At 40.7% G+C, this 576716-nt stretch overlaps 2 protein-coding genes and 1 long non-coding RNA gene across 9 annotated transcripts; 1 reads left to right on the top strand and 2 right to left on the bottom strand.

Annotated features, from left to right (window-relative positions):
* The first annotated feature begins 302394 nt into the window (after positions 1–302394).
* Positions 302395–535424, top strand: PPP2R3A (protein phosphatase 2 regulatory subunit B''alpha). Of its 5 annotated transcripts, none has more exons than XM_024996316.2 (15): positions 302395–302551; positions 350443–350596; positions 363374–365833; positions 390451–390717; positions 398208–398311; positions 408451–408553; positions 435303–435377; positions 443881–443967; positions 447734–447890; positions 453027–453075; positions 453778–453867; positions 505511–505686; positions 506184–506302; positions 508710–508816; positions 532868–535424. In XM_024996316.2, the coding sequence occupies exons 3-15, from the start codon at positions 363842–363844 to the stop codon at positions 532992–532994; spliced, it is 3453 nt and encodes a 1150-aa protein (XP_024852084.1). In that variant the 5' UTR covers positions 302395–302551; positions 350443–350596; positions 363374–363841; the 3' UTR covers positions 532995–535424. The 5 variants fall into 5 exon arrangements, with proteins under 5 accessions (XP_024852084.1, XP_024852077.1, XP_059745099.1 ...); XM_024996309.2 differs by having other exon boundaries at positions 350410–350596; XM_059889116.1 differs by lacking the exon at positions 532868–535424 and adding an exon at positions 525287–529061 and having other exon boundaries at positions 350410–350596.
* LOC132345898 (uncharacterized) lies at positions 409004–505512 on the bottom strand. Of its 2 annotated transcripts, XR_009495471.1 has the most exons (4): positions 499902–505512; positions 413960–414451; positions 412971–413106; positions 409004–409209 (listed from the first exon to the last, which is right to left on the bottom strand). It is a non-coding gene; the product is annotated as an uncharacterized lncRNA (long non-coding RNA). The 2 variants fall into 2 exon arrangements; XR_009495470.1 differs by having other exon boundaries at positions 409004–413106.
* An 886-nt stretch (positions 535425–536310) lies between the features above and the next one.
* MSL2 (MSL complex subunit 2) lies at positions 536311–570268 on the bottom strand. Of its 2 annotated transcripts, none has more exons than XM_059889127.1 (2): positions 569906–570268; positions 536311–540214 (listed from the first exon to the last, which is right to left on the bottom strand). In XM_059889127.1, exon 2 carries the CDS (start codon positions 540132–540134, stop codon positions 538623–538625), a length of 1512 nt encoding a protein of 503 aa, XP_059745110.1. In that variant the 5' UTR covers positions 540135–540214; positions 569906–570268; the 3' UTR covers positions 536311–538622. The 2 variants fall into 2 exon arrangements, with proteins under 2 accessions (XP_059745110.1, XP_003585747.1); XM_003585699.6 differs by lacking the exon at positions 569906–570268 and adding an exon at positions 567744–569105.
* Between the last annotated feature and the right edge of the window lie 6448 nt (positions 570269–576716).

The raw sequence follows: 576716 nt of genomic DNA, 5'->3' as shown, positions 1-576716 counted from the left end.
GGGAAGATATTCAGATCAATAGCCCCTCTCAGTCTGACCTCATATAAGAAACGACAGAGGGAGGGCAGAGCACTGTGGGATGTGGAGGCGGGGCCCCAGGCCTCTGGAGCAGAGATCTGGAATGACATACTGAAGGGACTGGAACCCTTCAGCCTGCAGACCTGTAAGGACAAGCCAGACAAGAAGGAGGAAACCAAACATCCCCAGGCCCAGAGGTGGGACAGTTCATGGTCTTATGGAAAAATCAACATTGTATGTGTGTCTGAAAATTAACCTAGCAGACATTCTTCTTGTTTTGCTTGTAAGATGTTTCAAAAGAGAAAAGCCCTTAGGCACATTCCTGATTCTAAGAGAACCTTTTATAATGGCTAAGTTCATTATAATTTGATCAATAAGGTCATGGTCAAAGGTTAATTATCACAAGGTTGGTGAATAAAATCAACTTCCTATAGCGATCATAAATTACAACTCTAAAAAACAAATTCAGTATTTTACAGTAAATGCTTTAACATTCTAAATGAACATATCTATTTTTTAAGGTAATCAGTTACAAGTCAGCAGGCCTTACAGCTATTGAACAAATTTTTTAATATGATAGGAAAGCTACTCTTTGCCTCTTTTAGTAAATAAACTTCTTTAGAAACTCAAGTTTATGATGAGATATAGAATAAGAACAGATTACCTTAAAAATCTTGGTAACTGGTATGTAAATATTCACTAATCACCTGACCTTTCTGAATGAAGAGTCATAGTCTATCCGTTGATTTACCTTTTCAAAAACACTTATATCAAGAACTTCTCATCTTCTCAAAGTCCCTATTAAAAAATTCTCTCCACTAGCAGCAACTTAATTTTAATCAAAGCTGAATCAAAAATCTGGAGGACTTACACTAATTTTTTTTCCGTAACACTGTAAGCAGGGACACACCTGCTCATTTGTCTGGCCTTCTGCTTTTTCTCCTATAAGCTGGGGATAATTGTCCACCCCACACCCCTCCCTTTCAGAGGGCCTTCCTAGCCAAGGTCCCCAGAAATCATGGAGCCGAGTCATCCTCACTGTGCCCTGTCCGTAGTCCTGACCCGGAAGTTCTGACCCAAATTTGTGAGCATGATAAAACTGCTGTTTTAAGTCACTAAGTTTGGGGATCGTGCTCACAAATTTGGGTCAGAACTTTTCTCACATGTTTGGGTAGCTGATGTTAGCTGTCATATAAGACTCCATCTGGGGCTGTCAATCAGAACTTCTACACATTTCCTTTCCACATGGCCTAAGCTGCCTCACAGCATGGCAGTCCCAGAATAATGGGGCTACATGGTGGCTCAGGGTTCCAGTGCAAATTTTCCAGCTAACAAATGTATCACCTTATTTTTTTAATGTACTTATTTATTTTATTGGAGGCTAATTACTTTACAATATTGTAGTGGTTTTGCCATTCATTGACATGAATCAGCCATGGTTGTACACGTGTTCCCCATCCTGAACCACCTCCCCACCTCCCTCCCCATCCCATCCCTCAGGGTCATCCCAGTACACTGGCCCTGAGCACCCTGTCTCATGCATTGAACCTGGACTGGCTGACCTACTCTCAGAAGATCTCATCTGCTGTATTCTGCTGGTTACAAGCAAGTCACAGGCCCTTTCAGATTCAAGGGTAGGGGAAATATATCACACTTCTCAGTAGGAAGAGCATCAAAATAATTTGTAGACGTGTTTTTAAACCACCACACTGAACTATCTTGTGTAACTGTGAGAAGCAGGAACTCAAACACTGCCAGGACTCTCTGCTTCTCTTTGCATGATGAATTCTTTGGCTTTCTTCTCTCTTATTGCAAGCTGACTTCATCCAGGAAGTAAGAGGTGGACATCCAGAGTCACAAAGCACAGACCTGGCCCCTGGAGGTCCATTTTATCTTTTGAAGCCATTCCCAGAGGCGAGAACCCCATTCTGAGATAAGCAACATCGGCAATATTTGTGATCTAGTACATGCTCCTACATACATAAAACTAAGATCATGGCATCTGGTCCCATCACTTCATGGGAAATAGATGGGGAAACAGTGGAAACAGTGTCAGACTTTATTTTTGGGGGCTCCAAAATCACTGCAGATGGTGACTGCGGCCATGAAATTAAAAGACACATACTCCTTGGAAGGAAAGTTATGACCAACCTAGATAGCATATTGAAAAGCAAAGACATCACTTTGCCAACAAAGGTCCGTCTAGTCAAGGATATGGTTTTTCCAGTGGTCATGTATGGATGTGAGAGTTGGACTATAAAGAAAACTGAGTGCCAAAGAATTGATGCTTTTGAACTGTGGTGTTGGAGAAGACTCTTGAGAGTCCCTTGGACTGCGAGGAAATCCAGCCAGTCCATTCTAAAGGAGATCAGTCCTAGGTGTTCGTTGGAAGGGCTGATGCTAAAGCTGAAACTCCAATACTTTGGCCACCTCATGTGAAGAGTTGACTCATTGGAAAAGACTCTGATGCTGGGAGGGATTGGGGGCAAGAGGAGCAGGGGATGACAGAAGATGAGATGGCTGGATGGCATCACCAACTCGATAGACATGAGTTTGGGTGCACTCCGGGAGTTGGTGATGGACAGGGAGGCCTGCCGTGCTGCAATTCATGTGGTCGCAAAGAGTCGGACATGACTGAGCGACTGAACTGAACTGAACACGCTCATAAGAACAAGAGCAATGGTGGACTGGCAGCCAGCTACTATGGAATTGCCCTTATGCTTCGATCTGCCTTATATATGTCCAGGTAAAATGCCAATGGTGGGTAAACAAAAGGAGAGAATTGAAAGCCCTACCTTTTGGCACCAGCTGAATTTTACCTTAAAATGTGATTGCGTATATGTTATTTTCCTCTCTAAATTTTGAGTACCTTGAAGAGTGTATGACACTAGAGTTTAGTATATACTTGATTGAATGACTGAATAAATAAATAGTCTAAGCAAATATAAATTAATTACTATTAACATGATAGAAAACCTCGTTATACAGACAATGAATGTGCTTGGGACTGGATGAAAAGACAATCTGTACTTAAATATTTAGTGTATTTCTTTAATTTTGTTTAAAATTGTATTTTTTAAATAATTTAACATATTAATAACCAATTTGTGGTTAATATACTTATTTAAGTTCACTTTTAATATAAAATACATGTAATTTGGTTGCAACTCGGTGCAGTGCCTGGCTTTATCTCCTATCAGAAAAGAAGGTAAATCCTCTGGAGAATTACAACATCAATATACATTCCTCAGAATATTGTAATCTATTAATAAAAATTAAATAGAAATTACTTGCAAAATCAGAATATATAATATCACAAAATGAGTAGCACATTAAATGGACTTACTAAAAATTAAACACAACAGAAGAGTATATTACTGAACTAATAAAATAGTATAAAATAAGACTAGTACTTGAAGAGAAAGAAAGAACATTGACTTTAAAAAATAAAATACAGGTCCATAGAAAATCTGCAAGTACATAAATGCAAAAGCTAGGAAAATACAGATAATACCTTTAGAGAAATGGTGAAAATGTTCCACACGCTTGCAAATGGAAGGAAAAGGAGGGAGAGGATGAGACAGAGCTATGTAAGAGGCAATGACCAAAATGCTTCCACAATGATGAAAGAGAAAAATTCACAGTTTCTAACATTATTAATTCTTAATATAAAAAAGTCAAAGGAAAGTGCATACAGGCACATCACAGTAGGACTGCTGAAGAGATAAAGAGAGAGAGAGAAAACATCTTAAGAATGGCCTGATCCATGAGCACAACATAGATTTCCATTTATTTGTGTCATCTTCATTTTCTTTCATCAATGCCTTATGATTTGCAGAGCACAGATTCTTGGTTAAAATGCCCATAACACAAAGTAATCTATAGGCTCAGTGCTATCCTTGTCAAGATACCAATGGCATTGTACACAGAACTAGAACAAATAATTTTAAAATGTGAATGGAACAACAAAATATCTCTAATAGCCAAAGCAATATTGAAAAAGAAGAACAATCTGAAGGTATTAAGCTCGCCTGATTTCAAATTATGCTGTAAAACTATAGTAATAAAAACAGTATGGTACTGGCACAAAAACAGAGCATAGCTCAATGGAAACAAATAGAGAACCCAGAAATAAACCCATGCTTATATGGCTGATTAACATTTGACAAAGAAGACAAGAAAATACTATACAAGGGGAAAAGGTAGTCTCTTCAATAAATAGTGTTGGGAACACTGGACAGCTACAGACCAAAAAAAAAAAAAAATGAAACTAGACCACTTTCTTATAGCATATACAAAAATAAACTCAAAATAGACTAAGGACAAATGTAGGACTTGAAACCATAAAACTCATAGAAGAAAACATAGGAAGTATGTTCCTTGACATCAGTCTTAGAAGTATTCGGGGGGATGTGTTTCCTCAAGCAAGAAAAATAAAAGAAAAAGAAAATTTTAAAAATTAACAAATGAGACTGTATCAAACTAAAAATTTTTGCACAGCAAAGGACATCATGAACAAAACAAAAAAAAGCAACTTACTGAATGGGAAAAGATACCTGCAAATGATATGTCCAATAAGAGATTAGTCATAGGGCATGTTGGTCACACAGTCATGTCTGTCTTTTTGCAATCCCATGGACTGAATATAGCCCATCAGGCTCCTCTGTCCATGGAATTCTCCAGGCAAGAATACTGAAGTGGGTTGCCATTCCTTTCTCCAGGGAATCTTCCTGACCTAGGGATCGAACCTGGGTCCCTCACATTGGAGGCAGATTCTTTACTGTCTGAACCACTAGGGAAGCCCCAAATAAGAAGTTAATATACAAAATATATAAATAACTCACATAAATCAATACCAAAAAAATAAATAAATCTTATTTTAAATGGACCTGAATAGACATTTTTTTCCAAAGAAAGCATACAGTTGTCCAACAGACACATGAAAAGATTCTTAACATCATTAATCATCACATAAATGCAAATCAAAACCACTATAAGATATCACTTCACATCCGTCAGAATTGATATTATCAAAAAGACAACAAAAAACAAGTGTCGGCAAGAATGTGTATTTTGTAAGTGTGTGTGTGTGTGTGTGTGTGTGTGTGTATTCAATGGAATATTACTCAACCGCAGAAAAGAGTGAAATCTTACCATAAATGACAATACGGATGTACCTAAAGTGTATTAAACAAAATAAAATAAGTCATAAAGAAAAAGACATATACCACAGATTTCACTTATATGTAGAATCTAAACACAAAACAAATAAACAAACATAACAAAATAGTAACAGACTCATAGATACAGAGAACAAACTCATCGAGGGCAGCAAGCAGGGGAAATGAATATGGATGAAATAGGTGAAGGGAATTACGAAGTACAAACTTCCAATTATAAAATAAATAAATCACAGTAATGAACTGTACAACATAAGGAATATAGTCAATAATATTGTCATAACTTTGCATGGCGACAGATGATAACTAGACTTATGATGATCATCTCATAATGTATAAAAATATCAAATCACTATGCTGTGCAAATGGTAATATAATATAATATTGTAAGTCAATTATACTTAAATAAAAAAGAAAGAATGACCTGGGGGAAAATTACCTTCAAAGGAGAAACAGTAAGATGAGCATTTGATTTTATAATAGAAATGATAAAGGAAAAAGAACAATAGAATGATTTTCAATTATACCAAGAAAAATGTGAATAAATAATAGCCAGCCTAGAATTCTAAACCTTGAGAAATTCTTCAAGAATAAATATAAACTAAAGTGTTTTAGAATAAACCAAAAGTAAGAGGAATCATGGTTATCAAACTTGCACTAAAAGAAATAGTAAAGAAATTTCTTCTAGATTCCTGCTGAAGAGTCAGCAGGGGAAAATATGACCCTGGATTAAAGAAGCAAGAAATAGTCCTGTCTGGAAAAACACATTGTTAACCCAGGTAGCACTGTTGGAGTCCCACATATAAAGTGCTGCCAAATATAAGTTCATACAAGCCACAATTTGAAATAATCCAAAGAAATAAAAGCAGTAGAATTAGACAGACTATTAATACAGGCATTAATAACTAAGAATTGTGGACTACTTACACTTATAGAATAAGCATGGCTGAAATGAAATAAAAGCAGAAACTTTTAAGAAGAGATTTAAAAAACAAAACACTATGAAATACTAATTCTAAAAAATAATTAAAAGGAAATTTTGAAAATAAAAATATCACTTAATCTAAAATTTTAAGCATGGGTTAAACCACAAATTAAACAAAGAGAGAATTAGTGAAGTGAAAGATAAATCTACAAAAATCACCCAGAAGCTACCACAGAGGAATTGACAAGTGAAAATAAAACAAATGAAGTTAAGAGAAATGGGGGATCGAACAAAAAGATTTAACATAGTTCCAAGAATATCATATCTGAGAAGAAAGAAAATGAGAGAAGGCAATATTAGGGAGATAATAGCTTAAATTTTTCTAGAACTGAAGAAAGACTTTAAACCTCAAATTCAAGGAGCATAATTTATTTCAAGTAAAATGAATAACAGTGAATCAACAGGTAGTCTTATCAAGGGGAAATTGTAGAAAAATAGAAAAATTGTCCTAAAACAAAAAGAGAGAGAAAGCAAGTTACATCCATAAGAAAGCAAAAAAGGACTGATTTACCGGCAGCAATAGAAGTCAGAGACAATAAAATACTATTTTCAAAGTTCTAGAGGGAAATAACTATCATCTAAAATTTTGGACCATGTTAAAGTTCGTTAATGCTCTTCAGCCAACTTAAGGAATAAAGCTGTAGTAGAATAACTATACCAACTCAAAGGGCATGAATCTGAGCAAACTCCAGGAGATAGAGAAGAACGGGGAAGACTTGCATGCTGCAGTCCACAGGGTCACAAAGAGTGGGACACAACAATCTAGATTAGGGACTGAAGAAAAACAGAGAAAGTTGGGTTTATCACTTGTTGTAACAATGGTGCATCTCAGTAAGAAGGTGCTAGAAATAATCCAGTATAGGGTCTTGACTATGATCAGGTAATCTTGGGGAGAGTCTGAGGAATCAAGGAACTCATTTTGGACTGAAGGGTAACCAGAAAGTGAGAGCAATTCTGCGGCTGTGAATCTCAAAAATTACCTATCAGGAGGGAAGACTAGAGTGAGGAAAAGCTGTTATAGGTTAAAAGTTGCAGTCACTCATTTAGCAAGAGAGGGAGATTCTTGGAGTTTTGTGAGCTATGCAGTGAACTTGTCTGAGTGGAGTGTCTGTGGCTTTTTGACCAACAAGAGAACAGCATGGCTTCGCAGTCAGCATCAGATCAGTCTACAATAATACTGAGACCTAACTCTAACTTTAGATCAGTCCCAGATGTCGAGATCTGCTTTTTTATCCTTAACTTCTATTCATAAATGAAGATGAAATAAATAAGATTGAATTAGAGAATTTGACACTCACAGTCCCTCACTGAAGGTAATTCTAAAGGGTATAACTTCAGGAAGTAGGAAATTGAACCCAGAAGGAATGGGATATGAGAAAGAATAGAAAGAATAGTGAGCAAAGGAATTGATAATTATGGCTATAAATCAAACCTCACATTAACAGTATTAAACAATAATAACAATAGTGATGGGAGGGGCTAAAGAATAAGATTGGACCACAATTCTGAACAATATGTAAGATCAGAGGAGAAAGATTAGGTCAAATATTCAATGACCCCTGCATTAAGGAAGAATCCTGATTAACTATTAATATAAGGCTTTATTAAGGCAAGAATGCATGTTAAAATTTGAGTAACCCCTAAAAGAATAGAAATAGGCTATATAAATTTGGTGAGGTAAGGAATTAAAAAATTCATCAGTATTAAATAAGGAAAGAAAGGGGAAAAAAAGATGCAAAGAAATATCATGATAAATGGAATATAAAAATGAATCTGAACATAGCAGTGATGACTACAGATGTTATCAGATTAAATGTATCAGTTAAAGGGAAAAAATTATCAAAGTGGATTTTTTAAATTAGTTCTGTGCCTTTTCACCTGGCACACAAAACATAAAGATAAGAAATTGTAAAGTTTCTAAATGGATAGAAGATGAGCAAATATCATCATACTAGTGAAAAAAAGCTGATTTCCCTACATAACCATCAGTCTCAGATCCTCTCCATCACCACTGCCTACTACTCCATTTTGTTGTTCTTTAATTCAAATCAGTTCTTACTAACCATTATAACATGTCCCCAGATTGCCTTTCCAGACTTTTTTACAATATAACCTTTCACGTATAACCACTAACAGATTCCCAGGCTCTTTTAAAAAAAATCTTATTGGTTGGAGTGGAGGGAGGTTTAACACATTAGAAATATGGGAAGGTTCAAAAGAGCTGGAGAAGTACCTGCCACACCTGATTGCAGGCATTATTGTGCTGCTTTATTTTGTTTATTTTTTTTTTGATATTTTATTTGATAGCATACCAATATCATTGTCATCAAGAAAAGAATAAAAAATGTTTATAAAAACTTTTCACTTTTGTGTTAATTCAGCTCCTCCAAGAAGCAGACACCAAGATGGAATCACATGTATAAAGACTCACCAGAAGAAATACTTGTGAAGCATAAAAGGGAGGAGGAGCAGAAGTCAGAGAGAACTTTAGACTATGAAGCAGATCTAACCCCTGCCTAAGGAGACAGTGATGGAAGTATTGAGTTGCAAGAGTCCCACACTAAAGCACGTTTCTGAGATCTCTTACAGGCCCGTAGCATTTCCAGGCAAAGTTACATGTTGGACAGGAATGGGTTGGCACTATTCCAGGAATTCCTGTCCCAGAATTCCACATTGGATAGGAAGGAGCCTACCGTGCTCATTCATTGGCTAGAAATGGTTCAGGGGAAGCATGGAATCAGTATTCCTTGGGCAGCAGCTAGAGGCTGTCAGTCTGTCCCTACAGCAGGCTCACACAAAGGAAATCTGAATGCCTTTTCCCATGGCCACTACATCCATAACTTATACAACACAGATACATTTGTCCACTCATGTTCAAGGAACAGCTACCCCATGGTCCCATTAACTCTCTATAAGAGAAAACTTAGAAGATAGAGTAAGTGAGATGAAACATCACCCCCGATACTGCAGTTTCATTCTAGTCTCCTCATCTTCACCATATTGCCTTAGAAAGCCTTGGTGGCTTATGGAGTAATATGACTCAAACCTTCGTGCTGGAGAGGCCTGAACAAACCACTGGTGGCCATACCCTTCTCAAGCTGGAGTTGCTTCACAGGTCCATTTAATGGAAAGTACCAGGATGAACCTAGTTGAATCAGCTGAGTTACACAAGTAGCCACCCTTGTCCCTATCATGTAAAAGCAGGCTTTCTGTGGATCAGAACCAAATATCTCAGACTCCCATTCCTGCCTACTCATCCCTGAGTACAGGAGTCCAGAGCGCTCTGGCTACAATATAACCTATAGTTTAATGGGATTCTTACTCTGTCTACCAACAAAACTTACTATCTCCCCTGGGGAGAAAAACTCTACTCCTGCAGCGCCCATAGTTCCAGGCACCTGAAGCACAAAGTCCTCACAGGGTCGCTGAGAGTGATGGTGAATGGAGCCACCCATGCTTTGGGGTGTTGGATACATAACTAAGGTTAAGGTATCCCTTGAGGACACAGCTCCACATAGGGGTCACTGATTTAATACGTGCCGTGCATCCTGAGGAGGGGGTCCCGTCATCCAGACTGCTAACTCTGCACCCGCAGGGAGGCAGCTGAGCCTGCCACTCAGCCACACTCCTGCAGCAGGTTCTTTTGAAGGGAGTCCAAGGGGTGCACCTTCATGACCACCTCAGACAGTTGAGTTCAGTTCACTGGCTCAGTTGTGTCTGACTCTTTGCAACCCTGGGGACTGCAGCACACCATGCTTCCCTGTCCATCACCAACTCCCAGAGCCTGCTCAAACTCATGTCCATCGAGTCAGTGATGCCATCCAACCATCTCATCCTCTGTCAAGGAAGGTCTCAACCTCAGACAAGGAAGGGCCAAAAGTTACGTCGTTTCTAGGTAAATATCTAAAACCTATTTCCACAGTTGTTCCAACTTTCTTGCTGCCTAACAAATTATCCCAAAGCTTGAAACAAGTATCATGTTTTGATCTCTAATGACTTTGAAGGGTAGAGTTTGGGGAAAGGTTTGCTGGGTGATTGTTCTGTTGCACAAGGCATTGACTGGTCCCTTGGTGATATCAGCTGGGGGATGGTTTGGACAGTCCAAGACAGTTTAGTCACCAGCCCTGGCACCTTGTTATGGATGAATGGAAAGCTGGGCTCAGTTGGGAAAACTGGCCTGAGGGTTCACATGTGACCCTCAGCTTGGCAGTTCCAGAGTCAGAAGACAGCTTCCGACTGTGCAGAAGGTGAATGGCCCTCTCTGAGCTAGGCTCAGAGGTCACAGAGTGTCTCTGTCACTGTACTCTATAGGTTGAAAGAACCAGACTATGGGGAAGAGAACACAGAACCCACCTTTCAAGAGGAAGAGAGTTTCAAAATTTGTGAACAGGTTTTAAATCTACCCCAGAACTGAACTTTCCATTAGGTGGGATGATTTCTTACCCAGAACCCCTCAACTGCCAGCACTTCCAGGAATGCAGTGTGTCACGATAACTTACACAAGGTAAGAACAAAATTATCTGTTGAATGATTGCATAGTGAAATGTTTATTACAATCTGGAGGACAAGAAATGAACTAGCTGGAGATAATGATACCTGCCTCTTTCACAGTAAGAAACTCTCTCCCACACTTGCCCTGTTCCCTTGAATGAAAGAAAGACCACAGCTAGAATCATCTGCATCCCCACCCCCACCTCCCATGCCCTGTCTGCTCGTAAAGGAACACTGCAAAACTTGCTCTCAGACAGAGCTCCCTCAGTCTGGCTATGCATTCAGAACCAAGCCTCTTCTGTTGCTGTGTTCATAGCCCAACCGCAAACACGTGTCAGTCTCTGATTCCTGTCCTCTCTCAGGAAAGGCTGCCATCCTCAGGCACTCCAGCTATTTCTTTTGAATTATGACTTAAATTAGCATTCTTTTAATAATTTGAAATTTAGATAATTTTAATTATTTGAATTAAATAATTTGAATAATTATTTAAATTGTCATTCTTGGGAGATGGGACCTGGGAGGTGGTTTGTCCAAAAGGTTGATAGGTCTGCCTTAAGGAAGTGCTCTCTGGACTTCCCTGGTGATCCAGTGGCTAAGATTCTGTGCTCCCAATGCAGGAGACACAGGTTCAATCCCTGGGTAGGGAAGATCCCCTGGAGAAGGAAATAGCAACCCACTCCAGCATTCTTGCCTGAGAAAGCCCATGGAGAAGCGCCTGACAGGCTATAGTCCATGGGGTCACAGAGTTGGACACAACTGAATGACTATACAACAACGAAGAACTAGATCCCACATCCCGCAACTAAGAGCCTATGCAGCCAAATAAATATTGAAAAAAATAGGGGTGCTGTCTGAACCACCACAAAGTTCTCCTCACTGCAGGGCAAAGGGGGTTGAGGGGAGGAGGAAAATCCAAACCCAGTATTTGCCAATTTATGTATTTTCTACCACCTGTGCTACCTTGCACACCTCTCTTTGGGGAAATACATGCTTCACTTTAACATTTCTTCCCCTTCTCCTTCTCTTCTCCAAAGTGGTGCCTGTATGTAGAAAGAAGGCTTGGTGAACCTGTGGGTGTGGAGAAAGATGATTCACCTGCCATGAGTGAAAAAACAGAGTCCTTGCAAGGCTGAGTGTGTCTTCATGTTGACCTTACACTTGAATGGCGGGGGTGGGGGGGGTGGTGAGGAGTGGGGGGTGGATGGTGGCGGTTCCCTGGTGGCTCAGTCGTTAAAGAATCTGCCTGCAGTGCAGGAGACCGGGTTTGATCCCTGGGTCAGAAAGATCCCCTGGAGAAGGGAATGGCAGCCCACTCCAGTATTCTTGCCTGGAGAATTCCATGGACAGAGGAGCCTGATGGGCTACAGTCCATGGGGTCGCAGAGTCAGACATGCCTGAATGACTAACACACACACAAGCAGTGGATGTGTGTGACCAGGTTCCTCCAACAGGTGACCCTGAGATAAGGACCTGCATGTAAGTAGTTTATTTGTGAGGTGATCCCGGGCAGCAGGATGGAGGTGGAGAGATCTCAGACAGGGTTGGGGGAGGAGTCAATAAAAGTGGGTGATGTGAAGGAAGTTCCCACAAATTGGTGGCTCCATGCTGCCATGACCCTCTGAGAAGTGTGTAGAATACCCTTCTAGAATTATCCCCCTGAAGAACACCAGGGTGGGTGGCTTTCTCCCAGCTCCCATCACCAATAGGTTCAGAGTTAGAGGGTTGCCCCCAGGGGCAGTTAAGTTGTCCCACGCCTGGTTGAGCTTCAGGATGGCCATCGGAGAAGATCCTGGAGCAGAAAGCAGGTTCACACCTTGAGCTTGAGGAGGAAGGCTGACAGAAGGAGCTCAGAGAGCTCATGAGACACTTCCACTGCAGCTTGGTGGGGAAACCAGAGGTGGGCAGAGACGACATGACCACAGCACCTGCACAGGTAGAGGAAAATGATTTCTTCTTAGAAACTAGAAGGTATGATACCACTGACTTTGAGCTTCCAGGATTAGCAAAGAAATGCAGTGCCCACCTGTCATCATAGGCAGATTGTTATTTTTCTCTGCAGAAGCTTTTAGTATTTTCTTTTGTTCCTGATATTCTTGATGTATCACGTTGTGAGTTTGGGGTCCTTCATTTTGCTGTCTCTCTGTGACCCTTTTCCAATCTGAATAGAGACTTTTTAGTTCTAAGTTTGCTCATATTATTTATTTTCTCTCTTCCTTGATCTCTGCTCTCTCTCTCTCTCTCTCTCTCTCTCTCTCTCTCTCTCTCTTTCCTCCTCTTTCATTTTTTTTTTCTCTTTTTTAACTCTCTGATTCATGAATTCTGTCTTTATCTGTGCCCATGCTGCTACTTGGGCTTCCCTTGTGACTCAGCTGGTAAAGAATCCACCTGTAATGCAGGAGACCTGGGTTTGATCCCTGGGTTGGGAAGATCCTCTGGAGAAGGGAAAGGCTACCCACTCCAGTATTCTGGCCCGGAGAATTCCATGGACTATACTGTCCATAGGGTCTCAAAGAGTCAGACATAACTGAGCAGCTTTCACTTTCATGCTGCTATTCAGCACATCTGGTAAATTTTCCTAAACTAGTTGGTGATCATGGAATCCTAATTAGTTTTATTTCACAACACTCATTGTTAATTGATGGTGTACCAGCATCTCACATCTGAATATTAATTACACTTATTTTAAAGTTATTTCTTCCTTCCCATAGACATTAGCTATTTTATTTGTTGACTTTGGTTCTTCTTTTTAATGATGTCTGTTTTCCTTAAATGTTTGGACATTCTTAACTATTGTTTGCACTTGAATTTGAAACTCCTGTTTGCCTGAGTACATAAGTGCTGACTCCAGCTGTCTTGGGTGACTTGGGGGGCGGGGAGGAAGGTGGTGCAGGCTGGGAAGTGAAGGGAAGGAATTGCAAACTAGTAGCTTGCTTTCTGGGATGGGGGCTAACCCCTCCAGGAGTGTAAGTCTTCTGGAGTCATTTCTCTACTATTCTGGCCTAACTGTCCATCTAAGTTTCCTGGGTCAGGACTCTTCCTGCTTCAGACAGCTATGCTCAGAGTTTATTCTAGGGACAAATGTGTGAATCAGTCATCCTATTTTTTTCCTTTCTTTGTTCTTTGGATGTCTGGGGTTAGTTCTAGCTCTGTGTTGCCTCCTTGGGTTGTTTCTCCCCTTCTGGAGATTTTATCTTGGGTCTAAACGTCACCCATGCTCTCTGCTCAGTAGGTGTAGGGAAGGGAAGGGGCTTGGTGGGCTCAGCTGTTCTGAATACTAAGATTTGTTAATTAACCTGATGGTTGCCCCCCAAACCCCTCCTGGTCTCTCTATTTGTTGACTCTGAGCTTAAAATATTTCTGGAATGTCTGTTACTTCCCTGGTAGATTTCTGTTGTCTGTGTTGTGAGCCATAGCTTTTTTTCTGCCCTTATGTTTCTGCAATCTGATCCCATCTGCTTTCCATCTTCCAAGAATTTTTCAAAATCTGTCTAAGGATAGATCCTATTCTTGCCATGGTGGATTCCTTTACCTCCTCCTGCTTTTATTCATCTATCCTATTTAACACTCACAATAACTCAGTCAAAGAGGTATTCATAATGATCTTATTTTTCAGAAGGAGAACTGGGGCTCAGAGAGGTAACTTCTCTGAGGTGTCACAGCTCGAACTGGATGGTACTGGAACTTGAACCCTGACTCCAGGTTGTAATTACATGCATTCTCACCACTTGTCAGAGATCTTCCTGAATTTGCCCCTTACTTCCTTCTTCCTGCAGCCTGAGAGCTCCTTGAGGAGCCAGGGTTGCTCTGAAACCCCCTTTGGGTCCTCTATAGCACGTTGCACTGTGCAGAGAACACCAAACACTGTGAGCATAGATTCGTGGCAACCTTCCCAAGATCATGCGACTAGGAAGTGGCACGTCAAGACTTCAGCCCAAGAAGTGTGGCCCCAGAGACTGCACCCTAATGCCATCTGCCACTCAGATCTGAGGCGTCATTCGCCAACTTCCTGCCAAGCATCCTCTTCCTAGGAGGAAGACAGATCACTAGCCAATTTATGCCCTTGGAGTGCTTCCACTGCTGTATTTCATGACATGAATCATGGCACACTTGACTCTTAAAACCAAGACCAAGTATTACTTTGATGAAATGAGAAGAGAAATAAAAAGAAGAATACAGAATACGGACTGTTTTTCCTGTTGGTCCAGTGGTAAAGACCCCACTTGTTAATGCACGGGACACAGGTTCGACGCCTGGTCCAGGAGGATCCCACATGCCACTAGACAACTAAGCCCATATGCCCCAACTTCTGAAGCCCTGCACTCACCCTAGAGCCCGAGTTCTGCAACAAGAGAAACCACCGCAGTGAGACACCCACTCACCACAACTAGAGAGTCGCCCCTGCTTGCCGCAACTAGAGAAAGCCCACGCACAGCAAGAAGACCCAGCACAGCCAAAAAAGAAAAGATTTTTGCGTTTTTTTGAAGAATATGGGCTGTATGTTGGAGCAGTCAAAAAACTACATAGATAAAACAGAGATTGGGAAAGTGGTAGAGACAGTGGGCAAGGAAGGGAGTGGAGACTGTGGCAAGACCAGCTAGAGGAAGCAAAAAGCTGTGGCTCATGACCTGCCACTAACAAAAGGTGTTACTTTGACAAGTGGACCTCTGTGGGCTTCAGTGTATTTATTAGTAAAATAAGGTTATCTCTATGGTCTCACTAACACTGATTTCCAAGATTCTAAATAAATAGGAAACTCACCTTTATCAGAACTAAAAACTTAACTTTTAGTGTTTCCAGCCTCTCTGCTGGGCTTCCCAGGTGGCTCAATGGTAAAGAATCTGCCTGCCAATGTGGGAGAGGCAAGTTTGACTCCTAGGTCAGGAAGATCCCCTGAGGAAGGAAATGGCAACAGCTTCTATACAACCTCTCTACTTACGCATGTCTTTCAGGGCCCTTGGCACCGTTCAGATCGTTCACCTTATACTTTCCCCCTCTAGCCCACAGATCCAGGCATGACTTTCTTATATAAATGTCTTTATGTTTTCTGAATCCAACTCCTTCCTTATCTCAGGCTGCACCATCCTCTTTCTGACCACCCACGAACATGTACACACACACACACACACACACACACATACACACAAGTGCATTTTTGGCCAGGCTAATTATATTTGTTATTTTTAAGACTCTGTTTAGGTGTAATTTCCTCCAGGAAGACCTTTCTGATGCCCCCTCCCCAGATTCTGTGTTTCTCTCTGCTGCCTGAGGGGCCCCATGATGGACCACAGCACTAATCTAATTTAAACCTAACATCCCAGTAAGCGAACATTAGCTCTGTTTTCACAGATGTGGAAATTAAGACTCAGTGAGATGGAGGAACGCATCCAGCACTGCACACCATGAAATATCAAACCTGAAAATCAAACCTGGTGTGTGTGCTCTGGCTACCTTTGTGGCTTCTGTGTCATAAGGCTGGGACACAGTTGGGATGATGCCCCAACACCCCAAGCTGGGGTGGTAAGGTTGGCAAACTTACAAAGGCCAGCTCACAGGTCATGGAAAGTAGAACAAGGCTGGGCTGGGAGACTGATGCAGAGGGTACCTCAGGCCTTTGCTCCACCCTGAATGGAAAGGGAAGCACAGGGCAGGCTGCACGTGAGTCCCACTTCCTGAGCACCGAATTCAGGTGGGACTGGCTTCCAAGTCCACAGGTTGAGTTGGCACAGAGACATCTGAGGTGTTCATTGCTTCTTCTTTTAGGTGTTTAAGGGCAAGTCACCTTGGGGTATGGCTCTCACATGTGGTCTTTGGGGATTAACTAACAACTGTGGTGGGTGCCATGTTGCTCTGTAGACTGGTACATTTCCACTGGGACCTCTCTCATTTAGGGGCACAAAATATAAATTAATAAGGTCAGACCAGAATTGTATTGCTTTCAACCAAATACTACTATGAAATGTATATAAAATGCAAAAAGTAAATGTAATATACTTTTTCCAGCAAATTTTGAAGATAAAATAAGACAAGTTTCTAAGTACAGGATTATGCAGAACTTTTTAAGCAATTTTCACAAACAGAAGCATTAAAACCATATATCACTATCATGTTAACTAATGTTTAGTTTAGAATTTTGAAGATGTAAAGCAAATGGATTTTCTGTCTTATCCAAAGTTGTTCTAGAAAGGATGATAGTTGAAATTATTCTCAAAAATACTAAAGAAAAAGATGCGATAAGAAATAAAGGAATAAAATATTATTTAAAATTATAACTGAGTGGCTAAGACCATGGGCTCTGGAGTCAGACTGATTTGGTATAAATCCTGATCTTAGCTGATATATCGATGCCTCAAGTTTTCTCATCTATAAAACAGAAGTAAAGATATCTATTCATAAAGTTGTTTAAACTTTAAATTAGTTAATGTCATTAGAAGAAAACTTGGCATATGGTAATAAATGTTAGTTATTAGTCATTATTATTGGCACTTAACTATATTTGATAGAATAAATTATATATATGTATAACTTAAATCCTTTTTTATTAAATAAAAGTTACAACCTAATGCACAAACTGAAGTCCACAGCAGTACTTTTGTTCATGAAACAAAACCTCAGTTTTGCTCATAAGGCCTTTCTACTGATTGGAAGAGACCCACTCAGGCCATTGAGGATAATCTCCTAAAAGTCAATTGCCTGGAGATGTTAACCACAACTAGAAAATAATAGGTCAGTTTAATCAAATAACTAGGTACTATAGTTGACACAGGCTTCCCTGATGGCTCAGTGGTAAATAATCAGCCTGCCAGTGCATGAGATGTGGGTCCGATTCCCTGGAGAAAAGATGCCCTAGAGAAGGAACTGGCAGCCCTCTCCAGTATTCTTGCCTGGGAAAAACCAGGACAGAGGAGCCTGGCAGACTACAGTCCATGGGGTCAAAAAAGATTCAAACACAACTTAGTAACTAAAGAACAACACAGTTGACACATAAACTAACCATCACAGTTGGGCTGGAGGAAAAGAAGCAAAGGGACTTGGATGCAAAGACACAGAGGGAAGCTATAGAACTGTGTGTGTTGGGATGTATGTGTGTCTGTGTGTGTCTGAGTGTGTATGCATAAGTAAGTGGGTCTATGTGTGTATGAATTTTTCTGTGTATATGTGCGTCGGTGTGTACATGTGTGTGTTGGTAGAAGTGCAGAGGAAATACACAGAAGCAAAATTATGCCAAAGGCAGCAGCAGCTGAGTCTACAGAGATGAGGAAGGTCTTCCCTGCCATGTTGAGGAGCTTTACTTTACACTCAGAATCATCTAGAATCTCCTATGCGTTGTTTTTAAAAACATGTATTTTGGCCACCTCCAAGACCCAATTTAATCAGGTTAAAGCAAAAACTTGTATTGTTAAAAGTTCCCATTTTGTCCCCCAATATGATCACTAGGTTTGATAATTCCTTCTTAAAACAATAGAAGCCACTGAAGTATTTAATGACAAGGTCCAAATTTTGCTGACATTTAACTATCTTCTAAATGCTTGTGATTTTTCACATGAATAGGATAACTTTTCCATGGTGGCTCCAATTATCAACACAAGTAGAATGTGCCTGGGAGAAACTTGGCTGAGATCCTTCCCAGTATCCTTATCTTTGCAGACACAACCCAATTGGGATCAGAAGGGCCAGGGAACTTTTGGAGGCAGAAGGACAGAGTTCTCTGTCACTGTCGGTTCCATTTCCATGGAGATCCATTCATTCATGAAGCATTCATTTGAGGCTCACAGAGTACCTCATCCATGCCAGGCTCCTGAGGGGCAAGAAGACAGCAGAAACCAGCTTACAGTTTTGCAAACATGTGCATTTGAAACACATAGTTTTGGAAAGAGCAGAACACAGAGCTCTTTAAAGCCAATGCTTAAGACAAGTGTAAGGCAAGATGATACAGATGCAAAACATACACGTCAAAGACCTCATCTTGTTCAACAAGGCAGCTCATACCAACTGGCTAATATACACCTGGCACATAGGCAGCATTAAATAAATGTTGGTGCCTCCCTAGCCTCCTGAGTTTTATTAATTCCAGCACCCTGTTTTCAGGAGTGATAGACTTGGGATCCTGAAATAAATTTTTTAAAGGAAACAGCATGTCTGACTTCTCAGATTGTTGGAGATTTTATTACTGTCAAGGTGTGCATCTGGTTGACATAGGAAACAAGGCACTGGGTGGGTGTAGTTGAACTCCAAAATAGATATTCCAGATGAGGCTTCCATAGGAAATAGACATTTTCCTGAGACTTCCATGGCAGCCCAGTGGTTAAGACTCTGCACTTCCACTACAGGTAGTGTGGGTTCAGTCTCTGGTTGGGGAACTAAGATCCCACATATTGCACAACAGGGCAAAAAAAGCTTCTTTGAAAAAAGAAACACTCTTTCCTTAGGTCATTTATTGGTCCTCTTTCAATTTAGACCCCTTGAAACACAACTAGGTCATTACCACCACCACCAGCCCCAGAAAGAAATGTTTTTCTGGGGGTGGTCCTCTTTGTTTGTGAGCTTTAAGTGCCTGTGACATTCAATACAAAGTTCTTTAACCTCTCACATCCATTCTCAAAATGTCAAATGCTCAGATTCATATGTATCTTGCATGTCAACTGGGGTGGGCTGGGCAGGGTTGGGGAGTGAACCTTCCTCAAAGAGTAGGCTACATGTTATCCAAGGATGGTTTTTAAGATGAAAAGAAAGTGCAAGAGCTAAGGATGGACAAGGTCTTCAACTTGCAGAAGCTCTTGCCTCAGACCCAGCCAGGCCCAGGGTTGCTCTCTCAACTCTAGAGGAAACCATTTTCAAAATAGAGGTCTTCTGCTGTATCTCTGAATTACCTCATCTTGAAAAGAGTGTGTAGATCTGCCCCTCATTTCTTGCCCTTAGTTGCTAACACCACCTACTAGGAGAGACTCCACTCTTCCACTACTGAGTACATCAAACATCGCCTTCTTGCACAACTGGTTTGCAAGCCCATGACCTCAACTGGCCCTCTTCTGGCCACGTTCATATTCACCCTACTTTCCACATAATTGTCATTCTCTGAGGACCAAAAAAGTAAGTCTGGGCTTCCCTGGTAGAGAATCGGCTTGCCAGTGCTGGAGATCGGCTCAATCCCTGGTCCAGGAAGATCCCACATGCCACAGGGCAACCAAACCCACAGGCTGCCACTACTGAAGCCCGTGTGCTATGGAGCCCATGCTCTGCAACAAGAGAACCACCACAGTTAGAAACCCACACACCACAACGAGAAAGTCGTCCCCACTAACATCTGTTAGAGAAAGCCCATGAGCAGCAACAAAGACTCAGCAAAGCCCCCCCCCAAAAAAGTAGTGAGTCTGAATTAGCAGGAAGTAAAAGTCCAAGGACTGAATTAAATGACTATGACTTAGAAAATGATATCAACTAAAATCTGACACTCAAGAGTAGAAGAGAATAAAATCATGATAAATTTTAAAACTTGATAGATTAATTCTTAACAGTTACTCTTAAAGAGATATACCTTGGAACTAAAGAGAATTCACCCCATATGTAGACTTTTTTCTAAGATATACCCAAGCTTTGCCCTAAAGCTGGACTAAAGGAGGCTTCAGACCCTAAGACTCTAGCACAAAACTCAGATATGAGCACATGTGAACCACATTCTCTTCTCAGAAGAGTAAGTCCCTCAGTGCCTTGAGCCAAGTCCTGGTCTTTGAGAAAGGTCTAGAAATACTTACTCTGAAAGGAACTTGACTAGCTGACAACACAGCCATGGCTATCGTGGGATACAGCTGGGACCTATATTACTCCCTCAGCTGGAGTAGGAGACTCCCTCAGCTAGTCCTTACTCAGAATTCCAGGCTTTATCTTAAAACTACATTAGATAGATACTGAGAGACATATCCTCTGTTGTAGCATAGTGACTTTCCTGCCAAGAGTAGCTAAAAATAATGGGATTTTTAGCTACTCTTAAAATGGATTTTAAGACACCAGAGACCTATCAGGTCCTAGGACTTAAAGGCTCAAGATTCCGGCGAGAAGAGAAATTCACTGAGATGAGTTCTAATATTCTATTCCACTTTTTCCTTCAAGGCATTTGCCATTTCTTAAGTGATGTGGTGAGTCAAGCAGAAAGCGGAGGGTAAGCACCTGAGAACCTGAATAGACCTTTAGGCAGTGCCGTGGATATGTGGAAATAACAATGGGAGTTCAAGACTACCAAGACAGGCAGGACATACGGCTCCAGAAGCTCAGAGAGAAAAGAAATGCAGAGAGAGCCCAACATCAGGCACAACTTTTCCACTCAAGGCTTTGCTAATTCCTATAGAAGTCCAATTGGGCAGAAAGGAGCATCTTGGAGGATACACAGAGCTTGGGCAGACTCATCAGGGAGGGATGTAGGGGGAAGATTTCTCATAAAGGAAGCTCCTCTCACTTCAGATGCATGGAGGATTAAGTCCTAGGGGCCAATACAGTCAGGAATTAGGTTGTTTAGAGGTTTGGTTTCAGCCTTCCACATTGACGAAAGAAGAATTCATAATCTAAAAGACAGATCAGTTGAAAATATTGAAAATACAGAAAGAGATAAAAAAGAGAAAATACAGAAAAGTGAAATAAATATTTATTATTCACCACACTAACAGAATAAAAAGGAAACCCATAGGCTCATCTCAAGAGATACAGAAAAAGTATTTCAAAAAATTCATCACTAATTCACAAACAAATGAAAATATACTCTTATCACCACCCCTCTTTGCCCCCACCCAAAGAAAAAAAGCTTTCTCCTATAATTGGGAACAAAGTAAGAGTGTCTGCTTTTGCTTCTTTTTTTATCTGAAGCATAATAGCTTTACAATGTTGTATTAGTTTCTGCTGTACAACAACATGAATCAGCTATATGTGTACCTATATCCTCTCCCTCTTGAGCCTCCCTCCCATCCCATCCCCACTTCCGTGTCTTTTAATATAGAACTAGGTGTCCTGGCCAGTGCAATAAGGCAAGATAAATAAATAAATGGCATACATATTGGAAAGGAAGCAAATATTTATTCATAAATGACATGATTATTTAGTAGGAATTTCTCCACTCATGTTCACACTATGGAATAGAACCTGCATGGCACTTTTTTCCTCCACACCTCCAATACCTCTCCTTTTTAAGGACCAGCTCAAATGTATCTGCTTCATTAAAGCCTGCCCTGATGCTTTCAGCCTCAAACTCTCTCTCCTTTCTCTAAGTTTGTACTTTAATGTTAATGTTAATCACTCAGTCGTGTCTGACTCTTTGCAACCCCATGAACTGTGGCCCACCAGGCTTCTCTGTCCATGAAACTCTCCAGGCAAGAATACTGGAGTGGGTTGCCATTTCCTTCTCCAGGGGATCTTCCCTACCCAGGCATTGAACCCTTGGCTCCTGCATTGCCAACTGATTCTTTACCATCTGAGCCACCAGGGAAGCCCCTTTAGTTCAATTCAGTAAGTAGTGTACTGGGCACTGGGGATTCCCATAGAATTTTACTTACCCATTTCTGTGGCACTTATCACTCAAGAGAATAAACAAAATATAGATACATTTCCTTTTTTAAAATCAAAAAAAATCAAAGTTAAGCTAAGATTTCCTTTCACAAATATCCTGTCCCAGATCCTCCAAACCTACCCAGAGGTAGCAACTGTTATCACTTCAGTTTATAGCCTTCTGAACTTCTAGTCTTCCATTGTTTCATATTTTACATAAATATTTTTGTTCCTTAGAAGATGAATAAAATTACCGTGTGTTATTTTTTCCTTCACTTTATGTTTTTCATATAAGAAAAGACACCATACATAATTACTTGCTACTTACCAATTCAAAAAGGTATCCTAAAGATGTACTGAAGGTCTAATCTCTTCTTAACCTTTGTGTAATTTTCATTGTATGGCTTTAACCTCTTTATTTGGATACTTTCCTGTCGGACATTGGGGCTTCCCTGATAGCTCAGTTGATAAAGAATCTGCCTGCAATGCAGGAGACCCTGGTTCGATTCCTGCGTCGGGAAGATCCACAGGAGAAGGTACAGCCTACCCACTCCGGTATTCTTGGGCGTCCCTTCTGGTTCAGCTGGTAAAGAATCCGTCTGCAATGCGGGAGACCTGGGTTTGATCCCTTGGTTGGGAAGATCTCCTGGAGAAGGGAAAGGCTACCCACTCCAGTATTCTGGCCTGGAGAATCCCATGGACTGTATAGTCCATGAGGTTACAAAGAGTCGAACATGATTGAGCCACTTGCACTTTCTGTTGAACATTTACAGTATTGATTGTTTGCAGTATTATGATATTATTAACAATACTGCAACTACCATCATTGTACATGCCCTTTCTGTGCACACGAATGAATGTCCATCTGGGGCAGAAACCAAGAAATGAACATTCTGGATCAGAGTACATCCACTTGTTCATACTAGATATTGCTAGATTGCCTTCCAAAACTGCCTTGAAGGCAGGATCCTGGTCAAGTTCATCTCAACATTCTAACTCTAGCTCTGAGCTGTTCACCCAGTAGGCATTCAGTAAGTACTTTTATATTGATGGATGAAAGAATGCATGGTTATTCTGAAAATATTCTGAACTATTCTTCTAACTCACCATGTAAGGACTTACAGTATTTAACTTTTTTTTAAATATAAATTTATTTATTTTAATTGGAGGTTAATTACTTTACAATATTGTATTGGTTTTGCCATACATCAACATGAATCTGCCACAGGTATACACGTGTTCCCCATCCTGAACACCCCTCCCACCTCCCTCCCGGTACCATCCCTCTGGGTCATCCCAGTGCACCAGCCCCAAGCATCCTGTATCCTGCATCAAACCTGGACTGGCAATTCGTTTCATATATGATGCTATACATGTTTCAATGCCATTCTCCCAAATCATCCCACCCTCTCACTCTCCCACAGAGTCCAAAAGACTGTTCTACACATCTGTGTCTCTTTTGCTGTCTCGCATACAGGGTTATCATTACCATCTTTCTAAATTCCAAATATATATGTTAGTATACTGTATTGGTGTTTTTCTTTCTGGCTTACTTCACTCTGTATAATAGGCTCCAGTATTTAACTTTTTATGAATGCCTTGTCTAGGCTTCAACTCCTAAGCCATAAATGCTATGTCTTCTATTCTTCGGCATCACACATAGCAACTAACACCTAGTTAGTTAATAAGTGAAAGTGTTAGTCTCTCAGTCTAACACTTTGAAATCCCATGGACTGTAGTCCCCCCAGGCTCCTGCATCCATGGAATTTTCCAGGCAAGAATACCAGAATGGGTAGCCATTCCCTTCTCCAGGGGATCTTCCTGATCCTGGGATCGAACCCGGATTTCCTGCGTTTCAGGAGGATTCTTTACCATCTGAGCCACCAGGGAAGCCCTTAATAAATATAAGTGTTTGCTAAATCAATGAGTAGAATTGATTCACATTTATAGTAAAATAAGTTGGGAAGTAATCATTGTGATTATAGAAACACACAGTGACCATCAAGTAAGAGCGACACTGCACAGGCCAATTACTAAGAGAAGAGCTCTAGGCAGTGCACATGTTTCTCTAGACCAAATGACACAGTAATGGTGGTCATTAACTGGGAGCACAACATGATTGGCTAAGGGCCATTCCTCTTCAGTAGCAATATGTCACCAGTGAGAGATGGTTGAATTGCACTAGGGAGGGGAAGGTAGCTCCATTCCACATTAACAGAGCTCTCTCGATGTTCTGACAATGTGCAAATGTGCCACATAAAGCATTACAAAGCAAGGACATTGGAGAGAAAGACACCTGAACTTGTCCTGTTTTAAGGATCTTAAGAAGCAGTATCATCAGAGCTTGCTGATGAGTCTGGCTTGTTTTATGCCCAGATGAGTAGGGTTTGGGCCCATCACACATCTCCAAAGTAGTCCCCAAAATATCCATCATCTGAACCCACCTCATTCATTTATTTTCCCCCCATGGCTGTGAGTGGGAGGGATTTTATTATTTTTTTTTTTTTTTGGTTGTGCTGAATCTCTGTTGCCGTGTGAGGGCTCCTCATTGCAGTGGCTTCTTTTGTTGTGGGGCACAAGCTCTACGCACATAGGCTTCAGTAGTCGCAACTCACGGTCTCAGTAGCTGTAGCTTGCAAGCTCGAGCACCAGCTCAGTAGTTGTGGCACACGGGCTTTAGTTTGCTCCCCCTACCATGGCAGGCAGATTCTTATCCACTGTACCACCAGGGTAGTTCCGAACCCATCTCATTCAATAGCACCAATTCTCAGAAGCCTCAGTCTCAGAGGTGAAATAACTCTCAATCATTAAAGCAAAAGAAATGCTCCCCTCTCATTTCCACAAGTGTCCATTTCTTCCAAGGTTTTCTAATCATTTTCTCATTAGTCTCATTCTCCATCGCACTATCATTATTATTCTGTTTATGTAACATCACTCACTGAGCACCTTCCAGACTCCTTCCCGCCAGCATGCACAATACATTCCAATTATGTAATTATGCCATTGTAATCAAATCATTAAGTTTCACATTAAACATGTATTAAAGTTCATAAGAAAAAAAAAATGAGCTCCAGACACAAGCACTAAGAGGGAAGGAAGCAGGCAAACACACTTGTAATTGTAACTTGCTTTTAATAAGCCCATGACTGCAGATTTAGGATCTTGGAAGGATTTTATAACTGAAAATAGGTTGTTGATTTCTAAAAACGAAAGCAGCTCTCTCTACCCTTATGATTCCATTGAGTTAATCCTTTGCTTATAAAATGAGTTATAGAAAACACTCAATATAAGGTCACTGCATGTGGGACACACACACACACATAGAGTGAATAAACAAAAAGGTTCTGTCCAAGAGATTTGCAAGTACTCACTGGTCTGCGAGAAACAACACTGAACCTGTGAAGAATCTCAGTTTACTAACTGATTTGAGTGGTATGTTATATCTACATAATCAATTTAGCAATACTATACCAGACTTACTGATGTTGGTTATTTCCTATTAGAGATAATTCCTTTAGTGCTGCCAGCTGACAACAGCCAGATGATAATGGTAGCCTGAGTTGGGTTGTGTAAGTCCAACTGTAATGCTAGTGATTTGTACTTCATATTAGAGAGACTTCGTGGAAGAGGCTTTAAAATAATACTAAATACTATTGTCCAGGTCTCACCAGAACTACTGAATCAGAAACTTGGTGTGTGATTACCTATCTGGTTCAACAAGCCCCGCATTATTCTCAAGGACACTAAAGTTTGAGGACTGCTGAGCTAGACCATGCCTTAGCCTGGATGATGGACACAAAGAGAAAGACATATTTAAGGCATACTGATCAGGCTGTGGCCACAGGACCAAACACTTTAGATATATGTTGCATTTAATTTTCCAATAATTTATTTATTCACTCAATAAACATATCCTTCATAAGTCAAGATGTTGTTAGGGACTGGAAATATAAAGATCCATAAAGCACAACACCTACCTTCAAGGAGACTTATAGTAAATCAATAATTGTAAGGTGGTAACAAAAATCGTTACCATATATTGAGTGCTAAGGCTTCCCAGGAGGTGCTAGTGGTAAAGAATCCACCTGCCAATGCAGAAGACAAGGGTTCAATCCCTGGGTTGGGAAGATCCCCTGGAGGAGGACACGGCAACCCACTCCAGTATTCTTGCTGGAAAAATCACATGAACAGAGGTGCCTTGGGGGCTAAAGTTTATGGGGTCCCAAAGAGTCGGGACACAACTGAGGTGACATCATGCATCAGGCATTGAATGCTAATTGTGTGTCAAGGACTCTGTCAAATGCGTTACCTATATCTCTAATCTTCTCAGCAACCTTAGAGGCACAGGTGGTGCTAGCGTCAGGTAACATTTGAGGAAGCTGAAGACGTGAAGAGGTTAAATAACTCACCCAAAGATACACAGCTCACAAGTGGTAAAGCTGGGATTGAACCATGTTCTTAATCATTCCAGCGCTAGTCCCTACCCTATGCATCCAATTAGCTCAAGTGCCATCCCAAAAGGAGTTCAGATAAATTCACAAGCGCCCAAGCATTTTCTGCAGCCTGATCAAATTACAGGCCCAGCTCTTATGTATACTGTTACTTTTGAAGTGTAATTAATGCTATTGCACTTAATAAAATACTGATTACATAGTCATTGTTGTCATTTTTATTTTTCTAAAGATACTACAAGTGTAGTTTCTATTTTGTGGAAAATCATAAAATGTGGGGCTGTCAAAGAGAACTCTTACTAGGAAACATTGAGAACCATATGTTTCCATATGGCACTATACCACACAACACTGAAAGGGTCTGGAGTCCTTTCCTTATTTGAATAATATGTGACTTAATCTCCATTAAAGTAAACAAAAGGGTATGTATACTCTCAAAATCTAATTTGAGAGGCATTGCATTAAAAATTAAACACCTTCATTTAATGGGGCCACTGGGTGACAATTTGATTTTAAATATAACTACCAAATGTATTTCCACTAAAAATCCACTTTAAAAAGTACCTGAAGTTTCTGACAAAGATACTATGCAAATGATTCAGGACATTCCTATTGCAAAACCCTTGTTTCTGCCTAGGAACTGTTTGAGGAGTCATCCTTTACTTATTGCCCTTGTTGCTTCAAGTGGCACTGACACCACCCTAAATTTCAGGTTTGGGCTTATGGGCCCAACCAGTTCAATCAGAGAACCTGAACCCCAGACTCTAACCACAGTGTTTCATTCAAGAACAGGCATATGGCCAAGCTGAGCCAAGATAATCAGAGCCTTTCCCAGGGCTTCCAATGCAATTGTTCAGTTCAGTTCAGTTGCTCAGTTGCGTCCGACTCTTGGCAACCCCAGGGACAGCAACACACCAGGTCTCCCAGTCCATTACCGACTCCTGGAGTTTACTCAAACTCATGTCCATCGAGTCAGTGATGCCATCCAACCATCTCATCCTCTGTCATCCCCTTCTTTTCCCACCTTCAATCTTTCCCAGCATCAGGGTCTTTTCAAATGAGTCAGTTCTTCACATCAGGTGGCCACAGTATTGAAGTTTCAGCTTCAGCATCAGTCTTTCCAATGAATATTCAGGACTGATTTCCTTTAGGATGGACTGGTTGGATCTCCTTGCAGTCTTGTTAGAAACAGGTATTCTGTTTTTGCTGTAATACCAACTATTATTAGACAGCATATTAAAAAGCAGAGACATTGCTTTGCCAACAAAGGTCTAGTCAAGGCTATGGTTTTTCCAGTGGTCATGTATGGGTGTGAGAGTTGGATTATAAAGAAAGCTGAGCACAGAAGAATTGATGCTTTTGAACTGTGGTGCTGGAAAAGACTCTTGAGAGTCCCTTGGACTGCAAGGAGATCCAACCAGTCCATCCTAAAGGAGATCAGTCCTGGGTGTTCATTGGTAGGACTGATTTTGAAGCTGCAACTCCCATACTTTGGCCACCTGATGCGAAGAACTGACTTTTGAAAAGACCCTGATGCTGGAAAAGGTTGATGGCAGGAGGAGAAGGAGACGACAGAGGATGAGATGGTTGGATGGCATCACCGACTCAATGGACATGGGTTTGGGTAGATTCCAGGAGTTGGTGATGGACAGGGAGGCCTGGTGTGCTGCAGTTCATGGGGTTGCAAAGAGTCAGACACGACTGAGTGACTGAACTGAACTGAACTGAACATACACATAAGCCAAGAAATACAGATGAGCACCTTTCTACCCCATGGAGGGTCTGCTTGAGAATGAAGCCAACACTGAGGACAAATGAGCAAAGAGATAGAGAAAAATATGCAGGTTCCTGATGAGGCTATTTGAACTTTTGGATCCAGGCTACCTAAGGCTGCTGCTGCTGCTGCTAAATCGCTTCAGTCATGTCTGACTCTGTGCGACTCCAGAGACAGCAGCCCACCAGGCTCTGCTGTCCCTGGGATTCTCCAGGCAAGAACACTGGAGTGGGTTGCCATTTCCTTCTCCAATGCATGAAAGTGAAAAGTGAAAGTGAAGTCGCTCAGTCGTGTCCAACTCTTAGCGACTCCATGGACTGCAGCCCACCAGGCTCCTCTGTCCATGGGATTTTCCAGGCAAGAGTACTGGAGTAGGGTGCCATTGCCTTCTCCTACCTAAGACTACTTGATGCCAAAACCTTGGCCCTTATGCACCAGTGCCAAATTGAATCTCAGAGGCAGAGTTTTGGGGTCGAGTAGAAAAGAATAGCTTTATCACTTTGCCAGGCAAAAGGGACATAGTGGGTTCACTCCTTAAATCTATATGTCCCAGTCTAGAAAGATATGGCAAGGAGTTATAGCATTGGTTCAAATGTAGGGTTGCTGATAAGATTAGGGTATATGTAAGGTCTGTACTTCTTAATCTGGTCTCAAAAGGTTTTCTCTGGAGTGAAAAATGCTAACATCTTCCATTTTGGGGGGATTTTAGTTCTGTAAAGAATGTAAAGGTATTGTTATGTGTATCCTTGAGGAATAACCAGGACCCTATCCCAAGGCTGTAATACTGTTTCTTCACTGCTCTTCCCTTGTCTCTACATCCACTCCTTTCCCTATTTGTTGTTGTTCAAAGCTCAGTCCAGTCTGCCTTTTTGCCATCCCATGGACTGCAGCATGCCAGGTTTCCTTGTCATCCACTATCTCTCAGAGTTGGCTCAAACTCATGTCAGCAATGGCACCCCACTCCAGTACTCTTGCCTGGAGAATCCCAGGGACGGGGGAGCCTGGTGGGCTGCTGTCTATGGGGTCACACGGAGTCGGACATGACTGAAGCAACTTAGCAGTAGCATGTCCACTGAATTGGTGATGCCATCCAAATATCTCATCCTCTGTTGTCCCCTCAGCACCACTGTTCAAAAGCATCAATTCTTCGGTGCTCAGCCTTCTTTATAGTCCAGCTCTCACATCCATACATGACCACTGGAAAAACCATAGCTCTGACTATATGGACTTTTTTCAGCAAAGTGATGTCTCTGCTTTTTAATATGGTGTCTAGGTTTGTCATAGCCTTTCTTCCAAGGAGCAAGCATCTTTTAATTTCATGGGTGCAGTCACTGACCACAGTGATTGGGACCAGAGGCCATGATCTTAGTTTTTAGAATGTTGAACTTAAAGCCAGGTGTTTCAATCCCTCTTTCATTTTCATCAATAGGCTCTTTAGTTTCCCTTTACTTTCTGCCACTGGGGTGATGCCATCTGCATATCTGCAGTTATTGTTATTTCTCCTGGCAATCTTAATTTCAGCTTGAGCTTCATCCAGCCCAGCATTTCACATGATGTACTCTGAATATAAGTTAAATAAGCAGGATGACAACATACAGCCTTGACGTACTCCTTTCCCAATTTTGAACCAGTACATTATTTCATGTCTGGTTCTAACTACTGCTTCTTGACCTCCATACAGGTTTCTCAGGAGGTAGATAAGGTGGTTTTGTATTCCCATCACTTGAAGAATTTTTCACAGTTTATTGTGATCTACACAGTCAAAGTACTTATCATAGTCAATGAAGCAGAGTAGATACTTTTCTGGAATTCCCTCATTTTTTCTATGATTCAGTGAATATTGGTAATTTGATCTTGGGTTCCTCTGCCTTTTCTAAATCCAGCTTCTACATATAGAAGTTCTCAGTTCACATGCTGTTGAAGCCCAGCTTGAAGGATTTTGAGCATTACCTTGCTAGCATGTGAAATTAGTGCAATTGTGCAGTAGATTGGCATTGCCCTTCTTCTGGACTGGAATAAAAACTGACATCTTCTAGTCCTGTGGCCACTGCTGAGTTTTCCAAATTTGCTGGCGTATTGAGTGCAGCACTTTCACAGCATTGTCTTTTAGGATTTAAAATAGCTCAGCTGGAATTCCATCACCTCTACTAGCTTTGTTTGTAGTGATGCGTCCTAAGGCCCACTTGACTTCACTCTCCAGGATATCTGGCTCTAGGTGAGTGATCACACCATCATGGTGTCCAGGTCATTAAGACTTTTTTGTGTAGTTTTTCTGTGTATTCTTGCCACCTCTTCTTAATATTTTCTCTTTCCATTAGGTCCATACCATTTCTTTCCTTTATTGTGCCTATCTTTACATGAAATGTTCCCTGGATATCTCTAATTTTCTTGAAGAGATCTCTAGTCTTTCCCATTTTATTATTTTCCTCTATTTCTCTGCATTGTTCACTTAAGAAGACTTTCTTGTCTCTGCTTGCTTTCTTTGGAACTCTGCATTCAGATGGGTATATCTTTCCTTTTCTCTTTGCTTTTTGCTTCTCTTCTTTTCTCAGCTGTTTGTAAGGCCTCCTCAGACAACCGCTTTGCCTTTTTTGCATTTCTTTTTCTTAGGGATGGTTTTGATCCCTGCCTCCTGTACAGTGTTACAGACCTCCATCCATAATTCCTCAGGCACTCTATCAGATTTAATCTCTTGAATCTATTTGTCACTTCCATTGCATAATCATAAGGGATTTAACTTAGATCATACCTGAATGGCCTAGTGATTTTCCCTACTTTCTGTCCTTTGGAACTTAGGGAATGTCATGGAGCCTGGAGTTTGTTCTCTACAAACAAGAAATGCTGTTGTTGTTGTTTAGCCCCTAAGTTGTGTCTTGGCTGCCCATGGACGGACTGTAGCCCACAAGGCTCCTCTGTCCGTGGCAAGAATACTGGAGTTGGTTGTCATTTCCTTCTACAGGATATCTTCCAGACCCTGAGGTTGGGAACCCAAGTCTCCTGCATTGGCAGGCAGATTCTTTACTGCTGAGCCACCAGAGAAGCCACAAATAAGAAATGGGGGATACAGAAAGGCTCCTGTGCCCAGGAGCCCCACAGGGTCTAGCTTGTTTTCATATCCATACTTCTTTTACTTACTAAACATGGGTCAGTTTCATTCCTGGGCTCTTTTTTAAAATAGTTTGAATTCTTTTCCTTTCTCTTAAAGGGTATAACCAATACATTGATACCAGGTATGGGATGCTATGAGCAACAGACCTACTTGGAAGTGGCTAAATTTAGGTAGACTAAGATATAGTGAAGATTCCTGCTCCTGTATTCAAGTTGGTAATCCTTTTATGGGCTTACAAAAGAGCTAGTTAAACCATCACATGTTATGCTTTGAGATTCAGCTTAGAAGAAAACATTATCATGATATTAGAGTGAGTTTCTATTTCAACACAGGCTCACCAATCTACAAGCAGAAATGGAAGCTTACAGAGCCTTGCTTAGAGACAGAGGCCAGCAATATAAGAGGGCTAAGAGTCAGATACTGTCTTCCCAAAGCTGAAGTTAGTTTAAGTCAAGGTAATTAGGTGGGAAATGCAGAGGCAATTAAGATTGAGACCTAGAAAAAATCAGAATTGTGGAGTGAGCCCAGCAACACCTCCAGTGGTTCACTTGCTGCTCAAAACATACAGTTGCCCCCATTGTAAACAGCTCCAGAGTAAGGATCATATTAGCTTTGCCTTGATTCATTATTTGAGGGGATAAAATGGAAGCAGTTAAGCCCAGGGCTGGGAGCATGCACAGAGCTCTTGAGCTTGTTGCTAAGAGATAGACACTATGAAAAAATGGTCAAACTTCATAGACCATGACTCCATAACATCTCTAGCTTTGCTTAATATCCCTTGAAGTTTCTAGAAATCTAACTGACTGGCTAATTAGTCCAACTTCAAAACCTGAAAACAAAAGCTCGTAATTGCTCAGTCCCTAAGGTCCGCCCCAATGCCCTAGACTCCCTAAAACAGGAAATGATCTATGACCATAAATACAGCTCCTAGAAAAGAAATATAGCCCCTGCCCAGCTTACACGTGGTTGTGGAGAACATTAGATAAGGGAAATGCTTTCAAATCAGATCAAAGACAGCCATTTTGACCCAGTAAGGAACTCCCTCCTCTATCAGAGCGTCCTTGGAATGTTCACCCAGGAGGGTATGGTACATGACATTCACTAATGCCAACAGCATTATTTCCCCAGTCCCTACTTTTTTTCCAAAAAAGAAATATCTTATTATGCTTTATTCTTTCCTGGTGTGGTGGGAGTGATTAAATGTATGATTTGACCTTGGTTTACATTTGAAAAGGAAACAGAGAGCATACAAATACAAGGATATGGGGGTGGATGGAATTGATATGTAAATGGAGCGTCAAAGGACTCTATAATGCATTATTTCTTTTTTAAAAATTATGCAGGAAAAAAAAATATTTGGAGAGGGTTTTTGTTTTTACTGTTAAAAACAAAATGTATTGGTTTGCAGGGAGCTCCTATCCTATATTTTTAGTATTTAGTTTCAAAGTCAGACCTAGATTTGAATCAAGTCTTTCACCTTCCATACCACACAAAAGGAGATTACTTTTCTTAGACTGACATATTTTTTCTGTTTTATGCTTTTACTATATTTGCACATGTTCATATCAGTATACAGTATTTATTAACTTTTAATTTATATTAATAGTATGTTATGCTTATCCTTGAGAAACTTGAGAACTTGCCATGTTCACTTGACATCATGTTTTTAAGATTTATACATTTGGATATGCTCATTCATTTTAATGACTTGACAGTATCCTAACATAAGCATCCTTGGTGGCTCAGAAGGTAAAGAATCTGCCCGCATTGAGGGAGATCTGAGTTTGATCCCTGGGTTGGGAACATCCCCTGCAGAAGAAAACGGCAATGCATTCCAGTATTCTTGCCTAGAGAATCTCATGGACAAAGGAGCCTGGCGGGCTACAGTCTGTGGGGTCACAAAGAGTCAGACACGACTGAGCAACTAACACTTTGACTTTCACTTTTATCCTAATGTACATAAATCACGCTTTACTTAAATTCATTCCCATTCTGACCTTTTGGAGTTTTCTGTTATTGTTGTAATTTATTTTTACAAACAACGGGGCAGTGAACATCTTTGGCCACATCTTCTTATATACATGTAAGAGAATTTTCAAGAGCATATGCCTTGTACAGTTTTCTGGGTACACCATGTGCCCATACTCAAATGTACTGGGTCTTGCTAAATTTTTCTGGTGTAGTTTTATCTTTTGACACTCCAGCCAGTAGCAGATAGGAATTCCTGTTTGTGGTGTCTCCTGAGCCTGATGTGTGGTAGTTTGATTTATGATGTTTGTCTGTTTTTTATTATGAGTCCCTCTTCATCAGGGATGTTAGGTCTCTGGAATTCTGTGTGCCCTGGATTATGAAAGGATTCCTGCTGAGAAGTTTTATATTTGCTTTTACTGTAGCCTATAGAGTTTCAATGGTCCTTGACCTGGTTTATGATAAATTCTCAGCTTGGACGTCCCACATCAGACAGGTAGTGTAAATTTGGATCACATACTTCTATGCAGTTCAGGCTTAAGGATTAGGTTTCTCAAATGATTTTTGTTCCTATCTGCTTAAGTCTCTGGATATATCACAGGCTTCCATGTTGCTTTCTTTGGCAAAAGGGTGAAATTTTCTGGTCTATATTTTATGAGCAGGGATGCTCTTTGACTTTTTCAGGCTTTATATAGAACTCCTCCTCCCTCCATCATCCATGGTTTGGAAACCATGTAACTGATCCTCATGCAGATACCATAAGCCCAGGCCATGTGAAACCTGAACTCCCATGAGTTCCTGGGCATGGGCTCCCCATTATCCATTCACTCACAGTAGCTTTCATTTCCCTTTCTTTCCCCTTACATCTCAAATTAGTTCTTCCTTCTTTCAAGCCAGCAAATGCAATTTCACCAAAATTTTGTTATTGTTGTTTTTAAATCTAGAATTTTTATGCATTTTAAATTAAAGGAGGATGTTTGATTCCATTATCATAGTCTGCTGCTGCTGCTGCTAAGTTGCTTCAGTCATGTCCGACTCTGTGCAACCCCATAGACGGCAGCCCACCAGGCTTCCCCATCCCTGGGATTCTACAGGCAAGAACACTGGAGTGGGTTGCCATTTCCTTCTCCAATGCATGAAGGTGAAAAGTGAAAGTGAAGTCGCTCAGTCATGTCTGACTCTAGCGACCCCATGGACTGCAGCCTACCAGGCTCCTCCATCCATGAGATTTTCCAGGCAAAAGTACTGGAGTGGGGTTCCATTGCCTTCTCCGTATCATAGTCTAACATGTTACTAAGTCCTCTCAAATGATAAAGGCCAGTTTCTATTTTAAAACCCCACAATTAAATTAATCATTTTATAAGAGACATGTGAAAGAATAGATATATTATGTGGCAAGATCTAAAGAACCACATATACCTCGGTATGTATAGTACCTAATTCCCCTTAATATTCCACTCCTGTCATCTGTTACTTAATCTGATATTCAGCCCTTCGTTGTAAACCTACTATTAGGTCAGAAGATTTTCGAGGGCAGGCATTTCTTGATTCTTCAGTCTTTGGAACCATAGGGATGCTGCAGAGCAAAAGCTAACATCTTGTGCTCCCTGCATCTGTCACCTCCCCCCTCCCCCAATCAATACATATGCTCACTCTCATATGTCAGTGAATGGTCAGTGAGTATGTAAATGCTTTACTCAGACACCTGTATACAGACCTTACCTTCTTCTGCAATCAGAATTAATCTTATGTTAGTGAAGGTGCCATGGGCTTCCCAAGTGGTGCTAGATGTAAACAACCTGTCTGCCAATGCAGGAGGGTGGGGAAGAACCCATGGAAGAAGAAATGGGAACCCACTCCAGTATTCTTGCCTGGAGCATCCCATGGATAGAGGAGCCTGGCCAGCTATAGATCATGGGGTCACAAAGAGTCCGACTTGAATGAAGCAACCTAGCACTCACACAAGCAGAAGTGAAGGTGCCACAATTCACTTCCTACTCCATCTTCCACAATCACGTGATCATATCAAAATGAACATTGAAAGCATGTGCCTAAAGTACAGAGATTCTTCTCTGAGGGTATAAACTGCTGGCTCATCCTGACCCCTTTGTTCCCCTTCTTCTGTCTTTGTAACATTTATTCAAAGGACTCTCATTTCCCAACAAGCTGCAAAACCCTTCTATAGTAGCTGTATACTTATTATAGATGATTATAGACACTCATCAGTTCAGCCCAGTTCAGTCACTCAGTCGTGCCCGACTCTTTGTGACCCCATGGAATGCTGCACCCTGGGCTTCCTTGTCCATCACCAACTCCCAGAGCTTGCTCAAACTTATGTCCATTGAGTCAGTGATGCCCTTCAACCATCTCATCCTCTGTTGTCGCCTTCTCGTCCTGCCTTCAGTCTTTCCCAACATCAGGGTCTTTTCCAATAAGTCAATAATTTTCATCAGGTGGCCAAGGTACTGGAGCTTCAGCTTCAGCATCAGTTCTTCCAATGAATATGCAGGACTGATTTCCCTTAGGACTGACTGATTTGATCTCCTTGCAGTCCAAGGGACTCTCAAAAGTCTTCTCCAACACCACAGTTCAAAAACATCAATTCTTCTGCATTCAGCTTTCTTAATGGTCCAACTCTCACATCCATACATGACTACTGGAAAACCATAGATTTGACTAAATGGAGTTTTGTCAGCAAAGTAGTGTCACTGTTTCCATTGTTTCCCCATCTGTTTGCCATGAAGTGATAGGATCAGATGCCATGATCTTCATTTTTTGAAAGGTAGTTTTAAGTACTTGACTACTGGAAAAATAGACATTCATACAAGTATCTATTTGATGGGATACCTCTGTGTATCCAATCAAACCCATCACAGTGGCTAATACACATAACTACTCAATAAAATTCTCCTGGATCTATTATAGTCATTCTGACACCAACAGTTGTGCTGATCTATGTTCCAAATCCCCCTCCTAGCTGGCCCACAGCCCTTTATCTCATCATTAACCTTTTGTGTTCCACACCTGCTGAACTTCAGCTGAGGTGAAGGACCAAAGACCATCACTTTTAAATACATCTGCTACAGCATGAAGTGAAAGTGGAACTGAAAAACCTCTTGATGAAAGTGAAAGAGAAAAATGAAAGAGCTGGCTTAAAACTCAACATTCAAAAAATGAAGATCATGGCATTGGTCCCATCACTTCATGGCATATAGATATGGAAGCACTGACATGCTTTATTTTCCTGGGCTCCAAAGTCACTGCAGATGGTGACTGCAGCCATGAAATTAAAAGACGCTTGCTCCTTGGAAGAAAAGCTATGACAAACCTAGACAGGGTATTAAATTTTTAAAAAGCAGAAATATCATTTTGCCAACAAAGGTCCAGATAGTCAAAGCTATGGTTTTTCCAGTAGTCATGCATGAATCTAAGAGTTGGACCAGAAAGAAAGCTGAGCACCAAAGAACTGATGTTTTTGAACTGTGGTGTTGGATAAGACTTTTGAGAGTCCCTTGGACTGCAAGGAGATCAAACCAATCAATCCTAAAGGAAATCAGTCCTGCATATTCATTGGAAGGACTGATGCTGAAGCTGAAGCTCCATTACTTTGGCCACATGATGAAAAGAACTAACTCATTGGAAAAGACCCTGATGCTGGGCAAGATTGAAGGCAGGAGGAGAAGGGGACAACACAGGATGAAATGGTTGAATGACATCACCGACTCGATGGACATGAGTTTCAGCAAGCTCTGGGAGTTGGAGATGGACAGGGAAGCCTGGCATGCTGTAGTCCATGGGATCGCAAAGGGTCGGACATGAATGAGCAACTGAACTGAACTAAACAGCATGAAGAGTTGACAAGAATACACAGAAAAACTATACAAAAAAAGGTCTTAATGACCCAGATAATGATGGTGTGGTCACTAAGTAAGAGCCAGACATCCTGGAGTGTGAAATAAAGTGGGTCTTAGGAAGCATCACTATAAACAAAGCTAGTGGAGGTAATGGAACTTCAGCTGAGCTACATCAAATCCTAAAAGATGATGCTGTGAAAGTGCTGCACTCAATATGCCAGTAAATTTGGGAAACTCAGCAGTGGCCACAGGACTGGAAATGGTCAATCCAATCCCAAAGAAAGGCAATGCCAAAAAAGGTTCAATGTACTGTACAATTTCACTAATTTCACACACTAGCAAGTTCAGTTCAGTTCAGTTGCTCAGTCATGTCTGACTCTTTGTGACCCCATGGACTGCAGCATGCCAGGCCTACCTGTCCATCACCAACTCCTGGAGTTTACTCACTCATGTCCATTGAGTCAGTAGTGCCATCCAAGAATCTCATTCTGTCATCCCCTTCTCCTCCTGCTTTCAGTCTTTCCAAGCATCAGGGTCTTTTCCAATGAGTCAATTCTTCACATAAGGTGGCCAAAGTATTGGAGTTTCAATTTCAGCATCAGTACTTACAATGAGTATTCAGGACTGATTTCCTTTAGAATTTACTTGTTGGATCTCCTTGTAGTCTAAGAGACTCTCAAGAGTCTCCTCCAACACCATAGTTCAAAAGCATCAATTCTTTGGCAGTCTGCTTTCTTCATAGTCCAACTCATACATCCATACATGACTACTGGAAAAATCACACTTTTGACTAGACGGATCTTTGTTGGCCTCTGCTTTTTAATATGCTGTCTAGGTTGGTCACAACTTTTCTTCCAAGGAGCAAGCATCTTTTAATTTCATGGCTGCAGTTACCATCTGCAGTGGTTTTGGAGCCCCCCAAAAATTAAGTCTGTCACTGTTTCCATTGTTTTCCCATCTATTTGCCATTAAGTGATGGAACCAGAGGCCATGATCTTAGTTTTCTGAATATTTAGTTTTAAGCCAACTTTTTCACTCTCTTCTTTCACTTTCATAAAGAGGATCTTTAGTTCTTCACTTTCAGGGTGGTGTCATCTGCATATTTGAAGTTATTGATATTTCTCCTGGCAATCTTGATTCCAGCTTGTGCTTCATCCAGCCCAGCATTTCAATGATGTACTCTGTATATAAGTTAAATAAGCAGGGTGACAATATACAGCCTTGATGTACTCCTTTCCCAATTTGGAACGAGTCTGTTGTTCCATGTCCACTTTTAACTGTTGCTTCCTAACCTGAATACAGATTTCTCAAGAGGCAGGTCAGGTGGTCTGGTATTCCCATCTCTTTAAGAATTTTCCAGTTTGTTGCTATCCACACAGTCAAAGCCTTTGACATAGTCAATAAAGCAGAAGTAGATGTTTTTCTGGAACTCTCTCGCTTTTTCAATGATACAACAGATGTTGGCAATTTTGTCTCTGGTTTCTCTGCCTTTTATAAATCCAGCTTGAACATCTGGAAGTTCATGCTTCATGTACTATTGAAGCCTGGCTTGGCGAATATGAGCATTACTTTGCTAGTGTGTGATTATCATAGTAATGAGATATCACACTGACTATCACAGTGTGAGATGAGAGCAATTGTTTGATAGTTTGAGCATTCTTTGGCATTGCTTTTCTTTGGGATTGGAATGAAAACTGACCTTTTCCAGTCCTGTGGCCACTGCTGAGTTTTCCAAATATGCTGGCATACTTTCACAGCTTCATCTTTTAGGATTTGAAATAGCTCAACCAACATTCCATCACCTCCACTAGCTTTGTTCATAGTGATGCTTCCTAAGGCCCACTTGACTTCACATTCCAGGATGGATGGCTCTAGGTGAGTGATCACACCACCTTGATTATCTGGGTCATGAAGATCTTTTTGTATAGTTTTTCTGTGTATTCTTGCCACCTCTTCTTAATATCTTCTGCTTCTGTTAGGTCCATACCATTTCTGTCCTTTATTGAGCCCATCTTTGCATGAAATGTTCCCTTGGTATCTCTAATTTTCTTGAAGAGATCTCTAGTCTTTCCCATTCTATTATTTTCCTCTATCTCTTTGCAGTGATCACTGAGGAAGGCTTTCTTATCTTTCCTTGCTCTTCTTTGGAACACTGCATTCAAATAGGTATATCTTTCTTTTTCTCCTTTGCCTTTAGTTTCCCTTCTTTAAACAGCTTTTTGTAAGGCCTCCTCAGACAAGCATTTTGCCTTTTTGCATCTCTTTTTCTTGGGGATGGCCTTGATCATTGCCTCCTTTACAATGTCATGAACCTCCATCCATAGTTCTTCATGCACTCTGTCTGTCAGATCTAATCCCTTGAATTTATTTGTCACTTCCACTGTATAATCATAAGGGATTTGATTTAGGTCATACCTGAATGGTCTATTGGTTTTCCCTACTTTCTTCAATGTAAGTCTGAATTTGGCAATAAGGAGTTCATGATCTGAGCCACAGTCAGCTCCTGGTCTTGTTTTTGCTGACTGTATAGAGCTTCTCCATCTTTGGCTGCAAATAATATAGTCAATCTGATTTCAATATTGACCATCTGGTGATGTCCATGTGTAGAGTCTTTTCTTGTGTTGTTGGAAAAGGGTGTCTGCTATGACCAGTGTGTTCTCTTGGCAAAACTTTATTAGCCTTTGCCCTGCTTCATTCTGTACTCCAAGGCCAAATTTGCCTGTTACTCCAGGTATTTCTGGACTTCCTACTTTTGCATTCCAGTTCCCTATAATGAAAACAGCACCTTTTGGGGGTGTTAGTTCTAGAAAGTTTTGTAGGTCTTCATAGAACCGTTCAACTTCAGTTTCTTTGGCATTACTGGTCATGGAATAGTCTTGGATTACTGTGATATTGAATGGTTTGCCTTGGAAATGAACAGAGATCATTCCGTCATTTTTGAGATTGCATCCAAGCACTGCATGGATCACAATAAACTGTGGAAAATTCTGAAGGAGATGGGAATACCAGACAACCTGACCTGCCTCTTGAGAAATCTGTATGCAGGTCAGGAAGCAACAGTTAGAACTGTTGTTAGCAGCAGTTAGACTGGACATGGAACAACAGTCTGGTTCCAAATAGGAAAAAGAGTATGTCAAGGCTGTATAATGTCACTCTGCTTATTTAACTTATATGCAGAATACATCATGAGAAACACAGGGCTGGAGGAAGCACAAGCTGGAATCAAGATTGCTGGTAAAAATATCAATAACCTCAGATATGCAGATGACACCACCCTTATGGCAGAAAGTGAACAGGGACTAAAAAGCCTGTTGATGAAAGTGAAGGAGGAGAGTGAAAAAGTTGGCTTAAAGCTCAACATTCAGAAAACTAAGAACATGGCATCCATTCCCATCACTTCATGGCAAATAGATGGGGAAACAGGGGAAACAGTGGCTGACTTTATTTTTGGGGGCTCCAAAATCACTGCAGATGGTGACTGCAGCCATGAAATTAAAAGACGCTTACTCCTTGGAAGAAAAGTTATGACCAACCTAGAAAGCATATTAAAAAGCAGAGACATTACTTTGCCAACAAAGTTCTGTCTAGTCAAGGCTATGGTTTTTTTCAGTAGTCATGTATGGGTGTGAGAGTTGGACTATAAAGAAAGCTGAGCTCCAAAGAATTGATGCTTTTGAACTGTGGTGTTGGAAAAAACTCTTGGACTGCAAGAAGATCAAACCAGTCCATCCTAAAGGAGATCGGCCCTGGGTGTTCATTGGAAGGACTGAGGCTAAGGCTGAAACTCCAGTACTTTGGCCACCTGATGTGAAGAGCTGACTCATTGGAAAAGACCTTGATGCTGGGAATTATTGAAGGCAGGAGGAGAAGGGGACGACACAGGATGAGATGGTTGGATGGCATCACCGACTCAATGGACATGGGTTTGGGTAGACTTCACGAGTTGGTGATGGACGGGGAGGCCTGGCATGCTGCGGTTCATGGGGTCGCAAGGAGTCGGACACGACTGAGGAACTGAACTGAACTGAACTGCATTTTGGACTCTTGTTGACTATGAAGGCTACTCCATTTCTTCTAAGGGATTCTTACCACAGTAGTAGATATAATGGTCATCTGAGTTAAATTCACCCATTCCAGTCCATTTTAGTTCCCTGATTCCTAAAATGTTGGTGTTCACTCCTGCCATCTCCTGTTTGACCACTTCCAATCTGCCTTGATTCATGGACCTAACATTCCAGGTTCTTGTGCAATATTGCTCTTTACAGCATAGGACTTTACTTCCATTTCCAGTAACATCCACAACTGGGTGTTGTTTTTGCTTTGGCTCTGTCCTTTCATTCTTTCTAGAGTTATTTCTCCACTGATCTCCAGTAGCATATTGGACACCTGCTGACCTGGGGAGTTCATCTTTCAGGCTCTTATCTTTTTGCAGTTTCATACTGTTCATGGGGTTTTCAAGGCAAGAATACAGAAGTGGTTTGCCATTCCCTTCTCCATGGGACCACATTTTGTCAGAACTCTCCACCATGACCCATCCGTCTTGGGTGGCCCTACACGGCATGGCTCGTAGTTTCATTGAGTTAGACAAGGCTGTGGTCCATGTGATCAGATTGGTTAGTTTTCTGTGATTGTCATTTTTAATCTGTCTGCACTCTGATGGAGAAGGATAAGAGGCTTGTGGAAGTTTCCTGATGGGAGAGACTGACTGAGGGAGAAACTGGGTCTTATTCAGATGGGTGGGGCCATGCTCCGAAAAATTTTAATACAATTTTCTGTTGAAGGGTGGAGTTGTGTTCCCTCCCTGTTATTTACCTGGGGCCAAACTATGGTGGAGGTAATGAATATAATAAGGACCTCCTTCAAAAGGTCTCATGCATGCACTGCTACACTCAGTGTCCCTGACCCTGCAGCAGGCCACCACCGATCCAAACCTCTGACAGAGACTCTTGGACACTCACAGGCAAGTCTGGGTAAGTCTCTTGTAGGGTCACTGCTTCTTTCTCCTGAGTCCTGGTGCATACAAGGTTCTATTTATGCCCTCCAAGAGTCTGTTTCCCCAGTCCTGTGTAAGTTCTGGCGGCTCTATGGTGGGGTTAATGGTGACCACCTTCAAGAAGGCTTATGCCATACCCAGGTCTGCTGCACCCAGAGCCTCTGCCCCTACAGCAGTCCACTGCTGACCCATACCTCTGAAGGAGACATTCAAACACAGTTCTGTCTTAGTCTCTGTGGATTCTTTGGGTTCTGGTGCACACAACGTTTGTTTGAGCCCTCTGAGCATCTCTGATGGGTATGTGGTTTTATTCTAAATGTGATTTTGCCTCTCCTACCATCTTTGTGGGGCTTCTTCTTTGCCCTTGGATGTGGGGTATCTCCTCACAGTCACTCCAGTGCTGGTACACACTAGCAAGGTAATGCTCAAAATCCTTCAAGCTACGCTTCAACAGTACGTGAACTGAGAACTTCCAATGTACAAGCAGGATGTAGAAAAGACAGAGGAACAGGAGATCAAATTGCCAACATTTGCTGTATCATAGAAAAAGTGATAGAATTAAAAAAAAAATCTACTTCTACTTCATTGACTACACTAAAGCATTTGACTGTGTGGACCACAACAAACTGTAGAAAATTCTTAGAGATGGGAATACCAGACCACCTTACCTGTCTCCTCAGAAACCTGTATGCAAGTCAAGACGCAACAGTTAAAACTGGACATGGAACAATGGACTGGTTCAAAATTGGGAAAGGAGTACATCAAAGCTGTATGTTGTCACCCTGCTTATTTAACTTATATGCAAAATACATCATATGAAATGTCAGGCTAGATGAAGCACAAGCTGGAATCAAGATTGCCAGGAGAAATATCAACAACCTCAGATATGCAGGTGATACCACCCTTATGGCAGAAAGCAAAGAGGAACTAAAGAGCCTCTTCATGATGGTGAAAGACAAGAGTAGAAAATCTGGCTTAAACACAACATTCAGAAAACTAAGATCATAGCATTCAGTCCCATCACTCCATAGCAAATAGATGGGAGGAAAACAGAAACAGCAACAGATTTTATTTTCTTGGGCTCCAAAATCACTGCAGATGGTGACTGCAGCCATGAACAACAGATGCTTCTCGTTGGAAGAAAAGCTATGGCAAACCTAGACAGCACATTAAAAGGCAGAGATATCACTTTGCTGACAAAGGTCCATATAGTCAAAGCTATGATTTTTCCAGTAGTCATGTACAGATGTGAGAGTTAGATCATAAAGAAGGCTGAGCGCCAAAGAATTGATGCTTTTGAACTGTGGTACTGGAGAAGACTCTTGAGAGCCCCTCGGACTGCAAGGAGATCAAATCAGTCAGTCATAAAGGAAATCAACCCTTATTTGAAAGGACTGATACTGAAGTTGAAACACCCAATACTTCGGCCACCTTTTGGGAAGAGCCAACTCATTGGTAAAGACCCTGATGCTGAGAAAGATTGAAGGCAGGACGAGAAGGGGACAACAGAGAATGAGATGTTTGGATGGCATCACCGACTCAATAAACATGAGTTTGAGCAGACTTTGGGATATAGTGGAGCACAGGGGAGCCTGGCATGCTGCAGTCCATGGGGGTCACAGAGTTGGACATGACTGAGCAATTGAACGATGAGAACAGAATGAAAACCACTTGCAAGATAAATGAAGCTTTTCTGGCTTTAGACTGGGGGCAAATAATAAGAAATCTGTGACAGGCAGCTCTTTTCCACCTTTGTGGAAGGAGAAAAAATGAGGGAGAAGCATAGTGAGGGTGTGCTGTGGTCCCTCCAACACCCATGGTGAGGACTTCATGGCCACAGGTGCTTTTAGTTCAAATGGTGAATCAGGCACCTTAAAATGTCCATGGGCTTTGTTTGGTCATCAGATTTCTGATGAGATCCTCATAAAAGAATGCAAAAGTAGGGGTAAGTGGGAGCATTTGCTTGAACAGTATCATTTCAGTGATACGGTGATTCCTTTTTAAATTACCATCAATCTAGATATGAAAACAAAGATTGGCTTTTTTAATTGGCATTTTTTTCCACTGGAGGAAACATTATACAATCATTAAAAACTATGGTTTTAAAGGCCACGTAGCACAATGAAAAATCTCATGGCTTAACATTAAATAAAGAGGAAAAAAATGTATATACCATAGAATTATAGCTAGATTTTAAAAGTGGTGCTTAGCAGAAAGACTAGCAGAAAACATCCCAGCCTGCTAACAGCAATTCTGTTATGTTGTTACTATTATGGGTTTTTTTTCTTTTTCTTTTTCTTTTTCCTACTTTTCTGTAACGTGATTCTATTACCTTTGTAATGAGCTAAATTACATACAAATGTACATTTATTTCTTTTACTTGGGAAAAGATTTACTCCTTGTGAAGAGAAGAAATGTGTTCCTCTGTTCTCACTCTTCTTTCTCTCCTTCCTTCTTTTCTTCCTTTTTTCTTTCTTTCAAGGGACAAAGAGGAAAAATTTGGGTTTTATAGAATCAGGAAAAAGAATATTCTAAGTTACTAAAAGTCTAAATTCTTGGAATAATTCTTTTTCCCTTTTCTATTAACAAAGGTGAGAAAGGAACCTAGAGGGAAATCGGCACTGAAAGGATCAGAGGCAAGATTGTTCGGGGAGTGGCCAGAGGGCACAATAGGGAGATTTACTGACCAGTCATCTTGCGGAAACCAAGTTTCATGGGTATGCTAGACGATGGCAAAAGTTAATTCGGGGTAAACATGAGCTAATCATCACTGACCAACTAGGAAAAATACAATTTACAAAACGCGGAGGATGCCTTCCTGCTTCATTTAATCAGAGTGCAAAAGAACCCCTCCCCGGCCCCGTTGAATTTTGCTGGATTATTGTTATCAACCAATGTGGATTAAAGGATGAAGCAGGGATTGATCATTGTCTCCTCTGTGTCTCAGGCCTGTACATGTGAACCGTCCCAGACACTTAGCTCATCTTGGGTCATCAGTCAGGTCATTCACACTCCTAGAAGCAGATCTCTGATTAACTGCTGCCCTGTGGTGCTCCCACAAGCTCAGCCTGGATGCTTGGCAGGCCCACAACTAACCCATGGTGGGTTTGGAGATTAAATCCTTCCTGCCCAACTGCCTATCAATAACCTGTATGTCCTATTCAGCTCTGGATCCACACAGGTTTCCTGAAAGCTCTGCAAGAGAAGAGGCCACATGCTCAAGACAGCTCTTCTACAGGCATTCAGGGCCATGTTTGGGATAGTTGTCCTGAGGTCATGACCTGGACATGAGATGATAGAACTTAGGAGTTGGCCAGAGCAGGAGAGATCATCATCATGATCTCTGGCAGGCTTTGTTTAGGATAATGACCAGGAAGGACAGAGACAAAGACTGGCAGGGAAAGCATCACTATGGCAGAGCTCTGGGTGCCTGAGGTTACAGATACCTAGAAAAGCTCGGAACAGAATTTTCTCTGACAGCTCTCAGGGACCTCTGCTACCTCTAAATCAATGCTTTCCAACCCTAAACACTCACTTTCATTAATCTGATTTTGGTTGTGGGGTTTTGTTTTTGCATTTAAAATAACATATATAAGCACATATGAAGTGACTTTATCATGGAGCCACTTTTCTTGGGTGAATAAGATAGTCTTGACAGAAAGTTTGCTTCTCTAACACCTGGCACTTGCCATCTTGTGTCATCCTTACCCCGTCTTCATGGTGCTAGTTAATTTGTGTTTCCAACCAGTATGGACACTACAGGGTTGAACACAATCCTGTGTGTGGTGTCTACTGGGAAATGCCCCATGAGGGTTGGTTCTCTCTGAGGGGGGTCTATGCTGTGAGCCAGCCTAGAGGAGGCAAGTAGAACCCTCATCCTGGAGTCATGAGTGGCTAAAATTTTGGGTGTCTGAACATATGGTTCAGGACCTCAAAGAGAGCCCTGTGATCCTCCATTCCTAGATCCCACCCAGAAAGTTAATAGTCATGATACCTCTGGCTCCATCTCACTCATCTAAGGCTGGCCAGGATGAGATAATGCCTTGGACAGGACTGCTCCTCACTTCCCTCTAATTTCTCCTTTCTAAACACTTTTTATATCCATAGATTTTCTTCCCCACCCTTTCCAGGTATGGGATCATCTATCAAAAGTGGCCACCAGGAAATGATGTGTATTAGCAATGTATACTTCAGTGAGGACTATTCTACTGGTGTTTCTGAAACACAGGGTTTCAAAAATAACTATAGGTTATCACTCAAAATTATTTTAGATGCTATGCAGAAAACATTAATAATTATATATTTTAATACCAATTAGAAATAATGAAATAAAACCAGCATAACAAACTTCTGATTATTTTACCATTCTTATTAGTTAAGATAAGGCTGAAAACTATGGATGGAGGTTCCTGACATTGTACGGGAGGCAGGGATCAAAACCATCCCCAAGGAAAAGAAATTCAAAAAGGCAAAATAGTGGTCTGAGGAGGCCTTACAAATAGCCATGAAGAGAAGAGAAGTGAAAGGCAAAGGAGAAAAAGAAAGATATACCCATTTGAATGCAGAGTTCCAAAGAAGAGCAAGGAGAGATAAGAAAGCCTTCCTCAGCAATCAATGCAAAGAAATAGAGGAAAACAAAGGAATGAGAAAGACTAGAGATCTCTTCAAGAAAATTAGAGATACCAAGGGAACATTTCATGCAAAGATGGGCTCGATTAAGGACAGAAATGGTATGGACCTAACAGAAGCAGAAAATACTAAGAAGAGGTAGCAAGAATACACAGAAGAACTGTACCAAAAAGATCTTCACGACCCAGATAATCACGATGGTGTGATCAACCTAGAGCCAGACATCCGGGAATGTGAAGTCAAGTGGGCCTTAGGAAGCATCATTATGAACAAAGCTAGTGGAGGTGATGGAATTCCAGTTGAACTATTTCAAATCCTGAAAGATGATGCTGTGAAAGTGCTGCACTCAATATGCCAGCTAATTTGGAAAACTCAGCAGTGGCCACAGGACTGGAAAAGGTCAGTTTTCATTCCAATCCCGAAGAAAAGCAATGCCAAAGAATGCTTCAACTATCACACAATTGGAGTCATCTCACACGCTAGCAAAGTAATGCTTAAAATTCTCCAAGCCAGGCTTCAACAGTTCATGAACCATGAACTTGCAGATGTTCAAGCTGGATTTAGAAAAGGCAGAGGAACCAGAGATCAAATTGCCAACATTTGTTGGATGATCGAAAAAGCAAGATAATTCTAGAAAAATATATACTTCTGCTTTATTGACTATGCCAAAGCCTTTGACTGTGTGGACCACAACAAACTCTGGAAAATTCTTAAAGAGATGGGAATACAAGACCACCTGACCTGCCTGTTGAAAAATCTCTATTCAGGACAGGAAGCAATAGTTAGAACTGGACATGGAACAGCAGACTGGTCCCAAATTGGGAAAGGAGTATGTCACAACTGTATATTATAACCCTGCTTATTTAACTTATATGCAGAGTACATCATGAGAAACACTGGGCTGGAGGAAGCTGGAATCAAGATTGCCAGGGAAAATATCAATAACCCCAGATATGCAGATGACACCACGCTTATGGCCGAAAGCGAAGAAGAACTAAAGAGCCTCTTGATAAAGTTGCCTTAAAACTCAACATGCAGAAAACTAAGATCATGGCATCTGGTCCCATCACTTCACGGCAAATAGATGGAGAAACAGTGGAAACAGTGACAGACTTTATTTTGGGGGGCTCCAAAACCACTGCAGATGGTGACTGCAGCCATGAAATTAAAAGATGCCTGTTCCTTGGAAGAAAAGCTATGACAAACCTAGACAGCACATTAAAAAGCAGAGACATTACTTTGCAAACAAAGGTCTGTCTAGTCAAGGCTATGGTTTTTCCAGTGGTCATGTATGGATGTCACAGTTGGACTATAAAGATAGTTGAGTGCCGAAGAATTGATGCTTTTGAACTGTGGTGTTGGAGAAGACTCTTGAGAGTCCCTTGGACTGCAAGGAGATCCAACCAGTCCATCTTAAAGGAAATCAGTCCTGAATATTCATTGGAAGGACTGATGCTGAAGTTGAAACTCCAATACTTCGGCCACCTGATGCGAAGAACTGACTCATTGGAAAAGACCTTGATGCTGGGAAAGATTGAAGGCAGGAGGAGAAGGGGACGACAAAGGACAAAGTGGTTGGATGGCATCACCGTCTCAATGGACATGAGTTTGATTAAACTCCGGGAGTGTCCGATGGACAGGGAGGCCTGGCATTCTGCAGTCCATGGGGTTGCAAAGAGTCAGACACAAATGAGCGACTAAACTGAACTGAACTGAAGACGGGTAGTTAAATAATTTTTTTTAATATTTAAAAATTGGAACTTGATAAGTGAAATTTGGAAAATACTCTACGGATGACTTCCTTTAAGTAACTGCACATTGAACCTAAATCTGGCTGGGAATAAAAGGATTTGTCCTTTATGAATTCACATCAAGCAGGCTGGGAAGGTGATCAGAGGGGAGGGTGGCCTTCTGGCCCTACTGAATTGTGCCCATGAACCAAAGCCCCCACTGCTGAGAAGTAAGGCTAGCCCTATTTCAGCAGCACAATGATTGGGAGTTCTGCCAAGAATGAAACAACTATCCTGCAGCTGTTATCTCATTTGTATGAGTAATATGAAAAACGCTGCACAATTTAATATGCCATCTCGTGCTTTTATTCTTATCTCACCAGGAGGGCAGGTGGTAGTATACATGTTTGAAAGCCAATGCAGATTGATATGGGGGAGGGCCCCAAGAAATGATGTGAGCTGCTATCTGAGCTGAGTAAAATGATATGAGCACAGATATTATTTTATATAGGCAATCTCACTTGTATCTTTGCCGGTGAGATCTTAATCACAGCATGCAATGGGAATGGAAACCTCCCCTCCTAGTTATCTGGGTGTGGGGCGACAGCATTGTCATCACTGGGAGAACGGTTATCTGTTATTTCACTCGTGAGATACCAATAGGAACAGTATGAGGGTGTTTGTAACCAAACTGTGCAGCTCTGAGTGATAAAAGCAGGAGGAGGAGGCTCATCTCCAGGAGTGTGGAGATAATGCCTCTTGCTCGGGGAGGAGATGGATGGTATTGTTGAAAGTGGTTTCAAATATTGGGAACCAACTAAGAATCTCTTTCAGAAGCTCACATTTTGGCTCAGGAGCAGAGGGAAATAAATAAGAGAACCCGGGTGAAGAAAGGGAGCTTGGACGAGAGAGTGATAATCTCAACTCCTTCGACCTTAAGAGAACCGCAGGTAAATAAATCTTTCATGACTCTGTATTTGAAGATGAACTACAGCTACTTTCAAACCACTGAGGGGCACAAGTAATTTTTTTTTTCTTTTCCCCATTCTCAATCTTATTTATCTTTTCTGATTTCCTGTTCTTTTTAAACAACCAAGATCTCAAATAAACTTCCAACAAACAAAACTAAGATGTTAACAACAACAATCAAGGCACAAATACTTCAATATAAAAGAGAGACTAGAAAGAGCCTCACTACCCTAATACTGAACATTAACCCCCAAATAGTCCATTTGTGTGATTTATAAGAATAACAATGTCAGGTTAAAGAACTCACTCTATAGTGGTATTTCTGTTAGCTCTAACTCCCTTTGACTTATGACTGCTTTTCTGTGGTTGGGAATTTTTTTTTTTTTTTCTTTCCTCCGTTAATGTTCTACAATGTTAATGTTCTAACTCACTTCCTCTTTCTCTCTACCCGCCCCTCCCTCCATCCCTGTCTTCCTCCTTCCCCTTTGGAGCACAGAAGGAATGAAAAATGCCCACTAAACTAAGAAGGCATCTTGAGACCAAAAATGAGACAGGCACCTCCATATAATCAGAGGATCCATTTATTATTGGGTAACATTTACAGGGTGGGATGGGGCAGACAATGACTGAGAATCATTTGAAGCTGCATTCCGCACTGCCAAAGGGCCACTGTGAAAATTTTATAGTTAACCTAGGGCGTGAGGGTAAGTGCTTGGAAACAGGACATGCATTCCTAAGTCAAGATTTATGAATGGGTAACTAGTCTTGTGGGTGCTGAGAATATGTCAGGGAAGGTTTCCATCATTGTTTGGGGACTAACAGGGCATAGAGGCCACCTGGTCCTAATGATTATTAAATAATATCTATTAACTACAAAGCCCTTAATGACAGAGAAGTGATTCACGGCACACTACAGTCTTGGGTAGGGTCAGAGGAAGGACAGGAGAAACTGCAAGGGCCCAAGATGGCGTCAGGCTAACAGCTCTTTATTCCTTGCCCTTCCCCCTTCCTCTCTCTTTTCATTTTTGTTTTTATAACTTCACTTCAACCCAATGAAATCATGAAGTCATGAAGATATTGCTTGCAATGCTTTCAAACAAAACAGAAATCTGTAACAATGACAATTATTAGTCTCCTATCCTCAAATGCACCCCTTTGGATTAATCAACCTCAGTAATTTGAGGTATTTGTTTCCATAGCTTTTCCTAGGCCTTAATAATACACACACATTTTGTCTGACAGCCATGGTGTGGATTCTTTCAAGGCAATAAATATAAATCCAAGTCATGCTTTTTAATGGCTTTATAATATTTCATATGATATAGAGAGCAGGTTATTCGGTTATTCCTGACTTGATGAACATTCACATTTCCTACTCCCTCATCCCTATTTTTTACAATCACTGCTGCAATAGCTATTTTTATATATTTCTCCTTTTGTATTAAGCACCTTATTTGCTGAAATCTGGATTTATTGCATCAAAGAATATGTCTATTTTTTCATCTATTTTATTTTTTAAAAAATTTTTTAACTTTTTACTATTTGTTGGAGTATAGCTGGTTAACAATATTATGAATTTTAGGTGCACAGCAGAGCAACTCAGCCACATATGGACACGTATCCATTCTCCCCCACTACCTTCCCATTCAGGCCACCACACTTTGTGTGTGTGTGTGTGTGTTGTGCTGGCATCATTTTTTATTCAACTTTTTTAAAAAAATGAACTTGTTCCTGTTTATGAGGTTTAGATTCGTACTTTCTACACATTAATGATTGTTTGCTTTTGTGAGGCATAAACACTGAGACCAAAACCACAAATCCAGCAGCTCTGAGAAAGTGTGTAATTGCAGGTAAGCTGTCACATAATATTAAGCAGTCTTTCCTGTGCTATACAGTAGGTCTTTGTTGGTTATAAATTCTATTTTTTCATTCTATTTTATTTTTTAAACATTTTTTTTTGTATTAGGGTATAAACAATTAACAATGTTGTAACAGTTTCAGATGAACAGGGAAGGGACTCAGCCATATATGTACATGTAACCATTCCCCCCCGAAACCCTCTTCCAATTTAGGCTGATGCATAACACTGAATGGAGTTCCCTGTGCTATACACTAGGTCCCTGTTGATTATCCATTTTAAATATAGCAGCAAGTACATGTCATCCTAAACTCTCTTAACTTTCCCTGCCCCCTCCTTTCCTCCCTAATAACCATAAGGTCATTCATAAGTTCGTGAACCTGTTTGTTTTGTAAATAACTTCATTTGCATCATTTCTTTTTAGATTCCACATATAAGTGATATATGATATTTCTCTTTTTCTTAGTTACCTCACTAAATATGACAATCTCTAGGTCAATTTGTGTTGTTGTGATGTCTATCTTATATTTTAAAAAATATGTTTAAATTACTTATCCAAAATGTTACACCTACTTACATTCCCACAAATAATGGATGAAAGAGCCCATTTTCCCATACCACTCAAGCCTTGGCAATCCTCTATCATTTCCTGTTTTGCTGATGACTGAATAAAGATGCTAATCCATTCTTTTAAGTTATATTTTCCTGACATTGTGAGAGGCTGTATATTGTTTCATATGCTTCAGTTCAGTTCAGTTCAGTCGCTCAGTCCTGTCCGACTCTTTGCGACCCCATGAATCGCAGCACACCAGGCCTCCCTGTCCATCACCAACTCCCGGAGTCACCCAGACTCACGTCCATCAAGTCAGTGATGCCATCCAGCCATCTCATCCTCTGTCGTCCCCTTCTCCTCCTGCCCCCAATCCCTCCCAGCATCAGAGTCTCTTCCAATGAGTCAACTCTTCGCATGAGGTGGCCAAAGTACTGGAGTTTCAGCTTTAGCATCATTCCTTCCAAAGAAATCCCAGGGCTGATCTCCCTTAGAAGACTGGTTGGAACCCTTGCAGTCCAAGAGACTCTCAAGAGTCTTCTCCAACACCATAGTTCAAAAGCATCAACTCTTCAGCACCCAGCTTTCTTCACAGTCCAACTCTCACATCCATACATGACCACAGGAAAAACCATAGCCTTGACTAGACGAAACTTTGTTGGCAAAATAACGTCTCTGCTTTTGAATATGCTATCTAGGTTGGTCATAACTTTCCTTCCAAGGAGTAAGCATCTTTTAATTTCATGGCTGCAGTCACCATCTGCAGTGATTTTGGAGCCCCCAAAAATAAAGTCTGACACTGTTTCCACTGTTTCCCCATCTATTTCCCATGAAGTGATGGGACCGGATGCCATGATATTCATTTTCTGAATGTTGAGCTTTAAGCCAACTTTTTCACTCTCCTCTTTCACTTTCATCAAGAGGCTTTTGAGTTCCTCTTTACTTTCTGCCATAAGGGTGGTGTCATCTGCATATCTGAGGTTACTGATATTTCTCCCGGCAATCTTGATTCCAGCTTGTGCTTCTTCCAGTCCAGCACTTCTCATGATGTACTCTGTATATAAGTTAAATAAGCAGAGTGACAATATACAGCCTTGGCGTACTCCTTTTCCTATTTGGAACCAGTCTGTTGTTCCAGTTCCAGTTCTAACTGTTGCTTCCTGACCTGCATATAGGTTTACTTATCACTTTTGTTTTCTCAGGTATGACCTGCCTTTGTGCTTCCTTCTAACAGCTGGAATGCTTTTTCTTAACATGCTATAGAGCTCTTGAGATAGGAACTTTTGTCTTTCATACGGGTTGTGGGTATTTCCCCCAATGTTCTGTTTGCCTTTAGATTTTGTTTATGATATCATTTGACATAGAAGTTTCAAATATTTATCTCATCTAAGAAGAGGTGGCAAGAATACACAGAAGAACTGTACAAAAAAGATCTCCATGACCATGATAATCACAATGGTGTAATCACTCATCTAGAGCCAGACATCCTGGAATGTGAAGTCAAGTGGGCCTTAGAAAGCATCACTACAAACAAAGCTAGTGAAGGTGATGGAATTCCAGTGGAGCTATTTCAAATCCTGAAAGATGATGCTGTGAAAGTGCTGCACTCACTATGCCAGCAAATTTGGAAAACTCAGCAGCGGCCACAGGACTGGAAAAGATCAGTTTTCATTCCAATTCCAAAGAAAGGCAATGCCAAAGAATGCTCAAACTACCTCACAATTGCACTCATCTCACATGCTAGTAAAGTAATGCTCAAAATTCTCCAAGCCAGACTTCAGCAATACGTGAACTGTGAACTTCCTGATGTTCAAGCTGGTTTTAGAAAAGGCAGAGGAACCAGAGATCAAGTTGCCAACATCCACTGGATCATGGAAAAAGCAAAAGAGTTCCAGAAAAACATCTATTTCTTCTTTATTGACTATGCCAAAGCCTTTGACTGTGTGGATCACAATAAACTGTGGAGAATTCTGAAAGAGATGGGTATACCAGACCACCTGACCTACCTCTTAAGAAATCTGTATGCAGGTCAGGAAGCAAGAGTTAGAACTGGACATGGAACAACAGACTGGTTCCAAATAGGAAAAGGAGTACGCCAAGGCTGTATATTGTCACCTTGCTTATTTAACTTATATGCAGAGTACATCATGAGAAATGCTGGACTGGAAGAAGCACAAGCTGGAATCAAGATTGCCGGGAGAAATATCAGTAACCTCAGATATGCAGATGACACCACCCTTATGGCAGAAAGTGAAGAGGAACTCAAAAGCCTCTTGATGAAAGTGAAAGAGGAGAGTGAAAAAGTTGGCTTAAAGCTCAACATTCAGAAAATGAATATCATGGCATCCGGTCCCATCACTTCATGGGAAATAGATGGGGAAACAGTGGAAACAGTGTCAGACTTTATTTTTGGGGGGCTCCAAAATCACTGCAGATGGTGACTGCAGCCATGAAATTAAAAGATGCTTACTCCCTGGAAGGAAAGTTATGACCAACCTAGATAGCACATTCAAAAGCAGAGACATTATTTTGCCAACAAAGGTCCGTCTAGTCAAGGCTATGATTTTTCCTGTGGTCATGTATGGATGTAAGAGTTGGACTGTGAAGAAGGCTGAGTGCCGAAGAATTGATGCTTTTGAACTATGGTGTTGGAGAAGACTCTTAAGAGTCCCTTGGACTGCAAGGAGATCCAACCAGTCCATTCTGAAGGAGATCAGCCCTGGGATTTCTTTGGAAGGAATGATGCTAAAGCTGAAACTCCAGTACTTTGGCCACCTCATGCGAAGAGTTGACTCATTGGAAAAGACTCTGATGCTGGGAGGGATTGGGAGCAGGAACAGAAGGGGACGACAGAGGATGAGATGGCTGGATGGCATCACTGACTCGAATGATGTGAGTGTGAGTGAACTCCAGGAGTTGGTGATGGACAGGAAGGCCTGGCGTGCTGCGATTCATGGAGTCCCAAAGAGTCGGACACGACTGAGCGACTGAAATGAATGAAAATGAATGAATGAATACGTCAAAGTTTTCTTTTTTGGATGATGGCTTTCCTAGCTTATTTTAGGTCTTTCCCATCCCAAGAGTATATACTCTTCTGACACTGGGTATTGTTGTTGTTTTAATTCTTAATTTTACTTTAGCAAATTTATCAAATGGAAAAGTAGCATGTACTGAACATGATCAATTACTTTACTCTTGGAGACAGGGCTTCTTGATATCAGTCTCCCATAACTTGATCTCTTTCAGCCCAAACAAATGATTCTTCTATGCCTCAAAAAAAAAAAAAAAAAAAAGCAATCAGCTAAGAATTATCAATAAAACAGTTGAACTAAATAAAGTGTATAATCTCTAATGAAGATGCAAGAAGTAATATCAAGAATAGAAAAAGTGAACGGTCAAGAGTTAATACTTAAATAGGGCTTACCTGAGATTCAGGGCTACAGCCCCCAGGACTTTTCCCAGACACTTGAACAAATTAAACACTTCAGTGAGTATGCTTTTACTGGCTGGATAAAAGGATGCATGCACTGATACACAGGTTTCAAACAAGCCTTAAATAAATACATCTCCAATCCAAAAACTAACCAAAGGCCAATGTGAAAGCATTAGTGATCAAAATTAAACTCTTACAGATATAGCCCATATGCTATTAGTAGTTTACATTTCACTCATCTGTAAAATGAAATATATTTTTCAGTTTATTCACAGAGTGATTAAATTGCTTTCAAAGAAATTTCTGATCTTCAAGTGCCAACCAAAGAACTCTTAAGAGGTGATTATCTGAGGCAGAAACTATTGAGCCCAGAGGAAATCTATTTACCCCCATCTGGCCACTGGATGGCAAAAATCAGTTGTTCCTAATGTGATTTTCATGGCAATAATTAACCATCATGACTTTACAGATGAGAAGGAGCTCTCTATACTCTCTATACATTATTCCGTGTGATTCTCACACCCATTCTACAGATGAGAAAAAGATGAGTTTCAAAGAAGGTAAATAAATGGTCCCACAAAGTAAATCAAGATTCAAGAGCTCTTACCCTCTAAATCCCATTATTTTCTCACTAGAACAAATATGTCCATCACCACCTTCATTCTCAGCAAAGATGGAAAGCAAGATTGTATGATTATTGCCCCCACAGGGGTAGTTACTTCTTACCTCCCAGGGATTTACACCTGATATATCTTCGCAAAGATTTTCTGTTTCATAAAACCCACAGACTATCTTCAGACAGCCCCAGAACCTTCATCTTCCAGGAGATGGGCATAGTTAGATTATAAGCAGCAGGGATCTATGATTGGATGATGGATCTTCAGCCGTGGCCCACCCTCTACATCAGAGGAGGTGGGAGAGAGGCCAAACTCAGTCAAGTGAGGGAATCTTCTGAACATAATTGCAGCAAGTAAAAATGACTCCATTTCTATCGCTGAGCTCTGAGCATGGTAGGGCTGGGGTGCAGTTCTGTATCTTCACCAGCATCTGCTGAGACAGCCTCAGCCTCATTCCAGTTTGGGTGGTCAGGCCACACAAGTCACTGCTGGGCCATTCTTCCCTCCCAACATGAGGCCTTTTTGGATCTGACTTCTCTCTTCTACCTTCCAGCACCACAGCCACCTCCTTCACAATGATGTCCAGGACTCAGTGTGACCCAGCCACTCCCCAGCTCTGCAGTTGGCACCTCTGAAGACTCCCATGAATGGATGCTTTCTGCAGGCTTCCCTGGTCCCTTCCTGACCCATCCCACCACTAATGGGATCTTTCCTTTTCCTGGTTCCTACCCGGGGGTGCTGGGGGGGAATCCCTAAACCAGTAATTCTCAACCAGTATTGGTCCTATTCCCCAAGGGGTACTTCAGAAATTTTGTGAACATATTAATTGGTTGTCATATGACAGGAGTTATATTACCCATGAATTTCACTTTATTTCAGGACAGTAAAGAAGACTTCACAAAATATTTACTACATAAAGAAGTCATTAGTTTTAATAGAACTGAGGATCACTGCCATCAACTGCCTCTCTTCCCTTCCCCTTCTCAGGATGAGCTGAAGAAGCATGGCTGCAGAATATAGTGTTATCATTGGGACCCTCATCTCTTCCCTCCTCCTGCCCATCTGACACCACCTTCTCCCTGTTTGGGAAAATGTTGTCCATTCCTCAGGTTCAGAAAAGCTCTCAGTGACTTCCTTTGACATTGATACTCCCCAAGACCCCTGAGTCTCAGATTTTTCAAAGCCTGGCTAAAGCTTCTGTTGTCATATCCCTTCCTGCAGCAAGCATGTTCCAGAGTCCAGCTGTCCAGATGGATAAGGGTCACCAAGTAAGGGATGTATTAGGGGAAACACATCCACAGTACTTCCCATGTGCTACCTCAGCACACTATCAAGAAAGACCCACTTACCAAGTGGTCATTTGAAGCAGCCTCCAGAATGCTTTTGCTATCGTAACCATCATAAACCATAGCACAAGGCAGTCATTCCAGGGTGTACAAAGCTGTTAGGTGGAACTCACTATTGCTCAAAGCTACAGCATCATCAAAACACAGCAGACCCCTAAGTAAGAGGATTCTAGTCAAGCATCTGCTTTACACCTTGCCACCCTCTCCACCCAGAGAGCTCTACTCACCTTCAGGGCTTTGCCATAAATGCCCTTCATCCTGTTTGTACAGAACCGATAGATAGCTCCTGAAGGAGATCAAACCAGTCAATCCTAAAGGAAACCAACTCTGAATATTCATTGGAAGGACTGATGCTGAAGCTGAAGCTCCAATACTTTGGCCACCTGATGTGAAGAGCTGACTCATTGGGAAAGACCCGGATGCTGTAAAAGATTGAAGGTAGGAGGAGAAGGTGACAACAGAGGATGAGATGGTTGGATGACATCACCAACTTGATGAGTTGGTGATGAGTTGGACACAAGTTTGAGCAAACTCTGGGAACTGGTGATGGACAGGAGAGCCTGGCATGCTGCAGTCCATGGGGTCGCATAGAGTTGCAAACTAAAAAACAACTTCATCTCCATGGTACATTTTACAGATTGCAATTCTAACGTACCACATAGGCTAAGAGTTGTGGGTTACCTACACAGGTACCACTGGACTCTGAGCTTCCTCTGGGAAGAGGCCTTGTCACATTCAGTCCTATATTACCAAAATCTGGCACAGTGTCTTCAGTTAATCCAAGGGCTAAAAAAGTAAAACCATCAACCTAGTGCAATAAATAAGACCGCTCTGATACTGATAGTGTTAGTCGCTCAGTCATGACCAACTCTTCGAGACCCCATGACCTTTAGCCCACCAGGCTCCTCTGTCCATGGAATTCTCAAGGCAAGAATACTGGAATGGGTAGCCATTCCCTTCTTCAGGAATCTTCCTGACCCAGGGATCGAAGCCCAGTCTCCCACGTCGCAGGCAGAGTCTTTACCATCTGAACCACCAGTTCATTCTAGGGCTAAAAAATAAAAACACAGTCAACCTAGTGCAGTAAGACAGCTCTGCTGCTGCTGCTGCTAAGTCGCTTCAGTCATGTCTGACTCTATGCGACCTCAGAGACGGCAGCCCACCAGGCTCCGCTGTCCTTGGGATTCTCCAGGCAAGAATACTGGAGTGGGTTGCCTTTCCTTCTCCAATGCATGAAAGTGAAAAGTGAAAGTGAAGTCACTCAGTCATGCCTGACTCTTAGCGACCCCATGGACTGCAGCCCCATGGATGGCTTCTCTGCCCATGGATTTTCCAGGCAAGAAGACAGCTCTACATCTATCCAAAAGTAACACATTTCCTAGTGTTTCTGACCATGTGGCTCTGAGTCAGCCCCACTCCCAGGAGTCGGTAGGACATTTTGAAGAACCCCTCCCCCTGGTTCTTGAGATTGCACAGGAAGCCCTGTGAGGGACTATGGAGCCCAAAACAATTGGGCAGCTCTCTGGTTGTCAGTTCCCAATGGACAGGATCAGCTGCATCATTTGTACAGCCCAGTCAGTGCAAAATGAGAACACTGACACATATACACTACTTTGTATAAAATAGCTAGCTTGAGCTTCCCTCATAACTCAGTCAGTAAAGAATCTGCCTGCAGTGCAGGAGACCCAGTTTCGATTCCTGGGTCAGGAAAATCCCCTGGAGAAGGAAATAGCAACCCACTCCAATATTCTTGCCTGGAGAATCCCATGGACAGAGGAGCCTGGCAGACTACAGTCCATGGGGTCGCAAGAGTCGGACACAACTTAGTGGCTAAAGAGACAGAGAGAGTGGGAACCTGCTGTATAGCACAGGGAGCTCAGTTCAGTGCTCTGTGATGACCCAGAGGGGTCGGATGGAAGTGGTGGTAGGAGGGAGGCTCACAAGGGAGGCGATATATGTATGTGTGTGTTGTGCTAAGTCTCTTCAGTCGTGTCCAACTCTTTGCAACCCCATGAACTGTAGCCCACCAGGCTCCTCTGTCCGTGGGATTTTCCAGGCAAGAATATTGGAGCAGGTTGCCATTTCCTCCTCCAGGGGATCTTCCCGACCCAGGGATTGAACCCATGTCTCTTGAGGCTCCTTCATTGCCAGTGGATTCTTTACCACTAGAGCCATATAGGAAGCCTGGATATATGTATACATATAGCTAACTCACTTTGTTTTATGGCAGAAACTAACACAACATTGTAAAGCAATTATACTTCAATAATAAAATTTTTTTAATTCATTGGAATTTTTTTTTAAGAATTTCAAGCAGGAAAAAAAAAAAAAAAAGAATTTCAAGCAGGGAAAACAGCATTAAAGCAAGTACAAAGCACAAGTCAATGACATCAGTCCTGCCCATGGTGTTTCTCCCATGCTCCCATCACCAAAGCACAAGCGGTCTGCTCAGTAGTGACTTCTGTATGTCTTGGCCTAACTTTTCCAGGGTCCACCCCACAGCATACAATAGGGACACTGTATACCTAGGGGCTGGGTGTCTGCCACACAAAAAATTCATATCTTTTGCTTCCTAAAATGAACTCTTCCCCTCCCTGGCTTACAGGAGTCTTTCACCCCCAAAGATTCAGCCAGCCCTTCTCCTAGCTCAAAGCTGATTTTCCCTTTCTCCCTTATCAGTGACAATTTTGATAAGCCTATCCTTCCAAATGCAGGTCTAGAGTAGGGGATTTCTTTTCCGTGGAGGCCCCTGGAACACAAAAGAGTAATCTAAGAATATCCTAAACCCAGGATCTAAACCCCAGGGGCAAGGTGGACAACCCAATCTCATTGTAGAGAGATGATGGGGTGCTTGCAGGTGTGAAAATGCACACTCAACAAACCTATCTGCAGGGGCAGCCACAGTGGTGTGTTAAATGTTTAACAATGAGTTCTTTGAAAGAAAAAAAACTAAACTATTAATGACTTGTAGTATTTGCCAGTCTTCATGATATAAATACTCCCACTGTGACTGATCTCAATGATCTCAAGCTACCACCATGAAGTCACTGATCAGAATTGATAAAGGGACTTCCCTGGCAGTCCAGTGGTTAAGACTTTGCCTTCCAATGCAGGAGGATTTGATTCCTAGTCAGGGAGCTAAAACATGCCTTGTGCCCCACCGCTCCCCCCCCCCAAAAAAAATAACAAAGCATGAAAAAAAAGAAGAAGAAGCAATTGTAAAAATTTCAATAAAGACTTTTAAAATGGTCCTCATCACAGTTGAGAAGATAAGCACACAGTCCCCCTCCTGAACTGGTGAGAGCCCATTCCAGCACACCACAGTGGGGCCAGCACTGGCTCCAGCCCCGTGTTGCCATGTGGACTGGGCTTGGCAGAGCTTCTGAACTTTCAAGAGTTTGGAAGTTAGATTTTCCTGTTTGGTGTTTCCGTTTTAAAGTTGTGCAGGCCCATGAGTCCCTGAGTTTGGAATCCTGGCCTGGGCCAGATAACCCTTGTTGTGGTGAGATGTGGAGGGAAATTTTGCCTCTTAGGCCTCCATGTCTTCATATCTCCTACATAATGAAACTAAAACATTCACAAGTCAGAAGATCACCTACCCTACCGACCTCTCCCGTGCATTCCTCCAGGAACATTCTGAGGCTCGTGATTGCTCAGCCAGGACATTTTCAGTTACTATTGGGTTGGCCAAAATGTTTGTTGGGGTTTTTTTCATAAGATGTTATGTAAAAACCCAAGCAAACTTTTTGGCCAACCCAATACATTGAAAGAGCTCAGATAGAGACCCGTTGTCTGGTATCTCCTCAATGGTATCCCAATATCGGGGAAGTGTGAAAATAACTAACAGTAACAATTGATGATGATGATCAATGATGATGATATACTTTTAAAAGCATGGACTCCAATTTTGATGGACACTTTAAGCCTCCATTTTACCCTTTTCCTCCGCTCTTGCTCTTTTTGATGATCCTTTATGTATATTCCATGTCACTCAGCAGCTACAGGAGATGGATGACTATGGAAGCAAAAGATAACAGGCAGAAGCCCGGAGAATTTTCTCTTGCCTGCAGCAGGCAGTTGAATACATTTTTCAAGCCTGAAACATCATAGAAACAGAATGATTTTTTTAAGTGCCCTTTCTTTTATTTTCATTCGTTTGCTTTCTGTGTGTTTTTTTTTTTTAATTGCTCATTTTGCTTAAGGAGCCTCAAGGCATAAGCACAGCAAAGTATCAATAATTAAAATATTTAAAATTACAGCAGTGGTAACAAAGCTCCCAAAGATGCCCAGGCAGCACAGACAGCAAACACAATTATTATCCATAATAACGGCCAAATCATCACTACTGCTGTCTACTCAGAGACAACGCATCCTTCTCGGAGTGCTCAGTGGCTGTGACAATGAGTAAATCATGACTACCTAAAATGGGACTAGATGGGATTTCTGGGGCCATTCTCGGACTATGCACAAACCTTGCCATTCCTCATGCCCCAGCCTCACCCCCTGTGAGGGTTTTCTAGGCAGAGAGCTGCTGCATGGCAGCCGCCCGTGCCCCCTCCCCAGCTCATCCCCCAAGAATCCAGGGAGAGCTTCAGCAGTGAATCAGCCAGGGCTTGATGTGCCAGCTGGTACACCATAAACATGTTAGTGCTTTTCCTGCACCTGGAAGACCCCTCTGTAGGAAATTATTCCCATAAAATAAGCCCACAAGAGTAGAAATGGTAATAACTTATGTTAAAGCTTTCAGACACAGGAACACATAGAGCATTTCCCATGCTACTCCAAATGATGAAGTCTTCATTCATTCATTCGCTCAAGATTTATCGAACATCCGCCATGTGCCAGGCCAGGCCTTTTTTTTTTTTTAATGTGGACTATTTTCAAAGTCTTCATTGAATTTGTTACAATATTTTTTTCTGTTTTGCATTTTGGCTTTTTGACCTTGAGGCATACACAGTCTTAGCTCCCAGACTGAAGATTGAACACACACCCCCTTCATTAGAAGGTGAAGTCTTAACCACTGAACCACCAGAGAAGTCACTGAGCCAGGACTTTTTCTAGGCACCACAGGGATAGTGAGAAGAAAGACTCCAAATCTTCAGTTTTCTCAGTTCAGAGGGAAAGATGCAGAGAGTTACAATAAAGTAAAGGGCAGTTGGGATGAGAGCAAAGCAGGGAGGCACCCAACCCACTGGGGGAGAGAAAGAGGAGTCTCGGAGAGCTTCTCATGAGAGGTGAGGCTTGACTTGAATTCTAATGGTGCTCACAGAAAATGCTACTGGTGCCCCTCCCATATCTCCTTGGCACTTAACACATCCCTGCAGGCCCAACTTCTAACTTCTGACTTCCAACTGTCAGCACCTGCAACTCCAAGGCTGAGAGCTTCACCCAGCTGCTGTATCAACTCTGCCTGTTTGAGTGGCAGGCCAGCATGCCAGAGAATTAACTCCTCCTGGGAGAGTCCTCAACCAACAAACGATTGGAGTTGGTGAATAGGTCCTCCAGGAATCTCATCTCGCAGATGGGATAACTCAGAGGCCAGCTTTTCACTCCTCTACTCTATCTCCCAGTGTTCTCCAGAGGGACTAAGCTAATTGCCCATGGGACTAGCCTGTTTGCTTGACCACCTTCCCTATCTCTAACCAGTGCAATTCCCTCATCTTCTGCCAGAATCTCCTGGGATTGCCTTACAAATGAACTGCTTGCACTAACAAGCCTTTTCTCATGGGCATCAAACTAAGACAGTGCTCAGTTACAGAAACATGGGAAAAGTTCAGACAGAGGAGGCAAGACACTTACCTACTGTGAATAGTTGGCTAGGTCAGGTTGAAGCACAGAGGTGAGTGAGGAAAGAGCTTGTCCCTGCAGTGATGACAATCAAGTTTACAGATCCCTCTTAAGGTCTTTTTGTGTTTGCACCTCTCCACAAGGAATACTCACACACATACATTCAAGATAAATATACAGTAACTTACTTTGTCCCATGTACCACTCTGAGTCTCGTTTCGGCTTGCCTCTCTCATTTTGTCCTCTCTCAATTAAGTGATATAACTCCAAGTACCTTATCCTAGCACAACTGACCTGGAAGCTGTATAATATACTTCCTATAGCAGTTGTCTCAGTTCTAAAACCATGGGCACAAGAATGGTGTCTGCTCTAGGATGGCTCCAAATGACACCCCCCCTCCATCCCCACAGTCACAGCTTTGTATGTGATTGTTTCAAGATTTTGTGTGCACTTTGTTTCAAGGTTGATCTGCATGACCCAAAGAATATGGGAGAAGTGATGGTATGTGACTTTCAAGGCTAGGTCATCAAAGACATGGCAGTTTCTCCCTTGCTCTTAGATTGCTCCCTCCAGGGAAAGCTAGCTGCCATACTGTGAGGATGCTCAAGCAGCTCTCTGGAGAGGTCCATGTGGTGAGGAATGGAGACCTTCTTCCAACATCCAGCAAAAACCTGAGACCTCTAACCAACAACTGTGTAAGTGAGCCATCTTGCAAGCAGACCCTTCAGCCCCAGGAAGATATCTAGAATACTGCAATCTTTTTTCCCCAAAAATTATATATCTATTTTTTGGCTGTGCTGGGTCTGCATTACTACATGCAGACTTTTTCTAGTTGTGGCGAGCAAGGGCTACCCTCTAGCTGTGGTGTGCACACTGTGGTGGAGCACAGGCTCTAGACAGCACAGACTCCAGTAACTGCTGCTCAGCAGCTCCAGAGCACAGGCTCAGTAGCTGTGCTGCACTGGCTTGGCTGCCCAGTGGTATGTGGAATCCTCCCAGACCTGGGACTGAACCCATGTCCCCTGCATTGGCAGGTGGATTTCCAGCCACTGAAATGCCAGGGAAGTCCCCAGAAAACATCTTGATGGTAACTTCATAAGTGACTTCAATCAAGAGCCACCCAGATAACCTACTTCCACCTTCCTGAATCTCAGAAGCTGTGCAAGATAGCAGATGCTTCTTGTTTTATGCCACTAAGTTTTGGGGTAAGTTGTTTCCCAACAATAGATAACTAATGCAGTGTCACATTCCCACTTTCCACCCAGCCTAGTCCCACCTCTGTATCAAGGCAAATAAGAAAGAAGGAAAGAATTGTAACAGAAGATGATGAACTTCATTTTACACACTCTGAGTAACATCCAGAAGGAGATAATAGGCAATGATAATAGGCATCATCTTCCCTGATGTCTATGCAGGGAAGAAACTAAGGCTAGAGCTCCAATAAGTTGTCAAGATACAGAGGTCATTGAAGACCTGTTGTGAAGAGAAAGGCCCAAGAAGAGTCGATGTGGTACAGATTGTTCATATTCTCCCTCCATAAAGTGGTAGAATTAGTCAATGCTAAGAGCTGAGTTACAAGGAATCAAACTTGTGGTAGGTTTTCCTAGTTTAAAGGTTAAAAATCCAAAAGTCACAAGGGGTCCTGAATTAGCTACTAATTGCTGCATAAGAAATTACCCATTATTTAGTGGTTTAAAATAATAAACATTTATTATATTACACAGTTTCAATGAGTCTGGAATATAGAAGATGCTTGGCTGGCTGATTCTGGTAATACACATAAGAACAATTATCATACTGTTGTCTAATAGAAAATATTAGAAACAATCTAGATGTGCAATAGGAAATGGATATATATATATATCCATTAAAAATGAGGTTTAAGAAAAACTTTAATAACATAAGAAATGACCCATAATGTCACCCAAAAAGCATGATGTAAAATTATGGAGTATGATTTCAGTTTCATTAAAATATTTAAATTACATAGAAAGACAAAAAGTGCATATACCAATATAGTTCTGTTACATTTTACAAAGCAAAGGACCACCCCCAAAATTAGTGGCTTAAAACTATAACCACTTATTTGTTTATGATTCTACAGTCTGGGTCGTTCTTTTCCTGGTCTCTCCTGGGTCACTGATAACAGCTGCAATGACCTCGTGGCCTGACTGAGACTGTCTGGTCCCTCATCTGGAGGGAGCAGAACAGTTAGGGGCTGCCTGAACCTCTCTCTCTTTCCCCTCCTCTCTCTTTCACCATGATCTTCCAGAAGGACAGCCAGATCTTCACACAGTGGTTCTGGGCTCCAAGAGGAACCGTTCCAAAATAGTAACCCCTAATGTGCAAGACTGTATTAAGTCTGTGCTTGTGTTACATTTGCTTATGCCCCATTAGCCAAATATAGCAAGTCTGAAATGGTAGGGCAGGCTGATAGACTGGAAATCAAGGTAAGAGTTGATGATGCAGTCTTGAGTCTGAATGCCACAGGGCAGCAGGCTGGAAACTCAGGCAGGGTTTCTATGTTACAGTCTTGAGGAGAATTCCTTCTTCCTCAGAAAATCTTAGTCTTTGTTCTTAAGCCTACAACTGATTGAATGAGGCCCACCCACAATATGAAATGTAATCTGCTTTACTCATAAGCTTACTGATTTGACTATTAATCACATCTTTAAAAAATACCTTCACAACAACACCTAGACTTGTATTCAACAACAACAACAAAATAATAACTTGGCATGATAGCCTAGCTAAGGAGGCACATAAAATTAACCATCACTTGTGGCCAAGCTCAGAGTCAGTGTGGGAGGGGGACTGCATGGAGCATGAAAACCCAGAAGCATTGTTCATTGGGAGCCACCAACAGAATAGGTTACCATGGTAGATATATCTAGAAGGCAGGGTTCTTTCCTCTTTTTGTGTATGTTTGAAAATTTCTGCAAAAAGCATGTATAACGTCTTATAAAAATAACAAATGTTTTATAATGATTCATACTCATTATTTTAAAATGCAAGACACACAGAAAAGTACAAAAAAGAAATCATGTCACTGGAGATCTTACCACACAGAAATAATCTGTGTTATCATTTTGTGATCATCTTTGTGGTGGCTTAAAGCTCAACATTCAGAAAACGAAGATCATGGCATCTGGTCCCACCACTTCATGGGAAATAGATGGGGAAACAGTGGAAACAGTGTCAGAATTTATTTTTCTGGGCTCCAGAATCACTGCAGATGGTGACTGCAGCCATGAAATTAAAAGACGCTTACTCCTTGGAAGGAAAGTTATGACCAACCTAGATAACATGTTCAAAACAGAGACATTACTTTGCCACAAAGGTTCGTCTAGTTAAGGCTATGGTTTTTCCTGTGGTCATGTATGGATGTGAGAGTTGGACTGTGAAGAAGGCTGAGTGCTGAAGAATTGATGCTTTTGAACTGTGGTGTTGGAGAAGACTCTTGAGAGTCCCTTGGACTGCAAGGAGATCCAACCAGTCCATTCTGAAGGAGATCAGCCCTGGGATTTCTTTGGAAGGAATGATGCTATAGCTGAAACTCCAGTACTTTGGCCACCTCATGCGAAGAGTTGACTCATTGGAAAAGACTCTGATGCTGGGAGGGATTGGGGGCAGGAGGAGAAGGGGACGACAGAGGATGAGATGGCTTGATGACATCACTGACTCAATGGACATGAGCCTGAGTGAACTCCGGGAGTTGGTGATGGACAGGGAGGTCTGGCGTGCTGCGATTCATGGGGTTGCAAAGAGTCGGACACAACTGAGCGACTGATCTGATCTGATCTGATCTGTTCTGATATTTACACAGATGTTAAGAAAAAGAGAGAAAAGAAAGCTGGGGAGAGAGACACAGAGAAACATTTCTAAAAATGAGAAGATTCTATGAATGCTATTTATAAATTTAATTTTTTTTCTTGAATTTAACAGAAGATAAAGAAATTAAGGGTTTCCCAGGGAGCTCAGTGGTAAAGAATCCACCTGCCAATGCAAGAGAAGCAAGCTCAATTCCTGAGTCAGGAAGAACCCCTGGAGAAAGAAATGGCAACCCACTCCAGTGTTCTTGCCTGGAAAATCCCATGGACAGAGAAGCCTAGAAGTTTACAGTCCATAAAGTCACAAAGAGTTGGACATGACTTAGTGACTAAACAACAAAGAAACTGAAGGAAATTTGACTCATAGTACATTAAATGTTTCATTAACTTAAAAATTAAGGTTAAAGAAAAATTTTAAATGTTATGAGAACCATGGCAAGTTGTAGTTACATTTTTTAACTAGAATTTTAAATAGTATTGACTAACTTGCTGCTTCAAGTAGCATGGAGGTGATAATACTCTCATACTTCCTCCCACTCCTCTACCCTTCAATGTCTACTGATTAGGCTGGTTCATTTTGCCAGAGTTATAATAGTAGCATTCTATGCTGCAACCACACTTTGCTGAGAAAAAAAATAGTTTTTTATTCAAATGAATTCATTGCTCACCACTAACCCTTTTTTATAGCTTTGTCAAACCTGATCTCATTGCCAAAGAGCTCTGGTTTATGTAAGCGGGTCATATTTAAGACTGCTGTCTGTTGCCTTCTTACGTGGGCAACTGCTTGGCTGCATATAGTTTTCTTAGTCTTACTTTCCAAACCTCAGAACTTTATAAACAGTGTGCCATCATCTTTGAACATAGGAAGTTATCATAGAATATAGCAGGATAGACTCATTTTTCCCACTGTCAGGAATTGCTTTGTGCCTACATGTCTGAGGAATGCCTTCTTTATTCTTTAAATTCAATCATTTAACCTAGAAAAATCAGTCATTCTCTCTCTCTTTTTTTTTTTTTTTTTCATTTGTGGGGTACCCTTCCACATGTGGGTTTGCAAGTTTGAATATTCTCTGAATTCTTCCTCTTTGTAGGATTCTCTATTACAAGAACACCCATTACCTTATTTTGAATCACTTTTGTTTCACTTCCTCTTCCTTCTAACTATTTATTCTTTTTTTTTCTTCTTCCTCTATATTCAATGTGATTATCTCTAGCTTTCACTTCATACCATTAATTCAGTTTTTAGCTCTGTCTATTCTGTTCTTTGCTATTTTATGTTGTAAAAAGTGAAAACGTTAATAGCTCAGTCATGTCCAGCTCTTTGCAACCCCATGGACTGTAGTCTGCCAGACTCCCCCATCCATGGAATTCCCCAGGCCAGAAAACTGGATCAGGAAGCCATTCCCATCTTCAGGGGATCACTCTGTTTAATTCATTTCCTTCAGTTCAGTTCAGTTCAGTCGCTCAGTTGTGTCCGTCTCTTTGAGACCCCATGAATTGCAGCACGCCAGGCCTCCCTGTCCATCACCAACTCCCAGAGTTCACCCAAACTCACATCCATCGAGTCAGTGATGCCATCCAGCCATCTCATCTTCTGTCGTCCCCTTCTCCTCCTGCCCTCAATCCCTCCCAGTATCAGAGTCTTTTCCAATGAGTCAACTCTTTGTATGAGGTGGCCAAAGTACTGGAGTTTCAGCTTTAGCATCAGTCCTTCCTTAGGTCTGCAATATCCTTTTATAGCTCATCCTGTTGTATTACCATCTCATCTTTCAGATTTTGTTCTTTCACATTTATAACCCTACTAATTTATTCTCCACAAAGAGTGTCCACAAAGAGTCAGACACGACTGAGCAACTAAACTGAACTGAATTTATTCTCTAATGAAAACGTTGGTGAGGAAGCCACTTCTGCCACCTGATTCGTGTTTCTTCCAGACTGGGCTCTTCATCTGACTTTTTGACTAATTGATTTTCCTGTGATACTTAGTTTCCATTTCCTTAGTTGCTTTGTGATTCCTTTTCATCTAGTTTGTGCCTAATGTCAGCAACTCAATCCATAATACCCTTCCCTTTGTACCTGGAGCCAGTTTGCCTTTTCCAACTCAGTTTCATTTTGAGACCTGGGTATTGTTGGTCTAGCCACTTTTCTGTAGCCTAAGAGAGGACAGAACTCAGCCAGAAGTTAGTTCAGTCCTTGTTGATGAAACTTTGCTCCAAAATTTCTTCTGAGAAAACATTAATGCCTAAGACCAGGGCCCAACCCCCGCAGCTGAGAGCATGGCCCACTTTTGTGGGCTAAGGTTCATCCTCCAACTCAATCCAAGGTCTTGGAAGATAACAAGCACTTTACCCTACTGATGGGACTGTAAGCCCACATCACCTTTCCAGAAAACAATTTGGTAATAGGTATCCAGATAACCACAATGGTATAATCATTCACCTAGAGCCAGACATCCTGGAATGTGAAGTTAAGTGGGCCTTAGAAAGCATCACTATGAACAAAACTAGTGGAGGTGATGGAATTCCAGTTGAACTATTTCAAATCCTTAAAGATGATGCTGTGAAAGTGCTGCACTCAATATGCCAGCAAATTTGGAAAACTCTGCAGTGGCCACAGGACTAGAAAAGGTCAGTTTTCATTCCAATCCCAAAGAAAGGCAATGGCAAAGAATGTTCAAACTACCACCACAGTTGAACTCATCTCACATGCTAGTAAAGAAATGCTCAAAATTTGCCAAGCCAGGCTTCAACAGTACATGAACCATGAACTTCCAAGCTGGTTTAGAAAAAACAGAGAAACCAGAGATCAAAGTGCCAACATCCATTGGATCATCAAAACCGTGAGAGAGTTTCAGAAAAATATCTACTTCTGCTTTATTGACTATGTCAAATCCTTTGACTGTGTGAACCACAATTAACTCTGGAAAATTCTTAAAGAGATGGGAATACCAGACCATCTGACCTGTCTCCTGAGAAATCTGTATGCAGGTCAAGAAGCAGCAGAACTGGACATGGAACAACAGACTAGTTCCAAATTGGGAAAGGAGTTCATCAAGGCTGTATATTGTCACCCTGCTTATTTAACTTATAAGCAGAGTACATCATGCAAAATGCCAAGCTGGATGAAGTACAAGCTAGAATCAAGATTGCCGGAAGAAATATTAATAACCTCAGATATGCCAATGACACCACCCTGACGGCAGAAAGCGGAAAAGAACTAAAGAGCCTCTTGATGAAAATGAAAGAAGAGAGTGAAAAAGTTGGCTTAAAACTCAACATTCCGAAAACTAAGATCATGGCATTGGGTCCCATCACTTCATGGCAAATAGATGGGGAAACAATGGAAACAGTGAAAGACTTTATTTTCTTGGGCTCCAAAACCACTGCAGATGGTGACTGCAGCCATGAAATTAAAAAACACTTGCTTCCTGGAAGAAAAGCTATGACCAACCTAGACAGCACATTAAAAAGCAGAGACATTACTTTGCCAAAGTTCCATCTAGTCAAAGTTATGGTTTTTCCAGTAGTCAAGTATAGATGTGAGAGTTAGACTATGAAGAAGGCTAAGCACCAAAGAATTGATGCTTTTGAACTGCGGTGCTGGAGAAGACTCTTGAGTGTCCCTTGGACTCCAAGGAGATCCAACCAGTCAATACTAAAGGAAATCAGTCATGAATATTCATTAGAAGGACTGATGCTGAAGCTGAAACTCTAATACTTTAGCCACCTGATGGGAAGAATTGACTCATTTGAAAAGACCCTGATGCTGGGAAAGATTGAAGGCAGGAGAAGGGGATGACAGAAGATGAGATGTTTGGATGGCATCACTGACTCGATGGACATGAGTAAGCTCCAGGAGTTGGTGATGGACAGGGAAGCCTGGAGTGCTGCAGTCCATGGGGTCGCAAAGAGTTGGACATGACTGAGCGACTGAGCTGAACTGAACTGAATTGATCAAGACTTTGGGCTTCCCTGGTGGCTCAGTGGTAAAGAATCCACCTGCCAATGCAGGAAACACAGGTTCAATCCCTGGGTCAGGAAGATCTCCTGGAGAAGGAAATGGCAACCACTCCAGTAGTCTTGCCTGGAGAATTCCATGGACAGAGGAGCCTGGTGGACTATAGTCCATAGCGTTGTGAAAGAGTCAGACACAACTTAGCAACTAAACAACAACAATCAAGAATTCATTTATCAAGATCTATATTTACAACTTTGACCCAATAATGTTTCTTCTTAGATTCTAGTTGGGAAAAAAAGAAAAGGAAATAAAGATTCATTTGCAAGGAAATTATTTGGAGCATTATACATAACAGCAATAAACTGTAAATAATTTAAATGTCCAACATGGAGGCATGTTGCAGTAAAGTTTGCAGCAAATAAAAATAAGGTTTGTGGAGAGCTTGTAATAATATGATTAGATACCTATGATATAGTATTAAGTAAAAAGCCAAAATATAGAATTAAACATGCAGCAAGATCTCAATTGCATTTTCAAAATGCACAAGAACTACACCCAAGAACTGTAGACTCAAAGCTCCAAGAGGGCAAGAATCATGACTGTTTTGTTCATTCCTATGCAACCAGAACCTAACACAGTGCTTGACACATAACAGATGCACATTGAATATTTATGAATAAATGAATAAAATTAATTCAGCAAAAGACATTCATCTCAGGATTCAACAACAGGAATGGTTGCATTTCTGAGAGAGTGATTTTAGAGATCCTCAAGTGTGCTTTGGCTAGGAGACACCCACAATTTTGTCTAACAGAGATACAGGCTTTCAAGAACACATTTTGTATATCACTATCTCACTTCCCCTGGGCTTCCTTATTGTCTCAGATGGTAAAGAATCCACCTGCAATGCTGGAGACCCAGGTTTGATCCTTGGGTCAGGAAGATGCCCTGGAAAAGGGAATGGCTACCCACTCCAGTATTCTTGCCTGAAGAATTCCATGGACAGAGGACTCTAGTGGCTACAGTCCATGGGATTTCATAGAGTCAGACACAGCTGAGCAACCAACACTTTCACTTCACTTTCTTTCATTTCATTTCTGCTACCCTTATTTATTCTTTGACAGGAATATTTTAAAACACCTTTATTGAGGAAAAATTTGCATACTATATAATTCACCTATTTTAAGTGTACCATTCAATAATATTTTGTAGCTTTAAATGAGTTATACAAGCATCACCACAACCCAGTTGTAAAACATTTCCATCACCCCAAATCAATTCCTTCAAGTTCATTTGCAGTCAATTCCCTTTCGTATATCAAGTTCCACACAACCACTGATCAGCTGTCTGCCTAGATAAAGGTGCCTTCACTGGACATTTTGTATAAATGAGGTCATACAGTGCAAAGTCCTTGGCAACTGGCTTCTTTCACATAATATTTTGGAGGTTCATCTACATTACAGCATTATTTCTTATGAATTGTGTGGATAATCTCACATTTTGCTTACCCATTGCTTGCTACCCAGTTGATGGATATTTGGATTGTTTCCAGTTTGAGACCATCCATAATGGCCACTTTCCATTATGAATAATATTGCTATAAACATTCTCATATAGGTCTTTGTGTGAACACATTTTTTCATTTCTCTTGAGTCTACTCAAGAAATGGTGCTAGAAGTAGAAGTGCTGCGTCAAAAGGTAAGCTTTGTTTAACTTTTAAAAAACGCAAAAGTGTTTTCAAAGTGGTGGTACCAATTTGCATTCCTACCAGCAATATATGAGGGTTCCAATTTCTCCACATTCCAGCCAATACTTCATAGAACCGCTTTCTTGACTTTAGCCATTCTAGAGGGTAGTAGAGGTATAACACTGTGTTTCTAATTTGCACTTCTGTAATGGAGTGAAGTGAAGTGAAGTGAAGTCACTCAGTCGTGTCTGACTCTGTGTGACCCCATGGACTGTAGCCTGCCAGGCTCCTCTGTCCATGGGATTTTCCATGCAAGAATACTGGAGTGGGTTGCCATTTCCTTCTCCAGGGGATCTTCCCAACCCAGGGACTGAACCTGGGTCTCCCACATTGTAGGCAGATGCTTTTACCGTCTGAGCCACCAGGGAAGTCTGGGCCAAGAGGAGCAACCCTATGTCCAAGGAGCAGCAGCTGTGCAGGCACAGGAGGGCCGAGAGGAGCTACTCCATGTTCAAGTTCAGGAGGGGTGACCTCGTCAAAGATAAGGAGCAGCAGCTATGCTTTGCTGGAGCAGCCATGAAGAGATACCCCACGTCCAAGGTAAGAGAAACCCAAGTGAGATGGTAGGCATTGCGAGAAGGCATCAGAGGGCAAATGCACTGGAACCATAATCACAGAAAACTAGCCAATCTGTTCACACGAACCACAGCCTTGTCTAACTCAATGAAACTAAGCCATGCGGTAGGGGGCCACCCAAGATGGACGAGTCATGGTGGAGAGGTTTGACAGAATGTAGTCTACTGGAGAAGGGAATGGCAAACCACTTCAGTATTCTTGCCTTGAGAACCCCATGAACAGTATGAAAAGGCAAAATGACAGGATACTGAAAGAGGAACTCCACAGGTCAGTAGATGCCCAATATGCTACTGGAGATCAGTGGAGAAATAACTCCAGAAAGAATGAAGGGATGGAGCCAAAGCAAAAACAATACCCAGTAATGGATGTGACTGGTGATAGAAGCAAGGTCCAATGCTGTAAAGAGCAATATTGCATAGGAACCTGGAATGTAAGGTCCATGAATCAAAGCAAACTGGAAGTGGTCAAACAGGAGATGGCAAGTGTGACCATCGACATTCTAGGAATCAGCGAACTAAAATGGACTGGAAAGGGTGAATTTAACTCAGATGACCATTATATCTACTACTGTGGGCAGGGAATCCCTTAGAAGAAATGAAGTAGCCATCATGGTCAACAAAAGAGTCCGAAATGCAGTACCTGAATGCAATCTCAAAAACAACAGAGTGATCTCTTTGTTTCCAAAGGCAAACCATTCAATACTATGGTAATCCAAGCCTATGACCCAACCAGTAATGCTAAAGAAGCTGAAGTTGAATGGTTCTATGAAGATCTACAAGACCTTTTGGAGCTAACACCCTGCAAAAAAATGTCCTTTTCGTTATAGGGGACTGGAATGCAAAAATAGGAAGTCAAGAAACACCTGGAGTAACAGGCAAATTTGGCCTTGGAATACGGAATGAAGCAGGGCAAAGACTAATATAGTCTTGCCAAGAGAACACACTGGTCATAGCAAACACCCTCTTTCAACAACACAAGAGAAGACTCTACACATGGACATCACCAGATGGTCAACACTGAAATCAGATTGATTATATTCTTTGCAGACAAAGATGGAGAAGCTCTATACAGCAAAAACAAGACTGGGAGCTGACTGTGGCTCAGATCATGAACTCTTTATTGCCAAATTCAGACTTAAATTGAAGAAAGTAGGGAAAACCACTAGACCATTCAGGTATGATCTAAATCAAATCCCTTATGATTATACAGTGGAAGTGAGAAATAGATTTAAGGGACTAGATCTAATAGAGTACTTGATGAACTATGGACAGAGGTTCCTGACATTGTATGGGAGACAGGGATCAAGACCATCCCCGTGGAAAAGAAATGCAAAAAAGCAAAATGGCTGTCTGAGGAGGCTTTGCAAATAGTTGTGAAAAGAAGTGAAAAGCAAAGGAGAAAAGGAAAGATATAAGCATGTGAATGCAGAGTTCCAATGATAAGATAAGAAAGATAAGATAAGAAAGCCTTCCTCAGTGATCAATGCAAAGAAATAGAGGGAAACAACAGAATGGGAAATACTAGAGATCTCTGCAAGAAAATTAGAGATACCAAGGGAATATTTCATGCAGATGGGCTCGATAAAGGACAGAAATGGTATGAACTTAACAGAAGCAGAAAATATTAAGAAGAGGTGGCAAGAATACACAGAAGAACTGTACAAAAAAGATCTCCACGACCATGATAATCACGATGGTGGGAATCACTTACCTAGAGCCTGACATCCTGGAATGTGAAGTCAAGTGAGCCTTAGAAAGCATCACTACAAACAAAGCTAGTGGAGGTGATAGAATTCCAGTTGAACTATTTCAAATCCTGAAAGATGATGCTGTGAAAGTGCTGCACTCAATATGCCAGCTAATTTGGAAAACTCAGCAGTGGCCACAGGACTGGAAAAGTCAGTTTTCATTCCAATCCCAAAGAAAGGCAATGCCAAAGAATGCTCAAACTACTGCACAATTGCACTCATCTCACATGCTAATAAAGTAATGTTCAAAATTCTCCAAGCCAGGCTTCAGCAATACGTGAACTGTGAACTTCCACATATTCAACCTGGTTTTAGAAAAGGCAGAGGAACCAGAGATCAAATTGCCAGCATCCACCGGATCATGGAAAAAGCAACAGAGTTCCAGAAAAACATCTATTTCTTCTTTATTGACTATGCCAAACCCTTTGATTGTGTGGATCACAATAAACTGGAAAATTCTGAAGAGATGGGCATGCCAGACCACCTGATCTGCCTCTTGAGAAACCTGTATGCAGGTCAGGAAGCAACAGTTAGAACTAGACATGAAACAACAGACTGGTTCCAAAATGGGAAAAGGAGGATGTCAAGGCTGTATATTGTCACCCTGCTTATTTAACTCATATGCAGACTACATCATGAGAAACACGGGGCTGAAAGAAGCACAAGCTGGAATCAAGATTGCTGGAAGAAATATCAATAACCTCAGATATGCAGATGACACCACCCTTATGGCAGAAAGTGAAGAGGAACTAAAAAGCCTCTTGATGAAAGTGAAAGGAGAGAGTGAAAAAGTTGGCTTAAAGCTCAACATTCAGAAAACGAAGATCATGGCATCTGGTCCCATCACTTCATGGCAAATAGATGGGGGAAACAGTGGAAACTGTGTCAGACTTTATTTTTGGGGGGGTCCAAAATCACTGCAGATGGTGATTGCAGCCATGAAATTAAAAGACGCTTACTCCTTGGAAGGAAAGTTATGGCCAACCTAGATAGCATATTAAAAAGCAGAGACATTACTTTGCTAACAAAGGTCCGTCTAGTCAAGGGTATGGTTTTTCCAGTGGTCATGTATGGATGTGAGAGTTGGACTGTGAAGAAAGCTGAGCCCCGAAGAATTGATGCTTTTGAACTGTGGTGCTGGAGAAGACTCTTGAGAGTCCCTTGGACTGCAAGGAGATCCATCTAGTTCATCCTAAAGGAGACCTTTCCTGGGTGTTCATTGGAAGGACTGATGCTGAAACTCCAATACTTTGGCCACCTCATGCGAAGAATTGACTCATTGGAAAAGACCCTGATGCTGGGAGGGATTGGGGGCAGGAGGAGAAGGGGATGACAGAGGATGAGATGGCTGGATGGCATCACCAACTCAATACACATGAGTTTGGGTGAACTCCCAGAGTTGGTGATGGACAGGGAGGCCTGGCATGCTGCAATTCATAGGGTTGCACAGAATCAGACATGACTGAGTAACTGAACTGAATGATTAATAATGCTGATCACTTTTTCTTATACTTAATAGCCACTTATGTATGTAATTTTTAGTGAAATATGTAAGTCTTTTGTCCATTCTATAATTGTCTTGTTTTCTGATTATAAAGTATTAATTATTGTTTACATATTCTGAATAGAAATCTTTTATCAAAAATAAAATATGTAAATACTTTCTCCAAGTCTATAACTTGTCCTTACATTCTCTTAATGATGTCTTTTGAAGTGAAAAAGGTTGTAATATTCATAAAACTCAGTATGTCATTTTTGTTCTTTTTTGTCTTAAGCTTTTGATGTCATATCCCCAAACTCTTCTCCTAACCCAACATCATTAAAATATTCTTTGATGCTTTCTTAAAGAGGTTTGCCAGTTTATCTTCATTTCTTTTTGTGAATTCAAGTGACAATCTGCCATCACTTCTATTCAACCTGAAGAACTTTTAGTATTTCTTGTAAGACGAGTCTGCTAGGAACAAAGTCTCTTGATATTTGTTTATCTGGGTATGGTTTTATTTCACCTTTATTTTTGAAGACTAGCTTTGTTGTATTTAGGATTTTTTTTCTTTCTTTCAACACTTTGAAGATGTCATTCTATTGCCTTCAAACTGTATTGTTTCTGATTAGAAGTCAGCAATTATATTGTTTCTCCATACAAAAGGATTTTCTCTTTCCCTTTGGCTTTCAACAGTATCAAAATGACATGTCTTGTTGTATATTTCTCTGTGTTTATCCATCTTGGGATTTGCTGAGCTCCTTGAATCTGTAAATTAATTTTTTAATCAAATTTTTGGAGTTGTATTTACCATTCTTGCCCCTCTTTCTGAAACAGCTATTACATATATGTTAATATACTTGTATTGGCCCACAGAGTTCTGAGGTTCTGCTCATTTTTTTTCAAACATTTTTTCTCTCTGTTACTCAGTTGAGGTAATTTACATTGATTCATCTTCAAATTCATTTCTTCTTTCTCCTGTGATCTAAAATCTACCAAGTTATTATACTTTTCAATTCCAGAATTTCCTTTTTAAAAATGTTATCTTCTTCTAGAGATTTGCTATTCACTGAATATTTGATATTCAACTTTTGTTCCCTTCTTTAAACATAATTTCCTTTAGCTATTTTAACACATTTATAATAACTAATTTGAAATATTCATCTGTTAATTCCAACATCTGGGGGAAGTCAGAGACAATTTCTGCTGACTTCTTTTTTTCCCATAGTATAAATCAGACTTTTTTTTTCATGTCTTATAGTTTTTATTGAATCCTGGACATTTTAGACCATATATTTTAGCAATTCTGGATTCTGACTCCACCCTTTCCCCAAGAATTATTGTTGTTACTTTTTTATTTGTTTACTTGTCCATTGAGTAACTTGCCTGGACCAAATCTGTGAACTCTGTCTCCTGCACAGTGTCTGGATGCTTCTGTCTCTGCTCAGTTTAAGTTTCAAGCCTAGCGTCCTAAAGTTCACCCTAATGTCTATATACCTTAATGTTCAACCAAATATTAGTTGGAGGTTGTGCTTCAGACCTTGAACCAGGGATTCTTATAGTCTCTGCTAATGTAGGCTAAGGAGTGCATTCAAAATTTAGGCCATTTTCAAGTTGCTCCAGGAGTTTAATTTCTGCCAAGTAAACTACTGAGTTTACTTTCACATACTCTTCTGTGCATGAGCACAGTCTCTATTGACAAGAGATGTGTGGTGTGTGTCTTCTGTTCATACTCACAGTAAACTGGGGTATGTGAAGAACATATCAAGTCTATTATGGTTGCCTTGGTTTCAGAAAAATTAAGGTTCATAATCTCCCTTTCAGTCTTTCAATGCATTCATTCAATTCTTACTCCATCCTTCTATCAGTAATTTACTTTTATTATTATGTATTGTGTGTGTTTCCTGAGTTCCTTTATGTAATTACAAGCATACATGAAAATATATTTTTCTCCTTTTTCTAATAGAAGTCAAATGTAATATTCACACTGCTCTGCTCTTGGTTTTTTTTTTAACTTAATAATAGATCTGGGAAAGCTTTAATATCATTCCAGAGTTTCCTCATGATCTTATATAGCTGCATTGTACTTCATTATATGTGTAGCATGACTGATCTGGCCAATCCTTTACTGATGAATCATACACAAGAAATCTCTGTCCACAATCTATGTGAAGCTAAGCAAAAGCTCTTCTGCTTCCAATATTCCCCTAAGCCATAGCTCAATGATATGGAAGAGGGAGCATCACACCCTCCACTATTTTTCCCAATAAATTTACCTCAGCCCCTAAGATCATCTTAGATCATCATCCATAATGATGAAGAATGGATTAGAAGAATTCTGTAAACCTATATTATCCAACCATGGAGCACTTCCTCCTTGGTAGCCAACCAAGTTTGAGATCTTCCAGTTCTTGCACACACCTGTGAATACATTTCCAGATTCCCAATTATAAAAAAATAAGGGTCATATTATAAAGGAAGAAGACATGTTACAATTTTTATCTTTATAATAATAATTTTTTAAAATATACGTTTCTTCCCTGAGGTTTTACATTAGAGGTCAAGATAGAGGTCTTATAACAAAGGCATTTGGAGTAGCATAACACAGTATCTCTTTCGCTAAGAATTTATCCCAATCCATAGCTGCCATTGAGGGGATGGGTAAGGAGTCAGGTTAGTACCACATGTATTCAGCCACGCACCCATTATCTGATCCAAGAATGGATGATCAACCCAAAGATCAAAAATAACCAAGCTTTGATGGGCCAGTTAAGCTCAGTTCATTAGCTCAGTCGGGTCCAACTTTTTGTGACCCCATGAATCACAGCACGCCAGGCCTCCCTGTCCATCACCAACTCCCAGAGTTCACTCAGACTCACATCTATCGAGTCAGTGATGCCATCCAGCCATCAAATGCTCTGTCGTCCCCTTCTACTCCTGCCCCCAATACCTCCCAGCTTCAGAGTCTTTTCCAATGAGTCAACTCCTCGGGTGAGGTGGCCAAAGTACTGGAGTTTCAGCTTTAGCATCAGTCCTTCCAAAGAAATCCCAGGGCTGATCTCCTTCAGAATGGACCGGTTGGATCTCCTTGCAGTCCAAGGGACTCTCAAGAGTCTTCTCCAACACCACAGCTCAAAAGCATCAATTCTTTGGCACTCAGCTTTCTTCACAGTCCAACTCTCACATTCATACATGACCACAGGAAAAACCATAGCCTTGACTAGATGGACCTTTGTTGGCAAAATAATGTTTCTGCTTTTCAATATGCTATCTAAGTTGGTCATAATTTTTCATCCAAGTGTAAACGTCTTTTAATTTCATGGCTGCAGTCACCATCTGCAGTGATTTGGGAGCCCAAAAAAATAAAGTCTGACACTGTTTCCACTGTTTCCCCATCTATTTCCCATGAAGTGATGGGACCGGATTCCATGATCTTCGTTTTCTGAATGTTGAGTTTTAAGCCAACTTTTTCACTCTCCTCTTTCACCTTCATCAAGAGGCTTTTTAGTTCCTCTTCACTTTCTGCCATAAGGGTGCTGTCATCTGCATATCTGAGGTAATTTATATTTCTCCTGGTAATCTTGATTCCACTTGTGCTTCTTCCAGCCCAGCGTTTCTCATGATGTACTCTGCATATGAGTTAAATAAGCGGAGTGACAATATACAGCCTTGGCGTACTCCTTTTCCTATTTGGAACCAGTCTGTTGTTCCATGTCCAGTTCTAACTGTTGCTTCCTGACCTACATACAAATTTCTCAAGATGCAAGTCAGGTGGTCTGGTATTCCCATCTCTTTCAGAATTTTCCACAGTTTATTGTGATTCACACAGTCAAAGGCTTTGGCATAGTCAATAAAGCAGAAATAGATGCTTTTCTGGAACTCTCTTGCTTTTTCCATGATCCAGTGGATGCTGGCAATTTGGACTCTGCTTCCTCTGCCTTATTCTAAAACCAGCTTGAACATCTGGAGGTTCACGGTTCACATATTGCTGATGCCTGGCTTGGAGAATTTTGAGCATTACTTTACTAGCATGTGAGATGAGTGCAATTGTGCAGTAGTTTGAGCATTCTTTGGCATTGCCTTTCTTTGGGATTGGAATGAAAACTGACCTTTTCCAGTCCTGTGGCCACTGCTGAGTTTTCCAAATTAGCTGGCATATTGAGTGCAGCACTTTCACAGCATCATCTTTCAGGATTTGAAATAGTTCAACTGGAATTCTATCACCTCCACTAGCTTTGTTCATAGTGATGCTTTCTAAGGCCCACTTGATTCACATTCCAGGATGTCTGGCTCTAGGTGAGTGATCACACCATCGTGATTATCTGGGTCGTGAAGATCTTTTTTGTACAGTTCTTCTGTGTATTCTTGCCACCTCTTCTTAGTATTTTCTGCTTCTGTTAGGTCCATACAATTTTTGTCCTTTATCGAGCCCATCTTTGCATGAAATGTTCCCTTGGTATCTCTAATTTTCTTGAAGAGATCTCTAGTATTTCCCATTCTGTTGTTTTCCTCTATTTCTTTGCATTGATCGCTGAGGAAGGCTTTCTTATCTCTTCTTGCTATTCGTTGGAACTCTGCATTCAGATGGGTATATCTTTCCTTTTCTCCTTTGCTTTTCACTTCTTTTCTTTTCACAGCTATTTGTAAACCCTCCCCAGACAACCATTTTGCTTTTTTGCATTTCTTTTCCATGGGAATGGTCTTGATCCCTGTCTCCTGTACAATGTCATGAACCTCATTCCATAGTTCATCAGGCACTCTATCTATCAGATCTAGGCCCTTAAATCTATTTTTCACTTCCACTGTATAATCATAAGGGATTTGATTTAGGTCATACCTGAATGGTCTAGTGGTTTTCCCGATTTTCTTCAATTTAAGTCTGAATTTGGCAGTAAGGAGCTCATTATCTGAGCCACAATCAGCTCCCAGTCTTGTTTTTGTATAGAGCTGTATAGAGCTTCTCCATCTTTGTCTGCAAAGAATATAATCAATCTGATTTCAGTGTTGACCATCTGGTGATGTCCAGATGTAGAGTCTTCTCCTGTGTTGTTGGAAGAGGGTGTTTGCTATGACCAGTGCATTTTCTTGGCAAAACTCTATTAGTCTTTGCCCTGCTTCATTCCGTATTCCAAGGTCAAATGTGCCTGTTACTCCAGGTGTTTCTTGACTTCCTATTTTTGCATTCCAGTCCCCTATAACGAAAAGGACATCTTTTTTGGGTGTTAGTTCTAAAAGGTCTTGGAGGTCTTCATAGAACCGTTCAACTTCAGCTTCTTCAGCATTACTGGTTGGGGCATAGACTTGGATTACTGTGATATTGAATGGTTTGCCTTGGAAATGAACAGAGATCATTCTTTTGTTTTTGAGATTGCATCCAAGTACTGCATTTTGAACTCTTTTGTTGACCATGATGGCTACTCCATTTCTTCTGAGGGATCCCTGCCTGCAGTAGTAGATATAATGGTCATCTGAGTTAAATTCACCCTTTCCAGTCCATTTTAGTTCGCTGATTCCTAGAATGTTGACGTTCACTCTTGCCATCTCCTGTTTGACCACTTCCAATTTGCCTTGATACATGGACCTGACATTCCAGGTTCCTATGCAATATTGCTCTTTACAGCATCGGACCTTGCTTCTATCACCAGTCACATCCATTACTGGGTATTGTTTTTGCTTTGGCTCCATCCCTTCATTCTTTCTGGAGTTATTTCTCCACTGATCTCCAGTAGCATATTGGGCATCTACCGACCTGTGGAGTTCCTCTTTCAGTATCCTGTCATTTTGCCTTTTCATACTGTTCATGGGGTTCTCAAGGCAAGAATACTGAAGTGGTTTGCCATTCCCTTCTCCAGTGGACCACATTCTGTCAGACCTCTCCACCCATCTTTCATGGCCCCAAGGGCATGGCTTAGTTTCATTGAGTTAGACATGCCTGTGGTCCTAGTGTGATTAGATTGACTAGTTTTCTGTGAGTATACTTTCAGTGTGTCTGCCCTCTGATGCCCTCTTGCAACACCTACCATCTTACTTGGGTTTCTCTTACCTTGGACGTGGGGTATCTCTTCACGGCTGCTCCAGCAAAGCACAGCCGCTGCTCCTTACCTTGGATGAGGGGTATCTCCTCACCACAGCCCCTTCTGGCCTTGAACGTGGAATATCTCCTCTAGGCCCTCCTGTGCCCGTGCAGCCACTGCTGCTTGGAGGTGGGGTTTGCTTGGCCAGGGGCAAGTAAATTTTTCTCAATCAGTAATTTACTCCAGGCCATACTGCCTAAGCAATCTACAGATTTAATGCAACCCCTATCAAAATACCCATAACATTTTTCACAGAATTAGAACAACTAATCCCAAAATTCATATGGAATCACAAAATACCCACAGTTGCCAAAACAATCCTGAGAAAAAAGAACAAAACTGAAGATATAATCTTTCCAGGCTTCAAACTACACTACAAAGCTACAGTAATCAAAAGAGTGCAGTACTGACACGAAAACAGATACATGGATCAATGGAACAGAACAGAGGGGCCAGAAATAAAGCTACATACCTACCATCAAATAATCTATGAAAAAAGAGGCAAGAATATACAATAGAGAAAAGATAATCTCTTGAACGTTGGGAAATCTGGACAGCCTCATATAAAACAATGAAATTAGAACATTCCTTCGCATCATATACAGAAATAAACTCAAAATGGTTTGAAGACCTACATGTAAGACATAACACAATAAAATTCCTAGAACAGGATATAGGCAAAACATTCTTTGACATAAATTATAACAATATTTTCTTAGATCAGTCTTCCAGGGCAAAAGAAATAAAAGGAAAAACAAACAGTTCAGTTCAGTTCAGCTCAGTCGCTCAGTCGTGTCCGACTCTTTGCAACCCCATGAATCGCAGCACGCCAGGCCTCCCTGTCCATCATCAACTCCCAGAGTTCACTCAGACTCACGTCCATGGAGTCAGTGATGCCTTCCATCCATATCATCCTCTGTCGTTCCCTTCTGCTCCTGCCCCCAATCCTTCCCAGCATCAGGGTCTTTTCCAATGAGCCAACTCTTCGTATGAGGTGGCCAATGTATTGAAGTTTCAGCCTCAGCATCAGTCCTTCCAATGAACACCCAGGACTGATCACCTTTAGAATGGACTGGTTGGATCTCCTCACTGTCCAAAGAACTCTCAAGAGTCTTCCCCAGCACCACAGTTCAGAAGCATCAGTTCTTCGGTGCTAAGCTTTCTTTGTGGTCCAACTCTTAGATTCATACATGACTACTGGAAATATCATACCTTTGACTAGACAGACCTTTGATGGCAAAATGATGTTTCTGCTTTTTAATAATTTAATACACTGTCTGTTGGAGAAGACTCTTGAGAGTCCCTTGGACTTCAAGGAGATCCAACCAGTCCATTCTGAAGGAGATCAGCCCTAGGATTTCTTTGGAAGTGATGATGCTAAAGCTGAAACTCCAATAGTTTGGCCACCTCATGTGAAGAGTTGACTCATTGGAAAAGATTCTGATGCTGGGAGGGATTAGGGGCAGGAGGAGAAAGGGATGACAGAGGATGAGATGGCTGGAAGGCATCACTGACTCGATGGATGTGAGTCTGAGTGAACTCTGGGAGTTGATGATGGACAGGGAGGCCTGGCGTGCTGCGATTCTTGGGGTCGCAAAGAGTCGGACAGGACTGAGCGACTGAACTGAACTGAACTGAATACACTGTCTAGGTTTGTCATAACTTTTCTTCCAAGGAGCAAGTGTTTTTTAATTTCATGGTTGCAGTCATCATCCGCAGTGATTTTGGAGCCCAAGCAAATAAAGTCTTTCACTGTTTCCATTGTTTCCCCATCTGTTTACCATGAAGCGATGGGACCAGATGCCATGATCTTAGTTTTTTGAATGTTGAGTTTTAAGCCAGCTTTTTCACTCTCCTCTTTCACTTTCATCAATAAGTTCTTTAGTTTCTCTTTTCTTTCTGCCATAAGGATGGTGTCATCTGCATATCTGAGGTTATTGGTATTTCTCCAAGCAATCTTGATTCCAGCTTGTGCTTCGTCCAACCTGGCATTTCACATGCATTATTTCTGCATATAAGTTAAATAAGCAGGATGAAAATATACAGCCTTGATGTATTCCTTTTCCAATTTAGAACCAGTCTGTTGTTCCATGTCTGGTTCTAACTGCTGCTTTTTGGCCTGCACACAGGTTCCTCACAAGGCAGGTAAAGTGGTCTGGTACTCCCATCTCTTCAAAAATTGTCCATAGTTTGCTGTGAACCACACAGTCAAAGGCTTTGGCATAGTCAGTGAAACAGAAGTAGATGTTTATCTGGAATTCTCTCGATTTTTCTATGATCCAATGGATGTTGGTAATTTCATCTCTGATTCCTCTGCCTTTTCTAAATCCAGCTTGAAAATCTGGAAGTTCTCAGTTCACATACTGTTGAAGCCTGTATTGGAGAATTTTGAGCATTACTTTGCTAGTTTGTGAGATGAAAGCAATTGTGAGATAATTTGAGCATTCTTTGACATTGCCCTTCTTTGAGATTGGAATGAAAACTGACTTTTCCAGTCCTGTGGCCACTGCTGAGTTTTCCAAATTTGCTGGCATATTGAGTGCAGCACTTTCACAGCATCATCTTTCAGGATTTGAAATAGTTCAACTGGAATTCCATCACCTCCACTAGCTTCGTTCATAGTGATGCTTCCTAAGACCCACTTGACTTTGCACTCCAGGATGTCTGGCTCTAGGTTAGTGATCACACCATGGTGGTTATCTGGGTCATTAAGATCTTTTCTATATAGTTCTGTTTATTCTTACCTTCTTTTCTTAATATCTTCTGCTTCTGTTAGGTCCATACCATTTCTGTCCTTTATTGTGCCCATCTTTGCATGAAATGTTCCCTTGGTACCTCTAATTTTCTTGACGAGATCTCTAGTCTTTCCCATCTATTATTTTCCTCTATCTCTTTGCACTGATCACTGAGGAAGGCTTTGTTATCTTTCCTTGCTATTCTTTGGAACTCTGCATTCAGATGGGTATATCTTTCCTTTTCTCCTTTGCCTTCAGCTTCTTTTCTTTTCTCAGCTATTCATAAGGCCTCCTCAGACAACCATTTTGCCTTTTTGCACTTCTTTTTCTTGGGGATGGTCTTGATCACTGCCTCCTATACAATGTCACAAACCTCAGTCCATATTTCTTTAGGCACTCTATCAGATCTAATCCCTTGAATCTGTTTCTCACTTCTACTGTATAATCATAAGGGATTTGATTTAGGTCATCCCTGAATGGTCTAGTGGTTTTCCCTACTTTCTTCAATTTAAGTCTGAATTTGGCAATAAGGAGTTCATGATCTGAGCCACAGATAGCTCCTGGTCTTGTTTTTGCTGACTTTATAGAGCTTCTCCATCTTTAGCTGCAAATAATATACTCAATCTGATTTCGGTATTGACCATCTGGTGATGTCCATCCATGTGTAGAGTCATCGCTTGTGTTGTTGGAAGAGGGTCCTTGCTATGACCAGTGCATTCTCTTGGCATAACTCTGCTAGCCCTTTCTGGGGGAAAAACAGTATAGAAGTTCCTTTAAAAATTTAAAATAGAACTACTGTGAAAGTGAAAGTCTCTCAGTCTTGTCCTACTCTTTGAGACCCAATGGACAGTAGCCCACCAGGCTCCTCTGTCCATGGGATTCTCCAGGCAAGAATACTGATGTGGGTTGTCATTCCCTTCTCCAGGGCGCTTTCCAGACCCAGAGATTTAACCCAGGTCTCCAGCAGATTCTTTACCATCTGAGCTTCCAGGGAAGCCCAGAACTACCATATGACCTACCAATTCTAGTCCTGAGTATCTAGAAAAAATAAAAACTCTAATTGGAATAATTTAATCAGAAGACACAGAAAACATAAGAGTATAGTGGGCATTTGAACTGAAAAGTGATATACAACATGTCTGGGGAAGGCATCTGCCGAGAAGCAACATTTCTGAACCCAAATTGAAGAAAAATTCTTCTCCTTGATAATAATCCAAAGGCAACTTTCCTGTCTGGATCAATTTCAAAGCCGTTCCCCATTAGCTGAGGCCACAAATGACCTCACTGCTCAAAGCAAAGTGTGCTTGTAAGGACAGTAATATCACAAGCTATCATTGAACACAGTGTTGGTTCTGTGTATCAAGATCCTAGCATAGTGAGGGCTCCTTAGATGTAGCCTCTATCCCTCACCCCAACCCTCCAAAAACATCCTCTGACCAAAGTGGTCCTCCTCTGCCCTTCAACTGTCTCTCCTTTTTGCACTCCTTTAATTGCACTTGTTTTTGAAGCCCATAGAATTTATTATTCAGAAAACAACCTTCTCTGCAATATCAACCTTAATTAACTGTGTTCTTTTTCTATCCCCTCCCACCCTCCACTTCATGCATTTGAATTAAGGCACGCCAGAGCCCCTGGCCAGTACCCCGCCCCCATCGCAGACCCATCAGTGTCTACCAGCCAACCATGACCAGATAAGGCAAAATGGAATTCCTTATCTCTGGCTGCCAATGTGAAAGGGTCAAGGTTACCAAGGAAAGACATTCCAAAAGGAAGGAAAGGAAGAAAGAAGCCAAGCCTCTCTGGTTTCCATGGAAACGAAAGGGTGAATCATGGCGTATCCCCCAGAGCCTGGCCCGCTTAGTTCTGCTGACATCTTTCCACTTCATTAGCCTCTTTATCAAGTGACTCTGCATAAGACTAAGCGTATTTTGGTGTCAGGGTGCACTGGAGATGATTCAAAAACAGAGTGACCTTTTCCACAGATCCCCTGTTCCTCCTGGGACCCCAGACGTTGGCACCCCTCCCCTCTCGGTCTTTTTTATGGCTCCACTCGCTCCTCACTCTTTCTAATCAAAGCTCGGGCACCACAAGGCCAGGAGGTGCCCCTACTCAGCCGCCCAAGAAGCTGGAACCCTGGCTGTCAGGGATACACAGCACCCGAGCCTGGAGGAAGATTAATGACTTTGCCCACAGAAAATGGATAAAACGGGCCCCAAAAAGACAATAAACGCCAGGCAGACTGTGAGCAAGGCTCTGACAGTAACAAATACTGACTGACATCGCATTGTGTTCCCTTTCTAGATGACTCTGGGCTGCCGGTGGAAAACACAGATTCATTTAATAAGCGCTTCAGTGAGACAAAGGGGTCTTTGGGGGTTAGAATTGATCTCCCTCGCAGGCGTGTGTGCACTGACGTCTGTGTATGTGAAAAGGAATGTCCACGTTCCGTATCTGTCCCTTTGGAAATCCAAGAGCATCCTCTAATTTCCCAATCTTGTCTCCACGCTTCAGCAGATTTGTCACAAGCAGGTTCTCTCAGCCATGAAAATTCTTCCACAACCGAGAGCTGGGGGCTGAAAGGAGATGGGTTAGGGGACTTAAAACACCTTTGATAAGGTTGACCTCTCTTTTAGGAGCCCTTACAGGTCACTGTCCAGGGAGGGGACGCTGTTGCTCTTGTACACAGGCTGCAGCAGGCTTGCCCAAGGAATGGGCAGGGGAAGCTGGGAGCTGCAGAGATGAAACTGACAAGTAGTTTGTGGGAGGGCTGGGGGCTGCCTTGTTTTTATATTGTTTCCTTCTTTTCAAATTAACTTACAAATGCTGTGTCCTGGATACCCCAGAATCTGAGCCCCATGTTTTGCTGCTGACACCAAGTCTGTGATTTTGAAGGTGTCATTTGATCTCTTGGGCCTCACTCTGTCCATCAGAGGAATGAGAAGTCTGGACTAATCAGTGGCTGAGGTCTCTCGCAGGTCTGTCATGGCTGGTCACCCTAAAGCTGTCCTGCCTTGTACACCCACACCCCAGTGCTACATCCTACGTCTTTCCCAAAATCGCATCCACTCCATGCTATTTCCACCCTGACGACCCTGCTTGAGCCTGGCCAGAGCCTTAATAACTCCTATTAGACTCAAGCCAGGGCCCCCTTCAGGCACACGGTCTTACTCTTCTACATTCATTTTCCAGAGGAGATCTCTCAAAGTGTGGTCCCAGCCAGCAGGACCAGCATCACTTGGGAACTTGTTAGAAATGTAAATTCTTAGGACCCACCCCAAATCGGAAATTCCAGGCTGAGCCCACAGATCTAACTCCCATAGGTTGGGATGGTAAAGTCCTCTTTGACTTAACCCTTCTGGGCTTCACCATGTCTTTGTCTGACCACTCCTTCCCCTAAAATTTACTCTCTAGCAGCCCGGTGCATGTGTGAGTGCTAAGTTGCTTTAGTCATGTCTGACTCTGTGTGACCCCATGGACTGCAGCCGCCAGGCTCTTCTATCCATGGGATTTCCAGGCAAGAATACTGGAACAGGTTGCCGTTCTCTTCTCCAGGGAGGTCTTCCTGACCCAGAGATCGAACCCACGTCTCTTAGGTCTCCTGCATTGGCAGGTGGGTTCTTTGCCACTACCACCACCTGGGCAGCCCCAAACTTTCTATTTCCAAATATACTGTGCTGTGTCATAACCCCAGCCTCACTAGCTAGACTGGTCCTATAGATAGATGATCCTCACGTTGCAGAACTAAGTCTTTCTCAACCTTTAATATAATGCAGATGATACCCCTGCACAAAGACTTCCCTGACTTCTTATCGCACCTCAAAAGGTAGGATCAGTATGCCTCCTTTGTACTCCCACCACTCCTTGTGTACACCTCCATACTTTGCACATGTCACATAGTGTAGTAGATCAGATTCTAAGATGTCCCCTAAGGTTTCCTACCCACTCAGCTGTCCATGTACACACCCTGCATAGTCTCTGGGACAGTGAGTATGATGGATTTTATTCCCATAATGCTGTATTTTGTACACTATACCATTGACCTTAAAGTAGGAAGATTAATCAGGTAGTCCTAACCTAATTACAAGAGCCCTTTAAAAGCAGAGTTCTCTTCAACTGGCCAGAAAAGAGGAAGTCAGAGAGATTAAAGCATGAGAGAACTCAACCCCAAGGAGGTTCTCCATTGCCCAAATGGAGGGGGCCTGTGGCACGGACTGAGGAGCAGCTCTAGTTGCTAAGAGCAGTCTCCAGCTGACAGCCAACATTGGAATAAGGACTCCAGTTCTACAACCTCAAGGAGCTGAATTCTGCCTACAATGAAGATGAGCTCAGAAGTGGATTTACCCTCAGAGCCCCCAGATAAGAACTGAGTCCAGCCAACTCCTTGATTTCAGCCTTGCTGGACTTCTGATCTGTGAAACTGTGAGCTACCTTTATGCCACTGAATCTGGGGTAATTTGTTACACAGCAACAACAACAAAAAGAAACTAACACAACTTGTACTGTAATTGCCCATTATATAGCAACTCACCCATTCACTGAGCTCTTAAAGTGGAAACTGCCTTATTGATTCATTTCTGCATCACTAGAGCCTGTCTGGGGCATGCCCAGAGAAGGTGCTTAGGAAATGCTTGCTGGAGGATGGATGGATGGATGGATGGAGAAATATATCTTAAAGCACCCAATTCTATTGTCCTGGCAGTTGCTTTAGAATTAGGCAAAAGAAATAGACTGCAATAAAAGGGATATAGTATGCAAATAAACAATGAAACTGATGAAAAAGAAATGAGTTTTTGTCCCTTCATTGACTTGTGCAGCATGAAAACCTGTCATCTGCTAGGCATTTGTATTCCATTTATCTCTTGCAGCTCAACACCCCACGGCAGCAGGAGTCAAGGATGTGTGTCTGGATGTGGACATCTATGTATTGAATGCCCCTTCTCTTTGAGGTAATGCTGCTTTGTGTCTAATACTGGTGGAGCACCGTGCCCAGCCTCTCACTTCAGAAGTCCACAGGGTGAAGATTCTGTCTGCCTCTATTCTCTGGAAGCTCAGATGGTTAGATTCTCCTATTCAGAAGCTGGAGTAAGTGGTATATGGCTCTAAGACAGTCAGGTTTATTGCTGGCAGCCACAGGGGTGTCTCATTCCTGGTGTCTAATGGCAGGTCAAGTGGTATTCTGGAGCAGCAAAGACTGTTTCTTGTTTTAGCAGAGTTCTTAACTAAAGCACTAGTTCCTGTCCATATTGAAAGCTGGTTCTCTAGCCTCCTGTTGAATCTCAGAACCTTCAATAGATTTGTTTTCTGCTCAAAATGCCCAGAGTTGGTTCCCGTTGTTCGCAACCAAGAACCTTAACTGATACAAATCCTGATCGTGCTGAGTAGACAGCTGAGCATTTTTCCTATTTCTAAAAGTTCACTCAGTAACCTGTTATACCAGTTAAGGTTCTTAGTTGCAAACAAAAGAACTCTCCCTAGCTGATTTAAGTGAAAAAGACATTTATGAAAGGGTACTGCTAGCTTTTAGCATCTCTGCTGCTGCTAAGTCACTTCAGTCGTGTCCGACTCTGTGTGATCCCATAGACGGCAGCCCACCAGGCTCCTCCATCCCTGGGATTCTCCAGGCAAGAACACTGGAGTGGGTTGCCATTTCCTTCTCCAATACATAACAGTGAAAAGTGAAAGTGAAGTCGCTCAGTCGTGTCTGACCCTCAGCGACCCCATGAACTGCAGCCTTCCTGGCTCCTCCATCCATAGGATTTTCCAGGCAAGAGTACTGGAGTGGGATGCCATTGCCTTCTCCATTAGCATCTCTGGGAGGTCCCAAAGCCAGGAACAATAGACCAATCATGCCACCCTCCACATTATCCCCATAGGGTCCCGCCAGCATCCCCACTGGCACAGAAACCACATGTCCCAGCAACGCTACTGCATACCATGTGTTTCCACCAGTCTCTGCCATATCCATCTCTGGATGCTGAATGGCTCTACTTTTTCCCTGATCAGAGTGGACTCCTTTGGACATCTACTCTCTAGCATCACTGGCTTCCTAACTGAAGCCTGACACGGGTTCATCTATTTGGAAGGACCTTAAGCCTGTACTCTGCTCAAGAGAAGCTGGGAAAGCCCATTTCTGGCTTCTCTCTTGGAGAGGCATAGATTCAGAGGTGAGAAATTCTCCAAAAATAGGAAAGGGTGTCCAAGAGGGCTGGGTGCCCAAGTGGCTTGACAGCTATCCTACAAGTAGCTTGACTACATCTGTTACAGTGTTAGAAACACCTTGCATCCAAGAAATCCTCCCTAGAGGCTAACCAAACTCCCACTTGCTGCAGAGCCCTATTTAACCAGAGTCCTCTGTATGTTGTCTTCAGTGGAATTCTACAAGAGCTTGCCATCACCTTCCAAATGTTTGAACACTGACTAAGTCCCCCGCAGTTTCCTCTTATGCTGGTTAAGACGCTACAATCATTTTCTCCTTCTCTTCCTTATGACTCCTCGGTGCTTTAGTTGCCTCTAAAACCATCCTCTCAAATATTCAGACCTCTCTCCAATGCTCTAAAAGTTTCATTCCTTGTTCTGTTCTCCACTTAATTACACAACTTGTCTTATTTTCTCTCTTCTTGCTGTCTCCCAAGTTCAGACCCTGAGCTACCTGCTCCAATTAACAGCATCTCATGTTCCTCAGGCTCATCCAGTGCTGCAAGGATATGCTGTCCTGTGGCTGAAACACAAAGGAATTTTGCTGTGACATTCTGGTATTATGGGGTGTCCAGAGCTAAAAGCTCAGCAGCCCACCTACCCTCTTGTCATTGCATAGCAAAAATGCATGCCCAGCTCAGAGGTCACTAGCATAATTGAGGCTCAAAGACGCAAGTGGGCACACTACTGCTATAGAACTGAACTCTCCCCCACAGACTTAGACTAGCTGTGCGACCTCAGGCAAAGCACTCTACATTTCTGACCTTCAGACTCCTCATCTGAGATGCTTAGATAATAATAGTATTTGCCTTACAGAATTGTTGAGAGGGTTAAATGGGGTGAAGTATCTAAAGTACATGCAGTAAGTATTCAATATATGCAACCTCATAGAGATGACTTGGAGACCCAAAGTGACCATGGGTGTAAAAACACTTTGAACTAGAAAAATCCTATACAATTTCAGAGTGTTATTGACATAAACACAATGATTATTTTCACAAACTAAGCTAAAAGGTATGGGTATAGCCTTAATAAAATGTTCCTTCTGGGAGGATGCCAATGGGTTTCTATAAATTTCTCAACAAAGGATGAATGAGCATGAGAGTTAATTTTATGTGTCAACTTGTCTGGCCTAAGGGAAGCCCTCATAACTAGTAAACATTATTCTTGAGTGTGTCTATGAAAGTGTTCCTGGAAGAGATTAACATTTGATTCAGTAGACTGAATAAGAAGATTTGCCCTCATCAGTGTGGCCAATCCACTCATGGAGCAAATGAAACAAAGGCAGAGGCTTCAGTAGTACCTCACAGGCTCAGCAGTTGCCCCACACAGGCTCTAGAGTGTGGGCTCAGAAGATGTGGCCCGCGACTTAGTTGCCCTGCAGCATGTGGAATCTTCCCGGACCAGATATTAAACTGTGTACCCTGCACTGGCAAGCAGATTCTTAACCACTGGACCACCAGGGAAGTCCCTCTCTCTCTTCTTGATCTGAGATGTCCGTCTTTTCGTGCTCTCAGACATCAGAGCTCCAAGTACTCAGGCCTTCAGACTCAACTTGAATTACACCATAGGCTTTATTGGTCCTCCAGCCTGCAGACAGTAGGTGGTAGGACTTCTTGGCCTTCATAATTGCATGAGTCAACCCCAGTGTGTGTGTATATATATATATATATATATAGTCTTCTATTGGTTCTGTTTCTCCAGAGAACCTTGACTAATATGGTGAGTATACATCCATTTCAGACATTCCCAGAATTGTTGAGCTACCCTTGCAATTTACAGAGATAAGGACTGAGGGGACAAGACCTTGACCCAAATAGATAGTGGCAGAAATGAACATTGAATCTAGTGCTCCCAGCTCAGTCACCATGAGTCACCTTGGCAGAACAAGACTTCCACACTGGCCTTCATGGACCAGACAGGGCTCCCCAGCCCCACTTCCACACCCCAACCATCCAAACCACCCAGAAAAGCCAACCTTTCAGGAGCCAGGGTTGGTGGTTCTCTAAAACATTATTTGAAGAGCAAAAGAAATGTTCACACCAACAGTGCCTCCCCCATCCACCTGCCTCTGGGTCTGAAGTCCCTTTCCCTTGTATTAAACCCTTTAGGAAATTTTTTAATGGAAACTTTGGGACTGTTATTATAATCAACACCATGCTGAGAACTAGCTCAGCAGATCCCGAGTAAGAGCTAAGATGGGAGTTTCTATGGGGTATGGGAACTGAATAGAGTTAATATACATTGACAACAAGGGCAGAAAAATCATGCAAAGAATACTTCCTTGATAAACAGGATATTGTTTTTCCTATCAAAGGCTAGAGTAGTAGCCAGTAAGGGATGCACGAGGCTCTGTGAGGGGAAGAGTTAAAGAGTGTTACCCATAGCTGTCTCCCTCTCCCAGGCTCAGTCCCTACAGTCCCTGTCAGGAAGTCCTCCTGGGCACTCCCAAGACTGAATGAGAAACCTTCTTTATGGATTTCATAATATTCTGAGCCTCATCATCATGTGCTTCCATCTCACTAGCTGTGAGTTCTTTGAGGGCAAAATTGCATTCTGTTTCATCCCCAGTGTGAGGGCCTGGCAAAGACTACTGACTGCTTTTATGGAGGGCACCTCAAGTCCAATCTACCTACCTTAATACATTCACAAGCCAGATTTGGAATAAGGTCCTTTAAGCCAACTATTCCTCCTGAGATCTAGGCCCCCACTAGTCCTCAAAATTTCTAAAAAGACAAATTCATAGAGTACATCAGCAGGAAGATGAAAAGACCAGAAGCCAGCTTCTCTGGTCAGTCCAGGAGCCTAAGGCTCAGTGGCAGAACTCTAAAATTTTAAACAGAGAAGGGATAGCAAAGTGAGGCAACTTGTGTGGAGAGGGGCTGGGCTACTTATGGAGCTGGCTTTGCATTTCTGGCATTCAGTGTTTAATGGAATCACATGTTTCAGATCAATTTATGTAAACAAAATCTTAAGGTTCTTTTTATTAATGCTTAATGGAAGACCAGGAAATGTCAGCAGTACCTCTCATATATGAAATATGAGTATATGAATATATGTTCATATATATGACTATAACATGAATATATATGTTGGGACTTCCCTGGTGATCCAGTGGTTAAGAATATGTGCTTCCAGCGCAGGGGTAAGGGGTTGGAGGTGTGGAGGGGCGGGGGTGGTGTTCGATCCCTGGTTGGGAAACTAATATCCCACATGCTGCATGATGAACAAAAAAAAAAGATCATATATATATATAGATAGATAGATATGATGCCTATTTAAGGATGGAGAGAGTCTGGGAGGCCCCTGGGGATAAAGGGAGGACTGTGCCCCGGTGCTGTCCCCGCTACAAAACTGCCACTTCCAAGGACACCCAACCTGCTCCCAAGTCCTTCTCTCCCACTCAATGCTTTTGACTTGAGTCACAAAGAATCTCCCAGCTCCACTGTGGAAGCCTATGGTTTTCACCAAGACCTCACAGCAGAGTCCAAACACAAGAAAACTGAAACAGAAAGAAAATATTACATCCAAATGGGGGCCTTTCTGTGGGCCCTACCATCCGCAGTGCCAATTCAGGAAGCCGCTGGGATTGATTTTCCATGAGAAAGAAAAACTAAGGGAACAAAAAGCTTGCGGGGAAGGCAGGCCAGACAGAGGCTCATATCTCATCTCTCTGTTATCTTTTCCCACAGTTCAAAAATCAATTAGTGATGAATTTCTCTGGAAACTTCTTAAACAATGTTATTTCATTAAAGATCTGTGCCAGCGCCATCGGATTCACTTTCCAGGTGTGAATTAGAAAATTAGCCTCGCCCTGTTAATAATTTCCTCCTTGGTAAGATCGCATCAGTCTACGCAATGTCTGATACCAGCTGAGCTGGAGCCAGCGGGAAGCACATAATTCCTTTTCCCCTTCCAGTCATAGAAATAAAAGCAGACGGGATGGAAAATGTGGGCACTTCCTAGGACAGAAGCAGGAGATAAAATAGAGGAAAGCCCTGGAGAGACCAGCAGGAAGAGCCTCAGAAGATGGAACTTCACAGCTCCTGGGAATAACCTGCCAGCAAGTAGCAAAGAAAAAGAGAGGAGGACCACTGGGGAGCCAGCCTGGGGACAGCCTGATGCTCCAGTCAAGTGCTGCCTGGGCGAGGCCAGCGAGGCCACTTTCTCCTATTGTATGGCTCCTGGCCCCAGATCTATCCATCTTGATGGGCAGCACGTGTCACAGATGACAGGCTGGAGAGGCGTGAGCTGCTTTGGCAGTGAGGATGGAATCACTGTGGCGGGCACAGAGCCTGGTCAGACACCGCAGCAAGCAACTGCCTGTGCCCTCCTTCTCTCCACAGAGGGAGATGAGCCCTCATTAATTCAGACTAATTTGCTAGAAGGCCAACCGAATAGACAGTACTAAGATGCTCTTAAAGGATTCCATTTTATCACTTCCATTTAAACATAGTGAAAGGAGCTGAGTCTGCCTTGGATGAATAGATAAAAATGATTCGTAGTTAGCTCATTAAGGCAGGATTTAGAAATAAATTAACTAACATTTTATCAGTTGAACAAAATTACAGTACAACTACACTGTGCCAGGCAGAGAAAACAACCAGGTTGCCATCTGTGTCCTCCAAGGAGTGTGCCATCTGGGTACGAGGTCAGTACCCAGGGCAGTAAGTCAGTGATGGCCACAGAGCAAAGTGTATCTTATTAGAGGTCAGTGATGGAGCACAGACAGGGGCTCCTTACCCAGGGTAAGGCTTTTTGGAAGTGCTCCTGGAAGAGGGTCTTAAAGGACAGTTAGAAATCAACCAGGAAGCAGGGAGATAAGGGGAAGGGGGAAGGCAGAAGGGAAAGGGGTGGGCTCACATAGTAGCCTGCGGTTTGCAAACCTTATTGTTTACCTATGTTTCTCATTCTGACTTCAGAACAGCCCATCAGAGATGAAGACAGAGCCCCATTGACTCCCTCCAACCTAGCTGACAAAAAGAGGAAGCAAGGAATGGAATCAAGTCCCCTGCACTCCAGACTCTGCACCCTTACAGGAATATGATAAAAACCACAGACCCTCTTAAAAAAAAAAAAAAATGCACATATGCTCATACTTACAAAAAGAAAATTCACGTGCAATTGGATGGCACTCAGAAACCCTCTAAAGCTGGGATCAGCCCAAGGATCCCAGCTAAAAGCTTCTTCTCTGAGCAGAGCTAGTCTGTGCTTACACTGTAATCACCCCCACCTCATTTGCAAGTCAGTGCAGATTTCTAGGCCCCCCTGATGATTCTACTTCTAAGCAGATAAAAGGTTACTACTCTTGTAAAGCTGTTTACCCTAGTGCTAGTGAGCCTCATGTCTGTGGATCAAGCCAAGGAAACTTCCAGCCCTGCAACATCACAACAATCACAGATTCAACAGGACTTGGATGGGGGAGGGTGGGTCATATCTTATGCTATGTCGTCTCCAGATGGATTTTGTCTACAGGGGCCCTGGGGAGCCAGTTCCAAGTTCACATTTTGACAGGAAGGTCTGAAAAAGTCAGGGTTGACAGGACTGGAATTCAGTGAAAGAGGTAGGCAGACATCTGAGGAAAGAAACCCCTTAGTTCCTTCTCCCCAATTCCAGATTTTATAATATTGGAAGCAGTTCCCAGGCTGTGCAACCCTTTAGAGGGTTTCAGAGTGCCAAGCTCTGAGACCCTGAGGGGAAAAGTTCTCTTAGCAGCAAAAGAGAATTAGATTTTGTGGGAATGTAAATTGATATAGCCACTATGGAAGATAGTATGGAGATTCCTTTAAAAACTAGGAGTAAAACTACCATATGACCCAGTAATCCCACTAATAGGCATATACCCTGAGGAAAATAAAATTGAAAAAGATACATGTACCCCAATGTTCATTGCAGCACTATTTACAATACCTAGGACATGGAAACAACCTAGAGAATTGCCCTGCAAGGCAGGAGACCCCAGTCAGATACCTGGGTCAGGAAGATCCTCTGGAGAAGGGATAGGCTACCCACTCCACTATTCTTGGGCTTCCCTTGTGGCTCAGCTGGTAAACAATCTGCCCGCAATGCAGGAGACCTGGGTTCAATCCCTGGGTTGGGAAGATCCCCTGGAGAAGGGAAAGGCTACCCACTGCAGTATTCTGGCCTGGAGAATTCCATAGACTGAATAGTCCATGGGGTCACGAAGAGTCAGACACAACTGAGCAACTTAAAAAAAAAAAAAAACAAACAGAAATCCCACTACTAGGCATATACCCTAAAGAAAGCAAAATTGAAAAAGACACATATACCCCAATGTTCATTGCTATTTAGAACAGCTAGGACATGGAACCAACCTAGATGTCCATTGATAGGTGAAATGGATAAGGAATCTATGGTACATATATACCAAAAATCGAGTATAAATTGAGTATAATCAAAAATCGTTGAGTATAACAGTCTGTCCCCCTCACCCCTGACAGCTAGCAGCAAACCCTCCTCCCCATTCTGATTGCAAGGTCAGAACAGGGACACATCTCCTGCCCACCCCATATACAAAGTATGGCTTGATATCTGGCCCACATGAAGTACTTACTAAATATATACTGAAGTAATGCATGAATGATATTCCATATCTTCCCATCATAAATTGAAGATCATCTTTGGAAATGACAAAGAAGAAAAGGAATTGGAAAAAAAAAAAAAAAACCTTTCCTTGCAGGTTACATGTCACCACAGCACATCTTCAGAGGTTCCTCTTCCTTACCTGGGTGTCCACAAACACGATGCTCTAAGTGGACTTGTTCATGCACCAGCTGACTTGCTGCAGGACAGCCCTCTGTTCACAGATAATGAGGTCCCTGTGGGTCATGCCCAAGCTCTCAGGAGGCCAAATGCCCATCCTTTTACAGCTCCTGGTGAATCAGCAGCCAACAGGCTCCTCCCACAGTCTTTCCCCTTCGGGTAAGGACAGCAACTGAGAAAATGCAGAATTTAAGTGATCCCACAGGAAGAAAATCAACATCTCTTAGAGACCAAATTCTAGGACCAGAGTATAAACTGAACATTCTGGAAGCGATAATTGGTCTCATTTATCTAAATTTAGAAGGTCTAGAAAGGGAAAGAGTAACTATTAAGACATGTTATTTAGAAGATAAGCCTTTAATCAAAGAGATGAATCAAACCCAAACTCAAACCAAAATCCTGCTCAAATCAGGAGTTTGAAATATAAGTTCCTATGGGGATAAAAGTCAGATCTTATTTAACTTGAAAATGAATAAGAACTTTCATGGAAAGAATAAACTGCACCAACAAAAATAGGCCATCTGATGACTGTGATAACCACCAAAAATCATTAGTTGCAAATCAGAAGTATTTTGAACAAAAAGTATGCCTGTGGGCAACAGACTTGGCTGAGCGCTGAAATTTCACAGTGCTTTGAAATCACCTAGGAAATCGGTCCAGATCAGCGGAGTGAGGTGCCCATCACCTTGCCCTCTGATGCCAGCCTCACCCCAGCTCTTCCTAGATAATCTCAGTCACGCCACCCACCTGTCCAGCAGGTCTTCACCTTCCTCAGTCTCCTCAACAGCAAAATGGGACTGATAATGCCTCATTTCCTTCCATCTGCAATTCAGTTTAACAAATATTTCCTGAATACCTGCTCTGTGCCTAGGACTGTGCTAGGTGATACAGATTCAAAACTACTAAGACATTGTTCCTGTGATGCTGGAATCCCACCAGCAAAGTGTAAGAGTGAGGCTAGGGAGATGTCCAGGCTGCTGAAGTAAGATACCACCCCGACTCCCCCAGCCTGATCCTTGGAAGAAGTGGCACCTAAGACAAGTCTAAGGGCTAAACAGAAGTTGGAAGGTAAAGAGGAGGGAGGAGGACATCCCACCCAGAAGGAACACTGGGAAGACAGAGAGGTAGGACATAATCTAATGCAATAAAGGGGCATGGGTAATTTGGTCCTCTTAGACTTCAAGATCAGAGCGGTAGGAAGGGGCAGGCCATAAGACTTGACAGCTGGGAAGGCAGAAGACCAGGAGGTTGTGAGAACTGGGCTCAGCATTTGTAACTGAGTCTGCGGGTGGAGAAGCACCATCTTAGAGTTTCCAATATGAAAATGACCTAGTCATTTTGGCATTTTGGAATAATCATTTTTCCACAAAAGAATATAAATGAAAATAAAATGAAATAAATAGGGGAGGAAAGGATGAACCTAAAAACAATAAAGAGCCATCATGAAATTTACTGCATAAGTGGCCTCACTTAAGGACAATGATCCCTGTTAGTGGTGGCCCAGAGAGTAACTCTGGACTGGGAAAGAAGTTGAGGTCCTCCCAGCACCTCTGTCCTCAGCCACTGCAGATCTCCTGCAGACTCATGCCTGCATGTTCTTTGCTGGGTCTGAATACTGTGGCCTCTTGCATGTGGCCTCTTCATATCTAGTTGATCGCTTGGTAATCTGTTCCTGGTGCAGTTCATAGGGTGAATTGAATGTTCTCCACCAATTCTTCGCCCAGATTCATAAAATTCAGAATGATAACATTCCTCGGATCCTGTCACAGACACCTGTATGGGGAGGGTCCCTGGAGCTATCAAAGTCAAAATTCTGGCCCAGCACGGACATGTCTTTAGATGCACACACCATAGGTCTTAAATAGGGCATGGCTAGCCACTTGTTATAATGAAATTCTAAGTTCTTTGGTAGTCATTATTTCTGCCCATGAAGCTTGTAGAAATTGTACATCTTCCCAGATAACAACATTCAGAGCCGAAAAATAGATCAATCACACAAAATACAGCTTCTGAATGTTACAAAATCTCAGTCTCTATTTTTCTTCATAGCACTCATCTAAATCTGATAATACGTCTGTATCAGCTTCTGCTGCTGCTAAGTCGCTTCAATCGTGTCCGGCTCTGTGCGACCCCATAGACGGCAGCCCACCAGGCTCCCCCGTCCCTGGGACTCTCCAGGCAAGAGTAATGGAGTAGGTTGCCATTTCCTTCTCCAACGCATGAAAGTGAAAAGTGAAAGTGAGGTCGCTCAGTCGTGTCCGTCTCTTAGTGACCCCATGGACTGCAGCCTACCAGGCTCCTCTGTCCATGGGATTTTCCAGGCAAGAGTACTGGAGTGGGGTGCCATTGCCCACATTTGCTCAATTGTGTAGAAGGAAAAAGATTCTTTCTGTTCGTTGTAATAGTCTCAGAGCCTAGAACAGAGTCTGATCTCAATAAATATATTTAGAAGAGATGAATGAATGACAATAGTATACCTATCTTCCTTGTCTGTTTTTAACCTGTTCACTACTTCACAGAATGAGGAAAGGTTGCAGATTAGGGGAAAGTATGAATGACTGATAGATTTATGTATTCTATTCATTTCACCAACACCCCCTTGAAAAAAAATCCTTGAAAACCTATGATATACCAGGCACGTAAAATATCTTCAAAATGTGTACACAGGTTAAAAAATCATTCAGATGGTTTCAAGCAAGGGGAAGGAATATTTGGGAAATCCATAGCCTTCAAAACAGAAGGTTTTGCATCCTGGAATGTGAAGGGATTTCACCAAAATTACTTACTCAACCACAATAGCAGATGTGGGGAAGAAAGATGAAAGCTATCGATTGCCATAAATAGCTCTCCAAATCCTTTCTTTCGTAACATCAATCATTTCAAAATAAGCGAAAAATTAAGAGAAAGTCCCTAGTCAGTACAGAGGATACAGTGACTTAAAAAACTAAAATGCCAGGCAGAATTGAGAGCTTTCAACCTGAATACCAAATAGAAAAATGGTGGGACTGCTATTGATGGAATGCATGCAGCCATAAGAAAAGCATTTGATATAGTGGTATAAAGTGTTACACTCAAAATTAATTCAAATTGGCTTAGTAAGGAGTGCTGCCACATAAATTTAAAACTGGCTTGAAGTCTGCAAACAAAGGATGATGACAAATGGAAATGTATGGCATTGAGGGGGGAGGGGAGGTACATGGGGGTCATCTTTATTAATGATCTAAAAGAAGCAGAGTAAACAGCATGTTAATGAAACTTGCAAATGATGATAATTTGGGAGGTGTTGCTCTGATCACTGTGGACAGAGAGGGAATGTAAATGAACGTTAAGTGGTAATAAATATGAAGAGGAAACAACACAGTGAGATTCAAGTTGGAAAATGCAAAGCATGCCCAGTGCAGGAACTCGCCCACTTCCACCCCAGAGCTCTTTGCCCCTTGCGTTGATAGGTTGCAGCAGCGAAGAAAAAGAATATAACCATAATTCAGAAAGGTTTCATCTCACAAAGTATTCCTCACTTGTACCATTTTCTTTCACTGGTCCTTTAAAATTCCACAAAAGTCTTTCCCAGGATTCAGAGCAAGCGTGATGCTTGCCCTTGGATGATAGGGATCCATAAATTACAGCGCAGGAGAGGCTGTTAAAAGAAAACAACCAAATAATGAGGGAAGTGGGGGGATTGATTTATGAGAAACGACCCAAAGGGGTAGACTTTTGCTAATTGATGGCTAAGTGGTAACACAAAATGACCCGCTGAGATCTCTCCATGACAAATAACCAAGGGAAGGAAATATTTAGTACCAGCGGAGGAACTTCATTCAGCTTGGCAGACAGCACCTCTCCCTTGGGGCTACCCCTCCACTGAGTTTCACTGGCGCAGTTCCCACCGGCTTCCCCTCTGAGCAGCCTGCATCCGGGTCCTTCTCACCCCACCCCGCCCCCACTACCACCGCACCACCGGTCATGACCTCCTCACTTTTGCCTCAGACCTGATCGATAGCATGAGAGCAGGGGCCACAGAAGCACACACTCAAGTGGACACCGACCCCCACAAAAGGGCAGGTTGGGGAGACGAGGTCTAGAGACTCACTGCGCTTCTTAAACTACCTTTTTTCCCACTGCAAGAAAATGAATGTGATGGCTAGATGCAAACAGATATGACTGTATGCAAATAAGAGCGCTGGTACTGTGTTTATTTCCCCAGCAGCTTCGGCCACCCAGATTTATGACTTCCAGCCGGATCTCTGTCTGGGTCTGCACCAGTGGCAGCTTGTGGGCGGAAACTGTAACAGAGAAGGTCTGAAGCTTCAGTTCCGCTCAGAATCCTAGGATGTCAGAGTAGAAAGAAGCTTTGAGCCTGTGCATCCCACTGCGTTACTTTATACATGCATGCGTCCTAAGTCGCTTCAGTCGTGTCTCTTTGCAACCCAATGGACTGCAGTCCCCCAGGCCCCTCTGTCCATGGGATTTCCAGGCATGAACACAGGAGTAGGTTGCCATTTCCCTCTCCAGGGGATCTTCCCAACCCAGGGATCGAATCTGTGTCTCCTATGTCTCCTGTATTGGCGGTCAGGTTCTTTACCACCAGCACCACCTGGGAAGTTCCTAAAATTCTGTCAACATTTTTGCATAGGAGAAGCTGTCCAAGATCACATCACATTATTTTTGTGATAACAGTGGCAGCTTAACAAATATCTCAGTCCACATTTTGGAGAAGAGAAACAGGCTGCCATGGTCCAACCAAGGTCACAGAACCGAGTCCTTTGCCTTGGGTTTGGCCCCCACCTGGTTGTCTCAGCAGACCCAGGCCCCATCCCATCAAGTCGGCACCTGGGCTGATGACACAGCTTAGGTGATCAACCCCATCAGGCTTTCTCACAGTTCAGGGTCTCACAGATCTCTTCGAGGTCTAATTCAAATAGGAACTTGAGACTGTACGGCCAGGACCCCAGTGCTATTCTAAACATCCAGATTTGTACCAGCTTTATATTTTCAGATAGCAGCTTTGTGAGTTAATGTTGAATTTCATGGTTCCTCAAAAATCTGTGCCAGGATTTGCATTGGATCTGTAAGAAACTGAGAGAAGCAGCCTGTGTTCTGCATGGAGCGTCTTCTAAGGCCAGGACATCCCCTCACATAGGCTGGGTCTGCGTGTCTCCTCCAGCATCCTCTGTAAAGTTGGAGGCAAATCAGGGAGAGGGTTTTACCAGAATTCTCAGTTTCAGAATAGCTAACCTCTATGGTGAGCTCTGGGACTCCAGAAAATCTGCTGCAGACCCTAATGAGGGTCCCATGGAGCCAGCTGGGCAACAGAATCAATTACAGTCAGAAATATTAGTCCCTTGAAGCACACTGATCCCATAGGGATGTCTGCACCCAGGTCAGAAGGTAGCCTTTGGCAGTGCTGCCCCAGGTCAAGCCAGGGCCAGCAGAAGAAGCAGAGGACCTGGAGTAGCAGGCATCAGCTTTCCCTGGGGTATGAAAGGAAAGTGACTTTGAGCCCTGGGTGCTGCATGGAATGAGTCATAGTTTCACGGCATCTTCAACCCTGGAAGTGAGAGTGGGTTCAAAATGGCCACCTCATTGCAGAGCCACCAGCCTCATCTGTTTCACCTCCACCTGGCTAGGCTCTACAAGATCCCTGACAGGAGACTGTCATTTCATCTGAAACTACCCATTAAGTTCCTGGGTCTCTCCTGCAATATGCTTGTGGTCACCTCTCCAGCAGGAGCTGACCTAGTCAATTCCTGGCAGTAGCTTCAGACCTTGGCTCAGGGAATGGCACCTACGGGGAACCTTAATAAATGCCCAGTGAGTGAATGGGTAGTTGAAATAGCCATCTGGCTACCATCTCTTATCCATACACTCTTACCTGCTTATCCCTGGTAAGGATGTTCCTGAGGTCAGATGCATCAATGGTTAGTGATTCTCACACCACAAGGAATCCCACAGGCCTTCATGACTAGAGAACATGGATTGGGGGCCAAGGGGGAATCAGAGAACCTGGTTTCTAATCCTGATACTGCCTCTCACTCCCTGTTTGAACCTGAGCAAGTCACTGCCACACTCTGAGCCTCAAGCTTCTCACCTATAAACTGGAATGAGATATACCGTTTCTACAATTCCTGATACACTGCAAGTACCCCACTCATGTCTGGTCCTTTCTCTGCTGCTGCTGCTGCTGCTAAGTCACTTCAGTCGTGTCCGACTCTGTTCGACCCCATAGACGGCAGCCCACCGGGCTCCCCCGTCCCTGGGATTCTCCAGGCAAGAACACTGGAGTGGGTTGCCATTTCCTTCTCCAATGCATGAAAGTGAAAAGTGAAAGTGAAGTCGCGCAGTCGTGTCTGACTTTATCGACCCCATGGACTGTAGCCCACCAGGCTCCTCCATCCATGGGATTTTCCAGGCAAGAGTACTGGAGTGGGGTGCCATTGCCTTCTCCGGTCCTTTCTCAGACCTTCCTATTTTGGAGGTTGAACACCTTTTTCTATTCCCCATCTCAGGGCTCATCACTGGTCATGAGCTGACAAGTAGAAACTGGCCACAGAAGCTGAGCTGAGACCTTTCTGAAGTTATGGGAGCTAAGGCGGGGGGGGGGGGGGTGGTGGTGGTGGAACCTCCAATACAGCAGCTACGAGATGAATTTTTCATGTGCCCCTGGGTTGAATGATCGGAACAACTCTCAGGCGGCTTCATTCCCATCGTATCTAGGCACCCGGACTCTAGACAGGAAATATCACAGGGTCAGTAGCATTTGCCTTACAGAGTTATTGCAAAGGTTAAATATGATACTGTGTGCAAAGCATTGTGCTCATTGTGAATGATCAGCAAACATTAGCTCTGATCACTTCCCTCCACAATTTCATTTCCAAGACACACTTTCTCCAATTCCTCTCTGTTCATCCCAACACTCTTGGTCCTCTTTGTGTGTTGTACTGCTGTTGTGACAGCATCAAGCTCCCCTTCAGGGCCCTTAGACTGAAGGTCAAGGGCAGCTCCTGGCTCCTCTCTGAGTCTCAGGTCCAGCACAAGGCTCAGCAATTATAGATGCTTTTTCTTAAGCCTGTCTGGCTTTGCACCTGCTTCTCTAGTTATCATATCAGAGGAAGGTGAAGGTCTCGGAGGAGGAAGTACTGGCATTTTAGTTGTCTATCTTCCATAGGCAAGACGTGTACTAACTTGATGCATTCCTGCACTTTGTCTTGCTCCATGCCAGGTTGAAGGGACTCATGACTGATGACTTCTATAGTCCCTTACCTAGAGTTTAAAACCTACAGTATGACCAGAGAAGATGCACGGATAGCAAATATCCTTCTGGCAAGTATAAATCTAGTCCACAAATTTGGGGGTATTAAAAATTGTACTCTATTTTCTGTGATACAACATAATCTCTAACTGTTCCAGGTAGGGTTTTGCTGCAAGGAACAAAGTAAGCCTGAAATCTCAGTGACTTGACCCACCACTGGCTTATTTCTTTTTTATGCTACATGACCAGCACAGGTCAATTGGAGAATGTGCTTTACATGATCACTCAGGGACCCAGACTATGGAAGGCTGTGTCACGTGACATTGTCATCTCAGCATGCAATGGAAGAAGTAAAAACCTGGAAGGTAACGTAGGGGTTTTCTGCTGCCTTTGCACAGAAGTGTTGCCTGTCACTCCACTTGCAGCTTATTGGTCAGAACTAGTCATTCGTCCAGCCTTAAATGCAAGAGGCTTAGAAGTGTGGTCTTCCTATGTGCTAGGGAGAGTAATGAGACAGGACTTGGCCTCTCAAACTCTAATTACACCTCAGGCCCTGCGACTATTTCAAATATTTGCTGTGCCTAGTCACTCAGTCATGTCCAACTCTTTGTGACCCCATGGACTGTAGACCTCTTTCCATGGAGATTCTCCAGCCAAGAATATTAGAATGGGCTGCCATGCCCTCATCCAGGGGAATCTTCCTAACCCAGGGATCGAACCCAGGCCTCCTACACTGCAGGTGGACTCTTTACCATCTGAGCCACTAGGGAAACCCAACAGTATTGGAGTGGGTATTCTATCCCTTCTCCATGGGATCTTCCTGTCCCAGGACTTGAACTGTGGTCTCCCACATTGCAAGTGGATTCTTTACCAGCTGAGCTACGAGGGAAGCCCCATTTCAAACATAGACTGTGGCATATTTATCTTTCTTTTCTTTCCCCTTGCCAAGATACTGAAGAGGTAGATTCTCATTGGCCCTTGATCTTCTGTACACATTGGTCAGCAGCGAGATGGTTATTGGCCCCGTCCATGTGTCCCTTCATGACGTGCAGCTCCCTATTTCTATTCAACACGTGGTGCATGAGCCTCTTCCTTAAATGTGACCAGTGATCTCATCTGTACCATGGGGCTGCTTTTGTTAAGACATCTCTCCAAGGCATGGGCAACAAGTTGATTCTAGCCCTTGGCTCCATAAGCCTCTTTCCCCGCTATACTCCAACCTGAGGAAACAAATTCTAGACTAAGATTGGGGATGAGAAGCTCTTCCCTTTGTGTTCGTTCAAGAGACTTTTTAGTCTATTCTCTCCTTTTAAGAATTAGTTTTTAGAACAACATCCTAGTAGAGCTGTTTTGCTGCCATCTGCATTTTACTCTACTCTAAACCACCTCATGAGAAGAATTGACTCATTGAAACAGACCCTGATGCTGGGAGGGATTGGGGGCAGGAGGAGAAGGGGACGACAGAGGATGAGATGGCTGGATGGCATCACCAACTCGATGGACATGAGTTTGAGTAAACTCTGGGAGTTGGTGATGGACAAGGAGGCCTGGCGTGCTGTGATTCATGGGGTCGCAAAGAGTCAGACACGACTGAGCAACTGAACTGAGCTGAACTGAAACTTTCCTTGAGGCAATCAACATAGAGCTAGTATGAATAGAGAGAAGAGATGAAGGGCAGGGGATTTCAAGAAAGAAAAAAAAAAATCTCAAAACCTTATCCACACACAAATAGCCCCTTCCTGGGCTTGAGAAAGAGAAGCACTGCCACACACCCCTTGCATCAGCCTTGATCTTAGGAGATGATGAGTATATGCCATCTGCCTCTACATCTGTCCAGTCCAGCAGTGGTCAGAGGTGCATTTGACTGGGGTGATTCCAGGGCAGTCTTAGACCCTCAAATAACGGGAAGCTCAGAGCTCTCCATCGGACTACCCAGGTGGTGCAGTGGTAAAGAACCCACCTGCCAATGTAGGAGATGCAAGAGATTGGGTTCAACCCTTGTGTCAAGAAGATCCTCTGGAGTAGGAAATGGCAACCCACTCTAGTATTCCAGCCTGGATAATCCCATGGGGATTATAAATCCATGGGGTGCAAAGAGTTGGACACGACTGAGCAGGCGCACACAGAGAGAGAGAGAGAGCTCTCCATTATCCATGGATAGAACATGAAACACACAAAACTAAGCCCTGGGGCTGGGAGCACACAGTCACATTCTCCCAGCAGCATCGCTAGCAGCAAAAATCACACATAGAGATCTCAGGGTGTGGACCCAGCTCCTCTGCTCAGAAAGAGTGAGGTTTTAGCTGAGACACACAACACGAGAACCCCGCAGAGGAGGGGACTAATGAGCAGCTAGGATATAGGAGGCAAGGCACAGGGTCAGGAGGGAAGGAGTCCCAGCCAGAAAACCTTATGCCAGTTTGGTCCCTAAGAGAAGGAGGTACCCACACTCCTGCCCAGAGTGGTCCCTGGATGCCCATCAGAGGGTCTTTTGGGTACTGAATTCTTCCTGCATGCCTACAAAAGGGATGACTAAATGCATAGCCACTGAGATATTTCAGCTAAATCTAGCCTGTTATCCTCAATGGAATTCAATTTCTTTAAACATCACCTTGGATGGCTTAAATCCCCCTATCTGTTTACTGTTGATGTGGGGTTCTGGGTGTGGTGGTGGCTTTTAATGTTGCTTTGTCTATTTTAAACTCACAACCAGCTTTCATGCGGATTTAAATCGAATCACTCTGCCCAGCAGTGCTCCTCTTTATTGTTTAAAAGCTGATCACATCTCTTTCTGAAAAGCACAGCGTACTTGTTACCCTTGCTATGAAGCAGCCACAATTTACTGGGCTGAAAAATCAATATCTGATTGAATCCAGCTCATGCTCCTCTCTGGAATTCTTATTGCCTCTCAACTGACAGCCTCGCATCACTGTCCCACCCAGGCATTTACCTTCAAACTCTGGAGGGAAAAGAATCCATTTTCCAATGAATGAAAAGAACACTAAAGGAATGATTTTAAACACCAAAGAGAAATTCAGCCTTACTTGGGAGCTGAGCAGACGATCCTTGGGCAAGAAAATAAATGATAAGTTTCAAGCTAAACCAGAGGTCTATTTTATAATGTTCAGCTAGATGGAAGGAGCCACTGTCTGGAACCTACTATGAATTTTCTTTAAAGATGTGTTCTCTCTTCTATATGTTTTTAAATACATGATCTGGAAGAACTGGCATCCCTTCTATGGAGACATCCTTCTGAAACCCACCTAGTATAGAAAGTGGAGCTCTTGAGAACTGCTGCTTTCTCCTTTGGCTGTGATTTTCCCAAAAGAGGAAGAAGAAATTAGATTGTCATCATCTGGGTATCTGGGTCAACCCATCACTGGGAGATAACCCCAAACTCAGGCAGATTCAACTGCACTCAGTTCTACTTTCACTGACTGGGGGCTTTAGTAACAGAAGAGCAGGACTGAAAAGCTGCCCTATTTGACCTTTTTTTTTGTTGTGTGTGTGTAGGTGGGTTGCTGAGCCTAAGAAAAGTCTGAAGGAAAAGGTTTTGCTCCATCTCCCTCTGTATGGGATGGAAACATTTCCCTGAGAGGTCAGCTAGGCAGAGTAGAGAGTTTATTTAAAGGACATTGAACCAATATGCTTCATTTCTGGCGAATAAAAGAGCCAAAAAAAAAAAAAAGAGAGAGAGAGAGAAATGCATGAGGAGAGTTCTTGAAGACTCCTGGTTTTGAATGTGGGTTAAGGCTAGGGGCTGGCAGGGAAAGAGAAATTTAACTCAGGTTGGCAAACAGGGTTAAAGTCTAAATAGAGAGCCAGTATGCCAAGGAGATAATATGACAAAAGTGCAGAAATTGATGGTGTCTAATTCCTACACGGTATTTCATGCCAAGTGTGCCTCATATAAGCATTGTTTAATCTATAGTTTTTCACTCTTCTTTGTAATATATAAAATCAAAGAGTGGCTCTAACCAGAGTTATTTTTGAAATGCAGTAGCCAAGACTTGAGGAGGGACATTAAGACCTTCACCATGTAGAGAGAGATCATCTTATGGAGATGCTACTTCAAATTGCCTATAGGTCACCTAAGGACCTATAGGGTAGACTGAGCAAGAAAAGGTAATGATAGACACTGCAAGAGAACACAGGCAAAGTCTGCTGGACTATGTAAGTTGAGAACACAGAGTTGGAAGTCCAGGAGACAAGGGCAGTGAGAGTTTATAGTATCAGAGTGGAAAGAAGAGCAAAAAAAAAAAAAAAACCACTGGAAATATGCAGAAGTTCCCTGTGAGTGTTCACCAGAGTACTAATCAGCAATGAAGAAACTATCTGAGGCCAGGAAAAGAGACTTTCAAAAATTAGAGTGGACAGTATTTGGTGGTCACACAGAGTCAGAAATGGTGCCTGTTGCCACCAGTCAGACTGAAAAACTCATCATTCATGAAATATTTGGTAGAGTGCTCAGAAATATCTTACCTCAGTAGGGGAGGAAAGTTAGCCCTAGGAAATGATGCTCTGATTTTTTTTTTTTTTTTCTGACAAATCTTAAAAGCGAGAATGATCAATACTGTTTCCAAGTAATTTAACTGCATCTCAAATAAAAATAAGAATATTTACAGAAGCATAAAAATAGCAACACCTTAACAAAGTAAAACTTACATTGTCTAAAATCCAATAAAAAATAACCATGCATGCAAAGAAGCAAGAAAATATGACTTATAATAATGAGAGAAAACAGTTCATTGAAATGGCCAAGAACTAAAACAGAATTGAATTACCTTAGAGGGTCATTAAAACAGTTGTTAAAACAGTATTCCATGTATTCAATAGCTAAAGAAAAGATTAAGTATGGAAGATAGTTTAACAGACTCAAATAAAACTTTTAGAGATTAAAAACATCAATGTCTCAGATTTTAAAAACTAATAATACTGGATGGGATCAATGGCAGATTAGATGTGGCAGAAGAAGATATTATTAATAGTTAACTTGAAGATATAGAAATAGAAACTATCTGAAATGAAACCCAGACAAAAAAGAAAAACTATTTCACTAATCATGTTAAATGTGGATGGGCTGAAAATCTCAAACAAAAGGCAAAGATTGTCAGATCAGATAAAAATATCAAGACTGACCCATAACTACCAACAACAAAAAAAAAACCATTTTAAATTTAAATACACTGCTGCGGCTAAGTCACTTCAGTCTTGTCCGACTCTGTGCGACCCCATAGACGGCAGCCCACCAGGCTCCCCCATCCCTGAGATTCTCCAGGCAAGAACACTGGAGTGGGTTGCCATTTCCTTCTCCAATGCATGAAAGTGAAAAGTCAAAGTGAAGTTGCTGAGTCGTGTCCGACTCTTAGCGACCCCATGGACTGCAGCCTACCAGGCTCCTCCATCCATGGGATTTTCCAGGCAAGAGTACTGGAGTGGGGTGCCATTGCCTTCTCCGTTTAAATACACAAATAAGGTTTAAAAAAAATTTTAAGGAAAAAGATATACTAAAACTAATAGAAAGTTGGAGTAACAATATCCATAAGCATATTTTAGAGCAAATAATATAACCAGAGGCAAATACAGTCATTTCATAATAACAAGGATTTACTTCATCAAGAATTAACAAGCCTAAACATTTATGCACCTGATAACATAGCTTCAAAATATATAAAGCAAAAAAAATGATAGAAAAGCAAAAAGAAATAGATAAATCTACAATTAGAGTCCAAGATTTTAACAGCTCTGTCTCAATAATTGGTAAGGATATACAAATTTGAACAATATTATCAATGAACTTGACCTAATTGACTTTTATAGAACTCTTCAAGCAACAACAGAGGACACACTTTTTGAATGCATACACACAAAAATTACTAAGACAGACCATTTTATAGGCCATAGATAGGCCTCAAAACATTTTAAAAGATTAGACTTATACAAAGCATGTTGTCTAAACACACTGGAATTAAATTAAAAATCTTTGTATAATTATTCAGTATGCCCACCAAGACAAATAGTAGGTCTGAGGTCAAAGGCTGGAGCGGGAAAGCTAAAAAGGAAACAGTCACCAGAGATTGTCATGACTGGAAACCTGTAAGTAGGGCATTATCCAGAGAGGCAGGGAAATTATAAGGATATTGGGAATAGATTGAGTCAGTTTGAGTCTAAGTAATCATGAAGTCTTTAAAAGGAAGTATCACAGACTGATAAAGGGTTACAACTAGAGACTCAGAGATAAGGTCCAGAATTTTAAATATGAAAGTTATTAGTGTGGTTTAAGCTCTGGGAACAAGGAGTGGCCCAGAGGAAAACAATAGGGAGAGAAGAGAAATGGGCCAAGTTATGATAAAGACATCCAACCACAGCTGTGGTCAAAGAAGAAGATTCAAGGAGGTAGGAGACAGGCAGATGGTGTTTTTGTGACGGCCAAAGATAAAGATAAGAGTTTTAAAAGAAAAAAAGTTGGTCAATGTGTGGGTCAATATCAGATAACACAGTTCAAGAAAGTGAAAGTAAAGAAAACCACTGGCTTTGGGACCAGAGTTTTCTGTGTCCTTTCAGGAGATCAGCCTCAATAAAGAGGTGTGAACTCCAAAATACAGAGGGCTGGTACAAGAGGAAAGAAGATTGAAGCCACAGGTGTGGGTCATCCTTTCTGGAAGTTTGACAAGGCATGGAAGAATCCTGCATGTCAAACACGCCAGGCATCTCAGCAGTCCTTGAACAAATCAGGTCCTTTTACTTCTCCCCCTCTTCCCACTGCCTGTAATCTTAGGAGAAATTAATGTTCTTTCCCTACTTAGTAATCTTTTCCCCTTCAGAACAGATATGTTTTTTATTAGCACTCATCCATCCTCCTGGACAGAGTAGGTGTCCAGGGGTGGGCACATGACTACATATAGAGTCAATTGGCAGATGGATTGAAAATTTGGAAGAGGGCATCTTATCTTGTGAGACTTAAAGTAGAGCTAAGACAGAGAAGGAGATGGAGATGAAAAAAGGGAGAGAGAGAAAGAGGATGGAGATGGAGAGAGAGGCACTTTTAAAAGAAAGATAGAAATTCTCAATAACTTAGTTGAACCCCTTGTTCCATCCATGCATGCAACAACTGCCCCCTCTTCCTTATGACATGAGCTAATACCATCCTTTTTCCCTTGAGTTAGTTTGAATTAAGTTTATATCACTTGCAACTGAAAAAGCCCAAACAACCAAATGTCCTTCACTCTTTCCTCTCCCCACTTTCATTACTTAGAAATCTGCTGCCTATCTTTCAAGTTCAAAGAAAAATTCTGCTTTGTCTTTGATGCCCTGAAAATGAAAGTCACTCAGTCATGTCCAACTCTTTGCATCCCCATGGACTGTATCCCACCAGGCTCCTCTGTCCATGGAGTGGGTTGCAGTTCCCTTCTCCAGGGATCGAACCCAGGTCTCCTGCACTGCAGGCGGATTCTTTACCATCTGAGCCACAAGGGAAGCCCATGATGCCCTAGAGGTATGCTAGTAAACTGACTCAAGAAAGAAAGAAAGAAAGGAAACAAACTCAGTTTTTGTAGTGTTTGCTGATTTTTATGATGTAAATACTCACACTGTGGCTAATTTCAAGCAACCAACATGAAGTTACTGAACACAGATTTGAGAAAATATGGACAGAATCAGAGTAAACTGGGTCACATCTCCAGGTCCTGATGGCAGAACTGGATATAGGGTGGCAGTATAAGAAGTTGCCTGACCTTGACAGTACACACTCAGTGCAAAAGTCTCCATGTCCTGAATGACAAAGCCCACTTGCCCTTGTTGAGTTTTCTCAATTGATCTGTCCTTCCACCCACCTCACCTCTGCTCTTCTGGGACAGTGTCTGATGCTATTCCAGTAAGCACACCCTGTGCATCACACCTATTGGTCACATTTTTGTCCCAGTGCCCAAGTGGGAGCCCCTCAATGATGGGAAGTGTGTCTGCTTCATCCTTGTCTTCTTAGAGCTGGACTTCCAGCAGGTGTCAGGAATACTTGTGGAATGAGAAAGTGGCTCTAGTGACAAAAAAGCCAATGAAAAGGTGGACAAAGCCTGTGCATATCTGAAGGCAGAGGGACTGCTAGTGAAGAAAGAAATATTAGGAAACATCCTCAAACTTTGGAAAAGAAGGAAGCAACGTGCTTCAGAGATTGAGAGGGGCAATAGGAAGAGGCAAGATAGGCAACTTGGGAGGAAGTGATGAAGAATTGATGCTTTTGTACCCTAGCATACCTCTAGGGTATCATGGGCTTCCCTTGTGGCTCAGATGGTAAAGAATCTGCCTGCAGTGCAGGACACCTGGGTTCGATCCCTGGAGAAGGGAACTGCAACCCACTCCATGGACAGAGGAGCCTGGTGGGATACAGTCCATGGGGTTGCAAAGAGTTGGACATGATGCTTTTGAAGTGTGGTGTTGGAGAAGACTCTTGAGAGTCCCTTGGACTGCAAGGAGGTTCAACCAGTCCATCCTAAATGAGATCAGTCCTGAGTGTTCATTGGAAGGACTGATGCTAAAGCTGAAACTCCAATACTTTGGCCACCTCATGCAAAGAGTTGACTCAGTGGAAAAGACTCTGATGCTGGGAGGGATTGGGGGCAGGAGGAGAAGGGGACAACAGAGGATGAGATGGCTGAATGGCATCACCAACTCGATGGACATGAGTTTGAGTAAACTCCAGGAATTGGTGATGGACAGGGAGGCCTGGAGTGCTGCAATTCATGGGGTTGCAAAGAGTCAGACACGATTGACTGACTGAACTGAACTGATGAGAATTCATCTGGGCATGGAAACAAAAAAATGTGCCAAGGGAGGGAGGGAATATGGAAATTGATGCTCCTTCTTCCAAGGAAGCAGAGACAGGGAGAGGAAGACAGAGGGGAGGGTCTGGGGTGAGGACATCAGGTTCAGAGGAGCTACAGGGGTTTAAGATACAATAGAACAAAGCTTGGGCCCAAATGAGCAACTTCAAAGTCAGCCATTCTCACATGTACAATTCTGCACCAAATTCAACCTCATGATTTCCAGCAATGACCCATGAACCATACTTAAAACTGCAATTACTCTCTGAGAATAAAGAGCTAGTCAGCTATCCGGCTCACTCAAACACATCTCATTCTCCTGATTTACTTTTCCAGGGCTGTGCCTGACAATGCTTCCGAAGCCAGTACTTGGGGTGGCCATGCCCAGCCAGCGGGGGCAGCAGGGAGAATTAAACTCAGCCAACTGTAGCAGGCCAGGAGTTACACCACGTTGCCCTGACAACTAATGGGCAGAGCTCGGGAGAGATAGATGGAGATGGCTGAGGTCAATGGGTAATAAAATCCTAGTTAAAGGCTGGTTTTTCTCTCCTTCATTTCTGCTGATATAAACATGAGGGAGAAAAGAAAAAGATAATTGGGAGGCAGATTCCCTTAGAGATGTGCCAGGCAGAAATTGCAGATTCTAAGCATAAGGCCCTGAGCTGAACTGAGGGTCAAACCAGGACACAACTAGATACTCGAAGAGTCTGCTCAGAAATGATGCTCTCAAACACAAACAAAGATATGGGGGAGGAAAGACCCAAGCTTTTTCTGAGCACTTACTGTGTGTAGACTATAGCTCTGGGAAGGAGATATAAACAGGAAGCTTCAAGAGATAGAATAGGCTCTGCCTGTTCGGCCTTAAATCTCACCTATAACATTTACTATCCTAGGAACCTGGGGCTTTGTGCCAGAGACCAGCCCTAAGTCTGAGGTGCAGTGAATTTAGCCCTTGCTTCACAAGGTTGTGGGGTGGTCCAGGAGATCATGAGGGTAAAGTCACCCTGGCTTGGGATAAGCACTGAATGAATAGCAACCCATAATGATAGCTGCCATCATACGCCTTCAGTCCATGCAAGCAGCATTCTCAAGGCTTTATACCCATTTCCTCCTAGCAGGCCTTCAGGAACAGTGCCTGCTGCATACTCAATTTACAAATGATGACACAAGGCACAGAGAGGTTAAGTAACCTGCCCAAGACGACATGGGTGATAAGTAGTCGAGCCAGGGCTGGCACCCAGGCCATCTAGCTCCAGAACCTGGGCTATACAACCACATCCACAATACGGACGTGTTCTTAGTTGCTCAGTCGTGTCCATCTCTTTGCAACCCCATGGACTGTAGCCCACCAGGCTCCTCTGTCTATGGGGATTCTCCAGGCAAAAATACTGGAGGGGGTTGCCATGTCCTCCTCCAAGGAATCTTCCCAACCCAGGGATCGAACCCAGGTCTCCAGCATTGCAGTGCATTCCTTACTGCCTGAGCCACCAGGGAAGATGAGTCATCAAAAATAAGGAGCAAGGAGAACAAGATGGTAGAGGAGTAGGTGGACATGGAGTACATCTCTCTCTACAGATACACTTCAGACACAGAAATGCATACAGAACACCAGCTGAGAGTGGACAGGAGGACCTGACCAGTGGAAAAGAATATGTCAGATCAGATCAGTCGCTCAGTCGTGCCCGACTCTTTGCGACCCCATGAATCACAGCACACCAGGCCTCCCTGTCCATCACCAACTCCCGGAGTTCACTCAGACTCACGTCCATCGAGTCAGTGATGCCATCCAGCCATCTCATCCTCTGTCGTCCCCTTCTCCTCTTGCCCCCAATCCCTCCCAGAATCAGAGTCTTTTCCAATGAGTTAACTCTTCGCATGAGGTGGCCAAAGTACTGGAGTTTCAGCTTTAGCATCATTCCTTCCAAAGAAATCCCAGGGCTGATCTCCTTCAGAATGGACTGGTTGGATCTCCTTGCAGTCCAAGGGACGCTCAAGAGTCTTCTCCAACACCACAGTTCAAAAGCATCAATTCTTCGGCACTCAGCCTTCTTCACAGTCCAACTCTCACATCCATACATGGCCACAGGAAAAACCATAGCCTTGACTAGACGAAACTTTGTTGGCAAAGTAATGTCTCTGCTTTTGAGTATGCTATCTAGGTTGGTCATAACTTTCCTTCCAAGGAGTAAGTGTCTTTTCATTTCATGACTGCAGTCACCATCTGTAGTGATTTTGGAGCCCAAAGTATAAAGTCTGACACTGTTTCCACTATTTCCCCATCTATTTCCCATGAAGTGATGGGACCGGATGCCATGACCTTTGTTTTCTGAATGTTGAGCTTTAAGCCAACTTTTTCACTCTCCACTTTCACTTCATCAAGAGGCTTTTGAGTTCCTCTTCACTTTCTGCCATAAGGATGGTGTCATCTGCATATCTGAGGTTATTGATATTTCTCCCGACAATCTTGATTCCAGCTTGTAAAGAATATATAGAACCACACAAAACTCTGTAGGACAAAGGAACAAGGGGGGGAAACTGGAGTATTAGTAGGACTGGACCTACCCTCAGCAGGTGGGGGAACTGAAGCAGGGGTCTGATCCCCATGGAGGTGCAATTGTCTGAGTCAGAGGAGAAACATTTAAGGCTGAGAGTGAAACAGCTGGTCTGTGGCAGCCTAAATGGAATGAGAATCAGACAGTCCTTGCCACAGCCATACATATGCCAGGCAGGAACACGGGTCTCCTGGAAGGGGCAGTGGCTGGGAGCTGGAATTTAGGGATTATGGAGCAATCCCAGGGCGAGGGCTGCTGTTGACTGCGGAAAGACAGATTGAGGGGAGGTGAGGGAGGAGATCGTGGTGGGAAGTGCCTGTGGCAGAAAGTCAGGCAGCCATAGAAGCAAGGCAATACTGCTAAGTCATGTGTAGGGGGTGGAGCCATCACCATAGCCTCTCTCTCCCCACACACCAGCATTGGCAGCTAAACCACAGAGAGGCTGGCCCATCAAATGCCTAATGCATTGAACTACAGAGTAGGACCCCACCCAGGGTGCTCCTTTCAGTGACTGATGCACCAATCTACAGAGTAGGACTCCAGCCAGGGGGACCCCCTCTATGTGCCTGATGCACTGAACAACAGAGAAGGACCCCAAGCAAAGGATCCCTCTAAGCGCTTCATCTATGGAGCTACGGAGAAAGACTGGCCAAAGAGGCCTTCTGATCGCCAGCTACAAGAGGCTCTGATAGGGCCATAATTCCTGCCACAGAGGCAGTCCATGTCCCTGCACACTTGGCGCCACCAGGGTCCCTGCAAGCCAAGCAGCTGCACCACCCTCACGCTCAGCTTTCACTGGGGTAGAGCTGCCACAGACAAAAAAAAAAAAAAATTAGGTCTTGTGTTTATGCGTGCAGGGTCACTTCGGTCCTGTCTGACTCTTTGCGACCCTATAGACTGTGGCTTGCCAGGCTTCTCTGTCAGAGACGGGGTTCTCCAGGCAAAAATACTGGAGCATATTGGCCAATACTGGTTGCCATACCCATCTAGAGCACTATATTTCCTGCTGCCCTACCTGCCAACCCCCCTGAGTACCTGGTGCTGCCAGAACCCCTGCAACCCAAGCAGCTGCACCACTTCCACACCTGGCCCTCACAGGGGCAAACCCAAGCCCTCCAGGGCAGGCTCAGGAGCTAAACCCCAGCGAACGACCCACATGTAGAGGTGAAAATAAAACCATAATTGAAACCCAGGGGCAATGTGGCTAAAGAAGAAGACCCAAAACCTTCCCACCAGCTGTACAAGCTGCAGATTAAATCCACTTGATCAACTAAGCAGACTCTGTGTCTATGGAATATATAAAAGGCCACGCGCTAGCTCTGATAGCTGTGGACATCGGAGGCAAGAACACACAGGAGTAGGACCAGATTAGAATCTGAGCTGCCCCCACAGCAGGTCCAGAGATCAGCACAGTGCTGGAGGGCATCCTAGGGAGGTAAGGCGGACTGTGATTCCCAGCGCAGGAGAGGACTCTGACAGCAGAGACTCAAGAAAAACATTTATTATTCTTATATTCTGACTTGTTCTGTAGAATCTTTTGGATTTTTTTTTCTTTTTCTTTTTTCCCCACTCAGTTGTAGTTGTCAATTTTATTGGCACTAAGAAATCCAATTAAGTTTTTAAACTTTTTTTTTCTTTTTCTTCAGTCACGTTTTTATTGTTATTATAAACCTCTGCCTCTATATTGGACTTTTGCAGTTCTGTGGAGTTTTCCCTCCCCACCCCCCTTTTTTTCTTCTTCCCTTTTTTCTCTTTTCTCTTTTTTTATAATTTTAATTTTTAATTTTTGTAAGCCTATTATATTTTTCTTCATTTATTCCTTCATTTGCCCTTCCTACTGTTCTTTCCCCTTGCAGTTTATCTTTAATGTATATAAATCTTCATTTACCTCTATTTAACTTTGCATATCTATTCTTTCTTTCTTTTCTTTCTTTCCTTTCCTCTCAACATATTTGCTAGTTTTGTTTTCATTGCTTTATTCCCCACTTGGCACCTTGCTTTAGTTTTCCAGTTTTCCAGTTTGTGCTTAAGTTAGTTTTCTTCTTAACTGGTAAATATAATTTTTGATTTCCTTTGTTTGCCAGATCTACCTAAGGTACTTTATTTTGGTTGAACTATTTTCACTTTGCTCATGGGTATATATGCTTGTGTGTATATTCCATTATTTTAATTATTATTTGCCTGGTTTTGTAACTGCCATTTGTCTGGGGTTCATCTTTGGTTTCTTGTTTTTGGATATTTGTTTTATTCTCCTTTAATGCCATAACAAACCACTTGTGGAATCTTCATTCCTGACCAGAGATCAAACCCTGAGCCTTTGGAGTGGGAGCACTGACTCCAAGACCCTAGACTACCAGAAAACTAACCCTAGGGAGTATCAAATACTGAGAACTCACATAAAGGAAACCACTTGAACACAAGACCCAGCATCACCCAACCATGAGTAGCACCCTGTGCAGGATGCCTCATCTAAAGAACAAACATAACAAAAATACAAGCCCAATCATCAGCAGACAGGAGTTGCCCATCAGAGGAAAAACAAACAAACAAAAACTCAGCACAAATCTCACCCTATACGAAGCTCACACAAAACTGACCCAGCCTGAGGAAGGCAGAAACCAAAAGCAAGAAAGAATTCAACCTTCTTCAAGGAAACAATTCAACTTTCTTTGAAGCCTAGGAAAAGGAGACCTCAAACACAATAACTTAAAAAAAAAAGAAAATGCAGAGAAATACTGCACGAATGAAGGAACAAACTAGAAACACAGAAGTCCAAATAAATGAAGAGGAAATAGGAAAATTATCTGAAAAAGAATTCAGAATAATTATACTAAAGATGATCAAAAACCTTGAAAGCAAAATGGAGAAAATGCAAGAATCAATTAACAAAGGCCTGGAAGAATTAAATAAGCATAGAGAGACAAAGAACACAATTATTGAAATTAAAAATACTCTAGAAGGGATCAATAGCAGAATATCTGAAGCAGAAGAATGAATCAGTGAGCTGGAAGATAAATGATGGAAATAACTTCTGAAGAGCAGAATAAAGTAAAAAGAATGAAAAGAGCTGAGGACAGTCTCAGAGACCTCTGGGACCATATCAAATACACCAACATTCAAATTACAGGGGTCCCAGGAGAAGAATACAAAAAGAAAGGGTATGAGAAAAATTTTGAAGAGATTATAGTTGAAAATTTCCCCAACGTGGAAAAGGAAATAGCCAATCAAGTTCAAGAAGCACAAAGAGTCCCAAACAGGATAAATCCAATGAGAAACACTTCAAGACACATACTAATCAAACTAAACACAAAGAAAGAATATTAAAAGCAGCAAGGGAAAAACAACAAGTAACATACAAGGGAAACCCCATACGCTTAACAGCTGATCTTTCAGCAGAAACTCTGCAGGCCAGAAGGGAATGGCAGGATATATTTAAAATACTGAAAGGGAAAAATCTACAACCAAGATTACTGTACCCAGCAAGGGTCTCATTCAAAATTGATGGAGAAATCAAAAACTTTTCAGACAAGTAAAAGTTAAGAGAATCCAGTACCACCAAACCAGCTTTACAACAAATGTTAAATGGACTTATATAGTCAAGAAATACAATAGAAGAAAAAAGAGCTACAAAATCAACCCCAAATAATTAGAAAATGGCAATAGGAATATATATATCAATAATTACCTTAAATGTAAGTGGATTAAATGCTCCAACCAAAGTCACAGACGGGCTGAATAGATACAAAAATAAGACCCACATATATGCTGTCTACAAGAAACCCACTTCAGACTTCAAGACACATATTGACTGAAAGTGAGAGGATGGAAAAATATATTCCATACCAATTGGAAGCAAAAGAAAGCTGGAGTAGCAATCCTTATATCAGACAAAATAGACCTTAAAATAAAGAAGATTACAAGTGATAAGGAAGGACACTACATAAGGATCAAGGGGTTAATCCAAGAGGAAGACATAACAATTGTAAATATCTATACACCCAACATAGGAGCACCTCAATACATAAGACAAACACTAATAGACATAAAAGGAGAAATGGACAGTCACACAATAATATTAGGAGACTTTAACACCCCACTCACACCAATGGACAGATCATTAAAACAGAAATTTAATAAGGAAACACAAGTCTTAAATGATACATTAGATGAGATGGATCTCATTGATATCTTTAGGACATTCCATCCAAATACAGAAGAATACACCTTCTTCTCAAGTGCACATGGAACATTCTCCAGGATAGACCACATCTTGGGTCACAAATCAAGCCTCAGTAAATTTAAGAAAATTTAAATTGTATCAAGCATCTTGTCCAACCACAATGCTATGAGACTAGAAATCAATTACAAGAAAAAACTGTAAGGAACACAAACACATGGAGATTAAACAACACGTTTCTAAATAACTACAGATTACTGAAGAAATAAAAAGGGAAATTAAAAGATTTCTTTAAAAAAATGACAATGAAAACACAAAAACTCAAAGCCTATGGGATGCAGCAAAAGCAGTTCTAAGAGGGAAGTTTATAGAAATACAATCCTACCTCAAGAAATAAGAAAAACATCAAATAGACATCCTAACTTTACACCTAAAACAACTGGAAAAAGAAGAAGAAAAAAAAAAAACAAAATTAGTAGAAGGAAATAAATCATAAAGATGCTAGCAGAAATAAATGAAAAAGAAATGAAAGAAACAATAGTAAACATTAATGAAACTAAAAGCTGGTTCTTTGAGAAGATAAACAAAATTGACAAGCCCTTTGCCAGACTCATCAAGAGAAAAAGAAGAATCAAATCAACAAAATTAGAAATGAAAAAGGAGAGGTTACAACAGAAAATTGAGAAATAAGAAGGATTATAAGAGACTATTATGGACAACTATATGCCAATAAAGTAGATAACTGGAAGAAATGGACAGATTCTTAGAAAAGTTCAATCTTCCAAGACTGAACCAGTAAGAAATAGAAATTATGAACAACCCAATTACAAGCACTGAAATTGAAGCTGTGATCAAAAATCTCCCAAAAAACAAAAGCCCAGGACCAGATGGCTTCACAAGAGAATTCTATCAAACATTTAGAGAAAATCTAATGCCTATCCTAAAACTCTTTCAAAAAATTGCAGAGGAAGGAACACTTCCAAACTCATTCTACGAGGCCACCATCAGCCTGATGCCAAACCCAGACAAAGACAACACAAAAAAAGAAAACTAGATGCCAGTATCACTGACGAACACAGATGCAAAAATCCTCAACAAAATTTTAGCAAACAGAATTCAGCAATGCATCAAAAAGCTCATGCACCATGATCAAGTTGGGTTTATTCCAGGGATGCAAGGATTCTTCCATATATGCAAATCAATCAATGTGATATACCATATTAACAAATTGAAAGATAAAAACCATATGATCATCTCAACAGATTCAGGAAAAGCCTTTGACAAAATTCAGCACCTATTTATGATTAAAACTCTTCAAAAAATGAGCATAGAAGGAACCTACCTCAACATAGTAAAGGCCATATATGAGAAGCCTACAGCAAACATTATTCTCAATGGTGGCTCAGATGGTAAAGTGTCTGTCTACAATGCAGGAGACCCGGGTTTGATCCCTGGGTTGGGAAGATCCCTTGGAGAAGGAAATGGCAATCCATTCCAGTACTATTGCCTGGAAAACCCCATGGACAGAGGAGCCTGGTAGGCTACAGTCCATGGGGTCGCAAAGAGTTGGACACAGCTGAGCGACTTCACGTTCACAGCAAACATTATTTTCAATGGTGAAAAACTGAAAATATTCCCCCTAACATCAGGGATAAGACAAGGGTGTCCACTTTCACCACTATTATTCAACATAGTTCTGGAAGTCCTGGCTACAGCAATCAGAGAAGAAAAAGAAATAAAAGGAATCCAGATTGGACAAGAAGTAGTAAAGCTCTCACTGTTTGCAGATGACATGATACTGTACATAGAAAACCCTAAAGATAGTATCAGAAAATTACTAGAGCTAATCAGTGAATTTAGCAGCAGCAGCAGGATACAAAATCAATACACAGAAATCACTTGCTTTTCTATATACTAACAATGAAAAATCAGAAAGAGCAATTAAAGAATCAATCCCATTCACCATTGCAACAAAAAGAATTAAATATCTAGGAATAAACTTACCTAAGGAGACAAAAAAAAAAAAAAAAACTGTACACAGACAATTATAAGACACTGATGAAAGAAATCAAAGATGACATAAACAGATGGAGAGATATTCCATGTTGAGAATATGGAATGGAGAGAATCAATATTGTGAAATGACTATACTACCAAATGCAATCTACAGATTCAATGCAATCCCTATCAAATTACCAATTGCATTTTTCACAGAACTAGAACAAAAAAATTCACAATTCATATGGAAACACAAAAGACCCTGAATAGCCAAAGCAATCTTGAGAAAGAAGTATGGAGCTGGAGGAATCAGCCTTCCTGACTTCAGGTTACACTACAAAGCTACAGTCATCAAGACAGTATGCTACTGGCACAAAAACAGACATATAGACCAATGGAACAAGATAGAAAGCCCAGAAATAAACCCATGTACTTATGGGTACCTTATTTTTGACAAAGAAGGCAAGAATATACAATGTGGCAAAGACAGCCTCTTCAATAAATGGTGCTGGGAAAACTGGACAGCTACATGTAAAAGAATGAAATTAGAACACTTCCTAACACCATACACAAAGATAAACTCAAAAAGGATTGAAGACCTAAATGTAAGACCAGAAACTATAAAACTCTTAGAGGAAAACATAGGCAGAACACTTGATGACACAAATCAAAGCAAGACCCTCTATGACCCACCTACTAGAGTAATGGAAATAAAAACAAAAATAAACAAGTGGGACCTGATTAAACTTAAAAGCTTTTGCACAGCAAAGGAAACTATAAGCAGGATGAAAAGACAATCCTCAGAATGGAAGAAAATAATAGCAAATGAAACAACTGACAAAGGATTAATTTCCAAAATATACAAGCAGCTCATACAACTCAATAACAGAAATACAACCTAATCAAAAAGTGGGAAAAAGACCTAAACAGACATTTCTCCAAAGAAGACATACAGTTGGCTAACAAACACATGAAAAGATGCTCAACATCACTCACTATTAGAGAAATGCAAATCAAAACCACAATGAGATATCACCTCACACCAGAATGGCCCTCATCAAAAAGTCTACAAACAATAAATCCTGGAAAGGGTTTGGAGGAAAAAGAACACTCTTACACTGTTGGTGGGAATGTAAATTGATACAGCCACTATGGAAGATGGTATGGAGATTCCAAATGCTAGGAATAAAACCACCATATGACCCAGCAATCCCACTTCTACGCATATACCCTGCTGCTGCTGCTAAGTCACTTCAGTCGTGTCCGATTCTGTGTGACCCCATAGATGGCAGCCCAACAGGCTCCCCAATCCCTGGGATTCTCCAGGCAAGAATACTGGAGTGGGTTGCCATTTCCTTCTCCAATGCATGAAAGTGAAAAGTGAAAGTGGTCATTCAGTCGTGTCCGACTCTTAGCGACCCCATGGACTGCAGCCTACCAGGCTCCTCCATCCATGGGATTTTCCAGGCAAGAGTACTGGAGTGGGGTGCCATTGCCTCCTCCATGCATATGCCCTGAGGAAATCAAAATTGAAAGAGACACATGTATCCCATTGTTCACTGAAGCACTATTTACAATAGCTAGTATATGGAAGCAACCTAGATGTCCATCAACACATGAATGGATAAAGAAGTTGTGGTATATATACACAATGGAACATTACTCAGCCATAAAAAGGAACGCATTTGAGTCAGTTCTGATGAGGTGTATGAACCTAGAACCTATGATACAGAGTGAAGTGAGTCAGAAAGAGAAAGATAAATACCATGTTCTAACACATATATACGGAATCTAGAAAAATGATACTGAAGAATTTACTTACAGGGCAACAGTAGAGAAACAGACATAGAGAATAGACTTACAGACATGGGGAGAGGGGAGGAGAGAGTGAGATATATGGAAAGAGCAACATATGTAAAATACCATATGTATTTTTTTTACCACATGTAAATTACCATATGTAAAATAGATAGCCAATGGGAATTTGCTGTGTGGCTCAGGAAACACAAATAGGGGCTCTGTACCAACCTAGAGGGGTGGGATGGGAAGGGAGACGGGAGGGAGGTTCAAAAGGGAGGCGATATATGTATCAGTTCAGTTCAGTTCAGTTGCTCAGTCATGTCTGACTCTTTGGGACCCCATGAACTGCAGCATGCCAGGCCTCCCTGTCCATCACCAACTGCCAGAGTATATTTAAACCCATGTGCATTGAGTCGGTGATGCCATCTAACCATCTCATCCTCTGTCATCCCCTTCTCCTCCTGCCTTCAATCTTTCCCAGTATCAGGGTCTTTTCAAATGAGTCAGCTCTTTGCATTAGGTGGCCAAAGTACTGGAGTTTCAGCTTCAACATCAGTCCTTTCAATGAACACCCAGCACTGATCTCCTTTAGGATGGACTGGTTGGATCTCCTTGACATCCAAGGGACTCTCAAGAGTCTTCTCCAACACCACAGTTCAAGAGCATCAATTCTTCAGCGCTCAGCTTTCTTTATAGTCCAACTCTTACATCCATACATGACCACAGGAAAAACCATAGCCTTGACTAGACAGACCTTTGTTGGCAAAGTAATATCTCTGCTTTTCAATATGCTATCTAGGTTGGTCATAACTTTCCTTCCAAGGAGTCAGTGTCTTTTAATTTCATGGCTGCAATCACTATCTACAGTGATTTTGGAGCCCCAAAAAATAAAGTCAGCCACTGTTTCCACTGTGCCCCATCTATTTGCCATGAAGTGATGGGACCAGATACCATGATCTTAGTTTTCTGAATGTTGAGCTTTAAGCCAACTTTTTCACTCTCCTCTATGGCTGATTCATGTTGAGGTTTGACAGAAAATAGCAAAATTCTGTAAAGCCATTATCCTTCAATAACAAAATTAATTCATTTTTTAGAAAATGAGGAGCATATATGTATGACTGAGTCCCTTTGCTGTCCATCTGAAATTATCACAACATTGTTGATTGGCTATACTCCAACATAAAAAGTTTCTTAAAAAATAAAATAAAATTAGAAGAATAATGGAGAAACAAAAGGAATATTGACAGACTATTTACCTATCATTGCATACACACAGATACAAATAATAGTTCTGAAAGGAAACACAATTTAAAACTTATAACATTGTTTGCCTCTGGGGAAGGAAAGGCAAAGAAGGGAGATTTTTACTGTATGTTTACTGTGGAGTTTGAACCATGGGAAAGCAGTGCCTATTTTAAAAAATGAATATATTAAATTAAAATTTAAAAATAGGGGAACAGGGCAGGAGATGCCATTTCCAATATATTTATTTCAAGCATTTGCTGAATGGAAAAGAACAGATTCCTACTCTTTAGACCCGACATGACCATGGCGAAGCAGGCTCACAGGCAGGTGATAAATGTCCGTACACATAAGTACAATGTGCTGCACAGGCCCTGAGGAGAACAGGGGAAGTTGTGCACATAGAGAAGGGTGAGAGGCTCCACAGAGAGAGTATTTCTAAGCTGAGATCTTTCCAGAACCCATGACCTTGAGTCCAGTCATATGTAAAATAATAATGGTCCACGTGATGAGCCCTTACTGCCAGGCACTGTGCTCAGCCCTCCATATAGTTGACCCAACAATACCCAACATCCTTACATGGTAGGTACCATTATCATCAGCTCCCTTTCTTTTCTGGATGCACAACTGAGGTTTAAAGAGGTTGAGTGGTTACCCAAAGCACATAACTGGGTTACAGAGCTGAAACCTAACGAAAGCCTTCGCCAGAAACCACTGCCCCATCACCCTACCACACCCTGGCATCTCCTAGTGAGACTGAGGAAAGATGGGGTGTGCTGAGTCAGCCCTAGAAGGTAGGTGTGGTCCCTGCCAAGAGTCTAGGTGGCAGGTGGGTTGTGGCCAGACACGCTGTCAGAGAGGAGCACCAGGAGCAGGGTCAACCGCACCCCTGAGTTCCCACTGTGTGATGTCAGGGTCAGTTTTTCTAGGCTATAATTTCTGCTCCTGCAGAACAAGAAAAAAAAAAGATAGTTTCCAAAAGCCTCACTGTTTATCCTACAAAAAAAGCAATTTCTGATTGCTTTATATGCTTTCTGACGACAGGCCTGATGAGCTCTGGCCTTGGAAAACTCATCTGACTCTGGGCCTGCATCCTCAACTTTGCAGCAGCTCCTCACACGTGCCCTGAGCAGCACCTACTGGGTTCAGAGAGTTGAGCAGGCTCTAAAATCAACAGAAGGCCTGGACCCTGCTCTTGTGGGTTGGAGAGGGGCACGGGTAAGAGACGTATTGTCTAAATGAGAGAAGAATATCTGCTGAAAATGCTACAAAATCACCTGGCAGCTTGTGAACACATTCCAAGTGGTGCCCACAATGCTGAGCTCTGTCCTTCCCAGGACACCTGGGTGATGCTCTATGGAGGAGCTCCGAATCTGCTTTTGAAAGTGAGAACCTGGCTTTCATAAGAACAGGTGGGAGGACATCACAGGTGGGAATGGGAATGAGCCAGATGAAGACAAGACCTGAGCCCTATTCTGGGATGTAACAGAGAGTCTATTCTGGTGCTAGATGTGAGAGAATCTTGATGACACAAGCCTGGCAGGAGGCACATGGGGGAACTGAATGCCGGAGGGAGCCCAGCAGAAAAAGGAACAGACAGCCACGGCAGGTTCTTCAGAGAAGGAATAACTTGGTAAGAATTGCCTAGACAGCAGATTATTTGAGAGTTGTTCATGTCCTAAGTGGGTGACAATCAAAAATGTCTGAGCCAAAACCCATGAATGAATTAGTCACAAGAGAACTATTTGCAACTATGGATGTGTATACTGGACACACCCCATACTTCCTTCCTCTTGCCGATTCCTCCACAGCAACATTTCCAAAAAATGCATTTACATAATACTCATTCCATGGAATAATAATAGGTATTATCAAAAATAAATTTAAAATATTAACAGTAGCAAACTACAAGGCAGACACTATTCTAAGTGATCCACAAACAGCCTTTGTTTAATCCTCTCATCATCCCTTGAGATAGGCCCCATTAACATCCCCATTTCATGAATGAAAAAACCAAAGTGCAGGCAGTAGCATTAGTAACTTGCCCAAGATCACGACGAAGGAGCACAATTTATTCCATGGAGTCTGGTTCCCAGCCCTGTGCTCCTAACCATCAAGATGCACCACCTGTCACAGAAATGTGCACGGGTACCCAACTCATGAGGAGGTTGTGAAGATTAAGGAGATCATTTCAGGACTGCCCCTGGCCCAGGATATGACATACACAGTAATCATGCACAGCTTCATTCCCTCTCTGAGTTAAGGCCATCTGCACACAAACGGGAAGCCCTCAATCAACAGGAAGAGGCAGGGGCTGTGTCTCCTCAGCCTCTAGTGACCCCTCTGGCACCAGCATCCCAGAGGTGCTCTGGGTACTGGTCCACTTTCAGCAGTCCTGAACCTCACACGCCAGATAGGAACTGAGCGTGTGACCTGGTCAGCCAAACAAAGCTTTCTATCTCAAGGCCACAGTGACTGATTCGGAGACAGACCCATGACCCAAACCCAGCCAGTGAGATTCATTTGGAGTTTTGTGTTGAAACTATAGGTCCAAAGTTCTCCTTCTACTGGGCTTAAAGCTGAGAAAGTATAAACCTGGGCATAGCCTCCTAAAAATCTTCAGACACCACCACATGGACAGAGCCTGCAACAGCATGGAAGACAGATCTGGAAGACCAAAAAGGCAGCACCATAAATTCCTAAATACAGCTATACCTGCTGCTGCCGCTAAGTCACTTCAGTCCTGTCCGACTCTGTGCGACTCCATAGACGGCAGCCCACCAGGCTCCCCCATCCCTGGGATTCTCCAGGCAAGAACACTGGAGTGGGTTGCCATGCCCTCTTCCAGGTGATCTTTCAGACCCAGGGATAGAACCCATATCTCCTGTGTCTTCTGCTTCACAGGCAGATTCTTTACTGTTGATGCCACCAGGGAAGCCCAGGTTACTATCCACAGGTAAGTAAAGAAAGAATATTATAAACCTGAAGTTAGCAATTTTCTGATGTGCCTAGTACTCTACCTGAACATACACACACACACACACACACACACACACACACACACACCAGACTCTCTTCCATCCACAAACACCACACACTCTTGTTCCAAATACAAACACACTTCATGCACATACACGCCCAGACCCCCATGTATACACATTCGCACACATTCATTGCATATACATCCACACATACATCACATACACTCGTACCCCACATATACACACACAAACATATACCACTTACACACACACCATACACATACAAAACCAGACCACATGTATACATGCACACACACTCCACACACACATATATACCATATACACACATACGCTATAAACATATACACCCAGACCCCACATACACACACACATACATTCATATACACCCACACCCCACACACACACACACACATACACACATATACCACTTACACATATACCATACACATACAAAACCAGACCAGACATATACATACACACACACTCACACACAGACACTCATATACACCATATACACACAAACAATACACACCCAGAGCCCACATATACATGCACATACATTGCATATACACATGTATAGCACATACACTCACACTTCAAATACACAGATACACCACATACACACATATACTATACATATACACACCCAGACCCCACATATACGCACATGTTCATCACATACACACGTGTATAGCACATATACCCACACTTCGTATATACACACACACTAACATACATACATATACACACATATACTATAGACACACATGCCCAGACCCCACATATACACACACATATACATCACATACACACATGTATAGCACATATACCCACACTTCATACACATACACACACACTAACATACATACATATACGCCACACACACACATATACCATATACATACACACCCAGACCCTACATATACACAAACATACATTGCATGCACAATGTACAGCACACATCCCACAGTTCACATACACACACACATACATGCACATAAACATGCGTGCACAGCTCTGGCCCTGGAGACAGCTAATCAGGACAAGGCCTCTCCAGCTCCATCCTGCTCTGTCTCCTTGCTCCCGTCCACAGCCCACCACTGCAGAGGCAACACAGTGTGCCCACCGCCTCTGCCTACAGCTCTCCCCCCTCACTCCCTGCCTGCCGTGCCTCCCTCTCTCAGCCCCGCAGAACAGCTCTTCTACCTCAGAAAGCTGTCCCTGACTCATCCCACTCTGTCCTGCCAAGTTCCCGTCACCACTTGGCTATTTTGCACTTCCACAGAAGGAATAATTTGCACTTGCACCCTGTATGGTTGATACGTATTTTAACATTATTTTAGCTGCAGCATGTTGAGGGGGGTGAAGAGGCTGGAGGCGGACCAGGCTGGGTTCAAATCCAACTCTACCTTTACACACCATGGGATGCTCAGCAAGTTATTCCTGTGCTCTGACCCTCTGACCCTTGGAGACCTGACCACTTCCCACTCTCCATCCTTCTGAGCTCCCAACCAAGAAAGAGAATGTGTGGAAGCTCTTGTCAAACAGAGTAGAGCTGCCACGTGAATCATGAGGACCAATGAGTGTCTGGCTGTGTGGCAGGACTGTGACCTTCTTGGGATTCTCTCCCAGCCCCTTCACCCTGCCCCTCTCCAAAACTGTACTCTGTTAGATGCATTAAGGAGCCCATCAGGAGGCTGCCTGGTTAAGGGCTGGCTCACCACCATACTCTGTGAGCCTGGAGGGCCCAGGGAGCAGGCACCAGGTAGAGCTGGAAGGCTGAGCTTCCCTCTCAAACTCACTGGGGTTGGGTCCTTGGGGCATGGAAGACACACAAGAACCAGAAAGAGATACTTCTGCCTTCTGCCCATCACCTGCTAGCTCTCCATGAAGAAAGTAGAATTGTCCACATGAAGAGAGAGCACTTGTTCCCCATGACATTGCCTGAAGAGAGGTGTTTACACTGCTGACCAAGGAGATGAAGACACCAGTGATCTACTGGGGTTATTGTGGAAGTGACCAGCAATGCTTTCCCATGGGACAGTGAGCAGAGGACATTTCTTCATCTCCCTTCTGGGAAAGGAACAGACCACCTCCAGGAAGGGTCAGTTGATACCCTGGGCTGGGGGAAAGGGGCCCTGGTTCTCAAGTGTGTCTGCATTCATGGCCATTCACTCACTAGTTCCTGTATCTTTTCACATGATAAATGAGTATCCAGTGCCTACTCTGTGCCAGCATTGTACAAGGAGCTCAGGGGACAAAAAAAAAAAAAAAAAGACTCAGTTCTCTATTCAAAGAAAATCCACATATAGTGAAGGAGGCAGATAATTAAATCAACAACTGTGAAGGGAAGGAATGAGTATTATGTCCAGAAAGTAGGAACCTGGGGAAGGGAGAGGGTGCTACCCTAGCCTCAGGGATTCAGGGCAGGCTTGGGAGGCTTGGGGAGGGAGGGAAGGTTTGAACTGAGCTAGGAGTTGAAGGTATCAAGGGTAGAGTGGAAAAAGATAAAAAATAAATTAAAAGAGAATCCTTCCCTGAGGGAATTCTAATCTAATCTTGCTGAGTAAGAGCTGTGAAATGAGGAAGAGGAGGAGGCCTGACTCCTGAGCAGAGGCAGCGAGGTACAAGACAGCAAAATTAATTGAGGATCCAGCAAGTAGGTTGTGATGCCTGGAGCAAAGGATCCCATGGGAGATGGGAGGAAGGAGGCCAGAGGCCCTACCCCTACCCCGCAGGGCCTTGTGTGCTGAGCTAAGGAGTTTGGGCTTTATCCTGAATGCAAAGAAGGGTGGGCATGAGTGAGCAGATGTAAAATTTCCAAGTAGTGGTTGCTGATAATCAGAGGTGTTATGAGAATTCATCAAAGAGGGAGATAAGAATAGAATGAGATAAATCTGTAAGGTTTTAATAATCTGGGGAAAAGACCCTAAGGAGAACCAACTGATGAAATAAAAACTCATATTTTAAGGCAAGAGAAGAAAAATTTTAACATAACATTTATCACTGCCCATTTGGGCCCCCTCACTTCCCTCTAGTGTGCATTTGCATCTGCATTTACCAGACCTCCCCAAAGGCAGAAATACCTGCTCAACCATAAAGGTAAGTTTTCTTCTTCTGGCACCAAACGTGTAACTTTTCAGAAGGTAACATTCCCTTCTCAATCCTGTAAGGGATCATAATGACCCACCACTCACCTTGTATGTGCAGACACCTTTGGTGAACTATGTGTACAATGCCAATATACAATTTCCTTTAAAGATAGAAATTAGTGCAGAACACGAAGACTTTCCTTATAGCTCAGTTGGTAAAGAATCTGCCTGCAATGCAGAAGACTCGGGTTCAACTCCTGGTTTGGGAAGATCCCCTGGAAAAAGAAATGGCAACCCCACTCCAGTATTCGTGCCTGGAGAATCCCATGGACAGAAGAGCCTAGCTGGCTACATACAGCCCATGGGGTCGCAAAGTGTCGGACATGACTTAGCAACTAAACCACCGCCAGCACCAGTGCAAAACAAACTGAGTCAGACAACCTGGAGAGATACTGGGCCACACCTAGTGGTCGTCCTTAGTTTAAATACTTCCTTCAGTTCAGTTCAGTTCAGTTCAGTCACTCAGTCGTGTCTGACTCTTTGCGACCCCATGAATCGCAGCACACCAGGCCTCCCTTTCCATCATCAACTCCAGGAGTTCACTCAGACTCACGTCCATCGAGTCAGTGATGCCATCCAGCCATCTTATCCTCTGTCGTCCCCTTCTCCTTCTGCCCCCAATCCCTCCCAGCATCAGAGTCTTTTCCAATGAGTTAACTCTTCGCATGAGGTGGCCAAAGTACTGGAGTTTCAGCTTTAGCATCATTCCTTCCAAAGAAATCCCAGGGCTGATCTCCTTGAAAATGGACTGGTTGGATCTCCTTGCAGTCCAAGGGACTCTCAAGAGTCTTCTCCAACACCACAGTTCAAAAGCATCAATTCTTCAGCGCTCAACCTTCTTCACAGTCCAACTCTCACATCCATACATGACCACAGGAAAAACTATAGCCTTGACTAGACAGACCTTTGTTGGCAAAGTAATGTCTCTGCTTTTGAATATGCTATCTAGGTTGGTCATAACTTTCCTTCCAAGGATTAATGTTCCTAGCTATGTTACTTGTATTCTGCCTATTTTATAAGATTGTTTCCTTCTTTAGCAAATGTGTGACTGAGTCTCTGATAAAATTAATGATGACTTGAAGTGATTGACCAAATATATACCCCTGTAAGAACAATGATTGTCATAGTGTAACTCTAGATATGGAAAGAAGCAACAAGAGGGAACCATTTCCTGGACCATCACAGACTAAGACAGCTGGTCCAGAGCCCTTAAGTATTAGTGGCTCAATTGTGTTTGACTCTTTGCAACTCCATGAACTGTAACCCACCAGGGTCCTCTGTCCATGGGATTCTTCAGAGCCCTTGGGCTACTGTTAACAGGCACACTGAGTGGCCTATCCATGTAATGCTCACCTGACCTGGGAATGAGCATTCCCAGCACCGTGGGACAAATTGGTCACAACATGCCTCCCAAACCTTGGTCAAAACTAAGATGGAAAGGAGAGTGATTGTACAATAAGGAACATTGTCCACCATCCAGTTCTACAAGAATCAAGTCACCAGACACTGCAGTTACTGACCCACAACACAGCAGGGCAAAGAGCAAGACATGACACTCAGTGTTCTATGAAAACTGAAAGAACTGGCCCACAGATAGTTCAACATATTCAAGAGGAAGTTTTATGAACCCAGCTTCTTGCAGCTTCCCAGACTCAGGAAGCATTGAAACTGTTAACTAAGAGATCTGGTCCTCGCGGGTCACAGTAACCTTCTACCAAGATGTGTGCTTGACTGCACATCCCCCTTCTCCAAAAGCACATGTACTGGCCTCCCCTCTTCTCCTCAGAACAATCCTCAGAGCTCTCTGAGAGATGTTTCCCAGGTTATAATACTCAGGTCAGCTCAAATAAAATTTTCCATTTCTTTCTTACATTGCACGTGTGCATGCTCAGTCGCTCAGTTGTGTCTGACTCTGACTCCATGGACTATAGCCCACCAGGCTCCTCTGTCCATGGGATTTTCCAGACAAGAATACTGGAGTAGGTTTCCATTTCCTTCTCCAAGGGATCTTCCCAACCCAGGAATCAAACCCAACTCTCTTGTATCTTCTGTATTGGCAGGTGGGTTCCTTACCACTGTGCCACCTGGGAAGCTCTTCTTAGATTGACTATTAATTTTTTTTGTTGACACCACTTCCCTGGTTTCCCTCCCACATCTGAAGCCTTTTCTTCCCTTTCTTTACTTCCTCTCCTGACCTCTAACTGGTGATTTTCTTGGGCTTCAAGTCTGGCCAGTGGTTCTCAAACTACCATTCTGGGACCAACAGCAGGAGCTGGGAACTTGTTGGAAATTTTAAAGTTGTAAGCCCCACCCCAGGCCTACTGAATCAGAAACTCTGGGTGTGGGACCCAGCAACTTGTGTGACCAGCCCTCCATGCAGTTCTAGTGTCATTCAAATTTGAGGACCAATTTATACAACCATGGCTGCACATGACAATCACCTGGGGAACTGTTTAAAAATTATATTGGATTGGCCATAAAGTCCATTCAGGTTTTTCATAACAGTTTATGGAAAAACCCAGATGAACTTTCTGGCCAATCCAAAAATAATCAAGCCTGGGCCACACCACAGACCAATTGAATCACAGCCCAGGGACAGAGGGTTTTAAAGAGCACGAGCATGGAGAGAGAATCACTGACCTAGAGCAGTGCTTCTCTGGCTATAATATGCAGAGAAACCCCCTGGGGCCTTATTTAAATGCAGATTGTGATGCCCCAGGCCTGGGTAGGGCCCAAGATTCCACTTTATCTAATAAGGAGGGGCCAGTAGTGCTAGTGCACAGACCACACTTTGGGGTCTTTAAGGAGGGTTTACCTCCCCAGGCTCTGAACTATCAGCTTCAACTACCACCTGTGTGTTAATAACACCCCCCCCCCAAGCGCACACGCATACACACACACACACATACACACACACACACATCTAGTCCCCGCCAGTCTCGACATCCTAGCCTATAAGAAAGATTTCCAGCCAAGTTCAACACTTTCCAAACTAACCTTGTCCTGTCCACCAAAGCTCTACTTACCCTCTATGGTCACTGTCTCAATGAATCAGTCGGGTCATCGAAACCAGGCAAGACCATGTCCTGAAGCCAAAATAGGGCAAAGTTTTAAGAAGCCATTACCCAAATGCCCAGGCACCTGTCCCATCCCCTTACCTGGAAACTCTAGTCCCTTGCAAAGGACCCCCTCTCTTTTATTTGGGGGGGCTGGTTTAAGAGAGGCTTTGGATGTGCTCTGCTGAGCCCTGGGGTGGAGGGGGGCTCTGCCACTGCTCATGGTGATGACAAGTCAAAAGGTCACAGGTTGGGAGAGCAGAAGGATCCCAGGAGACTTTGGGGGAAGTTGGCAATTACAACTCTCTAACTTAATCATCCTCCATCCTTCCAGAGACTCTCTGGCTCTGTGGGATTTCTGAGGGTGACCTGCAGGGGGCCTCACCAGCCCAGACCCTGGCAATTCTGAGCGAGCAGCAGTGTCAGTTAAGTGGCCCTAGTTCCGGCCAGGACTTCTCAGTGCTCTTTACGCATGTGGTTAAAGGCTCATCCTCAGAGCCTCTTCTTGACTTAGTCTCTGTTCACTTCCTAGGTCTGTTGTAACAAATTACACAAACAGGGTGGCCTAAAACAACACAAATTTATTACCTCACTGTTTTGGAAGCCACAAGTCCAAAACCAAGGTGTCTGCCAGACCACACTTCTCCAAAGGCTGTAGGGGAGAATCCTTGCTTGCTTCTTTCAGCCCTGGTGACTCCTGGGCTTTCTTGGATATGGTGGCTTTACTTCAGCCTCTGTCTCCCTTCTCACACGGCCTTCTTCCCTTGCCTGTCTCTCAAATTTTCCTTTCCTTTCCCTTAGAAAGATGCTGCTGCTGCTGCTGCTAAGTCGCTTCAGTCGTGTCCGACTCTGTGAGACCCCATAGACGGCAGCCCACCAGGCTCCCGCATCCCTGAGATTCTCCAGGCAAGAACACTGGAGTGGGTTGCCATTTCCTTCTCCAATGCATAAAAGTGAAAAGTGAAAGTGAAGTCGCCCAGTCCTGTCCAACTCTTAGCAACCCCATGGACTGCAGCCCACCAGGCTCCTCCATCCATGGGATTTTCCAGGCAAGAGTACTGGAGTGGGTTGCCATTGCCTTCTCTGCCCTTAGAAGGATACCTGTCATTAAATTTAGAGACCACTCTAAACCAAGGATGATTTTGTCTTAAGATTCTTAATTACATCCACAATGACCCTATTTCCATGTCAGGACACATTCATACATTCTAGAGGTCAGGACTTGAACAAATTTTGGGGGGGCACAATTCAACCCTAAGCAGTCTCCATTTTTGTTAAAACATGGTGACCAGAAGAAAGCTCGATACCCCACTTCCCAGACAAGGGTAAAGGGGTCCGCAGGGAGGATCTTCACTTCCTGTGACCTGAATGCTATCTGTTGTTGTTGTTCAGTTGCCCAGTCATGTCCGACTTTCTGCAACCCCATGGACTGCTGCGTGCCAGGCCTCCCGGTCTATCACCATCTCCTGGAGTTTGCCCAAGTTCATGTTCACTGCATTGGTGATGCTATCCAGCCATCTGATTCTCTGACACCCTCTCTCCTTCTGCCCTCAATCTTTCCCAGCATCAGGGACTTTTCCAAGGAGTCATCTATTCCCATCAGATGACCAAAATACTGGAGTTTCAGCTTCAGCATCAGTCCTTCCAGTGAATGTTCAGGGCTGATCTCCCTTAAGACTGACTGGTTTGATCTCCTTGCCATCCAAGGGACTTGCAGGAGTCTTCTCCAGTATCACAGTTCGAAGGCATCAATTCTTTGGCATTCTACCTTCTTTATGATCCAGCTCTCACAACCGTAAAATGACCACTGGGAAGACCATAGCCTTGACTATACGGACCTTTGTCAGTAGAGTAATGTCTCTGCTTTTCAACACACTGTCTAGGTTCATCATTACTTACCTGCCATGAAGCAATCGTCTTCTGATTTCATGGCTGCAGTCACCATCCACAGTGATTTTAGAGCCCAAGAAAAGGAAATCTGTCACTACTTCCATATTTTCCCCTTTTATTTGCCATGAAGTAATGGAGCCAGATTCCATGATCTTAATTCTTTTTAATATTTAGTTTTAGGCCAGCTCTTTCACGCTCCTCCTTCACCTTCATCAAGAGGCTCTTTAGGTCATCTTCACTTTCTGCCATTAGAGTGGTATCATCTGCATATCTGAGGTTGTTGATGTTTCTCCCATCTATCTTGATTCCAGCTTGTAACTCATCCATCCCAGAATTTCTCATGATATGCTCAGTGTATAGGTTAAACAAACAGGGTGACAGCAGACAGCCTTGTTTTACTCCTTTCTCAGTCCTGAACCAATCACTTGTTCCATACAGGGATCTAACTGTATGGAACTGTTGCTTCTTGACTCTCATACAGGCTTCTCAGGAGACAAGTAAGATGGTCTGGTGTTCCCATCTCTCTAAGAGCTTTCCACAGTTTGTCATGATCCACACAGTCAAAAGTTTTAGCATAGTTGATGAAACAGAGAAAGATGTTTTTCTGGAATTCCCTTGCTTTCTCTATAATCCAGCAAATGTTAGCAATTTGATCTCTAATTCCTCTTCCTTTTCTAAACCCAGCTTGGACCTCTGGTAGTTCTTGGTTAGCATAATGCTGAAGCCTAGCATGGAAGATTTTAAGCATAACCTTATTAGCGTGGGAAATTAGTGTGATTGTCCAATGGCTACCACATTCTTTGGTACTACCCTTCTTGGGAACTAGAATGAGGATTGCTCTTTTCCAGTCCTGTGGCCACTGCTGGCTCTTCCATATTTGCTGACATAATGAATGCAAAACCTTGATGGCATCATCCTTTAGGGATTTAGCTATCATATTAACACAGCCTAAATTGTGTCCCCTTGTTCTCACCTTCTGCCACTTCTGACTGATCTTGTTACCAATAAATTGCATTAAGACAAAGTCTTCCCCACCTAGCACTTGTACAATTGAGGCTTTCAAATCTGAATAGAGACGTATGTAAGCTTACATACATCTCTATTAACTTTCATCTTATTGGTTTCAACCAGCATTCTAACCTGTCAAAATCTCTTTGATCCACTGTTGTATTTTTTTTTTTTTTTGGTAGAATTTTCCCTTCCAACTTTCTATTATCTACAAATTTAATAAGCAAGTCTGAGACATGCAACAGGGAAGAAAATCTTGACTCAGGAGTCAGGGAGCTAGACACGAGTCCTAACCTTGGACATGACTATGGGAAAGTCCTGTTACTTCTCTGGATCTCAATAAGATGACCTCTGTAGTCCATACTGGGCTTCCCAGGTGGCTCAGCAGTAAAGCATCAGCCTGCTAATGCAGGAGACACAAGAGACTTGGGTTCAATCCCTGGGTCAGGAAGATCCCCCAGAGGAGGAAATGGCAACCCACTCTAGTATTTCTGACAAATCCCACTGACAGAAGAGCCTGGGGTCAAAAAAAAGTCAGACATGACTTAGCCACTAAACACAAAAATAGTCTCTGCTAGCTCTAAATACTACAACTAGTGAAGCGCTTAAGAGTTCTAGCCCTGGAAGCAAACTTCTGTGGCCCAGCTCTGCCACTTACATGACGTATGACCTTGATACAAACCACATAACCTCCTATGTACAGGTCAGTTCCCTCACCTGTACAATGGGTGATATTATAATATTAGTATATTAGAATTATATAAGTATATAACTATACTATATGAATATATAGTTATATATTATATATAGATATTTTATAATAAATAAGTATAAATATATAGTAATTATAATATACTATATCGTGAGGTTGTTAGAAGTAAATAATGGATTCGTATAAAGTGCTCAGCTCATGGTTGGCATGTAAATAAGTGCTCAGTGCATGTTAGTTTATTCAAGACAGAAAAAGAAGTTAATAGGAAAGGACTAGGATAGAATAAGATAGAATCAAAGACAGAATCCTATAGAAGTTCTCTGGAAATACAATAGCTGATGTCCTGGTTTTGGAGGGATGGTCCTGGTTTACTCCTGTGGTCCCAGTACAATCATACCAGTTCTCTGAGCCAGAAACAGAGGCGTGCTCCCCAGATGCCCACTCACAGAAGGATGTGCTGTCCCCCTGTGAGGAGTATGGTTACTGACAGCCTGCATCTCTTACATCCTCAAGACCACTTCAGCTTTTGAGCCCAAGTCGTCCCAAATGATAACTGAGCCAGGCAGCGGTACAGGACCTAGCCACCTCCACCCCACCCAGAACCCTTCCAATGGTCATTATGTCTCCCTGATGTACTGACAGACTCTGGCAGGTCTGCATGATGGTTTCCCAGCTCCTTCTATCCAATCCTACTTCCTCCTCCTGTCTTCTTTCACAGCTGTTCCTCACCAATAAACGTTTGCCCTCCTAATTCCTTCTCAGTGTCTGCTTCTCAGAGGACCAGCTGAATCTTCCTCTTTCAAAAGTGAGTCCATTTAGATGATGAGTTATATGCTTGCCTTAACTTTGCCTCCATCCTGCTTCAACCATCATGGCTTCTTCAATGATACACTTACACGCAGCATACATTTTATCATCTTAATCACAGATGCAACAGGAGATGGCAAGATCTCTGACTTGCTCAAGACAGAGTAACGTAGGGATGTCATTTCTCCTGATGTAATATTCTTTTCTGGAGAATCCCCATGGACAGAGGAGCCTGGCGGGCTACAGACCATGGGGTCACAAAGAGTCAGGCACAACTGAGTGACTAAGCACACAGCACACATCTCTCTGGAAGATGGAACACCTAGCTCTGGCCAGAACAAGGGTTAATTGACAAAATTCAGTGAGTCCATAATAAGTTCAAATAATCACAACATCCTTCCTAAGTTTTAATCAACCAAACATCTAGGACTTTATTGTAGGATTTTTTTCGGGCTTCTGGATTTGTGACCTTAGTTCACATCCGCCTTCCTCCTAGATGCAGGCTCCCACCACCTCCTTGTCCCCTCAGTCCTCAGTGCAGCTTCATGCCTTCATCTTCAAGGCCCTGCGTTTCCAGCCTGCAGGGAGGACTGCCAGTCCCAAGCCTCTAGACTCACAGTCCATCTCTACAGTCTCTTCCTCAGGTACAGCAGGCCTCCTCTTAAGGAATCATCTCTGCCTCCTTTCCCCTGAGCTCCTGTGGTTCCCCCTCCAACCCATCCTCACAGTCCACCTCCCCCTCCACGTTCCCCCACCCCTCTGATCACCCAGGCTTCTCTCAGGGCCCTCCTCAAGGTCGAGCATCACTCCTCCTCTTGAGGCCTTCTCCTCCCCCACAACAGCCACAGTGATGAAATACAACAGAACCTAGTCCGGCAAACTCCCCAAGCCCTTCTCTTTAGGCTACACATCCTCTGTGTGTGACCACTCCCACCTGTGTTCCTTAGACTCCCAATAGGCTTCTGTCCATCTGGGGCCCTGCCCTCAGAGACCAGACAGTCCGTGGATACAGCTAGCCCCAGTGGAAGAGTGGTCCAGCAGATGGAGGAAGCTTTCCTGCTCCTAAGCTCCCTGTAAGTTCCTTTTCTGGAGGGAGGGTAGTTCTGCAGATGGCTCCTCCAAGACTCTGGGTTTCCCTCTCCATACCCTGGTACTGACCCTTAATGTCGTCCAGTCCCACCGCACCTGGAGCCCAGAGTGATGGCTGGGTGCCCTGGCTGCTTCCTTTTGTATGTTTCTGAGCCATTAGCCAATCACCTCAGGCCAGAGTACAGCAGGAAGAAGGCTAGCTGGGAGTCGAATGCTCTACTTCCTGAGGTGTGAAATGACCTCATGAGCATGGGAGCAGAGATCAAACTCTCCCACTCTCTTTTTGGCAGGTTCTGGCAACTCTTCTCCCAGCCTCATCTACTTTGTCATCTGCAGAAACATTCCAGCCTTTCTAACCTTGTCTCATTCACTTATTGTGTAAGTGTGCAGTGCCCTCCATGTGCCCAGCACAGAAATGGGCATCCAGGCTTCAAGACCCAGAATCTATTCTGTTGACCTCTGAAAGCATCTGGGGTCCTTCTTTCCTCTTTCCAAACCTAAATCACCAAATAGCAAGCCCATTATGAGACATCTCTGAGTAGAACCTGAGAGAACTGTTTTTGAGGCAAGAGGGACCATCACTCTATAGTAATATTCATTCATTTGTTTCGTTCACTCAACAAATATTTATTGGGTGTTTGTTATGTGCCAGTCACTGTGCTGACTGACACCTGGAATGCTGCTGCTAGGTCACTTCAGTCATGTCTGACTCTGTGCAACCCCAGAGATGACAGCCCACCAGGCTCCCCCGTCCCTGGGATTCTCCAGGCAAGAACACTGGAGTGGGTTGCCATTTCCTTCTCCAATGCATGAAAGTGAAAAGTGAATGTGAAGTCGCTCAGTCATGTCCGACTCTTAGCGAGCCCATGGACTGCAGCCTACCAGGCTCCTCAGTCCATAGGATTTTCCAGGCAAGAGTACTGGAGTGGGGTGCCATTGCCTTCTCCACACCTGGAATACTGCCCCATAAAACAAATATCACCCCTCCATAGTCTCAGGTCTGAGAGAGACATTAAACAAATAGATCCATAAATAAGTTTATCATCACAAATGGAGAAAAGCACTTGGAAGGATAATAACAGGTTGAGAGAAAGAGAGAGTAACAGGACTGGCTGGGCAGGGAAGGTCTCTTGCAGTTGAGGTCCAAGGGAGGAGCCGGACTGAGAGGGGCAGGAGCAGGGTGGCCTCTCCCCCTCATCTCTCCCTGCAGCCCTGGCAAAGCTCCCTTCTTCCACAGCACTCAGGACTCAGAGCAGACAGTCTCCTATGGCCACTGCCTGGAGTGTCCCTCCCTCCCCTCAAAGTCCTGATCTCAACCCAGGGGAAACGAATTAGCTTCACACTGGGTTTTATGGCATTACTTATCTTCTACCGAGCTGGTTTATGGTACCCACAGAAGTGTGCTGTCAGGTCCCGGAGAGAGGGCTAAATGCCAGTGGCCCTGCTCCCTGCATCCAGGGACGGCCACCCCGTCTCGGGAGCTGAGCTTCCAGACAGGGACTCTGGAATGGTCACATTAAGAATGATTGCAGCAATAAAGTTCTATTAGCCATCTGGAGCAATGGCGTGCTCTCCAGGGCCGGCACTCAGTAGCTGATGGCTGCCAACAGATGCGGGCAGAGAGGGGCTCCGAGGGACGGGGCGGGTGACTGTCTGGGATGGAGGTCAGTTAGAGGGGGATGCCAGCAGTGGCCAGTCTAAGCAGCAGGGCACCAGAACATTCTGACCAAAACCCCCAAATAAATTGTTTCCATTTTAGATATGATCCTCAAGAAACATTAAGAGTGTTGTTATTTAGAAAACAGCTTGCCTTTCCTTGGATAAATGTGAAAAACACATATGAGATGCCAAGGATAATTAACAGGAAAGCTCCCTCCTCGTCCCCAGGCTGTTCTCTGACTCTCCCACAAGGGCTACATCATTGGGAGTCATTCAAACCCAAATTCAAACTCTGGCAAGGACAGGTAACCAGCTGTGTAACCTTGGGATTTACAAAAAAATCTCTGAGCCTCAGTTTCTCACCTGTAAAATGAATAATACAGTAACCCCTCTCTCCACTGTCATCTGGAGGGAAGAGATGAAGTGCTTGGCCCCACCCGTGCCCCACCAAGGCTCCTTTAATGAGTGTTAATAGTACCAATTATTAGCAGCCCCTTCCAGGGCTAGTCTTGGCCAGAAGTGGATGGTAATGGAGCTGAGGCCAACTGTAGGGGAGAAGCACCATGAGCCCTGGTGTCCCTGTGCCATTTCAGGTCCCTCCATCCCACAGCTATGAGCCCAGTTATTCTTCGGCTATGAGTTTCCATCCCCCATCTTGTGAGAGCGAATTAACAGGAGCACAAACACAGGTGTCATTATGATTTATGGAGTAATTAATAAACAATTAAGGTGTCTTGGAGCACAATTACACATTTTATTTCCGTCGCCTTGCACAGCGATGGCTTGGCTTGCCCATACTCGGCATTGAAGACAGTGCTGGGCTCATGGTGGTGGGTGATCTGGAAGGCTGCATGGGTTTTATGTAAAACCAGTGGGGCAGACACTGCCTGAGAGGCATAATGTCACGCATGTTGCCCTCAAAGCAGCCGGTCCTCAACTAGCCTCATCCATGTCAGGTCTCAGCTTGGCTTCTACATGATCAGGGAGAGGGAAAAGCCTCTGGGAAGATCCAGTGACAGGCTCTGGGGCTGGCCGGGAGATCCCAAGGCACCCAGGCATGCCATCACTGCCTGTCGCTGCTGCAAGTGGACTCTCAAGACCGGCGTGGAGTCAGATCTAACCCACCACCTGTCCATGCCCTGAACAAGGAGAGGCACCACATCCCCTCCTCTCCTGGAGGCAACAGCTTCCCCAGCATCAATATCAACAAAGCTACTCCATTTGCCCCTATTCCAGACAACTTTCTGGGTTCCTTCCACCCCAGGGCAATGCCCTGTGGCCCTGCTCAGCGTGCTCCCATCCTCCCCTGCCCACATCCAGTTCTATCACCAAGTCCTGTCTAGTTACCTTCTAAACATTGCTGGAGCCCACCCCTCCACTCCTCATCTTAACCGACCTCCTCTACTCCCTTTCATAGCTTCCCATTGACCTTAAGAGAAAGACCAAAAGCTGACAGAAAATAGTAAGTCAATCACGCCCTTGCCCATACATTGTCAAAACTGGACAATTCACCCATCCCCTCACCCACAAGGTGACATGGCCCCTGCCCTCCTCTTTGGCCTTACTTTGGCCTTACTTGCTACATCTCCCTCTTGGTCACTCTGTGAGTCAAAATGGACACACTCTCCTGCTAGGCTGACTCAACACTTCTATCTCTTCTGAACTGTTGGGCCAGCAGCTCACTAACCCTCCCCATTCTTACCCTTGCAGCCCGCCCCATCAGCCTCCCTCCTTCCACTAGCCCAGGCTGATGATCTCATAACTCACTCCTTTCACCATCCTGAGTCCAAACCCACCAGTGAGAACCCAGTTTCAGAGTTTCTTTTCCCAAGAAGGTTCCCTCATTGATCTGGCCCATGCTGATCTCTCCTTGACCACCTCCAGTACTCAGTGCCTGCATACAGCATTTTGTTGGTTTGTTTGCTTGCTTTGCTTTGCTTGTTTTGGTTTTTGCTTGCTGTGAGGTAACATGGCGTAGAGGGCAGGGGCAAGCTGCCCTGCCCCTGCCCCTGAGCCTGCTGCCAGACTCAGGCCACCCTAGGTTCAGTCCTGACTCTGCACTTGCTGGCTGTATGACCCTAAGCAAATGACTTAAAGTCTTTGCACCTTTTTCCACATCTGTAAAATGGGGGCCATTGTTCTGAAGAATAAATGGGCAAAAGCGCTTAACATAATACTTGATGTAGGAAATGCTCAACAAGAACTCGACTTTATTATCACACACACACACACTCTCTTTATAATGAGATTCTAAATGCCACAAAGGCAAGGACTCAATCAAATACATTTCACATCTCTACAGAGACAAGCTATCTTTCCGAAACTTCCTCTGGCTCCCATGTTGGCATTCACTCCATCTTTCACTTCAAAGTTTTCTTTTTTTTTCCTTCCACTGAAACTCTGGTCTCAAGTGTTCATCTAGGGCCCATGTCCCAAGCCCCCTGACAACTACACTTCTCTATGGGTCCAGGACAAGCATGGAGGTAAGAACAGAGTTGCCAGGTAGAACACAATGTGTTCACGCAATATTAGTGTGTGTTAGTCGCTCAGTCACGTCAGTCCGACTTTTTGTGATCCCATGGACTGTAGCCTGCCAGGCTCCCCTGTCCATGAGATTCTCCAGGCAAGAATACAGAAGTGGGTTGCCTTTCCCTTCTCCAGGGGATCTTCCTGACCCAGGGATTGAACCTGCGTCTCCCATATTGCAGGTGGATTCTTTACCATCTGAGACACTAAGGGGACATACTTATACTGAAAAAAAAAAAAGTCATTGTTTCAGTTCAGTTGCTCAGTCGTGTCTGACTCTTTGCGACCCCATGAATCGCAGCACGCCAGGCCTCCCTGTCCATCACCAACTCCCGGAGTTTACTGAAACTCATGTCCATCGAGTCAGTGATGCCATCCAGCCATCTCATCCTCTGTCATCCCCTTCTCCTCCTGCCCCCAATCCCTCCCAGCATCAGGGTCTTTTCCAATGAGTCAACTCTTTGCATGAGGTGGCCAAAGTCATTGTTTACATGAATTCAAATTTAACAGGTTGTCTTTTATTTTTATTTGCTAAATCGGTCAACCATAGGTGGGAACTTCTCAGGGACCTCCAGCCACGCAGTGCTGTCTCAATTCTCCCATTGGGAAATTGCACTGCAACCAAATTGGTTTCCCCGGGACCTCTCATACAGACCTGGGGTCATGTTCACTACAGCCAACTTGATTCTTCACTTCCAATGTGAATAAGCATTACATCTCATACAGTGGTTTTCACAGCCTTTCTGACTTTCTCTCCACTCCCATCCCTGCTTTTATCACACTGGGAACACACACGAAGAAAAAATAGATATGATGGATGGGGAGGAAAGAAGTGGCTGCAGTAATCTTTATCTTCCTTTCCAATTTTTGACCTTGCATGTAGAATGTGGGTGGGATGTTCACTGGTACTTTGTGTGTCCACAAATGCCCTGAGAGGTGATAATTACCTTCACTGGGAATCGAATTCTTAGATCATAATTCTTTTCTTTCAATGTGAGTAAATATTGTTCCAGTCTTCTGGCTTCTGTTTGTGAATGAGTCTAAAGTTCTTTCCTTTGGACTGTGATGACCTAGAAGGGTGGCATGGGGGAGGGGAGGGAAGATCAAGAGGGAAAGGATATACATATCCCTGTTGGCTCGGTGGTAAAGAATCCTCTTGCAAAGCAGGAAACTTGGATTTGATCCTTGGGTGGGGAAGATTCTCTGGAGAAGGAAATAGCAACACACTCCAGTATTCTTGCCTGGGAAATCCCATGGACAGAGGAGCCTGGTGGGCTACAATCCATGGGTTGCAAGAGTCCAATATGACTTAATGATTAACTGCACCCCCATACATATAATTATGACTGATTCTCATTGTTATATGGCAGACACCATATAACAGTTTTCCTACAGTTAAAAAATAACAATAAAGTTCTTTGCTTTGGGAAAAAAATAAAGTATGAGTTCAAAATTTTTAAAAAAGTAAAGTTCTTTCCTTTGAAAATAACCCACTTTTTCCATCAACAGCTTGTAAAGTGTTTTTTTATTTTTCTTCGGGGCTCAGTAATGCCCCCTGACGATGTTTTAGGGTACTTCTATTTGCAACTATCCTGGAACCATCTGTGAGCCCTTCCACACTCAAGACCTTGTCTTTTTTCAATCAAGAAATGCTTTTTTCTGTGATTTCTTTTATTATTATTTCTCCATCTACCCTTCTAGAATGCTTGGTTTGTTTGGGTTTTTTTTTTAATATATTCGTTTCTGTATTTCTTAGCTTTTTTGCTCCTGATTTCAACATCTTTGTGGTTTTATTTTGTTTGCGAGCCATTTCTCCCATATTCATCCAGGACATGAATTTGGTTCTCAGCAGTGACCATTCTCTTTTACAGTTTGCCTATAAATTTTTTTAATTCAGCAACTGCTCTTTGTTGTTTTAGAAAATGAATGTTTTCTCTAATTTTCCTCCAGAGTTCTTCTTTCTTTTCTACTGAAGTTCTTGTCTGCCTCATTATTTCGTTCTACCTCAGTAAAAGCCACCTGTTCTAGTTGTTTACTAGATTCCCCTAAGTGGGTGATGAGTTTTCTTCTTCTATTCATTACTGTATGTTTCCTGGACATTCAGACAGCTGGAGCTGTTGAAGGTCTCTGGAGCCAGTGGGCTGGCAGTGAGGGAGCTACCAGATGATGACCAGCTCCCTCTCTGCAGGAAGCAGCCCCGCCCACATGTCTCCTCTTACAGGGTAGAGAGGTGGTCCTCTCCTACCCCACCGCACCAGTCAGCAGGCTCAGGCAGCATTTCTAGCAACCGGTTCAGGAGGTTTCTGCAGGCCCATTGGGCCCTATTAGTTGTTGCACCTTTCAGAGATTTATGAAATCCGTTTTCACTCTGAGAATGGAGAGTCTTCTCTACCCTGGTCACTCTGACTTCATCTGAGCCAAATGCCCAGCACCATATCTGTTTGGGTTCACCAGCGGGCCCACCCAACACTCCACAGGGCTGGGGCTGTCCTCACAAGGGCAGCTTGCCTGCCTTCACTGTAAGCATTACTATTCTAAGACCTCCTCGTCACTGTCCCAGAAGGAACCAGACTTCCTCTGGGATGGCTGAGTGAATAGTTCCTTTAAAGGCAGTTGTGGGAGAGCAGGAAGTGATCTGCATTTGGAATCAAAAGACTCAGGTTTGAGATCCAATGCAAAGCTTTTTGTAAATGTTCAAGTGTGTATGTCATCATGAATTATCTCTGTAATCGTATTTCTGAAGCAGACTCATTCCAAGCCTGGGTCCTGAGCCAGGGCCTCCCAGTGCTCTCCAAGGAGGCAGACATTTTTCTACAGAGAACTCCACTCCAACTCTTTAGGGAAACGGAGCCATGATAAATCAAGACTAAATAACAATAGCAGAGGCTACACCATATTTTCCTAGCATGTTTATGAGGACATCATATGGAACAGAACTAAAGGGCTTACTGAAGTCAGGATATTTTACGTCTATTGCTTTTGCCTTATCTTCCAGACCTGTCATTCTGACATTGGAGGAAATTAAATTGGTCTGATGTGATTGGTCCCCTGCACAATCACGCTGGTTTTCATCCAGTATCCTCTGGTTCTCTGGTATTTGTAAATTAATTATTGAATGATTTGTTGTAATATCTCTCATAGGATAATAGTGCCTGTCACAGCACATGACATTTATAATACGTTTTTGAGTTTCTTGGCAATGTGTGCTAAGTAAATGTGAACTATTATTGGTGGTCTCTATCAAAGGTGTCAGATGATGAGGCATGAGAATGAGTGGACAGGTTGGGCTCTCCCTTTGAGCAGAATATCCCACTCACAGAGAACTTTCTTTGGGAACAGGAACTGTAAAAATTATCCTTATCCTCATCTACTCTGCCTAGGTTAGCCTCTTTCTCTTCTTCCTTCCCTCTTCCACTCACTCCTTTGGTCCACCAGGTAATGCACCTGTCCAGGAAATATTCATTCAGAGTGAACGTACATTAGAACACACCTGATCATTAATCCAGGAAAGATGAGACATTTTTACCTTATACCAAAACCTAGCATCCAATTCAGAGATGCTAGAAACCAAGGTCAGAACCTGAAGTCCCCATTAATAACCACTGACAGCAGTTTGTGGCACTGATTGGGGGTTGTTTTTTGTTGTGTTTTTTGTTTTTGTTTTTTTTTAATAAAAGAAGGAGATAAAAGTCAAGGCAAGTTTCAGTCTCAATGCCCTATGGGCTGGTTGGAGGAGGTCATAGAGTCTCTCAGCATCTCACCTGTCCAAGGAAGGGACTTGACGAGAGGTCTTCAGGGAATCTTTCCAGGGAGTAGTTCTGCTTGATATCAGATTCTTAGAACACAAACATGGAAGATACTATCTTAGACCAAAGGAAAACCAGATTCTCTGAGCACTGACCTAAAAGCCTAATGGCCATGGTGCCTGTGAGAAACCCCATGGATTAATACCAAGCATAACAGCAAGGATTAAACCCACAAAATTTTGAACTAGGCAATGGAGGTCCCTCTGCAATGCAGGAGACCCCAGTTAGATTCCTAGGTTGGGAAGATCCCCTGGAGAAGGGAATAGCTACCCACTCCAGTAGTCTGGCCTGGAGAAATACAGTCCATGGGGTCACAAAAAGTTGGACACAAGTGTGCAACTTTCACTTTCAGTGGAGGTCTTTGGTACTGCTGCTCCCTGCCATGTCCATCCTTCAGTGGTTCTCTCCTTCCTTCTCACTTTAGGCTCTTGATGCCTTTCTATTACTGATGGCCCATCAGTTCAGTTCAGTCGCTCAGTCATGTCCAACTCTTTGCAACCCCATGGACTGCAGCACACCAGGCTTCCGTGTCCATCACCAACTCCTGAAGCTTGCTCAAACTCATGTCCATCGAGTCAGTGATGTCATCTAACCATCTCATCCTCTGTTGTCCCCTTCTCCTTCTGCCTTCAATCTTTCCCAACATTAGGGTCTTTTCCAGTGACTCAGTTCTTCGAATCAGGTGGCCAAAGTATCGGCTTCAGCATCAGTCCTTCCAATGAATATTCAGGACAAATTTCCTTTAGGATTGACTGGTTTGATCTCTTTGCAGTCCAAGAGATTCTCAAGAGTCTTCTCCAACATCACAATTCAAAAGCATCAATTCTTTGGCACTCAATTTTCTTTATAGTCCAACTCTCATATCCATACATGACTACTTGAAAAACCATAGCTTTGACTAGATGGACCTTTATCGGCAAACTAATGTCTCTACTTTTTAATATGGTGTCTAGGATGGTCATAGCTTTTCTTCCAAGGAGCAAGCATCTTTTAATTTCATGGCTGAAGTCACCATTTCCAGTAATTTTGGATCCTCCCAAAAAAAGTCTCTCACTGTTTCCATTGTCTCCCCATCTATTTGCCATGAAGTGATGGGACCAGATGCCATGATCTTAGTTTTCTGAATGTTGAGTTTTAAGCCAACATTTTCACTCTCCTCTTTCACTTTCATCATGAGGCTCTTTAGTTCTTTCTTACTTTCTGCCATAAGGGTGGTATCCTCTGTGTATCTGAGGTTATTGACATTCTCCCAGCAATCTTGATTCCAGCTTGTGCTTCATCCAGCATGACATTTCACATGATGTGCTCTACTTATAAGTTAAATAATCAGGGTGACAAAATACAGCCTTGACATACTCCTTTCCCGATTTGGAACCAGTCTGTTGTTCCATGTCCAGTTCTAACTGTTGCTTCTTGACCTTCATACAGATTTCTCAGGAGGCAGGTCAGGTGATCTTGTATTCCTATCTCTTAAAGAATTTTCCACAGTTTGTTGTGATCCACACAGTCAAAGGCTTTGGCAAAGTCAATGTTTTTCTGGAACTTTCTTGCTTTTTCGATGATCCAACAGATGTTGGCAATTTGATCTCTGGTGCCTCTGCCTTTTCTAAATTCAGCTTGAACATCTGGAAGCTCACGGTTCACGCAAAAACTCCCAAATAAGTTAGTCTTCTCCAGGCAATGTTCACTGCTCACATATTTCACAATCCCCCTCCAGCCAGCAAACTAACCTATCCCTCTAGCACTATCAGAAGATCTGCTTGGTGATTCAGATTCATCAGGAATACAAAGCTGGAAATATATATGGCCAATAACAGTTTATTGCTTTATATTCTAACTGAGAAACCTTGGGACGTTACAAACAGAGGTCATTTTAGCTATGTGGCAGGAAAATGGTTTGGTGTTTCTCTAAGCACTCAAAGCTCACCAGACCAACTGTAAGGCACCTATTTTAACTAACAGCTCATCCTCCCACCAATGGAAGAGGGGTGGGATGGGATTAAAAAGAGGTTCAAATCTGAAAACTTGTCACATTGGAAGTGAGAAAATGCCTAGTTCCTATTTGCATTCTGGGTCCCCTGTTCCAGGGAGCTGCAAGGTGGCATGATGGCACAAGCCCAAGCTGAACAGGAGGAACCCCGGGTTCTAATTCAATTGCTGCCACCGATGCCCTGAGTGACTCCAGACAAGCATCTTTTCTCAGAGCCTGGAGTTTCTGTTGTCGATCCTGGGAGCGAACCAGGGGGTCTCTTAACTCTTACAAGTTGTGGTTCTAACCTTCACTTATCTGTTCCCACGTGAAAAGATTATACTGTCGATTGTCATCAAAGCGCTGCAGGCCTGGGGGCACTCTGTTAGCAGTCACTGTTCCGGCTGACTGAGCTTGATGTCTGTCACTCCAGATTTTCCCTTGTCCTTTCTATCAAAAAGATACATCCTGGTCTTTAAAAGTTGGCTCCTGCCAGATTAACTCACTTCCAAGCAGCAGGCCAGCCTTTCTCCCCCAACAGCACTTTGAAATGTAAAATAAAGGTTTGTTTTTTTGTTTTTTTCACCACCGACCTACATTTGGAGGCGTGGAGCCTGACTGTTATGGTTGGAGATGTGCTGTGCATGCTTAATGGCCTCAGCATTCCCACCAGCAGAGGTGTCACCTTCACAACCCAAATCCAGCTGGAACTTGCAAGCTAATCAGAAGGACAATATTCCTGTGCACACAGAAGGTCCAAGCCCCAGAGTCTCCCTGTCCCAGACCCTCTGGGCCATAAAGCTACCAATACAGTTCAACCAAACATATGCCAGTCACAGCCTCAAGGATGCCACAGTGGGACTTCCCTGGTGGCTCAGTGGTAAAGAGTCCTACCAATGCAGGGGACACATGTTCAGTCCCTGGTCCGGAAAGATCTCACATGCTGCAGGGCAACTAAACCCATGTGCCACTACTACGAAGCCTGTGTTCTAGGGCCTGAGAGCTGCAACTACTGAGCCCACGAGCCACAACCACTAAAGCCCGTGTACGTAGAACCTGTGCTCCGCAGCAAGAGAAGCCACCACAATAAGAAGCCCATGCACCACAACAAACAGTAGCCCTGCTTACCGCAACTAGAGAATGCCTTCACGCAGTAGTGGAGACCCAGTGCTTCCAAAAAAACCCACCCACACACACAAAGAGTGGCACAGTGAAGGTTGTGGCCAGAAATTCTTCACAGAAAGGAACCTGCTGAGGAGTCAGAAATTTTTGGTTCAGTGTGAGTCTGTCTGTCTAGTGACTTAACCTCTCTGTGCTTCAGATTCATTCTCTGTGAAACAGGAGTACCAACACCTGCCTTGTCTTTTGCAAGAATCAACTAAGGTAAAAAAAAAAAAAAAAGAATCAACTAAGGTGACAGATGCAAAATAAAACACCTTGTAAACCAAGGCTCTTTGGGGAGGGCAGCATCATAATTGTCAGAGAATTGTCTCTAAACAGACATGCCAAAATCACTTCCTCACCCTGACTGTATGTATTCTGGAAAGGTCCACAGAAGATTCCCTGTTCCATGCTGTCCAGTCCTACTTGGCTGGGCTCTAACCTCAGACTCTGGACTCCTGACTGCTGTTCACGTTGACTAATAAATCCCCGGCCCGATCATGGTCACCTGCATTCACATGTGCATCAACCCAACACAAGGCCTTAGCAGCCATCACATCTATCCAGTGATGTCTTTAAACACCTTCTCAGATACATGTCCCTTAAACACGAATGACTCTGATGGTGATAGGTCACTAATACCATACAAACCATGCATACATGTACACTATCTTTTGACAGTTTTTGAAAATGGCCCCAAATCTTTGACATTTCTCCCATTAAAAATTAGAGTCAGTCACCTCCACATAATCTGCACAAATGTATGAGTGCTTCAGCCAGCAGGGTATGGTACAAGTGGTGCTCTATGACTCCCAGCTTAGGTCAGAAAAGGCCATACAACTTCAACTTGGATCTCTTGGAACACTCACTCTGGGGGAAGCCAGAAACCACTCAAGAAGTGAGAGGTTTAAAAGACACATCTCCTTTGACCTCTCAACTGCAATTTAGAAGTCTGCTCTAGACTGATTACAAGTATACACAAGAAATTATCTGAATCAGTCGTATGGATGTTCATTCTTGCTACCTAAAATAGCAAAACATTGGTAATAACCTGAATATTCCACTGAAATATGGTTACATAAGTTTAACATATTCACACAAGAAAATACTGTACACCTGTTTAAAATTATGTTTTTGAAGTATATTTGATGATAAAACACTCATGATCTATTGGTAAATAAAAACTGAGACTACCAATGGAATCTTCCTTATGTTAAAACTACATTTATTTGATAGGAAAAAAAATCTCAAATTATAAAAGTGATAAGGTCTGAATACTGGCATTGCTCCCAGTTTTTACTTATTTTTTCCCATATTTTCTACATTTTCTATTATCAACAAGCACTACTTCTATAATTTAAATAAAAGATATTCCAAAGAGACAGATGCTGGGAGGGATTGGGGGCAGAAGGAGAAGGGGATGACAGAGGATGAGATGGCTGGATGGCATCACCGATTCGATGCACATGAGTTTGGCTGAACTCCGGGAGTTGGTGATGGACAGGGAGGCCTGGCGTGCTGCGATTCATGGGGTCGCGGAGAGTCGGACACGACTGAGTGACTGAACTGAACTGAACTGAAAGAGACAGAAGAAGAAATGTGATGCTCAAATTGCCAAGAATGTAAAAAGAGCCTGTGTACCCCCGTGCCAGTGACTTAGAAAACTAATAGGATTGCCAATCATAGCTACTGATAGAACTGACCCAGCAAACTGGAGACTGAGATTGAAGACCAGAAACCAGAAGTTAAAGGGAAGCTGGGAAAAGAAACTACCAGATGGAGAACCATCCTGTCCAACAAAAGCCCCCAGGGCCCATTACGGGCAGAAGGTGGCATACAATTTATTACAGAACTATAAGAAGGTAGTCATTCAGTGTGCCTACAAGGGTGGGAAAGTGGGAGGAGCTTGAGTGGGAGCCACTGGCTACAAGCCCCCTGGGTCTCCTGAGGACTCGCATTAGCAAAATACAAACTGTAGCACCGCACTGTCTGATATGGCAAGCACTACCCACATGAGCTATTTAAATTTAGAAATTAAAATGAAATAAAATGTAAAACTCAATTCTGCCACATTGGCCACATTTCAAGTGGTTAACAGTTATCATATTGGACACAGCAGAGTAGGATTTTTCCATCGTCACAGAAAACTTTCTAGTGGACAGCACTACTCTAAGGAATCGTTTAACTTGGATTCTTTGATTTCTGCAGACATAGCAATGCATGGTGGAAGGATAGAATTGAAAGTCAGCAGGCCAGTAGAAACTCAGCTCTCACACTTATCAAATGTGATATTTTGGACCCATTATTAACCTCCCTGAGTCTCGGTTTCTTTATCCATCAAATGGGAATAACAGCATCTGCTTATAGTGCCATGATAAAAATTGGGGAAGGATGGGGGAAGGGATAGTTAGGGAGTTTGGGAGAGACATGAACACACTGCTATATTTAAAATGGGTAACCAACAAGGATCTACTGTATAACACATTAAACTGCCAATCTTATGTGGCAGCATGGATGGGAGGGGAGTTTAGGGGAGAATGGATACATGTATATGTATGGCTCAGCCCCTTTGCTGTTCACCTAAAACTATCACAACACAGCTAATTGTGTTAAACTATCACAACAAATTGTTAATTTAAAACACTTTTTAAAATTACAGAACATAAAGAATACAATACTTCAGTGATTACACAAGAAGGTGTTCAAAAAGCTATCATACTAATGAGGATCCATGGGGTCCATCCAAGAGCATTTCAGAATATCCAAACCAATCAGACCTACTCAGAAACCAGGACCCTCAGCACCCAGGATCAGCCTAAAACTAAAAAATTCTCTGGCTTTTTGCAAGGTCACCTGATCTCAACCTAATATAAACCCAAGCACATGAATACTGAAAGAAGCAGGTAGGAAGGTGCCTGGGAGCTCTGTGGCCATCATCCCTCCCCACAGCACAGCCTCCTGCCCCCAACCTGCAGATGGGGGACTGGGGTTCAGCAAGGTTATCAGTGGTGCAGCTTAGGTCTCAAACCCAAGTCTCAGGTACCCCACAATCTCCTGCCACCTGCTAAAATGTCCTATGACGGTGGCATTCTGGAGGTTTTGTAAGCCCCAGTCTGAACCCCTCCTTGGGCAGGACAAGCCTGTTGGGGAGACAAGGGGAGATGAGACTAGACTCCTGGTCTTGGAGGAGAGAGCAGCAGGACTCCTGCTATCCCCAGGAAGCACGGAGAATCAGAACAAGCCATCAGAGGTTAAAGAACATGAAAAGCACCCCCAGGCATCACTTACTGGCTAAAGAGAAAGAGAAACGGAACACACAGCTTGCAGAAATGGATTCGGGTGTCCACTTGGATAGGGATGGAGCACCAACCTCGGGAAGGAGGAATGAGGAAGAACTGGCCTTCAGGGGCAGTGCTGGGGGGAGGGGCAGGCAGCAAGTAAGCACCCAGACTGCTACTCCCGCTCCGCTCCTCCATAAAGCACAGTTACAGAGTGAAGGAGCCAATTTCCGCCTGACAGGAGCTGGCATTAAAAGGATATGTGGAACCGTATGCCTCCTCCCCGGCATGGCAGAACCAGGCTGCAACTAGACAAAGTGCTCGAATGGCGCCTCGGCTAATTAACAGTGGCCCCTTTAAAAAAGAGAGCTCTGCTTACTTTTATGGACGTGCTGAACATAACTAGCAGGATTTAAAATCAGGCTCTCCTTAGTCATTTATTTTTCTCTATATCTTGAACCGTGTTTTCCCCGGGTTCCAAACTAATGAAATGCTTATTTAGAAGCTATGGCCATCTGCGGCTGGTGCTGCTGTGTTCATTTCTGCTCCCTGCCCGCGGGTTGATGAGTTTCTAGGGCACTGGGAATTTCCCAGGATGCTCAGGCCGCAGATGCCCAGTTGTGTGGGAAGGCATTCGCTGGGAAGAAAGGTCAGGCACCAGTGCTCCTCTGCTCCAATGGGGCTGACTCCCAGCTGCTCTGTCAAGAGACCCTGACAGCTGGCAGGCTGGCAGCCTCACCTGCCACTGGGTGTGTTAAACTGCACAGGGAGCTGGAAGCCTCATTCCAACACCAGTCATAGGCATGGGCTCTGCATGCCAGGGACCTAAGAGGCCCAGGATACCACTCCCATCTGTCCCCCACCTTACTTTCTCCTTCCCTCAAGGGGAGGATGCAAGCCAGTGATGCTTCATCCTTGCTGTTTTATTGTTTGCTCAGGGATGGTTTCCCTCCATTTGTCAATGTGATATTAAAAAATCAGGTGCCTCACACTCCCCTCAATGAACAAAGTCAGCACCAGGCCCACTTGCCCCTGCTGCTTCATGTATACCCTCCTGATAACCATTCTCCTATCCCCAGTATCTGAAGACCTGGGTGGTGGCACAGTGGTGGGAGTGGTGGCTGGTTTAAAGGGCTGGCAGAATCCTTGCAGCCACAACATTGGGTGAACCCCGTAGCCCAGAGGCTCCTGATTAATGCTGTCCTTGCAGCAGCCTAACCTGCTGGACTCCCTCCCCAGCCCGTTTCAGTCGACAAGATTTCCTTGTTTCTGCTCCCTTTTCTCCCCTCCCACTACTAAATTCTCTGGATGATAACAGTAAGACATCATCTCCCTAAATGTGCTTCCCTCTTGTGTTCCTGGCCCCTTTCTCCATCCAGCCTCTCCAAATACCACACCCTCATTTCCATTCAATGAACATTTGATGTGGGCTTACTCTACACCTGGCACTGCCATGGCCATTCATCCTCCCACTTGGCTCCATGAGGGCCAGAGCCCTGCCTGTGCTGTTCCTCACATATCCCCACACCAAAGATGCTCAATGAGTATTTGTGGGATGAATGCCTACATAGGAGGAGACAGTCATGCAAACAACCAATAAAGCACAATGTGATCAGTGCTCTAAAAACCTTGAGTACAACATCCTTTAGGAACTCAGAAAAGAGAGCAATTAATTCTGCATCTGTAGGATGCTTTCCAGGCAGAGGCCACCGAACACGCAAAGGAATGAAAACACATTAGTGTCATGAGGCTGGCAAGGTAAGGTAGCCAGCCCTGCTGTTGTGTACTTGCTCAACAACAAAGCCATGAGGCCACAAAAGGGCTGATCTAGACTCCTCTGTGTGGATTCTGGTGAAGGTAGCCCTGCCTTCCTGATGAGCTCTGGTCCCTCGGGAATGCCAGGGTCTGGGCTCTTCTCTGTGCAGTCTCCTGGGGTGGGCTCTGGGGACACCAGGATAATTCAGATCTGCTGCTGCCCTCAAGGAGGTCAGCGCCAAGTAAGAGAGAGACAGGGTGGGCAACTGTTGTCCAGTGTGTGTAGTACAGTAACGCCTGATGGTTCTGCCAGCCCGGGGCACATGAGCCATGCTGGCTCCAGCCACTGTGAGCTCTGAAATGGCAGGAATGGCCAGAAACAAGAGATGGAGACATGTTTAAGGAGTTGATGCCTTTGGGAAATATACTCAAGACACTGGTTTGTTGTTAGAAGGCCAGGGAAGGGATGGAGGACATCTAGCTCCGGTCAGCTGGCCCCAGGGAGATAGCCTCTGGTGTCCTGGAGAGCCTGCACTCCCAACGCTCACCCCAATACCAAACCTGCCACACACAGTGACCCGCAGAATACAGATTCTGCAAGAAGGCAGAGACTTCCGCCAGCACCGGGGACCTCATCTATCTCCTTCCACCCACGATGGCTTCTATTCCATTCCTTCCTTCTGGTCTTCTCCCTCCTGAAAAAAGAGGCAAAGTAGAAAGAGACAAGGACTAGAAAGCAAGACTATAGAAAAGAGAAAGAGGAGAAAGAAATGAGAGGAAAGTTGAAGGTGGTAGCATCATGAAGGCCCCTTAGCACTAAACCGGTGACACAGTGTGGCTTTTCTAAGGGTGCAGTAGACCCTAGAGGCCTCTGCTCCAGGGTCTGGCGGGGAGAGGGCCTCCCCCAGAGCCTGCTGAAGGGTCCTGGGGAGCCAAGGTCACTTTCTTGCATTCTGTGCCCCAATCCCCAACGCCTCCTTCCCAGCACAGGTAGTACTCTGATCCCAGAGGGTCAGCCAGCAAGGGGCACAGGGCACAAAGACTGCTGTGGATTCTCCCCTCCTTGGGTGCCCATCCTTCACCAAAATTCTAGTGAGGCTACTGGCCTCGCCTGACTCTGCGAGCGGGAGAACTCAGAGCCCCAACCATTTACCAGCTTGTCTTCTGCTTAGGACAATTCTGCACTTCAAATTGCTTCGATTCAAACTCCTTGTGATTTTTCTGGGCTGCTGGGAGGAGAGTGTATTGATTCTGCGTTTTGATAAGGTCAGCAGTGATCAGCTCTGACAGTCAAGTGGATGGGCTCTCCCTTCCCCCCACTACCCCCAGCTCCCCGCTGGATGTGGTTCCACACGCGGAAAAGCGGGGAGAGAAACAAAGATGCGGGAGGGGGAGGCGGCCGCCTTGTCTCAGTGCTTCGGAAAACCTCTTTAAGCCCCATCAGCAGAAGCAGGCTCCTCTCGGGTTGCAATCTCGGAGAAGCAATAAGGGCACACTTGATCTTTTCCCAGCTCAGTGTCATTTTCCTTTCCCTCTGTGCCTTCCTGCCCCCAGCCTACACTCCTAGACGGTGACTCTCTTTCCTCCAAAGAACCAATTAAGTTGCACGTAACATCAGCAGACTCCCAATGACACTGATTAACGTTCAGAATCTGTAGGGTTGTTCAGACAGATGACTAGGAGGGCAGAGAGAAGGCTCCACTGAGGTTTCACACAGCTGATTTAAACTTGATGAGAAAAATGCCTGAATCATCCTCACTTTACTGAGGCCACCGGTGGGGAGGCTGCCTGGAGCGCCCTCTCCAGGGAGAGCACACCACTCCCCAGGAAGGGCAGGCGTGTACCAGCCCAACCTGCCAGCCAAGGGCTGACTCCCTGGAGGCCCTCCAGGTAGTAGCAAAACTCTTTGTCTATGTGTGTCTGGATATCTTTGTAAAGAGAATATCCAGAATGTTCATCAAAATCTCCAGAGGACCCATAATCCAAGAAAGGTGAAGAATGATAGTTCTATAAAATCCTTTCAAAGATCTTTTAGAATGTTCCAGGCTCCCCCAAAACATCTCCCAGTTGGCAGTGCCCTGAGATGTCAAGGCCCAGAACAAAGAGGGATTTTTTTTTTCTCTAATGACTGCTGGGTCTTTGTTGCTGCAAGCAGGCTTTCTCTAGTTGCAGCGAGGGAGCTACCCTTCATTGCGGTGCTCAAGCTTCTTATTTCAATGGCTTCTCTTGTTGCGGCTCAGCAGTTACAGCTCACAGGCTCTAGAGCACAGGTTCAGTAGTTGCGGTACATGGGCTTAGTTGCCATATGGTATGTGGAATCTTCCCAGACCAGAGCTAGAACCTGGGTCCCCTGCATCAGCAGGTGGATTCTTAACCACTGGACCACCAGGTAAGTCCCAAGAGTGATGTCTTCAATGGACCAGGTGTGTTGGTAGAAAGCTACTGCCCTGACAGTGTGAGGGTCAAGCTGAGAACAAGTTTTTGGCGGGCCCACTAACCAGAGGAAAGGAACATGAACACAGTACCAGCATCACGAGAAGAAGACGTACCCTGTACTGATGTCAGCTGAATACCAGCTGCAGAAGAATTGTATTCAGATCCAAGTTCCACAGGATTTGGACCAACCGCAGCATATTCAGAGCCACTGGCCAGAATGGTTGTTGTGCTGGTGCTCACTTGTTCAGTCATGTCCAACTCTTCACAACCCCATGGACTATATAGCCCACAGGTTCCTCTGTGCATGGGATTCTCCAGGCAAGAATACTAGAGTGAGTTGCCATGCCCTCCTCCAGGGGACCTTCCTGATCCAGGGATCGAACCCACGTCTCTTGTGTCTCCTGCATTGGCAGGAAGATCCTTTACTGGCGCCACCTGGGAAGCCCCCACCAGGATGGTGAGAGGGCTTAAATCACAACATCAAACACAACAGAAATCACAGACACCGCTACCAGGCACAGTGTTAGGTGCTTCAGGCATGGGATCTCAGTAAATATTTACACCAACAACCGTAAGAAGTGTCTCCATCACCACTGTACAGATGAAGAGGTTGGGATTCAGAGAGAGAAGGTGTTTATCATCACCAGGCCAGTTTGTGGAGATGGTTGGATTTGAGCTGATGTCCATGTAACTTCAAAGCCTGTGCTTCAGGGACCAGGCCATCAAAGGAACCAAGTCAGAACTAGGGGTGGCAGGGTAGGGAGATGGGAGAAGAGAACCCCTGGAAACAGGACAACTGAGAAGGGACTTAACTATTGCTGCAAAGAGAAGAACTGGGAGTAAGAAGGGAAGTAGCTAGAAGGCAGATTTCAGATTGTGGAGTTCTACTGGGATTTTTCCCACAATAGCATTAGACCCTAAGTCAAGTTAACTGCCACGCTCTTGGTCCCCTTCCAGGAAAAATTTCCCCACTGTAGCCCCTGCTGAGAGAGGCTATTTCGTGAACAGAGATAACCATGGTTTGCTCTTTGTAGCCCCTTTACCACACTGATCGGACCAGAAGTAGACTCCAGATTCAGAGCAGTCGGACCCGACTCTGGGGAAACTGAAGACTAACAGTGCTTTAGTGAAAGTACTACTTGCTGCTGAAACATGCAAACCCTAACTTGTATGATGGCTCAGACCTGATATAGACTTATCTTACTTGTGTAAAGTCCCAAGTGGAGGTTCCTTATTGGCAAACAGGTCTTCTGTGAGTGATGATTTAGGGACTCAAGACTGTTTCCAATTGTGCTTCCACTACTTTCAACATGCAGCTTCCCAGGTCACCATGCTGATCCATATCAAGCCAGAAGAAATGGAAAGATTGTGGAACATGGTACTTGAGATGTTTTATGCCAGGCCTGGAAACAGCTCACACCACTTCAGTTCACATGCCATTGGCAGGAACTTGGTCACATGGTTGCCCCTAGCTACAAAGGAAGCTGGGAGATGCAGTCTAGGCCTGTGCCCTGGAAGAAGAAGAAATCAGCTAAACCTTTATCAGCTCTGCTAGGAGGAAAGAGAAGCTAGACACTTAACACAGGTGCAGTTGCAACATTATTTCTAGTCCTCTCACTTGTAATTCTCTCCCTGAGGACCTCAAGAAGGAAACAAGCATTCCTTTTCTAAAACAATAATCCTCCTGAGAGCTATGTACCAAACAGGAAGCCCACATGACCCAGGGCCCCACTAAATAGTGAATCATACTATGGCCATTTCACAAGTTAGTCCCCAAAGCTGTAGACCAATAGCCCCCACCTACAAAATGGTAGCACTTCAGATGTCTCTATTTTGATGCTTTTCTGGAAGCCTCCTAAAGCAACTGGTCTTGGCTCCATGAGTTCTTGTTCTTTCTCCTGTTGGCTTCACCCACCATCACCCTACTTGTCACATTGATGTCTGGCAATGCCATTCTGCCATGTCAATGGCACACCACCCACCCCACCTGCACCGACTTGTTCTGGAGTTCCTATACTCCTTGGAGCACCTCTTCCTCTCCTGCTTGCCTCCCAGAGTTTAGTCCCCACTTGTCTCTAAAAACAACCCTCAGAGCCCCCTATACCAGGGCTGTCTAGCTGCACAGTTCAGAAGCACCACGCACAACATAATCTACATAAATGATGCCTCCTGAGTTGTGCCCTGAGCAGCCCTAAGTCAGATACCAGGAGAAGAATCATTGACCCCATGTGCCAACTTCTCCAAAACCTCAGCTCTTCCTACATCAGGGACTCAGAAACATAGTATGTTCTAATTTTTCTGACTAAAGTTTAATATGGAGAAAACTAAGATATAACCGTACAAGCACAGAATGGATTAGGTTAGATTCATTTCTTTTTTTTTTTTTTTTTGTCATTTTATTGGAGTATAGTTGATTTCCAGTGTTGGCTAGTTTCTGGTGTACAACAAAGTGATTCAGTTACATATTTACAAATATTCATTCTTTTCAGATTCTCTTCCCATATAGGTTATCATGCAATACTGAGTATGGTTCCCTGTGCTATACAGTAGGTGCTTGTTGGTTATCTATCTTATATATAGTAGTGTGTCTATGTCAATCTCAAGCTCCTAATTTATCCCTCCCCTAGACTGCATTTCAACTGACCTGTCTGTTCTCACCTGGGAAAGTGAAACACTGATCTTAGTCTCAAAACCAATTTCTGTGGGTGTCTGTCCGTCTCTCATCCGCCTTTGACATAGTAATCAAAACCTCTGATAGAAACAGAAAAGTTATAACTGTCACAATAGAGGCATTTGCTGAAAGCACTTACTTTATTTGTGTCTTTATCTATAACCATATATTCAGTCTGCCATCCTGGTCCATAACTATTTGCGAGAAGGGTGTTTCCTTAGGCCCTACCTGACACACTCCTGTTGATGAATGAACAAGCAAAGCCAAGCTTTAAAACCTTAAAAAATATGTGTCCATATTGGACACAATATGTCCAGACCCACCCCTGATGGAAGGAGAGGAAGTATTGTCAGTGCTCTTTCTGCCCAGTGGAGAAAAAGAATACAAGAAAGATTGTTGTCCACTGAGGATGAACTAGAGTTCAAGTAGCCCACACTGATGGCCTCCTCCAAGCCACGGATGTGCCCAGATCCCCTGCTAGCCAAAGTCTCCTGTGAGCTACCCTAGTGCCCAGCTCCACTCCAGCACCTCCCACACTCTCTCCATTCCCTGGTTCTCCTCCCCACCCCAGTCCAGGCAGCCCAAATGTGGTCTCTCACTGCCCAAATTAGCGCTTGGGAGCTGGCATACAGCTCTCAAAAATCTGAGGGCAGGGCGACCTGTGAGTAGTTATGACCACAGGGATCTTGGAGCCTGCCCAGGTGAGCAAATACATCCTTAAGAAGCTTAGCCACCAGGAGCCTATCAGATCCTCATTTAGAAAATGTATCCTGGGCACAAAAAGCAGGCAAAGGACCAGAAGTGGCCAAGAAGCACAAGGGTCTATTCTGGGCTCCAACTTCATCTATTTGAAATATCAGTTCTGAGATGTCACCCCATTTCTTTTCAGACAGAATGTGTTATCCACTCTACAAGATGTAGCAGGTTAGCAAAGCCAGAAAGAATTGGCCTGTCCATTCCAAGTGGACTCTCTGGGGCCGCCAAGCTAGAGACTGAAAACATTTATCTTTCATTTACTGTTCAGCTTTTATTTAAAGAGGAAGTCCTCAAATGGAAATCGAGAGTGTGCAGGTTGTTTTGAGGGCATCTTTCCTTTCTGTGACACGGTGAGCCTGATCTCCATTTTTTCAAGCTCCAAAGAGAAACTCCGCTTGCCAACACTTGAGTGATTTCACCTCTAGCGTTTCCATGGTGATGCACATCCCCACACAGCCTGGAGGAAAGGTGCAGCTCCCAGCAATGATGAATATGAACGAAGCTCGAAGCTCGGCAGCCCCCTGGGACCTGGAGGAGCTGGGTTACAGAGAGCCTTGGATCCATGTGGCCTCTGCTTCAAGTAGCCTGAGATGAATCTCCCCTGCATAGGAGAGTGTGTGTGTATTCCTGGAAACCACAACTGGCAGGGGCTCCACACGGCGGGTAAGCAGGTGAGTCAGGACAGGAACCTGGGCAGCAGCTGGGTAAGCAGTAGGCCAGAACAGGAGCCCGGGCAGCAGCTGGGAGCCTGACTCCAGAGCCGAGTCCCCTGCTGTGCTTTGCTCTGCAGTCAGCTCCCTACCTGTGAGTGCTGAGGAGGGAGCCGTTCTGCCTGGGGCTTCAGGAGTGAGTTGATCCAAGAGGGGACCTTGGTGCAGGAAAGACCGGGAGCAACTAGCAGTGGGGACTCCTTCTCAGCTGTCCACAGGCTCCTATGGGTTAGACCTCGGCAATATCACAAACCACCTGAAATGAGACCAACTTTTTCTGGGGAGAAATGCTATCATTTTCTAGGATTCTCCAAAGGGTCCCTGACCACCCAAAATAGATGAAGGACCACTGCCTTAAAGTGACAGTTTTGGTCTGAGGGGTAGCTGGTGAGAGAACGCTGACTATTTGACAGATGCAGTATAGGGTTGTGGCTTCACAAGGGATGAACAGCAACGGAATTGCTCCATGAAGCTCAAATGTTGCCCTGTCTGTCTCTTGGACCTCCACTTCCTAAACCACTGTGGAAGGGGTGTAGAAGCTGCCACTGAAGAGGAAGCAGGGTGGAGGAGCATAGCTCCTTTCAGATAAGCAACCAGCCTTTCTCTGCTGTTTTCTCTCAGCATCTACAACCTGGACAGTTCTTCCTCTGGGCTCCCAGATTGCCTAAGACCAGGGCACCCCTCAACCTCCCCCTCTGCTTTGATGAGCTTCCAGGTGCATACCTAATGCCCTGTGCTGTCATGTCAGGACCACTGACTCACCTGAGAGTCACTCACTTGGAAAGCTTTATACCTGAAGCACTTGGCAGAACACGTGACTAGTCTGGATGATGCTCACTGTGAAGATGGACAAATTAAGACCTTGCAGGGTTCATGGAGTCTGGGAAGTCTGGAAAGACAGAGCAGTGACAGCAACATTTCCCTGCAGAGTTGATTCCCAAGTCCAGCTTTCACCGATAGCAGTACAGCAGAGTTCTGCCAAGATCCCAGGAGTGCAGGGTCAGACTGCTTAGCTGTGGGAATCAAAGCATCTTCAAGATGATTCTGTTTGAATTGTGCTCCGCTCACTGCCTGTGTACACATTTACAAGGCCAGTCAGACCCAATGCCGTCATCCAATTAGCACATGCCAGCCTCCAGCTCCCCAGGGCTGAAATGAAACAAGCAGGATGAGATCAAACCCCAGCCCCACTACTTTTAAAATAGCCGTCCAGAGGCACACGAGGAGGCAGAGTGCACTTGCTCCGACAGCTGACAGTGGTGCTGTAGCCCAGCAACCCCAGTAAAGGCAGGCCTGATACTCCCCCATCAGGACGTCATGACTACACCCCTTCTCCAGGCCTGGCAGAGAGCCAGGCCCCAGAGACTCAGAGATGAAAGACAATCTGTCTTTTGAACTAGCTCACAGTCTAGTGGGAGATGCAGCCTGGTAAAAAGGCAATTACACCACAGCGAGATAAGAGCTGTGATAGACTGAAGCACAGGGGACTTGAGAGCACAGAGGAGGGGATGCCTATCTCAGCTAGAGAACTGTCAGGGAAGGCTTCCTGGAGGAGGTGAGGCACTGATTCAGGAATTAGCAGAAGGAGCCCTGTGTTGACCAGGCAAATTGTTCAGTGTGGTCAGAGCAGGGAAGAGACAGATGTTTTATCATAACAATGGAACTAGAGATGTGAATGGCTTCCTGAGTCGCTGATAATCACACTTTATCCTGCATCACCTGGAGAGCTTGTTAAACAGATTGCTAGGCCCCAACCCCAGAGTTTCTGACTCAGGTCTGGGCTGGCGCCTGAGAATTTGCATTTCTAGTAAGTTTCCAAGTGATGCTGATGCTGCTGTCCTAGGGACTCCTCTTCCCCAAACCATTTGGAGATGCTTGGATTGAAGGTGGAAGGAAGCTATTAAAAGGGACTGATCAGCAGAATGATACTGATTTGTATTTCAGGATCACTCTGACAGTGCATTCAAGGATGGATTAAATGTGGCAGGATTAGAGAAAGAAAGACAGTCATGAGGTGGCTGTAGTGACCCAAGACAGAATGAAGGCAGCTCCAGCAAGAATGGAGTCAGCGATCATATGAGACTGGAGACTGGCAGGGCAACAGAGGGCAACAGAAGAATCAAGAACAAAACCAAGGTTTCTGACACAGAGATTTAATCCACAGTTAGGTACCGCTCCCTAAGACAGAAAATACAAGAGGACCGTTTTGGGGGCTACAGATTTGGGGCTGATGAGGGATTTTTTCACATGCTAAGTTTGAGATGCCTGTAAGACATCCAAGGGGAGACAGCAGCAAAGCAGAGATACAGAGTCTTGGAGACTGGGGAGAGATATGATCTGAGAGAGAGATGCAATTCTTCACTCTTGCGGGGGGGTGGGGGGGGACAGAGTGAAAGACATGGAGAATAAGACAGTGACAATGAAAGATGCTCAACATGGGTCATTATCAGAGAAATGCAAATCAAAACCACAATGAGATACCGTTTCACACAAGTCAGAATGGCTGCCATCAAAAAGTCTATAAACAATAAATGCTGGAGAGGATATGGAGAAAAGGGAACACTATTACACTGTTGGTGGGAATGCAAACTAGTACAGCCACTGTGGAGGACAGCATGGAGATTCGTTAAAAAACTGGAAATAGAACTTCCATATGACCCAGCAATCCCACTACTGGGCATACACACTGAGGAAACCAGAACTGAAAGAGACACATGTACGCCAAAGTTCATTGCAGCACTTCTTACAATAGCTAGGACATGGAAGCAACCTAGATGTCCATCAGCAGATGAATGGATAAGGAAGTAGTGGTACATATACATAATGGAATATTACTCAGCTATACAAAAGAATGCATTTGAATCAGTTCTAATGAGGTGGATGAACCTGGAGCCTATTATACAGAGTGAAGTAAGTCAGAAAGACAAACAGCAATACAGTATATTAACACATCTATATGGAGTTTAGAAAGATGGTAACGATGACCCTATATACAAGACAACAAAAGAGACGCAGATGTAAAGAACAGACTTCTGATCTATGTAGGAGAAGGCAAGGGAGGGATGATTTGAGAGAATAGCATTGAAACATGTATATTGCCTTATGTAAAATAGATGACCAGTGCAATTTCAATGCATGAATTGGGGCACTCAAAGCTGGTGCTCTGGGACAACCCAGAGGGATAGGGTGGGGAGGGGGGTTCAGGTTGGAAGACACATGTACACTTGTGGCTGATTCACGTAGAAGTATGGCAAAAAACACCACAATATTATAAAGTAATTAGCCTCCAATTAAAGTAAATTAATTAAATTTTTTTAAAGATATGGTACATATATACAGTGGAATATTACTCAGCCATATAAAGGAAAAATATTAGGTCATTTGTAGAGGTGTGGATGGAGCTAGAGTCTGTCATACAGAGCGAAGTAAGTCGGAAACAGAAAAACAAATATTGTATATTAATGCATATGTGTAGAATCTAGAAAAACGGTACAGATGAACCTATTTGTGGGGCAGGAGTAAAGATGCCCATGTAGAGAACAGTTAGGTGGACGTGGCGGAGGGGAATGAATTGGGAGGTTGGGATTGACATACATGCCCTGTCCTGTGTAAAATAGCTAGCTAGTGGGAACCTGCAGTGTAGCACAGGGAGCTCATCTCGCTACTCTGTAGTGACCCAGATGGGTGGGATTTGGGGGTGGGGGTTCAAGGAGTGGATATATGGGTACATATGACTGATTCACTTCAATGTACAGCAGAAACTAACACAACATTGTAAGGCAACTATACTCCAATAAAAATAATGATAATAAAATAAAGATCCATGTGCTGGTACAAAGGGAAAAAAATAATAGTGGGTAAATTGAGAAAGGAAGAAGGCCGAGATCAACACCTTTGAAACATCATCATTTAAGAGGCTGTCAAAAAGGAAAGCAATAGAGGAGTGTAAGGAATCTGTGCTTTGGGTCCTCCAGGAGACAGACACTGAGATAGAGTCAGGAGACAAAAGGTTTACTCAGAGCCACACATGGAAAGAAAAGAGGCAGGATTGGGAAGCGCAGTGGTCAGACCAGTGCAGACCTAAGCCATCCAGCTGGGAGTTCTGGGGCAAAGATTCCTGTTAGAGAGTCCCAGTGGTTGGGCCCTTCCAAGCCTTGCTCAGTCATTGACTGGGGCCATCCAAGAAGACCTTGACCCATGGCTGAGGGGAATCCTCAAGAATGTCCTGAGGAAGGCAGGAATGTCCTGAGAAAGGCAGGAAGTCCTTTCTCAAAGGTGAGGTCTGAGCACTGCATGTCCATGACAGTCACAAGAGAAAGAGAGAAAGTGGGAAAGCAACTACCAAGAATTGTCACAAAAGCTGAAGGGAGGAGTTGGGAAGTTAATTAACTTATTTACAAAAGAGAAACAGACTCACAGACTTTGAAAAAAACTTATGGTTATTAAAGGGGAAGGGTGGAGGGAGGGAAAAACTTGGAGTTTGGGATTAATCTGTACACACGATCACACATAAACTAGATAAGCAATAGGAATGTACTGTGTAGCAGGGGGAGCTATACTCAGTATTCTGTAATAGCCTATATGGGAAAAGAGTCTGGAAAAGAATGGATATATGCGTATGTATAAATGAATTGTTTTGCTGTACACCTGAAACTAACACAACATTGTAAATCAACTGTACTCCAATACAAAATAATTTTTTTTTTAAAGAAAAAGATTTGCCACAAAAGCCAAAGGAGGGGATTTGAAGGAAGGAGTTATGGACAACTTCCAAAGCTTCCTGCAGGAAGGTGTATCACGTGATTGCACATTAGATTTAACCTCAGAGGAGTGAGATGAGCTTTGTCACCAAGAAGCATCGACAAGTGAAGCATGAAAGCCTGGATGTGGAGATGCTGCGGCATGGGGGGAAGGTAGAGATGGAAGGAGTAGATGAGCCCTCCAAAGAGCTTTGAGCAGAAGAGAGGGAGAAAAGGGGGGTGGTATCTGAAGGTACACATGGCAGGGAGGGGACTGCAGCAGGACAAGAGACCAGAAAGGTTTGGGACTTGGATGCAGCTACTCAGCCCCCGTCGATGGCTCTCCTCCCACCACTTAGGTCCACCTGGAGACCTTGGGGGAGGGGGCGGTTGGCTGGTTGGTAAGTGGGGACAAAAGCAGGGGCAACACGGAGACCCAGGAAGGCAGCAGCAGAAAGCCCACTGGCAGAATGGCTCGGACCACCTTCTCTGCCACTGATCCAAGTTCAGCACTTCTGCCCCTGCCCCCACCTTCGCTCCCTGGAGGTCTCACTGAGCCACACAATCATAAGTCATTGTTCTAATAGCTTTATTAGGAGGGGGAAAAAAAGGCATTAAAACCCAGCTTAATGAAGAGAGGACTCAGAAGGCAGCAGGCAGTCCACTCTCATCTCTCATTTCCTTTGGTCTCTCGGGAGTCCATAAGAAAATGCTTCCATCTTCAAGACCTGGGTGATTAACCTCAGACAGAAGTATCGCGAGCCATAGACACATTGTGGGCTTGTTTTGTTCCTTAAAGATTTTATAATAGGAACAAGCCTCTCTCAGTAACATGTCATCGTGGGGCAAACGTGGTCTAGCTGGAGTGAGCGCCTGAAGCCTTCCTCCTCTCAAATCTCTGCCTTGATCAATAAAAGATCACAACGAGGCAGCTTCGAGCTTAATTATTTACTATTTCTGTGCTTTCGTGTAAGAGAAATTTTCTAAAGAAATAAAACTGCCTGCTCAATGCCATATGGAGTCAATATCCTGTGCTCTATGAGGTGTTAATGAATTAATTAATCAACTAATGGCAGTGAAGGTCTTCAGAGACCATGGAGGTTCAGCTCCCAAAGGGAGTACTTTTCACTCATACTGGAGATAATTTTAAATCGTTCTTTATTTCCTAATAATCCTGGATAATTTCTTAGCCAAAAACACATTAGACTGCCTATTTTCAGTGTCGATTATGTTGATAATATCTTTTTTGTTTTTCTTGTCATTTCCACTTTATAAAGCCAACTCCCAATCATCTGTGGAAGCAGAAGAATGTGATTCCACAGAGAATGAAAATACCTTGTTTTAGCCAGTCAGAGGTAACAACTTTCCCTTGGCCAAGGCATTGTACTGTGTCTCTTCCCTGGATTCTCTTTTCCCTTGGGTAGCAGCAACATGGGTCAGAGAAATCCAGGAAACAGAAGGAAAAGACTTAGGGAACCAGGTCCAAAATACTCCACATACTAAATTATGAATTCTCGATATAATATTAATAATAACCAGAGGCAATGAAGGTAGCTTTAAGGTCTTCCTAAGAACGGGAGACACAAGAAATTAGTTACAGAGTTATAAGAGAAATGAGAAATTTCTTTTAAGGAAAAAGAGTGGGGAATCCTCCTACATTTTTGGTGGGGATGTAAATTGGTACAACAAATATGAATAACAATATAGAGGTTCCTTAAAAAAACATATCCCATTGTATATATGTACCACAACTTCTTTATCCATTCATCTCCCGATGGGCATCCAGGTTGCTTCCATGTCCTGGCTATTGTAAATAGTGCTGCAATGAACACTGGGGTGCATGTGTCTTTTTGAATTGTAGTTTTCTCAGAATAGATGCCTAGTAGTGGGATTGCTGGGTCATGTGGTAGTTTTATCCCTAGTTTGTTAAGGAATCTCCATACTATTCTCCATAGTGACCATACCAATTTCCATTCTCACCAACAGTGCAGTAGGGTTCCCTTTTCTCCACATCCTCTCTAGTATTTATTAAATGTACTGCCATGTTTTAAATAGATAGCTAATGCAGTAGGGTTCCCTTTTCTCCACATCCTCTCTAGCATTTATTAAATGCACTGCCATGTTTTAAATAGATAGCTAATGCAGTAGGGTTCCCTTTTCTCTACATCCTCTCTAGCATTTATTAAATACACTGCCATGTTTTAAATAGATAGCTCGTGGGAAGGTGCTGTATTACATAGGAAGCCTAGCATGGTGCTGTATGATGACCTAGAGGAGTGGAATAGTGAGGGAGAGGGAAGCTCAAGAGGTAAAGGATATATATAATTATGACTGATTTGCATTGATCTATAGCAGAGACCACCACAGCATTGTAAAGCAATTATCCTGCAATAAAAGAAAACTTCAATAGAACTACCGTATGATCCAACAATCTCACGCCTGGACATGTGTCTAAAGGATTCTAAAGGATTCATGCACCCCAATATTCAATGCAGCATTATTTACAATAGTCAAGACAAGGAAGCAACCTAAATGTCCGTCAACAGAAGAATGGCTAAAGAAGATGCAGTACATTTATACAATGGAATACTTCTCAGCCTTAAGAAAGAATGAAATAATGCCATTTGCAGCAACATGGATGGACCTAGAGATTATCTCCCAAGTGAAGTAGGTCAGACAAAGAACACAAATATCATATGATATCACTTAGATGTGAGATCTCATTTTTAAAGAATGTAGAAATGAACTTATTTACAAAACAGAAGCAGACTTATAGATACTGAAAATAAACTTACGGTTACCAAAAGGGAAAAGTTAGGGGGGGAGGGAATAAATCAGGAATTGGGATGAACACATGCACACTTCTACACATAATATAGATAACTAATGGGGGCCTGCTATATAGCACAGGAAACTCTGTCCATTATTCTTTGACAATCCTGATGAGAAAAGAATCTAAAACAAGAATGGATATATGCATATGTATAACTGAACCACTTTGCTGTACACCCGAAACTAACATGACATTGTAAATCAACTACAATAAAATTTTTTAAAAAGTTTTTAAAAGAAAGGGGGTAGGATGGAACTTGTTATCAAGAAAGACTACAAAACCTAACTGGGAGATAAGTTTAATATAAGAAATAAAGTGATAATACATTGGATGAGATGCAGGCCAACTGAGACAGCTTGGTTGATTTTACAGGATTCACAACACTTTCAGAAGCATTAGAGAAAGAAGAGATTAATCTGGTGAGAAGAGGGATGACAGGTCTATGGGATGAGGTATGAAGAAGATTATGATGGTCCTCACTGGGTGAGATGCCAATGGGGAATATGGGGGCAGAAATCTCACTCTGTTTGTTTCAAAGCCACATTTTATTGAATGCTTTCAAAGTAAAGTTCTGGCTCGAGCTGGGATCCGAATGATCCCAGGCCCTTTTCTCAAACTCAGATCAGTGGTTGGGCTGTAAAGAGTCAGTAAAAGTAACAGAAATGTAAGGAGTAGTGTGTGGATTATCTCCAGCTCAGCTACCCATGGGCAGCCAGTGGATGCTCAAGGCCAGAGACGGAGACAGGCTACCTGGCAAATGACAGAATGGGGCTTTCATGCCAGGCTGACCTACCAATCTCTCTCTCTTTTTCTCTTTCCAATTGCAGAATAAAGCAGAAACATTGGAAGGGCAAAGAGGACTTTAGCTGCCAGAGCTGAGAGATGTGATCTTGGCAAGGCCATTAGAAGTTGGAATGCATTTTTTCATAAAAATGTTAATGCAGATGGTGATTGAGACCCATCAGGAGGGCAGGGTGAGTGTGAAAACAATCAACTCTGGGGCCAGAGAGACCACAGGGGTCCTTTTTTTTTTTAACCACATCCATGCTGTGTACTTGGGCAAGCTACTTAAGCTATCAGAGATTTGGTTCCTTTTGACACAGAGTTGTTGTGAGAATTAGATCATCGAGCTAACATATATAAAGATGGAGTAAAGAGTCAGCCATACAGGAGAGGCATTTTAAATGTACTGGCATGTTTAGTAAATGACGAGACTGCAGCGTACAAAAGCATGTGGGCTTTTGTAGTGTAGACCTGGAACTCAACCACCATTGTTTCCATAAGAAAAAACATTTTGAGTTCAAGCAACCCACTTAAAAAAGTTATATTCCCAAATTAATGTACAAATTGGGCACTGTGTGTTCTTGTTTTTTAGCATCCTGCACAGATCTAAAATCACTTGATACATTTAAGAACATAAAATGTATTATGTATAAACTTGGTTGCTCATAAAATTATCATGTTTGATATATTTAGAGATGTGAGGACTGGGAAAGAAATTCAGAAATATGTGGGGGATTTGTTTTCCTGTTTATTCTCAGTTTGGACAAAAAAAAAGTTTTAAGAAATAAAAACTATTGAGATCATTTCATCCTTACAGCGACCTGACTACCCTTTCCCAGGCAAGCAGAATCCTGCAGTGTGAGACAATGTGCCCCCATGCAGTGTGAGACAATGTGCCCCCATTCAGAGGACCAGATGGGTACACAAGAGGAAATGGACCACCATCAAGTGTTCTGCCAAAGAGCCCAAGACCTTGTCATTCCTCTGATGTTTCATGATGTCTCGCTCCACTCTAGACTAAGGATGGATCTGGCATTTATCAGATTGCTGCTTTGAAAGTGTTCCTTTTGGAGGCATTGAAGAGGTTTCAGTGAAGGTTTGACTTCCCAGGTGTCTCAGTGGTAAAGAATCTGCCTACCTATGTGGGAGACACAGATTTGATCTCTGGATCAGGAAGATCCCCTGGAGAAGGAAATGCCAACCCACTCCAGTATTCTTGCCTGGGAAATACCATGGACAAAGAAGCCTACCAGCTATAGTCTGCTAAGTGGCTTCAGTCGTGTCCGACTCTGTGTGACCCCATAGACAGCAGCCTACCAGGCTCCTCTGTCCATGGGATTCTCCAGGCAAGAATACTGGAGTGGGGTGCCATTTCCTTCTCCAATGCATTAAAGTGAAAAGTCAAAGTGAAGTTGCTCCATCGTGCCTGACTCTTAGCGACCGCATGGACTGCAGCCTACCAGGCTCCTCCATCCATGGGATTTTCCAGGCAAGAGTACTGGAGTGGGGTGCCATTGCCTTCTCCGACCTATAGTCTATGGGGTCTCAAAGAGTCAGACACAACTTAGTGACTGAGCGTGCACACAAAGAAGGTTTAGAGAACTGCTGTCCCATACATGTTCTCAGAGGGGACCACTATTGTGAGATCTATGTGGACACCTGAGCTTATAAGTGACAACTATCTATTAAGAAATAAATCTTTGTATGCAGTAAGATGGACCTAGAGATTGTAAGTCAGAAAAAAGAAAGACAAATACCATATGATATCACATACATGTGAAATCCAAAATATAACACAAATAAACTTATTTATGAAACAGAAACAAACTCACAGACATAGAGAACAGACTTGTGGTTGCCAAGAGGTAGGGAGGGATGGATTGGGAGTTTGGGATTAGCAGATGCAAACTATTATATACAGAATGGATAAGCAACAAGTGTATAGGACAGGGAACTATATTCAATACCCTATGATAAACCATAATGGGAAAGAATATAAAACAAATGTATACATATAGATGTATAACTGAATCACTTTGCTGTACAGAACAAATTAATACACTATAAATCAACTATACTTCAATAAAATAAATTTAAAATAAAATAAAGAAGTCTTCATAAAAGAAGGTAAGTTGAAAGGGGAAAGGAGGAGCAAGGATGTTGGAGGCAAAGGTTGGAATCCTTTCAGCTGCATGTAATAGAAGACACAACTCAAAAACACTTGTGAATAAAGTAAGAGCAAATTAAATAAGGGCACTTACCTCAGATAATAAGCAGTTTAGAATTCGGGCATATTCGGCTTAATTCAGTGGCTCGACTATGTCACTGGGGACCCGGGTTCTTTCTATCTTTTGGCTCAGCCATCCTCAGCTCATTGTTCCTTGTCTTCAGGTTTGAACTCTTACAGTGGCAAGATGGCTGCAGCAGCTCCAAGCATCACATTCGGACACAAAAATATTCAAAGACCTTGAGAGAACATTCTTTTCTTGTGTCTCCTTTTAAAAGTAAGGAAAACATTCCCAGAAGCACCACTCCTCACTTTACTTCTAACTCATTGGCCAGAATTCTGTCATTGGTAAGCAGAATGTAATTAACAAGGTCAATTCATACGAAGAGAGATTTACCTCCTGGGACTGAGATGAGGTCCAGTAGGTGACAGCTGGGTACCTAAACAAAATCGGTTCTGTCATAAGGCAAGGAATGTACTTTCAAGCAGTCCAAGCCAGGGAAGAAAGCCAGAGAAAGATGGTACTCCCTATTGGAGCATGGCTCCTTCTATAAAGTCACTACAGAGGAACAAAACCCTTTCTGAAATGTTCCTTCAGGGCAGAAACCAGGGTGGAAACTGATTCTTCACAAGCCCATCCCTTGGACACTGTCCCAGGTACTGTATGATTTGAGATACTGTATGATTTCTCAGTCATCTAGAAAGACTCAGTCCCTGGGTTCTTCCAGGATCCATCATTTCAAGTCAAAATGTCTGAGAGCTTTTAAGGGCAAGCATACAGTATATTTTGCTCCACAATTGAAAGTAAAGATTCAGTAGTTTCAGAGACAGTTCTTATTCAGGCCTGAACTCATTCTTCCGCACGTCTTTCAGAGCCATTAAATCCTCAGTGATGAGGCACTGGATGATAACTGCTTTCCCTGGATGCTATCTGACGTCACTGGTAAGAGCAATCCTGCACTTCCAAGCACTCTCTTCATTACTCTGATAGACATCATATTTAAGACTAATTCATTAGGATGATATTTCATATTACATTAGAGAATGCACTATATAATCCGAATGTGAAGGTGAAGAAAATTTCTCCTCCTCTCTCTTACCTGCTACTGCAAAATGAAAGGGCGCCATCGACCTGTAAAAGGCAACGACCTCATTCACTTTAATAACCTCTACCCTTTGCCCGTGGTGTGTGCACTCTCAACCAAGGCAGAAGAATTTATGGGACCACTTGGGTTCTAGTCCACCATCACCTTTAGCAATCTTAATTAATCTCTGAGGTAATCATTCCCATTTCTTAAAAATGGGCCAAGTTAATTGGCATGAAGTTCACTTTAAAATTCTGTCTCCCTTCAGATGCTCTACAAGTTTCTGAAAAGAGCCCCTTAGCATGAAAATGAAGAGCTGAGGTTTCCCAGCTGGTGGAGATTTGCAAAGGACTCTAAAAGGTGATACATACTTAGATTTATTTTCTTTAGTTTTAGGTTGGTACAACTTTAAGAGACTAAGGATTGTTTAGAGTGGGGAAGGGTGCCATGGAGCCAGACATCCGCACCTCTGCTGGTCAGATAGATGGAAAAGAGTTGTGGTTGACATGGCACAATGCCAAGAGCACCAGAAAATCCTTCCAAATTCTGTCTGCTCTAAAATGCAACAACTGTCTTCCATGTAGAAGAGTCATTTTCCCCAAAAAAGGAGCTAAGGTTCAAACATTGTTCACCAAGAGATATAAAATACTCCAATAATGTAAATTAACACTATGATGTAACAGACCATTGATGGGCTCTTTCAGGCAAACAGGTTTTCATTGTGGAAAGGGGGTATCTAGGAAGGAGAAAGGGCTCTCCAGTTGGTGCTAGTGGTAAAGAACCCACCTGCCTGCTAGGCAGGAGACATAAGAGACACGGGGTCAGGAAGATCCCCCGGAGGAGGGCACGGCAACCCACTCCAGTATTCTTGCCTGGAGACAGAGACAGTACTCTTGCCTATCGACAGAGGAGCCTGGGGGGCTACAATCCATGAGGTTGCAAAGAGTCGGACACAACTGAAGTAACTTAGCACTCATGCACACCCAGGAAGGAGAAAAGGACACAAAAAATAAGAGTTGAAAGGAGATGACAAGTTTTCCTGAATCCACACCCCCACAAACCCCCACGTCAGCCTGACCTGTCCCTAGCAAGACTGAGACAGGTCAAGCAAAACCACTCTATTAAATAAAGCAAGAAGTCAGGGCTAAATCCTGTTTCATATTAAATGGAAACACTTTCTTGTAACACCTAAAGACACGGTGTTCTGGCATGGCCATGCTGCAGTGCTCATCTGTCTTCCCCCGCTGTTTTGACCTGTTGGTCCAGGCTGTTTCTGATCTATCAGAGGCCCACTGCCTTCTTCACACCCTCTGGGTCAAGGATGGAAAATTGGTTTCATCTTATGTCTCAACTCCAACAGCTTGGTAGTGACTCCTTGGAGTGTGTCAAGAATTGAACAAGGTCTGCAATTTTCTTTTTCTTGCAAGATAATAAGGTTGCCTACCACAGTTTTATGGAAGTTGGTAGAAAACATGACACTCCTGGGTCAGAGATGAAGGATCATTTATTACTCATTCAATGATTATAACCAAAGTATTGGCATTTTGCACCAGTTCCCCAAACCTCAATTTCCACAGCATGTTCATGTCAGGTGACCACTGCAGACGTAATAGGTTGCATTACAGAAGAGGAACCCTGAACTTAGGGAAACCCAAATCTTTTATAATGAATTTAAGCATGCCTGTTCTTGGCTCTAGAGAGAGACAGTCTCTTCTCTACCTTCCAAGACTGTAAGCAAAATTGTCCTTTGCTTGGAAGGAGACATTGTATATTCCAAGGTTGGTCACCATACAAGCATCCTTGAAAAGACAGTCCAAAACAAAGGGTGGTGAGTGTCTTACTCAGGAGACATGCAGAAATACAAGAGACCCATGGAGGATTGTCTCAAAACAATATCCTCATTTATACAATCTCTTATCTTCTGGAGAAGCTTCCCACTCTGTTGCCACTTCAGTCAATCAGATGAAATGAAGCTGATTCCAAATCCATTCCATTTGTCTCACACAGCATTTAATTAAGGCCAGTATCCAAAGGACTCCTAGAAACAGGCCTAGCCAGCTGAACAAATCCCATAAACCAGCAGGGTCTACCTTAGAGAACTGAGTGACTTTCTCTGTAAACTTTTGTGTTAACCTTTCAACTCTGGTCAAAATAAAGACCCATGGGGTCTCTTCCTCTTCTTATAAATACAACAATCCTATTAGATCAGGGCCATACCTTTATGCCTCATTTAACTTTTTATTACTTCTTTAAAGGCCCTGTATCAAACTCTCCTGCCCTATTGGTGGGAATCTAAACTGATACTAAAACATTTACTGTTTGGCCTTTTACAGAAAAGGTTTGCTGTTTCCTGTGCCACATCATTACCAGGATAATATCCCTAAAGATCTTGCCCAGTTTCAACAAAAAGGGCTAGGGAGATTTTTCGGGGGTGCTGGGGCTGGTCACAAGACTCTATCTAGATTTCTCTGGCTCAGTTTTTCATTCACCAATGGATCATCCTCATTGGCATTGTAAGCCCAAATCATAGGACAGAAAAAGCCCAAATACTAGTCAATGTCTCAACTATGGTTTCCCATAGCAATTTGTCTTTCTCAGGGAATTCTCCATAGAGGGCAAAAGCTCCCTTAAAGCAGCCAGAATCTACTGAAAAAATAGATTAATAAACTAACACAAACCCTGAGACCTTTAACCCTCGTCTCCAGCGGATCCGTCTGATGCACGGCCAGTAGAAGCTGAGCCCTAGGATCTCTACTATAGCCATTTTGCCTAATACACGGCAACCCTCCTCTCCCAGCGGCCAGCCAAAGTTTCTGTGATTTCCACCCATACCAGTCATAAACATTCCTCCTTTCTTACTCAGGGTAGATGTGTATCTCTGTAACTATTGTCTGAAATGAATGAAACCTTTCCCCGCTCAAAACAAACCTTAGTACTAGCTGCTAAATAAGGTGGACTTGAGACCGACCACTGGCTTTGGTGACAAAGTCTTGGGGGAGAATTAGCACCATTCGGGCTGCTATCTTTGAATTTATTTCCTGGTACTTAGTCCACACCACTTCCCCAGTTTCTTCTCACTAAGGAAAAATAAAATGGAAGACTATTTACCACCCAGTTGCTCATACAATTTAAACGAGCATCTTTGCTACCAATTTCATGGACTTACTCAGATCCCACTCTAAAACCCACAGGTCTCTCATCTTTCCTCTTCCAGAAAACCATGTTTCTGGAGCATCCCATCCTCATCACCAACACTGTCAAAAAATAAGAGTGTCTAAGATTTTCTCCTACTTATAAGCTAACAAGTTAGCCTGACATGATCTTATAGATGCTGATAAAAGATAAGAGACTCCTGGGTCAGAGATAAAAGCCCATTTATTACTCACATCAATAGCAGCATCCAAAGCAAATCAGCATTTTTACACCAGTTCCTGGATCCCAATTTTTACCAGGTGATTTGAAGAGAGCCAGAGGACACCAGCGCATGCAATGAGATATGTTACAGAAGAACTCTGACCTTTAAAAATCTGAGTCTTCTATCGTTCCTAGCGTATCTTCCTTTTGCTCCTGAGGGAGATGCTGTCTCCATCTTCCAAGGCTGTTTGCTACACAAACAATCTTGAAAAGATAGGTCAGAATAATGGGCAGCAAGTGCCTTGCTCGGAATATGTGCAGGCACAAGACAAAGCCATAGAGAATTGTCTCCCAATAGATGCAAATTGAGAAGGATTTACAGCACCCAGCCTCGATCAGATGACCAATTAATGATTTCCGACACTGACCCTGGAGAAAGTACCTGCAGTGTTTATGCCACATATTGCATATTTGCATTTTAGTTACCAAAAAAGGTATAAATCTAAAAGAACTGTAAGAGAGTTCAGTAGTAATATGAAAAAATAAGTATATATGAAATCATGGGAAACTTGTGAATATTGTAAAGCACTGTAGAAGTTAAAGATTCTTTCATTCAATAAAAATATTAGTTCCTAATATACCAGTAAGAATGAGTTAATTCATTTGAAATTATAGTAAAAAAGATGACATTCAAAATAGCATTGAAAAATGTGAAATATCCAGGGGCAGAGTTAATAAGAAATATGCAGGACTAGATAAAAAGGGCCATAAATTTTCACTAAAGGGCATAAAAATTCGAATTGAATCAGCTGAGAAGCATCCTGTGTGCCAGGTAGAATTTGCTGTAGTAAAAATGTCAATTCTTCCCCAAAACTCATTTATACAGTTAATGGAATTCTTGTCCCAAAGATCTGGGGATTAGAGTTTGCAAAGGGAAAAGGTGATTATCCGAGAAAATACTTGCTTTTGTCACATGAGTCCTAGATTGGTGAGTTGTTCTAATCATCATTAGTTGGTCATCCTAGCTACTATAGTTTGCTGAGTTTGCAAGCAATTTCTTGATCTACAAATCTCCACGACTTAGAGAGGGCATTAATACGATAGATTCCCTCAAGTTTTGCTTCCTCTTCTCACTAAAAGCAAGCTCTATAACTGCAGTCTCTGAATTCTTTGCTAAAAGACCAAAGTGCAAAGTGCAAGTGCAGTCACCCAGTCGTGTCCGATTCTTTGCGACCCCACAGACTGCAGCACGCCAGACCTCTCTGTCCCTCTCCATCTCCCGAAGTTTGCCCAAGTTCGTGCCCATTGCATCAGTGATGCCATCCAGCCATCTCATCTTCAGATGCCCTCTTCTCCTTCTGCCCTCCATCTTTCCCAGGATCAGGGAAATTTCCAGTGAGTCAGCTGTTCGCATCAGCTTACCAAAATAATGAAGTTTCAACTTCGGCATCAGTCCTTCCAATGAGTATTCGGGGTTGATTTCCCTTAGGATTGACTAGTTTGATCTCCTTGCTGTCCAAGGGACTCTGTTCCTCTGCTGTCCAAGGAACCAGAGATCAAGTTGCCAACATTCACTGGATCATAGGGAAAGCTAGGGAATTTCAGAAAAAAACCTACCTCTGTTTCATCAACTACGCCAAAGTGCAAAGACAAAGCCCTCAGTTTTAAAGTCTGCTCTGTTGGACCCTCCCATTGTACCCAGAGTCCCACAGTTGAGACCTCTGCAGCAGACCGTATTTATAATGAATAAGAGAGCAGTAGAAATGGAGTTAATTATAGGTCCAGCACCAATGAATCTCTCGCAGAGGTTCAGTGAGGGCCTTTTGGTAGCTTCGCAGCATCCTCTGTTTTGATCTATAGTGCCAAATGAAATGCATCAGTAAAACTGTTCTGATGCCCAGTGCACACCCAGCTCCTCGATAACTCCAGAACTGAGCTGGAAATGATCAAAGGAACATTGGAATCTCGTGGCTCTCCTATCCATAGGGTGTTGTCTTTTCTTCAATATCCTCTAATGCTAACATGGAAACTATCCCCACAATTAATTCCATGTCTGCTTGCATCTCCTATGCCTAACAGCTAATGCTGATCCAGGACCCAAGACAAGAGGAAAAAGCCCTGGAAAATGGTCAGATCATGGGGAATTGACTCTTTCCCCCACTCTACTCATGACAAAGCAGAAGAGAACATCCTCATCTTTTATAATGATCAGGAATGCATTTTCCTGCTCCCTGGTTTCTGTGGGTATTTCCTCAACTCACATTAAGTACAAACTTATCTATCTGTAGGAAGTTCCAACCCCCCTGCCAAAAAAGAATTCCACTTATGTGATATGGTTCCAGCTCTCATCATATTTATGCAGGATGGCTACATAATTTGTGAGGCCCTGTGCAAAATGAAAACACAGGACTGTTGTTCAAAAAATGTTAAGCATTTCAAAACAACCAGAACAGAACATTAAATCAAGTGTGGGCCCTTCTTAGCATGCAGCCTTGTGCAAATGCATAGGTTACACAACCAGGCAGCTGGTCCTGCAGTTATGTTTTAGCATCACCCAGGTTTCATTTCTTCAAGTTGACTCCTGTTTTCTGCAGCTTTTAAGAGGTTAAGCCCGGGCTTGTATCACCGGCAAGGTTGTAAACAAGAGGAACACTGACTCTCCAGATTGCTCCAATGTGAGTTTGAACCTGGGGTGAGTGATGTTGGGTGAGGGATAAGAATCTGTGTCCAATCCAATTATTGTTGAAACAGCAGGTAAGCAATAGTAGGTGGCTGCATTTACGGACCTATTGACCTGGCCCTTTCCAGATTTGCACTTCAGAGACTTGTCACACTGCCATGCAAGTAGGACTTAGAAAGGACAATCAGGCCATCCTGCAGGGCTTTCACTGGTTGGCCATGTGGCAGGAGGGCCCTAGAGGGCATTCTTGCTTCAAAGGAGAGATCCTAGTTGACAATGAACAGATCCCATACAGCCAACAGACACATTTTGTTTGGCTCACTATATTTCTAAAACTGTAAAATCCTACCTTCAAATCTGGATTTCTATCTTTCATGAATGATCAGAAGAGCTAGAATCCCTGGACCCATATATCTGCCTGGCAACAACCAACTAGAGTTGATGAGTCACTGCCTTTTGAAGAGGTGTACGTTCTCCAGGTCCCCACAGTTCCCACCCTTCCCTATAATTCTACATCAACCTAATTAACATAAGCATCCTACCTGCCTGGCCCTGATCTTGAGTATATGACCTTCGTTCCTCATGGGCTCTTCCAAAACTCTGGGAAGCCACTAAGGACCCAGCCTCTACCGTGAATCAACAGTGGACTAAGTATAATTGTAGAATAATTTACTATAATTTCTATAGCCAACTATCAGTCTTATTGAGTGCCACATGAAGAGGTGTAAAGTACTATGAAGACGATGATGATGACAATGATAATGATGTTAATGGCAGTGGTTGCCACTGTTAAGCTCTTATCAGGCATAGTATAAAGACTGTACTGTATATTATAGTGTTTGCTCCTGATAAATGGTGTGGAACCCTGACATAGATGCCATCTGACTTGAGTGTCCACCTACTTTCACTCAACTTCAGCCATCAGATGTGACACTCCCTCCCCACACTGTACTAGGGCTCACCAAATCTGCCACACCAATAGGACACTATGTAATGCACTGCCTTAACAGCCAGGCCATCCGATTTCTGCCCCCTCCCCACCTGTCTGAATTACTGAGTCCCAGCAAACCAGAATCCTGAGTCCACTCAGTGGCTCACTGAGTGACCTCTTCATGATGGAATCTCAGAGTATTCCATCCATTGATTAGGGATCTACCCCTCCAAGCCAACCTATCTCAGGGTGTTGACCACAATGAGGGTGGGGTGGAGTGGGGGCACTACCAAGGAGAGATGAGGACACCATGGGAAGGATTTCTGCAAGAAGCATCCAGGAGCCACATCTGACTGGCATCCTCACCAGCCAACTTCCCAGCTTCCAGACCAGTGGGAGATTCTCCTTCTCCCCTGTGCTGCCTCCTCTCCATCTGTCCCAGGGCTGACCAGCTGTTGCCCAAAAGATATACTACCAGGTTGCATCCTGAGATGCTGCTCTGTCCCTTTAGGCTTCCTATGTGAGCTCCTTTCTTCAAAACCATAGGGCAACAAAAGTTCAAAGTGGCCCTCCCAGGCACTTAGCCTAGTAGTAAAGAGTACATCTCTATTTGGGGTACTAACCTGAGTTTGAGACCCTCACAGGAGGCTGTGTTTAGGAATACTTCTGCAAGATTCTTGCTCAAACACATACCCATGTTCTTCAAAACATCTGCTCTTTGAAGCTTTACGACTAGATGGACATGCTGAATTCCTGGACAAAACAAGATTTGCTAGCTTCTGAGGCTACCGAGGCCACATCATGAGAAAGATTCTGTCTTCTTCAGGTGAGAACCTCTCCAGCATGGCTACAACTGAAGTAGGTTCCCAAAGCCCAAAATCTGCTCAACATCTGAGTAGACTCAAGGTCTTACCAGTTCCCACAGAGGGGATCAGACAACAAGAGATTGAATCGTGGAAACTGAAATCACCAGAGAGTGATTGATAGACTAATATCCCTTATTAGTTCCTGGCAGGAGGGTTCTCACTGAGAAAACTCACGCCAGTCATCAGCACTCAGGACGCCAAATTGCAAGTTCTCTGCTGGAAAGCAGAGAACATGAGCCATGGCCACTGTTCTTTCAGAGAATTACTTTCCAGCACTGGTTGCTTGATGGATTGCCCTTCCTCACTGGAGTCTGAAGAATCAGTACAGGGCATCTGAAGTCAGATCACGCTCTCCCCAGGCAGCATTAGAGGAAATCTTTCAAAGTCTTAGTCTCCTGTGTTCCTTTCTCAATATTCCTTATCAGTTTCCTTATCTTTCAAAAGCCACTGCCATTATGTGATCTCATGTTACAATTTCCCAGATTACTGCTTGTTATACATTAGCTACATTTGTGATGGCTGCTTCCCAGAACTTGAGCAAGGAAAGCCATCTACCAATCACCATGACTCATGACTTACTGCTCCAAGCCATCATGTTTTCATTCTTATAGCTTCAGTTTCCCAGAATGGCAGTGCTTAACCTTATTATCCAAAAGAGGCAGCTAGAAGGTAATGGAAAGAGACTGGGAACCAGAATTGGAAGACCTGGTAAGACAATTTTCCTTGAAAAAGTTCTGTGTCCACAGTTGTAAATGGGCATAAAAATGTCTGGCATGCCTAGCTTATTATCAAATGAAAAAGCTCTTTGTAAAACAAATATGCTAGATAAATGCTGGGGAGGCTCAATGGATTCCAGGTCTAGCACACAGACTCTGGGGCCCTGGTTCATATCACTATCTTTTACTGCTCTCTCAAGCCTTGCCAGCAACAAAGCATGAACTTCACAGCCAGCCCACACCATAGTCATTAAGAGGGCCAGAGAGAGGCAGGGATGGAAGAGGGGGCATAGAGGACATACAAAGTAAAACAGCAAGCCCAGGGCTAACATGTTCTCCAGTCATGATCTTTTGAGAGATGCAGGTCTCAGCTAGCAACCCAAGACACAAACAGAAACTAAGAGAAGACCATGGGATGTTGGCATCTGGACCCCTATCCAGGCTCTTGAGCCAGACATGCTGGAGTGCTAAGTCAAGTGGGCCTTAGGAAGTATTATTATGAACAAAGCTAGCAGAGGTGATGAAATTACAGCTGAACTATTTCAAGTCCTAAAAGATGATGCTGTTAAAGTGCTGCACTATATATGGCAGCAAATTTGGAAAACTCAGCAGTGGCCACAGGACTGGAAAAGGTCAGTTTTCATTCCAATTCCAAAGAAAAGCAATGCCAAAGAATGTTCAAACTACTATACAATTGTATTAATTTCATATGCTAGCAAGGTCATGCTCAAAATCCTTCCAGCTAGGCTTCAACAGTATGTGAACCAAGAACTTCCAGATGTACAAGCTGGATTTAGAAAAGGCAAAGGAACCAGAAATCAAATTGCCAGCATTCACTGGATCACAGAAAAAGCAAGGGAATTCCAAAAAGATTATCTATTCTTGCATCATTGACTTCGCTAAAGCCTTTGACTGTGTGGATCACAATGAACTGTGGAAAATTCTTAAAGAGACGGGAATGCCAGACCACCTTATCTGTCTCCAGAGAAACCTGGGTGCAGGACAAGAAGCAACAGTTAGAACCAGACATGGAACAATGGACTGGTTGAAAACTGGGAAAGGAGTACATCAAGGCTATATACTGTCACCCTGCTTATTTAATTTACATGCAGAGTACATCAGGTGAAATACCGGGCTGGATGAACCACAAGCTGGTGTTAAGATAGCTGGGAGAAATATCAAAAACTTCAGACATGCAGATGATACCACCCTAATGGCAGAAAGCGAAAAGGAACTAAAGAATCTTTTGATGAAGGTGAAAGAGGAGAGTGAAAAGCTGGTTTAAAACTCAACACTAAAAAAAACTGAGATCATGGTGTCCGGTCCCATGACTTTATGGCAAATAGACAGGGAAAAATTAGAAGCAGTGATAGATTTTATTTTCTTGGGCTCCAAAATCACTGCAGACAGTGACTGCAGCAATGAAATTAAAAACTATGCTTTTTCTAGTACAGATGTGAGAGTTGGACCATAAGGAAGGCTGAGCACTGAAGAATTGATGCTTTCGGATTGTGGTGCTGGAGAAGACCCTTGAGAGTCCCTTTGTCAGCAAGGAGATCAAACCAGTCAATCATAAATGCTGTACGTGTTTAGTCACTCAGTCATGTCCAACTCTGTGACCTCAAGGACTACAGCCTACCAGGCTCCTCTGTCCATGGGGATTCTCCAGGAAAGAATATTGCAGTGGGTTGCCATGCCCTCCTCCAGGGGATCTTTCTAACCCAGGGATTGAACCCAAGGCTCCTGCATTGCAGAGGGAGTCTTCATTATCTAAGCCACCAGGGAAGCCCTAGAATACTGGATTGAGTAGCCTATCCCTTCTCCAGGGGAAATTTCAGACCCGGAAATCAAACCAGAGTCTCCGGCATTGCAGGATGATGCTTTACCAGCTGAGCTACCAGGGAATCCTAAAGGTAATCAACCCTGAATATTCATTGGAAGGGCTGATGCTGAAGCTGAAGCTCTAATACTTGGCCACCTCATGCGAAAAGCTGACTTACTGGAAAAGGCCCTGATGCTGGGAAAGATTGAAGGCAGGAGCAGAAGGCGGTGACAGAAGATGAGATAATTGGATGTCATCACCGATTCAATGGACATGAATTTGAGCAAACTCAGGGAGATAGTGAAGGACAGGGAAGCCTGGCATGCTGCAGCCCATGGGGTCATAAAGAGTCAGACTCGACTTAGCGACTGAACAGCAATAGTGTGAAGCTCCTGATCAACAGTAGATGCTCAATAGACGGTGGCTTCCTGCCTTACAAGGCAACATTCACAGGCAGCCCTCCCTGTTTTAGTCAGAACTAAAGTCACCATCCCAGGATCACAAAGCCAAGCACTTGAATTCCTACAGGCCTCTTTAACAGACTTCAACATCTATTGTTTATAGCAACAATGAACACTAAAATGGCAGGCAAAACCTTGCGGGAGGATGGGTGGGTTCACTTTTCCAGAGACGAGGTCCATAGCTTTTAAAATTACCCATCAAAATGTCCAGAATCTGTGCTACAAAGAATGTCCCTTCCAAAAAGCAAATACAGCTCCAGCCAAGGAAGGTGTGGACCTTTCTCTCCAAACTTGAGGCTCTGCCATAGAGAGGGCACCCAGCGGGTTCTGTTTAATTATCTGATCTCTATGCTTTGCAAATTTCCTTAGACAAATATAATCATGGTGAGAGTTCAGAGCTGGGGTTTTTTTAATACTTTTTGTTAATTTTGAGATAATTATTTATTCAAACACAGTAGCAAGAAATAATATAGGGACTTCTCTAATGGTCCAGTGGCTGAGAATCGTGTTCCCATTGACGGGGGGTTGGGAGTGGCGAGTTCAATTTCTAGTCTGGGAACCAGATTCCACATGCTGCAACTAGGACTTGTTGCAGACAAGTAAATATTTTTAAAAAGAAATAATACAGAGCCCTCTCTTTTACCCTTCACCCAGTTTTCCCAAAGGTCACATCTTACAAAACAACAATACAATAACACAGCGAAAATACTGACGTCACACAGTTGAGGTACTTAACATTTCATCCCCGAAAGGCTCCCTCATGATACCCTTTTAAATCCACTCCCACTTCCCTCCTAATTTCAACTCCTAATTGGGAGCTGGTTTTGGTTGGCTTGCTTTCATTCGGTTGTTGCTGTTGTTTTCCAACCTCATGCAGTGACGGGTGGGCTATAAGGACACAGTCATTCATCCAGCAGAGAACAGACGATAGGCGTGCACCCACAGACACACCAAACTCCCCCTTAGAATACAACGCTGCTCCCAATTAGAGCAACGTGCTTTGGACAAATGGGAAATTGAGGTTTGGGGTTAAATAACCTGAATCCAAAGACTCCTACCACTAATTACCAGTAGTGCCAGGTACTCTCCCTGCAATATTTCTAATCCTCACAACAGCCCTATAAGGCAGGTATGACTCTCTCATCATCAAGGCAGCTGAGACTCAGAGGATTAATAACCTGCCAAAGAGGATTTGAATCCCAGTCACTTTCAACTGAGATTAAGGGAAATTTTATTAAAAACCAGTAAACACACAGAGTGTCGAGTAAGACATTTAAGGATAAAACAGAAACCAGAAAAGTACGTGAAAGGGAAAAAAATAAGAGGTGGACGTTTTATAGAGCCTTAAGACAAGAAGGAGAAAGCCTTTTTCCAATTACTGTTGCTACATCATAAAGCAAACCAAATTTAGCAGAATAGAGCAGCAACCACTTTATTATGCTCACAGTACTTGTGGGCCAGAAATCTGGAAAGGGCACAGCAGAGGTGGCTTGTCTGTGCCCCAGCATGTCTGGGCCCTCCACTGGGAAGGCTTGCAGGCTGGAGGTGACTCAGTGGCTGGGGTCTAGAACCATCTACAGGCACTTTCACTCATGTCTGGTGTGGATGCTGGCTGCAACCTGGGATCGCAGCTGGATCTGTCAACCGGAGCACCTATACACATCTACCCACATGACCTGGGCTTCCTCATGGCGTGGTGGTCTCAAGGGGGCTGACAGTTTTACATGGCAGCCCAGGGCCTCGAAAGCAGATTCCCAATGGCCAAGACAGGAACTGCAATGTCTGTTTTGGTTTTAACCTCAGAGATCACACAATGTCATTTCTGGTACATTCCATCTGTTAGAAGCGAGTCATAGCCATTTAAAATAAAAACCACAGCCTTCTATCCAGTTTCTAGGCTCTAAGATAGATGCCTTGGAAAGAAAAGTGATCTGGATAGGATTTTGACAGTGTCAAATCTACCAAGGTCCTGGGTGGAGGATGAAGTTAGGGATGGGAGATAACGGCAAGAGGATGACAAACATATGTAATTTAAAAAAAATTTTAGAGTGTTGATTTAGAAGATCAGAGTATAATAAGTTCTGCATAAATGGGGTTCACTTATTCCAAATCAGGCTTCCTCAGCAATTTAATCATGTAAACAAAATTCAGGGTCAAGGAGGGTTTGTCTACAACCTACTTAGGAAAAACTGTTCTTAAGAACTTTAGCACTTTAATCACTTTAATTGTTTGCATGCCAATTAATTGGCACTGCTAATTATAAATGAGTTATCTGTTCATTAAAGCAGGCTTAGATGAACGTCAGCTTAAAAGCACTTAGCAGTTAGTATATATTGCTGTGTTATCTGCAAGTAAAAACCGCATCCCTTTAAAAATGTCTATATTATAAGCAAGAAAGTCTGTAATTTATTTTTCACAAATTCTGAGTCATTCCACTATGGTGATATAATAAGATCTTAGTAAATAAGACTTGATAAGAAAGGCAAAGAGAAGAATAAAAGACATTCCAGAGACTGAGGCAAAAACAAAACCATGGGGGGAATGTTTGGGGCTGTGTTTGTAATTTAAGGGTAAAGGTGTGAAGAGTAAAGAGAGAGAGGATTTTTAAAATACTTGAAAAGACAAAGGAAGACAAGTGGTGGTGGGAGGCCTTAACAGTGGCTCTAGGGTCCCTGTAGTGATTAGTATTTGAAAGAGGCAGTCGTTTCCTGGTTCTCTATTGCTAGGTAACAAATTATCCCAAAACCGAGTGGCCTAAAACAATCTTCTTATTCTCTTCTTTTCCGATGCTGTGACTGAGAAATACAGTGAGAGTGAGCTTGGCTATCCTCCTCAGGTCCACATATTTTCAGCTGGAACAGCTGGAACAGAATCACTTACTTAGAAGACAGTTACTTCACTCACATGGGTGGCCCCTCTGTGCTCCTTGGCCTCGCTCTACATGGAGTTTCACCCCTACAGGACTTCTCCATGGACCTGGTCTGAACTTCTCACAACATGGTGACCTCCACCTTGCATGGTCCTTAAACTCTAGATCTAGAACTGGGGTAGCATCTTTTATGCCCTCTCTTTTGGTCAAGGCTATCACAAACCAGCCCAGATTCAAGGGGAAGGAGAAGGACTTCACCTCTTACTGTGAGGATTTATCAAAAAGTTGCAGCCAATTTTTCATCCTCTACAAGTCCGCCCATGACTCTGAATGAAGCAATATAATACTTAAAATAGAGGAGAAAAAGAATAAAGGAGTTCTCACCTGATAGCCTTTTGTTTTCTTTTGTGTTAACAGTTCAAACCTCTTTTTTTACTTAGAAAATAAAGTTAAAATAGTATAAGTGCTGACACCCTAAGCATTAATATCCATCAATAAGAAGACAAGCAGTGATCTTTGGAAGGAAGTTCTGTCTTCTCCGTCTTAAAAGTTTGCTTTGAATATGGTCTCAGTGCAAACAATCCCCCTTATATGACGCAGAGTTAGTCTCTTTGCTCCCTATGTTCCGTAGACGTGGATACCCACCTTCAGTCCTCTGCCCTTTCTTCTGCTTTTTCTGCCCTCTTCCTAGATAGATGGTCTGATTCCCTCCCACTTTCAGCCGTCAGCCACCAAACATTACTACTAAACACTATTCCTAAATATGTGAAGCCAGTTTACCAACTACTCACAAAGTCTGTCCAGCCCTTTGACTTTGAATCTTCTCACCCTCATTTTCCTTATTGGCCTGACTACATGTCCTAGAGTGCTACGTTGAGAGTGGAGTTGTTCTCCCTCCGTTCCTCCTAATACATACCTTTAGCACATTAGTCATGAGGTCGCATTAGCTCCTAACTTCTCCTGCAACTGCCTCATCCCCTCCTATTTCCACTGCCCTTGTCACCAAGTTCCTCCCTGCATTCTACATCCCCTTCTCAAAATCCTGCCAAATTAATGCTTCTTCCAATTTAGAAATCACATATTACGTTTCTTTTTTTTTATTTTATTTTATTTAACTTTACAATATTAGTATTACCCTTAACTTTTTAACATGCTTACTTAAAAGTTAATTAGTATACCAACCCTCCTTCTGACTAATGAAAGGCCTTAAATGCCTTGAATTTCCGATCACCTCCCTCTCTTCTTACATGTTATTTCTGTCCAGTAATCTACCTTGATGATGCTTTCATATTCTCTTTACCAATATCACTGTTTATTTATTCAGTCAATGAACATTTAGGTTTATTCACATACTTAACAATTATTTGTTGATTATTACTTCTTGGGTCCAATTTCATTATTCACAAAGTGCATCCTTTTTATACCAGTGGTTCTCAAACTTGATACACACCAGAATTATGTAGGAATAGTTTGAAAATTCCAGTTCCCAGTGTGTGCCACAGAACAATGACCTATAAATCCTTGAGGGTATAAGACAGGTATTAGTACTTCATAAGTCTCTCCTAATGATGCTAATATGCAACCAGATTGAGCACCTTATCTTAAAAAATCCTTTAGCAAAGTTTTCTTAACAGTAAATAATCTCTGCTTTTGTCTGGAAATCTATATAAAGACATCCACCTTCATTATGGAATTATTAAGCTGAACATAAAATTCTAAATAGTTACTTTCATTTAACACACAGAAGACCTTATTCCACTGTCTTCTGGTTTCTATAGTCCCTATAGTGAGGCCTGCAGTCAGTCTAGTTTTCTTCTTTAGTAGGTAATCTTTATTAGTTTTATGACTGCTTTTACCATTTTCTCTTTGTCTTTGAGGTATTCAAATTTCATTAATATATATCTGAATAGGAAATTAGTTTACTAAAAAATATAAATGTTTTGGAATTTTCTGTATTTCCTAAGTCTGAAAATTCGTGTCTTTCATCATTTTAGAAAATTCTCAGGGCATTATTTCTTCTAATATTGTTTCTCCCTCAGTATTTCTATTATATTCTTAAAAAATTCTACATTATGCTTCTCAGTCTTTCTCACTCTACTCTCCATCTCTTTATCTTTCTTTCATATTTTCCTTCTTTTTATCTCTCTTCAAATATCTTCCAATTCACTTGTTCACTCTTCATCCCTGCCTAATCTGTACTTACCTAGTCTTTTGAATTTTTATATGCAATTATTTTATGTGTTAACCTCCAGAAGTCCTATTCTATTCTTTACAAAACTGTCTGATAATTATATAGGTACTATTTATTTATTATATTTTTATTTCTTTTTTGTGTGTGTTTAGTCAATTTAAATAACTTCATTTAGAGAATGCATCCAATAATTCTGTTACCTGAAATTTTAGGGACTTAATTCTTTTGTCCCTTGTAGTGAGTTTTCCACTTGTGATGGACTGGTTCCCCATGTATGTTGTCATATTGAATCATAATCTTGAGTTTGGCAGGGCTTTAGCTGTAGGAATCTTGTGCAATCTGGACTGAAATGCTGTCCTTCCAGAATGGTGCCCCTTAGGTTTTACTAGTGTGACATCAATTTCATGTTAACATTTTTGCTTGGATTCCCTGGATCATGCAGGTAAGGATAATAGGATGGCCTTATGAATTCTCATGAGATATTTTTTCCCTAGGCAAAACAAACCAAGTATTCCTACAAGTTTTTTCTTATTTATTTTTGCTTATTTTTGACTGTGCAGGGTCTCCACTGCTGCACGCGGGCTTTCTGTAGTTGCAGTGAGCAGAGGCTACTCTCCAGTTGCCGTGCACAGGCTTCTCACTGAGGTGGCTTCTGCGTGCTTCAGCAGTTGCCATGTGTGTGCTTAGCTGCCCTGCAGCACGTGGAATCTTCCCAGATCCGTGATCAAACCTGTGTCCCCTCCATTGGAGTGTGTGTGGGCACAGTCCCTCAGTTGTGTCCAACTCTTTTGCGACCTGCCACGCTCCTCTGTCCAAGAATACTGGAGTGGGTTGCCTTGGCAGGCAGATTCTTAACCACTGAACCACCAAGGAAATCCTCTGTAAGTTTTTTATTTCGCTTTCTTGCGTTTTTTATTTTGCTTTGCCAGTAAGTGAGTATTTTCAACCACCATTTCACTGAGAGTGTAGCCCTTTGCAGGCTTTGAACAGGGGACAGGGGTCTCAGTTCAAACATCCTGCTATAGGAACGTCCAAGGCCTTAATTCCTGTGGTCTTTATTTATTTTTTTTTAAACTTTATATAATTGTATTAGTTTTGCCAAATATCAAAATGAATCCATCACAGGTATACATGTGCTCCCCATCCTGAACCCTCCTCCCTCCTCCCTCCCCATACCATCCCTCTGGGTCGTCCCAGTGCACTAGCCCCAAGCATCCAGTATTGTGCATTGAACCTGTGGTCTTTAAACTGAAGTCATCTGCTTACTAACAACACATCCCACGGCAGCTGACGTGAGTGCCTACATGCCTCTCTGATTTTCAGTTTTATTTTCATGTTTTGGTCTATGAGTCTTTTCTTTCCTAACCTGCTATGCATTTAAAAGAATGTTTGTTTCATTTTATTCACTTTCCTAGTTTTGTTGTTGTCAGAAGAGGCTTTTCAAGGCAATTAGCTCACCATCTTGCTATAAATGGAAATCCCCACGCATATTCCGTCTAACTTCTGGAAGGAATGGATTGTAATTTGCACTGTTGCTCATATTATTGGACATGAATCTTATTAATTGATACTAGTTAAATAAATGAGTAAGGATATTATTTATTTACAAAGTATTTCTCTTTTTTTTTTAAGAATCTATCAAAGAATAAATTTTAATCTTGACTCCAAAGGTTCTTTTCAAACTCAATTAAATACTGACAGATTTATCTGAAAGGGAAATTGTGAACTTTCTTCTTGCCCTTTATTCTTTAACAATCAAACAAGGCATCTATAGGACCAATGTGGTAAAGTCACTCTCAAAGTTAAAGCAACCTAGGAAATGACCTTTGAGCATACATTCTATTCTAGTCTTAAAACTCATAAAACCAGGGTAGGGTTTTTGTATATTTTGTTAATAAGCCGTGATTAATAGCTCTGCGCAGCTGGATGTCATCACTGACTCGATGGACATGAGTTTGTGTGAACTCCGGGAGTTGGTGATGGACAGGGAGGCCTGGCATGCTGCGATTCATGGGGTCGCAAAGAGTCGGACACGACTGAGCGACTGAACTGAACTGAATGCTGCTCCTAAGTCACTTCAGTCGTATCTGACTATGTATGGCCCAAGAGATGGCAGCTCACCAGGCTCCCCCGTCCCTGGGATTCTCCAGGCAAGAACACTGGAGTGGGTTGCCATTTCCTTCTCCAATGTATGAAAGTGAAAAGTGAAAGTGAAGTCGCTCAGTCATATCCGACTCTTAGCGACCCCATGGACTTCAGCCTACCAGGCTCCTCCATCCATGGGATTTTCTAGGCAAGAGTACTGGAGTGGGGTGCCATTGCCTTCTCCAACTGAACTGAATAGCTCTGCGAAAATTTAACCTAATATTGCTGATGGTGAGACATAAACCTGGATGGACTTAATTGCCTTCTATTTCATAATTCATTTAATGAAACATCAGAGGTACAAATAAAATTTAAGGGAAAAAGTAGTGATGTGAGCAAAACTGAAGTCCTTCTAATAAAAACATGTAATACATTTCAACCTGGCCTATTGGAAGAAAAGGAAAATATTCTAGTTAGTCAAAGCCTTCTTTGAATTATTGATAGCTCCCTCTTCCCCTATTCCTCTCCCATATCTTCCCTTTTTGCATAACTTCCCTGGTGGCTCAGAGGTTAAAGCGTCTGCACCCAATGCGAGAGACAGATCCCTGGGTCAGGAAGATCCCCTGGAGAAGGGAAATGGTAACCCACTCCAGTATTCTTGCCTGGAGAATCCCACAGACGGAGAAGCCTGGTAGGCTACAGCCCACGGGGTCGCAAAGAGTCAGACACGACTGAGCAACTTCACTATACACTATCTTCAACTTCAAATTCGATAGGGTTTCCCCATTTTTCCCCCTCTGTTACCAAAAGAAAAAAAAAATGCTAGCCTCAGCAGAGAGTTAATAGCAAAGATTAATTGTTACAGGGGTTGTGGAATTTTACCCAACAGAACCCACACAAAATCATGGCACAGTGAATTCCCTATCGCTCTCTTTGCCCCTCCAACCAAACCCTCAGCTCTATGAGAGAGGAAGCCAAGTTTTCATGTCTCTTGTAGTTCCCTGTGCCTGACCCAGGACTTGGTTCAAGCTCCAATCTAGAGAACACTCGATGATAATGATCGTTGTGGTCATAATCATTATCATCAAAACTCCTGCCACCTATTGAGCACAAGCTTTTCAGAGTCAGTTTTGAGTCCACAGAATAATCCTCAGAAGGAAGAGGAGGAGGACGAATATCTTTTTTTAACTTGGGAAAGCTGAGTTTCAGAGAGAATAAGTAATTTTATCAAAGTCACACAGAGCATAAATAGTGGCTTATATAGCATCTTTGTAAAATATCCTGGACAGATAAATTTTATACAGCATTCCCCACGGAATAGGCAAATTGCAAAAAAGTACCCTTCCCCTGTTTTTCTATGCCAAAGCCTTTGACTGTGTGGATCACAATAAACTGTGGAAAATTCTGAAAGAGATGGGAATACCAGACCACCTGATCTGCCTCTTGAGAAATTTGTATGCAGGTCAGGAAGCAACAGTTAGAACTGGACATGGAACAACAGACTGGTTCCAAATAGGAAAAGGAGTTCGTCAAGGCTGTATATTGTCACCCTGCTTATTTAACTTATATGCAGAGTACATCATGAGAAACGCTGGACTGGAAGAAACACAAGCTGGAATCAAGATTGCCAGGAGAAATATCAATAACCTCAGATATGCAGATGACACCACCCTTATGGCAGAAAGTGAAGAGGAACTCAAAAGCCTCTTGATGAAAGTGAAAGAGGAGAGTGAAAAAGTTGGCTTAAAGTTCAACATTCAGAAAACGAAGGTCATGGCATCCGGTCCCACCACTTCATGGGAAATAGATGGGGAAACAGTGGAAACTGTGTCAGACTTTATTTTTCTGGGCTCCAAGATCACTACAGATGGTGACTGCAGCCATGAAATTAAAAGACGCTTACTCCTTGGAAGGAAAGTTATGACCAACCTAGATAGCATATTCAAAAGCAGAGACATTACTTTGCCAACAAAGGTCCATCTAGTCAAGGCTATGGTTTTTCCAGTGGTCATGTATGGATGTGAGAGTTGGACTGTGAAGAAGGCTGAGCACCAAAGAATTGATGCTTTTGAGCTGTGGTGTTGGAGAAGACTCTTGAGAGTCCCTTGGTCTGCAAGGAGATCCAACCGGTCCATTCTGAAGGAGATCAGCCCTGGGATTTCTTTGGAAGGAATGATGCTAAAGCTGAAACTTCAGTACTTTGGCCATCTCATGCTAAAAGTTGACTCATTGGAAAAGACTCTGATGCTGGGAGGGATTGGGGGCAGGAGGAGAAGGGGACAACAGAGGATGAGATGGCTGGATGGCATCACTGACTCGATGGATGTGAGTTTCAGTGAACTCCTGGAGTTGGTGATGGACAGGGAGGCCTGGCGTGCTGCGATTCATGGGGTCGCAAAGAGTTGGCCATGACTGAGCAACTGATCTGATCTGATCTGACCCTTCCCCTGAGTGGATGAAGCCCTATGAGCACACAGCTTGGTCAGGGGGCACTGGTGAGATGTCAACCTTCACCTGTCTGCACAGTGGGGACACTCTGGGCAGTATACAAGCTGCACAATCCTATGTTCAAACCTACAAGTCTTTGATTTCAAACCCCATGACATGCGTGGTCTTTCCAGCCTCATTGGTCAGTGATGATGATTCATGACCCCTCCATGCTTGGTACTAAAATAGGAAGGATGATTCTTGCTTCCTCTCTGCTGCTGCTGCTAAGTCGCTTCAGTCGTGTCCGATTCTGTGTGACCCCACAGACCGCAGCCCACCAGGCTCCCCCATCCCTGGGATTCTCTAGGCAAGAACACTGGAGTGAGTTGCCATTTCCTTCTCCAATGCATGAAAGTGAAAAGTGAAAGTGAAGTCACTCAGTCGTGTCCAACTCCTAGCGACCCCATGGACTGCAGCCTACCAGGTTCCTCCGTATATGGGATTTTCCAGGCAAGAGTACTGGAGTGGGGTGCCATTGCCTTCTCCGTGCTTCCTCTCAGTTATCTCCAAAGAATTTGAATTTTTTCCAGGCGGATAATTTGAATTGCCTGACCTTTGGATTAAGATGCTCCTCTCTGCTCATCCATCCACGCCAGCAGGTTAAGAGGACTCCTAGTGCTCCTTCTCCCTGATCCTGGGGTCTTTTGGTGACTGGTGATCAGTAAGGAAACATGGATGGTACCACACCAGCCTTCGCCACCATATAAGTTTTCACAGCATTATTACAATGAAGCAAACCACGCCTCCCACCTCTCTAGCACAAACAGTGGCAACATGGCTGCAGAACTCCAGCCCTAAACAAGCACTTGCTAACGGAAACCCCGACAAATCACAAAGCATAAGCAGCAATAGCAGGCACCAGGGTAATAATTTATTTTTAATGCCATGCTGTCTTTAACAGTGCAATTTCCTCCAGGGTGTTTGCTTTGAGATTGCAAGATAATTACATCTCAGAAACCAGGCTAATTACAGTTAACAGCCTGAAAACTAAAAGAATCCTTCCCTCCACCCCCAGCTTCTTTTTTCCACTAGAATACTACACAAATTCCAGTTAAAACGTGCGGCATCATTTAGGAAACCAATTTGACTATGGCTTAGAGGTTCATTTTCCCCTCCTTACAGCACATGTATAACTCACACTGATGTGTATCAGAGGGACCTGCGTAACACAGCCTCAGTGATTAGAATAAATAATAGCACTATAGAGAGCAAACAATGATAGCAATTTTCCAATGGAGAAAAAGTCTAAATGTTTCTGGTGGAAAACCAGGGAGTGAGTGTGGATGCATGCTGCAAAGATGAGATTACCTGTGGCCTCTACGTACTCTTTAGAGTATGGGATAAATAATCAACCACTCTGGGCCATTTGTAGAATTAAAGAGCTCGAAGGGAGATGAGAAATCATCTGGTCAATTTTCATGATTCCTAAATATCAAAAATGCAAAGCAATATGTACTGTAAAAAGTTTTTAAGAATAATTCCATGACTGATCATTTATTCAAAAAATAATTTTTTATCACCTCTGATTTTTTTTATAATCCTTATCAGAAAGTTCTCCCAATCCTAAATTTACCTTGATGTCAGACCTTTCTTTGGCTGTGTTTTAGCTGAAATAAACACTTTCCCAAATATATATTTCCCAAATAAATATGTATCTCCTTTGTATAGCATAACTTCCACTCCAAGTATTTCTAAACTTTTTAATCATTTGCATATTTTTTCCTAATCTGTCTTCAGTTTCCATTAGCTTTTAAATGTATAAGCCTAGCATCACAACTAGCTCTGGCTCAATTTGGCATCTTATAGGAACTGGGACCTAAATATTCTTTTTTCCATGTGTGAGGAAAAAGAGACTGAATTGGAGAAGAGAATTGGAAATCCAATATTCTGAGCTTCCACATGAAATCCATTCCTGTTTCTATAGTGCCTCCAGAACTTACCTACTTGACCTCACAGTCTTAATGTAACATAACTAAAGCCAAGTTTCTCCTTCGGGCTCTGCAGAATACCAGCAGTATTCCTCTCCATCCATGTCTTATTCAGAAAAGCAACATATTGGCCCTTCCATCAGGCTACTTGCTAGAGGCTCCTCATTGCTAATAATGTAAAATTTGCGTGCAAATGGTATTTCTCATAGTAACAACTCCCTAGCAACACTGCCTGACTTCATTCGTTCTTTTAACAAACATGTATTGAGTGCTCACCCTGGGAGTGGGCTCTCCACCACCTTTGCTCCCTTTGGATGGCTTCTCTTGTTAGCTCTTCCCTTAAAGAGGAGGAATTGCTCATCTTGATTGATTGGAACATTTGGTGAGACCACTTTTTTTCTGACAGGCAAGATTACTTTGCTGTAAAAGTCAGCACCTAGGTATACTGCTTACCTTTCTGCCTCAGACCCCAGTAGGTCTGCATGGGTCAACCAGCCTTATTATTATTCCTCTTCTACTCTGAGGGCTGGCTGGAAAATGTTTCCAAAGACTCTCTTGGGATAAGCCACTTCTCTCTGCTCTTTGTCTATCTCTTCACAGGCATGCCTGAGCATTATAGTCCCAAGATTCAGGGTAGGGAGCATTGGAGAGGTGAGAGCCCCCACTTTTTCCTCCCCAGTTTTATCAAGATAAAACTCCCCAGTTTTATCAATTGGGACTTAAGTTGCTTACCCAAGTAGTACTTTCAATTAACATCCCCAAGAAGACTTTTGGAAGACAGAGAAGATTGGCAGAGTATGATTCAAATATCCAGGCTATGAGGTCACCACATTACTCAACAATTTCACCTCCAGTCTCTAAAATTTACTAGATATCATGCCTGGAGCTAGGTGCCAAGGAGATAGTCATATAAAGCACAACCCTCTCCTCCAGGGGCTTGCAATCTGGTGGAACATTTTATCTGCTTGGAAATGACGTTTCCATGGTCAATATCTGAACAAACATTTATCCTTTTCAAGAGACATTTAAAATGAAATCTAAGTAAGATCTAAAATGGATTTCATAAGGAATTCCCTGGTAGTCCATGGTTAAGACTTTGCTGTAAAAGCAGAGGGTATGGGTTCAATCCCTAGTCAGGGAGCCAAGATCCCATATGCCTTGTGGCCAAAAGGCCAGAACATACAACAGAAACAATATTGTAACAAATCCAATAAAGACTTTTAAAATGACTCACATTAAAAAAAAAAAAAAAACAGGTTTAATAAATAAATGAAGGGATTTCACAGCAGAAATTTGGGGATTTACAACAGCAAAGTTGGGCATCTGTGTCATACATGGTTAGCATTCTTTTATTTTTCGATGCTGCCTCAGATCCTTTACATGGGCAGGTAAAAAATACACCTGCAAATGCAGGAGACATGGGTTCGATCCCTGGATGGAGAAGATCCCCTGGAGAAGGAAATGGCAACGTACTCCAGTATTCTTGCTGGGAAAATCCCATGGACAGAGAAGCCTGGCAGGCTACAGTCCACCGGGTTGCAAAGTTAGGCAACGACTGACTGAGCACACATACATACCCACACAGATACTTTACTAACTAGAAAAAAGCAAGAAATTAAATAAGCAACTAAAAGACATAATTCTACCTCAAACCCAAAATGTCCAAGCACAAGTTTGGAGAAATGGAAACTACCAGCTGGTGGTTGGCTGGCTTTTTTTGATGGAAGAAAAGAATGGTTCAGAACCAAAGAGTGTTTTGCCATGAGAAAGCCTGGACCCAGGAAGGTGTTCTGATTCCCACCACACACGTCCCTACTCCCCAGCACACTTCTGCCTCAAAACAGGAGAGTAGAGGCAAACACGTGTGAATAAACCCATTAGAGTTCATCTTAGCCATAAGGAGAAAAGCTCCTTCTTGAAAGGAAGCCATGGGGACAAACGACTTGATGGATGTTTAAGACTGTTTCTTTCTGAAGAGCTTTCCTTTCTAGTTCCTTATTCCTTGGAACAACTCTCTAGGGCATAAAAGACAGGTGTTGCTGTGTAACAGGAAAACTGTTTCTGAATTGTTCTCATAAAGTTGGGTCAACAGTCAACCATAGGTAGCCTCCACTTCCACGAGCTGAGAAAATCCCATTACTAGGGTCCATGCTAGTCACATGAAGTGGGCAGGCCACGGCGGGGGGCGAGGAGGGTGCCGTTCAAATGAAGCAGCCCAACTACAACATGACAAGATTCAGGATGAGAGAAAAACAATCTAATAAAACACTGGGGGTAGAATCTAAGTTGGCTTAAATTTTAGTTGTTAACTATGGTGAGAAGGAAAATTAATTGTATAAAATTTTAAATATTTACTCTGAAAGTACCATATTAGAAATTTGGGAGTTGTTCATTCTCTGGATGCTCTCACTATTTAAAACAATCTGAAATAGAAAGGCTGTACTTTAAATATGTCTCCTTTGGTCCACATGACTTAGATCATGTAATTCAACTGCAAATCATCCAATAGCAGCTCACTTTATAAAATATTCATTTATTTGCTTGGCTGCGTTGGGTCTCAGTTGCAGCGTATGGGATCTCTCGTTGTGGCGAGCTCTCTGTTGCAGCACGTGGGCTTTTGTAGTTGCGGCATGTGGACTTCTGTGTAGTTGTGGTGCAGGGGCTCCATAGTTGCAGCCAAGGGCTCAGTTATCCACAAGGCATGTGGGTGGGATCTTAGTTCCCCAACCAGAGACTGAGCCCACGTCCTCTGCACTGGCAGGTGGATTCTTAATCACTGGACCACCAGGGATGTCCCACAGCTCACTTTTAATTGCAGGGGAAAAACACACAAGAGGAAGGGTGAAAGGACTGTATCACTGAAGCTATAAAGGAATGGCAAGCAGTATCATTTTTAGAAATGACCCAGGGACATTTTTAGACAAAGCATGGCTTACCCTAATAACTTTTTCTTCCTAAATTTCCTTGTGTTTATTTATAATCCCCTAAAGAGATGCCCTAGCAAGTACATTCTATTATACAATTCAGTAGCGTGATAAAGGTCTGCCTATATCAGGTTTGTCTCTGATCACTGTCACTGATGATTTTCGATTCATTCATTCATTCAAGAAAATTATTTTTCTCTAATTGGACTTCAGATGCACGGTACTGGATTCATCATAACCCTTGATTGATGATCCTCTCGTCATTGGTCCAAGCCTGAGGTATCTTTATTTGGTTATTTTTAATAATGTATTAAGCATTCACAAATGCACAAATAGTATTAGAACCTCGACAAGGATCTACATCTAAGCAGGTGATTTCCCCCCCATTCCAACCACCTCCTTCCTTTCCCCACCTGAGATAAGCATCCTTTGAAATCCCAGGTTCATTCCCTTTGCTTTCTTTGTATATAGTTTCACTACCTTTATATACATTATATATGTACATATATAATATATATTATATGTAAAACGTATGCTATATACACAAGTGCATATACATATATATACATGTTTTATATACATAGATGTATATATGTATCTGTATTTTTACTTTACTTTTTTAAAGAGATATCATACTGTAAGTAACCTTTGGAGAATTACTTTTTTTCTTTGATGCGGTGTTATCTAGATTCATCCATATTGTTGTAAGATACTGTTCGTTTCTTTTTGGATAATACCATATAATAATCTGCTGTGTAAATACACTACCATTTATTCTCCCACTCTCCTAATGCTGGGCGTTTAAATTGTTTCTGGGTTTTTCCTGTTGTGAACAATGAGGCCATGCTCATTCTTCTACATGTATCCTGCTGTACATGTACAAGAGTTTTTCTAGAGTATATGCCTATGAGTTGAATTGCTGGAGCAACAGGATATGTGAAAAATCAAATTTAGAAGATAATGGTATACTCTTTTCTAAACTGATCACATGTTTCACTTTAATAATGTCAAACTCTTTTCCAAAGTTATTGTACTCTTACTAGGCATTATCAGACATTTTCATTTTTACCTGATTCAAAAAATGTAAAATGATAACTCATAGTAGTTGTGATTTGCATTTCCTTGGTCACTAATCTTCACAAGTTTATTGGTTACGTAGTAATTTTACTGTTTGTGTATTCTTCCCATTTTTCTATTGAGGGATATGTGTTTGTATGCTTTTCTTATTAATTTGTAGGAGTTGTTTACACATTTTTTGAAGGCTTCCCTGATAGCTCAGTTGGTAAAGAATCCGCCTACAGTGCAGGAGACCACTGTTGGATTCTTGGGTCTGGAAGATCCGCTGGAGAAGGGATAGGCTACCCACTTCGGTATTCTTGGGCTTCCCTTGTGGCTCAGCTGGTAAAGAATCTGCCTGAAACGTGGGGGACCTGGGTTCAATCCCTGGGTTGAGAAGATCCTCTGGAGAAGGGAAAGGCTACCCATTCCAGTATTCTGGCCTGGAGAATTCCATGGACTGTATAGACTATGGAATTGCAAAGAGTTGGACACAACTGAGAGACTTTCACTCACTTCATTACATATTTTGATGTCAGTCCTTTGCAGTTCTGTCTACTATGAATATTTACCCAATTTTATAGCTCATCTTTCAGTTTATTTAAAGTATCTTTAAATCTTTAACCCATTTGGAGTTGATACAGTGTGAGACAAGGATTCAATTTTATCTTTTCCCATATCGATAATGGATAACTAATGTTTCCCAGCTCCATTTATTGATCATTCTTTCTTTCTTACTAATCTGATATGTCTCCTCTGTCACGTGAAACTGTAGTTTCACCTGTGATTCTCTAATCTAATCCTCTGATCTATTGTCTATTCCTGTACCAATTCACAGTCCTTTCTCTGCTCTTTCTTTTCAGAAATATCCTGACTACTCTTGGCCCTCTACCCCTTCTTGTGAATTTTGAAATAATTTTATCAAATACCATGAAAAAAGGCCTGAGATTTTGATCAGAAATATACTGAATCTATAGAAACTAATTGAAATCTTTATGACATTGTCTTAGCCACCATACAATATCTTCCTCTATTTTAAGCCTTCTTTAACAGTGCTGAAGAAAATTTTACATAATAATTTTCCCAGTAGAAGTCTTTTACATCATTATGTTAGATTATTCGTACATTCTCCATATTCTATGATAATTTTGTAGATGTTATTTTGTCTTTAATTGTGTCATAAATTTCACTGTTATAGAGAAATGCATCTGATTTTTATATTAATCTTATACCTTACTAAACTCTCCTATTATTTCTAAAAATTTATCTTTAGAGTAAATGTGGTTTTATATGTAAATTATTATATAATCTGCAAATAAAAACTGTTTTATTTCCTCTTTTCCAATCCCTATGTTTCTAATACCTTTTTCTTACTTTATTGAACCACCTAGAACCATCATTCTATACAGTGTTATAGAGAAGTGGTAATAGAAAGCATGCTTTTCTCATTTCTTCTCATCCTACACTCATCCTGGATGATCTCTTCTGGCTGCAAAGCTTCAGTCACCATCTAGATCTCTATCCGAAGTCATGTGTCCAACTGTGGTTATTGAATCTCTCGATCTGAATGTTCCAAAACTCAACACCATCTAGTCTCCTCCCTCAACTTACACCCATTCCTACTTTATTTTCTGACTTTATAAATGGTACCACCATCAATGTGGCCCAACCCAAAAAATGTGGAGTCATTTTTAACTCCCCCTCTCCTACCACACATCCTCTCAGCCAATCAAGCCTATTGATTCTAGTTCATTGATATTACTTTAATCCAACCCTTCGTTCCATCCACTTTACCAGCTCCCATCTTGTATCTCCTCTCTGACTGTCATAGGTTCTTAAACCACCATCTGATTCTACCTTGCCTTCTACCAAACCCTCTTACAGGCAGTAACCAGAAGAGTCTGTCTAAACTTTAAATATTCTATACAGTACCCATGTTAAAATCCCTTAGTGGTTCCCCAGAATTTGTAGAAAAAGTCTAAACCCTCTTCATGGACAGATGTCTAAAAGATAAGCCCTTTCTGACCTGGCCACCATGCCACCTCAGTATCACCTCCCGTTTGGCCTGTCCTAACACTCCATGCTCCAGCCATCATGGGCCCTTGCAGTTCCACAATCACCTGGTTCTCTCGCTCCTCAAGGTTTTTGTACCTGCCACCTCCTCTCTTAATAGTATGCTTTCCTTTCCTCACTTCTTTCCATCTTCTTCTGAATAAGTCTCATTCACTTTTAGGAATCAGCTTAAGACTTCTTCCGAGAAGCCTTTGCTACACTGTAATTGCCCCTGCCTGTTTTCCCACTCCTTGAGAGCAGGAAAGAGTCTTACTTACATTCACATCACCAGAATCCAATGTAGTGCTTTACATAAGGTAAGGGCCCAATGAATGCTTTGGAAACATGTAGTGAATCAGTTCTGCTCCCTTTACCCAAATTTCTGATCTCTTATTTACAAGAATCCTCTCTTCCAAAACTCTTTCCAATGCCTTCCAAATCTCCCCCCACCCACCCACCATCCCCATGACATGCCCACCACTTTGTCATTGTTTTGGTTTCATTTTTAGCAAAGAACTTAAAAAACTTTATTAAATATACTCAAAATATTGAGAAGATATGATATCCTTATTTTTTTTAATTTTTGTTGGAGTATAGTTGATTTACAATGCTGTTTTAACTTCAGGTGTACAGCAAAATGGACGAGGGGTATCTCCTCACAGACCCTCTCCTGACCTTGAACGTGCAGTAGCTCCTGTCAGCCCTCCTGCTGCGCTTTGCTGGAGCAGCCATGACGAGATACCCCACGTCCAAGGTAGGAGAAACCCAAGTGAGACAGTAGGTGTTGCGAGAGGGCATCAGAGGGCAGACACACTGAAACCATACTCACAGAAAACTAGCCAATCTGATCACATGGACCACAGCCTTGTCTAACTCAATGAAACTAAGCCATGCCCTGTGGGGCCACCCAAGACGGACGGGTCATGGTGGAGAGGTCTGACAGAATGTGGTCCACTGGAGAAGAGAATGGCAAACCACTTCAGTATTCTTGCCTTGAGAACCCAATGAACAGTATGAAAAGGCAAAATGATAGGATACTGAAAGGGGAACTCCCCAGGTCAGTAGGTGCCCAATATGCCACTGGAGATCAGTGGAGAAATAACTCGAGAAAGAATAAAGGGATGGAGCCAAAGCAAAAACAATACCCAGCTGGAGATGCGACTGGTGATAGAAGCAAGGTTCAATGCTGTAAAGAGCAATATTGCATAGGAACCTGGAATGTCAGGTCCATGAATCAAGGCAAATTGGAAGTGGTCAAACAAGAGATGACAAGAGCGAACATCGACATTCTAGGAATCAGCAAACTAAAATGGACTGGAATGGGTGAATTTAACTCAGATGACCATTATATCTACTACTGTGGGCAGGAATACCTTAGAAGAAAAGAAGTAGCCATCATCGTCAACAAAAGAGTCCAGAATGCAGTACTTGGATGCAATCTTGAAAATGATAGAATGATCCCTATTTGTTTCCAAGGCAAGCCATTCAATATCACAGTAATCCAAGCCTATGCCCCAACCGGTAACACTTAAAAATCTGAGGTTGAACAGTTCTATGAAGACCTACAAGACCCAAAAAAGATGTCCTTTTCATTATAGGGGACTGGAATGCAAAAGTAGGAAGTCAAGAAACACCTGGAGTAACAGACAAATTTGGCCTTGGAATACGGAATGAAGCAGGGCAAAGACTAATAGAGTTTTGCCAAGAGAACACACTGGTCATAACAGACACCCTCTTCCAACAACACAGGAGACGACTCTACACATGGACATCACCAGATGATCAACACCAAAATCGGACTGATTATATTCTTTGCAGACAAAGATGGAGAAGCTGTATATAGTCAGCAAAACCAAGACCAGGAGCTGACTGTGGCTCATATCATGAACTCCTTATTGCCAAATTCAGACTGAAATTGAAGAAAGTAGAGAAAACCACTAGACCATTCAGGTATGACCTAAGTCAAATTCCTTATGATTATACAGTGGAAGTGAGAAATAGATTTAAGGGACTAGATCTGATAAAAGAGTGCCTGATGATCTATGGACGGAGGTTTGTGACATTGTACAGGAGACAGGGATCAAGACCACCCCCATGGAAAGAAATGCAAAAAAGCAAAATGGCTGTCTAGGGAGGCCTTACAAATAGCTATGAAAAGAAGAGAACCGAAAAGCAAAGGAGAAAAGGAAAGATATAAGCATCTGAATGCAGAGTTCCAAAGAATAGCAAGGAGAGATAAGAAAGCCTTCCTAAGTGATCAATGCAAAGAAATAGAGGAAAACAATAGAGTGGGAAAGACTAGAGATCTCTTCAAGAAAATTAGAGATACCAAGGGAACACTTCATGCAAACATGGGCTCGATAAAGGACTGAAATGGTATGGACCTAACAGAAGCAGAAGATATTAAGAAGACGTGGCAAGAATACACAGAAGAACTGTACAAAAAAGATCTTCACAACCAAGATAATCACGATGGTGTGATCACTGACCTAGAGCCAGACATCCTGGAACATGAAGTCAAGTGGGCCTTAGAAAGCATCACTACGAACAAAGCTAGTGGAGGTGATGGAATTCCAGTTGAGCTATTTCAAATCCTGACAGATGATGCTGTGAAAGTGCTGCACTCAATATGCCAGCAAATGTGGAAATCTCAGCAGTGGCCACAGGACTGGAAAAGGTCAGTTTTCATTCCAATCCCAAAGAAAGGCAATGCCAAAGAATGCTCAAACTACCTCACAACTGCACTCATCTCACACGCTAGTAAAGTAATGGTCAAAATTCTCCTAGCCAGGCTTCAGCAATATGTGAACCGTGAAGATCCAGATGTTCAAGCTGGTTTTAGAAAAGGCAGAGGAACCAGAGATCAAGTTGCCAACATCCGCTGGATCATGGAAAAAGCAAGAGAGTTCCCGAAAAACATCTATTTCTGCTTTATTGACTATGCCAAAGCCTTTGACTGTGTGGATCACAATAAATTGTGGAAAATTCTGAAAGAGATGTGCATACCAGACCACCTGATCTGCCTCTTGAGAAACCTGTATGCAGGTCAGGAAGCAACAGTTAGAACTGGACATGGAACAACAGACTGGTTCCAAATAGGAAAAGGAGTACATCAGGGCTATATATTGTCACCCTGTTTATTTAACTTATATGCAGAGTACATCATGAGAAATGCTGGCCTGGAAGAAGCACAAGCTGGAATCAAGATTGCCAGGAGAAATATCAATAACCTCAGATATGCAGATGACACCACCCTTATGGCAGAAAGTGAAGAGGAACTAAAAAGCCTCTTGATGAAAGTGAAAGAGGAGAGTGAAAAAGTTGGCTTAAAACTCAACATTCAGAAAACTAAGATCATGGCATCTGGTCCCATCACTTCATGGGAAATAGATGGGGAAACAGTAGAAACAGACTATTTTTGGGGGCTCCTAAATCACTGCAGATGATGATTGCAGCCATGAAATTAAAAGACACTGACTCCTTGGAAGGAAAGTTATGACCAACCTAGATAGCATTTGAAAAGCAGAGACATTACTTTGCCAACAAAGGTCCGTCTAGTCAAGGCTATGGTTTTTCCAGTGGTCATGTATGGATGTGAGAGTTGGACTGTGAAGGAAGCTGAGCACTGAAGAATTGATGCTTTTGAACTGTGGTGTTGGAGAAGACTCTTGAGAGTCCCTTGGACTGCAAGGAGATCCAACCAGTCCATCCTAAAGGAGATCAGTCCTGGGTGATCATTGGAAGGACTGATGCTGAAGCTGAAACTCCAATACTTTGGCCACCTCATGTGAAGTGTTGACTCATTGGAAAAGGCTCTGATGCTGGGAGGGATTGGAAGCAGGAGGAGAAGGGGACGACAGAGCATGAGATGGCTGGATGGCATCACCGACTTGATGGACGTGAGTTTGAGTGAACTCCGGGAGTTGGTGATGGACAGGAGGCCTGGTGTGCTGTGATTCATGGGGTCGCAAAGAGTTAGACACAACTGAGCAACTGAACTGAAGTAAACTGAACTGACAGCATTGTGAATCAGTTATACATATATCCACTCTTTTTCAGATTCTTTTTCAATACAGGTAATTACAGCATATTGAGTAGAGTTCCCTGTGCTACACAGTAGGTTCTTATAAGTTACTTATTTTATGTATAGCAGTGTGCATATGTCAGTTTCCATCTCCAAATCTTTCCCTCTCCTCCTTTAACCCCTGGGGTAACCATAGTTTGTTCTCTACATCTGTAACTCTTTTTGTGTTTTGTAGATAAGTTCATTTGTACCCTTTTTCTAGATTCCACATATAAGCAATATCACCTGGTATTTTTCTTTCTCTTTCTGACTTACTTTACTCAGTATGACAATCTCTAGATCTACTGCTGTTGCTGAAAATAGCATTATTTCATTTTTTTATGTCTGAGTAATTCTGTTGTATATTTATACCACATCTCCTTTATCCATTTTCTGTTGATAGACATTTAGGTTGCTTCCATATGCTGGCTGTTGTGAACAGTGCTGCTATGAACATTAGGGTACAAGTATTTTTTCGAATTGTGGTTTTCTCCAGATATAAGCCCAGGAATGGGATTGCTGGATCATATGGTAGCTCTATTTTTAGTCTTTTAAGGAACCTTTATAGACTTCTTCATAGTGGCAGCACCAACTTACATTCCCACTAAGACTGTAAGGGCTTCCCCGGTGACTCAGCAGTAATGAATTTGCCTGCAATGCAGGAGACACAGGAGTTGCGGGTTCAATCCCTGGGTCAGGAAGAGCCTCTGGAGGAGGAAATGGCAACCCTCTCCAGTTTTCTCACCTGGAAAATTCCATGGACAGAGGAGCCTGGAGGGCTACAGTACCGTCCATGTGGTCCCAGGGAGTCAGACACGACAACTGAGCATGAGCATGGCATGGCATGGCAAGAATATAGGAGGGTGCCCTTTTCTCCACACCCACCATTATATCTACATCTTTCCCTGGCGCATGTCCCACCCAACTTGGGCTTTTGTCTGATCCTCTCAATCAGCTATTTGAAGACTGCTGCTGTGCCTCAACTGTCTTGGTATCCATGCCACCTGTAATCCAGAGCCTGACACATGAGTGATGCCAAATAGATATCTAAAGTAATAAAACTAAATTCCCTCCTGGAGCCACAGAGCAACCAGCAAATGTGCTTTGGATTCTTCAGTGAGCTGTGTTAGCATTCAGAGTAGAAGGACTTCTGCCAGCATCTCCACCTGCACCACCTTCCGCCTCCACCTCCCCAAATGTTTCTTCAGTCTTATACGGGAAGTCTCTGAAACAATGTTATTCGTTTTACTTAATGCTGTTCTTTGCACAGGCAATGCCTCTTCATCCTTCTATTCTGTACTGCAAGGTATACTGGGCATGTTTGCCTGGCTTCATTTGGGGCGGTTTTTAAGGAAATCGCCTTGAGGTGGCATTTGATCCAGGTTTTTCTTCCTAGAAATATTCCTCTCCTCCTGAGCTGTTTATGAGTGTCATACTTTGCCATTTAAATATTAATGCTATGGAAACAGAGGAGAAAAATTGGTCTCTTATCTGATATGTGATGTTGAGGTAAATTAAGATTAATAAATGGTGACAAGCTCTATAGAGGAAATAAAAGTTAAATTGCCTTGGACTATTTTCAGGAGTTGTTTGAGCAATGAGTGTTATATCGAATGCCCCATAACTGTGAGTGTTTTAAAAGCCTGATTTCTGACGATAGATCTGAAATCATAACTCAAATCTTAGCATTTCCCTCAGAGTACTTGCATTCTACAAGTCCATAGGTAGGAGAAATCCTCTAAGGGGGGAAACCGAGAAAAACTGAAAATTAGACTTTCTTTATCAAATCTCAAGCAGCCACTGTCCTGAGGAAAGGCAAACTTTAGGTCTATGAATTTAACTAATAAACATATCTGGAAGGTAAAAATATCTAGATAGCTAACTAGAATTTTTCACATCTTCAACAAGATAAATCATGTCATAGGCACATTAATATATCAGCTCAACCCAGTTAACTGCAGAGGAAGGGGCCCTCCAGGTTTGGTTCCACAGCCTCCACTTAACCTGCCAGAACTAAGGGGGTGAACATGCAAGGCAGTGATTCCCTAAGTGTGGCCCCTTGACCAACATCATCTGGGAGCTTAGCAATACAGATTTTCAGGCTCCAGCCCAGACCTCTGTTTAACAAACCCCCCAGGAGATTTGGATGCATCTTCAAGTTTGAGAACCACTAATTTTTAAGCCTATAGGGATATTAGTATCACTGAGGGGAATTTTCTTATAAACCTGATGCCAGGGTTCTATCCCCCAGACATTCGGATCTAATAGATCTGGGCTGAAGCCAATGCAGTGGTATATTTCAAACACTCCCTAGATGATTCTAAAGAGCAGCCCAGGTTGGAGATTCTGATTTCAGTCTCTTCAGAACTTCAGAGTTCTCACTCTGACAATGGCAACAACCTCAGAAGTAGGCTGTTGGCTTCCAGTCTTTCCCTCCAATCTGCTCTCCACCCCTACACACACACATTCACACACACACACACGCACACACACACACAGGCACACCAGAATTCATCTCTAATTCAGTAATTCTAAAACTTTACTATTTACTATGCATCAAAATCACCCAGGCAGGATTATGAAAAACAGTTTCCTGGGCCACAATTTGGAAGTATCTGATTCAGGAGGTCTGAGGAAGGGCCCCAGAATTTGCCTTCCAAACAAATTCCCAGGTGATGCTGAAGCTGCTCATTGGACCTCTATCCATGTGTTCTCCAGTCACTCTGACCTTGATGAAAAAAGAAAAATGATGGTAATGAACTTACCCTCAGGACCTCCATCCTCTGCAGATTGCCCAGCCTGCTGTATGGAGTCTCCTGCTCTGCTCTGGAAGGCAGTGCAGGGTGGCAGTCAAGAGTACAGTCGAAGAAGTCTCAGGACTTCCCTGGTCCAGTGGTTGAAAAATCCACCTGCCAATGCAGGGGACACAGGTGCAATTCCTGGTACAGGAAGATTCCATGTGCTGTGGGGCAAGTAAACCTGTGCGCCAAACAACTGAGCCCACAGTCTAGAGTCTGAGAACCCCAGCTACCGAGCCCACATGCTGCAACCACTGACGCCCACGCTCCACAAGAGAAGCCACCATGATGAGAAGCCTGCACACCACAGCTAGAGCACAGCCCCCACTAGCGGCAACTAGAGAAAGCCGACAAGGCGACAAAGACCCAGTGCACCCTAATTACTAAATTAACTTAATTAAAATTTATAGAAAGAGTGCAGCCTCAGGCTGCAGTGTTTGTTTAATTCAATAAACTGTCCATGTTTCAGTTCCCTATTCAGAAGAAGGGAGATAATATAGGACCTACTTGAAAGGGTTGCTATGAGGATTCTATGCATTAATACGTGTAGCATAAAAGGTGCCTAGCACACACTGAAGTGCTCAAAAGTGTTTATAATTAGTCACAAACTTATAAAGGCATAATTAGTTATAACTGTTAAGTAGTCCTAATTGCAGACCAAAATAGTTCTTTCTAGTTATTATATAGCCCCTCCCTCCCTAGAATCTAGACACCAATGCCTAGGGGTCTCTGCAGACAGACGAGTCAAAGGACACAGACTTTCCCAGCCTTACTCAAAATCATTTGTCCTTCTCCTCCCCTCAAAAATGGAGGGGCCGGTAATCAGCAACTATAAGTTGAATGAAAGTTTCTCTCCAGAGAGGCCCCACCCACCAGTCATGCTGAAATATATCAACGTCTTTTGGAAGCCAAGAAGACAGTCCCTAAACAGGGTGAAGGAAACCTCCGATTCAGTTCTAGAATCAAATATTATCACATCACTCTCTGCTTAAAATTATTCTGTAATTTTTAACTGCCTTCCCTAGTGGCTCAGACAGCAATGAATTTGCCTGCAATGCACGAGACCCGGGTTCCAACCCTGGGCAGGGAAAATCTCCTGGAGAAGGGAACTTCAGCCCACTCCAATATTCTTACCTGGAGAATTCCATGGATAGAGGAGCCTGGTAGGCCACAATACATGAGGTCACAAAGTGTCAGACACAACTGAGTGACTAACACACACCCTAAGAATAAAAGTCAGATTGTTTATCATTACTTAATGGGTCCTGGCTCCTTTCCAGCTTCTCAGCCCATAATGAACCACTTAGACTTTTCCAAAAACACCCTGCCCTATGACGTCACCCTGCCCTTCCCCCGGCATTGTCCTTTGCCTGGGTGCCCTTCCCCCTCGTAGCACTCCTTGCACAGAAGTTCGTTAATTTATATTTATTTTTCAGTTTCCCTCCAAGTCACCTCTACCTTAAAGCCTTCCTGACCCACTGCTCCCACGTCCCCCGGTGCAGAGCTGATGAGCCCCTTCTCTGCATCACCTCCACACTCTCCACAATCACTAATGCGCTGAGTGCCTGAGCTGCCACTGTTCGTTCACAGCCTCTCTCCAGAGCTCGACTGTGAGCCAAACCAAAGTCGCCACCATGTTTGGGTCATCTTTAACCTTCACCAAGCACAGTCCTAGCCCATATTAGGAGGCTTTATTATTGACTGAATGGATGAAGCAACGAAGGATGGAGGAGGGAGAAATAGTCAGTGGATTCTACCAACTGAAGTCAATTCCTAGAGAATCAAAGGACACCAAGAGAGAAGAAATCAGAAAACAGGGTGCAGAAAGGAGTGGCAGCTGCCCCAGCTGATCCCCAAAACAGTGGGACCTGCAGCTGGTAACTGCTTATCAACAGAGAAGGTCTAGCTGCATGGATTAGTTAAGACAGTGGCTCTCAAACATTTGGATTTTGTTATCAGCTATTCCAAAGTGCTTTTATGTATGTTCCATAAAATATGGACAGGGTTACATCTGTCCATATTTACCATTAGAAATTAAAATGGAAGAAAATTTAATGTTTCTTCGTGCATTTGTTTTAAAATAGCAAAAATAAAGATGTAAACAAATATTTTTATATTTTCTGAAAAATTTTACTGAGAAGAGTGACATTGTTTTTCACTTCTGCAAAGCTCTTTAATATCTGGCTTAATAGAAGACAGTTGTATTCATGTATCAGCTTCTGCATTCAATCTACTGTGATGTCACTCATCATGTAGCCTCAGGAAAATTCAGCTATATAATCATGGGAAAATGAGAATAAAAAAGGTGAATCAAGTGTCGGTACTGCAGTAAGCCTCATGAAAGAGTCTCAGAGACACAGTCCCCCATTCCAGGGGTTAAGGGACCACACTTTGAAAACTGCTGAATTAAGATACAGTATAGGTCATCTGTTATTGCAGAGACTAAAATAACAGTGACTTGAATGAGATAAAAATATGTTTCTCTCTCGCTTAACTTTACGAATGTAAGCAGTCCGCACAGGTCATGACGTTCCTTCTGGCTATTCTGCCATCCTTGGTACCAACCTCTACACTCCAGACAGCAGGAAGGGGAGGGTTTGTGTGTATCACTTCCCCTCAAATCCCATTGGCCAGATCTTGGATAAAAGCCTATTACTGAACTGCAAAGGAGACTGGGAAATATCTCTCATCTAGTTGACAGCGTGTTCTATCACCGTAGAAGGTGAGAACAGATACGGGAATAAGTCCCAATCTCTGCTACACTGACCCTTTCCCCTAGGCTCGGCTGGACTCAGGATTAGAGAGGGCAAGTCAGGGCTCACCTCATCATTGCCCAGAAGGACAGGGAAGCTGGTCCTGGCATACAGCAGGACTCACACAGCAAGTCACCTTTGCCTGTGTGTCTGCCTCACTAAAACAACAGGAGGCCCTCACTACAACAACAGGATGTAAGTGGCTCACACGAAGAGCAGCAGACAGCAGCTGGAGACCGGTCAGAGCAGAAACGCTAGTTAAGGAGAAAACTGCCAAGACATCGGCCATAAGTGAAGCTCTGGTTAGGATAAAGGCCAAAATCATCAACACAACTCAAAAAGCCCTGCAGGACCCCAACCCTTCTCCCCAAAACCCTATGCCCTGCCGTATCTCATGACAGTCTTGCCCTCACCCTCCATGTTTCAGTCATGTTCGACTCCAGTTTGAAGGGTGTGCCTTAGTCTTTCTTACCTTCTTAAAGTCTTTGCATGTGCTGTTCCATCTTCTGAAACAGTCTTTTCCCACCACTGTCTGGCCCACATATGCTCATTCTTCAGCTCTGTGGGAAAAACAAAACCCAGCCAAGTGAGAACAAGCAAAGGCTATGTATCCAGAACTTGGTACAGCAAGAAAGTCAGCCCCTCCTGCTTGAGTTTGGGCAGCACCTCACAGGCAGGCAGAGGAGGAAGACTGCTTTATAGCAGAGAAAGGGAAGGTTTCATGTGGGCCCTGATCGGGGATTGTAGGCAGAGGAAAGCTGTAGGTGGGAAAACTAGGAGCAGGACATTCTACGTGACTGGTTAGGGGTACAGATCTGGCTTTCTTTGGTGAACTAAGTTGGAAGTAAGAACAAAAATTAGGGAAGCTGTCAGTTATTAATCAAGTCCTGGCTGTTTAGAACCAATTGTTACAGGAGTTATTGTTTGGCCTCCTGGGCTGGTTGCTACAGAGACTGTTTTGACTTCCTACACATCTGACTTATATAGACAACAGGCCGGCAGCCCAGGCTGGTTACTATAGATAACAATTTAGTTTTGGGGGCCGATTGCTGCAGATTATGGGTGAGAGTTCTATTTTACATATGATCTGACCATTGTCTACTCAGTCCTTCAGGTCTCAGCTCACAGCATCTTCTCATGAAAGTCTTCCCCAACCCCCAGATCAGGGTAGGTCCACTTGTAATATGAACATGCAGCTTCCTGAATTTCTCTAATTCTCAGCAAATTTGTAATTAGCACTTGCCCAGTAGATTACAATCTCTGCGAAGGTAGAGACTATATTTTTTAAATATTCATTTTCTATGCTTAGCATCAAGCAAAGGATTTAGTATATAGTAGGAGCTCAATAAAAAATATTATTATATGGATAAATGGATGCATGGCTAGAGGAATGGTTAAATGGATGTCAGACTTTTACAGAACGAAGGGCAACATTCTGCTGCTTATCAGCTGACAAATTTCCAGAAACTTCTGGAAGAGTAGTTAAAGGCGTGAGTTCCATATTGGTTCTGCCTCTTGACCCATTATGTCATTTCAACAAAGTCATCCAACAGGAAAAATAAGGTCCTCTTCCTTATGGAGCCATCAAACGTGTGAGCTGTGTCCAGTTTAGTTATCAAAAATTCTGCAACCATAGATCCAACCTATCCAGGATCTGACATCTACTTTGGTGTCTCCATCTTAAGCTACATTTCCTCCTAAGCATGGATCACTGACAATATCCTACAAAATATTCCACTGGATCCTGGAGCTGCCCATTCAAGAAGATTACTTGTATTGAAGTTCTGGCATAAACCTGCCAGCTGTAACATATTTCCCTGATCTGACCCAATGGTGACCCACAATATTCTATATATGGGCTGTTTTCTTTCATTTTCCAGCCTCTGAAGATTGTCAGAATTCTGCCTGTCTAAGCAATAAATCCATCTTTTCAGGGATCAATTGCAGTGACTGGCTGCAAAGCCTGGAAATCCAATTAACTGCAAAATAAATAAAAAATGAAAAATACACTGAAGCTGTGGCATAAATCAGCTAGAAAATGTTCTGCACATTAAAATAAACAAGGAGAAATTTCAAATTCATTTGTCTTCTTTTCCTTTTTTTAAACCCTGTTATTGATAAATTTAGCCTTGGTTCCAATTTTGTCACAGCCACGACTTGCTCAAGTATAGATCTGTTGGGATGGCTATCTCCATTCTAATTATACCCTGCAGGCGGGCTCCGGAGAGGAGCCAACTCGGCTAGGATTACCTTGGTGCCATATGTAAAACTTTAGGCCCTCTCTCCCTTCGTCTTTTTACACCACATGTGTTCTTAAAGGGACATAAATCTGCTCTACAGTTGCGTGGGATATATGAGTTATTTTGGCTTTCTGGGACATTTTGAAAAGGACAGAGTTTTCATCAGTTGGCTGAGTGAAAGGCCTTCTGCCTCAAGGCTACTAGGTCTGCTAGGCTGCAGCCGTGACACACGGAGCCCATGGGCGTGAGACAACTTCTGGGTGCGGAGAAGTGGGTTGAGGATCTCAAAACAATAAACTTCACTCCTCGTTCCATCCCCAGGATTCCTGTCCATGCCCTGGAAAGGGACCCTTGGGCCCCAAGGTACCCAGCAACCTGAGGAGGCCACCTGGAGAAAACAGACAGGCAAAGGCCACTTGAGCATCCATCTGTAACCGGAGCACAGATTTGTTTCTGCGGGTGCCACGGTAGAGGGCCATCAAGGGTGGCAATCACTCTTTATAACCCATGGCTGGGGGCCAGAATAGGAGTAAAGAGAGAGGAAAAGTGTTAGTTGCTCAGTCATGTTCGACTATTTAGCGACCCTACGGACTGTAGCCTGCCAGGCTACTCTGTCCATGGAATTTTCCAGGCAAGAACACTGGAGCAGGTAGCCATCCCCTTCTCCAGGGGATCTTCCCTACCCAGAGATGGAACCTGGGTCTCCTGCATTGCAGGCAGATTCTTTACCGACTGACCCACCAGGGAAGCCCCAGAGTGGGAGGCTCTGCCACTGACTCACTATGTGACTTCAAACAGCCCTGAGCTGCTCTGAATCCATTCCCTTTCATGTGAATGAGCAGACTGAAATAAAGGCTCCCAAGGCCCTTCCCTAGTAGCTTCCCTAGTGGGCTTCCCTAGTAGCTCAGACAGTAAAGCATCTGCCTTCAATAAGGGAGATCCAGGTTCAGTCCCTGGGTCAGGAAGATCCACTGGAGAAGGAAATGGCAACTCACCTCAGTATTCTTGCCTGCAGAATTTCATGACAGAGGAACTTGCAGGCTACAGTCCATGGGGTTGCAAAGAGTCAGACACAACCGAGCGACTGACATACAAGGCCCTTCCAGGTCCAGTATCCGGATTCCATGTTGGGTGAATTAAAACACGTGTTTTATTCAAGGAATATTTGTGGAAAGAATGTTCTTACTTTTTGATGAATTTATAAAAGCTCTTTTATCCTTCCCTGTTTCTTGATACCCTGCCGTGTTATCACTGAATTTTCCATTTCTGAATTCTAAGCATTACACAGACAACAGGTATTTGCCAGTGATGTCCCCATGGAAAACAAGAAAACCAAAAGTCAACAGTTTTTCAACATTTCTTATCAGAAAAGCAAATGACTCAACATTGCTCCAGAAAACAATACACTTTCACTTCATCCTATCTTCAAATTCTCCTTGGATAAAACAAACGACATCAACAAATGTGAGAAGAAAACTCTGTCATCCTTCAAAATGCACCCACGTGAACAGTTTTCAATTCAAATCACAAATTTTCTGTTATCCTTAGCTGGTTATTGATTTGGTTTTACTTTAAAAGAAAATGATACCTTATTTACTAGACTTATTTTCAAAATTCTATTTACCCAAAAACAAAGCCAAACGAAAACAAATAGGTTGATGGGAAGCCATAACCATTGGAAACACAGTCATTACTACCTAGAGGTATTTCTATGGTCATACTAAATTTGCTCCCATAGGAAGCGAAAAACAGACAGGGCCTAGGGTCTCTCCTTAAATCTAGCTGGAGAGATCAGATTTATGCAAGGAAATTACTGGAAACCAATCTCAGTATACCAGAGACATAAATCCACCCTCTTATTCTCAATTCCAATAGCTCCATTATTTTTTCCTAAATACGAACTCTGAGTTAGACACTGTTTTTGGCACAAGTGAAAAACCAAAGCCTGCCTCCTTGAAGTTTACAGAAAGTGATACATATAACCATGGGACAAGGAAACAATGGGTTAATTCCATGCAAAACAATGGGTTATTTAGCATAGTGTAGTCAATTGTTGTTTTGTTAACCCATGGCTGTATTTTTCTAGTTTTATCTATTGGTGTTGGCATCAAGAAGACCGCAGGAGCCTAAGGCTCTTATCTCTCCAATCCCTCTTTCTTCTCCAAGGCAGGTAGTTACAAGTACCAAATAAGTTTCTATTCTCACTGTGGGGCTTTTGGTTTAAAACTGTTTATTGATCAATAAAAGAGTAGAAAATCACAAAGTCATTGCCTGGGGAAACTGTACTAGTAATTTTACAGCAGGCTAGATAGTAAGGAAAGATTACAAATGTTAGTAGGCGGGAGACCCAGCTCCTGCTGAAAACAAGTCAATTCTGACAAAAATCCAACTACCATTCCTGACCTTGGAAAGCCTGCACAAGGTCAATGGCAGAATGAATATGATTATATTGGTCCTGTTCTCAGTCTGTTTACTAGTTCTGGAAAAAAGTGGACAGACTTCATATGTACACCCATATGCTTAAAAGTAATAAACACTGTAAATAACAGACTCGAGTCCTCAAAAGAATGCAAAAGAGAATGCACGTAGGATTTAGAACAACATTTTAAAATAGCTTTTAAAGTTAATTTTTAAAATAGGACCGTCACTGGGACATATTGTTGCCACCGTAACTATTTATATTAATAACTCTGACTCACCCAGCAAGTTTTTGTAGGCTCAGGGAGTATACTGGCAGTGTTCATTCATTCTTTCAGTCATCCTTCCGCCCATCTGCTCAGCATGGACTGCTGGGAGTGTGAGTATTCCAGAACATCCAGAGCAGTCCCGTTGCCCTTGTCCTTAAATCTAACAATGACCTTCACCTTGACTCCTCCAAGGAGAATGTCCGTTCCATCCTACTCAGTACATTTCCCTCCACCTATTTACCCTATTCCTCCTTTAACCTCTGTGTTAATAACCAAGATCTCCCTGAAATAATGGATCAAATATTTCCAATGCCCTCTTCTCTCTGTATCCTCACTCACTTCTCTTCCTCCATGGCTTCCATTGGTCACCATTTTAATTCTCTTATATCCACCTCCAACTCCTCTGTTGCCTAATGATTGAAGCCCCAGACTTTCTCTCTTCTGTCAGCCTTCCTTACTCTAACAGACAGGCAACACGCATTATCTTAAACAGTAACAGGTAGAAGTGCCTTTCAGAGAGACCACATGCTCCGGGTCTAGACAGTCATAAGTTTTACTTATAACAATCTTGAAGGATGGTAAAGAGGTGAGTGAAGGGCCACACGTGCGGACTGTCTCACAGGCAGTCCCCATCCACTCTCAGGTGACCTCTCGTCATCACGTTCATGGCAAGGCTTTTGGTCTTTTGTCCCAAAACCCAAAAAGTGGGTATCAGCTCTCAGATCTAATCACATTCCATCAGGAACAGCCAGCTGAAAGAGGCAGGGCAAAGTCATGATCCTTACGCAACACCTCAGCTTATCATTTTTAGAAAAGATCAGCTCTTGATGGAGTGGCACCTTGGATAGATGGGGAGGAAAGAAAGAGGAGGGGCTCACAGCACAAGGCCCAATCTATGAGGGTCAGGCCAAGACAGACAGCCCCATGGAGATTCCTAGCAAGCAGGTGGAGCTTAAGGACACATCACACTTCCAGTGACAGGCATTGAAGACTTGAAGAAGCAGAGAAAGAAGAGACGGTCATTACAGAAGCAAGTTCTCCACCTTTTACTTTGGTCAAAGGGAGCCTGGGATGCATGCTGAGAGGGCTTCAGGAATACTGAACTGGAGCACCAAATACTATTCTCTCCTCCTATCCCCTAGTATGAGACCTCCCACCAGAGGAAGAAGCAAGCTAACTGAGGGCTCTTCCTTCTGTCTTTTAACATCATGGACCAAGATATCAAGCGCCCAAGGGCAGCTTTGACTACCTTTAGAATCCAAGGAGGTGAGCACTTCAGCTTGAGCCTGAAGAATCAGACATGATGAGTCTCTTCATGTGAAGAAACTAAGGACCCTCCAAAGTGAGTCTTGTTCTAAAGATTGTCAAACTGAGTTATAAGTCAGATAGACAAGTACCATATGATATCATTTAGGTGAGGAATCAAAAAGAAAAGGATACAGGGCTTCCCTGGTGGCTCGGTCGTGAAGAGTTCGCCTGCCAGTACGGAGGACACTGGTTCAATCCCTGATCTGGAAGGACCTCACATGCCCAGAAGCAGGCTAAGCCCATGCACCACCACTATTGAGCCTGTGCTGTAGAGTCCAGGAGCTGTAACTACTGAAGCCCACGTGCCCTAGAGCCCATGCTCCACAATAAGAGAATCACCACAGTGAGACGTCCTTGCACCACAGCTAGAGAGCAGCCCCCACTCTCTGGAACTAGAGAAAAGCCAATGCAGCAATGAAGACCTAGCACGGCCAAAAATACATAAATGAATAAATGATTTTTTAAGAGTACAAATGAATTTATTTACAAAACAGAAGTACAGTCACAGACATAGAAAAAAACAAATATATGGTTACCAGAGGGTAAGGGGGTAGGAATAAATTGGGAACTTGGGATTGACATATGCACACTACTATATATATAAAATAAGGACCTAATATATAGCACAGGGAACTCTGGGACTCAATACTCTGTAATGGCCTATATGGGAAACGAATCTAAAAGAGAGTGGATATATACACACTGTATATATATAACTGATATACTTTTTGCTGCACAGCTGAAACTAAAACACAATATTATAACTCAACTATACTCCAATAAAAACAATATGAAAACAATCAATATAAACACTAATGTAAACTATAATTAAGGATGACAAAAATAAAGAAGTCCTATCTTGAGAAAAGACAGCAAGGAAGTACAAAAGTTTGGTTCAAGCATAACAGGCCACAACCAGAGATGACACACTCAAACAGCCTCAGTTCTAGGCCCAGGGACTTACACCAGGCCCTTGAGCAGCAGCGACGATTGTCAGCATCCTATGAGTCTCTCTCGCTGGAGAGAGGGTGAAAGTATCATATGCCCATGTGCCAGTCATAGCTGACATCCCCCCAGGAGCTCCCAGAGACAGGAGCAGGGACTGTGGCAGGGAGCTGGAGCATGCTGACTGATGGGGCCAAGAAACATGGGTGAGAGCTGCCAGCCAAAGATACATCCTTGCAAAGGGCCCCAAATTTTCAGCCCAGGACATCTCTTCCAGTAGACACTGAAGACAGAACTGGCTGCGAAAGTGGAGAATGAATGTCAGAACATCCTGGAAGGAAGTTGGTGATATATTAGCTGTTCCCACACATGCAGGTGCTCAGGTCACATCCCTCACCCCACAGGTGTAGCAAAGACTATGTAAAAAGACGACATCACTGGCATCCTGGTATCTTTAGCTATAGCTGCTGTTGATGAGCTCTGGTCAGAGAACAAAAAGGACAGAGGCCTGAGGAAAAAATGGGAAGACTCATAGGACTGAGTTGATTCGATGTAGTTAATTAAGGACAGCACCATACATCAAATTCCATCAGAATCTTTATCATTTTCCATACAATTCTGGCCTGAACGGCTTAAGTTCTGGGCTGAAGTCAGGAGTACAGTTCTTTATCCTCCTCTGAAAAATGACAAGGTCACCTTGTGCCTGCCACGTAACTTCACTGACTCTCCATAACTCCAACTGCAATAAAGAAACTAATGCCTGTGGATTATAGAGCGGTGTTAAGGGCTGACAGCATTTTCCAAATTATTAGGGGTTAGAGGAGCAGACATTTTGTGAATCCAGAGTATTATTATAGCAAGATTGAGGCTTTCTAGAACCAGAAGTGTTCCTTTCACTTTACAGATCCTAGGATCCTGAGACTCAGAGCAGGAAAGTGACTTCTCTGAGGTCACACAGCCAGTCAGTGATGGTCTCAGAATGAGGAGATGAATCTCCTAATGCTTCTCTCCTGGAATTCAGCTGGGGTATGCAGATTAACCTGCTGGATGGTGTTGTTTCGTTTTGTTTTGTTTGACAACAACCCACAAATATAAATATAAACCATTTATTATGCCCAAAGAATGCTTTTTTCTCCAGAAAAAAAGCATCTTCTTAGAACCCTCTCAACATTGATTTTTTTCAAACCCTGCTGCTACTGCAACTTCTTCAAGCAGGCTCACATCATTCCCTCGGTCTTTTTTTTCCAAAGGAATAACCTGTTCTTTCTTCCAATTTCTACTTAATAATGTGGCAGGAGTGAACTTTTTCTTTCCCTCATTAAAGTAGCACTGGGTTGGGTCAAAGAAAAGCTGATTTGAGGTCTCCGCCTTCGTAACCAAGTTCTGGTCTTTAATTGGGTTCTTCTCGGCAGCATCCCTGTTGCCTGTGGCAGGAAGACATCTTCAGTTGGGTTATGAATCCTGATTTTTTTTTTTACCTTAAGTCTTGAGCACTCCCTACAAATAAAATTTTATTATAATTGGTTTCAGTGTGTGTAGGAACCTTTTAATTACTCTCTGAAAGATGCTTAGAAAACAGCTTGCTATTAGGTTAAACAGTGTCAGCATCTGTACTGTAAACACTAACAAGTTTGTTACAATTTGCACACCAGTATTTGCCTTTCACATTTTTTTTCTCTAAGGAGCCTTCTTTGGGAGTAGTACAGCTTCAATCCAAAGGACAGAGTAGACATCGTGCCCATTGGAACCCCATCTTTTCTTCTCCTTACTCCCCTCAGTGCTGGATCCTGGCTATTTCAGACACCTTCATAAAAACCTGGGGCATCTTGCGACAATTCAGGAGCTGATTACACAGCACCAGCCTCCCCAGAAAGAGTGTCCTCTCCTCTGCGGCTCAAACTCAGCGGTTTCACTGTTCATTAGCCCCTTTTCCAGAGAGTGAGCAGGGAAAACAAAAGGAGATGAAATTCAAACCCAAGCGTTTGCTTCCTATTAGCTGCTCTAGTTAAAAGTTTAGCGGGAAGCAGGCTGAAATGATTATTGTTCAAGTTCTTCCTCCTGAAAGCATCTATATTACAAAATGTACTGGTTACAGGATCAGGCTAAAGAAAGTTATTCTGATCATGTTGGCCCCAGCAAAGATAATCATGGCAAGTAACCAAGGGAAAACTGACACCAGACTTTCTTTCTAAAGCATCCAAAACGTAATGTTATCTCATATAACCTTTCAGAGTTTTTCTAATTAGAAGTAAAATAGACTATCCCATGGCTAGTAAAAACCAAAATAATTGTTTCTTCCTTTGTCTATTCCACTTACAGAATCTCCACTACAGAGAAAGGCATACTTATAGAAATAATAAATTTCAATAACGCCATCAGGAAAACTGACTTTTAATGATAAAGAATTTACACAAGATGCTGAGCAAACATTGCAGCAAGCTAATCCAGGCTGTTAAATAAACAATTAAAAGTAATCATGCAAGATAAACCCCTCAGAAAGAAGAAAGCTTTTCAAAAGGAATATTTACCTGTGGGTAGAGGAAAATGCATATTAAGTTTAAAGAAATAGACTGGCTATATCTTCGTCTAGACAAAAAGATTGTTATCTCACACTTTAGTATTTGTTGGTTTATTCCAAACATTAGTTGAATATTTCATCAGAAAATTATTTTCCCTCTAAGCACATGGTTTTCTCAGTTGTATCCACGTATATACCCAAGGCTGAAAGCTTTTACAGAAGGAATACATCTGTAGTCTTTGAAAGACATGATAGGATATATAACTTACTGAAATTCACTCTATTATCAAATTTGCAAGAATCTATCCAAAGCAGGCAATGAGGTGTCTCTATACATATGGTACAGACTCTACTTCTTAAGTCATTTTAGCCAAAGTTCCAGAACAAATTGCTCATACAGCATAGAGAAATTGAGAGACTGAGCTGGTATAGAAGGCAGTTGGGTTCTAGCCCTGCCTTGTGGAACCAGCTGTGGAAACTTGGACCAGCCCCTTCCCTCCATGGGCTCTGCAAGAAATGATCTCAGCATGTCCACTAACTCAATGTTTGTGGTCTGTGAAACAGAGGCTCAGGTGAGAACAGAAGAAAGCCCAACCAAGTTAGAGAAGTGCACATTCAAAGTTCAGTTGAGGATATGAATGATACTACATGACAGATCCAGGGCTGCAAACCTCTAATTAACTACAGGTGATGAGCGGGGGCGGGGGTGGGGGGGAGAGTGTACTGTCAGCCCGAGACTGTAGCTCAGTACTGCTGTTTTATGAATCGTATTATTTCACCCAGATATCAGGCTCTAAAAACTCTTTTGCAAGCTGGGGAATGGATTTAGAAGCCATAATGCCAATCTATTAACCTACCAATAAGGATAGATATTTATAGCAACTGAAATGTTCTCATAGCTATTTAGAGTTACTGTTGCTGTCAGTAGGTAACTAGAGCCCTCAACCAGTCATCAAAACATTGCCCAATGAGTACAGAATTAGTTAGAGCTGAGCTGGTGCTGAGAGAGGAAGGAATAGCATATGAAACCACTGAAGTCAGATTAAAGAACATGTTCCTAGCCAAGGGTCTCAGACTTGAGCCTGGGCTTCAAGGGATCTGTGACCTCCCCAAAACAATTTGCAAAATTGTGTATGAATATGGCCATGTGCATTTTCCTAAGAAGTGTGTCCATAGCATTAGTTGGCTTCTCAAAGAGGTCTGTGATCTCTAAAAGTTCATAAACTATTGGGAAATATAAACAAATAGACTCAAGACAGACAGGGAGGAGGCTGGGGCAGCTCTGAAGAGTCTGAAATCAGGAACCAGAGCTGAGGGACAGGGAGAGGATTCTCTCAGAAAGGTCAAGTTTGGAAGGAAGAGTCAAGCAGAGGCTTGGTCTAGGCCAACTGGGCTGCTACAGCACCATCTCCAGGGATCCCTGAAAGGGTCGGACACCATGACTCAGGGGCCACCATGAGAGACTTCACTCACTTGTGAGGGTGTAAGCCCTGTGGGTAACAGGGCTCCTCTAAATCCTGCTGGACACTGAGGCCAATTCTATAGGAAGACTCACGAACAGATGGGAGGCATCTGACTAGGTCCCATTCACCCCAACTTCCATCTAGCTCACACCCACCTCCTCTGATTGAGCACTGCCCCTCTATCCCATGTCTTCCTTTTTTCCCTAAGTCCACCCTTGATTTCTCTATGGGCAAAGGGGTTACCATAGAAAGAGAAGATAGGTTTGGCTTTATGAGGCCAATGGGAACACAGGAGTACTACCTCTTACAAGAGCTTTTGTCAGAGGAGATGGTCCACACAAGGAGCCAAGGGGCCATTCAAATGTAAAGCTGACTTACTTCACTCAGTATGACAACCTTTAGGTCCATCCGTGTTGCTGCAAAGGGTGTTAAATTATACGATACTGTTTATATGTGGGATCTAAAAAAACGGCACAAATGAACTTATGAAACAGAAATAGAGGCATAGAAAACAAACTTACCTTACAGGGGAGAAGGTGGGATGGATACATTGGAGATTGGGATTGACACATACACACTGCTGTATTTAAAATAGACAATTAATAAAGACCTACTTCTCACGGAGACCTCTTCTCAATACTCTGTAATGATCTATATGGGAAAAGAATCTAAAAAAGAGTGGAGATATGTATGACTGATTCACTTTGCTGCACAGCAGAAACTGACACAACAGTGTATATTAACTATACTCCAATTTTAAAAATCGTAATGTAAAGTTGAATTAATTAAAATGAAAACGAATTTAAAATTAACTACTTTAATCACATTGCTGCTGCTGCTGCTGCTGCTAAGTCACATCAGTTGTGTCTGACTCTGTGCAACCCCATAGATGGAGGCCCAACAGGCTCCGCCGTCCCTGGGATTCTCTAGGCAAGAACACTGGAGTGGGTTGCCATTTCCTTCTCCAATGCATGAAAGTGAAAGTGAAGTCACTCAGTCGTGTCTGACTCCTAGCGACCCCATGGACTGCAGCCCACCAGGACTGCAGCCCACCAGGCTCCTCTGTCCATGGGATTCTCCAGGCAAGAGCACTGGAGTGGGTGCCATCGCCTTCTCTGGCAGCTGCATTTAAAATTCTCAATAGTCACATAAAGGTAGTGGCTGCTTTTTTGGACAACCCAGCTCAAGAGTATTTCTACCATCACAGAAAACTCTTCTCTATATAATGCAGCACTAAACTCTGCAACACAAACAGTAATTACAATAGTGACTCAGAGAACAGTAGAGCCTACTGCTAAGTCACTTCAGTCGTCTCCGACTCTGTGCGACCCCAGAGACGGCAGCCCACCAGGCTCCCCTGTCCCTGGGATTCTCCAGGCAAGAACACTGGAGTGGGCTGCCATTTCCTCCTCCAATGCATGACAGTGAAAAGTGAAAGGGAAGTCGCTCAGTCATGTCCGACCCTCAGCAACCCCATGGACTGCAGCCCTCCAGGCTCCTCCGTCCATGGGATTTTCCAGGCAAGAGTACTGGAGTGGGTTGCCGAGTAGAGCCTAAAGTGAGCAGAAATAGCTATAAAGGGCTTCAGGGAGGAAATGGGACTAACATTGAGCCTCAGGGGATGAGATGAAAGCACAGGCAGGGGCATTTCCCCCGAAGTTGTAGTAAGAAGGAGGTGAGAACAGGGAGATGAAATGGGCCCAGGCCAGGCTAGAGCCTGGTTCAGGCTGATGATGAACATTCCTGCTGTAGCAGGAATGAACAGATGAATGGTAGGAAACAAGATAAGTAGGCAAGCTGGAGGCAGATTGCACAGGCATTTCAATACCAGGCACTGTAATTTAGGCCTGACAGTAATAGCTCCCAACACTGGCCACCATTTATTTAATGCTCATTGTGTTTCAAGCTTTGTAGTAAGAGATTTATAAAAATTATTAAATTTACTCCTCACAACACCAAGAGGTAAGTGCTATTAACTCTATGATAAGAATGGCAAAACCGATGATTAGAGAGTTTAGGTAACTAATACCAGAGATCACAAAGCTTGGAAATGGTGGGCTGCAATTCAAATAATTTTCTTCGTGGGATTTCCCTGGTGGCCCAGTGGTAATGAATCCGCCTTGCAATGCAGAGAACATGGGTTCGAGACCTGGTCAGAGAACTAAGATCCCACATGCTGCAGGGCAACTGAGTCTGAGAGCCACAGCTACTGAGCCTGCGTGCAGCATCTACTGAAGCCCATGCGCTCCGAGCCCACAGTGAGAGAGTCCGTGTGCGGCATCAGAAGACCTCACGTGCTGCAACTAAGACCTAACACAGCTAAATAAATAAATAACTGCTTTGAAGTGTAAAGCACTATGTCCTATTATAAAAAGATACTACCAAAAAAATAAAATACACAAAACTGCTCTATGGCCAGTGCTTTCAGTCTACTCTCCAGCTTCCAAACATCTTTCTTTTTAATTAAGAAGGGCTTTTGCCTCCACCCTTGGCAGTGTATATCACCAGTTTCCAAGGCATCTCTTCTGGAAGTCCCTTTACTTTTTCTAACAGAGGGAAATACTTTAACAGGCCCCCCATCCTTAGCAGTTTAGACTGTGTGGCATCAGCAAGAACAGAAACATGGCAAAAGGAGTTTAGAAAATGGCAGAGATGGGCCTCACGGTGAGGATAAGAGGCATCTAGAAAAAGAAGTTGCTGCATTCAGTTCAGTTCAGTTGCTCAGTGGTGTCCGATTCTTTCCAACCCCATGAACCACAGCACGCCAGGCCTCCCTGTCCATCACCAACTCCCAGGGTCCACCCAAACCCATGTCCATTGAGTCAGTGATGCCATCCAACCATTTCATCCTTTGTCGTCCCCTTCTCCTCCTGCCCTCAATCTTTCCCAGCATCAGGGTCTTTTCCAATGAGTCAGCTCTTCACATCAAGTGGCCAAAGTACTGGAGTTTCAGCTTTAGCATCAGTCCTTCCAATGAACACCCAGGACTGATCTCCTTTAGGATGGACTGGTTGGATCTCCTTGCAGTCCAAGGGACTCTCAAGAGTCTTCTCCAACACCACAGTTCAAAAGCATAAATTCTTCGGCACTCAGCCTTCTTCACAGTCCAACTCTCACATCCATACATGACCACTGGAAAAACCATAGCCTTGACTAGACGGACCTTTGTTGGCAAAGTAATCTCTCTGCTTTTTAATATGCTGTCTAGGTTGGTCATAACTTTCCTTCCAAGGAGTAAGCGTCTTTTAATTTCATGGCTGCAATCACCATCAGCAGTGATTTTGGAGCCCCGAAAAATAAAGTCTGACACTGTTTCCCCTGTTTCCCCATCTATTTGCCATGAAGTGATGAGACCAGATGCCATGATCTTAGTTTTCTGAATGTTGAGCTTTAAGCCAACTTTTTCACTCTCTTCTTTCACTTTCATCAAGAGGCTTTTTAGTTCTTCTTCACTTTCTGCATAAGGGTGGTGTCATCTGCATATCTGAGGTTATTGATATTTCTACCGGCAATCTTGATTCCAGCTTGTGCTTCATCCAGCCCAGCATTTCTCATGATGTACTCTGCATATAAGTTAAATAAGCAGGGTGACAGTATACAGCCTTGACATCCTCCTTTTCCTCTTTGGAACCAGTCTGTTGTTCCACGTCCATGTTGTATTCAAGGCCTCACCAGTTTTTCAATTGACTCTTATGCCAAAAGTCATCTCCCAGACTGTGGAGCCACAAACACCCATGCAGGGCAGGATTCCTGGTTCCTGGCACCTTCATGGACCCTCTCATCATCTCATTCCTCCAAAAAAAAATTGGTTGCCACCTTCTTTTGAAGGTTTGGGTTTGGGAGTTTGCACATATGGACTCTTCCCTCTTACACCAATATGAACTGGCTGCTCCTGGGTAGACCTGGCCTTGGACCGTGACCATAAATTGGAGCAAAAGGCTTCCCATTGGAGAAAGACTTTAATACGCTCTTCTGTGCCTCTGTGCTTTTTCTATAGAAATAGAATACTTTATTAAGTTAACAAAGCATGATAATTCATTCCAAATTATTATAGATAAAAATTGATTATAGCACTTAGAGCAAGGTTTAAAGAAATACATATACCTCGTTGTTACTGTTAACAGCCATCATTCACTGCTTAATCTAATCTTGGTACTTGCCCAAAACCTCAGCTAGAATTCACTCTCTTCCCTAAGAGTTTAAGTCCTGTTTGGGGTTGGGACTTGGCATTTTTTTTTCCCTCCGGATATTAGAGATTTGGGCACCAATAAATATTTCACGTGGTTTCTCTCCTGCTTTTCACAATCTTAGCTGCCTTCATTCAGCTTCTCAGTGAGATGGGGCCCTGCTGGGTCCTAACATTCTAATTAACAGTCTTGCTGTCTAATCACTCTGTCTTCTTTTGTGAGAGGCTGATCTTCTAATCCACACCATTTGTCAACAGCCAGGAAGGGAAAGTGATTAGAATCGTGCCACATACTACCCATGGTGTGACCATATACACACACACATACAGAGTATATTTTCTTTTTACCTAGTAAAAGGGGATGATTTAACACAAAGAGGAAATCCTCTTTTAAAAAGGACTTCTCTTGTAGTCCAGTGGAAAACGCCTTCCAAAGCAGTTTCAATCCCTAGTTGGTAAGCTAAGATCCCACATGGTTCCCAGCCAAAACAGAAAACAGAAGCAATATTGTAACAAATCCAATAAAGACTTAAAAAAAAGAGGAAGTCCTTCTTCAACCAGCCCTCTGTCCATGAGAGTCAAATGTTTGTTTTCTTACTTCCTTGTTTAACAATGGCTAAAGACCTCCAACTCATGCTCCAGCCTCATTCTACCTAAACTGTATTTAAGAGAACATAATATTTTTTAAACCAAGATGGAAATGAGTTTTCTTTAATATCTTATTTTAGTAAGCTGTCAGATATAAGGGTAAAACATACTATTCCTACATACGAAAATAGAATTCAAATTTATACATCATGAGAATCAGTTCTGAGTTCTGTAAAGAAAAGCACTCTTCTGACAGAATCACAGGTGTGCCAAAGGCTGACAGGTAAATGAGGGGAGGGCTGGAGATGGGAAATCATCATTTTGTAAGTGCCAGAGCAAAGGTCAGTCCAAGCAAGAATCATCGATGGTTGCTAAATCTGGAGGGAATTGTTGATGAGGCATAGAATGTCTTCATGGTCTTAAAGGGTCTCCTGAAAGTGGATGGGGAACAAAATTAGCATCGCCAATGAGAGGCAGATGGACTTTGTGTGCCTCCAGACATGATGCTATCTAAAGATTATGCCAGGATTATAACCTAAAGCTGACCATCAAGAAACATCAGACAAACCAAAAGTGAAGAACATTCTATATATTAAAAACGAAAAAGAATTGAATTCTTCATAAAGGCCAATGTTTTCAAAGACAAAGAAAGGCTATAGAAATGCTTCAGATAGAGAGACTAAAAACATAACTAATGGGAATGCTATACCCAATCTATGGGTAGAAAATGCTACAAGGGACATTATTGGGTCAACTGAAAAAATTGTAATATCGTAGATAGATCAGAATATTGTATTAATGTTAAATGTAGTGAAATTAATAATTGTGCTGTGGTTAAGAGGCACATTTCCTTAGTCTTAGGAAATACACACTGAAGTATCTCGTCATAAAAGGCAATGAGGTATACCATCTTCCTGCAAATTGCTCAGAAAAAAATTATGTGTGTGTATTTGTGTGTTAAATAGACAGCAGACGAGCACTTACAAACGATAAATCCAGCAAAATGTTAAGATACATGAATATGGGGAAAGAGTACATGGGTGTCCTGTGTTCTACCCTTATTCTTGCAACTTGACTACATGTTCTAAATTATTTCTGCATAAAAGTTAACAACCACACACACACACACACACACACGGGAAAATCTCATGAGGGAAAAACTCAAGGAGGCAAAGAGGACCAATCATCTCATCCTTAGCCTTCTCCCAGGGAGAAAGCCTGTCCTCACTTAACCCATCCCCCTCCCTCCTCTAAGAGAGAAGACTATGGTCACCATAACTGTTCTGGGGGGTAGTTTGCTCTCCTTACCAATCTTAACTTAGATTTTGATAAGTGTTGATGTCTTTCTTCTCTTGGTCCAGCTGAGACAAAAGTGAAAAGGTGTTTTGAATTTTTGTCTTCAAAAAAATTCTAGGGAAAAAGAAAAATAATAGAAAACACAAGTACAAACAGGTGAAGTTACAGGCAGATGTCTCATTTTAAACTACCAAATGCTTGTCAAAATTTGTATGTCACCATTTACTACACTCACCTAAATTTACTTTCTTGTTGTTGTTTAGTTGATAAGTCATGTCCAACTCTTTGCGATCCCATGGACTGTAGCCCACCAGGCTCCTCTGTCCATGGGATTTCCCAAGCAAGACTATTGGAATGGGTTGCCCTTTCCTTCTCCAGGGGATCCTCCCAACCCAGAGATCAAGCCCAAGTCTCCTGCATTGGCAGGCAGATTCTTTACTTTCTTTACTGCTGAGTCACCAGGGAAGCCCATAAATTCACCTAACCTCTAACTTATTTCATTTGCCCAAAGTTAATGTGCCTTCATCTATTTTTCTCAGCTAAGTTTGGGCCCAGATTCACTAGTGACCATTTGACCTTTGTGGCTGGTGCCATCAATCCAGATTTCTCTCTTACAAATGACCTCTCTTCCCATAACAGTTGGTTTATGTGATCAGAAATGAGGTATAGCACTTCACTCCCTGCCCTCAAGAGATAAGTAATTATCTTAATGTCCTAATGTGAGGTGATGGGAGTTTTGCTCTAACTCATGAATTGTGTGAGAATGAACTACTGTTCTGTTTGATTGATTGTGGCTTGATTTTGATGAGGTAAATTTGAAGATTATTGAATGCTCCTTACTGTGCCTAAAAAAAAAAAAAACCTTTATTCTTTAGTTTTAAAAGTCAGTGTGCTATTGAACCAATAAGTTCCCATTTATGGTATAGTGAGGAGTCTGAAGCCCTGAGCACACTGGCAAAACAGAGATGACAGACATACTCAGGGCCCAGTGACCCTCCCAGGATCAGGTACCATCTCAGCCCACTTGTCCAGGTACTCCTGAAGACACATTCAAGTGCTTATCTCCTACCCTATTACCTCTGCTACCCTCCACTACCACCCACACCCACCCTTTCACCTCTTCTGCCAAGGGCACAAAATGGAAAGATCTTTAGACATGCAATAGCAATGCATATGACCAGAAAGGGGAATCCATTCAATCCCAAACCTCCTCGGCCCAGATACCTCTTTCTCAGATCCCAATCTAACACTGTTCTCAATGTTATTGTTCTCATTGTTCTCCCTAGCCCCTTTAAGTCTGGCTTTTCAAGTAGTCTATTTTTCTGCCTTTCTGTCTAAATTGAATTTATATTAGTTATGGTAGGCTAAATTGCTTTAGCAAATGTATTCACAAAAGTAATAGCTCAAATCACGTAACAATCCATGGCAAGCGTTTCTGAATCAGCAGGAAGCTTTTCATCACATACTGACTCAGGGACACGGGCTCCTGCCAATTTGTGGCTACACCATCCTCTGGAGCCCCATCATTCTCTACAACTCCTGCATTCAGCTGATGAAAAGGGAAAGAATATAGAGAAGCTCCACCTGCCCCTTAAGGGCAGGAAGTGTTACACATCACTTCCACTCATATGGCATCGCTAAGAACTGATCACATGGCCCCAATTACTGCAAGAGGGTATGGGAATTGTAGTCCCCTTCTGGGCAGCTATTTCCTATTACTAAGTGATAGGGAAGAGATTTTCATGGACAGCTGCAGACCTGACCACGGAATTTAAACAAAGAAAAGGAGGAAGGTTTTATTAATGGAAATCACATTGAAAAACAAAGAAAGATTGTCAAAGTTTCCATTCCTTTTTCCTTTGACTTATTTGGATGTTTATTTATTTTCAAGGAAATATATGTCTTAGAATTTTGTTCATATGATTATTTGTATTGTTTATTTTTAATTTGTTTACTAAAAGTTTTGAAGCAAGCACTAGATTCACAGGAGGAGAAAGAATGATACTGATTTTTGTTCAAGTCCTGCAGCTCCCCATGAAAATCTCTCTAAATTCCATAACAGGAAGCAGCTGCCCAGACAGAGACTACAATTCCCATACCACATTGAAGTAGTTGGTCAAAATGCATTGCCAGGCAAAATATTAGTAAATTTAGGGGAGTCTGGTTTTCCCCAAGACCACCTCTCCAACATCATTTTCCATCCATCTGCCTCTCATGTGTCATACTCTAACCTCATTGCCTTCTGTACTGGTCCTAGAAGAATCCAAGCATATTCTTCAGTTCAGTTCAGTTCAGACCCTCAGTTATGTCCGACTCTTTGTGACCCCATGAATTGCAGCATGCCAGGCCTCCCTGTCCATCACCAACTCCCGGAGTTCACTCAAACTCATATCCATCAAGTCGGTGATGCCATCCAACCATTTCATCCTCTGTCGTCCCCTTCTCCTCCTGCCCCCAATCCCTCCCAGCATCAGAGTCTTTTCCAATGAGTCAACTCTTCGCATGAGGTGGCCAAAGTATTGGAGTTTCAGCTTTAGCATCAGTCCTTCCACCAGGACTGATTTCCTTTAGAATGGACTGGTTGGATCTCCTTGCAGTCCAAGGGACTCTCAAGAGTCTTCTCCAACACCACAGTTCAAAAGCATCAATTCTTCGGTGCTCAGCCTTCTTCACAGTCCAACTCTCACATCCATACATGACCACTGGAAAAACCATAGCCTTGACGAGACGGAACTTTGTTGGCAAAGTAATGTCTCTGCTTTTGAATATGCTATCTAGGTTGGTCATAACTTTCCTTCCAAGGAGTAAATGTCTTTTAATTTCATGGTTGCAATCACCGTCTGCGGTGATTTTGGAGCCCAGAAAATTAAAGTCTGACACTGTTTCCACTGTTTCTCCATCTATTTGCCATGAAGTGATGGGACCAGATGCCATGATTTTTGTTTTCTGAATGTTGAGTTTTAAGCCAACTTTTTCACCCTCCTCTTTCACTTTCATCAAGAGGCTTTTTAGTTCTTCTTCACTTTCTGCCATAAGGGTGGTGTCATCTGCATATTTGGGTTATTGATATTTCTCCCGGCAATCTTGATTGCAGCTTGTGCTTCTTCCAGCCCAGCGTTTCTCATGATGTACTCTGCATATAAGTTAAATGACCAGGGTGACAATATACAGCCTTGATGTACTCCTTTTCCTATTTGGAACCAGACTGTTGTTCCACTTCCAGTTCTAACTGCTGCTTCCTGACCTGCATACAGGTATCTCAAGAGGCAGATCAGGTGGTCTGGTATGCCCATCTCTTTCAGAATTTTCCACAGTTTATTGTGATCCACACAGTCAAAGGCTTTGGCATAGTCAATAAAGCAGAAATAGATGTTTTTCTGGAACTCTCTTGCTTTTTCCATGATCCAGCAGATGTTGGCAATTTGGTCTCTGGTTCCTTTGCCTTTACTAAAACCAGCTGTAACATCTGGAAGTTCACAGTTCACGTATTGCTAAAGTCTGGCTTGGAGAATTTTGAGCATTACTTTACTAGCGTGTGAGATGAGTGCAATTGTACGGTAGTTTGAGCATTCTTTGGCATTGTCTTTCTTTAGGATTGGAATCAAAACTGACCTTTTCTAGTCCTGTGGCCACTGCTGAGTTTTCCACATTTGCTGGCATACTGAGTGCAACACTTTCACAGCATCATCTTTCAGGATTTGAAATAGCTCCACTGGAATTCCATCACCTCCACTAGCTTTGTTCATAATGATGCTTTCTAAGGCCCACTTGACTTCACATTCCAGGATGTCTGGCTCTAGGTGAGTGGTCACACCATCATGATTATCTGGGTCATGAAGATCTTTTTTGTACAGTTCTTCTGTGTATTCTTGCGGCCTCTTCTTAATATCTTCTGCTTCTGTTAGGTCCATACCATTTCTGTCCTTTATCGAGCCCATGTTTGCATGAAATGTTCCTTTGGTATCTCTAATTTTCTTGAAGAGATCTCTAGTCTATCCCATTCTGTTGTTATCCTCTATTTCTTTGCATTGATTGCTGAGGAAGGGTTTCTTCAGTTCAGTTCAGTTCAGTCGCTCAGTCGTGTCCAACTCTTTGCGACCCATGAATTGCAGCACGCCAGACCCCCCTGTCCATTACCAACTCCCAAAGTTCACTCAAACTCACACCCATTGAGTCAGTGATGCCATCCAGCAATCTCATCCTCTGTTGTTCCCTTCTCCTCCTGCCCCTAATCCCTCCCAGCATCAGAGTCTTTTCCAATGAGGAAAATAGCAAAGCTTTCTTATCTCCTTGCTATTCTTTGGAACTCTGCATTCAAATGCTTATATCTTTCCTTTTCTCCTTTGCTTTTCGCTTCTCTTCTTTTCACAGCTATTTGTAAGGCCTCCCCAGACAGCCATTTTGCTTTTTTGTATTTCTTTTCCATGGAGATGGTCCTGATCCCTGTTTCCTGTACAATGTTACGAACCTCATTCCATAGTTCATCGGGCACTCTATCTATCATATCTACGCCCTTAAATCTATTTCTCACCTCCACTGCATAATCACAAGGGATTTGATTTAGATCATACCTGAATGGTCTAGTGGTTTTCCCTACTTTCTTCAATTTAAGTCTGAATTTGGCAATAAGAAGTTCATGATCTGAGCCACAGTCAGCTCCCAGTCTTGTTTTTGCTGACTGTATAGAGTTTCTCCATCTTTGGCTGCAAAGAATATAATCAATCTGATTTTGGTGTTGACCATCTGGTGATGCCCATGTGTAGAGTCTTCTCTTGTGTTGTTGGAAGATGGTGTTTGCTATGACCAGTGCATTCTCTTGGCAAAATTCTATTAGCCTTTGCCCTGCTTCATTCTGTATTGCAAGGCCAAATTTGCCTATTACCCCAGGTGTTTCTTGACTTCCTACTTTTGCATTTCAGTCCCCTATAGTGAAAAGGACATCTTTTTTGGATGTTAGTTCTAAAAGGTCTTGTAGGTCTTCGTAGAACCATTCAACTTCAGCTTCTTCAGTGTTACTGGTTGGGGCATAGACTTGGATTACTGTGATATTGAATGGTTTGCCTTGGAAACGAACAGAGATCATTCTCTCATTTTTGAGATTGCATCCAAATACTGCATTTCGGACTCTTTTGTTGACCATGATGGCTACTCCATTTCTTCTAAGGTATTCCTGCCCACAGTAGTAGATATAATGGTCATCTGAGTTAAACTCACCCATTCAGTCTATTTTAGTTTGCTGATTCCTAGAATTTCAATGTTCATTCTTGCCATTTCCTGTTTGACCACTTCCAATTTGCCTTGATACATGGACCTGACATTCCAGGTTCCTATGAAATATTGCTCTTTACAGCATCAGACCTTGCTTCTATCACCAGTCACATCCACAGCTGGGTATTGTTTTTGCTTTGGCTCCTTCCCTTCATTCTTTCTGGAGTTATTTCTCCACTGATCTGCAGTAGCATATTGGGCACCTACTGACCTAGGGAGTTCATCTTTCAGTGTCCTATCTTTTTGCCTTTTTATACTGTTCATGGGGTTCTCAAGGCAAGAATACTGAAGTGGTTTGCCATTCCCTTCTCCAGTGGACCACATTCTGTCAGATCTCTCCACCATGACCCGCCCGTCTTGGGTGGCCCCACAGGGCATGGCTTAGTTTCATTGAGTTAGACAAGGCTGTGGTCCTAGTGTGAATAGATTGACTAGATTTCTGTGTTTATGCTTTCAGTGCGTCTGCCCTCTGATGCCTTCTTGCAACACCTACCATCTTAATTGGGTTTCTCTCACCTTAGACGTGGGGTATCTCTTCACAGCTGCTCCAGCAAAGTGCAGATGCTGCTTCTTACCTTGGACGAGTGGTATCTCCTCCTGGCCGCCCCTCCTGACCTTGAACATGGAATAGGTCCTCTCAGCCCTCCTGAGCCCGCAGAGCCACCGCTCCTTGGACATGGGATTTCTCCTCTCGGCCACCGCCCCTGACCTTGGGCGAGGGGTAGCTCCTCTTGGCTGTACTTCTGCAAGGTCCGTCACAGCCGGTGCTCTTCTGCGCATATTCTTACTCCATGATAATTGTATTTTCTCTTCCCTTGCCTGGAACACTTCTTCCAGGTATTTACATGTCTTACCTCCTTATGTAATTCAGGTCACTGAACAAATGTGACCACTCTGGAGAGGCATTCTCTGACTATCCTATGCAATATAAAATAGCATTCTTTCCACAGTCCCCACACCTCCTCCATCCTTTCACTCTGCTTTTTCTTCATAATTCTTAGCACTACTGCAGTATACTATATATTTATTCATTTATTTTGTTTATACCCATCTTCATCACTATCATATAAGCAACATGTAGGCAAGATCTTTGTCCTATTTGTTGCTGTATCACTAGCAACTTAAACATCTTTAGCAGAAAGTAGGTGCTCTGAAAATATTTATTGGAAGAATGAGTGTATTTGATCAGGTATGAGCAAATCCACAAAAATAATACTGTTCAGTTCAGTTGCTCAGTCATATCTGACTTTTTGCAATCCCATGAGCCACAGCATGCCAGGCCTCCCTGTCCATCACCAACTCCCAAAGTCCACCCAGAGCCATGTCCATCGAGTCGGTGATGCCATCCAACTATCTCATCCTTGTCGTCTCCTTCTCTTCCTGCCCTCAATCTTTCCCAGCATCAGGGTCTTTTCCAATGAGTCAGTTCTTTGCATGAGGTGGCCAAAGTATTGGAGTTTCAGCCTCAGCATCAGTCCTTCCAATGAACACCCAGGACTGATCTTCTTTAGGATGGACTGGTTGGATCTCCTTGCAGTCCAAGGGACTCTCAAGAGTCTTTAAATCACATCAATATTCAAAACTTTCCCAAAGGGAAAAAAAAAAAAAGGTGTTTTCTTTTTGCTCTAGTTTTTTTATCAACCATATTTTAAGTGGGTGACAATTGGATATTCACAGGGAAAAGAATGAATTTGGACTCCTTCCTTATACAATACATGAAACTAACTCCAAATTGATCATAGACATAAATGTAAGAGCTAAAATAGAAGACTCTTAGAAGAAAACATAGAAATAAATCTTTATGATGTTGAATTAGGCAATGGTTTCTTAGATATGACACCAAAAGCATAAGTAATAAAAGAAAACAGGTTACACTGGACATCATCAAATTTTTTTAAAAACTTTGTTTTTCAAAAGGCATCATTGCGTGCTGCTGCTAAGTTGCCTCAGTCATGTCCGACTCTGTGCAACCCCATAGACGGCAGCCCACCAGGCTCCCCCATCCCTGGGACTCTCCAGGCAAGAACACTGGAGTGGGTTGCCATTTCCTTCTCCAATGCATGAAAGTGAAAAGTGAAAGTGAAAGTGAAGTCGTGTCCGACCCTTAGCGACCCCATGGACTACAGCCTACCAGGCTCCTCCATTCATGGGATTTTCCAGGCAAGAGTACTGGAGTGGGTTGCCATTGCCTTCTCCAAAGGCATCATTATTAGGGCAGTGAAAAGACAATACACACAGGACAAAAAATGGTTTTGAATTGTATCTCTGATAAAGGACTTTAAATAGACGATGGAGAACTCTTACAACTCAACAATAAAAAGACTAATAACCCAACTGAAAATGGTTGAAGAATCAGAATAGACATTTCTCCAAAGAAGATACACAAATCACTGATAAGCACATGAAAAGATGCTCAACATCATTAGCAATCATGGAAACACAAATGAAGACAACATGAGCTACCATCACTTAAGGCCCACTAGAATGGCTTTAATCAAAAAACAAGAGTTGGTGAGGATATGGAGAAATTGGACCCTTATTAAATGTAAAATTTCAGTCACTTTGGAAAACAATTTGGCAATTCTTCAAAATGCTAAACATAGAGTTATCCTATAACCCAGCAAACCCATTCCTAAGTATATATCCAAGAAAGATAAGGTTATTTATCCACACAAAATGTGCACATGAATGTTCATAGTAGCATTACTTACAATAGGCAAAAAATAGAAATGATCCAAATGTCCATCCACTAATGAATGGATAAATCAAATGTGGTACACCCACACACAATCAAATATTACTTGGCAATATAAAGAAATGAAGTACTCGTACATGGTACAGTGTGAATGAACTTTGAAAATATTATGCTAAGTGAAAGAAGCCAATCATAAGAAAACAATATATCGCATGATTCCATTTACACAAAACCTCCAGAAGAAAGCATTTAGTAGTGGCCTATGGCTTGAGGAGTTGGAAGGAATGGGGAAAAGGAGATGGCACCTACCAGCATGACATTTACCAGATTTCCAGGGCAGGTACCACATTTCCTAATTTACTAAACATCTACCCCCTCACTACTTTGGTTTTGGGTTTTTTTTTTTTCTTTTTAAATTTTATTTATTTATTTATTTTTGGCTATGCTTGGTCTTCTGTGCTACACATGGGTTTTCTCTAGCTGGGCTAGAGACCATGTAGAAACCCCTGTTTCTCTAGCGGGGCTACTCTTTGGTTGTGGTGTGTGGGTTTCTCATTGCGGTGGCTTCTCTTGTTGTGGCGCACAGGCCCTAGGCACACGGGCTTCAGTAGCCGTGGCGCACAGGCTCAGTCACCCTGTGGCATGTGGGATCCTCCCAGAGCAGAGATCGAACCAATGTCCCTTGCATTGGCAGGTGCTTTCTTAACCACTGGACCACCAAGGAAGTGCCTACCTACTTTGTTTACCCACACCTCCAACTACATGATCAGAATGGTCTGGGGCTTCCCTGGTGGCTCAGTGGTGAAGAATCTGCCTGCCAATGAAGGAACCGTGAGTTGGATCCTTGGATCCCTGGGCCCAGAAGATCTCCTGGAGAAGGAAATCGTAACCCACTCCAGTATTCTTACTTGGGAAATCCCGTGGGATGAGGAGCCTGACCAGCTATGGTCCATGGGGTCACAAAAGTGTCAGGTAAGACTTAAATTTAAAAAAGAAGAAGAAGAAAAAAAAAAACTCAAAGGGTTAAACATGGTCAGAGAACAGACACATATAATGGCCTTCATGTGTTCATTAAAGTTTGCTAGGAATCTCAAGGGAATGGATAGTTGGTGTAGTGTCTCAGAGAGCCAATGGCAGGACTCTGTCACCTTAAGCCACATAACTCCAGGCCCATCCCCTACAGAAAAGTAAACCCCTTGTCTAAGGTCTAAATATAGGTCACTTACCCTCACATGGGTCACACCAGAGGTGAACAGGTGACTTCTATCAGCCATGCTAACTATGCACATATTTGTATGTATATAATATATCCAGAGACATGGAAATAATAAATCTCTCAAAGGCACCCTTTCTTTCTGCAACAGAAAACAGAAACAGAGAAAAACTTAACAACTGCAAATCCAGAGCCCAGTTATCAGAAACCAAATTAAAGCTGTTGGGTATTTTTGTTGAAACATCTCTACCTCTGAAATCTAATTTCTTGCAACTTTCCATATAGGATTCTATGTTGTATTATTTCTAAGAAAATAATATTCTGTCGTCCCTTGACAGCATTTCCTGGCTGCAGAAACCACAGCAGCCATGAAGTTAGAGAATGATTTTGGTAATGTTTCCATAGCTACCTTGCTTCGAAGTGAGGTTTATTCTGTTTTAAAGTCTACTGACCTATTCATATCCCCATTTGGAATATTTTCAATCTAATCCCTTGTCTGGCTATTATTGTATAATGTGACTGTTATTCCTATATATAAGGAGGTTCTGGATGCATAAATAAAAGCCTGGCAAGCGGGTCTTCCAGTTAGACATAATATGATGAAATTTTTTTTTTCTCTTTTCTTTTTCTATTCCTTTCAGATTCTATGTGATTCATTCTACCCTGCCCTTGCAGCAGAAATCTTCCCGGGGTTTTTGGAGGTAAATATTGTTGAAGGTGTGTTGGTGCCCTCTGGTGGTCATTCTGGTTTTGTGGTTTCTTCCCAGAAGCCTTCTACAGACAACAGATTTTACAAGATGGTAATCAGAAAGTCAAATGCCATTGCTAATTGTAGTAGGTGCCCTCATGACCATGTCTTTCTCACGCTGCAGGCATGAGGGACTGTCGAGAAGGACAGGCAGCTTAGTGTAACCATGAGAGTTACGGAAGCTGTTCTTTTCTTCCGAGGCAGAGGCCTCATTACTGAAGAATACTGTTAAAGGGGGAAGCCTTGGGAAGTGACCTGGGACACCTTGGAGAAAGATGAAGCAGCAAACAACTCTCGGAATGGCCTTGTAATGAAGGCAACTCACAGAAAAAGGAGACAGGGCTTCATTTCATCAGAATGTAGAGTAAGGAAAAGGTATAAAAAAGAGAGCAATATACGTGTGATTTGGCTGATGTATGGCTGATTTGCGTTGTTGTACAGCAAACACCAACACAACATTATAAAAAATAAATAAATAAAAATAAGCTTGAAGAAGTTGTAGAGGTCAAATAAAGACTATGAGAAAGTTGTAAAAAGAAAAAGAGCAGGAAATCTGTATAAAACATGAAATATAGGGGCTTCCCTCCACCTGCCAATGCAAGAGACGCAGATTCGATCCCTGGTCCAGGAAGATCACACATGCCACAGGGCAGCTAAGCCCATGCACCACAATTATTACGCCTGGGCTCTAGAGCCTGGAAACCACAACTACTGAGCCCACATGGAGCCCACGTGCCACAGCTCCTGAAGCCTGAGTGCCCTAGATCCTGTGCTCCACAAAACGAGAAGGCACCACAGTGAGAAGCCCTCACACCACGATTGGAGAGCAGACCCTCCTCCCAGCAAATAGCGAAAAACCTGTGCAGCAACAAAGATCCAGCACAGTCTATAAATATTAATGAATAAATAAAAATAAAATTATTTTTAAGAAATACGAATTATAAAAAAGAGCAAGGAACAGGTATAAAAAGAGAGAGGAAGGAACAGGTATAATTATAGAAATATAAAGCTGTCATTCTGGTTAAGAAATCAATATAAAACAACCAGTAAGATTCTCGTTGATTCAAACTGACTTTTAGTCAATGAGAATAAGAGAAGTAAATGATATATGGTCTGATCATTGTCCACTACAACTTTCAAAATGTCTTCTATCCATACTGCCCAGTACAGTGGTTACTAGCTACATGGGCTATTGGACACTTTAAATGTGAGGAACTAAATCTAGAATTTTATTTCATTTTAATTAATTTAAATAGCCACACATGGCTACTGGCTACCACACTGGACAGCACAGGTCTTGAAAGATAGATAAGACTAAAACACAGACAACTATCAGCAGAGTTTATAGCACAGGGAAGTACAAATAAAGTTCCATAGTGGGAAGGATGCGTAGAGATGACCAGAGGAGGCTCCTAAAGAGGAGGTATTTGAGCAAGGCCTTGAAGCATAGGTTCATCTCATTAGGCAGAAGCGATAAAGACAGCATTCCAGGTGGCAAGAACAGCATGTCCAAAGGCATGGAGGTGAGAAACTAAGTAAATACTCAAAGAACAGAGGTATTGGAGAATGAGATACATGCATCTGGATAGAGCATTAGAAGCATAGTGTATGAAGCCTTGAATGCCTTGAAAAGTATTTTGGTTAAAACCAACAGTCAGTAGAATCTGTAACAATCCTTCTACTAGAAGAGTCTTAGAGGGAACATAAGAGCCTGTTATAACACTAAGGAATCTAACACTCCAGGGGGCCAAGGGTTTTGTGGCAGAAGCCACTGAATGCTAGTGACTGTTATCAGAATTCTGATCTAGCGGACTAGCCTAGTGGCTGTGTGTGGAGGGAAGGAGGAAGAATGCCTCAAGGCAGGGTAACAGGAGGAAACCATTGCAAAGCTGGCCCAGTGAGAAACATGGAGGGTCTTAAAAAGGATGAGGGATGCATCAGAACTGTCATGTTATTGTAACTCTAATGAAGCCAAGACCAGAGTCTCAGAGCAGTGGTGCATCCCAAGACACACCATCAAACAATCAAAAAGTAACTTCAAAATAACTTGAGCTATTTCCTGCATTTCTCAAATACCTGTAGCTTGCCCCAGACCACATTCTGGCACCCTGAGTTCATGGCACTCAAAGAAATTCCCTTTCTTCTCTCATCCACTTCCCTCATGCCTCACAGCTGCTTCCACCTCCCTCCCCTAAACTGCCTGGAAAAGTCCTCCATCATTGGGCCCTGAGCTTCCTGTCTTTCCACTCTTTCCCTTTCTTTTCTTCTCTCTGGCTCTCTATCTCCTGGTCTCCAATTTCTGCCCCTCGAAACTCAGGAATTAGTCCTCTCACTGTGCAGAGGAGGGCAGGAACCAGAATGCAAAACCAGAACAATCTTTAGGTGGCAGGGGAGAGTGAGTAAAGGCTAGGAATTTTCATAGGTTCACCCATCCCATCTCCCCAAAAAACCTATGTCATATACAAATACATGCTGTAGGGACTCTGGCATTTCAGTGTTTTCCTCCCTCCACATCCCCTCCCCAAAGTTTTCCCCATCTTTTTCTATGGTAATTTCAATGCCTTAGACCAGCAGCATTGTATCAGCTGGGAGCCAATCAAAAATGCAAATTCATGAGCCCCACTCCAATCTATTGAATTACAATCTCTGGGGAAAGGGCCCAGGAAACTGTTTTAATGTGCCTGCCAGGGAGAGTCTTATCACATTCAATTTTAGGAATCTGATCTAACAGAGTTGAGAGCCATTGCTCTCGTGGATCTGTGAACTGCTGCTGAGTGAACTTGTCTGGACTTATCAGACCTTTCTAATAAATTGCTGGACTAGGTAATGGGAAATTTCCCAGGCGGAGATATATCCATATTCACACCTAATCCTCCCTCCCTACAAGAGTATTAGCTCTAGTAGTATTTCATAACCTCTTGCACATCATGGCTTATGAGGAAAATGAAAAGATTTAGAGTCACACTAAATGAACATAAAGTGATCTCCAGCAAAGGGGCCCAACTCTGGACTATAGGACAGGATGCCTAGAGATAAGCAATCATAAGATTTCCCTGTTTGCCTTAAAGGAAGTGAATGTGAGGCTATCTACTTACAGCCAACATTGGGCTCCAGATCACCCATACTGGGGCCCTGAAACACCAAGAGTGTGAGGCAAAATTACAGTCCTGCTGGTGGCTCACTCCACCATATAAGCAGCACGTTAGAAGGATGCAATTTCTATTTTGGATCTTAAGCTGCCTCTGAAGTGAGAGAGAGGGAGTCCTTGGATGTTGATATCATAATCTGCTCCTTTCCTCCAAATGTGAGCTCATTTGAGGATTTCCTCTAAGTTATGGGTGAAGCCATACCCATATCACTTTCTGTTTCTAAATATAGCCCCAGGATCTCAGGTCTGTGCTTCAATACCTAACCTCATTCCACATAAACTGTTAGTCTATCAATGAGTTTTACTTCCCATTGTAAAGGTTGAGAAGTCTGCTGTCATTCTAATTATCATTTTTTTATAGGTGAAGTCTATTTTCTGCCTTTATGACATTTTCTTCTCTAATGTTTTGGCATTTTCATATGTCTAGGTGCGCATTTCCCTTTTTCTTTCTGTCAGATAAACAAAAAACTCGTGATTCCTGAAAAGAAAGTCTATCTTTTATCAACACTAGGCAATTATCAACCATACTATCTTCAGCTCAGTTCAGTTCAGTTGCTCAGCTGTGTCTGACTCTGCGACCCCATGAATCACATCACCCAGGCCTCCCTGTCCATCACCAACTCCCAGAGATTACCCAAACCCATGTCCATTGAGTCGGTGATGCCATCCAACCATCTCATCCTCTGTCATCTCCTTCTCCTCCTGCCCTCAATCTTTCCCAGCATCAGGGTCTTTTCCAATGAGTCAGCTCTTCGCATCAAGTGGCCAAAGTATTGGAGTTCGGCTTCAGCATCAGTCTTTCCAAGGAACATCCAGGACTGATCTCCTTTAGAATGGACTGGTTGGATCTCCTTGCAGTCCAAGGGACTCTCAAGAGTCTTCTCCAACATCACAGTTCAAAAGCATCAATCTTTGGCATTCAGCTTTCTTTATAGTCCAACTCTTACATCCATACACGACCACTGGAAAAACCATAGCCTTGACTAGATGGACCTTTGTTGGCAAAGTAATGTCTCTGCTTTTGAATATGCTATCTAGGTTGGTCATAACTTTCCTTCCAAAGAGTAAGCGTCTTTTAATTTCATGGCTGCAATCACCATCTGCAGTGATTTTGGAGCCCAGAAAAATAAAATCAGCAACTGTTTCCACTGTTTCCCCATCTATTTGCCATGAAGTAATGGGACTGGATGCCATGATCTTCGTTTTCTGAATGCTGAGTTTTAAGCCAACTTTTCTTTCAGTCTCCTCTTTCACTTTCATCAAGAGGCTCTTTAGTTCTTCTTCACTTTCTGTCATAAGGGTGGTGTCATCTGCATATCTGAGGTTATTGATATTTCTCCGGGCAATCTTGATTCCAGCTTATACTTCCTTCAGCACAGCTTTTCTCATAATGTACTCTGCATATAAGTTAAATGAGCAGGGTGACAATATACAGCATTGGCGTACTCCTTTTCCTATTTGGAACCAGTTTGTTTCATGTCCAGTTCTAACTGCTGCTTCCTGACCTGCATACAGGTTTCTCAAGAGGCAGATCAGGTGGACTGGTACTCTCATCTCTTTCAGAATTTTCCAGTGTATTGTGATCCACACAGTCAAAGGCTTTGGCATAGTCAATAAAGCAGAAATAGATGTTTTCCTGGAACTCTTGCTTTTTCCATGATCCAGCAGATATTGGCAATTTGATCTCTGGTTCCTCCGCCTTTTCTAAAACCAGCTTGAACATCTGGAAGTTCACAGTTCATGTATTGCTGAAGCCTGGCTTGGAGAATTTTGAGCATTACTTTACTAGCGTGTAAGATGAGTGCAATTGTGCGGTAGTTTGAGCATTCTTTGGCATTGCCTTTCTTTGGGATTGGAATGAAAACTGACCTTTTCCAGTCCTGTGGCCACTGCTGAGTTTTCCACATTTGCTGGCATATTGAGTGCAGCACTTTCACAGCATCATCTTTCAGGATTTGGAATAGCTCAACTGGAATTCCACCACCTCCACTAGCTTTGTTCGTAGTGATTCTTCCTAAGGCCCACTTGACTTCACATTCCAAGATGTCTGACTCTAGGTGAGTGATCACACCATCGTGATTGTCTGGGTCGTGAAGATCTTTTTTGTACAGTTCTTCTGTGTATTCTTGCCACGTCTTCTTAAAATCTTCTGCTTCTGTTAGGTCCATACCATCTCTGTCCTTTATTGAGCCCATCTTTGCATGAAAAAGTGCAGGCAGCTGCGACCGGCGCACTAAGTGTGGCCGAGAGGAGCCACCCCACGTCCGAGGTCAGGGGCAGAAGCCAAGAGGACCCCATGCCAGAAGGGCAGCAGCCAAGAGGAGTTACCCACGTCCCAGGTCAGGGGCAGCAGCCGAGAGTACCAGACTGTGATGGCACAAGAACAGCCCAGAGGAGGTCGGGGGGGGCGGCCGAGAGGAGATACCCAGCGTCCAAGGTCAGAGGCGGCGACAAGAGCAGTTAACCCGCGTCCGAGGTCAGGGGGGTCAGGGGCGGCGGCCGGGAGGAGCTACCCCACGCCCCCACGCCCAAGGCCAGGCGCAGTGGCCGGGAGGACCAACCCCATGTCCAAGGAGCCGTGGCTACGCGGGCACAGGAGGGCATAGAGGAGCTATCCCACGTTGAAGGTCAGGAAGGTTGGCAGTGAGGAGATACCCCTTGTCCAAGGTAAGGAGCAGTGGCTGCGCTTTGCTGGAGCAGCCGTGAAGAGATACCCCACACCCAAGGTAAGAGAAACCTGAGTAAGATGGTAGGTGTTGCAAGAGGGCATCAGAAGGCAAACACACTGAAACCATACTCACAGAAAACTAGTCAATCTAATCACACCAGGACCACAGCCTTGTCTAACTCAAAGAAACTAAGCCATGCCCGTGGGACAACCCAAGATGGGCGGGTCATGGTGGAGAGATCTGACAGAATGTGGTCCACTGGAGAAGAGAATGGCAAACCACTTCAGTATTCTTGCCTTGAGAAAACCCCATGAACAGTATGAAAAGGCAAAATGATAGGATACTGAAAGAGAAACTCCCCAGGTCAGTAGGTGCCCAATATGCTACTGGAGATCAGTGGAGAAATAACTCCAGAAAGAATGAAGGAATAGAGCCAAAGCAAAAAGAATACCCAGCTGTGGATGTGACTGGTGATAGAAGCAAGGTCCGATGCTGTAAAGAGCAATATTGCATAGGAATCTGGAATGTCAGGTCCATGAATCAAGGCAAATTGGAAGTGGTCAAACAAGAGATGGCAAGAGTGAATGTCGACATTCTAGGAATCAGCAAACTGAAATGGACTGGAATGGGTGAATTTAACTCAGATGACCATTATATCTACTACTGTGGGTAGGAATCCCTTAGAAGAAATGGAGTAGCCCTCATGGTCAACAAAAGAGTCTGAAATGCAGTACTTGGAGGCAATCTCAAAAATGACAGAATGATCTCTGTTCATTTCCAAGGCAAACCATTCAATATCACAGTAATCCAAGTCTATGCCCCAACCAGTAACGCTGAAGAAGCTGAAGTTGAACGGTTCTATGAAGACCTACAAGACCTTTTAGAACTAACACCCAAAAAAGATGTCGTTTTCATTATAGGGGACTGGAATGCAAAAGTAGGAAGTCAAGAAACACCTGGAGTAACAGGCACATTTGACCTTGGAATACGGAATGAAGCAGGGCAAAGACTGATAGAGTTTTGCCAAGAAAATGCACTGGTCATAACAAACACCCTCTTCCAACAACACAAGAGAAGACTCTACACATGGACATCACCAGATGGTCAACACCAAAATCATATTGATTATATTCTTTGCAGCCAAAGATGGAGAAGCTCTATACAGTCAACCAAAACAAGACCAGGAGCTGACTGTGGCTCAGATCATGAACTCCTTATTACCAAATTCAGACTTAAACGGAAGAAAGTAGAGAATAGATGGGGAAACAGTGGAAACAGTTGCTGACTTTATTTTTCGGGGCTCCCAAATCACTGCAGATGGTGACTGCAGCCATGAAATTAAAAGACGCTTACTCCTTGGAAGGCAAGTTATGACCAACCTAGATAGCATATTCAAAAGCAGAGACATTACTTTGCCAACAAAGGTTCGTCTAGTCAAGGCTATGGTTTTTCCTGTGGTCATGTATGGATGTGAGAGTTGGACTGTGAAGAAGGCTGAGCGATGAAGAATTAATGCTTTTGAACTGTGGTGTTGGAGAAGACTCTTGAGAGTCCCTTGGAGTGCAAGGAGATCCAACCGGTCCATTCTGAAGGAGATCAGCCCCAGGATTTCTTTGGAAGGAATGATGCTAAAGCTGAAACTCCAGTACTTTGGCCACCTCATGTGAAGAGTTGACTCATTGGAAAAGACTCTGATGCTGGGAGGGATCGAGGGCAGGAGGAGAAGGGGCCAACAGAGGATGAGATGGCTGGATGGCATCACTGACTCGATGGACGTGAGTCTCAGCGAACTCTGGGAGTTGGTGAGGGACAGGGAGACCTGGCATGCTGTGATTCATGGGGTCACAAAGAGTCGGACACGACTGAGCGACTGATCTGATCTGATCTTGCATGAAATATTCTCTTGGTATCTTTAATTTTCTTGAAGAGATCTCTAGTCTTTCCCATTCTATTGTTTTCCTCTATTTCTTTGCATTGATCACTGAGGAAGGCTTTCTTAAATCTCCTTGATATTCTTTGGAACTCTGAATTCAAATGGGTATATTTTTCCCTTTTTCCTTTGCCTTTAGCTTCTCTTCTTTTCACAGCTATTTGTAAGACCTCCTCAGACAGCCATTTTGATTTTTTGCATTTCTTTTTCTTGGAGATGGTCTTGATTCTGTCTCCTATACAATGTCATGAACCTCCATCCATAGTTCTTTGGCATTCTGTCTATCAGATCTACTCCCTTAAATCTATTTCTCACTTCCACTGTATAGTCATAACAGATTTGATTTAGTTCATACCTGAATGGTCTAGTGGTTTTCTCCACTTTCTTCAATTTCAGTCTGAATTTGGTAATAAGGAGTTCATGATCTGGGCCACAGTTAGCTCCCAGTCTTGTTTTTGCTGACTGTATAGAGCTTACCCATGTTTGGCTGCAAAGAATATAATCAGTCTGATTTTGGTGTTGACTATCTGGTGGTGTCTGTGTGTAGTGTCTTCTCTTATGTTGTTGGAAGAGGGTGTTTGCTATTACCAGTGGGTTCTCTTGGCAGAACTCTGTTAGCCTTTGCCCTGCTTCATTCTGTACTCCAAGGCCAAATTTGCCTGTTACTCCAGGTGTTTCTTGACTTCCTACTTTTGCATTCCAGTCCCCTATAATGAAAAGGACATATTTTTTGGGTGTTAGTTCTAAAAGGTCTTGTAGGTCTTCATAGAACTGTTCAACTTCAGCTTCTTCAATGTTACTCATCAGGGCATAGATTTGGATTACCATGATAGTGAATCGTTTGCCTTGGAAACAGAGATCATTCTGTCGTTTTTGAGATTGCCTCCAAGTACTGCATTTCGGACTCTTTTGTTGACTATGATGGCTACTCCATTTCTTCTAAGGGATTCCTACCCACAGTAGTAGATATAATGGTCATCTGAGTTAAATTCACCCATTCCCGTCCATCTTAGTTCACTGATTCCCAGAATATCAATGTTCACTCTTGTCATCTCCTGTTTGACCACTTCCAATTTGCCTTCATTTTACTTTAGTCTTTCTCATTGTATGTGGTATGCATGTGTGTATGTGTTTGCATGTGTGTTTTAAGCTCTCTTTCATGTTTTCTATGTCTTAGCTTCTCTCTCCTGCAATTCAGTTTATCAATTTCCTTTCAATTCTGTCTGATTTGCTATTTATTTCATAGATTAGGTTTTTATTTTAATAACTATACTGCTGTTTCTAGAAAGTATATTTAATTCTGCCTTTTGGTTTTATCTATTTTTTAATAGTGTCTCATAAATTTTTCATGTTCTTTATTGCTTGTTTTTATATCTTAATCATAATCATCCATGAATTCATTCAACAAATACTTGTTGACAGCCTCATGTATACTAGTTACAATGGGCATTGAAAAGTGGGTAAGACATGATTTCTATTGCCAAGTATGTATAAGGACAAAAACACAGCACATAAATTATGACACAGTGTGTAAGGACTAAAATAGACATTTGGTTAGAGTATTATGAGAAAACTGAAGGCAGAATCTAATCCCGCACAAGGGGATTCGAGAAAGATTCCAAAATAATGTAAGGACTGAACTAAGTCAAAATATATTGGGAGATATTAGGCAGGTTATATGATAAGAGACAAATTAGTAAAGGCAAGAAGGTGAATATATGCATAAAGAGTGCCAAGAACCATCTTGGCTCCTATGACTGGAGCTTAAAATTTTGATGCTAGAATAGATGGAAGAGTGGGCAGGATCAAGAGAAGAAAATGGATGTGTGATCAGAGGCCAGATCATGAAGGACCTGGTAAGCACTAGAGAGAAACTCAGACAGTATTAGATATTCAATGGGGACCTAGATTTAGGAAAGAGGAGTATATGGCCCACCATACAAAAAAAATTATCAGTAACAAATAAATATCAGTACTAGCTATTGTTGGCAAGTTGAATCTAGTATAGGGGCATCTGTCTGCTAAGGCTAGTAACAAAAGTATGTCAACAGATTGGAGAGTACAAAGTGAAGTTGCTCAACCGTGTATGACTCTTTGCGATCCCATTGACTGTAGCCTACCAAGCTCGTCCATCCATGGCATTCTCCAAGAAAGTGTACTGGAGTGGGTTGCCATTTCCTTCTCCAGGGGATCTTCCCAACCTGGGGATTGAACCCAGGTCTTCCACATTGCAGGCAGATGCTTTACCCTCTGAGCCACCAGGGAAGCCCTTAGAGCATACATGCCCTGACTGAAGGTATTGAAAATCAGATAGGTAGATGGATAAGTAGGTAGGTATGTAGGTAGGTAGATACCACCAAATGGATAACATGCTACCCAAACAAATCATTTACTGGCTCTTACCTAGATCCTTTGTAATTAGTGTGTCTAAGGAAATACTGAATTCCAATTGCTGAGTTTTCTAGGACTAACTTTTGGGAGTATCTGCAGTAGTTTTCTTGACATCCAACTCTAGTCTTATGTCTGAAGTCACCTTAAAGTAAATATCAAAGGCAACTTAAGGGAAGAGAATGTTATGTAACCTCTGGAACCTAGCTGAGGTGTGGGTAAAGGGTGAAGTACTCAAAGGGGTTGACTGCCAGTGGCTCCTGAGGAGTCTACTCACTTTCCCAGAAACTTTGGCCAAGGGTGGGACACCATAAGGTATGTTCTTGTGTGTGACTTCAGGTACTTAGGAATTCTTAGAGGATCCCAGGCAATTGAAAATGGCACCATGCTCATTGCTTACTGAACAGATCTGCAGACATTTTCCTCCATGTCTGCAACTAGAAGGCAATACTAGAAAAGAGAGTCAATATTTATTAAGTGTTGGCTGTGGGCCAGACTCTGTTATATGCCCTTTATATGCATTATCCCATTATATCTTCACAATATCCCACTGGGTTAAGTACTTTTATTATTCCCAATTTGCAAATGAGGAAACTAGATTGTAGACAGGTTGAGAAACTTGCCCAAGATCACACAAAATGGAAGTGATTGAATCAAGATTCCAGCCCAAGCAGTCTGGCTCCACAGCCCATACTCTTAATTTCTATGCTCTGTTGCTTTCCAAGAGTTCAAAAACGCTATAAATGGAAAGTTCAGTTCAGTTCAATCACTCAGTCATGTCTGACTCTTTGTGACCCCATGGACTGCAGCATGCCAGTCTTCCCTGTCCATCACCAACTCCTGGAGCTTGCTCAAACTCATGTCCAGTGAGTTGGTAATGCCATCCAACCATTCATCCTCTGTCATCCCCTCTTCCTTCTGCCTTCAATCTTGCCCAGCATCAGGATCTTTTCTAAGGAGTCAGCACTTCACATCAGGTGGCCAAAGTATTGGAGCTTCAGCGTCAGTCCTTCCAATGAACATTCAGGACTGATTTCCTTCAGGATTGACTGATTTGATCTACTTGCTATCCAAGGAACTCTCAAGAATCTTCTCCAACACAAGAGTTCTAAAGCATCAATTTTTAGGTGTTCAGCTTTCCTAATGGTCCAACTCTCACATCCATACATGACTACTGGAAAAATCATACTTTTGACTAGATGGACCTTTGTAGGCAAAGTAATGTCTCTGCTTTTTAATATGCTATCTAGGTTTGTCATAGCTTTTCTTCCAAGGAGCAAGCGTTTTTTAATTTTATGGCGGCAGACATGAAATCTCAGGGATTTTGGAGCCCAAGAAAAAAGTCTCTCACTGTTTCCATTGTTTTCCCATCTATTTGCCATGAAGAGATGGGACCAGATGCTGTGATTGGGAGGGTAACAGGCAGGAAGGCCAAGGGTCTCCAAACGGAGGAAATAGCCTGCAAGTGTCAGACATTTTTATCTCTCTTAAGCGGCAGGAGGAAACAAACTAGTGATATTTTTTTCTTCTCTATACAAATTTAAAAGGAGGTTTCTCTTATAATACTGTGTTGCCACAATGACACCTGGTTTCACCTGAAGTTAACCATTCCAGACCTTGAGATAACCAATGCATTTTTCTTATGAAAATATTTGTCTTAAGCTATGTTAATGTACTATGCATTTACCGCAAATTCTGTCTTCAAGTCGGTTCCGCCTAATGGCTCAGAACCTACTTGACAAACCAGTATGTTAGACTCAGATATTGTTCCCCTAATCTATGTAAACAAAACTATTTGTATGGTAATCTGTCCTTCTACAAGATTCAAGTTAATCATTTTATGGCCCGGGATGAACCTTTTGGTGCCAAGATTATCCCAAAATGCATCTTATGGGTGAGGGGCCTGGTGCCATTCTGAGTTTTAAGACATTCCTTTCTTTCATTAACAGACTGTTAGTGACTATATAACATCCAGCTGAAGACTAGCAGGGGGGTACTCTTTCTGCCCCCTTCTGATGCTTATGTCAGAAGCTTTCTCTATCTCCTTTATACTTTAATAAAACTTCATTACACAAAAGCTCTGAGCAATCAAGCCTCATCTCGGGCACTGGATTGAATTCTCCTCTGGAGGCCAAGAATCCTGGCGTCTTTTCGTTCAGCAACAACCTTTCATCTTGGGGGCTCATCTGGGATCCTTCAGGACAAAGAAAGAATGCTTGGAGCTCTAGTTCTTTGTTCTCCTAGTGAACACGTTTTCTGGTGTACTTTACTAACTCTACGGTGTGCTTGTGTGAATGAATGAAATGCCCTGCGCAAAGCAAGTGAGGAGCCCTGCTCTGTGGTTCCACAGTGATCTCATAAGGCTTATGGCAGAAACCTGTCAGGGGTTTATACCGACCTGCCAATGCCAAGAGGCACCCAATGTCTCCTTCGGGAACCAACCAGAAATGGGCAAAGCATGTGGACCAAACTCCCCTTTCTCCGTCAGACTTTTCAGTCTCTTTGACCATTTCATAACTCCTTGGGAATTAGAAATACTAACCTAATCTATCGGATCATAGACTTTCAAGGGACTTGTGATCTATACTGTTACTGTGTACATTGGCTTAGGTCCCAAACTTGGATTGGCAGTCAGGAAAGCGCCTAGCCTCGCTAGGAATCAAAAGTTTGGAAGCTAGCTGGAGCTCTAGCTCCAAGAACATCTCTGAGGTTAAAGGTTACTCAGATTGGGACCACAATGGGTTTTTTTCCTTTGGTAACGCTGGCTCTTAGTGGACCAGAGGAGGCTCGTATACTGGTGTGGTGATGCTTGGAAGGAACATCTCAGTTTTATGTTCGTATCTGTCTTATTGTGGTCAGGAATATACTCAGGGTCATGCACAGGCACTCAGGTGATGAATGTTTCCCCCAGCGGTCTTAGCTTGGGAGGCATTCCGGAAGATTACTCTAATTGCACCCCGGGTGGCATCAGAGGCAAGCAAGCTTAATGGTGAAGAGCTGGACTTCAGGTAGGGATGCCATCAGGTCTACCCCTGGTACATCCCCACCCTGTCTCAGTGGTAGAACCGGGAGGGACAAGTACGGTGCCTGCGTTGGTAAGGGACAGATTAAGTCCAACCAGGAAAGAAAAGCTTTGGTGTAAAATCTGTCTACACCCCCATCTAGAGCAGTGAGGGACGCCTCCAGTAGAAAGATGATGCTGGTCTCTTTTTTTTCCTCTCTTACAGATGGGAGCTAACAATTCCAGCCTCACTCCTTTAAAGTGTATCCTGAAAAACTGGGATAGATTTGATCCCTAGGGCTTAAAGAAGACACACCTAGTCTTCCTATGTGATACGCGTGGCCACAGTATCCATTGGAGGACGGCAAACAGTGGCCAGTTGGAGGATCTCTAAAATATAATACTGTTTTACAATTAGACTGGTTCTGTAGAAAACAAGAGAAAAGTGATCTTAAAGGATAGATTTCTCACTCAGTCAGCTCAAGATATCCACCGTAGGCTATTAAAACAGGCTTATGGACCAAATCCGTCTTTAAATACTCTGTTACAACTGGCTTAGACAGTCTATTATGGTAGGGAATATGAGGAAAAGAATTCCAGCATCTTTCCATTCAGCAACAACCTTTCATGATCTTCATTTTAATGTTCAGTTTTAAGCCAGCCTTTTCACTCTCCTCTTTCACTTTCATCAAGAGGCTCTTTAGTTACTCTTTGCTTTCTGCCATAAGGGTGGTGTCATCTGCATATCTGAGGTTATTGATATTTCTCCCGGCAATCTTGATTCCATCTTGTGCTTCATCCAGTCCAGCATTTTGCATGATGTACTCTGCATATAAGTTAAATAAGCAGGGTGACAATATACAGCCTTGACATACTCCTTTCTCAATTTGGAACCAGTCTGTTGTTCCATGTCCAGTTCTAACTCTTGCTTCTTGACCTGCATACAGATTTCTCAGGGGGCACATAAGGTGGTCTGTATTCCCATCTCTTTAAGAATTTTCCACAGTTTGTTGTGATCCACACAGTCAAAGGCTTTGGTGTAGTCAAATGGAAAGTAGTGTCATCTGTGTCATAGTATTCTTTGGTCTTCATCTGTAACACTCCAGAGGGCGTGTCTTTCTGTGTACAGAAAAGCTTCATTTAACCCTCTACACTCAGTTGTATGAAGCCAGGAGGAGGCAACTAGATCCTTCCCATGATTTTCTGGAGGACATCACCAGGATAATCTTTTCTCCCACTACTACCATTTAGTGTGGTCTCAAAGCTGTGGTAATTTATCCATTGATTGGCCTGAGAGTATAAAAAGCTACTATGGGGGAGAGTAATATTGAATTTTCATGTTTGGCTTGTTTTAAAAATACTCCAGTTCTGACTGGAATCTTGGTTTACTAAGTTTGGTGGAGCCACAAATGTCACATCCTAAGTGCATCAAAGCACTTAGCATTTATCCTCCCTTCATCATCAGGCATCAATTTCAGATCACTTCTCCTCATCTCTATGAATTCCTCCTCCTCTCTTCTATATAATGATATATCTATCATTAGAGATAGATGGAAATAATAATGCTTTTTCTTTGTTCATAAATATTTACTAAATAGCCACAGTACATTAAGCACTGTACTAGGTATTGGGGATACATCAGTGAACACTAACAATGATATACCAACAATCCAAGAGGTACTATAGAAGATACAGAGTACATCACAGCATTCATCATAAAGATCTATCCTTTCTGGAAGGGGGCTTAGAATTTCCACAAGCATATGAAAGAACACTGTAAACTATAAAGTCATACAGAAATATAAAGTATAATTTATATTATAATATATATTTCCTCCTTCTCTTTCTTTTCCTCATTCTTTTCCCTTTCCTTCTTCCCTTTTCAGTCTCTTAGGTCAATTTAAGGTTATCGAAGGATGATTAAAAATTGCTAGGTGTCCAAGCCCATCCATAGATTCAATGGTGCTGCTGCTAAGTCGCTTCAGTCATGTCTGACTCTATGCGACCCCATAGACGGCAGCCCCCCAGGCTCCCCCGTCCCTGGGATTCTCCAGGCAAGAACACTGGAGTGGGTTGCCATTTCCTTCTCCAATGCATGAAAGTGAAAAGTGAAAGTGCAGTCGCTCAGTCGTGTCTGACTCTTAGTGACCCCATGGACTACAGCCCACCAGGACCTCCATCCATGGGATTTTCCAGGCAAGAGTACTGGAGTCTCTATCAAAATTCCAATGACATCTTTTACAGAAGTAGAAAAACAATCCTAAAAATCCTATAGAATCACAAAGATTTTAAATAGCCAAAACAATTTGGGGAAAGAAGAACACAGATGGGGGCATCACATTTCCTGATTTCAAATTATACTACAAAGGTACAGAAATCAAAGCAGTAAAGTACTAGTAAAAAAAAAAAAAAAAAAAGACACACAGATCAATAGAACAGAATTGAGATCCCAGAAATAAACCCATGCACACATGATTAATTAATTTACAAAAAATACACAAAGAACATACAGTGGAGAAAGGAACAGTCTCTTCAGTAAATCTAGTTGGAAAAACTAGATAGCCACATGCAAAAGAATGAAACTAGACCACTATCTTGCAACATATCAAGAATTTAACTCAAAATGGATTAAAGACTTGAATGTCAAACCTAAAATCATAAAACTCCTAGGAGAAAACATAGAGGGAAATTTCCTTGATATTGATTTTGGCAAGGCGTTTTTGGATATGACACTTAAAGCACAAGCAATGAAAGCAAAAGTGAACCAGCGGGACCACATCAAACTAAAAGCTTCTTTAGTTTGAACAGCAAAAAGAGAGGTTAATTGACAAAATGAAAAGTAATCTACAGAATAGAAGAAAACAATTTAAATCATATATATGATAAGTTAATTCACATATATTGTTAATACATAACTTGATAGCAAAAAAAGAGCAAAAACGAAAACCAACCCTCACATAATCTAATTTTAAAATGTGCAAAGGGCCTAAATAGACATTTTTTCCAAAGAAGATATATAGCCAACAAGCACATTAGAAGGTGCTCACCATTAATGCTTAGGGAAATGCAAATCAAAAGCACAATGAGATAACACCTTACACCTGCCAGAATGATTATTATCCAGAAGATAGCAAATAACAAGTATTGGTAAAGATGTCGCAAAAGGAGAACTCTTGTGTACAGTTCATGGGAATGTAAACTGGCACAGCCACTGTGAAAAACAGTATGAGATTTCCTCAAAAAATTACAAACAGCCATATGATCCAGCAATTCCACTCTGAGTATACAGTGGAAGGAAATGAAATCACTATTTCAAATAGATACCTACTGTTTCATGTTCAAAACAGCATTATTTACAATAGCCAATATGGGAAGCAACCTAAAGGCCCACTAATGAATAAATGGATTAAAACAAGAAAAAATATATACATATATATTTAATAGAATATTATTCAGTCATAAGAAATAAAGGAACCCTACCATTTGCAACAACATGGATGAAAACTAAGAGCATGTGCTAAGTGAAATAAGTAAGACAGAGAAAGACAAATAATGTATAATCTCACATTTTATATGGAGTCTAGAAAAGCTAAACTCTATGAAACAAAGACGAGAATGGTGGTCGCCATTGTTGGGGGGGCAGGTGAGGTTGGTGAGGAAATTAGATATTGTTAGTCAAAGGTAGAAATTTCAAGTTTGTACTAGGATAAGTTCTGAGGCTCTAATATACAGCCTGGCGATTATAGTTAACAGTACTTTAATGCATACATGAAAAGTACTAAGAAAGTAGACCTTTAAAGTTCTCATAGCAAAAAAACAAAGAAACCTTACCATAGTAGCTATGTGAAGTGATAGATGTATTAACTAAGCTTATTGTGACAATCATTTACTACATATACATACATATATATATATATATCAAATCATCATGCTGTGCACCTTACACTTACACAATGTTATATGTGAATTATACATAAATAAAGCTAGAAAAAATAAGATTAAATAAATAGAACTACAAGATGCTTATATAATCAGAAAAGTTCTCAGTAAATATTTATGGGGTTTAGAATAGAATACATGGTAAGGAAATAGAGATGAACATTCAAGAATTTTTAAAATAAAGTAAGCATTTATTCAGTATCTCTGGAATATCCACATCTGCCAAGTGCAGCGTCAGGCACTGAGAACAGTGGGAAAAGACACACATCTCTATCCTCAGAGAGCTCACATCTGGAGGGAAGACAAATGAGCACACAGTACAATGTGACAAGAACTTTGACAGGGGAAGGACTGAGGGGAGTACCAAGGAGAGGGTCTTAAACAAGCCTGAAGTGTCAGTGGAAGCTTTGCAGAGGAGACAAGTTATAAACTGAGTGCAGGACAGGAATTGTCAAGCTGGTCAAATGAGGGGAATCCACATCACCTCCAAGCAAACTTAGGGATAACCTCAGAGCACCGAAGGTCTTTAGAGGAATACAGGAAGAGTGTTTCAAAGAGTACAAGGACTTTCTCACCCAGAAAAGCCACAGAGGGAGAACACAAGATGGCAGTGGTGCGATGGGATTGCACAAAGCAGGAAGGCCTCTCAGACAGAAACTACAAATCTAATAGAAGTTGACAAGAGATGCGCACTGGCTTGCTCACTGGGGGAGCGTGAAAGGGCACGGCCTTCCTGTAGGACAGGCTGCAGTATGTACTGAAACCCTTAAAAATGTCCATGGTCTTTGACCTAGAAACTCAACCTTCAGAAATTGATCCTTGATGAAGATTTCCATACAAGGATGTTTAAAATGGCATTATTTTCAAATGGTAAAGAAGTGGAAACAAGCCAAACTTCACTGAGATACAGGTTATATGAACTGTGGCTAATTTACCTAATAAAATAGTTGATGACCAATTATAATCATGTTCTTGAATAATACTTAATGACAAGAAAATGCTCGATATAACATTAAGTATAAAAAATAGGATACAAAACTACATATACTATATGATTTACATTTTATTTAAGATTTACCTGTGTGTGTGTGTGTGTGTGTGTAAAAAGATATCAGCAATAGTGAAATTACAGGCAGTTTTCTTTTATTCTGTAAGTTTGTCTCTATTTTTCAAAATTTAATCCTATGCATCAGTTCAGTTCAGTCGCTCAGTTGTGTCCAACTCTTTGTAACCTCATGAACCACAGCACGCCAGGCCTCCCTGTCCATCACCAACTCCCGGAGTTCACTCAAACTCACATCCATCGAGTCGGTGATGCCATCCAGCCGTCTCATCCTCTGTCGTCCCCTTCTCCTCCTGCCCTCAATCCCTCCCAGCATCACAGTCTTTTCCAATGTGTCAACTCTTTGCGTGAGGTGGCCAAAGTACTGGAGTTTCAGCTTTAGCATCATTCCTTCCAAAGAAATCCCAGGGCTGATCTCCTTCAGAATGGACCAGTTGGATCTCCTTGCAGTCCAAGGGACTCTCAAGAGTCTTCTCCAACACCACAGTTCAAAAGCATCAATTCTTCGACGCTCAGCTTTCTTCACAGTCCAACTCTCACATCCATACCCCACTATTATTAGAGAAAAATAATAAACACTCTAACAGAAAATATTAACAGAGGCTATTTCTAGAAATTTTCTTAATTTTATTTTATTTTTAAACTTTACAATATTGTATTAGTTTTGCCAAATATCAAAATGAATCCGCCACAGGTATACATGTGTTCCCCATCCTGAACGCTCCTCTCTCCTCCCTCCCCATACCATCCCTCTGGGTCATCCCATTTCTTAATTCTGTGTGTTTTCCAAAATGTTTTCCAAATTTCATACTATGAAAATGTATGGCTCTTTAAAACAAATCATTAAAGAGCATTTTTTTAAAACTAGAAACCCAGAATGCTTAGGGAATGAGCTGCTATTTTAGGGGATTCGTGATTAAGTCCCCTGCTGAAAACAGGTGTCAGTTTAGCAGAGAATGACAGGGTGGCTCTCTCTCCTGCCACCAGGACCAGAGAACCTCCTATTGCCCTCCCACTTTTTCTGCTTCTACCTTTGAGAATGGGAAGTTGGTAGGGCTTTTGACCTTGATCTGTAGTAATGTAAAGGTTTCTCTCTGTTATGCCCTTTCTCTGTACCATGCATTAAGAGGGTATGCAGTAGTGGGGGTAAGGACAGTCATTAAGCTTGGCAGATACTCCCCAGAGTTCTTGGAGAGGATAATCTACATAAAGGGAATCTTCTAAAACAAGTACTCAAATTCCTTTGTATAAAGGTCTCTTTTATCTCCTCACCATTCTTCATTTTTTGCACCAAGTTAATTAACAACAATTTTTTAACAAGCACTTCCCTGACAGGTAAGTATTTGAAGCCTGGATCTCTTCTTCTATCTTTCCTTTTCCTCTATGTATTTTCAAGCTCTATGGAGCTTGAAAAGCATACACTTCTTGGAGGAGACAGAAGCAATATTCAGACAGTATATTCTCTCTTGGTCTTTTTTAAACTAAGAACTAGTTCATTTCAGTATTTTTTAAGTGAGCCATTAAATTCATTGTGCTTTGCCTGATTGATTTTTTAAATGTGTTTTCAAATGTTTCTTTCTGTTAAGTAATACATAAAACTTGTGAAAAAAGTAATACAGAAATATGTAAAGTGAAAACCTTCCCATATCCTTCATCTTCCAATTCAACTTCTTTCCCTGGGATTAAACACTTTTTTACTATGTTAATTTCAGGTGTGCAGCATTAAAATTCAACATCCGCATACCCTACAAAGTGATCACCACAAGTCACCCAACAGTTGGGGCTTCCCTGGTGGCTCAGATGGTAAAGAATCCACCTGCAATGTAGGAGATCCGGGTTTGATCCCTACTTCAGGAAGAAGGGAAGTGTTCGATCTCCAGGGATGGCTACCCTCTCCAGTATTCTTGCCTGGAGAATTCCATGGACAGAGGAGCATGGTGGGCTACAGTCCATGGGATCACAAAGAGTTTGACACAGCTGAGCGACTAACACACACACACACACACACACACACACACTACAGTTGACCCCCTTCCCCTGTTTCATCCACCCAACCCCCTTTCCCTCTGGTGCCTGCAAATCTGATCTCTGTATCTATGTACTTGTTTTAATTTTATTCTGTTCACTCATTTTGGATTTTTTTGAATCCATGTATGAGATTTCCCTGGTGGCTCAGACATGTATGAGCAAAATCATATGGTATTTGTCTTTCTCCCTCTGTCTTATTTCACTTAGCATAATACCTTCAAAGTCCATCCATGTTGTCACAAATGGCAAGATCTAATTCTTTTCCATGGGTAAGTATTATTCCATTGTACATATACCACATTTTCTTTACCATTCACTTATTAACAGACATTTAGGTTGCTTATCTTGACTATTATAAATAATGTTGCAATAAACATAGGAGTGCATATATCTTTTCAAATTAGTGTTTTCATATGCTGTGAACAAATAACCAAAAAAGGAATAACTGGGTCATATGACAGATTTTTCTTAAGTTTTGGGGGAATCGCTATTGTTTTCCATAGTGGCTACAACAATTTACAGTCTCACCATCATTGTACAAATGTTCTATTTTCTCCACAACCTCTCCAACATTTGTCATTTCTTATCCTCTTGACAATAACCATTCTTAATACAGGTGAGGTGATATCTCATTGGGGTTTTGATTAGTATTTCCCTAACAGTGATGTTGAACATCTTTGTCTGTATCTGTTGGCCATCTGTGTGTCTTTGAAAAGTGTCTATTCAAATCCTCTTCCCATTTTTTAATTGGGTTTTCTGTTGTTGCTGGATCATATGAGTTCATTATATATTTTAGATGTTAATCCTTTATGGGATATATAACCTGCAAATGTTTTCTCCCATTCTATAGGTTGTCTTTTTGCTTTGATGATGGTTTCCTTTGTTATGCAGGACCTTTTTAGTTTGATGTAGTCCCGCTTGTTTATTTTTGCTTCTGTTACCTTTGCCTTTGGAGTTATGTCCACAAAAACATCACTATGACTATTGTCAAGGCACATGTTTTCTTCTAGGCGATTTATGGTTTCAGGTCTTTGCCTTCAAGTATTTAATCCATTTTGAGTTAATTTTTGTGTGTGGTGAAAGACAGTGGTCTATTTTTTCTCTTTTGCATGTGTCTGTCTAGTTTTCCCAACTTCATTGAGAATTTCCTCAACTTCATATTGAGAATATCCTCTCCTCATTGTATGTTTTTTGCTCTTTTTGGTAAATTAAATGACCATTTGTGCATGGGTTTATTTCTGGGCTCTCAATTCTGTCCCCTTGGTAGATGTATCGGATTTTGTGCCAGTACCATACTGTTTGTTACTATAGCTTTGCAGTATAGTCTGAAATCAGGAGCATGATGTTTCCAACTTTATCCTTCTTTCTCAAGATTTTGGCTATTCAGGATCTTTTGAGGTTCCATATAAATTTTAGAATTATTTGTTCAAGTTGTGTTAAATATGCCATTGTAATTTTGATAGGGGTTGCATTGAGTGTGTAGATTACATTTTAACAATATTAATTATTCCAATCCATAAATACAGAATGTCTTTCCATTTATTTGTGTCTTCTTCAATTTCTTTCATCAATATCAGAGTTCAGTGTACAAGTCTTTCAGTTCCTTGGTTAAGTGTACCCTTAGGAATTTTTTTCCTTGTGATGTAACTGTAAATAGCAGTTTTCTATTTCCCCTTTTGATAGTTTTCTTAATTTCCCCTTCTGATAGTTTATTAGTGTATAGAAATGCTAGAAATTTCTGTATATTGATTTTGTATCCTGTGTCTTTACTGAATGCATTTACTAGTTCTAACAAATTTTGAGTGAAATCTTTAGGTTCTCTCTCTATAATATCATTTCATATGCAAATAACAACAGTTTTACCTCTTGCTTTCCAGTTTGAATGACTTTTAATTCCTTTTCTTGCCTAATTGCCCTGGCTAGGACTTCCAATACTTTGTCAAATAAAAGCTGTGTGAGTAAGCATCCTTGTCTTCTTGATCTTAGATAGTTGAATATCAGTTGGATATAGTTGGATACCTGTTGGATATCATGTTAGCTGTGGCTCGCCATACATGGCCCTTATTATATTGAGGTACCCTCTGTATCTACTTTGTTAAGGGTTTTATCATGAATGTTCAGTTTTGTCAAATATTTTTTCTACATCTATTTAGATGATGATGACAATATGGCATTTTTAATTTATTTATTGAAGGATAATTGCTTTACAGAATTTTGTTGTTTTCTGTCAAACCACAACATGAATCAGCCATAGGTATACATAATATCCCCTCCCTCGTGAACCTCCCTCTCATCTCCCTTCCCATTCCACCCCTCTAGGTTGATACAGAGCCTCTGTTTGAGTTTCCTGGAACATACAGCAAATTCCCATTAGCTATTTATTTTACTTATGGTATTGTAAGTTTCCATGTTACTCTCTCCATACATCTCACCCTTTCCTCCCCTCTCCCCATGTCCATAAGTCTGTTCTCTATGTCTGTTTCTCCACTGCTGCCCTGCAAATAAATTCTTTGGTACCATCTTTCTAGATTCCGTATATATGCGTTGCTGCTGCTGCTGCTGCTAAGTTGCTTCAGTCTTGTCTGACTCTGTGCGACCCCATAGTCGGCCGCCCACCAGGCTCCTCCGTCCATGGAATTTTCCAGGCAAGAACACTGGAGTGGGGTGCCATTGCTTTCTCCAATATATGCGTTAGTATACAGTATTTATCTTTCTCTTTCTGACTTACTTCACTCTATGTAATAGGCTCTAGGTTCATCCACCTCATTAGAACAGACTCAAATGTGTTCCTTTTTATGTCTGAGACTGAACTGAATTGAACTGAACTGAACTGAATATTCCATTGTGTATACGTACCACAATTTCTTTATCCATTCATCTATCGATGTTCTAGCTATTGTAAATAGTGCTGCAGTGAACAATGGGATACATGTGTCTTTTCAATTTTGGTTTCCAAAAGATACATGCATAAGAGTGGGATTGCTGGGTCATATGGTGGTTTTATTCCTAGTTTTTTAAGTAATAAAAAACAGTATCTTCCATAGTGGTTGTATCAATTTACATTCCCACCAAGAGTGAAAGTGGAGAAGGAAATGGCAACCCACTCCAGTATTCTTGCCTGGAGAATTCCATGGAGAGAGGAGCCTGGCAGGCTGCAGTCCATGGGGTCAAAAAGAGTCGGACAAGACTGAGTGACTTCACTTCACAACAGTGCAAGAGGGTTCCCTTTTCTCCACACCCTCTCTAGCCTTTATTGTTTTTAGACTTTTTGATGATGGCCATTCTGGCCAATGTGCGTTGATATATCATTGTAGTTTTGATTTGCATTTCTTTAATGATGAACAACATTGAGCATCTTTTCATGTGTTTGTTAGCCATGTGTATGTCTTCTTTGAAGAAATGTCTGTTTAGGTCTTTTCCCCACTTTTTGATTGGATTGTTTGTTTTCCTGGTATTGAGTTGTATGAGCTGCTTGTATGTTTTGGAAATTCATCCTTTGTCAGTTGTTTCATTTGCTATTATTTTCTCCCATTCTGAGGGTTGTCTTTTCACCTTGCTTAGAGTTTCCTTTGCTGTGCAAAAGCTTTTAAGTTTAATCAGGTCCCACCTGCTTATTTTTGTTTTTATTTCCATTACTCTAGGATGTGAGTCATAGAGGATCTTGCTTTGATTTATGTCATCATATGTTCTGCCTATGTTTTCCTCTAAGAGTTTTATAGTTTCTGGTCTTACATTAGGTCTTAAAGACATTTTGAGTTTTTCTTTGTGTATGGTGTTAGGAAGTATTCTGATTTCATTCTTTTACATGTAGCTGTCCAGTTTTCCCAGCACCAGTTATTGAAGAGGCTGTCTTTGCTCCATTGTATGTTCTTGCCTTCTTTCTCAAAAATAAGGTACCCATAGCTGTATGGGTTTATTTCAGGGCTTTCTATCTTTTTCCATTGGTCTATATTTTTGTGCCAGTAGCATACTGTCTTGATGACTGTAGCTTTGTAGTATAATCTGAAGTCAGGAAGGTTGATTCCTCCAGCTCCATTCTTCTTTCTCAAGACTGCTTTGGCTATTGGGGGCTTTTGTGTTTCCATTTGAAATTTGAAATTTTTTGTTCTAGTTCTGTGAAAAATGCCATTTGTAATTTGATAATGATCACATTGAATCTGTAGATTGTGTTTGGTAATATAGTCATTTTCACAATATTGATTCTTCCTACCCAGGAACATGGAATATCTCTCCATCTGTTTATGTCATCTTTGATTTCTTTCATAAGGTGATAATATGATTTTTATCCTTCATTTCATTAATATGATGTCACATTGATCAATTTGTGGATGTTGAATATCCTTGCATCCCTGGAATAAATACCATTTGATTGTGGGATATGATCTTTTTAATGTATTTTCTCATCAGTTTGCTAATGTTTTGTTGAGGATTTTGCATCTATCTTCATCAAGGATATTGGCCTGTTATTTTTTTCATGTGGTTTCCATGTCTGGTTTTGGTATCAGGGCTTTGTAAAATGTTTTGAAGGTTTTCTCTCCTCTTAAATATTTTGAAAGTGTTTGACAAAGATTAAGTTTTCTTTGAATAAATCTAGAATTTTCCAGTGAAGCCATCTGTCCTGAGCTTTAGTTTGTTGGGAGATTTTTGATTACTATTTCAATCTCCTTTCTAATAAGCAGTCTATTCAGATTTTTTTTATTTCTTCATGATTCAATCTTGGGAGATTATATGTTTTAAGGAAGTTATCTACTTCTTCTATAATGTGTTGACATATAATTCATGGTAGTCTCTTATGATCCTTTGCATTTCTGATGTTGTTACTTTTTTTTTCTGATTGTATTCATTTGAGTCTCCTCTCTCCATCTCTTTCCTCTCTCGCTCTCCCTTTGTTGATATAGCTAAAAATTTATAAATTTTCAAAGAAAATTTGAAGAACCGGCTCTTACTTTTATTGATTATCATCTCTTGTTTTCTTAATGTATTTCATTTATTTCCACTTTGATCTTCATGATTTCCTTCCTTCTACTAACTTTGGGCTTCATTTGTTCTTCATTTTCTAGCTCCTTTAGGTGTAAAGTTTGATTGCTTATTTGGGATTTTTGTTTCTTGAGGTGGGTCTATATTGCTATTAACTTCCCTTCTAGAACCACTTATGCTGCGTCACTTAGATTTTTGGTATGCCATATTTCTGTTTTCATTTGTCTCTAGGGTTTTTTTTTTTAATTTCTCCTTTTATTTCTTTGATGACCCATTAGTTGTTCAGTAACATATTGCTTAATCTCCACATTTTTGTGCTTTTTCTTATGATTGATTTCTAGTTTAATATCATTGCAATCTGTTAGTCTGTAGCTTCTGTGGAAAATGCTTTATATGATATCAGTCTTGACTTTGAGAGTAATTTTGTGCCCTAATGTGATTTATCCTGGAGCATGTTCCATGTGCACTATCCACTGCTTTTGGATAGAATGTCATGTGCATGCGTGTGTGTGTGTGTGTGTGTGTGTGTGTGTGTGTAAAGTCAATATGGTCTTATGTGTCATTTAAATTCCATGTTTCATTATTGACTTTCTGTCTGGACGATCTACTCATTGGGTGTAAGTGAAGGTGTTATAGTCCTCTACTATTATTTATTGCTCTCAATTTCTCCCTTTAAATCCAGTAATATTTGCTTTCTATATCTTGATGCTCATCTGTTAGTTGCATATATGTTTATAAATGTTATATGTTCTTTATGGATTGACCCCTTTATCATTAACCATTTTTAAGTCTATTTTGTCTGATATGAGTATAGCTACTCCACCTTTCTATTTGCATTTGCATAGAATATCTTTTCCCACAGCTTCACTTTCATGCTTCATGTGTCCATTCTTCTGAAGTGAGTCTCTTGGAGGCAGCATATAGATCTTATTTTTTATTATATTTGTTTTTTTATTATATAAAATAGGTCTTATTTTTTTATCCATTTAGCCACTCTATGTTTTTTGATTGGTGAACTTAGTCTAAATTACCTTTAAAGTAATTATTGACAGTTATGTGTTTATTGCCATTTTGGTTTCTGGCCGTTTTTTTAGCTTTTCTCTGTTCCTTTCTTATTCTCTTTTTCTCTTCCCTTGTGTTTCTGTGATTTTCTTTAACATTGTGTTTAGATTCCTTTCTCATTTTTTGTGTGTACCTACTATAATTTTTTTCTTTGTGGTTATTGTGTGGTGCACATATAACATTCTATGTAAATAGTCATCTATTTTAAGCTGGTACAACTTAAATTTGAACACATCCCAAAGCTTATCATTTTACCCACCTCCACATTTTATACTTTTGATGACATTTTGCAGCTTTTTATTTCATGCATCCTTTAACTAACTATTGTCATTTTAGTTGATTTTGCTACTTTTATCTTTTAGCCTTCATGTTTGCTTTATAAGTGATTGAATCCATTACCCTTGTTATATACTTTCCCTTGATCTTCATTGTCTGCAAATATTGTGCTAAATTTCCCGAACAGCAGAACTACACCCTCCATGTACTTCTTGTTTCAGAGTTTTTTTTAAAAAAAACCTTTTGCTTGTCTTTAGTTTTTTTTTTCCCCCCCACAAGTTTTGGCTTGTTCTTGGCTTTAGCCTTTCTGACACCCTTCTCGTGGATATGACAGGCCTGGGCCAGCAATTTGTTCTTCCCATTGCACGTCATATCTGTGGGATTATATTTACCTCATTGTGCAAAGATGTTGAATACATTTTGTTTTTTTTTCGCTGATTCTGCACCTTACAGACTTGATCTCAATGTCTATGGACACTGCTTCTAACTCATTTACTGGATGCTTCCACATGAATTTCATATTCATTTTGTGCTGTAGTGGTTACTGCCATGACACCTGGTTTCATGGTGTTATTAGACCAATTTCTCCCCACTCCTTCCAATTTTGGGTAAAACCTCTCAATTAGATAGGTGTTTCCTGTCAAACAGGTCTTCCCAGATTTAGTGCAAAATCTCTGCCAGAAGCTCTGGTATCAAAAACCGCCATCTAGAAAACTAAAGCCTGATACTTAATACCAGGATTAGCCAATACTTCAATTTTCACTCCTCATTATTCTTCACTAGGGGCAACCTTTAAAATACAAGGCAACATGATTATGACCACTGCCCACCTCTACCTTTAGCCTTCCATGTATTTTATAAGGGATTTCAAAGCCAGAAAAGATATACATGACAGAGTTCTTCTGCCTCACTCACTCCTTTATATATAAATTTATAGGGATGAGTATTGATTGATAGGACTAACATATACTGGTGGGTGGCAGCCTTGCCTCCATGCTCCTCCAGAATGACAATTCACCACTGCTGTCTGGGTCAGGCCACATGGTTCTGCCAAAGGGAGTTACTCACCAGCCTCTGTGACTCACTTCCTCCTCCCTGAGTAGGAACAGGCTTGCTTGTTGCTGCTCCTGCCAGTGCATGGTCTACTTTCTGACTTCAGGTAAGTGTGGGGCACTGCTAGGCGAGAGCACAAAGCCACCTTATTGGCCCCAGGTAGAGATGTTTCTCCTCCACTAGCCCTTCCACTGGATCACTTTTACTCTCAAGCCTCCTGAAATTAGCTAAACTCCCATCTCTCTTAGGAAGGTTTCCATTCTGGCTTCCTGACTGGCATGTGTCTTTCCCACTGTCTAGGCACCCATTTTCCTCTGCAGGGGTCGGGGAGCTCCAGATGAAGCCTTTCACCCTCTTTGGAAACAGGGAGGACACCCTATGCTTGCAGCAGGTGCTGCCTGTTTAAGCAGGAAGTTGAACATGGTGCAATCTGCAACAATTCCTTCAGCTTTCAGACTTCCTGGGTGGAGAGTCCTTTGTGGCTCTCCCTGTAAAAACATGTTTGTTCACCGGTTGGTTCCCTAGAAAGCCTGATCATACTTCTCTTAATAAAACAGCTCTTAAATCAGCTTAATCAACAAAAATCAGCTGCCTCTCACTGCTAATAATAATTAACTCCAGCAAGTTCTCAACTTTAAATGTTTAAAAAGTAGCAAACTCAAAACAGGGACAGCTTAAATGCACAGTAGTTATGATTTTCCTTACCCCTCTTCCCATCCAGGCTCATTTGCTAGGTCTCCTGTAACCAGGCATTTAATAGGGTTTTTTTCTAATACTGCAACCCCCATCTAGCTTCTGTCTTACTTTTCTTTTCAGGTCCTCAAGCCTTATCTCTATAGCTATGGAATTTTCAGTACAGAAGGGACCTTGGAGACATGCTCGTGAGTCCGAATTTTCAATCTGTAGCAGGTTCAGATTTTCACTCCCAGGCTCAAATATGAAAATGTGACTTTATTACACTGTAACTGAACTTAGTGCTTAAGTTCTCATTTCAACTCCGTCTTACTGGTGCAGAAGAACTCGGGCACTTTCACATTTCCCCGCACACACACACCCTCACATCTGTCTTTTTTGGGTTAATACTAAACCAATTAAGGATTCTGTCTCTGTTCTCCTCCCTACCAACCTCTACAGTCTAAGTTCAGGGTTGGGTATGAGGCGTAATTTATGTTTCATCCAGACAACAGGAATGAAGATATAGAGTGTCAGCTGGGCCCACAATCCTCTCTTCATGCTGGTCTCTGCCGAGAGAGCCAGCTTCCTGCTTTATCCTTATTGCCCTGCACTGGGGTTCACTGCTACTGCCAGGGGTCCTTCAAGGTCTCCATTCACCACATTCAATAGGATTCATTCTCCTTACATAGTGATGTCAGATTTAGCAAATAAAAATACAGGATGCCCAGTGAAAGTAGAATTTCAGGTAAACAACAAATGGTTTTTTTTTTGTCCAACCAACCACCAACCTTCTCACAGTATTTTCTCAAGGAAGAAGAAGTGGAGGGACCAAGATGTCCAGGCCTTCCCCAGGGAGAGGGCATTGACTCAGCTCATCCTCCTGCTTTGTGGGTGGAAAGAAAAGCCAGAGAGAGAGAGCCACCCCTATGTGTATGACGTTAAAACACATTGTGACCACCTTCTCCAGGAAGTAAGGGTGCAGTGTGAACCCTGGAATCCAGCCAAATTAAAATTGCCTTCTCAGGAACCCTCCTACACTGGTGCTGGTGGGAATGTAAATTGGTGCAGCCACTATGGGAAGCAGTATGAAAGTTTTTTTAACAACTAAAAATAGAGCTATCATATGATCCAGCAATCCCATTCCTGGGCATATATCTGGAGAAAACCATAATTTAAAATGATAACTATCCCCCAATGTTCATAATAGCACAATTTACAATGGGTAAAACATGGCAGCAATCTAAATGTCTGTTGACAGAAGAATAGATAAAGAAGTGTGGTACAATGGAATATTACCCAGCCATGAAAAGAATAAAATAAAGCCATTAGCAGCAACACAGACGGACCTAGAGATTATCATATTAAGTCAAGTCAGACAAATATCATATGATATCGCTTGTGTAAGTGGAATCTAAGTAGAATCTAAAATATAACACAAACTTTTTCAGAAAAGTGAAACAGATATAGACATAGAAAATAATTTTACAGTTACCAAAAGGGAAAGGAGGAGGTGGGTAAATTAGGAGTTCAGAATTAGCAGGTATACAATACTATACTTCGGAGAGGGCAATAGCACCCCCCACTCCAGTACTCTTGCCTGGAAAATTCCATGGATGGAGGAGCTTGGTAGGCTGCAGTCCATGGTTGTCGCTAAGAGTCAGACATGACTGAATGACTTCACTTTCACTTTTCACTTTCATGCATTGGAGAAGGAAATGGCTACCCACCCCAGTGTTCTTGCCTGGAGAATCCCAGGGATGGGGGAGCCTGGTGGGCTGCCATCTATGGGGTCGCACAGAGTCGGACACGACTGAAGCGACTTCGCAGCAGCAGCAATACTATACATGAGCTTCCCTGGTGGCTCAGACGGTAAAGCGTCTGCCTGCAATGTGGGAGACCCAGGTTCGATTCCTGGGGCGGAAAATTCCCCCGGAGAAGGCAATGGCAATCCACTCCAGCACTCATGCCTGGAAAATCCCATGGATGGAGGAGCCTGGTAGGCTACAGTCCATGGGGTCGCAAAGAGTCAGACACGACTGAGTGACTTCACTTCCACTTTAATACTATACATAAAAGAGATTAAAACAACAAAGTCCTACTGTATAGTACAAGGAATTATATTCACTATCTTGTTATAAACCATAATGGAAAAGAATCGGAAAAAGAATACGTGTGTGCATGCTCAGTTGCTTCAGTCGTGTCCGACTCTTTGCAACCCCATAGACTGCAGCCCGCCAGGTTCCTCAGTCCATGGGATTCTCCAGGCAAGAATACTGGAGTGGGTTTCCATGCCCTCCTCCAAGGGCTCTTCCTGACCCAGGGATCAAACCCACATCACCTCTGTCTCCTGCGTTGCAGGCAGATTCTTTATCCTGAACCACCAGGAAAGCCTCCTGAAAAAGAATCTGTATATAAATGAATCATTTTGCTGTACACCAGAAACAATCACATCATAAATCAACTATACTTTAATAAAAATACATACATACATACACACATACTAAAAAGTCCATTTTCATATTTAATAGACATAGAATTTCAGCTTGGGGTAATGAAAAATTTCTGGAGATGGGTAGTGATGATGGTTGCCCTACAAGGCAAGTATACTTGATTCCTCTGAATTGTGCACTTAAAATAGTTACTGTGGTAAAATTTTATGTTGTGTGTATTTTAGCACAATTTTTTCTAGGTCCCCCTTCATGGAAGGAAAGGAGGTAGGGAAAGGACAAAGACTGCCTTCCCAAATTATAGGTGAAAAAGCCTCCCCTGCCTTCCAACAATGCCCTCCTCTGTGCTTTGGCTTCTTCCTCAGGCAGGAGGCCTCAGGACTGTGAGTAACAACAGCCATAGCAAGAGAAAGTCAGCTGGTACTAGGAACTCGCCTAGATATCGATGAAGTCCTTTCCCCAAAACACAGTAAAATCCTATTGGCTCAAACTGGGCCACGGGCACATTCACTACCCACTTCCTAACAAAGGGGTGAGCCATTGAGCCAATTAGTCCCAGCCTTGGAACCAAGAGAGGCTCAGCTTCCTTGAGGCAGCCAGCTTTGGGGGGCGATGGGGAGGAGAGACTGGTGCCGAAAGGCAAGTGGACCTGTGGGAAAGGAGGAGGAGGAGATGGTTGGACAGTTCAGCATCCAGTACATAAGATGTGAGTGGAGAACTTGTGTGAGTGTTCCCAAAGTCCTCAGGAGAGAAGCTGAGAGGCAGAAGCCGGGTCCTCCATAATGTGTCATGTCCCATGACCACCCTCCCTTTTCCCGACAAGGAGTCTTGAGCAAATTCTATTTCAGCAACTGATGGGACTTCCTGGCTGACCCCTCGAATGCTGTAGATCTCGCTCATTGTACCCCATTCCTATCCCAGCCACCAGAAGCTCTTTTGGCTCAGTGTCCCTAATGGTCCCTAATGGTCCCTAAGTGACACCACTTGCAAGAGAGATGCCTTCTGTGCCCTCAAGCAAGAACATCTGTTATGCCAATGTACTAGTAAAATAAAGTCCTTTTTAACTCTAAAAATGCCAGCATGCAGTTGGAGTGATGGATGGTCACTAAACATTTGGAGGAAGCGTGAGACAAAATTGTATGGATTTGAGAGACTTAAAATGAATGTAGGAAACACAAAGGTTATGACCCACTAAAAAGCAGTAGGATAAATTGAAAAACCAAAGTAGAATTGAGTTTAGAAGGTTTTTCTCAGGTCTGGGGGCACACAATGAAAAAAGTTTTATAAGAAGTTTTGCAAAGCCAAAGAAAATTGTACAAGTGCATCTAATCCAACAGAGATTCTTTCTAAAATAAGAAATGAAAAACGCGGCTTCCCTAGGGGAAGGATGGAACCTTTCTAATAATAGTGCAGTTCAAGTTCACAGGTGCAGAAATGGGAGAGGATCTGGATGAGGTGGTTAGAATTGACATGCTATGTGGCAAACAAAACAAACACGAGGCTCACACTTGTCTGAGGACTTTGTGCCCTACCACCTCGTGTAAACACGCCACACATCATTAGGATACTTCTTTAATGTTTAAAAGTCCATGATTTTTGGAGAATATGTATATGGCACAATGACGTAAACTTGTGTGATAAAGTATATTAATCACTTACTCAACAAACATTTCCTAACCACCTACAATGTACCAGGAAATGCCTTGATATGTGTGCTCCTATTTAACTACAGTACTATAAATATTTAAGAACCATCTGAAGCAAGAAAATGTTTTTCCACCCATACATACTCATTAAAGATGTTCATACTGCTGCACGGTGATTAGTTTTACCAGCTTGTTTCTTTGTTTACTGAAAAAATTGAACATCAAATTGTTTCTAAATTAATTTCAAGGTCTGTAGCAGAATTAAAGCTTTTAAAGACATCAAAGCAGTAGCTCAGAGCAATTGTACAATAAAAAGCAAATACGCTAGACTAGGAAAAGAATATGGCTATTTTTATTTGAGTATTCTTATTTATTATTAAATATAAGAAGAGGATATAAATTCTCATATCAGTCACTTTTATTTATTTTTAGAAGTTATTGTGATAATCTTCAGTTCTATTGATCAGTTTGATAATCTAGTATTACATTAATCATATTTCTTTGTATTAAGAATTTCTTTGCAAAAAAAACAAAAGAATTTCTTTGCAGACAATGTATGCCAATTTTCATGTGCTATCTGATCTGCCACATTTGACTATGCTTTGTAACTTTTCATAAATTGAATTTTTCATTTTCAAATTTAATCAATTTGAATTATTTATGATTATAATTGTGTTGAGTAAGAAAATGATTGAAGTTAAGATTTTGAAAAGCTGGCCATAAATTGACCAACATTAGTTTTAAATGGAACTATTCCATCACAGATTTTACTATTCACATTTATTATATGAGTAGGACCAATAGAAATTATTCATCATGATCACAATTGCTTTTATTTAATCGCATTTACCTTTGTCGATACACAATAGCCACTCCCATTTAAATATGGTATACCTATAAAAAATAGTATTCTCCAGAGGGCTATGGGTGCAATCTTTATACAGAATCAGGCCAGGGAAAATAGTAGATTATGCTTATTGGGTTCTTGTTGGCAACAAAAGCTGTCATGCCTACAGCTTTATGGCTCTGGGATATAGCACTAGATTGGGAGTGCAATCTAGCAGGAATCAAACACCAGGAGCAACAGCCCCAACCTCAGTATCCTTGGAGAAGATAAAATTGCAATCTGATGGAGGCTATGGTTGGATTACTTAAGGATTTAGTTTTATCCTTGTTTTGACATGTGGTTAGTATGTGATGAAGGGGGATCAACAAAGATCTGTTGGATATAAAAGGTCTGGACTTTCCATTATACACTGCTTGGCTATGTGTGACCAAGAATTCAATCCAGGTCACAAGCAACACAGATTTGGGGTCCATCCTTCCTACCTACCAGTTCCTCATGATCCTAGACCTAATTTGTGCTATATGTTTAGATAAGTTTCATTTTCATCTTTTCCCATTAATATACATTTTCGCTGCTTTCCATATCTCTCCAATAGTCCTTTTCTGCCACTCCTCTGATTATTTCTATTTTGTTGAAAAGTTAACTTTTCTCAGTTGAGTTCATTGGCACTGGGGTGTAGTAGAGAGAGCACAAGCCTTGGCTTTGGCTTTGGATTTCAGTCCACCTGGATTTGGATTTCAGTCCATCCCACTTGACATTGGACAAGTTACCTAACTTCTTTTTTTCTTAATGTTTTTAGCAGTATCATAAACTTAATCTTAAATTAGAAAAATATTTATTTATTTAGACACATCTGGTCTTAGTTGCAGCACACAGGATCTTTCACTGCAGGGCACAGACTCTCTAGTTGTGGCCCACGGGTTCCAGAGCGCTTGAGTTCAGCAGTTGCAATGCTCAGGCTTAGTTACCCTGCTGTTTGTGGGATCTTAGTTCCTGACCAGGGATTGAACCCATGTCCCCTTCACTGCAAGGCAGATTCTTAACCACTGTGCCACCAGGAAAGCCCCAAGTTACCTAATTTCTTAATGGAGACAAAATGGAGATAAAGAACAACAGTTGTATCGGGGGATGATAATACCACAAGCCTGTGCTAAAAGGAGACCCCAGACTCCAGTAACCCTAGCTCTCACCCCATCCCCGATATCACACTCCCATGTCACCATGCAAGACTTTTCCCCATTTGTTGCTTGCCTCATACCTTTGCTTATAGTGATTTCTGATATATAAGTATTTTGAATATAGTAAATAAAATCAGAAAAAATAAGGTAAATATTTCATGAATATCAGAATTAGGAAGTCTCATATCATAAAAGCACTGGAAGAAATAATGAGGAAATTACTTTGATATAATCTCTGTTCCAATAAAGCTAATATTCTAGGTGTTCTCACTTGTGTCTTTTTCCAGGCAAACTGTAGAATAATTTTGCTGTTTTCCCCTCCACTTAAAAATCCCATTAATACTTTGACTGCGGTCATGTTAAACTTCAGTAGCCTTATAATCCAAGGCAAAGCCAAGGCCTTTATCAGAAAAGCAAATGTTTTTCCAGAAACCCCTGGCAAATGTCTGCTTCCATATCATTACCCCAAACTGTCACACACATGACTACATTTCCCTGTAAAGGAGGCTACAAAATGTTTGGTTTCCAGCCTCTAGAATGGAGATGGGAGAAGAGAGATGAGAAAGGATATTGACTGAGCCCACCTGCAGGGACTCCCATGAAGTCACCATAGAGCAGGAACCAGAGGCAGGAGCTGTGGGAGCCGTTTTCAGGAGCACCTGTGCAAGACTGGTTCCAGGAGTGTTGCCGTGGGATCCAGGTAACACAGTGCACCCTACTGAGAAGTCCATTCTGCCCCTCCTTACTGCAGGAGGCCACGCAGCCTGGAGACTCTGACAGGGAGCAACTACTAAGGAGAGCTTGCCCTGCAGATCAAAGAAGAGTCTGGAGAAGCCAGCAGTGCAGTGCTCTTGTGAGGGGGCTCTCAAATGCCTATGGGTGATGCCTCTTTGGGCAAATGCTGTGGCTGCTTACCCAACAGCCACGCCCACAGAACCACAGTTTGGTTCCCATAGCCATGTTCCCAGCACCTGTGAATGAATCATGTTTGGTCAAAGCCGGCCATGGCAGTTGCAGTCCCCTTGGTGAATGATTGGTCTAGGTTGGCAGGCAACATGACCCAGCTTTGGACCACGAGATTAAGGGGAAGTCTGCTCGGAATGGTTCTAGAAAAGTTTGTCTTGTCTAATAAAAAGACACAGCCTTGCAAAATGAAATCCCTTTGCCCACCCCTTCTTCCTGACTTGAACATGGTTATGTGTGGACATCACACTTGGAGCTGTGATTCTTTCAACAAAAGCAATTTTCTCAGGTTGGTAAGAGTGGAAACACAGAAAAAGCCTAGGTCTTTGATGAATTTGTTGAGTAAGCCAATGCACCATACCTGAAACTGGTTTAATGATAGAGATGATGAAAATCTTTATTATTTGAACCATTGTTGGTGTTTTATTACTTGCAGCTGAAAGCATTTTTAAATGATAGAACCCTTAAAAAGGGATATCAAGCAGAGCATTGTAAATTGGTTTATTCTTCAGTAAAGATCTGGGAGATAGAAGATGTCAATAGCCCCTAATGAGCTAGCAAAATCCGAGTAATAATAAGAATGTGACCTCTTTCCAGCACCCACAGTCAGTGAGGCTTAGAGGCAGTCAAGTCATACTTAAAAGATAATTTGAGAAGTGGCATCTTTATACAATACAGTTTTCCTCTGTTGGAAGATTATGTATTTTTCCAATATTTATATCTCTTCTAAGTTTTATATTTTTGTCATATTGCCCCAGCTATTTCTTGTTAGGTTTATTCCTAGGTATTTTATGTTTGGGGCTGTTGTCTCTCTCAAGACGTTGAGGTTCCCTAGGGATCTGTCTTTCTCCTCTTTTCACCCCATAATTGCCTAAATGACACCTTCTTTCCTGCCTTTACCCCAAATCCTACTTCAAGCTACTCTTTCTCTATTCTGAGCAAACACTTATCCTCCTAGGTACACAGACTTTTGCCTGCACTGTTTTTTGGAGGTCATCCAACCCTGATTGACAGGAAAAGGTAACATTTGGAATCCAGTGAGCTTGAGGTTAAAATGTGTCATGTCAGCAATTGCTAAACAACAGTACATCAGAATAGGTCAAGAATTTGTGAAATGTTTGTGCCAAGTGAAATGTCAAAGCACAAAGTGTGTGAAGGAAAATAAAAGTCTCTATGCCAGTCAAAATGTCATTCTGTCTTGCAGGGAGTAATTTATTCCTTTCTGTCTTGATCGCTGTTCTTGTTTCACACATTAATGTTGCCTCTAAATAATTGAAATTAATAGTGGCATTATCACTGGGTATGGGGGAAAACTAAGGAGCTAATTTAGAATCACTCATTCAGTTTGGGTTTGTTTTGAAAATGGAATTTGTTAAGCCAACCTTAAAAATAAGCCCTTACCTGACTGTCCAAAGCATTTACACTGCAGCCATTTATTTGTTCTGTTAACTTCTGGAACATATAAAAAGAAGGCACAGGAGGTAGTGGAGAACAAACATTTTTTAAGTACTGTATCTAAGAAATTGCAAACTGGATAGAAATGCTATAGATAGGATGACTAGATTCAGATAGCCCTCAACAAAAGGAATGCCAGTTGCTGATTGACTTGATTACAAAGCAAAATTCCATGATGTTCGTCACCATTTTCCCACTGGTTTTAATTTCTAAATTGGCAAAGCTTCCCAGAACATGGCTCCTCTCCGTGCCATTTGCTTTCTCTGAGAGCAGCTTCCTCTTGCACAGTCATGGTCAAACAGTGGGGAACTGGTCTTGCTCCTGATGCTACAGCTGCCCGGTTAATAAACCAAAATGCTTTTCTGCAGGGAGTAGAAGGGCCAGGACTGGAGGGAGGTCTCAGGAGGCCCTCATTCCCAGGTGCCCACGTGCACATCCACAGCTCTGAAAGTGAACACCTCCAGTGCTGCACCCTGGGCACTTCACTTGCCTCACCCTTGTCCTGGCCACAGTAGGCATTGCTGCCGCCCTTGGAATTGAAGAAAAGGGCGCGGAAGTAAAGAAGAACTCTATAAATCTCTGACAATGACAACTGAGTTTCTGCCCAATTTTATTATTCCACAAATTAGAAATTTAACAATGTGAATTTGAAGAGTAATGAGAAGCACGTATTGCTAAAATGAGAGAAAACCCTCAACAAAGATTCCAATTAATGGGAATGAGTCAACAGTGTGAAAGGACCATGTGGGACCTCCATGTTCCAGACTTTGGGCTCCAGGTTTTTAGGCCGGGAGCTCAACTTTATCAGCATAAAGAAAAATGGTCTGAAATTGGCAAAAGAATTACAAATAATCCAGAATCCCAATTACTAAGAGTTGTAGATATTTTCCAGTGACAATATCGCAGTGTTCAATGTTCAAGACATCCCTCCCTAGATATGGAACAAAGTATCTGTCATCAGTTCAGTTCAGTTCAGTTGCTCAGTCGTGTCCGACTCTTTGCGACCCCATGGATCGCAGCATGCCAGACCTCCCTGTCCATCACCAACTCCTAGAGTTTACCCAAACTCATGTCCATCGAGTCAGTGATGCCATCCAGCCATCTCATCTTCTGTCGGCCCCTTCTCCTCCTGCCCCCAATCAAATTGCCAACATCTGCTGGATCATCGAAAAAGCAAGAGAGTTCCAGAAAAATGTCTATTTCTGTTTTATTGACTATGCCAAAGCCTTTGACTGTGTGGATCACAATAAACTGTGGAAAATTCTGAAAGAGATAGGAATACCAGACCACCTGACCTGCCTCTTGAGAAACCTGTATGCAGGTCAGGAAGCAACAGTTAGAACTGGACATGGAACAGACTGGTTCCAAATAGGAAAAGGAGTACGTCAAGGCTGTATATTGTTACTCTGCTTATTTAACTTCTATGCAGAGTATATCAGTCATCAGACGGCTGCAAATAAGCATGAGAGAGAACAGAGGGTGGAGTGTCAATGGCTGGGATATTTCATCCAGGTCAGGAAAATGTCCTGCCTCACCCCCAGAGAATGGCAAAGCACTTCAGTATTCTTGCCTGGAAAACTCCAAGAAACAGAGGAGCCTGGCAGGCTACAGTCCATGGGGTTGCAAAGAGTCATATACAACTGAGCATGCATGCATGCACACCGCCCCCCCAAATACTTTGTGTATTCACTCAACAAATATAAATTGTGTACCTATTACCATATACTTACCAAACCCTGTCAGCTCTACCTTCAAAATGAATTCTAAATTCAGTACTTCCTGCTACATCCACAGTAACCATTTAAAATGGGTACCATTTTCCTGCACCTGGACTAATGGACTAGGCCCTCTAACTGGTCTCCTGGTTTCCACTGTCTCCCTGCTACAGTCCAGAATTGGTAAATATGATAAGGATATTAGGCTGACTCTTTTAAATGTAAAGGATCATGATGTATCTCCATTGGCTTCCTACTTCTTAGAATAAAAGCCCAGATGTCTTTCTTGGGCTGCATGCTCTACCCCTATTCTCTGATCTCACCATAGCCCAATACCCTCCTCACTCACTCTACAGGTTCTTTCATCCTACTCCTGGGATACCCCAAGAATGCTCTTGCCTTATGACCTCTGCACATCCCCTTCCTGCTTGAATCATTTATTCCCAGATATCTTCATGGCTCACTCTGCTTAATCCTTAAATATCTATGCTTAACTGGCATCTTACTGCAGAAGTCACAGACGACCACCCTACCTGAAACAGCCTCCTGCCTTCACTTTTACATCCCCTTACCCTAAAAGTGTTTCTCCTTAACCATCTGACAAGTTTTCTGTCTCCCTTTGGCAGAAGGTAAGCTCCATGAAATGTTTTGTTCATTGTTATATCCCTAGTACCTAGAACATTGCCTGGAGTGTGATAAATGTTCCAAATATATTTGCTGAATTAAGACTGAACACACCTACATTATGTAATAATTCTCATCACTGGAGGGGAATATTGTTTGGTAACAAGGAATTTTCTCTGACCCGGTTGAAACAGCCTTTCAGGATTCTTGATCTTGCTTTGCTTTCTGATGGACTAGATGCGGTATGTGAGAGAAAAAGAGAGACAAGGGGAAACTGAAATTTTTTAGCATGTACAAGTGAAAGAACAGAGTTCCATGTACTGAGTCAGAGACAACTGTGGAAGGAGCAGTTTTGGGAGTTGGGAGCTGAAAATCAGTAGTTCATTTTTGAACATATTTAGGTTAAGATGCCTGACAGGTATTCAGTTGAGATGTTAAGCAGGTGCCTAGTTTTGTGTTCTGCCACTCAGGGGAGAGGTCCAGGGAGGGCATACAAATCTGGCAGCAAGATGAAGCTGTTTAAAGTCATGGAACTGTGTCCATCCCCTGGTAATGAGGGTAGGCAGAGAAGAATGGAGTTCTGAGAAGCAAACCCTGAGACGCTCTGACATTTAGAATTCAGGGTGATGAGAAAACACCAGTGAAAGACACTATAAAGGGAGCGGAGAAAAGAGGTAGCAGATGAAAAAGGATAGGGATCTAGGAAGGATTTTTATATATGAGAAATGTTAAAGGTATATTTGATGCAGTGAAAATGATCCAGTGAAAAAGAAAAAATTTAAAGGTTCAGGAGAAGGGCAATTGCAGGAGTGAAATTCTAGAGTAGGGAAGAGGGGCTGGATCCAGTGCAGAGGTGGCAAGGCTGACTTACACAGAAGAACAGACAGTGCACCCATCATGGCAGGAAGAAAGGCAGCATCTATGTGCACAGATGCCAGAGGCAGGTAGACATGGTGGTAAGAGCTTGTGGAAGTTCTATCCTGGCTGCTTCTGTTTTCTTATCGAAATGATGGACTGCAGGTATTAGTGATATGGAGGACTATAAGGAATCATATGTTCAGAGGAATGTACTGAGTAGAGGTGAGTGAGTGCGATGTTTAAAATTGTAGGATTCTTGGTGGGGAGTGCAAGTGTTGAATTGCCTCATGTGAGGCTCTGGCCATAGGAGTGAGGCTTAGGGCAGGAACAGAGATAAGACTACACATGTGACTGACCAGGGTATCGGGTGAATACCTGTCACTGGTATTTCTAGAGTATTCTACTGCAAATTCAGGGCTTTATATCTCCAAGAGAAAATTTATGCAAGTGATAAGGAAAGAAAGTAGAGACATGAAAGTTTTCACAAACTTCAAACATTTTCTTGCTGCAGTTGAGAGAAATTTGCCTGCATTCTGCTCTGTAATAATTCCACGAGACAGTACAGGAATCTTATCTCTCTGTGCCCCAAATGAGAAAAACCACAGTTGTCATTGGGTGTTATCATTGTTAATCATCTAGACCAGAACTGCCCAACAGAACTTTCTGTAATGAAGGAAATGTTCTGTATTTGTACCTTCCAGTTCAATGGCCCTTAGCCACATAGTGTTGTTGAACACTTAAAACGTAGCTAATACAGCATAGGAAAAAAACTTTAAAATTTTATTTAATTTCAATTCATTTAAATTTCAGTTTAAACCATCCATGGCTCACGACTACCGTATTGGACTGCACAGATCCAGATTAGAAAACAAGAGGCCCAGCCACCTCACCCCCTTGAGCACAGTGAGCAATCTGGAACTTTGCCGTGAAGATCCTTACTTAGCTGCTCCTAAGCAAGAAGGGCCTCCATTGCTCACAACTTTTGAACAACAACAACAAAAAAACCCTTATAATCATTTAGTATTTCTGCAACAAATGTTCACAAACTTTGAAGGTTAAACCAACACCTATTTGTCTCAGTTTCTGTAGGTCAGAAGTCCACACATGGCAGAAGTCAACTGAATTCTCTGCTTAGGGTCTCACAAGGCTCAAGTCAAGGTGTCAGGCAGGCTGCATTCCTTTCTGCAGGCTCTGGGGAATATCCATTTCCAAGCTCATTCAGGTTGTTGGCAGAATTCAGTCCCTTGCTGTTGCAGGACTAAAGTCTCTGTTTCTCTGCTGACTATCGGCTGCCTTTAGCTCCAAAAGGCCTCTTCCTGGTCCGTGCACATGGCTCCTCTACCTCAGAGCCGGCAACAACACATTAAATCCTCATGCTTGAAATCTGCTCTGCCTTCAGGTTTTAAAGGGCTCACATAATTACTCTGAACCCACTCGGATAATATCCTTATTTTAGAGTGAATTGATTAGTAACCTTAATTATATCTGCAAAGCCTCCTTTGCCAATTAATACAGCACAATCACAGGATTAATATCAGGGAGCAAAATCACATAATCACAACCAGATAGCAGAGGATGGAGAAACCGCTGAGGCAATAGCTGGCAATTACTTGGTGCTTTCTTGAGTAGAAAATAAAGAGATTTGTTTGGAAAAAATACTTTTAAAAAACCTCTTTGACTGTTTTCTGTCTTCTTAGAAACTTGAGGCATTTGTTTTACTTTGCCTTGACAAGCAACTGGCAAAGTGGTCGCCATCCCCAACCCCTGTCAAGGATCCCCAAACATTTCAGTCCTTGGAGGGTCTTCGTCATCAAAATAGCTTCCAACCCAGAAAAAGAGTTGCTACCACTGTGGAGGTCCATTTCCAGCAGAGCAGTAGCTACCAGCAATTTCTAGCACTCTTTCTGGTTTAGCCAGTGCTGAGTTAGATATTAAGTCCTGATAAGGACAACCTGGCCTGGAGGCTGTTAATTAATGAACAACCTTGTGTGCAAACTAAGCTTCTCCGATCCAGTTAGCAAAATTTCCAATAAGAAAATGAAGTGAATGGAAAAATACTTCCTTCCAGTTAGGTGAAAAGAGACACTGAGTTTTCAAGCCCTAAACAAAGAATTGCTTTGTGTCTGTTCTATGGAGAGAAAGGAGGAAGGTATCTCTGAGCTAAGAGTGCACAAAAAGAGAGAGAGAGAGAGAAAACTGAGGGAGGACCAGTGTGTTACCTGAAAGAGAGTGAATAAGAGGCAGGCTGATGCATTTTCTAAGAAAAACACACAGGTGGTCTGAAAGTTGCCATGAGAGAAGTCGCTCAGGGGGCCACAAAGTTCAGAATGTGTGAGAACCAAGCCCTGGTTGAGAAGGTCATGGCAACAGCCCAGTGCTGTCTACTGACCCCTCCTCCAACCCATCAAATCAGGAACCACTTAAAATGTACCTATAGGTTAAGCCCCATGGCAGATTCTGGGAGTCAGCTGTATTCCAATTGGGGCAATAAAAATAGAGAAGTAAGGAAAACCTTCTAGCCAGCTTGCCCCAGAATTCCTCCTAGAGAAGCAACTACCCTGCATAGGAAAATATCTTGAAAAGTCAGGTGGAGATAAAGGGTGAACCCTGGGACAGGGATTGCCAGGAGTTAACAAGGAAGCAGATAGATGCCTCTGCTCAAAAAAATGAAAAGGGACTTGAAGTGGAGAGAGTGAAAGAGGAAGAAGATGGCAGATAGAGGAGAGGAGAAAAAGACTTAAGCAATGTGGTGGGAATCTGGAAACTGGGAGTTGGGAGAAATGGCATAGGGGGTTTTTCAAACAGGTTTCAGTTCAGTTCAGTCTCTCAGTCGTGTCCGACTCTGCGACCCCTTGAATCGCAGCACACCAGGCCTCCCTGGCCATCACCAACTCCCAGAGTTCACTCAGATTCACGTCCATCAAGTCAGTGATGCCATCCAGCCATCTCATCCTCTGTCGTCCCCTTCTCCTCCTGCCCCCAATCCCTCCCAGCATCAGAGTCTTTTCCAATGAGTCAACTCTTCGCATGAGGTGGCCAAAGTACTGGAGTTTCAGCTTCAGCATCATTCCTTCCAAAGAAATCCCAGAGCTGATCTCCTTCAGAATGGACTGGTTGGATCTCCTTGCAGTCCAAGGGACTCTCAAGAGCCTTCTCCAACACCACAGTTCAAAACATCAATTCTTCCGCGCTCAGCCTTCTTCACGGTCCAACTCTCACATCCATACATTGGAAAAACCATAGCCTTGACTAGACGGACCTTTGTTGGCAAAGTAATGTCTCTGCTTTTGAATATGCTATCTAGGTTGGTCATAACTTTCCTTCCAAGGAGTAAGCATCTTTTAATTTCATGGCTGCAGTCAACATCTGCAGTGATTTTGAAGCCCAGAAAAATAAAGTCTGACACTGTTTCCACTGTTTCCCCATCTATTTCCCATGAAGTGATGGGACCAGATGCCATGATCTTCGTTTTCTGAATGTTGAGCTTTAAGCCAACTTTTTCACTCTCCACTTTCACTTTCATCAAGAGGCTTTTGAGTTCTTCTTCACTTTCTGCCACAAGGGTGGTGTCATCTGCATATCTGAGGTTATTGATATTTCTCCCGGCAATCTTGATTCCAGCTTGTGTTTCTTCCAGCCCAGCGTTTCTCATGATGTACTCTGCATAGAAGTTAAATAAGCAGAGTGACAATATACAGCCTTGATGTACTCCTTTTCCTATTTGGAACCAGTCTGTTGCTCCATGTCCAGTTCTAACTCTTGCTTCCTGACCTGCATACAGATTTCTCAAGAGGCAGGTCAGGTGCTCTCGTATTTCCATTATCTGATGTTAACTCTTGTCACCCACACTCTAGTGCGTATCTGAAACACCAACAGCAGAAACTCTCCAATGCTCTGCTAACTTCTATGAGTGGTGCTTTAGGAAGAAACCAAGGAGAAAGAACTAGATGCTGTAACCAGTAAACCACTTGGGCGTGGAGAAGAACTCAGACACACAGCAGGAGGGGCAGTGCAGAAACTCCAGGAGGGCGCGGAACTTCCCCAGAATGTGCTTAGTCACTTGGCCGTTTCCAGCTCTTTGCAATCCCATGGACTATAGCCCGCCAGGCTCCTCTGTCCATGAGGATTCTCCAGGCAAGAATACTGGAGTGGGTCGCCATGCCATCCTCCAGGGGATCTTCCCAACCCAGGGATCAAACCCAGGTCTCCCGCATTACAGGCAGATTCTTTACCAGCTGAGCCACCAGGATAGGCTGGAGCCACCTAACAGATACTAAGGGCAGGGTGACTGCAGCTGACATCTGAGTTACATAAAAATTAGATCAGCCACTAGCTGATTCAGCACGGTGTTTATCTTCCTGCTCTTCCTGTCTTAATTTAATATCAATTTTCCCCAAACTTGAATTTATAGTTTTTCCCTCTTGGACCAAATTCTCAGTTTCATATCTAAATCTCCAGCAACTCACCCCCTGTCCAGTAGAGGGTTAGGTGAGGGGTGGTCACCCTAGCAAAGGGAAGCAGTGTTGGGGAGACTCACTGTCATCATGATGAAGACTCTTGGGAGCAGTTTTATTTCCTGGTCACTTGTTGGGAAGGCCAAGGAGTTTAGGTGCTGATTTCTTCTGCCTCCTAAACTTGAGGACTCTGTGGCTGAGGCCCAAATGGTTCTGAGGGGATGCCAGGGATAAGGGTGTGTCAGCAACATGAGGGTGGCTTAGCTAATTTGTCAGGACCCACGATTAGATACACTTCCCCAGGAGGCCTGGGAGCATGTATAGTTCTGTTCCTTTGATTCAGGTCTGACAACTCTACCTTCTTTTTATTTCATTTTTTTTAATATTTATTTTTTTAAAATATTTATTTATTTGAATATTTATTTATTTGAATATTTATTTGTTATTTATTTATTGGGCTGTGCCAGGTCGTAGCTGTAGCATGCAGAATCTTTAATCTCCATTGTAGCTTGTGGGATCTTTAGCTGTGGCGTGTGGGATCTTGGAGAAAGAAATGGCAACCCACTCCAGTATTCTTGCCTGGAGAATCCCATGGACAGAGGAGCCTGGAGGGCTACAGTCCATGGGTTCGCAAAGAGTCTGACACAACTGAAGCAACTTAGCACACACACGTGTGGGATCTAGTTCCCTGACCAGAGATCAAACCTGGGCTCCCTGCATTTGAAGCATGGAGTTTTACACACTGGACTACCAGGGAAGTCCCTACCCTCCTTTTTGAGGTTGGTTCATGCTGAAACACAGCCAACCATACAGCCATGTTGCAAACCTTTGGTGCCCTGGGCAGAGAGAGGGCTCTTGTTGCTGACAGGACCATGAGGGTGGGCAGCACCTAACCTCAGATACCACCTGCCACGCTCTAATGTCCCAAATGCCAGAGGCCCAAACAGATCATCCACACTAGCTAATTCAGCTTTACCTGTCTCTCCACTACTGGCAAGCTTTGTTTCCATCCTGAAGACTAGCTCCTCTGATGGCCTTTTTTGTTACTATGACCTCCATGCTTCTCTGGCTCATCCTCTCACTTTTGCCTCCCCCACAACTTACCCTTCCTACTGCCCCACTGGACCACTCATTCATTCACAAACTCCCTTCTCTATAACGTAAGACTTTCCTTGGGCTCCTTTGCCCTCCTGCCTTACCTGAGACATAACACTTGTTGAAGGATACTGCCATTCCTGCAGGCCCCTGAGAGTGAGGATGTTTATTCTTTCATTCTTCACGTGCCCCATTACTATTTGGGGAAAGGAACTTATTTATCCTTCTGGTGCCCTATGTACATATCCACACACTTACTCTTCATTCATTTAGAAACACTCTCTGCCTTTGTCGTGGTTATCGTTGTCATCTATCCTCCCCTCAGTCACTCCCTCTACATTCCCTGGCCCTCACTCTCTCTTCCCCAAGTCTTGCCAAGGTTACAGGTGACTTCTACCTTCTCTCCTCTTCACCAGTCACTCCTGTGGCTTCACTCTGAACATAATCATTACTCAGAGCTATTTCAGTTCTGCCAACTTGAAGTCTAATATCCCACCAAAACCCATTACCTGTCCATTTTCCAGTTCTCTCTTTTAAGAAGAACAAACAAAAACAACTACTCTTTGACCTCCTTCAGTGTGCTAACCCCTGGGTCCCTCTATTTTATTCTAATCTCTTTCTCATCTGCTTTCACTGTCTCACCTACTTGGGCCCTATGTGCTGCCCATTAAGTTGGTATTTTACCACTGTCTTTTATAGATCCATTCAGGAGGAGAACAGACAACCTCATTTACAAATGAAACACTGGAAACAATGAACAGTGTTTTGTGTAAAATAAATATTAATAAAATTAGAATTCTACTAGTATTGATATTATCCAGGTAATCTTAAGCTTTTTCACAGGGTTCTGGCTAATATTTAATGACTGAGCAAAAGCACATCCCTATAAGTAAACTCTACTTGGATTTAAATAGAGCCAATTCACCTCCCAGTTGGATTTGGAGCAGAGTTGGAGCAGTAGAACTTAGAGGACTCTATCCAGGAATAGTTTAGAATTTTATTATCCAACAAATGTTTCTCCTCTCAGTACTATGCTGGTGTCTTGTCTTTTTTAAAGAATCATCATAATGTCTTAAGGGAATTATCTCCTCTTCGACCTAACTCTCCATCCATTTTATATCACTTTTCTTCCTTTATCATAATGTAGAAATACTTCTTAATGTCAAACTATAAAAACTCACTTATAACTAATATCAGAGAAGGCAATGGCATCCCACTCCAGTACTCTTGCCTGGAGAATCCCACAGACGGAGGAGCCTGGTAGGTTGCAGTCCATGGGGTCGCACAGAGTCGGACACGACTGAGCGAATTCACTTTGACTTTTCACTTTCATGCATTGGATAAGGCAATGGCAACCCACTCCAGTGTTCTTGCCTGGAGAATCCCAGGGACGTGGGAGCCTGGTGGCTGCTGTCTCTGGGGTTGCACAGAGTTGGACACAACTGAAGTGACTTAGCAGTAGCATAACTAATATTCTTGTCAAAATGTATTAATGCTAACCTTCAAATCAAGTCTCTGTAGGAAGCCTTGGCCATAGCACATAGGTCTTGCTGTTCAGATGGCAGACACTGTTTTCCTCATCCTTCTCCACTTCAAGCCATGGCTCTCTAGAGTTGAAACCCACCATCTTATAAGAAGACTATCAACATTTGCATCCAGCAAAGAGTTAGGAAAATGGTTGCTAGGGGATTATAAAACAGGAAGAAAAAAAATTGTAGGGCAAAAAAGCCAGAGATGGGAGTAGAGGTGGGTCCAGCAGAGATCAACAATAAAAGACAAAAATCTGAGACTTCCCTGGTGGTCCAGTGGTTACAACTTCTTATACAGGGGGTGTGGGTTAAATCCCAGGTCAGGGAGCTAAGATCGCACATGACTTGTGGACAAAAATCAAAAACCATGAAACAAAAATAATATTATAACAAATTCAATAAAGCCTTTTAAAAAATAAACAATATATTTTTTAAAAAAGACAAAAATCTGAGCCTAATGCAACAGACTCTGCCCACTTACTGGCCAGGAGTTGAGGGGTCACAGGAAGAACTCATTCAAAGAACTGGGGTCCAAAGAGTGAGGGGCACCAGGTAGATGAGGTTGAAGCATTCTGCTCACTGAGGCACAGGGGATATGGGAGCATGGGCCTGGTCTCAGGAAACAGGGCTGGCAGGATCAAGACCCTGTCCACCCACATATCAGGACAAGGCTCCTCACCCTCCACACACCACCTGGGAAGCCAGTGACCTGGGCATCCAGGCATAAGAAGGCTTGGGAGGAATTAGTGCCCTCCTGATGGAGGATGGCTCCAGGGAGTCTGGCACCTCTGTCTACAAGATCCTGTGTTTAGTCACTCAATCGTATCCGACTCTTTGTGACCCCATGGACTGTAGCCCACCAGGCTCCTCTGTCCATGGGGATTCTCCAGGCAAGAATACTGGAGTGGGTTGCCATGCCCTCCTCCAGGGGATCTTCCCAACCCAGGGATCAAACTCAGGTCTCCTGGATTGCAGATGGATTATTTACCATCTGAACTACCAGCAAAGCCTGCAGGATTAAAAGCAGCCAAAAAGTTATAGCCAAACCCTACTGATTTATGAGACAAAAACTACTGATCTGCCAGTCTCTCCTTTTAAGTCTCCTTTTAAGGGGTGGAACTCATGAGCAGCTTTGATGATACATTGGGGTAAAGGCTAACAATCCTTCATTCATTCATGGATCATTTACTGAAAGCTTAATATGTGCTAAATGTGGAACTAAATGCTGAGGAAACAAAAGTAAATATGACAGGGACAAAAATACTAACAAACATGTTTTCACAGCCTCCTCCTCTGCCTCTATCAACACTTCCAGCCCTTTTACGGAGGTTTCTGTTCACATACTTCTGGAGCTGTGCTGTGCTGATCAGGAAAATGGGTGACAAAGAAGATGGAAAGAATTCAGGGGAAACAATAAAGAATTGAGCCAAAAAGAACTGGGGCAGAGGAGATTAGAGATCTGCAGGAGCAAGGAAGGGGACTGGGGGGAAGGAGAGAGAGAGGAGGGAGAAACTGAGTGAGTCTGGAGTTGAGGTGGTGAGAAAAATGGTAGCAGGTGGGTCAATGAACAGACCTGCAAAGGACAGAAAACCACAGGGGGGTGGTGTGTGTGTGTGTGTGTGACAGTAATTTCTGCCCATGGTCTCTTGGAGACTTGATGAACTTCTTTGCAGTTGGGACCATGTTTTACCCTTGGATGCCACACTATGATAAAACTGGCTGCCACAAAGTAGCCCGGCTCTAAGGGGATTACAGTATAAGACATGGTCCCTGCCCTCTAGATGCTCACAGTCCAATAGAGAAAACAGTCATTTAACGTAAACTAGCACAATAAAACTTTGCCAAGTGCTGTGTCACACCTCTCTGTAAGGCATGGGGTGGCAACTGAGGGAGAGGTCACTAGTTTACCTCTTGCTCAAGGACAGATAAGTGCTGTCTCAGCAGGAAGGTCAGTAGGGCTTAGGAGGGGACATTTTCTAGCTCCCAAATTGATGACCAAGAGCAACCTAAGCCTCAGTCCCAGACAAGAAGAAGCAGAAGATACAAATTCCCTCCTCGAACTACTCAAAATCCCACCACCTCCAGGACCCAGCCAGGGGGCAGGTAGCAAGCAGCCTACTTGAGTATCTTTTTTGACTGAGAGCTCTGTGGGGAGGGTGTGCTTGCCTTTCTACTCCAGTATCACCTATGCAAAGGAAAATGCGTGTAGACTGGGGTGTGAGCAAAAGAGAACACTGTACCAAACCACGTAAGCATGGAAGGAGAAAATGGGTGAATGCTCAACGAAGCTTGAAATTACAAAAGTGAAACACAAAGTCAGCCCCAGAGCAGCTGCAGTTTTACAGCTGTGGTTTGCACAGAGTTTGCTTCCCCCAGGCAAAGGGAGGACGTGGAGTTTCCAAGCAGGCTGAAGCAATCGCTTGGCTGGTTTGTGCCAGCCAAATGACTCACTCTCAAACCTGTTTAATATGAAACAGCATTAGGAGACTGGATATAGCCTCAAGGAGATCAGCTGCTAACCAGCTCAGATTATAGCTGCAATTCCTCAAACACAGCCACTTAAGAATATCTATTTGCCTGTCTTCAGTGGCATACAACACTGTAAAGGAAAGGGACCCTTCTTGAAGCAGAAAGATCAGGGTTCTGCTTCCCATTCAGTAGCAGTTCATCAGGTGACTTGGGTCAGCCTCACCTGAAAAACGAGACTGATACATTGTCCATAAAATAGGGCAATACCCTCCCTGCCTACATCCTGCTGTTGTTTTGAGAATTGAATGAGAAATATGATGAGAATGAAGTGAGGTGATGGAAATGGTAGACGGCTGTAAACCAGGTATTTTCATTACACACAAGTGTCATAAATCTCCTTCTACACTCTCATTGGAGCTAGAGGGAATTTCCTTAAATGGCAGGAATGAGGAAATAAACAACAAAAATTTTGCTTCCTACTTTAACATCAGCAGCCGTGAGAGCCCCATTTTAGTGGGTTATTGTGGACTTTGGTCATCCAGGCAGTAAATGGGAGTCTTCTCAAAATGATTAGAGCTCCTTTACTCACTGTTATCTGGGGTTATCAGTTAGACCATCTCTAATAATTTCCAGCAAGAATTTTAATGAGATCTCTGAGAAATTAAGGGAACTATTCCTTCCATTTGTAATTACATGGGCAAGAAAATAAGCAAAAGAATCTTTCATTCTTTTTTTCTTTATTTCTTCCCTTTTTCTTTTTTTTTCCTTCCCCCATCTCTGTCTCTCAGAGATAGAGAAGTAGATGAGTGAGGCACTTGTCTATGACAAAAATTTTAATTGAGTGACAAGAAACCTCAAATGCCAAGATAAATATATTTTAATGAATATTTTTCAAAAATGAAGTAATGCCAAAAAAATGAAAGAAAGTCACATTTTAGATAAAGATGAGCAACAGTGCCATCCAAGATATACTGAAGCCTAAAGCAAAAGGAAAAGTCAATATTTCTGATCCTGCCTATTTAAAACTTGGTATATTGTTCATTATTGATTTTTGCCTTAATATTGAGGGGTGTTTGTTGTCGTTGTTAATTTTTTCAATGTATATTTGGCTGCAATGGGTCTCCATTGAGGCATGTAGTTCCCTGACCAGGGATTAAACCAGCACCCCCTACAATGGGAGCACAGAGTCTTAACCACTGGACCACCAGGGAAATCCCCTTGCCTTAATTTTGATGTATCATGGATAGAAATTTTTTTTTTGTTCTAAGCAGCATCTAAAAGTATAGTTTTCCTTAGTATCAGTGGCATCTTAGATTTAGCGAAATGCTTTCCATATGGTATGTGGAACAAGCACGACACCTGGCAATGAAATTCAACTTGGCTTTGTCTCTCTCTGTTTCCTTTACACATTTATTCAGTGGAAGTCACCTTCCCCATTCCTGAACAAAAACTCAATGAGCCCCACGGCTTTTCTGTTCCCTCTTAAATAAGGAACAATCCCAAAGTTATTTTAAGTCACAAACACAGTCTCAGTTTAGCATCAGAATGTAAAATCCCCTGAAATAATCAAAACTCACAACTTCACTTAGTGGTAAACCTTCTCCCCTCCACCAACTGCGGGGTTGGCAGCCTGCAGTAGAAAAGGGGAATGGGTTCTCCTGCTCTCAGCTCTTCCTACTTGTCTTCCTCCTTCACCACTTAACATCTGCTGTCTTACTCTCCTCCCTAATGGTAGGGGCTTGACAGCAAGAGGAGGAAGGGGATAGAGCAGTTCCTACCTGACTGGGTGGCTTCACACTCTCTGAGCCAGGAAGATGGTTAGCAGGCGTCTTCTCTTGGGTCATCTTCACAGACTCATCAGGGCTTCCCTCTCCTTTCAGGTGTCTCTAACACTTGTCCCACCTGGGTGGTGACAACATGGATGTTATATAATATGTATATTATAACTCTACTTTTCTGTATGCTTCATATATTCTGAAGTTTCTTAATTTAAAAAGAAAAAGAACTGTGAGAGAGAATAAGGGGGAAGAATCCTAACTCTACATGAAAACAACCTTTATTGGATAGAAACTTGCCTTATCAGTCTCTCTCTTTCTTCCTTCTTCCCTCCCCCTATCCCCATTTCTCAGTTTACTACCAGCCATATCTTCTCTCCTGGTCTTCATTTGATCACCTTTATACCTCTATAGACCTATAAAAATGAAAGTGTGTCTAGATGGAGATAAACTTCCTTGCCCTGTCACATACTAGTTTATTTCTTACTTCTTCTGAATAAGCAGATCCATATCCCGCTGGTTTCTAATTTCTTCAAGAATAAATGGCTCTGGCCAGAATCCAGTCCACTCCCAGTCCTCTGGGAGCTCGTCAAAAGAGCTGGAACATGTCTTCCCTTGACCTCTACAGCAGAAATCAACAGGAGTCCCACAGCATAGAACATACTGTAAAAACAGCAGTGTCACCAAAGGCAGAAAACACATTTTGTTCTCACCACTAAGAGTCTGACTGTACTGCCGGTCTCCAGGCACTGGGACCAAAGACAGAAGAATGTTGCAGAGGCTAAACAGTTGTCCCCGCTTTAATAAAATAATCGCCTTCATTGTTTAGCTTCACAGTACTGGCAATGTATTGCTTATATACTACAGTGCTCATTTTTCTTAGTCTTCATAGTCTTCAATATTGTGCTTTATTAAGGTGGTATTTAAATATGTGGCTCTAGTTTGCCTTCTAGGGTCTGTAGAGGTTGAAACTGAAAAGCAATTTGAATTCTTACACATTTCAAAGGGTCTGTCCAGATTCAGAATGTCTGAAGCAAAACATTTTTCCAACACAACAAGTTTTGGGAGGATAAAGAGAGAACAGCTTGCTGCTGAGGGTTATGTATACCTGTGGTGGATTCATTTTGATATTTGGCAAAACTAATACAATTATGTAAAGTTAAAAAATAAAATAAAATTTAAAAAAAAAAGAGAGAGAAATGAAGGCATCAGTTCAGTTCAGTGGCTCAGTCGTGTCTGACTCTTTGCGACCCCATGAATCACAGTACGCCAGGCCTCCCTGTCCATCACCAACTCCCAGAGTTCACTCAAACTCATGTCCATCGAGTCGGTGATGCCATCCAGCCATCTCATCCTCTGTCATCCCCTTCTCCTCCTGCCCCCAATCCCTCCCAGCATCAGAGTCTTTTCCAATGAGTCAACTCTTCGCATGAGGTGGCCAAAGTACTGGAGTTTCAGCTTTAGCATCATTCCTTCCAAAGAACACCCAGGGCTGATTTCCTTTAGAATGGACTGGTTGGATCTCCTTGCAGTCCAAGGGACTCTCAAGAGTCTTCACCAACACCACAGTTCAAATATGTCCATACAAAGACTTAGACATGAATCTTATTTGTAATAGCAAAAAGTTGAAATCAACCTAACACTGATCATTAGCAAATGAATGGATAAATGAACTGTAGTATAGCCATACTAAGAATATTGCTCAGCTAAAAAAAAAAAAAAAGGAATAAAATACTGACACATGGATCAGTATAACACAGATGAACCTTGAAAACATGCTACAGATATGCAATAAACAAGATGTAAAAGCCACATATTAGATGGTTCTATTTACATAAAACCTTCAGAATAGTTATTAATACAGAAAGTATACCAGTGGTTCCTGGAAGGATGGGTAAAAACAGAGTGGCTTAATGGGTGTAGCATTCCTCTTTGGGTTGATGAAAATGTTCTAATATTGATTTTGATGATGATTGTACCTATCTGTGAATACACAAAAAACACTGAATTTCATATTTTAAATAGGTGAATTGTATGGTATGTGAATTATGTCTCACTAAAGATGTCACAGAAAGGAAGGAAAAGAGGAAAAGTGGATGGGAAGAAGGAAGAAAACAAAAACAAGAGACAAAACTGGGCACAAACTTCAAACTTTTCAGATTTCCCAAAGTAATCACACTCCCCATGTAAGGAAACAATGTCTCTAGAAACATATCTTCCCATAGCTGCAAAAAAAGTGGAGAAATTGAATTCTGGTTTCAACCTAGGAATCAGAACTCCTAACAGTAGTTGTTCACTCTTTCAGTCGTACCCAACTCTTCATGACACCATGGACTGCAGCACGCCAGGCTTCCCTGTCCTTCAACATCTCCCGGAGCTTGCTCAAACTCATGTCCATTGAGCTGGTGATGCCTAACAGTAGAGACTTTCTAAATAAAGGAAAAATATTCACAGATACTAAGAAACTGTAAGAATGTGCCAGATTGTTCACTATACTCAGCCACATTGGAAAGTGTGTGAATTATGTTAAAAGGGGACAAGATGGGAGACAGAGGGACCATATAGGTGCCTGGTGCAGGCCCACAAAGGGATGGTTATGATCTGAACTTTTGATGACTAAAGCTGCAGTAATAGAAGCAGAGAGGAGCAGATTTGAGAAACAATTTGAAAGAAAAGCCAGCAGAATTTGGAGATTTGTTTCACAAGAGAGACGAGGAAGAAGGAGGAATTAAGAATTTTTTGGTTTAGGCTTCTCTGGTGGCTCAGAAGTAAAGAATGCCTGCCAATGCAGAAGACATGAGTTCAATCCCTGATCCAGGAAGATCCCACATGCTGCAGAGCAACTAAGCCCGTGTGCCACAACTACTGAGTCTGTGTTCCACAGCCCATGAGCCACAAGTATTGTGCCTATGTGCCACAGCTACTGAAGCCCACAAGCCCAAGAGCCCGTGCTCAGCAACGAGAGAAGTCACCACAGTGAGAAGCCTGTGCACCACAGCTAGAGAATGGCCCCTGCTCTCCACAACTAGAGAAAAGCCCACACAGTCATGATGACCCAGAAGAGTCAAAAATAGTTAATTTCTTTTCAACAAAAAGTTTTCAAAAAGAAGAAAAAATTCCTGCCTTATGTAACTGAATGGATAATGGGATCTTGGCGGAGAAAGGACAAACATGGGAGGAAGAGGAGTTTTGAGACTTAGGGGAAGAAGGAGGGAGTACCCTAAATTCTAGATATATTACTGACTTCTAATTTAATTCCATTGTGGTCAGAGAAGATAATGTGTATGACTTAAATTCTTTTAAATGCATTGGACTTTATTTTATAGCACAAAATCTGGTCTACCTTGGTTAAGTATTCCATATGTATCTAGAACGTATGTGAATTATTTTATTGGATGGAGTGTCCTACAAATGCCAGTTAGGTGAAGCTGCTTGATGGTGTTATCCACGTCTTCTACATCCTTACTAATTTTCTGTCTACTTATTCTATCAATTACTAGGAAAAGGGTTTGAAATAAACAAGTATGATTGTGAATTTGTCTACTTCTATGTCTGCTTCATGTATTTCAAAGCTCTATTATATTAAATAAACATTAGAATTGTTATGTCCTCTTGATGAATTGATCCCTTTATCCTTGTGAACTGATCTTCTTTACTTTTTGTAATATTCTTTGCTCTGAAATCCTTTCTTTTGATTAATTTCCTTTTGTTTGCATAGTAAATATTTTTCCATCCTTTTAGTGTTAACCTATGTGTGTCTGTGGATTTAAAATGCATTCTTTGTAAGCAGCATACTGTGTGCCTTCTCTTTAATCCAGTCTCTATCTTTTAATTGGAAGTGTTCAATCCATTTATATTTAGTATGATTATTGATATGGTTTGGTTAAAGTTGATCATCTTGTTGTCTTCTACCTTTCCAAGTGATTCTTTGTTGCTTTCTCCTGCTTTTGTATGTGCTTTTGGGTTAATTAAAATTTTTTATGTTTACATTTTAACTCATTTGTGGCTTTTTTAGCTTTTACTATCTTGTTATTTTAGTAGTTGCTTTAGGGTTTATATGAATTTTTAACTTATCAAAATTTAAATTCAAGTGAAATTTGATTTCTTTAAGTATCAGTACAGTATAAGAAACTTATAGCAACATACTTTTATTTCCTTTCTTAGAATTTTTGCTGTTTTTGTCATACATTATTGGAAAAGACTCTGACGCTGGGAAGGATTGGGGGCAGGAGGAAAAGGGGACGACAGAGGATGAGATGGCTGGATGGTATCACTGACTCGATGGACATGAGTTGGAGTGAACTCCAGGAGTTGGTGATGGACAGGAAGGCCTGGCATGCTGCGATTCATGGGGTCGCAAAGAGTGGGACACGACTGAGCGACTGAACTGACTGACTGACTGATAAACTTCAAAATTGGGCTGCCAGATCTAACGAATAAAAATGAAGGGCACCAGGTAAAATCTGAAGTTCAGGTAAATACCAAATAACTTCATTAAATATGTTTCATGCAATATTTAGGAACATATACTAATAAGGTAACAATTATTTGAAATTCAAAGTTAATTGGGCATCTCATATTTTATCTGGCAATCATAACCATAATACATTATATTTTTGTTTAAGTAATAAAGCATCTTTTAAAGTGGTTTTAATAATAATTTTAAAATTTTATATATTTATACATAGTTACTATTTTCACTCTTCCTTCATTTCCATAGATCTGTAATTTCTTTCAGTGCCATTTTTCCTTATGTATGGAAGACTTTCTTTAGCATTTATTGCAGTACAGGTCTGCTATGATGAATTTTTTTACCTTTTGTACATCTGAAAAAGTCTTTATTTTGTCTTCATTTTTGAGAACTTTTTAGATAAGAATAGAATTCTATTTTTTCTAATTTGTTGAAGCTTCTTTTTTTGAGAATAGAATTCCAGATTGATAGGTTTTTCAGTATTTTAAAGATGTTATTTCACTATGTTCTTGCTTGCATTGTTCCTAACAAGAGATCTGCTGTCATCCTTTCTTTCTTCTTCTATATGTAACATGTCTCTCCTCTCCCTACTTTTAAGATTTTTCTCTTTATTACAGATTTTGAGCAATTTGATAGTTTTAATTTATTACTTTTATTTTTTAATTTGAAGTGTAATTGCTTTACAATGTTGTGTTAATGAGCAATCTGATTTTGGTATGCCTTCATATAGCTTTCTTTATTTTTTTGTGTGCTTTGGGTGTTGAAATTCTTAGATCTGTGAGTATATAGTTTTCATCTATGTTGAATATTTTAGGCCATTATTTATCCAAATACTTTTTGGCTCCAACTCTCTCTTTTGGAGACTTCATTTACATATGTTAGGCCACTTGAAATTGTCCCAGAACTCACTGATTCTCTACATTTTCAAAATCTTTTTTTCCCCTATGTATGTTTCATTTTGGAAATTTCTATTGGTGTGACTTCAAGTTCACTAATTTTTTCTTTGGCAATGTCCAATTTGCCACTAACCTATCCAATATATCTTTATTCAAACATTGTCATCTTCTTTAGAAGTACAATTTGGGTCTTTTTATTTATCTCATTTCTCTGCTTAGCTTTTTGAACATTTATTTTTATTTTTTTAATTTTATTTTATTTTTAAACTTTACATAATTGTATTAGTTTTGCCAAATATCAAAATGAATCCATCACAGGTATACATGTGCTCCCCATCCTGAACCCTCCTCCCTCCTCCCTCCCCATAGCATCCCTCTGGGTCGTCCCAGTGCACTAGACCCAAGCATCCAGTGAACATTTAGAATACAATTACAGTAACTGTTTTAATGTCTTTATCTATTACCTGTTTATGGGAAACACAGAGATAGAGGAACACATTAAATAATACCTCAGGGTATAATCAGTAAAGTACAGAATGTAGGAAAATCCAGGACCAACTATTAATTTCTTTAACATATAAAGTGCATGGAAAGAAAAATGTTTTAAGATTTTTCACCAAATACAATGTGATGGGAATTCCCTGGCAGTGCAATGGTTAGGACTCCACACTTTCACTGCCAAAAGTATAGGTTCAATCTCTCAGCAGGCAACTAAGATATCCTGCAAGCTGCATGGTGCAGTCAAAATAAAAATTTGTTGTTGTCATTCAGTTGCTCAGTTGTGTCTGACTCTTTGCGACACCATGTACAGCATGCCAGGCTTCCCTGTCCTTCACTAACTCCCAGAGTTTGCTCAAACTCATGTCCATTGAATCCATGATGCCATCCAACCATCTCATCCTCTCATCCCTTCTCCTCCTCCCCTCAATCCTTCCCAGCACCAGGGTCTTTTTCAATGAGTCTACTCTTTAGATCAGGTGGCCAAAGTATTGGAGCTTCAGCATCAGTTCTTCCAATGAATATTCAGGGTTGATTTCCTTTAGGATTGACTGGTTGGATCTCCTTGCAGTCCAAGGGACTCTCAATAGTCTTCTCCAGCACCACAGTTCAAAAGCATCAGTTCTTTGGTGACAATATACAGCCTTGACATATTCCTTTCTTAGTTTTGAACCAGTGAGTTGTTCTGTGTCGGTTCTAACTACTGCTTCTTGATTTGCATAGAGGTTTCTCAGGAGGCAGGTAAGGTGGTCTGGTTAGGTAGTCCAATTCTTACATCCATACATGACTACTAGAAAAACCATAGGTTTGACTGTACAGACCTTTGTCAGCAAAATGTCTCTGCTTTTCATTACACTGTCTAGGTTTTTCATAGCTATGACAAGGAGCAGGCGTCTTTTAATTTCATGGCTGCAGTCACCATCCACAAGAAAATATAAAGTCTGTCACTGTTCCTGTTTCCCCCCATCTATTTGCCATGAAGTGATGGGACCAGATGCTGTGATCTTTGTTTTTGAATGTTGAGTTTTAAACCAGCTTTTTCACTCTCCTCTTTCACCTTCATCAAGAGATTCTTTAGCTCTTATTTGTTTTCTGCCATTAGGGTGGTGTCATCTGCATATCTGAGGTTATTGATATTTCTCCCAGCAATCTTGATTCCATCTTGTGCTTCATCCAGCCTGGCATTTCACATGATGTACTCTGCCAAGAAGTTAAATAAGCAAGGTGACAATATACAGCCTTGACATACTCCTTTCCCAATTTTGAACTAGTGAGTTATTCCGTGTCTGGTTTTAACTGTTGCTTCTTGATTTGCACACAGGTTTCTCAGAAGGCAGGTGAGGTAGTCTGGTATTCCCATCTCTTTAAGAATTTTCTACAGTTTGCTATGATCCACACAGTCAAAGGCAATGAAACAGAAATAGATGTTTTTCTGGAATTCTCTTGCTTTTTCTATGCTCCAGCAGATGTTGGAAATTTGATCTCTGGTTCTTCTGCCTTTTCTAAATCCAGCTTGTAAATCTGGAAGTTCTCAATTCATGTACTGTTGAAGCCTAGGTTGAAGAATTTTGAGCTAGCATGTGAAATGAGCACAATTGTGCGGTAGTTTGAACTTTCTATGGCATTGCCTTTCTTTGGGACTGGAATGAAACTGCCCTTTTCCTGTCCTGTGGCCACTGCTGAATTTTCCAAATTTGCTGGCATATTGAGTGCAGCACTCTAACAACATCATCTTTTAGGATTTGGAATAGCTCAGCTGGAATTCTATCACCTGCACTAGCTTTATTCATAGTAATGCTTCCTAAATAAACTTAAAAAATAAAGAAGAATCATTAAAAAATACAATGTGAGGACTTTGTCTGAATCCTGACTTGAAGATACAAACTATATGAAACGCTTGTGAGAAAATTGGGGAAATTTGTTAGTGAAACTGTTACTCACTCAGTTGTATCCTGACTCTTTGCGACCGCATGGACTGTAGCCCACCAGGCTCCTCTGTCTATGGAATTCTCCAGGCAAAAATACTGGAATGGATAGCCATTCCCTTCTCTAGGAGATCTTCCTGATCCAAGGATGAAACCGGGTCTCTTGCTTTGCAGGGAAATTATTGCCTGTCAATTTTTTTAAGATAAATGATTTTGTTGTTCTTAAAAACAGAACTTACATTTTAGAGATACATAGTAAAATATTTATGATTGAAATAATATGCTACTGTGATTTGCTTCAGAATAATCCAGGGAGGGAAAGAAAAGTTGAGGATACAGAAGGAACACATGGGTCATGGGATGGTAACTGTTAAAGTTGAGTAATGAGAGCACAGTAGTTCATTATACTATTCTCTCTGCTTTTGCAGTGTCGTTGTGTTGTGTTCGGTTGCTCAGTCATGTCTGACTCTGTGCCCTATGGACTGTAGCCCTCCAGGCTCCTGTCCATGAAATTTCCCAAACAGGAATATTGGAGTGGATTTCCATTTCCTCCTCCGGGGGACCTTCCCAACCCAGGGATTGAATCCAAGTCTCCTGTGTCTCCTGCATTACCGGTGAATTCTTTACTGCTGAGCCACTGAGGAAGCCCCACTTTTGCAAAAGTTGATTTTTTTTCCCCATAATTAAAGAAAAATCAGATATTCTCTTCTCTGAAAAGACTTATCATATTCTCTCCCTACACCTAATAGAATTAATTATGCTCAAGACTGTTCTCCTACCATCCAAACAAATTAAACACTTGTTTATTTTCAAGTTGTTCTCCCTAATTCGGCTATAAATCCCTTTGGAGCAAAGATTATGTTTTACACATTTTCTACTCTTTGTATTCCTATCACCAACCCAGAGTTGGGATGCTCAATAAATGGTGGTGAATTGGCAGCTCTCTACCCTAACTCGCCAAGGTGCTTATGACAGATATGCTGACTCTGTCGTGCAGAATCAAATTTCAAGTTAGATCTTATGTGCTTTATAAATTCAAATCATACTGCATATGGCAAAGGAGCCCAAAAAGTTCTAACGTAAAAACTCAGATAATGAAACTGTCAAAATAAACCTGGAATCTAGCAGGGATTGGCAGGGTCAGAAGTACTGAAATTGTTGTAAAGTTCATTGTGTACTTCCCTTCCTCACAAGTATGCATTACACTGACCTTTGCAAAGTCCTGTCCTGCCCTGCCTTTCTCATAGGACTGCTCTAAGTCTCAAGCAAGATAGGATAATCCACTTGAAAGAGCTTTAAAAAAAAAAAAAACTGGAAAGCAGCATAAAGTTTAAAGCTCCAAGGCACGAAGGCATCTTAGGGAGCACATCATTTTAACTATTGGAAGATGTGACCCTGGATGAAACTGTTCAGTAGGCAAAGCATGTTTGGGGTGATTATACATTTGATCCTTGAACAACAAATGTTCAGACACTGCAGATCCACTTATATGCAGATATTTTTCAATAAATATGGTACTTGTATTTTCACATTTCAGATCTTTAAACGCAGGGGAAAATCTGTGCTTGATTAGAGACTACAATATGTGGAATCAAAAGAACTAGGAATTGAGTCCTGATTCTATCCAAACTTTTTCAGCCCTTGAGTGAGTCATTTATCAATTCTTTGTTTTTGAGTCAGAGATAGCATGACAGAGGATTTTCCACTGCAAGGGAGGTGGGAGGGTGATAGACGCCCCTTACCCACCCAACCTTGTTCAGGAGTCAACTGTATATATATATGAATATCTTTTTTCCTTTCTTGAATTATAAATACACACACAGCATCTATTATACCCTTGGTTTTGTGCTAGGTGCTAGTGACACAGTGAGGACAGGTAGGTGTCCAAGACCTATCCTTGGAGACCACCTAATCCTAGGCTATTTTTAAGTCTTCACATACCCACATACTTCCCACCCCTAGGTGCTCCTTATTCATGCTGTTCACTCTCCTGATTGACTTATTTATTAAGTTATTTACATGTTTGTGTATTTATTGACTTATCTTTTTAATGAAGAATTTCACTTTTTCAAGTTTTCTACATGTGCTCTTAGCACACGACTGTGGGCAAGTGACCTGTGAATTCCTGTGTCATTTACAAGGAAGGCAATTTTGGGAGGACCTTCCGGAGCTGTCTCCTCCCAACTATCGATGAGATTTATGTTTTAAGCCAGACCATTTTACATGGTGCTAAATTTCAGGAGTTGTTATAAGGGCGTATGTCTCTGGATAATTCATAAGTTGGATATTGGTTTTATACGACTTTCTGTATTTGTGTTATATTTACAATAACTGTTAATAATAAATATCTCTTTCAAAATTCACACAATTGTTCACTATTTATAACGACAATACGGCGCAGATGCTGGCCACTGGCGGGATCGGAGTGACCAGGAATGTCTGGTCAGCGGTGAGGGCTACCTGTCTGCCACCTCTGGCCTCAAATGGTACCATCCAGTCGGCTACAAGAGGGCAAAACTACTAATGACAATAACAACGATAAGGTTATAATACCAGTCACTGTAATAATATATCCGAGAGTGAAATTCGCATCCGCCAAATCGTAGTAAGCACTAGGAATCGCGTTCCCGCATGGCCTCCAGACGCGGGACTGCAGGGACTGCAGGGACTGCGGACGCCGCGGCTCTCCTAGCGCCCCTGACCGCCCCTTGTCACTCTCGGGCCAGCAGGGTGGGCGGGGCCCACTGGGAGGGGCGGAGCCTGGTGGGCGGGGCGGGGCGCCGAGCCCACAGCAGAAGGTGGGGCCGAGGGGTAGGAGGAGGTGGACTGGCGGCTGGGCGGGGCGCGCTCGGGCCTCAGCTCCTCACGCGCCGCACTCGCAGTCTCATATCCCGCGCCGCCGGGAGGCCCGGCGGCTAGCGCTGTCCGTGATCCGAGGCAGGAGCCGGAGGAGGAACCGCGGGTGCTGAGGTAGGCGTGTGGCCGCCCGCCGCGCGGCCCGGCGCTCTAGCGCTCCGGGTCCGGCCCGCGGGTTGTGGCGAGGCCGGGGGGCGGTGCGCGGAGGCCCGGGCGGGCGGGGCCGGGGCCTGGGGGCGGGGACCGGACTGGCCCGAGGGGCCAGCTGGGCTGGCCCGGCCGCGGAGGTCGGGGTTCGAGGCGGTACGGGCGCCGCCTCATGCCCAGCTTGGTCCCGGGCCTTGTCAGCCCGGGAGGTGTGAAAACGGCCTGCCCCGGGGCGCCCACGGACGAGCGGGCGGGGGACGGCCTGGTCCCTCCCACTTTTGGGGCTCCGGGGCCAGTTCACCCGTACAGCCCTCGGGAACTTGTTAATAGGAAAGCTTGGCAGAGAATCAAATGCCAACGTTTTGGAAGAACTGAGAGTCACGTCGTTAGGCGCTGAGGCTTTATTTTCCTTCCCCGCCCCCTGCCCAACCTCGGCCCGACTTGGCCAAAGAAGGATGTGTCACCAGCTCGGGGCCTCGGGCGGGATCCCGGGCCCGGCTGGGAGCGGGAGTACCTGAAACAAAGGTAAACGGGGGCCAGGCAGACCTCGGCCCTGCCCCGTGGCTGCCACTGGGCCGCCCCGGTGGGTCTTACTCCGCGCCGACGCCGGCCGCCGCCTCGGAGGGGCTTTCTCCTGGGGGACCTCTCGATGGAAACCAGCTGGCCGACGTTGGAGTTGATGTTGCATCTGCACTCTGCTGTGCTCACATCATTCCCAATCCTCTGACTCTGGTAAAGCTTAAGGAAACTGTATCCAGTTTTAGTGGTCAGCAAATGTAAGGGAGAATAAATTGCTGTCTGTAAATTATAAGGTATTTTCTTATTAGGAAATGATCTGGAAACACGAAATAAAAGTTTTTTAACATGTAAGCAAGAAAAAGAGTGATTTGTATGCCTTCCAAAATCTGAGGAAGTGTTCCTCCTCAAATCATTTATGTACAAAACTTCGCCCAAACCTTCTGTGCCAGGCGTTTTTCTTTGTTCTTGGTTAGTCTCAGGCCTCAGTTTCTGGAGAGAACACCCACTCCGAGACCCTGAGAATGGCCATACTAGAGTAGAGTGTGTGCTTTCAGCTCAGTAGGCAGCAGGCTTGTGTTACAGTAAAACACTGTTTTCTTTCTTTCTTTCTATTTTAAATTATCTGAACTTAATTTCTTCCAGGAGTATCTATAACTTTTAGTGAAAGCCTTTAAAAAAATCTACAGATTACTCCTAATTTACATGTACAATTCATTTACATTTATTGCATCCTATCCTCTCTGGCACAAGAACTTAATAGCATGAGATGCTTGTGGAAAAACTTGGATCTTGGGAGCTCAGAAACTGAGTACAGAGGAAAGAAAGTTTAAAAAAAAAATGGAGAAGCCCTTTTTTAAAAAAACTGGAGAAATCTTTACCAGAACCAACCTGGCTATTGAGTTCAAAAATAGCTTTATTACAAGTAATCTGAACATTAAGGAGTTAAAGATTTTTTTGTATTCGTATTTGCAAATTTTAAAATGCAGCTGACATTTTGAAGAGTGAATGGCCTATCTGACTTTATCTTAGTCTGAATTAATTTGGCCTTAATATTTTTAGCTGAAACCACTACCCTAAGAGAATGAAAGTTTTGTTTCAGCAAGAAGGGAATAAAGAAGTTGAGTAATATCAGGGTATGGGGTACTTGGGGCGGGGGGTGGGTACCTGTTCAAACCATAACTTTGCCTTTAAACACTTCACATTACCTCTGGCAGACAATTTACTCTGATATGGTCCCTGCCACCCTTCAACACACCAGCTTAAAGCTTTACTTCCTTTCTGAAGCTTTTCTTAACATCCTAACCCCACCCCACTTCCCCCTGCAAAAAAACACCACCATCTAGAATAGAACTGATCACCGTTTTGGTTATGACCTTACTCTAAATTAGAGATACGGTTGACATTTTGGACCAGATAATTCTTTTTGTGGAGGCTATCCTATGCATTATAGGTTGTTTAGCAGCATTCCTGACCTCTAGTTAATAGTTACCAGGAGTCCCCCTCCACACACACACAATTGTGACAAACAGTCACACAACCCACACAGTTGTAACACTCAAAAATGTTTCCAGACACTTCCTGATGTCCCCTGGAAGGGTCAAAATCACCCCCACTTGAGAATCACTGTTCTAAATGGACTGCTGTCTTAACACTAATGACAAATGCATTGTCATCATTTGCTTCTGTGTCAGTTTACTCTGCTAGGTTTGAAGGTAAGAGCAGTCAGTCATTTGTTCAGCAAACATGTGAGGGAGGGCCCAGTTTGCCAGGCAGACATGAATTTAGGTCTGGGAATACAGCAGTAAAAGCCACGGATGTTGTCTCTGCACTCTTGGACCATGTACAGGTACTATGAGTACCTATAAAAGGGGTACTGACCTAGTTTGGAAACTGGGGAACGTTTCCTTGGGTAATAACCTTTAAGGTGAGGTAGACTCGAGAAAAAATAGAAGTTACAAGGTGAAGCTTAGGGGGACAGTCTGCAGAATGTCTGCAGCGGGTCCTACTCCCTCCCCCAGCTTCCAGTTTTCCCATACCTTCCAAAGTGGTCATCACTGTTAGTAGTTTTATGTATCATTCTAGACATTTTCTAGAATTGTCATTCTAGAAATGTCATTAACATTCAAGCAAACACATATTCTTTCTGTTGTTTACACAAACAGCATACTGGTATACACTGTTCTGTTTCTTGTTTTGTTCTCTTAACGATGTCCTGGAAATCTTTCCATTCTAGTACATAGTGTTCTTATTCTTTTGAATGACTATCTAGTATTCCATTGTATAGATACACCACAGATTATATAACCGTTCCTCTATTGAGGGACATTTAAATTGTTTCCAGTAATTTACTATAAGAAATAGTATTATGCATATGCTAGTTCATATGTGTGTGAATATATTTGTAGGATAAATTCCTAGAAGTGCAATTGTTGGGTCAAATATGTATACACACAAACATCTGTAAATATTTGTGGTTGTAAAAGATTATTCTTATCAAATTGGAGAGAATGAGTGAATGTTGGGAGAAAAATGATTCTAAATTACAGTGTGCTATAGAGTGAATTGCATCCCCCTAAAATTGCTTTTTGAAGCCCTACTCCCTAATGTGACTATATTTGAAGGTAGTATTTAGGAGATAATTAAGGTTAAATGAGGTCATAAGGGTGGGGCCCTAATCCAATAAAATTGGTGGCTTTACAAGAAGAGGAGGAAGGGAAGGCCATGTGAGCACACAGTGAGAAGGTAGCCATTTACATGCCAGGCAGAGTCCTTACCAGAAACCAGCCTTGCCAGACATTGATATGGGAGGTCTATCCTCCAGAACTGTAAGAAAACAAATTTCTGTTGTTTAAGCTGTCCAGTCTGTGGTATTTTACTGTGGCAACTTGAGCTGGCTAATACTGTCAATCTTTAGGATCCACTGGGGATTGGTTCTGGGACCCTCTTCGATACCAAAATCCATGGATGCTCAAGTCCCTTATATAACATGGTGTAATACAGTCAGGCCTCCATATCTGCAGGTTTTCATCCATGGATACAGAGGGAAACTACACTGTGGAAAGGTAGAGAAAAACTGGTAGCTGGGACCGAGCTGATAACAGAGGAAATGAAGGGAAGTGGATAGATGCAAGGGATATATTTAGGAGGTGTAATCAATAGGATTTGATGAGTGGCATGGTACAAGCAGTGAGAAAGAGACATACATGCATAGGATGAAGCCCAGGTTTCTTGCTTGCCCAGCCAGGTGAATGGTTCTGGTACCTGAACTAGAGAACATTGGAAGGACAAATGGTTGAGGTAGTTTAAATTACAGTTCACTTTGGGACTGGTGAGAAGCGGAGATGTCACATGAGCATTTGCTGATTCAAATCCAGAGCCCAGAAGAGTGGGATGAACAGGGGATACACATATTTAGGTATAAATTGAAGGGCATAGATGGAATTAACCAGCAGAGAGGTTGTACACCCTCAGCCCACAGCTGAATCTGCTTTACAGATTTGTGTTGTTTTTCACATACAGTGGTGGTAGTGGTGGTTTAATTTTGAGCTAGTTGCCAATAATTTAAAATGTTAAAATTTCCCATGAAAATCTAGATTTAGGGCTTTTCTTTAAAAGTATGAAGATGTAGCACTACTGATCTGGCTTTCCCATGTGGGAACAATTGAGCACAGCTGATCCCAGCTGCTTTCTAGTCCACCAAAGAGCCTACCACTACCTAAGACTTATTCCTGGCCTGCTTTGTTTATTTTCTTTTCTGACCCTATAGGCACTTGAGTGTGGAATCCCTGCTGTAGGGAGAAAGTATGGAATAGTGATTCTCATTTTCGTGGCACATGGAAACACTGAATGGTTAAAAAATACTGTTGCTGGAGCCTACCTCAGAAATTTCTTTTTCTGTTTGTTAGTTGCTAGGTCCTGTCCAACTCTGCAACCTTCCAGACTGTAGCCCACCACGCTCTTCTATGCTTGGGATTTTCCAGGCAAAGCATACTGGAATGGGTTGCCATTTTCTTCTCCAGGGGATCTTCCCTACTCAGGGATCAAACCTGAATCTCCTGCCTGCGTGGCAGGCAGATTCTTTACATCTGGGCCTCTAGGGGAGCCCCTGTTTCTGTTTATTTTTTCTGAATTTCAGCCTTGGATTTTTAAAGTCCTCAGGTGTTTCCACTGAGCAGTGGAAGTTGAGAACCATCGTGGAAGTGAGAGGAGGGCTCAGCCCTACCATTTCAAAGTTGGGTCCAGGAGGGTAGCCCCAGAAAAGTGATGAGAAGTGGCAAGAGAGGTACAGTGGATGGTAACCTGCTTGCAGTTAAGATGTGCAAACTTAACCCAATACATTGAAATTGTTTCTAGTTAGATGAAAGAAAGTGTTCCAAACAGCAGGTATACTTACTGTTTGTTTTGCATGTATGCATATATTCTACTCATTACTGCATAAAGTTATACATACAAAAAACAGGCTTTACTTAGTAGGCCATTTAAAGAATTTTCAAGAATAATTTAAACTGTATTTGATTTTTGTCTTAGAAACTCATTTTCAAATTTAATTCCAGTTTAAGATGTGTCATGAAAGGCAAGGTAAGAGAGTATTTTAATAAGAGGAGTCCTCAAGTAAAGATGTAGACCGAAAATGCTATATTGAATTTAGCAAGATGGAGTCTTTGACCTCAGTAACAACTGCTTTAGATTGAAAAAAGCAGAAACCAGATTGAAGTGAATAGAAAGTAAGGAAATGGAAATTGTGAATGTTGGAAAAATCTTTTGAGAAGTTTAGCCAATAGAGGAGTGATGAGAGAGAGGGAGGTGTCTTATATGTCTCTATGGGAGGCACTTAGCCTGTGTTGTTACCCAGATGCTTCTCCTGACTTTTCAAGGAGGTATCTCAGAGGTGCCTGATTACCCCTCTACCCCATTCCAAGGGGTCTTGTTTGCATTTGTTTTGGAGACTTTGTGCTTGTCCCTGAGGAGGTATTTTTCCAGGACTCTTGAGACTCAGATGTTGGTGATTATGCCCTTAGTCTGTTTCTTATCTGGAAAGCCATCGATCCTAAAGGCCAGCAGCACTCCAGTGACCCTGACATCATCTTTTCAGTGAATTGATGAACAAAGACCAGATTGTCAGCATGTTGAAAATGTAACACTTGGCTTGGTCAGGGAATATGTATCTATGTGTCATTCCTAGGAGTAGTCTTTGCAGCTATTATTTTCTCCTAATTAACTTTATCTTGCAGTTTGGTTTTCCAGTTGCGTGCATGTAACATTTCTGATACTTTGAAATCTTTATCGCTGATGGTGATTAAAAGGTATGGAGGATTAGGCCCTCATTGAGCTCAGAATAAGAGAACACCAAACAAACTGGTTTCCAGAAGGCTGTTTGAATGCTGTTGCCTGAAGACTTTAGGTTAGAGTGACTCTCTGGAGTGAGTTGTCATGCAGATGTTCACTACCAATCTGTCTTTTATCCATTTCTGCCTCATTGGCAATGGTAATCTGACACAGGAAGGTTTAAAGGTCAGTTTTACACATCATATTTCTAAGAGTTGTGATCTACCAGCAGGATAGAAATCACAGGGGTTGGAAAATGCCAAGGATTGTTAGTAAAAAATGGTATTTATTAGTTGAAGGCAAAAACCCCATTGGCTGTACTCTTTTTGCAAACAGTATCATCTCATAAGGGATTGTCCTTCACAGCTGTCATTGATTCATCAGTTATGTGAATAATGGTTAACTTCTAAATGAAGGATGACTTTGTGATATGAATAGCAGGCCTTGGTTTAAGAAGGTTTACATTGGGAGTCTATGATAAGAAAATATTGTACTTAGAAACTTTTGTGCTTAGTCAATTGTAGGAATTCTGTTATCACAAATATAGTTAGGTACTATGCCTGTTGGTTCCCCATGTGGCGCAAGTGGTAAAGACTCTGCCTGCCAGTGCAGGAGACACAAGAAACGTGGATTCAATCCCTGGGTGGGGAAGATCCCCTGGAGAAAGAAAATGGCAATTCACGCCAGTGTTTCTTGCCTGGAAAATTCCATGGACAGAGGAGCCTGGTGGGCTACAGTCCATGGGGTTGCAAAGAGTCAGACACGACTGAGCACGTACACACACATACACACACACAATGCATGCACGTGCACACACACACACCCACTATGCCTGATGGTGCTAGATGGAGGGAAAAGTTCACTGCCAAAGTTGTCCAGAGTACCTTTGGTTTATAAAGGAGGAAATGGCACATGGTAAGAGAATTGAGTCAGTTCTTGGGTGCATGGCCTTAATGTGTCAAGTGTGAGCTGTGTGATTTATTGTTTTTATTGAGTTAAAATTCATGTAACATAAAATTAACTGTTTCAGTCATTTTAAAGTGTACGATTCAGTGAATCTCAATACATCTACAGTGTTGAACAACCATCACCATTATCTAATTTCAGAACATTTTTATCATCCCAGAGGGAAACCCTGTACCCATTAAGCAGTCGCTCCTCATCCCTTTCTCCCCCTATTTCCTGGTGACCACCAGTTTGCTTTCTTTCTCTATGAAGTTGTTTATCCTGGACATTTCATATAAATGGAATCACAGAATATGTGACTTCCTGTGTCTGGCTTCTTTCATTTAGCATGAAGTTTATAAGGTTCGTTCATGTTGTAGCATGTGTTCCTTTCTTTGAATAATAATTCCATTGAATGGATATACTACATTTTGTTTATCCATTTATCAATTGATGGGCATTTCCATTGTTTATACCTTCTGGCTACTGTAAATAGTGCTACCAAGAACATTTGTGTACCAGTTTTTACTTGAATATCTGTTTCAGTGCTTTTGTGTATATACCTGGCGTGGAATTGTGGACCATCTGGTAATTCTAAATTTATCTTTTTGAGTAGCCACCATACTGTTTTCCACAGCAACTGCACCATTTTACATTTTCACTATCAGTGTTTGAAAGTTTCAGTTTCTCCATGTCCTCATCAACACTTGTTATTTTCTGGGTTTGTTTTGGTTTTGGTCATAGCCATCCTAGTGGGTGTGAAGTGATATTTCACACTGTGAAAATATTTCACACTGTGATTTTGATTTGCATTACTTTAATGCTTTGCATCTTTTAATGTGTTTTTTGGCCATTTTATTGGAGAGATGTCTATTCAAGTTCTTGGCCTGTTTTTTAATTGGGTTGTCTGTCCTTTTGTTGTTGTGTAGTTAAGAGTTCTTTATATATTCTGGTTACCAGACCCTTGTCAGATATATGATCCTTCAGCAACTACCAAGAGTCTTCCATTCTATTAATAGTGCCTAGTGAGTCATGATGTAACTAGAGGACTAGTACTCAGCCAGTCACAGGACCCCAGGTGCAAAAGATATTTGGTTAGGTTGTACCCATACAAAATTGAAAGTATTTTTTTCTTGTTGAGCATGTACTTGTCAAATTCTGTTACTGTTCCTCTCAAATTTAAGGATAGCTGTTCTAGGTATGTGAGTCATAGTTTTCAATATGAAAGAGTTTTCAGGCATTGAAGGAGAATGAAAGCAGTTCTTTTTATTGGACCAAGAATTTCACATTTCATTGTACCAACTTTAAACTTCTAAAACTAAGACTATTTCCTGAATCAGTGGTTAGTGATTTCATTCACTTTAGTCAACAAATATTTATTGATTTATCACTATGTGCCTGGCACTTTACCAAACACTAGAGATACAGTGCCTTGTGATACAAACCCAAACTCTATCTTGACCCTCCTCTTGATCCTTCTCCACATCTGTTCCTCTCTGTTGTCTCACTTACCGAGAGACAGTTAAGTTCCTTTCCACCAGTCTCTCTTGAGCCCCCTCTCTTTGAGTCAGGACTTTACCTTCAACAGTGCTGACTCCAGTGAGTAAGTTTTCAGTCTTTTTCTTGCTTGACCTTTCAACAGCATTTTGCATAGTTGTTTATTACTTTCTTTGAAATACTTTCATCATTTAGTTTCCAAAATACTACATTCTCTAGATTTCTTCCTACCTTACTGGTGATTCTTTCTCAGTCTTTTTGCTCATTCCTCATCATCTTCCTGACCTCTGAGAGTTGGAGTGCTGCTTATTCCTGAAACTTCCAATCTTCCTTATCAACCCTATTTCCTTTTCATTTTACCCAGTCTCATGATGTTAAATACATACCAAAGACTACCAATTTTTTTCTCCAAGTTACACCTCTCCTCTGAACCTCATATTCTGTTACCTAAGTGCCTACTTGACCTCTCCATTTGGCTGTCTGACAGGTATCTCAAAACTGAACTCCTAATCTTCCCCTATAAAACCCACTCTTCCCACAGCCTGTCCTGTCTCAGTAAATAGCAGCTCCATTATTCCAGTAGCCCAGGCCAAAAATATTGGCATCATCTCTGACTCGCTTCTCTTTCACCCATTCAGTCTATCAGCCAACTCTCTTGGCTCTGCCAAGAGAATGCATCTAGAATTGGTAACATCCCAATATCTCTACTGCTTCTACCTTGTCCAGACCACCATTGTATCTCATCTGGATTATTGCCACAGCCTCTTTTCCCCTCCTTCTACCCTTGCTCTCCTGGTAGCTAGAGGGACCCCATTAAAAGTAAGTTCTTGGACCTGGTCAGGACTCTTATGGTATCTGAGGTTGACTGAATGTTAACATATTAATAAAGGCTAATGTTTTTTGCATACTTACTACTTGCCAGGCACTGTTCCAGGTGCTTTCCTGGATAAAAGTATGAGACCTGTGCAACAACCCTACCAAGTGGATTCTTTACTGCTGAGCCACCTATTGGAAGACAGAAGAACACAGGCAGGAGATCAAACCCTGAGCCTTTGGAGTGGGAGCACTGGCTCCAAGACCCTAGATTACAAGAGAACTAACCCTGTGGAGTATCAAATAGTGATAATTCACACAAAGGAAACCACTTGAATACAAGACCCAGCATCACCTAACCACCAGTGACACCCTGTGCAGGATGCCTCATCTAAACAACAAACAAAACAAAAATACAAACCAAATCATCAGCAGACAGGATTAGCACCTCACTCAGCCTTGCCCATCAGAGGAAAAACAAACAAACAAAAACTCAGCACAAATCTTACCCTATATAAAGCTTACAGAAACCACTGGACCAACCTTAGGAGAGCAGAAACCAAAAGGAAGAAAGAATTCAACCTTGAAGCCTGGGAAAAGGAGACCTCAAACACAATAAGTTAAAAGAAAATAATGAAAAGGCAGAGAAATATTAACAGAAATGAAGGAACAAACTAGAAACACAGAAGTCCAAATAAATGAAGAGGAAATAGGCAAACCACCTGAAAAAGAATTCAGAATAATGATGGTAAAGGTGATCAAAAACCTTGAAAACAAAATGGAGAAAATGAAAGAATCAATTAACAAAGACCTAGAAGAATTAAAGAATAAACATACAGAGACAACACAATTACTGAAATTAAAAATACTCTAGAAGGAATCAATAGCAAAATATCTGAAGCAGAAGAACAAATCAGTGAGCTGCAAGATAAAATGGTGGAAATAACTTCTGAAGAGCAGAATAAATTAAAAAGAATGAAAAGAAATGAGGATAGTCTCAGAGACTTCTGGGACCCTATCAAACACACCCACATTTGAATTGTAGGGGTCCCAGAAGGAGAACAGAGAAGGCAGTGGCAACCCACTCCAGTACTCTTGCCTGGAAAATCCCATGGACGGAGGGGCCTGGTGGGCTGCAGTCCATGGGGTCGCTAGGAGTCAGACACGACTGAGCGACTTCACTTTCACTTTTCACTTTCATGCGTTGGAGAAGGAAATGGCAACCCACTCCAGTGTTCTTGCCTGGAGAATCCCAGGGACGGGGGAGCCTGGTGGGCTGCCGTCTATGGGGTTGCACAGAGATATGACTGAAGCGACTTAGCAGCAGCAGCAGCAGCAGGAGAAGAGAAAAAGAAAGGGTATGAAAAAATTTTTGAAGAGATTATAGTTGAAAATTTCCCCAACATGGCAAAGGAGTCAATCAAGTCCAAGAGGCACAAAGAGGCCCATACAGGATAAACCCAAGGGGAAACATGCCAAGACACATACTAACCAAACTAACAAAGACTAAACACAAAGAAAGAATATTAAAAGCAGCAAGGATGAAGCAACAAGTAACATACATACTTAACTTATGCTTAACAGCTGATCTTTGAGCAGAAACTCTGCAGGCCAGAAGGGAATGGCAGGATATATTTAAAGTACTGAAAGGGAAAAATCTACAACCAAAATTACTGTACCCAGCAAGGACCTCATTCAGAATTGATGGAGAAATCAAAAGCTTTTCAGACAAGCAAAAGTTAAGAGAATTCAGTACCACCAAGCCAGCTTTATACCAAATGTTAAAGGGTCGTATATAGTCAAGAAATACAAGAGAAGAGAAAAGATCTACAACATCAACCCCAAACAATTACAAAAAGGCAATAGGTATATATATATATTCCTATTGATATATATATTATTGATATATATATATATCAATAATTACTCTAAATGTAAATGGATTAAATGCTCCAACCAAAAGACACAGACTGGCTGAATGGATACAAAAACAAGACCCATCTATATATGCTGTATACAAGAGACCCACATCAGACCTAAAGACACATATAGACTGAAAGTGAGAGGATGGAAAAATATATTCCATGCAAATGGGAAGCAAAAGAAAGCTGGAGTAGCAATCCTTATATCAGACAAAATAGATCACAAAATAAAGAACATTACAAGAGATAAGGAAGGGCACTACATAATGATCAAGGGATCAATCCAGGAGGAAGACGTAACAATTGTAAATATCTATGCACCCAACATAGGAACACCTCAATACATAAGACAAACACTAATGGACATAAAAGGAGAAATGGACCATAACACAATAATGGTAGGAGACTTTAACACCCCACTCACACCAATGGACAGATCATCAAAACAGAAATTTAATAAGGAGACATGTATTAAATGCTACATTAGATGAGGTGGGTCTCATTGATATCTTCAGGACATTCCATCCAAATGCAGAATACACCTTCTTCTCAACTGCACATGGTACATTCTCCAGGATAGACCGCATCTTCAGTCACAAATCAAACCTCAGTAAATTTAAGAAAATTAAAATTATATCAAGCATATTCTCTGACCACAGTGAGACTAGCTATAAGACTAGATATCAATTATAAGAAAAAACTGTAAGAAACAAAAACACATGGAGATTAAACAACACATTTCTAAATAACCAACAGGTTACTGAAGAAATCAAAGGGGAAATCAAAAACTTTCTAGAAACAAATAACAATGAAAACATGACAACTCAAAACCTATGGAATGCAGCAAAGGCAGTTCTAAGAGGTAAGTTTACAGCAATACAGTCCTACCTCAATAAACAAGAAAAACATCGAATAGACAACCTAACTTTACACCTAAAACAACTGGAAAAAGAAGAACAAAGAAAACTCCAAAATTAGTAGAAGGAAAGAAATCATAAAGATCCTAACAGAAATAAATGAAAAAGAAAGAAACAGTAGTAAAGATTAATAAAACTAAAAGCTGGTTCTTTGAGAAGATAAACAAAATTGACAGGCCCTTTGCCAGACTCATCAAGAAAAAAAGAATCAAATCAACAAAATTAGAAATGAAAAAGGAGAGGTTACAACAGACAATACAGAAATACAAAGGATTATAAGAGACTATCATGAACAGCTATATGGCAATAAAATGGATAACCTGGAAGAAATGGACAGATTCTTAGAAAAGTTCAATCTTCCAAGACTGAACCAGGAAGAAGTAAGAATTATGAACAACCCAGTTACAAGCACTAAAATTGAATCTGTGATTAAAAATCTCCCAAAAAAAAGCCCAGGACCAGATAGCTTCACAGGAGAATTCTATCAAACATTTACAGAAAAGCTAATGCCTATCCTTCTAAAACTCTTTCAAGAAATTGCAGAGGAAGGAACACTTCCAAACTCATTCTTTGAGGCCACCATCACCCTGATACCAGAACCAGACAAAGACAACACAAAAAGAAAACTACAGGCCAATATCACTGATGAACATAGATGCAAAAATCCTCAACAAAATTTTAGCAAACAGAATTCAGCAACACATCAGAAAGCTCATACACCATGATCAACTTGGGTTTATTCCAGGAATGCAAGGATTCTTCAATGTATGTAAATCAATCAATGTGGTATACCATATTAACAATTGGTGATAACAATTGAAAGATAAAAACCATATGATCATCTCAATAGATTCAGAAAAAGCCTTTGACAAAATTCAGCACCCATTTGTGATTAAAACTCTTCAAAAAATGGGCATAGAAGGAACCTACCTCAACATAGTAAAAGCCATATATGATAAGCCTACAGCAAACATTCTCAATAGTGAAAAGCTGAAAGCATTCCCCCTAAGATCAGGAAGAAGACAAGGCTGTCCACTTTCACCACTATTATTCAACATAGTTCTGGAAGTCCTATCTACAGCAATCAGAGAAGAAAAAGAATTAAAAGGAATCCAGATCAGGAAAGAAGTAGTAAAGCACTCACTGTTTGCACATGACATGATACTGTACATAGAAAACCCTAAATATCGTATCAGAAAATTACTAGACCTAATCAGTGAATTTAGCAAAGTTGTAGGATACAAGATCAATACACAGAAATCACTTGCATTTTTATGTACTAACAATGAAAACTCAGAAAGAGAAATTAAGGAAACAATCCCATTCACTGTTGCAACAAAAAGAATTAAATATCTAGGAATATACTTACATAAGAAGACAAAAGAACTGTACACATAAAATTATAAGACACTGATGAAAGAAATCAAAGATGACATAAATGGATGGAGAGCTATTCCATGTTCCTGGGTAGGAAGAATCAATATTATGAAAATGACTACACTACCAAACAAACTACAGATTCAGTGCAATCCCTATCATATTACCAATGGCATTTTTTACAGAACTAGAACAAAAAATTTCACAATTCATGTGGAAACACAAAGCCCCCAAATAGCCAAAGAAGTCTTGAGAAAGAAGAATGGAGATGGAGGAATCAACCTTCCTGACTTCAGATTATATTACAAAGCTACAGTCATCAAGACAGTATGGAATTGGCACAAAAACAAAAATACAGACCAGTGGAAAAAGATAGAAAGCCCAGAAATAAACCCATGCACCTATGGGTACCTTATTTTTGACAAAGAAGGCAAGAATATACAATGGGGCAAAGACAACCTCTTCAATAACTGGTGCTGGGAAAACTAAACAGCTATGTAAAAAAGAATGAAATTAGAACACTTCCTAACACCATACACAAAGATAAACTCAAAATAGATCAAAGACCTAAATGTAAGACCAGAGACTGTAAAACTCTTAGAGAAAAACATAGGCAGAACATGCAATGACATAAATCAAAGCAAGATCCTCTATGACCCACCTGCTAGAGTAATTGAAATAAAAACAAAAGTTAGCAAGTGGGACCTGATTAAACTTAAAAGCTTTTGCATAGTAAAGGAAACTATAAGCAAGGTGAAAAGATAGCCCTCAGAATGGGAGAAAATAATAGCAAATGAAACAACTGACAAAGGATGAATTTCCAAAATATACAAGAAACTCATACAACTCAGTGCCAGAAAAACAAACAACCCAATCAAAAAGTGGGGGAAAGAGCTAAACATACATTTCTCCTAAGAAGACGTACAGATGGCTAACAAACACATGAAAAGATGTTCAACACCACTCATTATTAGAGAAATGCAAATCAAAACTATAATGAGAAAAAAAAAAAAAAACTATAATGAGAAATCACCTCATACCAGTCAGAATGGCCATCATCAAAAAGTCTACAAACAATAAATGCTGGAGAGGGTGTGGAGAAAAGGGAATGCTCTCGCACTGTTGGTGGGAATGTAAATTGATACAGCCACTATGGAAGATGGTATGGAGATTCCTTAAAAAAACTAGGAATAAACCACCATATGACCCAGCAATCCCACTCGTAGGCATATACCCTGAGGAAATCAAAATTGAAAAAGACACATGTATCCCATTGTTCATTGCAGCAGTATTTACAATAGCTAGAACATGGAAGCAACCTAGATGTCTATCAACAGATGAATGGATAAAGAATTTGTGGTACATATATACAATGGAATATTACTCAGCCATAAAAAGGAACACACTTGAGTCAGTTCTAATGAGGTAGATGAACCTAGAACCTTTTATACAGAGTGAAGTGAGTCAGAAAGAGAAAGATAAACATCGTATTCTAACACACATATTCAGAATCTAGAGAAATGGTCAGAGAAGGCAATGGCACCCCACTCCATTACTCTTGCCTGGAAAATCCCATGGATGGAGGAGCCTGGTAGGCTGCAGTCCATGGGGTCGCTAAGAGTCAGACACAACTGAGCTACTTCACTTTCACTTTTCATTTTCATGCACTGGAGAAGGAAATGGCAACCCAGTGTTCTTGCCTGGAGAATCCCAGGGATGGGGGAGCCTGATGGGCTGCTGGCTATGGTGTCGCACAGAGTTGGACACAACTGAAGCAACTTAGCAGCAGCAGCAGAGAAATGGTACTAAAGAATTCATGTACAGTGGCAATGGAGAAACAGATATAGGGAATAGACTTATGGACATGGGAAGAGGGGAGGAGAGGATGAAATGTATGGAAAGAGTAACATGGAAACTTACATTACCATGTGTAAAATAGATGGGCTTCTCAGGTGGTTCAGAAGATAGCCAATGGGAATTTGCTGTATGGTTCAGGAAACTCAAACGGGCTCTATATCAATCTAGAGGGATGGGATGGGCAGAAGATGGGAGGGAGGTTCATAAGGGAGGGGATATATGTATACGTATGGCTGATTGTGATAGATAGAGTGCCTGATGATTTATGGACTGAGGTTCGTGACATTGTACAGGAGACGGGGATCAAGACCATCCCCATGGGAAAGAAATGCAAGAAAGCAAAATGGCTGTCTGGGGAGGCCTTACAAATAGCTGTGAAAAGAAGAGAAGCAAAAAGCAAAGGAGAAAAGAAAAGATATAAGCATCTGAATGCAGAGTTCCAAAGAATAGCAAGAAGAGATAAGAAAGCCTTCCTCAGTGATCAATGCAAAGAAATAGAGGGAAAAAACAGAATGGGAAAGACTAGAGATCTCTTCAAGAAAATTAGAGATACCAAGGGAACATTTCATGCAAATATGGGCTTGATAAAGGATAGAAATGGTATGGACCTAACAGAAGCAGAAGATATTAAGAAGTGATGCCAAGAATACACAGAAGAACTGTACAAAAAAGATCTTTACAACCAAGATAATCACGATGGTGTGATCACTGACCTAGAGCCAGACATCCTGGAATGTGAAGTCAAGTGGGCCTTAGAAAGCATCACTACGAACAAAGCTAGTGGAGGTGATGGAATTCCAGTTGAGCTATTTCAAATCCTGAAAGATGATGCTGTGAAAGTGCTGCACTCAATATGCCAGCAAATGTGGAAAACTCAGCAGTGGCCACAGGACTGGAAAAGGTCAGTTTTCATTCCAATCCCAAAGAAAGGCAATGCCAAAGAATGCTCAAACTACCGTACAATTGCACTCATCTCACACGCTAGTAAAGTAATGCTCAAAATTCTCCAAGCCAGGCTTCAGCAATACGTGAACCGTGAACTTCCAGTTGTTCAAGCTGGTTTTAGAAAAGGCAGAGGCACCAGAGACCAAATTGCCAACATGCACTGGATCATGGAAAAAAGCAGGAGAGTTCCAGAAAAACATCTATTTCTGCTTTATTGACTATGCCAAAGCCTTTGACTGTGTGGATCACAATAAACTGTGGAAAATTCAGAAAGACATGGGAATACCAGCCCACCTGACCTGCCTCTTGAGAAATTTGTATGCAGGTCAGGAAGCAACAGTTAGAACTGGACGTGGAACAACAGACTGGCTCCAAATAGGAAAAGGAGTTTGTCAAGGATGTATATTGTCACCCTGCTTATTACTTATATGCAGAGTACATCATGAGAAATGCTGGGCTGGAAGAAGCACAAGCTGGAATCAAGATTGCCAGGAGAAATATCAATAACCTCAGATATGCAGATGACACCATCCTTATGGCAGAAAGTGAAGAGGAACTAAAAAGCCTCTTGATGAAGGTGAAAGAGAGAGTGAAAAAGTTGGCCTAAAACTCAATGTTCAGAAAACGAAGATCATGGCATCTGGTCCCATCACTTCATGGGAAATAGATGGGGAACAGTGGAAACAGTGTCAGACTTTATTTTTTGGGGCTCCAAAATCATTGCAGATGGTGACTGCAGCTATGAAATTAAAAGACGCTTACCCCTTGGAAGAAAAGTTATGACCAACCTAGATAGCATATTCAAAAGCAGAGACATTACTTTGCCAACAAAAGTCCGTCTAGTCAAGTCTATGGTTTTTCCAGTAGTCATGTATGGATGTGAGAGTTGGACTGTGAAGAAAGCTGAGCGCCGAAGAATTGATGCTTTTGAACTGTGGTGTTGGAGAAGACTCTTGTGAGTCCCTTGGACTGCAAAGAGATCCAACCAGTCCATTCTGAAGGAGATCAGCTCTGGGATTTCTTTGGAAGGAATGATGCTAAAGCTGAAACTCCAGTACTTTGGCCACCTCATGCAAAGAGTTGACTCATTGGAAAAGACTCTGATGCTGGGAGAGATTGAGGGCAGGAGGAGAAGGGGACGACAGAGGATGAGATGGCTGGAAGGCATCACTGACTCGATGGACATGAGTTTGAGTGAACTCTGGGAGTTGGTGAGGGACAGGAAGGCCTGACGTGCTGCGATTCATGGGGTCGAAAAGAGTCAGACACGACTGAGCAACTGAACTGAACTGATGGCTGATTCATGTTGAGGTTTGACAGAAAACAACAAAGTTCTTTAAAGCAATTATCCTTCAATTAAAAAAAAACTTTTTAAAGTAAGTTCTCTGATATTAGGTTTTACACTTACCTACAAGGCCCTGAATAATCTAAACCCCCTTTTACTTATCTGATATCATCTCCTACTACTCTCCCCTGTGCTTACTTTGTCCCAGTCACCAATGTACCTTGTACTTCCTTCAACAAAGCAGGTACATCCCTCCCTCAGGACCTTTGCTCTCCCATAATGTCTACAAAGCTCCTTCTCTCGAGTCTTTGCTTAAGTTCATTTTCCCCAGCATTCAGTTCCCTTTCAAATTCTTCTTCCCAGAGCCCTCAGTAGTCGAGTGTTCCTCAAGATCGAGCACTGAGGCTATTTCTCTCCCTTCTGTTTTTTGATCCATCTTTAATCTTTTGAACAAGTCCACCAGTTCTATATTGTTTTTTTTAAGCAGTTTGAAAACTGCTTGTCTACGAGGTTAGAAATAAAAAGCAGAGATTAGTGTCTGTGAATGGGTTTGTCATTATGAACTTAGAAATCACAGCAAAAGCACTGAGCCCTTCCATTTCATGATCACAGACATATTTCCTATTTCACAGCCTTAAGGATGGAGCCCTTTATTTTCTTGGGCTCCAAAATCATTGCAGATGGTGACCACAGCCATGAAATTAAAAGACGCTTGCTTCTTGGAAGAAAAGCTATGACAAACCTGGACAGCATATTAAAAGCAGAGACATTACTTTGCCAACAAAGGTCTGTCTAGTCAAAGTTATGGTTTTTCCAGTAGTCATGTATGGATGTGAGAGTTGGACCTTAAAGAAGGCTGAGCACTGAAGAATTGGTGTTTTGAACTGTAGTATTGGAGAAGACTCTTGAGAGTCCCTTAGACTGCAAGGAGATCAAAGCAGTCAGTCCTAAAGGAAATCAACCCTGAATATTCATTGAAAGGAATGATGCTGAAGCTCCAATACTTTAGCCACCTGATGTTAAGAACTGCCTCGTTAGAAGACCCTGATGGTAGGAAAGATTGAAGGCAGGAGAAGGGGACGACAGAATATGAGATGGTTGGATGGCATCACCAACTTGATAGACATGAGTTTGAGCAGGCTCCGGGAAATGGTGAAGGACAGGGAAGCCTGGTGTGCTGCAGTCCATGGAGTTGCAATCCTGCTGTGAGGACTGATGTAATGCTGGTTACAGCATTTCTACCATTGCCCCGCTCAAGCACTGTGGCTCAGATATCAGCATTTTGTCTTCTCTCAGCATGGTATGTCTTAGCAATCTTGGCATTCTCCTGGCATTCTAGTTGGGACCTCTTTCCTATGGCAGGCTCTGCTTATGAGTGGGGTTTCATTCAGTGTTGGCAGCAGTATTGGAATCCACATTCCACAGTATTGGAATCCACACGTAAAAGCAGTTATGTGCATACGTGCTAGGTCACTTCAGTCGTGTCTGACACTTTGTGACCCAGTGGACTGTGGTCTGCCAGGCTCCTCTGTCCATGGAATTCTCCAGGCAAGAATACTGGAGTGGGTTGCCATTCCTGTGTCCAGGGTATCTTCCCAACTCAAGGATCAAACCCGGCTCTCCCGCATTGCAGGCAGATTCTTTACCTCCTGAGCCACTAGGGAAGCCCCTAGATGAGCTAATTTCCTGGATGACAAATAAGTAGATAAATAAATAATGTAATTTCAGATAGTGGTAATAGTGCTATGAAGAAAATTAAGTAGGGCTATTCCCCTAATGATGAACCCTCGGGTTGTTTCCAGTGTTTCCCCTTTCAGGCATTACTGCAGTGAACATTCTGGTACTTATGCAAATGTATGAATGTTTATATTGTATAGATTCTGAAAGATGGAATTACCAGGTCATATAACCATATAATCAAAATTTTAACAGATAATGCCAAATTGGTCCCCAAGGTGTCTATTCTAATATTATAGTATATGTAATATAATTAAAATCTGTAATATATTTATGTTTTTAATAAAATATTTGTATTACTTTTAGTTACACTAGGAATATAGAATATGGTCTCTTTGTTGAAAAAATTTAACAAAGGATAAAAAGCCTCATGTATTCACCAACTTGCAAATTTTTGCCTCTCTCAAAAGTTTTTAAAGCTCCTCTCTCCTAGTTTTTTTTTTTTTTAATTTATTTATTTTTAACGGAAGGATAATTGCTTTACAGTATTGCATTGGTTTCAGATATCAACATAAATCAGCCATAGCTCTCTCCTTGTTTTAATTTTTATATCCCTGGGGTTGAGCACATTTCCTCAATTTTTGACCATTTTTACTTGTTTTTTTTCTATTTGGATGGCATAACAAAGACTGCTGGTTACCTCCTATGACCCATTCTTCCTTTATCTTTAGTAATAGGAACCCCAGCTTTTACATAGGTGCATTGCTGCCAGCATCCAGAAGATTACATTTCTGGGCTTCCTTGGAGCTAAGTATAACTATGTGAGTTTTAGCTAAGAATACATAAGCAGAAGGGCTCGATGTAACTTTCTGAAGCCTCTTTCAAGAGAGAAGGCACTCCCTCATCCCTTCACCCAATCTGTATATTGGAACACAGAAGTAATAACTGGAGCTCTAACAGCCATCCTAGAGGACCGTGAGCTCAATGAGCCAGAAAATCGGGGTTTCTGAGCATTTGGTGGAGCTGCTGCACCAGACCTCAACTTCTTTCCCATAAGAGAGAAATTTAACTTCTGTTTTGTTTAAACATTCTCTCTCTTTTTTTTTTTCTGTTATATACAATGTAGAAAATGCTTTTTATTTATTTACAGGAGTTCTTTGGGTTCTAGATACTCAATCTTTATTTATGAAAATTGTACATTTTCTTCCAATCTGTAAGTCCTCTCCCATTGTCAGTTTTTAGTTTTGGGGTCAAATTTTCCTATCTTTGCTTTTATGGCTTTTTGATTTGAATTTTTTTTTTTTGCTAAGTTTTTTTTTTTAACTAACTTTTTAATGGATGTCTTTCCTGTCCTGAAGATAAAAACATAGTAATCTTACATTTTCGTATATGTTCTTATAACATTTAGGTCTTTAATTCATCTGAAATTTATTTTTGTGAATAGTGTAAGGGAAAAATCTTGTTGGCTATTCATTTGAATAATTTTTCTAGTAAGTGGCATGTCAGATTACTAATTAATAATTTATCTATATATGTATAGATTGGTTTTAGTACTCTATTTTGTTCCATTGATCTTCACTTCTGTGCCATTAATACGCTTTTAATTATTATATCTTGATAATATATTTTGATTTTTGGTAGGCACAATCTTCTTTCTTTGTTCTTTTTAAAAAAAATATAGCTATAGCACAATATTTATAAAACAAACTTATATGCAGAGTACATCATGAGAAACACTGGGCTGAAAGAAGCACAGCTGGAATCAAGATTGCCGGGGAGAAATATCGATAACCTCAGATACGCAGATGACACCACCCTTAATGGCAGAAAGTGAAGAGGAACTAAAAAGCCTCTTGATGAAAGTGAAAGAGGAGAGTGAAAAAGTTGGCTTAAAGCTCAACATTCAGAAAACTAAGATCATGACATCTGGTCCCATCACTTCCCGGGAAATAGATGTGGAAACAGTGTCAGACTTTATTTTTTGGGGCTCCAAAATCACTGCAGATGGTGACTGCAGCCATGAAATTAAAAGACGCTTACTCCTTGGAAGGAAAGTTATGATCAACCTAGATAGCATATTCAAAAGCAGACATTGCTTTGCCAACAAAGGTTCATCTAGTCAAGGCTGTGGTTTTTCCTGTGGTCATGTATGGATGTGAGAGTTGGACTGTGAAGAAAGCTGAGCGCTGAAGATTTGATGCTTTTGAGCTGTGGTGTTGGAGAAGACTCTTGAGAGTCCCTTGGACTGCAAGGAGATCCAACCAGTCTATTCTAAAGGAAATCAGTCCTGGATGTTTTTTGGAAGGAATGATGCTAAAGCTGAAACTCCAGTACTTTGGCCACCTCATGCGAAGAGTTGACTCATTGGGAAAGACTCTGATGCTGGAAGGGATTTGGGTCAGGAGGAGAAGGGGACGACAGAGGATGAGATGGCTGGATGGCATCACCAACTCGATGGACATGAGTTTGAGTGAACTCCGGGAGTTGGTGATGGACAGGGAGGCCTGGCGTGCTGCAATTCATGGGGTTGCAAAGAGTCGGACACAACTGAGCAACTGAACTGAAGGTGTAAAGCATAACAGTACAATGAGCGTTACCCACTGCTCAGTTTAAAGGAAAAATATTACTATTTTGTCTTAGTCCCCTGACCCCAAGCTTCTCTGCACTCTTCTTTCATATTTTCTCTTCCATGTGAAATTTTAGAACTAGCTTACATATTGATCTTAGAATCAATCCATATAATTGAAGGCAATAATAGTTTCTGTATCAATAATGTCTTTTGGAAATTAATAAACTAACTATTTAAATGTTTTTCCCATTGAAAAAAAACTTGGGTTGTTTCCATGCGTTAGCTATTATAAAGCTTCAGTGAACATGGGAATGTGGTTATCTCTTCAAGATAATGTTTTCATGTCTTTCAGATATATGCCCAGAAGTGGAATTGCTGGATCATATAGTAGTTCTATTTTTAATCTTTCGAGGAACCTCCACGTTGTTTTCTATAGTGGCTGCACCAATTTAGTTTCCTACAAACAGTGCACAAGTGTTCCTTATCTTTACATCCTGGCCAATGCTTATTATTTGTTGTCTTTTGATAATAGCCATTCTAACAGGTGTGAAGTGATAACTCATTGTAGTTTTGATTTGTATTCCTCTGATGAGTGAATTCCTCTCTACCTATTGGCCATCTGTGTATCTTCATTGGAAAAAATCTCTGTTCAGATCCTCTGCCCTTTTTTTAATCTGGTTGTTTATGCTTTTTTACTCTTGTGTGAGTTCTTTATATATTTATATATTAACAGCTCACTAGGTAGCTGATTTGAAAATATATTCTGCCAGAGGTTGCCTTTTCATATTGTTGATGGTTGATGGTTTCTGTTGCTGTACAGACACTTTTTAGTTTGATGTAATCCCATTTGTTTTATTTTTGCTTTTGTTACCTTTACTTTTGGTGTCAAATCCAAAACACCATTGTCAAGACCAGTGTCACAGAACTTACCATTTGTGTTTTCTTCTACTAATTTTATGGTTTCAGGTCTTACATTCAACTCTTTTATCCATTTTGATTTAATTTTTGTGTATGGGATAAGATAGTGGTCTCTTTTCACTCTCTGGCTTGTGGCTGTCCAGTTTTCCCAACATCATTTATTGAAAAGATTGTTCTTTCCCCATTACATGTTCTTGGCTCTTTTGTTGTAAATTAATTGACCACATATACATGGGCTTATTTCTGAGCTCTATTCTGTTCCATTGACCTGTGTGTCTGTTTTTATTCCAGTACCACACTGTTTTGATTACTACAGCTTTGTAATATATTTTGAAATCAGGTAGTACGGTGCTTCCAGTTTTGTCCTTCTTTCTCAAGATTGCTTTTGGCTGTCCAGGATCTTTTGCGGTTTCATACAAATTTCAAGATTGATTGTCAGCTGGTAAAGAATCTGCCTGCAATGCAGGAGACCCTGGTTCGATTCTTGGGTCAGGAAGATACCCTGGAGAAGAGATAGGCTACCCACTTCAGTATTCTTGGGCTTCCCTGGTGGCTAAGATGGTAAAAAAAAATCCACCTGCAATGTACAAGACCTGGGTTCAATCCCTTGGTTGGGAAGATCCCCTGGAGAAGGGAATGGCTACTCACTCCAGTATTCTTACCTAGAGAATTCCATGGACAGAGGAGCCTTACAGGCTACAGTTCATGAGGTCACAAAGAGTCAGACATGACTGAGTGACTTTCACTTTTACTTTTCACTTTGTTCTATTTCTGTGAAAAATGCCATTGCAATTTTGATAAGGATTGCAATGAATCTGTAAGTTGCTTTGGGTAATATGGACATTTAAACAATATTAATTCTTCTAATCCGTGGGCATGGAATATCTTTCTATTTGTGTCTTCAGTTTCTTTCATCAGTGTCTTACAGTATTTCAGTGTACTCCTCTTTTACCTCCTTGGTAAAATTTAGTCCTAGATATTTTATTCTTTTTAATGCAAGTGTAAATTTGATTGTTTTCTTGATTTCTCTTTCTCATAGTTCATTATTAGCATATAGAAATGCAACTGATTTTTGTATATTGTTTGTGTATCATGCAAAGTTTACCAAATTTGTTTATTAGTCATAACAGTTTTTTGGTAGAGTTTTCAGGGTTTTCTATATATAATACCATAATAGAAACAGTTTTATTTCTTCCTTTCTGATTTGGATTCCTTTCTTTCTTTTCCTTCCTAATTGCTCTGGCTAGGACTTCAAATGCTATGTTGAATGCATGTGGTAAGAGTGGGCATCCTTTTCTTGTTCCCGATATTAGAGGAGATGCTTTCAACTTTTTACCGTTGAGTCTCATACAAACTGTGGGTTTGTCATATATGGCCTTTCTTATTTTGATTTATATTTCCTCTTTACCCAGTCTGTTGAGAGTTTTTATCATGAATGGCTCGTGAACTTTGTCACATGCTTTTTCTGCATTTTTTGAGATGATCACATGCTTTTTATCCTTCATTTTGTTAATGTGGTGTGTCATGTTGGTTGATTTGTGGGTGTTAAACCATCCTTACATCCCTGGAATAGATTCCACTTGACCATGGTATATGATTCTTTTGCTGTATTGTTGATTTTGGTTTGCTCATTTGTTGAGGATTTTCATCTTGTATTTGTTCATCAAGGATATTGGTCTCTAATTTTCTTTTTTTTTTTTATAGTGGTGTTGCCAAGTTGAATTGCATGTAATGCTGGCCTCGTAAAATGAGTTTGACTATGCACTTGTGGTCACCTAATCTGTGACAAAGGAGGCAAGAATATAGTCTCTTCAGTAAGTGTTTCTGAGAAAACTGAACCATATTAAAGAATGAAGTTAGAACACTCTTTTAACACCATACACAAAAATAAACTGAAAATGGATTAAAGACCTAAATGTAAGGCTAGACACTATAAAACTCTTAGAGGAAAACAGAACACTCGACATAAATCACAGCAAAGTCTTTTTTAATCTATCTCCCAGAGGAATGGAAAAAAAATAAAAACAGATGGGACCTAATTAAACTTGAAAGCTTTTGTACAGCAAAGAAACCATAAACAAAACAAAAAGAAAACTCTCAGAATGGGAGAAAATATTTGCAAACAAAACTACTAACAAGGGATTAATCTCCAAAGTGTACAAATAGCTCATGATGCTCAAATATTTTTAAAGAGAGACCAAAATAACCTAATCAAAAATGGGCAGAAGATTTAAATAGGTACTTCTCTAAAGATATACAGATGGTCAAGAAGCACACAAAAAGATGTTTGGCATTGCTAATTGTTAGAGAAATATAAATCAGAACAACAATGAGTATCACCTCACACTTATTAGAATGGCCATCATCAAAAAAAAAAAAAAATCTACAAAAAATAAATGCTAGAAAGAGTGAGAAAAGGGAACCCTCCTCCTACACTGTTGGTGAGAATGTAAATTGGTACAGCCACTGAAGAACAAAATGGAGATTCTTTTAAAAAACTAAAAATAGAACTATCATGTGACCCAGCAATCCCACTCTTGGGCATATATCTGGAGAAAACCATAATTTGAAAAAATACATGCATCCCAGTGTTCACTGAAGCACTATTTACAATAGCCAGGACATGGAAGCAGCCTAAATGTCATTGACAGAGGAATGGATAAGGTAAATGTTGTGCATATTTACAGTGGAATATTACTCAGCCATAAAAATGAATAAAATAATGCCATTTGCAGCAACATGAATGGACTTAGAGATTGTCATATGAGTGAAGTAAGTCAGGGAGAGAAAGACAAATACCATATGATAGTACTTATATGTGTAATCTTAAAAAAATGATAGAAATGAACTTATTTGTAAAAGAGAAGTACTAGTCACAGATGGGGAAAACAAACTTACGGTTACTAGGGAATTGGGGGAAGGGATAAATTGGGAGATTGAGATTGACATATACACACTACTGTATATAAAAGAGATAACTAATAAAGACCTGGAGCTTCCCTTGTGGCTCAGATGGTAAAGAGTCTGCCTGCAACGCAGGAGTCCCAGGTTCAATCCCTGGGTGGGGAAGATCCCATGGAGGAGGGTTGGCAGTCCGCTTCTTTCCTGGAGTATCCCATGGACAGAGAAGCCTGGTAAGCTACAGTCCATGGAGTTGCATAGAGCCAGACATGACTGAGCGACTAACGCATACATAATAAGGACCTACTTACTGTATAGCACAGGGAACTCTACTCCATATTCTGTAATGGCCTGTATGGGAAAAGACATTTTTTTAAGTATATATATTTATAACAGATTCACTTTTCTATTTGTTTCAGTTGTATAGCAAAGTGGATCAACTATATTGCAATAAAATTTTTTAAATAATAAAGTGAGTTTGGAAGTAGTCCCTTTTCTTCTGCTTTTTGGAAGAGTTTAAGGAGGACCATTATAGTGTTTTTAAGTGTTGGTCTTGGTTGTAATATAGTTTAAATTGTACTCATAGTGGACTGTTGGTTAAAGATGGAACATGTGTGAAACACATGTCAGAATATCGTAAATTAATGAAGCACATGAAAATGATAATTCTGTAAAACTGTTTCAAGATGCTTTTATGGAATATGTAATTTGCATTTATCTGATCAAAATTTGTATGAAATACCAAGATGTTTCTAATACTTAAAAAATTATGATTAAAAGAAGCTGGGTGAAAGGTATAAGGGAATTCTCTGTGTTCTTTTGGGAGTTCTTCTGGAAATCTATAATTATTTCAAGATATAAAGGTTTTTCAATCATTTTAAATACAAAAACATTAGCCAACATGCCTTAGTTTAAAATCATATATGCATTAATATATGTATATAATTGACATTTGCTATTTCCTATTCTTAAAGCTACTGAAAAGAAAAATAATTCAGGATTGTTAACTAAGTACAAATACTAATAGCAAGGTAAAGATACTTTATTGAATATTATGAGACATAGAAAGGGTCTAATCAAATTAAGATGCTTTCATTTCTAAAATGGATTGTCAGTTGTGGATTCCATGTTGTATGAAATAAGGAAGAGGTTGCCCTAAAAAGAATTCATCTTCAACTTACTACACAACTAGTGTTACAGACAGCTGGATGTTTATTATATCAATAATTGAGCATACTCTGTTTAGATACTTAAACTTCTAAAAAGGAAAGATTTAAACACTTGAAAATGTGAAAAAAAGGATTATTCTATCCAATTGACTTTTTGTTTATTGGTGACAAATATCTATAGTATATGTTTGCTGAGAACTTCTCTCAAAGAGTACATGAAACCATTTTCTACCTTGATATTTAAAAACAAAACCTCCAAATTATCAAAATAATGTGTAGGCCCAGTCACTGAAATTGTACCGATTGATGTCAAATTGTGCGTGGAAAAGACATGTACCATCATCCAAATGTAGGGACAGGATGTGTCACGTGATGTGGCTGTTTAACTGAAGAGCACAGCCTTGCTGCTCACTTTCAGAAGGGTAATAGTTTCCCCTCTTTCAATGCATGTTGTCACTTTGATCTTAAAACTGGGCAGATGGATACATGTATTGCACAACTGCCCCATTATAATCAAAGATTACAATGTCCACAAGATTCTAGGCTGCTTAAAAAAAGAAAAAAATGTTAAGTATTCATTACACAGTATGAAGTTTTTTGGTTACAGATTAAATGAAGAAAGATTTGGAGAGGGAAGGCAGTAGAGTATTGTGAAAGCAAGAGCTGAAAGAAAAATGGAGTCAGAATATCAATGAAGGTATATGTTTGAATGTCATAGAAAATGATTAGCTATAAGGAATAAATATCCACTTAAAGATATATTAGTAAAAAGGTTATTTATAGTAAAAATATACAGAGAGCATATCAGTTCACTATTTTAGAAACTGAGCATACTACTCTTTCTCTCTGTATTATATGTACTCTTTTTTCTTAACCCCAGCTTCTGCTGTGTTACTCATTATGAATGCCCCCAAGCAGTGGTCTAAAAAGGAAAGATTTAAACACTCAAAAATAAGAAAAATGTAAAATAAGGGTTATTCTATCCAACTGGCTTTTTGTTATAGCCTTCAGTTCTGTAGACTTTAAGACCCAGAGCTCTCAGCTAATTGACAGTGTTTCAGTGCTCTAATTCCAAGTCCCAAGTAGAGAAAACAAGGTTGGCCTACCTTGAGTCAGTGTCCCAACTAAACTTGACCAGAGATTGGATAGCATGTGACTCATAAAGTTGTCCCACCTAGCCTGTGAAGAAGGCAAGTCTCTAAGAAGTAGGCTGTTCTATAACATCTACAGGATGCTCTCCTATATCTCTTGTTCAGTATATTGGAGAGAAGATCAGTTCGAGAAGGAATGGATAAGTGCCCTGAGCTCTGAGAAAAAGAGGGGATTATAAAATATATACACCCCCACACACAAAAAATAAATAAAAGAGTGTAATAGTCTCCTAAGTGTAATCTTCCTAGGAAGATTAGGTCAGTTTACATAAATCTCAGCAGTATCTTTCTGGATCCATCTCTTAGAGTAATGGAAGTCAAAAACAAAACAAAATGGGGCCTATTCAAACTTAAAAGCTTTGCCCAGCAAAAGAAAACAAACAAAACAAAAGACAGCCCTCAGAATGGGAGAAAATATTTGCAAACAAAGCAACTGACAAGGGTTTAACCTCCAAAATATACTTACGGCCTGATATCAAAAAACTCAAACAACAAAGCAACCCAGTCAAAAAATGGATAGAAAATCTAAATAGACATTTAACCAAAGAGAACATTCAGATGGCCAAAAAGCACATGAAAAGATACTGAACATTGCTAATTACTGGAAAATTGCAAATCAAAACTGCAGTAAGGTATAACCTCACACCAGTCAAAATGACCATCATCAAAAAGTCTACAAGTAATAAATGCTGGAGAGTGTAGAGAAAAAGGAACCCTCCTGCACTGTTGGTGGGAATGCGAATATGCAGCCACTATAGAGAACAGTACAGAGGTTCCTTAAAAAACTAAAAATAGAGCTGCCATATGATCCTGCAGTCCCCCTTCTGGGCATATATCCAGAAAGAAACTGTAATTTGAAAAGATACATGCACCCCAGTGTTCACTGCAGCACTTTTTACAATAGCCAAGACATGGAAGCAACCAAAATGTCTATCAAGAGATGAATGAATAAAGGAGATATAATATACATGTGTGTATATGCATATATACACACATACATATACATACAGTGGAATGTTGTATGCATACTCAGTTGCTAAGTCATATCCAACTCTTTGCGACCCCATGGACTCTAGCCTGTCAGGTTCCTCTGTCCATGGGATTTTCCAGGCAAGAATACTGGAGTGAGTTGCCATTTCCTTCTCCAGGGAATCTTCCCAACCCAGGGATGCAACCCAAGTCTCCTACATTGGCAGGCACATTCTTTACCTCTGAGCCACCTGGGAAGCCACAGCAAAATATTACTCAGCATTAAAAAGAATTAAATGTTATTTGCAGCAACATGGATGGATCTAGGAATTATTCTAAGTGAAGTAAGTCAGAGAAAGATAAATAGTCCATGATATCACTTATATTTGAAATCTAAAAGGTACCAATGAATATATATGTGTAACTGAATCACCTTGCTGTACACCTGAAACAAACACAAAGTTGTAAACCACGTATACTTAAATTTTAAAATATTTTTTAAAAAGAAAGAAAAAAACAAATTATTTAAATGAACTTACATACAGAACAGAAATAGGCCCACAGACATAGAAAAACTTATGGTTACCAAAAGGAAAAGAGAGTAGGGATGAATTAGGAGTTTGGAATTAACATATACACACTACTATATATAAAATACATAACCACCAAGCACCTACTGTATAGCACAGAGAACTATACTTAATATTTTGTAGTAACCTATAAGGAGAAAGAATCTGAAAAAGAATATTTATGTTTGTGTATTGTATGTACATATAGGGGTTTCCCAGGTGGTGCTAGTGGTAAAGAGCTCGCCTGCCATTGAAGGAGAAATGAGAGATGTGGGTTTGATCCCTAGGTTGGAAATATTCCCTGGAAAAGGGCATGGCAACCCACTCCATATTCTTGCCTGGAGAATCCCATAGATAGAGGAGCCTGGCAGGTTACAGTCCATAGGGTCGCAAGGAGTCAGACACGACTAAAGTGACAACATGCACATGTATGTGTAACTGAATCACTTTGCTGTACACTTGAAAGTAACACAACATTGTAAATCACCTCTGCTTCAGTTTTTAAAAGATCAATTAGGTCAGTTTACAAAATGAACCACCCACTGTCCATTCTATAACCCTATTCAACTTTGTTGTCCCGATAATCTTTACAGCTGCTTCCCATCCAACAGGAATGAGGGTCTTGGGAGATGAGATAAAGTAAATGATTAAAACTTTAGGAATATAACCAAAAATTTCCTGTAGTATAATGTCTGTCAAGGTGTAGATAGATACCTAGATCTAAAGTCTGTTTCCCAGCTACAGTCATGATAAAAGTTTGTTTAAGCAGATGACAGATCAGACTGGAAAGCTCCATTAAGTTCCATCCAGCTCACCAAGCTTGGTAAGCACCAGCATTCAAATGTCCTGGTCCTCCCACTCCAAAGTAATGGGGTTGGTATTGTCTTGATCCCCTCGTGCATAGTATAGGTGAGTAGTAGCAAGGGCATTCATAAGGAGGAGCACTGCCAGGGGTAGATATACAGAGTGACAGTACTAAGCAACAGAAGTACTGGTTAAGTACTGGTTAATGGTACTATTTATCAGTGTGGATGTGTCACTTTTCTTAAAGGACCAAGACCTAGTTGGAAGAATGTTTTCAGATGCTTCAGTAAGAAAATACCTGTACAGGAATGCATTCTGTAGGATTTGGACATGTGTTACTTAAGTTTGGAGATCAGGGTGGTACATGGCCCCCTTATTGGTTAACCAGAAATCTATTGATGAGTGGACTTTTATGAAGGAGCTTTCCTAGCAATAGTATGAGAACAGTCAATCCTGCTTTTGGCAGGCAGTCTTTCTCAGTGTATATTGGGAGGGAATGGTGCTGGGTCATGCAGCTCTAGTGGATTGTCTTCTGTACATTGTCTCTCAGTATTTTGTCATATGGGCCAGGATGCTGGTCTTAGATTCAGGGCGTGTGCTAAACCTCTTTATCAGGTAAAATGAAGGTTAGGCCACCTCATTCTAGATGGTGTCAGTCAGTCCCTCCTGAAACTAGTTTTCTAAAAAAAAAAAATAACAAAACTAGTTTTAAAAGGTGACTCTGTTCCCAGTCCAAGTCTTATCCAAAAAATCAGAAATAGTAGTATATTAACAGATTGCTTCCTTCACTTCCTCATTAAGTTCTTCCTCTATACCAAGCACTGTACTGGTGTAGGGATACTGTAATGAACAAGCAAACAAGATCCCTGCCTCTGTGGTGGTTACATTCTATTGCAGGGATAAATATATTAAATGTGTAAACAATAAACAAAATAATTATAGATACTGATAAGTGCTGAACAGACAATAAACTGAGTAATGGGGTGAAAGTGAAAGCTGCTCAGTCGTGTCTGACTCTTTGAAACCCAATTGAAGTACGTATTACTCAGCCATTAAAAAGAATACATTTGAATCAGTTCTAATGAGGTGGATGAAACTGGAGCCTATTATACAGAGTGAAGTAAGCCAGAAAGAAAAACACCAATACAGTATACTAACGCATATATATGGAATTTAGAAAGATGGTAACGATAACCCTGTATGCGAGACAGCAAAAGAGACACAGATGTATAGAACAGTCTTTTGGACTCTGTGGGAGAGGGACGGGGGGAATGATTTGGGAGAATGGCATTGAAACATGTATAATATCATATAAGAAACGAATCGCCAGTTCAGGTTCGATGCAGGATACTGGATGCTTGGGGCTGGTGCACTGGGACGACCCAGAGGGATAGTATGGGGAGGGAGCTGGGAGGGGGGTTCAGGATGGGGAACACGTCTATACCTATGGCGGATTCATGTTGATGTATGGCAAAACCAATATTGTAAAGTAATTAACCTCCAATTTAAATAAATTTATATTAAAAAATAATAATAATAAAAAAAAGAAACCCAATGGACTATGCAGTCCATGGAATTCTCCAGGACAGAATACTGGAATGGGTAACCTTTCCCTTCTCCAGGGGATCTTCCCAACCCAGGGATCGAACCCAGGTCTCCCGCATTGCGGACAGATTCTTTACCAGCTGAGCCACAAGGGAAGCCCAAGCACACTGGAGTGGTAGCCTATCCCTTCTCCAGCGGATCTTCCTGACCCAGGAATTGAACTGGGGTCTCCTGCATTGCAGGTGGATTCTTTATCAACTGAGCTATCAGGGAAGGGTAGAGAGTAATGAAACGGGACCTTGGTCAAGGAAGAAGTGTTTATTGCAGGAACCAAAACAGAGGCCAAGGAAGAACAGAACAAAATGAGGCCAGTAAAGTGGTAAGTAGATTCTGGACCTATATTTGGCCATGGTAGAGGAGTTTAGATTTTGTTCGGAATGGAGTAGGTGACCATTGTTGTTGTTGTTCAGTTGTTCAGTAGTGTCTAACAGTGTGCGACCCCATGGATTGCAGCACTCCAGACTTCCCTGTCCTTCACCATCTCCCAAAGTTTGCTCAAATTCATGTCCATTGAGTCGGTAATGCCATCCAACCATCTTATTCTCTGTCAGCCCTTCTCCTGCCTTCCATCTTTCCCAGCATCAGGATTTTTTTCCAGTGAGTCAGCTCTTGCCATCAGGTGGCCAAAGTACTGGAGCTTTAGCATCAGTCCTTCCAATGAGTATTCAGGGTTGATTTCCATTAGGATTGACTGGTTTGATTTCCTTGCAATCCAAGGGATTCTCAAGAGTCTTCTCCAGCAATCCAGTTTGAGGACATCAATTCTTTAGCACTCAGTCTATTTTATTGTCCAGCTCTCGACGTCTGTACATGACTACTGGAAAAATCATCAGATCAGATCAGTCATTCAGTCATGTCTGACTCTTTGTGACCCCATGAATCGCAGCACGCCAGGCCTCCCTGTCCATCACCAACTCCTGGAGTTCACTCAGCCTCACAACCATCGAGTCAGTGATGCCATCCAGTCATCTCATCCTCTGTCGTCCCCTTCTCCTCCTGCCCTCAATCTCTCCCAGCATCAAAGTCTTTTCCAATGAGTCAAATCTTTGCATGAGGTGGCCAAAGTACTGGAGTTTCAGCTTTAGCATCATTCCTTCCAAAGAAATCCCAGGGCTGATCTCCTTCAGAATGGACTGGTTGGATTTCCTTGCAGTCCAAGGGACTCTCAAGAGTCTTCTCCAACACCACAGTTCAAAAGCATCAATTCTTCGGCGCTCAGCCTTCTTCACAGTCCAACTCCCACATCCATACATGACCACAGGAAAAACCATAGCCTTGACTAGACGAACCTTTGTTGGCAAAGTAATGTCTCTGCTTTTGAATATGCTATCTAGGTTGGTCATAACTTTCCTTCCAAGGAGTAAGCATCTTTTAATTTCATGGCTGCAGTCACCATCTGTAGTGATTTTGGAGCCCAGAAAAATAAATTCTGACACTGTTTCCACTGTTTCCCCATCTATTTCCCATGAAGTGGTGGGACCGGATGCCATGATCTTTGTTTTCTGAATGTTGAGCTTTAAGGCAACTTTTTCACTCTCCTCTTTCACTTTCATCAAGAGGCTTTTGAGTTCCTCTTCACCTTCTGCCATAAGGGTGGTGTCATCTGCATATCTGAGGTTATTGATATTTCTCCCGGCAATCTTGATTCCAGCTTGTGTTTCTTCCAGTCCAGCGTTTCTCATGATGTACTCTGCATAGAAGTTAAATAAACAGGGTGACAATATACAGCCTTGATGAACTCCTTTTCCTATTTGGAACCAGTCTGTTGTTCCATGTCCAGTTCTAACTGTTGCTTCCTGACCTGCATACAAATTTCTCAAGAGGCAGGTCAGGTGGGCTGGTATTCCCATGTCTTTCAGATTTTCCCACAGTTTATTGTGATCCACACAGTCAAAGGCTTTGGCATAGTCAATAAAGCAGAAATAGATGTTTTTCTGGAACTCTCTTGCTTTTTCTATGATCCAGCGGATGTTGGCAATTGGATCTCTGGTTCCTCTGCCTTTTCTAAAACCAGCTTGAACATCAGGAAGTTCACGGTTCACATATTGCTGAAGCCTGGCTTGGAGAATTTTGAGCATTACTTTACTAGCATGTGAGATGAGTGCAATTGTGTGGTAGTTTGAGCATTCTTTGGCATTGCCTTTCTTTGGGATTGGAATGAAAACTGACCTTTTCCAGTCCTGTGGCCACTGCTGAATTTTCCAAATTTGCTGACATATTGAGTGCAGCATTTTTAACAGCATCATCTTTAGGAATTGGAATAGCTCAGCTGGAATTCCAACACCTCCACTAGTTTTGTTCGTAGTGACGCTTCCTAAGGCCCACTTGACTTCACACTCCAGGATGTCTGGCTCTAGGTGAGCGATCACATCATTGTGCTTATCTGGGACATGAAGATCTTTTTTGTATAGTTCTTGCAACTATACAAAAAAGTTGTAGAGTGCATTCTTGCTACCTCTTCATAATATCTTCTGCTTCTGTTAGGTCCATACCATTTCTGTCCTTTATTGTGCCCATCTTTGCATGAAAAGTTCCCTAGGTATCTCTAATTTTCTTGAGGACATGTCTAGTCTTACCCAGTCTGTTGGTTTCCTCTGTTTCTTTGCATTGTTCACTTAAAAGGGCTTTCTTATGCCTCCTTGAAATTCTCTGGAATTATGCATTCAGATGAGTATATCTTTCCTTTTATCCTTTGCCTTTTGCTTCTCTTTTCTCAGCTATTTGTAAGGCCTCCTCAAACAACCATTTTGCCTTTTTGCATTTCTTTTTCTTGGGGATGGTTATGATCACTGTCTCCTAGACAGTGTTACAAACCTCCATCCATAGTTCTTCAGGCACTCTATCAGATTTAATCCCTTGAATCTGTTTGTCACTTTCACTGTATAATCATAAGGGATTTGATTTAGGTCATACCTGAATGGCCTGGCGGTTTTCCCTATGTTCTTCAATTTACATCTGAATTTTGTAGTCAGCTCCCGTCTTGTTTTTGGTAACTGGTAACCACTGGAGCATTTGAAATAGGAGTGTGATTCACTGATTTGTATTGCTGTAAATGTGCTGTTTGAAAAATTACTGAAGTATGGAGAGGCAACATAGCAGAGAGACCAGTTAGAAGGCCATAATGGTAGTGCAGGTAATAGAGCTGGGTAATTTGGGCCAAGATTGTAGCAGGATTCTAATTAGAAGTGGTCAAAATTGAGAGAGGTTTTGGCAATAGGGTTGATAGGCCTTAGTGAGCTTATTGGAGGAGGAAATGGCAACCCACTCCAGTATTCTTGCCGAGAAAATCCCATGGACAGAGAAGCCTGGCAGGCTACAGTCCATGGGGTTGCAAAGATTCAGATATGACTGAGCGACTGAGCACAGTGAGTTTATATCCTAGGTATGGCCAACAAATATGTCAAGATGGCCATTGTGCTTTTTTGGACTTACAACCTACCAAGTTATCTGTAAAAAGATCTAATGCCCCCATAAGTTATTCCAGTTGTGTTACCAGCTATACTGGGTTGTCTGTGTATACAGTAAGGAATTCAGTTCAGTTCAGTCGCTTAGTCGTGTCCGACTCCTTGTGACCCTATGAATTGCAGCATGCCAGGCATCCCTGTCCATCACCAACTCCCGGAGTTCACCCAAACCCATGTCCATCAAGTCAGTGATGCCATCCAGCCATCTCATCCCCTGTCGTCCCCTTCTCCTCCTGCTCCCAATCCCTCCCAGCATCAGAGTCTTTTCCAATGAGTCAACTCTTTGCATGAGGTGGCCAAAGTATTGGAGTTTCAGCTTTAGCATCAGTCCTTCCAGTGAACACCCAGGACTGATCTCCTTTAGGATGGACTGGTTGGATCTCCTTGCAGTCCAAGGGATTCTCAAGAGTCTTCTCCAACACCACAGTTCAAAAGCATCAATTCTTCGGTGCTCAGCTTTCTTCACAGTCCAACTCTCACATCCATACATGACTACTGGAAAAACCATAGCCTTGACTAGATGGACCTTTGTTCGCAGAGTAATGTTTCTGCTTTTGAATACGCTATCTAGGTTGGTCATAACTTTCCTTCCAAGGAGTAAGCGTCTTTTAATTTCATGGCTGCAGTCACCATCTGTAGTGATTTTGTAGCCCCCAAAAATAAAGTCTGACACTGTTTCCACTGTTTCCCCATCTATTTGCCATGAAGTGATGGGACCGGATGCCATGATCTTAGTTTTCTGAATGTTGAGCTTTAAGCCAACTTTTTCACTCTCCTCTTTTACTTTCATTAAGAGGCTTTTTAGTTCCTCTTCACTTTCTGCCATAAGGGTGATGTCATCTGCATATCTGAAGTTATTGATATTTCTCCCGGCAGTCTTGATTCCAGCTTGTGCCTCTTCCGGTCCAGCGTTTCTCATGATGTACTCTGACCCTTGCTAGACCTCATCTACAGGGAAACAGAGGACCCTTAGTCCCACATGTAGAATGCCAACTGAATGAAGAACTTTGAGAGTGTCTCAGGTTCTCATGTCCTTCAGGCTGAATAACGGGTGGTGAGGCAGGCTTGGTGGTGGCCCTAGACTTGGACTTGTCAGCTCAGTCTAACAACCATATGTATGCCCAGAAAATACAAAGCAAGTCCTGAACAATCTCACTTGTTCTGTTACAGCAAATAATTCTGTTTATTCTCATCTCTCCTACTCTCAGATTTCTGACTCTGTGGTCAACCTCTATACCTACTTCTAGCCTTATTGTTTGGACACCCATTATGTCTCCCCGCTAGAACCTGGTTCTTACCTCTGCTTTCCTGTCTGATCTCAGCATCCTCTTTCCCAGCTCCCTACTCTCCCAAATACAACCTGTTAAAATTTTTTCTGCTGAAATTGTGGCCACAGAGGCCCACTAGAGGTGCTGGCTGAGACTTGTGCCCCAAGGATTGTTTTGTTTAGTTGGGTACTACTATGCAGCCCAGAAGACCACAACCTTTTGCCCGAAATTGACTTAAAGATATACAAGTGCTTCCTGCACTCTTCCAGTGGGCAGGCTCAGAGATTTGCTGAATCTGTGCAAAAGTGAACCAATGATCTTATTTATAGTATGATTTCAACTGAGATACATTAAGGTTGATTAAATAGAGGGCATCAATTGGCTCAATAAATAAGATATCAAAACTGTATCCAGGGCACAAACAGAAATGGGGAAGCACTGAGTTCTTCTGAGAGACACTTGAAAACTGAAAATCGTCAGCTCAAAATAATCTGCATTTCCTTCTTGCCTGTAGAAATTTCAACTGGGCTGTTCCAGATATTTCCATTTGCTCTGTTTCTCTCCCTCAGTTGAATTTTGGGGTGCTCCGCAGCATCTAACAGTTAATATATTAAGAAAATAACACTGAATTCCTGTTTTATGCTGTGCACTGGCTTCATATTGAGGATATGAGGATGAGTAAATTGCAGTGGCTTTCTGGCTTATTTCTACTTCTGCTTCCCTGATCCATCACACTGCCACCTGAATCCCATCATCTGTGTTCTTGAAAAACTTAGCAGTGCTATAAATGCTTAATGGAGAAGGCAATGGCAACTCACTCCAGTACTCTTGCCTGGAAAATCCCATGGATGGAGGAGCCTGGTAGGCTGCAGTTCATGGGGTCGCTAAGAGTCAGACACAACTGAGCGACTTCACTTTCACTTTTCACTTTCATGCATTGGAGAAGGAAATGGCAACCCACTCCAATGTTCTTGCCTGGAGAATCCCAGGGACGGGGGAGCCTGGTAGGCTGCCATCTGTGGGGTCGCACAGAGTCAAACACGACTGAAGCGACTTAGCAGCAGCAAATGCTTAATAAATGCCTTGTGAATAAATGGAAATTATTTCCAAGCTTCTTTTGTTCAGAAAATCTTTGCACTAAACTTTTGTATTTCTTTTCCTCCAAATCAAATCTCGTATTTCACACTTATTAATACATTAATTTTTTTTCTTGCCCTGATGCTTGACGCTCTTGCATGTTTACAGTCTTCTGCATTTTTCATTTCCTTCCTTGATTTAATCTTATAGGTCTCTTGTTCTAAAGAAAAAAATTAAACTACACGCTTGACTTTATGGCATGTCTTATGTATAGCTCTGCTTCTGGATATGATGCCATGTATGTATATGCCTTTAATTATTTCTCAGCTTTATTATTGAACAAGCCCATTGTCTTAATTATGGTTATAAAATTTGGTAATATACTTGTGGTCTAAAGTTGAGATAGGTAGCATTAACATTATTCATTGGTCCTTAAGGGTCTACATTTTACTTTATTAATGTATCTTATGTATTTTGTTTGGCTACTTTATGTGGCACAATTTCATTATTCACTAATAAACTTATTAAGTTATCACGGTTTCTGAAACACAAAATTGAGATTAAAAAAGAACCTTTTATGTTCTTTGTATCCAGGTTACTACAAAGAACTTCAGGGTTCTGTAGATTTATGTCCATCCTTCCTTTTTCACTCCTTCCGATCTTCCTTCCTTCTTGCCATCCTTCCATCTTTCTGTCCTTCTAGCCTTTTTTTCCCTTTCTTGTTCCTGCTTAGATTTGAGGTATTTCCTTCCCTATATGTTGAGAAATCTGAAATTATGGCAAGGACTCAAGTACTGTCTATCCCACCTCCTTTGCCTTTAATATGGCCATGGTGTAAGACAGAGGGGCTTTGATGTTAGAGAAAATTATGCTCAGTCAGTTTTTCCTCTTTCTAAGTATGTAATATGAGCAAGTTTTTTTTTTTTTTTTTAAACTTAGCCTCAGTCTACTCATCTGTGAAATAGAGATAACACTGTGTTCAGTGCTGGCATAAAAATACATTAGAAAATGCATTTAAGTGTTCAACACAATACCTAGCATATGAATACTTTTGAAGTGATAATACTAATCTTCCCTTTGCAAGTCCAGTTCAAGAAGGATCAGTCAACACAGCAGCATGCCTCTGCTTCTCCCTCCCAGGTATTCACACATACCTCTCCCCTGTGTCTAAGGAATACAGGCCCACGATAAGAGTACTCAAAGAAGTATTCCTAGTTCTCTTTCTTGCTGTCTCATTATCTGCTGATGATGGTAGCATAATCCCTGCAGAGGATGGTCTTTTGCCTGATGAATGACCATCTTGACTTTGCCAGTGGAGTCCTAGAGAGGATGTTCTTACTCTGAAAGTGAAAGTCACTTCAGTCATGTTCGATTCTGTGGTCCTATGGAATGTAGCTCTCCAGGCTCCTCTGTCCTTGTAATTCTCCAGGCAAGAATACTGGAGTGGATTGCCATTCCCTTCTCCAGGAGATCTTCCCAACCCAGGGATCAAACCCAGGTCTTCTGCATTGCAGGCAGATTCTTTACCAACTGAGCCACCAGGGAAGCCCACTTACTCTCAGCTCACTAGCACATTTTGGGTAAATGCTACTCCTTCATATGTGTGGCTCTTAAAATATACTTCTGGATATTCTAAAGGCTTAGGGTAAGATCATGGGAGAAAGTGGCTGAGACGGATTAGAGAACAAGATCAGTATATTTAACATTGTAGAGAAAAGGTCAAGAACCAAAGAGGCCAGGATATCAGATGGATTATCTATTTGACTGTCAAAATCAATAAGAAATAAACTAGAAATACTGTTGGAATGACAGTGAGCTAAAAGCTAAAATCAAGGAATGAAAGGGAGTGACTTTGGGGAGCCTTAAATCCTGCAATAAGGAAGGCAGGTGGGTGATAGAATTGAATGGTATGTGACTCAGAGCAGGGGATTTAGGGGGAGGGCAGGCAGAGAAGCAATGCAGAACAAGAAGGGCTTCTACCAGGCCTCATGTTTGAAGGGTGTGGAAAAGAGTCATCATCTAAGAGGGCTACAAGGAAAGCAGCATCCTCAGGGGAAAGTACAGATTCAATTTAAATAAGAAAGTAGAGGGAGTTGAAGAAAGTGTCAGAGAAGAGATCCAAGATCTGGGGAATTTGCTGATGTCTATACATGTGTTCGGAGAAGGCAATGGCATCCCACTCCAGTACTCTTGCCTGGAAAATCCTATGGATGGAGGAGCCTGGTAGGCTGCAGTCCGTGGGGTTGCTGAGAGTCAGACACGACTGAGCGACTTCACTTTCACTTTTCACTTTCACGCATTGGAGAAGGAAATGGCAACCCACTCCAGTGTTCTTGCCTGGAGAATCCCAGGGACGGGGGAGCCTGGTGGGCTTCCGTCCGTGGGGTCGCATAGAGTTGGACATGACTGAAGCGACTTAGCAGCAGCAGCAGCAGCAGCATACATGTGTTCTGTAGGGCCCAGTGATGGGTTACAATTTCTAGAGGTAGGATAGAAGCTTGGAGTCCATCGTCATCAGCATCTCTCCCTTGCATACATTCAAAAGCTTTCACCACCATACCTACCCACTCTTTGCCATAGTATCCATATACTCTGCTTTCTTTCCTATTAACCTAATTGCTTTGTAATTCTTTCTCTTACATCAGTTTTACCCTCTCTGAGTCATTGTTTTATACATGAAAATATGCTTGTATTGCATATTTAAAATATGCAATGTAAAAAATAATTCTCCTTGACTCCACCTTCCTATGACCTTATTTCAGTTAAACTTCACAGCAAAACTTCTTGTAAAATTTGTCTATATTCTATCAATAATTTCTGTCTTCGCATTCTTTTTTTTGTTTTTTTAACTCAGATCAGATCAGATCAGTCGCTCAGTCGTGTCCGACTCTTTGCAACCCCATGAATCGCAGCATGCCAGGCCTCCCTGTCCATCACCAACTCCCGGAGTTCACTCAGACTCACGTCCATCAAGTCAGTGATGCCATCCAGCCATCTCATCCTCTGTCGTCCCCTACTCCTCCTGCCGCCAATCCCTCCCAGCATCAGAGTCTTTTCCAATGAGTCAACTCTTCACATGAGGTGGCCAAAGTACTGGAGTTTCAGCTTTAGCATCATTCCTTCCAAAGAAATCCCAGGGCTGATCTCCTTCAGAATGGACTGGTTGCCAGTCATATTTCTGCTTCCCAAATTTCATCAACACATTTTTCTATACTTACCTGGTTTAACGTTCAGGAACAGAGTTAACCACTCTCTCCTCCTTGAAATACCTTATTCACTTTAAAATATTTGTCAAGAACTGTGCAATATCTTAGATTTTACCCTGTTTGTAAGCCAGCAGTTTAGCTTGCCAGTTTCATGAATGGTGTGAGGTGAATGTGATAACCACTACACTACAGAAACTCCATTAGTTTCATGAATGGTGGTAGAAGGCACAAGACTTATGGATCAGAGACAGGTAAATTGTCTGTAATAAACACAGCAATAGCAGTAGCCACAGTAGGAGTCTTTTTGTACTGGTTCCCTTAGCCCAGTCACTCTGAGGCAGTGTGAAAGGGGCCAAACTACAGCTACTGGCATGGTAGGTTGTGTTATTAGAAAGGCAGCCTGATCTTAGAGAATGCAAATCTTTTATGATGGGCAATTAGCATGCCTTCTCTTTGCTCCAGAGGGAGGCAGTATCAAGTGTTCCAAGGTCGTTTGCTATACAGACAGTCTTGAAAAAGATCATGTGGAACTGTCATATTATATAAAATATCTTATCACTGATTATCAAGACAGGCAGTGCCTTGCTTGCAATGTGTATAGAATCATGAGAGACCCATGGAGAACTGTCTCACAATTCCTCCCTTCCTGACCACTTCTTTTCTGTCTTCTCTGCTGATTCCACTTCATTCCCTCAGACTCTCAGTACTGTAGGTACTACTCTACTGTAGCCATTAGCTCATGTAGCTACTTAATTTAAATTTTCAACTATTCAGTTGCATTAGCCATATTTCAGGTGTTTGAGAGCCACATGAATGGCACAGATATATAAAATATTTCATCATCTCAGACAGTTCTATTGAACAGCACCTAGTCTTAGCCTTAGGTTGCTTCTTTCTTATTCTGTTCCTATATAGAAACATAGATTTCTGTAGAATCTTAAAGAATAAGATTTATTATAGGATATATATGTATTTCTTTTCTTTCTGTATTCCCTCCCTTGGTGATCTCATCTAGTCTCAAGGCTTTAACTATGAGTCTCGGATTTATACCAGCCTAAATCTCTCCCCAGAAGTCTAGGTTTAATTCTCTAACAGCATTCTGCACATCTTTATCTGAATGTCTAGTAGGCATCTCAAAAGTAACAGCCAAAATTGAGTTACTGACCACCTTGCCACCACTGATTCATCTCCCACCAATGAATTGGTTCTTCCTGCAGTCTTCCCAGTCTGAATTATCTCAGTTTTCTTCTTCCAATTGTTCAGGAAAAGAAACAACTGTTTTAAAAAAAAATCAACCCTTAGATTCACCCTTGACCTCTCTCTTTTCCACAAAGCTCTCACATGTGTCTCATTGGCTCTTGTTTCAAAATATATCCAGAATCTGACTTTTCAACTTTCCTCTACTGTCACTTGGTTCAAGCCAACATCATCTTTTGCCTGGAATATTCTAGGCAAATTTGGCCCCCTTTTTTGGGCTCCCTACTTCTACTCTCGTCCCTGTAGTCTGTTCCCATAAGAGCAACTAAAATGATCTTGTTTTAAAAGTAAGTCAGATCATGTAATTTCTCTGCTTAAAATTCCTTAGTAGCTTCCTATCTCATTCAGTAAAAGTCAAAGTCTAGTCACACTGGCATTCTCACCTTGCTAAAATATGAAGATGTGTTCCCACCTCAGAGCCTTTATAGTTGATATTTTTTCTGTCATGCCCCTTCCCTCCAACCAAGCTCCACACATGTGCTTTTTCCCTCATGATACTGACTTATTGAAGAGGCCTGGCCAGTTGTCTTAGAGAATGAGCCATATCATGAACTTCTCTGTTTACCTATGGTGGTTTAAAACTTATTTCTCTATTGCCTATATTTCCTATAAATGAATGTTAAATCTGAAAATTTGATTAAAGCTAAATATTCTTGGCAAGAAAAGTCCATGCGTGATATTCAGGTTTCATAATGCATCCAGTTGGGAGCTACGTATTATCTGATATCCCACCGTTAGTGATTCTAAGTTTAACTAAGGTGTTACGGTGGTGACTTTCAGATCCCTTCATTATAAATTTATATTTGTACCTTTGTGATTAACAATCTGAATGGTGAATGTTATTTTTTTAATCACATGATTTTTAAGAATAATTTTGAGCTATTTGTATTTTTTCAAATAAAATATTTTTTAGAGATCCATCCAATATATATTGGGTTGGCCAAAGAGTTCATTCAGTTTTTTTCTGTAAGATGGCTTTAGTAGGGCTCAGTGTATTTAACTTCATTCAACACAATTTTGTTAGGTTGTATTGTTACAGCTGTCGTATCAGCGCTCATTTTTCAGAAAACTCACCAAAATAGGTGAATTTTTGTGTAGCCATTTTAATATTGAAAATGGAAGAAAAGAAGCAGTTATTTTCAGCATATTATGCTTTATTATTTCAAGAAAAGTAAAAACACAACTGAAATGTAAGGAAAGATTTTTGCAGTGTATAGAGAAGGTGCTGTGACTGAACATGTCAAGTGAAAAGTGAAAGTGAAAGTCACTCAGTTGTTCGTGTCTGACTCTTTGCGACCCCATGGACTATGTAGTCCATGGAATTCTCCAGGCCAGAATACTGGAGTGGGTAGCCTTTCCCTTCTCCAGGGGATCTTCCCAACCCAGGGATTGAACCCAGGTCTCCTGCATTGCAGGTGGATTCTTTACTAGCTGAGCCACAAGGAAAGCCAAAGAATACTGGAGTTGGTAGCCTATCCCTTCTCCAGCAGATCTTCCCAACCCAGGAATTGAAGTGGGGTCTCCTCATTGCAGGTGGATTCTTTACCAACTGAGCTATGAGGGAAGCGTGAACATGTCAAAAGTGGTTTGCAAAGTTGCATGCTAGAGATTCTTTGCTGGACGATGCTTTATAGTAGAACAGTTGAAGTTGATAGTGATCAAACTGAGACATTAATTAAGAACAATCAACACTACACTAAGGGACCCAACTTAGTCATTTACACCAGCTTGGTTATGTTAAATTGCTCTGATGTTTGGATTCCGCGTAAGTTAAGCGAAAAAGAACTTCTTAACCATATTTACACATGTGATTCTCTACTGAAACATAACCAAAACATTCAGTTTTTTAAGACAAATTGTGATAGGTGATGAAAAGTAAATACCGTACAATAATGTGGAACAGAAGAGATCATGGGGCAAGTGAAATGAACCACCACCAACCACACCAAAGGCCAGTCTTTATCCAATGAAGGTGATGTTGTGTATATGATGGGATTGGAAGGGAGTCCTCTATTATGAGCTCCTTCCAGAAAACCAAACGATTGATTCCAGCAGGTACTGCTCCCAGTTAGACCAACTGAAAGCAGCAGTTGATGCTAAGTGTCCAAAATTTGTGAATAGAAGCTCATAATCTTTCATCGGGATAAGCAAGACTGCATGTTTCTTTGATAACCAGGCAAAAACTGTTACAGCTTGACTGGGAAATTCTGATTCACCCACCATATTCATCAGATATTCCAACTTCAGATTTCCATTTATTTCAGTCTTTAAAAAGTTCTCTTAATGGAAAAATTTCAATTCCCTAAAAGACTGTAGAAAGCACCTGGAACAGTTCTTTGCTCAAAAAGAGAAAAAGTTTTGCGAAGATAGAATTATGAAGTTGCCTGAAAAATGGCAGAAGATACTGGAACAAAACATTGAATACATTGTTCAGTGAAGTGCTTGGTGAAAATGAAAAATATGTCTTTTATGTTTATTTTAAAATGGAAGGAACTTTTTGGCCAACCCAGTAAAGCAGATAACAGCAGAGCTATTCTAATTGCAGTGGGAAATGGCTAGTATTGGCAGCTTCCAAGGGAACTCTGACGAGCTGTTTGTAATTCACAGAGCCCAGCCAAGCGCTGGAGGAAGCGAGGCCTGAAGAAGGTCCATGAAGTCTGAAGGTGGCCTCTCGCCTTATGAGAGAGGTTCGGCGTGCTTTGTGCTAGAGCAGTGTGTCACTTCCTGGGAAAGCCGTGGTTATGGATGGTCACCAGAATGGCACTTGGTTTTTCCCTGGCAGTCCACCCACTGCTTTTGGTTGTCTGGGTGCTGTCTTTGACATTCTATCTGTTCTGCAGATGTTAAGATTTGAAATTACTTCATTTTTAGTGTGTGTTGGGCTGCAGTCTTTTCCTTTTTTTCCGGCTTCAGTTGGAAACTCTTCATCCACAAAGAATTCCAGAATCAGACATTATTCATCTTGTGTCTGGAACACTAAAATCTCATGAGCTTCCATGTCTTACCTCTTTCCACCTTTAAAATATTGAAAATACTGTCACAGCTGAAGTCAGTTTTATTATTTGCTTGCTGCTTGCTTCCCTTATGCACCTTTATCATAGAGCTTTAATGTGCCTTAGTAAAGAGCTGAACAAGTAAATTTGGTATGTCCACAGATTGTATCTAGGATGTATGCCATGATTTTAATTTTCATGAAAAGGTGTTTTCCTGTCTTAAGTGGAAACGGCAGATGATAAACTATAATTGTCTCACTTTTGTTTTAAAAATTGATAAATATTTGTAAAATTCCACATGTCTATTTATGTGTATGATTATGTGTGTGTTGAAAGTCAAAAAGGGGAAAAATCTTCATATTGATACTGTCTCTGGGTGTGATCTTTATTTTCCTCTTTGTATTTTCTCTTTCTCTTTTTTTTCCCAGCAGTCATGTCTTATATCTCAGTCATTACTTTTACAAAGATTAAAACTGTTGTTTAAGAAATAAGCAGTTATAACTTCAATCTGTCAAATCCAAGCTATGTTCAAAGCAGTTTCAGACTCCTCCTCAGCTACTGCCATCCATGCCATCTTTGGGGATTTTTCCCTGGTCTGTTATCGTCCCATTCAAGCAAGTTTCCCCCTGACTCAGGCTTCTATTTATTTTACTCAGGTTCCTGGTCATCACCTAGAATTGTCCACTTGCCTCTGGAGAGCTTCTCTGATCACTTGTACCGCAATAAACTTGTCAGAAAAAGAAAGATGGATGTAAAAATTATGTTCTAAAAGGAACTGTCACGAGAATGTGATTTCCATCAAGGCCCAGAAGTGCCCCCCAGTATACCCCTGTATACCCCAGTTGAATGGATTGATTTATTCTTCTTTGCCTCATTTATTTTGTAAGTTCCTACAGTCAGGAGCTTTGCTTGTTTTCTGTGATACCCTAAACATTTCAGGTACTTAGTATACATTAACAAATAGTCCTTTTTTCTTTTTAAAGATCCATAATTACCTAATAAAACTGAATGTAGGATCTGTTGTCAGCTTTGGCCAGAATTTGTACTTGCACAGGGATACGGAAAAGAACAGGATTTAAAGATAACTTGTGGACTTCCCTGTGACTCAGTGGTAAAGAATCTGCCTGCCAGTGCAGGAGGCCAGGTTCAATCCCTAATCGGGAAAGATCCCACATGCTGTGGAGCAACTAAGCCTGTGCACCACAACTTTTGAGCCTGTGCTCTAGAGCCCGGGAGCCACAACTGCTGAGCCCATGGGAGGCTCCACAGCAAGAGAAGCCACAACAGTGAGTAGCCCCTGCTCCCCATACCTAGAAAAAGTCCATGCAGCAACAGAGACCCAGCACCAAAAAGAAAGAAATTTTAAAAAAGAAATAAAGATAACTTACATTCAGATTGTGCTCATAGATTTGTGATCACAGGTAGTCACATAAGCCTTTGAGCTGCCTTCATTTACAGCCTCACTGATTCTCTTCTGAAATCTCTGTGCAGAGCCCTTCTACCACCTCTGCCTGGCATTGGTCTTGCTTCCCCAGCTCTGTCCTCCGCAGTGCTACACCGTGATACGCCCACAGTGTAAACCTGACTGAGTCCCCCCACCCCCACTGAAGCCGCTCGGGAGTCTCTGATGCTGTTGCCTCTTCCCCACCCCTTTAGTGGTAGCACCTAGAAGCCTCTCTTCACACTTGACATTGAAATAACACCAAACTCCCAGGAGCTCCTCATATCTCCCAGGCCACTTCCTGCCTGGCCCTCTTTATCCACAAGGCATCTTCCATTTCTTTCAGCAGCCACTGCTTCTGCTCCATTCCAAACTGGGCTTGGCAGTCCTGCTCTCTGGGGTGCCTTCCTTGATATAAAAAATATTCTTTTCTCTGCCTACTTACACTGTAAGCTCGCTTGAGGCAAAATTATAGGATTTGTAGTTTACTTGTCTTGAAGAGTACCTGGCTTGTAGTAGCATCAAATGTTTATTAAACTGGGTTGTATATATGTTCTTCTAAATCATCCAAATGATTTTCATCTACAGAATGTGATTTTATCTTTATATGATCTGCTCCAAAATAAGAAAAGCCTTAGAAAAGGGAAATATATGAATCAGAGTAACTTAGAGTACTAGCAGCAATGGAGATAGCTATTGTTGATGTTTTGGAATGTATTATAGAGAATTTTTTAATTATACAATGGTCAAAGTTTAACCACCAGACTTCCCAGGTAGCTCAAAGGTAAAGAGTCCACCTGCCAATGCAAGAGATGCAGGAAACTCCAGTTGGATCCCTGGGTCAGGAAGATTCCCTGGAGAAGGAAATGGCAACCCACTCCAGTATTCTTGTCTGGCAAATCACGTGAGCAGAGGAGCCTGGTAGGTTACAGTCCATGGGATTGCAAAGAGTCAGACAGGACTGAGTGAGTGAGCGTGCTCACATGCACAAAGTTTAACTTCATGATTTGCCACTTAGAGCCAATACTCAGAAATCGGTAGTTTTGCAAATGACATGCATTAAAAATTAATAGCCAGTTCAGGGACTTCCCTGGTGGTCCAGTGGCTGAGACTCCGTACTCCTAATGCAGGGGGCCCAGGTTTGATCCCTGGTCAGGGAACTAGGTCCCACATGCTACAACTCAGAGTTCACATGCCACAACTAAACCTCTTGTGTGCCTCAGCTAAACACCGGCACAGCCTAATAAATAAATATTTTTAAAAAATTAATACCCAGTTCATTGTGCTTCCCCTATCAAAAAAATACAGAATAGTTTTTAGGTAAAATATTGCTTTTTTGTAATTCAAGGCAAGAAAGAATGTTTTGCTTTTCTTGTGTTCCCTAGACCCCAGAACCATCACTTGTCCTGTTTTTCCAGAAGAGAAGGCGAATCCCAGTGAGAGCATTGACTTGACCATCTTACTGAGCTTGTCAGTGCAGAAGTAGAAGCTGGACGAGGAACTCCTGCCTGCCCACCTGGTGCTTTTTCCCTCAGCCACATTTCCTCCTCCTCCACTGGAGTAAAGAAAAAAGTAAGTCTTTAAGCACTTCCTAGATCCTGTATGCTCAAATTAGGCCTGCTGCTGAGATGCTCTTAAAAGTAAAGACATCAGCGTTAAACCTAGAACATTGTTCTTTCATGTTCATATATATAATTTCTTTGAGCATCAGAAAAATATTGCCTTCTATGAGATTTCTTATTTTCTCAACAATTTTTGAAGTGAACCCAACAGATAAAATATTCCAGGTCTCCTTTTTTTAGCCTACAAGTAGCTCTGTAGTATATGTTTTTGTATCCCTCTAAATTGTTCTCTTGGGATCAGTTTCCATACTGAGTCATCCACTACAGAGTGCCGGTGTTTTCCAGGCAGACTATCTTATTATTTCTAAATGACTCATTCCTTCTGAATCATCACACCTTATGTACTGTGTTTTTAAAAAAAAAAAAAAGTTTTAAGCACTTTTCTACAATTTTTCCTTATCTAGTCTCCAGAATGTCCTATTTAAATAACACGGATATTCAAACAGTCGTCCCTTGCGTCTATGATTTATGCAGATCATTTTCTTCTTGAACCCTTTCATCAGCTGAGATAAGTGGTGGAAGTTCTTTACCTCATACTCTCTGCTCCAGGTGTTTCCTGAAATAAAACACACAAATAGCAACATAAAAAATTGTGTAACATCATTCTCTATTTTCCATCATTATATGTATGCTGTTTAAGGTTTTATTAACTCCTCAAATTTCTACATGAAATTAGGGAGAAACATGTACAAAACAAAAGTATAGTTTTAATGTTTATTGGTACACAAACTCTTCGGAATTGAGAATGTTGGAAGAATGTAGCACTTTGCTCCCTTGACTTCCATGTCACATTTGGCTGGTTCTCTTCCTGCCTTTTGAAAATGCAGTCTCTGTCTCCTTCCTTGCATCCTTCTCTTCACCCTATACATATCAGCCTTCCTCAGAGTTTTGTCTTTGTCTTATTTCTCATTCTGTGCAGATCAGTCTTGTCCACTCTTGTGACTTTAAAACCTTTATCTGACACTTACTCCCAAGTTTTTATTTTCAACTCCTGTCTCTTTACTGCCATGTATATTCATCTGAATGGGAAGTATCTCTTCGGGATGCCCTATGAAAACAGCCCATGCCTGAAGCTGAATTTCAGTTTTCTCACCCCCCTTCCATCACATTAGCTAAATAAAGGGTAAAAATTATGTGACCATCTCAACAGGTTCAGAATAAGATATTTAACAGAACTAAATCACCTCATGAGATTTTTTAAAAATCTCAACAAACTAGAAATAGAACTTTCTCAATCTGATAAAGGATATCTACTAAAAAATCTGCAGCTCTCATCATGGTGAAAGACTGAGTACTTTTCCCTAAGATCAGATACAAGGCAAGGATTTCTGAACTCATATTTCTAGTCAGTATTGTTCTGAAGATTCTAACCAGTGCAATGGTCAGTAAGGCAGTAAGTATTGGAAAGGGAAAAAGTAAAACTCTCTAGTATCAGACAATACGGTAGTCTATATGAAAAATCCCAAGGAATTTACCCTCCCCCAAATTCTTTAATAAATGAATTTAGCCCAGTGGCAAGTGATAAGATCAATATACATAAATCAACTGTATTTTTCTATACCAACAACAAACACGGTGGAAAATGAAATTAGTATAACTACCATTTGTATTAGCATCATAAAACATGAAATATTTGGAAGTAAATTTAATGAAAGGCCTATAGACATTGCTTAGAGAAATGAAAGAGCATGTAAATACATGGAGAGATACATTTATGTTCATGGATTATAATGATTGGAGACTTGATATTGTTAAGGTCTCCATTGTCACCAATGATTTAGATTAAATGAAATTCCAGTCAATACCCCTGCATATTTCTTTGTGAAAATAGGCACAGTGATTCCAGTATCACTATGGAAGTGCAGAGGACCTAGAATAGCCGAAACAATTCTGAAAAAGAAGAAATGGTGCATTTACATTATTATCTTAAGGCTTACTATAAAGCTACAATAATTAAAACAGAATGGTATTGGTATATACAAAGACAAAAGAATAGAGAATCCAGAAATAAGTCTATATGTATGGTGATTTGCTTTTCAACAGAAGCTCCAACACAGTTCAGTAGGGACAGGATAGTCTTTTGAACAAGTGATGCAGGATAATGTTGAAATTCAGCCTCATTCCATACATGAAAATTATTTCAAAATAGATCAGAGACACTTGAAACCCCTAAAAACCTTAAGGCATCTATGACCTTAAGATAGACAGAAATCTTAAGACAGGATACAAATTTATTAACTACACAAGAGACTTTGATTAATTGGATTAATAAAATGATTAGAATTAAAATTGGAATTAAAATCTCCTATTCTTCAAAAGCTACTGCTCAGAAACTGGATAGGAAAGCCACAGACCAAGAGACAATATCTACATCTAAAATATGTAAATGAGCTTTTAGAACTCAGTAGTCAAAAGCAACCCAAAAGATTTGAATAGAAACTTAACCAAAAAAAGAATTGTATATGAATTGCTAATAATAAGCATATGACACTTTGTTGTAGAGCAGAAACTAGCACATTATAAAGCAACTATACCCCAATTTTTAGAAAAGCTTATAAAAATTGCTCAACATCATTAGTCATCAGGGAAATGCAAATTAAAACCACAGTGGGATACCACTTCACACCTGCTAAAATGGCTAAAATTAAGGAAACTGACAAGTATCCAAAAGGTTGTAGGGCAATAGAGCTCTAGAGTGTTGCTGATGGGACCATAAAATGGCAGAACCACTTTGAAAAACTATTTTACAGGTTTTTATATAACGTACACTTCTCATGACTCATTAATTCCATTGTTAGTTACCCAAAAGAAATGAATGCTTATTGACAAAAAAGACTTTTACTTGAAAGTTCTTAGCAGTTTTAATTCATAATAGTCCAAACTAGAAACAACCCAGATGTCCATTAACTGAATAGATAAGATGAATTTGGGTGTATTTAATTATATAGTAGGATATCTGCTAAGCAGTAAAAAGGTATATTCTATTGATGCATGCAATAACATGGATGAATCTCAAAGCCATTATGCAAAATGAAGGAATCCAGACTGAAAATGTGTGTACATCTCGTATATACACATCTTCAGTCATGTGAAGGTCTAGAACTGGCAGAATGCATCTATAGTGATAGGACTCAGATGAGCAGTTGTCAAATATTGCAAGGGCACAATTGATTGGGAGGGGCACAGAAATAGTTTTAGGGCAATGTAAATTTTCCCTCTCTTCTAGAACAGTGGTTCTTGCTAAATTTCCTTGAACTATTCATCTAAAATGAACATTTTTACTCTGCGAATTATACATCGGTAAAGCTGATTTAAAATAAAAGTGAGACTCTAAGAGCTGAGTGGCTTCCCAGGTAGAGCTAGTGGTAAAGAACCCACCTGTCAATGCAGGAGGTGTAAGAGGTGCGAGTTTGATGCTTGGGTTGTGAAAATCCCCTGGAGGAGGGCGTGGCAACCCACTCCAGTACTGCCTGGAGAATCCCATGGACAGAGGAGCCTGGCAGGCTACGGTCCATAGGGTCGCAAAGAGTCAGACATGACTGAAGCGACTTAGCAGGCACTCAGAGAGCTGAGAGGAAGATCTGTTTTGGAGTAGCATTTGTCAATTAGTGAAGACGGGGAGTGTTTGAAAGTTTGAAAGGAATAGAATTCTTTTGTCAATTAGTGGGCTTCTCTGTAAGGTGATCATGTGATCAGATGGGCTTTCTAATCTCCAGAAGAAGAATTCTTTAATAGTGGGGGCTGGGAGCTGGAGATAATAAACCTGGTTTTGGTGACTGACCTGGACTTGAGCTGGGATAAGGAGGCTGGTGGGCTTATTCAGAAAGTAGACCTTTACTCAATTTTTAGTCCTTTACCACCCTTTTTATGTGTGATGGCCTGAGGTTGGTGTTTTTCTGGTTCAGGTTTTTTCACCAACAAATAGGATTCCTGTCTTAGCAGAAAAGGAGGGATGATTTTCTGAGTTTGTGGAGTAAGGGTCGGGAGAACTCTATTCCTTTCAAACTTATAAGCACTCCCCTTGTGGTCTGTCCTCTACCCTAGCCCATTTTCTGTGATTTTTGGTACCTCCTAACCTGGGCCTTCTGGGGTTGTGCAGGGGGAGTTGGTGTGTTTGTCATTAGTATCCCTTCCTCCTCTACTCTGCTAAGTCACTTACTATCCCGCTGCAGTTTTCTGTCTTCATATACAGTGATTTGGGGTTACTGACGTCTCTTAGGTTCTTTGAAGATCGAGTTTACATTCCTATTTTTGTTCTTAATGTTTGAAGGAGACCTTAAAACTGTAAAATCCGTACTGTACATTTTCAGCCTTACCAATACCAAAGTCCTGCTACTTCTCCAAACACACAAAGCTCTCTCTTAATTATATAGTAGAATATCTGCTGTATCTCTGTACCTTTGTTGAATTCCTTTTTGCTTATATGCATGTGTGTGCTCAGTTGTGTCTGACTCCTTAAGACCCCATGGACTATAACCTGCCAGGCTCAATGGGATTTTCCAGGCAAGAATATTGGAGTAGGTTGCCATTTCCTTCTCTAGGGGATCTTCCCCACCAGTTAAATCCCATCTTCACCTGCTAAGGCTCTCATCCTTCAAAATCCAGTTCTCCCTCCTAACTTTTCTTGTTGGCTGCCTCTGTTTCACAAGAAATCCACTTCATTGGGATGTTTGTGCTGAAGGAATACCAGGAGCCACTGGAGAGTACTTGTTAACATAGTCATACACCAATTAACATGGAAGTAATAGGGATTGTTGAGTGAACGCTGAACCACTTAGAGTGCATATGAACCACTTAGACAGAAATTGGGAAAACAGACTCTGGCCCATTGTGGAGATGAAGGAACAGAAAAGATGAAAGGCTTGGGGGAAGTGGGCAGGCAATGCGCAAAAAGACCTGAAGAGGAATAAATGTAAATATTCAAAATATCATCTCTTAATTTCCCTCCCTCTCTGCTTTCTACCCCTGATATAACATGTTTAGACTGATATTACATCAAATTGAACATTGTAAAACACTCGTTTCATGTGCCATTTAGAAAGAAAAATCTCAAACTAGAATACAACGCTTTCTTATCATTTAGGACTCTTTTTACTTAGTTCTTTTGGACTTCTATTGACAGGTATTTTTAATTATACATACCTCTTGTGCATACATAGTCTTTGGAACTATGCCATAGTCTTTGGGGTTTGTTGGTTTTTGAAATCTCACTTACTGAGGTTACCAGTGACCTTCACACTGGCAAGTCCAGTGGGTAATTTTTGTTTTTCCTTGATCTCTCGGCAGCACCAAATCACTAATGATGTCCATTTTGAAAGTTTCTCCTTCAACATCCTTGAGAGTTGTTTCTTGGGATCCCTCCTAAGAATTCTGTTCTTCTCTTTAACCCAGAAATGTCTATGGTCCTCAGCCCAGAGCCCTTCTCACTTATGTGCACACACTCTGAGTGACCTCTCAGAGCTGCCTCTCCCACCCAGATCTTGCTGCTGACCTGAAGGTTTTTACATTCACATTTCATCCACTCATCACCACTTGGATGATCCATGTGTGTTACCTCTTCAAACAACACATTCAGAATAAAACCCTTCATGTTTTCTATGACCACCTCCCATGAAACAAAAACAAAAAACATGTTGGAAGTGATAACATTAGTCCTCCAAGTACCTAAATCAGAAACCCAAGATTCCTCCCTTTTTACTCTCTCCTCCTCCTCCTCTTCTGTGAATTCTTTCTCACTGACTATTTAATCAGTGCCTTCCTGTTTATTAACTTCTGCCACCTACTTGGTTTAGAGTCTTAGCACTTATTACATGGATTATTACATTAGCCTTCTAATTGATTTCCACACTTTCACTCAACTGCTGGAATGTCTTTCTCAAACATAAACTTTACCATGTTACTTCCCAGCTTAAAAGTCTTTGTTTCTTTTCCCATAGTTTTCAGAATCAAGTTCAGACTGCTGAGGTTAGCACACAAGACAGTCTGTGGCCCAGTTCCTGCTCCTCTCTGGTTGCCTCCCCTCTTGCCTGTCTGTACCCTCCCCATCCCACCTCACCCCCAGTGAAATCAGCTGGAACTATCATTGTTCTGAACTCACCGTGCCATGTTAGGCCTCTGAGCCTTCACATGTATGTTTCCCTCTAGAGTATTCTCCCTCTCCTTCTTATCTAATTCTCATTAGTTAGAATTTAGAACTCAAGAATAGGTACATACATCCCTTATTTGGGGAAGCCGTTCCTGACTTTGAGGTCTGATTTAGACACTCTCTTTTAAAATGGACAAAAGGGCTTGAAGAAAGGATTTGTGAATGAACACAAAATGTCTACTAGCTAAATAGATGTTTAGGTGCAGATTGAAATATGCACTTCATTTCTTCATCTTATCAAATTGGAACATGGAAAGATGGGCCTACTCCTACACTGATATTGGAAATATAAATTTGCCATTTTTCTGGAGAGCAGAGTATGTTTCTAGAACCATTAAAAATAATAGGCATATACACACACTCCTTTTGGCTTAGCATTTTACACCTTGGAATATATCCTAAGAAAATAACTTTTTTGTAAAGCATACTTACACAAAATTTCATGATGTTTATTCATAAAAATATTAACAATGGTTATTTCTGAATTGTGATATGAGTAATTACAGTGTTTTTCTAACTTTTCTGATAACATGTTTTTACTATGAGAGCAATATGGAAAAGAGAACCCCCACCTTTGTGCTCCTGATCCATGCTGTACTTGCCTCCCTGTTGCCCTGATTAAACAGTGAGTGTGCTGAGGGCCATCACCAAGAATTATTCAGCATCATCCCACCAACATCTGGCTCAGAGTAGAAAATGCTGGATAAGTGAGTTATACCAGTAACAGCTAACAGTTATTGAGTATTTCCGGTGTCTTAGGCATTGTTCTAAGCATTCAACATATTCACTTAATCCTCATGAGATGGTTACTATTTTTATCTCTGTTTTGCAGGTGAAACAGGCTGATAAAAGTTAACCAACTTCTGTAAGGCCACATAGCTGTTGGTGGCAGGCTTGGGATTCAAACCCATGCAGACTGGCTTTTACTGAGAGACATAAGATAGCATCATAGTTCTGAGTTAGATTGTATCTCTGATTAAGAATAATTGGATTAGATTCCATGTCTAGGATTCCAGAGGTACAATTGGGCATCAGTTGAGTCATGATCTAAACAAAAAGGCAGAATTTGATACCCACAGAATCTGAACCAAATACCAGGAGAATAATCTTCATTTATTTTACCTTAAAAAAAAATTATTTTACACTGTAAACTTCTTATTGAAATTGGTCCCATCCCTTGGGATTTAGTTTTATGTTCCCTCTCTGTGATATTCATGTCCCTTCAAAATTTAAACTCAAAGACCTAAATTTTTAATTAGTTCTTTAGCTCTTCCTCCCACCACTTTTTCTCAGTAAGATTACTTATGACAGGGTCATCAGATTTCATTTTTAAAACCTGTCAGTCTTCATTTTTTTTATATCTTCTCTTTTTTTTCTTCATATTTTCTTTTAAAGTCTCAGAATTTCTGAAAGCTGCCTTCCTACTAACTGGGACTATACTGCATAATATGGTGGCCTCTAACCACATATGGGTTTCAAAGAAATTATTGGAATTAATAAGAATAGACAAAATATTTAAACACTACTTCTCTAGGGACATATGGGGCTGATCAGTAGCACAGGATAAGATGTTCAACATCATTAGCTAGAAGGGAGATGTAGGTTAAAGCTCCATTGAGATAATACAGTACACTATTAGAATGGCTAAAGTAGAAAATACTGGCCGTCACAAATGTTGAAGAGGATGTGGAATTAGCCATCTCTCTCATGCATTACTGGTGGGAATGTAAAATGGTGTAGCCACTCTGGTAAATAGTTTGGCAGTTTCTTTTAAAAATATGCTTAACATTCAACCTAACAATCAGACTTGTAAATGTGGTTATTTACCATAGAGGAATGAAAATCATGTTTATACAAAAACAGCAGCTTTATTTGTAATAACCCAAACTGTAAACAACATAAATATCCTTAAACAGGTGAATGGGCAAACAAATTGTGGTATATCCATACAGTCAATAGACTCAGCAATAAAAAGGGATGAACTGTTGAAATGTTCAGTAAAGTGAATGACTCTCAAAATCATTGAGTTCAGTGAGAGAAACCAATATCAAAAGCTTAAACACTGTGTGCCTTGCATGAATGTTCTTGAAATGACAGAATCACAATGATACAGGACAGTTTACTGTATGACTACAAAAGAGTGGTGTGAGAGGTTCTGAAGAGCGAAGGGGTAGTTCTGGATCCTGATTGTGGTGGTACATACTGTAAAAGGAAGGGAGAAAGAAAAGAAAAGGAAGGAGTGAGTCATATAAAACTGGTGAAATCTAAATAAGGTCTGTTAATTGTCGGCTTCCTGCCTTTGATCCTTGTGGTGTGGTGATATAGGATGTTACCATTGGAGGAAACTGGGGGAAGGGCACACAGGAACTCCGTATATTATTTTTGTAACTTTTCTGTGAGTCTAAAATAATTTCAAATTTTAAAATGTTTAACTAAATAAAATTAAAATTCAGTGCTTCAGTTACAGTAGCTGCGTTTAAAGTGCTCAATAGCCACATGTGGCAGATGCAGCCATATCATGGCAGACATGGAATGTTTCCATCAACACAGAAAGTTTTTCTAGGCAGCACTGGCTAAAAGCCTATGTCTGACTCTGGCAGTATTCTCTCCCTTGATTACTTCAAATTCTAACACCACAACAATACTTCCTTGTATTTTCTGTCATATTACCTTATTAACTGGTTGTTTTGCTCATTTTCAAACCTAGAGAAAGATTTCTCTTTAGTTTCTCAAATTTCAGAGAAATAAAAGAGTCTTATGTCACTTTAGGAATTTATCTGACAACTGTTGTAATAGTTTAAATTTAATATTTAAATATACAATTTAATCTGGATATTTAAATTGTCTAACAGTTCTGTATTTTGCTTCAGGACCAGTTTTATCACCCATATTAAGATACAGTCCTGGGACTTCCCTGGAGATCCAATGATTAGGACTCCATGCTTCCACTGCAGGGGGGCACAAGTTCTATCCCTGGTCGGGGAACTAAGATCCCACATGCCATATAGCATGGCCAAAACAAACAAAAATGATATAGTCTTATTAGCTCTCATACAATTATCCTAATATACTTTCTTGATAGTGTCCTTTGATTTTCCTTCTCTTTTATCCTTACCCAAAAACTCTTCAAAATCATGGTTTTCTGAAAAGGTGCATAGTTTTTTGTGTTTGGTGCTATTTCTTCCCTGTCTCCTGGATGTACATCTTTTAAAAATGTATTTCCTTCCATTGCTACATTCTAGTCTTCTGCCCCATAACACTTATTCCTCTTAGGCACTTTTGTATTTTCACTTAAGAATTATTGGGTAGGTACTCCCTTGTGGCTCAGCTGGTAAAGAATCTGCCTGCAATGTGAGAGACCTGGGTTCGATCCCTGGGTTGGGAAGATCCTGTGGAGAAGGGAAAAGCTACCCACTCCAGTATTCTGGCCTAGAGAATCCCATGGGGTCATAAATTATAGTCCATGGGGTCACAAAGAGTCAGACACGATTGAGTGACTTTGACTCACTCCCTTTACTATGGATCTTCTTTATACTTGAGCTTCAGCCAACCTGCATGATATTCAGCTTTATAGTTTTATATGAGCCACCATCTTGGATTTGAAGGCAAGGCAGTAGAGGACAAAACAATGGCTCAAGATCCATTCACATAGCAATAAAGTTGAGACACTGCAGGAAAAGAAGAATGAGGGTGAAACACTGAAGAAAAACCACAAAGAAAGAAAGAAAGAAAGGAGTGTTGGAATTATGATTTATATGTTTGTGGAAGGAAAATCTGAATATTATAGTGATATCAGTGTTCCTTCAAAATAATTCATAAGTTTACTGTAATTATAATCAAATTCCTATCATAGTTTTCTTAAAACCTGACAATGCAGAAATTCATCTGGAAGACCATCAAAGAATGTTGGAACATAAAAAGGAATCATAATTCAAAATATGAGGGAAAAAGTCAGATAATAAAACTTAATAAGACAATAGTAATTATGATAGTATAGGATTGGCATAATAAAAGAGTAATAATCATTGAATCTAAAGAGCCAAGAAATATATCCTAAACAGTATAAGAATTCAACAAAACAAAGGGTTTTTCATGAATTAATTGTATTAACTATTAACCATATCTTATTTCACTGTCTCAAATACAGAAATAAGCAAAAGATTTGAATAGAAACTTTACCAAAAAAGAAATATAACAAATAAGAAAAATAAACGGAATTTTCTGGGATTGAAGAAATAAAAATGAAAACAGTCAAGTTCTGTTTCTCATTATTAAATGGGTAACTGTTTTTATTGTTAAAATACCAGTGCAATTCTTGGTATTGTTAAACTGACGCTGTCTTTCTCTGCTGTTGTCATCTCCTACCTGTCCTTGTCTTAGTCCGCCTTTCTTGATGCAGTAGTATTGTACACTTTTATTCAGCAAGTCATATTGGCTCTACCTTTTAAATATATTCAGCGTTTAAGATCCCCTGGAGGAGGGGAAGGCTACCCACTCCAGTATTCTGTCCTGGAGAAGTCCATGGACTGTATAGGCCATGGGATTGCCAAGAGTCAGACACGACTGAGTGACTTTCACTTTCACTTTGCCTCTCCTGGTTCAGGCCCCCCAGCCTTCTTACCTCATTTACTGATATAGCTCCTACCTTGTTTCCTTATTTCCTGTCTTGCTCCTCTGCAGTCTCCTCTGAACACAGAAGCCAAAATTACCAATTTAAAAACGTAAGTCTGATCGTGTCATTCCTCTGCTCAGTAGACATCAGTTGTTTCCCAGCTCACTCACAGTAAAGCCAAATTCATCATAATAGTCTGCAGGCTCTGCATGATTTAGACTCCCACCTTTCCTTTCTGGCCTCTTCTCCCACACTGCCTACCACCTTGCTTTCTCTACTCCAGTCACTTTAGCCTCCTTGTCATTCTTTTAGTAAGTCAAGCATGCTCATACCGCAGAGCCTTTTTACTTTGGGTTATTCTGCCCGAGATGATTTAACCCCAAATACCTCCTCAACCTGCTCCCTCTCTTCTTTCAGATCTCTGTTCAGATATCAGTGAGGTCTTCCCTGACTGCCCTTTGTAACACAGCACCTTCTCATCCTTTCTAAACCCTTGCTGTGCTTCATCTTTCTCTATTGCACATATCACCATCTAAGTTAGGTTTACTTACATGTTGTTTTTCTTTTTCCAGCTAGATCGTCAGTTCATTCAGGACAGGGACTTTATTCACTGCTCTATCTCTAGCACTTGGCAGGTGCCTGTCACACAGTAAGCACTCAGTATTTATTGGTTAAGTCAGAACATTGACTGAACCTTTTTATTTTGTTTTTTAATGTTTTTTCTCTTTTTATTATTTTAAATTAATTTTTATTAGAGGATAATTGGTTTATAGTGCTGTGTTAGTTTCTGCTATACAGCAAAGTGAGTCAGTTATACATATACATATATTTATGATAGTTTGTGTCCCTCCATCTGGCAGATATAACAGTTAGAAACATGCGTATCTAACAACAGAATATTAAAATACAGAAAGCAAAATAAATTAAGGGAGAAATAGAAAGCTCAACAATAATATTTGGAGAATTCAGTACCCGCCTCCCCACTTTCAGTAATGGATAGGACTACTGGGCAGCACTGGATTGAACCTTTTTGGACAGCAACTTACAACATGATTTAAATGCCCTTTAAAAAAAAAGAGAATGATTAAATTCTATCCATTGATGACAAGAGAGGGAGATCTGCATGTGGCAGGGTCTGAGAGGATGAGATCAAGATCAGTAATAAAGGTTGTTTTTCTCTCTCAGAAAGAGTAAGAAAAGAGATGAAGGTAAGGGAATAATTTCCAAGTGTCGAGGACATTGTACAGTGAAGAGCAAGCACTGTGTGTCAGCCGTCTTTAAGAAACCTAGGTTGATGGAAGCAACATCAACCTGTCCTGTTGATGCAGGACAGTAACAGAAAATAAGGTTATGTGTGGATGGGAATAGTTGTTGAAAATGAGTCAAAAAAGCTAGGCCTGCCATGATGCATGTTAGGGATCAGTAGTGTGAATTCTTGATCTGTAAGAGGTGAGAAAGCTCTCTATGTCTAAGCTAGTCAGTGTCATGTTAGGAAGCAAGGAGGGCGGGATTAGAAATGCCAACTGAGAGGCAGCTGTAACAAGGCAGAGTTGAGGTAATACTGTTACTGTAGTTAAGTTACTAAGTCATATCTGACTGTTTTGTGACCCTATGGACTGTAGCCCACCAGGCTCCTTTGTTCTTGGGATTTTCCAGGTAAGAATTCTGGTGTGGGTTGCCATTTCCTCCTCCAGGGGATCTTCCCAACTCAGGAATCAAACCTGCATCTCCTGCATTATCAAGCGGATTCTTTATCACCAAGTCCCCAGGAAAGCTGGTAATACTACTTTAGGTAATAAGGAGTGTAGGGTGTAATGAAACAAAGGCTTGAATCAAAAATAAGCCATCAGTGATGTGGCAAAGAAAAAGATAATTAACTGCATGTGGGATACAAAAGAAGAGGAAATAAAAGATTCTGTCAGTATTAAGAGACTGTATTTCCTTTAAATTATTTTCTTTTTTCATTATAGGTTTTCCTGTCATTCACAAAAAAATGGATCATTTAAGCCTTTGGAGGACTCAGTTATCACAGTACTTCTATACTACCAACTGAGATTTATAACAGTACATTTATGACCATAAATGTCTGCATCATAGAACTGCTGAAGAACTAAAAGAGAATATTCCTTATTCTTCTTAAAATTTATTCCTAAAAATAATCCTATAGTATTATGATATTACTAAATGAAACTAGAAAGCAAGCACAATTATTAAATTATTAGACTGATACAAGCACGCATGTGCAACAGCTACTGTATCTGACAGTTACCAAACCTCAAATTTTGATGATTTCCCTTTGCGGGAAAGGTCATTATATTTGCAAGAAACCACTGAACATTGTCAGTCAAATATATTTTTAGCTGAGTGTCATTTAGGAGAATTTACTTGAAACAAGTTCTAGAAAATTCTACATCCTACCACTCAGTGGATTTGATATTATGGCAGCAACTTACAGACTTGTGGTTAGTACTGTGAACCACTATAGCAGTGTGGTGATAGACCGGCGTTTTGAGCAAGCGATACATTATTGCACTGGAACCTGCCACACCTTCACACATGGAGTTGACTGCATTGTGATACATCATAGTGTTTGTGCAGACCTCTTACACATCCCTGTGTCTCAGTTCAAAGATACAGATCTGGACTCTCTGTTTCTACCCCATGAAAATGGGTTTTCCTCAGCTGAAGGTGACTATCCCCATCAAGCCCTCACGGGCATACCCAAGGTCAGGAAAGGATCTACATTTCAGAGTACCTGTAATTTAAAGGACATTGCAGGAGAAGCAATCAGTTTTGCCAGTGGGAAAATAAAAGAATTTTCCCTTGAAAAACTCAAAAACTCTAACCATGCCGCTTACAAAAAGGGAAGGAAAGTTAAATCTGACTCATTCAACAGGAGGTCAGTTGATTTTGACTTGCTCTGTGGCCATTATAACCATGATGGGAACTCTCCATCCTTTGGTTTACTCCGGAGTTCCTCAGTTGAGGAAAAATCTTTATCCCGTAGAAACTCACTCGATACAAATCTGACTTCAGTGTTTCTTCACAACTTCTCTGAAGAAGACCTGGTTACTCAGATTTTAGAAAAACATAAAATAGATAATTTTTCTTCTGGTACAGATATAAAGATGTGCTTAGACATCTTGCTAAAATGCTCCGAGGATTTGAAAAAATGCACAGACATCATAAAACAGTGTATAAAGAAAAAGACAGGGAGTAGCATCAATGAAGGAAATGGTAATGATGCAATTTCTAGCTCTGAAACTGTCTATATGAATGTAATGACCAGGTTAGCATCCTACCTGAAAAAGCTACCATTTGAGTTCATGCAATCTGGGAATAATGAGGCTATAGATTTAACAGAACTGGTCAGTAATATGCCTAATTTACAGCTGACTCCCTTTTCCCCAGTATTTGGCACTGAACAGCCCCCCAAGTATGAAGATGTTGTCCAGCTCTCACCCCTTGACTCTGGACAGTTTCAAACTATAGAACTGCAAGATGACCAGCACAGTTATAGAAAAACAGACACTATAAAACCCATTCCAAATAACTCTACAAATTCCTTATATAATTTAGAGATAAGTGATCCCAGAACTCTAAAAGATGTCCAGCTTCAATCGCAGCCACTAACTGTAAATCCTTTAGAAAATGTTTCTTCTGGTAATCTCATGGAAACCCTATATATTGAAGAAGAGTCAGATGGAAAGAAAGCATTGTATCATGAACAGAAGACAGAAAATGGACCCTCTCAGGAGTTGATAAAGGTAAATGAAGATAGAGCAGAATTATCAGACCATGGTACTCATCTTAAAAAATGTCCTGCCTCAATGCAAAATGAAATTGGTAAGATATTTGAGAAATCAGTTGTTAGTCTACCTGAGGAAGATCTTAAATCTAAAGTTCCTAAAGTTGAAGAGGAAAACCACAGAGATTTTATTAATTCTAACAGTCAGGAAGAGATAGATAAATTGTTAATGGACTTGGAATCTTTCTCACAAAAGATGGAGACCTCTCTAAGAGAGCCACTTGCTAAAGGTAAAAGCTCTAACTCTCTAAATAGTCAGAGTCAGTTGATTGATCAGCTCCCAGATCTTGAGCCTAAATCTAAAGTCTCCTCACCCACGGAAAAAGTGTCACCTTCCTGTCTAACAAGGATTATTGAAACCAATGGACACAAAATAGAGGAAGAGGATCGAGCCCTCTTACTGCGGATTCTAGAAAGCATTGAAGATTTTGCTCAAGAATTGGTTGAATGCAAATCAGGCAGAGGGAGCCTATCACAAGAAAAAGAGATGATGCAGATTCTACAAGAAACCTTGACAACTTCCTCCCAGGCCAATTTATCAGTCTGCAGAAGTCCTGTTGGTGATAAAGTCAAAGATACTACCTCAGTGGTTTTGATTCAGCAGACCCCAGAGGTGATCAAGGTAAGACCTAACAATCTTCAGTCCCAAGAAGTCTCCAAAGAAATGTACTAATGTTTGCAAAATTTAGAAACAAAAAAATTTTGTCAGTCGTTTTATGTTCCACTAAAGCTCCTACCCTACAGTAGGCATGGTCTCACTGAGTTCAGTGGAAAAAGCTAAAAAGCAAAGTCTTTATAGAGTTAAGCAGATTGCTTTCAATTTCCTTCCTGACACCCTTTATCTTCTTCCTAGCTCTGTGACCAAAGGAAACTTACTTGGTCTTAATATCCTCATCTGTAATGGGAGTAATAATGATCAAGATAAGTCAGGTGAAGCACAAGCAAGGTGCCTTACACAAAGAGTTATTTAATATTAGTTTCACCATCCTCAACCAGTAAGCCACTCTTCACTGCATGCCTTTGTGGACTACAAGCCTGTGTAGAACTTAAAATCGAATTGGGGAAACAAAACTAACATACCAGAAAAAGTATGTGAACATATAAGCACATCTCTGAAAGTTTTGTTAGTGCAGCAGATCTTCAAAGAAGGTAAAGAGTAGAGTATATGAAATATCCTTCGTCATGCAAGTGAGAATGGATGTCAGTCTAGAGTTCCAAGGTAGAAGTATTTTCAGAAAGCTTTGAATTTACCCTGCTACTGATAGCGTTGCTTTTGAATAATACCAGAAAGGAAGTTATCTGCCCATTTGTAGGTATGTATATGTGTCTTAGCCCAATAGGATTATTCTTATTCGTTTTACATGTCCAACACAGTTGGTAAGAGGCTCTGCTCCACCTCGCACAGGGACCCAGACTGATGGATGTTCCATGTTCCTACAGCTGCCCCATTGCCCCATCTGGAAGATGTGGCTTAGGAGTTCACTGAAGAAGGCTAAGAAAGAAATGGAGCTTTTAGCCACCTTGCCCCACTCTTGACATAATTCCCGTCTGCTCACAGCCCAGTGATTCCAACCTGAAGTCTAAGAATCATATGGGAGCACATAGAATATTTGGTGAGCTCTGTCTCTACCATGTGAATACACTATATGTGTCAACATGTATGAATTCAGACATGAAGCAAAGTCAACAAAACTGGTTGTAAAATAATGATAGGAATTATTTGGGGTATTTGTATTGTATAAAAAGTGTGAATAAATACATGGATACATCAGGTACAGTGTTCAGAACAGTGATTAATCCATGGAAGAAGGAAGAGAGAGAGAACTGAGGAAGAATACACAGGGTCTCAGTAATATTTAATCTGGTAATGAATCACCATTATTTTGTCATGCCATTTTGTATATCTTTAATAAATTTTAAAAAGACAAATGGATATTAGAGACAGCATATATATGGCCCAGTTAAAAAACAAGTTATTATTTTCACATTAATATTTTCATTAGAACAGGAAAAAATGCATATTATGATCAGATGAATAATTTTTACCTCATATTTTTTTGTGGCTGTTGTTCTCCTGTACACATTTTTAGTTACCAGTGATGCTAAAGTTTAAAACAGTACATATTTAAAGTATTAAATAATTTAGGTCTAAAAGATCCTCAGTTGTCCACTGAGCGTTACTGTGAAATCTCTCTTGAGTCTCTTCATTCCTTGATTCACAGTTGGTAATACTCTTTGTTAACATGGGTCAATGCTGAAGGGGAGAAACTATGTCAATTAATTAGAAAAATTTTTAAAAATCCTTTCATGTACATAGGCAAGACTGATGTGCTTACTATTTTATAAAGAAAATACCTGTATAGTAACCAAAATGATAATAACATAAGATCTAACAGTTCTTGTGATCTGCGGTGTACCAAAATATTTAAATGTATTGTTTTCCCCATTAAAAAAAAAAAGTCTACCTTCTCTAATGACATATTCCAATGTTTCACAACTACTATGGCCAGAAACTCTTACTGTAATACAGTGTTTTGAAATTTGTTTAGCCCTCTTGCCCCATTATCATCTGTGGCGGGGAGCAGAGGGAAACAAATTCTTCTAGGAGAGGTAGACTGCAGAAAGCAGAAAATGTGAACCTGAAGCCAAGAATAGATCCCATGCAGCATCTCTCCTGTGTGCCCGGCTGACAGCTCATAAGTGGGTCACCAGTGCAAATACATCTACATAAAAATGGCACTCTGGGCTCTAAGTGAGCTCCCCAGTTTTTTGACAAAGTATGGACTGACTGAAATCAAAATCATATTAAAGGATTCTCCCATAGGTCTTTTAAATGAGTTCCTCATAGAACTCATTTTCTATGAGTTCCAACCTCATAGAATAAATTTGATGAGATTTCTTTTTTCCCACAGAGGTACATCATTTTTTTTAATTGAGGTATAATTGACATATTAGTTGCAGGTGTACAATAACCTGGTATTTATATACATGGATATAATCCCAGTTAAGTCTTGTTACTATCTACTGCCATACATAGTTAGAATTCTTATTACTTTGATGAGACTTCTTCTTTATAAAAGTTGAAAAAATAATTCATGAAAAGCTAATTTAAAGAAACAAGCAATATAAAATGTGTCAGGAAGATACTTAAGGTAAGAAAACAAACCCATCCTTCCTTGACTCAGTTGCCTCCTTACCTCTTCTTTTTTTTAATCTTTTCTTTTTACGAAATATTTAAAATCAGAAGTTGGCAAATGTTTTCTATACAGGGCCAAATAGTTAATACTATAGTCTTTGCAGGTCACAAGTTTCTGTCATATAGTCTTGTTTTTGTTTTTTCTTTTTTAAACAGCCTTTCAATAATGTAAAACCATTCTTAGCTATAAGTCTTAAAAAATGGGCAGTGGGCCAAATTGTAGTTTGTCTTAAACAAAGACAAAAGTATTGTGAATGACAGAAAAAGCTTTTTTATTACTCACCACTTTGCTTTATCAAATCTTAATGCTTTGCTGTAGCTTTGCTTCAGATCTTTATTTAATATTTTCATTAATATCACCGTTTTTAAAAAAGTCACCTCAGATATAGTTGAAATCCCAAGGGTTCCCCTCCCCAGTATTCTCTCCTCTTCCAGAAGTAACCATTTCCTGAAATGTCAGTGTTTTTATCTCCTAGTCATGTTTTTATTCTTGTATACAGAGAATGAACATAGAGTTCAGTTCGGTTCAGTCGCTCAGTAGTGTCCGACTCTTTGCAACCCCATGGACTGAAGCACACCACGCTTCCCTGTCCATCCCTGCAACTCCCAGAGCTTACTCAAGCTCATGTCCATCAAGTCAGTGATGTCTTCCAACCATCTCATCCTCTGTTGTCCCCTTCTCCTCCCGCCTTCAATCTTTCCCAGCATCAGGGTCTTTTCCAATGAGTCAGTCCTTCACATCAGATGACCAAAGTATTGGAGTTTCAGCTTCAGCATCAATCCTTCCAATGAATATTCAGGACTGATTTCCTTTAGGATGGACTGGGTGGATCTCCTTGCAGTCCGAGGGACTCTCAAGAGTCTTCTCCAACACCACAGTTCAAAAGCAAATAAAATCAGAGAGTTAGGTTGGGGCCAACTTACAAATGACCCTGTATGCTATGCTAAAGTGTTTCTTTCACAAAAAAGCAGCAGACTCACAGATACAGAGAACAAACTAGTGGTTGTCAGTGGGCACAAGGGAGTGGGTGGGGTCCAATATAGGCTTAGGGAGTAAGAGGTATAAACTACTAGGTATAAAGTAAGCTACAAGGACATATTACGCAACACAGGGAATACAGCCAGTGGTTTATAATAACTATGCTGCTGCTGCTAAGTCTCTTCAGTCGTGTCCGACTCTGTGCGACCCCATAGACAGCAGCCCACCAGGCTCTCCCATCCCTGGGATTCTCCAGGCAAGAATACTGGAGTGGGTTGCCATTTCCATCTCCAATCCATGAAAGTGAAAAGTGAAAGTGAAGTCGTGATGGAGCTAAACCTTTAAAAATTGTGGATCACTGTATCATATACCTGTAACATATTATGCAGCAACTATACTTCAATTTTTTTCTAAAAAAAGATCATTCTAAGGGAGTGGCTAGCTAACGAAGATTTTAAAGCACAGGACTCCCACAGTATAGTTTTTTCAGAATAATTTTTTAAAGAATAATAAATTTTAAATTAAGGCTTTTATTTTTTAACATTTTGAACAGTCAAAATGTTTCCAGTTGTTCAAAACATTTCAATTAAAAGACTTATGTAAGGGACATATAGGAATTGCTTTTATTTGACATTGATGATTTTCACTGAAAAGATCTACTTCACAATATTATATATCATTAATATTTTAATATGTATTTCAGAATAATTTCTCACGAGGAACAGTATCTATTTTCCAGAAATACATTTCAAATCTGTATTTGGAGAGGGAATCAAATAAAAAATACTAGAAGGATGTTGAGCGATTGGTACAGAGGGTATCGGTCTAAATCAGGGGTGGGATGAACAGATAAAGAAGTTGTGGTACCTATGTACAATGGAATATTACTCAACCATAAAAAGGAATGGATTTGAGTCAGCTGAACTGAGGTGGATGAACCTATAGCCTATTATACAGAGTGAAGTAAATCAGAAAGAGAAAAGCAAATATCGTATATTAGCACATATATGTCAGAGAAGGCAATGGCACCCCACTCCAGTACTCTTGCCTGGAAAATCCCATGGACAGAGGAGCCTGGTAGGCTGTAGTCCGTGGGGTCACTAAGAGTCAGACACGACTGAGTGACTTCACTTTCACTTTTCACTTTCATGCATTGGAGAAGGAAATGGCAACCCACTCCAGTGTTCTTGCCTGGAGAATCCCAGGGACGGGGGAGCCTGGTGGGCTGCTGTCTATGGGGTCGCACAGAGTCGGGCATGACTGAAGCAACTAAGCAGCAGCAGCAGCAGTACATATATATGGAATCTAGAAAAATGGTACTGATGAACCTATTTGCAGGGCAGGAATAGAGATGAAGACATGGAGAACAGGCTTATAGGCAAAGTGGGATAAGGAGAGGGGGGGATGAATTCAGACAGTAGCATTGAAACATGTATGTTACCATATGTAAAATAGATAACTAGTGGGAAGTTGCTATGTAGCATAAGGCGCTCAGCCCTGGTGCCGTGTGACTACCTGGGGGCGGTGGTGGGAGGCAGTTTCAAGAGGGAGGGTATACATGTGTATTTATGGCTGATTCACACTGCTGTATGGCAGAAACCAACACAACACTGTAAAGCAATTATCCTCCAATTAAAAATAAAGACACAAATCAGCTTTAAACAGCTTAAATAAATGAGGGGTCAGAATCCTGTGGTCCGTGGGCCAAATCTGATTGGCCACCTGTGTTTGTAAATCGTTTTATTGTAGCACAGCTACAGTCCTTCATTTCCATATGAACTGTGACTGCTCTTGTGCCCTGTCTACTAGGTTGAGTAGTTGTAACAGAGACCTTAAAGCCTAATATACTTACTGTTTGGCCATTTATAGAAAAAAGTTAGCTAATTTCCTGGTCTAGATATTATTTTGTGTAGATCAGCAAAACAGATTTTTGATAAGGTTCAGTGTGATATTTTTTCAAAGACATCAGTAGCAAAAACTACCAATGTGGCAATCAGATAGTCAAATAGAAGTAGAAAAATAAGTAAGCCCAGAGTTTCAGAATTCTTCATCATGGGTTCTTATCTATATAGCTTTCTCCCTTTTCCTCTCTAGTCATTTCCCGATCTCTGACTTTTCTACTTAAAACAGATTCCTTTTCATCCCATGTCTTATTCTCTGCTCTTTTTTCCTTTCTTTGCTCATGAACTCTCTCGCTGTGTCAAGTTCTATATAATTGGTCAACAGGTGACAGGAAACAACCCTGTAGGTCCTGGAATAACAGACGTTACTCACATAGGCCTGAAATGAGTTGAACAAAGAGAATGGTATGTTTTCACTTATATATAGAATCTTAAAAGTTAAAGCAAATGAATATAACAAAACAGAAACAGACTCACAGATATAGCAGACAAACTAGTGGTTACTAGTAGGTTGAGGGATGGGACATAGGGCAGGATAGGGAAGGGCATTAAGCGATACAAACTACTAGGTGGAAAATAAACTACAAAATATATTGTACAGCATAGGGAATGCAGTCAATATTTTATAATAATTGAATGGAGTAAAATCTATAAAAATATCAAACCACTATAATGTACTCCTAAAACTAATATAATATTGTAAATCAACTATACTTCAGTTTAAAAAAAAAAAAAAGGAACAGCTTGTGGAGGAGAGAAAGAGGATGTGGCTGAGGTTTCAGAGGGTTTCATAATAACAAATGAGTGAATTACATACATGTCCATGAGTGTGACATGGACATAAAATTTTTTAAAAAAAACACTTAGGAAAATATACTGCTTTGGAAGTTCACGTAATAAATGATGTTTCAATTCTACATTTTATTACCTTTAACAGATGATATTACAGTCATTTTTGGTCTGTTTTTAGCTTTATGGGACAATAACCTGTTAGCTATTATTCACACATTAAAATAATAAACCCTAGCCTCCCCTGAAAATTATTACTTTTACTTAATTTAGTGAAAACAAAGCCTGGGGAAAGTTTCCATTATTGCTTGTCTCCATTGAAAGAGTGGAGGGCAGGCAGGAAGGACTTGTCAATGAAAGAGGAAAATGTTAAGGTAAACAAAAAGGAAGATTTTTTTAAGCTATACTGTAATGCTTAAGTCTAGTGAAACCTTACAGATTTCACTAACTGAGGGGGCTGCTGCTGCTGCTGAGTCGCTTCAGTCGTGTCCACCTCTGTGCAACCCCATGGACTGCAGCCTACCAGGCTCCTCCATCCATGGGATTTTCCAGGCAGGAGTACTGGAGTGGGTTGCCATTGCTTTCTCCACTAACTGAGAGGGAAAGGTGTCTAATTATTAGAAAGTTCAAATTAAAACTCTAATTTTCTAAAAAAAACTATTAAGAGTAAAACTGTTGTCACAGTATTGCCAGATGTGAACTTTAGCAGGACCTATTTCAAAAATGGGATAAAGATCACTTTTATGATTGTTAAAAAATTATTGAAGAAAGTATATGAATGGCTGGCGCCCCATAGTCAAGCTTGTTTGGGGTGAGAAGGCCCAGAATTCGCTTGGCACTTGGGGATTAGCTGACTGAATATACTACATTTTTGGTCAAGTGGACCATATACAGGGACATATAAGTTATCCAGATTTTGGTTTGGTGATTTGGCAGGAGCTCTGGGCAGGAACGGCTCCATCATGAGCCTGGAAGTTTATTTCAGCATAGTTAATACATTATTATGTAAAATGGAGGTTGCCAAAATGATTTAAAAAGGATAATTTCTAAATAGCTTACGCATGTACTGTGTAGAGCACACAATTGGGGATTAAGATGAATCAGACATCATAAGCCTTTTTGGAGCCCACAGTCTAGTAGAAGAGATGAGCTATTTACTGTGATACAGAGTGAAAAGAATGGATTCCATGAGAGAGAGATGAAATGCTACAGGAGTTCAGAGGATGGAGAGAGAGAGATCCCAGCTTGTGAAATTCAGGGAAGTTTCTCTGGAGAAAATAGCATTTGGATATGCATACCCTCGTCTTATTCAGTGAATTTACTTAAAGTCCTAAATGTTAGTGTTGTTATAGTGTTAATGGTACTAAGGTTAGAGGTTTATTTATCTCATTGGCTTGGACCATTTCCATTCTGTTCTAAGATGTAAAAATGTACCTTAATCTTCTCCATTTCAGTTCAGTTGCTCAGTTGTGTATCTTTGCGACCCCATGAACTACAGCACGCCATGCATTCCTGTCCATCACCAACTCCCAGAGCTTACTTTCTCATGGACAAACTCATGTCCATCGAGTCTGTGATGCCATCCAACCATCTCATCCTCTTTTGACTCTTCTTCTCCCACCTTCAATCTTTCCCAGCATCAGGGTCTTTTCAAATGAGTCAGTTCTTCACATCAGGTGGCCAAAATATTGGAGTTTCAGCTTCAGCATCAGTCCTTCCAATGAATATTCAGGACTAATTTCCTTTAGGATGGACTGGTTAGATCTCCTAGCAGTTCCAGGGACTCTCAAGAGTCTTCTCCAACACCACGGTTCAAATCAGTTCTTCGGCACTCAACTTTCTTTATAGTCGAACTCTAACATTCATACATGACTACTGGTAAAACCATCGCTTTGCCTAGACGGACCTTCGTCAGCAAAGTAATGTCTCTGGTTTTTATTATGCTGTCTAGGTTGGTCATAGCTTTTCTTCCCAGGAGCAAGAGTCTTTTAATTTCATGGCTGTAGTCACCATCCACAGTGATTTTGGAACCCCCAAAAATAAAATCTCATTGTTTTCATTGTTTCCCCATCTATTTGCCATGAAGTGATGGGACTGGATGCCATAATCTTAGTTTTCTGAATGGTGAGTCTTAAGCCAAATTTTTCACTCTTCTCTTTCACTTTCATCAAGAGGCTCTTTAGTTTTTCTTCACTTTCGGCCATAAGGGTGGTGTCATCAGTGTGTATCTGAAGTTGTTGATATTTCTCCCAGCAATCTTGATTCCAGCTTGTGCTTCATCCAGCCCACCATTTTGCATGATGTACTCTGCATATAAGTTAAATAAGCAGGGTGACAATATACAGCCATGACATACTCCTTTCCCAATTGGGAACCAGTCTGTTGTTGCATGTTCAGTTCTAACTGTTGCTTCTTGACCTGCATACAGATTTCTCAGGAGGCAGGTCAGGTTGTCTGGTATTCCCATCTGTTGAAGAATTTTCCACAGTTGGTTGTGATCCACACAGTCAAAGGCTTTGGCTTAGTAAATAAAGCAGAAGTAGATGTTTTACTAGAACTCTCTTGCTTTTTTGATGACCCAATGGATGTTGGCAATTTGATCTCTGGTTCCTCTGCTTTTTCTAAATCCAGCTTGAATATCTGTAAGTTCACAGTTCACATACTATTGAAACCTGGTTTGGAGAATTTTGAGCATTACTTTGCTAGCATGTGAGATGAGTGTGCAATTGTGTGGCAGTTTGAACATTCTTTGGCATTGCCTTTCTTTGGGATTGGAATGAAAACTGACCTTTTCCAGTCCAGTGGCCACTGCTGAGCTTTCCAAATTTGCTGGCATATTGAGTGCAGCACTTTCACAGCATTATCTTTCAGGATTTGAAATAGCTCAACTGGAATTCCATCACCTCCACTAGCTTTGTTCGTAGTGATGCTTTCTAAGGCCCACTTGGCTTCACATTCCAGCATGTCTGGCTGTAGGTGAGTGATGACACCATTGTGGTTATCTGGGTCATGAAGATCTTTTTTGTATAGTTCTTCTATGTATTCTTGCCACCTCTTCTTAATATCTTCTGCTTCTGTTAGGTCAGTACCATTTCTGTCCTTTATTGTGTCCATCTTTGCCTGAAATGTCCCCTTGGTATCTCTAATTTTCTTGAAGAGATCTGTTATCTTCCCCATTCTGTTGTTTTCCTCTATTTCTTTGCATTGGTCACTGAGGAAGGCTTTTGTATCTCTCCTTGATATTCTTTGGAACTCTGCATTCAAATAGGTATATCTTTCCTTTTCTCCTTTGCCTTTAGCTTCTCTTCTTTTCTCAGCTATTTGTAAGGCCTCCTCAGACAACCATTTTGCCTTTTTGCATTTCTTTTTGTTGAGGATTGTCTTGATCACTGCCTCCTGTACAATGTCACAAACCTCCATCCATAGTTCTTCAGGCACTCTATCAGATCTAATCCCTTGAATCTATTTGTCACTTCCACTGTATAATCATAAGGGATTTGATTTAGGTCATACCTGAATGGTCTAGTGGTTTTCCCTACTTTCTTCAATTTAAGTCTGAATTTGGCAATAAGGAGTTCATGATCTGAACCACAGTCAGCTCCCGGTCTTGTTTTTGTGGACTGTATAGAGCTTCTCCATCTTTGGCTGCAAAGAATATAATCAATCTGATTTTGGTATTGACCATCTGTTGATGTCCATGTATAGAGTTTTCTCTTGTGTTGTTGGAAGAGGGCATCTGCTATGACCAGTGCATTTTCTTGGCCAAACTCTGTTAGCCTTTGCCCTGCTTCATTTTGTACTCCAAGGCCAAATTTGCCTGTTACTCCAGATATCTCTTGACTTCCTACTTTTGCATTCTAGCCCCCTATAATGAAAAGGACGTCTTTTTTGGGTGTTAGTTCTAGAAGGTCTTGTAGGTCTTCATAGAACCATTCAGCTTCTTCAGCGTTACTCGTTGGGGCATAGACTTGGATTACCATGATGTTGAATAGTTTGCCTTGGAAAGGAACAGAGATCATTCTGTCATTTTTGAGATTGCATCCAAGTACTGCATTCCAGACTCTTCTGTTGTTATGAGGGCTACTTCATTTCATCTAAGGGATTCTTACCCACAGTAGTAGATATAACAGTCATCTGAGTTAAATTCACACATTCCAGTCCATTTTAGTTCGCTGATTCCTAGAATGTCAACATTCACTCTTGCCATCTCCTGTTTAACTACTTCCAATTTACCTTGATTCACGGACCTAACATTCCAGGTTCCTATGTAGTATTGTTCTTTACAGCATCGGACTTTACTTCCATCACCAGTCACATCCACAACTGGGTGTTCTTTTTGCTTTGGCTCTGTCTCTTCATTCTGGAGTTGTTTCTCCACTGTTCTCCAGTGGCATATTGGGCACCTACCAAGCTGTGGAATTCATCTTTCAGTGTCCTATCTTTTTGCCTGTTCATACTGTTCATGGGATCTTCAAGGCAAGAATACTGAAGTGGTTTGCCATTCCCTTCTCCAGTGGACCGTGTTTTGTCAGAACTCTCCACCATGACCCATCTGTCTTGGGTGGCCCTACACGGCATGGCTCATAGTTTCATTGAGTTATACAAGGCTGTGGTCCATGTTAACCTTCTCCATCTATCTTACAAATAGAAGTTTTTGGTCCTTGGGGAATCCAGTAAGGGAGGCTAGATGGCTAGATCATAAATCCATTATTTCAAACCCAAGCTCTTTGGTAGTCTAATCTTGATGATTAAGAGTAAGTCAAATTGGCTTAACAGAACTCTCCTTCCTAGAGAGTATAAAAGAAAATATCAGGCTGCTTTGCTTATCTTATTTAAAATTCTAAGTTGATAGTTGATAGGACTCATGCTAATAAAGTAAAGGGTTGGATGGGTAGTTCCCATTGTTTTTTGCAGGTTTTAAGTCACACTTCAAGCAGACAGTCTTATCTGACACCCTGATTCATATCATCTTCTCTTTTACCACTTCAGGCTCCAAAATTATAATCTCCAGCTCCCAAACCTACCTAATAAAAATGAAATATTAAAATAAGCACATGCAGAGAGATTTATGAGTCCCTTTCAAGTTTCTTTGCCTGGCACTATCCTCCATTGGCCTTTATTTAACAAATGGTAGCATTAAATAAGTATTTATTGAATGAATAAACAAATAAGTGAATGGATAATCAAATGAAGGGATTTTTGCTTGTCTGGTTTGCCTGCTTCTCAAGTAGAAACTGTGCTCTCTTGCCTGAAGGCCATCTCTTTCCTGGCCCTTGGCTTCTCAAAGATGCACGCAAAAGAACCTGACAACTGGTTCCCTTCTAGGACTTGAGGCTGGTGCCTCAGCAAGACTCAGATCTCACCCAGACCTGTAGCCTCTTAATTCCTCTAGCTTGTAACACCTAAAAACCTATGGAGTTCTGGGGAAAATCCTATCACCTCCCCTGACTAGAGGGGAGAACCCCATTAAGAGTATAGATCATTTTACCTTATCACAGGATGAAAGTGTTTTGATTGTAGACTGTAGGCACTCTCTTATTCACCACTTCACCCTCAAGCCCTATTGTAGTACCTCCACATATGAGCTGTTTATTTAAATCCTGAAAATTCCTTTTCCCCGTCTTAGAAGTCCCACCTTCATCCCAACAGATTTAGCTTGGAAAAGAACTTTTCTGGCCACTTACCTTCAGTATAGCATTTTTTAAAAAAATCTAAATCTATTTATTTTAATTGGAGGTTAATTACTTTACAGTATTGTATTGCTCTTGCCATACATCAACATGAATCCGCCACAGGTATACCCGTGTTCCCCATCCTGGACCCCCCTCCCTCCTCCCTCCTCTGGGTCTGTTTTTGGATGCCCAAGAGGGTCAGAGAAATCTTTCAAGGTGGGTAGGATTTGCACCGTTACTAGAACTTTCTTTGTTTCTTTCTGACCCTGATCAGTAATATGTGTTTCACATATCATTCCAGGGGGAATCAAGAGCCTTCCTTGGTTAATGATCTAATATTATGAGTCTTTTCAAAGTTTAGATACTATATTGTATAATTTCATATATGTTTAAATGTAGAATAATTACGAAAATGAAATTATAGAAGAACACACTTTTGGAATCTTATTAAAAGCTTCTTCTGAAGCATTCTTCTTTTACTTTCTAGGTTTGTATCATACCTTCATTAAGACTGAGCAGTCATATCATTGAGGGAAAATGTTCCTTCTCCCTCAGCTTTAGGTGCTGACGGTTTCTTGGGTTCAGTGCTGCAAATATTTGAATAGAAATCAAAGCACTCATCAATACAGCAAGAAACTATTCTCCCTTCTACTTCATTTAACCACCACAGAGATTAATAAAAGTAAAGAGATCTGGCCAATGGCACATATAAATTTACAGGATGAGTTCAACAGCTATTTCCCCTCCACCTTTAATGTCTTTTGAGATCAGGTCCTGTTGCATCTCCATCCTTTCTAATTATTCACATCAATTGTCAAGATAAAGATATAAATTGTAAAACAAATACACCAATGTGATCCCTTTTTGTAATTAGTATGTTTATGTGTATGCAAAAAATTGGGGGGTAAATACACTCTAAATTACACATGTTCTTATAGAAGTAAGACTGAGACCCAGATATCCAGGTACTCCTGATATGTATAGCCCTCCCCAGCCTCCAAAACAGAAGTGAAAGGAGCTCCCAGAACTCAGATTGCTTCTGGTCAGCCTGTGGTTCCCCTCATGGACCTACCCAGCACACAGCTTCACTATTCTCTGCCTTAAGATCAGGACTAATCCAATAGCCCTTCATCCCTGTTTACATCAGTCACCACAGAAGTCTAGGAGTTCACATAACCACTCACCTCACCTCCTCACCCTGCTCTTGTATATCCTGTTTCTGAGTCCAGCCCTGAAATCTTTCACTGTGCCCTCTTGATCATTCACTGGCAAAATGTCCTAGGTCATCAAACTCTTCTAAACATTCCCTTTACCCTCTTGTTCTGTCTGAAACCCATCTGTCCCTAAGGGTGTGTGCTAAGTCGCTTCCATGGTGTCCGACTCTTTGTGGCCCCATGGACTGTAACCCTCCAGGCTCCTCTGTCCATGGGATTCTTCAGGCAAGAATACTAGAATGGGTTGCCATGCCCTCCTCCAGGGTATCTTTCTGACCCAAGGACTGAACACATAATCTCTTACGTCTCCTGCATTGGCAAGCAGGTTCTTTACCACTGGCACCCAGGGGTACTATAGCCATGTGAAATGGCGACTCTTTTCTTTCCCACTCTACCCCTGTCTCACTGGATCTGGAGGAAGCAGTAAATGTTCTTGCATTTCATTGCAACTTCCAGACTATTCTTTTTCCCGCTTCTCTGAAACTACCATCCCCCGGCTTTGAGCTAATGTCATCAGACTCACTATCCACCATGCTTAGTTGTTCAGTCGTGTCCGACTCTGCAACCCCATGGACTGTAGCGCACCAGGCTCCTCTGTCCACCGGATTTTCCAGGCAAGAATCTAGAGTGGGTTGACATGCCCTCCTCCAGGGGATCTTCCCAACCCAGGGCTCAAACCCAGGTCTCCAGCATTGCAGGCAAATTCTTTACCAGCTGAGCCACAAGGGAAGCCCTACCTTTCCTTGATTGTAGTCATCTGCCAACCCCACGTCCCTTCCTTGATGATTTTAGCTCCTGGCTGTTTGACCCTTTTCAATACTACTTGCCAAGATTCTTGTGAGTTTTCAGTAGATGAGGCATCCAATCCATGAGCTTCTCAGTTCTTTGATCTCTCCTTCAGTGAGCTTGTCGTCTGCCCTTCTTTAGCTAGTCCTTCTCTGGTCCTGTTTTTATGTCAGTAGCTTTAGAAGTGTAGTTCCCAACTAACAGCATTAGCATCACCTGGGAACTGGATAGAAATACATATTCTCAGGCCCCGGCCCCTTTCTCCCCTGCAGTCATCAGTTTTTTCCCTTTGATCATTCCATCAACTGATAAACATGCGCAGTTCTCTCCTCTTTAAAACCAGGCATTCAAAAGACACTTTGGCATGCAGGAGATACAGCTCCATCAGCTATTATATTTGCAACATAAAGATCATCCCTAGGGTCTTTGACCATCAATTCTAGCCTTCTCTTCTGACATCTCTTAATTCACCCCAAATTACTGAGAAACCGAACACATGCACACCCCCCACAAAGACACCGGGGCAAGGTATTTAGGGGGGCAAGGTATGTTACAGTACTGCCACTGTGCGTTCACTGATACTCAACATGGCAGTGTCAGTGGATTAGAAACCCTCTATTCCTTCTAACTTAAGTTGTCTGACATATTTATGAGCCCAAAATGAATTTCTTATGCTCTGTAATGAGCAGTCTCTACTTGAAGTAATTACTGAGGAAGAAGAAAGGCAGACTAAAAAGTACAGTACTCTAGGAACCAGAAGTTGTAGACATCCAAGAATTATCATATGTAATAATTTTAGGTTCTTAATTATCTCTCCCTGCCCCAGATCCCAGAAGAACATCTACTCCAAGTGTTAGGAACACTGAGAGGTAAAAATACTAGATTTGTGGGTTCTTTGTCTTATGGGTCATGGAATGTGTTCCTATCATTTCGATGGCAGTTGAAGCAAGACATAGAAATGCTTATCAGATCTGCTCCTGTTTTTCTGCAACCAGTGAAGTTAAGGCTAGAGGAGCAAAGAAGCCACAGATCACCACAGCCACCCAGCCTACATTCCCCACTCCAGTGCTTCATTACTTAAGAGTAAATAATGTTACTGGCAAAACAGAGCAAGCTATTAAATAATGCAAAGACACCAAGTTGGAGCATAAATGAGGATATAAAAATTTAGGATTAAGAGTAATTAACTAATTGGCTTATAATCAGTTTTCTGTGTTAAAGCTTTATGATGATATTTTAAGCAAAGTCTGTGATTCCAAGTTATTATACCTTTTTTTTAAATTAATAACTGCTTTGCCAGTTAGAGCCAAGATGAGAAAGACTTTTTAAAATTGAAATATAATAGTATAAAATTTACCCTTTTAAAAGTGCTTAATTCAATATGTACGGCTGAGTCCCTTTGCTGTCCACCTGAAACCTATCACAGCATTGTTAATTGGCTATACTCCAATACAAAAATTAAAAGTTAAAAAAATAAAGTGCCTGATTAAGAATCACTACATTGTACACCTGTAACATATAATATTGTACATCAGCTGAACCAACTATATGCCCTGTCATGTTTATTATATCACTTTATGTTTATACATTAATAAAATACAACCATACCAAGTGCATAATTCATAGGTTTTTAGTATCTGCTCTGCTAAGTCACTTCAGTTGTGTCTGACTCTGTGCGACCCCATAGACGGCAGCCCACCAGGGTCCCCCGTCCCTGGGATTCTCCAGGCAAGAACACTGGAGTGGGTTGCCATTTCCTTCTCCAGTGCATGAAAGTAAAAAGTCAAAGTGAAGTCGCTCAGTCGAGTCCGACTCTTCGCAACCCCATGGACTGCAGCCCACCAGGCTCCTCCGTCCATGGGATTTTCCAGGCAAGAGTACTGGGGTGGTTTTTAGTATATTCAACAAGATTATGTAACCATCAGCACTAATTCCAGAACATTTTCATCACTTCACAAAAAATTTGTGTTCATTAGCAGTCACTCCCCATCCCCCCAGCCACCAGCCCCTGGCAATCACTAATTTTTCCATCGCTATGAATTTGCCTATTTTGGACATTTCATGTAAATGGAATCATACAATATGTGGTCTTTTGTGTCTGGCATCTTTCACTTAGCAAATGCTTTAAAGGTTCATCATGTAGTATGTGTCAGTATTTCATTCCTTTTTATGGTTAAATAATGTCCCATTGTAGGAATATACCACATTCTGTTTATCCATCAATCAACTGATGGCCATTTGGGTTGTTTCCACTTTTTGGCTACTGTGAATAACACTACTATGAACATTCACATACAAGTTTTCATGTAGACAGAAAGGCTTTTGATTTAGCATTTTCAAGTTTTTCAAAACAGGCAGCTTCCTTTTTAAAATCAGAAGTACCCTCCTCATGTAGCAGAACTTCCTCTTTAATATGTAACTTTTTTTTCTCCTGTAGCATCTTATGAGCAAAATCTTTTGATGTGAATTTAGAATGACTCTGCTGCTTTCTGGACCTGGTTCTGATCTTCACCTCAACACAGGTCCTCACAGCTGAGCTGATTTCCAGGCTTGCACTCAGATGTTGATGGTTTTGCTGCATTGTCTATTCCAACCGGGTCTTAACTCTGAGACCTTGGTGGATGCTGTTCTCTCAGTCTCCAAAGTCATCTTCATTTGAGGCTGGTTTGACTTTACATGTTGGTTTGTAAAATAAAAGCTAGACTTATTTTAGGACAAAATGTTGCATACACAACATTAACTGTTTAGCAGTTTTATATAATTCAAAATAAGTGATTTACATCTTCATCAGGTATTCAAAATTTTCTCTATCTTGTGTAATCAACCCATTTTTCTTTTCTTAAAACATCCCATAGAACTGGTGGGGAAGGGCAAAGAGTCGTGAAAGGATTTGGAAAGCTCTGGAAAATCCATCCTGAGTTTCAAACTAAGCTTCAAAAAGTGAATTCTACAAAAACAGAATATGTTGGTGTCATATACAGTTTTATCCTCTGTCTCCTCCCACTGTCACCCTCCTTCAGGATGCAAGCTCTTTCTGGACTCACGCCTCAGTTCTGCAGGTCATTTCAGGACACGATGAAGGAATATCTTTTCTCACTTGATATACTGGAGGCTACCCTAAAACAATTCTTTAGTTTTTAGAGTCATTTCAGAGAGATCAGCCTCTCTTCTATGTACCCCTGCCAGGCAGCCTGTAAAACCCTGTAACTCAAGAACGCACCACCAAACTTGTTCTCTTTGAGAAAGGTTATCCTCCTTATTCAAGCATGTTTGCTCTGGGAGAACATATATAGAATGATAAGATAGGAAAGGAAGCCCAGCTGAGGCAGCTGGATCTTGAGGTAGCACCTGATCTATCCCAGTCGTTCTCAGAACAAGAGAGCACCAGTCTTTTCTCATCCTCTAGTCAGCACAGCTGCCCTGAAGACCCAGGTTTGGCCTGTGGTCCAGACAGGACAACCTGGGTCTTCAGGTAGTGTATGCACATGAATGATTTGCAGGCCAAAAAAGAGATGCAGGTTGCTGTGCAGGAGACACCTACTGTTGGCTAGCTCTCTTGCTATGAGAGACTTCATGTATGCTGCAGAGGGCAGGAGAGAATATCTCATGGTTTATTCCAGAAGGACACTGGGAAGACCCTTACAGTCCACTCTTTCCATTAAAACTGCCCAACTTTCCATCTTTTCAAGTTGAATTTATAAACTATAGTTTTCTGTTCTTCCTCATTCTGTTTAGTCCCTCCAGGGAAACCTCTCACCTAGAAACAGCTTTTCCCTTCCAGCACCCAGCCTCAAGGGTTGTATACTTTTCTCTGTGATTAAAATAGAGAAGAGAGTAGATTATAGGCTGTGTTTGAATTAATAGTGAAATTCCTTATGTTTGACCCTTTCCCAGTAAAGAAGAGGTCACTCTAAAACCCATGTTCTTTGCTGCTGTGTTCTAGTTATCATATACTTCTTGAAACCAGCTCACATTCTCAGATTCTTTCTAGAACCAAGCAGGTATACTTACATAGAAACACAAGTAAATAAGATAAAGGCAAATAAATTTCAAAATAGTCTTTCTCCATCAGTAACTCATTGCCACAGACCATTTCTTCCCTAACTCCCTTTAGGGGACCTGGCCTTTTCTCCCCTCTGAATATTTGGGAAAGCACTTGGATAAATAAAAACTTAGAGCTTATTTCGCCATCAAAAGACACAGAGAAATGTTTTCTTCTTGCCTAAGAGGGATAGCAGGCCAGACGTTTAACCACTGTTCTGACTTTGAAACTCAAAAGATTTATGAGAAGTAAATGAAATGAAAGTATTCATTGTCCTTTGCTCCAAACTGAGATTGTGCTAGGTGCAATGAAGAAAGGATCACTTCTTTATCTTCATATCCTCAGCACTTGGCAAAGTAACTGCATATTAAAAGCATCAGAAAAATATTTGTTGAATGATTGAGTGACTTTAAAATTGACCATACCCTCAAGAGTTTAGACACTTGGAAAATATTGTCAGGTTATAAAATATTACAGTAGAAGCCCATTTACCTGAACATGATTGGGTTATGGGTAGTTACTCAGTAGGACATCATAAACTCTATGTATTCTGTAAAATGTGTATGTTAAACATTTTATTTTAACTCAGACTTCAAGTATTCAGATCTTTTCATGTAGTGCCAAAGTCTTTTCTTTGGAAATAAGTGTCATAGTTGGAAATTGAAGTTTCATGACATCTTTCTTTAATAAATCATACTTAGTACATTTGTTCCCTTATTTCCAGGAACTTAAGTCAGCAGTAAAACAGTTTGAATGTAGATACCGTCTAGATTTTAATGTTTTTTTCTTTTATCGCACCAATAATTTAATTTTACAGTGACAGAATTTCAGTAGTTTTTTGCCTTTACTAAGTCTTATATATTCAATTTAGAGTCTTCCCCTCAATTATAAAAATATCAACTCTTTTTTCCACACTCATTAGTTTATGAATTGAATAATTACTGTGAAAAGTACAGCCAGTATAAGTAAGTGGGAATGAGTACAACTAGCTCTTAGCATTAAACTCAGCTACTGAGATAAGACACATGAGAGCATAACAGAAACTAAACTGTTAGCCATGAATCAGTGTGTCCAGGGCATTGGTGGTTTTCTTTTATAGATGAAATGGAGAGAGAGCATTGGCTCATCCAGAGAATAAATGGAATCATTCAAGAAAGATTCTACAGTATTTTATTAAGAGAATTGCAGTAAGGGGGCTTAAATAGGTAATCCTTTATGAAATAGGTAAAATTTGAGTTGAATTTTGAAGGATGGTTAATGTGTATATAATTTGAGGAGTGTTCTCAGGAAGGGGATGAAAAGTCACCCCCCAAAGCCACAGGTTGATATTGGGAAGGGGAGAAATACAGCAAAGATGTGATTTTAATCGAAAAAGCATTATTTCACAAGTCTAAAAACCCAGTTGCATTCATAACAAACTTATTAAATGTTTTAATTTAGAGGTAAATAATGAAGGAGGAATTAGAGTATTACAAACAAGAGTGTAGGGGAAGCCACCTAGCTCAAAGAGTCAGCCTGAAATGAGGAAAATTGGGGGCACAAAGGAAAGGCCCAGGTTAAAGCATTAGCCCAATGCTTTCAGTGTAATCCTCTTTCAATCAGAATATATACCAAAAACTGTCAGGTAAGATTTTGTATGAGGGGAGAATTCTACAGCTTAAGAAATTTGAAAACTATGGATTTAGATATATAAGCCAAATATACATGTTACAAAATGTTGTCAAAACTGAAGAATTTAATTCCCATTAATTAGACAAAGGTTCAGCAGAAGAGAATCATAAGTTCTTTTTGGTTTAGGGGGTTTATTTGGTAATATTTGATTTATACTTTCAATTAGTAGAAAATCAATATGGATTTAAATATGGGTGATTGAAAATAAATATTGAATTCTGAATATTAAATATGACTGAGTACTTGATTCACTTGTAAATAATTAAGGCAGCTATTCAATAGATGATAAAATAATAGAATATATTTTAAATCTGAGAATTCTTCAAAGCTTCTTAAGAAAAACAAGTCTCACAAATTCAAGATCTGTTATGTCACTGCTGTGTGATCATCTTTTGTACCTTTACTATAGCCAAATTTCATTCACCTCTCTGCATCTAAATCTGCTTTCTTTTGGAATTCTGTCACTTTCTTTGACAATAAATTTTCAAATGTATCCAGATTTAGAATCACTTCAGAAAAGTATATTTGATCACTAAGATAGTCTTCTGCAAACAAACCAGAAAATTTTTTTAATTTTAAAATCTGAGACGTAACAAATCTCTTTGTATATTCCCATTTGAGGATAAAAGTGTTTTTCTCCATATTTTTCTCCAAACATCCTGTGGATATATCTAGAAGGTGTTGGATATTTGCTTCCCTCCTAATAAGGAAATTTTTTAAAATTAAAATGATAGTTAAAATGATAGTTTCACATTTGAAGTGCAGCATGTTTTTTTTTTTTGTCATAAAATATTAAGTAACAAAATCAAAAATCCTCTACACATTCTCTTCTGGCTTGAGCAGGAGCTGTTTTATGTGGGGTGACACCTCATATACTCTTGAGTTTAAGAAGTTAGCTTTATCTGAGAAGTCACTATTTTTAGGTCCAGCTGTAATGTTTCTAACTTTGGTGTGCAGAGTAGTGGGTGCTTCCTTTCCCAGAAGGCTCTGTATTCTCTACATGGGCAGGTCAATTTGACATAAAGCTACCTACGCGGAGCAGCAGGCCCATTGCAGCCCGTTTCTTACTTGAAAATTATGAGCAGGTCTTGGGAGCCACAGGCTTTACTTGGGAACCAGCTGCATGTCAGTACAAGCATGGATTGTGGTCCCTGGAGGCTGGGAGAGCACAATGCTTGAACTTAATTTCTTTGGGAGATAAAGAAGAAAAAAATACCTTTCTACCTGACAAGACTGACAACGTATTAAATCTGACTATCTTCAGAAGTGTGCTGGACAGTTGCTAAGTAAACATCCACTTTTCAAAGATGATGATCAAGGAAACATCTCTACGAAGGGACCCGGATTTAAGGGGAGAGTTAGCTTTCCTGGCAAGGGGCTGTGATTTTGTTCTCCCGTCACGGTTTAAGAAGCGGCTGAAGTCATTTCAGCAGACACAGGTTTGAAACTTGGGTGTTTCTTTTAAAATATTTTTATTACTAATAAAACCACCCAGTGAACTAACTTACAAATAATTTTACAGCTCACTTGATATTAGATCAAGGAATTAATCTGTGTCCTCTATTCAGCTATTTCCAGAAAGCTATTTGTAGAGAGATTCCAACAGGTTTAAAAATAGACCTTCTGGACCTGAAGTACAGTACTCACATTTTTCTCTTGTAGAGAGAGAATCCAGTTTTAGAGACAATAAATACAACTTAACAAATATTTTGTACTTTAGAATTTTTCATAAAAATATCTTTGAGAAATTAGAATTTCCATATTAAAAGCCTGTTTGCACTTTGAATCAGTAGACTAAATTTGTTTTAACATGCATACATCTGTAATCTTTTTTAAAAAGGAATATTGATGCTAATAATCATGGTTTTTTGAAAAGACTATTTTTACATATATCAGCAGTTGTGTGTGTATGATATACTGTGTATAGGTAATAAAGCATGGCAGTTACTTCTGGGTTGTAAAAGAATGTCTTCCCTCAGCTGTGAGGTTGAGTCATTTCTGTCTGCAGAGACCAGGCTTACTTGCTCACAACCATAGGTCTAGTATCTCACGAAACAAGTTGCCTGGCATTGAATACAGTACAAATTGTGAGCCATATCATGACGGGCATCCAGAATCCAGCAAGAAACCACAGTTTCATAGTTATTCTGACCTACACTAATTTCAGATTATTTGACTGAACCATGTGAAATTGCTTTTTTAAAAACAGGTAAAAAATGGTCAAATATTGGAAATGCTACACTAACATAATAGCGTTACGGTTCTGTCCAGAATGACTGCCTAAATGATACTGTAAGGTTCTGGAGAGCTGAGATGCTTTGCACAGCTAATTCTCTTTATCTCTTTTAATTCTCTTGTAATCCTAGATATGAATGAAAAAGTTTTATCAAAGTGGGCAGATGCTAAACTTAGTAAATCTGACAAACTTTATATTACTGTTTTAGTCTGTAATGTTGTAAAGTGTCAGTTTTATTAAACTCCTTTAAGGATTAAATTATACGTCTCCTATTGAACTCAGTAAAAAGTAAATCAGTATACCTGAAAAGTTCAGAATAAATGCATTCTTTTTCTTTTCCCTTTAAATGTTAATATCAGTTTTATTAAATATGGAATTACACAGTGAATTAATAAATACTTGCCTATTAGTGAACTGCTCTACGTTAAGTACACTGAGGAAAGCAAGGTAGGCTATTATATAATTGAATATTTTCCTATTCAAATTAAAACTTTGACAGATGGCCTGGGTTTGTTCTGAATGTCACTTACTTCTGTCAAAGCAAAAGCAAAAACAATGAAAGGCTTGCTCTAAACCTTCTCCAGTAGTGTGTGTTCACTAGACTAGTGAGTTGCATCTCCACTGGGACTGTGGCCTTAATCCTATGGTTATAACTGCCCTGAAGTTATCCATAACTGCCCTGGCTGTCACACTGTGGGCAACATTTTGGGGAAACAAAAAAGACTTTTGACAATTGTATGCTTGTAGTCTCACAAATCTCTTTAGAATTTTAGAATAATAGAAAGGAAATGACACTTAATACAAATGACCTAAGTAAAGCTGCTGAAGAATTATATGCCTTATTTTAGAAATTTAAGAATGGTTTCTTCTGTTATTGACTCATAGGACTGTGTAATAATAGTTGCGGGTTTAGCACCAAGGCAGAGAGAAATATTACTTAGAATAGATTATCAGTTTGTTGACTTGAAAGTACTGTGTAAACTTTAAATTGCCTTACAAGTGTAAATTATTATCTTATTTGTTATTGAAGCTGAAAGACCATGCCACGTTATGTTTAATCTTTTGAGAACCCCATCCTTTGGCATCTTTGAGCCGTTTCCCTGTGTTACATCCTGTAATTTCCTTTAATCCTCACAACAACCTTCCAAGAAGAAGGGGTTATAATCTATTTTATTACTGAAATTCTGAAAGGTTAAGTAACGGTCCTGAGGTCACAGAGCTAGTAACCCATCACTGTTTTTTGTTAAGTTTTTCGTATTTCATTGGCATCACTTCCCTCTGCCACTTCTTCCTTGACTATTGCTTTATATGGGTAATATCCTTGTACTGCAGTAAAGTCTTGGTGTGACAACCGACCTTCATATCCTTAATAGTGTTAATATATGAGCAGACTCTACTCTGTGTTAATGTCAGATATTAACATGAAAAATGGGCCATGTTTAACAAAAGTAGGAGATTAAATCATACTTATCACATATTTATGTGAATGAAGCCTATCTTCCTGTAATACTCATGCTTTTCAAAGGTAGCTAAAAATTTTACCCTGAATTTAAAAAGCACATTATAAGTCCACATGTCAGAAGGGAATATGACATTCAGATCTGCTTCGTACTGATAAACCATTGTTCAGACTTTAGGAATGGCGTTAGGACATAGTTTAAGAAAGATGAACAGTGGAGTAATATTTTGAGTTCACAGGGAATTTAAAATAAATTTAGCTAGTCAACAGTCATATCCATTTTTCATACTTTATGTAGCATCTAATAGTACCATGCTCATGAGCTTTGATAGATAATTTGGTCAAAATTAAGAATAGAAATTAATCTCTGAAAATCTTCATGAAATCTTTTTTGCTTTTTCTGCTAGGAATCTCAGAACTAAATTTAGTCTTCATTGGTAAACTAAACTTTTACCTGAATAGTAATGTATCTCCCCACCCCTTTCCCTAAATCATGGATAATCTTAGTCTCCCCATTGCCCCCACTTTTTTAAACTGTCCTTTCTGTGTCTCTTTATGGTTTACCACCTCAGGTCCTTTTGGGAAAAGGGATGATATAAACTATTAATGAATTAATAAACTGTAAAGAGGGTTTGGCCATGGTGAAGTTAATAACCATGATCTTTGCCTATTGGGGTCTACCAGGAATGAGAGAAATGTGCATCTCAGAAAAAATGGCATGCCCCTGGTTGAAAGTAAATGAGCCTGGGAGAAGATATTCTAAAACTAAAATGCTTTAATTTTCTTAACAAAGACTTTCTCTGCTCAGACACTTGGAATGATTCTACCTAGATAAAGCCAAACCAAGGAAAAAGGTAGAAGGACCCACACACACAATATATTTTAGATCTACATATTTAAAGGGAACTCATTCTATCTGCCTGTTGAAGGACAGGTCAAAATGTACAGAAAGACCAAAAACAGTCTCCAAGAAGAATTTACTAATCCAGGTCCAACAGACTGAGAATTCACCTGGAGATCCTTTAATATATCAGCTGACATCACTCTTCCACATCCTCGTGGAAAACATACTGTAGGACTTTTTAAGCACAGATCTGTGTAAATTCAGGTATTGGCAGATAAGTAATATATCGATTGATTCAGTGTAGAAAAGCATTCCCTCAGAGCATGCCTGCCCCCTCGAGTAGAGTGAGCTCTTCATCTATACTCCTTCTATTTAACTTCCTATTACTGGTGAGGATTTTCTAGTCATACATACTGTTTAGAATTCTTGTGTCTCATATTTTCCTTACAGATTCAAAATAAACCAGAAAAGAAACCTGGAACACCACTTCCACCTCCAGCCCCCTTTCCAAGTAGCCCCCGACCTCCCTCCCCTGTTCCTCACGTGAATAATGTTGTGAGTGCAACATTATCCATCAACATTCCACGGTTCTACTTTCCTGAAGGACTCCCTGATGCCTGCAGTAATCATGAACAAACTCTAAGCAGAATTGAAGCTGCTTTCATGGATATTGAAGATCAGAAAGCAGATGTTTATGAAATGGGAAAAATTGCAAAGGTAATGTAACTACTAAATGATGTATAATCTCACTTTTTCTAGCTATCCCAATCTCCCTCTCTTTACTGCCTCCTTGCTCTCTATTTTGAAGCATGTATAGAAGGGTTTTTTTTCCACATTGAAAAAAATATATTTGATACTGATATATTAGCTGTGGTACAATTTGAAAAAAACCCTAGTGGTCTCCCAGTCCAACCTCCCATTTAATATGGGAATTTCATTCATGGCATCACCAAAACATAAATTTCCTGCTTGAGTGCCTTCAGTGACAGGAGACTCACTCCGTTGCCAAGCAGCCTGTTCCATCATTAAATAGCTTTACTTGTTAGAAAAAATCCCCTTGTTGAATACAAATCTCTTTTTTTATTCTCATTCGTTGATCATAATTCCTTGCCCTGAAGCCAGACAAGGAACTATTAGGCGAACTCAATGCTGGGATTCTTCTCAGAAATAGATGGATTTGTTATTGCAAGTCTTTGATACTTTTCAATACATCCAGCTGCTTCTAATTTGAGCTCTTAGTCCCTAACCCTTGGACTACTGTAGCACCTTCGGTAACTGGATTCTGCACTTCCAGCCTCCTCCTAGAACAGTTAATACTGAGCATAACCACCAGTTTATATTTGTTCATGTCATTCCCCAGCTCAGCAAAATGCAAGGATTCCTACCATCTATAGCAGCAGTCCCCAACCTGTTTGGCACCAGGGACCGATTTCATACAGAAGACAATTTTTCCATGGAACAAGGGGGTGAGGGAGGGATGGTTTAGGCAGTAACACAAGTGGTGGGGAGCCGCAGATGAAATTTTGCCTGCCTGCTGCTCACCACCTGCTGTGCAGCCCAGTTCCTAACAGGCTAAGGACCAGTACCAGGGTTTGGGGACCCCTGAACTATAGGATGCTTTATTTCGTTTGGGTTCTGTTTTGGTCATGCACATACACTATTCTGAAGAGTCAGATCCAACCTCAGGATTTAGCAGTGGTCTCCAGCTGTGCTTCAAGAGACAGAGGGGTTAGCAGGGTAAGGGCTGCATGTGGGCAAGGAGACACCAAGAGGGAGTTCCCAAGGCCCCATGCACCCTTCTACTCGGAACACTATCTCTGTCTTCAGGAAGCATATTTAAAAGTTTGAAAACTACCACTTTTGTGGGTAAAATCCACACTACTATTCCTTGTATCCGCCTGACCACCTGTGCCTGCCTCTACATCTGGGCTTTCATGCTTCTCCCCTCCAAAATGGACTTCTACTGTCCACTCCCACATCACCATTCTCTAAGGCTCTGCCCTGTCATGCCCCCTCTGCTTTCCTACTTCTAACCCCAGAACATTTGTTACTGCTGTTAATTTGTAAGTAGAGTGATTTTCAAGAAAATGAAAAAGAATTCTTTATTTTTTTTACTCCTTTTTTCATCATCCCCCAGTCTTGCTTTCTTGTTGACACCTTAGGTGTTTCTAGTGAAAAACTAACTCTTTCATTCTAGAAATAAGATCTCACCTATTTCCACTCTATTGTAACATGAGGAAACTGATATCCCACAAGTATGTACCTGAGGTCACAGTTTGTACATGTCAAGAGACATGTCCTCTGACTCCTGCATCATGCTGTTTCTACCTTATCTCCCCTGAAGTGGGCTAATGTGAAATCAGCCACTCCTACTAAGCAGTATCCACTCAAATAAATTATAAGCTCTTCAGGGCATTTGCAATTTTTTACCCCATGCTTTGAGAGATGACTATTTTATTATGAATCAAGGTGGTAAATTATCTGAATGGGCTGGAATGTTGAACCTAAATCCAAGAGAGAGAATTTAGCAGAGATGAATTAAATCTGCATTTGAAGATAACATGTTAATCACATAAATGCCAAACAGGGTGTGTCTAACATGGCAATGGTTTGCGTAAGAGAGGCAGGAGGCTTCTTGAACAAGTTTGAGCAAACAAGCGGGAGAAACTGCAGATTGAGCACCGTGATATTTCCTTGTGCTGTGCTGGGCTCCCCATATCTGGAGAGCCAATCCAAGGGATCAGTGCCTCACTGTCAGAGACCTGCAGCCTGCTCTGTCTTGAAGGTCTCAGGTCAACCTTCGTCCTCTTGAATATTCCCAGCCTCTGCCTGAGGAGCTTTCCTGCATGCTGCCTCCACCCTCCTGCTCTGGTGCTCCCACCTGGCTCCCTGCCTGTGGCTCAGTGGCCCGCCAGCACTCCACAGTGAACGCACAGTCAGAGGACAGCAGGGAGCCTGAGGACTCCACGTGGTCACGGGGAGTGTAGGAAAAGAGTGTAGTCAGGTCAGGGAAGGGGTTGGTGCTGGGGAGTCAGAGGGAGGACTTTCCTGTTCACAGACAGTGAGGATCTATCTGTAGGTGGCATCAGGAAAAACTGCCAGTGTTATAGCTGACAACATAGAGAAGTTTAAAAAGAGAAAACTGGGTCTTCCCTGGTGGCTCAGGGGTAAAGAATCCACCTGCCAATATACAGGTTCTATCCCCGATCCGGGAAGGTCCCGCGTGCTGCAGAGCAACTAAGCCTGTGTGCCAAAACTATTTAGCCTTTGCTTGAGAGCCTGAGAGACACAGCTATTGAAACCACATGGCCTACAGCCCATGCTCACAACAGGAGAGCCTACCACAGTGAGAAGCCTGTGCACCGCAACTAGAGAGTAGCCCCTGCTCGCAGCAACAAAGACCCAGCACAGCCAAAAATAAATTTTTTTTAAATTTTTATTTTATTTTTTAACTTTACAATACTGTATTGGTTTTGCCATATATCAAAATGAATCCACCACAGGTATACATGTGTTCCCCATCCTGAACCCTCCTCCGTCCTCCCTCCCCATACCATCCCTCTGGGTCGTCCCAGTGCACCAGCTCCAAGCATCCAGTATCGTGCATCGAACCTGGACTGGCGACTCGTTTCATATATGATATTATACATGTTTCAATGCCATTCTCCCAAATCATCCCACCCTCTAAATTTTTTAATTATAAAAAAAGATAGAAACTTGTTTAGCCATAGTAACAGTCATTTACATAATAATTTACTGTTTATACCAAATTATCATGTGGCACAATAGCCAGTATAGACATACATACCTGATTAACCTGAGTTGTGCTTGACTATAGTTCTAAATTCCATTCAGGGATGCCAAGCATTTGTGTTCATTGCCCTCAGACCTTAATTGTCAGTTTAGGTAGCAAAGTGAACTAACATTGCGTGTAAGATGAGGATGTGTGTATGATGACCTCACAAGTACTATATTAGCTCATTTTATTGGATTTTATCTCTTTATTCTTAAAATCATTTATTTTAAAAAATTTATTTAATCATGTCTTCCAGTTCGCTAGTTCCATGTAATCCAACTTGTTCTCGGCTATGGCCAGTCTGTTAGGACTCACTACACCAGCCTTTCCACCACTCTTTGTTCTGCAGACTGTCCTAGCTCCTTGGAGAGACTGATCTCCATTTCTGATTAAATTCTTAGTGTGTAGTTTGTATTTTTTTCCACAGCTTTATGAAGTGATGGAGAAGAAACGAATAGAGAATGATCTAAGAGGGACAAAAGCAGCATAGGAACAGAAACTGAGCAACAGCAAGGAAAGTATTTGACACCACTGAGTTTTAGCCTCTGACAGGCTTGAGGGAGTAGAGGGAGAATTTGAGGGAGAAGAATGAAACTATCTTCTGAACTGTACAGAGCGCTCCAGCTCTTCTCACTAGCTGACATGGCACCAGCTTAACCCTCTTGCCTGTGGCCTACAAGTAGCCTCTTGGTACCTTTATTTCTTTGTCTGCAGAATGAAATAAGAATACCTGCCCTCTCCTGTATGGGGTCATGTCAGGACTGAGTAACAAGCACGAGACATTTTAAACTGTTAAAGAACCTTGCAACTATTGGGCGAGCATCTCTTCCTACATATCATTAGACAACTTGCGTTTAGTTCTTTATATTGTTGGGTCATTTTTAGATGAAATTATAGGTGTTAATCAAGTTTTCTTGGCTCCAGCAACACTGACACTTGCCTTCTCTAAGCCTGTTTCCTAAACCCATTTTCAGCATGTCCTGTACCTCTTCACTTGTCATCCTGTCTCTTCCTTTGTGAAGAGTCTTGGCATGGGCTTATTCTCTCCTTTGTTATAAAAGTCTCTATTCTGTTGCCCTCAGATTAGTATTATTTACTTTTTTTAGGTTTGTATTGATCTTGCTCCTTTTATCGTAATTCTGTTTTTAAGAAGATGCGGGCTAGTCATACATGTATTTTTTAAATAGCGGGAAAGTATACTTATTTTCTCTGATTTCAGAGCAGTTTTTATTTATTAACTTATTTTATTTTGGCTGTGCAGGGTCTTCCTTGGGGCATACAGGCTTTCCCTAGTTGTCGCACATGGGGGCTTCTTTCATTGTGGTGCGTGGGCTTGGTTGCCCCACATCATGTGAGATCTTATTTTCCCAGCCAGGGGTCAAACCCAAGTCCCCTACGTTGGAAGATGGATTCATAACCACTGGACCACCAGAGAAATACCTACATTTTTAAAAGACAGTCAAAGTGTAATATCTGCAGCCCTTGCCATCCACTGCCCTTCTCGTTTTTGCATTTAGTATTTTCTCCAAGGGCTTGATACCTTCATGCTGCTCAACCCTTGACTACTCGGGGTGTCCCACTACAAGAAAAATAGGTCAGTCCTTTCACACCCACTTCAAAATGTATCTACTCAGTACCGTATCTCTTAGGTTTCTGCCTTTGGGTTATAATAAATTTGTTTTTGTGTTTTTTTATATTACTTTATTTATTTTAATTGGAGGCTAATTACTTTACAATATTGTATTGGTTTTGCCATACATTGACATGAATCCACCACGGGTGTACATGTGTTCCCATCCTGAACCCCCCTCCCACCTCCTTCCCCATCGCATCTCTCTGGGTCATCCCAGTGCACCAGCCCTGAGCACCCTGTCTCATGCATCAAACCTGGACTGGCGATTCGTTTCACATATGATAATATACATGTTTCAATGCCATTCTCCCAAATCATCCCACCCTCGCCCTCTCCCACAGAGTCCATAAGACTGTTCTGTACAACTGTTCTATACTCTTTTGCTGTCTCACATACAGAGTTATCGTTACCATCTTTCTAGATTCCATAAATATGTGTTAGTATACTGTATTGGTGTTTTTCTTTCTGGCTTACTTCACTCTATATAATAGGCTCCAGTTTCATCCACCTCATTAGAACTGATTCAAATGCATTCTTTTTAATGGCTGAGTAATACTCCATTCTGTACATGTACCACAGCTTTCTTATCCATTTGTCTGCTGATGGACATCTAGGTTGCTTCCATGTCCTGGCTATTATAAACAGTGCTGTGATGAAGATTGGGGTACACATATCTCTTTCAATTCTGGTTTCCTCAGTGTGTATGCCCAGCAGTGGGATTGCTGGGTCATATGGCAGTTCTATTTCCAGTTTTTTAAGGAATCTCCACACTGTTCTCCATAATAAATTTGTAAATGTTAATCCCAGTGATTTGCTACTCTTTATGAGCTGACATGTACATTTTAACAAAGTCTTCTGAATAAAAATCATAATCCAAGGAAATGAAAGTGGTTTAATAGTGGACGTAGTCCCACAGGATGGTAAGTGCACAGGTCCTGAACGTGTTTCAGCTGAGCTGGTGACCACTTCCCAAGGATGAGCTAGATGATTCCTGATCCCTTCCAATTCTGAAAAATCTGTAGTGACTCTAATGTTGGGAGCTTCAAGTACTTTGGCAAGCCAGTCCCACCCAGTCTCTCTCTGTATTTTCTCTCTCTTTTTGTGGCTCTGCACCACCACCTCCATAATACAAGCTGTTCTTTTAATTTTCCAGGCAGTTGCCAATAGCCTATCACATATAAGAGCATTTTCTTGGCATACTACCATTCCTCATGAAAGGGAGGCTTGGGATTGGGGAAAGTGGATTTGACAGTAACCACCCAAAGTATATTAATTGTGATCTTTGTACCTTGGCAATCATAATTTACACAATAAACAAAATCCATTTGGTTGCTAAGCAACACCTTTCCCTCCTTCTTGACCTCAGTGGAGGTATTTGACCTCTGGACTTAGGAAATTTTAAATTCCACCCTGCTTGCAGAATGTGATTGGGTGGCCCTGGCAGAAGCAATCTCTTATTGCTGCCCTGTACTTACTTACCGCCCTTGGCTTGAATCTCATCATCCATGTCCTCATCTCTGACATGAACCCAGCAGTCCTGGGCATTCTCTCAGCATAACTAATCTCAGATGAAGTACTGTTCAGGCTTCTGTAGGATCCCCTATGCACAGAGGCCCCACATCAGGAGCAGTTTCACCTCAGCCTAATATGGATTCACACCTAGTCATCTACCAGAGGAGAAGCTTCCCTTTGTAGAATAAGGCTCAATAGTCCTATATCTATTAAGAATATCTTTATCCAGTAATAAGATGTGACTCTTTGAAGAGCTTCTAATTTGGGAATACGTTTTATGTGTGTATACAAAATTGGGAACATGTAGAGATTATTTTTCTGCTAATATTTAGATATTAATACTTGGAAGAATTTTCCCTCTAGAAAAAAAAGCAGGTAAATTTGGTATGAATTATTTCTTATAAAAGGATAAGAATAATTTTTCTTTCTTCTTATTTTTAATATAAATTCATTTATTTTAATTGGAGGCTAATTTCTTTACAATATTGTATTGGTTTTGCCATACCTTGACATGAATCCACCACAGGTGTACATTTTTCTTAATTGGAAGAAAAAGGTTTTTTATTGAGAAGAAAATCATTACCTTTTAGGATGTTGTATTTTAGTTCTTTCTAAGGCTGTTATAATATGTTGTCATTGGTGATATGTTCTGATATATAAATAAATGATAGCATTTTAATTTTTGCCTCCCATCTTTCACCTGAATTGTAACCATTTAAATAGATTTATAGCTGTTTTCTAAAACAGTCCAGGCTTTTCAGTTTCTCCTTGAACCTGGGGCCTAATAACACAGTAAGCAAAGGAGAAAAGGAGAGAGAGAGCGTATTGATACCAAGTGACTGGGTAGTAAAGGTGGCTGTATTTTTCTCCCATAGGAAGGGAGGCCATTTACACAACCATGACATTCAGTCACTTATTTTTCTTTCTAAAAGTAGAAAGTACGTGATGTAAGAGTGGTAGGAAGGGAGGGAGATTGGTTGCTTTAACTATAAAATTTACGGGAAAGAAACATCACTATAAATGTACTTTAAGAAAAGGCAGATGGATATTCATCTTCTTCGTGACACATGTCATCCTCTTGTTTTGTTTTCCCCCTGATCGCTGAATCTGCCCCAGCTGATGTATCTGCTCCATCCCAGTTTTGCTCCCCCAGGTCCCCTTCTGTCCACTGTGGCCTGAAGGGTAAAAGCCACAAAGGCCCTTTCTATGGCCATGCCATCTCTTCACTGCCCCTTGGCTCACACTGCATTTGTGTTTTATTTGCAGGCCTGCGGCTGTCCTCTTTATTGGAAAGCCCCCATGTTCAGGGCTGCAGGGGGAGAGAGGACAGGATTTGTGTCAGCACAGTCATTCATCACCATATGGAGAAAGTAAGTAAGAGAGCAGCTACTCGGGCTGGGCAAGGAATTATCTGGCCCTCGTGACATGCTTTATAAAGGACACTAACTTTACTCATTCGTTAATTTCCCTCTTACCCTTTGTTTCAGCAAGTAAAATTCAATGATTGACAACTTTTTATGCCCACAAACAAATTCTTTCCCTAAGCCTTTATCTTACATGTCTCTGATCGTTAAAGCAGATCTCCAAAACTACTTGTTTAATAACTATTTGATAGTTTCTTAGTTTCACTTGTTAACAATTTGAGTCTTAGGATTGGACTCTTACAGCAGTGACATAAGTGTTCCTTTAAGGGGAGCAAATCATACGTGTCACATGCTTTCATTCTCATCTGATCCAATTTAGAATTGTATCCAGTTGATTTATTAAAAATAACTGAATTCTGGGACTTCCCTGGTGGTCCAGTGGTTAAGACTCTGTGCTTCTAACCCAGGGGCCTCTGGTTCCATCCCTGGTCGAGAGTTAGGATTCCCACATGCTGCATGGCCGAAAATAAATAAAGATCTTTCTTTTAAAAAATAACTGAATTCTAATAGATTTTAGTCATTACTTTTTGAAAGCTCCAGTTAAGGAACAAAGGGTTAGTATATTTATAAAGATACTCCTGGATTTTAATATCCTGACAAGTTCTCTTGAATTTAAATCCAACTTGCTTCTCTCTTTTCTTTTTTCTGCCTTCTTTCTTTAGAAATTATTTCTTGATATATTTATGCACAATTTAAGGGAATGTTATAGCTTGCCCCTTCTACCTCTTTTAACCCATCAGCCTTCTCTAAGTATGTTGCTCTTACTTTCTGGGCTGGATACCCTTCCTGATGAACTACTGGGAAATGCTGTTCACCTGCCATCACTATCATCATTGTTATTTAAAATCAGCATATAATAGCAGCAAAACTCAACTTCAGATCAGATCAGATCAGTCGCTCAGTCATGTCCGACTCTTTGCGACCCCATGAATCTGGCATTCTGGAGGCAGCACACCAGGCCTCCCTGTCCATCACCAACTCCCGGAGTTCACTGAGACTCACGTCAATCGAGTCAGTGATGCCATCCAGCCATCTCATCCTCTGTCATCCTCTTCTCCTCCTGCCCCCAATCCCTCCCAGCATCAGAATCTTTTCCAGTGAGTCAACTCTTTGTATGAGGTGGCCAAAGTACTGGAGTTTCAGCTTTAGCATCATTCCTTCCAAAGAAATCTCAGGGCTGATCTCCTTCAGAATGGACTGGTTGGATCTCCTTGCAGTCCAAGGGACTCTCAAGAGTCTTCTCCAACACCACAGTTCAAAAGCGTCAATTCTTCGGTGCTCAGCCTTCTTCACAGTCCAACTCTCACATCCATACATGACCACAGGAAAAACCATAGCCTTGACTAGATGAACCTTTGTTGGCAGAGTAATGTCTCTGCTTTTGAATATGCTATCTAGGTTGGTCACAACTTTCCTTCCAAGGAGTAAGCGTCTTTTAATTTCATGGCTGCAGTCACCATCTGTAGTGATTTTGGAGCCCAAAAAATAAAGTCTGACACTGTTTCCACAGTTTCCCCATCTATTTCCCATGAAGTGGTGGGACCGGATGCCATGATCTTCGTTTTCTGAATGTTGAGCTTTAAGGCAACTTTTTCACTCTCTACTTTCACTTTCATCAAGAGGCTTTTGAGTTCCTCTTCACTTTCTGCCATAAGGGTGGTGTCATCTGCACATCTGAGGTTATTGATATTTCTCCCGGCAATCTTGATTCCAGTTTGTGTTTCTTCCAGTCCAGCATTTCTCATGATGTACTCTGTATATAAGTTAAATAAACAGGGTGATAATATACAGCCTTGACGAACTCCTTTTCCTATTTGGAACCAGTCTGTTGTTCCATGTCGAGTTCTAACTGTTGCTTCCTGACCTGCATACAAATTTCTCAAGAGGCAGATCAGGTGGTCTGGTATTCCCATCTCTTTCAGAATTTTCCACAGTTTATTGTGATCCACACAGTCAAAGGCTTTGGCATAGTCAATAAAGCAGAAATAGATGTTTTTCTGGAACTCTCTTGCTTTTTCCATGATCCAGCAGATATTGGCAATTTGATCTCTGGTTCCTCTGCCTTTTCTAAAATCAGCTTGAACATCAGGAAGTTCATGGTTCACATATTGCTGAAGCCTGGCTTGGAGAATTTTGAGCATTACTTTACTAGCGTGTGAGATGAGTGCAATTGTGCGGTAGTTTGAGCATTCTTTGGCATTGCCTTTCTTTGGGATTGGAATGAAAACTGACCTTTTCCAGTCCTGTGGCCACTGCTGAGTTTTCCACATTTGCTGGCATATTGAGTGCAGCACTTTCACAGCATCGTCTTTCAGGATTTGGAATAGCTCAACTGGAATTCCATTACCTCCACTAGCTTTGTTTGTAGTGATGCTTTCTAAGGCCCACTTGACTTCACATTCCAGGGTGTCTGGCTCTAGGTCAGTGATCACACCATCGTGATTATCTGGGTCGTGAAGATCTTTTTTGTACAGTTCTTCTGTGTATTCTTGCCATCTCTTCTTAATATCTTCTGCTTCTGTTAGGTCCATACCATCTCTGTCCTTTATCGAGCTCATCTTTGCATGAAATGTTCCTTTGGTATCTCTGATTTTCTTGAAGAGATCCCTAGTCTTTCCCATTCTGTTGTTTTCCTCTGTTTCTTTGCATTGATTGCTGAAGAAGGCTTTCTTATCTCTTCTTGCTATTCTTTGGAACTCTGCATTCAGATGTTTATATCTTTCCTTTTCTCCTTTGTTTTTCACTTCTCTTCTTTTCACAGCTATTTGTAAGGCCTCCCTAATCCTTTCCTGCCACCTCAAAGCCCTTACTAGTAAAATGCTTGAGAACATAAGTGATTAATAACTATATTCTTATTTTGAAAAATCTAGCCACAAGTTGAGTTCACCAAGTTCTTCTTGCACCACAATAGAACTAAAGTGATCAGGAATAGGAAAGACTAGAGATCTCTTTAAGAAAGTTAGAGATACCAGGGAACATTTCATGCAAGGATGGGCACAATAAAGGACAAAAACAGTATAGACCTAACAGAAACAGAAGGTATTAAGAAGAGGTAGCAGAAGAACTACACAGGAAAGATCTTTATGACCCAGATAACCACGATGGTGTGATCACTCACCTAGAGCCAAACATACTGGAGTGTGAGGTCAAGTGGGCCTTAGGAAGCATCACTACAAACAAAACTAGTGGAGGTGTTGAAATTCCAGCTGAGCTATTTCAAATCATAAAAGATGATGCTGTTAAAGTGATGCACTCAGTATGCCAGCAAATTTGGAAAACTCAGCAGTGGCCACAGGACTAGAAAAGGTCAGTTTTCATTCCAATCCCAAAGAAAGGCAATGCCAAAGAATGTTCAAACTACCACACAATTGGACTCATCTCACACGCTAGCAAATTAATGCTCAAAATATTCCAAGCTAGGCTTCAACAGTACGTGAACTGTGAACTTGCAGATGTTCAAGCTGGATTTAGAAAAGACAGAGGAACCAGAGATCAAATTGCCAACATCTGTTGGATTATAGAAAAAGCTAGAGAATTCCAGAAAAACATCTGCTTCATTGACTATACTAAAGCCTTTGACTGTGTGGATCACAACCAACTGCGGAAAAATTCTTAAAGAGATAGGAATACCAGACCCTTACCTGCCTCTTGAGAAATCTGTATGCAGGTCAAGAAGCAGCAGTTAGAACCTGACATGGAACAACAGACTGGTTCCAAACTGAGAAAGGAATGTCAAGGCTGTATATTGTCACCCTGCTTATTTAACTTTTATGCAGAGTACATCATGGGAAATGCCAGGTTGGATGAAGCACAAGCTTAAATTAAGATTTGGGAGAAACATCAATAGCTCAGATATGTAGATTACACCACCCTTATGACAAAAAGTGAAGAGGAACTCAAGAGCCCCTTGATGAAAGTGAAACAGGAGAGTGGAAAAGCTGGCTTAAAACTGAACATTCAAAAAACAAAAATCATGGCATCCAGTCCCATCACTTCATAGCAAATAGATAGGGAAACAATGGAAACAGTGACAGACTATTTTCTTGGACTCCAAAATCACTGCAGATGGTGACTACAGCCATGAAATTAAAAGACGCTCGCTGCTTGGAAGAAAAGCTATGACAAACCTAGAGAGCATATTAAAAAGCAGAGACATTACTTTGCCAACAAAAGTTCCTCTAGTCAAAGCTGTGATGTTTCCAATGGTTGTATGGATGTGAGAGTTTTACCATGAAGAAAGGTGACTGACAAAGAATTGATGCTTTTGAACTGTGGTTTTGGAGAAGACTCTTGAGAGTCCCTTGGACTGCAAGGAGATCAAACTAGTCAGTCCTAAAGGAAATCAATCCTGAATATTCATTGGAAGGACTGATGCTGAAGCTGAATCTCCAATACTTTGGCCACATCATGCAAAGAACCAACTCACTGGAAAAGACCCTGATGCTGGGAATGACTGAAGGTAGGAGGAGAAGGGGACGACAGAGGATGAGATAGATGGCATCACTAACTCGGTGGACATGAGTTTGAGCAAGCTCTGGGAGACGGTGAAGGACAGGGCAACCTGGCATGCTGCAGTCCATGGAGCCGCAAAGAGTCGGATACGACTAAGTGACTGCACGACGACAAAGTGATGAGGAGAAATAAGACCACCAGTTCACACCAGAGCCAAAAGCTATAAGTGCCTCATGCTTTCCAGATGAATTTTGATCATTCTGTTGCAGGGAATAGTTGTAAGTTGTTCAGATCCCAAGGACTGCAGTGGCCATGGGAGAATCACTCCTTATACACTAGTGGAATGACCCTCCAGAAGTCAGGGCCATGGTCACCATTCCCTCTCTCCTACTGCAAATAGGATACAGCTGGATAGAAGTCTAAAAGGAGTTTTTTCCAGTGTATGGTTAAGCAATAATAAAAGCACAATAATTTCTTGGAGTCCAGGATTAGCAAAAAAAGCACTAATTAGGCAGAAGTAAGCCAGTTTAAAATATATATATATATATGGTATTTTCCATTCTGGCTATTGTGGCACCTAAAACCAGAGGGAAGAAAATAGAGCTGAAGGCCTAGGATTCCCTCTCCTTTCCCCACCAGTAAAGCCAGGACTTCAGCGAGGTGGTCTGCTTGTCTATTATTAGTTACTATTGTTGTTATTTTAAAGCAGCATATAACAGTAGCAGAATTGAAGAACTTGAAATGTGTAATGTTCTGGCTTTCAGCTACCTTCTCTCCCCTGGGTAGGTGCCAGGCCCTAAAAAAGGCCTCAGGTAGAGTGTGAACAAAGGGTAGAGAGAACAGGGATGTTACACAGCTCTTGTCAGGGTATCTTCAGCCCCTGAATTCAGCATTGTTGGCAAAACCCCTCTAACAGTCTGGGAAAGCAGCAAGAGTGAGTTGTGATTGTTTCAGATAAAAGTTTGAACAACCTGGGAGATTCAAAAATAAATAAATAATAGGAAGTAGCTCATTCTATAAATGATTAGAGCCAGAGACAAGGGCTTGCATTCTAAGTTATTTTCACTATGCGAGGACCCTGTCTGGGTGAGCCTGAAGCTGACTGTGGCAGAAGAAAACTAGTAATCAACTTGTTTACCTACAATTAACTTTATAATGTTAAGGATAGTAACAGCCAGGTTTTTTTGGCCCTAAGACTGTGTCACTGAGATAGAGTGGACATTTATGTTGGTGGATAGAGCAGCAGCATCCACAACACCTGTATTTCTTTATTGAGATGAATCACTTTCACTTTGCTGCTAAGTCACTTCAGTCGTGTCCGACTCTGTGCGACCCCATAGACGGCAGCCCACCAGGCTCCCGTCCCTGGGATTCTCCAGGCAAGAACACTGGGGTGGGTTGCCATTTCCTTCTCCAATGCATAAAAGAGAAAAGTGAAAGTGAAGTTGCTCAGTCGTGTCCGACTCTTAGCGACCCCATGGACAGCAGCCCACCAGGTTCCTCCGTCCATGAGATTTTCCAGGCAAGAGTACTGGAGTGGGGTGCCATTGCCTTTTCCCATTTTCACTTTATCTCCAAGGAAAAGAGATTTCTGCAAAGTCAAAAGGGGGAAAAAGGACATGAAGCACAAGTCCTCATTTTCCATTACTGCAGGAAACTGCTTATGAAATATATAGCATGAGCAACTGTCCCTGTCTTTTTTTCATTAAAAAAAAAAAAAAAATCCTATGAATAGATAAGTGTAAGGTCTTTTTTTCTATTTTCTGGCCAGATACTATAATGACTGGAGTGCCCTCTAGTGGCAGCTCCTCTCTTGCGCGCTCAAAATGCCTTTTAAAAACCAGGGTGCTTTAAAGGAGCACCAAGTAGGGCTATTTTGGGAGACTAAGCAACTAAGCATGATGGTTTGAATTACCACACTTACCTTGAAGAAGACATGTGTTTATTTTTATAATTTTTTACAAATTTTACCCTTTGCTTAGTGACCTGGGTCCAACTTTAGCATATTAAGACTTTCAAGTACAAAAAAAAATAACAGAAATAAAACACCCACTCCAGTGTTCTTGCCTGGAGAATCTCAGGGACGGGGGAACCTGGTGGGCTGCCAGACGTCTATGGGGTCGCACAGAGTCGGACACGACTGAAGCGACTTAGCAGCAGCATATACATACACATGCTGACTTACCCCAGTAATAGGCTCTATATAATCTTGTGGGGAAAGTCAAATACAAAAGTCACAGTATAACAGTAAATAATTTTCCTCCTGTCCCAGTGCTCATGGGGTGGAGGTTTCTGAGCCCTCTTCTGAGTGTTTTGAGTGTGAACTCCTCACCAGGCTTTTGTTCCCCTGCCTCTGATCCCCATCCCTTCCCTGTTCTGCTGCCCATTTCCTCTCTATTCTTTGACAACTGTTTCTGCTACAGTCAAGACATTTTTAGGGGAAAGAGATTGCTCCACAGCATTTCGTTTTGAGTTCCTAGATTACCAACTTTGTGACAGAACTCCTCTCAGAATCGGTAATATTGCTCCAACTTTTATATGCTTTACTTCTTACCTTTTCATGTCAAAGTGTCATTTGTTCATTAACAAAACAACATTTCGTCTTAAGAGCTCTGGAAGATAGTTTAGAATAGCTATGTTTACCTTCTTTCTCCAGTTTTCGTGACTTTTATTATGTCTTTTTCTCCTGGCGAATGAAGTTCACCAGCCTCTAGCACTGGCTGAACATCATAATTCATCTTTTCTTTCTGTTGCATGCTTCTAATACCAAAAGGCCATACCTGACTTAACTTCACCCTCTCAGAATCTCTCATCTGGTATATCTGTGCAGTTTGTACATAGTGCTGCTATCCTTTCTTCATGAAAACACTATTTTCCAAAGACCTCCCTGCTTTTTGAACATCCCACTCATGTTCAAATCATAAGAGATGGTTCCCATCAGCACCTGTTTCACTGATCTCTTTCTGAAACGTGTATTTATTTAACTTTGGGAGCCTTAAGCATGCTGAAGAATGATAAGGAAAATAACTTTAAAGAGTGTTCTATGGCTTTAATAATCACAAATGGAATCAGTTAAGTGGATATCTGTTGGTCAGATCACAAACATTTTTTAAGAATCTTCAGTATGAAAGTCACTGTTTCTAGTGCTAAAGGAAAAAAAAAAAAAAAAGAGCTATAACTTTGCCTGCCCTTTAGGTGCCAGAGAAATAGAAGGAAATCCATGGTACAATGGCATATGTAATACACATAAACTAAATATAGTACAAAGGTCAGTAAGGGACTTAGCTATCAGAGAAGGCTTTTTGAAAGAGGTGAGTTATTAGCTGGACCTTAAAGAATAACCTGTATTCAGATAGCAAAGTTGGGAGAGGTGGTTTTCCAGGAGAGAGAAACAGCATGAGAAATGGCACTAAGGCAAGAACGCACACGGCACACTCAGAGCAGAGTGGGTCAGGCCGGCTGCCCAGAGTGGACGTTTCAGTTTAGCAAAGTGGTGAGATAGGCATACTGGCTCTAGCCTAATTGAAGAGGGCCTTAAATGCCAAACTTAGATATCTAGATTTCCTCACATAAGTGGTAAAAAACTGTTGAACATTTTTGGAAAAGGGAATTATATAATCAAAGAATGTTTTAGAATGATGAATTATCTGTGATGTGAGGTTGGATGGACACTGAAGCCTGTTTTGACCTTCTTCCCTTCTGAAAGTCTCAGCATGAAATAAGAAGACCCTGGACTTCATGGTAAACTGGAAACAGGAGGGAAGAAATGGTTGTTTAAAATGTGTTCCCATCCTATATTCCAAGCACTAGTGGTCCAGGCTAGAAACCTGGACGTCATCATGGACTTTCCCCACTTGTACCCCTCCACACCACTCAACTATCATGTCCTTTCATTTTCAGCTGTATTTGCCCCTTTCTCTTCATCTCACACTGCCAGTATTATTGCTCAAGCCCTTAGACAAACTTCTGCCTGGTATTTATGAAAAACACATCTGATCATGTTCCCTGTCCAAGTTAAAATTTTTCTGTGAATAGGCGGAAGTCCAGGCTTCTTGACCTGGACTTGACCTGGACCTGAATGTGAAAGGGCCTCCAGGATCTGATCCTAATGCTCATGTCCCCTTCCCTTCCCACCTCCAGTGCTTGCAGTTGCCCAAATAATTTGTGCACTCTCATACCAGGCATTTGTACATGCAGCCCTCTTCTTTTTTTAATTTTATCCTTTAACTTTACAATATTGTATTGGTTTTGCCATATATCAAAATGAATCCGCCACAGGTATACATGTGTTCCCCATCCTGCACCCTCCTCCCTCCTCCCTCCCCATACCATCCCTCTGGGTCGTCCCAGTGTACCAGCCCCAAGCATCCAGTATTGTGCACCGAACCTGGACTGGCGACTCATTTCATATATGATATTATACATATTTCAATGCCATTCTCCCAAATCATCCCACCCTCTCCCTCTCCCACAGAGTCCAAAAGACTGTTCTATACATCAGTGTCTCTTTTGCTGTCTCGTATACAGGGTTATTGTTACCATCTTTCTAAATTCCATATACATGCGTTAGTATACTGTATTGGTGTTTTTCTTTCTGGCTTACTTCACTCTGTATAACAGCTCTCTTGACCCACAGCAGCCCCTTTTCCACTTCACAACTCTTCAGGGAATCTCACTGGCCATCTTGTGTCTTTCCATGACACCCTGAATGTATTATTTCTCTAATAAGATTATCCAGGAGTATGATCTTATTGGTGTATCTCTCTCACTGGACTGTAAGCTCCTTACAGGGCACAACACCATGTCTTATTTTCTTTGTATTCCAAATATACACAAGGCCAGACACAGTATCTGGCACACAATTAGCATTCAATAAATGATTAAAGAAGAAAAGCAAGAAAGTTTGGAGACTAACTGGATGTGGAGAATAAGGAAGAGAAATAAGTTTGAAATGACTTCAAATTTTGAAGCCCAAATAACTTGGAGTGGTACCACAATTGACAAAAATAGACATCCATGAAAAGAACTGACTTTGAGAAGAAGATTCTAAATTTGGTTTTCACTATTTTGACTTTGCTATGTGAGTATAGCATCCAAATTGAAACGTCCAGCAATTAGCGGGATATGAGGAATTCTTAGAGCTTTAAGATTTAATAGCGCCTTCATTTTTTCTTAAGCCTGGTCCTTCAAAGTCTCATTTCAAAAGCCCCCTCAGGTTGGTCCTGAATGTCTGCAAACCTGGACAAACAGAAGTTCATGCCTTACGCGGTACATGGTGGTCCATCAGATGTGTTCCCTCCTTGTGGGCAGCTCTGGAGTTCTGGTTCCAGATACCCTGAGCTAACCTGAATGGACATTCTTCACGTGTATTTTTACCTGCATTAGTTCAGTTGACTTGGTGTCTCAGAAGCATTCTACAAAAATAATATACCATCTTGTTGTTGAGCTTTAATTAAGAAGGCCCTTGTACAATATCAGCAGCATGGAATTTTTTCCTTTTTTTTAATCATTGAAAAGAAAGCACTTGATTCTTGACCTAAATGGCCTTCAGACCAGACTGAAATTCCCAACTATTGATGTTGTGGTCACTGTTCACAGTAACCAATCTTCCTAAGCAGTCATTTCTTTTCTAGGTTGCTGAGTAACCATCATGATGATGCCTCTAAGTTTATCTGTCTTCTTGCAAAGCCCAGCTGCAGCTCTCTAGAACAGGATGATTTTATTCCTTTACTTCAGGTAATTTTCATTTCCTTTTAAAATGGGTTTTATTTTTAGAGTTTCAGAAGCTTTTAAAATTTTTTCAACTGTAAGATATGTCAATTGAGATATACTAATTTAGAGATTAGATTTCTAGACGAGTGGTTTCCAAGCTTATTTTAGCAGCAAAATTCTTTTGTTAAGTAAAAATTGATACAGATAATAGTATAAATAGATAGTATAAAACAGATAATAGTATATATATTATAGCCCAGATGAAACAGGGCTACTCCCACTGAAGCAGAAGAGAGAGGCCTTACTTAGGCTCCCCCTGTGCCCACCCACAGCAATCACAGAAGCACCTCCTGAAATCAGGCATTTGGCCTAGCTAATCAAGCTGACCTTCATTAAGGTTAAAGAGAAAGAGATCTCCAACAGAAAGAGCCCAGTGGGGGAATATTTATATCCAGGCCTTCTGATGAGAATCAGTTGCATGCCAATATTGAATCTGTTTTTATTACAGCATTCTTCATAGCTTGGTACATTGCTTGTTAATGTATTCCATATCTAAATATTACATTTTCCTAAGTAGTTCACAAATTCCTTGAAGCTGAAGCCTGCCTTTCATTTCTGTTGAATGCACATCATTTTTTGAGTTGTTCTAGTAAATCCTTGTTGACTGTTAGTAAGGATGCCTGAAAAAGGGCAGAAAGATACATGGACATACTTTAGTTTTTTTTTAAGTTGTATTTGTGGCTACCATATTATTTTTTCTTTTAGACTTTTGAATTGCAACATATACACACATAAAAACACACTAATCATGATGCATCAATTAATTTTCACAATGTGAGCACTTCTGTGTAACTAGCACGCAGATGAAGAAACCAAACGCTACCAGCACCCCCAAACACTTCCTGCTCCCTGCCAGTCCCTGCCACTGTAGGGGAACCACTACCCTAACTTCTAGCGCTGTATGACAGATTCTAATTGTTGGAACAGTTATACATGTTCAGAAAATGAAGTTTGGATGTAATTTATTTTATGTGCAGGGTTTTGAGCTTATTTTAATCTGCATGATAGCTTTGATTATTCTTAAACTCTTCTGCGATATGTTTTTGTTCCCCTTTAAAAAGTATTCATGGGAATGAAGATTGTTAAGTTTTTCACATTTAATCGAGACCGTCATGTATAAAACCCAATGTTATGTGTTCCTATTTATGTTTTCTGTAAATTCTTCAGCCACCCCTCACCCTCACCCACTCATCCATTCCCGGCCCTACTCTGTCTCCTATAAACTGCATCTTTTTCACTCCGTTTGCTGACTAGCTTCAAGTTGGTCTGGCCAGTGGATCTCACTGCCAGGAGGTGGGAGGGCAGAGAAGAAAGAAGTTAGCATGTCTTCCCAACTGTTTGCTTCAGCATACTAATTGTATGTTTCTCTATAATTCAGCTAACGGGGCAAGGCCCCTTCTCCACAGTTGTGGTGCTTACTGGGCTCCTGTTGGTCTGTTCCTCCCTGGTCCCTTGGCCCTAAGGATTGTAACAGTATCTTTCTGTTGCTCATCCCTGGCACCTCCCATTCCCTTGTTTGTTCCCTTACCCACAACTCATTTAGGTTTGTTCCCTTACCCACAACTCATTTAGGTGCTTCATGAAAGATTCATATGGGAGAATTCTTTTTCCTGTGGGGACTACCCTGACTGAGTTTTATCAGAAACTTTAATAAAAGCTTTGACAGGAATATAAACTAAGCTATGCCAAGAGAATTATGAACAAACAACAAAATTAGTGGACATTTTTACTTCCTTCCCTTAAATATAAGAAGTTTTATTTTTATATAAAAATGGGATATGTGGCATCTGCTCATAAAAGAGGACAGACTGCTACCCCTCTCATTCTTTTCCAGACTCCTCTGAAGATAAATATTGATATGTTAAAAGGAATAAACCAATGAAAGTGAGTGGAATGTCAGAGAGGAACAGAGGAGGAAAAAAATCAATGTACAGGAGATCTAGTATTTCTTGAAGATAGAAAGTGGAAGCAAGCAAAGGAGACCACAGCCCAGAGCAAGGGGCTCTGGGAGAAGTGAGCTGCAGTGGAGAAGTGAGCTACTCTGTTCCACTCTGCTCATTAGGATCTCCCAGGGAGGCTATGAACTCAGAGTTGGCAGAGTTGATGTGAAGTACTAGGAATGGGGAATCACTGAAGGCTGGGGTACAGAGCAGTTGACCATTTGACTGCTTACCTGGTTCCCAAATATAAAGTGCAGCCGGACTGCACTTGGAGCATGTTAAGACAAATTTCAGTAGAGGAACATCCTAGATAGTATCTGGCCAGTACTTGTCAAAACTATCAAGGTCGTCAGAAACAAGGAAAGTCTGAAAAACTGTCTAAGCCAAAAGGAGCCTAAGGAGGCACAACAACTAAATGTAATATGAGATGCTAGAATAGAAGAAAAGACATTCAGTTTTCACTTTCATGCATTGGAGAAGGAAATGGCAACCCACTCCAGTGTTCTTGCCTGGAGAATCCCAGGGATGGGGGAGCCTGGTGGGCTGCCATCTATGGGGTCGCACAGAGTCAGACACGACTGAAGCGACTTAGCAGCAGCAGCAGCAACTAAGGAAATGTGAATTAAGTATAGCCTTGAATAATGGTAATAATAATGTATCAATATTGGGTTATTAGTTATAACAAATGCTAATGTAAGATGTTAATAATTAGAGACCTGGGTGCAGATATATGGGAACTTGACACTATCTTCTCAACTTTTCTGTAAGGCTAAAACTGTTCTTAAAAAGTCATTTTAAAAAAATAATTACTATATTCAGAGAGATTATATAAGACAAGACTAGATGCTGACACAAGAAAGAGCTGTGCGAATTTCTTGGCCTGGCAACTAAAGTTAAGGATGTCTCTGGGGCACGCAAATGCACACATGTTAGAGAGAGAGAGAGAGATAGACAGAAGTGACGACATAAAGGACCCATTCAACTATTATACAGAGTGAAGTAAGCCAGAAAGAAAAACACCAATACAGTATACTAATGCATATATATGGAATTTAGAAAGATGGTAACAATAACCCTGTATACGGGACAGCAAAAGAGACACTGATGTATAGAACAGTCTTTTGGACTCTGTGGGAGAGGGAGAGGGTGGGATGATTTGGGAGAATGGCATTGAAATATGTATAATATCATATATGAAACAAGTCGCCAGTCCAGGTTCGATGCACGATACTGGATGCAAGAATTTCAGCATCTCACTAACTGGAATCTAGGGGAGAAAGAAGAGGGGAAATGGAAAGAAGGAAATCATCAAAGAAGTAATACAGAATCATCAAATAAATAATACAAGATGGAGAGAATTAGAAACACAGGAGTGATAGGATGGGTCCAAAGAGCAGAAACCCAGTGGGACTCCTTCAGATTCCTGTTTACTTTCTTGGGGAAGCACATCGTGCCTGTGTGGCCATCATGTGATCAAAAACAGAATATGGCCCTCCAACCCAGCTCTCACGTTCCCTCCAGTCACTGCCCACAGAACCAGAATATTCAGAATATAAGTCTTTTGGTTGAAAGGAGCCTCTGAGTGGCAAACACAATTTTAAAAAGACACACATAAGTCCTCTTGAAATTTTAGAAAGCCACTGAAATCCTCCAGAGAGAAAAACCAGGTCACCCTAATAGGAATAAGAATTGGGGTGGTATTACATTCTCATTGGCAACCCTGGAGAAATGGGTTTGAACTCAGATTTCTATATCCTGCCAAGCTGTAGATCAGATATGAGTTTAGAATAAAGACATTTAAAAACTCAGAAAGTTTATCTCCTGTTTTCTTGGAGAGTTACTTGAATATATACTATAGCAAATTAAACAAACCAAGAAGAAATGCATGAGATCCAGGAAACAATGGATTCACTTAAGAGAATAAGTGAAATAAAGTCCCAGGTTGGCAACTGAAGAGCAGCCACTGCAGAATAGAGAAGACGGGATTTCTCTGGGAAGGAGCTAGGAGGGGAGGAGTGAATCCATGCAATAGTTTTTATATTTAAGAACAGGGGAACTGAAGAATATAATGAATATGCAGCATTATGTGTCATAATGCTGAAGAAAGGCAGTTAGAAACTCTAAGCTGAAGAAAGGCAATTAGAAACTCTAAGAAAAATAAAAAAAACTCTGAAGTCATATATAAACATGATGCAAACTAAAATATGACAGGATTATAAACAACTGGTGGAAAGTAAGAAAAGGAAGTTCAAAGGACCCCAATAAAGCCTCATCTTCAGTTCAGTCGCTTAGTTGTGTCTGACTCTTTGCGACCCCATGGACTACAGCATGCCAAGCCTCCCTGTCCATCACCAACTCCCAGAGTTTATTCAAACTCATATCCATTGAGTCGGTGATGCCAACCAACCATCTCATTCTCTTTTGTCCCCTTCTCCTCCCACCTTCAATCTTTCCCAGCATCAGGGTCTTTTCCAGTGAGTCAGTTCTTCGCATGATGTGTCCAAAGTATTGGAGTTTCAGCTTCAGCATCGGTCCTTCAGTGAATATTCAGGACTGATTTCCTTTAGGATGCCTCACCTTAAAAAAAGAAAAAAAGGAAGTTCATTTAACTTCAGTGCCCAGAATATTCTCCTTTGAATGCCCAAGGGACATGATGTTGGACCAGTAAGAAATGATATGCATTCCTAGTATGCTGCTTAACTGGCATTCAACAGTATTTAGAGTCAAAATGTTGTAAAATATTTTAATGTATAACACCTATAAGTCATCCTATGAATAAACTGAAGAAAATTTTATTATGGTTGCAGAACAGTATTTAAGCAACCTGAACAATGTAGAAGTCAAAATATTGCCAAAATGTGAAGGAGAAAAAGAGAAAATAAAGGTAGAAGTGGTATTGTCATCATCCTATAAATAGAACTTAAGGCACTAAGATGAAATGGGGTGAAAATTAAATGTATAAATAGATTATTTCTCATTTACAGAGATAACCAATACAAAAACTAAAAATCATAACCACGATCATAACCACTGGGTAAAGGGGAGTAAAGTGGGCCAGTATAAATTAGCTAAATCCTCACCTTCCCTAGCAGAGAATCATAAACATTGTCTAAAGTTGATAAAGCTATAAAGAAAAGTAATTGTAACATAGTATTTCATTATACTTAAATAATTTATGTTTATCTTAAATTTATGTTTAATTATAGAGGTAAACAGCAAAAGAAATAAAAACATAAGTGATTCAACAGAAGTAGGGCTAAAGGTCCATGGACAGGGTAGGTTGGTAGAATGGTTCTTTCCATCATAAGTTTTTATATACTGCTTGATTTTATACCATATGTATATATAATTTTTTAATTTTTATTATGGAGAATTTTGAGCATCTACAAATGCAGAATGCTCTATGAACCTCCATATACCCACCACTCACCTCCAGCTCAGTTCTGTTCAGTTCAGTTGCTCAGTCGTGTCCGATTCTTTGCGACCCCATGAATTGCAGCACGCCAGGCCTCCCTGTCCATCACCAACTCCCAGAGTTCACTCAAACTCATGTCCATCGAGTCAGTGATGCCATCCAGCCATCTCATCCTCTGTCATTCCCCTTCTCCTCCTGCCCCCAATCCCTCCCAGCATCAGAGTCTTTTCCAATGAGTCAACTCTTCACATGAGGTGGCCAAAGTACTGGAGTTTCAGCTTTAACATCAGTCCTTCCAAAGAACACCCAGGACTGATCTCCTTTTGAATGGACTGGTTGGATCTCCTTGCAGTCCAAGAGACTCTCAAGAGTCTTCTCCAACACCACAGTTCAAAAGCATCAATTCTTCGGCGCTCAGCTTTCTTTATAGTCCAACTCTCACATCCATACATGACCACTGGAAAAACCATAGCCTTGACTAGACTGACCTCCAGTAATGATCAAAACCTAAAGAGACAGAGAATTTAAAAAACAGTAGCATTTTTAGTAAGTTAAAATCTTGCTATGGGGAAAACATTAACAAAATAGACCAACAATTAGCTAATTTCATCAAGAAAAAAGAGAGAGCACTAATACACAAAATAAGAAATGACAAGGAGCAACAGAATAAATTTTTTAAAAATCATAAAAGACTATTTTTGCAGACCTCATATTTATTCGGAAATAAAATTGAAAACCTAGCTGGAATGGATAATTTCCTAGGAAACTGCTGCAGCTGCTGCCGCTAAGTCTCTTCAGTCATGTCAGACTCTGTGGGACCCGATAGATGGCAGCCCACCAGGCTCCCCCGTCCCTGGGATTCTCCAGGCAAGAACACTGGAGTGGGTTGCCATTTCCTTCTCCAATGCATGAAAGTGAAAGTGAAGTCACTCGGTCGCGTCCGACTCGTAGCAACCCCATGGACTGCAGCCCACCAGGCTCCTTCATCCATGGGATTTTCCAGGCAAGAGTACTGGAGTGGGGTGCCATTGCCTTCTCCGTCCTAGGAAACTATATCTGACCAAAATTCATCCCATTTTATTTAGAAAGATTAATAGAGTAATTTCCTTGGAAGAAATAGAGATCTTTATTAAGAAACTACCCCACAAGCAACAGGCCCAGGTAGTTTCAGGGGAATTCTATAAAACCCTCAAAGATCAGAGAGTCCTAATGCTCAGTAAATTATTCCAGAGAATTAGAAAGGAAGGAAAACTCCATAGCTCTTTCAATGAAATAACTATTAAACTGATATGTAAACCAAGTAAAGACAGTACAAAAAAGAAAACTGCAAATGAACCTAATTCATGATTAATGATAAAAAGTAACAAAATATTACCAAGCAGATGCACATAACCTGGTGGGATTTATTCCAGGAAGTCAAAATTGGTTCAAAATTAAGATCTTTATTAATATCACATATTGTATCTAAAAGAAAAATCATGATTGTCTCAAAAGATGCTGAAATAACTTTGGACAAAATTTTAACAACCATTCATAAAAACGCTCTGTGTGGATCACAATAAACTGTGGAAAATTCTTCAAGAGATGGGAATACCAGACCACCTGATCTGCCTCTTGAGAAATTTGTATGCAGGTCAGGAAGCAACAGTTAGAACTGGACATGGAACAACGACTGGTTCCAAATAGGAAAAGGAGTTTGTCAAGGCTGTATATTGTCACCCTGTTTATTTAACTTATATGCAGAGTACATCATGAGAAACGCTGGACTGGAAGAAACACAAGCTGGAGTCAAGATTGCCGGAAGAAATATCAATAACCTCAGATATGCAGATGACACCACCCTTATGGCAGAAAGTGAAGAGGAACTCAAAAGCCTCTTAATGAAAGTGAAAGTGGAGAGTGAAAAAGTTGGCTTAAAGCTCAACATTCAGAAAATGAAGATCATGGCATCCAGTCCCACCACTTCATGGGAAATAGATGGGGAAACAGTGGAAACAGTGTCAGACTTTATTTTTTTGGGCTCCAAAATCACTACAGATGGTGACTGCAGCCATGAAATTAAAAGACGCTTACTCCTTGGAAGGAAAGTTATGACCAACCTAGATAGCATATTCAAAAGCAGAGACATTACTTTGCCAACAAAGGTTCGTCTAGTCAAGGCTATGGTTTTTCCTGTGGTCATGTATGGATGTGAGAGTTGGACTGTGAAGAAGGCTGAGCACCGAAGAATTGATGCTTTTGAACTGTGGTGTTGGAGAAGACTCTTGAGAATCCCTTGGACTGCAAGGAGATCCAACCAGTCCATTCTGAAGGAGATCAGCCCTGGGATTTCTTTGGAAGGGATGATGCTAAAGCTGAAACTCCAGTACTTTGGCCACCTCATGTGAAGAGTTGACTCATTGGAAAAGACTCTCATGCTGGGAGGGATTGGGGGCAGGAGGAGAAGGGGACAACAGAGGATGAGATGGCTGGATGGCATCACTGACTCGATGGACGTGAGTCTGAGTGAACTCTGGGAGTTGGTGATGGCCAGGGAGGCCTGGCGTGCTGCGATTCATGGGGTCACAAAAAGTCGGACACGACTGAGCAACTGATCTGATCTGATCTGATCTAATAAAAACGCTCAAGGGACTTCCTGGCAGTCCAATAGTAAAGGCTCTATGCTTCCACTGCAGAGGTCACAACAGGTTCAATACCTGGTTAGGGAACTGTTAATAAGATCTGATATGCCATATGGCACAGCCAAAAAAAACCTGCTCAAGAAAGTAGGTATTTGAGATACTTTCTTAACATTGTTACAATGTATATACCTAATGCTAAAGCCAGTGTGTTATTTAATAAGGAAATATTAAAGGCCTTTCTATTAAGATCAGAAACAGGGCAAGGATGCCACTGTCCCAGTACTGTTCAACATTGTACTAGAGTAATTATACCAGAGAAAACAACTAGAGGCATAAGAATGGTTGGAGACATTGTTAATTGGCTATAGTAAGTGAAAGTTGCTCAGTTGTATCCGACTGGAGTGGGTAGCCTTTCCCTTCTCCAGGGGATCTTCCCAACCCAGGGATCGGTCCCAGGTCTCCTTCATTGCAGGCGGATTCTTTACCAACTGAGCTGAAGCCCTACTTCAATACAAAATTAAAAGTTTTTAAAAAAAAGAATGGTTGAAGAAGTATCTATTCATAAATGGCATGACAGTAAACCTGGAAATTCAAGAGAATAAGTGATAGAACTCAAACAATAAAAGAATTCAGTAAAATAGTAGGAAATAAAATTAACATACAAAATCAACAGATCTTCTGTTTATTACCAAAATGGAGTAACTGGGACTGGATTTGCCTTGCCATTTGAAACAACAAAAAACATCAGGCAAGAAATACAAAACAGTGGTTTTCAAGATGGCAGACATCTGGCAACAAAAGAGTGATTTCTGAGAAGCAGAAAACAAACAAGGTTAGCCTTATAATTTCCTTGAGAGAGTTTTCAAGCCACAGTGTACTGCTGGGGACCCTAAGCGGGGTTCAGCGAACTCCTGAGTTTAGGAGAGTTGAGAATCTGGAAGAAAAAGTAGCTAGAATTCTCAAGGCAGAGCACCAAAGAGGAAAGAAGTACACAGAGAGAAAACTCCAGAGATCTTCAGAAGTCCTCCATGAGAATCCAGCAGATATATCTGAGGATAGTCACCAAAGGTGAAGAAGTGAAGTGAACGTTGCTCAGTCATGTCTGACTCTTTGCAACCAAAATTGGGACCATACCTGTGGGTCACACACAGCCAAGAATAGTATCTGACCCTACCACCCAGACTGGAAAACTTCATAAGACGTAGCACTGAGTAGTCATAGGAGTCTTGCCTCAGTTGTTATTTAGTCACTAAGTTGAGTCTGACTATTTTGCAACCCCATGGACTGTAGCCCACTAGGTTCCTCTGTTCATGGGGCTTCCCAGGCAAGAATACTAGAGTGGGTTGCCATTTCCTTCTCCAGGATATCTTCCCAACCCAGGGATGGTACCTGTGTCTCCTGTATTGCCAGATGGATTCTTTACCCCTGAGTCACCAGGGAATCCCTCTTGCCTCAGTAGTGAAAGTGAAAATGAACTCGCCCAGTCATGTCCAGCTCTTTACAACCACATGGACCATAGCCTACCAGGTTTCTCTGTCCATGGAATTTTCCAGACAAGAGTACCAGAGTGGGTTGCATTTCCTTCTCCAGGGGATCTTCCTGACTCAGGGATCGAACCCAGGTCTCCCACATTGTGGGCAGACGCCTGAGCCACCTGCCTGAGTAGTGGGGGAGAATAATTAGCCCCAGAATAGACAGTGCTGGGTCCTGTCTAACAGATCAGGAAAGCACAATCTAGAAGGATGAAAGGTTTTTCAAAGTGACTTAATAGCATCCCAGAACAGAAAATATGTATTCTATTCAGAAGTTTAGAATAAGAATACAAAAATATCCAACCCTCAAAAAGACAAAATTCAAAATGACTGGCGTCATCAGGCATGCCAGGAAACAGAAGAATACAATTGATAATTAGGAGAAAAACCAATCAATTGAAACTGACTTGGAACTGACATAGATTTTAAAATTAGCAGATAAGTATATTAAATATCAAAACTGAACACTTTTTTAAAGACCCAAATTGAACTTACAGAGATGAAAACTAAGGTGTCTGGAGTGAAAGATATACCAGATTGGATTGACAGCAGATTAAACATTGCAAATGAAATGGATAGTGAACTTGAAGAAATAGAATAGAAACTACCCAAAATGAGACACAGAGACATATAAAAAGAATTAAAGGAAAATGCAAAGAGCATCAGTGAGCTGTGGAACCTGGCTTCAAGCAACTTAACATAAATGGAAGAGAGGATGCTGTAAAATATTTGTCAGGTCTTAGCCCAAGGACAGAGCTTCTAAAGCCTTGGAATTTCCTGAATTATAAGTGTCTGTGTTCTTCATGGTGGGCTCCTGGGACCATGCCTACATTTATACTAATGAGGTGACTCATCATGAGCCCCAGTGTAGTTCTAGGATGAGAGCCTGCCATGCTGGAAGGGCAACCACATGAATAAAGGTTGAGGCTTTCAGCCAGGTGATAACCTGAGATCAGATTATCAGCCTGATCTCCAAAAAAGGGAGGAAGCATGGAGATTGAATCCAATCATATGGCCAATGATTCAGTTAATCATGTCTATATAATGAAACCCAGTTAAAAACTGGACACTGAAGCACAATTGAGCTCCCCTGGTTAATGATACACAGTGATGTGCTGAAAGTGTAACTTGTCTTGGGGACACAGAAGCTCCACGTTTCAGACCTTGCCCTGTGCATCTCTTACTTGGCTTGTCCTGATTTGTATTCTTTATAATAGAGTAGAAATCATAATATAGTACTTTCCTCGGTTCTGTGTATAGTGTTTGCCCAGTTCTGTCATTTGGGAAAGTTGTTGAACCTCAGAGGATAATGGAAACCCCCAAATTTATAACCAGTTAGTCAGAAGTGTGGGTAGCCTGGGAACCCCAGAGTTATGGCTGGTGTCTGAAGTAAGACGAGTCTTGTTTAGAACTGTGTCGTTAACCTCTGAAATCTGCACTAACTCTGGATGGTTAGTGCTGAAATTACATTGCACGGGGACCAAAAATTATTTGAAGAGATAATGGCCCAGAATTTTCTGTACTTGATAAAAACTATAAACCCACAAACCTAAGATTTTGATAAGCGCAAAGCTCAAGAAACACAAAATTATACCAGTGAAAGTAAAAGTCACACAGTCGTGTCCAACTCTTTGCTACCCCATGGACCATGGTCCATGGAATTCTCCAGGCCAGAATACTAGAGTGGGTAGCCTTTCCCTTCTCCAGGGGATCTTCCCAACCCAAGGATCAAACCCAGGTCTCCCACCATTGCAGGAGATTCTTTACCACCTGAGCCACAAGGGAAGCCCAGGAATACTGGAGTGGGTAACCTATACGTTCTCTAGCAGATCTTCCCGACCCAGGAATTGAACTGGGATCTCCTGCATCACAGGAGGATTCTTTACCAACTGAGCTATGGCACATCACAATGAAGTAGCTCAAAATCAATAATAGAAAGTTTGAAAAGTAGCCAGAGAAAATAGTCACATTTCATAGAGTGGAACAAAGATAAAGATGACAGTGGATTTCGTGTTGGAAAAATCCAAGCCAGAAGACAGAGAAGCAACATCTCTAAAGTGCTGAAAGAAAAGAACAGTCAACCTTGAATACTATACCCAATGAAAATATCCTTCAAAAATGAAGGTAGACTAAAGATTTTTATTTTTGGACATAAAAAACTCAATTCATCACCAGCAGAAATGCATTACAAGAGATGTGTTTCATTTGTTTGTTTTTTAAAAAAGTTGTTTATGCAAGGAGGAATATAATACCAGATGGAAATACAAGTCTACACAAAGGAATGAGCTCCAGAAGTAGTAACTACATACATGTGATTTCTTATTATTCACGTCTCTTTAGAAGAAAATTAACTCTTTAAATGAAGCTATCAACACTGCATTATGTTATTTCTAACATATGTTTAAGTACAATTTAACAACAATAGCATAAAGATTAGGAGAAGAGAAATAGAAATATATTGTTATGGTTCACATATAATCCATGAAGTTGTTTAACATTTCTTGCAAGTAGATTATACTAAGTTAAAGATGTATGTTGTAACCTCTGATGTACCTCTGAAATAACAAGAGCTATAGCTATAGTTATAGCTAATAAGCCAAAAAAGGAAATAAAAGAATTATAAAGCACACTCAGTTACCCCAAATGGAGGCAGAAATGGAAGGACAAAAGGAACAAAGGCTGGATGGGATAAGAGGTTTAAACCTAACCATATCAATAGTCACCTATAAGTGGCGTGCATATCCCTCAAAGGCAAATGTTAGACAAAAATACCAAGACCTAAAATAGTATTAGACAAAAAAAAACAAGACCCAAAGATTAGACAAAAAACCAAGACCCTGAAAGAAACATAAAGACACAAACAGGTTTAAAAGTGAAAGGGGAGGAAAATGTATATATCATACTAACACTAATCAAAAGAAGGCTCTTGAAGAAATGCAAATCAAAACTATAATGAGGTATAACCTCACACCAGTCAGAATGGCTATTAAAAAGTCTACAGATAACAAATGCTGGAGAAGGTGTGGAGAAAAGGAAACCCTCCTCCACTGTGGTGGGAATGTAGATTGGTACAGCTAGTGTGGAATGCAGTACAAAGGTTACTCAGAAAACTAAAAGTAGAGCTGCCAGCAATCCACTGTTGGGCACATATTTGGAAGACAAAAACTCTTAACTTGAAAAGATACATGCACCCCAGTGTTCAAAGCAGGACTGTTTACAGTAGCCAATACATGGAAGCAACCTAAATGTCCATTGGCAGAGGAATGGATAAAGAAGATATATATAATGGAGTGAAGTAATGTCATTTGCATCGATATAGATGGACCTAGAGATCATCATACTCATGAAGTAAGTCAGATAAAGATGGATATCATATGCTGTCACTTGTATGTAGAATCTTAAAAAATGATACAAATGAACTTATTTAAAAACAGACTCACAGACATAGAAAACAAATTTATGGTTGAAGGGGAACCAAGGCAGAGGGGGGGATAAATTAGGAGCTTTGGATTAATAGATACACATACTATATATAAAGTAGATACACAACAAGGACCTACTATATGGCACAGAGAACTGTATTCAGTATCTTGTAATAACCTACAATGCAAAAGAATCTGAAAAAGGATATATTATATAATATATATAAAATAAGTAACAAGGATATACTGTAAAGCACAGGGAATGATGGCCATTTTCTGGTAATAATCTATAATGGAATATAATCTGCAAAAATTCTGAAACTAACATAACACTGTAGATCAACTATACTTCAACAAAAAATTAAATGAAAAAAATAGCTGATACAAATTTGTAAAATAAATGTCTATATTCTAAAAGATAAAGAGATAAAAGACAGGACCATTATAGTTGTTGTTTAGTTGCTTAGTCTTATCTGACTCTTTTGCAACCCCATGATCTGTAGCCTGCCAGGCTCCTCTGTCAATGGGATTTCCCAGGCAAAAATGATGGAGTGGGTTGCCATTTCCTTCTCCAGGGGATCCTCCTGACCCAGGGCTTGAACTTGTGTCTCCTACATTGTAGTTGTCTCCTGTATTGCAGGCGGATTCTTTACCACTAGCCACTAGGGAAGCCCCAAACAGGAAAACGTTAATTCTCACTAGAAATCAAAGAAATGTAAATGAAAGTAGTCTGAAGATAACAATTTACACATTCTAAAAGGACCCGCCAAAAAGTTGAATGTTAATATCCAATGATGGTGAAGTTGCCCAGAAATTGACTCATACATTCATTTACAGCCATATTGTTCCCACCCTTTAGCCAGAAGTGTTATGGCTAAGAACTCAAGAAAGAAATAATTTGGCAAAAGCAGAAAAATCCCTCCACATTCTTCTGATTTCTGAATGTTGGAACTCCCAGGGCTGACCCCTCTGACACCTCTTTTCCATGCACACACTGTTTGGAGGATCTCACCTATATACCCAGACCTGTCTCCTCATGGATCTGCAAGAAGAAAGCAGACCCCAGTAGAGATTTCCCAGTGGGCAGGGAGTGGAGGATTTTGAAGGCACTTCAAGGGCTCTGAACTCAGTCAAAAGGGCTATGAAGACAGGGGGCCAGAGAGAACCCCAAAGCAAGTTCCATCAAGATATTAATTTCTTACATTGTTAATAGCCAAATGTCCCAGGCTTTATCTGCTGGGGGGTAAGGATGAGGTCCCCAGGAATTCTCTCACTGCAGTACCCCTCAGCTTTCCTGCAGGCCCCCAGAGTTCATGTGCCTTGACACCCACCTCCAAAGTCTGGGAATTATTTTTGCAAGGTAACCCATTCGTATTTTGACTTCTTCACTGAAGTCCATGTAAGGGAGCAAAATTTGCCTCCCAAAATATCTAGATGTAATTATTTCAAGCTGAAAACAATCGAAGCCCAAAAAACTCAGAAAAAACCTTGACCATCTCCCTAGCTGCCTAAAAAAATTTAGATAGAGGACCTCTTCCTGGAACAGAGTGATCAGAGCAATCAGCAGAAATCTCTGCAAAGAATATGCACAAAGTATGGTGAGTGAAACTGAGCAGGGCCTAGAGATCACAGTCCACTCTGTGTCCTCCTGTCCTGTTGTTTGCCCAGCAAACCTTTGTTTATCAAACATTGCTTTTCCATCTTCACGTGAAGTGCTTTCCTCCCCTTTGAAGTCCCAAACCACCACCTCCAACATCCACTAGTGTCTCTAGCTGAAGATGGCATTTAAAGTAAGAGCTTTGGCCATTTTGCCTACTTACTCAGTTTTCCTGGGTCTCTCCCATGTGTACACATTATTAAACTTCTGTTTAATTTTTTGCCTGTTAAAAGAAAACTCTTATAAATAAATGGGAGGCTTTCTATGCTCATGGATTGAAAGACTTACTGTTTCTAAATGCCCATACTGTCCAGAGCAATCTATAGATCAATGTAACTTCTATCAAAATCCCAGCAGTTCCATTCTGCTGTTCCCTGGCAGGTACCATTTCTGTTCTCTGCTTCTATGAGTTTGACTATTTTAGATACCCTATATAAGCGGAATCATGGAGATGTTGCTTAGTGAGTATAAAGTCTCAGTTATGCAAGACAAGTACGTTCTAGAGATCCGTTGTACAACATAGTGCCTCCTGTCATTAACAATACTGTGTTGTGCCCTTGAATTTTTGTTAGACGGTAGATTTCATGTTAAGTATTATCAAAAAACAAACAAAAAAAGGAGAAGCACAAGGAAAGTGCTGGAGATGATGGATATATCTGTTACCTTGATTGCAGCAGTGGTTTCCTAAGGTATGTGCATTTATCCAGACTCAGATAATTGTATATATGTACAGTTTTTGTATATCAATTATTCCTCAATAAAGTTGTTTTAAAATACCAGTGGTATTTTTACAGAAGTGGAAAAAACAGTTCTAAAATTCATATGGAAGTTCGAAGGACTTGGAATAGCCAAAACAATCCTGTAAAAGGAGAATAAAGCTGAAGTCTCACACTTTATGACTTCAAAACATATTACAAAGACACAGCAGTCAAAACAGGATGGTACTGGCATAAATACAGACATGTAGACCAATGGAACAGAATAGAGAACCCAGAAATCAAATTCTTGCTTATATGGTCAAATGATCTTCAGTGTTGTCAAGAGTAACAGTGAGGAAAAGATAATCTCCAACAAATGGTGTCAGGAAAACTGAATATTCATATGCAAAGGAAAGAAGTTAGACCACATCTCATAGCATGTACAAAAATTAAAATGGATTAAAGACCTAAACATAAAACCTCAAACTGTATACCTTTTAGAAGAAAACATAGGGAGAAACTTTATGATACTAGTTTTGACAATGATTTTTATGGGTATGACACCAAAACCACAGATAACAAAAGCAAAAGAAAACATGGGATTATATCAAATTTTAAATTTATATAATCTGGCTACTATCCAGATTATATAAAGAACTCCTGTGACTCAGTAACAACAAACAAGTAAACAAGTAACCTGAATTTGAAACAACCAAAGGACTTGGATAAACACTTCTCCAAAGAAGATAAAATGTCACATAAGCATATGAAAAGATGTTCAATATCATTAAGCAGGGGAATACAAATTAAAACCACAATGAGATACCACCTCACACCCATTAAGATGGCTACTGTTTGTTTTTTTTAAGTGTTGGTAAGGATGTGGAGAAACTAGAATACTGTTAAGAATGTAAAATGGTATAGCCACTATGGAAAATAAAACAGAAGTTCCATATGATCATCAGTACTACTCCTGGGTATACATCCAAAAGAATCGAAAGCAGAATCTCAAAGAGATGTGTACATCAGTGTTGATAGCAGCATTATTCACTCTAGCCAAGAGGTGGAAGTGATGTAAGTGTCCATCAATGGATGAATGGATTAAGAAAATGTGGTGTATATATATATACAACAGAATATTGTTTCCCTTTTTAAAAAAGAGGAATTCTGTCACATGAAGCGATAGATTAATCTTGAGAACGTTATGCTAAGGGAAATCAGCCAGTCACAAAAAGATGTATACTGCATGACTCCACTTATGAGGAATCTAAAGTGGTCAAACGCAGACAAATAGAAGAATAGTGGTTTCCAGGGGCTGGAGGGAGGATGAAGTCAGAGTTCGTGGTGTGATGAGTGTAGCGTTTCAGTCATGCAGGACTGAGTTGGATGGCAAGTGGGTAGAATCTGGTGATGTCCCAGATTGTGCAAGTGATTGACAGTATTGTAGTCTGTTGTAGTCTGTTAACTATAGTTATTTGCACCCCAAAATATCTGGATGTAATTGTTTCAAGCTGAAAACAATCGAAGCCCAAGTGATTGACAATACTGTACTGTAGGTGATTGTGCAAGTGATTGACAGTATTGTACTCTACACTTGTAAATTGTTGGGAGGATGAATCCTATGTTTTCTCTGCCACAAAAAGAAAAGAAAAGGCTGGGTCTATATTAATGTCAAAGTAATTTTTAGAGAATATTGCTGGGGAATGGCAAAGGGGTCAGTTTATCAGGAGGATATAACAATTCTAAATGTTTATACACCTAATAACAGAACTTCAGAATGCATGCAGCAAAATCCAATAGAACTGCAAGGATAAATCCACAGTTATAGTTGTAGATTTCCATGTGCTGCTCTTAATAATGAATAGAACAAGTAGAGAGAAAATCAGTAAGGATACATAGAACACTTACAAGACTATCAACCAACCTGACCTAATTGACATTTACTTTACACTTCACTGAACCACAGCAGAATACACATTCTTTTAATTTTTTCCTGTGAAATCTTTATACATCTTGTTGTCTTTCCCTACATGTTATCTTTTCTACTTTATCAGTTCAGTTCAGTTCAGTTCAGTCGCTGAGTCATGTCCAACTCTTTGCGACCCCATGAATCACAGCACTCCAGGCCTCCCTGTCCATCACCAACTCCCAGAGTTCACTCAAACCCACATCCATCGAGTCGGTGATGCCATCCAGCCATCTCATCCTCTGTCATCCCTTTCTCCTCTTGCCCCCAATCCCTCCCAGCATCAGAGTCTTTTCCAATGAGTCAACTCTTCGCATGAGGTGGCCAAAGTACTGGAGTTTCAGCTTTAGCATCATTCCTTCCAAAGAAACCCAGGACTGATCTCCTTTAGAATGGACTGGTTGGATCTCCTTGCAGTCCAAGGGACTCTCAAGAGTCTTCTCCAACACCACAGTTCAAAAGCATCAATTCTTTGGCACTCAGCTTTCTTCACAGTCCAACTGTCACATCCATACATGACTACTGGAAAAACCATAGCCTTGACTAAACAGACCTTTGTTGGCAAAGTAATGTCTCTGCTTTTTAATATGCTATCTAGGTTGGTCATAATTTTCCTTCCAAGGAGTAAGCGTCTTTTAATTTCCTGGCTAAAGGACACTAGGAATCTGAGTAAGAAGGTATGGGTTCAAGCATACCCTTGTCATATAGAATATACATACCTTTAACTCATACACAGAATATTTCCCAAGATAGACTATATTCTGACCATAGAATAAATCTCAACAAATTTTAAATATTCAGTTCACTAAATATGTTCTCTGACCATAATGGAATTAAATTAGAAACAATAACAGATCTGTGAAAAATTCCTAAATGTTTGATAAATAACAACTTTTAAATAACCTATGGGTCAGAGAAGAAGAAATCAAAAGGAAAATTAGGAAATATTTTGAAATGAAAATACAGCATATCAAAATTTATGGGATGCTGCTAAAGCTGTATTTAATAAGTGAGTTTAGCAAGGTTACAGATACATGATCAATATATGAAACTCAACTTTCTATATACTAGCAACACATAATTGAAAATAAAATCTTTTAAATACCATTTATAATTCTTCACCAAAATATTAAATACTTGGAAGGAAAGTTATGACCAACCTAGATAGCATATTAAAAAGCAGAAACATTATTTTGCCAACAAAGGTCCATCTAGTCAAGGCTATGGTTTTTCCAGTGGTCATGTATGGATGTGAGAGTTGGACTGTGAAGAAAGCTGAGTGCCGAAGAATTGATGCTTTTAAACTGTGGTGTTGGAGAAGACTCTTGAGAGTCCCTTGGACTGCAAGGAGATCCAACCAGTCCATCCTAAAGGAGACCAGTCCTGGGTGTTCATTGGAAGGACTGATGCTGAGGCTGAAACTCCAATACTTTGGCCACCTCATGCAAAGAGTTGACTCACTGGGAAAGACTCTGATGCTGGGAGGGATTGGGGCAAGGAGGAGAACGGGACAGCAGAGGATGAGATGGCTGGATGGCATCACCGACTCGATGCACATGAGTTTGAGTGAACTCCGGGAGTTAGTGATGGACAGGGAGGCCTGGTGTGCTGCGATTCATGGGGTCGCAAAAAGTCAGACATGACTGAGCAACTGAACTGAACTGAAACCTGTAGAAAAGAATACATTTGAATCAGTTCTAATGAGATGGATGAAACTGGAACCTATTATACAGAGTGAAGTAAGCCAGAAAGAAAAACACCAATACAGTATACTAACGCATATATATGGAATTTAGAAAGATGATAACAATAACCCTGTGTACGAGACAGCAAAAGAGACACTGATGTATAGATCAGTCTTATGGACTCTGTGGGAGAGGGAGAGGGTGGGGAGATTTGGGAGAATGGCATTGAAACATGTATAATATCATGTATGAAACGAGTCGCCAGTCCAGGTTCAATGCACGATACTGGAGGCTTGGGGCTGGTGCACTGGGACGACCCAGAGGGATGGTATGGGGAGGGAGGAGGGAGGAGAGTTCAGGATGGGGAACACAGGTATACCTGTGGTGGATTCATTTCGATATTTGGCAAAACTAATACAATATTGTAAAATTTAAAAATAAAATAAAATTAAAAAAAAAGAAGCCCAAAATAGAATATAAACAATAACAAATGAACTCTATTACAAATGGGTAACACAACTACATTAAAGAAGATAAAAGAAGATAAGGAAAGAGCTAAATAACCTTGGAAAATAATATCTTCACTGGATACTCTAAAGACGAAAGATACAAATACTGTAGTCTAGTTAGTAAATTACTTTCTCAATGGGGTAATGGTTGGCAATTCTATTAACAGTTACAAAGGAAAGGGGGAACCTTGCATTATTGAATTAAAATTATCTGTATGATTACATAGTTTTTAATACATATAGATACAGAAAAATACAAGTATATGGGTATGTATGAACTGATACACATTCATGTATTCCTAGTTGTGTCTACTAAGAGGATTCGGTAGCAATGACACCCTAGTAGTAACGAGCACTCCTAGCCCCCAGATTTGGTTCCAAATACCATTCTCCAGTAAAAGGAATCAGGGCTGCTTGGAGAAAAGGTTGATTCTCAGGTGGGAGCATAGACAATATAAAATGAGCCTGCACTATTTTGTGATACCAGAAAATATGGAAGTGTTCACAAAAGGATGGGGTATGTCAGGAGGACAAAGGAGCCAACCTAACAGCTCCCAGGGACCAAAGCTAGCTCAATTTGAGCAGCAGAATAATATTAGTATTTTATGATGCTATTGATAAACTGATATAATCCAACACAATGATAGTATTGGATTATAACCCATAGAATGAAATAAATACCCATGAGTCTATACTGACATAAATTGAACAAATAAATACAAGGGAAGGACAGCTCTTCCTTATAGAAAAATTTCACTTAACAAATGTGGAGGGGATGAGGGGGAAAGCAAAGTAAACACCACTATATAAATTTGGTCAGTCAGTCAGTCAGTTCAGTCGCTCAGTCATGTCTGACTCTTTGCGACCCCATGCATCACAGCACACCAGGCCTCCCTGTCCATCACCAGTTCCCGGAGTTTACTCAGACTCACGTCCATCGAGTCAGTGATGCCATCCAGCCATCTCATCCTCTGTTGTCCCCTTCTCCTCCTGCCCCCAATCCCTCCCAGCATCAGAGTCTTTTCCAATGAGTCAACTCTTCGCATGAGGTGGCCAAAGTACTAGAGTTTCAGCTTTAGCATCATTCCTTCCAAAGAAATCCCAGGGCTGATCTCCTTTAGGATAGACTGGTTGGATCTCCTTGCAGTCCAAGGGACTCTCAAGAGTCTTCTCCAACACCACAGTTCAAAAGCATCAATTCTTTAGCATTCAGCTGTCTTCACAGTCTAACTCTCACATCCATACATGACCACTGAAAAAACCATAGCCTTAACTAGATGAACCTTTGTTGGCAAAGTAATGTCTCTGCTTTTGAATATGCTATCTAGGTTGGTCATAACTTTCCTTTCAAGGAGTAAGCGTCTTTTAATTTCATGGCTGCAGTCACCATCTGCAGTGATTTTGGAGCCCAAAAAAATAAAGTCTGACACTGTTTCCACAGTTTCCCCATCTATTTCCCATGAAGTGATGGGACCACATGCCATGACCTTCGTTTTCTGAATGTTGAGCTTTAAGCCAACTTTTTCACTCTCCACTTTTACTTTCATCAAGAGGCTTTTGAGTTCCTCTTCACTTTCTGCCATAAGGGTGGTGTCATCTGCATATCTGAGGTTATTGATATTTCTCCCGGCAATCTTGATTCCAGTTTGTGTTTCTTCCAGTCCAGCGTTTCTCATGATGTACTCTGCATATAAGTTAAATAAGCAGGGTGACAATATACAGCCTTGATGTACTCCTTTTCCTATTTGGAACCAGTCTGTTGTTCTAAATTTGGTAAACAGCACTATAAAAATGCCACAGTCAATTTCTATAAATGGCTGCTAATATTTGTGGGCAAAAATTTACAGAGAAACAGGATACTGACAGAGTCTCAAAGTATCTCCTCCATGATATTTATCAACTGTTAAAGGAACGTAATAAATTTATGGTGGCAGACCCAACAGATACCACTTTAACCAAGTATATTCAAAAATTAATACAAGTTGTAAGACCTATCAACACCACATACTCCTTGTATGACTGAAAAGGACACATCACTTCCGTGGTAAATTCACTAAAAGTGTGTAACTTTAATCATAAGAAAATACCAGACATGCCACATTGAGAGACATTCTACAGAAAAACTAACCAGAACTCATTAAAGTGTCAGAAAAATGAAACATAAGGAAAGACTGAAGAACTGCCATGGATTGGGATAGCAATGAGACACAAGAACTAAATGCAGTTAGGATCCTGAAACAGAAAAAAAAAGACTTCAGGGGGAAAGCTGGTAAATTTTGAATAAGATCTGTAGTTTAGCATTGCTGCTGCTGCTAAGTCGCTTCAGTCATGTCCGACTCTGTGCGACCCCAGAGACGGCAGCCCACCAGGCTCCCCCGTCCCTAGGATTCTCCAGGCAAGAACACTGGAGTGGGTTGCCATTTCCTTCTCCAATGCATGAAAGTGAAAAGTGAAAGTGAAGTCGCTCAGTCGTGTCCGACTCTTAGCGACCCCATGGACTGCAGCCTACCAGGCTCCTCCATCCATGGGATCTTCCAGGCAAGAGCACTGGAGTGGGGTGCCATTGCCTTCTCCGGTAGTTTAGTATCAGGTTGGTACAAAAGTAACTGCGGTTTTGGATTGTGAATATTAAATCATTACAACTAGGCTCAAACACATCTTTATCAATCAAAATAGGAACAATTACAGTCAACACATTTTTGCCATCAAAAAATGTTTGTTTATTCCTGTAGCATAAAAATCTGTGCTTCAGGATTCAGTAAACTCTTGGAAAGTATTTTCTGCCTCCCGCTGGTTGTGGAAACATTTTCCTTGCAAAAAGTTGTCAAGATGCTTGAAGAAGTGGTAGTTAGTTGGCAAGAGGTCAGGTGAATAGGGCAAATGAGGCAAAACTTTGTAGCCCAATTCGTGAAACTTTGGAAGCGTTGGTTCTGCGACGTGTGGTCAAGCATTGTCATGGAGAAGAATTGGGCCCTTTCTGTTGCCCAGTACTGGCTGCAGGCATTGCAGTTTTTGGTGCATCTCATCAATTTGCTGAACATACTTCTCAGATGTAATGGTTTGCTGGGATTCAGAAGGCTATAGTGAATCATATGGGCAGCAGACCACCAGACGCTTACCATGCCTTTTTTTGGTGCAAGTTTGGTTTTGGGAGGTGCTTTGGAGCTTCTTCTTGGTCCAACCACTGAGCTGGTTATCACCGGTTGTTGTATAAAGTCCACCTTTCATCACACATCACAATTTGATCGAGAAATGTTTCATTGTTGTTGCATAGAATAGGAGAAGGTGACACTTCAACGATTTTTTTTTTTTTCAGTCAGCTCATGAGGCAGTCATTTATCAAACTTTTTCACCCTTCCAATTTGCTTCAAATGCCGAACGACCATAGAAAGATCGATGTTGAGTTCTTCAGCAACTTCCCATGTAATTGTAAGAGGATCAGCTTCGATGGTTGCTCTCAGTTGGTCATTACCAACTTCTGATGGCTGGCCACAGTGCTCTTCATATTCAAGGCTCTCATCTCCTTTGCAAAGCTTCTTGAACTGCCACTGTACTGTATGTTCATTAGCAGTTCCTGGGCCAGATGTGTTGTTGACATTGGTAGTTGTCTCCACTGCTTTACAACCCATTTTGAACTTGAATAAAAAATCACTGAAATTTGCTTGTCTAACATCATTTCTGGAGTCTAAAATAAATATAAAATAAGTAATAAGTCATTAGTCATAAAGCAAGAAATGTGCATTAAGATGATAACCACTTTTATTTAAAAATGTATTCCACTATCAAACAACAAAGTTCAACAGAGTGAAACCGCAATTACTTTTGCACCAACCCAGTATTACAACAATGTTCATTTCTTAGTTTTGATAATTGTACTGTGGTTTGTTCAGTTCAGTTCAGTCGCTCAGTTGTGTCTGACTCTATGCAACCCCATGAACCGCAGCACGCTAGGCCTCCCTGTCCATCGCAAACTTCCAGAGTCCACCCAAACCCATGTCCATTGAGTCGGTGATGCCATCCAACCATCTCATCCTCTGTCGTCCCCTTCTCCTCCTGCCCTCAATCTTTCCCAGCATCAGGGTCTTTTCCAATGAGTCAGCTCTTCACATGAGGTGGCCAAGGTACTGAAGTTTCAGCCTCAGCATCAGCCCTTCCAATGAACACCCAGAACTGATCTCCTTTAGGATGGACTGGTTGGATTTCCTTGCAGTCCAAGAGACTCTCAAGAGTCTTATCCAACACCACAGTTCAAAAGCATCAATTCTTCAGTGCTCAGCTTTCTTTCAAGTCCAACTCTCACATCCATACATGACCACTGACAAAACCATAGCCTTGACTAGATGGACCCTTGTTGGCAAAGTAATGTCTCTGCTTTTGAATATGCTGTCTAGGTTGGTCATAACTTTCCTTCCAATGAGTAAGTGTCTTTTAATTTCATGGCTGCAATCACCATCTGCAGTGATTTTGGAGCCCAGAAAAATAAGTCAGTCACTGTTTCCACTGTTTCCCCATCTATTTGCCATGAAGTGGTAGGACCAGATGCCATGATCTTAGTCTTCTGAATGTTGAGCTTTAAGCCAACTTTTTCACTCTCCTTTTTCACTTTCATCAAGAGGCTTTTAAGTTCTTCTTCACTTTCTGCCATAAGGATGGTGTCATCTGCATATCTGAGGTTATTGATATTTCTCCAAGCAATCTTGATTCCAGCTTGTGCTTCTTCCATCCCAGTGTTTCTCATGATGTACTCTGCATATAGGTTAAATAAGCAGGGTGACAACATACAGCCTTGACGAACTCCTTTTCCTATTTGGAACCAGTCTGTTGTTCCATGTCCAGTTCTAACTGTTGCTTCCTGACCTGCATACAGGTTTCTCAAGAGGCAGGTCACTTAAGTTGTTACCACTATGAGAAGCTAGGAGAAGAACATAGGGAATCTCTCTGTAATATTTTTGTAATTTTCTGTAAGACTAAAATTATTTCCAAATAAAAATTTAAATAAGGTTCATTGGTTTTAGACTGTACTGGTAAGTACAGTCTAAATAGCTAACTGCTCTGAGGAAACAAAGAAAAGAGATGTAACTGATGTCTTTCCATTCATGACTAGCCAATTAATAGATTATTTCTGTGGTAGTATTACTGTTGCCTCTGGTTATTAAATTAACAGTAATTATCTCCATTAGATTCTTCAGACTCATTGAAAATGTTTTAAAAACCTAATTAGAAAAAAAAAAAAAACTCATTTCACATGCTAATAAGGTAATAATGCTCAAAATCCTCCAAACTAGGCTTCAGTAGTATGTGAACTGAGAACTTCCAGGATTTAAAACAAGCTGGATTTAGAAAAGGCAGAGGAACCAGAGATCAAATTGCCAACATCCCCTGGGTCATAGGAAAAGCTAGAGAATTTCAGAAAAACATCTACTTCTGTTTCATTGACTACACTAAAGCCTTTGACTGTGTAGACAACAAATAGTGGAAAAGTCTTAAAAAGATGGGAATACCAGACTACCTTACCTGCCTCCTGAGAAGCCTGTATGCAGGTCAAGAAGCAACAGAACCGCACATGGAAAAACAGACTGCTTCAAAAGGGGGAAAGGAGTTTGTCAAGGCTGTATATTGTCACCCTGCTTATTTACCTTATATGCAGAGCACATCACGCAAAATGCCAGACTGGATGAAACACAAGCTATAATCAAGATTGCCAGGTTCAGGATGGGGAACATGTGTATGCCTGTGGTGGATTCATTTCAATATATGGCAGAACCAATACAATATTGTAAAGTTTAAAAATAAAATAAAAATAAATAAAAATAAAAATACTTGAAATCCAAAAAAATAAAAAATAAAAGATTGCCAGGTGAAATAACAATAATCTCAGATACACAGATGATACTACTCTTATGGCATAAAGTGAAGAGGAACTAAAGAGCCTCTTGATGAAGGTGAAACAGGAAAGTGAAAAAGTTGACTTATAAATCAACATTCAGAAAACAAAGATCATGGCATCTGATCCCATCACTTCATGGCAAATAGATGGAGAAACAGTGGGAAACACTGACAGACTATTTTCTTGGGCTCCAAAATCATTGCAGGTGGTGACTGCATCCATGAAATTCAAAGACACTTACTCCTTGGAAGAAAAGCTATGACAAACCTAAACAGCATATTAAAAAAGCAGAGACTTTACTTTGTCAACAAAGGTCTGTATAGTCAAAGCTATGGTTTTTCCAGTAGTCATGTATGGATGTGAGAGTTGGACCATAAAGAAGGCTGAGTGCTGAAGAATTGATGCTTTTGAACTGTGGTGTTGGAGAAGACTCTTGAGAGTCCCTTGGACTGCAGGGAGATCAAACCAGTCAGTCCTAAAGGAAGTCAGTCCTGAATATTATTGGAAGGACTGATGCTGAAGCTGAAGCTCCAGTACTTTGGCCACCTGATGTGAAGAACTGACTCATTAGAAAAGACCCTGATGCTGGGAAGTATTGAAGGCAGGAGGAGAAGGGGACAACAGAGGACGAGATAGTTGGATGGCATCAATGACTCAATGGACATGAGTTTGAGCAAGCTCCAGGAGTCGGTGATGGACAGGAAGGCTGGCATGCTGCAATCCATGGGGTCTCAAAGAGTCGGATGTGACTAAGCAACTGAACAACAAAGGAAAAAAAAACTATTTCACGGTTTTAATGTTCAAATAGTCTTCTATGAGAACAGGATATCAGATTTAAAATAAATAAAAACCTAAATTGGAAAACAGATTTATCAACACAGTGATTTTGATGAACATTAGCTGACTCACGTACCTTAACATAAAGTTATTTGGCTACCAGGCTATTATTTTTTCCAATAATTTCCCATGTCTATAGGTTAAGAAAGAATCATTCTAGTTGGCTTCTGTCTATCCTCCTTTTTGTGTAAATTTCACTTGGCAATCTCTAACAAGATCTATGGGATGAATTTCGCTGACGTATGTTAGAATTACAGCATGTACCTGTAAGACACTTGATTTACAAATCACCAGATATAGCCAGATTAACATTTTAACTTTCTTGAAGTATACTGTACATATCCAAGTCACACAAAAGTGTGCTTGTGAAATATTTGAGTTTAATAAAATACTAGTTAAATTTTAAGTGTATTGTTCAGTATTGTGAAACAGCAAGTATGCTCAACTGGCAAGTATTGTACAAGAGTTTAAAAAAATTCAGTATGTATCTTAGGGGGTTTTTTGGTATGTTTGTTAACTTAGTTATGATTTTGTTCTTTTTCAGGATGTGGTAGATACACATCCTGGCCTCACGTTCCTGAAAGACGCTCCAGAATTCCACTCCCGGTACATCACCACGGTAGGCTGAGTCCTTTTTTGTCTTAATAAAACTCTTTTAAGTTTCCTTTTTGTCACTGCCTAGTATCTAAGCTTTTAGATCTTTATGTAGAATGGGCCATAATGATTATTTTAAATGGGAGGAAATAAAATTGAATTAATTATTTATATCTCATTCACTTCTTCTATGTGCCTAGTGCTTAAGAAGTCTCTTGTATACAAAATCTAAGTGATATACTCATTCTTTCTGGTCTCCATTAATATTGATACCCAGTTGATCTTTAGTATTTGCAAATAATACAAGAATTTTTCAACAGCCTTTTCCCAAAAAAAAAAGATGTTATCTAGAGTACCTCAAAATTAGAACTGAGATGATAATGAGAAATGAGTATTTATAATCAGAAAATAAATCATGTAAGAATTTAAAATAACATAATCACAGTCTCCTGTTTTGCAAGGTGTTCTCATTCCGTTTCTCATGCACAGCCTCATTCGATCAGTCACAGGCAGGGCATGCATTACGGGTGAGAGCTCACAGGCCTGCAGCTCACACTGCAGCCACACCAGGCGTTCTCTGCCCTAGCTCCCAGATTATCTGTGCAAGAATTCCACAGATGAACCTCAGGGCACACCTCGCATTCACAGCCATACCCGGCTGATACGATCCCCACCTCTGGTTCAGCTCTCCCAGTAAATAGGGCAGTCTCTTCTGAGGAAGACCCTCTCCTTCTTGGGGCACTTTTTGTTGGCTATGGATTGTTGGGTTCTGTTGAATTACAGAATACTACCACTATTTTTTCTCCTGTAGGAACTTCATTATTTCCTTTTACATTGATTCTCTGCTGACATAAAACTTTATAAGACTTCATTTGAACCATAAGATGTCACTGCCATCTAAGACTGTCTTAGAAGTTGTTTTTGCTTGTAACCACAACCCGACACTAAGCTACCTCTACCACAGTCATCCTGGCCCAGCTGGTCATCCTTGTTTCTCACGTGGATTCCCTCTAATTGGTCTCCCTGCTTATACCCTCATTGCCCTACAGCCTAGTCTCCACAGAGTTATTCTTTGAAAATGTAAGTCAGATCATGTCACTCCTCTGCTCAAACCCTCCAGTGTTTCCCCATCTCATTCAGAATGAAAGCCAAAGTTCTTGCCATTATTCTCCATAACCCCCCACCCACCCACACCCTCACAATGCCCACTCTCTGTTACTTAAGCAACAGTTGTTCTCTCTGCTCCTGGAACAAGCCAAACCCACTTCTGCCTCAGGTGCTTTGTCTTTACTCTCTCCTCTGCCTGGAATGCTCTTCCTACAGATTGCTGCGTGACCCACTCCCTCACTTCATCCAGATGTGTGCTCAGACATTCCCTTCTTAATGAGACCTTCCCTGATCACCCTCTGCCTTCTTCAGCTGTCTTCTCTCTCTGTCCCCTCCCTCTACTCTTCTTTTGTTTTGCTTTATTTTCCTTCTTAGTGCTATAACATCTGATATTTAAAATTTTTGTTTATTGTCCATGTCCTTCTCTATAACATAAACTCCATGAGAGGAGGGACTTCATCTATATTTAGATCCTGCTATATCTCTAATACCTGAAATAGGGCCTGGCACATAATAGATATACAGTAGGTATTTATTGAGTGAGTAAGTGAAGTTATTCATGTGTAGAATTAAGAACTCTACATGTAACCATGGTTTCAATCCCAATGAGAATTACTGGATTCTGATTGTTGACTGTTCTGTAAACTCAGGGCATATTAAAATTGAGTTGGCCAAAAAGTTTGTTCAGTCTTTTCTGTAAGATGTAACAGAAAAACCTGAACAAACTTTTTGGTCACTCAATAATGTATTAGAATCTCAAGAGATTGAAAAGATCTTGATAATCTATTCCAACATTCTGCCAATTCAGAAAATGCTCTGTATAGGAATCATTTGAATTTGTTCTTAGAGAAGATGTTAAAGATCAGAATTATGAAAGCACAAATTTTCCTTTGTACTCTTTCTAGTTTGGTATTTACTAAAGTATGATCCCCAGACCTATGATAGACTGGGATCATCTAGTGACCCCTGGTAGTTTTATGATTTCAGAATGAAAAGCCATGATACAGTTTTGTTTGCATGTAATTCACATTTTCTGAGAAATACTAGTATGTCAATCATTGACCAAGAAGAACTACATAGGGGGTACTCTTTCTACCCCCTTCTGATGCCTATGTCAGAAGCTTTCTCTATCTCCTTTATACTTTAATAAAACTTTATTACACACACACACAAAAAAAAGAACTACATAGGTCAATTAACAGAATTCAGTTAATTTTCTGCTGACATATGCATGGTATTTGCATATTATTGTTTACTTTTTTAAATTTATACTTTATTGCTAGTATTATGCTACTTTAAAATCCCCTGTTCACAAAAATGAATCCAGTATAACTTGTTCACTTTGCTGCACGGAAGAAACTAACACAACATTGTAAACAATAAAAATTTTTTCAAGATGAATCCATTACTCAGAAGTTGTCATAAAAGTGTAAACTACTTATGATTAAATAGCGATAATGGGGCAGCTCGAAACAGCATCATAACATACGTAGTAAATTAGGTCCAACTGAGAACACAAAATGTGAATCTGTATATACTAAGATAAGTGTGACTGCTTGTTTGTGATAATCCCATACTATCATTGAAAACACCGAGGTGCCAATAAAAAAGTATCACACTGAATAGAATTTTATTGGACTGATGGTCTGTTCTCCAGTGTCTCTTCTATTATGAAATTTGGTCAGATAATGACATGAAGTCATTGAAAATTTTGTACTATATCAAAGTACAGTGAATCTTTCTATAAAAAATACAAAATAAGCTTTCTAGTATGAAATTAATTTTCTTGCTAAAGGCATAATAGTAAGCAAATTTAGAAAAGTGTCATACTTTGCCCTGCTCATGACAAAGACAGACAACAGTTTTTCCAAGAGACTCACAAAGATCAGTCAGAATTAATGACAAATGTCTCAAAAAACAAAAATTAATTTATCATCTGACCCTACTGAATATAATTTCAATGGCATACAGCATAGGATAATTAATAGATTTTGTTCACATGCTAGAGTTACTCAATTATTTCACTTTACAGTTGGAAGAAACTGCTGACAGCTTATGACTCAAGTATTAGCTTATGTGTGGCACATAAATGATGAAGAAAACTGGGCAACTTTTATTTTCCATTTATCAGTGAAAACCTGTGCTACAGGAGGAAAAGACTATATTTGTTTGTTTAGTTAATCTTAATTATTTTGTCAGCTGTTTTAGATTGGAAAGCTAGAATACCAAGTATGCATATAGCAAATACCCAAAGTCACTCTTATTTCCAGAGAAGAGTTGACATTGAGTAATAAACCTTTTGATATTGAATGAAAATGGAAATTGGAAATACCTGCAAATTGTGACCCTTGAGTATGCATATTTGCATACCATGCAAAGAAATTACCAGTAAATAAGACTCTGCTTATCCTTGTTGGCACATGCTGACTTTTGAGGAAAGAGGTAGGTTTTAAAATAAGCGATAAGATTGAAAATACTTTTCTGTAATATTGGTGCTGGCAGTAAAGATATTTCAGTGGCGCCTAGTAGAAGGGCCAGGCTTCTGGCACTCAGGTGTTCACCTGCATCCATGTCACCTACAAAGAGCAATCTCTGTAATTTCTGTGTCTGAGTTTGATCCCCTTGTCTAAAACTCTCTTGACAGAGCCACCAAACACATACTTCCATTCCTAAAAGTGTGAAAAGTATCAGTCACTCAGTCTTGTAACCAACTCTGTGCAACCTCATGGACTATAGCCTACCAGGCTCTTCTGTCCATGGAATTCACCAGGCAAGAATAGTGGAGTGGGTAGCCATTCACTTCTCCAGGGGATCTTCCCAACCTAGGGATTGAACCCAGGTCTCCTGCCTCCAGGCAGATTCTTTACGGTCTGAGCCACCAGGGAAGTCCCCTTCCATTCCTGGTGATCTAAAATTGTGAATTAGAAATTTACAGCCACTATGGAGATCAGCGTGGAGATTCCTTAAAAAACTGGAAATAGAACTGCCTTATGATCCAGCAATCCCACTGCTGGGCATACACACTGAGGAAACCAGAAGGGAAAGAGACACGTGTACCCCAATGTTCATCGCAGCACTGTTTATAATAGCCAGGACATGGAAGCAACCTAGATGTCCATCAGCAGATGAATGGATAAGAAAGCTGTGGTACATATACACAATGGAGTATTACTCAGCCATTCAAAAGAATACATTTGAATCAGTTCTAACGAGGTGGATGAAACTGGAGCCTATTATACAGAGTGAAGTAAGCCAGAAGGAAAAACATAAATACAGTATACTAACGCATATATATGAAATTTAGAAAGATGGTAACAATAACCCGGTGTACGAGACAGCAAAAGAGACACTGATGTATAGAACAGTCTTATGGACTCTGTGGGAGAGGGAGAGGGTGGGAAGATTTGGGAGAATGACATTGAAACATGTAAAATATCATGTAAGAAACGAGATGCCAGTCCAGGTTCAATGCACGATACTGGATGCTTGGGGCTAGTGCACTGGGACGACCCAGAGGGATGGTATGGGGAGGGAGGAGGGAGGAGGGTTCAGGATGGGGAGCACATGTATACCTGTGATGGATTCATTTTGATATTTGGCAAAACTAATACAATTATGTAAAGTTTAAAAATAAAATAAAATTAAAAAAAAAAAAAAAGAAATTTCCAATTGAGTAGATATAAAGAAAACTGATTTATAATTCAAATTGTCTGTCAAGTTGACTAGAGATCCCCTGGTAAAAAATTATCCAATTTCATTTCTGTCATTGGTAGTATGTAGTTATTCTTACTGCTATTAATTTTTACATTTTTTTATATTTTTATATTTTTCTTAATTTCTCTTAAAAACCTAAAACTGGTAGACCAAAAGTTAGGGGGGAAAAACTGCAATTCGTGTAGAACCAGCAACTACGTGATCTTACCACTAGATGGTGCCCCTCCCTCGGTAAGTTAAAATGCTGAATCAGTATTGTGGAACCCAGTAAATGTGCTGATATAGTGGGGCCACTGAATAAGGAGAGTTAGGCTATGGAGAATGGTATACATGTTCAGTTTTTTACAGTACAAGGCAAGTAGCTTATCAGATGCTAAAAATAGGAAATTACTTGATATTCAAAATGTTGACAAATTTTAAAAATTCTGTCAGAACAAAAAATGAAAAAATAATAAAATAAGCAAAAATACAGACTCAAGTTTTATACTTTTAAGTATAACATAGTACCTCCATAAGTAATATAAAATATTTAAGTAGTATATATATAAAATTTAGGTAGATAGGAAACTTAGACTTTAAGATAATTTTATATTCACAATCAAGAAATAAGGACAAAATCTTACAATGTACAAAAAGAAAAGTTTGGTGTAATAATATGTGTTGTAATTGACTTTAACTTGAGAAAAGGAACATGGAACTATGATAAAAGATATTCTTAATTTTTATTTTCATATATATATATATATATACACATATATAATTTCTGGCCTAAAATCCTCTATTTTCTGCCCTGAAGCACCTCATTCAGAGTCTGAGTGGAGCCAGTAGAGAACTTATAAACATCAGCTAGTCCCTGCTCCCACCCAACATAGGAATCCTGTGAGTTTCTGCGTAAATAACTTGGTGAGAAGTAACTTCGCTACTTCATACAACCCATTGCTTTATAGGGCTAATTTTAGGAAACTCTTATTTACATTGAAGCATTTCTATCCAGTAGTTCTAGTAGTTCCAGTTCTAGTTCTACACTATGATGCAATACGAAGCCAATCAACGTCTTCCACCTGAGAGCCCTTCAGATCGTGATCACACCTACACTCTAGTCCAGTAGTATCTTTCACAATAATTTTATATACAGTTCCCTGTTTTATATTTTCTGTGTATCTTATATGTAGCCTATAAATAAATCATAGACAACAATACTGATTTATGTAAAATATTAATAACTTCCCTAGGTTACATCCATCTGCTGTTCAAAACTCTGAAGAGTTTATTCAGTTAGCTAGCTATGAATCCAACGCATATGTCTCTATCACAAATACAACTCAGAAGTCTTTGTTATACAGCTTTCCAACCTCATTAATTTATCAAGCAATTTTCCAAAGAAGACACACAGATGGCCAACAGGTACATGAAAAGATGTTCAACACTACTAATCATCAGGGAAATTCAAATCAAAACTAAAGTGAGATATCACCTCACACTTGTTAGAATGGCTTTCATCAAAAAGACAAGAAATAACAAAGATGTGGAGAAAAGAATGTAAGTTGGTGCAACCAATGGAAGTTCCTCAAATAAATTAAAATAGAGCTAATTCAGCAATTCTGCTTCTGGGTATTCATCCAAAGAAAACAGAAACACTAACGTGAAAAGACACATGCACGCCTGTGTTTACTATGGCCTTATTTACAATGGCCAATATATGGAAACAAGCTAAATGTTCATTAACAGATGAATGGATACGGAAGATGTGGGCTTCCCTGACAGCTCAGTTGGTAAAGAATCTGCCTGCAATTCAGGAGACCTGGTTAGATTGCTGGGTTGGGAAGATCCGCTGGAGAAGAGATAGGCTACCCACTCCAGTATTCTTGGGCTTCCCTTGTGGCTCAGCTGATTAAGAATCTGCCCGCAATGCAGGAGACTTGGGTTCAGTCCCTGGGTTGGGAAGATCCCCTGGAGAAGGGAAAGGCTACCCACTCCAGTATTCTGGCCTGGAGAATTCAGTGGACTGCATAGTCAATGGGGTCGCAAAGAGTCAGACACAACTGAAAATTACTGAGTAAATCTTAAAATTTCACAAGAAAAAAAATTCTGTAACCATAGTGATGTATGTTAAGTAGACATTGTGGTGATCATTTCACAATATATATGTTCATTCGCTTCAGGCATGTCCAGCTCTTTGCGACCCCATGGACCTTAACCTACCAGACTCCTCTATCCATGGAATTTTCCCAGCAAGAATACTGGAGTGGATTGCCATGCCATCCTCCAGGGGATTTTCTTGACCCAGGAATTGAACCTGTGTCTCCTGCATTGCATGTGGATTCTTTACCTGCTGAGCCATCAGGGAAGCCCTTCACAATATATGCAAATATTAAATCATTAGTATGCCAAAAACTACTGTATGTTAATTATACCTCAGTTTTTCTTAAATTATCATGTAGTTATTGACCACCTGTTGATATAGGCAGAGCAATATATCAGGCACTGGGATGCACGTGAAAAAAGACCAGGTGCCTTAGACTTTGGAGGTGGTGAGAGTCAGGTGTACCTGTGTCTAGAACATAACCACAGGATGACTGAAGGAGCACAGACATGGGTGACGTCAGGAGCACAGAAGACAGCTCAGCCCAAGTCCCTATTCTGGGGCTTCCTATGGGAATCACTCTTTGTCAAAGAGTCCAGAAACAGAATAGTCGTTTAGTTTAGGATAGATGTCTAAATGTCTTCCCCTTTTTGTTCTTTATGCACTAAAATAGCCTTTTTACAGGGATCTAATCTCTTCTATGGGCTTCCCTGGTGGCTCAGAGGTTAAAGCCTCTGCCTACAATGCCGGAGACCTGGGTTCAACCAAGGATACAGAATTTCCATATCATTAGATAATCAAAATCAAAGCCAGTATACCAAAAAAAAAAAAAAACCTTGTTTAATTGCTTTTCTCACCCTTGCTTCTTTTTGGAGAAAATGAAAAAAAACAAAAAACAAAAAAACTACCAGGTCAAGGGCAAATTAAATGGGTGGGAATAAGTCAGGTAAAATGCAAAGAATGCACCGTGGCCTCCTACCTCCACCACAGCACATAGATCCTCAATTTCAGACACACTTGCCAAGCTTCCTCCTCCTCTTTCATCTTGTCCTGGTCTTCTCCAGAGTTTCACCTTTGTTAAGCTTACTAAAACCCAGTTAGTAACAAAATTGTTCATGCCCAAGTCAGGACTTGGTATATAAATTATCCCAAATGTATCTGAGTTTCCAGAGTCTGTAAGTCTTCAAAACACCAATGGATAAGGCTATACTAACTGGAATAATACCCTCTTGAATCATACCACGTTGGCAGCCTTTCTTCTGACCCAGTAATTGCTAAGCCAACCCAGTACATACTTCTCACCTCTTGTGCTTTCCAAAAACACCTAGCCCAACAGGCACTGCTTGAGTCAGGCATCACTGTATGAGAGGTTAAAAAAAAAAAAAAAGTGACATGTAGGCACCTAGGAAATGCAGACTTGTGAGCAAAGAATCTTTTTATTCTTAGAATTATAAGGGCAGATGTAAAGTATATGGATGTAGATTTTTAAACATTTTTACTAGAAATGACACTGGATATAATCACAAAACTTGCTTGGTTCAAAGAATATTCATAAGATGGCCTTTGATAACATAATAGGTATCTTTAATGTTTTTATTTGGTTTTGTTTTCCTTCTGGAACCAGGTTATTCAGAGAATATTCTACACAGTCAACAGATCTTGGAGTGGAAAAATTACGGCAACAGAGATAAGAAAAAGCAACTTTTTGCAAGTATGCCTCTCATTGAAATTTATATTTAAGGAGCAATTTAAATGACAATCTTACTTCATTTAACAAATATTTGAGTGCTCATTATGTGCAAAGCCCTATTATGTGCAAAGTCACTCTTTTCAGTTATTAAGCAGTTATCAGCTACCTGGGATGTGTTGGGAGAACAAAGATGAGTAACAAGAGATTTTCACATCAGGGCATGCACTGTGGAACAAAAGAGAAAAGCGTACAGACAGCCACACCTGACGAAAAATTCCACAGAAATGTGTCATAAATATGCAGTGAAGGCTTCACAGTAGGACTGGCATGTGATCTTGACCTTGAAGATATCAAGTGTTTACAAGATTAAAAAATTAAAAGAAAAGGGGATTCCAGATAGAGCAAGCAGCCTAAGCAAAGGCCCAGAAGCATGAAAATGTCATGTTCAGGAACTGCAGGACAGTCTTAAGTGGCCACAGGCTCCAAGGAGAGAGTGATCAGTGACCAGTGATGAGGCCTGAGGGGTGAGACGGGGCCAGGTTGGGAAGAGCCTGGCAAAACAAATGGAGGAGTTTCAACTTGTTCCTTTGAGCAATGACGCTTTATCCAGCTCCTGCTGGAGAAAAATACTGAAAATTCCTTTTAAGAAAGAATGTATTTCATTCAAGTATTTTTTTTTTTACCAAATGAGAAAGTATTGATCACTAGTGGGTGCCTTTTACCGAGGCAGTCTTCCTGCTTGATTGTTCAAGCATTTCTACTAACTTAAAGAAAGCAGAATTGGTCACACTTGAAATGAAATGTTTTATTTTAAATAAATCATACTAAATGAAATTTGGGTGAATAATACAACCTTGTTTACACTCTTATTTTTTTCCCATCTTTATCTGGGACAGACAAAATTGGCAAAATTACCAGTCTGTAATAGATATGCAAACATTTCTTATTCTAATAAATGAAAAGTCATCATTACACTCATTATTAATATTTACTAAACATCTGGTTTTTGCCTGGGCTCTCAGGAGGTTACATGGGGATGGGTTGAGATGGCAAGAATTCCATTGAAAAAAGGCCTTACACCTGAAGAATGATAATCCTAACATTCCTGATGCATATTAAGTTTGTATTTCTAGATCATTATTATAATCCAGATTTTTCTTACTTACAATAACATTTGAGGCAAATATGGTTCAATGACTTGGATAAGATCATACAGCTACTAAGTAACTGAACTGGAAATAGAGCTCAAGTGTTCTGCTTCCCTCTATTTTCTTCCCTAACGCTCTCTTTAGTTTGCCTCTTAGTACCTGAATGTATGCACATAAAATGTTCAAATAATATAAACATGTATAAAATAATAACCAGAAGTCACTATTTATCTCTTTATCCTGCCATTTCACTCCTTTTACCAGAGGGAACGCATATTATCTGTGGTTTTATTCCTTTTTATGCATGTGTATGGAGTATATATGTATGGTGTATTTATTTAGTTTTGTTCTAGATGGCTGCTTTTTATGAATTTTTTTTAATATGTGAGACCACACATATTCTGTTAACTTTTTTTAACTTAACAGTATGTCTTGATGTTTTCTTATTTCGATCAATATAACTCTATCTCATTCTTTTAACTACTGCATAATCTGTGGCATGGCTATGCTGTAATTACATACATATTGAAGATGTTCAAGTCGTTTTCATATTCTCCCTATTAGAGTAATACAGCGAACACCCTTACACTTTTCTCTTGTGTCCATATGAGTATGAATCTCTCTAAAATAGACTACTGGAAGGAAAATCCTGGATCAGATGGTGTGTGCATTTTCAGTTTCATAGATCCTGCCAAGTTACCCTCCTAAACGCCTGCACTAATGCATACTTAAATTTACATACTCACCACCAGCAGAAGTGATTCATTTTTTTCATTTTATAACAATCCAGTAGATGAAAATGAGAGCCCCCCTGCTTCTCAAGATTTGTTTTATTGTACATATTCTGTTTTATACATTAACGATCATTGTATAAAAACATTACAAGCAAGTTTGGAAAACAGAAGAGAAGGCATATTTTAGCACCCTAATAAAACTAATATTTTTATGTGTACTTCTAGTCATATTCACATGCATATTGGATTTAGAATTTAATGTAGTTCTTAGTGTGTATAATCGTATATCCTGTATTTTGCACTTAGCATGTCATGATTTTCCTTTGTTTCTATGCAGACTTTATAATTTTTACTGGCTGTAAAATCTTTCATTGAGTCTCTTTTACCATAATTTCATAATTTATCTTGTTTTCAATTTGCCAAATTATTTTGGATTTCCAGTATTCACATTTTAGAAAATGAATCTTATCAAAGTAATACATTTGCATTATGAAATATTAATAGTTATCTTTCTTATAATGCTTTTCACCTTGGATTCCATTTTATTTTCTAATATTGACATGCTTTCTTTTTAAGATTTAGCTAGTATATATTCAGCAGCAACAGCAGTATATATTTTAACCGTACTTTAAAATTTTAAGTTCAGTTCAGTCATTCAGTCATGTCTGACTCTTTGCGACTCCATGGACTACAGCACACCAGGCTTCTCTATCTGTCACTAACTCCCGGAGCCTTGAGTGCTCAAGCTCATGTCCATCAAGTTGGTAATACCATACAAACATCTCATCCTCTGTCAGACTTATCTCTTATGGACAACATATACCTAGATCTGCTTGTTGGATTTGAGTTTTATTCTCAATCTGAAAATCTTTTAATAGGGAGATTGACCTCTTTACCTTTATTGTGACTGTTGATATGGCAGTGGTTTAGTCGCTAAGTCGTGTCTGACTCTTGCAACCCATGAACTATAGCCTGCCAGGCTCCTCTGTCCATGGGAATCTGCAGGCAAGCATACTGGAGTGGGTTGCCATTTCCTTCTCCAGGGGATCCTCTCCATCCAGAACTGAACCTGGGTCTCCTTCATTGCAGGCAGATTCTTTACTGACTGAGCTATGAGGGAAGTCCCGACTATTGATTTATCTGATCTTATTTCTGTCATCTCACTTTGTTTTTTCTATTTCCTGAGTTTCCTTATGGTTTATCTTTTTTTGTTTTTTCTGAATCTTTCTAAAAAGGTCTGCATATATCTCTGGCCACTTATATGATAATTTGACTGATAATAAGAATTCTGAACTCAAAAATGATTGGTTTTGGTGTTTATCCTAGGGGCACACAGGGAGTCAAGAGAGACCCAGATAATATTTCTAGTTCAGGGCCCTGCAGCTCTACCCCCATGCCTTTTATACCAGGCTGCCCCACACTATCACAGAGGTATACATGAGTCACCTTTCTGGTAAACGTGATGCCATTACAAAGCCAAACCCTGCCAGTGGATGCCCACTCTTCATAACAGAATAGATACAAGACCACTTGTCGTAAAATTAAAAGTTAAAAGCAGTGTCAGTTTACAGTCGTGTAACTAAAAGTCTGCTGTCTGACTGTCCTGTGCTTCCTAGTCGGGGGCCTCTGATAGGCTGCAGCTCTCTTGGTGACAGTTCTCCCCTTTCCCTGTGTTTGAATCCTTCATATTCTTTGCTAAAAATAGTACAGAGTTCATAAATGCTTGCAGATTGGTCAATTGATTGAAAGATAGGATGATGTTGCCTAGTAAATTTCCTGGTTTGGTACCAAAACCAAAATTTTTAATTCAGTTTAGAATAAAAATGTACTAGAATCTGAATAATGGCCAAAGCTGGGTCTCCGTATTTTTAAAATAAAATAATCCTTTTATTCATACCATTTCAGACTCTAGCCCTTTTGGAAGAAGAGGAAGATATAAACCAAATCACAGATTACTTCTCCTATGAACACTTCTATGTTATTTATTGTAAATTCTGGGAACTAGATAGTGATCATGACCTCTACATCAGCCAGGCCGATCTATCTCGATACAATGACCAGGGTGAGTGTTTCTGTGGATATTGACTTAGCTATTTTGAAGGAGACAAGAGTTAAATTGTGCTCACTCATTATGGGGAATTCCCATTTCTTAAATTATGTATCTAATCAAATCCTCTTGAAAAGGCCAAGAATTTTAAAGTGGAAATGAGTGAAGATACTAATTTTTTATCTAGAAACCAGGTTTAGGAGAAGGGGTTTGGAGGTAAGTAAGAAATTAGAGTCTTGGTTTTGATGAATGGATGAGTCTTTATAGTGATGCTGGTTTTCTCCTGATGAATTTAATAAGAACCACATCTATGTAAAGTTTATTTGAAAGAAAATTATATACACCTTTATAAATTCTCAATTTACACTATTTATAAACAGCTAAGGATGAAAGTTATGTTTCCAACTTGCCAGTGCTTTCAAGGATTCATAAAACTTTTTGGAATTTAGCTCTAGAAAACATAGTTTCTCTGCAGATGAATTTGGTGTGCTTTCTTTTGCCAGAAAACAAAAAATTATATATCACATGATACTACCCTTTTTACTTCATTTTGACCAGTAGTAAACTTAGAACCTATTATCTGCTGATTGCATATTCTTAACTAAGCACCAAGATACCTTGATTCATTCTTCTCTCATAAGATTGTCCCTATTTATAAGCCTTTATCCTTTTAGATGTAGCAAAGTACAAATCTTAAATAAATGCTTTGTTTCTGTTATTTAGTGTATCTATGACTACTAGTATATATCTTAAGAAAAGGTTCATTCTACATGTCAATATTCAGACCTTTCCATGTTTAGCAGAATTCTAGTTCACAAAAGTTCACATGCCAACCAAGCATCAAGAGGAAATACTAAATCATACTTATTGATAAAAAAATCATTTTAGTACTATATCTGTCCTTCTTTAAATACAGGTAGGTGTGCCTCATTTTAATTCACTTTGCTTTCTTACACTTTGCAAATAGAGCTTTTTTTTTAGAAATTGAATGTTTGTAGCAACCCTGCATTGAGCAAGTCTCGTCAGTGCCATTTTTCCAACAGCATTTGTGCATTTTGTGTCTTTGTCACATTTTGGTAATTCTTACAATATGTCAAAATTTTATTGATTTATTGATATATAACATTATATTTGTTATGATGATCTGTGGTCAGTGATCTTTGATGTTACTATTGTAATTGTTTTGGGGTGCCATAAACCACACCTAGGTGACAGCAAGCTTAATTGATAACTGCTGTTGGTGTTCTGAGTGCTTCACCAACCAAGTCTTCCCTGTCTCTCTCTCCCTCTCCTCGGGGCTCCCTATTCCCTGAGACCCAGCAATATTGAAATCAGGCCAGTTAATACATACCATTAATACGACAATGGTCTCTAAGTGTTCAGGTAAAGTGGCACATCTCTGACTTCAAATCAAAAGCTAGAAACTTAGAGGGGAAGGCATGTTGAAAGCTAGGATAGGCTGAAAGCTAGGCTTTTTGTGCCAGTTAGCCAAGTTGTGAATGAAAAGTTCTTGAAGAAAATTAAAAGTGCTATTCCAGTGAACACATGAATAAGAAAGTGAAGCAGGGAATTCCCTGCTGATCCAGCAGTTAAGACTCCACACTTTCACTGCCGAGGGGCCAGGTTCAATCCCTGGCCAGGAAACTAAGATCCCACAGGTTGTGTGATGCAGCCAAAAAAGAAGAAGAAGAAAGTGAAATACTTTGTTTGCTGATATGTAGAAAATTTTAGTAGCCTGGATAGAAGACCACACCGGCCACAACATTCCCTGAAGCCAGATTCTAATCCAGAGCAAGGCTGCCTTCAACTCTGTGAAGGCTGAGAGAAGTGAGGAAGTTACAGGAGAAAAGTTTGAAACTAGCAGAAATCGGTTCATGAGGTTTAAGGAAAGAAGCTATCTCTATAATATGAAAGTGCAAGGTGAAACAATAAGTTTCTAGAAGATCTAGCTAAGATCATGAAAGTGGCTACACTAAACATCAGATTTTCAATGTAGACAAAACAGCCTTCTGTTGAAAGAAGATGCCATCTAGGACTTTGATTTCTAGAGAGAAGTCAGTGCCTGGCTTCAAACCTTCAAAGGACAGGCTGACTGTCTTTTCAGGGGTTAATGCAATGCAGGTAGTGACTTTAAAGTGAAAACAGTGCTTATTTACCATTCCAAAGATCCAAAGGCCCTTAAGAATTATGCTAAATCTCTTTATGCCTGCACTTTGCAAGTGGAACAACAAAGCCTAAATGACAGCACGCCTGTTTACAACATGGTTTTCTGAATATATTAAGCCCACTGTTGAGACCTACTGCTCAGAAAAAAAAAAGATTCAAAATATGACCCTGATTGACAACGCACCTGGTCACTCAAGAGCTCTGATGGAGATTGTACAATGAGATTAATGTACTTTAAATGCCTACTGACACAATATCCACTCTGCACTTAATGGATCAAAGAGTAACTTCAACTTTCAAGTCTTATTCAAGAAATATATTTCATAAGGGTATAGCTACCATAGGTCATGATTCCTCTGATGGATCTGGGCAAAGTCCATTGAAAACCTTCTCTAAAGGATCACCATTCTAGATGCCCTTAAGACCATTCATGATTCATGAGGGCAGAATATCAACATGAACAGGAATTTAGAAGTCAATTCCAATTCTCATGCATGTTTTTGAGGGGTTCAAGACTTCAGTGGAGGAAGCAACTGCAGATACGGTAAAAACAGCAAGAGAACTTTAGAATTAGAGGAGGAGCCTGAAGATGTGACTGAATCATTATAATCCCATAATAAAATTTTAACAGATGAGGAGTTCCTGCTTATGGATGAGCAAAGAGAGCAGTTTCTTGAGATGGAATCTACTCCTGGCAAAGACAGTATGAAGATTGTTGAAATGACAACAAAGGATTTAGAATATTAAATGAACTTAATTGATAAAGCAGCAGCAAGGTTTGAGAAGATTGTCTCCAATTTTGAAAGAATTTCTGCTATGGGTAAAATGCTGTCAAACTACATTGCACATAACAGAGAAATCATTTGTGAAAGGAAGAGTCGATCTTTGTGGCAAATTTCATTGTAGTCTTAAGAAATTGCCAAAGCCACCCCAGCCTTCAACAACCATCACCCTGATCAGTCAGCAGCCATCAACATTGGTGGTGGCAAGACCCTCCACCAACAAAAAGACTACAGTTTGCTAAAGGCTCAGATGATTATTAGCATTTTTTTTAGCAATAAAATATTTTTATATACATTGGTTTTTTAAAGACATAACTGCTGTTTAACACATAATAGACTATAGTATAGTACAAATATAACTTATATGCACTGGGAAACCAAAAAATTCATATGACTCACTTTATTGTGATATTCACTGTATTGAGGTGACCTGGAACTGAACCCACAGTATCTCTGTGTTATGCCTATAGTCATACCTTCCTATTACAAGCATAGTATAAAGATGGAGATATTTATAGGGGTATTGGATCAGCTGTATTAGCTATGCACTTTTTGATCATCAGTGGCCAGATCATCTGTATAATGTGAGCTAGCCTCCAGAGATCACACAAAACCCTATGGGCTCTAAAGCACCTTTTCTGGCTGTCATAAACGTAGTTCTCATTAACCCCTAAAATATTGTATATACACATATAGTTACTCATTAGAGGCATGTTAAAGGAATGAAGTCCAGAAAAGCAGGCGTTTTGGCCTGCACAACGAAGGGGCCACTGAAACTCTGTGTAATTGCCTACCCACCAACCTGTCCTTAATGGGACAACATGATCTGCAGTTTTAGGAAGTTAAACCTTCCAAATCTAAAGAAAGACTTCAGAAATAAATATCTCTGCCTTTCCTATGTAGCTGCCTTTTGTTCTATTTTCCTTTATTTTCAAATTATTAACCCCATAAAACAGTGCTCAACAAACTGCTGCTGCTGCTACTAAGTCGCTTCAGGCGTGTCCAACTCTGTGCGACCCCATAGACGGCAGCCCACCAGGCTCCCCTGTCCCTGGGATTCTCCAGGCAAGAACACTGGAGTGGGTTGCCATTTCCTTCTCCAATGCATGAAAGTGAAAAGTGAAAGTGAAGTTGCTCAGTCGTGTTCGACTCTTAGCGACCCCATGGACTGCAGCCTACCAGGCTCCTCTGTCCATGGGATTTTCCAGGCAAGAGTACTGGAGTGGGGTGCCATTGCCTTCTCCGCAACAAACTCTAGAGGGCCCTTATACAGCCTTTGGTATGTGTCTAGGAGGGGCTGTGCTGACACTCATTTTCTCAACATTCTTCAACCAAAGTAATGAACCTTTATGTTGACTGTACCCAACGCCACACAGAAGAGTTAGATGCTGGTAGCTGCTCTCTAATGACCTCATCACTGGTTTTGAAATTGTAGTGTGCACACCATTGGCGAGGCGTTTGTTAAAAGAACAGATTCCTGTCCTCACCACATCCCTAGGTCTGAGGTCCATTGTTACCTCCTTTTTTGTGACTAATGCTTTTGGTTACTTTGAACTCACAGTGAGGTACACCGATCCAGATTACTAGGATCTGTCATCAAATGCGACATACTATCTTAAGATAGAATCATCTCTCTCTGAATAAAATTTACTGATGGAATTTAAAATTGTATATCATGTTATATCCTGGAATTTTAAAGGATACGAATGTAAGAAAAGTATTTTGTGGTTTGTTTTTGGTACCTTTTCTAAAATTCTACCTGAAAAACATTCTCCGTTGTTTGACTCAAACCCCCAACAATCAGTTTCCCCTTGAATTTAATGCTAGGATGAAATCTGTCTTGTTTTAGAGGAAATGTTGTCTTGTCTTGTTGGATAACAAGATCAATATAAATTTTGTACATTTTTGTCTCCGTTGTCAGGATATTCAGAACCAATTTGGTGCCCAACTGTATTAATGTATTTGAGCTGTCAGATACATCCATTTGCGTGTTCTTTTTTAAATGATTGATAGACCAAGCTATCTCAAATTACTTCTTTCAAAAAGTATCAATTGTACATAAAAAGTAAAAATTCAACTACTCGTATTCTTATCATGGAAGATTATTAAGTTTAACCTTGTGGCTACTTGAAAATAAATTTGCCAAAAATGGTACCTTTTGGAGCATGTTTTAACTAGCTTTGTACTTTTTATTTATGTTTAGCTTCATCAAACAGGATTATTGAAAGAATATTCTCTGGGGCAGTAACAAGGTAAGAAAAACCATCTGAGTTTTAAAATGAACTACAGGTAATACTTTAGCAATGTCCTTTTAGCAAGGCTTCCTGCATAATTTGTCAGTGCTGTAGGTTAGATAATACCCTACAAAATATGCAGTGTGGCTTCATATAAGATGGCAGTAATACTTTAATATACAGGATTCTCCAGGCCAGAATACTGGAGTGGGTAGCCTTTCCTTTCTCCAGGGGATCTTCCCAACCCAAGGATCGAACTCAGGTCTCCCATATTGCAAGCGGATTCTTTACCAGCTAAGCCACATGGGAAGCCCAAGAATACTGGAGTGGGTAGCCTATCCCTTCTCCAGCAGATCTTCCCGACCCAGGAATCAAACCGGGGTCTCCTGTATTACAGGCGGATTCTTTATCAACTGAATCAGGGAAGCCCTGTTTATCTAAGTACAGGTAACAGTATTTGACCTGATTTGTATTCAAATTAGAAACCAGAGTTCCTTCAAATCTGCAAATGCTTGTAATTTCATCCTCGAGGCATTTGAAAACAAGATAGGCAATGAAAGAGGTTGCCCTTTGTGAGATTTCCAGCGTTCTGTGTGTTGTTTTTTTTTTTTTAACTTAATTTCCAAAGAAATATTACTTTATTCCTTAAGTCTGTCATCCTGCTAAATTTAGAAAAGTAATTGATTTTTAGGAAACTTTGTAACCATGTGTTTTCTTCAGGGGAAAAACAGTACAGAAAGAGGGACGAATGAGCTATGCAGATTTTGTTTGGTTTTTGATCTCTGAGGAAGACAAAAGGAACCCCACCAGGTATGACTTCTGAGTTTCCTTTGCCCAGATGTTAAACAAATGAACAAAGTTTGAAAAATTCATGATGAATATCTAGTGAATGCCAGGTTAACTAGGGGTGCCAGGATGGGTTAGACTTAGTCTCTGCCCTCAGACTGAGCCCACAGTCACAGTGTATCAGGACGAGTGCTCTTACCCCCAGAAACAAAGGTGGAGTGATGTGGGAGCTGTCTCTGAAGGACAGCAAGCATTTATATGAAATATGGGAATAGATAACTGTGAATTTTTGTTGTTTCCTGATCTTCCTGGTTTAGTAGTAAACTGGAGAACATGCCCTCACTCTGCCAGTAAGAATCATCTCTCTGTTTCTTTGGCATTCCTTGATTGGTAGCTCTGAGTTTATGTACCTGTTTCTTAGACATCTATAACACTGTGTTACACAAGCTAGGAATAAAAAGAAAACAAGAGGGATGCAAAAATCTATGTCCCTTTCTTTTTATACCTGTCTTGTGTAACACAGTCCCCTGCACATAGCTTATGCTCAGGACCAAGGCGGGGGAGCCCATAGTCCCTGATGCTGCTTGCTAGCATCACTGACTCGGCTGTCTGCACATTAATTCAAAAAGTTATCTAAATGTTAGATATATGGTTTGGAAATAATTGAAATAGAAATGAAACTGATTTATTTCATGGGCAGCATGTATATTAAATAACTTTGTTGTCCATTTCAAAGATAGTAATTTATTATTCATTATATACAACTTAGAAAACATGGATAAAGCAGAAGAAAATAAATTTTAATAATAATTTTAATACTAATAATTCTACCACTCAGAAAAAGACACTATTAAAAGTTGGAATGTGTTGGACAGTGCTTTTCATATAAACTTTTATATATTCTTTGGGTATTTAGATTAATTTATTCTCCTAAATATCCCCTAGTAGTTTTAGCTAAACAGTTGTAATAATCCGCTGTGCATGCATGCATGCTGAGTCACTTTAGTCATGTCTGACTGTGCGACTCCATGGACTGTAGCCTTCCAGGCTCCTCTGTCCATGGGATTCTCCAGCTAAGGATCCTGGAGTGGGTTGCCGTGCCCTCCTCCAGGGGATCTTCCCGACCCAGGGATCAAACCCGCATCTCCTGCATTGTCAGGCACACTGTTTACCACGAATGCCACCTGGGAAGCCCAACATCCACTATACTTTTCCTTAAAATAAATTCCCCAGAAAAGGAATCGCTAAATTAAAAGGCATAGATATTAAGGGCTTTTATAAAAACTATTAAACTTATTTTCAGAATGTATTTTCATTTTATACTTTCATCAACAAAGTATTGAGTGTATTTCCTATAACCCTTATTCACACTAAGTATCTTCCTCTTTAAGAATCTTTCCCATTTGATAAGTAATAAATTCAGCATTATCTTACATTGCATTTCTTTCATTACTAGAGAGGCAGAAGTTTTTTCATACATTTTTCACCATTTTCATTTCATCTAAGGTGACTTGCCTTTTTGTGTCTTTTGCTCATTTCTGCTGGACTAATTTTTTAAGTTTATTGTTCTATCACAAATACACATTAAATATTAAAAACTTTAAATATATACATTCAGAAACCTTAATATAAAATTTATCTGTAATTCTTTGACCCATAGCTAACATTTTGGTATGTTACCTCCTACCTCATCCTCATCCCCCTCCTTTCTCTTCCTTTCCCTCCTCCTTTCACCCTCCTCCTCCCCTCTCTGCACCAAATGACACAGTATACTAAATGGTATCATATTATACAATTTTGTGACACATTTCTTCACATAACAGTTTATTTGTATGCCAGTAAGTGTGCTTGTTTATATTATTAATCCACTTTTTGAATGCTTCAGTTCAGTTCAGTCGCTCAGTCATGTCTGACTCTTTGCGACCCCATGGACTGCAGCATGCCAGGCCTCCCTCCATCACCAACTCCCAGAGTTTACTCAAAGTCGTGTCCATTGAGTCGATGATGCCATCCAACCATCTCATCCTCTGCCATCCCTTTCTCCTCCCGCCTTCAATCTTTCCCAGCATCAGGGTCTTTTCCAGTAAGTCGGTTCTTCACATCAGGTGGCCAAAGTACTGGAGTTTCAGCTTCAGCATCAGTTCTTCCAATGAATATTCAGGACTGATTTCCTTTAGGAATATTCAGGACTTCATTCCTAAATGAAGACTCTTCAAGAGTCTTCTCCAACACCACAGTTCAAAAGCATCAATTCTTCAGCACTCAGCTTTCTTTATAGTCCCACTCTCACATCCATACATGACTACTGGAAAAACCTTAGGTGGTTTTAATTATCTAAATCCTCAAAGCTTTGAAAGCTGTGCATTTTTCTGTTTCTTGCCTTTGGGGTGTTCTTAATTAACCCTCTTAATCTTTTACCTTTCATATTTACTTAGTTATAAAAAAGCTTTCCTCAAATACTTCCCATCTTTTCCTTCTGTTATTCCATAAGAACAAATGACATAAATGATAGAAATTATAATAAAGAAGCTTTATATAACAAACATGAATATATACTTGTTTGCCTTCTATCAGCTTCTTTAAAAAACATAAATTATATACAATAATGATTAGAACACTGTATTATTGGATTTGTAATATAGAGAGATAATAGCACAAAAAAGAGGGATGAGGCAATCGAGTTATATAAGAGTAACACTTCAGTATCTCACAGGAATTAAGTATCAGTTTGAAATAATTCTAAGAAGTTGAAATGTATATGCTAAGCTCTAGAGGAACCACTGGCGACCCACTCCAGTACTCTTGCCTGGAAACTCTCATGGGCGGAGGAGCCTGGTGGGCTGCAGTCCATGGGGTCGCTAAGAGTCAGACACGACTGAGCGACTTCACTTTCACTTTTCACTTTCCTGCATTGGAGAAGGAAATGGCAACCCACTCCAGTGTTCTTGCCTGGAGAATCCCAGGGATGGGGGAGCCTGATGGGCTGCCATCTATGGGGTCACACAGAGTTGGACACGACTGACATGACTTAGCAGCAGCAGCTAGAGGAACCGGAAGGAAATTAACTCAAGAATACATAGTAAAAAAATTGTTAAAAGAGTTAAAGTGTTCCACTTAGAAAATACTCACTTAAATGTAAAAGAAAGCAATAAAGGAAGAATGGAGGAAAAACTCCAAGACACTTAAAAAACAAAAATTAAAATGACAGACATAAGTCCAACTATAACAGTAATAACATTAAATGTGAATGGATTAATCATTCCATCAAAGCAGAGATTTTCAGGCTGGATCAAAAAAAAACTTTTTTTGATACAATTCTTTACTGTTTATATGAGACACATACTAAGTTTAAAGATACAAGAAGGGTAAGAGAGGAGGAGGAAGGGTCAAGATATGTAATGCAAACAACAACCATAAGAAACCTGGAGTGGCCATATAAATATCAGAGGACTTAGAGTTCAGTACAAAAAGTGTTACTAGAGACAACAGGACATTCTGTTTCATAAAGGGGTCAATCCAACAGAAAGACATTATAATTAAAAACATATATGCAACTAACAACACAGAGCCCTAAAAATACATGAAAGAAAAACTAACAGAATTGCAAAGAGAAATAAATAATTCAACAGTAGTATTTGGAGACTTCAGTACCCCACTTTCAGTGATCGAAAAACATCCAGGAAGATCAACAAGGAAATAAAAGTCATGAACAACACTATAAACAAAATTAGAAATCAATTGTACCTAACATATCTAGTGAATGTCCCACCTAGGAACAGTGGAATATATATTCTTCCCAAGTACACATAGAACATTCTCCAGGATAGAATATGTGGGAGGCCATAAAATAGCCTTAAAAAATATAAAAAGTGAAATTATACAACTTATGTTCTCTGACCACAATGGAATAAAATTAACAGAAAGAAATTTGAGGTTCCACAAATATGCAAAAATTTTAATAACACAGTTTAAGTAACCAGTGGATCAAAAAAAAATACCTAAAGGAAATTAGAAGCTAATTTGAAATGAATGAAAATGAAAGAACAACATACTAAAACTTTAAATGAATAAAAAGCAAAACATACCAAAATGTGTAGGATGAAGCTGTAAATCCATCTACTGAAAAAGAAAGGTCTTAAATCAATAACCTAACCTTCCACTTTAAGACACTGGGGAAAAAACAGCAAATGAAGCACAGCAAACAGAAGAAAAGAATAAAGATTAGAACTGATAAATGAGAGAATAGGAAAACAATAGAGAAAATCAATGGAGCCAAAAGTCAGTTATTTTGAAAATATTAGTAATCTTGATAAGGCTTTAGCTGTACTGATCCCCTTCATGGACCACAGCTTTATTGTGGTAAACAGGCTTGCATAATTCAATGAAGCTATGAGCCATGCTCCACAAGGCCACCCAAGATGGATGGTCACAGTGAAGAGTTCTGACAAAACGTGGTGCCCTGGAGGAGGGAATGGTAAACCACTCCAGTGCCTGCCATGAGAACCCCATGAGCAGTATGAAAAAGCAAAAAGGTATGACACCGGAAGATGAACCCCCCAGGTCAGAAGGTACCCAGTGTGCTACTGAGGAAGACCGGAGGGCAATTACAAATAGCTCCAGAAAGAATTAAGCAACTGGACCAAAGTGGAAACAGTGCTCAGTTGTGGATGTGACTGGTAGTAAAAGTAAAGTCCAGTGCTGTAAAGAACAATATTGCATAAACCTGGAATTAACATGAATCAAGGTAAGTTCAGTTCAGTTCAGTTCAGTCACTCAGTCATGTCCGACTCTTTGAGACCCCATGAATCGCAGCACACCAGGCCTCACTGTCCATCACCATCTCCTGGAGGTGGTCAAATAGAAGATGGCAAGACTTACATTGACATCTTAGGAATCAGTGAACTAAAATGGATAGTAATGGGAGAATTTAATTCAGATGGTCACTATATCTATTACTGTGGGCAAGAATCCCTTAGAAGAAATGCAGTAGCCCTCATAGTCAACAAAAGAGCCCAAAATGCAGTACTTGGATACATTTTCAAAAATGACAGGATGATCATGGTTTATTTCCAGTAATTATATAAATTATTATTATATAGCTTATAATTTATTCAACATCACAGTAATCCAAGTCAATGCCCCAACCACTAATCCTGAATAAGCTGAAGTTGACCAGTTAAATGAAGACCTACAAGACTTTCTAGAACTAACAGCAAAAAAAGATATCCTTTTCATCATAGGAGATTGGAATGCAAAAGTAGTAAGAGATACCTGGAGTAATTGGCAAGTTGGGCCTTGGAGTACAAGATGAAGCAGAGCAAAGACTAACAGGACTTTGTCAAGAGAACACATTGGTCATAACAAATACCCTTTTACAGCAATGCAAAAGACATCTCTACACATGAACATCACCAAATGATCGATTCCAGAATCAGATTGATTTTATTCTCTGCAGCTGAAGATGTAGAAGCTCTCTACAGTCAGCAAAAACAAGACCTGGGAGCTGATTGTGGCTCAGGTCCTTATTGTAAAATTCAGGCTTAAATTGAAGAAAGTAGGGAAAACCAATAGGCCATTCAGGTATGACCCAAGTCAAATCCCTTATGATTGTACAGTCAAGGTGACAAATAGATTCAAGGGATTAGATCTGGTAGACAGAGAACCTGAAGAACTATGGACAGAGATTTGTAACATGGTACAGGAGCCAGTGACCAAAACCATCCCAAAGAAAAAGAAATGCAAGAAGGCATAGCTGAGGAAAGAGAACCGAAAGGCAAAGGAGCAAGGAAAAGATGTACCCAACTGAATGCAGAGTTCCAGAGAATAAATAGCAAGGAGAGAGAAGAAAGCCTTCTTAAGTGAACAGTGGAAAGAAATAGAGGAAAACAGTAGAATGGAAAAGACTAGAGATCTCTTCAAGAAAACTGGAGATATTAAGGGAACATTTTATGCAAGGATGGGCACATAAAGGACAGAAACGGTAAGGACCTAACAGAAGCAGAAGAAATTAAGAAGAGGTGGCAAGAATACATACAAGAACTATACAAGAAAGGTCTTAATTACCCAGATAACCACAGTGGTGTGGTCACTCACCTACAGCCAGATATCCAGGAGTTTGAAGTCAGGTGGGCCTTAGGAAGCATTACTATGAACAAAGCTAGTGGAGAATGAAATTCCAGCTGAACCCACTTAAAATCATAAAAGACGGTGCTGTTAAAGTGCTGAACTCAGTATGTCAGCAAACTTGGAAAACTAAGCAATGGCCACAGGATTGAAAAAAGTCAGTTTTCATTCCAATCCCAAAGAAGGGAAACACTGAAGAATGTTCCAACTACCATACAGTTATGCTCCTTTCACATGCTAGTAAGGCTATACTCAAAATCCTTCAAGCTAGGTTTTAGCAGTATGTGAATCTAGAACTTCCAGATGTACAAGCTGGATTTAGAAAAGGCAGAGGAACCAAATACAGATCAAATTGCCAACATTCACTGGATCATAGAGAAATGAAGGGAATTCCAGAAAAACATCTGCTTCATTGACTACACTAAAGCCTTTGACTGTGTGAATCACAACAGCCTGTGGAAAATTCTTAAATAGATGGGAATACCAGACCACCTTACCTGTCTCCTGAAAAACCTGTATGCAGGTCAAGAAGCAACAGAACCAGATATGGAACAACAGACTGGTTCAAAATTGGGAAAAGAGTACATCAAGGCTATATATAGTCACCCTGCTTATTTAACTTCTGTGCAGAGCACATCATGCAAAATGCCAGGCCAGATGTTACAAGCGGGAAGCAATATTGCCAGGAGAAATAGCAACAACCTCAGACATGCAGATGATCGCACTCTAACGGCAGAAAGTAAAGAGGAACTAAAAAGCCTCTTGGTGAAAGAGGAGAATGAAAAAGCTAGCTTAAAACTCAACTTAAAAAAACAAAATCATGGCATCCAGTCCCATCATTTCATGGCAAATAGAAGGGGGGAAAGTGGAAACAGTGACAGGCTTTACTTTCTTGGGCTCCAAAAATCACTGCAGATGGTGACTGTAACCATGAAATTAAAAGACACTTGCTCCTTGGAAGGAAAGCTATGACAAACCTAGACAACATATTAGATACCAGAGACATCACATTGCTGACAAATGTCTGTATAGTCACAGCTATGGTTTTTCCAGTAGTCATGTATGGATGTGAGAGTTGGACCATAAAGGAGGCTGAGTGCTGAAAAATTGATACTTCTGAACTGTGGTGTTGGAGAATACTCTTGAGAGTCCCTTGGACTGCAGGGAGATCAAACCAGTCAATCCTAAAGGAAGAATTCAACCCTGAATATTCATTGGAAGGACTGAAGCTGAAGCTCCAATACTTTGGCCACCTGATGCAAAGAGCCAATTCATTGGAAAAGACCCTGATGCTGGAAAGATTGAAGGCAAAGGAAAAAGGGATGGCAGAGGATGAAATGGTTAGATAGCATCACTGACTCAATAGACATGACTGAGCAAACTTTGGGAAATAGTGGAGGGCAGGGGAGCCTGGCATGCTTAAGTCCATAGGGTCGCAAAGAGTTGGACACAACTTAGCTACTGAATGACAACAAATACTGATCAAAAGAAAAAAAGGAACATACAAATTACTAAGGTCAGAATTAAGAGGGAACATGACTACTGACCATACATGAATGAAAAGGATTATAGTGTATGTATTATATATAACAACTTGATACTATCAAATTAACAGACAAAATGAACAAATTCCTAGAAAGACACAAACTACTTAACTGTTTCAAGAAGAAATTAAAAATCTGAATAGGAAAAACAATCCTAGACTGATCTGGCTTCACTAGAGGATGCTACTAAACTAATAACAATTTTTTACAATCTCTTTGAAAAAACAAAAGCATAAAGAACACTTCCAAATTAATTTTATAAGGCCAGTATTACCCAGATACCAAAACCAGACAACACATTAACAAGAAAACTGTAAATGACTATCCTTTATGAATATAGATACAAAAATACTCAACAAAATTAGGAAAATTAATCTAGCAAAATATGAAAAATATTATATATCATGAACAAGACCTTTCCCAAAAATGCAAGGTTAGTTTACCATGTAAAAATCTATCTATGTATCATATTAATACAACAAAGGATAAAAACCATATGTTCATCCTAACAGTTTCAGAAAAAGCACTTGAAAAAGCCTAACACTTCTTCATGGTTAAAAAAGGAAAAAAAAAAAAAAGGTTAAAAATGGATGGGAATTTCCTTGACCTGATAAAGGTCTATGAAAAACCCTATGAAAAACCCACAGCTAATGACTAATTAATGGTGCAAGTGTGAATGCTATTTTCCTAAGATCAGGAAAAAGACAAAGCTGTGTGCTCTGTTCAACACTGGATCCTAAACACAATTATCAGGCAAGAAAATGAAATAAAAAGCATCTAAATTGGAAAGGAAGAAGGAAAACTGTTTAAATATGATACTGTATATAGGAAATCCTAAGAAACAAACCAAGAAACTATTAGAACTTAGTAAAGGTTACTTTCAATTTACAAAATTAGTTTATAAGATTGATATATAATATCAATTTATAAAAATCTGTTTCTGTGCATGAACAATGAAAACCCCAAAACTGAAATTGAGATAATAATTCCATTTATAATAGCAGCAGGACTTCGCTGCTGATCCAGTGGTTAATAATCTGCCTGCCAGTGCAGAGGACACAGATTCATCCCCTGGTCTAGAAAGATCCCATATGCTGTGGAGCAACAAAACCTGTGTGCCACAGCTACTGAGCCAGCACACCTAGAGTCTGAAGAAGCCACCACAGTGAGAAGGTCTTGCACTGCAATGGAGAGTAGCCCCTGCTCACCACAACTACAGAAAGTCCATGCGTGGCAGCTAAAAGTAAATAAAAATAAATGTAATAGCAACAAACAGGATAGAGTATCTAGGAATAAATTTAACAAAAGAAGTATAAAACTTATATTGTGAGAATTATAACATGTTGTTGAAAGAAACTAAGGAATATCTAAATGAAACAAAGATATTCCATGTTCATGGATCAGAAGGCTTAATATTAGCATGCAGTATTCCCCAAACTGATCTGTAGATTCAAAATCTCAGCTACTTTTTGTTGTTGTAATAAGAGAAAAACTGAATCTTGAATTCATATGAAGATACGAAATGATCAGGATCAGGGTAACCAAAACTATCTTGAAAACAAATAAAATTATAGGATTCATACTTTCTGATTTCGAAATATACAATGCTGAGGTAAAGAACATGTAATACTAGCATAAAAATAAACAAACATAAATTGAATTAAATTAGAAGTCCAGAAATAAATCCTTACATTTATGGTAATTGATTTTCAACAAGGATGTGAAGACACAATTCATTGGGGGAGAGGAAATCTCAACTCTTTTTTTAAAAGAATACAAAGTATATTCTCTGTTCGTAATGGAATTAATGTAAAAATCAATAAGAGAAAGATGACTGGAAATTAAACACACAATGCTAAGTAATCCTTGGGTCCAAACGCATGTATCAAGAGAAACAGATATTCAAAAGGTAAAGGAATACTATGAATAACATACACACACATAGATGTGGTGACTTAAATGGGCCAATTTCATTAAAGTCACAAATTATCAAAAGTTGTCCAAGAAGAAATATATAATCCAAATAGTTTTGTATCTATTAAAGACAACTGAATTCATAGTTTAAAACTTTCTGAAAAAGACATCTCAACCCAGATAATTGTACTATTGCATTCTTCCAAACAGCTGAAGAAAAAATATCAAATTCTGCCCTACTTCTTTCAGAAAATAGAAAAGGAGGGAACTCCCAGCTTATTTTATGAAACCAGCATTACCTAGATACGAAAACCAACAAAATCATTAACAGGATACTAGCAAGTCAGAGCTCAACTTCTCAACCTCTCAGACCCCTTTCCAAAATCAGCTGATGCCCTACAGGAAAGATAGTCCCAAATGCTAGGCTCCTCCTTTCTAGATTTCCTTCTACATCTGGACACCATAATTCTTCACTGCCCAGTTAATAGTTCAGTGCTTTCAAGAAGGAATTTTACTCCAGATTTTCTCAGTGAGATGGTTAATCCAGACAGTTACTTCATCATTACCAGAACCAGACCCCTTCAGATCAACTTTTCATATTTTGAGATACGTAACTGGATCTTTATTTATAGAAATATTGCCAAAAGAGGTTTTTAAGTCAGAAGCTTTCTTTCATTCCCCTTTTCTGCCTTGTATGTTGCCTTTCTTCTACCTAACAGTTCAGATATTGTTGCAGCTTTATTCTTTGCCAGGTAACGTGTTTCATATGTAATGGCTTATTTAGTCTTCTCCCTATGACTTTAGGTGTCAATGTTCCCATTCCACAGTTGAGAAAACAAACACTCTGAGAGATTGCAGACTTAGTAAGTGACCTAGCTTGGATTAAAGTCCAGGTCTATATCATTCCAAGTTCTGGACTATTTACCACTATAAGGTATGGCAATCATATGAGACAGCACGTTTGCCTATCTTCTTACCACCTAGGCTATGGAATCCCTGAAAGAGTGCTCTCTTGGTGTCCTGAAATTCCTGTTGTTTAACAGAGTCAAGACTAAGCATTGGCCTAGTCTGTTTTCTTGGCTCCTGCTGGCACTTACTTTGCACCCAGTGTATTTGTTCTCAGTGTTTGACATTATCTTACAAAAGCAGAATGTGATCAGAACAGTTAAACCTCACTGTTTTAAAGTAATGAAGACGAGATCTATACATCAAACTCTTATTTAAAATATAGTAGGCAACACTTTATAGAAATCAGATTTGTGGCTTACAAATGACATGGGTAGGGAAAAAATGTGTTTTATGAAAGAAGTAATATACTCTCTAAAGTGCAATGAGTGCTGTGGAAAATACTATTTAGAAAATTGTGATCTTGAGTCTTTCCTATGCCTGGCCCTGTCAGGGTTGGATATGGAAAGTGTCTTTGGATAGATTATTTTTTGTGGACAGGCTCTTGCAACCAACGGCATATTCTTTTGGTATATTCTTTAACCACCCTTCTGATCTGGCTATTTGTCATGTCTGCCTTCTCCCTTGGCCTTCTGATTAGGTATCCTCATTCACCTTTATGTCTGAGGACACTAGGCCAGTGCCTTTGAAGGTAAGAGGTGCTAAATTATGTATATTGAATATACAAAGGAATATATATTTAGTTATTCCCTAAGTAATCATGAAGTTCCCCATAACTTGCTTCATCAGTAGCATATAAGAATTTATACCAATGATAAGACATCTCTAGTTCAGAACTTAATTTCATCAGCCTGAGGACAAGCCAAAAGGTAATCTTGTTTATGTCTACAATTGTACAATCTTTAATGAGTATAATTATGCTTTAAAACCAAAAACTGGTGGCAAATATACAAAAAATTTAACACTGATTCTTTCTAGGTAGTTATTCCTTTTGTTTTCCTGTTTTCCAATTGTCCTACAATGAATTCCTTCTAGACCTAAGAAAATATTGCCTTTGTTAGAAAGAAAAGAACTAAATCTATATTGGAAAAAATCTTTATAGAGAGTATCTATAGTTTTCAATAAGAAAACTTTCTCTGAACATGTCCTATAAATGTTAAACCCTCCAGCAGACCCTGTTCTAAACTTTCAGGGACAAATAGCTATCTACTGAGGTATTTTTTTTTTTTTCCTAGTTCTGATCTTAGAAACATTTTCTCTTTTTGTGCATTGATCCTTTTCATGCTGTCTAATACTCACAAAATTACATCAGATTCATCTATCACATGATATTCTTTCAAATATTTAAAAGCAGCTCTCATGTGACTTTGGCAAATATCAAGGCAGTTTATTTGCCACTTGTTTTGTGTCCTAGGTTTGTTTCTCTTTTATGAGCTAGCTTTAGCTTTATTTTTGTTTAATTAATTGTGTAACTTTTATTTAAACCAGGAAGACATTTAATTGAATATAAGATTTATCTAAATTAGAAAACAAAGCATTGTATTTTGGGTTTTGCAAACTGATATTGTAGTTTAAATGACATCATCTAGATTATAAAGCAAACTCTGAAGTTAACTGCTTTAGCTTAAAAGACTAATCCCTGCTCCTTGTTTGTTTTTTCTCAACACCATGCAATATTGGCATACTTTATACTTATTTCTTGGCATAACATTAAAGATGAGTTTGTAAAACTGTCAGATATAATAAGGTATGATAAAACAGCAACATAGAGCACTTTGAGTCATACACCTCAAGATGCTAAATTTCAGTGAACCAGAGGCAATATGTATAATGCTGACTCAATTATTTTCACTGCATGCTAGCCTGCAAGAAACAAAAGAAATTTGTCATCAGGTTCTTTTTAAATTTATTTAGTTTTAATTGAAGGATAATTGCTTTACAATATTTTGTTGGATTCTGCCATACAACATGAATCAGCCACAGGTATACATATGTCCCCTCCGTCTTGAACCTCCTTCCCACTTTCCACTCCATCCCACCCCACTATGTTGTCATAGATCACTGGTTTAAGCTCCCTGAATCATACAGCAAATTCCACTGGCTATCTGTTTTGCATATGGTAGTATATATGTTGTCATGCTACTCTCTCCATTCATTACACATCCTCCTTCCCCACCCCTGTGTCCACAAGTCTGTTTTCTATGTCTGCATCTCCACTGCTGCCTTACAAATAGGTTCATCAGTACAGTCTTTCTAGATTCCATGTATATGTGTTAATATACAATATTTTATTTTTCTGACTTTTACTTCACTCTGTATAATAGGCTCTAGGTTCATCCACCTCATTAGAACTGACTCAAATGTGTTCCTTTTTATGGCTGAGTAATATTTCAAGGAAATTTATGACCAACCTAAATAGCATATTAGAAAGCAGAAATATTACTTTGCCAACAAAGGTCCATCTAGTCAAGGCTATAGTTTTTCCAGTGGTCACGTATGGATGTGAGAGTTGGACTGTGAAGAAAGCTGAGAGCTGAAGAATTGATGCTTTTGAACTGTGGTGCTAGAGAAGGCTCTTGTGAGTCCCTTGGGCTGCAAGGAGATCCAACCAGTCCATCCTAAAGGAGACCAGTCCTGGGTGTTCATTGGAAGGACTGATGCTGAGGCTGAAACTCCAATACTTTGGCTACCTCATGCGAAGAGTTGACTCATTGAAAAAGACCCTGATGCTGGAAGGAATTGGGGGCAGGAGGAGAAGGGGATGACAGAGCATAAATGGCTGGATGGCATCACCGACTCGATGCACATGAGTTTGGGTGAACTCCGGGAGTTGGTGATGGACAGGGAGGCCTGGCGTGCTGCGGTTCATGGGGTCACAAAGAGTCGGACACAACTGATTGACTGAACTGAACTGAACTGAATATTTCATTATATATATGTACCACAGCTTCTTTATCCATTCATCTGTCGATGAATTCATCTTAACTTTATTTTTTATATAGACTCTTTAACTTAGTTCTTGTGATTGTGGTTTTCGTTCTGGAGGCTGTGGAACTGTAGTTCTTGCTGCTTCTGTCTCCCCTCTGATGAATGAGGATGAGGCTTATGCAAGCTTCCTGATTGCCTATGATCCATTAGATCATAGGAAAAATAAGGAAATTCCAGAAAAACATCTACTTCTGCTTCACTAACTACGCTAAAGCCTTTGACTATGTAGATCACAACAAACTGTAGAAAATTCCTAAAGAAATGGGAATACCAGACCACCTTACCTGTCTCCTGAGAAACCTGTATGCAGGTCAAGAAGCAACAGTTAGAACCAGACATGGAACAACAGACTGGTTCGAAATTGGGAAAATAGTATGATCAAGGCTGTATATTGTCACCCTGCTTATTTAACTTCTGTGCAGAGTACATCATGCGAAATGCCGGGCCAGCTGACTCACAAGGTGGAATCAAGATTACCGGGAGAAATATCCACAACCTCAGATATGCAGATGATAGTACTATAATGGCAGAAAGCAAAGAGAAACTAAAGAGCCTCTTGGTAAGGGTGAAAGAGGAGAGTGAAAAAGCTAGCTTAAAATTCAACATTCAAAAAATTAAGATCATGGCATCTTGTCCCATCACTTCATGGCAAACAGATAGGGAAAAAGTGGAAACAGTGACAGACTTTATTTTCTTGGGCTCCAAAATCACTGTGGATGGTGACTACAGCCATGAAATTAAGACACTTGTTCCTTGGAAGGAAAGCTATGATAAACCTAGATGGCTTATTAAAAAACAGAGATCACTTTGCTGACAAAGGTCCGTATGGTCAAAGCTATGGTTTTTCCAGTAGTTATGCACGGATGTGAGAGTTGGACTATAAAGGAGGCTGAGTGCTGAAGAATTGATGCTTTTGAACTGTGGTTTTGGAGAAGATTCTTGAGAGTCCCTTGGACTGTAGGGAGATCAAACCAGTCAATCCTAAAGGAGGTCAACCCTGGATATTCACTGGAAGGACTGATAGTGAAGCTGAAGCTCCAGTTCTTTGGCCACTTGATGCAAAGAGCAGACTCATTGGAAAAGACCCTGATGCTGGGAAAGATTGAGGGCAGGAGGAGAAGGGGACCACAGAGAATAAGATGGTTGGATGGCATCACTGACTTAATGGACATGACTTTGAGCAAACTCCAAGAGATCGTGAAGGACAGGGGAGCTTGGTATGCTGCAGTCCATGGGGTCGCAAAGAGTCAGATGTAACTTAGCGACTGAACAACAACTTAGTTCTTAATTGAAAATGCAACTAACTTTAGTTTATATTTCTCAGTAAAATGAGTTGCCTTTCACTAAAGTCCTATTAGATAATTGCCAAAATCAAGAGTTACTTCCTTCCTATTATCCTAATTTTTATTATACTAAGATAAGTAAAAAGGAATTTCAGGTCACCAAGAGGCCTCAGAGAGCAGTCAAAGGACAGTCTACTGCTTCTATTTGTACTATTCAAAACATTATTACACAATCAGGAAATGTTTCAAGATGGGACAGTATTAAAACTCTGCAAGTAGATGTAATATGATTGGAATTCACCAGAGCCAAACTCTTTTACCTAATGTTTTTGGATCCTGTTTGTTTCCTGTGTTCTTTGACGGTAATATTAAACATCATGCTGGTACAATTTTTAAAATAGATTTCTGAAAAGAATTTTGCAAATATTACATGTTTGGTTTGTTTCAGTAATATAAAATTTATCTTTCAGAATAAAGGTGCATTATGAATCTTAGTGTGATGTACTTGAAAACTATTAATAGTCACAACCTAGTTATTTTTACCTTTCTTTTCTCGAAAGAGATTTTTTAAAACTAGTAAGTATATGGTTTCTCAATATGGCTTAAAGCCTACAAATGGTAATTTATCGAAGAGTCTCTTAGAACCTTAACTTTACCATGAATCACTGGCTCTTCATAGAAAAATATTGTTCTTTATTACCATTTAATGCTATTATTTTCTTATTATATGATAAGTTAGTAACATGGCTATACTTGCTACTAAAAGTGACATTGCTAAATAATAAAATGGTCATAGTAGAGTATGGATAAGTTTTCAAATGAAGATAGCAACACAACCACATGTAGTACTTTTAATCCCTCTTGATATTCCATTAAAATGACAATACAGAGATTTTTATAAGGAATTTTTATAAGATTTTTATAAGGAAAAAAGAGTAAATAATAATGAAGATTTGGAAACCAGAAAGTAAATAAATTTAGCAGACTACCTGAAACCTATGCCACCACAGGAAAAGACAAAGAGGCAATCAGATATATCACAAAAACCTCCTAACATTCAGGACTTGAGGGGGTACCAGGAATGCTGGAAATAGGAAAGGGATAATGGTAGGATGGCATCACTGACTCAATGGACATGAGTTTGAGTAAACTCCAGGAGTTGGTGATGGACAGGGAGACCTGGCATGCTGCAGTCCATGGGTCACAAAGAGTTGAACATGACTGAGCGACTGAACTGAACTGAAAGATAAAACCAAAAATCAGGAGAGTTTATAGAAAGCTTGTTAAAGAAACAGCTAACCTCCAGATCATCTCCTGTGCCTAGGCAGGAAACCGGTGCCTTATTCCGTGGAGGGTATAGAGAGCTTCTGGACTGGGGCTCACTGGGCACAATTGAAGGTAGGGCTGCCATACTGAAAACAGATGAAATGAGTGTATGCATACTGAAAATAAGATGTCCAGTCTTCATTCCTCTCTGGACCTTAATCCTGGCAGCCTGTCCTGAACCTCTAGGCAGAAGACAAAAAGATGCTTTTCTGGAGAATCTGGCAGCCCAAGAATAAAAGACCTGAAAATTTGACATTGGCTCATCTCAAAGGAAAGAAACCAGCCAGATGATTTTACAGTAAAGTTCAACATCAACAAACCCATAATCCAGAACTTCCCATCAGCTTTTTAACATCTACTCTTAAATAGGAGCAGAGAACAAAGAATCACTAAGTACCTAAGTAAAACTTCTTACTTAAAAGATAGAAACCAAACAAATAGAAGTGGGGGAAAGTAACTTGGATGAAACAGAATTCAGGGAGAAGAAACTTTCAGCAAAAACAACAAATAGTTATTAGTATCCTCAGAGATAAGAGAAGAAATTAAACTCATAGAACAGAATGGTACTTTTAAATAAAAGGAACATTCATGGAACCAAAACAGAACTCTGGAAAATCAAAATTATGATAACAGGAAGAAAAAAAAAAAAGGTTTTCAGAAGATAAAGCTAGATAAACCTCAAAAAAAAAAAAAAAAAAAAACCCTGGAAATTGAAGTAATATAGAGACAAATATGAAAATTAGAGAACCAATCTAAGAAGTCCAACATAACTGGAAATTGAAATATAATACAAGATTTACATGGTAATTTAAAAATTTAGCCATAAAAGAGTGATGTCAGCAAGATGGTGAGATATGCATTTTGATTGCTCATCCCCTAGCAGAAACACCCATCTAAACAACTATCCATGAACAAAAATACATTCACAAGAGCTCAGGATTCCAGGTCAGCACCAAAAGACCCAGCCTTTGAGCCCACCTCACCACCAGGTCAACCCCTGTGGCCCCAGGCTCCAGACTTACCCCTATATTAGAGTTCTTGGCTCACCTCAGCACCAGGCCAGCTCCTGAAATCCCAGATTCCAGGTAGGATATTACAGACCCATCCTCCAGACTCACCGAGGACCAAGCCATTTCCTATGGTCCCAGACTCATCCCAGTCCCAAACCAACCCTGGAAACCCAGGTTCCAACAAACGCCAGTAGATGTCAACACTGGCCAGACCCAGGATCTAGCCTTGCAGACTGAAGTTTCAGTACCACAGGGATCAAGTAACATCCCAGCACTAGGCTAGTCCCTACAGAATCAGGCTCAAGACCCCATATTACTGGGTCAGCCCATATGAACCCAAGCACAGGCCCACCCACCTATAGACTCAGGCACTTGTGTGGCCTACCCAAGTACTCCAGCAGCAAACCTGCCCACAGACCCCACCAGAAAACTTGTCTAGAATCTCTGAACAGGCAGACTGGTGAAAGGCTTTCCCTGCCAAAGGCAGTCTGTAAAGACCGAAATAAATGCCTACTTCTTAGATACAGTAACAGCAATTCAATGCAACAAGAGTTACAAATAATCAGGAAAGCATGAAATAATCAAAGGAACAAAATAAAACACCAATAACTGGCCCTAAAGAAATTGAGATCTGTGAATTGGCTGAGAAAGAATTCAAAATAATCATCTTAAAGAATCTCAGTGAGCTATGAAAGAACACAGATCAGCAACTAAGCAAATATCAGGTAAACAATACATGAAGAAAATACCTCTTTGTTCAACAAAGAGACAGAAACCATAAAAATGAACCAAATGGAAATTCTAAAACCAAAGAGCAAAATTTCTGTACAGAAAAAGTATATAGAAATCTTCAACAACAGACCAATCAAATGAAAAAATCAGTGAGCATAAAAACAGGTCGATTAAAATTACCCAATCAGAGAAAAAAGAATGGAAAGGGAATAAAAAGTCTCCAAGACTTACAGAAAGCCATGAAAATGAACAATATATGCATTATTAGAGTCCCAGAAGGGACAGAGAAAGAGACAAAGGCAGAAAATGTACTCAGCTCATTATTACCTGGGGGATTTTTGCAGAAACTAATGCCTGTGGTGGGCAATTTGTTATGTGAGTGATATTGATATGCCTCCTGTCAGTAACATTTGGGTAACAAAAGACATATGTGTCTGGTCAATGTGTTAAAGAAATAATGACAGAAAACTTCACTTATCTGGAGAGGGAAATAGACATCCAGATCCATGTAGCACAAGGAATCTCAAATATAGAAAATATAAAGAGATCTTCACCATGACACATTATAATCAGATTCTCAAAGACAATTTTGAAATCACCAAGAGAAAACCAACTCATCATATACAAGGGGACCCCTATAGGACTAGCAGTGTATTTATTTTTTCTTTTTCAGTCCACTTGCAATGTATTTCTTAGTGTACACTTTACAGACAAGAAAGAGTGGCATGATGTATTCATATTGCTCAAAGAAAAAAATTTCAACCAAAAATGCTGTACTTGGCAAAGCTTATACTTCGGAAATAAAGGGGGAATAAAGACTTTTCCAGATGAAATCTGTAGGAGTTCATCATCACTAGACCTGCCTTACAGGAAATGCTAAAGAGTTATTCAACCGTTCCTTAAAGGATGCCAACTAACATAAAAATAGAAATTATAAAGCTCATTGTAAAGATAAGAATATAGTTAAGTTCAGAATATTTTAATATTTAAGGATAAAGCATAAATCACTTTTAACTCTGCTTTAAAAGTTAAGAAAAAAGTATATAACTACAGTAATTTTGTAGTGAATACACAATATATAAGATGTAAATTATGACAACATAAAATGTGATGGGAGGAAAAGTAAAACATATAGATTTTGTATGCAGTCAAATTTAAGCTGTTATCAACTTCAAATAAACTTTTATCACTATAAGATCTTTCATGGAAGATAACCACAAATAGGAAACCTGTAATAGATACACAAAAGATAAAAGAATCCAGATACATCACTACAAAAAAATCGTCCACTGAAAAAGGAGGACAGGAAGAAAAAGGCAACAGAACTATAAAACATAAACAAATTAACAAAATGGCAATAGTAAGTCCTTACCAATAAATAATTACTTTAAATGTAAAGGGATCAAAATCAACAACCAATAAACACAGATTGTGAAATGATTAAAAACAAGATTGTACAGGGACTTCCTTGGTGGTCAAGGGGTTAAGAATCAGCCTTCTAATTCAGGAGATGTGAGTTTGATCCCTGGAAAATGAAGGTGAAAGTCACTAAGTCATGTCTGACTCTTTGTGACCCCATGGACTGTAGCCCACCAGGTTCCGCTGTCCGTGGAATTCTCCAGGCAAGAATACTGGAGTGGGTGGCCATTACCTTCTCTAGGGGATCTTCCTGACCCAGCGATTGAACCCAGGTCTTCCACACTGCAGGCAGACTCTTTACCATCTGAGCCACCAAAGAACCCAGGTATCTAAGATCCTACATGGCGTGGGACAACTAAGCCTGCCTGCCACAACAGCTGAGCCCACATGTCTCTACTAGGAAGCCTGAGTGCCACAAAATGCAGAGCCTACATGCCCTGGATCCCACACACCACAACTACAGAGCCCACATCCACAACTACTGAGTCCGCACACTCTCATATGCCACAGCTAAAATGATGCAGCCAAAAAAGAATAAGTAAATATATATATTTTTTAAAAGCCAAGATGGTATGATATGCTGCCTACAAGAGACTCATTTTAGCTTTAAGGACACACATACCCTAAAAGTTAAGGGATAGGAAAAGATATTCAATGCAAATGGAAACAAAAAGAAAGCTGGATTAGCTACCTTTATGCCAGACAAAAGACTTTAAAATAAAGACTAATAAAAGAGAAAGAAGGTCAATGCAGAATGATACAGAATGATACAGAAATCATTGCAGCAGAGGATGTAACACTTGTAAATATTTATCCACCTAACATGTAGGAGCCTCTAAATATATAAAGCAAATATTATCAGACTTAAATGGAGAAACAATAATAGCTGTTGTTGTCATTTAGTTGCTCAGTTGTGTCCAAATCTTTGTGACCCCATAGAGTGCAGCATGCCAGCCTTCCCTGTCCTTCATTATCTCCTGGAGTTTGCTCAAACTCTTGTCCATTGAGTCAGTGATCCCATCCAAACATCTCATCCTGTGTCACCCCCTACTCCTCCTGCTCTCAGTATTTCCCAGTATCAGGGTCTTTTCCAGTGAGTCAGCTCTTTCCATCAGGTGACCAAAGTATTGGAGCTTCAACTTCAGCATCAGTCCCTCCAGTGAGTATTCAGGGTTGATTTATATAAACACTTTTATAGCAAGAAATTGGATGTCAGTTCAGTCACTCAGTCGTGTCCAACTCTTTGTGACCCCGTGAACCACAGCACTCCAGGCCTCCCTGTCCATCACCAACTCCCAGAGTCCACCCAAACCCATGTCCATTGAGTCAGTGATGCCATCCAACTATCTCATCCTCTGTTGGCCCCTTCTCTTCCTGCCCTCAATCTTTCCCAGCATCAGGGTCTTTTCCAATGAGTCAGCTCTTCACATCAGGTAGCCAAAGTACTGGAGTTTCAGCTTCAACATCAGTCCTTCCAATGAACACCCAGGACTGGTCTCCTTTAGGATGGACTGGTTGGATCTCCTTGCAGTCCAAGGGACTCTCAAGAGTCTTCTCCAACACCACAGTTCAAAAGCATCAATTCTTCTGTGCTCAGCTTTCTTTATAGTCTAACTCTCACATCCATACATGACCACTGGAAAAACCATAGTCTTGACTAGACGGGCCTTTGTTGGCAAAGTAATGTCTCTGCTTTTTAATATGCTGTCTAGGTTGGTCATAACTTTCCTTCCAAGGAGTAAGTGTCTTTTAATTTCATGGCTGCAATCACCATCTGCAGTGATTTTGGAGCCCAGAAAAATAAAGTCAGCCACTGTTTCCACTGTTTCCCCATCTATTTGCCATGAAGTGATGGGACCGGATGCCATGATCTTAGTTTTCTGAATGTTGAGCTTTAAGCCAACTTTTTCACTCTCCTCTTTCACTTTCATCAAGAGGCTCCTTAGTTCTTCTTCACTTTCTGCCATAAGGGTGGTGTCATGGATAAATTCCTTGAAACATTCAACCTACCAAGACTGAATCAGGAAATCTGAGCAGGCCAGTAATGAGTGAGTAAGGAGATAGAATCAGTAATCAGAAACATCCCAAGAAAGAAAAGTCCAAGCCCTAATGATTTTACAGTTGAATTCTGCCAATGAAAGAATGAATCCAAATTATTCTAAAACTCTTCTTAAAAAGTGGAGAGGGAATACTCTCAAATTCGTTTTATGAAACCAGCATTACCCTTCTACCAAAGTCAGATAAGGAAACTATGAGAGAAGAAAATTATAAGCTAATATTTCTAATAAACATAGATACAGAAATTCTCAACAAAATACTGGCAAACTGAATTCAACAACACATTAAAATGATCATATACCATGATTAAGTGAGGTTTCAGTTCAGTTCAGTCGCTCAGTCGTGTCCGACTTTTTGCGACCCCATGAATCGCAGCACGCCAGGCCTCCCTGTCAATCACAAACTCCCGGAGTTCACTCAGACTCAAGTCCATTGAGTCAGTGATGCCATCCAGCCATCTCATCCTCTGGCGTCCCCCTCTCCTCCTGCCCCCGATCCCTCCCAGCATCAGAGTCTTTTCCAATTAGTCAGCTCTTTGCATGAGGTGGCCAAAGTACTGGAGTTTCAGCTTCAGCATCATTCCCTCCAAAGAAATCCCAGGGCTGCACCTCAAGGACGGGGGAGCCTGTGGGCTGCTGTCTATGGGGTCGCACAGAGTCGGACACAACTGAAGCTACTTAGCAGCAGCAGCAGGCCACCTCATGCGAAGAGCTGACTCACTGGAAAAGACTCTGATGCTGGGAGGGATTGGGGGCAGGAGGAGAAGGGGATGACAGAGGATGAGATGGCTGGATGGCATCACTGAGTCGATGGACGTGAGTTTGAGTGAACTCCAGGAGTTTGTGATGGACAGGGAGGCCTGGCGTGCTGCAACTCATGGTGTCGCAAAGAGTTGGACACGACTGAGCGACTGAACTGATGCCTAGGATGCAAGGATAGTTTGACATGCAAATCTGTAAATGTCATGCCACATTAAAAGAATAAAGGATAAAAGTTATATGATCAAATCAATAGATACTTAGAAAAGCATTTGACACAATTGAACAACTTTCAATTAAAGAGATTAAAAAAGTCTCATCAAATTAGGTGTAGAAGCAATGTACCTCAACATAATAAAGGCTGTGTATGACAAGACCCAGTCTTCCCACGTGGCACTAGTGGTAACAAACCCACCTCCCAGTGCAGGAGACATAAGAGACGCAGGTTCAATCCCTGGGTTTGGAAGATCCCCTGGAGAAGGGCATGGCAACCCACTCCAGGATTCTTGCCTGGAGAATCCCGTGGATAGAGAGCCCTGGCAGGCTACAGTTCATAGGGTCACAAAGAGTTGGAAATGACTGAAGCGACTTAGCACGCACGCACGCGTGACAAGTCCACAACTAACATCATACTCAGTGGTAAAAAGGTGAAAGCTTTTCCTCTAAGATCAAGACAAGGAGGCCCACTCTTGCCACTTTTACTGAAGTAGAAGTCTTAGCCAGAATAATCGGTCAAGAAAAGTAAAGAAGAAGTACCCAGACCAGGGAAAGAGTAAATTTTTTTCTTTGGAAATTACATAATGTTATATATAGAAAACCCTTAAAGACCACAAAATCTGTTAGAAAAAAGCAAATGAATATTGGAAAGTTGCAGTATATTAAATGAACATACAAAAATTAGTTGCACTTCTGTACACTGACAACAGAGTATTTGAAAGGGATTTAAGAAAATCTTCCCATATACAAACAGCATCAAGTGAAATGAAACACATAGGAAACATTTGACTAAGGAAATTGAAGATCTGTATACTGAAATATATAAAATCTTGATGAAAGAATTTAAAGAGGATACAAAAAATGGAAAGATACCCCATCTTAATGATCTGGAAGAATCTTGTTAAAATATCCATGCTTCCCTCCAGAACTTGAAAGAGAAAAACTTCTGTTTAAAGCCACATATTTTGTGGTACAACTTTTAGGGGAGCTCTAGGAAACTGATATGATGGACAGGCCTCAAAATTAAAAGAAAACAGATTACTGTGGAAAATTCTTAAAGAAATGGGACTACTATACCACCTGACCTGCCTCCTGAGAAATCTGTATGCAGGTTAAGAAGCAACAGTTAGAACTGGACATGGAACAACAAACTGGTTCCAAATCAGGAAAGAAGTACATCATGGCTGTATATTGTCACCTTGCTTAAAGTTAATGCAGAGTACATCATGCGAAATGGTGGGCTGGATGAACCACAAGCTGGAATCAAGATTGCTGGGAGAAATATCAATAACCTCAGATATGCACATGACACCACCCTTAAGGCAGAGAGCGAAGAACTAAAGAGCCTCTTGATGAAAGTGAAAGAGGAGAGTGAAAAAGTTGGCTTAAAACTCACCATTCAGAAAACTAAGATCATGGCATCCAGTCCCATCACTTCATGGCAAATAGATGGGGAAACAATGGAAACAGTGACAGACTTTATTTGGGGGGGCTCCAAAACCATTGCAGATGGTGGCTACAGCCATGAATTTAAAAGACTCTTGCTCCTGGGAAGAAAAATAATGACCAACCTAGACAGCATATTCAAAAGCAGAGACATTACTTTGCCAACAAAGGTCCATCTAGTCAAAGCTATGGTTTTTCCACCAGTCATGTGTGGATGTGAGAGTTGGACTATAAAGAAAGCTGAGTGCCAAAGAATTGACACTTTTGAACTGTGATGTTGGAGAAGACTCTTGAGAGTCCCTTGGACAGCAAGGAGATCCAACCAGTCCATCCTAAAGGAAATCAATCCTGAATATTCATTGGAAGGACTGATGCTGAAGCTGAAACTCCAGTTTTGACTTTGGCCACCTGATACGAAGAGCTGACTCATTGGAAAAGACCCTGATGCTGGGAAAGACTGAAGGCGGGAGGAGAAGGGGACAACAGGATGAGATGGTTGGATGGCATCACTGACTCAATGGACATGAGTTTGAGTGAACTCCAGGAGTTGGTGATGGACTGGGAAGCCTGGCATGCTGCAGTCTATGGGGTGGCAAAAAGTCGGAAACAACTGAGCAACTGAACTGAACTGATTATGCAAACTTGAAGACCACTCAGCAATAAAAAGTAATAGACTACTAATGAACATAAAAAACACAGATGAATCTCAGAATAGTTATGGTGAGTGAAAGAAACCAGGTAAAGGAGTGCATACTGTATGGGTCCATGGATATAAAAGCCTAACATTGTAACCTAACGTAGTGCAACAGAAAACAGGTGGTTTCCTGGGGGTAGGGTGCCAGTAGCAGGAGGGGACATTGGAAAGGTTTATAAAATGCATGAAGAACATTTGGGGGTGATGATATGGTTGCTGTCTTTTACAAAAAATTTTTTCAGTTTATTTTTTGGCCACTCAGCATGTGGGATCTTAGTTTCTCAGCCAGGGATCAAACCTGTGCCCCTACAGTGGAAGCCCAGAGTCTTAACCACTGGGACCCGGTAGCTTTCTTGATTATAGTAGTGGTTTTATTATATATATATATACTTATAAATATATAGTTATATATTTTTATTTTTATATTTATAGATTTTATATATTTATATATTATATTTATAAATATACATATATCTATAAAACAAAACATCAAAATTATATACTCTAAATATGTCCAATTTATTGTAATATATAACAATAAATTATACCTTAATAAATTGCTTAAAACGAAAAAAAAAATTGCTTCTCAAACTTATCTTCAGATTCAATGCAATACCTATCAAAATTCCTATGGAATTTTTCACAAAAACAGAAGAACAATTCTAAAATTCATATGGTCCTAGAAAAGAACACAAAGCCATCTTAAGGAACACAATAAAGCTGGAGGCATCACACTACTTGATTTCAAAATATACTACAAAGCTATAGTAAAACAGCATCATATTGCATAAAACCATACATACACACATACACTAAGAGAACAGAATAGAGAAACCAGAAATAAACCGATGCATTTATGGTTGGTTGATCTTCAACAAAGGTGCCAAGAACATACATGAGGAAACTATAGTCTCTTCGATAAAGGATGTTGGAAAATAAATAATAAAGGGTATTGAAATAACGGGTTATGCTTGCGGCAAGTCACATTTTCTGCACTCTAAAGAAACTCTTTCTCAAATATAACTGATCTAGAAGCAAATGTAATGGTCTTTTTAACCACAGTAAATTATTACGGTAATTTTTTTCTGACTCCAAGCCCGTGAGAGTACAGGCTTCAATGACTGGCCTCTTAACTTGGGCAAAACATCCTCTGACACAAGTTGTAGCAGTATTTTCTTAGATCAGTCTCCCAAGGCAAGAGAAAGAAAAGAAAAAATAAGTAAAGGGGACATAGTCAAACTTAAAAGCTTTTGCACAGCAAAAGAAGCCATTGACAAAATGAAAAAAACTTAGGGAATGGGAAAAAACATTTGCAAATGATGGGACTAACAAGGGCTCAATTTCCAAAATATATAAACAGTTCATACAACTCAAAACTTTTTTAAAAAAACTCAAAAAATGGGCAGATCCAGAAATAAATCCACATCACTCTAGTCAGAATATTATATATATAATAACCTGTAATCGAAAATACTGTGAAAAATACATATATCTGAATCACTTTGCTGTATACCTTAAACTAATACAATATTATAAATCGACTATGAGTTCAGTTCAGTCGCTCAGTCATGTCCAACTCTTTGCGACCCCATAAATTGCAGCACGCCAAGCCTCCCTGTCCTCACCAACTCCCGCAGTTCACTCAGACTCACGTCCATCGAGTCGGTGATGCCATTCAGCCATCTCATCCTCTGTCGTCCCCTTCTCCCCTTGCCCCCAATCCCTCCCAGCATCAGAGTCTTTTCCAATGAGTCAACTCTTCGCATGAGGTGACCAAAGTACTGAAGTTTCAGCTTTAGCATCATTCCTTCCAAACACCCAGGACTGATCTCCTTTAGAATGGACTGGTTGGATCTCCTTGCAGTCCAAGGGACTCTCAAGAGACACCACAGTTCAAAAGCATCAATTTTTCGGGGCTCAGCTTTCTTCACAGTACAACTCTCACATCCATACATGACTACTGGAAAAACCATAGCCTTGACTAGACGGACCTTTGTTGGCAAAGTAATGTCTCTGCTTTTTAATATGCCGTCTAGGTTGGTCATAACTTTCCTTCCAAGGAGTAAGCGTCTTTTAATTGCATGGCTGCAGTCACCATCTGCAGTGATTTTGGAGCCCAGAAAAATAAAGTCTGACACTGTTTCCACTGTTTCCCCATCTATTTACCATGAAGTGATGGGACCAGATGCCATGATCTTCGTTTTCTGAATGTTGAGCTTTAAGCCAACTTTTTCACTCTCCTCCTTCACTTTCATCAAGAGGCTCTTTAGTTCCTCTTCACTTTCTGCCATAAGGGTGGTGTCATCTGCATATCTGAGGTTATTGATATTTCTCCCAGCAATCTTGATTCTAGCTTGTGCTTCTTCCAGCCCAGTGTTTCTCATGATGTACTCTCCATATAAGTTAAATAAGCAGTGTGACAATATACAGCCTTGACATACTCCTTTTCCTATTTGGAACCAGTCTGTTGTTCCATGTCCAGTTCTAACTGTTGCTTCCTGACCTGCATATAGGTTTCTCAAGAGGCAGGTCAGGTGATCTGGTATTCCCATCTCTTGAAGAATTTTCCACAGTTTATTGTGATCCACACAGTCAAAGGCTTTGGCATAGTCAATAAAGCAGAAATAGATGTTTTTCTGGAACTCTCTTGCTTTTTTGATGATCCATCGGATGTTGGCAATTTGATATCTGGTTCCTCTGCCTTTTCTAAAGCCAGCTTGAACATCTGGAAGTTCACGGTTCACATATTACTGAAGCCAGCTTGGAGAATTTTGAGCATTACTTGACTAGCATGTGAGATGAGTGCAATTGTGCGGTAGGTTGAGCATTCTTTGGCATTGCCTTTCTTTGGGATTGGAATGAAAACTGACCTTTTCCAGTCCTGTGGCCACTGCTGAGTTTTCCAAATGTGCTGGCATACTGAGTGCAGCACTTTTGCAGCATCATCTTTCAGGATTTGAAATAGCTCAACTGGAATGCCATCACCTCCACTAGCTTTGTTCGTAGTGATGCTCTCTAAAGCCCACTTGACTTCATATTCCAAGTGGCTGGCTTGGATGTCTGGCTCTAGGTGAGTGATCACACCATCATGATTATCTGGGTCGTGAAGATCTTTTTTGTACAGTTCTTCTGTGTATTCTTGCCACCTCTTCTTAATATCTTCTGCTTCTGTTAGGTCCATACTATTTCTGTCCTTTATTGTGTCCATCTTTGCCTGAAATGTCCCCTTGGTATCTCTAATTTTCTTGAAGAGATCTGTAGTCTTTCCCATTCTATTGTTTTCCTCTATTTCTTTGCATTGATCGCTAAGGAAGGCTTTCTTATCTCTTCTTGCTATTCTTTGGAACTCTGCATTCAGATGCTTATATCTTTCCTTTTCTCCTTTGCTTTTCGCTTCTCTTCTTTTCACAGCTATTTGTAAGGCCTTCCCAGACAGCCATTTTGCCATTTTGCATTTCTTTTCCATGGGGATGGTCTTGATCCCTGTCTCCTAAACAATATCACAAACCTCCATCCATAGTTCATCAGGCACTCTATGAGATCTAGTCCCTTAAATCTATTTTTCACTTCCACTGTATAATCATAAGGGATTTGATTTAGGTCATACCTGAATGGTCTAGTGGTTTTCCCTACTTTCTTCAATTTCAGTCTGAATTTGGCAATAAGGAGTTCATGATCTGAGCCACAGTCAGCTCCCAGTCTTGTTTTTGCTGACTATATAGAGCTTCTCCATCTTTGGCTGCAAAAAATATAATCAGTCTGATTTTGGTGTTGACCATCTGGTGATGTCCATGTGTAGTCTTCTCTTGTGTTGTTGGAAGATGGTGTTTGCTATGACCAGTGCGTTCTCTTGGCAAAACTCTGTTAGCCTTTGCCCTGCTTCATTCCGTATTCCAAGACCAAATTTGCCTGTTACTCCAGGTGTTTCTTGACTTTCTACTTCTGTATTCCAGTCCCCTATAGTGAAAAGGACATCTTTTTTGGGTGTCAGGTCTAAAAGGTCTTGTAGGTCTTCATAGAACCGTTCAACTTCAGCTTCTTCAGCGTTACTGGTTGGGGCATAGACTTGGATTACTGTGATATTGAATGGTTTGCCTTGGAAACGAACAGAGATCATTCTGTCGTTTTTGAGATTGCATCCAAGGACTGCATTTCGGACTCTTTTGTTGACCATGATGGCTACTCCATTTCTTCTAAGGGATTCCTGTCCACAGTAGTAGATATAATGCTCATCTGAGTTAAATTCACCCATTCCAGTCCATTTTAGTTCGCTGATTCCTAGAATGTTGACGTTCACTCTTGCCATCTCCTGTTTGATCACTTCCAATTTAACTTGATTCGTGGACCTCACATTCCAGGTTCCCATGCAATATTGCTCTTTACAGCATCGGATCTTGCTTCTATCACCAGTCACATCCATAATTGGGTATTGTTTTTGCTCTGGCTCCATTCCTTCATTCTTTCTGGAGTTATTTCTCCACTGATCTCCAGTAGCATATTGGGCACCTACCAACCTGGGGAGTTCTTCCATATAAATAAAGTCTCTTTGCCTACCTCCCCCCAGGAAAAAAGACTGGCCTCATATCAAATTACTACAGTTGCAATTTGTGTCTTTTCTTTTTCCTTTTCCACCTCCTTTTTTCCTTCCTTCAGTATAATTGACCTATTCAGTTCAGTTCAGTTCAGTCACTCAGTTGTGTCTGACTCTTTGTGACCCCATGAATCGCAGCACACCAGGCCTCCCTGTCCATCACCAACTCCCGGAAGTTCACTCAAACTCACGTCCATCGAGTTGATGATGCCATCCAGCCATCTCATCCTCTGGCGTCCCCTTCTCCTCTTGCCCCCAATCCCTCCCAGCATCAGAGTCTTTTCCAATGAGTCAACTCTTCACATGAGGTGGCCAAAGTATTGGAGTTTCAGCCTCAGCATCAGTCCTTCCAATGAACACCCAGGACTGATCTCCTTTAGAATGGATTGGTTGGATCTCCTTGCAGTCCAAGGGACTCTCAAGAGTCTTCTCCAACACCACAGTTCAAAAGCATCAATTCTTCAGCGCTCAGCTTTCTTCACAGTCCAACTCTTACATCCATACATGACTACTGGAAAAACCATAGCCTTGACTAGACGGGCCTTTGTTGGCAAAGTAATGTCTCTGCTTTTTAATATGCTATCTAGATTGGTCATAACTTTCCATTAATTTAATTTCTGATGTACTTCATGATTCACTGTTCTTACATGCTTCAAAAAGATCATTTCAATAAGTCTGCTTAATCTGTCACCATATATGGTTACAGTTTTCTTGTGACGAGAACTTCTAAGATCTACTCGTTTATCACCTTTCTAATATGCAATACAGTGTTATAAACTCTAGGTACCATACCATACATTATATCCCTAGGAGTTATTTTATAATTAGAAGTTTGTAATATTTGACCCCCTTAAGCCATTTCACCAACCCACTCCAGTGTTCTTGCCTGGAGAATCCCAGGGACAGAGGAGCCTGGTGGGCTGCCGTCTGTGGGGTCGCACAGAGTTGGACGCAACTGATGCGACTTAGCAGCAGCAGCAGCAGCAGCAAGCCATTTCACACACTCTCTACCCTCCACCTCTGGCAAACACCAATCTGTTCTCTTTGTGTGATCTCTTGATTTTGGGTTTTGGTGGTGGTGGTGGTGGTGGTCTTTAAATTCCATATGTAAGGAATTTAAGGATCATACAGGATTTACCTTTCTCGATCTGACTTAACTCACTTACATAATGCCCTCAGTGTCCATCCATGTTGTCACAAATGGCAATATTTCATTTTTTATAGCTGAATAATATTCCATTGTGTGTATATACCATGTTTTCTTTACCTGTTCATCCATTGATGGACATACAGGATGTTTCCATATATTAGCTGTACAGTGAACAAGGGGGTAAATATCTTTTGGGGATGTTGTTTTTTCTTTTGATAAATACCCAGAAGTGGAACTGCTAGACCATATGGTAGTTCTATTTGCAATTTTTTAAGGAACTCTCTACTGCGTTCCATAGTGGCTGCACTAATTTAGATTTCGCAGTACACAAGGATTCCGTTTTCTTCACATCCTTGCCAACAGTTGTCTTTTTGATAACAGTCATTCTTACAGGTATGAGGTGTCTCATTGTGATTTTGATTTTCATTTCCCTGATAATTGGTGATGTTCAGCATCTTTTCATGTACCTGTTGACTATTTGTATCTCTTCTTTTTTTTCCCCCATTCTTATCTCTTCCTGGGAAAATGTCTATTAAGATCCTCTGCCATTTTTTCAGTTTTTTGTTTTTGTTTTATTTTTTGCTGTTGAGTTTTATAAGTTCTTTATATATTCTGAATATTAATGCCTTATCAGCTATGTAATTTGCAAATATTTTATTCAGTAGGTTGTCTTTTTATTTTTCTTGATGGTTTCCTTTGCTGTGAAGAGCTTCTAACTCTGTTTCTCTGGAGGAGGAAATGGCAACCCACTCCAGTACTCTTGCCTGGAAAATGCCATGGATGGAGGAGCCTGATAGGCTACAGTCCATGGGGTCGCAAAGAGTCGGACATGACTGAGCAACTTCACCTCACCTCACCTTTGCTGTGTGGAAGCTTTTTAGTTTGATGTAGCTGACTCATGTATTTTTTATTTTATTAGTTTGCTTTTGGTGTCAAACCCAAAAAAAACATTGCCAAGACCAATGTCAAGGAGATCACAGCCTAGAAGCTTGGTTTCAGGTCTTATATTCAAGTCTTTAATCCATTTTGAGTTGGTTTCTGTGTGTAACATAAGACAGTGGTACAGTTTTGTTTTGTTTTGCATAAAGCTGTCCATTCTTCCAAGTACCCATTATTGAACAGATTGTTCTTTCCCCCATTGTATATTCTTGTATATTCTTGGCTCCTTTGTTATAAATCAATTGATCATATATGTGTAGTTTGATTTCGGGGCCCTATTCTGTCCCACTAATCTATGTGTCTATTTTTGTGACAGCCATACTGTTTTGATTATTATAGTGTTGTAGTATAATTTGAAATGAGGTAATGTGATGCTCCAGTTTTGTTCTTCTTGCTCAAGTTTGCTTTGACAAGTTGAGATCTTGTATGATTCCATACAAATTTTAGGATTGTTTTATTTATGTGGAAAATGTCATTGGAATTTTTATAGGGATTGCATTTAATCTGTAGACGACTTTGGTTAGTAGGGACATTTTGACAACATTAATTATTCCAGTCCATTAGAATGAAATATCTCAATTTATATGTAGCTTCAATTTCATTCATCAGTGTCCTATGATTTTTCAGTACACAGATCTTTCACCTCTTTGTTTAAATTTATTTCCAGATATTTTATTTCATTCTTGATGCAGTGGTAAATGGATTTGTTAATCTCTCTTTCTGCTAGTTCATTGTTACTGTATAGAAATGCAAAAGATTTTTGTATATTGATTTTGTATCTTGCAATTTTATTGTGTTTATTAGTTTTTAACAGTCTCTTGGTAAAGTCTTTAAGGTTTTCTGTATATAATATTATCTGTACCTAGTGACAGTCTAATTCTTCATTTTAAATTTGGTTAGCTTTTATTTATTTCTCTTGCCTAACTGTCCCAGCTAGGACTTCCAGTACTACATTGAATAAAAGTAGCAAAAGTGAGTACCCTTTTCTTGTTCTTGGTCTTAGAGGAAAACCTTCCAGCTTTTCACCATTGAGTATAATGTTAGCTGAAAAGCTTCATCTTTTCGAAGAACCAGCTCTTAGTTTCATTGACTTTTTATTATCTTTTTAATCTCTTTTTCATTTATTTCCACTCTGATCTTTGTTGTTTCCTTCCTTCTATTACTTTTGGGTTTCATTTGTTCTACTCTTTCTAGTTCCTGGAGGATTAAAGTTCAGCTGTTTGTTTGAGATACTTGTTGGGTTTTGATATAAGCATTTACCACTATGGCCCTTATTATGTTGAGATATGTCCCCACTATACCCGCTTTGTTGGGAGTTTTTATAATTAATGGATGTTGAATTTTGTCAAACACTTTTTCCACATCTATTCAGATGATCATATGTTATCCTTCCTTTTGTTAATGTGGTGTGTCACCTTGATTGATTTGCAGATGTTGAACTGAACTGAATCTTGGTTTATGATCCTTTTACTTTGTTGTTACATTTAGTTTACTAACATTTTGTTGAGGTTTTTTCATCTATAATTATGAGAAATATTGGCCTATAATTTTCTTGTGGCATCCTTGTCTGATTTTGTTATTTGGGGGTAATGCTGGCCTCAAAGTTAGTTTGGATATTCCTTCCTCTCCTGTCTTTTAGAATAGTTTGAGAGAACCAGTGCTAAAGCTTTTTAGATGTTTTACAGAATTCATTAGTAAATTTGGTCCTAGGCTTTTCTTTGTTGGGAGATTTTTCACTACTGATTCAGTCACCTTACTAGTAATTGGACTGTTCAAATTTTCTTTTTTTCATAATTCAAGTCTTGGTAGCTTATATGTTTCTAGGAGTTTATCCATTTTTTTCTAGGTTGTCAAGTTTGTTGGTGTGTAATTGTTCATAGTAGCCTCCTATAATCCTGTGTTTCACTACTATCACTAGTAATGTTTTCTTTCACTTTTGGTTTTGACTTCTCTCTCTCTTTTTGGGAGTATAGCTGCAGGTTTATCAATTTTGTTCATCTTTTCAAAGGACCAGCTGTTAGTTCCATTGACTTTTTATTGTCTTTTTAACCTCTTTTTCATTTAGTTCCACTCTGATCTTTGTTGTTTCCTTCCTTCTAATACTTTTGGGCTGCATTTGTTCTGCTGCTGCTGCTGCTAAGTCGCTTCAGTCGTGTCCGACTCTGTGCAACCCCATAGACAGCCTCCCACCAGGCTCCACCATCCCTGGGATTCTCCAGGCAAGAACATTGGGGTGGGATGCCATTTCCTTCTCCAACGCATGAAAGTGAAAAGTGAAAGTGAAGTTACTAAGTCGTGTCTGACTCTTCGTGACCCCATGGACTGCAGCCTACCAGGCTCCTACGTCCTCTCTCTCTAGTTGCTGGAGGATTAAAATTCAGTTATTTATTTGAGATATTTCTTGGGTTTTGATATAAGCATTTATCACTATTAATTTTCCCCTTAGAACAGCTTTCACTGCATCCTGTAAGTTTTGGTATGTTGTATTTTGATTTTCATTTATCTCAAGGTATTTTTTGCTTTCTTTTATTTATTTGACATGTTGGTTGTTCAGTATCATGTTGTTTAGTTACTACATATTTGAGAATTTCCCAGTTTTCATCTTGCAATTAATTTCTAGTTTTATACAACTGTCAGAAAAGATGCTTGATATAATTTGAACTTTCTTGAATTTATTGACGTGTTTTATAGCATAATGTATGATCTATCTTGGAGAAACTTTCATGTCATTCATGAAGAGTGTGTATTTTGTTGCTTTTTGATGGAATGTTTTATATGTATCAATTAAGTTCATCTGACCTAACATGTCATTTAAGATATGTTTCCTCACTGATTTTCTATCTGAATGCTGTATTCATTGATCAAAGTGTGGTAGTTAAGTATCTTACTAGTATTGTATTGGTGCCTATTTGTCCATTTAAGTCTGGTAATATTTGTTTTATATATTGAGGTGCATAAATATTTACAAATGATACGTCCTCATGTTGAGCTCTATATCATTCTGTAATGCCTTTCTTTCCCTCTTATTACAGTCTTTATTAGGGGAGTTCAACAGTATTGCTAACCCAGCTATCATTTTCCATTCCTTCACTTTCAGTCTGCGCATGTCTTTACAGTCAGTGAATTTTTGTATGCAGCATATAGCTAGGTCTTGTTTTCTTATCCATTTAGCCAGTTTGTGTCCTTTGATTGGAGAATTTAGTCCATTTACATTTAAAGTAATTATTGATAGTTATGTATTTACTGCCATTTTTTAAATTGTTTTCTGATTGTTGTTGTAGTTCTCTGCTTCTTTCTTCTTCTAATGTTCTCTTTATGGTGTAATGACTTTCATGGTATGTTAGATTTCTTTATCTTTTGTGTATCTTTTATAGGTTATTGCTTTTTGGTTACCATGGGGCTTACATAAAAAATTATATTAAGAACAGTCTATTTTAACTTAAGTTTGAATGCATTCTAAAGCTCTACATTCTTGCTCTCTCCTGTCATTTTTTGTAGTCACATTTTACATCTCTTATATATGTATTAATTATAGTTATTTTTAATACTTTTATATTTTAACTTTCATATTTTATAAATAATTCACCATCTTTACTATATGTTTGTCATTACCAGTGAGATATATACTTTCATATGTTTTCTTGTTACTAATTAGCCCCATTTTTTTCAGTTTTAAAAAAAGTATTTTTCTTTTATTTCTTGTCAGGCCAGTTTAGTGGCAATAAACTCTGTTAGCTTTGCTTGTCTGGAAAACTCTTTTATCTCTTCTTCAGTTCTTGATGAAAACAATGCCTGGTAGACTACTCTGGCCTAGAAGTTTTCTTTCCACACTTTAAATATACCATGCTGCTCCCTTCTGGTCTACAGTTTTTCTGGTGAAAAATCAACTCATCAACTTACAGGGGTTTCCTTGTATGCAGCTAGTTGTGTTTTTGTTTGTTTGTTTGTTTTCTCTTGCTGCTTTTAAGATTCTCTTCTTGTCTTTAGCCTTTTACACTTTAATATGTGTTCCTGTGGATCTCTCTGGGTTACTCTGTTTTAGAATTCTCTGGGCTCCCTAGATCCAAATGTCTGTTTCTGTCACCACGTTAGGAATGTTTTCAGCCATTATTTCAGTTAAGTTTTCTGCTTCTGCCTCTTTCTCTCTCTCTCCTCCTTTTAGACCCCTGTAATGCAAATATTGGTCTGTTTGATACTGTTCCATAAGTCGTTTAAGCAGTCTTCACTTTACTTCATTCTCTTTGTTTTGTTTTTTTGCTCCTCTGACTGTATGAATTCTACTGCCATGTCTTTGAATTCACTGATCCTTTCTTTGCTTCATCTAGTCTGCTGTTGAACTCCCCTAAAGTATTTCATTCCATTATTGTATTCTTCAACTCTGTAACTTCTGTTTAGTACTTTTTTTTATATTTTCTGTTTTTGTTGAAGTTCTCACTATATTCATTCTTTCTTCTTCTGAGTTTGGTGAGGATTTTTATGACCTTTATTTTGAACTCTTTATCAGGTAAATCAGTTATCTCCATTTCATTAAGGATTTTTTTCTGAGATTTTTTCCCCTTGTTCTTTAGTTTGGAACATATTTCTCTCTTTCTTCATTATGCTTGACTCCCTTTGTTAGTTTCTATGCATTAGATAAAACAAACACCTCTCCCATTCTTGAAGTAGTGGCTTCACATAGGGCATGAACATTATGGTTCAACTCTGCCCTAGCTCTTGGTTGTCTCTCAAACCTCTGTACTCATCCAAGCATCCTATTTTAAGTTTGATGGTTCCCAGTAGTTAAGAGTATGTGAAGACTTGTTAGTGTCCCAAAGGAAGGATCTCAGGCAGCAGCTAGATTCAGGCTGATTAAAAGCTAGCCATGGAATTTTCCAGGCAAGAGTACTGAAGTGGGTTGCCATGTCCTTCTCCAGGGGATCTTCCCAACCCAGGGATCAAACCCAGGTTTCCCACATTGCAGGCAGACACTTTACCATCTGAGCCACCAGGGAAGCAGGAGACTCTCATCAGTAGCTCTTAAATTATGCAAATATATAAAGTCTTATGGCACCACAAGTATAAGTCCCATTTGCCATCAGAACTAAGTAATTGGGAGATATCCCTGGGCAACAGTCAAAAAAAAAAAATCAGGGGTGCTAAATAACTATATAAACTCCTTTCTGGGAGGTATTGGCAGGCTGAAGCAAGACAAAGTAAGAGTGAAAGGATGGCATCCATTGCCTTGTGTTCTCTAAAAGCACCGCCATAGGGCCCTAAATGTGAAGCCAGTGCTCTAGCACACACAAGTAGACGTTTTTCACAGAAAGACTGGTGGGTTTATATTTCACTCTGCTGTTTACATAGTGCTCTGGTTTGGTAGCTTACAATGAACTGTCTCTCCAGCTGTCACATTCTCATGGTACCTAGGAATGCAAGGCCCCCTGGCCACCAGAACCAGGTGATCAGGTGTCTCCTGGGTGGCAGCCACTAAAACCAGGGCTCCAGATACAAAACCCGGGGCACCAGACATACATAAAAATTCCCCTCCAGGAGATCCTGGGGCTTTCAAGTGCAGCAGAAAGACAGTATGAAGAAACACCCACCCTTTGAGGCCTCTGGAAAGGATTACCCTTAGATCTGTGTTTAATTAAGAATTTCTGTCCCTCTGACTGCAGCTGTGATGGTAAGCTAATAGGCTTCTTTAACAGACTGGGCTCTTGGGTGTGCTGCCTCTTGCTTTGCCCTGGGAGTGGTAGCTCTTTAAGAATTCTTTCTCCTTTGGTTACAGTCCTGTGGAACCCATGAGTATAAGCCCTGGTGGCCACCAGAGCCAGACAATCCAGAGATGTCCCTGGAGGCAGCCACAGTAACCAAGGTGTCAGACAAGTTTATAAGCTCCTTCCTGAAAGATACAGCCAGAGTATGGCAGAGGGGAAGCTCAAAGATTGCATCCATCAGTCGTCATTCCCTGAGAGCTCCTCTGTTGACCTCTGGATGTATGCTAAATCAGAAGCCTGCCCCTTCAGGCCCAAGTTCCTGGTTAAGCAAATAGGCTTCTCACTGAAAGACTAGGAGTGTTTTCTGGTCTTCTGTCTGTGCTGTGCCCTAGATATGGTAGCCTGCTAAGAACTGTCTCAAATTGTTACGGTCCCATGCTATGGTATCATAGGCCATGCTGGCTTCCCAAGCCAGGCAATCAAGTGGCATCCCCCAGGTGGCACAATAAAAACTGGAGCGCCTGACATAAAAGCCAGGACACTGGTGAGACACTGGTGTCCTGTAAAGCAGTGGGAGAGTGGGAAACTGGTGCCCTCTGGCTGGAGTGAGCCAGAGGGAGTGAAAAGATGGTGCTAGTGTCTGTCCTTTCAGAGTACCCAGGAGGCCCCTAGATGTGCATTAAATTAGATGCTTGTCCCTTAGGCCAAGGCTTAAAGATAAGGAAATTTGCCTCCTTAACAGAAAATCTGGCACCTTTCTAGTGGCTGCTTCTATACTGGGCCCTGGTGCAGGTTAGACCAAACATACAAACTCTTCAAGAGCCTTCTCTCACTTCAGTATAGCCTTGTAGGTCTCATGGACTCCAGCCTCATTGGTTTTCAAAGCTAAATGTTTCAGGGAGAGTCCAGGTCAAGATGGCAGAAAAAGAAAAACTACGCTTATCTCCTCCCACAGACACACTAAAACTACTTTATATGGAACAGATGTCTTTGAGAACAACCTGAAAACTAGCAGAACAAATTTTCTACAACTCTAGATATAAATAAAAGGCCACATCAAGACAGATAGGAGAGGCAGAGATGGATCCCAACAGAACCCGTGCCCCTGAGGCAATGCCACAAGCAGGAGGCATAGCATAACCAAGGAGGGTCCCCTCGAGGAGCAAGAGGCTCAAGCCTCAGGTTGGGCTTCACAGCCCATAGGCCTACTCAGGGAAGGTGAGTCGATGAATCCCCATGATGTTTGCCTTTGAAAATCAGCTGGGCTTATGTCCAGGAGAGCCTAAGGACAATGGGAAAATAAAGCTCCACTCTTGAAAAGCTCACACAAGCTCACTTACCCTGAGTCCCAGCACAGAGACAGCAGCTTGAAAGGCACCTGGATCATACAGGAGGGAGACTTATTTTAGTGCATGTGCCATGAAGGGAGGGTTTCTGGTGGCTCTTCCTCCAGTGACAGAAGTGCTGTTTGGCATCCTTTTTGTTTTTACTCTTCTGTTCTGCCAGGTACCATTTCTGTCACTCTCCATCAGTCTACTTAACACCTTGGACCCATCCCCAGCATTCCTCTGAGAACTCACACTGCCCAACCCACCAGCCTCAGCCAGTGCCTCCAAAATAGCACCCGCCCTGCCCTACCTGGCAAGTAGTCCCAACCCCCACCAGTGCCCCTCAAAAATGGCTCCTGCTAGAGGGGACAAGTTTTGCACACTAATGTACCCACAGTAGTCACAGCCAGGCTTCATGGACAGCCAGACTGGGGGCTAGCCCTACCCACGAGGGTGTCAACAGCAGTTGTAGCCACGCCACTCAGCTAGTCACGTCAGGAATCAGCCCCATCTACCAGTGCACACACAGCACTTGCAGCCCAACCACAACAAGAAGGCATACACAGCACATACAAGGGATAACAGGAGGATCTCACGCTGGTGCCTGGGCTTATGGTGCCACTGGGCCCACAGATACTTACATAGGGCCAGTCTTTCAAGAGTGAGAGATATAGCTGTAATATGTAGAAACAAATACAGAGAGGCAAAATGAGGAGACAAAGGAATAGCCTACAAATGAGAAAACAAGACAAAACCAAGGGAAAAAAGCAAAATGTAGATAAGCAACTAACGAGATAAAAAGTTCAAATTAATAGTCTTAAAGTTGTTCACTGAACTCTGGAGAATGGATAAACTTGGTGAGAACTGCAACAATGAGATAGAAGATATAGAAAAGAACCAATCAGAACTGAAAAATAGATTAACAGAAATGAAAAATATTCCAGAGGGAATCAACAGCAGACTAGAAAATGCAAAAGAATAGATCAGCAATCTGAGACAGGGTAGTGGACATCACCCAGTCAAAACAGCAAAAAATAAAATAATTTTTAAAATGAAGATAGCTTGGAACTTCCATGGTAGTCCAGTGGTTCAAACTCCATGCTTCCACTACAGGGGGCACAGGGAAACAGTGGAAACAGTGTCAGACTTTATTTTTCTGGGCTCCAAAATCACTGCAGATGGTGACTGCAGCCATGAAATTAAAAGACGCTTACTCCTTGGAAGAAAAGTTATGACCCACCTAGATAGCATATTGAAAAGCAGAGATATTACTTTGCCAACAAAGGTCCGTCTAGTCAAGGCTATGGTTTTTCCAGTGGTCAGGTATGGATATGAGAGTCGGACTGTGAAGGAAGCTGAGGACCAAAGAATTGATGCTTTTGAACTGTGGTGTTGGAGAAGACTCCTGAGAGTCCCTTGGACTGTAAAGAGATCCAACCAGTCCATTCTAAAGGAGATCAGCCCTGGGTGTTCTTTGGAAGGAATGATGCTAAAGCTGAAACTCCAGTCTTTGGCCATCTCATGTGAAGAGTTGACTCATTGGAAGATTCTGATGCTGGAGGGATTGGGGGCAGGAGCAGAAGGGGATAACAGAGGATGAGATGGCTGGATGGCATCACTGACTCGATGGACGTGAGTCTGGGTGAACTCTGGGAGATGGTGATGGACAGGGAGGCCTGGCGTGCTGCAGTTCATGGGGTTGCAAAGAGTTGGACACAGCTGAGCGATTGAACTGAACTGAACTGAAGGGAAGTTGTGCATGGCGCGTGATGTAGCCAAAATATAATTTTAAAAAATAAAGTAATAGGATAGTTTAAGGGACCTGTGAGACAACATCAAGTGTATTAACATTCACAGGGGTCCAGAAGGAGAAGAGAGGGAAATTTTTCTTCAAAACATATTTGAAGAAAAATGACTGAAAACTTTCGTAACCTGGTTAGCAAAACAGACATCCAAGTCCAGGATGCACAGAGTCCCAAATAAGATGAACCCAAGAGATCCATACCAAGATACATTATAATTAAAACCTCAAAAGTTAAAGACCAAGAAGGAATCTTTAAGGCAACAAGGACACCCACATAAGACTCTCAGCTGACTTGTCAGCAGAAACTTTTCAGGCCAGAGGAGACTAACATGGTATTCAAAGTGCTAAAAGGAAAAAAACTTAAACCAAGAATAGTCAACCTGGCAAGACTATCATTCAGAATTGAAGTAGAGATAATGGGTTTCCCAGAGAAGTAAAAGCTAATAGAGTTCATCACCACTAACTGAGCCTTATAAGAGGTGGTAAAGGAACTTCTTTAAACCAAAAAGACGAGGCTATAACTAGAAACATGAAAATCATGAAAGAAAAAATATCACTGGTAAGGACAAACATATACTAAAGGTCAGTCACCTACAAAGCTAACATGAAGGTTAAAAGACTAAAGTAGTAAAATCACCTATAATATGAAACAAATAGACGATACACAAAAAGATGCAAAATATGTCAGAAACATAAAATATGGGGGGGCGGGTAAGTAGCTTTTAGAATGTGCTCTTACTTAAATGACCAATCATTTTAATAGACTGCTGTTTACATAGATTGTTGTATATGAACCTCATGGTAACCATAAACCTGAAACCTATAATATACACACCAAAAAAAATAGAGACAGGAATACAAACAACACACTAAAGAAAGTCGTCAAATCACAAAGAGAACAAGAAAAGAAGAAATGAACAGAGGAACTACAAAACAATTAAGAAAATGGTAATAAGTACATACCTATCAATAACTACTTTAAATGTAAATGGACTAAATGCGGCAATCAAAAGACAAAGGGTGGCTGAATGGATTAAAGCAACAAGACCCATTTATATGCTGCATACCCAGGCTTCAGATCTAAAGACATACACATAATGAAAGTGAAGGGATAGAAAAAGATATTTCAAAACTATGTTGAATAGTAATGGTGAAAGTGGGCACCCTTGTCTTGTTCCTGACTTTAGAGGAAATGCTTTCAGTTTTTCACCATTGAGGATAATGTTTGCTGTGGGTTTGTCATATATAGCTTTTATTATGTTGAGGTATGTTCCTTCTATTCCTGCTTTCTGGAGAGTTTTTATCATAAATGGATGTTGAATTTTGTCAAAGGCTTTCTCTGCATCTATTGAGATAATCATATGGTTTTTATTTTTCAATTTGTTAATGTGGTGTATTACATTGATTGATTTGTGGATACTGAAGAATCCTTGCATCCCTGGGATAAAGCCCACTTGATCATGGTGTATGATCTTTTTAATGTGTTGTTGGATTCTGATTGCTAGAATTTTGTTAAGGATTTTTGCATCTATGTTCATCAGTGATATTGGCCTGTAGTTTTCTTTTTTTGTGGCATCTTTGTCAGGTTTTGGTATTAGGGTGATGGTGGCCTCATAGAATGAGTTTGGAAGTTTACCTTCCTCTGCAATTTTCTGGAAGAGTTTGAGCAGGATAGGTGTTAGCTCTTCTCTAAATTTTTGGTAGAATTCAGCTGTGAAGCCGTCTGGACCTGGGCTTTTGTTTGCTGGAAGATTTTTGATTACAGTTTCAATTTCCGTGCTTGTGATGGGTCTGTTAAGATTTTCTATTTCTTAGTTTTGGAAGTTTTGGCCACAGCAATCAGAGCAGAAAAAGAAAAAGGAATCCAAATTGGAAAAGAAGAAGTAAAACTCTCACTATTTGCAGATGACATGATCCTCTACATAGAAAACCCTAAAGATTCCACCAGAAAATTACTAGAAATAATCAATGACTATAGTAAAGTTGCAGGATATAAAATCAACACACAGAAATCCCTTGCATTCCTATACACTAATAATGAGAAAACAGAAAGAGAAATTAAGGAAACAATTCCATTCACCATTGCAACAGAAAGAATAAAATACTTAGGAATATATCTACCTAAAGAAACTAAAGACCTATATATAGAAAACTATAAAACACTGGTGAAAGAAATCAAAGAGGACACCAATAGATGGAGAAATATACCATGTTCATGGATTGGAAGAATCAATATAGTGAAAATGAGTATACTACCCAAAGCAATTTATAGATTCAACGCAATCCCTATCAAGCTACCAACAGTATTCTTCACAGAGCTAGAACAAATAATTTCACAATTTGTATGGAAATACAAAAAACCTCGAATAGCCAAAGCGATCTTGAGAAAGAAGAATGGAACTGGAGGAATCAACCTACCTGACTTCAGGCTCTACTACAAAGCCACAGTTATCAAGACAGTATGGTACTGGCACAAAGACAGAAATATTGATCAATGGAATAAAATAGAAAGCCCAGAGATAAATCCACGCACATATGGACACCTTATCTTTGACAAAGGAGGCAAGAATATACAATGGATTAAAGACAATCTCTTTAACAAGTGGTGCTGGGAAATCTGGTCAACCACTTGTAAAAGAATGAAACTAGACCACTTTCTAACACCATACACAAAAATAAACTCAAAATGGATTAAAGATCTAAACGTAAGACCAGAAACTATAAAACTCCTAGAGGAGAACATAGGCAAAACACTCTCCGACATACATCACAGCAGGATCCTCTATGACCCACCTCCCAGAATATTGGAAATAAAAGCAAAAATAAACAAATGGGACCTAATTAACCTTAAAAGCTTCTGCACATCAAAGGAAACTATTAGCAAGGTGAAAAGACAGCCTTCAGAATGGGAGAAAATAATAGCAAATGAAGCAACCGACAAACAACTAATCTCAAAAATACATAAGCAACTCCTACAGCTCAACTCCAGAAAAATAAATGACCCAATCAAAAAATGGGCCAAAGAACTAAATAGACATTTCTCCAAAGAAGACATACAGATGGCTAACAAACACATGAAAAGATGCTCAACATCACTCATTATCAGAGAAATGCAAATCAAAACCACTATGAGGTACCATTTCACACCAGTCAGAATGGCTGCGATCCAAAAGTCTACAAATAATAAATGCTGGAGAGGGTGTGGAGAAAAGGGAACCCTCTTACATTGTTGGTGGGAATGCAAACTAGTACAGCCACTATGGAGAACAGTGTGGAGATTCCTTAAAAAACTGAAAATAGAACTGCCTTATGATCCAGCAATCCCACTGCTGGGCATACACACTGAGGAAACCAGAAGGGAAAGAGACACGTGTACCCCAATGTTCATCACAGCACTGTTTATAATAGCCAGGACATGGAAGCAACCTAGATGCCCATCAGCAGATGAATGGATAAGAAAGCTGTGGTACATATACACAATGGAGTATTACTCAGCCATTCAAAAGAATACATTTGAATCAGTTCTAATGAGGTGGATGAAACTGGAGCCTATTATACAGAGTGAAGTAAGCCAGAAGGAAAAACATAAATACAGTATACTAAAGCATATATATGGAATTTAGAAAGATGGTAACAATAACCCGGTGTACGAGACAGCAAAAGAGACACTGATGTATAGAAAAGTCTTATGGACTCTGTGGGAGAGGGAGAGGGTGGGAAGATTTGGGAGAATGGCATTGAAACATGTAAAATATCATGTAAGAAATGAGTTGCCAGTCCAGGTTCGATGCACGATACTGGATGCTTGGGGCTAGTGCACTGGGACGACCCAGAGGGATGGTATGGGGAGGGAGGAGGGAGGAGGGTTCAGGATGGGGAGCACATGTATACCTGTGGTGGATTCATTTTGATATTTGGCAAAACTAATACAATTATGTAAAGTTTAAAAAAAAAAAAAAAAGATATTTCATGCAAATAAAAATGAAAAGAAACTTGTAGTAGCAATACTATCAGGCAAAATAGACCTGAAAGCAAAGACGTTACAGTTGACACAACAGAAATACAAAGGATCATAAAAGATTACTACAAACAATTATTTGCCAACAAAATGAACAGCCTAGAAGAAATGGGTAGTTCCCAGAAACATGCAACTTTCCAAAAGTGAATCAGGAAAAATAGAAAATCTGAACAGACAGATGACCAATAATGAAACAGAATTAGAAATTTTAAAAAGCCTCCCAACAAACAAGCCCAGGACCAGACAACAGGTAAATTCAACAAACTTAAGGAAGAGTTAATACCTATCCTTCTCAAACTATTCCAAAAAATTGAAGAGGAAGGAACTATTCTAAATTCATTCTCTGAAGCCAGCATTATGCTGATATCAAAACCAGATAAAGACACTACAAAAAAATTACAGGCCATTATAATGCAAAAATTCTAAACAACATATTAGACGGATATCAACAGTATAGTAAAAGAACCATTCACCATTACCAAGTGTATTCCACAGATGCAAGGATGGTTCTATATACATAAATAAATCAACATGATATATTACATTAACAAAGTAAAGAAAAACCACATGATCATTTGAATGAATGCAGAAAAATGTTTGACAAAATGCAATATCCATTTTTTATAAAAACTCTCAATAAAGTGGGTATACAGGAAACATGTATCAACATAATAAGAGCTGTGTATGACAAACCAGTGGCTCAGAAAATACTTAAACAATGAAAAGCCAAATGCTTTTCCTTTAAGATCAGGAACAAGGAAAAGTGTCTACTATTGACATTTTATTCAAAATAGTATCAGAAGTCCTAGTGACGGCAGTCACACAAGAAAGAGAAATAAAAGGTATCCACATTGTAAACGAAGTAGTAAAACTGTTCCTATTTGCAGATGACATGAAATAAAGTCCCTCTTATGTGGTCAATTAATATACAACCATTCACTGGAATGGGTGAATTTAACTCAGATGACCATTATATCTACTACTGTGGGCAAGAATCCCTTAGAAGAACTGGAGTAGCCCTCATAGTCAACAGAAGACTCCGAAATGCAGTTCTTGGGTGCAGTCTCAAAAATGACAAAATGATCTGTTCGTTTCCAAGGCAAACCATTCCATATCATGGTAATCCAAGTCTGTGCCCTGACCAGTAATGCTGACAAGCTGAAGTTGAGTGGTTCTATGAAGACCTACAAGACCTTCTAGAACTAACATCCAAAAAAGATGTCCTTTTCATTACACGGGACTGGAATGCAAAAGTAGGAACTCAAGAGATACCTGGAGTAACAGGCAAATTTGGCCTTGGAGTACAAAAAGAAGCAGGGCAAAGGCTAACAGCGTTTTGCCAAGAGAATGCACTGGTCATAGCAAACACCCTCTTCCAACAAAACAAGAGGAGACTCTACACATGGACATCACCTGATGGTCAATACTAAAATCAGATTGATTATATTCTTTGCAACCAAAGATGGAGAAGCTCTATACAGTCAGCAAACACAAGACCAGGAGCTGACTGTGGCTCGGATCATGAACTCCTTATTGCCAAATTCAGACTTAAATTGAAGAAAGTAGGGAAAACCACTAGACCATTCAGGTATGACCTAAATCAAATCCCTTATGATTATACAGTGGAAATGACAAATAGATTCAAGGGATTAAATCTGATAGAATGCCTGAAGAACCATGGATGGAGGCTCGTGACATTGTACAGGAGGCAGTGATCAAGACCATCCCCAAGAAAAAGTAATGCAAAAAGGCAAAATGGTTGTCTGGGGAGGCCTTACAAATAGCTGAGAAAAGAAGGTAAAGGCAAAGGAGAAAAGGAAAGATATACCCATTTGAATGCAGCATTTCATGAATAGCCAGGAGAGATAAGAAAGCCTTCTTCAGTGATCAATGCAAAGAAATAGAGAAAAATAATAGAATGGGAAAGACTAGAGATCTCTTCAAGAAAATTAGACCTAGGGAACATTTCACGCAAAGATCGGCACAATAAAGGACAGAAACAGTATGGACCTAACAGAAGCAGAAGCTATGAGGAAGAGGAGGCAAGAATACACAGAAGAACTGTACCAAAAAGATCTTCACGACCCAGATAATCACGATGGTATGATCACTCACCTAGAGCCAGACATCCTGGAATGTGAAGTCAAGTGGGCCTTAGGAAGCATAACTAGGAACAAAGCTAGTGGAGGTGATGGAATTCCAGCTGAGCTATTTCAAATCCTGAAAGATGATGCTGTGAAAGTGCTGCACTCAATACGCCAGCAAATCGGGAAAACTCAGCAGTGGCCACAGGACTGGAAAAGGTCAGTTGCCATCCAATCCTAAAGAAAGGCAGTGGAAAAGAATATTCAAGCACATTTTCAAGCAAAAAAACACAATGTTCAAGCACAATTGCACTCATCTCACACACTACCAAGGGAATGCTCAAAATTCTCCAATCCAGGCTTCAACAGTATGTGAACTGTGAACTTCCAGACATTCAAGCTGGATTTAGAAAAGGCAGAGGAACCAGAGATCAAACTGCCAACATCCACTGGATCATCGAAAAAGCACAAGAGTTCCAGTAAAACATCTGCTTCTGCTTTATTGATGATACCAAAGCCTTTGATTATGTGCATCACAACAGACTGTGGAAAATTCTTCAAGAGGTGCGAATACCAGACCACCTTACCTGCCTCCTGAGAAATCTGTATGCAGGTTAAGAAGCAACAGTTAGAATTGGACATGGAACAACAGACTGGTTCCAAATCAGGCAAGAAGTACATCATGGCTGTATGTTGTCACCCTGCTTATTTAACTTATATGCAGAGTACATCATGCGAAATGCTGGGCTGGATGAACCACAAGCTGGAATCAAGATTGCTGGGAGAAACATCAATAACCTCAGATACGCAGATGACACCACCCTTACAGCAGAAAGTGAAGAACTAAAGAGCCTCTTGATGAAAATGAAAGAGGAAAGTGAAAAAGTTGGCTTAAAACTCACCATTCAGAAAACTAAGATCATGCCATCTGGTCCCATCCTTTAATGGCAAATAGATGGAGAAACAATGGGACTTTGTTTTGGGGAGCTCCAAAATCATTGCAGATGGTGACTGAAGCCATGAAATGAAAAGATGCTTGCTCCTTGGAAGAAAAGCTATGACTAACCCAGACAGCATATTAAAAAGCAGAGACATTACTTTGCCAACAAAGGTCCATCTAGTCAAGGCTATGGTTTTTCCAGTAGTCATGTATGGATGTGAGAGTTGGACTGTAAAGAATGCTGAGTGCTGAAGAACTGACACTTCTGTGATGTTGGAGAAGACTCTTGAGAATCCCTTGGACTGCACGGAGATCCAGCCAGTCGATCCTAAAGGAAATCAGTCCTGAATATTCATTGGAAGAACTGATGCTGAAGCTGAAACTCCAATACTTGGCCACCTGATGCGAAGAACTGACTCATTGGAAAAGACCCTGATGCTGGGAAGGATTGAAGGCAGGAGGAAAAGGGGGACAACAGAGGGTGAGATGGTTGGATGGCATCAGTGACTCGCTGTACATGAGTTTAAGCAAGCTCCAGGACTTGATGATGGACAGGGAAGCCTGGCATGCTGCAGTCTGTGGGGTTCAGAGTCGTACACGACTGAGCGACTGAACTGAATGTACACAATGGAGCCAAGAATATACAACGGGTAAAAGACCGTGTCTTCAATTAATGATACTGGGACACTTGACAGCTTCATGCAAAAGAATGAAACTGGATCACTCTCTATGCCATATACAAAATAGAAACTCAAATAAGATTGAAGACTTAAATGTGAGATCTGAAACCATAAAAAAAAAAAAACTCCTAGAAGAAAACATTGGCTGTATACTCTTTAAAATTAGACTTAGTAGTATTTTTTTTAATCTGTCTCCTCAGGCAAGGGCAGGGAAAATAAAAATAGATAAGACTATATCAGTTTTAAAGGTTTTACACAGCAAAGGAAACCATCAACAAACATAAAGGCAATTTACTGAATAGGAAGAAATACTTGTAGATGATTTATCTGATAAAAGATTAATATCTAAAATATTTTTTAAAAAAACTTACATAACTCAGTATCAAAAAATCCAACCTGATTTTAAAATGAGCAAAAAGCCTGAACAAACGCTTTTTCAAGAAAGACATAGAGATAGCCAACAGACACATAAAATGGCGTTGAGCATCACTAATCATCAGTGTAGTGCAAATAGACCACAGTGAGCTGTCCTCACACCTCTCAGAAGGACTGTTATCAAACAAACAGCGAATGACAAGTGTTGGCAAGGATGTGGAGGAAAGGGGACCCTTATGCTGGTGAGAATGTAAAGTGGTGCAACCACCATGGAACAGTCTAGACGTTCCTCAAAAATTTAAAAATAGAACTGCTATATGATCCAGTAATTTCACTTCTGGGTGTTTACCCAAAGAAAATAAAAATGTTATTTTTAAAAGATAGGTGCTCTCCAACATTCACTGCAGCATTATTCACAATACCCAACATATGGAAGTAACCTAAGTATTCATCAATAGGTAAGTGGATAAAGGTGATGTCACACACACACACACACACACACACACACACACACAATGGAATTTTACTTAGTCATAAAAAAAGAAGGAAAGCTTGACATTTGAAACAACAGGAATGGACTCTAAGGGTATTATGCTCAGTGAAATAGGTCTGACAGAGAAAGACAAATACTATATGATTTCATTTATATGTGGAATTTAAAAATCAAACAAACCAAACAGAACACCAATAGAACACAGTAGAGGTCACCAGAGGGTAAATGGGTGGTTGGGTGAAATAGATGAAGGGAATTAAGAGGTACAGACTTCCAGGTATAAAATAAATAAGCCACAGGGGTGTAATATATAGCATAGGGAATATAGTCAATAATATAGTAATAACTTTGGTAACAAATGGTTACTAGACTTATTGTGACCAATTCATAATGTATCCAAATGTCAAATCTCTATGGTGTACACCTGAAATTAATATAATATTACATGTCAACTATGCTTCAGTTTTTTAAAAGGAAGGAAAAAAGCTAGATTTGAGGGTAGTTGTCTCAGTTGCAGGTCTTAAAAGTTGGGTTCACAACATGGGATTCAAACTCTTTGCTCCTTGGGGAAAAGCTCTGGATTTCCAGTTTCTCCAAATTGTGGGTCAGTGTGCTGGGGTTTACAGCAAGATTGTATCTTAGCATCTCCTATCCACTAAATATGAGTTTTTTCTCATTTTTTTCCAATAATATAGTCACTCAAAGAAGTCACTCAGCTAGTTTTTAGGGTTTTTTCAGAAGAAATTGGTCCATATGTAGCTATATAGGTGTGTCCATGGGAGAAGGCAAATTCCTATTTGACCATCTTGAACCAGAACTCTGAAACCAGTCTCTTGAAGATATCTGAACTCCCTTGTTGGTTAAGCATTATATGAAATCAAGCTAAATCTCTCTCACAGAATGGATAGATAAATAAAATGTGGTGTATGTATACACACACAATGGAATCTTATTCAGCCTTCAAAAAAGGAGGAAATCCTGTCATTTGCAACATGGATTAACCTGGAGGATATTATGCTAAGTGGAATAAGCCAGGCACAGGAAGTCAAATAGTACATGATCTCTTCTATGGGAATCAAAAAAAAAAAGTCAGACTTAATAGAAGCAGAAAGTAGAATGGTGGTTACCAGGGGCAGGGGGTGTGAGGCAAAAAGAAAATGCTGACCCAATGTACAAAGTTGCAGTTATACAGGATGAATAAATCTAGAGATCGAATGTACAATATAATCACTATACATGTAATATTGTTTTAAATGCTGAAAATTCACTTAAGAGGGTAGATTTCAGGTACTCTACATCCCTACTATCCTGCAAAATAGTAATATTGTGGGGAGATGCTATGTTAAGTAGCTTTACTGTAGTCATTGTTTCACTGTCTATATCACATTATTTTGTTATATACCTTAAATACATACAATTTTTACTTTAAATATGTTTTTTTTTTTTTAATTTTTTAAGTAAAATTAACCACAGTAAGATGGAGAAGGAAATGGCAACCCACTCCAGTATTCTTGCCTGGAGAATCCCAGGGATGGGGGAGCCTGGTGGGCTGCCGTCTATGGGGTCACACAGAATCGGACATGACTGAAGCAACTTAGCAGCAGCAGCAGTAGCAACCACAGTAAGAAAGTAAAAAGAAACACAGGATTAATTTTACTTACATCTCTTATTTAATACCATATATCTAAAATATTTTTCCAATATGTAATCAGTTTAAAACTATTGATAAGATGTTTTACTGTTTTTTTCTTACAAAGTCTTCAGAATCTGTATTTGCACTTAAAGACCTCCCAGGGATTTTCCTGGTGGTCCAGTGGCTAAGATTCTGCACTCCCAATGCAGGGGGACCGGGTTCAGTCCCTGGTCAGAGAACTAGATCCCACATGCTGCAACTAATATCCAGCACAGCCAAATAAATAAACAAAAATTAACAGAAAACAAATTTATAAAAAAAAAAAAAGACATCTCAAATTGGGTTATCCACATATGGCTAGTGGTCACCATATTGGACCATGCTGATTTGAATAACAAGAATTCCAGAAATAGAGTGGATAAGGGGAAAGAGAAGCAGAGAAGAAACAAAACAATTTTAAGAAAATGTCCAAGAATTTAAGAATACTAGTTTCCAAACTGAGGAGGCTCTTAGCCCAGCAAAAGTGAATTTGGTCCAGACCAAGGCACTTCATCAGTTTTATTTTAAAACACCAGGAACTCAGAAACCTCTGTAGGCAACAAACAGGTTGCAGTCAAAGATCAGTGGCTTTAGACTTCTCAGCAACAGTGGATAAATCGAGGACAATGAGTCAGTGCCTGTAAAATTCTGAAGGAAAGAACCATCAAGCCATAACTGTATAAATACCAACCACATTAGGGGGTAGATAAAGGGTATTTTCAATGATCTAACATCCAAAAAATGTACCTGCTATGCTCCCTTGTTTAGGAAGATACTGAAGAATGTGTTATACCAAACAAGGAAGCAAACCAAGAATGAGGAAAATGTGAGATATAAGAAACAGGAGAAAGGTGAAGGGAATCCCTAGGGTGAAACTGTAAATCAGGCCTAGAGATCAACCAGCCCAGATTGGAGTAGGTCAGAGGGAACTGAAAATGATTTCAAGGAAATGAAATTGCTAGAATACCCAATGGGGCTGATTATGGACATAGAAAACTGGCAGAAGCCTTTGAATTAGTTGAATTAGTAGCATGTACTATATCCCAAAACTAAACAAATAAAAGAGATAAAAGGAAAATGTAAAGTTATAAACTCTGAATGTTGAGTAATTTGTCTATGCTGAGGTTAGAAAGGGCATGTGGGTAAGGTGGAATGAGTAGCAAAAGAACTGAAACCTCATCTTTCATAGTGCAAAATTAAACCACAGTCCTTAAATCAGAAATGCAAGAAAGGAACAATATAGACATCTTAACTGAAATGTAAAGATAAAAAACAAAATAAGCAAGTGTTGAAAATGCCTGGATCTGGGGAAGACAAAATTTAAGAAGATGACTGCCATTGTTTCTAATAAATTTTGTAAAACTATGTCTAAGTCCAAAGTATACCCATATATAACTTTTAAAAGAAGCAAACAGTAATAAATCTGAGTGAATAAAAGAGCTTTAACAGGCCATTGCTAATGAGTATCCTTACCTCCTAGCATTGAGTACTGGTTCCGCTGTATGGATGTGGATGGGGATGGAGTGCTCTCCATGTACGAGCTGGAATACTTCTACGAGGAGCAGTGTGAACGGATGGAAGCCATGGGCATTGAGCCCTTGCCATTCCATGATTTGTTGTGCCAGATGCTTGACCTGGTAAAGCCAGCCAGTGATGGTAAGACTGAATAAAGAGCCAAGTTGCATTGTCCATCTACATAACAGAGTGGGGGTTGTAATCCTGGATTGTTCTAAATTATTTAACTTCCCAGTCTTCCATACAGGCTTTCTAAATACAGAAATATTTAAGTTTCTCCTTTATTGTTGGCATAGAACTAACAATTAATGGCAAATTTAGAAAGCAGATTAGTGGTAGCCAGTTGGGGAGGATTGCAGAGGGGAGGGGAGTGAGCCTGTTTGACGGGTACAGAGTTTCCTTTGGGGGTGAAGGAAATGCTACGGAATGTTATAGTGGTGATGCTTGTGCAACAGTGTGAATGTGTGAAAAACCATTAGAATGGTTAAAGTGGTGAATTTTATGTGAACTTTACCTCAAAAAACATCAAATTTTTATAATCAAGTAAGCATATCCATATATCCTTTTAAACTTCAGTAAAAGTTTTTTTTTCACTTCGAAAAAAGCCTTTGAAATTTACCAGATTTGTTCTTACACAGGCAAAATAACTCTACGAGACCTGAAGAGATGCAGAATGGCTCACATCTTTTATGACACTTTCTTTAATCTGGAGAAATACTTAGACCATGAACAGAGAGATCCCTTTGCGGTCCAGAAGGTACCAGTATAGTTTTAACTTCTGTTTGAGGGATGCAATATCAGGGGTTCTATGCTTCAGATAAAAGTGGCCTCTGTCTGCAGGAATTCTGGTATTTAAAAAAGCTAACATTTAAAATATTTCATAACATACTGAAAAGAAAGAATAAAGGACTCAGAGCCCATCTCTTCCCACAGCTAATCTTCAAGTGTAGGTAATAACCTGCATCTGCCTTTCATTGAATGAACTATGTGCTTTGTGTACTTCCATATACATAGAAACTGGTTACAGAAAATTTTGAAATAATTGTCTTTCTCACTTTCAACACTACATCAATAGATACATCTCTATTACAGAGTATACACTGGGCTTGATTTAACTGTACCATTCAATTTCAGGATGGCATGGTAATGAAAACTAGATGCCCTCAAAGATAGACAACCTTCAGATAAATGTAACACTTTTTCAAGCAGTAACGATGACTGTATATGACATCAGTTTGAAGTCATTCTACAGCTGAAGAGCCGTGAAATGCCTTCCCCATACACAAAAACCTGTGGACTCTCAGAAAACCCAAATCCAGGAAAAAAACAAACAAAAAGCAGAATATCACCACTTCTCCTTCTATTCCCCTGTTTAAAGAGTAAAAACTATATTGATGGAAAAGAACTGATTGAGTACATACAGTACAGGAAACTTCCTCAGTCTTTTATCTTCCATATGTTGCATAACTGTTTGACCTAAATATTAATAGTTAAGAATACAAGGACCAGCTTCTAAAAACAAATACTCTGCACCAGAACTTGGAGCATATCAAGGTACATTATCACTAGCCTAAAGTCAGTATTATATTTCATTGAGTTTAAAATGTCCCATTATTTTATATACCTTTAAGCAAGAAAAAGCAATTATAAATCTAAGATGCATAGCAATTTCAGACATGTTTAAAAGATGGGGTGAAGTTCTTCAAATGGATTACAGTAATTAACACATTATGTAGTCAGTATTAAGGTACTTACGTTCTTTTAGCATTACTAACTTTACATCCTAGGGCATTGTTAACCCAATTTCATTATGGAAAAACATCATTTTACCTAGAACATAGAATCTAAGATGCAGTCTGTATTGTAGAAGGAAAAGAAAATATATACTTTCTTCCCCCTTCGTTTTTTTATTTGTATTACAAATTTTACTTTAAATTTTCCTCTTTTTTCTGAGAGGTAGTAATTATCAACATTGTGATCTTCAAAGGATGCTGTTAGTAAGTGCTCAGTAAATTCCAGGTACTGTGTTGAAGAGACACTGGGGGTTATATAGAGATGACTCAGTGTATAAAAAGAACGGGTGTATAGAGATGACAAAGACAGGAGAACAAAAGGTGGCAGCCCAGCCCACATAGTACAGTGAAGGAAATGACTAGGGGAGAAGGGCTGCTTCTCAGAAGGTAACTCAGATGGCAGGGTATCCAAGCTGGCTGTGAAGGAAGCAATAAAAATTCACTAGAGGAAGGGATGGTATATTTCAGGTTAAGTTTAAGCCGCTCAGTTGTGTCTGACTCTTTGTGACCCCATGGACTGTAGCCTCTGTCCATGGAATTCTCCAGGCAAGAATAGTGAACCGGTATATGGCTGATTCAAGTTGAGGTTTGACAGAAAACAACAAAATTCTGTAAAGCAATTATCCTTCAATTAAAAAATAAATTGAAAAAAAAAAAAGAATACTGGAATAGGTTGCCATTTCTTTCTCCAGAGGATTTTCCCAACCCAGAGGTCGAACCCAGGTCGCCTGCATTGCAGGCAGATTCATTACCATGTGAGCCACCAGGGAAGCCACATTTCAGGTGGGCATATGCAAACCACAGGTCACTCCAGATCGCTGCTTTGCCAAGTGCGAGAGGAGAAGGGGCTAGAGAAAAGTCTCTGATTATAAGGCTGAAGAATCTAGACCCAAACAGTCCAGCTAATGAAGAGTACTTAATAATTTTGTGATTCAAGGTGTAGATTCAGTTTAGGAGTGTGACTTTAGTACCTCTTTAATGTTTAGAGCTTCCCTGATAGCTCAGTTGGTAAAGAATCAGCCTGTAATGCAGGAAACCCCAATTCAATTCCTGGGTTGGGAAGATCCACTGGAGAAGAGATAGGCTACCCACTCCAGTATTCTTGGACTTCCCTGGTGGCTCAGCTGGTAAAGAATCCACCTGCAATGTGGGAGACCTGGGTTCAATCTCTGGGTTGGGAAGATCCCATGGAGAAGAGAAAGGCTACCCATTCCAGTATTCTTGCCTGGAGAATTCCATGAACTGTATAGTCCATGGGGTCAAATAAAACATTTTTCACATAGGTTTTTTCAGGATGTAAAAATTTGTGATGACCTATCTCCAATTTTTGTTTTTGATTCTGTTTCCTGTGGCCATCCCCTTCCCAATCAGGATGTTGAGAATGACAGTCCTGAGCCCTCCGACTGGGACAGGTTTGCTGCTGAAGAGTATGAGACCCTTGTAGCAGAGGAGTCTGCCCAAGCACAGTTCCAGGAAGGGTGAGTAAGTTTCCCTGTGTCTTTTTTAACAGGGGTAACCACATTAGGATCACCTTTAAAAAAATCAAGATTTTTGTCATATCATAAAAATGAGTGATTTTAACCCAATTTTAGTTGAGTGAATATTCCTCCGGCAGTATTCTCTTCCCTTCACTGATTTTATGAAAAGTCTTCTCATGTGCCATTTCCTTTAAAGAAGTTGTACCTTTTACTGAAAATGGAGATCACTGTGCAGTCATACTGCTCTGTTAGGGATGTTAGTAAGCCCTATAAACACAGGAGAACTGAAGCTCTTTTAAATAATAAAGACCATTATGATCATCAAAACAAACCTTTATCAGACATGGTTTTGTGCATTCAACTCTGAAGAAGAAGTTAACTTCTACTAAGGGACCATGGTAAGAAATTAAATTATCCAAGACTTTTACTACTTAGAACATTTAGTAACTGTACTTTGTTGGCTGTTTTCACCTTCTAGTGATTTCTTTAGCAGTTCCTTTATAGTCACTGTTTCTGTAAGGCTCTCAATCAATCCTCATTTATTAATGTAATACTTTTTTGAATAGGCAGTATACTCACTTAATATTCAAATTAAAGAATAGTAAGTTTCCTGCTACTCAGTTCTCCCCAGAAACAACCACTGTTATCACTTCATGTGCCTTTCCAAGGATGCTCCATCCTGTTCCTCCCATTCTCACACTCTCTCGTTATACATATGTGTATAAAAGCAAATACACATATACATTTTTTTCTTTTTTTCTCTTACACATATGGTAGCATACTATTTGGTTCTCCACTTTTTCCACACTTTTTATACAGTTTCTGTTACATAAGATAAGTTCTGGAAACCTGCTGTACAACACAGTATCTATAGTTAAAATATGGTATTGTGTGGTTTAAAATAAGAAGATAGATCTTATGTTAAGTGTTCCTACAAAAGAAAAAAAAAAAGAACACAAGGAAATGTCTGGAAGTAATGGATATATTTAGTGCCTTGGCTGTAGTGATGATATGACAGATATATGCATATTCCAAAATCATCAAGATATATTCACTAAATGTGTCCAGTTTTTTGTATCAAACTTCAATAAATCTAAAAACAGTAACAACAAAGCTTGGGAGAACAGCATGGTGAACTAAATACTTGTATTTTATGATCATTGAGGTATAAATGAGGCAGCATAAATATCTGGGGATCCTTGAGTGTATGAAAAAATTAGTAAAAGAAGAACTGAAGATTGGAAGAAAAACAAATCAATAAATTGGAGATTATTCCATAAATATATTCAGTGAATGTGCTAAGTTTTTTATAACTGCATAATATTCCACTGTATAGTTACACCATTATCTTATATTCCTCTATTCACAGACATTATAGTGAAAATAGTGAAATATTAAGAGATATAAGGTTACAGTGAATAATCTTTTATATATGTCATTTTATACATCTGTGGGATAAATTTCTAGGGTGTAGCTAACAGATAGGGCTTCCCAGGTGGCACAGTGGTAAAGAATCTTCCTGCCAGTACAGGAGACACAAGAGATGCGGGTTAGATTCCTGGGTTGGGAAGATCTCATGGAGTAGGAAATGGCAACCCGCTCCAGTGTTCTTGCCTGGAAACTTACATGAACAGTGGAGCCTGGCAGGCTACAATCCATGGGGTCGCAAAGAGTGTGACACAACTGAGCACACACACACACACACAGCAAACAGATAGCAAACTTACAAATACATAGGATTTTGGAGAAGCCAATATGAAATGACACAGATACCCAGACTTAGCAATGGTGGGGAGCCATATCACCCGTAGGCCTAAAAGGACCAGGAGATGACAACATCATCAAAACCCAAAGGAGCAGCTCTATTCACAGGCATGACTTAATTCTTTGTCAGTGAGCTTCATTAGTTAGGAACTGGGGTAAGTACTGATCTTATGAAGCAATATCACTTCTGTCAAGAACATGTGCAGATGTTTATAATAGTGAAACCTAAAGACAATCTAGGTAATAAGATTAATAAAATTATCATACATATACACAGTTCAATCCCATTTAACCATTAAAAAATCATTTTGTGGGTGTATAATTATTGACCATCAATAAAAAAATAGGAATATGAAAAAAGGCCTTAAAAGATCTAGTGAAACAGAAAAGAACAAAATAAAGTTATCAGAAAGAAAATTAGGTATATGTAAGGAAAACAAAAGGGATCTAACTTATACATACTAGACAATAGAACAAATGAAGTAGAAAAAAAATTCAAAGATAATAAAAAGTTTTTTTGAAATAAAAGAAGACCTGAGTCTGAAAGGTCAGAAGTCACACTGTATGTTAATGATTGGCCCCACAAATGTGTGGTGAAGTTAACAGAATTCAAAGATTATTTGGGGGACTTTTCAGCTTTTTAAAAATGTACGTCACCAGGTAAGAGGGGAAAAAATATCAACCTTGCCTCACAGACTGCCACAGGAAAAATGAATACCGGAAAAGATCATGAAGCAATATTTATCTCTCCCTCAGAGAAAGAAATTCTATACCCCAAAGTTTTATACTAACCCAAGATGACATTCAAGCATGAGAACACAAATGGGAATTTTCTAAAAACTGAAAGGAATAAAGCACCCATGAGCTCTTGTTTAAAAAGGGCATAATCATAAAACAGAGATGAGCCAAAATAAGGATCCCAGAAATGGAGCGACCATGGTGGAAAAGAAATAACAATGAGTGTTCAGTCCATTTAAACATAAAGGATAGGGTCAGAACATAGCATTCTGGAAAAAATAATATAACTCAAAGTGGGATGTACAGTGGAGGAAGAAACGTGTGTAAGTTTCGCTAGCAGGTCCTCAATGGCTCCCCTCTAAAGCTAGTAAGTCAAGTTGAGGTTTAAGACTATTAATTAAAGTAAACACTTGAAAAACCAAAGCCAATCTCTAAATATTCTAATTCAATCAGAAAACGTGTGCACAAAAAAGAAAAACACACACCATGCAGCATAAAGATGACAGAACTAAAATAAATACTTTTTGATCAGTGAACGTAAGTGAAACAAACTCACTTATAAAAATAAAACAATTCCATTATAGAATGGTAACAAAAGCTGAATTTAAAAAGATTAAACAATGACCTCCCTGGTGGTCCAGTGGTTAACACTCCACAATCCCAGTGCCAGGGGCCTGGGTTCAATTCCTGGTCTGGGAACTAGATCCTGCATGCTGCAACTAAGACCCACTGTGCCACAACTGAAAATAAAAAAGATCCTGCAACTACAGATCCCACGTGTTGCAACTAAGACCCATAGCAGCCAAATAGACTTTAAAAAAAAAAAAAAAAACAACCACCCCCAAAAAGCTGTCCTGATAACATCAAATTTTTGGAGCAGAAACTCCAAAAGGAAAGAAAAGGAGAACTTGAAACCTGTTAGTTGCATCCATAGGAAATTATTCCCTGAAAATATTTTTGTGGTGTATTGTCCAGAGACTATTTACAAAATATATATTAGGCCACAAACAAAACTTCAGTAGACTTCCCAAAAGTATTACAATAATATAGAGTAGCTTCTCATTTCAAGGTGGTAAACAAAGCATCCTGTAGTTTTCAGTCTCTCATGCCATATAAAAATAAGAAATACAGAGTATCACCTGAAGTAAGAAGTGAAGCTTTCAGTGGACTAACAGGACAGCAGATGGAATCAGATTGAAGAGGGAGCCAGAGCTTAGGTTCTCTGCCAGAAGATGAGAAAGATAATTGCCACAGATAAGGGAGCAGTACTTAAAGATGATCCATACCTTAATATGACTGAAAACAAGAGCAAAAGGGAGGTTCAATCCAGGTAGGTTGAACCCTATACATCCCATCCTACTCTTAAAGGAAAGACAAAAGCAGTAAAAATGGAATCTTGGAGCAGCATGGCCCCATTCAGTTCAGCCACTCAGTCGTGTCCAACCCTTTTCAACCCCAGGGACTGCAGCATGCAAGGCTTCCCTGTCCATCACCAACTCCCAGAGCTTGCTCAAACTCATGTCCATTGAGTTGGTGATGCCATCCAACCATCTCATCCTCTATTGTCCCCTTCTCCTCCTGCCTTCAATCTTTCCCAGCATCAGGGTCTTTTCCAGTGAGTCTTCTCATCAGGTGGCCAAAGTATTGGAGTTTCAGCTTTAGCATCATTCCTTCCAAAGAAATCCCAAGGCTGATCTCCTTTAGAATGGACTGGTTGGATCTCCTTGCAGTCCAAGAGACTCTCAAGAGTCTTCTCCAACACCACAGTTCAAAAGCATCAATTCTTTGGTGCTCAGCTTTCTTTATGGTCCAACTCTCACATCCATACATGACCACTGGAAAAATCATAGCTTTGACTGTACACACCTTTGTTGGCAAAGTAATGTCTCTGCTTTTCAATATGCTGTCTAGGTTGGTTATAGCTTTTCTTCCAAGAAGCAAGCGTCTTTTAATTTCATGGCTGCAGTCACCATCTGCAGTAATTTTGGAGCCCAAGAAAATAAAGTCTGTCACTGTCTCCATTGTTTCCCCATCCATCTATTTGCCATGAAGTGATGGGACCGGATGCCATGATCTTCATTTTTTGAATGTTGAGTTTTAAGCCAATTTTTTCACTCTCCTCTTTTACTTTCATCAAGAGACTCTTTAGTTCCTCTTGGCTTTCTGCCATAAGAGTGGTGTCATCTGCATATCTGAGGTTATTGATATTTCTCCTGGACACATCTGAAAAGCACGTCAAGGCTGTATATTGTCACCCTGTTTATTTAACTTATATGCAGAGTAAATCATGCAAAATACCAGGCTGAAGCACAAGCTGGAATCAAGATTGCCAGAAGTATCAATAACCTCAGACATGCATGGACCATCCATCCCCCTGTTCTCATTTAAAGTGCCAGCAGGTCCACACTGCTCTCTCCTGAGCAGCCAGTGCAGGGCCAACAGTACACGGTAAAGGAGACAAATATCAACCAACAAAATACTCAGCAAATGAAAGAACTTTTAACCCTGGACTCATTACAGCAATCAGAACTAGACATCAAGATGGGTATATTTACTATTTGCTTTTATTGGCTCTACTGTGTGGCATGCAGGATCTTAGTTCCCCAGCCAGGGATCAAACTCATGCCCCCTGCAGTGGAAGCTCAGAGTCTCAACTACTAGACCACCAGAGAAGTCTGTCTATTTTTAGACAGATAAAATTTTAAATGAAAGAAAACACAATCATTGGGTGATGTGATAACAGAATGGACACATCTGAAAAAATTTTTATCTATAATATTGATTGTAATACAGGAGTAAGAAATTCCTGTAGAAACCAGTAGAAATAATAGCCAGATAATTCCCAGAATTTTAGCTATTAAAACAAATAAAAATATAAACAGAAACAGAAGTCAGCTAATTTTTTCTGGCCAGGTAATAAATATTTTAGGCTTTGCAATCTCTGTCACAATTACTTGGCTCTGCCACTGTGTTGGGAAAGTAGCCCTAATATGTAAGCAAATGAATGTGGCTGTGTTCCAATAAAATTTTTAACAGACACTAAGATACTAAGTTCAGATCATTTTAACGTCATGAAGTATTCTTTGATTTTTTTTTTTTTTTAATTTAAAAAGGTAAAACAATTCATGGGCTATTATACCAAAACAGGTGGTGAGACAGATTTGGACCACAGATTGCAGTTTCCCAATTCCTGTACTAGAGTGAAATCTCAGTACATAAAAAGATAGAACTGGAAAGCTACTAGAGAGAAAAAAAAAATGCCCATAATATAAACACAAAAAGAAACAGCATTTATTTAAAAACAACTTTGAACCTTGAATTCTGTTCCTATTTAAATGCAAAGGATAGATGAAGACATTTTTAGACATCAAGAGATGCAAAAATGTTTACCACCCACAGACAAACTTTGAAAGAAATATTAAAGGGTTTTCTTCAGCAACAAGGTAAATATATCCTAGAGGAATAGTGGGATATAAGCAACAACAAAATTAGCAAAATTTATCCTTAGAATTCGGAGAAGGCAATGGCACCCCACTCCAGTACTCTTGCTTGGAAAATCCCATGGACGGAGGAACCTGTTAGGCTGCAATCCATTGGGTCGCTAAGAGTCGGACACGACCGAGCGACTTCACTTTCACTTTTCACTTTCATGCATTGGAGAAGGAAATGACAACCCACTCCAGTGTTCTTGCCTGGAGAACCCCAGGGACGGGGGAGCCTGGTGAGCTGCCGTCTATGGGGTCGCACAGAGTCGGACACGACTAAAGTGACTTAGCATAGCATAGCATCCTTAGAATTTTTATAGATACCATTAACAGATAGTAAAAGGTCAGGGTGAATCTTTATTAAAGTGGAGAATACAGACACTGATAAATTTATATTTTTATAATGATAACTATAGAGTTAAAATGTCTTAAATTTTTTAAGGAAAATCACTAAAAGTAAATATTAAATGGAAAACTTTCTAATCATTTTCAGAAAAAGACAGTAGACTGTTTAACTGGAAAATCTGTATATAGAAAACTCAGTCTACTAAAAGACAAGTGTGTTTAACCAGTATTCTTTTGGTAAGAAGTGACTTTAACTCACATTGGCATAAAGGGAAAGCAAAGCCTTAGCAAAAAAGAAATTGTGGGCTTAAAGAACTGAAAAGTCCGGAGCTAGTACTGACTTCAGAGACTTAGATTGTCTCTCTTTAATCTCTTAGGTAATGCTTTTCTTTCATTCTTTCACTCTTCAGCAAATTTTTAGTATGTGGTGGCAAAATGATAGCTTTACATTCAAATAAAAGAGCAAGTCCCTTTCCCACCAGATTCTACAAAAGCCCAGGACTTGTTTGGCTGTAATTGGCTTATTTTGGGTCTAGTCCCTGAACCAGCTCTAGAAGGAGTCAGACCTAGAAATTAGCTTGGACAGAAGTTCAAGTTCATCCAAACCACATGTTTTCTCAAGGAAAATTTGGGAAATTTGAACATGACGGTCAAAAAAGGGGAAACGCATGCTGGTAAAGGAATAGCAGATGTTCACTACAGTATAAAGGAGACAAAAAGACAAAGACAGTACAAAATAAATAGACAAAATAAGTCCAGATATAGTATGAATCACAAAACTCAGAAGGGATTAAAAATCCAACTGTACACTATTCTTTAGATTCATACCTAACGCAGAGGCAACAGTCAAATAAACAGTAAATAAGAGGAAATCAGGTACAGTAATGTTTATGAGACAAGTAGAATTGAAAGCTTTAAAAGAAACATCAGTATTTCAGCAGTTGGCCGTGAAAACAAGTCACCAACTTTAAGCAATACAAAAAGCAAATCTGATAGAAATACAAAAGAAAACTTGACAATCCCATAGTCATATAAAACCCAACAAATCAAATAGGACAAAAAATTCATAATATAGAATTAGTAAACATTCATAGGGGTACTCAAAAATAGATTTGATACCCGACAAATATGGAGCCATCACAATACAGTGCCTACTTATTAAGGCATGAAGAATATCACATTTTTAAAAACTACTAACATATAGGCCATATTTGTTACTTATGAAATTAGCAACAACAACAAAAACACACATATCTGGAAAGTTAAAAAAAACATTTTGAAAAATTAAATATATCTTAAAATAACTGTTAAGCTACAGAGAAGATCAAAAAACCAATTACAGGGTTTTTTTTAGAACCAGGCAATAAAAGCATTATATTTATTAAGATATGTAGGATATAAACACGGGAAAAGTTGTAATCTGTAGAAAGAAATAAATTAGGCTGTCATCTCAATATGCATGAAAAAGGATGACAAAATAGACCCAAATAAAGTACATGAAAAGAAGTTAAACAACTGTATTTCAAACAAAAAATAAATCTATTAATTTATACATACACAACCAGAAAGCATACTGTGCCAAGCACTATTCTAAATATTTTAATTCATTTTAATCGCAAAACTCATATCTTGTAGATGCTTTATCCCTGTTTTACAGATATTAAAACTGAAATACAGATTAACTTGTCAAATCTACCAACATGTATAAAAGAATACATCAAAAGAATACATCATAAGTAAGTTGATTTTATCCCAAAAGTGCAAGTGGTTCAACTTTACAAAATCTGTCATTAACAGATTAAAGGAGAAAGAAAAGAAAAGAAAATATAGACTGATTCTTTGAAGGCATGTGATAAAATATATTTTCTAATTTGGAGAAAATGAAACTAAGCAAACTTAAAAAGAACACCTCCTTAATGGGTAAAGGGTATTAATCCCATACCCCAGAAATAACTAGCTAAAAATATAATAGGGAGGAAATCCTATTTGTGATAGCAACAAAAAAAGTTACTTGAAAATATATATGACAAAAATATAAAATTTCACTAAAAATTACAAAGATCATTCTCCATGTTAAAATTGTATATAATCCCCCCAAATATGTTATAGAACTTGATCAACTAATTCTGAAACTCATATTGAACAATAAATACAAAAGAACTAAAGTGAGTTCTGAAAAGAATCAAAGGTATGGTAGGGCACAGGGGATGCATAATCCAAAGCTATAGTAATTAAACTCCGTATAGGATCCATGCCAAAACTGAAGACTTATGCAAACCAATGTAGTATATGACACTGTGTCAAGAAGTCTAGTCAGTAAAATGTTGACTCTCTGCAGACTGAAAAAAGTACATATTAAGCTAATACCTGCATGTAAATAAATACTTTAAATGCAAAAAAATGATGGGAGAAATTTATAAGGGAATTATAGATTTGAGTATATTTTAAAAGTGACAAATCCTATATCACAATCAAAAGGCATAGGGTTGAATCATCAATAATGTTCTTTCATTATTGGAATCTTCAAAATCAATAGTTAAGAACATGACTATTAACCAATTCTAAAACATCAAAAGATAGAAATTTCACCAGGAAATAACAATGAAAATTCCCACTTCACCAGAAGGTAAAATGTAGTAGCCAGATATAACTATTTTAAATGCTATTTTTACCTAACAACAGCCTCAAAATACATAAAACAAAAATTGTCAAACAATTCAACAATTAATAGTTTAAGATTTCAACACTTCTTTTACAGTAGTTGATGCTAGTAAGAGACAATCACTAAAGACACAGAAGACTTGAACAACACAGTGTATTTGATCTAACCAGCATATGTACTCTACAAAACAGTAGCAAAATATACATTTTTCTCAAATGCACATGGAACTTCTTCAGGAAAGACCATATGTTAGGTGAAAAAAAAAGATTCAATAAATTCAAATAAAGTATGTTGTCTGATCATAATAGGATAAAATTACAGATTAATAACAGAAGGAAATCTAGGAACCCCAAAATGTTTAGAGATTAAATAACACATTTCTAAAGACACATGGGTCAAAGGAGATACTGCAGGGAAATTTGATGTTGTCCTGAAACAAATGAAAATAAAAGATGATATGAAAATCCATGTGTGGGGTGCAATTAAAGCAGTGCTTAAAGGAATATTTATGACCCAGAAAGTTCTAACATCAGTAAGATAAGCTTCCATCTTAAGCTAACAAGTAAGAACCAATCAGACCCAAAATAAGTAGGAAGAAGGCTATAATAAAGATCAGAGTAGAAATCCATGAAATAGAAAATAGGAAAATACTATGAAAGAATTTATGAAATCAAAAGTTGGTTCTTTAAAAATATTTTAAAATAGAAAGCTTTAGATAAAGAGAGAAAGGAATACATTAAAATCAGGATAAAGGAGGATACATCACTATAGATATACTTATAAAGGAGTATTATGAACAGCTTAATCTCAGTAAGTTTCACATCTTAGATGACATGGGACAAAATCATCTAAAAACTCAAATTACCAAAATCAACTCAAATAAATTTAATTATATCTATTAAAAAAAGAAAACAGCTCAAGAAGAAATGGAAAATCAGGATAGGCCATATCAAGACACTAAATAAGTTATTAAGTTCTCCCCAAAAGAAAAGTCTAGGTCCAAATGGTTCATACATTTAAAGGAAAAAAATAATACCAATCTTTCATTAATATTTTCAGAAAATAATAGGAGGGGACACTTCAAAACTAATTTTAGAAAGCTGGTATTACCCTGATACCAAAGCCAGACAAAGATACCAATATCCCTTATGAAATCAATATAAAACTTTTTACAAAATATTAAAAGTATCAAATCCAGCAACATATAAAAAAGATTATACACTATAAGTAGGTTTACCCCAGGAATGGAAGGCCATCTTAACATCTGAAAATCTACTAATATAATAAACCATATTAATACAACACAGGACAAAAAGCACATGATCATTTCCATAGACACAAAAAAGCCATTTGACAAAATCCAACATCCATTCAAAATATCTCTTACCCAAGTAAGGATAGAAAGGAACTTTTTTAACCTGATAGAAGACATCTATAATTACATTATTTACATTATACTTATGGCGAAAAACTGAATGCCTTCCCATTAAGATCCAGAGCAAGGAAAATAGGCTTCTGTTCCTCCCCATTTCTAATCAACATTGTAATGAGGGTCCTATCCTGTGCATTAAGACAAGGAAAAAAAAAAAACATTAAAAGTATTCAGACTGCAAAGAAAGAAGTAATCTATCCCTAGGTTATATATACTTTAAGTAGAAAATATGAAGAAATCTGCATAAAAGCTACCAGAACTAATAAATTCATTAGCAAGGTCTCAGCTTCCCTGGTGGCTCAGATGGTAAAGAATTTGCCTGAAATGTGGGAGACATGGGTTCGATCCCTGGGTCGGGAAGATCCCCTGGAGAAGGGAATGGCAACCAATCCCAGTATTCTTGCCTGGAGAATTCCAAGGACAGAGGAGCCTGGTGGGCTACAGTCCATGAGGTCACAAAGAGTCGGACATGGCTGAGCAACTAACACTTTCATTTTTCTTCAGAATACAAAATCAGAATATAAAAGTCAGTTGTATTTCCATGTACTAGTAATGAACAATCAAATAGAGAAATACAAATAAAAATAATTATTCACAACAGCATCAAAAAGAAAAATACTTAGGAATAAATATAACAAAAGAACACACTTTTATATATGTATAATAAATGTAACAAAAGAACACACAAATATAACAAAAGAACATACTTGCACACTGAAAACTGCAAAATAGTGTTGAGAAAAATTAAGGAAGATTCAAATAATAATAGAAAGCTCAGTATTTTTAAAATGTCAGTTCTCCCCAAATTGATCTAAAGATTTAATCCACTCCCTATCAAAATCCCTACAGGCTTTCGTTAAAACTGGCAAACTGATCCTAAAATTTATATGGAAATGCAAAATACCTAGAATAGCCAAACACTTTTTTTTTTTAGCTTTATTTTTTTTTCTTTTTTTTTTTAATTTTATTTTTAAACTTTACATAATTGTATTAGTTTTGCCAAATATCAAAATGAATCCGCCACAGGTATACATGTGTTCCCCATCCTGAACCCTCCTCCCTCCTCCCTCCCCATACCATCCCTCTGGGTCGTCCCAGTGCACTAGCAAACACTTTTTTAAAAGAACGAAGTTGAAGAACTTAGGCTACCTGATTTCAAAACTTATTAGAAAGCAAACAACCATCAAGGCACTGTAGAATTGATAAGTATGTGTGTGTTAGTCACTCAGTCACGTTCAATTCTTTGTGACCTCCACGGACTGTAGCCCACCAGGCTCCTCTGTGGAATTCTCCAGGCAAGAATACTGGAGTCTATAGCCATTCCCTTCTCCAGGGGATCTTCCCAACCCAGGGATCAAACCTGGATCTCCTCCTGCATTGCAGGCAGTTTCTTTACCATCTAAGCCATGAGGGAAGTCCCAGAATTGGTAAGTATGCACAACCAATGAAACACTCTAGAAATAGATGCTCATACATACGACCAATTAATTTTCAACCAAAGGAGAAAGGGTAGTCTTTTCAGAAATGAACCTGAAATAATTGGACGTCCTTCTGCAAAAAAAAAAAAAAGAAAGAAAACCTCAATCCATATCTCACACCATATACTTTTGTATACTTATTTTTATAAGTATCTCAGATTCCCTGGTTGTCTACTGAGATCCTTCGAGCTGCACAGTGCAGCCAAAATAATAATAATAATCTCAATAAATATAAGAGTTGAAATCCTAAAGTTTTTAGAATAAAACACAGGAGAAAATCTTTGTGACCCTGAGTTATGCAAGAGCAATAAAATATTGATACATTGGACTTCTTTCAAAATTAAAAAGTATTGCTCTTTAAAGACACCACTAAGAAAATGAAAAAGACACATTGGGGGGAAATATTTCCGAAACATCCTGTTAAGGACTCCATCCAGAATATATAAAGAACTTACGACTCACTAATAAAAAAGGCAACCTAATTTTTTAAATGGACAAAAATTTGGTTAAACAATAACTACATTAGAGGTTCCAACAGCAAATAGATACATGAAAAGATGCTCTATATCACTAGTCATTAGGAAAATGTAAATTAAAACCACAATGAGATACATTCACAGCCACTAGAACAACTAAAACCACCAGTTGGCAATGCTGTGAAGAAGCTGGAACCCTCATATATTGGATTGATGTGTATGTAAAATTATGTAGCCTCTTTGGAAATGTTTGGCGGTTTCTTAAAAAGTTGAACAAACATTTGTCATATGAATCAGCAATTCCACTCCTAGGAATCTACCCAAGAAAAATGTTCACCCAAAGACTTGTACATGAATGTTTATAGCCGCACTATTCATAGTAGCCCCAAAGTGAAAATAATCCAGATACCACTAAACTGGTAGATTAATAACCAAAATACAGTATATCCATATAATGGAATGCTCTTCAGCAATAGAATGAACTATTGACTAACACAACATGGATGAATTGTAAGTGAAGTGGAAGAAGCTAGACAAAAATATATTCCAATCTTGTATGATTCCATTTATGGAAAATTCTAGAAAATGCATTCTAATCTATAATGACAGCAAATCAATGGTTACCTTGGTAAGGCAAAAGTAATTACAAAGGGGCAAGAGGAAACTTTCATGGGAGGGAGGGATATTTTCATGATCTCGATATGATGTTTTATAGATGTAAACAAAAGTCAGAACTTACTAATCGTACACTTTAAGCAATTTATTCTGTCAGTTATACCTCAATAAACAAAAGAACTATTAATACATGCAGCAACACAGATGAATCCAAAAAAATATCATTTTACATGAAAGAAGCCAGACACCAAAGACTACGTAATTCCATTATATGAAATTTCTAGAAAAGGCAAAATTATAGAGCCATGAAACAGATCAGTGGCTGCCTAGGTTCCAGGAAAAAGTAGAAAATGAATACAAACAAGCACAGGGAGAGGAGGGGCAGATGGAGAGATGAAAGTGTTCTAAATTTAAATTGTGGTAATGATTGCACAATTGTAAAAATTTACTGTGTGTCCTCTCAGTCACTTCAGTCATGTCCAACTTTTTGCGACCCCATGGACTGTAGCCTGCCAGGCTTCTCTGTCTGTGGGATTCTCCAGGCAAGAACACTGCAGTGAGTTCCACTTAAGATGAGTGAATTCTGTGATATGTAAACTAAACTGAAAATTTTTGTAAAAAGCAAGCACCGAAAAAAGTTGAGATTAACTGGCAGGAATTTTTTAAAAGACAATATTAATTCAATAAATGTTTGCATTCCTTCTATACACTAAGCATTATTGGATATTGATGAACGCAGGATCCCTGCCTTAGCAGGAGAAACAGACAGATGCAATTAAAGTGTCTCTACTGCTCTCTCACAGAAGCAACACACTGTAGTTAACAGATATTGCTGGTAGAAACAAAGTGGCCCAACCTCCCTGGAAATTAATTTGACAATATGCTGCAGAAGCCTGAATTCATACCCTTTAACTCCCAATCCTGGGCATCTACTGTAAATAATCAGAAGTTTAGATAGAACTCTTCTAACTAAATTGTAAAATTAAAAAATTCAAAACAACACAAATGTACAATAATAGAATAGTTAAGTAAGTCATGGTATTAATATCTGTGTCATATTATGCAGACATCTAAACTACGTGTTGCACAAAAACATAACACGGAAAAATCAAGTTTACAAAATTGTGATATAATCCCAGTATTACAAATGTATATCTATATATACATGAGCTAAATAGTAAGACTCCAAAATATTAAGTGATTAACTCTGAGCTGTAGAATTGCAAGTAATTTGGCTTTTTATTCTGTTCTGTAATTTATAATGTTTGTATAATGAACATGTACTATTTTAATAAATAGGAAAAGTTATTTTTCTCCTTTATATGCTTACGTAGGTAATATGTATTAACTACAGAAGAGTAGAAATAAAGATAAAAATCTTCACCTAAAATCGACCATCCAGAGATAGCCTGACATCATTTAGGAGTATGCTTCTAGATACTTCTTTGCAAATATTAATAGATAAGTAATTTGTTTTACAAAAATGGAATTTGATATAACATACTGTTTTGTAACCTGCTTTAGAGGAAGGAGAAAAGAGATAGCAGATCTAAACACTTAGAAGTTTGTTAGTCTAAAGAGACAAGAAAATGATGGCAGCTAAAGAGAATTATTATGTGTCAAGTAAAAAAAATTTTTGAGCTGTGGTAGTGCTCAAAGAAGGTCCCAGTGTGTGTGTGGAGGGGAGACAGAGGAGAAAAAGGGATGCAGACAGAAATACAGGTGAGGAGGGGTCACGAGAGGAGATGCAGAGACCAGCTGTAGTGAAATTCAACCGGTGCATATGAGAGGCTTCTGCTGGACACCCCTCTTCTCATGTTATGGGAGATAAGATAAGGCCTGCACAGAGCCCATGTGGGTGATGAGGTCTCAGGGAGAGAGGGGAAGCCTTAACAGCCGCAGCCTGTAGAGCAAGCACTGGAATGTCACCACAAGAAACGAAAGGCCTGTTTACAGTTGTTAATAACTGACTGACACAGTTCAAAAGCAAGGCCAGATCCAGAATTCCAAGGGTATGTTGGGCTTCATCTCAAAAGGAATTACAAATAAGTCAGGGTGAGTTTGTCAAACAGAAATTACCAGAATCGACTATTAGAAAGGGAGGAAGAACGGCAGTACCATGGAAAGAGCCACACAGATCTGATTCTGTCTTCTTACTCACCAGCTGGGCAGGTTATCTGACTCCTTGCAGCTCAGTTTCAACTACCTTCCAAGGTGATTGTAAGAATCAAAGAGAATATAACTCTATAAACACCTGCCACATAGTACTGATATAAATATGTGACAAAGAGTAGCTATTACTACTACTCCCTGAAGAGGAAGAGATATTATACAATATAACATCATGCTTAAAACCACAGAATTTGGAGTTAGACAAATTTAGTTAAGTTCAAATCCTCGCTGTCACTTACTAGTCATCTAAGCCTCAGCATTCGCTATACAATGAGGATACCACCTGCCACACCAGACTGTTTTAGAGAAGACAACATACATAATATATTATGTTCTCAGGCACAGTGCCCATGTAATCAATTTTGTTGTTGTTGTTGTTTAGTCTCTCAGTTATGTCCCTCTTGTTTGCGACCCCATGGACAGTAGCTCACCAGGCTCCTCTGTCTATGGGATTTCTCAGGTAAGAATATGGAGTCGATCACCATTTTCTTCTCCAAGGGATCTTCTACTCCCAAGGATCAAATCGACATCTCCTGAAAGTCTCCAGCATTGCAGGCAGATTCTTAACCACTGGGGAAACGTGTAATCAATAAACAATGGCTCTTATTAGTACCATGGTTTCACCAGTGGCTCCACAGTAAAGAATGTCTGCAGTGCAGGAGACATGGGTTCCATCCCTGGGTGGGGAAGATCCCCTGGAGAAGGAAATGGCAACCACTCCAGTATTCTTGCCTGGAAAATCCCATGGATATAGGAGCCTGGCAGGCTACAGTCCATGAGGTTCAAAAGAGTCCAACACGACTGAGCGACTAAACGATAACAATTATTATTACCTCTGTGATCGTGGCCACATTACCTAACCTCTCTGAACTAGAATTTAGTCAGGTAGTACATTAGCATGGAGAAGGAAGTGGCAACCCACTCCAGTGTTCTCGCCTGGACAATCCCAGGGATGGAGGAGCCTAGTGGGCTGCCGACTATGGAGTCGCATAGAGTCGGACACGACTAAAGCGACTTAGCAGCAGCAGCAGTACATGAGTGTTCCACTGGCTGCCTCTTTCCCCTTCATTCCCAGAACATGGCACAGTTGACACACAGTAAACATTTGCTGCATGAGAATTAGAGATTTCACAATAAACTGTGGAAAATTCTGAAAGAGATGGGAATACCAGACCACCTGACCTGCATACAGGTCAGGAAGCAACAGTTAGAACTGGACATGGAACAACAGAGTGGTTCCAAATAGGAAAAGGAGTACATCAAAGCTGTATATTATCACCCTGCTTATTTAACTTCTATGCAGAGTACATCATGAGAAACGCTGGACTGGAAGAAACACAAGCTGGAATCAAGATTGCCAGGAGAAATATCAATAACCTCAGACGTGCAGATGACAACACCCTTATGGCAGAAAGTGAAGAGGAACTAAAAAGCCTCTTGATGAAAGTGAAAGTGGAGAGTGAAAAAGTTGGCTTAAAGCTCAACATTCAGAAAACCAAGATCATGGCATCCGGTCCCATCACTTCATGGCAAATAGATGGGGAAACAGTGGAAACTGTGTCAGACTTTATTTTTTTGGGCTCCAAAATTACTGCAGATGGTGACTGCAGCCATGAAATTAAAAGACGCTTACTCCTTGGAAGGAAAGTTATGACCAACCTAGATAGCATATTGAAAAGCAGAGACATTACTTTGCCAACAAAGGTCCGTCTAGTCAAGGCTATGGTTTTTCCTGTGGTCATGTATGGATGTGAGAGTTGGACTGTGAAGAAGGCTGAGCACCAAAGAATTGATGCTTTTGAACTGTGGTGTTGGAGAAGACTCTTGAGAGTCCCTTGGACTGCAAGGAGATCCAACCAGTCCATTCTGAAGGAGATCAGCCCTGGGATTTCTTTGGAGGGAATGATGCTTGAAGCTGAAACTCCAGTACTTTGGCCACCTCATGCCAAGAGTTGACTCATTGGAAAAGACTGATGCTGGGAGGGATTGGGGGCAGGAGGAGAAGGGGACGACAGAGGATGAAATGGCTAGATGGGATCACTGACTCGATGGACATGAGTTTGGGTGAACTCCGGGAGTTGGTGATGGACAGGGAGGCCTGGCGTGCTGCGATTCATGGGGTCGCAAAGAGTCGGACACAACTGAGCGAATGAACTGAACTGAACTGAACTGAACAGTATCTAACAGTATCTAGCATATAAATGCTGGGGGAAGTGGACCTGCTTGTGTTTCCACTGGAACACAGGCTCCTTTAAGGCAGAGCACCTGTTTCATTCATCCTGTAGCCCCAGCACTGGGCAAACTCTTTGGGAAGTAGGAGAGCCTCAGCAAATGTTTACTGAGTGGCACAGAAGGTAGCACTAATCTGGCAGCCACCTTCACTACAAGGATAACTGCAGAAGCCTAGACAACTTGACCTTCCAGAAACAACTTGAAATTCTCTACTTTACCATTTCACATAACAGGCCACCTCTGGGCCAAGTGCCTGTACCCCCTGACTCAAGGCTGTTGCTTGGGTAATACCTTCAGTAAGCAACCTAGTAATGAAACAATGAGAAATGCAGTATGACTCCATATTTTAGTTTGGTGATGGAGGGCCAAGGGTCTCCTTAGGTATGAATTTGCAAACACTGTGAATTACCCCATCTAGCACACAGTGTGATAAGAGCATACAACAGCATTTGTATAAATTCAGCCAAGGTCATAGGGGAAGCCAGAAACAGGTAACAGTTACATACCTCTGGCCAACTAAACATGTCACATACATGAAGATAACAAGTTATATGACACCCAATTAATTTATAATTAACTTTCTTATGGTTTTTGCAATAAAGTTTAAAACGCCACAAGAATTGTGAAAAGTAGGCTAAAGGGTCCTCCATGTTGCTATCTTGAGAAACTGGGACCTGTAATAATTAGAAACAAACTTCTCTACCTATCTGACAAAAACTTGATTACTTCAGATTTTTAGTTAAGAGTCTTTCACATTATCCTAAAAATACATTCTTACAGGATATTCTGGTATTTCACCAACAGCTTTACATTTGATTAACCTAGATTAAACACAATTTTCTGAGTCTTTATCTGATTAGTAGAGAAAGACAGGCTTTGCTGAAGAAAAATTGAAAAATATAAAAAGATTAAAATCATCCTCAGTTCAGTCATCCAGAGATAACCATTATGTATACTTTGGTGTATTTCTTTTTGATGCTTAATGTTACTAGTGTGTTCAAAAACATGACTTTTAATGCTTCAGAGTACTCTCTCAAGCAATAACACATCCATATTCCCTACCTTCGGACATTTAGATAATTTAGAATTATTTCCCACTGGATGTTTTTAAAGGTGAATTTCTCCTTTATGTTAAATATAAACATATATTGAATTACTATTTATGAGATGTACATTTAGTTCAATTAGTACTGGAAAGTACGACACTGTAGGTTAGTCAGAAGACCAGAGAAGTTTAAAATTAAATAAATTTTATTTCAGTAGATATGCACTGGTAATTTATGCCAGGCATTATGGCTGGTAATAAAAATAAACTCTGTCCCTTCCTTCAAGTTCAAAATTAGAATATATTTAATCCAAAATTTTTATATCTACAGCCAAAATAAGAATTACTGATGGCTCATGACCTGGAACTGCAAGAGATCCTTAGCCATCAAAAAATAAATAGGATCAACTTTCTAAGATAGAAAAGTAAATGGTACGTATTAGGAAACTTTACCAAATTTGAAGTGATTGAATGGGTCAATAAGGAAATTCTTTGAACCAAATATCCAACTTCTAAAGTATTTCCGATAATTCATTTTATGTAAATGGCTTAGGATGAGTGAGTGAAGTCGCTCAGTCGTGTCCAACTCTTTGCGACCCCGTGGACTATAATCTATCCGGCTCCTCCATCCATGGGATTCTCCAGGCAAGAATACTGGAGTGGGTTGCCATTTCCTTCTCCAGGGGATCTTCCCAACCCAGGGATCAAACCCGGGTCTCCCACACTGCAGGCAGACACTTTACTGTCTGAGCCACCAGGGATATCTTAGGATATCTGTTCTTAAAAGTATAAGGGTAAAATTCATCTACTCCTATTTCTACAGCAATATAGACTTCAAACTAAGAGGACTAGTTAACATTTTATTCTGTGCTTATAGCTACCATGTATCTTAGATTTCCTGACAAGCCCTGAATTGAATATTCTATCCCTTTGCCCCTGTAAAGTCAGAATCCCCAAACTGGAATCAAACCATAACTCGCAGACATCCTAAAACTGCCTACAAATCCTTTGTCAGACCACACATGTGCCAGTCATTATTTCTGTTCATTCTAGCTATTATACTTCCATCCCAGGAATCTGCAGAACTAGCCTTAATACATTTGCCCAGAAATTGCTCATCTGAAATGGGAAACTTAGGGACACAGTTTCTAAAAGGGGAAACTTAGGGACACAGGTTTCTAAAAGCTACCATATTGCTAGCAAAGATACATGAACCTGTAAACACCACAATGTTTAAAATGTATAACCAACAAAGACCTATTGTACACAGAACTCTGCTCAATGTTATGTGGCATCATGGATGAGGGGGTTTGGGGAGAGAATAGATACACATATATGTATAGCTGAGTTCCTTCTGTGTTCACCTGAAACTGTCACAACATTGGTAATCGGCTATCAGTTCAGTTGCTCTGTTGTGTGCGACTCTTTGTGACCCCATGGGCTGCAGCATGCCAGGCTTCCCTGTCCATCACCAACTCCTGGAGCTTACTCAAACTCATGTCCATCGAGTCAGTGATGCCATCCAACCATCTTATCCTCTGTCATCCCCTTCTCCTCCCACCTTCCATCTTTCCCAGCATCAGGGCTTTTCAAATGAGTCAGTTCTTCGCATCAGGTGGCTAAATTATTGGAGTTTCAGTTTCAGCATCAGTTCTTCCAATGGATATTCAGGACTGATTTCCTTTAGGACTGATCTGATCTCCTTGCAGTCCAAGGGACTCAAAAGTCTTCTCCAACACAATTCAAAAGCATCAATAATCAGCTACACCCCAATACAAAATAAAGTTTAAAAAAAAATACATGAACCATTATTTTCCCTTATGCTAACAATACTGTTACTACTCAATTAAAGAATCTGTGCTCAATTTGATACCTAAGGTTTCTTTGAGAACTGTTTGTGAACCCTATGAGTTCTTTAATCCTCTGACCCCTATACTCAGTTTAAAGTGGCCAATTAAATGAACAGGGAATACATCATAAAATAATTTCATTTGAGCCCAGAGGCATTCCAGTGACCTGCAAGCAAGCCTGGAAGTGGTCATTTAGAAGACAATCAGTAAACATTCTTTCTCCCTCAGGAATTCCTGGAGAGCAAGATAAAGAAAGACTTTGGTGACTTCAAGATGACTTCTGTACCCTCACCATTTTACTGACTCCAGCATTCCTCATTATTTTGAAAGAGCACTAAGACATTATTTTTCATTCAGCAGCACATTTTAAGCAGCTAGTGTCAGTCACTATACTATAACCCAAGGAAATTAGTGCGTTACAAAATGGACATTTCACATTTGAGTGGGCATGACACATTTAATTATATAATTATGAAAAATAAACAGGGTAAACCAGTAATAGAGACAGGCTTGCAACTTAGGGAGCTGAGGGAAGAATTTTCTACAGTGATGAGAACCTAAAAATTGAGAAGCAAAGTTATGCAAAAAGCAGGGAGGAGAAATATTCTAGGCAGAGGAGTAAATGTGTGCAATGGCTCTGAGGCAGGAAATGGTGCTGAGGAGATTTTAAAAAGCCAGTATAGCTGGAATATAATAAGAGGGAATCATAGCTGGAAAGATTAGCAAGGGTCAGATCATGCAGGGCCTGGGGGAGCTACTGATAAAAAGTCCAGCAAGGTAGTACTCTTCTAGGTTGGAGAGGTGCAAGAACAGAGGCAAGGAGACAAATAAGGAAGCTATTACAGACATCTAAATAAGAGATGGTGGAAGCTCAGGCACTGGAAATCAAGAACCTTTTAAATGATATCTCAGATTAAAATATGAGCACAAGTTAACCAAGGAGGAAGAGCACTGCAGGCCCCTGAAAAACATCTACTGTGGCATTAGGTCCCAAGACCTATTCTGACACTGTAAACAGTCTGGTATGGCAAGAGCCAAGGGTATGTGATAGGAGCAAAAACAGGAAGACCAATTGTTAGAAAACTATTGCAGTAATCCAAGCAAGAACGTGTAACATCCTTTACTCAATTAGTGGCAATGCAGAGGACGAGCCAAGACTGTATGCATGTGGTATTATTGGAAGTATTAGGAGAGTCACTGGATTTGAAGAGGGGAGGGAAGAGGAGCTTGAAGTAATGAGATTTATGGCTTTGAGTGGGTAGATCATGGTACTATTTGCTACAACAGGGAAAACCAGGGTTGTAGGTACGATGAGTCCAGGTTCGTATACGCTGCCACATGGGAAGAGCCACATACTAGACAGGTGGATACATGGCAGTCTTCGGCTTAGAAAGAGGCTGAGGCTGGACATGTACGTCTAGAACCCACAAGTGTAGATAAAGCTGTAAGACTGATTGCTCACGGAAGTACAAAGTGAGAAGAGCTTAATCCAGAACCCTGGGATGCACTGACACTACAAGGGCAAGTTAGAGCAGGATTTCTCAACAGCACTGATATTTTAAGCTGGGTAATTCTGTTGTAGGATGTTTAGCAACATCCCTGGTCTCTATCCACTAGATGCCAATGGGACCTGCCCAGTTAATGACAAATTTGTCTCCAGACATTGCCAAATGACCCCCAAGGTAGGGGGAATCAACCCCAGCTGAGAACTACTGAGTTAGGGTAAGATTCATCAGCACACTGACAAGAGGTTCTGAATGAGCTCCCCTGACCCAAGATTCCTCCAAAGCCTTTATGTATATTACTGTTCTTGGTACCTTGAAAGTACAAAAGAAATGCAGGTGACATTCCACTACATCCAACCCACAACGCATTGGAATACGTTTAGGTACTAGCTTGAATCAAATCTGTTGTTAAAAATTCCATTTCTACATGAGGCTACAGTGGAAAAACACACTCTTTTGTTAAAAAAAAATTACACAAAACCCTGTCCCCTACTACAGGATTAGGTGCCACCATTCTGCTTCAGTAAGCCCAGGTACTTCTCCACCATCAGAATGTGGTATTTTCTCTCTCACCTCATCTCTCTTCAACCCTTATAATGGGGTGAAGTGAAGTGAAAGTCACTCAGCCATGTCCGACTCCTTGCAACCCCATGGACTAGCAAATCCATGAAATTCTCCAGGCCAGAATACTGGCCTTTCTCCAGGGGATCTTCCCAATCCAGGGATCAAACCCAGGTCTCCCACATTGCAGGCTGATTCTTTACCAACTAAGCCACAAGGGAAGCCCAAGAATACTGGAGTGGGTAGTTTATCCTTTCTCCAGCGGATCTCCCCAATACAGGAATCGAACTGGGGTCTCCTGCATTGCAGGCAGATTCTTTACAAACTGAGCTATCAGGAAAGCCCATATATAATGGGGTAGGAATGAGGAAGCTGATGGCAGAGGGGTTAAGTTACATGGCCAAAGTAGCATTAAGTGACCAAAAGTCCATACTCTAAAGCTAAACTACTTAACCACTATTCCAGATGGTCTCCATTAGGCTGTAAGCTCTGTGAGGAAGGGGCTGGTCAGTCTCTTTCACCATTGTATACCTAGCATTTGGCTCATGCTTAGCAACAGAAGCTCAAATATTTATTGAATATTGAATAGTCTCAGCTCAGACTTAACTCTAATTCATTCATAGATCCGCACTGAGAGAGCACTCACAAACAGCAAATTAGATCACAAAGAGGAAGAAAATGTCTTCCAGTCTGATGGGAAATAAGTAGCTGCATCTGTAGAATTAACTTTTCTTTGAGTGTTTCCCCCCAGAAATAGAGGATCTTCCATCAACCCTGCTTCAGTTCCATTAAAGCAAAATTACTCTTATTGCCTCCTTATTCATATACCAGTTATAGTGCAGCCTCTAGGAGATGGCAGAGTGCAAACAGAAATTAAGTATGGACAGCTTTTGCAAAATGACAGTTGTAAATGATTTCTGACAGGATCATCAACGGGTACTCAGAGCAGTTTTCCAAACATCAGATATGCTTTTAACAAAAATGTAACATTCTCTACCCTCAAAGAGTAAGTGCCACCTACTGGGTAGTCCTAACCTAGTATTTTTTTTTTTTTTTGTCATCAGCCAGTATTGGTACCTTTTTGACAAAACAGTTATATATCCAGAAATTTCTGCACAGGTGAAACAGCCATCATTCCCAGGAGATAAAATATTTTGTCATCCATGCCTGGAGTAGCCAGGAGGGTTAGTCTGGAGGATATAGAACTCTAAAGAGGGGTGAGCAGAGGGAAAATGCTGTGGAATTCTGTAAAGAATGAAACGAAATCCAGGAGTAAGCTTTAATCAGCTCTGTGTACACAGATTTCTTAGAAGCCATGGAAGCTATAAAGCAATTAGAGTTGAGAAAGTTCCCCACTCTGCATCAAAGCCACTTCAGTGAAAGCATTCATGTAAAAGCTCATACTTTCCAGACCTCATACCCTCAATCCATAATGCTTTCATTCCCATCAAAGCCTCTAGGGAAAGCCTGATTCAGCACATTTCAACGTATTCTAACATGAGCTTGAGTGAACAGGGAGAACGTGTTTTCTGTTCCAGGGCACGGTTTCTTCCAGGGTGTTTCAGTTTATAGCTGCCATTTAGCAACTCCAGGTACTTTCACTAGCTGATCTTTAGTCTAGTTTGCTATATTGACTTCTACCCAAACATTAAAACTTTTAAAAAATCAGTAACTCATTTTTGTTCTTTCAGCTCCTTTGAAGATTATGAAACAGAAGAGCCTCCCTCTCCCTCTGAAATTGGAAACAAGGGCAATAAAATAGTGACCTCAAGCCTTTCAGAGAAATGTGGAAAGCTTCAGTCAGTGGATGAAGAATAGTTGCCAGTGGCTACATGAAAGGGAGATACGTATTTCAAAAAAAATGTTTTTGTGAAGAGATGCTCTAGTTTGCATATTGCATTTTAAAAGCTTTGATTTCTGCAAGTGTGTATCTGCACTAGGAACTTTTTAACGTTTTTGAGCAATAGCTCTGGATACACATACCCAATTTGGGAGACTCCTCCAGTTTGCCTCAAACCTCCTACAGAGCTTTTCCTCAAAAGCAAATGATATATACATCACCTTCCAACATCTGTGAATCAGCACTCTTCACCCTGAATGTACCAAGGATCTCTTGGGGACAGTGCCAAGCACGGCTCTCTGCACAAAAGCAGAAGTTGCCTCTGTTGTCCAGTATCGCTGAGGCCCATCAGGGCTCCTATGGAGCCCAGAAGAAACCTTCACTTGCAGAAAACTTGAGTCAAGAAATTCTGGAACTTGAAAAAGCAGTCAGGGCCTCCAGAACTGAATTAGCCCTGGTAATAAAAGCACTGCCAAAACATCTCAGAGACTTCTTTTAATTGTATGTGTACTGGAGTTCAAAGATCTTGAACTTAATGTAATTTCACAATGACCTGCCAAACTGCTAGTCACTTTACATCCTCAGGTATTGTAACCACTGGGCCTTCCAACCTTGCTAGCAAGCTCTAAACCCTCCCCCCATCCTGACTGTGGATCTTATATAAAACCTGAAGAAAAATTTAACTGAGGACAAGTGCAGAATATGACTCCTAATTGGGAGGGAAAAAAGTTTCCTTTTAACTCTTAACATTTGTAGCAAATTATTGAGTGATTTATTAATCTAAAAATTAGTGTCCCATCTGTACTTCATATCAGAAAGCCTACTTGAAGGCTTAAATAATTATATATGAAAATTCTTACTAGACATATTCATCACTGAATATTAGACTAGGCTAACAGTAAAGGCCTCTATCTCAACATTATTCTTTCGTGTTGAAAAATAACGTATTCAAAATACTGCATCCACTTCAGTATTTATCACAAAAATGGGAGAAAACAGAGATGCTACCCATAAAAGAAAGCAACTTCATGCTTACTAGAGAGCAGACGTGGTTATTACAGAATACTGTACTTTTCAGCAAACCACAAGGCTAGTCAAATCTCACAATATTGAAGACAAATTGAAAATAAACTATTAAAAAGGATGGAAATTTCTGCTAGTATAAAAGAAACCTCCCAGAAACTTAATATCCACCTCTGTATAAAGTCATTGAAGTTTTTCCCTGGATTTTTTAACCACAAGTCCTAAATGTCAGAATAGCTCCCTTTCCACCCCACATTGGTTCCCTTGCTGGTGTGAAGGCCAAACTTTTGAAATAATCAAACATTGGCAAAAAGTGGAGAAAAGGAGAATCTAGGAAATGTACCATCAACTCGTACAGTTATTAATAGATTTAGCAATCCTTTTGTCAGTATCCTCCCAGTTTCCTGTTGTTTTACCTTCATGATCAGAACTGACGTTCAATTTAACTATTATAGAAAAAACTTAGTTTCTAATAGCTCACAAAGAAATAAAACCTTAAAAGTGACTAAATTTTTAGGAAATACTACATGCAGTAATCTAAACACATTGGAAATTAGGATTAAAGGTATTTTTGTAGTACATAAAATTTGCCATCTACCCCATCCAGCCTTTACAAGGAAACAAATTTTTTTCAGATAAAAAATACTCAAATGGTAATTAGAAGTTAGATATGGTTTATAGGTTTTAGCCGTAATGGTCTAAACTATTTCTAAGACTCAGCAAAAATTCAGTTTTTCAACACACATTTGTTTTTTTTTTAAACTACATGGCTGTACTTTACCTTGTTTCTCCTTACTGAAGTCATCTTGCTTTCATTTTGGTCAATATTTGGTTTCAAAAGCCTGCAATTATTATAAAAGTATAGCTACCAGTATCATTCCACTTAAGCGCTTTTAATTTAGGTCATCCAAAGTAACACATTTTCAGAAACAAGAATGTATTTCACTGTATTCCCCTCTTAGTATTAAATATAAGAAATGTGAATTCTGAGGAACTAAAATAGGGTATATTTGACTTTCTGGTAAAGATCATGCAGAATATAATCATTATTGCCCAACTGGAAATTTCAAGTTGTTACAATATCCAAGATTCCTTGATAAAAGTTAAATTGAAGGTATGACCTTAAAGCTAGTCAATGATATAAGTTTCAGAGCTTAACATTAACTGCCAAGGTAATCAAACTAATGAAATTATGTGTATTTTCCCTGCATCTTATCTATGTCATTGTGTACTGTTCAAAGTGTTTCTAAAACTCTAGACTGATCAAATGAGAGAAGTCATTTGCTCAACTTTGGAAATGTTATGGTGTGTTTGGGTGGAGAAGCCTGCATGATTTAACTTTTGTTTTTCCCTTTTTGCAAAACTAAATAAAGTTGTCAAATACACACTTTTGGTTTTAATGACACTTGCAACTCATTTTTATGTTTGAAAAGAGTAGCATTATAAACAAGCTTGAGTTTCAAAGAAAGTAACTCTTTGAACCTCTGGGAAAACTTTATAAAGAAAGATATGGAAAGATAACACCTCATATTAAGAAGTCATTTCCTCTGGGGATGGGAATTTGGGTTTGGGAATGAGAAGTTCACAAGATCAAAGGAGAATTTAGCCTTATATATTGTTTAAAGAATATGTAATTGTTATTTGGATACCTAAATTTTTTTTAACAAAGAGGGAGGAAAAATACCATCCACACTTTAGATTCCAATTCTAAACTGTGAACTTAGTATTTTCTAAAACATTTTATATTTTTTGCCTATAATACATGGAAAATTTTATTTTTCATCTGTTATGAAACTTTTACTTTGCTTTAGTCACCATCAAGTTGTTTTAAGAAAACTAAGAACACAGTGAAGAAATTCTGTATCCTAGAACTGTACTGCCTCTATGTTTAGAGGTGTAGACCTATGGAAACTAATCAAAACGATTAGTTCTACAACTGTCAGCTGTAAAACGTCTATTACCTAAGGTGAAAGATCATTGGATCACTTATGGTAATTACAAGGAATCAAAAAAAACAAATGAAGATGAGTCATATTAAATGCTGTTATTGTTTTGGTGCTTTTAAATCCTGTTGAAGTAAATCCAATTACTTCAGTAATAATTTCTCAATTATCCATTGTTAGCCATTGGTCAGCATTCCTAAAAATAATTCACCATATAAAGAAAAACAACATAAAAATCAAGGCACAGTAATTAATTACTCTTCCCCAAACGTATATAATACAGGCCATTCAAAGCATGCTATCCCAAACTCCTCAGTATTCTACAACATAGAATTAGAAAACTAACATTTATTGATAGATTTAAGGTGTAATACAGGTTTCCAAAAGTGTGGCAGTGAGAATACCAGCATAAAAAAGAGAAACTTGTGCTAAAAACAACCTGAATTCATCATTGGCAATATTACATAACAATCAAGGCCCTCACATACTAATGATTTTCACTTTGTCTATATTGCCAACCTCCCATGCATCAAAAAACACGAAACTAAGATTATCAAACTTGGGAAGCAATAAAGTACTCAAGGAATTTTAAGATCATAATATTAGGAAACTTTGGGAGATTTGCAAAATATATTCTAATCATCCATGTGTACAATCTCGTTATTTCTAGTCATTTTTGCAGTGATCATTAGTGAATAAAGAACAGATTTACAAGTTTATATAGCAGGGCATCTGCATCCAACGTAAAACTGTTACAAACTTTAGGCAAATACATGTTTCATAAGACACTGCTAACACTCAGAGGAATTAAATAAAATTCCAAAACTTGGAAAGCAAATAAAGACAAGACAACTAAGAAGCATTTTCCACCATTTACTCTTGTTATCAAAAATAGTTCAACTCTTCTTGCAAAACAAAAACAAAATAGTACATACTGGACACATACATCACATTTTTCTTCCTATGGCTTTAGCCCACCCCCACCCCACCAAAAGAGACAAAAAAAAAAAAAAAAAAGCCCAACAACAACAAAAACAACTCTACCTGACCACATTCACAGAAAATGACACCAGGATACACTACAAAACAGAAGGAGGTGTCATCTGCTCTGTGTCCAAAGGGTTCTTCTCCATGTCTTGTACTAAGTGAGTAACCATCATTGAACATGCTGTGTGCCAAATCAAAACATAACTTCAGCATATGTCAGATCTCAGAAAAGATGGTGAACGTAGTAGAAACTGAAAATTTTCCAGCAGTATTTTTCTTTAAATAAGCACTGTCAAAGCAGCAACTCTTCTTTTAAATCATAAGGTCATTGCTTTACAACCTAGTCAGTCCTTGTTTTATTTGGGCTGTGTGTGCTATTTCAAGCAACTGACTAGATTTCCCTTCAAAAGAATGTTTGTGACTCACTTACCTCCCCCATAAAAATTACAGGGAAGACAAGGATTTAAACTGAAACATAGTTTGTGCTTTACATGCAAAAGAGTATTCTAAAGAAAATCCAACTAGCTTCAAACCTACCTAAATGCACAGGCTTCATAAAAAGGCATTTTTATTAGGCCTCTATAAAGAAGTCTCCACAACAAATAGCACCCTATTAAAAAAAAAAAAAAAAAAAAGGAAAAAGCATCTCCAAACTAAAGTCTGCGGCAAACTATTAGAGGAAACAAAAAATCACTTTGAAGTGGCCAGTGGCAATAGGTATAGTGCATAAATCTGAGTAAGTTTTGGAGCATTATTCCAAAATTATTTTAAGTAAATCCCAATTTCTAAATAAAACATTTGTATAATTTTTTAAAATTCTGTCACATAGTATAGTCTAAATTCAATTACCTTCAGAATAAAACTACTCTTCTCCACTTCATTTATCTAATCAGAACATTGCTCAAAGTGAAGGAAAGATTTAGAGTTTTTCCCCTAGAAATGAGTCAGACTTAACTAAAAATGGGATTCAACTCAGAAGAGTTTTGTGGCATGAACAGCTTAAACATCCACAGTCTGACAGAATTTCAGTTTGTTCACTTTTAAAAGACAGATTTTTTTCAACATTCTAATGAGGGGCAAATTTTCTTTCATAATACTGCTGATTTAAAAACTGCTACATACACCAGTAGCCAATTTTCATGATCAGAAATGGTATTATGTCAGTACAAAGGTTGAGCTGGACACATCAGCTTTTCAACAGGAGAAACATCAATGGCATCTGAAGGTAGCACTGAGTCTCCTGAACAAACTAATGGCTACTTTTCCACAAAATATGAGCACAATCCTTATGGACTGACTAGATACCACTTCCTTACATTTAATCATAAACTTTGATTATGCACAAAGCATGACCATAAACAATGAGGTTAATGTTATTTTCCTTGCCAAAGTTCATTTTGTATAAATCAGTTGCATCAGCATTTGTTCTCAAACTATGAGGTTCTGTAAGAACTAAGGACATATAGTTGTAGGGTTACTCCTCCATTATCTGCAAACTATTTCCCCGACACTAACACATATAACTTAGCAATGAAAACACTTGATACAAGTGATCTATATGCAGGAGCTCCGGCAAGTTAAACCAACAAAACCATAGCTGCCGTAAAACTGTAGCTATTTTCCTACCAGAGGTAGGTTTAAAGACCCACTGATTTAACAGTCGAATCTCATGTCTATAGCTTCATCCAAACTTTTATCATCATGTGTACTGGCAGCTAAAAACGTCGTTACTGGGGACCCTGTGACATTAATTACACTGGTGCTGGTACTAGCATTGCGCACAGCAATGCTAGTCACATTAATGCCCAAAGTGAGCCTGGTCTGCTCCAAAGCCTTTTCTGGCACAGCAAATGCCTCCAGCTTCTTCTCCCCATTGGCCATATAGGAGTTTTGGCAGCCACGACATATACAATCTAAGCAGGCTTTGCGGTTAGAGTAGCAAGGGCAGCGTTGGCCGCGGCATGTAAGAACACTTGGATTTTGAGTAGCACGCCCACATTTACATCCTTTCTTTTCCTGGGGCTTTTTATACACAGTCTTGGTAGGACTTCCTGGCATAAAATGATGACTGGGAATCTTTTCCTTTACTGTTTTGTCTTTTTTAAGAATACCTGGCTTGGTTTTAGAGTGAGATTTCTTGGATCCATGTTCATGACTCTTTTTCATGCTTTTAGTAGATAAAAGCACAGTTTTGCTGATTTTGGGTGTTGTGCCTCCATTGGGAACAGTTGCTATAGGCTGAAGAGAAATTTTGCTCTCCCGTTTCACTGTCACAGGAGCAGATGCCCCCAATGTTGGGCCTCGGATAATGGTAGAAATTGGAAGTGGTTGAACTTTCTCACTGTCGCTTTCTGACCTGGATCGTTTTCTATTCAGTTTTGCTACCTTCGGAGTTGCTGCTGTACACGATAACCCATGAAGTGCAGGACTGGTGGACATAAAAACATTATGGCTAAGAGACTGGGAAGAAAGCTGCAGAAACGGTCCATTGGATACAGTGGCTTCCAAGTTGGGCTGCAAATTAGGGCAACAAACTTCTGTGTTTGAAACAGTTTCTAAGCTGCGGAGTACTTCCTCAACACTCAATAACAGAGAGTCACCAGGTTTTATATCTTCACTGAAACTGCAAATATCAATGCCTGTGGAACATAAGTCAGAGGCTACCGTGTCACAGACAGGTGGCAAACTGTCAGACAGATCTTCAGTTTTTATGTCAACAGTGTTACATACATCAATCGTATTTGAATGTTCAGGTGAAGGAATATTTATACCAAATCTATCTATTGAAAGCCCATTGTAAGTAGGCAAACCATTGATAACAGAACTGCCAATAGCAATGCTGAGGGTGCTTTCAGATATTGGAGATAAACTAGCTTGAGGATCAGTTGTGGGTTCTGAGGTTGAAGGTAAGGGGGAATGTGTCAAACACAAAGTAAAGGATGAATCTGAGGGTTTTTCCGTCTCCTCACCAAACAAGGATCCATCATTAAGCAAAGCCAAAATATCAGAAGAACAGTCGACTGCTTCTATTATATCCCGTGCCAATGCAGTCTGTGTTATATATTCACATAGTTTTTTGTAGCAGTTCACTAGGATGCTTAACTGCTTGTTTTCCTCAAACTGCTCATAGTCTTTGCACCAGCTACATGAAGGTTTCATCATCATTTTCTTGCCTTTACAACTTTTGCAGACATAGTGTTGGCAGGTTGAGTTGGTGGGTGCAATAGGATCTTGTAGCAAATGTCCTAAGAGGGAAAAAGGAGGAAAGCAAAGATTTTAGTAAAATAAATTTATAATTTTATATACTGAAGTTGAGATTATAAGTAATCTATTAAAATTAAGATGGATTAAACTCACCAGACAACAAAACAGGATACAAAAAAACGTATCTTACAGGAAACAGAAAAATATTCAATAGCTCACTTCATTTCCATGCTATATTCCCCATTTCTTTTTCTCAAACAATCTTCCTCTGTCTGTTTCTCCCCCAAAATGGTATATTCTGGCTCACTTTCTTACTCTCTTCTCCAAAGGCTATAAAGAGGTGGAGATCAGTCACTGAAAGTACCAACCAGGCTTATAACCCTTGGGACCTCAACCTACTGCAACAATTGTCTAGACACTGGGAAAAAGATAAGAGCAAGAGTTAATTCCTATTCTTATTCTTACTCATTTCTCTTCCTTAAACTGAATGTTTTGTTTCATTTGACAGATTCAGTTAGGTAATGACAGGCCAACTATTTCCTGGAAATCTTTTGAGGCCTTGTGGGTAGATAAACAAAGCCCCCCAAAAAAGGTTAGTCCTTGCCTCATCAGAAATTGTTTGAGGTTATTCATTAATCATCAGTACAAAAGCATCTTCACGAAAAAAGTATAACTGCAAGCCATGTTACTGTATATACTAATCATAAACTAGAAAAGAGATGACCAAAATATAGTTATGATGAAAAAGAACTATATTCATTTATTTAAAAAAAGGAAATACTACTAAATCCTTTTACAGAAGATCAAAATACAGTAACAACAAAAAGAACTATATTTAAATGTAGCTTAAAAAAAATTAAGTAAAAGAATTTAATATTGGGCTCAAAATTTTGTCAGAATAGAAAATGACCATGGTCAAGTATCCAAGTACAGCAATATAATATAAAAGTGAAAGTGGGGAGGGGGAGTGAAAGTGATTACTCAACTTGATCGAACTCCTAAATTATAAATGACCTATACAAAATGAATCAGAAAGGGGGAAACAACTAGATCCAGTCCCTATCTCTACCCTTAGTCCCCAAAGAAACAACTGTTCACTGCTTTCCAATTCAGGACAAATAATAATGAACTCAAAGCAGCATTTGTTTTCTCATAAACATTACATAATTTAAGATTGAGACAAAAGGTACTTCTGGTTATAGATGGTGAAATCAGCAAACCCTCTCCCTTAAAAGCAACTATAAACCTGAAAATTTTTGACAGAGAGTCATTTTCACAACCAAAGACATAAAACCATCTGAGAAGCATTTATGTGTGAAACCTGCTGAATCTCAGGTGAGAACAGTGGGGATCTGTGGGGTTCTGCTCTAGGGCTCCCCAACCACCCAGCTCCATCGGTGTTTACCCTGTGAGAACAGGAAGCTGCTAAGATGGAAGAGGATTCATTCAGGACACAAATACTAACTTAAAAGTAGATCACAGACATAAATCTATGCTGAAAGTCAGAAGCAGAAGAAAATGGAGGGAAAAAAACTGTGACTTTGGGTTGGGCAGTGTCAGACGTGTCATCAAATGCACAAAAAGAAAAAAACTGTCAACTGTGAACAGTTGACTACATATTCAAAAAATAAAAATACTTGTGCTTCAGAAGTCACCATTAAGAAAACAAGAAGATAATCCACAAAATGATGAGAAAAAAATATTTGCAAACCATACATCTGATAAAGAGCTTAAAAAACTTCATATAAATCAATAAAAAGACAATTCAATTTAAAAATCAAACAAAATTTGAATAAACATCTCACTAAATAAAACATGAATATTTAATAAGCATATAAAAATATGCCAAATATATTATTAAAACTATGACACACTGCTATACACCTACTAGTATGGATAAACTCAAAATGACAGATAATATCAAGAGTTGACCAAAATGTAGAGAAAACAGAATCCTTCTGTATCACTGGTAAGAATATAAAATGATAAATCACACTGGGAAACAGTCTGGTAGTTTCTTTAAAAGTTAAACACACACTTACCATACAAAGCAGCAATTCTACTCCTAGGAGCCTACTCAAAAACAAATGACATACATCCAAATAAAGAGATGTTTGTGAATAGGATTGAACCCAGGTCTCCCGCACTGCAGGCAGATTCTTTACCAGCTAAGTCACAAGGAAAGCCCAAGAATACTGGAGTGGGTAACCTATCCCTTCTCCAGGGGATCTTCCCGACCCAGGAATCAAACTGGGGTCTCCTGCATCACAGGCACAAAACCAACTGAGCTATCAGGAAAGCCCATTATTCGTAATAGACAAAAACAATCCAAATGTCCATCAACTAGAGAATAAACAAACTGTGATATATTCATACAAAAGAATAATGCTTAGCATTTATGACAACTATTGGTACATGCCACATCATGATGAACTTCAGAAACATTATGTTAAGTGAAAGAAGGCAGATACAAAAGCATACATTGTTGTGTTATCCCATTTATATAATGGCTTCCCTGATGACCCAAAGGGCTTCCCTGATGGCTCAGAGGGTAAAGAATCTGCCTGCAATGCAGGAGACACAAGAGATGCTGCTTCGATCCCTGGGTCAGGAAGATTCCCCTGGAGAAGGAAATGGTAACCCACTCCAGTATTCTTGCCTGGAAAACCCCACAGACAGAGGAGCCTGGCGGGCTACAGTCCAAAGGGTTGCAAAGAGTCAGACATGACTGAGCGACTAAGCACAACAATTATATAAAATGTCTAGAAATGACAGAAAAGCAGAAATAGTGGTTGCCCAGGTCTAGGGGCAGGAGCTGGGGTTAATTTTAAATAGGCTCAATAGAACTTTTGAGGTGATTAAAATGTTCTAACATCATTTCGTGGTGATGGCTGCAACAACACTTAAAAAAATAAATAAAAACACCTTAAGGCAAGGCCTCTGTAGTTACCAAGTCCAACCTGCTTTCCATCCAATGCAGGAATCCTTTAAGGTACCCTTGACTTAATCTAAGGAAGAGTACAGAAAATATGAAGAGAGAGAGATGTGTACACACTTAAAAGGATAAAGCGTAAAGCTAAAAAATAAAATATGTTACCCTCTTGAGATGGGGAGACTGAACAAAGAGAAATGACCTAGGATAGCACTAGTCCACGGGGGAGCCTGGTGGGCTGCCGTCTATGGGGTCGCACAGCGTTGGACACGACTGAAGCGACTTAGCAGCAGCAGCAGCAGCATTCTGGGTTTAAACTGTTTTGTAACTTTTAACTTGCAAATCATGTAAATATTTTACATAATTATATAAATTTAAAGGAAACGCCTACAAGTCAAAAGCAAAACAAGTAACTGTAATTTATCAAATTGATGGTATAACCATTTCAGTTAACGATTTCAAATATTAAACTTTAAAACAGAAAATTGACTCTAGTCCTTATATTCTTGTTTTGTTTTCAGAAATTATATTTGTTGCTGGTAGTGTTGATAGTTACCATAAAGTGATGGTGTCTAATTGTGAGGTAAAGTAAATGCTGACATTCTTGAAAATCCTGATTTTTTTAGTAAGAAGAAGGAAAATGTTGTAAGATATGAAAGTTAAAATTAAAAATTTGGTAGTCCTGAATTTCAATTGGATTTATCAATATGAACTTAAGTTTTTGTCTCAGACATACATATTTCCTAGCACTATACACTTTTCCATGAAAAGGCATGGAAACAGGAACCAACCACAGCAGCAATGAACTCAGTTAATAATGCTAAAAAACAATTTCCTGTTCAAAGGGATCAGGGCAAATGGTGGATTCTACATCTGTGACATAACTTAAGAGATAAATTTTGATTATCTTACGCTAGAAATTTCACAAGGAAACTATGAACGATCAGGATAATGTTTAAAAAGACTCAGGAGCAAACCTGAAGAGACTTTCAGTGACCAAAGACGAGAAAATCTGAGCATGCATAAATGCAATGGAATATAAAAGCACACCTAAAAAAGGTCAAATCTCTGAAGTTCATTTTTTTAAAAAGGGAGAAAATCAGCTTCAGGATGCTAGTGAACCTGCTCATTAAGTTTGGAAACTGGTAAATCAAGAGGAAGAGCTTCCCCAGCGGCTCCGCAATACAAGAATCCGCCTGCAATACAGGAGACTCAGGTTCGATCCCTGAGTCGGGAAGATCCTCTAGAGAAGGGGACTAAACAACAGCAACAACAAAGACAAGAAGCAAGTGTTTATTCTGACTTACCTATATATGAGCTAAACCACTAAATAACCAAATCATAGATGAGAAGTTTCACTTTATAGGAATAATATAACTAATGAAGAATGACATAATTTGAGTATCATTTTAAGGGCTCCCCTGGTGGGTCAGAGGTAAAGAATCCACCTGCTAATGCAGGAGATGCAGGTTCAATCCCTGGGTTGGAATGATCCCCTGGAGAAGGAAATGGCAACCCACTTCAGTATTCCTGCCTGAAAAATCCCATGGACAGAGAAGCCTGCAGGCTACAGTCTATGAGGTCACAAGAGTCGGACACAACTTAGCAACTCAACAATGATTTGCAGATTATACAAGCTAAGTGAAAAGTAAGGATTATCTCTTGCCCTCATTCCATCACTGATTTTCTTTTCACCAGTCATGTTAATCATGAGCTACCCAGCACCTTTAAAGGACTTATCCCCTACACATTTGTGTTCTTTGATGAGGTTTTAGACTATGCCTAATCCTGAGAACTGAAAACAGGCTAGAAAACACAAAAACTATCATTTATAAATTCATAATTCTACCACCACTGAGTTCTTAAGAACTTCCGCCATGTAGACACATATTACCTATTGGATTGCCCAACCATTCCTCAACTAAGATATTTGAAATTTTAATCTACTATTGAAGATGCCTATCGGCAAACCTGTTTCATGCACTCAGTTAAGTATCCTAATACTGAAAAGCTTCCCAGAGGGTTCTCTTTACCCTTCACGAGGAAGGCAGCTCCAATGATACAAGGAAGGAAGAAAAAGTTCAAGGGCTTCCTAGAACCAAATGTTAACCATATAATTACTATATGTCCCTAAGGAAACTCCTGCCTACAAAATTAAGAAATATCAAAGAACACTTTTTAAATGGTAAAAATACATCTGGCCCTAGAAAGTAAAATGGAGGGGCAATTTGCATCAAGAGGAAGTGTGTCACTTACTGGTAGACCGTACCATAAAAACTGGGAAGTATTTGGGAAGAGGTTTAACTTGCTTAGCTTATATCCAGTTTCAAACTCATGCACAAAAAGACCTGCTCAAAAATACACATCTTCAGACCTTAAAAATTGGTAGTTCATGACAAAAGGTTTTTCTCACTGCACTGACTTGAATTCTTAATCAGGAATATATCATAGGAATTACCTTCCTTTACATAATGCAAGTTGTCCTGTAACTAAATGAATTTGATATAATGTGCCTTAATACTAAATGATGCTATACTGACCCTAATAAAGATTAAATTTCATTTTTACTCCTCACGGTAATGAAAGTAACTAATTCCTTTTTTACTCTCCCTCTCCTTAACTTTTCCCATCCCCAAGTAAGATACTTGTAATCTGAGACTTAAGATTTAGTTTTAGATTACCATAATAGTCCTGGGAATTTCTGAGAATACATAACTGTTGGCAAGTAATTTACTAAGATATTCAATACCAGAATTTTTTAATGCTTTTAAATTTGTGAAACTGTTATTATAGTAGTTCCAAAGGCAGACAGTAGTAAAATTAGCCTTCAAATACCTACCACACAGATTCAGTAATTATCTAGATTATGCCACATTTGGCTCATCTACATCTTTTGATCTTTAAGTATTTCAAGGCAAATTCCAGCAAGTCTCATCTCTATGTATCAGTATAAATCAGTACAAAGTACATTTCCGTAAGTAATCAGAATGTTATTACCACACCTAACAAAATTAATTATTTAAATAAATGTAATAAAAAAATGTAAACCAAATTTAGGTTTGACTTAAGGGAAAACATTTTAAAAACCTAGAAGAGGGCTTTAATTCTGGCATTAAAAAAATTTTTCAGAAGTTGTATTTTCTCAGTAAAAATATTTATGGCTTTTGGAGTAGTCATAAAATGTTCCTTTTATTAAACAGATTTAACATAGATCATTCAAATCACTACTTTTGCAGTATTAATATACCAAAGCTAAGATCTGTTGCCATGCCCTACCTCTACCAAAAACCACTGCCAGCATCAAGAATAACAAAGCAGCCTAAGTTTGAGGAAAAGGCCTACAGCACCAAAATAAATAGGCAAACTATACAACTAGGTCTCAAATCAGCTTGCCCCTTTCTCTGTACAAGGAATAGGCACAACTCCTTAGTATAAGCAAGCAAGGATATGATCAGTCTTGGCAAACTCTTCTGAATTCATAAGTGATACCAAGTTTGAACAAAGCCAGTGGTAATTAATTCAACTTCAGAATACCACTGGTAAAAGTGTACCATACTATAAAAGTTACTTTCCTTTTTGTTCCACACCAAAACATGTTCTGATAATGAATTTTTTTTTCTGGTAGCTCAGATGGTAAAGAATCTGCCTGCAATGTCGGGTTCAATCTCTGGGTCGGGAAGATCCTCTGGAAAGGGAACGGCAACCCACTCCAGTATTCTTGCCTGGAGAATTCTACAAACAGAGGAGCCTGGCAGGCTACAGTCCATGGGGTCACAAAGAGTTGGACACAACTGAACAACTAACACACACACACACACACAAATTAATAATATTTTTCCATCCTTTCATTACATTATTATGTGACTCAACATTTACCTGAATATTTCTCATAAACATGAAAAACCGATAGATGTTAAATCCTTCAAAGTTGACAAATCTGTTACAAATCAAAATAAGTTTTTAAAGTTCATCAGTATTGGAAATCAAGTTCCTAGACATTCAAACTCTTGGGTGAGACGTTAGAGAGTGGAAAGTTTATCAGGCAAGGAAGGATGGGGCAGAAGAACAAATTAGGCCGGGATCTATCACAGCAAAGGCCTCAGACCAACCCCACAGCTCTCAAGCTGAGATGGCTCTTCAAGGTTGTCCTGGCAAGAGAGCCAGGTCTTTAATGGACTAGTCTTTGGATGCAAGATACTCCAAGGAAGGGAATGTAAGTGTGGGTTAGTGTCTCTCTTCAGCCAGCAGCAATTCCCAGAGAGGTCTGACAACTCCAGTAACACTCCCAGTAACTAAGAAAATGAAATCCTTCAGTTCTAAAGTGGGGATCTGGGTAGTGTATACATGACAACCACTATGATTAGTCATTTTAGCTGTCCCAATCTGATGAATTTTGAGTTAAAAAAAAAAAAGGTGTATGATTTCTGCCTTTAAAAATGACTAGCTAGGGACAGGGGAGCCTGGTGGGCTGCCATCTATGGGGTCGTACAGAGTCAGACACGACTGAAGCAACTTAGCAGCAGCAGCCCATTTCTTAAAGTTATAAAGTGACTAAATATCTAAGATCTAACTCCAAAATTTCATGATGCTAAGATTCTACAGCAAGATCTATAGTATACCAGAAGTTCTACATTTGAATATCACTGTTGAAAGGATAGGGATATTAGAGTCCTGTTTTGTATAATGAAATTTTCTATAAAAGTTTCAAAATAAAACTCAATGAAAGCTTCCATATTTTCACTTGCCCCAATTTTTTCATGATTTAAAATTTACCAGCTTTACATACTTAAATATTCTCCCTCTCTCCCCACTGCCCATCCTACCCACACCCACTCCAAACAACATACTGCCTTAGTTGGACCCTCATCATTTCTCATCCTGAATACTGTAAGGGTTCTCTATAGCATATCTTCCTGACTTAACTTCACCTGCTTCCATCAGTCCATTTTCCATACTACTAGCAAGTGATGTTTCTAAAACATAAATCTGATGATCTTTCTTCTTTACAAAATACTTCACAAAGGAACAACTAAAAACACCTTCAAGCAACCTTTAAAACCCAAAGTCTTTGGAATGACATATGGCCTTTCAGAATCTAGCCCCTACTCACCTTATTCCCAAAAATTTTGTACCATTAAGCTTTCTCCACAAACTCCATACTCTATCCTCTCCTGGCCATTTCAAAACAAGCAATGCTTGCTTACTCATTCCTCTGTGATTTGCTCTTCCTATAAAGACCTTCTTCATTCCTTGCATGGTAAACTGTTTACTCTTTAAGAAATGACTTGACTATGACCTCCAAGAGGAACCTTTCCTTAATTGCTGCCCCTCAGTTTGTTCAAAAAGGAGTCTGCACATCCTATTATAGCACTTATCACATTATACTGTCAACATTCACTGCTGCTGCTAAGTCACTTCAGTCGTGTCCGACTCTGTGCGATCCCGCTCCGCCATCCCTGGGATTCCCCAGGCAAGAACACTGGAGTGGGTGGCCATTTCCCTCTCCAGTGCATGAAAGTGAAAAGTGAAAGTGAAGCTGCTCAGTCGTGTCCGACTCTTAGCGACCCCGTGGACTGCAGCCTACCAGGCTCCTCCGTCCATGGGATTTTCCAGGCAAGAGTACTAGAGTGGGTTGCCATTGCCTTCTCCACTTACTCAAGGCCAGAAACTTAATTTATCTCTGTGTCTTTAAGCCAGTGTTGGCACATAAGCCAGCACCTAATAAATGTTCAATGAATCATAAAAAGCACATTAGAGTTGGGAATGACCTTGGAAATCAACTTGTTCCACAGTCTCATTTTAACCAAGATGGACTTCCATACAATTACATAGCTAGTTACAAAGAGAAACAGAAGCTTAGTCTATTGATTCCCAATCTTAGTATTCTTTCTACTTAACAGGTAGCCATCCATACATCTGCTATTAAGTCCACGGCATCCACCCAGACAATTTTTGTTTTCACTTATCAAAAACAGTAATTACTGAAATTAGGCATAGCAGAATCAACAACCACAAGATATAAAACCTTTTGAGGGAATGAGATACAAGACAGGAATGCGTACTGGCAGTAAGGAACAGTGAATGAGGCAGGAAGAGTGAAACAAAGGGGAAAATGGATGACCAATAATAGTTTCGTGAAGGTGAGGAAATCTTTACTGCATAGAAACTGGAGCTACAAGAGTCCTGCCTGGATTCTCTTATACACCAAGCTCTATTTTTAAAGTTAATCTTAAATATTTTAAGTGAACATACATGATAATATAAAGCATTGTATTATCTCCTCTGTGAAGACAGCCCAACAAAAAAACCCCAGACTACACATCAGTCTATGCATTTACAGCATGAGAAATCTTAATTAAAGACTATGTGTATATATATTAAATGTTCTATGTACATAACACTAAGTATATAAAATAAGTAAATATGTACATATTAAACTCTTATGATTAGGATGAGCTGGTTTTTATAAGCAATGTCACTTTTGAACATATTATAATTCATCTATAAAAGTAAAGCTAGTAGTAGCATTAAATTGATGCTAATGAACCCCAGTATATACAAACACCCTATTCTTCCTGTGATGTGAGAATAACTATGCTGACTTTGAGTTATATCCATTCAGCCTAGATTCAACCTCCAACAGCAGTACCAAGGCACATATAAAGACTGGGAGAGTTCTCAGCCTTGGCATCATCCTGAGAAACCTCCACACCGTGCAAGTTAAGTGGAGGAAGAAGAAATGTGCAGGCTAAAGCGCAAAAGATGAGGCAGAGGCCAAGTGAACTTGTACACCCACAGAAGCCAAAAACAAGGGAAACAATGGGCCAAGGACACTCATATAAACTGTTGGACTGCATGCCTAACTATCTAGAACGTGTCTCAATTTATCTGGAACACTATGGCCATTCTAATCACCTAGACCACCTTTCAGAGACCCACCTTGCTCATAACAAAGCAGTCCCTTTGGGTCCTTTGCCCTGGACCTGAGATATTCTGGACTACTTCTGTACTCAGTTGTGGCTAAATGTAACTTGTATAAAATACATCATCTCTTTTACTGTCTTAGCTGAAGAGGAAAAAAAAAAAAGACTGGGAAAATATACTTCTCCTACTGATGTCAATAACCTTTCCATAATCAATCAAAGGTCAATAATCTTTGCATAATTCAACCTACTGATCTAAGTATCCCCATTCTTCACCTCTTCCAAATGAAGAATTAATTGTTTAGGCTATCTTCAATTAAAAAAACATTCCTCTTTCTTTAATCACTTAAGCAGTAACTTCTAAGGCCCAGCTCTGTGCCAAGCACTGTGCATTTAATAAATACTTGGATCTTTCTACATCACTGAATTACAGCACCAAAATTACACCCCAAAATTAAGGACGTAAAGTATGTTTTGAAACAACATTAAGAGATCTCCTAGATACATAAACACATGGGAATAATAATCTGGATTCAACTAAGAACAAAAATTACAATACCATAAAAAGATCCTATGTATCACTTAGCAAATGGGGATAGATGAATTAATTTTTAGACAATTTAAACTGTTCTTTTTAAAACTTGTTACTAGTCTTATAACACTGTGCCCAATATACCTTTTTCAAACATATGTTGAAGTCTAAACCTCTTCAAATCTTTTCATTAGGCAAAATTCATGAGTGCTACTATGAAGAATAATAAGCACAAATCAAAGGGAAATGAATGAGATTAGAGAACCCTCTTATGACAGCTCCATCTTCCTCTTGGCAGAGCTTGCTTATACAGGTCTGTTTTTCTTCTTTAAATTTTTGATTAAGCAGCGCTTAAAACATGTTCCTTTAAAGTTTTGCATAAATTTTAGTCGTAAACTAAAAAGCAAATTAAAAAAAAAAAGCAAATACATGCCTCAAAAAGTCAACAAATCCAAACAAATTAAAATTTCAAGGAAATTATTAGTTGTTTAATTAAATATTCAAGCAGCTATGCCCCAAACCATCATTATAGCCCCTGATCGTCTAGATTTCACAGACCTGTAAACTTTTCTTTAAAATATCTAGCACAAATATCCATAATTTCATAGTATGATAGAAAAGGTGCATTTTAAAATCAGAGAGTATGATGATAGATATGCATCAATCACTAAAAATGGTGACACAGATGTATTTTGACTGCTTGATCAAGTAATTATTTTAAAGTTCATTTACATCACTTTAAATAAGCACGACTTTACTGACAGACCAGTGACAGCTAATTATGTACACCAGGGGAGTGGCGGTGGGGGGAGGGTGATTTAAAAAAAAAAAAAAGACACAAAGTCTGCATTTCCAGTTTTGGAAAAAGGATTACAACTAGTCTGCTGTGTAATAAAAAATGCAAATCAACTGTTAAATACTGCAATTTTAAAAGTATGAATGTTACTCAAGCCAACCTGTTTACTGAACATCTGAATAATTAAACTTCAGAGCTTCTTTACCTTTTATGTCTTTAGTCAATGTAAAACTATGAAAAATATTTCCTGATACTCTTGGTGATGTCAGTAGTTGATACAAGGTAAGTAGGCTTCACCAGTCAACTACCATTATAAACTAAAAGACCAAACACCATAAATTATTAAATGGATGATATATAAACCACAGCATAGTCATAAACTCAAGTCATACCTCATTTCATATTCTAGTAAGATATTAAAAGAATGCCAGACACCATTTATCTTATAATTATGTAGAAGAGACTTTTATAGAGTGTTTTGTGGTTACAGAGTACTTTTGTAATATTCTGTTATTTTCATATTTTAGCAAAGCCATGATGATCTCTCATTAAATTACTAGCAGTAAGATAAAGCAGGCTAGTCAGGCACAATTGATTCATCGCTGAACAACCAAACATTAACTGAATAAATCAATATAAAGCTAGATCCAAATTTCCCAAACTGGTGTTTCATTATACCAGAATGCAGTAATAGGTTTGCTTTAATATCCTCCTGGAAAGGCATCCCAAAATCTACAATAGTATCTTAAAACTGAAAACTGTCAAGAAACTTGCTCATTTAATATTGTTGTTTAGTCGCTTAGTTGTGTCCAATTCTTTATGACCCCATGGACTGTAGCCTGCCAAGCTCCTCTTGGAAATCCATGGGATTTCCCTGGCAAGAATACTGGAGTGGGTTGCTACTTCCTTCTCTAAGAAATGGATCTTCCCAACCCAGGAATCAAACCCACATCTTCTGCGTCTACTGCATTGGCAGGTGGATTCTTTACCACTGAGCCACCAGGGAAGCCCTTGCTTAATTCCATATTACTTAATTTATTGGCACATACATATTTTTTAAAGTACACCTATAAAACCTCACATAAGGAGAATTCAAAGACAGCAGTACTCTTATTCAGAGATTAGTATTAGAATTATGTAGATGGCCTTCTCCAGATTGACTCAAGACTGCCCAGGAATATGTATTTTGAATAAGCTTCCTAACAAATTCTGATCGACAACCAGGATTAAAGATACTTTACCTTTTTTGCCTTGATGCCATCTTTCAACCTGGACAATTTTCTAATCAGTTAAGAAATGTGATTAAATGGTTTCAAAAAAGAAAATTTTTAAATCAGAGTATTATCAAAAATTATGAGTTAATTTTAATAAAACATACAAATTTTGACTTCCCATTAACAAGGACTACATCTTGCATTATTTAAATTATGTAATAAAATGCATTTTGGCAATGTATCTTTTTTATTTTTGGCCCATACCACACAACATGTGGGTTCTTAGTTCCGCAACCTGCACCCTGCAGTGGAAGCCCAATAGAAGCACAGCGTCCTAACCACTGGGATGCCAGGGACATCCCCCCAATATTTATTTTTAAATGACTTGTTTGTAGACTTACAAATGTTAAAAACATAGGCTAAAATTTAACACATTATACAAGGACAAAACTGTAAATGTGACTTGGAATTTGGAATTCATCTTTCACTAGAAAAACTTTTAGTGTTCTGTTACTAAATGATGAAGTGTTTGGTATTTACAAACACTTCAAGTAGCACAGCAAGCATAGTCTTTATTCTCTAAAAATAAAAGGCCAAATATATATATATCCTGGAGTAGGAAATGGCAATCCACTCCAGTATTCTCGCCTGGAGGATCCCATGGACAGAGGAGCCTGTCTTGATTGGCTACAGTCCATGGGGTTGCAAAGAGTCAGACACAACTAAAGCGACTGAGAATATATACACGTATATATCACTATTTTTTCTTGCTAATATTTCTTTTTGGATAATTACCTATACTCTGTTAATAGACAGGATATTAACAGAACACAGACAATTTACAGAGAGGGGCAATAATAATCATGAGCCAGATACTTAAAATCATCAGTGTTTTTGTGTTCCTTGTTAACTAGTATTTCAGTAGCAACTTAATTTTCTTAATGTTTCTTGTCCCTAACCAATGGACCATTGAGTGGATATACAAAGAACTAAAAAAACTAAAACAATATTACTAAGAATTAAAAAAACATTAACACATGACTAAGTTAGTAGAATATCCAACATCTGCTGGATCATCGAAAAAGCAAGAGACTTCCAGAAAAATATCTACTGCTGCTTTATTGATGATGCCAAAGCCTTTGATTGTGTGGAGCACAACAAACTCTGGAAAATTCTTAAAGCGATGGGAATACCAAACCACCTGACCTGCCTCTTGAGAAATCTGTATGCAGGTCAGGAAGCAAAAGTTAGAACTGGACATGGAACAGACTGGTTCCAAATAGGGAGAAAGAGTGCGTCAAAGCTGTATATTGTCATCCTGCTTATTTAACTTATATGCAGAATACATCATGAGAAATGCTGGGCTGGATGAAGCACAAGCTGGAATAAAGATTGCTAGGAGAAATATCAATAACCTCAGATAGGCAGATGACACCACCCTTATGGCAGAAAGCGAAGAACTAAAGAGCCTCTTGATGAAAGTGAAAGTGGAGAGTGAAAAAGTTGGCTTAAAACTCACAGTCAGAAAACTAAGATCATGGCATCTGGTCCCATCCCTTCATGGTAAACAGATGGGGAAACAGTGAAAACAGTGACAGACTTTATTTTCTTGGGCTCCAAAATCACTGCAGATACTGACTGCAGCCATGAAATTAAAAGATGCTTGCTCCTGGGATGAAAAGTAATGACCAACCTAGACAGCAATATTAAAAAGCAGAGACATTACTTTGCCAACAAAGATCCATCTAGTCAAAGCTATGGTTTTTCCAGTAGTCATGTACAGATGTAAGAGCTGGACTAAAAAGAAAGCTGAGCACCAAAGAATTGATGCTTTTGAACTGTGATGTTGGAGAAGACGCTTGAGAGTCCCTTGGACAGCAAGGAGATCCAACCAGTCCATCCTAAAGGAAATCAGTCCTGAATATTCATTGGAAGGACTGACGCTGAAGCTCAAACTCCAATACTTTGGCCACCTCATGTGAAGAACTGACTCACTGGAAAAGACTCTGATGCTGGGAAAGACTGAAGACAGGAGGAGGAGAAGGGGATAACAGAGGATGAGATGGCTGGATGGCATCACCGACTCAAAGGACATGAGTTTGAGTCAACTCCAGGAGTTGGTGATGGACAGGGAGGCCTGGCGTGCTGCAGTCCATGGGGTCACAGAGAGCCAGACATGACCAAGCAACTAAACTGAACTGAAGTAACAGAACCATATAAAACCCTCACAACAGAATGATTTGGCAAAATTATTCACTAGTATGGCACACGATTTGGTCCAGTAGTCATTTGACATCTCAAACTGCTTCATTTTAAAGGAAGAAAAAAAGTTATTTTCCTTTTTCTTAAATAATGGAAACCTTTTACTACATGAGGTCTGCCCAGGTGGCTCAGTGGTAAAGAATCAGCCTGCCAATCAGGAGACCTGGGTTCGATCCCTGGGTTGGGAAGATACCCTGGAGAGGGGATTGGCTAGCCACTCCAGCATTTTAGCCTGGAGAATTCCATGGACTATATAGTCCATGGGATTGCAAAGAGTCAGACACAACTGAGCAACTTTCACTTCGCTTCACTTCACTACATGAATACTGTGAAACACCTGCTTGAATCCAATTCATTGATTTGGGAAAGTTGTTTTTTTTAAGTTTATAGTGGTGAGCTCCAGTGATCTGTTCATAATGTTTTAAGGGCTCAATGTTTTAAAAATCAAAACTTAAGATGAAAACATTGAAGGCATCTTTCAATGCTCCCACAGCTTTCAGGAATAAACCTAAGTTCGTTAGTTGTGTTAGCACTGTCCAGTAAAACTTTATTATTTTAAGGTTATTTTTTTTCCTTCTATTTCTTGGCCACCAACAATATGCAGCATCTTAGTTCCCCAACCAGAGACTGAACCTGTGCTCCCTGCAGTGGAAGTGCAGTGTCTTAACCACTGGACCACCAAAGAAGTCCCAGTAGAACTGTTTTATGCATAATGATGGAAATATTTTACATATGCAATAAGGTAGTTGTTACCTACATGTGGCTACCAAGCACCTAAGATATAGCTAAGTATAACTAAAGAACTGTATTTAATCTGATTCTGCTTCCAGACAAATTGGAATAATCAGACTTACTCTCCTAACTGAAACAGAAACTGGACAAAACAATGGTTTTCATATATATTGTCCAATGGGTTCCACAGATCCCTGGATGGAGTAACAAACAACTTAAGCTGTCCCAGCTTACTGTCTAGAAATAATGTTCAGGCCACAGCACAAGGAGAGAGAACCAAGACAAGGCCCAGGGGTGTCCCTGGGCTGAGAAGACAGAACTGGGTGCTAAGGCAGCTAGATGCCTCAGGGCAGAGCACACCAGAGATTAGAGTGCTGAACAGTGAAAGAATGCAGATTCATACATGGCCCTTTTCAAATCTTCAGCTGAGTAAAAAATTATTAGCACGTGTGTATGAGGAAATCACCCCAGGATGGAGAGAAAACCTCCAGAAAGGAGCAAAAAGAACAATACCTGTAACTCCAAAGCAGCAGAACAATTCTTATTCCCACCACCTTGTGTGAGAAACCACATAATTCACGAGGCATCAGAGTAGTTAAAAAGGTTCTTGCCTCAGTAGTGCAGAAAATCAGCCCCAAAGGCTGCTTTGGTTATCCCTTAATTAAAAAAAGAAAAAAACAAGCTTCAAAAGGATCAAGGGTCAGACTATCTGCCAAGTAACTTAACCTCATTCTCAAGAACAAAGCTCAAGAATAGGAGAAAAACACCCACCCACAAGGTAAAATTTTACCAACAAGGTACAATTCACAGTATCTAGCATCTAATCAAAATTAACCAGGTACGGACTTGCCTGGTAGTCCTGTAGTTAAAGATTCCATCCACACTTCCATAGGAAGAGGCACAAGGTTCAATCTCTGATAGAGGAACTAAGATCCCACATCCTGCATCCATGGTATGGCCAAAAATACATTTTTAAAAAAATTAACTAGGTATGCAAAAAAGGCAGAAAAATATGACCCATGCAGAGTAGAAAAACCAAACAGCAACATAACTAAAAATGATAGATGACAGGATTAGACCAGAACATTAAAAATCAACTTGATGTTGATCAACTATGTTCTATGACTATTACATTATATATCTTATCTATATTCCAGATGTTCAGAATTATTTTATGTACCTAAAAACAGAACTTCAAAATACACAAAGCAAGAACTGACAGAAACTCCAAAGAGAAACTGCTAAATCCATAATCACAGCTAGAGATAACATCTCTCAAAAATTTACAACACAGAAAATCAGTAATGACAGAGAAGATCTAAACACACCATCAACCAACTTATGAAAATACTTTAGTTGACCATAAACATCATAAACCAATAACTATCCCAAACGCCAAACAAGATAAAGCAACAGTGATTCTTATCCAGATATGGTTTCACAAAATAATTCAAGATCTCAACATTAGAATTCTACACTTCAAAACAGATAGGGCTATTTTGCAGAGTAAAATTTAGCTCCCTACCCCAGAGGTATTCAGGAAAAGGCTTGGACGAATTTTCAAGAATATTACAGGAAGGATTATTTGATGTGAAGAAAATGGCTTTACAATTTATCTTCCTGTCTAAAGCTTTATAAATTCTCATTAGGAAGAATAACCTTCCATGTAAAATCTATGTAAAAATTGAACTGGCAAGCTCAATGACATCATTAAAAGATCTCTGAGACACTCAGACATTCTGGTGGAAAGAATATGCCAGTCATATCTTATGTCGTATCTTGAAAAAGCTGACTCATAAGCTGGGCAACCAACTAATTAACTGTGGAGGGGATTCAGAAATCCATCACAAGGATACCTGAATTGGAATGCTCCCTTCTAATTTTATAATCCCATATTATATATGGACAGAGTCCCAAATTTCACAACAGGAGTGTATGCCATGCTCTGTAGCTCAGTCATGTCTGACTCTTTGCAACCCCATGGACTGTAGCCTGCCAGACTCCTCTGTCCATGGAATTTTCCAGGCAAAAATACTGGAGTGGGTTGCATTTCCTATGACAGGGATCTTCTGACCCAGGATTAAACCCACATCTTCTGCATTGGCAGGCAGATTCTTTACCACTGTGCCACCTGGGAGAAAAGGAGACAGAGATTTAAACTTCAATGTGGTCTTGTCTGGTGGTCCAGTGGTTAGTTAAGAATTTGCCTTCCAAGGCAGGGAACATGGGTTCGATCCCTGGCTGAGGAACTAAGATCCAACATACAGTGGGGTAAGCCCACATGCCAAAACTACTGAGTTCACACCTCTACAACCCAAGAGAAGCCACGGATATGAGAAGCAAGAGTAGCCCCTGCTTGCTGCAACTAGAAAAAAGCCCTTGCAACAATGAAGAACAAGCTCAGCCAGAAATATAATTACTTTTTTAAAGGGCAAATGCTAATTAATAGACAAACTAAAGTTAACATACACAAAATATGCAGGCTATAAAACTAGATAAAAATAGCTTGACAAAGCCAGATGTTTCTGAGCAGAAAGGCAATGAACAAGAAAAACTCTGCTAAAATATTATGGAGTCAGAACAGGGAAAAGATGAAAATGGCCAGGCATACAGTAATTAAAATGAAGAAAATTATCTGAATTAATTTCCTGACATGGAAACAACAAAAAATAATGTTTAAAAGAGACAAGACAATAACATAAACTAAATGGATAGGAAGAAAACTCAAAGGTGAGGGACACAGAGAGAAATACAAATTAGAATAAGGATTCTGAAACACTATCTTTTAAAATAAAAGATAAAATTTAATCAGAACTCACAAAAACAAATCAAATTATAGATTAAAATAGCCAGGTGGACTCCAAGAGAAGATAATACAATAAAGCATTAACCAATTAATGATGGTATACTATCAATGTAATGAAAACAAGGACTGTAAAAAAAGGACTGAATGTTCAAATTAATTTGAGAGAATGAAAACCACAATCCCAGGAGTCAAAAGCTATATTGTTTGTTTTACTATACCAAAAAGCATATAAGATCATTTTAAAATCAAGGTTTCCAGGAAAGGGCACAAAATTAAAGTGTTTCAATTTTAGCCTTTCCTAAACACATTTCCAATAATATTTCCTCACTAATCCCAACTCCCAGGCATCATCAAATCATTACTGTTTCATCCTTCTTTTCATTCTCCCCAGGCCTACTTGGTCCTAATTCCTATCTTTTGTGTTTTGTTTTTTTTTTTTGCCAGTAAACAACTTAGTCTCTTATTTGCCCAAGGCAGAAGGCAATGGCACCCCACTCCAGTACTCTTGCATGGAAAATCCCATGGACGGAGAAGCCTGGTGGGCTGCAGTCCATGGGGTCCCGAAGAGTCGGACACGACTGAGCAACTTCACTTTCACTTTTCACTTTCATGCTTTGGAGAAGGAAATGGCAACCCACTACAGTGTTCTTGCCTGGAGAATCCCAAGGATGGCAGAGCCTGGTGGGCTGCCGTCTATGGGGTCGCACAGAGTCGGACATGACTGAAAGCAACTTAGCAGCAGCAGCAGGAGCAGCTCTTGCAGGCACTGAGGCCCCAAGACTTCCAGAAGGGATTTGGGGGGGCGGGGAGGAGCCATCTTGCCTCCCAGGTGCTGGCGGCCCCATCCTGCTTCCTGCAGGAGATGGGAGAATAGATGAAGTGTATTGCACTATCAAGTATCTCCTCAATTTTGTGTGTGTGTCAGTCGCCCAGTCTTGTCCAACTGCAATCCCATGGACTGTAGCCCACCAGGATCCTCTGTCCAAGGGATTCTCCAGGCAAGAGTACTGGAGTGGGTTGCCATTTCCTACTCCACTAATTCCTACCTTAACTGAAACCTCTCCCAAGTACCTGACAAGCCAGGTTTTATCTGTAAAATTTAGTACTTTTATAAATTTAATGGGAGGAAATATCTCATTTAGCCCATTCACAGTCAAAATGCCTAGCCAAAAACAAAATATACTACAGTATATATCAAAGAATTAAAATGTTATAACTATAAAGAGGACAAAATTTTCCCTTTGCATTATCTTAGGGTGTTGCCTCTTCACTCCCATCACTATTCAGGCCTCTATAACAAGGATACATATTATCCTTTCTAATTGAATTTCACCTTACTCCAATAATCAATCCTAAATTCCATCCCCAAACTAATCTTTTCTAAAATAAAGTTTTGATCACATCACTCTCCTACTTTAAAAATATTTCTCGAAGGTAATAGGGATTTCCAAATTCTGCTCCTCATATGGGGGAGGGGGGAGAAAATGCAGATTACAAGGCCTTGCCCACAGAGATTTCAATTCAATCAGTCTGATAACCAGGAATCTGTATTTTAACAATCTCTTTCAGTGGGTTTGATTTGGTGACCTATAGAACACACTGTGAAAAAGAACAAGTCATATGGTAAATGTCAAATTCCTTAGCCTGACATCAAGGTTCCCTCCCACAAAAGGCCCCTGAGTTACCACTATGGGTCACAGATGGGCTCCCCTACAAGGACTCATTACAAATAAACTTGATTTTCTGCATCCTAAACAAGCCAAATGTTCTCTCTTAAGTCTTGTTGAAAATGTTCACTTTTCACCATTCCTCTTAGCTCAGCTCAAGCCCCAAATTTCCTAGATCTAACTGCTACTGCTGCTGTTTAGTTACTAAGTCATGTCCCTGGCCCTTGGAGACTCCAAGGACTGTAGCCCGCCAGGCTCCTTTCTCCATGGGATTTCCTAAGCAAGAATAATGAAGTGGGTTGCCATTTCCTTCTCCAGCTGATCTTCCTGACCCAGGGATCTTCCCTGAAGAAGGGAATGGCTACCCACTCCAGTATAACTTGCTGGAGAATTCCATGGACAGAGAAGCCCAAGGCTACAGTCCTTGGGTCGCAAAGAGTCACACACAACTAAGCAACTAACACTTTCACTTTTCTCCAGGGGATCTTCCTGACCCAGGGATGAAACCTGCATCTCCTGCTTGGCAGGTGAATTCTTTACTACTGAGACACTGGGAAACCCTTAGATCCCATTAGACTGAAACAGTTTCTGCTGCTTAATTCTACAGTACCATACTGTTTCTGCTCTGAATTGTTACTACATTTTCAGTAGGTTTTATCTTATGACAAAGGGCTGTGGATCAAAGCTATTCTCACTCAGCATCCACAAAAATGCATAGTGCATCCTTTCCCTAAGGCAATTTTACTGTCCATAAACATAATCCGCCTGCAATGTGGGAGACCTGCTTTCAATCCCTGGGTCAGGAAGATCCCCTGGAGAAGGGAATGGAAACCCACTCCAGTATTCTTGCCTGGAGAATTCCATGGACAGAGGAGCCTGGCAGGTTACAGTCCATGGGGGTCGCAAAGAGTTGGACACAACTGAGAGACTTTGACTTTTCAAACATAACCAAGTAGGAACTAACATTTTAGAAATAATTTTAGAACACTAAAATGGTAAACTGTAAAAAGGAGATTTTTCTTAGGAAAAGAAACCAACAGTTAAATATATCTAAAATAAGAGTATCTGCCAACACATAATACTAAATAATTTTCTTCCTTTGGCTTCCCCGATGGCTCAGTGGTCAAGAATCTGCCTGCAGTGCAGGACATGTGGGTTTGGTCCCTGGGCTGGGAAGATCCCTTGAAGGAGGAAATTGCAACCTGCTTCAGTATTCTTGCCTGAAAAATCCCATGGAGAAAGGAGCCTGGCGGACTACAATCGAAAAAGTTGCAAAGAGTTACATGGGTGACTGGGCAAAGAATTCTTCCCAGATCAGAGGCAAACTTAAGTTCCAAGAAAAAACTGGTAAACCAAATTCTGCTCTAACCCCAATCAGGATTGCCCAAACTTTGACCCAAACAGCTATTCAAAAACAAGTTGGGGGCGAGACGGGTGGGGGGGACAGAACCACTCCATTAATTTCTGAGGTTTTTACATGTGTGACAAAATTAACATATGAGTATTCTATTATAATGCTTGAGACTTGGTATAAGTGACTCTAACACACAATAATTGCTGGTTTACTTATCTGTCTTTCCCATATCACTGAGTAACATATGGTTGGGGCTATGTGTCTTAATTCATCTTTTATTCCAGCACTGAGAACATCACAACTGATTAATAAAGACTTTATAAGCAAAATAAAAATTTTCAAGATTTAAAAAAACAGTGATTCTCCAAAGACGATATACGACTGCAAGTATATGCAAAAATCACCAACCTCCAGAGAAATACAAAGCACAATGAGAGATCATCTCACACCCATCAGAACGGCTACCATTAAAAAAATAATCAAGAACAAAACAGGAAATACAAGTGTTGGCAAAGACATGGAGAAACTAACTGGAAACCCTGTTTTGCCAGCAGAATTGTAAAACGGTACCAACCACTTTGGAAAACAGTATGGAGTTCCTCAAAAAATAAAAACAGAAATATCACACAATTCAGCAATCCTACTTCTGGGTATATATACACCAAAAAGAATTGAAAGCAGTGTCTCAAAGAGTTGTTTACACATCCATGTTCTTAATACTATTCACAACAGTCAAGAGGTAGAAGCAACTCAAACATTCAACAGTGGATGAATGAATAAAGTAAGCATGTGCTATGCATACAAGAGAATTATTATTAAGCCTTAAAAAGCAAAGAAATCCTGGGATTTCCCTGGCTACCCAGTAGTAAAAATTCTGTGCTTCCAACACAAAGGGTGTGGGTCTGATCCCTGGTGGGAGAACTACCATCCCACATGTGCTGTGGCCAAAAGGTGGAAAGAAATCTGATGCTTGAACCTTGAAGACGTTATGCTAAGTGAAATAAACCAGTCAAAAAAAAGACAAATATAAGACCATATAATTCTACTTATATGAGGAATCAGTAACAGCAGTCAAATTCAGAAAGACAGAGAGTACAGCGGTGGTTACAAGGGGTTGGGGGGGAAGAAAGAAAATGGTGGCTGCTCGTTAGGCATAGATTTGCAAGACCAAAAAAGTTGTGGAAACCTGTTCCACAACAATGTAAACATATTCAACACTACTGAACGATACATTTAAAAATTGTTAACAGTCTTCCCTGGTGGTCCGGTCATTAAGAAACCACCTGCCGATGCAGAGGACACAAATTTGATCCCCAGTCTGAGAAGATTCTGGAGCAACTAAGCCCACACACCACAACTACTGAAATCCACTCAGTTCAGTTCAGTTGCTCAGTCGTGTCCAACTCTTTGCGAAGACACCTCAATGAGAAGCCCGCACACTACAATGAAGACTAGCCCCTACTCACCAAAAATAAAGTCACGAGAAGCAACAAAGATCCAACACAACCAAAAATTAACTTTTAATAAAAAGGTTAAGGTGGTTAAGTTTTATATTTATATTATGTGCTTAAAATAAAAAAATTTTACTACAGTGATTTTAGGTACCAAAAAAATACAGTATCAAATGAACTCACACTTGAAACAAACATAAATATAAAACATCAGTATAGGGACTTCCCTCGGAGAAGGCAATGGCAACCCACTTCAGTACTCTTGCCTGGAAAATCCCACGGATGGAGGAGCCTGGTAGGCTGCAGTCCATGGGGTCGCTATGAGTCAGACACGACTGGGCGACTTCACTTTCACGCATTGGAGGAGGAAATGGCAACACACTCCAGTGTTCTTGCCTGGAGAATCCCAGGGACGATGGGGCCTGGTGGCCTGCTGTCTATGGGGTCGCACAGAGTCGGACACGACTGAAGCAACTTAGCAGCAGCAGCAGCATAGGGACTTCCCTGGTAGTCCAGTGGCAAACCGTGCTCCCAATGCAGGAGGCCCAGGTTCAATCCCTGGTCAGGGAACTAGATCCCACAGGCCACAACCAAAGATCTCGCCTGTCTCAACAAACACAGAAGATCCCACAGGCTGCAACTAAGACTCTGCACAGCCAAATAAATTAATAAAAATTTTAAAAATTAGTGTAATGCTTACATTATACAAATGGCTTTAAATTCAGCCACAGTCTAAAAGATAGTTTAAGTCACTCCAGGCTACATGTTCAAACTTCATTTTAGAAGATTCTTGCTATTTATAAATTGTTTACTCAATCAAAAGACAAAGTATTTCTGCTTCAAGAATCAGAATTCCAGAACTGAAAGAGATTTTTGAGATCTACTGCACTAATTCCAACGTGGTCCCACAAACAATGCCCAAATGAGACAAATAAGGAAAATGAAAGTCATCTTTCATGAAGTTAAATCTATTTAATTTTAAGGCACACACTTTATTCTGAGAGCACATCCTTCCTACTTTGAACCTTCATCCATTCAACAATACTCATTGAGCCAGTAATTGTCAGGTGCAGGGCTACAGAGGTGACCAAGACCAGGAAGATTCTCGCCCTCAGGGAACCACCTACCTGGTAACGCAATGTGAGAGTTAACAGTAGAAAGAAAAAATAGGGCTTGGTTTTTAAGACTGTAACATTCAAAAGTTGGTCAGCCTGTCAGTGGTACTATTTTCCAGCCCCTTTCTATTTTATAAATGAGAAACTGGATATCCAAAAGTTTCACAACTATTCAGTAAAAGCCAAAACTATTTCGTTTCTAGAATTTAAAACATCAGGGAAATATTCACGTCCCTGAGTAGAGATGTGACCATGATTAATTTACAGGACTCCAAATATGTCAGAGAGTAATATTTTTCCACTCACTTATCTTGTCCTTCCAGTTCTAACAGTATTTATTCTAACATATCAAACTTATTACAGCATTTGAGGACTTAAAAGCTTAACAAAAAACTTAAAATCCTTAGAATTTATGAAGTCTCATGCCATCAGAAGTAAATTCTACATACTTCAAGATAAATGACAAAATAATAAAGCTCAACATTTATAACAAGGGGAAAAAACTGACACAAAATTAGTACCTGCAGTAATACTGTCTGTGGCCTAGAAACAACAATAACTCTGGAGCATTGCTATCCCATTCACCAGAAGCTTCAGAAAGTCTAAACATTCAAAGAACTGAAAAACAAGCAGTGATAATCAGCTTATTAACATTTCAAAGAACAATGATAACAAAACCTGTAGTTCCAGTGAATACTCAAGGTTTCACAATATTCACAAGGGCTTCCCTTGTGGCTCAGCTGGAAAAAAAAAAAAAAAAAATCCGCCTGCAATGCCAGAGGCCTGGGTTGGATCCCTGGGCTTGGGAAGATCCCTTGGAGAAGGGAAAGGCTACCCACTCAAGTATTCTGGCCTGGAGAATTCCATGGACTGTATAGCCCATGGGTTCGCAAAGAGTAGGACACGACTGAGCAACTTTCACTCACTCACTATATTTGAACTGATAGTTCAATCTCTCACTTCCCCCTACCTTTGTCTACCTCTCTACAAGAGCAGGATGCCAAGCCAGACAGCCAAGTCCACACACTTGTTCTCATGGGTTCAAAAGGCTTTTCCCCCTTAAAAATAAACTCACATATAACACAGATTTGGAGAAACAAAACTTAAAGAAGGCCTGACTATCCCCTTCTGTACATAGAGGAAATTCAGGTGAAAAGTTAAAATAACTTGCCTAGACAGCAAAGTAACAAAGTTAGGATTTTACCTCCCCACCTCCTCACTTTCTTCCTCTGAGTCTGTCATAAACACCTACATGCAACTAAGTCACTGGATAGGAAAGAATGAGGCAAAAGGAACACAAAAAATGTACAAAAACTTAGTATTTACCCTAAGATAGAATAATTTTATATAAAAACTGCTCTACAAGAGTTCAAAGTGCCTATGATTAGAACAAAGAATTCACTAAGGAGGGATTTAGACCATACAGAATAGAAATATTAGGTAGAAGGAACTTCAGAGTGCAAAGGTGGGGAAAAGAGGAGGAAGTCATACGGTATGTACGTTTGAAAAGACAAAAATACTAAACTGACTGAAATTATATATGAGGGCAATTGAATACAAAGCTGAAAAGGTAGGACTGGGTCAGACACTGAAGGACATACTTAAACAAACTTCCTATTTAAAGCACCAAGAGAATTAAACTTAGTTTTTACATATCTGTTTATCCTTATTAAGTAAGACTGCACATGCCCTGTTAATTGAAATAACTACTTTTCAGCTAAGAAGAAAGGGTCTAGGATAGTATCTGGTACAAAAATGAAAAATGTTGGCTCTGAATACAAATAACAATTTTTTTTCCCCATCTCTTGATAACCACAGACTTACATCCAAAGAGATAAGGGGAAAAAACTGAACCTACACCTATAATGCTGAAATTTTATGCAGGCTACTTAATTATAAAGGCAAAGTAGAACCCACAAATCTCTCCCATAGAATGATGGGAAAGAGACATTTGAAAAAGGAATAATACCAAGCCCCAATGTCAGAAAACTTCCTTTTTCAGTAGTCAAACTGGTTTTTAAAAAAGGTTCTAATGTAGCTTTAATAACATTTTTTAAAATCCAGGTTAGACTCTAGAAAATGTTCAATTAGACCACAACTGTCCTGAAGTTACTAATAAGAACCAAGCACCTACACTATTTCAAAACTACCATTTCCCTCTTAGAGAGCTAAGTTCCCTCTATCTTGTAAAAAGGAGACCTACCAGATATTCAAGTGTTACCTGGATTATGACATCACTCTTTATTGCAGTTCTAGCAGGCCAGGATGGGCTGGCTTATGCCCTCTACATTACCACAGTAGCAATCCCCACTCCCAGAAAAGTTTGTGTAAAAAGTTGTTACAGCAGCCCCATCTCCTCATTCCACGGACTATCAAAAGCTGTGAAGGCATAAAATAAAGTACTCCATACAAAAAAGAGAGGGAGAATGAGGTGGGATAGAACGCTGAAATCAAGCAAATTCTTATATTTGTAAAATATGAGCAGAAAGGAAACTGTGAATCTAGCCCAAAGCTCTCATTTTACACGTTAAGAAACTGAGGTCCGGGGGCAGTTACCTGATTTACCCAGGGCAACTGCTTCTCTATAAAGGTTAAGTCTCCGTTACCAGTGAGCGTAGCACTTAATCACATTCGAACACTGTTACTTAAATGTCTATGAGATTAAATTAAGTACCTGACGTGCAAAAAAAAAAAAAACACCTCTTCACCTTTTCTGCACCCTCCTTCCGTGCTTTGCCCCAGAGCTATACAGAAAATGTTGAATCTCAGATGAATACTATTTCTCCCTTCAGCCACTACAGTCGCAAAATTTATCTTTAAGTAAAAGCCTGAAACGACCGAATTTCTCAAATTCTGACTAAACAAGAGGATCAACAAAACCTCAGAAGTTTTGGAGAAATAAGAATGTGGAGTATTACTATTTTGTTTTGGTTCTGCCAGTTGCCCTTTCCTTTATATTAATAAGTTTTCAGTCTAGGTGTGTTTTTGAAAAATAAGTTTCAATCACTTCGATAATAATCACAAGTTATTACCATTTTGGAAACACTAATATTAGACAACTTCATCTCTCAAAAATAACTTGGAAAATATCCTGCCCAGCACGAACTAATACTTCTTGAACAAAAACACCTAAAATCACTTTCTACCAAGCCAAGATAAAGTAAAGCCAAAGAAAACGTAATCCTGTAAAAACCCCACTAGCTAAAAAGCACTTAGTACCATCAGTCTGCCCTGGATCATTGTTTACCGTCAAGCTGTCAAAGCATTAAAAGAACCTGGGGGGAAAGTTCCGCAGCGAGTTCACCCGCTATACCATCGTCCACACCTAACACGTTTGGAGAAATGCAAACACGCCACATGTACATGTGTAAACCAGGTTTAACCAAGGTAGGTGTTTTGTCAGTTCTGTTATCGAAACAGTAAAAAAAAAAAAAAATTTTTTTAAGGCAGCAGCATGCATGATTTTCCCTCTTTCGGGGGGGGGGGGGGGGGGGCGGGAAGACAACAAAAACCCACCACCAGAAATGGTACTGAGCTGACTTAAGGCGAATTAAACAGTTTTGAACATTGAGGCCGCCGTACAGGGCGGTTTAGAAGGTTCTATCTCAAATGCCGGGCAAAAGTCCTCTGGCGAGTTTCAAAACTAAAGACCTTGCACTACCACACAAGTAACAAAAGCTTAATACAAACTACCCGGCCGTCAAACCTTTCCTGTTACCATCGCCCGGAGTGTTGTTTTTTTTTTTTAAACCAGCATTGAAAAGGGAACAATAAAAAGCGTCTCACCGCAAACGCAGCACGAGAGGGACTGTCGGAAGTAAGGCAAGAGCCTGTTAATCTCTGTAAACGCCTTGGGGTCTCCGGGGTCGTAGTTGAGCACTAGGCGGCTCGCGGAAATGTAGAGAGCAGTAGCATTCACCGGGTTCATTGCAGACGCTTCGACACCGTTGGCTCCCGGGTGAAGAGAAATTCCGGATCCAACTTTGTAAGCAGCCAGGGAACAACAGCGAGTTTGTAACAATTCGGAGGAAATCGGGGCAGAACCACTGGCCAAAGTAGTAACCAAAATCCGTACAAGTTTGTGGAGCTGAAGCAGTCCTCCCACACATGGGGCCCTGGCGCCCCTCCTCCGTCCCTGAGACTTGCAGACCGAGTAGGAAAAAAAAAAAAAGAGCGAGGGAGAAACCAGCGTTCGAGTTCGTCCCGGGCGGCCGCGGGGCGCAGAACGCGGCGGAGGCGGCGCTCAGTCTAGCCCCACGGCTCGGCGGGCGGCCTGCGCTCGAGCTGCATCCCTGGACGCGGAGGCACCTCCTGTGGTCGGGCTGGCGGGCGCGGCAGCAGGCCCCGGCCCGGTCCGAGAGGCGGGCACGCTTCTCACGGGTTGCGGGGCCCTTACTCCATCACAGCGCCCGGCGTGGAGGCAGCGGCGACGGCAAGGACGGCAGCGCGGGCGTCGGCTTCCTGGATCTAGTGCACCGAGCCGGGGCGGCGGCGAACGCTGCTGCTGCGGCTGACGGAGACCGCCGCCGCTCTCTCCATATCGGACGCGGGGTCCGGACTGAGCCTGGCTCTCCGCCCCGGCGGTTAGAGCCCGGCTGTTCCCTGAGGTGGCGAAGCGGCTAGGGGAGGCCCCCGCCCGAGAGGGGAGGGCCGGGGAGGAAGTGCGCGGGCCGGCGGCGGCGGGAGGGGGCGGGGAGCAGGCCCGGCCGGGCCGCGGCGGCGCCCCTCGCTCCTCAGTCGCTCACTCCGAGGTCACCAGGCGCAAGCGCCGCCCCCTCACTGCCCGGCCATCTTCTCCGCGCCACACACACGGACGCCTCCTCCGCCAAGCACCACGGCCGCCACCGCCCACGACGCCCGGCCGGCCGCGGCTGAGGCGAGCGCTCACACCGACAGGCCCCGCCGCCGCCCAGCGCACACGGCAAGGCCCCGCCGCAGGCCCCTCCCCTCGTGCCTCGCCGCCCTCACCCCGACTCCACGCGCCACTCTAGCTCGGTAGGGCCCGGGCTGCTGCGGCCTTAATGGATCCCGCGGGCTGTGCGGCGCCTCAGGCCCTGCCGGCGACGACGACCGTTACCCCAACGGGCAAAGCCACTGTCATCCCCGAGACTCCCCCGCCGCCGTCGTCGCTAGTGCTCGCACGCATGCGCAGACCACGTTCTCACCCCTCCCCCCGCCCTTTCCTTTCCCTTCGCTTCCCTTTTCCCCTGCTTCTCCTCTAAGAGCCCCCTCCACACCCTCCCAGAGCTACCGGCTCGCTCGGCGCATGCGCATTCCAGTACCCAGCTCCGCCGCCTTTTGCCCTGACGCGTGCGCTTTGAGCGCCCACCCAGAAAACCGGATAAACACATCAGCCCGCTCACACCAGCCCCTCCCCGCTGCCAACCCACCCTGAGCTCATTGCGCATGCCTGACTCTCCACTTTACTGCTCTCTGTACGGAGCGTGCTCTTGGTGAACCGCCTGCTCTCCCCACCCCTCCCCCATGCGCTCTCAAATTCCCTCTTAGGCGTGTGGGCTGTGGTGAAACATTCGTTAGTTGACCCATCCTTCCTCGGTGTGGGTTGTAGGCTTCCCGCACTACACAGCTTCCTCGGTGACCGCCAACGCGGAGCCCCGGCTGGGTCGCGCCATGTGACGCTCCGCCCTGGCCCCACGCGGCCTCTCCTCGCCCGGGCTGACCGCGAGGTGAGGAGAAAGCTCCGCACCGCCCCAAGCCCCGCCCTCGCGGCCTTTCTCCTGGAACCGAGCTTCCAGACGGCCGAAAGGGCGCTGCCGCTGCTCGCCTGCACCCGCCCGGCTCAGAAGGGAGGTGGCGAGCGACGTGGCCGCGCGCCCCGCGGGCGTTCGGGCGGCGTGGGCTCTTTAGAGGCCGCGGCCCACGTCGACGGCACCCTGAGGCCTCTAAGGCCGGAGCAGGCCGTCTGAAGCGGTGGTGCCCGCACCCACCTTGTCTACCCGTCAGAGCGGGCTCTTTCTCCTAGTGCTTGGAGAACGACGGACGTGAGCAGACCAGCCTTCCAGGGCACTGAGCTCTCCACAGGAATCCAATTAAACAACAAAACTAATCTCTTTTTCTGTCCTTTAACAGACCTCGCCTTCTGTATGAACAGATAAAGAACCCATGGTCCTGCTTTAGAACCTAAATCCTTGAAAGTATTACCTGTTTTTTAAAGTAAGTTTTGACCTGTTTTTGCAGGAGACCAAGGTCAGTGAGGTAAAAACAAAACCCTAATTTAACGTCTGACTCCCCTCCCCTCCAAAAGAACAAAACCGTCTTTAAAAATAGAAACAGCGTAGGAATCATTATCTCTGGATACACCAAAGCTCTTCAGCATAACTTTTTGCGCTTAGTAAATGCTCTAAACATGTCTGCAAACGAAGATTTATGACGTATGTAAATCTTTTGTGACAAAAACATTTTTGTTTTAGAGGCTTGCCACTTAGAGTAGAAATGAAGAGTTAAGGTAGCAACAGAACCCATATAACCTCTGATAAATTCTATTACCATTTGAGGACATTTTCTTTGGAAGCACTAGCATACTATTAGTACGAAGTGTTAAAAATAATCTATTTTCCTAATTTTGTGAAAGAAAGCTGTGCAAAATGTATTTGGTTATCTTATCTAGAAAATGACAAATAGTTTATAAAATTCACTCTCTTTTAAAAGTCTGGTCTTCCTTTTCTCTTAAATAAATCTTTTCTAAGCTCACCTTCAAATGAAACTGTTTTAATATACAGTTCTATTTTTATTCCAGACTCAAGTTCTTCTACAACACACAGGTTGTTCTTCCCCAGAGGACCAACACGGAGAGTGAAATGATCAGCACTGTTTCCATTCAGACAGTACAAGTTAGCGGTCACCCTAGACAAGTGATTACTTGCAGGGCCTTAACCTTGCTGATTTTCGCATAAACGGATTTTTTAAAATCTCTTGAGATGTGCACATCAGATTAAGAATAATTAATAGAATAATAATTAAGAATAATAGAATAATTAATTCTATTAATGGTTCATGTGTGAGTGTGTGAAAGAGAAAGAAGAGGCAGTTTTTTTTAGCTTTTGAAATTGGTTGCAAATACTGATAGGCTATGACACTCAGAGGCAAAGCATCTCCACACTGAAATACATTCCTTGTATAATAACTATTTATTTGTCTGAGGTTTGCCTGAAAAGAAAACAAATGAACTGTTTATATTAAAAGAAGTGCCTGGATCAAATATTTAGGAGAATTCATATGTAACTTAAATCTTAAACTATCAACTTAAGGTAGTTTTTTTTCATATTTTGTGTTTAATTATTATTTGGAAGTAAAACTGTTAGGGTTGCCAGATCTGACAAAAATACAAAATGCCAGTTTTAAAAATTACTTAACTTTTAATTTGAAAAGTTTTGAATTTACAGAATTATTGCACAGATAGTACAGACAGTTCTCCTATATTCTACATCCAATTTCCTCTGTTAGTAAGAGCTTAGTATTGTGCATTTGTCACAATCAATGAACCAATAGTAATACATTATTATTAATTAAAATCCATATTTTATTCATTTTTCTTCAGTTTTCCCCTAATGTTCCTTTCTTGATCTGGGATGCCATCAAGGATAGCACATAACATTTAGTCATGGCTCCTTAGACTCCTCTTGGCACTTAAATTTTCCTTTCAGACAAACAACAAATACTTGTTTCCTTCTTATTATCGTTTTTCCTATCCATTTTGAATTAAAGCTCCCCTTTTCTGTCTTTCAAGATTTCCAAGGGCTTACCTCTTTGATTGCATTTATCATACTAAGTGACAGTTGTTGATTTAGTCCTATCTTCTCCCTATTATGCTAGAACCATTTGAAGAGCAGTTTTCTGCTCTTCTCTCTCTGCCTTTATCATCATTGCCAAGCACAGGGTTTGACATGTAATGGCTACTCAGATCAGATCAGTCGCTCAGTCCTCTCCAACTCTTTGCGACGCCATGAATCGCAGCACGCCAGGCCTCCCTGTCCATCACCAACTCCCGGAGTTTGAACTCACGTCCATTGAGTCAGTGATGCCATCAAGCCATCTCATCCTCTGTCGTCCCCTTCTCCTCTTGCCCCCAATCCCTCCCAGCATCAGAGTCTTTTCCAATGAGTCAACTCTTCACATGAGGTGGCCAAAGTACTGGAGTTTCAGCTTTAGCATCATTCCTTCCAAAGAAATCCCAGGGCTGATCTCCTTCAGAATGGACTGGTTGGATCTCCTTGCAGTCCAAGGGACTCTCAAGAGTCTTCTCCAACACCGCAGTTCAAAAGCATCAATTCTTTGGCGCTCAGCCTTCTTCACAGTCCAACTCTCACATCCATACATGACCACAGGAAAAACCATAGCCTTGACTAGACGGACCTTTGTTGACAAAGTAATGTCTCTGCTTTTCAATATGCTATCTAGGTTAGTCATAACTTTCCTTCCAAGGAGTAAGCATCTTTTAATTTCATGGCTGCAGTTCACATCTGCAGTGATTTTGGAGCCCCGAAAAATAAAGTCTGACACTGTTTCCACTGTTTCCCCATCTATTTGCCATGAAGTGGTGGGACCAGATGCCATGATCTTCGTTTTCTGAATGTTGAGCTTTAAGCCAACTTTTTCACTCTCCACTTTCACTTTCATCAAGAGGCTTTTGAGTTCCTCTTCACTTTCTGCCCTAAGGGTGGTGTCATCTGCATATCTGAGGTTATTGATATTTCTCCTGGCAATCTTGCTTCCAGCTTGTGTTTCTTCCAGTCCAGCGTTTCTCATGATGTACACTGCATATAAGTTAAATAAGCAGGGTGACAGTATACAGCCTTGACTAACTCCTTTTCCTATTTGGAACCAGTCTGTTGTTCCATGTCCAGTTTTAACTGTTGCTTCCTGACCTGCATACAAATTTCTCAAGAGGCAGATCAGGTGGTCTGGTATTCCCATTTCTTGAATTTTCCAAAGTTTATTGTGATCCACACAGTCAAAGGCTTTGGCATAGTCAATAAAGCAGAAATAGATGTTTTTCTGGAACTCTCTTGCTTTTTCTATGATCCAGCGGATGTTGGCAATTTGATCTCTGGTTCCTCTGCCTTTTCTAAAACCAGTTTGAACATCAGGAAGTTCACGGTTCACATATTGCTGAAGCCTGGCTTGGAGAATTTTGAGCATTAGTTTACTAGCGTGTGAGATGAGTGCAATTGTGTGGTAGTTTGAGCATTCTTTGGCATTGCCTTTCTTTGGGATTGGAATGAAAACTGACCTTTTCCAGTCCTGTGGCCACTGCTGAGTTTTCCACATTTGCTGGCATATCGAGTGCAGCACTTTCACGGCATCATCTTTCAGGATTTGAAATAGCTCAACTGGAATTCCATCACCTCCACTAGCTTTGTTCATTGTGATGCTTTCTAAGGCCCACTTGACTCCACATTCCAGGATGTCTGGCTCTAGGTCAGTGATCACACCATCGTGATTATCTGGGTCACGACAAAAGATCTTTTTGTATAGTTCTTCTGTGTATTCTTGCCACCTCTTCTTAATATCTTCTGCTTCTGTTAGGTCCATACCATTTCTGTCCTTTATCGAGCCCATCTTTGCATGAAATGTTCCTTTGGTATCTCTGATTTTCTTGAAGAGATCCCTAGTCTTTCCCATTCTATTGTTTTCCTCTATTTCTTTGCATTGATCGCTGAAGAAGGCTTTCTTATCTCTTCTTGCTCTTCTTTGGAACTCTGCATTCAGATGCTTATATCTTTCCTTTTCTCCTTTGCTTTTCGCTTCTCTTCTTTTCACAGCTATTTGTAAGGCCTCCCCAGGCAGCCATTTTGCTTTTTTGCATTTCTTTTCTCTGGGAATGGTCTTGATCCTTGTCTCCTGTACAATGTCACGAACCTCATTCCATAGTTCATCAGGCACTCTATCTATCAGATCTAGGCCCTTAAATCTATTTCTCACTTCCACTGTATAATCATAAGGGATTTGATTTAGGTCATACCTGAATGGTCTAGTGGTTTTCCCTACTTTCTTCAATTTAATGGCTACTAAGTAATTGTTAAAATAATGATGAATTACTAGAAATGTGATAATGTAAGTAAACACCCCAGTACATTGTGTGGTGAATAATAGGCATGGACAAATGTTTGCTTCTCCTTGGAGAAAAACATAAAATGTCTTCTAAATTTAAAGATAGTTCTTACTTCAGCTCGATCAATGTCAATTCTAAGATCATTAGTAAAGCCAGAGTGTGGACTGATTTAAAACACTAGGAATAATCAAACAAGTATTTATTGATAGTCATCTAGCACTTTGAGGACAATAAAATTAATGCAGAAGTAGTTGTAGTTATACTTTCAGTGAACAGAGATCAAGCTGGCAATAAGTTAAAGGGATTTTCTGAGGGGTTAAGCCCTTTACAAAATTGTGGAAAAGATTTTGCCTTCTTTCCTCCTCCTATTTCACCCTCCTCCCTCTGCCTTCTCCTTCCAAAACCAAAATCTATTTGGAGATGATATTCCCTCTCTCACCTTCCCGGGATACATTCTCCCTGACTACCTAGTATCTCTGCTCCAGGACCTTCTGTCCTGTAACCATCGGTTGTCTATGTCTTCCTCCCCAACCCAAATTTATTTATTTTTTGATAATTTTATTTATTTATTTTTATTTTTGGTTGCGCTGGGTCTTTGCTGCATGCGGGGCCTTCTCTAGTTGTGGCAAGTGGGGGCTACTATTCGTTGCCATGCACGGGCTTCTCATTGGGGTGTCTTCTCTTGTTGTGAAACCCAGGTTCTAGGCACATGAGCTTCAATAGTTGGACCACAGTAGTTGTGGCTTAGGGCTTAGTTGCCCTGAAGCATGTGAAATCTTCCTAGACCAGGAATCAAACCCGTGTCCTCTGCCATTGGCAGGCAGATTCTTATCCATTGCACTACCAGAGAAGTTCCCAACTCAAATTTATATATATAAATCTTAACCTACAGTGTGATAGTATTAGAAGATGGGGCTTTGGGAAATAATTAGGTCATGAGGATAGAGCCCTTATGAATGGGATTAGTGCCCTTATGAACGGAGAAGGCAATGGCACCCCACTCCAGTACTCTTGCCTGGAAAATCCCATGGACGGAGAAGCCTGGTAGGCTGCAGTCCATGGGGTCCCAAAGAGTCGGACATGACTGAGCGACTTCACTTTCACTTTTCACTTTCATGTATTGGAGAAGGAAATGGCAACCCACTCCAGTGTTCTTGCCTGGAGAATCCCAGGGATGGGGGAGCCTAGTGGGCTGCCGTCTCTGGGGTCGCACAGAGTCGGAGACGACTGAAGTGACTTAGCAGCAGCAGCCCTTATGAAAAGAACCCCAAAGAACTCTCTCATTCTGTCATGTGAGAATACAACAAGGACATAAACCATCTTTAACCCAAAAGAGGGCCCTTGCCAGGTAATCATGCTGGCACCTTGATCTCACACTTTCAACATCCAGAATTGTAGAAATAAATATTGTCTAAGCCACTAAGTTTCAGTTTATTTTGTGTGATAGCAGCCTAGGCTCACTGAGACATCATCCCTACCAAATTTTAACAAGTGCTTCATCTACTGTTGTGGAAAGAAATCAATCCAATTAACCTCCATCTATGGAAAGTGATAATAGCTTAATATAACTCACAAGAAGTCTTTGAAGATTGGCCAGAGCAAATATCACTTTATGAGGAACAGTAAGCCAGATGGACTTAAGCCCAGTAGGGCTTAATCAAAACCAATCCTGCTCTTTCCATCCACTCCTTTCTGACTGTTACCAAACTTCATCTTCCATCTGCTCCTCTTTAGCTGTGTTCATACCTATCTCCTCCTCAAAAGTAGCCCCTCAGTGAGACTTCCCTAGTGGTCCAGTGGCTAGGAATGCATGCTCCCAATGCAGAGAGTCTGGGGTTAAGTCACTGGTCAGGAAACTAAATCCCACATGCCACAACTAAAGATCCTGAGTGGTGCAGCTGAAGACCCAGCATGACCAAATAAATATTAAAAAAACAAAAAAAATGTAGCCCTTCAAAAGACACATATCCCTTTGCATATCAACTTCTGTTATTTTTCAATGAAATTTTTTCCAAATCAATACATATATCCATTCACTTCATCCAAAACATTTATTTAGCAAGTCCAGCACCTATTTATGTCTCAAATATTAAAATTGCCTTCAGTTTCTTCATCTCTAACTCTAGCCTAAGCAAAGCAGCTGCTTTATTGGTCATCTGACTAGCACAGTGCCAGACACATATTAAGGTACCCACTAAATGTTACTGTTTTTATTCCTTAAGACACTTTTAACACTATTCAAATGCCTATTAAATTTGTCCATTCATTTATGCAATCAACATTTATTGCCAGTTATATGCCAGGCATTCAAAATACAAAAATGAATAATTCAACAGTTTCCAGCCCTCAAAGAGTTCACAGTCTTATTGGGGTGGCAGCTATGTAAAAAGCTAATTTATAATTCAGAGTGGCAAGGATTTAGGGATGCACTTGTTGCAAATCTAAAATATCTTAGCAGATATTTCTGTTACACTATGGGTTAAACAAGCTTCTGTAGACTTCCCTGAGAGAATAGTTGCAATTATTCATAGCATTGTTTCTAAGGGAAAACGTGTTCTGCATTCCAAACAGTCAGTTTAAAATTGAATTTTTGGAACACAGCCCATTTGTCCCTGGGGGCTTCCATGTGACCATTATCTAAGATCCCTGTTTGTCTTAGGACAATTTATGTCTCTTTACAATTCCCA

Source organism: Bos taurus, chromosome 1, assembly GCF_002263795.3.
Source record: "Bos taurus isolate L1 Dominette 01449 registration number 42190680 breed Hereford chromosome 1, ARS-UCD2.0, whole genome shotgun sequence".
Taxonomy (NCBI): domain Eukaryota; kingdom Metazoa; phylum Chordata; class Mammalia; order Artiodactyla; family Bovidae; genus Bos; species Bos taurus.
This window is presented reverse-complemented; position numbering and strand designations above follow the sequence as displayed.

Bases quoted from the DNA above. Each gene is read 5' to 3' on its own strand.
- PPP2R3A (XM_024996316.2), top strand. From the start codon at position 363,842: ATGGCAGCAACTTACAGACTTGTGGTTAGTACTGTGAACCACTATAGC. The intron at 447,891-453,026 runs GTGAGTGTTTCT...ATTTATGTTTAG, and splicing joins ATCTCGATACAATGACCAGG to CTTCATCAAACAGGATTATT. The intron at 506,303-508,709 runs GTACCAGTATAG...CTTCCCAATCAG, and splicing joins ATCCCTTTGCGGTCCAGAAG to GATGTTGAGAATGACAGTCC.
- MSL2 (XM_003585699.6), bottom strand. From the start codon at position 567,885: ATGAACCCGGTGAATGCTACTGCTCTCTACATTTCCGCGAGCCGCCTA. The intron at 540,215-567,743 runs GTGAGACGCTTT...TTTCCCTCTTAG, and splicing joins CCTCTCGTGCTGCGTTTGCG to GACATTTGCTACAAGATCCT.